Here is a 576,716-nt window from a genome sequence, read left to right as displayed (position 1 = left end):
ACTTCTTAAACTGTGGGTCTCAACCCCATATAGGGTCACATAACTGAATGTGAGGTCACGAAAAACTTGGCAACAGTAAAAGGTTATGAAAACCTATTTTATATACCTATATACCTGGGGTCACGTAAAAATGTCTTGGGAAAAAGGGTTGCAAGTAGAAAAAGTTTAAGAAGCCCTGACCTTGCCTTTATCCTCATTTAGCTATTTAATACTTGCCAGATCTATTTCCCTACCCCATCTCCGGCCTTTTTTCCACTGCTGTGTCTCCCTCTGACTCCCATCAGAACCTGTAAGTGGGAATTTTTGTACCTGGGGCAAGTGCTACAAAAATCTAGTTTGGTAGAGAGGAAGGATAGGAAACAGACTCTGGGATGCTAGCATAAGACCATTTCTGACATGGTGTCCATGTCAGGGTTAGGAAGGAGAGCTCACCTCAGCCTTCTATCTATATTAATTAATTATTCCTCCTAACTAGGTGCTAAGTTCTTTGTTCCTACACCAATGTCAGGACCTTCTAAATTTGGTGCCCCAAGTTAACCCACTGTAGTCCCCACTCTGCCACCCACAAACTGGCACTGATAGACTCTTCTCTGGTGAATTCTCCTGACAACTAAGAGAATCTGGGAAAGGAGAAAGAGGAAAGGAGAATGCTGTGGTAAAATAATGGAATTTGGAAGATACCTAGGGGTCCCACCTAAAAGACCTAGTACTATTTGGGAAACTGACTAGGGATGATTGGATATGGGCCACACCTGGCCTGTTCTGAGTGATGTATGCTGCTGATGTCAGCAGGGGAACCACTCCCTGATCCAGCTTGAAGGACCTCCCTTTTGGGGGAGGGAGAGTAAAAGTAGATAAAGGAATGCTCTCTGAGGGGAGCTCTCTTTTCTGGTCGGCTTTCCCGTGGGTTTTTCCTGTCAGCGCTGGCTGCACAGCTATCTCCTATTGAAGCTATGGACCCCAAGTGGTGAGCTAATAAAACGAGTTCGGCGCTTTGAATTAGCTGATCTGGAAACAAGTTTGGGGATTGTATAGGCCTTTGCTAGAGTTAGAGAGATTATTCATTTTTCTTTTTCTCTGTTTTCCTGTCCTTGACTTTATTAATTTCACCTATACTGTGTATTTTATTCCCATTAATAAAAGCTGATTTGTTTGTGGAAAAGAGGCTGTTAAGCTCCTTTGTTATTGGCCTGGGAGAAATAACTAAAAAAGGCAGTTCAGAGGGGAGGAAGTTTTGGACCTAGAGGTTCCTCATTATTTTCTGAACCCCAATATTATGGTGAGCCACCCAATTAACTCTCCCCATATTAAATTTGGCCTTTAAAATGCTAAGCTAGAAAACCAGACAATCCAATATAAACCTTGGGAAGGGTTTGACCAAAGTGAAATTTGAGTAAGTAAAAATTGCCAAGGCTCACTTTCTTTCTTTTAAATTGAGAACTGGGATAAAAAGAAAGAACAAACCAGAATGGTAGCCATTAAGAGACAGTGAAGAAAGGCAGCTGATTTTATCTTAAGAGTCTGTTTGCTTTGAAAATGGGATCTGTATGGATGTACACATAATATCACTAAATGTAGCTGCTTTATTATACTTTGGGTATAAGAGAGTATTGAAAATTTGTGGCTATCAGGCAAGTGCCTTGTGTGCCCAGAGAAAATGATGGCAGCTTAACCTAAATTTTAGGGGGCAGCTTTTAGACTGGTGAGTAGATGAGTAAATGCCTTGATAGCTAAATTTGGCAAAACTAAAGCCATGAGTGGATAGCTTTGCTGAAGGGGGAGGTAGAACAAATAGAGATAAGAGATACAAATACAAAATAAAAACAGGGTCAGAAATCGTCCTAAAATAGTACATCTTAGTCTCTTCTCCTTTTGGTGTACTGCTGAGAAGGGAGAGTATCGACCATGAGCTGACTCCATGCTGATAAGCAGTAGGGGAACATGTCAATTTCCAGTGGGCAGTGGCTATTAGCCACTGTGAGTGACAAGGAGCACATCTGCGTGGCCTACGTGGTAGGTAGGATTGTTCTACACCAGTGACAACTAACCAACCTGCCATCACTGGCCCTGTGCTCCAGGATCTCATAATACCACATCACCAGAGGGCAAAATTCAGTCTAAGCAAGACCTGTTTTTATCCTGTGATTATTCTAGTGGGGTTGTGGCAATAAAGATAGCATAGCTCTCTCTCTACAGTTATGAAATGTTTTCAACATACATTCCCTCATCTGATCCCTGCCTCAATCTTGAGAGGTAGATAATGTGAGTGTTATCATTTCAATTTTACAAGTAAGGAAAATTGAGCTTCAGAAAACAATGAGAGTCAATGTCATGGAACTAGTAGATGGCAGAACTAGAGTTCAAAAGCAAATTCTTCTGGCTTGAAGTTCAGGATTTTCCTACTATTTGGTAGTACGAGTACCAAAGGAACATCACTGCAAGGAAAGGATCTTGAATAGAGCAAGGCTTCTGAAAAAAGTTTGCTAATTCATTAGGTGTTACCTGGAAAGTACAGTCCCCAGGGACCCAATTATGCCAAGGCTACAGTGTGACAAAAATGCATACTCTATAATAGATTACACCATGGAGTTGGCTAATACAATGGATTATGGGAAAGGAGTGAAAGGAAACTTGTGGCTCCCACCCTCGCATTTTTTTTAAAAAGGGAAAACCAGACAACATTAAGTCTCCTATCCAAAAGGCTTGTGAAGATTTCCATACCTCTGGTGTTCAGCTTCCATCTTCTAAAATAGAAACAAGAGAAGAAGCACCAGTTAGGTTTTTTCATTTATTCTAGAAAAAAACAGTTATTTGAAATCTAAGAGTAAATAAATAACCCTTTCCCACTCTGTCTTTCTACTTAGGGGACTATACTCACCATTACTACAGAGACCAGACAAATGCTACTTGCCTGGGGAGGGGATTGAGGATGAGGAGGGATTCTCCCTTCTCTGTGGATGCTTGTAGATTATCATAAGCTTTAGTCATCTGCAGAGATCCAAGATCACCTGCTTTGAATTATAGCCATCTCTTATTTATGCAGGTCAGTGAGGAAATACTTGGCATAGAAACCATATATGATCATATAATCCACCATACATGCATAGTTCATGAGTATGCACAACACGCAGGTGCCATTTCCCAACATGCAAGTGATTGGAAGTCACGTTCAATGTTGCTTCTATAAAGAAGAGGCAGTATTTCCTTGGACATGTTTAAGATTGTGTATATTGTGGGAGGGGGAGGGTACTGTAAGTTATCCCCTTCACCCAACCTCTTCACCCATCGAAAATAAGGCCCCCCCCAACCCTGCCCTCTTCTCCATCCAAGTAAAGAGGAAAGAAAGAAGAAAAGGACCCTCCTGGGATCCATCAATATCATGCTCCCCTGGAAGAGTAACTTCTCACATTCTCTCCCCCTTTTAAGGTTCCTTTTGTGTGTTGTCTTCCCCCATTAGAATGTAAGCTACTTGAGGACAGTAACCGTCATGGATCTCCAGTGCTTAGCACAGTGCCTGGCACATGGTGGGCACTTAATAAAATGCTTGATGACTTTTTGCTTTGCATTATGCCGAGTCCTAATGCCAGGTCTTCTAAGGCAGGATAGTGAAAAGCATACCCGCCCAACAATCTCTCTGCCAACCAACTAAATTATCATAAGCAAAAGCAATGTTATTCTTTTTGTTTGTTTTTGCAGGGCAATGAAGGTTAAGTGACTTGCCCAGGGTCACACAGCTAGTAAGTGTCAAGTGTCTGAGGCCGGATTTGAACTCAAGTCCTCCTGAATCCAGGGCCAGTGCTCTATCCACTGCACCACTTACCTGCCCCCAGCAAAGTTCTTCTTTAAAGCACTGAGCCTCTACAAAATCTGTTAAAAACGCTAACATAGGGGCAGCTAGGGCTAGCAGGGCTTTTTATCAGATTGGCTCCAGCACAGTAGCATCCTGAAGGAATAACACATGGGATAGGTACGTTTGGATGAGCAGGGAGGGAAGTTTTGGAGCAGGAGATAACACTATAGTGTTTTACAGTGGACTCCTTGGTGAGAGAGGAGTCCCAAGGAGAGGAAGACAGCAATTCTGACGTGGAAGAGGGGAGGGCTGGCCCTGTGCTGCCTTCAGCAGACCCTGAATAAGCTAGCTAAGCATGAAGACATTCAGGCATTTCAAAGCCCTCAAACATCTCCTTGGAAGGAACTGTTGAGCAGACTGCAACTCCCTCTCTGGAAGCTGCCAAGCTCAATCTTGGGGGTGACGAAATGATAGCTGGTAGCCCTCTCATTTTCTTAAGAAGACTAGCTCTGAAACATATAAAGGCTCTTCTTGGCTCCCTTCTCTGCTCCTAGCTTGACCTGGGGAGTGGTTCATATGACCAGTGATATAAAGATTGAAGGAACTCCTTAGAAGTCATTGAGTCCAACCCCTTCATTTTACATTCGAGACAACTGAGGCACTGAGAAAGTATATTACTTGCCTAGAGTTAAATAGCTAGTAAGCTCTATCTCCTATACCATGCTGCCTCGCTAAAGGCAAGAGGAGGAGATTGAGCATAGAATTGTTCGGCCAGCATACTATGGGGTGAGGTGGGATGTTTAGATACTCAGACCCCTGCCTTCCGAGTTACTGAGGATGCTGAACCCCCATTTCCATTTAAAGAGGCAAGGCTGGGAAGAATTTGGGCAGAAGTACAAATAATTCATTCAGGGACATCCTAAGGCCCCCAAAGTGTTAAAGGATAAACTCCTATTATCCTGAAGGATTCATTGTCCAAAGAATCCCTTCTAGGAACTGAATGATCCTGGTCTAATATCTGGGCAAAGCATCACAGGCTTCTAGAACTCAATCCATATCTTTGTCAGTGTCCCTGGGATAATTTTGTTAAGCTTTTCCAGGAAACCATAATTATAGCTAAGAAGTCTGAACCCTTGACTTTCCATTGCAATAAATACTACATGCATTTAACATTCAATAAAACTAGGTGGGGCCACAAACTAATTGGAATGGGCTTTGGCTGCATAAACATCAATAGGTATAGATTGAGCCAATTACATTTCCCAATACTCCCCCTGAAGTAATCTCTGGTGGAGCTAGATCAAGGTCTAGGCGTAAGTAGGTCTGCACACCACAATCTTCTCTTTCTGTGCCTTATGCCATGATGCTTAGGATCTTTACCCCCATTAAAATCTGCTCTCAGGAAAGGTTCTGCTGTCCATCATTTATCCCTCAGGGCAAATGTCAAGCATTTGGGGGGTTCCCTTTTGGGGTGAGGGTGGGGATGGTACATTATCAGCGTCCTCTGTCATTGTGGTAGAAAAGAGTCTCTTCACTGGGATGGTGATTTCAGGCTTCAGATAATTCAATTCAACAATCATTTATTAAGTTCTCTACCATGTGTAGAACTGAACCCCACTACAGCCCCCCAGAGGTAAAACAGAGCATGCAGTTAGCTGTCTAACTTGTCTATGATTAAGGCTGGCCTCAGGAACAAGAATCTGCCCCAAACCCTCTTTTTGTTTTTTTGGGTGGGGCAATGAGGGTTAAGTGATTTGCCCAATGTCACACAGCTAGTAAGGGTCAAGTGTCTGAGGTCAGATTTGAACTCAGGTCCTCCTGAATCCAGGGTCGGTGCTTTATCCACTGCACCATCTAGCTGCCCCCAGAATGAGAATCCAGAAGCAAATATTCCCAATAGTTGACTGGACATTGTACCAGCTATGTAGCCCACTGGATAGAATGGGTACATAGGATTATAAATTTAGAGCTAGAAGAAACTTTAGTGGTCATCTAATCCAAAACCCTAATTTTACAGAGAATGAGGCTCAGAAAGGTTACATGACTTGCCAGTGGTCACACCCCAAGTCTGTATCAGAAGTGGGATTTTAATACAGCCCTTCCTTAGCCAAGTCCAACATTTTTTCCACTATATGATGGAGATCCAAAGAGCCTGGGGAGTGGAGTTTGTTGCTGTTACTCTTTTTTTTTTAGTGAGGCAATTGGGGCTAAGTGACTTGCCCAGGGTCACACAGCTAGTAAGCGCTAAGTGTCTGAGGCCGGATTTGAACTCAGGTACTCCTGACTCCAGGGCCGGTGCTCTATCCACTGCACCACCTAGCTGCCCCTGTTGCTGTTACTCTTAAGCACATGCAGAAGATCTAAATGAAATTCCCTGGGGAGCTGCCCTGGAGCAGCCCAAGAACATTTCAAATTGTCCTGGTTTCCCCCAGGTTGGGAGTTGGCTTTCTAAAATTAATTGTCTATACCAGTGTCATGACCAACCTTTACTGGGAAGATACTCTTTCCCCAACCCCTACTGAACAGGGGAGTGGTTGAAAGTACAGGCCAGTACACTTTCAGGTGTGACCCTACACAAGCCAGTGAACTGGAGAATTAGGGAGAATAAATGGAGGGTTGAGAGAAGAAGAAAAATATTAAACCCAATAATTGCAAGAGAAACCATACACCCTGATCTTAAGCCACAGGATGGGGAAAAATGAATTTCTGGCCAAAGAACAGTAGATTGTCACCCATGAGAATGCAAATCTGAATTTAAAAGATAATCTATAGAAAAGCAACCTGGCATTCTGGCCTTGGATTCAAATCCTGTTTTGATATGTTACTTGACAAGTTGCTTCACTTCTCAGAGCACTCATACAACTCTCTAAGACCCAAATTTGCAGAGACGGTACCGATCTATATTGTTGAATACATTTCCCCACCAAAAGACCCCCATGGCGATAAAACCACAGACCTAGTCCAAAAAAAGACAATTAATATACAAAGGACATAGCCACATAAGCAAAGAGAATAATGAAATATTGTAAAAAAAAATTAACTTTTTTTTTGCTTTTCTTTGTATCTCCACTGTCAACACAATACCTGGCACACAGTAGATGTTTAATGAATACATGTTGGTTTGACTTATTGACAAGGTACAGTGAAGTCAGGACGACCTGAGTTCAAATCCAGCTTCAGACACTTACTAGTTGTGTGACCCTGGAAAAGTCATTTAACCTCTGTCTGCCTCAGCTTCCTCAACTATAAGATGGGGTTCATATTAGCACCTACTTCCCAGGGTTATTGTAAGAACAAGAAAGAGGTCATTTTTGTGAAGCACTTATCCCAGTGCCAGGCACATAGTAGATGATTAATAAATGCTAATTCTCTCCTCCCAAGAGGAAAGAAATAAGTTGCCCTTGGTCAGGACTCAATAAATCCTTGTTAAATTGAATTCAAGAATAAAAATACCTTGTATCTTATACCTGCTTCAGAGTTTACAAGACACTTACACCCCTCTTTATTAAGGTTGATTCTCACCACTATCCCATTAAATAGTCAGCACAGATATGCTCAGTTCAAAGTTGAAGGGCCCTGCCCAGAACCATCTTATCAGTAGCAGAGTTAGACCTACCATATAGCTTCTCTGCTTCTTAGTTCAGTGCTCTTTCCACCACCCCTATATTGCTTCTATAGGTAGCTGGTTAATAATTTGTGAGGCCACCAATTATATCTTTGTCATTTATTTAACTTACTTTTTTAAAAAAATCTTAGAATAAGTACTAAAATGACATAAATAAAGTTGACCGGGAGAGGTGATAGAACTCTGGCCAAATGCAATGACCAGTGTTAGTACTGCAAGATCAATGGTCAAGAATTTTACACTATTAACAATTCATAAACTGTGTGCTTTGCAAGAGTCTATTGTTTGAATATTTGTTTGGAGGTATCCTCGGTATCCAAACAAAATATATCAGTAGTTTTAAAGATAAAAATAAAAAAGTATTTCAGATCAAAGGCAAAAGGGTCTTAAACACTGAAGGACACAGGAAATGATTATATGAAAACTCTAAAAGTAGACAGTACTAAGGTCAGCTACTCAGTCAGCTCGCATTTATTAAGTACCTACTCCTCGTCAGGGACTTGCTAAAGTGTTGAGAATACAAAGAAAGGCAAAAAACAAACAGTCCAAGCTCTTAGGAAAGGTGAGCCATCTTTAAGCAAGACTATTTCACTTTGAAATTCTCTAGAATGTACTCCCTGAGAATACATTCCTTTTGTTGTTGTCTAACTACATACCTTTTTATCACACGTCCAATTTCTGTATTTCTCTATGAGAGAAAAAAAGAAAAAGAAATTAGATACAAGAATAAAACACTAGTTATAATTCCCCTGTATCTCCCTCTCTTCTGCCACATTCATATTCCTGGGATTCTCTCATCCTTGCTGGCCACTTGCAAAGCAAGGAAGGCTCCAGCCAGTGTGTTTTGGTTTTGTTTAAAATATCACGTATTTTTTATGGTAGCAAAGATGTGGAAACAAAAGTAGATGCCCATCAGTTGAGGGAGGAGTAAACAAATGATGCTTCACGAATGTAATGGAACACTACAGTACTGTTAGAACATGGTGAATTTGGAGAAGCATTGGAAGACATATGAAGTGATGAAAAGTGAAGTAAGCAGAGACTGGAGAACAATACACATAATGACCACAACAAGTTAAATGGGGGAAAAATAGCAACAACCAAATAATCAAAAGTGAATGAGGTGAAATGATAATGACCAGACTTGGACCCACAAAGATGATATGAGAAAGCAAAGGGCAATGGGCTTGGAGTTAGGAAAACCTGTTCAAATCTGTCCTCAGACACTAGCTTTGTGACCCTGGCAAGTCACCCCGTTTGCCTCAGTTTCCTCATCTGTAAAAGGAGCTGGAGAAAGAAATGACAAACCACTCCCATATCCTTTGTTTTCTTCTTACCGGGCAATGAGGGTTAAGTGACCTGCCCAGGGTCACACAGCTAGTACATATCAAGTGTCTGAGGCTGGATTTGAACTCAGGTCTTCCTGAATACAGAGCTGGTGCTTTATCCAATGTGCCACCTAGCTGGCCCCCACTCCAGTATCTTTGCCAAGAAACCTAAAATGGGGTTTACAAAGAGTCAGAGTGAACAACAACTACATTTTTTTAACAGAAGTGAAAGACCCATGGGGTAGAGTGGAACATTGCATAAAATGTGAGACTTTTTCAGTGTGTTGGTTAATTGTACTGAACTGTTTTCCCCTTTGTTATTCTTCATTATAAGCGATGGCTCTCTGGAATGGTGAGAGGGGAAAGCTACATTGGGAAAATGTAGATGATATTAAAACAAAAGATGTCCATTAAGAACACATTTAAAAAAAATAATCAATCATGTATCCCCTCCCCTCAACTGAAGGAGGGAAGCTCTAGAAGACTTTCCATCTTCTCTTTCCCATTCTAGCCAGATCAGCTGATGGCGATGTCTGCCATCAAGAAGATCTAAGAACAGACTGAGTGCAGACTCAAGTGTCTATAAATGGGCGCACTCGAAAAGCATTGATGGCCTAGCTAAAAAAGAACATTTTGAGGATTCCACAAAAGAACTTCCAAGGTCCGGAAATCACATTAACTTTTCAGTGGGGGCATTTGCATCTCAGAAATCTACCAATCAGTGTTTGATTGTCGTTTTGCTGATTGGCTAAAGCTCAGAAAGTGATGGAGACGATGTTAGCACTGCAGATTAAACCTAAAAGTGTGTCCTGAATCCACTTGGCAGTGAAGTCAGTTGTTATACACTTATCCACACATCCTTGCTTCCAGATATAAATCCATAATCCCCTAACCTACAAAAGTAACACCTCCTTGACCTGGTGCTCTACAACAAAGCTTCTGTAACTGTGGGTTGAGAACCTATATGGGCTTTTGTAACTGAATGTGGGGGTCATGGAAAATCTGGCAAGAGTAAAACGTTGTTTTATATACCTATATACATGGGGTCATATAAACATTTCTCGGGAGAAAATGGGTCACGAGTGGAAAAATGTTAAGAAGCCCTGCTCTGAAACAAAGCCCTATAACAACCGTGGGCTGCCGAGATGCTGCAGAAGACAGAGACAGAGTTAGGGAGGCACAGATTAAAAGAGGAAGTTGACTTGTCCAGTGTCACAGGGACCATTGGAGGGCCAGGATTGGAAACAAGATTTCCTATCTTTCAGAGGGACAGGCTCATATGTCTCATATTAACCGCATATGCCTGCTTTGGGAATTATTCATCTGGCTGAATTTTCACTTTTGGATTAGTTAGGTTTTGGTACAGGCAGCTATCTCTGAGAACGAAGGAAATGTTTCATGCGCTGCAGTGGGCTAAGAGAACAAAGTGGCATGACATAATATGTGATTAAGGAAAGCACCTGATTTTTGTTGTTCAGTCATTTTTCAGCTGTGTCTGACTCTTCATGACTCCATTTGGGGTTTTCTTGGCAGAGCTACTGGAGTGGTTAGCCATTTCCTTCTCCAGCTCATTTTACAGATGAGGAAACTGAGGCAAATAGGGTGAAGTGACTTGCCCAGGGTCACACCGCTAGGAAGTGTCTGAGGCCAGATTGGAACTCATGAAGATGAGTCCAGGCCCAGCATTCTACCCACTGTGCCACCTCATTGCTCATAAAGCACCTTGTAACCAGTGTCAAACCTTGAGTTATTCTTTTCACTTTATCTCTCCTCCTCTGACCACTTTTTTTGGTCTCCTCTTCGTGGGTATGGATGCCCCCATCATTCTTCTCCTAGCTGCTTCTTCGCAGAATCTTGATTTTAAAGAAAATGCCCACTTCCCCCATGTCTTCATCCTCTCTAGACATCCCCTACCATGCCCCTTCCTGGGTCCACAACCTTTTCAACTCCCTTTTTTGTGTTGTCTCCTCCAATTAGAAGGGAAGGGCGAGAGAGGTGACAAAATAAATGGAGAGCTGGCCCTGGAATCAGGATGACCTGACTTCAAATGCTGCCCTAAACATGTAGGAGCTGTATGACCCTGAGGAAGTCACTTACCATCTGTCTGACTCAATTTCCTCATCAGTGAAATGGGGATAATGATAATACATACCTACCTCCCAGTTGTTGTAAGGAGAAAACAAGATGTTTATGAAGTGCTTTGTCAATCTTAAAGTGCTAACAAACATTATTATTACTATCACCATTTTATTATTGTCATTATTGTTACTGAAGGCAGGAGCTGTTCTTTCTCATTATATTTATATTCCCAGAACATAGCACAGGGCCTGGCACATAGTAAGTATTTAATGAATGTTTGTTGACTTGGCTCATGATACCTAGCACAGGTCTGGGAATATGGTATAGGAGAAACATGACAGATGTTTTATTTTGATTCTATTTGTGCAACCACAGAACTCAGTCTGAAGAATATCAGCGGAGAAGAGCTTAGAGAGCCAACTGTCTCACGGTACTTTGTAGCTCCCACAAGATGCTAAGGAACCCACTTGGAAAAAATGTTTAACAGTCATTGTAAAGCTAGGAACATAGGGTGTGTGTGTGTGTGTGTGTGTGTGTGTGTGTGTGTGTGTGTGTGTGTGTGTGTGTGCATGCGTGTGCACGTGCGTGCATGCATGCATGCGTGGGGGCAGGGCAGGGATTGCCCAGGGACTGCCAAACACAAAGGGTCCGGGAAAAAGTCCTAGGTAGGCACTATATTTGATACAGTGCTACCCCTTGATCAGAAGATCTGAACTCAAATCCTGTCTCGGATACTTAAAAGTTGTAAGACCCTGAGCAAGTAAGTCATTAGTCTCTTAGGGTCTCTGAGGCTATATGTTGCAGAGCAGGTACCAACGTGCCTTAGTAGAGTGAGTTCCCTAGATAGCAATGAAACCAGAGGTAGTATTCAAAAGTAGAACAAAACTTATCCCTTAGCAGACCAGCCATAGGATTCTAGTGGGCAGGACTAGAAAAGCAAATCTTAGTAGACACAATGAAACCAGACCTCAGGATTCAGAGGGACTGATATTCCACTGCTGTCTCCCTCTCCCACTCCCCCCCCCCACACCATTCCCTTAAGTTCATTAGGTTACACTGTAGAACAGAAGCTTCCATAGATTGTATCACCTCAGATCTCATGAAAAGGTTGATAAAGCTCGATTCTTGAGCTGCCTGGGAACTTGACATTCCCCCTGGTGATAGAAATGAGTCTATCTGTCCCTGAGTCCCTGGCTCATTGTGAGATGGGCCCAGATTCCACCAGGTTCTTCCAGTGTAGCAAGGGGAGTTTGAAAAGAGGGGCGTTCTGGAGGGGGGTTGTGGAATACGGCTAAGGTCCACTTTCTTCTGTTTTACTAAGATGTAGCACACCTAGATATCACTAGCAAGTATTTGCTATAGTACAGAATTCAGGCTGAGGCAGGGACTATTGGGAATGGTTAGCAATTGTCCTTTCAAGAGACCTTCTTTGAAGCAGCCTCACCTCAACAATATCACTCTACAAAGATTCCCTTGTCTGGGTGTATCAAAAGTTCTCTCTCAACTAAGGATGAACAACACTAACTAGAAAATCCCATGTGGAAAATAGCTTATCACAGACAATTCAATTTAATTTGGTCCATTTCAAACCAGCAAGTATTTATTGAGACTTGGGGAAGTTGGGAGAGGAAGAAAATAAAGTGGTCTGGAAGCTTGGTTCTAGTCCTAACTCAGTCAATAATTTGTTGTAATAACATATCAGACTCTTCATGACCCCATTTGGGTTTTCTTGGCAGAGATACTGGAGAGGTTTGCCATTTCCTTCTTCAGTTTATTTTACACATAAGGGAACTGAGGCAAACAGGGTTAAATGACTTGCCCAAGGTCACACAGCTAGTAAGTGTCTGAGTCTGGATTTGAACTCAGGTCTTCCTGACTTCAGGTTTGCCATTTCCTTCCCCAGCTCATTCTCCAGTTGAGGAAGCTGAGGCAAACAGGGTTAAGTGTGGCCCAGGGTCACACAGCTGTCTGAAGTCATATTTGAACTCAGGAAGATGAATCTTCCTAACTCCAGGCCTGGAGCTATATGTGCTGCAACACCTAGTTACCCCTAAAGAAATTTCTTTAGATCTCAGGAACCAAAAAAATAAACAAAACAGCAGTATGCTTGATACTGATCACTCAAAGACTTTTTAATCAGTAGATAACCTTTACTTCATCACAGATGTTTCCTAAACATCAACTCAAACTGATCCCTTGTGAACAAATAACAAGTTTCTATGTAGCAGAGTCCATCAGCCTGGGGGCATGAGGTAATGATGCTGGATCCCTCAACTATCACCCGCCTTCCCCTTTCACACCCCCACTGTGACTGAAGCAGGACACCACTTCCTTTACCATTTTGTCCCCCTGCCTCTTCTCTGACTTGTGTATGTTCAGCCTTGGGGAACTCTCCTTGTTTATTCGTTCATGGGCTATTTAGCATTGATTCTCTCAATGCCTTGAAGGAAAGGCAACCCCCCACTGGTCTCTGTAAAGTTATCATTTTGGGGAGCTCTGCCTTGATTTGGACTGCCTTGACATGAATTTAAGAGACATTCTCAGCTACAATGCACATCGGTCAAGCGGTGTAGAAGGAACAATCTAAGAATCTTTTGTGCATACCTTCTGTTCGAGAATGCTATTCACAACCAGTTTTCCACCAGTAGATGTCATTGTAGGAAGAAAAAAACCCAACAGGGTCTCTGCTTAGCTTATAGTTAAAATAAAATTGTTAAGAACAGGACGACAGCTTGGCAACATTCTGTGTCTTACTCCAAGGTCACACTGCCTGGTATGTGTGTCCTGGAAGGAAGAGGCATTTTGTTCTTTGATTTTATATTCTCAGTCAAATATAACTGCAGGTATTACAGTTGAAAATTACCTACAGTAACAAATCCCCAACCATGGACACAGGTTTATAGGATCTATGAGCAAGAAAATCCCCCAAAGGTTGTCCAGTTCAATCTATCCCTTCGTTGTTCCTCAGTCGTTTCAGTTGTGTCCAACTCTTTGTGACCCCGTTTGGGGTTTTCTGGGCAAAGATAATGGAGTGGTTTGCCATTTCCTTCTCCAGAACATTTTACAGATGAGGAAACTGAGTCAAATAGGGTGAAGTGACTTGCCAAGGGTCACACAGTTAGTAAGTGTCTGAGGGTGGATTTCAACTCAGGTCTTATCGATTAAAGGCCTGACACTGTGCACTATGGTGCCACCTGGCGGCCTAAGAATGCCTTTACAACACCCAGACTAGACCTCCAACCATGGGGAACCCACTGCCTTGATAGCCCATTACCATTCTGAATAGCTGATTTTTTAGGAAGCTTTTCCTTACACAAGCCTCAATCGACCTCTCTGCCAAATTCATCCATTGCTTCTAGTTCTGTCCTCTCGAACTGAGCAGAACATATCCAACCCCTCTTCCATGGGATAACCCTGGAAACAGTTGATGCTTGCTGTGGGATCCCCTTCTCCAAGTCATTTCTTCTCTGGAATAAACACCCCTCCTTCCCTCAGGCAGTTCTCATCATAAGACATGTTCAGCAAAGCCAACAGACATCAGGTCAGACAAATCAACACACTGATCAGGCCTGAAAAATCTGTCTCATACAGCACCTCTAGTTAATCATCTCCCAGGTATCTGGGAGGCACAGTGGATAGAGTGTCGAGTCTAGAGTTAGGAAGATATCTCCCTGAATTAAAATTCAGCCTCAGACACTTACTAGCTGTGTGACCCTGGACAAGTCACTTAACCCCGTTTGCCTCAGTTTCCTCATGTGTTAAATGAGCTGGAAAAGGAAATGGTGAACCCCTCCAGTATCTCTGCCAAGTAACCCCCAAATGGGGTCACTAAGAATCAGAAAGGACTGACCGATGACAAAAATCAAAAGAAAATCCATTTCTGCCTCTCTTTACCAGGTGATGGCACATTTACTGTCCCTTCATGCACTCCATACTTCAACCAAACTAGCTTAAATTGCTGTTTCATGCACAGGATATTCCATCTCTTGCCTTACTCCATACCTTACTTTCCCACCCCACCCCCATCCTTTTGCAAGCCATGACTCCCCTTCAAAAGCTACCTCCCTCAAGGTGCCTTTCCTGATTCCCCCATTATTAAGAGCCCTCTCCTTCCTCCATCACATTGTATTTTGTATAAATTCTGTATCTGTACTTGTTTATTTCTGAATCTGTTCTAAACCCCTCTCTCCCCCAGTGAACAGAGACTGTCATTTTCATTTTTTGAACCCCCAATGGCTAGCACAACAGTGCCTGGCATATAGTAGATGTTTAATAAATGCTAGCACATAGTAGGTATTTAATAAATGCTTGTCAATGGATAGAATGAACTATTTTGGGCTACAATGTTACACTGTTGCCTTATGTAGAACTTGTAGTCCATAAAAACTCCTAGATCTTCCTTCCCTGGAACTTCAGTCTAGCTACATTTTCCCTATCTTATGTTTGTGATGTTGATTTTTTTCAACCCATGCATTGGATGTCTTTAACTCTTGTTAAATTTGGCCTGGTGGGATTTTTTGGAATTCAGATTCTGTCACCCGACATTTACTTAGAATTCTCCCTCTCCAAATTTTGGGTCATTCATAGATATGATAAGCATGCTTTCTCTGCCTTCCTTGAGTCATTGAGAACAACATCAAGCAAGTCTGCTTGGGGGGGGGGCATTTCATTAGCGATCTGTCTCTAGGTTGACAGTGATCCATTAATCACTGTTCTTTGGGTTTAGACATTCAACCAGGTGCAAAATCACGTAACTGTACACATCTAGCTCATTTTTTTCCATCTTATCCACAAGCATCACAAAGAAACTATGTCAAATGCTTTGCCGAGGTCTAAGTATACTATACCTATACTGTACCAACATTCCCCTTATCTACCAATCTAGTTAACCTGTCAAAAAGGAAATGAATTGGGGCAGCTAGGTGGCGCAGTGGATAGAACACCGGCCCTGGAGTCAGGAGTACCTGAGTTCAAATCTGACCTCAGACACTTAACACTTACTAGCTGTGTGACCCTGGGTAAGTCACTTAACCCCAATTGCCATACTTTAAAAAAAAAAAAACAAGGAAATTAATTCTAGCATGATCTCCTTTGGACGAAGCCATGGTGAAGGCTTTCAGTGAACACAACATTCCTTAAGTGCTAGTAAGTGTATTGGGATATTGTAGAATGTAGGTAAGAACAGAAGTCAACTTCACTAGTCTATAGTTTGCAGACTCCAGCCTCTTTCCTTTTGTGAAAACTGAGATAATATTTGCCCTTCTCTAGTCTTGTGGTAGTAACACTCTTGTCATCTCAGATCTTTCAAAGAATACTGACCAAAGTTTGGTAATCACACATGTCTGTTCTTTCAGTACCCTGCTATAATGTAATTTCCCTGATCCTGGTGAGTTGAACTTGTTAAAGGTAGGAAGATGCTGTGAAACCACGTTTTATTTATAAGATCATAGATCCAGACAGAGCTAGAAGGGACCTCAGAGGCCACTTAGACGGACCTCCTCATTTTCCAGATGAGGACAATGAGGCCCAGGGAACGTTAGTAACTTTCCTAAGGCCATAGTAGGTAAGAGGTGTCAGAGGGAGTAGTCTCGGGTCTCTGTTCCCTGCTAACCATTCTTCTAATCTTAACTCTTCTTAGAAGAAAAAGTCAAGTCAAAACAAAAGTTAAATAATTTGGCCTTCTTTTTCTTTTCTTTTCTTTCTCTTCCTTCCTTCCTTTCTTTTTCTTCCATTCTTCTTTCCTTCCTTCCTTCTTTCATTTTGGCAACAGGATCCACATCTTTGATTTAATCAGGGCAAGAATTGGCAGCTAGGTGGCACAGTGGATAGAATACCAGGCCTGGAAGGCTCAAGAAGATGCATCTTCCTGAGTTCAAATATGGCCTCAGACACTTACTAGCTGTGTGACCCTGGATAAGTCACTTAACCCAGTTTGCCTCAGTTTCCTCATCTGTCAAAAGAGCTGGGGAAGGAAATGGCAAACCACCCCAATATCCTTGCCAAGAAAATCTGAAATGGGGTCATGAAGAACTGGACATGACTGAAAAACAGTTGAACAACAACAGGAATTCCTTCGACCAAGGCCGATTAGCAATTTCTCTGAGGTTTATAACCTCAAATAGCTGACTATGGAGGGACTAAAAGAGTAAATGACCTGGCTATGGTCACATAGCTACCAGGCATCCTTACAAGCCTAACTCCAAGGCTGTTCCTTGACTATTCTAGAGTGTCTCTGTCTCTGTCTCTCCCTTCTGACTGTTGTATTTTATCCTCACCACATCCATCCCTGATAACTATCTTACTCCTTCTTTGACCCCCCCTTTTAACCAAATGTGGTTAAAAAAACTCAACAACGACCCTTATGTAGGGGCATAGGAGGACACTTCTGAATGCTGAGAGAACAGGTGATCCTAGACAATGGTGGTCGAGACTACTGATAGGTCAAAAGCAAGAGTAAAGAGAGAAAGGTAAGGGAGAAAAAAATGGCAGAGGTGGAAAGAGGGTGGGGAAAGAAAGAAAGGGTCATGCAGTCAGATGGGGGAAAGTACCAACAACAATCATTTTAAATATTACCTGAATATCACAGATTATCCTAGTATCAGCCGCTTCCAATCTAGGACACCAGTGAAGGCAAACTCTCTTCTGAGCCCTGAAAAATTGTAATAATGGCTGTTTCCCTTCTTTTTTCTATTTGTTTGATGATCCTCCCCTTCTATTTCTGTGTCCCTTCCTGGTTTGAGGATATCCTACACACATACACACAATCACACAAGTACATATAACCTCTCCAGTCTCTTTATTCATGATCACCTCACCCGGGGTTTATACATTTTTTTTCTTTTTTTGGCCAGGCAATGGGGGTTAAGTGACTTGCCCAGGGTCACACAGCTAGTAAGTATCAAATCTCTGAGGCCGGATTTGAACTCAGGTCCTCCTGAATCCAGGGCCGGTGCTTTATCCACTGAGCCATCTAGCTGCCCCGGTTCATGCATTTTAAACCCAATCTCCCATTGTCAAAAGAGAAGCTAGATATCCCAAAAGAGAGGTTTCTGGCTTTAACAAGCAGGAATGGGAAAGACTTTGGTTGGGACAGAGGAGGAGGAAAGACATTTACTTCCCTACTGTCCATGACTGAAATCATATATTACTCACAGTGTCCCCTTTCTCTGCCTGTGCATAAACCCAAGCCTATTTCTGTTAGAGATCCTAAAGTCTGTGATTGTTTCTAGGGATCTTATCCCAGACATCCTTGAAAAGTATGTACAGTGAAGAATCTCCAAATAATGCAAAAAAAAAAATCACTCTTTAATTCACCTGTTTTGTAACTTCAAATTTGATTTTGATTCCAATAAAGACAAGAATGCTTGAGTTAAAATCATTACCCATTAATTGCGACTGCAATGAGAGAAGTGATTTACAAATTGGAAAGGTAAGGTAGCTTAGGGAGGTGATGTGGTCTGATATTTCTCTCTGCACCGGCCAGACATCAGCAGTTTTACATTTAGCTCTGAGCACCACATTTTGGGGAAGATATTGATAAAGTGGAGAGCATCCCAAAGAAGGCAATCAGAATCAAGGGCCTTAAGATCATACAATATGAGGATCAATCAAAGGAGCAGGTTTATCCTGGGGAAGAAAAGACCTGGGGTGGGGGGTGGAGGGAAGGGAAGAGAGGGAAGACATGATATCTTTCTCCAAATATTTGGTGGATCGTCCCAATTTGTCTTGCTTGGTACCCAAGGAGCAATAGGTAGGGAGAGTTGCAAACAGAATTTAGTCTTGATATGAAGAAAAACTTCTTAACAATTCAAATGATCCCAAAGCAGAGCGGGCTGCCTCGGGAGGAAGCAAAGGCATGGCACCACTTGTGGGCATGCATGTTTCATAGGGAAACGGGGTACACTAGATGGCTTCTGAGGTCCCTTCCACGCTAGAAGCTAAGATTCTAATTCTGTGTGAGGATGCAAGTATGTTACCTCCGAGGGGTTAGCCCACCATAACTGGTGCGATGCCACAGAATGAGCACTGAACTGGAGAATCAAGATGCCTATATTCTAGAACCAATGGTACCCTGTAGCAGGCCCTGTCACTGTGAGCAGAGAGCTTCCCCTTCATCTCCTCATCGATAAGATGAGGGGGTTACTGGTTACATTATCTTGAGGTATGTGTGTGTACATGGATACACACACATGTACATAAATATACACATTTACTGACTTTCCTGGCTTCCTTTAAGTCCCAACTGATATATTTCATCTTCTCCAGGAAGTCATCCCCAACCCCCTGTGGGGCAATGAGGGTTAAGTGACTTGCCCAGGGTCACAGTGCTAGTAAATGTCAAATGTCTGAGGTTGGACTTGAATTCAGGTCCTCCTGAATCCAGGGCCTGTGCTTTATCCACTGCGCCACCTAGCTGCCCCCTCCCCAAGCCCTCTTAATCCTAGTTCCTTCCTTCTATTAATTATTTCCTATTTCTCTTGTCTATAGCTTGCTTTGTTTCTATTTGTTGGCCTGTTGTCTCCCCCATTACACCGTCAGCTTCTGGAGGGCAGGAGTGTCTTCTGCTTCCTTGGGTGTCTCCAGTGCTAAGTGTGTGCCATTCCGTAGGTGCTTTACAAATGTTTATTGATTGATTTACACATACCCACTTGTGCTTGTATACCTCTTACACTGTCTATTAACATATGCGCACACATATGTATATGCATATATAGTATGCTGGTATTAGCACATACACATATGCATGTATTCATCAGCATATGCATATTTGTTTAATTTGCATATCTGTACTTATTCACATTCTAGTCAGGCTTTCTATATTTTTATACATTCTGGTTGTCTCTCCCATTAAACTATAAACTTGCTTCATTCTGTGTATTTATTTGTATACCCAGGCCCTAGCACAGTCTTATAATGTTTGTTGACTGACTCCTAAAATCCCTCCTAGCTCTAACATTTATTGCTTTATCCAAACCCATCATCACAGAATTATTCTTCAATTTGAGAGGCAAAGGGTAGAATACTGACAGAATAAGGCACATGGAAGAGGGAGAAGAATGAGGGCAAGGGTCAACGTATGAAGAGGAAGGGGGAGGGGCCTCTTGGGGGCACAGTTACCCCAGGGGTACAAGAGCAGTATCAAAAGAAGACAAAGAAAGGGCAGCTAGGTGGTGTAGTGGATAGAGCACCAGCCCTGGATTCAGGACCTGAGTTCAAATCCGACTTCAGACACTTGACACTCAACTAGCTGTGTGACCCTAGGCAAGTCACTTAACCCTCATTGCCTTGGGGAAAAAAAAGACAAAGAGTGTCTACTTTGTCCATTTAAAGGGGTCGGTATGACTGGACGAAGATCCTTGAGGGTTGCATGGCTTCACTGAAGGTGGATTCATTTATCAGCATGGATTTAGTACTTGGTGAGTTCTCTAACCCCATGGAGGTTATCTCATGGAGGAACAGGGCCTGGGAAAGGCACAAGGTGCCTGCTAGCTTATCAATCACCCTTTAAGAGCCAGCGCCTACCTGTTCGCTGGCACGGATCTGGATCCTCGAGGGTGTCCCAAGTGGACTGCTTTGGGCACTTGTTTTTGCGGGCACTTGGGGCTCCCACTCAGATTGCTTTCTCCTGTCCTCTCTCCTGGGTTCTCTCCTCCTTCCCAAAATGACTGATCTGGGCCTCCTCAGCCAGGCCCCCGATGTACTGGTGTCTTACATCTTGCTCTTCATTGACCTCCAAAGGTCTCTCTTCCAAATGCTGGTACAGAGGTGTCCTGGAAGGAGCTACGGAGGTCTGGAAGAAGAGGCTTGGCCCAGCAGAGTCATCTTGGGGGTTTGGCAAATTGGGGTGATTGTTCTGGGGCCAACTCTTGGGGTGGAGGGTGGGGAAGGTAGGAGTTGGGTCTCACCCTCACACTGATGGGAACTTGGCCCTTGGAGTTTTAGACTGACTCAGAGAACCAGTTAAGAGGAGATACCCCAACTTATGCTAAAGGGGGTGGGGGGAACCCCTGAAATGCTTAGCACATAAAGCCGGCTGCCCACCTCTGTCATCAAGATAATATGGGTGGGACTTGAGACTTGCTGCTTGGTAACAAGACCCCCTCCCTTTTTTCCATAAGTGCCCCTCGACAGAGTATGGTATCCCTTTGTGACATCTCTTTCCCCCTTAAAGGCTGCTTGTCCTATCTGACCTGAATGTTACAGAGCCACACCTGCCAGGATGACACGCCTCATCTTTAGCATCCTTCCTGTAGAGAGAGCAACCTTGGATAATGCCAAAACTGTCTGTATGCCACCCCTTCAGACCCAGCCCTTTTCTTCTCTGCTATGATTTCCTGGGGTGTGCTCAAAGGCAGGGGCTGGGAAAGCTGGCTGAGAAAGTGAGTCACCAAGTGCACCATGACTATGCCTAGTGCATATTTCATTGAATGAACTGGAAGGAACCGTGGAAGCTGAAGTCTGCTCGTTTGACAGATGAGAAAACGACTGCTGGTACATGGTCGAGATGGGACCGAGGTCTTCTCACCATTAGCATCGTTGGCTGTGGATACTGGAAGGGCCTTTGCAGACCCTTCAATCCAGGTTCTTCATTTTAGAGATGAAATAAACTGAGATCCAGTAGAGTGATTTGACCTGTGTTCACACAGATGCTAAGAAGCAAAGTTAGGACACACACCCGTCTTTTGATCTCAAGTCCTGTGCTCTGCTCACTGTGGCACTGCCTCTGAGCCCCACATCATATAAAGGAAAGGCTTTGCTTGGCTGATTGAGCTACGAATATGGCTTAGTTCTTAGCCCACCTCGGAAAATGCAGGAAGGCAGGTGCAAAGAGAGTATTTTCCTTCCTATATTGAGGAGGGGCATTTTGTTAGCATCTTCCCACTGAAGGAGAAAAACTGGCTCATGGGGAGAGAATCCACAAACTTATGTGCAATTCCCAGCATTACACACTGTGGAAGAGACAAAGAAACAGAAGAATGTGGTCCTGTTCTCATGGACTTTAATCTAACTGGGGAGAAATTTCTCCATATAAAGACAACATTTAAAAGCCAGTCAATGTCAGTTCTTACAATAGCTAAATTATGTTATCTAATTTGACCCTAGCAAGCTGGTGAAGGAACCATTATCCTCCTTTTATAGAGAGGTTATAGGCTGAGAGGTTAAGTTGACTTGCTCAGCTAGTATCTAAGGCAAAATGTGAAGTCACGTCTTCCTGACTCTTTACAACTTAGCTACTATAATAAGCATAATAAATATTATAGTGCGCAGGGGAGATTTTCATGGACTGATTTGCTTAGGAAAGGTTTACTGAGAAGGTGGGGCTTGAGATTGAAAGGAAAGTTGAGAATGGAAAAGGGATCCAAAGTTTGGAGGCAGAGCTGTGAAAAACCTCTTCAGTCCACGTGTCTGATTGAAACATAAGACTCATGTAGAGCTCGTCGGAAATGAGATTGGAGAGATTACTTGGGATCATTACTGAGGCTACAGGTTTTGAGCAGGAAGATTATCCTGGCAGCTAGCCTTGTACAGTATAGACTGGAATGGGGAAAGGGCGAGGGAGACTACAGGCACAGAAACCAGTTCATAGTAACTCTAGTCACAAGTGGTCGAATAGAGAGCGCTATACTTGGAATACCAAACTTGAGTCACAGGACCTGAGTTCAGATCATGACACTGCCTGTGTGACAGTAACAGTGATTTATTCCCTGTGCCTGTCACCTGTAAAATGAAGGCACTGAACTAGATGAGCTCTACAATTCCTTTCAGCTCTAAATCTATGATCCTATGAACCACTCTCGCTCTGAAATAAGAAGAGGTTGGAGGTTGGTGATGGAAGGGAATGGGAGAACAAGCTTTCTATGCAATGACCATAATCCATGTTAGCTTTTCTACAGATTAAAATAGTCCTTCCAAAGCTTATACCTTTCTTCGAGGCAGCTAGGAGGTACAGTGTTGGACTGGCCTGGTTTCTTAACTTCTCTCAGACTCAGTTTCCTCATCTGTAAAAGGAAGATAACACCTACCTCCCAGGATTGTTGTAATGATCAAATGAAAAGAGCACATGGAAAGTGCTTGACAAACCTTAAAGCAGCATATAAATGCAAGTCATTATTATTCTTTGTCAGGAAGACTGGAAAAACCCCCTACTTATCCACGTTACATTTTAAGTGTATATTCCCTCCACTCTGTATTTTCCTTCTTTGGTGAAAGTGATCTTCTAAACTCTTGCTCCATGCAAGATGGATGTTTTTCCTTAAATGGTACTGAAATTTTCTTTGAGACTTAACTGGCTCAGGAGACTAAGGCTCATGCCATTGATAAAGCTTCCTGGTCACCTGAATGCAAAAAATAGCCTGAACAACAGGGGCCAACAGCTTGACCAACACTGGTGCTTGACTGAATCAAGCCTCTATCCTCAATGAACACCCCTCTTCCACTGTGGCTAAATGACCATCCTTTTGTTAACTGAGGGACCAGCCTGGAGTTCTGCAAAAAGCTGTTCCTCATCACCCCCCCTAATGCTAGTGCCTTCTCTTTGACATATCTCCAATTTATCCTGCATACATAATTGTCCATATGTGGCTCCTTGCCTGTTGTCTCTCTCATCAGACAGTGAGGTCCGTTGAGGGATGGTTTGGACTTTTGTATCCCTACCACTTATCAGTGTCTGGCATTTAGAAGGCGATTAATAAATGCTTGCTGACTTGGCTTGGCTTATTATGCCCTCTGCTTAGACCCTTGACTCAGTGCTAGGGATATGTAATACATCTCTGCAAGTCAATTTGAGGAGGGGTATATTACTCATTGAGGCCATTTCTCATGGCAGTTTTTCCAAAGGTTTAGAGCATCTGCAGCCCTGACACTGGATGATGCAGTAACATAAAATGGTAGGTGAAGTTATTTTACAAGAGACTTCTCTATTTCTTTTATGACAAAGGCATATGAGTTGCTACAGTCAAACAGGCCTGGGTTCTCTTCCAAAAACACCAAAACAACTGCAAATTTTCGAGCACCAGGGGAGAGTTTAAGCTCAACCTACAAAAATGTTTTGATCAAAACCTGAATAAGAGCTATTGCTGATCATTTACATATCTAAGTTTCTATAGAAACCCATCTGTGTTTGGCATCCATCTGATCTGTTCTTTAGGTAGTGGTTGCCACAGCAACTGATACTCTGCAGTCTCTTCCTGAGTAATAAATGCCTGAGATTGAGTGTTTGAGATGTCTGCAACATATACCGGGCAACGAGGGCTTCTAAGACATCTTTAAGCCTTAACTCCCAGAGGGTTTCAAAAACCTACCTTGTTTCTCCCCAAGGGATTTAGCTTGGAAATTAATTAGGAGCCTGAGTGGGGGCCAGATGTGTCTAGGAATTATTCAACCATTTGGGAAAGGTGCACAGTGGAGTTAACTGCAACAAATGCAGGCACATGAGAAATGTGCAGATAGTACATCTGAACTCCTTTATACCTATACCTCTAATTTTCTCTCTAGTTCCTGTTCTCCTATTGAATATTCAATCCTATTCAGGATACTGACCAACATTACCACTAAAAAGGTCAAGTCCCAAATTAGCTTCTTTCTGTAATCCAATCGGTAAGGAATACTCCAACATACAGAAATCCTAACCTTTAATGACCAGGTGTGGTGCTAGAGAAGACTGAGCAGGAAGTCTATCGGTTTAACAGAGAGAAGCTATGGCACCCAGACACATGTGCACTCACATAAGATACACAGACACCCTTAAGAATGGCATTTGTGGGGGCAGCTAGGTGGCACAGTGGATAGAGCACCGGCCCTGGAGTCAGGAGTACCTGAGTTCAAATCCGGCCTCAGACACTTAACACTTACTAGCTGTGTGACCCTGGGCAAGTCACTTAACCCCAATTGCCTCACTAAAAAACAAAACAAAAACAAACAAACAAACAAAAAAGAATGGCATTTGTACACATCTTATTCTCATAATCTTTTAATTGTGTCAACCGTTATCCCTGTTTTACCACTGAGAGAGAGGAAAAAGCTGTCTGGCCTGGCACAGAAGCCTTCTGTTTGTCAGATAGGCTAGACTGCCAGGTCTCAGCTAGATGCAAGCTCACTGAAGGCAGGGGCGATTTTGTTTTTGTTTTCATATTTGCAGTGCAATACCACTGACTAGGTACTTACTGAATGCTTGCTGACTGACATCTTAGCACAACCAGGCTTGGAGTCATAAGGACCACCCAGGGAGCAAGGAGAGGAGCAGAACAGCTCTGAGAGGAGCAGAACAGCTCCAAGAGGAAAACAGCCTTAATTAGTTCAACATCCGGGAACCATTTAGGTGTATCCAAACTCAGCAACTCATTATGATTACTACTCTATACCTCTTGTGTACCTGCTTATGTAATCTAAACTTCAAGGAGGTTTTGGAATATGCCTATTTCAGGTAACAACTTGAATACAGAATGGAACTGAAAATGCAAAGAGGCCAGGATAATTTTCAGCCACATCTTCACGATGCTGACAACGATTGCAACTATTTATTAGAACACAACTTCTGAACACCAGTGCTGCCCACCATTTACAAAGAGCACAAAACCTATTGTCATCCAATGGGCAGGGGGCTGGAATAATGTACCCAGTTCTCTGAGAACTTGTGACCAATGAAGACCATGGTAGGCCCAGAGTGGGGAAGATACATCAGAAGCAGTTCATCACATGACAGGAAGCTGGTTGATTCAGGTAAGGATGATGAAGACCACCACCTGTCTCACAGGCTAGAGCCCATAGAATCACCAATGCCTGACTGGGAGAACAAAAAGTCTGTGGAATAGACCAATAGCCTAATTGGTTGCAGAAATGGAAATACCAAAGACAGGATCAATTTTGGTATATGGTACATCTGTCCTTCTGACGTGTGGTACAGAATAAAGTTAGAACAAAATGTGTATGGGGAGAGTGAGAAGGTCATGAGCCCACTGTAGGAAAGAACAGTTAAACATTCAGAGTTTTGGTCCTTCTCTATGCCTGGGCTAATTGAGTCTAAGTAAAACTCAATGCTCTGATTACTCCACCTGGTATCAATGATGAAGGGAGACCGGAGGCATCTGTGAAACAGGAAATTCAAATACATCATCTTTCCCATATGAATAATAGCTTTAATGAAAGAATAACTGATTTAAAAGTAAACTTTCCTAGACTAGTGAAGTATAAATGGAATTGTTTTCTAAATTTACCAGTTCTTCTGTGGTGCCCCAAACCAAAAATAACCTGTTTCTTTACATTTTATCTACATTCATTCTTTTTTTTGGGGGGGGGGAGGGGGAGTGTTGGCTGGGCAATGAGGGCTAAGTGACTTGCCCAGGGTCACACAGCTAGTAAGTGTCAAGTGTCTGAGGCCAGATTTGAACTCAGGTCCTCCTGAATCCAGGGCCGGTGATTTATCCACTGTGCCACCTAGCTGCCCCTACATTCATTCTTATGATTAGATTACAAACTCATCAAGGACAGAGACTACATCTAAAAATTAGAATCCAGGTAAATACCATAACAGTAAGCAGTAGTACCACAGCTCAGTGAATGTACCCTGATCCTGAGATGAATGAGTCAAGGTGATCTCACCCTGTTTATCAGTGATTGGAGCCACCCCCCCTTTCATCTCATACATCTTCCTGGGCATTAATACCACATATTCTTAGAGTCACAGTCTGATTCCGTTGCAAATTAAACAGGTCATTCTCTAAAATCAGCACGGGTTTCCAGTTGTCTGTTTCCACTGAACATACTGCCTAGGGTCATGCCACTTAAGGCAGGAATCACAAGCCAAGGAAGGCCCAGATCAGTACTGCTCAGAGACTTCCAAGGGAGATCTAATTTAATAACCTGTGCTCATTAATACCATGCCGAGGAAATGTAGAGCTGAGAGACGTGTGTCTTCAGATGACAATTCAGGGTAAAGATGTCACAGCATGCTAGCAGTGAGTGGGTGCACTGACTGCAGCTCATGAGCTCCATTCCACCTAAATTGCAATGCTTACCTCATGATAATTTTGTGATTTTAGATAAAGATTTAGATCAACCTTACAAACAAGTATACATTTATATACACCCTACATTTCTTTCTCCCAGAGGCTTCTTTCAAAGTAAAGTACTATAAATAAAAAAACACTGTTCTAATCTCACTTGACATAAAACATTTCAGAGGTGGGGGACCAGTCCCCCATCATATTCCATGCCATTCAGCTTTAGGGAGAAGGGAAGAAAAGGGGGAAAGTTGGAAAGGTACTCAGCCATTCGTAAGTGTGGGTACAGGACTAAGGTTTCCAAAGGAGACCATAATTTAAAATGTTTCTCCCTTTCTGCCCTTTCTTCTTATTCACCCCCTGAACACAAAATAAAAACCTACCAGGCCTTGGGAAAGGGAGGGGAAGCAATTGACAAATATGAATGTTATATGCTCTGGCTAAAGAACTAAATTCAAGCATATGTAATCTGCTTTGCAGCCTCTACAACATGGTTCTGATGTGCCAACAGTTCAGAATTTATCAGTTAAACAAGCACGCTTACTTTTAGATGTAGAATTAAAGCATCAACATAGACACAATTTACTAATTTACTGACCACTAATGAATGCACTTTTGCCACAGACCTAAATTCAGTTCCACACCCATTCACCCTAATCATCCTAAATATAAACCCATCTAATCCCCCCTCTAAAACGATGGTACCAGACTAACTGACTACTGTATTCATTAAAAGTGTAGTTGTGTCAAGATCAATGGTAACAAAATCGTTTAGGATCCGAAATACGCGCAAATAAATGTTTCCAACAGTCCAAATGAAATTTCATACCACTTGTATGTTCATTTATTGAACCTAGATTTCATAATGCATTGTGGACTAAATAGTTTAAAACCATTTGAAATTACTTAAATTTCACATAATAAAGTATTGAAAACAGTCTTCTAATTTTATTCTTTGGACCAAAATGAAAAATAAATTCAAGCATTTTTCCCCCTCAGCTGAGACACTTTCTCATACTAGAGATGATACCACGGGGAAAATGGCTTCAGGTGTGCTAATGATAAAAGGAAATGCATGAGTGAGAGAAAATTATGAGTCGGGTTCCTAAAAGGGTGGGAGATAAAATGCACTCCAAGAGAAAATGGTTTCTTGAGAACAATACCTAGACAAAGTGTAGCACTGTCTGAGGCTACAGCCCAGCTGGGTCTCTGTTGTGCCAAAGGGCAGACAAACAAGAATGGGGAGCATTTATAACTACCTAACAACTGGATCACAAACTGCCAGGCAAAAAGTCCTCTGAGTTGTACAGAATTCTTATGGCAATACACACACTCAAGTAAACTTACTATGTATCTGAACATCTGATCAGAAATATTTCAATTTCCAAGTCCGATTCATAAGAGATCTGCTATGAATTCTAGACTGATCTGTTAAAATAGTGCAGTTTTACAGTCAGCTTCTGGGCAAAGTTTTTATACAAATAACCAAGTAGAGAGACAGACACACTGGCAACTAGGAAAGTTAACTGTGGCGAATTGTGCGACTCACGAGTTCCTTCCTGAGGAAGTTCAGCCATCTAAATTGGAAAGGGAGGGGTCCTGACTTGCAAGGGATTCATCAGTCATAGCTCACCTCACAATAGGGTTCTGAGCTATGACGTCAAGAAAGCAGGATCACTGCTTTTCCAAGGAAGTCAAGATTTCTTAGGCAAAGACCCTGCTGCTATGTGGTTTTCCTGGTCCATGAGCTTTCCTACATCAACTGAAGAAAAGTCCTGTATCTTTTTTGAGCTCCAACATATATGCTCAGCTTCTATCTGTTTTACCTGAGTATATTTAGGTATTTTTTAAAACCTTCTACTGAGAAAAGTATACATGACAAGGAAAACTATAAAGCAGCAGGGTCTAAGCTCAGCAACCCCTCTGAGAGATACGCAGTCCTGATGCCTTTGTAATTTCCATAGTTGTGAAGATCTGTTAAAAAAGGAAAGAAAGAAAACAAGGTATGGGTATTGGTGGTATTTTAATTCAGAGAACAGAAATTACATTTATTTTTTTCTCTCAAAAAACACTTGCTGATAACAGATAAAGCAATTATTTTATTTTTACTACTTATCGACCAGCTTTTTAGACCATTTTTCCAACCCGTATGGAGGTCAGTACAATATTCTTTTGTTTCTCTTACCTCACCACAGGTAGGATGGATGCCAATAGTATCATCAAGCAACTGCTTGGTGAGGCCACATTTCATTGCAGCTGCAAAGCCCTGGGTAACCTCCCCAGCATTGGGACCAAGAACATGAAATCCAATCACCCGATTCTTCATGAAAAACAAAATTAAAAAGCCCAGGTTAAAAGTCTGAATAGCAAGGCTTTGCCAATGATTTCAAAGCCAGAGTATATAGAAAGCTTCTACTACAGAACAATAACCCTAGTTTGGAACTGTGTCTGGGACATTATCATGAAACGGAGCTGCTGTAAGAATCAGTTAAATGAGGCAGTAAATGCACATCTAGAGTTAATTTGCTCTCAAATTTACCAGAACAAGCAATTTAACAACTGCATGAAGGAGTTCATTAGGATGATGTAAATTTTAGAATTATGCTCGAGTGCTACTAAACATCAACATAACAAATCAGAATTAACGTCCAACACCAGAATATTCCTGAGAGGCCGATGTTCCAGTATATTCAGGGTGTTACTGGCTAAGGTTCCTCACATAAAATACACACAGCTCAGAGCAGTGGCTCCAGCAGAGCTACTACTACTCCATCCAGGTGTCTGGAGGCCACAGGTGCAGTCATACTCACAAAGACTCTACATTCTGCTCTCAGGAAATTTTCAAGTGAAAGTGTTGTTAACTTTCAGGCTGCTCATCTCTTGATTATTCTCAGATTCCATTCATCCATTACTAAATTACATGACTAAATGCCCACTACTAAATTAGATTCCTAAACACCAACTCTGTACAACAGGCAGAGAAAGTCACATAAAAGTAGGTTGAGGAGGACAGTGAGAGCCCACAGAAATCTGGGCTGGACTGCATTGTGGAGATTTGATTAAATGACACATCCTGTCACATAGAAGTCTATTTAACATATAGATAACAAAGTACACCGTTATAAAACGTCAGGCATTTAACTGGACTGCAAACGCCTGAAAGATGGGGACTGTTCTATTCTCCTTTTTAGAATTAGATATAATCTGTGAAAATCTTGGCAATCAGAGATAGAAACCCAAGAATTTTTGTGGCTTAAAAAAAGGCAAATGGAAGAAATCCTGAGGTCCAGTTTCAGCTCTGCCCCTGACTCAACATATCAGTTTAGGCTCTCTGGACCTGTTTCCTTCTCTATAAAAAGAGGGGACAGAACTAGACATCTCTAAGGGCCCTTCAGTCTTTCACTCCAAAGCTCCCTAAGCCAGAACTATTCACTTTAAAATGAATGGATATAAGACAAATTATTAAACACTTGCTGTGTGTCTTCTGTGATTTCACGACAAAAAGAAGGCCCTTAAGGTGTCTTTTCTCAGAGTGGTCAGAATCCACAGAGAGAAGTAATGCCATTTGGACAATGACTGTTCAGAAGGGATCATTTCCATTCCTTCATTTGAATTGTGTTCCTTAAAAAAACTGAAATTACAGAAAACTAACACTTTTAACACTTGAGAATAGCATTTACCCTATTTCTGACATTCCAGTGATTCTAGGGGAAACTGAGGCAGACAGGTTAAGTGCCTTGCCTAAGCATCACAGAACCACTAAGTTTCAAGGTCCAGTATTCAAAACTCTGAACCACTAAGGACTTTATTAAACAGAAATTAATTTCCTGATTTTGAAGCTGCAGCCTTTAGTGGAGAAGGAAAAAGGCAGATGTGGAGGATAAGTGAAAATGAATGTCATATAAAAATACAAGGTACTGTAATATACCTTGTATTGTAGAAGGATATAAATATTTAAAGAAAAAGAAATAAAAATACAATAAAGCTTTTTTAAGTGGAGAAAGATGACTGCATGTTCGATGAAGCAAGTTCTCCCCCAAATATAATGGTCATATAATTACACTCACTTTTCATCCCTTGTTACTACAAATACCCACTAAAGATGGGTTTTACACTGAAAATATAAAATGGGGCCAAAGATATTATTTAACTATAAATGCCAGTACTGACATTCAACCAGGACACCCTTCTATCTTCTTCTTTGCCTGACAATGGAATCTTATGACGGAAATTCTAAGTGACCTTTCAATCACCTCTTAAAGATATGCATGCCTTTGGATTAGACAGTTAATTTTTAAGCCTGAACTTCCTATTATGCCTTATTCTCCATCTTCTAACCAACAACCACAAAACAATGGCAAGTCTGGTTATACCGTACTATCACATTAAAGAGGCTCTTAGAAAATTGAGAAAGATTTCAGACACTAGCTGGGAATGTCTAGTGTTTAATAACCCCTTTGTTTTACCTGTAAAGAGGAAGCAGGGTTTGGAGGGGAAATTGTGTAGGCTGAATTGCTAATTAAATGCCATTCCCTAGCAGTGTGGGCAAAGGGAAGGAATCCCATAGATGAAAGTCATGGCCAGAGTAAACCAGGCACACAGGCTCAAAACTAGAAAGCCATTTCCTGTTTTACTCTTCAAATGCCACCACAGGGAGGGTAAACTTTATACATGTTTCAATATAAATCATTTCGATCCAATAAGATTTCCAGGCCCCAACATTCCAAAAATCTACAAACTCATTATTTATATAGGACAGCATACAAGGAAGGAGGACTTTGATTGGCAAAGGAGAAGAGGAGAAAGGTGAATAGGCCTAAGAAAAACTTATGGCCAGAGGGCAATGTGAGGAAACTGCACAGGAATTAGGAGCTGTTCAGAGGGTGAGGTGTTAAGACAAAAACCAATTTGGCAATTTTGCCTAACAAAGCACTTTTGCCTGGGGGCTTGGAAGCACCTGGTATGTACCGATGCCAGTTAAAATGTCAGGACGGGTTTGGAAATTGCAAGCCTCAGCTTCTCCCAATTTATCCTGGACTTCCCAATCCAGACTAGTCCAGTCCTGCCTCTCTTGTTAAACAAGTATCTTTCCATCCAATCCTCACCCATCCCTGGAGAAAAAGGAGAAACTCGACTAGCCTCCTTTCCCTTTATCATTAGTATGACATAGGGTCTGTTCTCTTATGTGCTCTATGGGGATCAGCAAGTTTTAAAAAAATGTAAAAATCAGAACACAATAAAATGCACCACACCGGGAAATATGGATACAATTTCTCTCTCTCCTTCAGGATTCAGAAAGCATTTCATAATGTTGCAGGGTCTCAAGACCATCAACAAGAACATCCTTTGTCATCGTACCCAACACATAAACCAGAGTCAGTCAGAAGAGAATTGTGATTAATGGGTGCTATAGCACTTTCGGTCTAAACTGCTCATTTAACAAGTATCACATGCCATCATGTAGCTTTAGTTATCTCTTAAACATTCATCTTCACAAGACAGTGACTCTGTGGCCCTTCTTTGTATCGCCAATGTCTGCAAAGCAGGGGGCTCCATAAATATGGGTTGATGAAAGAGTGTTAGCAGTTTCCCGTGACTTTCCTATTGGTGTAGGCAAAAAAGCTGGTAAAACTCCTGCAAGAAAAAAACAATATGAAACGAATCTCTGTTCTTTTGAGATTATTCCAAATGTTCTCCTTCAGAGGATTAGGAAACTTCACTTTTGCACCTTGTGCAAATGATGTCCTTTTCAAAGTTCTTCTGCAAGAACAAAAATCTAATTGAAAACAAAACAAAACCCAAAGCCATGAGTGATATTAGTTGGTGACTAAGATTTTTAAAGATCATGTCTAATTTTTAAATGCTAGTAAGAATACCTTTAAAATGAAAAACAATTACAAGCATACGATGTTATTAAGCTTCAATTATATAACTTGGCATTTTCTCAATCAGCCAGATAAACATTAATTGGATAATTATTTGAATAATAATGTGCTCTGCAATCAAATCTCTTTGAAGTTCATCACTAAAATTCAGAATTCATGAATGAAAGTTACCCTCTTGAGGTTATTATTAATTCATTTCCACTTCTAATACATACATTGTCACGTTTATTGCAAATTATCTTTGCAAAACAAGTGTTGTTTTCTCTTCCAGCTACTGTCCATTCAAGAGGCCAGAAAAAGGTATGATAGACCTAGAAGAGAAGTGGGGAAAAATTTTTACTGTGGGAAGAAATTATTTACTCAAATTCAGTTTTCTTGTAAATCTCCAAGAAAAACAACATTCTTTGGAAAAAAAATGTGTTACAAGTTGAAATCCCATGATCTAAATTGTTTGATTTGTGATTCAGACCCACATCCCCCCTGAAATTACACATTCACAAATTTGCCAACTTTTTTTTTAGTTTCTTACATTAATTTGAACATACTAAAAATGTTAGATTTGAAAATAAGCTTAGAAAAAGTGGAGAAAAGTAATTGTATTTTTAATATGACCAGTGGCTGAGATATATTTAAAATCCTTCATATCATATTCCAACTCTTGACCTATAAATATTAAGGCAAGTGTATGGTGGGCACAGTCAGCAGCCATCAGTTCTGTAGAGCCTTCAAACAACCCAGATTTTCTTTCAGCAAAATTGTCAATTGTTTGCTAAGAGTTACACTGATGGAAGGAAAGAAGCTGGGATATTTGGCAAGAGGGAAGACATCTTTCAGTTCACCTCCCACATTTAGTTGGTCTTCCAAACAGCCAGGTCAGAAACATAAACCCATTATTGGTTTGTGAGGAGATGCAGCCTGTGTAGCAGTAAGCAAGAGCTGATGTGTTGATCTTACTCTGAATACTTGGGTGATGTTCGATTAAACTGGCAAAATCTTTTGGGGCAGAAATCTGAGATTAACATGAGCACTGAGTTGAATGACTACGGAACATACTAATTTATACAATTTATTCATTTACATGCTGCATTTAGTCATGGTTACAAAGTTTCTTAAAATAAGTATTAATAGGAGATTACTTTCAGAAAAGTTATGTTTTACATGGAAAAAGAAAGGGGAGGGGCAGCTAGGTGGCGTAGTGGGTAGAGCACCGGCCCTGGAGTCAGGAGGACCTGAGTTCAAATCTGTCCCCAGACACTTAACACTTACTGGCTGTGTGACCCTGGGCAAGTCACTTAACCCCAATTGCTTCAACCAAAAAAAAAAAATTTAAAATTAAAAAAAAGAAAGGGGAAGCCTGACCCGTGAAGCAAACCATACAGACTTCAAACCTTTCAGAATCCCAGATTTGAAGCACACCTGCTCCTAACAAACTTCCCTTTCTTATGCCTACATTTTTAACTTCCTGTTCCTCTTTTAATTTCCAAAAGCTTAAATGCTAACTTAAATTTCTAAGACTCAGGTAAAATTCCATCACAGTACATTTAGTTCACCTAATGAATATAAATACAAATCACATCCTCTAAAAAGTGGGTCTCTAAATGCGGGTGCACAAGACAATCTATTAGGAGGTAGGAAGAAGCAGGTGGGCCCTGGAATAAGTCTCTGGAAAGGCCCTGACCCTACTGGAAGAGCAACAGAAATCCTTTCTGCAGGTCCACTCTTAGAGAACAACCCCAGCCTTGGATGTCTTCCATGTGAGGCAGTAAGGAGAAGGGCTTACAGATTGGGGGGGGGGGTTCTTCTAGCCAAGGGAACCTGCCCACTCCCCCCATCATGTAGTGAGGGATGGAGTCTGTTAGAAATGAATAATTACTCAATTCCCAAATTCATAGCTGAGGCAGGAAGATGGTAATGAAGAAACATTCTAAGTATCAAGGAAAAGAAAGCCCAAAGTTCCAATACAGAGGGATGGAACCTGGGGAAGCTGAAAGTGCTGGTATCCCCAAACACCAGGCTTTCCTTGGACATACCAAGTTCATCGCGCATGGATTACTCCCCATCTGCCTCAACTGAGGAACACACGCTACAGATATAGCAAAAAGCAGGAACAGATCCAGGCCATACAACCAAAGATCAGAGAGCAGTCATGGAAAATAGGGCCAGGCACATACTTAGGTACTTTTGTAATGCTAACAAATAACTCAAACACTATGTTAAATCCTTCTTCATGTCGTCTTGAAATGTCTCTTTTTTGGACAAGCTTTATAATGACACACTATAGTAATACAGTGGTACACATATGGGATCCATAAATCATGGTTACCTCTTATAGGACTGTGTTTTCAATGATGTTAGTTGAGAGGGACAGATCATTTTGGAAACCACTGCTGTAAACCTAATTAGAATTAGGTGAAGTGGGTTTTAGTCCTCTGCACCAACAGTAGCATGATAAAAACGTCACTGCACTACAGCACTACAATCCAAATAACATGTCCCAGGAAGTGACTAAAAATAACAGTACTTTGGTGGTTTGGTTACTCGTACTTCTCTACAGAAATTTTCTATAGAAATGACCTCGTTGGATTTTTTAAAAAGATTTTAAAAGTTTTTATTGATACCTTTTGTTTTGATGTTTATGTCAGACATATTTAAATATGTCCTTCCTTCTTCCCTACACAGTGACCTTTCCTTAAAGAAAAAACAATTAAGCAAAGTCAACCAACATAAGGACCACATGTCAGTACATGCCAATTCTGCATCCGCACTTCCCCAGCCCTCGAACAAGGGGAGGGCCATGCATTTGCATCACTCATTTGTGGGTAAAATTTGGTCATCATAATTATACAATGCCAAATCATTTGAATTTACTCTGTAAATGTGGTGTGATTGGGGGGAGAGAGGGAAAGGGAAGGAATAAGCATTTACATAGTGCCTGCTATGTGCCAGCACTGTGCTAAGCACTTTGTAATGATTATCTCATTTGATTCTCAGAACACCCTGTGAGGTAAGTGCTATTATTATTCCCACTTTAAAAATGAGTAAACTGGGGGCAGCTAGGTGGCACAGTGGATAAGCACCGGCCCTGGATTCAGGAGTACCTGAGTTCAAATCCGACCTCAGACAGTTAACACTTACTAGCTGTGTGACCCTGGGCAAGTCACTTAACCCCAATTGCCTCACTAAAAAAAAAAACAAAAAAAACCCCACCAACAAAAATGAGTAAACTGAGGCAAATAGAGGTTAAGTGATTTTCCAAGGACAACACACATTATGCGCCTGGATGTGAATGTGACTCCAGGCCCAGAACTATACCCGCTGCACTACCTAGATGCCTACCTACTATAGTAAAATATAAACTCTTTGAGGGCAGGAACCATTTAGGTTTTGTCTTGTGGACAGAGTACTTCCCACAGTCTGGAACACAGTAGGTGCTGAATAAATGTTTGCTGAATTAAACTGGAAATATTTCCTGAATAGAGAACTGGGATTTACCTGCTCTTATATTATACCATCAAGTATTACTTATTCTTCAAGCCTCCTGATCCAACCAATCTCCAGTAGAACCCGAGTACCTTAAGAATAGGGTATAGGAATGTACACTACTGTGTTGTAAGAAATGGTGAAAGGGATGCTTCAGAGAAACCTGGAAAGACTGGAAAGTACTGATGCAGAGTGACATAAGCAGAACCAGGAGGATGTCATAGAGTAATGTACTGTATTTTGTTTAGTTTTGTTTTGTTTGCGGGGCAATGAGGGTTAAGTGATTTGCCCAGGGTCACACAGCTACTAAGTGTCGAGTGTCTGAGGCCGCATTTGAACTCAGGTCCTCCTGAATCCAGGGCTGGTACTTTATCCACTGTGCCACCTAGCTGCCCCCGAGTAATGTACTGTAAAAACAAACATTTGAAAGACTGAAGAACCCTGATCAACACAGGAATCAACCATAACTCCAGAGGAATAGTGATGAAGAACATTTTTGGACATGAGGAATATGGGAATTTGTTTTACTTATCCAGGAATATTTGTTACAGGTTTTGTGTTCTACTCTTTTCTCCCAAGGAAGAGAGAGAGAAAGAAAGAAGTGGGAGAAAGGGAAAAAAAACATTCTGTTAATTGAAAAGAAAAGTAAAATTTAATTTTAAAAAGTCCTTTTCACTTACTAAACAAAGGCTGCTTTATTTCTAGTTCTTTTAGAAGGGGAATGTGACTTGTAGCAAAAACATTAATTATCATACAACATAACAAAACAACAAAACATTTGGAAACCATTATGAGCTAAAATAGAATGAGGGAGGGTGCTGGCTAATTACAAATGAGATGCCCTTCAAAAGCTGATGTAACTAAATAGCCTTACCTCTATATTATCTTTTTTATATAATTCCATGGCTTTCTCTTCAGATAACCCACAGCAACCATATTCCAAAGGAGTAAACACTGTAGTTGGGACATTAATATAATCACACTAAAAGATAAACAAAATACATATTCCTTTATTTTATAATACTTTAAACAGCAACAGGATCTATGTATATAAGTATTTATATTTTAAGCAAAAATATGATTTTAGTTCAATTTAACAAGTATTTGGCTCAGCACCTGCTATGTATCTAACAACTACAATCCATACTGTGAGGGATTCAAAAGGAGCATATGATGTGATCTCTGCCCTTTTTTAGTAATGACAGTCTTAAAAATGGGATGAAGTTTTTAAACACTATTAAGATTGTAAAGAATTAATTGTTATTTGAGGTTTTTATGATGCCATCTTTGGGCTAGAATTTTAAAAAAAACCTTTACAAGATATAATTTGAAATATTTAAAAAATTACTACTATAGACTCCCTCCAATGTAACTGTAAGATAATTTAGGATGAGGTAGCCTGCAGTTTCCCTTTTCTTAAATAAACCTCCTTTTTCATGAAAAAAATACAAATTAATGATTATTATAAAGAAAACTTCTGGGGAAATAAGTTACTTGAACATAAATGATTTTCAAGTACCTCAACCCATTATGCTGATTTACATAAAAACTGAGAGATGAATAGGAAATTACCAGTCATTTTGAAGGAGGTTCTCTTAGGCCCTCTGCTTACATGTGTTTTGTGTGTGTGTGTGTGTGTGTGTGTGTGTGTGTGTGTGTGTACATATAGAGTATACACGCAAAATTGGGTTGTCCCTCAACGTACTGTAGTATAGCCTCTGGGTTCTCAACACTTAGTCCCTATCAGAAAGTCCCTGTATGTTTGCAATAATTGTCCATGGGATATAGATAATAATAAAATAGTTTTTATTTAAAATGTTAACTCAAATTCAAAATATTTTGATCAAAAATATTAACCCCAACTGTGAAGATTATATACGCACTTACCTTTTCTAACCGTCCCCCAAAAAGTCTTCGAGCCAACAGCTTTCCTGCCCGTATAGCGACTGGGGTAAGCTCTATCTTATCCTCCAACACATCCCCAATAGCATAAACATAAGGCACATTGGTTTGTTCCTCATCATTTACTGGTATTTTCCCAGTCCTAAGTTTAAATAGATAAAATAAAAGATTATGATTGAGCTCATGTTAATGGAATAAAAATATACATTGCACTTTATAGATTAATTGGGCACTTCACACATCCCATTTTCTTGGCAATCTTCCCACAAAGAGTTTAATGCCCATTAGGCACTAACAAGAATGGAAATTACATTTCCTAAGCCACCTGCCTACCTCTGAGTGTACCAATTCCCCAACCAATAAACCTCAAATGGGAAAAGGGGTGAGGCAGAAAGAGAGAAGGATCATAGAAAATGAACTAAATTGGTCCCCTATCCAGAGGAAGAGGGGGTCTGAATCTGGCCCCACAAACAACACCACTGACTGGTTAGTTTTCTAGTTCTCAAACAGAAGAGACACCAGCACTATCTATAATATTTCTTGCGTCATAAATCATACATGTAGCTTAAAATTACTCAAGCTTCTCTATTTATAACCTCAAGAAATATTGATTCATTGATGATTAAACAAATGGCACATAAATCATACTTCCAGTGTTTCCAGAACTATCTCCAGACTCTTTACTCTCTGTACCTGAGATCTATATAGGACGCCATTGTATCATACATGGATTACTGCTTGGCCATCTCCAATAAAGCACTGTTAGTTGGTAATTGTACTTCCATAACTGCTTTAATATGCAAGACTACAGAATAATAAACACTCGATGCGCTCAATAAAGGTTTAGTGACTATGTAACTATACTGATTATCAGTAATGATGTGATAACCCAATGTTTTTTGAAAGACAAACTTAAAAGATTAACATTTCATGGCAATTTCACACCTTGCTAGTTAAGTGCTAATTTCCAAGGAGCTATCTGTAATGAAAATGTGTTTTGTGCCAGTAAAATATCAATAAGGTCATATACACTTACTTCTCATTGATTTTGACACCAATCTTCTCCAAGCCAATTTTCCTTGTACAGGAGTCTCGACCGATGGCTAACAAAACCTATATATTAGATAGATATAATAGCTATTATGTATAAACCAGATGGATTTTAAGTTATACTCTATTCCCTCTGTTACTCATTACCAATAGTTCCATTAGCTATTAAAGCTAATTTTCCCCTGAATAACTTGAGAACTCAGATTGTCAAGACTAAGAATTCAAAGGTGCTAGCAAAGCAAAAGTATCATATTGAGAATAAACTTTGCTTGGCCTAAATATTTTGGTTATAATGTATAGGCAACATCTAAATAGTTACTCAAAATACCATTTCATAAGCAGAAAAGACAGAAAGAAGCATGAACAAGTAGAACAGTTTGAAGAGTTGCAAGGTGAACTTAGGATATACTTAATAAGAAAAGCAAGCTGTCCATGATAGACATCTGCAGCTTCACATATAATCCATTTCTTCTAGGAGTAAGGAAATGACCATTTTATTTAGTGCTTAAATTCAGAATAAAAATATATTTAATAAATATTTCATGCTAATAGCTGAGTTAGCAGTATCTGCTTTACCTCCCTAATGAGTTTAAATGTCTTTAGTTTACAAGACCATTACATTTTACAAATATTCAAATAATTATTTAACCAAAACACAAAACTACATCTCATAGCCTAAGAAATAAATTCTTACTGTTAAATTAAGGAAATGGGAGGAGAAAAATGGAGAGGGGATGGGAAGAAGCAGGAGGAGGTATGGGAGTAGTGATGTCCGATGATGCACATTAAACAGACCATAAGAGAGAAACTTAAATGATAGACTGTCCCACTCCTCCTTGGCTTTCAGCCTTTTCTAGATCCAAAATGTGGCTGCTAGAATTATCTTCTTTATCTGCCACTTTGAACAAATCACTTCCTTCCAAAAACTCTTCATTGTTATGTTAGGGTCTATGTATCCACTGCCCTTTATAAGACTCGACCAATTCACAATTAATTTCAAGTCCTTCAACCTGTCGATTCCTACTATTTCTTCCTGTTCTTTTGTTCACTTCTTTAGCTTCCATCAAATAAACCTGCTTCTCAAGCCCACTTTATTTTCTTTACTCTGATTCTATGCCTTCTTCATAGCAGCTCAATTTCCTTGAACAACCTTCTATTTCGTATCTGTCAGATCTACTCCCTCTCTTCTAATTTGAAACTCTTGTCAGATCCTATTAACCCCAAGAATCCTTCTTATGAAGGTCAGGAAACAGAAAAATGTTCATCCCAATCAAGTGGTCAAGCCACTATTCTTCTCCACACCAAGTGGGAACACCTCAAACGGCCAGAAGCAGACTATTTATATGATCACAACTAGGTACAAAGGGCCAAGAGGAGGTCTTCATCTCTATTATAAACAGCTCCAGTTACATTTGTGATAAGGGAAGCCTTTCAAAATAATCTGTCTTGTAAAACCGATTCAAAGACTTCTTCTGGCCTATGAACATTAACAGCACACAAAATTTTTCATTAGTTCTCTCCATGGTTCTTGCTGCCACAGGGAGAGTAAATGCATTAACAGTAAGACTGAGTGGCCTCAAGTCCTGAGCTCAACACCAGAGGGATTTACATATTTTAACGGAATGAGGGGGATCTCCCAGGGTAGAAATTCTTTCCACCAATGCAGATCAATAGCTTATCTATACTTATCACCTTGAGAGGTGCCTAGAACACTGAGAGGTTAAAGACCTCGCCTCTATTTACACAGCTAGCACATGTCAAAAGCTGTACTTGAAAGAAAGAGGGTACTTCTGACTCCAAAGCCACTAAGTCACTGCTGTCCCTCACAAGTCATTACCCCAATGTATTCCCAGGCTGGATCTAACTTTTCTGTTTTCAGACTCTTGACCCTGGAAAACATACAAGGATATTTCACATTGCAAACTTACAGTGTTATACTCTCCTTCCACAGTTTCTGCCCCTTCTGTAGATTTGGCGACCACTTTCAGTCTTCCAGGGGTGCCTTCCACTAACTGCTGAATCTAATAACAATAACATATATTCTTACAACAAAGAAGGCAGAAAATCCTAAGTCGACATTTTGTACAATTTTCAGCTTTCCAGAAGAATATCTGCAATGAAAAACTCGGAGACTATCACATCTTCTTTGTTCTTAGGAATTTAGATGGAAAATATGCAACTGCTCCTCCCCATGAGATTTCTACCATGAGGCACTGGTTGACTTGAGGAGAGCAGAATAAGGAAGATGCTAAGGTACAGAATGATTTTTTTTTTGAAAGGATGCCCAAACACCACAAACTCACCTTCACAGGTATGTATTTCCTGAGGAACTTCACACCATTCAGTTCCATGTAATCACCTATTTTCTCAGCTATTTCCTGATCAAAGCCACGAAGAAGGATGGACCGCACCATAACTGTGACATTTAGCCCGAGGCCAGCAAGGAATCCTGCACACTCCAGAGCAACATAAGAAGCCCCCACAACTAAAGTGTCTCCAGGACAATAAGGCAGGGAAAAAAGATCATCACTAGATGGGAAAAAAGCAAAAACATTTATGCCTAAACAGAAATGAACTCATTCAAATTTCAATGGGATTTACCCCTAATGATGAAGGTAAGACAATGTAAAGGTACCCTTTTAGCTCTGCCTTACCTAGAGATACAATATTCTTTATCTCCTGGGATTCCTAAATAGCGGGGTCTTTCACCTGTGGCTATGACAAATTTCCCTGCAGTGTAAAAGGTTTCCTGTCCTTTTCTGTTGGTTGCCTGGAAAACAGAAGGTGAAGCAACTGAAGGTGGTCATGTTTTCATGAAAGTATAAATGTAACATGAATATTTTTAATCACATGTAGTCCCATACTACATGCACTACAAAGATAATTTCACTAATGTCTTCACACCCCCGACATTTCCATATCCTTTTTTTGTGTGGGGGGCAATGAGGGTTAAGTGACTTGCCCAGGGTCACATAGCTAGTAAGTGTCAAGTGTCTGAGGCAGGATTTGCACTCAGGTCCTTCTGAATCCAGGTCCTGTGCTCTATCCACTGTGCCACGTAGGCACCCCCGACATTTACAACCTAAGCTAGCAACCACAAGACATATGTGGATATGCATATGTATACACATACACTCACATTTTTCAAACAAATAGGTAGCAGGGTTATAGACTTAGAGATTTAAGAGTCAGAAGAGAACCTCAAGGAATTGAAAATAATCATGTCTGTAGGACACTCAATAAGGATTTGCTAAATGTTTTGTATTAATTCAATGTAAACATAAGAATATGCATATTAGAATGTGAACAAACAATTTGACTGATTTGTATCAGGGCCTTTGCTGGAACTAACTCAAACCAAGAGTCAACTGTTAAAATTTCAGTATAAGCAATTATACCTTGGACATTAGCAAATGATGCAAATCAAGACTTGATTTTTGGGGGGTAATTATCTAGACTTAAAATGATGGAGGAAATGTTAATAATGGAAATTAAACCTAAAAGCGTGACAAGTTCACATTTTTCTTCCAGAGGGCTGGTTGTTAAATATTTACTAGTACACACGTTTATAGTAAATTTGACAGTGTTAATGGTCATAAAGGGAATCATTTACAAGGCCATCCCACAGACACTAATAACTAATGTCTCCAAAACATTTTGAAATCTTAAATCACAAGGCATCATTAATACAAACTATTTTCTCTTCAGCCTATCTTTTAAATATCATAACCCTATGTAGTTTCCAGACAGAACATATTCTGGATATTTAAGATAGCAATCTAATTTAGAAGCAGAAATAAGGTTTTAAGTTAGAGAAAATGTTTTTTAAAAATGAAATTCATTCAATTTACCAAAAGGACTCAAGACCCTCAGTGGCAAGGAGAAGAAAAATCTACATTCTAATTCTGAAACAGCGCATGATAACAAATAACTAATTCATACTTATAGCAGTACATTTTAGTTAAAATAACAGCACAATAGCAAAGCAAAACAAGAGATGAAATGGAACCTGTACCTTTATTTTATGGTGTTCAACGAATTCACCATAAGAATTGGCGTATGTCACAGATCTCTCTCTCAAAGCCACCCTGTAACCCCAATTTAAAGAGCCTATGTGGTTCTGAATTGCTTCTGTCATGGTCTCCCAGTTGTGCTTAACTAAAAGTAAACAGAAAGGCTGAGATTTAAAATCAAACTTAATTTAATGATACCATTCATGACACACAGGGACAAACAAGTACTAAGAAGTTCCAAAGATGCTGAGGACAAAAGCTACCAGAAGAGCTCCAGTCTCCATTACCTCTGTCACCTCTATACCACAGCTTTCTACTCTAAAGAATTAAACATGCACAAAGGGCAGGCTCCTAGGGTGCAGCTGAAAGAAAGATGAGTACAAAGGGATGGTCAGCAGGGAAGCTGTCCCACCTTCTGAGGCCCTTCTGGAGTCAAAGAATCTCAAAGAACTCAGAGCCGGAAGTAACCATAAAGACCATCTTGCCCAGACTTCTCTTTTTACAGAGAAGGAGGTAAAGTGACCTAGCCCAGATCACAAAGGAGGTAGGTAGGTTAACGGCTGGGATTTGAACCAAGGGCCCTTGACACTTGAACCCAGATCTCCCTACAATGCCAACAAACTTCCATCCCCCAAAATCAATCACCACACCAGAGGACAGTTCCCATGGGAACACTAATCCAACTCTTATCTTCCCAACCTTGAGATGCCACATCTCCAAGATCTCTTGTAATAATACAAGCTGGCTCGTGAACACATCCCTTCTAGAGGCCCAGGCTGGACAAGCTCATGGAGTTGTTGGATTGCTGTTGTTTTAAACTAAGGTGAAAAAAATGATGTCACTTGCAAGTAACAGGGTTAATACTTAAGTTAATTTTGAAAAACTGAAATAACCTGGAGGAAAGAAACATGAAACAAGAAACAATGGAGGGCCAGACTGGTGGGGAGAGGGCACTGAGACATTTCCCTCATTAGCAGCCTGACCCCTACACTCCACAAGTAGAAGATTCCCTATTGTTGGCACCAGTAACCTTATCAGGACCCTGTCAGCCTGAAGGAGAATTCAAAAGCAGGGCAATGATCCCTGATACTAAGTTGTTCCCCACTGTCTCTTGGCTGTCAGAATGGAGGCCAAACATTTTAACCAACTGATGTCAAGATTTGCTAAGCAATGGGAAAAAAACAAAAAAGATGAGGTGATCTTTAAGAAAGCTCAATACAAAAGGAAAACAGTGAAGAACAACAACGACAGAATGGCCCACAATTTATCTCCACGCAAACATAGCATTGCCATTTGTCAGGCCTCCATCCCCACTTGCCGCCCCCAAGTTTTTCTCTTCACAGTTACACTTAGAGAGAACGCCTCTGCACTAGAACCTCTTCCAGGAATTCCAAGTTGAATTCCTACATATGGGAGAATGGAATACTACAGTAATGGTTACCCACATTCTAACTCCGATTCCAAATGGTAATAGTCATCATTCCTCAGTGATGAACCCCCACGCCAGGAGCACACCTGTAATCCCAACTCTAGGGGAGGCTGAGGTTTGCAGATGTCTTGAGCTCCAGAGTCCTGAGCTGTAGGGTGCTATGCAGAGTGGGTGTCCACACTAAGTTAAGCTTCAGAATGGCAAGCCTCCAGAAGTGAAGGGCCACCAGGCTGCCTAAGGAAGAAAAAACTGGCCGAGGTTATAAACAGAGAAGATCAAAATGCCCATACTGATTAGTGGCGTCACTGGGCCCATTAGGAGCCCCTATACTTCCAGCCTGGATCAGATGGGACGACAGTCCTAAAAACGAAACAAAACAAAACAAAAAGAATCTACAAACGCTCAAGCCACTACCCTTCCCTATCATCTAGCACTTCCTTAACAAATAACCCCCAGAGGTCTAAGATACTTGATTTTGGACAACCTGTAGTAAAGGCTTCAAGTTCTCAGATTTTGGAAGGTCTTAAATAATGATGGGGAATGAAAGGGGAGCAAACAATGAGCTAGTGCCAGTGATTTACAAAATGAATCATTGTCCAATCACAGCCTTCTTGTTCTTAATAAATCATAAGCTCTTTGAAGGCAGAGATGTACTTTTGAGTTTCTAATCACCCAATAAGGTGCTGAATAGCTGTGCACTGAAGGGAGGGACCCAGAGGATTCTGGCTATTACCTAATCCCAGTCTCTAAATTGGCAGCAGACCCCAAACTAGTACCCAAACCTCCTAATTCCTATCCTGTGATATTTCCATGACACTGTTCTGCTTCCTGATCCTATTTGGTTACTATGTCATCATCAACTCAAATTAAAAGACTCATTTTTCATCAAATCATAGAGTTGGAGATAGAAGGGACCTTAGAAGCCATCAAGTCCTTTCCCCTAATTTATCAAGGAAGAAACTGAGGTGCAAAGGGACTCTGAGTGTCCAAGATAAGTCAGAAAAGTGACGGAGGAGGACCCGAGCACAGGCTCTTGGGTCACAGGGCCAGCTCTCCCTGCACCAACCATGCTGTGGCCCCAATGACTGTTCCTAGGGGTTTGCAGGGGCTGCTGATCCCGTTTCAAATGTTGTCTAGCTAGCCCCACCCCATCTCCTAGGACCTCCTAGTTTCTATCTCTGTTCATGTCCTTGTCAGTCAGCTCCCTGTGCTTTCCAAAGCTTCCATATCCTCTAAGCTGTGAAGCTCTACAAGTGTGAGAGCAGTGCCACATATAAAGGAAATGGAATTTGGGGGCTTCTGGGTTGGTTGGTTTCCTTTTTTAATCCCTGAAACAACATAATTTTTTAAAAAGCAACAAATGTTCATCATTCCCTGAGAACGTAGCAAATCCTTTATGAGTCTATGAAGTAAAACGTCTTCTTGCCAGAAACATCACTGTCCAATCCAATGATGCAGGAGAGTGGACATTTGGGTCATCTCCAGGGTTTCTCAGGGACTAGCTTACCTCTTACAGAAAAAGTACAGAGCAGCTCTATATAGCTTTGGCCTAAACAAATGAAGTTCCTACACAGTCTCCACTCAAGTACATGCCAAGGCTCAGGCTGACTGTTCTTTAGTACAACCCCCATCAATATATTTAACAGGCATTAAGTACCTACTGAACAAACACTAAATATTGTGAATACAAAATAAAAATGCTTTATACTTCTTTCTTAAGGAGCTCAGAATCCAGGTATAGCTTGATTGAGGCTATGCAGAGAATAAAATTCGAGACTATAAGCTGAATGAGTGAAAGGTGGCTGAGCCCTAGGTGTGTACCTCAGACAGCTTGCTTTCAAAGCAGAGGGCAAAATACATAGAAAGCAAAAGGGCAATTAGCATAGATAATGGATCCTATGGAGAGAATCACAGAATTTGAGAGCTGGAACAATAGGTTACATTGATGAGCACTCTAAGGTTTATAAAGAACTTCACATCCATTATCTCACCTGATCTTTACAACAGACTGGTAAAGTACTACAGAAAAAATCTGACCCCTATTACAGATGAGGACAGAGGCTCAGAGAGGTCACATCACTGGTTCAAAGCCACCCAGCCAGTATGTGTTAGAGGCAGAATTTGAACCCAGACCTCTTCTGGCTTCATGTCCACCAGTCATTTGTTCCAATCCACTACCCTACAAAGCTATCAGCAGTCGTCCAAGTCGTGCCTCAAGGGCCCTTGACAACTTAAGGAGAGTCTCGGGTTCTTCTCCAAGTCTTCCCTTCTCCAGGTGAAGAAGCCCCAGCTCTTGGGCTTGTCTGTGTGACTGGCTCCTTCTGTCCCGGGGCAGGGGTCTTCTCTGGACAGGTTCTCTTTTGTCAGAATTCCTCTTCAAGTGTGGCTCCCAGCACTCCCATCTGTAGTCTGACAGGCTCCGGAAGGAAAAGTCTGGGGCTGAAGGGCCTAATACCATCTACCTTCACTTTATATGGATGGGCTTTATAATTCTCACCAAAAAGTTCATGTACAGTAACAGCAATTTCACACGAGATAAAAAGGGGTAAGCGATACACTCTCTTCTTCCTCCCCCTAGTTTTTTCCTACCTCATTACCTACCTTGTTCCTCATACTCCCAGCCAAACTTCCTGGAGTCTTTTAAGGCCTGCCCCAAAAGGGCAGCCTGATGCATCAGTTTTTTAGGAATACATCCAACATTTACACAAGTGCCACCAAGACCTAAAAAAGAAAATCGTGATTTAGATGCTTCCATGGTATTATGTGTTTTTGTATGGCTGGTATGCTGCTGCCTGGGGTGAAATTCAAGATGTCCAAAAGTCTTGGTGCATTTTTGAGCTATTACAAGTGGACAACTGCATTAAGACTCTTGGGACATCCCGTAAAGAGTACTTTTGGAGAGAAAGCCTAGAGCAGTCAAACGTTTCTGAAGTCACGAGCCCTTTTATCAGTCAAGAGAAGTCTATGGACACCTTCCTAATGTCCCTACTGTTGTCAAAGGCACTACCACCCATTTTCCTTTCAGCTACCTGACTGATCTTCCCAAAAAGCAGCTATGACCCTCTTTCTCCCTTTCTCCTTCCCCCCATCTCCCTCTCCCCACTCCCTCTCTCTCATACACATACACACAAACAACACACAAACACAGACACACACAGATTCATTCCCAGTGGTTCTCCATTACCTCTAGAATTAAATATAAAATCATCTGTTTGGCATTCAAAGCCCTTCCCAGTCTTTTCACATCTTACACCCCTTCTTGGCCTCCTTTGCTGTTTCTCATACAAGACTGTATGATACATTATCACCAGCTTTCTCCCTATGCCTTGAATTCTCTCCTTCCTCACCTTTACCTCCATCTCCAGGCCTCCTGGCTTCCTTCCAATCTCAGCCAGAACCCCACCTTCTACAAGAGGTCTCTCCCCATCCCCTTTAATGCCAGGGCATTTCCTCTGAGGTGACTCCAAGTTTATCCCGCCTATACCTTCTTTGTGCCTCATTGTGTGCACACTTTCTCCCCCACTAGGCCACGAGCTTCTTGAAAGCAGGAACTGTGTCCCCTTTCTTTGTATCCTCAGAGCTTAGCAGAGTCAGAGGGCCTGGAACATAGTAGGCCCTTAATAAATGCTTGATGATTTGCCTCCTCAGAATGAAGGAAACAAAGTGCAAAGGTGTTCCTTGATTTGCTAAAGGTTAAGGGTCAGGATTTAAACAAAGGCCTTAAACTCCAAGTCTAGTGCCTTGATCCACAATACTGTACTGCTGTCTACTTATGGATCCGTAATTTTACCACTACAGACCCCCACCCGTCTGTGCCTTAGTAGATGGTATCCGTGTGTGGTTGCACCTGAGAAATTCATCACATCTCATGAAGCTGGTCCTGAGAAAAGGTACAGATGGTAACTATCCAGGCCCAGACTCAAAGTTTCTCCAGTTTGTGAAGATGGGCTAGAGTTGCAACTCTGCTGTTACAGCTTTTGAGGGAAAGAAGCTCAGAAAGAAGCAGAAAAATGAGAAGTTCTGAAAGAAACATGTTGAGTTAGTTACTTATTGAAAAGTAAGCAACATGAAAAGAGATTCATAGTTTCATATGGCAGTCAGTCAATAATCATTTATTAAACACCTACCATGTGCTAACCACTGGGGCTACAAAGAAGGGCAAAAACAGTCCCCGCTTTCAAGAAGCTCACAGTGTAATGGGGAGGACAATATACAAACAACTAGGTAAAAACAAAAAGCTACAGATAATCACAGAGGAAAAACATTAGACTTAGCAAGACAGGGAAAGATGTCTTTTAGAAGGTAGGATTTTAGCTGAGATTGGAAGGAAGCCAGGAGGCCAGGAGATGACGATAAATATGAGGAAGGAGAGAATTCAAGGCATGGGGAGAAAGCTGGTGATAATACATACAGTCTTATATGAGAAACAGCAAGGAGGCTGCTGTCACTGGAGTAAAGTATAAAAAGACTTTAAAGGTAGGAAGGAGCCCAGTTATGAAGGGCTCTGAATGCCAACTAGAGAATTTTATATTTGGTCCTAGAGGTGATACAGAACCACTGAGATGTTGATGGGGTGTGTGTGTGTGTGTGTGTGTGTGTGTGTGTGTGTGTGTGTGTGAGAGAGAGAGAGAGAGAGAGAGAGAGAGAGAGAGAGAGAGAGAGAGAGAGGGGAATGTGATCAGATCTGTCCTTTAGGAAAGTCATTTAGGCACCGGAGTGGAGGCTAGACTAGAGTAGGGAGACTTGAGGCAGGGCCATTAATCAGAAGTGATAGGGGCCTGCTATACCAGGACAGTAACAATGTCAGAAGAGAAAAGGGGTAATACACAAGAGATGTTGTGAAGGCAGAATCATTAAGTCTGAGCTACAGAATGGACAGACGAGGTGAAAGAATAAGGAGTCGAGCCAGGTTATAAGCCTGGGTGACTGGGAGGACAGTGGTGCCTTCGATTGTAATAGGAACATTAGGAAGAGGGAGAGCTTGGAGGGGAAAGATAATTAATTCAGTTTTAGAGATGGTGAGTTGAAGACACCTATGGGACATCCAGTTCACTATCCAATAGGCAGCTGGAGATTCAAGGTGAGGAGATACTTTAAGGTTTGGATAATTAGATCTGGGAACCATCAGCATTGAGATAATAATTATGAATCCATGGGACCTGATGAGATTACCAAGGGAGAGTTCTACTTTGTGTATAGAAATTCTCTTTCTGGGGTTGTTAAAGTTCAAAAGAAATACATTAAATTAAAAAATAAATGTATAATTCTGAATTTGTTTTTGTATATTGAGAAATAAATGTAAGAGAAAAGGAAAATCAAAGGAAAACCCCAGACTAAAAATTTTGTAGAACAATTAAAAAATACTATTATTTTCTTTGTAATTTTTATTTTACAGGGGAAAAAAGCCATCTAACTAAGAACATATAGAACGATGACAGAAACAAGACCAAAACCTAATTTATTTTTATATTCAGATAGCCAAAAATATGAGAGAAATTGCTATTCTGTGTTGACAATGACAATTCAAGCAATTCAGACATCACTCTCTGGTGACACTGAGATTTTAAAACACAAACAAAAAGGAGTCAAAATAGCTTACCCCATGTTGTGCCCAAAGGAGATGGTTTAACAAAATCTAGCACCATAACCTTCTTCCCCAAAACTGCAGCTTCCTACAAAAAAAAAAGCTAAATATTAAAAATCTTCTTTTTCAAATGTTTTCTTCTGCTCAAACACACAAAACTATGTATGTCCTCCACAACATAAAAAGGCAAGCTTCTGTCTTATCAAGGTTGACTATTACAACAGAAATTTCACAGGAAATACCAAGTTTAAAGCTGCATACACTCCAGTTTACAAAGAAAGAAAAAAAAGAAAAGAAGTTCCAAGACATGTCTTCTAACAGTTAGCAAGAGAAGCAGCCATACATTCCTTTAGGTTCTCCTACCTTAGAGCATGCCAGTCCACCAGAACCACCACCAATTACAATAAGATCATAATCATAAGTTGCTGAGTCATCCTGTAGAAGTCTCTGTAGTAAACCACTCTGGTGAGCCTATAATTTGTATAGAAGGTCTAATATGAGAGCAAGTCAAGTTGATTTTCTTAAATTCTAATTCAGTTTCACTCTTCAATCAAGGTTGGTTTGCTAAATATTTTCGGTAACTGTACAAGCAGGAGTTTACAATTCATTGGCTGGCTATTCAGTAGGACCTAAATTATCAGACACTGTCCCAAAGAGCAATGGTGCTTCTCTGGAGGGAGCCCTATCACTTGACAGCAAATGCCATCTATCCAGAGACCACATTTTTGTTCCTACTTCAGCTACAGAGCATTAATAAGACATTTGTCTTGGACTGGTCACCAATATTTCATATCTATTGGCAATCAACTGGAAAGTATCATTTTCTAAGATCTCCACATAGTTAAAACAAAGTGCTATATTGTTTCTTTATGAGGATAATAATGCCCAGTAAACCATGTGTTTTCAGCTGTTTATTTAGTAGCAATCACAGAATATACTAGGCTACTTGGCATATCCCTCTGTGACCAATGCTTTGTAGTTAGCTACGAGAGCTAGTTGAGATTAGGATCTGTAGCCTTGCAAAAGTTTTACAGATATAAAATCAATTAATGGAACCCATTATTATGGCCTTGGATGCACCACGTTCTAACCAACTGAGATTACTGACCTTTTCACATCAGCTCCCAACCCTAGTTTTCCCTGCATGCAGATAATATAGATAATTAATTAATTATGGATATTACATTCTAAATGTTTTTAAAATATTTTAATAATCATTAATTACTAACATCTGCACACATTTTTTAAAGTACACAATAAAGAAAAATATTTAAAGAACCACAAATACGTATATGAAGGACCTCTCTGACTAAACTTCAACCATTTTCTACTACTGCTTAATTTTGAGTGAACTTAAATAATCTATTACAATTTAAACTAAATCTTGATTTTCTTTATTCAGATTTAAGGAGAGTCCTTCTTTTCCTTTAATTTATTGTTAACATGTTAAAAAGCCCCAGACTTTGTAACTTTGCATAACTTTCCAGTAGCTTACTATCTGCAGCTTTCTCAGGTCACCTTTCACACATTCTATGTGCCAGTCAAGCTGGCCTACTTGCTGCAACTTGTCCCCAGAATTCCCTCTCCCATCTCCATGCCTTTGCTGAGGGTGTTCCCCGTGCATGTACACTCTCCTGACCTCTGTCTTTGAGATTACCTAGTTCCCTTCCAAGTTCAGTTCAAGTGCCACTTTGTACCTATCTGGGGGATACATTTGAGGGAATCTGTTTCCTGATTCCCTCAAAATTACTTTGTATTTGCCTTCCATGTATTTTTATTATGTGTTATTTCTTCTTAAAGGATATAAGCTCCTGGAGGGCAGGGATTTTTCCACATTTGGCTTTGTGGTCCCCGGCGCCCGTCACCACAGTGCATGGCACATAACAGATGCTTAATAAATGCTTGCCAATTGATTCTGTTAAATGACTTACTGATCACTTTTGTGGTAGCAAAGAACTTTGAATAAAGGAAGTGCTCATCAATTAGGAAATAGCTAAACAAACTAGGACATGGGAAGATAATAGGATATTACAGTGCCATAAGCAGTGATAAATATGAACGGATTCAGAGGAACATGGGAAGACAAACCAGAGCTAAGGAAACATAAACACCAACTAAACAACACACATGGAAAGAACAACAAAAGGAAAATGAAAGCTGTACAATCATGACGACCAAGTTTGGCCCAGAGAAAAGCTGAGAAAATAAATATAACCCTTCTCCCCATTGCAGAAGTGGAGACCTCTGCTTGTGGAATATTACATATAATGTCAGGCACAGGTGATATTTTGGTTGGCTCTGCTAACCTGCTTTTTAAATTTGTTCTTTTGTAACTTCTGTCACAATGGATGACTGTGATGTGGAAAACAAAACACATCCATAAAATATTTTTTAAAAATTAAATAAATGACTTATTGGTAAGTCTAATTAACCTAACCAAAAATACTATCTGGGACTTCATTTTGCTCTCTCAGAGAAAGTTCCTTCCTGTATCTTCCTTACAAGAGAGAATACTGCTTTCTATGTCTTTACAGGTAATTCCTCAGCTGGCATAAGTGAGACTACCACTTCAGGTACTCACACATAGGTAGGAGGTTCTGTGACTTGCCCAGGTCTGTGTAAAATCCCAGGATGCTCTCTTTCCAATCAGGAGAATTTCCCTGAGAGTTGGTGTAAAAGCTCATTTGTATCAGATGATAAAGATGATCTATTAACTACCTAGTAGAAGTTCTCATATATTATAGCTTGTCAAAAACCACTGAACTGGTATAAATTATTCCTTAATAGGGTTATAGCATCTCCTTCCACCTCCCTTTGCAAATTTAAAAACATACCTAAATACAAAGTACAAATTGTTTCCTTCTGACTAATATTAAATCATCATCTATCACTACTTGATCTAACCTTGTTTTATTCTTATTCTGCTTTTAAACAGAATTCTGATTTCCTTACTCAATTTTTAAACAGATCAAGTCCTATTTAGTCAAAGACGTGAAGCTTTGTTTGGTATACTGGGAATTCAACCAGTATCCCCTGTACTCATATGAAGATGTTCCATTACCTCCCTACATTATTGCCATCACTATTGTTGTGTCCCCATACTAGGAAAATGTCAGTTTTGGGGGTTTTTTTTGTTTTGTTTTTGGACCCAGCCTCCTCTTTTCCCCTGGCAAGCATTCTTAAATTACAACATTATTGCTGGAAAGGACCTATAATCCCACACATTCACTCCACTTCGAGCCTCAAAGTAAACCACATTACCTGAAGAGTTTTATCACATCCACCCATGTGTATTTTATTAACAAATATATTAGGCACGGTCCTCTGACTAGTTATCTCCAGTAACAGTTCTTGAACCCTGGCTCCATCATCTAAGGAATAAAAAGTTAAAGACACTGAGAAAATTTTCAAAGATTTTGTGAGATGAATTGAATTAAAGTCTTTTTATGCAAAAGTTTAAATTCAGATGTATGTACTTAAAATAAAAAACATACAGATTATGAAAGGAGGTGAGCCTGCCTTCAAAGGAAAGTTAAGATAAATGAAGAATGAGGGTAAGCAGACTTTGCTTTTCTTATAAAATCCACTAATTATACTAATACAAATAAACCTCTTTGGTAAAACCAATAACAAAAATAACTCAACCAAATTAGTATTCATTAGCAAAATGTTTCTTTCTATGATTACATTTGAAAAAAATACTGCAGGGGCAGCTAGATGGCGCAGTGGATAGAGCACTGGCCCTGCATTCAGGAGTACCTGAGTTCAAATCCGGCCTCAGACACTTAACACTTACTAGCTGTGTGACCCTGGGCAAGTCACTTAACCCCAAATGCCTTACTAAAAAACAAAACAAAAAACAAAAATACTGCAAAGTCAAAAATAAAATTTTTCCTCCTTCACTCCCAACCTGGGGCTCCCAACAGCTTAACATTATTTCACTTGTTAAGGTTATATGAATGCTGTCTCAGACTTTATCTGTTATGGGAATTCTCAATGGTAAAGGAAAGGAAATGAGTAAATCTTCATGAAGGACTAGGACCAACTGGTAAAGAGGGTGATTTCTTTCCATTTTCTTTGCTTTATCTTGGCTTATGAATAAAAGAATTTGCTTAAAATACATTGCTAATGGGGTAGCTAGGTGGCGCAGTGGATAGACCACCAGGCCTTGGATTCAGGAGGACCTGAGTTCAAATCCAGCCTCAGATACTTGACACTTACCAGCTGTATGACCCTGGCACATAACCCCAATTGCCTCACCAAAAAAACAAACAAACAAACAAAAAATACATTGCTATCAAATTAGAAGCTTATGTCATTCTGTACCCTTCTCCATCCTGAACCAAAGAGTCTGCATTTTATCCCATACTGGTTCATTACCTTTAAAATGCATTGCTAAAGACATCCAGAATGGTTCATCTTACTTGTAAAAGTTGAAGAAAGAATAAATTTTACAAAAATTGCCTATCAATCCTACATGCTAAATATTTGACTTACCAACTAGATCAAGTTCCAAGATTTTACATTCTACTCCCAAAGTGGTGAAGAGTTCTTTTACCTATAACAAAAATTTGCTAGAATAAATGTAAGTATCACAAGTTATGACATTTATAATAGAATCTAACTAAAATGTGAATTACTAAAATTATACAATGGAAATAGACTGTTTTTTAAGAGCTTTTACCCTTGTATTCTTAGTGTCTTTTGAAATGCAATTTTGAGCAGGATAAGCAGGGAAAAATTAGGTAGGAGGGATGGATCAGTGTCTAACATACAAAAGGTATTTAATTAATATCTGCTGAATTTGAGTGAACTTTAAGTTATTCTAAAAGAATTGAGAATTTGGGATAGAATATAATTCAATAAGTCAACAAGTATTAAGTACCTTCTATGTGTCAGGTGCTATATTAGGCACTGGGAATACAAACACAAAAGTGAGACCCCATCTTCAAGATGATGACAGTTTACTGGGAGATAATACATGTTCACAGACAAGTAAATACAGTATAGGTACTAAATAAATACAGGATATATCCAACATAAATATATAATGATTTGGTGGGGGAGGGGGAGTTAGAAAGACTAACAACTAAGAAATTAGAAAATTTTGTTTGTCCATTTTAATTTTCTTCTTTAAAAATTTCAAACCAAATTAATTTTTGCTATAAACAGCTATACTTGAATGGACTGGTGATTTTGTTGGTCTGAGTACTATGTAGTCACCTAGCTGGTATGGCAGATAGGTCCTCCCTCTGAAGGGGACCTGAAATTAGGGAGACCTGACACTTGATAGTGCCTGACCTGATAGTGTCTCAGACACTATCTCTGTGACCCTCTCTCTGAGGCCAAGGCCTCAGTTTACTCATCTGTAAAATAAGGACAGCAGTCCCTAGAGCACAAGGCCACTGTGAAGGTCAAATGAGACAATAAATATAAAGTACTTTGTAAACCTTGAAACATTTCTGATTATTTTTATTACTCCCACCCACAAATATAGCAATTCTAGTGTATTTTAGAATGCATGGCCTTCAAAAAACTAAATGTCACTTCCTTAACATGATGTTTTATTAGACTAGGGCTTTTGTGGAATACTTCTATTATTTAGTATATTAAATTTATAAACATATATTAACTTATAAATGATTTGTAACCCACAATTACTGTAATGATTATCTCTCAAGAAAAGAACTGGATCTATTCCAATGAAAAACAGAGAAGATTTTGAGACTAAAAAAGTTCTATAAGGCATCCTGCACTGGATGTGAACAGGAATGTACTTCACTTGACAAAACAAATAGTGTTCATTATTCCTGAAAAGTTGGCTATGAAAATTAATAACTGCAAACTGAATGATTTTCCCCAATGACTTCCAAAGTAAACACAGAACCATGTTCCCAGAGAACACATTATACCTATAGAACATAACAAAATATATGCCAGAATGCAACAAATATTTTTTCAAAACTTGTAGATGACACATAATTGAGAAGAACAGACAACTAACATATTAGATAACAGTATTCAAAAAAAAGTTCTGTGGGGGACACCAAAATTAAAAGTCTGGAAGAATGAGAAAAGTGCCAACTTGGGAATTAAAAATCTGAGTTAAATCTAAGCTTTGTCACTTATTAGGTTGTATTAAATTGGACATACAAGTCACTTAACCTCTAGGTCTCAGTTTCCTCACTTATAAATAATACTCAACAGTCTATACCTCACAGAACTGTTGCAATATCAAGTGAGATAATGGATGTGCAAGTGCTTTGTAAGGGTAATACACTTATATAAATGTTAGCAATTGCTATGAACCACTTAAACAAATCAAACTCTCTTCAGAGCCTCCAATGCCTATTTTCCACAATCTGTTGGATTATTTCCACCTGGATAGTCAGTCCTTTGGTCTTAAAATCAACTAAATAAAAACAGAATAAATAGAACCCCTTCTAAAATAGAACCCATGTCTTGTCCCCAAAACTCCAGCTCCCTTCTGCTTTTCTTTTCTTTTTTCTTTCTTGCTTTCTTTCTTTTTTTTTTTTTTTGATGAGGCAATTAGGGTTAAGTGACTTGCCCAGGGTTACACAGCTAGTAAGTGTTAAGTGTCTACGGCCCGATTTGAACTCAGGTCCTCCTGAATCCAGGGTCAGTATTCTATCCACTGCACCACGTAGCTGCCCCCTTCTGCTTTTCTAAGAGTGGAAACATTATCTCCCAAGCCATCAAGGCTCAAAATGTTAGAATTGCATTTTAACTTTTCCCTCTCAGTTGCACTACACATCTAGTCAGGTAACATTTTGCAGGTTTGGGTCTTCGGGCCAAAAGAACTGAGTTTAAATCTCACTTCAGATCCTAGCTTTATAACCCTGGACAAGTCACTTAACATCCTAGAGTCTCTTTTCTCATCTGTAAAAGGCAGATATTACCAACCTGACAAGGCTGTAAGGATCCAATGTGTTTTGTAAACCTTAAAGCTTTATAAAAATGTGAACTAATATTATTATACTTCTGTAGTTTCTCTACTCCCAAGGCAACATCTCTAGTTCAAGCCCTTCTCGATAAAGCTCCTTAACTGTTGTTCCTCAATCTAATCTTATCCTTTTTCCAACTCACCCTCACACCACTTTGTCAGTCACCTTCCTAATGCACCTCTCTGATCACGTGCTCTTTTACTCACAAACTTTTCACCAGCTCTCCACTGTCCATAGAATAACACATAAACCTGTGATCCTGGTGTTCTGGACTCTTCACTATCTAGCAGCTCCAAGCTATCTTTCCAGACAGAACTCCTAGTTCTCCCTTTAACACATTCTACAATCAAGCATACCAGATGTTGATCTCTTGTTCTTCTATCTCCTGCATCTCTGTTCAGGCCATCCCCTATGCTTACAAGTGATTCCCACACTCTTCACTTCTATCTGCTTAAATCCTTCCCTTCCTTTGAGACCCAACTCAGGCGTCATCTCTTCCACTTAGCCCCTGCAGAAGTCATTCTCTCCATTAGGAAATGCTTTACTTTGTTGTGATCTCTCCTTGGCACTTGTCCTACCCTCTCTTGTATTGCACTGATTTGTGGATATGACAATACCTCTTATTAGACTGTAACCTGTTTGAGAGCAGGTTACAGTCCCAATGTCTAGTATTCACAATAGGTATTTCACTAATATTTGCTGAATGGAGCTGAATACTGTCTGAGGGAAAATCAGGAACAAGTCTTCCAGACCACTAAATAGATCCAATATAAGTGGAGAGAGATGAGAGTGCAGCCCCAATATAAGCCAGAAGAGGAAATACACTATACAACCATAATGAAATACAGAGTATGAAGCAAGGAGGCAAGAAATTAACATTTCCTGGTTAAGTTCTGAACCATCACAGACTTGGTTACACTGTGAGTCAGAGATAGTGATCTATGGTGCTTCTCCCTCACTGTACCACTGAAAGCCTATGTGACCCTAGTCCTGCAGATGCCAACATTAGCACAGGGCAGAGGATCTCAATCCAGACTACTACCACTCCAGAAAAATCTAAGCAGATTCCATTTTTAGTCCCAAGAATTTATCTGCTAGGAACTCCTTACTAGCATGGGGAGCAGTCTACCTCTCAGTTGCCTATTTTCCCCTCTAGCAGCTTGACAAATCTGGGGAAATGGCTTAAGGTGACCCCCCCCCTTCCCAGAGGTTGGAGGATGCTTAATGAGGCCTAGAGGAACATCGGTCTGAAAGATCCTCAAAGAGACTCAGGCTAAATAATTGAGCCAGGGCAGATCTCATCCACATCTCGGTGCCCAGCCTTCCCTCCCTTCATCCCAGGTCCAATACCTCGCCTTCCCCATCCCTGCCCGTCCATCCTGGGTCCTCCCCCCTCCCCTGACCCATCAAAGCCCTGGGTCCTCTTCCCCGGTCCAGTCCAACCCCAAGTCTTCATCCCCCAGCCCGCGCCTCATCCAGCCATAGGTCCCCACTGTCCCTCCCAGCCCAGTCCTCATCACCAACCCACAGACTATCATCCCCCTCAAGCCGGGCTTCTCATCCCCCACCACCGAGCCCCATCCAGCCACAGCACCCCGCTGTCCAGTCAAAGTCCTTATCTCCCGTGTCCCCTTCTTTCCCCGCAGCCCGGGTCCTCCCCCGCCCCCCTCGTCTGGGCCCTAGCTCCCCAGCCGGTCCTGTCCTGGCCCTCATCCCACCCACCCCCTCCCCCTGGCCCTCTATCGCTCCCAGCCCCGCCCCCTTCCCTCGTCCAGCTCGGGTCCTCACCCCTCCCCTCTCCCCTCCCCTCCCGCCCCGGGCCCTCGCCGCCGTCACCTTGGTGCTGTAGGGGCAGTAGCTCTTACTGAAGATCATCACGCGGTTGGTCTCGATGAGGCGCCAGAGCCGCCGCCGCAGGTCGTCGCGCGGCTCCAGGGGCAGGCGGCTGTTGCCGGGGGGCTGCATGGTGCCCAGTAACCAGAACGGCTCGGGGTCGTCGGGGTCCTCCGCGTCCGCCCGCTTCTCAGGCACCGGAGGCAAGGGCCGCGACGCTGCCTGGACGGCGGAGGCGACGCGGAACAGGATCGCCCCCACCTTCGCGGATGGAGGCGGAGGCCCACAACAGGCCTCCCTCTCACTCCAGGTGGCCCCGGCCCGGGGCGACCAAACGCTCTCCCACGAGAGAGCTGCAGCCCGGACCCACGGACGGAGGGACCGCACCTGACAGACGCCGGGAGCACGGCTGAGGGAACCACGGCGAGGACGCCTCGGTGTGCGCGTGCGCGAGCGCGCGCTGACAGCCTCCTAGCCTCGCGGGCCAGGAGGTCAGGGAAGCCAGGAGAGCAGGGGGAGGGGGGGCCCTCAACTCCCAACCCCGGCGCCTGCCTCCCGCCCCTTCTCCTGCGCGTGCGCCGGGCGCAGCGTCCCTCGCGCGCGCCTTCTCGTTCAGACTGAGCGGAGGAGACCAAACGATGTAGTGGGTATGTCTGCAGCCTAGGACGGGCAAACGGCTCTTCAGAATCTCGACATAGGGTCATCAGAAAACTTAAGCGTGCCGAAAATATTAAAGGCATGATGTTTAGGAAGTAATGCAATGACATTGTCAAGGAGAGAAGAATTCATGGTTCAGTCTACCCGAATTGGAGGATCCTCCCCCTCCTGTCGGCCTCACCCTTGAGATAACCCAATCCGGAGTATGCGCAGAAGCCGCCAGCTCACTGCGGGCGCCAGGAGACCGAACTGAAGAGAACGAGTGGCTTCTTCTGCCGGCTCCCGTTGGGCCGAGCTATGGCCGGCTGGGGCAGTGAGGCGCCTTGCCTTCTTACGAGCGTTTCCACTTCGTCGTCCTCTGTGGTCCTTCCCTGCGACCATGTGAGGGAGACGAGGCAGAAAGGTTTATTTCCTTTTTGCGCGTGAAGGAGAGGCCAAGAGACGTCAAAAGGATTTGCCCAAGCGTTGGAGGCCGTCCCGGGATCGATCGTGGGATTTAGAGCCGGAAGACGCCTTCGAGGTTATTCTAGCCGACGCCTTAATTTCAAAACAAAACCCCAAACAAAAAAACCCGGATTTATTTGCTGTAGGGAGCTTCCCCCTCCCGATGCAGTCACGCCACGTCCATGCAACTTATCAACAGTCAACAAGTATCATCTATTAAGCATCTACTGTGTATCTGCGGGTGTTGTGGGCTCTGGGGAGACGCTTCATGATCCTTAGATCTATCTCCTGAGTAAAAAGAAATATAGACTTAGTAGTAGTAATAGTAATAATAGCATTCATAAAGGACCTACTATGTGCCGGGTTTACAATGACCCCAGGAAGTAGGTGCTGTCATTACTCCCATTGATGGCCAAAACAGGGTGACTTGCTCAGGGTCACACAGCTAGGCCAAGTCTGAGACTGGATTTGAACTCAAGCCTGGTCCAGCAATCTAGTGTCACTTTGTTATTATATCCAAAGTAATTGCATACAAGGTAATTTGAGGGAGAGGGCATTGGCAGTTTGAGGAGGATCAGGAAAGAAGTACGTTTGCATTCAAGGCAAGGAGACTGGAGATGCTGTCATTAAAGATTTACTGTGAATCAGTATGTATGTGATTTAGCATGTGTCCTGGTTGGGGACGTGGAGAAGTGCTCTTCATTTAATAAATGAGGAAACAGGCCCAGAGACAGTATGTACTCTGTCCGAGGTCACATAGTAAGGGGCAAAATCAGGGCAATCAGCAGGCTTTTATTAGTCACCTAGGTGCAGAAGATACAGGATACAATGGCAAAATCAACAGTCCTTGTGTCTCAAGGAACTTACATAGTAGTGTGTTTCCATACTGAGAGAAAAGACCATATTTGGACTCTTCTCAGAGCCATGAAGACAGTAAGTTTAGTTTCAAATCTCCAATCTGTATGCTTGGTCAATGTTATATATAAATAGAGTATTGAAATTATTAAATACAATTGAACACTCTTGCCCACAATATGTTAATGCCTGGTTTATATTTGGTCCAATGTAATTGGTCCATACTGTATGTAACTAGGGGATGGGAATACTGAAATGTTATTGGTTAAAAATAGATAGTGACATATTGGGAAGATTATAAACTTTGAGTACTCCACCACTGAGGAAAAGAGGGAGGGACCCTTTGTGTATGAGGAGTAGCTTTGTGAAACTTTACTTCAGGGCACTCTCTGACACATTCAGGAGAATGCCAACCTTTGTGAAGATGTATTAAAGATGCCTTCAGCTACACTCTGCTGCACACTTGTATTATTTGAGCTGCAACACTTATTTGTTAGCAGTGTTTCTAACAATACATACATATCATTACTTACAGGTACACAAGGGGCAGCTAGGTGGCGAAGTGGATAAAGTACCAGCCCTGGATTCAGGAGGACCTGGGTTCAAATTTGACCTCAGACACTTGACACTTACTAGCTGTGTGACCCTGGGCAAGTCACTTAACCCTCATTGCTCTGCCAAAAAAAAAAACAAAAAACCACCAAAAATCTTATAGGTACACAAAATTGATACAAGGTACTTTAAGGGAGGGAGAGGTGGGAGACCAGGAAGGTATCATATTTGAACCCAGGTCCTCTAACTCCGTATTCATTATTCTTTCCACAATTCCATACTGCAATACTCCTTAAATGGAAGATAAGAAAAATATGAACTTGTTATCCTAGTACAAGAGAAGGCTGCGTTTGCATTCCTGCATCTATATCTCCCAGGGCAGCTAAGTTACAAAGTGGATAGAGTGCTGGGCCTGAAGTCAGGAAGACTCATCTTCCTGAGTTCAAATTCAGCCTCAGACACTAGCTGTATGATCCTGGGCAAGTCACTTAACCCTGTTTGCCTCAGTTTCCTATTCTGCAAAATGAGCTGGAGAAGAAAATGGCAAACCAGTATCTTTGCCAAGAAAACCACAAGTGGAGTCACAAAGAGTCAGACACAACTGGAATGGCCCAACAACCACCACAACAATTTATATCTCCCACTTCCATCTTGGGATTTGTAAAGGGAAATTAGGAGTGTATAGGGATCTGGTTTATTATCTATTATTTCTTAATGATTTTGGAAATTTTTTCTTTAACCAACCTCTTCTTGGTTAAGGAGGATAGGATTGTCATTCTCCTTAAAACCATGAGAGTTTGGAAGATCTGATTACCACTAGGAGCAGGCAGGGAACTGCCCTCCCCACTCAGAAAATCTGGAGGATAAACATCTTTTAGATAAGAAGTAAATCCTTGAGAAGAGTAGCTCTACCATCAGTCAATCAATAAGCATTAAGCACTTACTTATGTGCCAGGCACTAGCAGTAAGTGTTAAGGACACAAAGAAAGGTAAAAGACAGTTCCTGTTCTCACAACATGCAAGTAACTATGTATAAATAAGCTATAGATAGGAAAAATGGAAATAAACAACAGAGGGAAGTTACTAAAATTAAAAAGGGATTAGGAAAGGCTTCCTTTCATTTTTAGCTGGGACTCGAAGCCAGGAGGCAGAAATGAAGAACATTCTAGACATGGGGACAAGCAGTGAAAATATTTGTAATTGGGAAATGAGTGTTATTTGAGGAACAACAAGGAAGCCAGTGCCATGGGATCAAAAACTATGGGGGGATGGGTATAAGTGTAAGATAAGAAGACTGGAAAAGTGTGTGTGTTTAGGGGAGGGGGCAGGTTACGAAGGTCTTTAGTCACAAAAAAAAAAAAAAGATTTTTTTATCTTAGAGGTGATAGAGCCACTGGAGGGGCAGGGCATTAACATGGTCATACCTTCAATTTAGGAAGATCCTTTGATAGCTTTTTTCTTTAAAGAATCGACACAGAAGAAGGTGAAGGATGAAATCGAAAGGGAATGTGGAAATGAACTTCAGGGAATAACAGAAGATGGTCAATAGTCAATCGGTCAATAAACAATTATTAAGTGCCTGTTGTACTAAGTGCTAGGAATAAAAAAGAAGGAAAAGACACCCCTGCCTTCAAGGAACTTACAATCTTTTTAAAAATTTATTTTAAAAATTTTATTATTTTCCAGTTACATATTACATATAAGGATAGTTTTCAACATTTGTTTACACTGGATTTTTAATTCCAAATTTTTCTTTTCTCCCCCCTTCCTTCCCTTCCTTCTCCCCAAGACGGAAAGCAGTCTGATATAGGTTATATATGTACAATCACATCAAACATATTTCTACATTAGTCATCTTGTGAAAGAAGAATCAGTGCACAAAGGAAAAACCTCAAACAAGAAGGAAAAAAAACACAACTAGAAACAGAAGAGCTTACAATCTAATGAGGAAGACGACATGTAAACAAAACTATAGAAAGGAAACTACAGGATAAATAGGAAATAATTAACAGAGGGAAGGTACTGGAGTTAAGAAGGATTAGGGAAGGCTTCTCATAGGAGGTGGGGTTTTAGGTGGAACTTAAAGAAAACCAGAGAGGTCAGTAAAGAGAGTTGAGAAAAAGAGCATTCCAGGCATGAGGGACAGCCAGAGAAAATGCCTGGAGCTGAGCAATGGACTGTCTTGTTTGTGGACGGGGCCAGGAGGCCATTGTCACTGAATCAGAGAGAACATGTTGGGAACTAAGGCATAAGAAGACTTAGACAGATAGGAGAAGGTTGGTTTGCTCTGAAGCACTTTATAATTTGCTCCTAGAGGCAATAGGGAGCCACTGGAGTTTATTGAGTAAGAGGGTTGACATGATCAGAGCTGCACTTCAGGAAAATCACTTTCATGACTGAACTGGTGGTCAATAAAGATTAGAATTTCAGAGAAATTGAGATGAAAACAAAACAGACTTTAGTAATATGTTTTTGCCTTTTGTTTTCTTTCACTAGATTTTAAGACCACCTTTCTACTTAATTATCAATTAGTAAATAGGTCTCCAAGAAAAGGTTAAATTATTTTCCATATCCTGAGTTTACTAAGGCAGCAAAGTGTCCAATCAAAAGTTTGAAACAAAAGTTTTAGTATATAAATTGTTAACATGATATCAAACTTACCATTTATCTAGAATACCCTCCTTCCTAAACTGGAAGGTAACATACAAGGTGTTTTACTTCTTTTAAATTTCCCCCAAGTGCCTACCACTAAGGGAGTCCATTGGGCCCTGGGGAATGAGGAAGGGAGAGTTTTGAGTCGGTAGAAGGATAACAAAGGGAAAATTGCCAAAGATGAAGATGTGGGTATCCTTTAAATGGGATTTAGGATTTATCCTGGCTTTGCCACTTAGAACTTTGTGACCTTGGAAAAGTCACATTACCCTCTTTGGCTTCACTTTGCTCCTCAGTAAAATGAAGGAGATGAACTAGATGTGTTTAGGTCTCTTCTGGCTCTAAACGCTATGAACCTAGACGTTCAGTAAATGATGATATTTCACTAAGTGAAGTTTGCAAGGAGCCGGTGGAATTTTGAGTTCTTAAGAAGAAATGAGAAGATACTTGACCTGCAAAGATAGGTAGAAAGGCCCATCAGTCAATATATACTTAATAGAGCATATTATCTCTACTTCTTGACCCCAATAGTGTTTTGTACTTATGTTGTTGAATAAATGTATTTGACAAATGTTTATGAAACATCTGTTATGTGCATAGCATGAAAAGCAGCAGGCTCTAGCTGTTAACCTGGGCAAGTCATTTAACTTTTATGAGTTTCAGTTGCCTCACCTATAACAGACAGAGTTTTAAGAAAGTTGTTTTGTAAATTGTCAGTAAAGCATTAGATAAATGTAGTTATTTAAATTAATGTAAGCTATGGATTATTTAAAATGTAGTGAATTAGACTTTTTTGCGGGGCAATGAGGGTTAAATGACTTGCCCAGTGTCACACAGTAAGTGTCAAGTTTCTGAGGCCAGATTTGAACTCAGGTCCTCCTGAATCCAGGGTCAGTGCTTTATCTACTGTGCCACCTAACTACCCCAAATTAGACATTATTTTAAAAGGTGGAGGGGCAGCTAGGTGGCGCAGTGGGTAGAGCACCGGCCCTGAATTCAGGAGGACCTGAGTTCAAATCCGGCCTCAGACACTTAATACTTACTAGCTGTGTGACTCTGGGCAAGTCACTTAACCCCAATTGCCTCACCAAAAAAAAAAAAAAAAAAGGTGGAGAAATCTGAAATATGTCCAAGCAAGATGGCTAAATAATAGGAAACCGTTTAGGAGCTATCACCAGGCAAATTAAGTGTTCAGCTTCAAGTTCAAAGGAAGCAGAAATCACTATAGGTTAGAAAAAGCAAGGAAACCCTTGAAATGAAAATTCAGGCAATCCTTAAATCCTTAAATTTACAGACTCATGGAAATGTAGCATCAAGAGGGAGGTTAAAGATGACAGTCGAATCCCCCTCATTTGACAGATAAGGAAAGAGAGGTGCAAAGAGCTGAGATTTCTTGTTCACATAGCATGTTATTTATTGGTAGAGCAGAGAAAAAGGGGAAATGTTTTAAGATCTAACTTAGCTAAACTTTCAGCCTGTATCCCAGTCTAATACCTCAGGATATCTCTGTAGGGAAAGGCACAAGTCATTTCATTTGATGAGCACACCTTATTCTCATTCTGTTACCCAGAGACATTAAGAATCCCTGTCCACATACTTCCTTACTTGATCCCTTAAGCCTTATCACACACAACCATCTCTAAATAGTGCCGGTTTTTCTACTTTGGGGTGAGCCATTTTGTATGTCCCAGAATATGAGTATAGTATTGGGAAGGATGGATAGTTTAATTATAACCATGAGGACAATTAATCCTGACCATTCTAAAACTTTAAGACTGAATAAAAAGGATAAAGCAAACAACCAGTTAACCTTATGTCATTGCAGGTCCAGAAAAAGTCTCAAGTGGGACATAATTAGATGAGCCCCATCAAGGACTCAATTCAAAGGCTATAGAAAAAAATATCTCAAATGATGGTCATTAGAGTTTTTCACCCAATGCTTTTCACCTGACTCAGATGAAGTGAGGGAATGAGTCAATGCACACTTACTAGGTGCCACTCTGTAAGCCCTAGGAATGCAAATGCAAGCAGAAAGTATATTCTAATGAGGGAAGACTTCAGAAAAGGGGAGAGTAGGGGTGAAGGTACATAGCTCAGGGGCACTGTAGAGAAAGTCTGAAGGAGTCAGGAATTAGCCTGGAGAGGAATCAAAGACGAATCTGTTCTCAGTCTCTTTAAAATGGAGGTTCTCAGAGGAAGCTTAATCAGAGAGAGATGCTGAAGGGGTCAGAGAATATTTCCAGTGGGTGAAGTCTAGGGGTGCAGTGAGCATCCAGGATGTCAAAGTTCTTATGGCATGGTAAAGAAAGATCGGCTACGTCAGTAGGTCTCCTTGGGAAGGAACAACTATTACTCATCTAACACTGTATATTCAGCTGTGCCCTCCCCGCTTCAACTCTTCTTTCTTCCCCTGGGGGTGAGGGTAGGTTAAGTGACAAAATATATTTCAGTGGCATGGTTATCATCTAAATGTTGGGGCCAGTTTATATATAGACCTTGGTGCTCATGGCAGGAATTAGCTTTGTTCTTTCTGGCACTGTCAGCAGCAAGTGTAGGTAATTCCACAAGTCTAGGAGAAATCCTCTTAAGGATCTCTTGAGTCTGGGGTGTGTAGTCAAGATCCCTGTTAACTGTCAGACCTATAAATTCCTGTCTGTATTTCTAAAGCCAGCCACGAGGTGGCACTGCAGCTTCTTGGGAAAACATGATTCCTCCTACCTTTTTTATAGTACAGCCACCCCTCTCTTTAAATGCAGATTATTGGGTTTTTGGATTACTCAGGCATCACTTCTTCCATTTCATTGCTTGCAAACATCTCCACCGGGCCAAGGGAAGAGAAAGGGGGAGAGATCCAGTCAAATTTGATACTTGTTAACAGCTCTGGTAAAAGGTTTGATATAAGGAGAAAGCTGAAACATGACTAAAATTCGGTTTTAAAATCATCTGGCAATGTCAGGAATGCTAAAGCCCAGAACAAGCTGAGGCTTGCAGTGAATACTAAGGATAACCAGGAGCTGGCTAGATAAGTCAGCAGCCAACAACATTCACTGATTACTTACTTATTTATACCCAGCCCTGTACAGTAAGGAGATTAAGAAAAAAAAAGAAAAGTCTCAGCTAATCAAGATATATTTATTGGAGGCCTCTAATTTTTGCTAGAACAGCTGAAAATTTCTTTACTTGTTTTAATGAAGGTTCCATTTTTCAGAAGACAGGGGCAGCAAACAGCAAAATTGTTATTTTGGATCCAATTCTGACCATTAAGGGGCATAGTGTTAGAGTCAACAGGACACTCAGAGATTATTAAATCCAACTCCCTCATTTTACCAGTGAGGCCAAGAATTGGACTGACTTGCCCAGATTCACACAGCAAATTAGTAATATCACACCAACTTGGGAACCCAGGTCCTTTGACTCCAAGTTCCACTTAGAGGGTTCAAAGTAGAAAGGACTGGAATCTTGAGAGTAAGTGACCATGTCCTCTTCATGTATATAATGAGGGGACTTCAGTCAATAGTGTAGCCACACCTTAGATTTGGGGAGAGTGAATTTCATGGAGTTCAGAGGAAGCATATGTAAAATATGGCCATCTAAGATTCTGTAGAAGCCAACTTAAGAGTGATCAGATGTTCTCAGGGACAAAACTGTGATGATATTAACATACATGACTCAGCTGAAGAAGAAAACAAGGAACTATCTAAAGAGTCTAATGTGCCTGAATCGATCAAGTCAGATTTTGAAGAAATACAGAAGACGGAAGCAAGGACAAATAAATGAGCATGAATACAGAAGAGTAGTATGATCTAAGAATAACATCAAGAGCCCTAAAGTCCAGGAGGAACAAAGATGTAGTATAAATGCAAAGGACAACAAAAAGACATTTTTGAAAGCTATGTTGAGAGTAATAGATCAAAAAAGGAACAGGTCAACTGCTTTTTGTCTGTTCATGTGTACCTCCGATTTCAGTGGTTTAGCAACCCCTGGTTAGGAATTTCCTTCCATCAATGCTGAGTGTGAACTGACCTGCAATTTATAGTATTAGAGAGTTGCTGAGAACATTGAGAGATTAAGTGATTTGCCCATAGTGTATCCCAGGCAAGACTTGAACCTGAGTTTCCTAACAATGATGGCTCTGAATTTCTTATCCTTCATTGCCTCTCTAGGGAAGGTAACAATGATAAAGGAGAATGGAGAAAAGGTAGGCCTATTTAACTCCTACTTTTCCATAACAAAGAGAGTGATTTTCATGTGGAAGAATTGTAACTTGTTCAGTTTATAGTGGCTTATACAGCGTGCTATCATAGACACTTGGTTTAAAAGGCTAGGTTGAATTGATATTGTGGAGGGCCTTGAATGCTAAGGTAAGGACTTGGGATTTTGCTTGTAGACCATGGGGATCCACTAAAGGGTTAGCAATGGAGTTCTTGCACTTGTCAATGGTTCTGTGAACTTAAGTGACAACCCAGCAAGTGGGGGGGGGGCGGTAATCTGCATGTCTCTGACCTTTACACAGAACAGGATTTACTTTACTAAAGCAAAGTGGTGAAACGGGAGTTTAAGAGCCCAAACTGGTGATAAATCTCTGACAAGAGACATTGTATAAATTGGGGCTTCCGGAATTTATCATTCACACTGCCTGCTGTGCATTCTTGTGCTGCTGCAGGATAAAATAAATTGGTCTCGCTAAGGGAACGGCAGGAAGCATTTGAATATTCCCTACTCTGAAATGGTAACCTTTTTTAACTCTGCAGACCTCCTGTCCCTGGAGTGGTGAGGGGCATATGCATAGAGGATAGATCTTAGAAATCAGAAGTGATATGCACAAGCGGGAGTCAAAGTTGGAGCTAAGGCCCCTGCACAAGGGTTCCAATGAGCTCTCTTGGTAGAACTGACTAGAATTTTTTAAAAACCTTCATTTAAATAGTCTCTAAGAAAACTGTCTGTCTCTCTTCATAAAGCGAATAGAAGATAGCTTAGAAAAACCTGAGCTTCCCTATTCTGGGGTACTTAGCAAGTTGCTTTCTCCCCATTGGAAATCACTAATACTATACAGAAAGCTTGATAGTAGAACGGACACACACACACACACACACATATATATATAATTTGCTCCGGTTTTACAATAGACAATGTGAGGGATCCCAACCCCTGTGGTGAGCAGCTTAGGCTAGCTCAAGTAGGGAGTACTTTGAAATTCTGGACATAATCTTTTGAGCTTTAAGATAAGAGTTAATGGTTTGAGGTTCTCAAAGTACTTAATTAATTAAAAAAAACCTTCTTTCTAAACTGGATATTAATAAAGCCAATTTTCACTTATCTGTGGTAATGGGGGAAAGACAAGCATTAGAAATGAAATCCAAAGATAATCCTAAAATCGTATTTTGGTCAATAATTTCAATCTTCTTCCCCATTAAACCTTTTTTTTTCCACGAGAGACTACAGGAAATTCAATTGAATTGTTTGAGCGTAAGCTCCTCCAGTTTCCCTTGTCCTTCTAAGTGAAGGTTCAAGTGGTTACTAGAACAGTCAAAAAGCAGGCAGCCTGTTAGTGTTGGAATTAATTCTCAGGTCTTTTTAAAATTTAAAATTTAAATTTTGTTGTTGTTGAGGCAATTGGGGTTAAGTGACTTGCCCAGGGCCACACAGCTAGTAAGTGTCAAGTGTCTGAGGTCAAATTTGAACTCAGGTCCTCCAGACTCCAGAGCCAGTACCCTATCCACTGTGCCACCTAGCTGCCCCTATTGCCTATATTATTAGACACAGATTATGTGTTGATTAGTTTTTGTTTTACTGCTTTTCCTCTATTTCTTTTCAAACCTTTATTACAAGATATACAGACCAGAGGAGGGATATATTAATAAATGAATGTGATATAAAATCAAAAGATATCAATATTAATCAGTAAAATCCATTTGGAAAATATAGTTTGGAGCCAGATTGTGAAGGGCATTAATGGTTAGAGGAGTTTCTGTTTTACCCTACAGGGAAGAGAGCCACCAAAACTTCTTGAGTAGGGAAAAAGGATGTTGAGACCTATGTTTTAGGAACATCCATTTGGCAGCTCTGGTAGAATATGGTTTGGAAGGGAGAGGCTAGAAGCAGGAAAACCAGTTAGGCTGTCTAAAGTCTAGGGGAGAAATTATGTGATCCTGAACTAGGATGGTGGCTGTGTGAGGGAAAAGAAGGGGATAGATGGGAATGCTGTAGAGGGACTTTTATAAGACTGGTGGGATATTGGTGGTGAGAGACAGTGAAGACTTGGGGATAACTCTGTGAGGGTTTTTTTTTTTTAAAGATACCCCAGGTTCGTTAATCCCCATACTGGCCACGAATCTGTAAGGGCCAAATTTAGTGTGGGAAGAGTTAATTGGGAGGCTAGCTGCAATACTGGGACTAAGAAAATAACAGGGCACCTCTAGGTCTCGAGCCTCCTCTCTTCCACACTGCCCCCTCCCCAATTGTTTCTCCCAGACTGATAAGAAATGAGATGAAAAAACCTCTTTTAAAAAAAGCAAAAAAAAACAACCCCAAAACACCAGGGTTTATTGATGGGAACAGATTTAGAAATAAGGACAAAGACAAGCAGGAAATATGACCTGTAAACTTGCCCACCGGACTCAGCTGCTTCAAGTTTAACTCTCTCTATCCCCCTGCACATCTATGTTTAACTTTCTTTACTGCTACCACGAACTCTTCTCTCTCTCTCTCTCTCTCTCTCTCTCTCTCTCTCTCTCTCTCTCTCTCTCTCTCTCTCTCTCTCTCTCTCTCCTCATCTCCCCCTCCCTCTTCTCTATCCCCCAGAATAAGAAACCCTTCTCTCACAGGAAACCCAGGCCAACCACCCACACACCCCAAGCCAATTCCCTGGCACCCCTAGGGGCAGCGCCCAAGGCCAGCCGGGACACGGGGTTTCCTTGCATACCCCCACTTGGTGGAGGGAGCCAGGGTGCACCCGAGGCTTTCCAATTTTAGACAAAGATGAAATCCCCCAAATCACAATCAATTCTTACAACTCCAAGTCTGCAAACCTGAGTGACTGGAATAATGATAGATCCCTCAGAAGAACTAGCCAGGTTAGTACAAAGGATAGGTTTAAGGAGAAATATGAGTTCTGTTTTGTATATTTTTATGCAAAACATTATCTTTTTAGTCATTTTCTATAAGAAAGCTTGAATAAAAGAAAAAATTAAAGAAAGTGAAAAATAGCATGCTTCAGTCTGTGTTCAATCAATATCAGTTCTTTCTTTAGAGGAGGATAGCATGCTTCATCATTAGTTCTTTGGGATTGTCTTGGATCATTGTATTGCTGAGAATAGTTAAGTCATTCACAGTTCTTCATCAAATAATATTGCTGTTAGTGTACACAACATTCTTCTGGTTCTGCTCACTTCACTATAGATCAGTTCATACAAGTCTTCCCAGGCCTTTCTGAAATCATCCTGCTTGTCATTTCTTATAGCACAATAATATTCCATCACTATCATATACCACAGCTTGTTGAGCTTGTTGATCCAATTGATGGGTGTTCCTTTGATTTCCAATTCTTAGCCACCACAAAAAAGAGCTGCTATCAATATCTCTGTACAAATAGGCCTTTTTCTCTTTTGGGGGATGTGTTTGGGATATAAACCTAGCAGTGGTATTGCTGGATCAAAGGGTATGCATAGTTTGATAGCCCTTTGGGCATAGTTCCAAATTGCTCTCTGTTTTAGATATGTTGAGTTTGATTTGGCTACTGAACATCCAAATGGAGATAGCTAGCAAGCAGTTGGTAATGTAAGACTAGTTCAAGAGAGAAATTATGGATGGCTATTTGGAAGTTAACTTCATAGAGATAATTACTGACTACATGGGAACTGATGAGAACCTTTAAAAAGAGAAAGAGAAGAGGGCCCAGGGTAGGGCTGTGGTGGTTACTGAAGGCAAGAGGAGAGAGTAGTGTCATGGAAACCAAAGATAATATTCAGGAGACAAATTTCAAAAAGCTGCAGAGAGGAAAAGAGGCTTGAGGATTGAGAAAAGGACATTGGGTTTAGCAGTTTAAAGATCATTGGTAAATTTGGAAAGAACAGTTTTAGTCAAATGATGGATTGGAAAGCCAGATTGCAAGGGGTTGAGGAGGGAGTGGAAGGTGAGAAAGGAATAACAAAGATGACATTTTTTAGCAATTTGTCTGTGAAATGAAGAAGAAATATAGAACAGTATCTTGAGGAGATGGTTAAGTTCAAATGAACATTTTTTTTGTTTTTTTTTTTGTTGTTGTTGTTTAAAGAATGGAGAATACTTGGGCATTTGTTGACTACAGAGAAGAAGTCAGTAGATGAGAGGTTAATGATCAGTATGAAGGGAAAATAATTAAAGGGACAAGCTACCAGAGGATACAAGAAGATATGAGATCCAGGGACACAAGTATAATGATGGGAGTTTTTTCTCAGAGGCTAAAGAAAGGGAAAGAATGTGGCACAATAATATTCCATCACATCCATGTACTATAATTTGTTCAATAATTCTCCAATTGATGGTTACTTCCTTAGTTTCTACTTCTCTGCCACAACAGAGAGTTGCAATAAATATTTTTATGTTTGTACAGATTCTTTAACTCTACTATATTTATAGCTACTCTTCTGTTGTGACTGAATAAATTAAGGTATAGAAATGAAATGGAATGCTATTATACAATAAGAAATGATAAAAGGGACAGATTCAAAGAAACCTGGGAAGAGTTGTGTGGACCAATGCAGAGTTAAGTGAACAAAATCAGGGAAGCAGTTTAGAATATCAGGGCAATTTTCCCTGATAATTTCTTGGAAGATGATGTCTAAACTCTTATTTTGTTCATGATTTTCAGGTAGTCTAATGATTTTCAAATGATCTGTCCTGGACCTATTTTCCAGGTCAGATGTTTTTCCAAGGAGATATTTCACATTGCCCTCTATTTTTTATTCAGTTGGATTTGCTATGCTGTATCTTGGTTTCTCATAAAGTCACTAGCTTCCATTTGTTCAATCCTAATTCTTAGGCAATTGTTTTCTTCAAAGAGCTTTTGTATGTCCTTTGCCATTAGGTTTTTCAAGCTGTTGACTTTTTTCTCATGACTCTCCTGCATCACTCTCATTTCTCTTTCCATTTTTTCTTCCATCTCTCTAAATCTTCCTTCTATCTCTTCTACTTTCTCTTCCAAGTCCCTTTTGAGCACTTCCATGGCCTGAGACAAATTCATATTTTTCTTGGAAGCTTTGGATGTTGGAGCTTTGACTTTGTTATTATTTTCTTCTGAGGGTGCATTCTGGTCTACCCCTTCCCCAAAGAAGCTGTCTATTGTCCGCTGTTTTCTTTTCCTACTTGTCTCAACCTGGAAGCAGATGTCTGGTTGAAATCTGATTCTCTGTGGTCAGAAGCTTGGAATGCCTGTGCCCCTCCCCCACTGGGCCACCACCACTTGATTCGGCCCACTGGTTTAGAACTAGGGCTCTTTGCCCCAACTCTAGCAGAGACTGCAGCCACTTCACTCCAGCCAACCGCCGAACCCCCTCACTCATCTGCAAGTCGAGCCTCAGAAGAAGCCACTGGCACCAAAGACTCTGAGGTGTGATCTGTTCCTGGCTGGGCCCAGGCCACTTGCTGAGCTCCTTTCTCAGCCCAATTAGCAGGTGATCCCAATTTCCATCTTTCACTGGAAAATAGTCTCACTCTATTCTTATGTGAGTTAGGCTGCTCTGGGGTTTTTTATGGCATTATTTGGGAGTGAGTAGATGGGTTTATTGGGAGCTTGAAGGAGTCACAGCCTCTCCTCTGTCATCTTGGCTCCACCCCAGTGAAGCAATGACAACATTGCAGAAATAAGAACATTGAAAGACATAAGAATTCTGATCAATACAATGAATAGCCACTATTATAGAAGACCATTGATCAATAATTCTATGGATAGAGAGGTGATAGACTCAAGATATAGAATGAGACATACATTTCTGGATATAGCCAACATGAGAATTTGTTCTGACTATGCGTGTTAACTGGAAGGTTTTGTTTTTCTTTTTTTTTTTCTTTCTAATGGTGGGGGAAGGTAGAAAGGAAAGAAAACAAGTACTTATTATTTGAAAAAAATTTAAATAAGTTGGTCAGTCAACAAGCATTTATTAAGAATTTGCTATGTGCTAGGCACTGTTAGGCTTTTGAGATACAAATACAAACAGAAAGAAAGCCAATCCCTGCTTTCAAGAAGTTTGTATTCTAACAGGGAGCTGAAAAGAGTAAGAGAGAGAGAGAGAGAGAGAGAGAGAGAGAGAGAGAGAGAGAGAGAGAGAGAAGAAAGCCTATTAAGGAAGGCTTTTGGAGATGAGTCAGCAGTGCCACTTGAAGAAGAATGAAGGCATGACCAATCTGGGTTTCCTCCTTAAACTGGAGGTTCTGAAAGGAGCTAGCCAATCAGGAGGTGAGGCCTCAGGAGCACAGGGTACTTCCCATTTGAGAAATAGTCCAAGGGTAGAATGAACTTACAGGATGAAGAGGTTTCTTATAGCATGGTAGACAAAGAAAGTCTGTTAGAGATGAATGAGCAGTGCAGCCTTGAAAGTGAGAGAATTGATGTGTAATGAAGTAAGCAGAACCAGGAAAACAAGTTCTACAATGACTACACCTTTGCAAAGGAAAACAACTATGAAAGACTTACTATTGGTGATCAATCCAGTGACGAATCATGCCTCCAAAAGATTTGTGATAAATCATGCTTCTCATCTCTTGGAAGAGAGATGATGTGCTAGAGACATTTTCAGACACTTAGCATGTGAATTTGTTTTGGATGGCTATACTTATTTGTTAAAAGGGAGGACTTTTATTTTGGAGTGAGGAGTAAGGATAGTAATACTAAAATTGGAATAAACAAGGAAAAGTAGAAAGAAAAGTATTGATCATTTAAAAAAACCCTGAAAATCCATAATTCAAATAGTGTTGTAAACAAGCAGAGTAGTTTTGGAACTACTATGTTAAATTTGAAACATACAAAAATGAAACTTCCTTTAAAAAAGAAGAGATTGAGAGGAAGGAAAATGGAGGCACAAAGTGTAGCTATTTTTTTAAAAAGGAGTTTGACTAAGAAAGGGAAGAAAGATATAGGATGATCCCTAAAAGTGATGCGGAGATCTAGTGAGGATTTTTTTTTAAGGGTGTGAGAGATTTGGTCATGTTTGTGTAGCTACACTATGGTCTTGTTCTTTCAGAGTAAGACTGGCTGTTATCTACCCTCTTAGAGTCATACCTCTGAGGGACTAGGGAAGTCTTTCACTAGTGCTATCACCTTTGGACCCCATTACAGTATGCACCTCTCATTATCCACCAGTAATTGGTGCTGAGGTTCTATTTAACCAATTAACATCAATTAGCTTTTCAAAAGGATATTTACTTTGAAGATATAGAAAAAACAGAAATACATTTTTCCTCAATGTATAGGGACATACTCTTCCATATACTATCCTGGCTCCTGGGAAAAGTGGACCCAAACTTCAAGTACTTTCTACAAAACATTTGTCCAAACAAATTCACTTCCAAATTTTGCTTTATCATTAAATGAGTCCTCATCTCAATTTCCCCTGTTTTGGGTCTCTCAGGTTGTTCCCTAGGATCTTGCTGCTGGGTTGGCTGGCCACAGAACAGCAGAGACTTCAGCTCATGGGGCTCTGGTGGGTCACTTTTTAATCTTTCAAAGGTTTTAAAGTCATAGCTATCTCCAATACTTCTTCACCCAAGATAAGGGGGAAAAAACAAATACTGAGACAAAGAACAGAGGCCAATATTCATATCCCACATGTTGACCTTGAATGGTAAAAGCCCAAGATCTCTCCCCATTCAGAGACTTACAGCATTTTCTCCCTCCAAATGCAGCCAGGAGGAAAAAAAACAAGATTTGCTTTGACTGTTTCATGTCTTTGGAATGTCCCCCAGTTTCAGCTCCATAGCCAATGCTCCTCTCCACCACAGTTAATAGACTGTAACCATTTATAGAATGTCTTTACATAAGCCAAAGTTTACATGGGTATTGTATCAGCCAAGGATGCTGTACAGGCTCATAAGGACTAGTCATTATATTTGTATGCAGAAAGGAAGAGGACAAATTGAAGATTAGAAGTGGGAGATGATAATGGAAGTAATCTTCTAGAGAAGATAGGAAGGGATGAGATCAATCAGGTATGGATTGATCTTATTGAGGAAAAGGGTGACCTTTTCATCAGAGATTGGAGCAAAAGACATGAAGGATGATTTCAAGGTTTTGTAAGATGAAGAGAAAAGGTGAAGAGACAAATGGCCTTGTTTTTCTATCTAATATATGAAGGACAGTACTAACCAGCCAAAGTAAGTCTTACTTTTTTTCCTCCCTGACTTCATTTGAAAAAAAGAAATTGCCTTGCTGAATTGAGAATTGAGAGCCCAGTTGAGATTATTACTATCCAGTTATTTTTTTGGTTATGTCTGACCTTTCATGACCCATGACCCCATTTGGGGTTTTCTTGGCAAAGATACTGGAGTGGTTGGCCATTTCCTTTTCCAGCTCAATTTACAGATGAGGAAACCGAGGCAACCAGAGTTAAGTGACTTGTCCAATGTCACACAGCTAGTAAGTGTTTGAGGTCAGATTTGAACTCAAGAAGATGAGTTTTCCTGACTCCAGGCCTGGAATACTATCTACTGTGCCACCTAGCTGCTCCCTTCAATTAGGGTTAGATAATCTTAATTTGTAGTATACTTATTATCATGGTTACATGACCACCTCTAGCTCTATTCAGCAATACCTAAGGAGGAACAGAGAAGGCAGTTATTGGGATCAATCCAGTTACAACCTCCCTGGACCCCCAGATTTCTCATCTATAAAATGAGAGGGTAAGACCAGATGGCCTTTAAGATTCCTTCTGGTTCTATATCTGTGATCCTGTCATCCAATGTTATTCTTAAAACCATAAAATATTCATGTTGGAAAGCATCTTGAAGAAAGTCAAGTGCAACACCTTTATTTTACAGTTGTAGAAACTGAGTTAAGAAAGCAGATTGGCTGAGGACACAGCTAACTAGTGGCAGAAAACCTGGTTCTTCTGACTTAAATAGCTCTTTCCACTCTATCATTCTTCCTCACTTTGACATATTCACATCCACCGAGGGACACTCTTCAATCCATAATCATTTTAGAAGGAGAGGGTCTTTTAATGATATGCACATCTCTCTATTGCCACCCTTCTCTCTCACTCTTTCCTTCCCTCTCTTTCTCTATTTCTTATCTCTCACCCTATGTCTCACTGATACAAATTCCACTATAAGCCATCCCTTGTGCTAACATCCTTAAGGCTCTCTCGGTTTTGTACACCTAAAATGATCTCTCTGCCATTTCCTAAAAAGGTTTTCAAAGCTACACAGTGCAGTGGCTGAGCTGGATACAATGATATCAGTTGAATCTACTTAAAATCAGAGCACCATTTATTAAATCCACAATTCCATTTCCAATTTTACTTTTTTCTCAAAAAGTGGTTAATGGTCTCATAAAACTGGGTTCTAGTATTTTAACTTCTCAAATTTAGTTCGACCTGTTCCAACTTGCTCAGGGGAACCATTTTACCCACTGCCCCACACACACACACACACATTTACCTTGTTCATAATCATCCAATAGTCTTTTCTCTCTTTTTTAGAGATGCGGAGTGAAATTTATTGGATGCTACCAACAGACTTTCAAGGGTTCAGATTTCTAACTTATAACACTGATGATTACTGATGATTAAAATCCTCATGGCTTTTATTTGTTGTTGTTCAGTCATTTCAATCATATCTGACTCTTCATAACCTCCTTTGGGGTTTTCTTGGTAGAGTGATTTGCCATTTCCTTCTCCAGCTCATTTTATAGATGAGAAAACTGAAACAAACAAGGTTAAGTGACTTGACCAAGGTCACACAACTAGTAAGTATCTGAGGCCAGATTTGAACTCAGGAAGATGATATCCACAGCATCACCAGCTGCCCCATGGCTTTCCTAGTGTTATTTATGTTTATATTAGGAGAAACATGTCTTTCATAAACTATCATGCATAAAGTTGCTGGAAATGTGTTGAGAAAGATTCTAGAACTGGTTTCTTTTTCTTAGAATCAAAGAATACCAGAATGTAGGAGCCTGAAGAAACCTTAGAAATCATCTAAGACAACCCCCTCATTTGACAGATGAAGGAATGGGCCCCAAATGGGGAAATGATTCACCCAAGTTCACAGACTTAGTGACTGGAGGAGGAGAGGTCTCTTGATTCCCAGTCTGATTCACTTTCTATTACACTATGCTGTCTTCTCGCTCTCTTTTAAAACAACTTCAAGAATTAGTATATAAATAACACTTACAAACAAAAAAGCTTGTACACTACTTCCTTGTAGGTTTGACATATGGTGGTAATGTGCTAGAAACCTGCAAAACGTAAAAACGATAAAGTAGGCTTCATCGCTCCCTTCATTTATCAGGTTACAATGAATGATGGATACAAGATGCTGAAGGAAGAAAACCCACACAGTCTGGGAGTGGGTATGAATTTTTTAGCTTCCAGAAAAAGATACTTTCATAGCACACACATGATCTGAATTTTGAATTATGAGAATGCACAAGGCTAGATGAGAGGAAAAACTCCAAGTTTTATTCATATTCTTAAAACCCCAAGATTTGGGCACTCCCATGATATTACTGCAAGAAAATAGAAGAGACTCTTTCCCCAGCAGAGATGAGAATAGGATTGTTGTCTAAAGTCACAGAGAGGGTGGCTTCCCTTACAGGGGGAATGTCAAGTGTGGATTATAGATCCCCTTTGATAATAATAGCTTGCACTCATAGAACACTATATGCAAAATACTTTCACATTCATTATCTGTTTGATCCTCACAACAGCCCTTTGGGCGAAGTAGCACAAGTGTTGTTACCATATTTCACCAATGAAGAAATAGCTCAGAAAGGTTAAGTGACTTGCTCTAGATCACAGACTAGTTAGTGTCAGAGCTAGAACTCAAACCCACATCTCCTGACACATAATTTCAGTGTCCTTTATACCATGCTGTGTTAACTCTATGTCACCTGAAGAGCTGGGTTTGGCTATTTTTAGTACTATTGTAAATTGTGTTTGGGGCAGTGAGAGACAATAGGCAAGATAGACCAAGGAGATGGAAAATGTTACGAATGTAATTCTGCCATGGATTTGGAGATATTTAGGCACAGTTGAAGAGACCAGATTCTCCCATATCTCTTTTGCACCTAGTAGTTTCACTGGACAGATACTTGTTCTGCTTATGCTTCATCAGAAGAGAAAATCAATGGGGCTTGTGGAGGTGGGGTAATGTTCTCTCTACTATGCCTCTCTGGCTTATGGTTTACATAGACTTCTGTCACCCAGTCAGCAAGCATTTGTTGTGGACCTATGATGGACTTTTTAGAAAAATCATACAGGAATAAATAATAAATAGTAGAAGACTGTGTATAACTAAATGCTACATTGTGTGCTCCAGACTCAGTGCTGTAAGAGTTGGAAGGAGGGAAGACTGGTGGAAACAGGGAAGATCACATGGAAGAGGACTTAATCCCAGCCTTATGGAAGATAGGAACTGACATGGAAAGAATATGCATGAAAGAAAAACCCAGAATAAGTAGCAAGCATGGCATGTTCACAGATCCACAGCAGGACCAATGTAATTCAGGGTATGAGTCGGATCAGAGAGTCAATGATTTGGAAAAAGATTGGGCTGTAATATTGGTCTTATAGGCACCCTCTCTTCAGTACATCTCTCCATTTTCTCAGTGGCCTAAGTGGTTTCAAGGGGGAGGATCTCTTCCCAATTCTTCTGAGTTACTGTTGTTATGTCTAGTTTGGTCCCTATGAGAGTCCTTGACTCGTCAAAAATCCGACTGGGGAGTTGTTGCTGCTGCAGCCCAAACTCCTCTTTTCGTTCCTGGCCACATGATGTCTCGGACAGATTGCAAGATTTGGACCTGGATTCAAGCCCCAGGTTTATCACTCAGCACCTGTAAGACCTTGGAAAAGTCATTTAACTTCTCCGTGCCTTGGTTTATTTGTAAAGCAAGGGAATTGAATGAGATGATTTCTAAGATCCCTTCCAGCTGTAAATCCTAAAAATCTATACATTTTCCAGTGGACACAACGAACTGGTATGGAACAAAGCCGGCATAGCTGCTCTGTGAAACGCTACATTTATACTTCTCTTCAATGTGAAGACAATGTGTAAAGCCCATGACTCATCCATGTCTTCTAATCCTGTAGAATTCTTGTTGTTGTTCTATCAATCCTTCAGTCTTCCCAGTTCACTAAAAGCCTTCCTTCAGGACCTTTAATATTTCATATATAACACATGCTCTGCAGTGACTCTCAACTCACAATCAGAGTCAAGTCCTCAGAGAGGAATGGCAGTTACAAAATATCCCACCAAAAGCGTATATTGCATTCCCACAAGGGTATATTGAATCCAAGAGAAAGTGAGCTCAACCTTAGATAGCACATGAATGAATGACCGAGAAAGCAAAGAACATGCAAAGAACTATTCCAAGTGCTGGATATGCTAATAGAAAAGTAAGACAGTCCCTACTCTAAACAAAGTCACATTCTAAAATGGGAGACAATACATATAGAAGGTTTCAGTTGAGTGTCAGATGAAAACCATAACCTCAGGTTGCAGCAGCAAAATGAATGGCGATGCATTATATTCCATATCATTTCTAAATCATATCAGTTTCTGATGCTGAATTGTTGACAGTGTTAATTACTTTGATGGGAGGGGCAGCTAAGTGGTGCAGTGGATAGAGCACTGACCCTGGAGTCAGGGGAACCTGAGTTCAAATCTCACCTCAGACACTAACTGTGTGACCCTGGGCAAGTCACTTAACCCCAATTGCCTTTAAAAACATCCAGGGCCATCTCCAGTCATCCTGATATATCTATATCTATATCTATATCTATATCTATATCTATATCTATATCTATATCTATATCTATATATTTTGCCATTGGACCCAGATGGCTTGGGAAGAGAATAAGGTTGGTGACCTTGCACAGCTCTCCCTCATTTAAATCCAGTTGAGTGCAAGTCATGACATCAACTCGATGTTATGGTCTTCTTTAAGAATGAAGGACAAACAACAACTTTGATGGGAAGAACTTTCTTTACTGGATCCTTAGTTAGCAGTGACTATAACACCTACAACCATGATTGCAAAGCCATATTTTCAGAGGGGTTGCTACCCAGGAAGATGGCTGCAAAGATGGCTGGAAGCAAGACCAGTGATCTGGGTGGGGATGAAGCTGCTGCTCCTCCAAGGGCTCTTGAGTTTACCTGCCTGACAGCGGAAGTCAGTAAGCAATTGATATTGGTGGTAGTAAATAAGGTGACCCCTTTCTCTATAATGATTTCTTCCTTCAATGATTAGTGCAGGACTCAGACTAGAAACAAAATGGGTGGTTTTGTGGGCTCCACTATTCCCAAGAATCTTGGGTCCAAAGTCTTGTGCTATCTCCATTGTAGGAAATAGTGGTGGGGAGGACATGGTCAAGGTGGAAGTGGTGATTTGACTTGCCTGGCAAAGGTCACTTCCTATCTCCCTCAGAGTGCCTTGCTATGTTAGTTAGGCTTATTTTCCATCCCCATAGGCAGGAATTATATCAGTTATTATACCCACAAATACAGCTACCCACAAGGAGTCCATGAAAGTTAGGTGATTTGTCCAACATTACACAGCTAATAAGCAGCAGAGCTGGGATTTGATTCCAGGTCTTTTGAATCTAAATATGATATTCTATTTAGTGCACCACATTGACATCTATTTGGTTTTCCCTGGTTGTCAGGCTGATGCTTTCTTAGTGTACATGGATCTCATTTAGGAGACCCTACAGTCTTCCAGGGCTCAATTCAATTAGCACGATGTTAGTCACAAACATTGTTAGTCACAAACAATATTTGGAGAGTCCCTCTCTATAAGGAATCCTTTCATTTGAATTGTCACAGAATATCTTCCATAACATGAACACCTTTGACGAGCATATGTCTCAGTTTTATTACTCACTCAATATTGATATCCAGACGTTGAAAAAAAGTTATCTTGGTTTTTTAAAAGTTATTTTGATTGATCATCTATAGCAAGGAATCTTACATAATCTTAATATATGCATAGAAGCCTCTTCCAAGAGATCCATATTCATTCATTGGAGGTTAGCCTAACAACGTAGTCCTTTTTTTCTTTTCTTTTTTCTTTTTTTTTTTTTTTTACAGGACAATGGGGGTTAAGCGACTTGCTCAGGGCCCCACAGCTAGTAAGTGTCAAGTGTCTGAGGTCAGATTTGAACTCAGGTCCTCCTGAATCCAGGGCCAGTGTTCTATCCACTGCACCACCTAGTTGCCCCCATACTCTTTGTGTGTGTGTGTGTGTGTGTGTGTGTGTTTTAACAACAAAAGGCTACTTTTATTAGGAGAACTGAGGATTTCAGCCTAATAGCAGAAATCAACAATTTAGGGAGGGCACCATCCAGCTTGGAACCTCCTTGATTTGCAAGTGTTGGAAGGCAGGGGGTCATGGAGGGACAAAGGAGGACTTGAAAATCAGCTCCCAGTCTCCAGCTACTTCCCATTGTGGTGAATAAGGCCACATTCTAGAGTCTGGCATTAATGGCAGTGCTCTGTTATGTCTACTACCACTGACTTCTTCCAGCTAAAGAGAAAGTAGCCTCTGTACTCCTTTTTAAAGAAGAACCTTTAAGGCTATATCTTGCTCAAATAAGTAAAATGTAATCTCTAAACTTTTCTGTCAATTTGTGACTTAAGGTGTGGATTTTATAGAAAATTTCTGTGAAAACCAGCCTATTTCCTTCCATATTTTTTTTGGTGAGGCAATTGGGATTAAGTGACTTGCCTAGGGTCACACAGCTAGTAATTGTTAAGTGTCTGAGGCCAGATTTGAACTCAGGTCCTCCTGAATCCAGGGCCAGTGATCTATCCACTGTGCCACCTAGCTGCCCCTCCTTCCATATTTTCTTTTTCTTTCTTTTTTTTTTTTTGCCGGACAGTGGGAGTTAAGTGACTTGCCCAGGGTCACAACAGCTAGTAAATGTCAAGGCGTCTGAGGCCAGATTTGAACTCAGGTACTCCTGAATCCAGGGCCGGTGCTTTATCCACTGTACTACGTAGCTGCCCCCTCCTTCCATATTTTCAATCAAAAACACCCTTCATATGTATATATGCCATTTTCATAAAGATTTTATACACATGAGGAAGGAACATGGTTCAATAATTGCTCATGTCTTATTGGTCATATCTTTTTGGTAATAATAACATTCATGATTTCTTCCCATTTATTTGGTATCTTGCTCGCTTTGAGATTGAGAAACTAATGCCTGAGTGCTTTCAAAATTGTCAACTTAAGCAGAATTTCTTCTGAATCTAGTCTAGTACAGGGCTTCTTAAACTTTTTCCAGTCATGAGCCCTTTTCACACAAGAAATTTTTATGCTACCCCAGTTATATAGGTATATAAAATAGGCATACATAACTTTTTGCTGTTGCCAAGTTTTTCATGATCCTCACATTCAGTTATGTGACCCCATATGGGGTCTCAGTCCACAGTTTAAGAAGCTTTGGCTTAGTAGACTAGTAGGCTAGTAGACTAGATTCTTCTGATCTAGTACAAATGTACTTCCCAATTTCATCTTCCTAAATACCATTTATACTTTTTCATATGGCACTGAAGCATTAAAACCCCAAATGTGTTCATTCTTATGCCAGTAATGATAAGAACAGATCACCTTAGAAATGCTGGCACATCTGTCCTATTTTGCATCCATTTGTTGTCCTTCCAGATTCATCTATTAATGTTCTCAGGATAACATGACTTTGTTGAGTTTCATGCCCAGCCTTCTGCAGGCTCGTTTTCTCCTCAATTACTTTCCATTGTTTGGCACAGTGATCCTCCTCCTAATCTTCCATCATTCTCATCCATAATTTTTTTATTCAGATCTACTCTTCATTTGCCTCATACTGAAAGCGTTTGTAATTCCCATGACTCAACTTGTTTAAAATGGTGTAAATAGCCTATTGACACCATAATGTTTTAGAAATGACTGTACTTAAAAACAGTGTTTCTCTTGGCTGTCCTGTCTCTCAGCTTGACAGGATAAAATGTTCATTGGCTGCAGCATTTACAGTCTTCTTTGTGACTTCCCCATTGTGGTGAATGTTTTATATTTTATGTGTGTATGTGTATATGTGTGTGCGTGTGTGTGTGTGTGTATATATGTATATATGTGTATATGTATATATGTATGTGTGTGTGTGTATATATATACATACACACACACACACACACACACACACATATATATATATATATATATAAGCTTTACTAAGGGCAGCTCTTTGACACAGTAGATGGAGTCCAGAATCAGAAGGACCTGAGTTCAAATCTGACCTCAGATACTTACTAGCTGTGTAACCCTTGGCAAATCACTTAACCCTCTTTGCCCCAGTTTCCATATCTGTAAAATGAGCTAGAGGGGGAAATGGTAAACTCTTCCAGTATCTGTGCCAAGAAAGCCCCAAATGGGTCCCAAAGAGTTAGACACAACTGTAATGATTGAACAACAACAAATTTTTGACAATAAAACTGGGGGGGGGGGAAGGTCACAAAGAGTAGGACACAACTGAACTGAAAAGCTTTACTAAAACGTGACAATCAGCATCAATGATTTTATTTTGAACAATTTCCATTTGTTAGAGATAATGACTTGTTTAAATATGTTGGTTTGGAATGATTGTGATTTTTTTTTAAATTGATATCTTTTGTTTTTAAATCACCTTCATTTCCCAGTATATTCTCCTGATACCTCTGATCCACAGAGTTCATGTGTCTTCCCCTGTTTCCACTTATCCTTCATATTCATAGTTTTTTAGTCATATAGTGATATTTCATTTTATTCATATAACACAGTTTGTTTAGCTATTCCCTAATTAATGGGCATCTACATTGTTTCTAATTCTTTGCTACCATAAGAAGTTCTGCTGTATTTTGGTTTATATATGTGTGTGCAGGAGTTTTCTTTCTATTTTTCACCTCTGTAAACAGTTATTATACTTGGATGTTATATATTCTTATCTTTATCATCTAAAGTTAGTATTAATTTTCCTAATCCCTGCAGCTGGTAGTTCCTACTTGTCCACCCCAAATTATCTCATATTTACTTTCTGTGTGTGTGTGTGTGTGTGTGTGTGTGTGTGTGTGTGTGTATTCTTCCAATAGATGATAAACTTCTTGAGGGCAAGGATTGCATATTGGGGAAAGCGGGGGTGGCGTACCACCTACCACAATGTCTGGCATATAGTAAGTACTTAATGAATATTTGTTGATTAATTCATTGATTTGGGCTTTTTCCTCAAACCAGTAAAGGATCTAACACTGAGACAGTAGCTTCTAAAATATCTCTCATATCAGCAACTAGTCTTCTATCTGTTGGCATATAGTAAATTTCCTTTTTTCTGATATTGCTAGGTTCTCAGATATCCAACACCTTCTGACTTCTAAGTTTTATTGATGCCTTTTATTTTTACATTACAATCATATCTGAGTATCATCTCCACCTACTCAACAATTATTCTTTTGGGACAAAGAAAAACAATTAAAACCAACTGACACAGGGACTTCTGATAGTTTATATTTCATCTTGTACCCATAGTCCCCTACCTCTCCAATAAAAGATATAAAGTGCATTTCTTTATCTCTTTTCTTTAGCCAAGATTGGTCATTTTGGTTAATTTTGATGTCATTTCATTTACTTTGTTTTAGGTATTGTATATACTATTCTTCTGGTTTTGCTTACTTCACATTGCTTGAATTCATACAAGCCTTCCCATGTTTCTCTGAATTCTTCGTATTTATCATTTTTCTTGGTACAATAGTGCTCCAAGTTGTTCACATACCACAATTTGTTTAGTCATTCCTCATAATGGTCAGTCAACCCCTTTGTTTCCAGTGTTTCAGTTGGCCCTGGAAAGTGCATGTATATTTTTGATATATTGAAAACCTTTCCTTCTGTCATTGACTTTCTTGGGGCATTTTCCCAATAGTGGGGTCTCTGGGTCAAAGATATGAACAAGATTCTTGTTCTTGCAGATTGTTTTCTAGATGTGACCAATTCGCAGCTTCACCAACAGGGTATTAATATGCTCATCTTTCCATGGCTCCTTTATCATTGACGATTTCCATCCTTTTTCATCTTTGCTAGTTTTCTGGGTGCAAGACTCAGACTTGTTTTAATTTGTATTTTTCTTATTTTTAGTGACTTGAAGCAGTCTTTCATATAATTGTTTACCACTCCAACCTACTGACTTGTGTGGTAAAATATACATGATATCTTGAATTGAGGCTTTTTGTTTCTCAATTCTAAAACCCATTTTTTACCAACTTGTCTTGAGCTCATTTTTGCATGGATGTCATTGAGTATCAAAGTATATGTTGACTTAGTTTGAAACGTTACATGAAGTTCTTAATATAATTTCTCTCCTTCTTCATCCTCTAACAGATGTTGATATGTAGGCTATAATTATCTCTATAATAATAATAATGAGCACTGCAAAGTGAGGTGATCAAGAGTCCCATGAAATGTTTCTTTTGGTGCAGGAAGAAAAAACTCCACCAATGACTGTATTTATCTCTCCAAGAAGAATCTGTCATCCTTCCACTTATCCACAACTTATTTTTGCCTTCTGCCTTCCTTTTTTGTCACTGTTTACATGCCTCCATTCACTGAGTTGATTATCACATGATTGGTCATTGGACAAAAATCTTATATTTTCAATACCAATAGTGAAATTAGTGTATTTAGATAATATAAAAACTGGTTGATTCTTAGCAACATCTGCTTCTTTTTCTGTCACTGTCATTTAATAGCTCTTCCTCCTTCTCCTTCTCTTCTCCCTCTGTCCAGGTTGGGAGTCATACCCTTACATGTGCTTTTGATCACTTATGCTTTGCAAGATATCTTGGGGTTTGGGTGCTAGATATTTTTCCCTTTCCTATTTATTTATTCTATCATTCTTTTTTTTTTTAGACAATTGGGGTTAAGTGACTTGCCCAGGGTCACACAGCTAGTAAGTGTCAAGTGTCTGGGGCAGGATTTGAACTCAGGTCCTCCTGACTCTAGGACTGGTGCTCTATCCACTGTGCCACCTAGCTGCCCCTATTCTAACATTCTTTTTAAAAAACCTGGGACAATTAACTCTTTTGTTTCCCATAGAAAACTATGGGAAACATTTATAATCCCTTGAAATATAGCTGTGAAAAAAACAGGCTTTTATAAAGCCCATTGGGATTTAAATGGAACTACCTGACGTCTTTAAACCCAAATCACTCTGGCTCTCACTGATTGGTCAACAATAGGTCCCAGGCCAAGACTCAATTGCTCTTTGTTTGGGTTTTGATGGCTTAGAGTTGGGTTTGATGGCTCAAAGTGAGTGTAAATAGCGATTGTTTCTGTTCTGGCCAGAAACTCTGAGGGTCTTCCCCTCCCAGCCTGATTCGTTTGGAAAATCAAACTAAGCCATCTTTTGCCTCAATTCTTACCTAGCCCTTAATCACTGAATGGGTGTTGCCTTAGACAAACCAAGACCTGGGAAAGAGCTTAGCTTAAAAAGGCCAAGTTCTTCTACTGCATCCAGAGCCATTGCCAGTGATCCTGACTTATGTCTTGCTTCTGGACTCCAATGACTCTGGAGGAGAGAATGAGGCTATGAATCTGCACTCATTTGTCTCACTTAAATCCAATTCATTTGCAAGTCAAGACAACATCCTCCTGATGGTCCTCTTTGAAAATGAAGGATGAGGGGGCAGCTAGGTGGATAGAGTACCAGCCCAGGATTCAGGAGGACCTGCGTTCAAATCTGACCTCAGACACTTGACACTTACTAGCTATGTGACACTGAGCAAGTCACTTACCCCTCATTGCCCCACAAAAAAAGAAAGAAAATGAAGGATGAACAACAACATTCAGCAAGCATTTTTAAAGTACCTACTATGTTCCAAGTACTGTGCTAGACACTGGGGATGCAAAGTAAAAAAAAATACCCCCAAAAACCCCCAGTCCATGTCAAGAAGCTTATGTTGTCTGGGGTGTAAACAAAACCTACATTAAAAAAATAAATCTAAGGGGAGGGTGGAGTGGGATAGGGCCATGGGATGGAATAGGACTTGCATGTGTGGCTATAAGGAGAAGAGAATAATAATGAAGAGAGGGAGTTTCTGCCTAGGCAACCCACAACTTTGAATCAGAGAGATTCTGAGAAGACCCACAGAATAATGGGTTGCTGCGCCCTTCACAAGTGCAATGATAGTCATTCTTTGTGCACAAGGTGAAGGAAGAGGGAGTTGATGAAGAAGGGATTGTGTGAACAGCAGCAGTGAATTTAAAAGTCCCCCACCTTGCCTAAAGGCAAGAGTCATTAGATGGCAAGTGGTTGAGGTACTCAGCTTTCCAAACATGCCAAGTGTTGCATCATCCTTGTATGAATCCAACTTGGTCATGATGGATTATATTTTGTATATTGTGCTGTTTGCTGCTCTTTGCAACTGATAGTGTGAACATATTACAAATCATTGAATGACTTCTTGGGACTTTCCCCCCTCAGATCCAAGGTGCTCCCCCTAACTTCAATTAATTGGACATGATATGGGTTTAGGATAAGTCAGAAGAAGTTTCTTTTTTGAGAAGCAAAACTAGGGGCAGCTAGGTGGCGAAGTGGATAAAGCACTGGCCCTGGATTCAGGAGGACCTGAGTTCAAATCTGGCCTCAGACACTTGACACTTACTAGCTATGTGACTCTGAGCAAGTCACTTAACCCTCATTGCCCCACCAAAAAGAAGAGAGAGAGAGAGAAGAAAAGAAAAAGAGAAGCAAAACTAAAGCTGACCAAGACAACAGGACAGACATATGGAGTAATTAAGGGACTATTAAAGTTTAACTTGGCCAACTAGATAGATATCAGGGCAGACACAGCTAAGAAGTAAGGGGAGATAAAATTCTATAGCAGGAAAGTCAGTTAGGTGTGGCTACTATGCCTGGAGTTAGACATAACTAAATAATGATCCCCCTGACTCTCAGGAATCTTTCCCCATCCCACTCCCTAAAGTAATTTTCCATTTCTGGGTGGTCACCCCATCTATCCTCTATAAAAAGCTTTGGCCTTCCTTCTGTTCTGGGAGGTGAAGGTTTGAGCCCTCCCCAGGGGTAAAGTCTTTGACTTCCCTCTCAGTCACTTTCTCTAGAGCCCAATAAAGGACCATTTTAATTCTAATTGGACTGTGTGCAAAAGTGTAATTCTTTACAGAGGAATACCTAAGGACCTTCACCACCTTTCCCCTGTGACAGGACACATCCTTCTTAGAAACAAGTCCAGTCAGAGCAGGTTCCTATAGTTTCCAGCACCACATTTCCCTGCAACTCCTTCTGAGAAAGGTCTAAATGACTCCTTTCTACTTGAGTAAAGTCCACAGCCACACCCTCAAATGACATTGATTCCTAATAGCCCCTGGCTCAGGGGTCATTTGCACCCCAGCAGAGCTCATTCCTCTGAAGGAAGGACAAATGAATCAGAAGGCAGAGTGACGACCCACTCCTTCACTGACAATGTGAGGATAGAGGAAGTCAGTCAATATGTATTTGTTAAGCATTTACCATGTACCAGGAACCGGAGGAAACTATGCAAATTATATGCATACAAAAGATATTAAAAAACAAATGGAAGGTAATCTCAGAGTGGTGGCACTAGGAGTGGGGAGGCCAGGAAAGGTCTCTTGCAGGATGTGGAGGCAGAGAAACTGAGGAAGAGAGCCTTCTGAGCATTGGGGACAGCTCCCCAAAAGCATGGAGATGGGAGATGGAATGTTATATCTGAAATCAAGCAAGTAATCCAACGTCATTAGATCACAGACAACATGGAGGGGAGTAATATGTACAAAGATCAGGAAGGTAGGATGAGATGAGCTTGTTAGGGCTTTAAATGCCAAACATTTTATCCTGGAGATAAGAGGAGCGAGCCACTGAAATTTAATAAGTAGTGAGAAGAGATGTTCAGACCTGTGCTTTAGAAATATCACTTTGGCAGATGAGTGGATGATGGGCTGGAGTGGGGAGACCAACCATAATACTCTTGCAAGGTGGTAGTAATGGCAAATCAAGAGAGGAAGAGAAACTATATTAAAGTAGTAGCTATGTGAGTAAAAGAAAGGGTGGCTGTGTAAGTGAGATTGTGAAGGGATGCCTGGAAATGATGAGAGTGGGAGGAATGAGAACCTTTGTAGTTTTGATTCATGGTTTGCCATGGCCAAAGAATCTACCACCAACTTGCTGGTGATGAACCTCTCCATAGTTATCCAGTTGGTCTTGAGCTATCAGTCTATAATTGAGGCCATACTCCAAGTCTTTCTGGCACCAGAGAACCTGCCAGGGCTTGTACTGTGCCAGCAGGACCTTCAAGAAAGCAGAGATTTCCTGCAGGTCATGGTGAGGCACTAGAGGAGGACTTTGGGGAAGCATCATCACTAGATTATTCTAGGTCAAATCCCAGTACAGTCTTCCCCTACCTTTATGACACAATGCTTATTGGCATAGTGAGTGGAAAGAGCCCCAGCTGTGGAGGACTTAGCTTCAAAACTTACCTGTCATGCTTATAACCTCTGTGACCTCAGACACATCTCTTAATTTCCATGGACTACAGTTTTCTCATCTATAAAAAGGGGGTGGAGGTTAGATTAAATGACCTCTGATGTCCCTTCCAGTTCTAGACCAGTGATGGATGCATGACCCCAATGTCTTCACAAAGAGGACCAAGCATTCATTATTGTTCACCCTTTCAAACGTGTTGAAGGTGTTGGGAGGGGGGCTGGACTAAATGACCTGCAAGGTCTCTTCAAAAACTAAGATTCTAGGATTCACAATCAGCAGCAGAAGCTGGAAGATAATCTTGTAAAATTCACCAATGGGAACCCTAGGCACTTATTGGGTCACATTGAAAAAATGAAGCTGGGTCTACCTAGGCAGTGAATACAACCATGTACCAATAGGTCAGGGATCCCTGATATCTCAGGGAACTCTCTATGTTTTCTGTAACTTCTAATCCAAAACAACTATCTGAAGTTCACAGAAGGTGAAATTCTATGGCCCATGGCCATAGAATGATTGTCAGAAGTGGGCTCTGAAACCAAACCAGGTCTTCCTGATTCCAAGTCCATTATTCTATCCGCTTCTATGTGCTGTGAATATAGACCGTATTTTGTTTGTCAAACACAGAGTGCTTAACCTGATACATCCTAGATAAAAGGTACCCCTTCACATTCCTATCCCCAGCCCCCAGCTCAGATTATGCCAATGAGCACCAATGAACAATATGCATTACAGTAAAATTCCAATATAGCCAGAGAAGCTGTATACCCTTCATTTGACCTATGAAACAGATGAATTTACCCCAGGGACCAGTAAACCTCCCAGCATAAAACAAATGTTTCTATAGTTAATTGAAATAAGGTTTTCCTAGCACTCTTGTTAATGTGATTTGGGAGAGGGGGGAGAGAGAGAGAGAGCAGAGAAGAGGGATTAATGGGGCTTGATCTGCATCATTACTTGATATTTCTATAAAAATCAATGCAAAGTATATATTATGGGTCATGTCTGAAATTTGACTCTCCCAGAAATGGCTGGACTTCTCCCCGATTTGACCACCAACTCTAGAGCAGATGGAAACATTTTTTTAAACCCCACTATTTTCACTTCTAAACAAACCTGTTCAAACATTTTATTATTTTATCAGCAAGTAGCAACATGATTATGTTGTAATAAATTGTTACTACATCAAGCAATTTGCTTTTTTAATCTTGAAGAAGGGGAAAGGAGAGGTTGTATCTGTTTAAACTGATAACAAAGTTACTTGCTACTTTTATCAATAGGTGCTCTTTCCTGTAGGTTTATTTAGAAGTAAAAGCAATTCGGGTTCTCAAAGATGTTCCCTGCATCCTCTCAAAGGCTTCAGATTAATTTGGCTTCTCTTCCCCATAAACAGCTCCTCCAGAGCTTCAAACTGAAGTTTAAAAGCTTCAGACTGCTCAAGACTTAAGACTGCTGGGGCAGCAAGGTGGTGCAGTGGATAGAGTACCGCCCTGGAGTCAGGAGGACCTGAGTTCAAATCCAACCTCAGACACTTAACACTTAGTAGCTGTGTGACCCTGGGCAAGTCACTTAATCCCAATTACCTCACCAAAAACAAAACAAACAAACAAACAAGACTTGAGACTGCTTAAGGTCTTGGTTCGTGGTTCTAATCCTAGTGTGGACCCCCTCCTTTGGGGGACTTTCCCCCTCTATCTTCCTCCCTGAATGGTGTGGATGACAACATTGGGCTGGTGCTCCAATGGCCTCTTCATACATGGCACATGTGACTTATGTTTGTTTGGAAACCTGCCTCTTCAAGAAATGTGTAAAAGTTCTGGGACAGTACAGGGCAGAGAATTCTTTCACTTCTCAAGGTCCTTATTAATGCTAGTGCTCTGTACCTCCCAGTGACATATTACTTCCTGTGTGACCTTCATGGGGTCGTTATATGTCAAGTATCCTCTGTCCTCTCTTGAATCAAGTCTGGGTCTCTAATCTCCCTCCCAGGATTCCAGGGGTACCCCCTGAGGCATTGGGGGTATTTCTTCTCCAAAGCTGTTGGTTTGAACCTATATTCTAGGCTGGTCTTTCCTATAGTGAGTTAGCCTCAGTGAATACTGTTAGCTATAGTGAGTAGTGCATCAGCTACATTCAACAAATTAACTAACATCAATTAGTTTTTACAAAAGGATATTTCCTTTAAAGATATAGCAAGAATATTTCTCCCTAACACACTGGGAACACATTTTCCCCATGTGACCTTGGTATAGAAAGAATGTGCTCAGACTAAATGCATTTTGTATATAGCATTGGTCCCACCAAGTTCATATCCAAATGTCATATCACTGGTTTTAACTACCCCTGGGATTGGTCTGGAAGGCAGAGTCTTTGGCCTTGGGCCATTGTCATTGGCCTAGCTGCAAGACCCAACATGCGCCAAACTCCTGGACTCCTGGATTTCCAGTGGCTTGATCTCCTGATCCCTTGAAGTTTATAAGGTTATAGTTATCTCCATTCCCTTTGCCTAAAATAGAAGAACAAGTAAGTGCCAAGGCAAAGAACCAAGGCTTGGCCTGATGGGCCACAAGTTGACCTAAAGACCCTCTTTTCAAGAGTCTCTGTCTCCCTGTCTATCTCTGTCTCCTCTCTGTCTCTCTCTGTCTCTGTCTCCCTCTCCCTCCTTTTCTCTATCTCTCTCTGTCTCTCTGTCTCAGTCTCTGTCTCTCCCTCCCTCTCCCTCCTTTTCTCTGTCTTTCTCTGTCTTTGTCTCTCCCTCCTTTTCTCTCTCTTTCTCCCTCCTTTTATCTATCTCTCTGTCTGTCTCTCTGTCTCTGTCTCTCCCTCCCTCTCCCTCCTTTTCTCTGTCTTTCTCTGTCTTTGTTTCTCTCTCCCTCCCTCCCTCTCCCTTCTTTTCTCTGTCTTTCTCTGTCTCTGTCTTTCTCTGTCTCTGTCTGTCTCTCCCTCCCTCTCCCTCCTTTTCTCTGTATTTCCCTGCCTTTGTCTCTCTCTCCCTCCCTCCCTCTCCCTTCTTTTCTCTGTCTCTCTCTGTCTCTGTCTCTCTCCCCCAGAATGCTGATAGCTGGAGGAAGTCAACCAAAAAAGAGAAGGTTCTACTTGGCTAACACCTCCTGAATGCACCCCCAGTTCAGCCTCCACAGCCAATCAAAGATTCTCCTCCTCATCATGCATTTGGTAGCTCACTTCCAGAATGACTGTGCAAACTCTGAATCTCTCCGATGCACTTCCATTGCATATCAGCATGACTCTGCTGGAAGCAAACTCCCCAGCCTCCTCCATGTGGGAAATTGCATTAACTGAGCACACCAATGCCTGTTCATAAGGTCTGGGCTCATTGCCAGGCCCCTGTCACAATAGAATTATAGAGTTAGAGTTAGAAGGGCCCTCAGTGATCAGCTAGTCTAGGCCACTCAATTTACAGGTGAGGAAACTGAGGTCTGGAGGGGTTAATTGACTTACACAAAATCCCACAGATAATAAGAGGCAGAACTAGCATCTGACAACTCTGCAGGCCTCAGTTTTCTTATCTGTGAAATGATAGGTTGGAATAGGTGAGCTCCAAAGTCCCTTCATGTTCTAAATCCTCTGATTCCCTGATCTGTCTGCTATCTTGCCTTTTTCCTTTCTATAGATTCTCTGGTAAGATTGTCCTCCATGCTGTCCTAGGATTGTCCCCCTACACACACTATTGTCTGACCTCAAGTGTTTGCCAGATCCTCCTTGGGCTGCCTGGTGGCTGACCTTCTCTTTGGCTTAACCTCCAGTCTTAGTGGATAACCGGGTTTTTACCTTCTGTCTCTATCCTGAGCTTCCTGCTTGCCCATTATAATAGATCACTTGCCTCCTGGAAAATGGTGCCTCAGTTCAGGCCTTTAGATTTCAATCCTATGCCTTCTTTTTTTCATTGCTTCCCTCCCTCCCCCTCCCTCCCCCCACCCCCGCCCCAGCAGCATCTATTCTGCCAGTACCTTAGGGACTTGGGCTCAGCTAAAAGGATAAAACTGGAGCATGGGAAATAATTCTTGGCAGAGCCAGGATGCTCTGTAATGTGGCTGGGCTATGGAAATTCACCTTTCAGGAAGCTGTATTATTTGAAAAAGCCCCAAGGCTTGTAAGCACTTTCCACCAGCTCCCTCCTTACTCAAATGCTGCTCTCTGAGATGTAGAGGAGCAAATTCCTACATTGCTTTGCATTTGGAGCACAAAGTGGAACTGAGGCCAAGGCCAGTCAGTGTTTGGCCAGAGGGGATAGGGAGTTTTCCTTTTCAGCCATGACAAACCCTAGTGGTGGAATGAGGCAACCCTGAGAATCCAGGCATGGATGAATGGGGTTCACTAAGCATCTCCAGGTAAACAAAGACAAGCTTTTTGTGACTTTATGAAACAGGGATGGGGCTTCATGGTATTATTAAAAAAACATTACCGCCTACTCTAATCAGAATTGAAAGGGCAAGCAAGAATGCCAACTGAGAAAGCTAGGGGATAAATAGAATTCCCAGCTGAGGGGCTGGGCTGGGAAGAAACCTGATACAAGCTACTTTATTAGAAGGGAAGGGACAGAAAGCAAAAAGGCCAAAGGAGAAAGCTTGGGCATCTGTTGAGCTGCTAAGCAGAAAAACCAGCAGGGAGGTTCATAAAGAAAGAAGGAACAATGAACAGGGGCACCAGGAAAGGTCATGATACAATGAAGAAATATTATCATGTAGCAGAAAAGGAACTGAAAAAATCCAATGAAAAAGAAAGCAAGACAACAAATTCTACAGGCTCCCTAGAAATAATGAATCAACGTTAACAACTGAAAGGGTAGCTTACTATGGGAAAAGAAATTCAGGTTGACAGAGAGCAGCAGAGTTGTCTCCAGTGTTTGTTGGGAGAGGGATATGTGCCCAAGGGAGTACTGTCTTCAGTGTCTAAGGCAAGGGTTTCTGACCTGGGGTCCATGGACCTCCAAAGGGTCCATAGATAGACTTCACGAGGTTCATGAATTTAAATGAGGAAAAATGACTATCTTTATTTTTTACTAACTAACTATCTGAAGTTTAGCATTTCCTTAAATTATTTAACATTATTCTGGGAAGTGATCCAGAGGCTTCACCAGGCTGCTAAAGGGGTCAATGTCTCCTGGTTTAAGGATGGAGAACTAGTAATTGGAGTCAACCTTCTGTGGGCCCCTTCCTGGCTCTGATGTCCAGACACATTTCCAAACAATCCTCTGGTCTTAATACAATGAGACATTGCATGCAGACAACTTCTCACATGGTTTCCCCTAGTGAAATAAGGGAATTCTCATTATAAATTATTAAATTTCCTTTTTTAAATACTGATTAAGCTTCAGTGAGTTTGAATGGCCTGGGCCAGTTTGGTTGTGAGTTCTTGGATCAGTGGTTCTCAAACTTCTTTGCTTGAGGAATCATGGCACACTGGACACCAAAGCTGGCAATGCTATTGAAGAGTTGGGAGATTCACACATGTAGTTTGCAGATAAGCTTTAAAAAAAAATTTCCCTGGCTTCCTGCAAGACTCAGGTCAAACCCTACCCTTTACAGGAGAGCACAAATGTCTTCCCCTCTGGGATTACCTTCTGTCTATTCTGAATATATCTTGTATATATGGATGAGAAATTTGAGAACTGACTAGCATCTTGGGATTTGTAGTTCACAGGGACAAATATACCCAGGATAAACATTCTCCTCTTAGTTCTAAGAATCAATTTGAGACTATCATGTTCTTTAGGTCAGAAGGTGAAATTAAGTCACACCCTGGAGTTTTTTAAGAGACACACAGAGTTTGGGGAACAAAGACTGGGCACTAAAGGGAACTCGCAGACTGAGAGGAAATGATGAATACTTCAAAGCCCAAAAGGCAGAAGGGCCAATGGGGTCAGTTTCCAATCCTCCCCCTAGGATTTAATGAGCCAAGCCAGAGAGAATATGAAGCATAAATGGAATAGGAAAAAGGAGAAAGCAAAAGTTGAATGAACTAAATTCCATACAGAAGAGAAGGGAGTGATAAAGGAGGACCTTTTGACCTTGTAGGCATTGTGAAGCAGAAGACTCCAGTCAGAATCCCCAGTTTTACCCACCACTTTAAGGACTTAGGGAAGTTCTAAGAAAAGGTTTGTTCTTTCCTTCCAGTCTGTCCATTAGCAGGCACTGGAAGAGACTCTTCTTATTTCTTTGCCCAAATGTTTCTGGTAACCTGAATTTTGTTTCAACAGAAGAGAGAACAAGAATAGCTAGAGATAAACATAAATTTAAATTAAATTTAAAATAAGGCAGACAGCCAAATCTCTGCCTAAATGCTCCGAATTTTCCTTTCTGGGGGCTCTCCGCTATTGTTATTTTATTCATGACTTTTAATTTACTATAAATTTCATAAAGCAGCAGGTAAGGAAACTGTAATGAATTGAGGAGCCATTAGATTGCGACTAAACTTAAAAGAATGAGCTAAGGATCTAACAGGCTATGGTTTAATAAATTTCCAGAGACAAAAAGGGAGGGATTAAAGGAATTTAGGGCTTAGTAACAGGTGAGTACTATCAGTACCTCCACTGATGGAACCATATAACTAGTTATTTATGTGTTGTCTTTCTCAAAGGAAGATAGGTGGCTCAGTGGATAGAGCACTGAACTTGAGAGGACCTGAGTTCAAATCTCAGCTCAGACATTTGCTAGTTGTGTGACGCTGGGCTTAACCCCAATCACTGGGACCATCTCCAGTTGTCCTGATGTTTATCTGGGGGGGGGCAATGAGGGTTAAGTGACTTGCCCAGGGTCACACAGCCAGTAAGTGTCAAATGTCTGAGGTCATATTTGAATTCAGGTCCTCCTGAATCCAGGGCTTATGCTTTCTTTATTCACTGTACCACCTAGCTATTCCCCCACCCCATGTATATCTTGCCACTGGACCCAGATGGCTCTGGAGGAGAGAGAGGAGGCTGGTGACTTTGCACAGCCCTCCTTCACTTAAATCCAATTCATTACAAGTCATGACATCACCCTGATGTCATGGACTTCTTTGGGAACAAAGGACCAACAACAACAACAGCAATGTGTTGTCTTCCCCATTAGAATGTGAGCTTCTTGAGGACAGGGACAATATTTTTGCCTTTCTTCATACTTCTAGTACGTTTCATATAGTAAGAGCCTAATAAATGTTTATTGGCTTTTCATATAGTAAGAGCCTAATAAATGTTTGTAGGCTTCACATATAGTAAGAGCCTAATAAATATTTTTTGACTTTTCATATAGTAGGAGCCTAATAAATGTTTGTTGGCTTTGTGAATTCAAGGTGTGATGTGTTATGAAGTTAGTACATATGTAAAATAGGAAGGAAGGAAATGAGCATTTATTTAGTGCTTACTATAGGCCAGGCACTATGCTAAGTGCTTTACAAATATTTCATTTGATCCTCACAATAGCCCTGTGAGGTAGGGACTAATATCCCCATTTTACAGTTGAGGAAACTGAGGTAAACTGGTGACACAATTTGTCCAGGGTCATAAAACTTAGTATGCAAATTTAGTTTATTTTGTGAATATTATGCTTAGCATACTATGCATTATGGCTAAGAATTATATTTAAATTGTTTATGTTAAAATTTTCTTTTATCTACAATAACATTCAAAGTATCATGGTGTACCCTTTGAGATCCACTGCATTCGATCTTCTCCATCTTAAGAGACTTCACATCACAGATCATGTCTCATGCCCAAATATCAAACACAAATGGAGCAAAGCTTGATTCACCATCATATGCATGCATTGGAAGGGCCACATGCTGACTCCACACAACCACCTGTTCATGTCTCCAAAGCCCCAGAATCCCCAGAATGCAGAGCAGGTTGCAATTAAAACACTCTGGCTGCAAGTCTTCCTGCCAATGGTATAATTCTAGACTTCTTGATTCCTGCCAAGCCCACCATTTCTTTTAGAAGCTGACTCTCAAAACCTCCACCTAAATCAGAATGAATCCTGGCAGATGCTAACTAGCTGTGTGATCCTGGGTAAGTCACATACCCCTCTTCTCTCTCTACTTCAGTTTTATCCACACCCACCTCCCAGGGCTTCTTGTGAGGATAAAATAGGATAATATTTGTAAAGTATTTTGCAAACTTTATCTTTTATCTTTTTTTGGTGAGGCAATTGGGGTTAAGTGACTTGCCCAGGGTCACAGTGCTAGTAAGTGTCAAGTGTCTGAGGCCAGATTTGAACTCAGGTCCTCCTGAATCCAGGGCCAGTGCTTTATCCACTGCGCCACCTAGCTGCCCCCACTTTGCAAACTTTAAAGCACTATGGAAATGTTAGTTCTTATTGTATCATCATCACCATCATCAAAATAGAGAAATATTTCTCCTGTAATACCTTAGTTCTGACAGCCTTCCAGTTACTAGATGGATAATCCAATGCATCCAGAATGAAGAGGCTGGCCCAGGTTTAAGGACATCGGATCCATGGTCTTGCCTCTGCTTCTGGAAAAAGAAACACTTTCTTTTGATCACACTTGACATGGATTCCATGATTAACAATTCTATATTCTTCCTTTTGGAGTCAGTAAGAACTATTCTGCAGGGAGAGAGGGAGCCTTACCCCATAGCACTCCCCTCTCATTGGCCACAGGCAACCTTCCTCCCTAGTAGAATTATAATAATAAATAATATTTACATGACACTTAGATTTTTTAAAAGCTCAACACTTAGCATAGTGCCTGCCCCACAGTAAGGCCTTAATAAGTCCTTCTTGTCCAGCAGCAGCTGGGTGAAAAGGTGGGTAGAGCTTTGGACTTGGAGTCAAGAAGACCTGAGTTCACATCCTGCCTCAGACCTCTAGTGACAGTGTGGCCCTAAGCAAGCCATTTAATCTCTACCTGCCTCAGTTTCTTCATGTCTGTAGTGGCGATAATGATAGCACCTGCCTCCCAGGATTGTTGTGAGGATTAAGTGAGATAGTATTTGTAAAGTGCTTTGCAAAACTTACAAAGTTATATAAATGCTAGTTATTATCATCGCTTGCATACATTCCATGGGATTCTCACAAAACCCTATGAAATAAATAGCGTATGTATTGTCTTCATTATATGAGGAAACTGTTGGGGAAGCGAGGCCAGGTAATGATCAAGTCATTCCTTTTCTATAATAGGCTTCAGCTTGTTTATCAACTCTGGGCCAGAAACAGAGAGTATACTTACTGATTTCCAAGTACTCTCTTCCATGGCTCTCGCTGGGAATCTTGGAAGGCTTCACTTTTTCTCACTGCCCACAAAATGCAGCAGTGGTATTATGTTCTTCTCCAAATACATCGTCCATGACCACATACATCCCTCTAATGCAGGGGTTCTTAGATAAATGCACATTAAAGCAGGGGTTATTTCTTTGTCTTTTCTGAGACTGGATCTCCCTATTCCACCTGTGACCAATCCCAATATTTACCAGCACAGAACCTTTACCCTGCCCCACTTCTGATCTGGGCTAGTCCCCTCCTCCTTAGGCATCTGATGCGAAAACCTGGATTGACCTGGTCTCCCACAGCTCAACTTCAGAGCTTGAAAGATCCACTAGCTTCAACCTCCTGGTAGCAGGGATTACTTTTTCCAAAAGGAACACGTTTTCTTAAGTCTTGCAAAGAACCCAAAGATTTTAGCTTTGTGGAACCTGCCTGGGGTCATGGGAATAATGATATGTCAAAGCATAATAATGCATGGCACCTCCCAGGGCCTAAAGCAGGAATTTATAACCTGAGATCCATGAACTTATTTTTAAAGAATAGTTTGATGACTGTATTTCAATATAATTGATTTTCTTTGTGATCCAATGTATTTTATTTTAGCAATTAGAAACATTACTCTGAGAAGGCATCCATTGGCTTCGCCAGATTGTCTAAAGAGTCAATAACACAAAAAGGTTAAAAACTCCTTTTCTAAAGAATATATTGCAAGGTTCAAAGTCCCTTCCATGGTGCCTTTGTGATGGTTTTCTAAAGCCAACAGTCCTTAATGAGAGTATATATCGCTATTAAGGACTTATTCTTCCTGACTAAAAAGACATCGTGGTTGCTCGCCCCCAGCATACAATTATGTAATACTTCTTTGAACCACTGAGTCTGCCTCTCACTAGAACAATGCTAAGTCTGCCCCTTACATTCCCACCCCCCATTCAATCCAATTATTTTTGTTAAAAATTTATTCATTTGAAACTTAAATACAGAACAAGAAAAGAAAAAAAGGACATTGCAATTGTCAACCATAAACCTGACCCCCATAAAAACATAAAGAGACTGAATCACAGTTATAAAGACAAGCACCCATTTTGATTCTTCTCACAACTGGGTTAGATGCAATTGTATGGGAAGTCTCAAAAGAGTCCAATGAGGTGTGGAAGAGAAGGGTATTTGAGCAGATCCAGGACACAGTTCAGAGCCTCACACACAGTAGGCAGCCAGGCCGTATGGAATAAGAGTTGTCTTGCTGTAGTAGTGCAAATCATGCTGGGGTGACTTAAAAAGCTCTTTCTGTGGGAGATTCAAGCTTCATCTTCTTCACTGCTCAGCAGGAGTTTTCCTGTCTTTTTTGTGTACCATGGACTCCTTGGGCAGCCTGGTGAAGCTTATGAATGTCTTCTCAGAATATTATTTCTAAGTGCATAAAATACATAGGATTAGAAAGCAAAAAAATTATATTGAAATACAGTCAACAACAAAAAAAATTAAACCAATTCACAGACTTCAGGTTAAGAACCCATTCTGTAAAGGAAATAAAGATGTATTCAACAGTTCAACAAATGGACCCAACAAAAATTTTTTAAGAACATGCCATATACCTGTACCTTTGCACCAGGCAATGGGAGGCAGGCAGTATGATGCAGTGGAAAGAGACCCAGATTTAGAAAGCTTGTGTTCAAAACTCAGCTCTATCATGTACTTCCTAATGACCTTGGGCAAGTCACTTTCCTCATCTGTAAAATAAAGGTTTTGGACTAAATGACCTCAGAATTCCTTTATAGCTCTAAATAGATGTTTTTGTTATTCGAAGATACTTGTCACTTCCAGAGGGAAAAGTGCCAACTATGTGTGAGGAATGGTGTTTGGTACTTAGGTGTGATAGGCAGGTGGGAGGGATTGCCACAGCAGAAGCAAAGAAAGAAGATTCATGCAAGTTTGAAGGCTCTTGAGAAAATGTTGTCCTGAGGGAGAGGTATTGTAGTGGTATTTCTGGGTCAAAGGGTATGACAGTTTTATAGCCCTCTAGGCATAGTTTCAAAGTGCTCTTCAGAATGGTTGGATCAGTTCACAATTCCACCAACAATCCATTAGTGTTCCAATTTTTCCACATCTTCTCCAACATTTATTATTTTCCTTTTATGTCATATTAGTCAATCTGATAGGTGTGAGGTGGTATGTCAGAGTTGTTTTAGTTTGCATTTCTCTAATCAATAGTGGTTTACAACATTTTTTCATACCCTAATTTATTTTCTATACCTTCTAGATAGCATAATATCAGTGCAGCTAGGTGGCACAGTGGATTGGGTGCCAGGCCTGGAGTCAGGAGAGACCTGAGTTCAAATTAGTCACAAACAGCAGCAGTGTGACCTTGAGCAAATCACTTAACCTTTTTGCCTCAGTTTCCTAATCTGTAAAATGAGGCAGGAAAGGAAATGGCAAAATATCCTAGTATCTTTGCCAAGAAAACCCTTATAAATGGGCCATGAAGATTTGGACATGACTCAACGACAACAACAAAATCACAGTTTAATAACAGCCAGCAATTAAAGTAAGGTTTATAAAACACTAGCAACTAGGTGGTTCCATAGAGTACTGGGCCTGGAGTCAGGAAGACCTGTGTTCAAATCTAGTCTCAGACACTTACCAGCTCTGTGACCCTGGGCAAATCACTCAATCTGTCTGCCTCAGTCTCCTCATCTATAAAAGATGGATAATAAAAGCACCTGCCTCTCAAGGTTAGGAATCTCAAATGAGATGATCATTGTAAAGCACTTAGCCTCTCTGTTAAACTCTCTAATTGCTTATTATTAGACATCTCAAACTGAATGTCCTCTAGACATCTTAAGCTCAGTACATCCACAACTGCAATAATTATGTTGAGGGTAGCGCCATCCTCCCAATGACCCAGGCTCACAACTCCCTATAGCCAATCTGTGCTTTGCATGTGTCTCCTTTTCTCCCCTGACATTGTCACCACCCTGATGCATGCCCTCATCACCTCATGCCTAGACCATTATAGTCCAATCTATTTTCTACCCAGCTGTCAAATATTAATGTTCCTAAAACATACGTTTGACCATGTTTCCCTCTCCTCACTCAATAAACTCCAGTGGCTCCCTATCACCTCTAGAATTAACTATAAAATTCTTTGTTTGCCATTTAAAGCTCTTCCCAACCTGGCCCCCTCCTACCTTTCCAGTCTTCTTAGACCTTACTTCCCCTCCCCTTCCCTCCTCTCCCCCGATAAACCATGCTATCCAGTGGCACAACACTCCTTGATATTTCTTTCTTTCTTTCTTTCTTTTTTTTTTTGGTGAGGCAATTGGAGTTAAGTGACTTGCCCAGGGTCACACAGCTAGTAAGTGTTAAGTGTCTGAGGTTGGATTTTAACTCAGGTACTTCTAAATCCAGGGCCAGTGCCCTATCCACTGCAACATCTAGCTGCCCCACTCCTTGATATTTCTTAATGTCAGGTTCTCCATCTCCAGACACCAGACCTTTGCAATGGCAGTTCCTCATGCCTAAAATGCTCTCCTGCTTCATCTTTACTGCCTGACTTCCCTGGCTTCCTTTAAGTCCCAGCAAAAATCCCACCTTTTATTACAAGCCTTTCCTGATCCTCCTTAATACTGGTTCCTTCCCTCTACTGGTTATCTCTAATTTATCACATCTATATTTTGTTTGTACATAGTTTTTTGCATGTTGTCTCTCCATTAGAACATGAGTTCTTCAAGAGCAGTGGCTGTCTTTCACTTTTCTTTGTGTCCCAAGCACTTAGCATAGTGCCTGGCACATAACAGTTACTTATTAAATATTTACTGACTGACTATTGACTATTGATCTTATTTGATCCTCACAAACCACCCTGTGAGGGAGGTGCTATTATTATCCCCATTTTAAAGATAGGGAAGCTTGAGGCTGAAAGTAAAGTGACTAGTCCTGGCTCACATAGCTGCTAAGTGTCTGAGGCAGGATTCAAACTCAGGTCTTCCTGATTCCAGGTCCCATACTCTACACGCTATGCCATCTAGCTCCTCTTTATTAATATAACTAGGGTGTATGAGGTGTTCATGGAGGATTAGCTTCTCTAGTGTGAGGGACTTGCCAAACACTTTTCAGGGCTGTTCATTCACCTTTGGTGTCTACCTGTCATCCAATTCTCACCTGTGACTCCAAGAAGTTGTACCCCATGCAGTGGCCACACCCTGGTAAAACTCTCGGCTAAATCAGGTTGAGGGTAACCAACAGACCTTAAACCCATTGGTGAGTTAGGGAGATGTCTACCCCAAGGGAAGGCAGCTTAGAGCCTAGTCAGACATCAAAGATAACAAGGTTATCCACTGTATCCCGGACCATTGCCAGTCATCTTGACTTTTGTCCTGTCACTAGACTTCTTCAAGGACTCTGGAAGTGAGAGCGAAGCTAACGACTCTTTGCAACTCTGCCTCACTTAAATCCAGTTCACCCATGAGTCATGACATTACCCTGTGATGTAATTGGTCCTCTTCAAAAATGAAGGATGAACAACAACAATTAATATAGCTAATATCTTGCCAGCCTATAAAAAGACAAGTTTCAGCACCGATCTCCTAAGCTCTCTGCCTCCGCTTGTGGTACAATAGAATAAGTTAGTTTCTTTACTTTGGTAGAACAGAACAATAAATAGAACTCCTTCAGAGACAGGCTCCACAAGAGCACTGTATTCTCTTAGAGACAAATATAGGACCCTACCATCCAGGGCCAGTGTTCTGTTCTTCAAACACTAGGTAGGATACACAGACTCATAGGAGGGATGGAGCAGGGCAGAGTACTAGCCAGTCTAAAGAGAGGAAGCCTGTTAGGCACAACGCAGGGGTGCTAGAGGCCATCCAGGGCTCAATGGGATATCACCCAGCAAGATGAGAGAGGCCAAGGTACAGACATTGCACAGATGACTGACTACTGACTGCTGAAGATCTGTAGTCCCTGCTACCCTATGGGAGGGTGACCCTTTGCTTGGTGCCCACTGATTAGCAATATTGTGCAGGAAGGGTGTGCCTCATAGGCTCAATCACACCCACTGGGCATCATTCCTGCAATGTCAGCATTCCAAAGGATGATGCTGCTCAGCTTTCTCTGTGTCCTTTACCTGACCTTCCCAGTCATCCCCGGACACACCCTTCAAGCCCAATAAAAGTAGTCCACTCCAGCAAAGCCCAGCAGGATTGTTACCAGATGTTTTAGCTCAAGTGGCCAACATGATCTGAGGCTGGCTCTATGCCATTGTAAGTTATTATTAAAAGTCAGTCGACAAGTTTTTTGTCACAGTGAATAGAGCCCTGGGGCTGGAGTTAGAAAGACCTGAGTTCAAAACTGACCTCAGACATTATTAGCTGTATAAGCTTAGGCAAGTCACTTAACCGCTATTTGCCTCAGTTTCCTCATCTGTAAAAGAGGGATAATAATAGCACCTACCTCCCAGGATTGTTGTGAGGAACAAATGAGATAATAATCATAGTAAGCACTAGGTAAATGTTGTCATCAGCATCAGCATCCAGATATAATTTATTAAACACTTCCTATTTGCCAGGCACTGTACTCAACACTGGAACCACCTGAAGACTTTGGAGGAGAGAGAGTTATGGAGGAAGCAGGGAGTAGTGGTAATAGCAATACCCTTCTCCCCAAGAAAAACAATAAAAGAGAGTCAGTGAAACACTTTTTAAAATGCACAGAAGGAGGGAGCAGCTAGGTGGCACAGTAGATAAAGCACCAACCCTGGATTCAGGAGGACATGAGTTCAAATGCGAACTCAGACACATGAGATTTACTAGCTGTATGACCCTGAGCAAGTCACTTAACCCTCATTGTCCCATAAACAAACAAAAACAGAAACATAATTGGGTAGGCAGGGTGTTTGAACACTATGGGAGCAGTCAGGCTACAGGTCTTAGACTATTGACAGGAAAGAGAACAAGGGAGTCTTGGAGGAAGAGAAGAGAGTGACTTTGGTGTGACTCTATTTACCCTTTGTGTCTTCATTTCCCCTTTTGTTTTTATATTCTTCTGTGATGTCTGTCCCTGGAAAGGACTATAGAAGCCGTGCCTCAAACGTGCTTACTGCAGAACAAATACCCAAGGACTACATTGCCTACAGCGGGCTTATGGCAATGGTTGTGCTATCCAAACCATCGGTATTTCTGGGACCCTGACATCCTTCAGAGAGAGAGAATCACAAAAGCTCTCCTGTCCTGGACCCCATTTCTCCACCTTCACAAGAAAGCACATGTTAGTTATTTGGATTGCACCTCAGCCCTGCTCTCAATAAGGGCAGCTTTCTCTGATCTCTGCAATACAGTTTGCCAAGGGGCCGCTGCCCAATTAGAATTCTTAGGGCAAATTCACCTGGGAGAACAATCACATCGCTCGGTTGGCCAATCTGCAGAGAGCGAGAGCAAGAGCTCCTCTTCTAACGAGTCCCTCTCTATGTTCTGTAGCCAGCATGAAAGCATAAAGCTCAGATTGCGTGCAGACTGTGCCATCAATGCAAATGAGAGCTTCTTGCCTGAGTCTCACCAACATGGTTCACCGGCAGGGCCCAGGCATGTTTAGAATTCTTACACAAACTTCAGCTTAGCCCTGCCCTCCTTTAGGAAACCTGATTGGGGCTTCCAGAGGAGAGCTCAGTGAAGAAGAACCACATCAGAAGAGACTTGGGGAAGGCATCCATACTGTTCTTCTTTGGGGAAAGGCCCTCGAGGCTCCTCAATTAATGCAGAACAGACTACGATACAATTGGAAGCTGAGATTGCAAATCACAGCGCTCACCTCTTCTTGGAGTTCCACACTCCCTCCTCAGGCAGAAGAAGCAGATTCCTTGGACCTTCTCACTGCCTTTTTAAAAATAAGCAGCAGGGGCAGCTAGGTGGCACAGTGGATAAAACATTGGCCCTGGAGTCAGGAGGACCTGAGTTCAGATTTGACCTCAGACACTTGACACTTAACTTACTAGCTGTGTGACCCTGGGCAAGTCACTTAACCCCAATTGCCTCACTAAAAAACAAAAACAAAATAAAAATAAGCAGCAGTGATACAACTATGGGGTACTAGCAAATTCCTCTTAGTCATGTCTGACTCTCTGTGACCCCATTTTGGGATTTTCGTGGTGGAGATACTACAGTGGTTTTGCCATTTCCTTCTCCATGTTACAGATGAGGAACTGTTAAGTGACTTGCCCTGGGTCACACAACTAGTAAGTGCCTGAGACCAGATCTGAACTCAGGAAGATGAGCTTTCCTGATTCTAAGTCCAGTTATCTGCACCACATAGCTACGCCCTGACTTTTTACACATATGAGCAAAAGGATCTCCAGATTCTATATAGATAGGCACTTAAGGTAACAATGCTTACTTCAAGCACAAGATAGTATTTATTCCACCCACAGAAAGTGTGAAAAACATAAAGGATGCATAACTCATAAACAACATGCACAGTTCTCTTCCCTCTCTGGTGATTCCTAGTCTCCCCAAGATCTTAAAGTCCTTTAAACCAGTGGGATCAAACTCAGAAAGAAACTGGGGCCACTAAACCATGAATAAGGATCCCTGCAGGCACATTGTGACTTAGGAAACGACCTATTAATATTATCAATGTTTTATTGCATGTTTACTTATTTTGTTAAAAATTCCCCAATGACATTTTTATCTGATTCAGCTATACTTGGGAAGTTTTTGTTTGTTTGTTTGTTTTGCGGGGGCGGGTCACATTTGAATTATTTGCTTTAAACTATAGCAGTAACCTTTGGTTTGCTTTGCACTCCTCTAAGAGGGGAGATGACATTGACATGTCAAACATTCTAATGAGATCTTTATCCCCATTCATTGTGTTTTTAGGGGAAAAGCATCTGAATGCAAATTATTACCCTGTGGTTTGGACTCTTCTGGATGGAAAGGGGTTTCTGAAAGGGCAATGCTCTCACCTTACAGTGAAGGCTCATTTTACCCCCCAAGAATCAATAATGAAGGGGCAGCTAGGTGGCACAGTGGATAGAACTGGATTCAAGAGGATTTGAGTTCAGATCTACCTTCAGACACTTACTAAGCTGCATGACCCTGGACAATTCACTTAACTCTGCCTCCAAAAAAGAAAAAAGAAGAAAAGAACCAATAAAGGCATCCAAGTAGCTTTCCTAGAAGGAAATATATTGTGTGTGGCCATTGAGCTGGGGGCGGGGAGGGGTGGAATATGCTTTTCCTTCAGACCTGCATTATCTGAATAACAGAGTAATAGTGGAAAGCCAAGTCCAGAGCTTTTCCTCTCCTGGATCCTTTGGTAGGAAGAACATCTACCACTAATCTGGTTAGGACCCATGGAAATGCACCATGGTGAACAGTTTGAAATTCACTTTGCATGGCTTAAGAAAACTGGGAGGTCTCTACTTATGTGGGCTAGTTTTTCCTTAAAAATATGATGAAACTACTTGAGACTCACTTGGTCCAGGGGACTAAGGTTTGAACTGTTGATGTAATTTCCAGTTGCCCAAGACAAAATAAAAATCCAGCCTTTTATTGGTCAAGAATTCTTCAGTTTAATAGGTTTCCCATTTGCTGAGCGAGTCACCACCCTCTTCTGACCTGGCCCACCATTGTGGTAAATGCAAAGGTGAGGGAACCTGCACCCAAATGAACCAATGCTGTATCTTCACCGATTATTCTTTCCATCTTATAATTAGGTAAACTTTTGATTGTGTTACAATGTTATGTTATACTATACTATACTATACTATACTATACTATACTATACTATACTATACTATACTATACTATACTATACTATACTATACTATACTATACTATATTATATTATATTATATTATATTATATTATATTATATTATATTATATTATATTATATTATATTATATTATATTATATTATATTATATTATATTGTCTCTGAGTATCTCATGCCTGGGTCACTGGGCTGGGCTGAGTCAAGCCAGGGCCTAGAACAGCTCTCCTATTGATTGTCCAGTTTCGGGGGCTACATGCATAATTTCTCTTTGAGAGGCTGGCCCTGGCTAGGAAATCCTCCTCTTTTTTCTTAAATCCTCCTCTTGCAGAAGGCTGGATTCTGGAATCAGGCTGCCTCAAAACTTCATTTTCTACTATCAAAGAGGTTCAGAGACCCCTCCCTATACTCCTCTAGGAAGCTGAATCTCAGGAACTTCTACCACTTAGATGCACAAGTGCCCTTCTACATAGCTGCCATCTTTAGGGCCAAGAGGTTACCACTGGTTAGTATTTCAATTGTTCTTTGAGGTTTGCAAACTTCTATATACAAGTTATTTCCTTTGTTCCTAGCTTGTGGGGTAGGTATTCTTTATTATCCCCATTTTACAGATGAGGAAACTGAGGCTGAGAAAGGTTAAGTGACTTCCCCAGGGCCACATAACTAGTAAGTACCTCAGGTGGGATTTGAACTCAAGTTTTCTTAACTCCAAGTCCAGCGTTCCCCATGGAGCTACCTAGCTGTCATGGTATAGTGGAATTTACTCTGGAGCTAGGTAAATCCTGATGACCTGACTTCAAATCCCAGCTCTTCCCATTATTTCCCAGCATCTCCATTTTCTCATATGGAAAATAAAGTTGGACTAGTCGGTCTTTAAGGTTCCTTCCATCTCCGGAGTTCTATGCCTTGCAAGACTAAGACAAGGAACTTGTGGTCTGGAACTCTCCTCTCAGAAGTATAGACCAGGGTTTACAGATCCCATGTGCCTCTTCCCCAAGGCTGATATGAGCTGCTTCCTGGGAGAAAGCCTTCTTCTCTGACTCCATCCCAGGATCCGGGTGTTTTCTGTTTAACTTTGGTCTAGCCTCCAAAAAACCCCAGTAGAATGTTCACTGGAAGCTCCTTTATTGGACATCACAAGGGAGTGCCCCCTCCTGAAAGAGTCTGACTCACAGTTATCTGATCCAAGCAAGTCCTCTGTAATCAATGGGACCCATCTCCTAGAATGTGTCACGGGTCCTGTCTCTACCCTCTCTATGAAGACACAAGGAAAAGTCCCCCCCAAAAGGCTATAAGTTCATCAAGTTGATCAGGGAATTCTCCTGATCACACACCTCATCCCATCCCCAGGGTGCAAAGAGAGATAAAGAGATAGAGACAAAGAGACACAGAGACAGAGAGAAAGACACACACATAAAGAGACAGAGACACAGAGTCAGAGAAAGAGAGAGAGACAGAGAAAGAAAGAGACAGAGACAGAAACAGAGAGAGAACCAGAGACTAATCTACAAAAAAAGGAAACATTCTAGATCAGGAATTCTTAACCTTACTTATTTTGTATCATGGACAGTCCTGAGAATCTCATGGGTCCCTTTCTAATAATGCTTTAAATGCACAGAGTAATAATACACAGGACTATAAAGAAAACCAATTATAGTGAAATATAGTTATTAAAGTAGTTTTTAAAAGCCAAGTTTATGAACCCCAGGTTGAGACCCCCTGTAGATAATCTCAAAGGTCCTTTGCAACTTGAAATATTCTAGGAATCGAATTCTTGCCCTGCAAGATTATGGATTTAGAGCCATGTTGCAAACTTATATATAGGGTAGAAGTATTGGGAAATGTCATGATTATGAAAGCTACACTCACCACATACCTCTGTGTGAAAGAAGGATCAAAAAGCAAGTTTAGGAATGGGACATGAAGAAAAGAACAGCAGTTCTACTGGTTTTGGCAGGAAAGAAACTACCGTTGAGAAAAAGAACAAAGGAGTGGCTGGAGGCAGGTATGATAGAAAGTTGGATTTCATTAGCTAAATTTTTCTACCTTCTCAATTCTGAAGAACATGGTTTGGCAGAAAGATCAATGAATGTGGAATTAGAGGACCTGGCTTCAAATTGCCATTCCTTGGAATTAGTTACCTCACCTTGCCGGGACTCAGTTTCCCCATCTGTTAAATGTGTGTGTATTTGTGGGAAAGTGTGCCCTAGGTTTACGGAGAAGATGCTTCACTCCTACTTTATTTGCTAGGCTATTTCATTAATGCTTTTGCTTTAAACTAATTGTGTATTCTGGCTGAGTAGGAAAAAGGAAACATCAGTGGGGGCTTGTGAATTATGATTTTGAGAGGATGTGGGCCCAAACAATGTCTTGAACATGAGTAGCCTTGTCTGAGACATCCACCATGTAAGTTGGAGCATGGGTCTGTGTCAGTGGAGGAATACTAACATCAATGGGACTGCAGAACCATTAAGGCATTATAGAATGAACTGAAAAATAAGACTAATCATGGGCCACACAGGTTTTATCCAAGGCAGATTTGGGGGAAAATTACAGCCTATATTTGAACCAATAATGTTGCGACATTTTCAAAGTCAGAATGGGTTTGGATTTGTACAGTTCATGCTCCACAGGCTATTATCTCCTTCTAGGTACTTGGCCTACAATTTTTGAGGTAAGTGAATGGTGGTGTCTGGGTTATGGCCCTGTGGGTCAAATAGTCAGGCTCCCTGCAGGCATAGTTAATTGAAAGACCTGATTAGCATGCTTTTCAACTCAAATGTCAGCTGTCATCATGCTGCTGCTTATGGAAAGAGATCAGCCTCACCCTGGTTCCTGTCCCCTGCTATTGCTCATTAGCCCATCAGTAGCTGTTTCATCCCCAGATTAGAGGAATGTTCTACTGAGCATTTGCTCTTGCTGCTGTGAACTGGGTTGGGAAGTGCGCAGTTGTCCATCTATCTGGCATATAAATTGACCCCAATTTGGGAACAGACATTTGTTAACCTTAAAATATTTACTTATCATGCATGACATAGAGTATTTCTCAGGTAGGAGAAATCAGAAGAACCATCTGTGTGATCCCTCCCATAGTCTTTCCAAAAACATTGTTTATTCTAAAGGAATGAATAAAAAAACATTTGTTAAGCTCTTCCTATGTTCCAAACACTGGGCTCAAGTTGGGATTCAAATACAAGAGCAAAGGGAGTCCCTGCCCTCAGTATACTTTCATTCTAATAAAGGGACACAATGTACCTATAGAGGAGAGACACTTTGGTTCTTTTTAAAAAAATAATATTGTATTGTTTCCCCAATTACATGTAAAGACAATTGTAACATTCTTTTTGTTTTAGATTTAGATTTTGAAATTCTCTCCTTCCTTCCCCCGACTCTTTCCTTCCTAAGACAATAAGCAGTTTGATATAGGTTATACATGTGCAATCATGCAAACCATATTTCCATATTAGTCATGTTGTGAAAAAGACACAGACAAAAAATACCATGAAAAAATAAAGTGAAAAATAGTATGCTTCAATCTGCATTCAGACTCTGTCATGTGGATAGCATTCTCTGGATGTGGATAGCATTTTTCATCATGAGTCCTTTGGAATTGTCTCAGCTGTTGGATCAGTCCATTTCTAGGGTGCTTCAAGCAGGTATCTCAACTACTATGCTGACTTTAATGGTCTTTACTACTGACCCTCTGATAACTCTTCTGATTTTTCAAAGCCCACAGAATCTTGACTTACTTAATTTTGTCTACAGATATTCATTCATCTAAGATCTTGAAAGTACAAATGCAAAAGAAATAGACACCATGTGTTCACGGACACATGATAGATGGGTGGAAGAGTACAGTGTGCCAATGCCCCATTCCTCCAACAGCTCCCAGTAATCCTCCTTACTTAAAAACCATCAAGGAGGAAAGAATCACAAAAGGAATGAAGGGAAGCACCAGTGGATCTTTCTGTAGGTGAACTCAGTTCCTGATCCTTAGCCAATCAAGACTCTTCTTCACCATACAGTATGATGCCGTTAGCAATCCATCCATCCATCCATCCATCCATCCATCCATCCATCCATCCATCCATCCATCCATCCATCCATCCATCCATTCATCAGCAAGTTTTTATTGAGTGCCTGATCATGGCTAATAGTAAGCAGTCAGAGGATTTCTGTATCTGCTCTGAAATGTGTGTGTATGTGTGTGTGTCTGTGTCTGAGAGAGAGACAGACACAGAGAAAGACAGAGACACAGAGAGAGAGAGAGAGACAGACAGACAGAAATACAGACAGAGAGAAAGACAGAGACACAGACAGAGACACAGAGAAAGAGTCCTGGGTCCTCCCCTAACGTAGGTAGGTGGCACAGTGACCAAGAATGCTCAAAAGTACTGATCCTAGAGTCAAGAAGACCTGAATTAAAATCCAGTCTCAGATACTTGCTAGTTGTGTGACCCTGGGTGAGTCACTTAACCTCTGTCTGCCTCAGTTTTCTCAACTATAAAATCAGGAGGGGGAGAGGTGATAATAATAGTATCCACTTCCCAGGGTTATTGTGAGGATAAAAGGAGATAATATTTGTATAGTGTTTAGTGGAATGCCTGGCACAAAATAGAAACTTAATAAATTCTTCATTCCTAGGAGTTCAAATGTATATCTTATGTATATAAATTTCCTGGTTCTACTTATGTCACTTTATTTCAATTCATGTAAATCTTCCCATACCTCCCTTTATTCTTCAAATTCATAATATATTACAGGATAGTAATATTAGATTTATGAGTATAATGAGAGGCTGATGAGCAAGTACAGTGTGCTCAGCTAATGTAATCTCCATGTAGAAGAGTTTGGGGAGCCACCTTCCAGAAAGACATGACAATACATAAAGGAAGGACCCTGCTTCCTGATTTAGAGCACATGCAGACATTATATAAATAGTTCTGCTATGCTAACCAGGTGGTAAAGAGGGGTCTTTAGGATCACCTGTGGAGCCAGAAAATAAGGACATTCAAAAGGCTTTAACTAGCCAAAGTAGTCTCTTGAAGGCTGAAGACTGAATGGCAAGAGACCTCAGGATCTCTCCATCTAAAGCTGACACATAGTCTGTGAAATGTGGGCCTCTATTCTATGCCTCTTTCTTTTTATTCATGAAACTGTTTTAGGTGAAGGAATAGTGCAGATATCCATGACCTTGTGTGTTTTGAAAGCCCAGAATGGTGAACCACCAAAAAGTTCCAGAAGCTAGAATCTATGTGAAGATTTGAGCCACCAGATGTATGGGAGTCAGAGAGCTTGCTAGATGTTGTGGGTCTTCCAGGTCATGGACCAGATGTGATAGATAGCCAGACAGTCACAACTTTTGGGAACAAAAGCCTGCCAGGGGCTACAATCCTATAGCACCAGTGCTGCAAAGCTCTGAACTGCAGTGCTAGGGCAAAGAACTAAGAAATACAGGGAGCAAGACAGAACACCAGGACAGAACACTGTACATGTTCAAGGGCTGTGCAGTACTCTACCAAGCCTGAGGGAAAGAACATAGTATAGCTCTAGCTGGAGCTAATTATAGCCACCCAAAAGTCAGATGGGGCAGAGATCTAGGCTGATGAACCATGAATTGCTCATTGTGGGAGGAGGCTGAAATGCTTTGAGATCTAACTCTCAAGAAAACTATAATCATAGAGGAGGGAGTAAGAAAGTGTGTGATAGAGAGAATAAGTGGGTGAGGGGACAAGGAAGTGAAATTACCAAAGATTTCAGGAATAACACTAAAATACCTTGAACATAAACAAATCAATATGAAAAACCAGTAACAACAGAAGAAAATATGGCCTCTAGAGCTAATAAATAACTTCAGGCATCCATGAATAAATACTAAAAAACAATGGGAAATGATTCAACACTTGATATTCAGGACCTTGTTGAATTTGAGAACATTGAATCTCAATGTGCTCTTCCTGAGTGGTTCAAAAGAGAAATGAGAAGTATAAGAGCAGAATTTATTGTCTGCACAGCAAAAATAATTGGCAGAATAGAAAAACTGGAATCTCCAATGACAAAAGAAAAAAAGAGAACAATGGGTTTAGAATGCAAATACACAGAAATGAAGGACAATGTAGAAGAGAAACCAAACCCAATAAAATTCAAAAAATATGTTCACTATGCATTCCAGGTATTGTGACAAGTCAAGACATTGTGAAATGGAATCCTGAGAGACCTGTTTATAGGATAAAGACTTGAAGGCAGCCAAGAGGAAGCTTTAGCATCATCTTCAGGAATGAACTCAGTGGAGTAAGCATGATGTGGAAACTCCTTTGAGCTCACTTTCCCAAAGGGAGATAGTTTTCCATAATTTGTATTGAATACTTCCCTAATCAATGGATACCTAGCAAGTTATTCAGAATATAATGGAAGTGGAAAGGAGAAAGAAAAGTATGTAAATACAGAGGAGCATGAAATAAGTGCAAAGGAAGAGTCTAAGAGTGGGAGTTGTTAGAAACAACTAACTTTTACCTGAGAATATGTTATTAGGGGGCAACTAGATGGTGCAGTGGATAGAGCACTGGGTCCAGAATCAGAAAGACCTGAGTTCAAATCCAGCCTCAGACACTCACTAACTGTGTGATCCTGGGTAAGTCTTGGTTTTCTCATCTGTAAAATGAGCTGGAGAAGGAAATGGCAAGTCACTCCAGGATCTTTGCCAAGAAAACCCCAAATGAGGTCATGAAGAGTCAGACACAATTGAACAGCAACAACAAAGAGGAGAAGTAGCCCATTTTGGTTTTGGTCAATTCTGCTAGAGGTGTTTTTTTTCCTTCTTGACTTTGAACCTAAGGACATAATAGGCACTTAATAAATACTAGTTACTGGTTGACTTTCTATGATCCAGAGACTGTGGGATACCTATAGTCCTTGGGAAACAAATACTTTACCTTTGCATAAGCCTTCAGGGACCTTCCTTCTCTAAGCTTTATAGCAGATCTGCCTCATTGCAGGAAAAATCAGACAGAATATACACTCAGTGACATTGAACACAGGTATTATTTCTTTAGCCTAGCTATTCCTCATTGTATGTTAAGCTGCTTGCAGAGTCTGGGCATTGGGAATTCTAGTCATTTGCTTGTTTTATTTTAAGGGATTTGCTGTTCTTGGGGAGGATTTGGCATCCCTGGAATTATGATTCACACAGATCAAACATAAAAGGGTAGATCACCCTATCCTTGTTTGCTGGGTTATATGACTCGAAGCTGCCTGGTTAGAGTGCAAAATTTCAATGGTGAGTGTACCACCAGTGAGTTGTTATTTTAGAATTTATGGAGCATCTTCTAGGTCCTAGAGGCTCTGCTACCTGTATTCAGGACAATCCTGGGATGTCCCTGCAGGTCTCTTACCACTGGCCACCACTTATTCCTCTGGAACACTGCAGAGTATATGTAATTTCTTCACACACAACTCCCTTCTCCTACCAGATTGGGAGAGGGAATAGCTACTCCCCCACCCACCTAGGATATTCTAGGTGGGAGGGGGGAGAGGAGAGACAGAAAAACCATGACTATTACTGTGTCCCATTGTTTAGTCACTACCCCTTCCACTTAGCCTTTCTCTAACCCCTCCTTGAGAAGTACCAAAACTGAATATTGTCAAGTAATACAATTAATAAATAAAATAGCTGCCAAAGTAAAAGAAAACAGGCTAAGAAAACCAGTGAAGGAAATAAAGCTGAGTGTAAAGAGCTTGGTCTTCGGATCATAAGAACTGAGCACAGGTTTACATCCTTAGGATCTATGGGACCTTGGGCAAGCATTATTTCTCATCTGTAAAATGGGAAAGCAGAGAAAAGTCCCTCCAAAATCTCATACCTAATGAAGTTGCACCTGGTAGTGACTAGTAGATATTTCAGGACAAGTAGAGTAGTACTTCAAGCAGTGGACATGAGAGAAAAGCGGGGAGATTCACCCAGTAGCATGACTAGATGCCACCTGAAACCAATGAAGAACAATGTAAGGCTATCCATGGTCCTGAAGCATCAGAGGCACAAGTTACCCCTCTACATAGATGCCCCAGACATATGTGTTTCCTACTTATCTGCCCTTCTAGACATGTGCTATAGCCCCATGGGTTACCTACCTTTGTATCTCTCCACATGTGGTTCATGGGGCAGCTAGGTGGCACAGTGGATAGAGCACTGGCCCTGAAGTTGGGAGGACCTGAGTTCAAATCTCACCTCAGTCACTTACTTAGCTGTGTGACCCCGGACAAGTCACTTAACCCCAATTGCCTTAAACATCTGGGACCATCTCCAGTTGTCTTGATATATATCTTGTCACTGAACCCAGATGGCTCTGGAGGAGAGAATGAGGTTGGTAACTTTGCACAGCCATCTATCACTTAAAAATCTAATTCACCGCAAGTTATGAAATCACCAGATGTCTTAGTCCTCTTCAAGAATGAAGAACAAACAAAAACATGTGTTCCCTATGTGTATCCCACCCTTCCATTAATACCTCTTAAGGGAGAAATATTTTATTGTTACTCTTTTTACCATGCTACTTTATTAAATACCTATGCTTTGAACTGTATCCTCTTTTTCTGACTAGAAAAAGTAAACTAATTGGTGGGGGTTTGTGAGCTATAGTTCTGAATAGATACTTCCCCTTCCCAGAATGCCTTGAGCCTTGAACCACCATGCAAGCTAGGGAGAGGTGCCCCAAACCCACATAAGGTTAGCATTTTGTAAGTCTTAAAGTGTTATAGAAATAAGTTGTTATTAGGCATATTCTATAGAAAATTTGTTCTTTAGAGGAATGAAGGGCACTAAGATATTAAAAGTGGATCCTAATAATAAGAAACCCTTAAATTATATAAAATTACTTAGGTGGGGCAGCGAGGTGGCACAGTGAATAAAGCACTGGTCCTGGATTCAGGAGTACCTGAGTTCAAATCCAGCCTCAGACACTTGACACTTACTAGCTGTGTGACCCTGGGCAAGTCACATAACCCTCATTGCCCTGCCAAAAAAAAAAGTACTTAGGTTTGTTTGTTTGAGGATGCAATGATTCTTAAGGACACTAAAACCATTCTGTGTGTGTGTGTGTGTGTGTGTGTGTGTGTGTTCAGTCATTTTCAGTCATGCATGACTCTTCTTTACCTCATTTAGAGTTTTCTTGACAAAGATATTGGAGTGGTTTATCATTTCCTTCTCCAGCTCACTTTACAGATGGGGAAACTGAGGCAAACAGGGTTAAGTGATTTGCCCAGGGTCACACAGCTAGTAAGTGTCTGAGGCCATATTTGAACTCATGAAGATGAATCTTCCTGATTCCAAGTAGTGCCACCCAGCTGCTTATCATCTTGTACATAAAGTATAGTAAATTTGATCAACATTATTCAGTTTCTCATCCTAGAAACCCTCTAGGTGTCAGAGTGGGGCCGAATATCAGACTCTAGTTGTGTTAAGTGTTAGGAAGGTAAGGCCAAATAACATGGGCCCTTCCACAAGCAGCTCTGCCTGTAAAGGCTCCCTAAGCCTCAATGACCTCTGATTGCTCAGTATCCAGAACCTTCTCCTTTAGCATTCTTCATACATGATCCTGATCTGCTCAGAATGAGGATGGCTCACACTTACTAAAGTGCTCTAAGATTTACAAAGTGCTTTCACTAAATCACTTCATTAGAGCCTCACAACAACCCTGCAACATGTGAGCTATTATTATCATCCTCATTTCATAGACGAGGAAACTGAGGTTCAAAGATGTTAAGTGACCTGCCTAGGATCACACAGATAGAAAATGCACAAGCCCAGATCCTCCCAACTCCAAATCTAGCATTCCATCTCTATCTCTGGACTACCAATCTTCTTCTTTCTTCTTTCTTCCTTCTTCTTCTTCTTCTTCTTCTTCTTTCTTCCTTCTTCTTCTTCTTCTTCTTCTTCTTCTTCTTCTTCTTCTTCTTCTTCTTCTTCTTCTTCTTCTCTCTTGTCTTTTGGTCCTGTGGACTTCTCCTTTCCCATGGTTTGATTCCCCATATTCTTTTTTATTTCCCTTATTCTTTTTTAAATTCCCCATATTCTTAATAAGAACTCATCTCAGGGTTTCTGCACACAACCTACTATGTGCCTGGTACAAAGTAGGTGCTTAATAAATTCTAGTTGACTAATTGACTAAGAACCAATGGGCAACCCATAAGGCCCATTCCACAGGACATCCCCCTATCAGTTTTCATTTATCTCCATTTAACACCTACAATCTTAAATTCCCTTGGGATATTGTCTGACTCACTCTGGCTGTTTCTACACCATTATCACAGCCCACAACACCATACTATCACCTTTCAGTGCCTATGGGATGCTTTGTACATCTGTCTCATGGTCTCCCCAAGATAGGGTTTGAGATTCCATCATAAGAGATTCATTACTTTGGTTTAAGAGCTGTCTTTAAGTTCCTCTTTTCAAATACAGATTCCCCTGGGAGTACACTACCAAGTTAATATGAGACTACCGGGACCAGGGGGATGCCAAGGGGGTGGGGGCAGAAATGAAGCAAGAGGAGCTACCAAAGATAAACTCCTCCTTCACAGTTTTGCCAACTAGCACTGCTCCTGGATCAATTGCATCCTCTATATAGTATTCTGTGTAGTGGCTGGAAGGCTGTAGAATTCAGACCTCAGTTTATGAAACCTCTTATAGTGACTCAATTAGACTGAACAAAACTTTCTGAATGCATCTGATGTCTAGCTCATCAAGGCTGGCTTTCCTTTGGAAACTGGCTTACTGCTGTTCTCAGCAGAAGCAAAAATCATCAGAATCAATGTACCAAGAAGCAAGGTGCACTAGAAATGCTGCAGCTATTCCCAATTGTTGTTCTAGGACCTGGGCCCTTTTGTATCTACAATGAGTGTGGGAGTGAATTAAGGTTAAAATAGCTTCAAGGGGCTGAAATCTTTTTTTTAAGGGGAAGACTTTATGCTTGCCCATAAGACCCTTGCCTAGCACAATTGGATATAGGGTGGGACCCTGGGAACCTTGAGTTGGGGCCAGTGACTCCCAAGCTAGACTGAGATAAGACAGGGAGAACCTGCAGTCTCACTGAGCAAAGTAACTAAGAGGCATGAGTAGATTTTTCTTTTGTTTATTGATGCTATTGATACATTTTTTCCAAAAGCAAATACTCAAACTACTCTACAAAATCTATTCCCTGGGAAACAATTAGTTTATTGTTTAAAGAAAGGAGGGATGTGTTATTTTTAAACTTGGACATATGATACCAACATTGATCATTGAATTTGATCAATTTCACTACCTCTCAACGTTGATTTTATTTCCATTGATCTTTGTTTAAATTGTTATTTTGATTCTGTTTCCTTCTGTCGCCATCACATCATATAGGTCTTCCCATGTTTCTCTGAATTCTTTGTATTTTTCATTTCTTACAGTGTATTAATATTAAATTATAGTCACATACCATCATTTATTCAGTCATTCCCTAATTGTTGGGCACATATATTATTTTCAGCTTTTTGTTGTAACAAATAATGCTGCTATCACCACTTTTGTAGGTTAGTTGATTTATGCTCTCAGTAACTGCCTTGGGAATCCCAATAGTTAAAGGATGTGAATAATTTTGTTACTTTTCTTGAATAACACCAAATTATTTTCCAGAATGCCTAGATTAATTCACAGTCCTTCCAAGAGTGAATTAGCATGCCTGTCTTTCCACAGACCCTCCAGCAATGAGCTTTCCTACCATCAAGCATCTTTGCCAGCTTGATGAGTGTGAAGTGATACCTCAGGGTTGTTTTAATTTGCATTTCTTTAGTGATTTCTGATAGTGTTTCCTTGTTAAAAAAATTATTCATAGTTGCCTGTATAGTGTAAAGAGGACTTAGTCTTTAATCAGAGAACCCATATTCAAATCCTGCCTCTGAAGCTTAGTATCTGTGGAAGCACACTAAGATCTCCTCTAGTGCCTCTTTTAGAAGCATTATTATAAAAAGGAGGGGCAGAAATCAACTGAATCAATCAATCTCTCCCTACTTCAAGGAACTAGCAAGATTTAGATGGCGCAGTGGATGGAGTGCCAGGCCTGAAGTCAGGAAGACTCATCTTTCTAAATTCAAATCCAGCCTCAAACACTTACTAGCTGTTTGACCCTGAGCAAGTCATTTAACCCCATTTGTCTCAGTTTCCTCATCTATAAAATGAGCTGGAGAAGGAAATGGCAAACCACTCCAGTATCTTTGTCAAGAAAACCCCAAGTTCAGTAATGAAGAGTCAGACAGGATGAAAAGATTGAACAACAACAAAATACCCTGGTAGCTTTATTAGGTGATAAAACTTCTATTGTATTAATCAATCACATTAAAAACCGTGCAATTCCTTAATCATTTTGAAAGAAATAAAAAACTTCAGATGAAATAAAGTGTATTGGTATTGGATGAGGAGAATAAGTCATGCCTTGTGAGACTTGTATAAAATAGCATTCAAGGGGCTGAAAAGCCTCAGGAAGAGAACAGTATCCCCGGACCTTTAGAGTTGAATCAATGAGGATCCCCCTCCCCAAGCCTCTCTCTCTCTTTTCTTCTTCTTGACCAGATGATGTTGTAGACCTCAAAAGGCTGGAAGACTTTGGACTTCCCAATGGTGTCTTAGCAGGGTCCCTAGACCCTGATGGTGGCTTTGAGAGCTAAGGACAAACCTGACTAATAGCAGTTTCAGAACGTCACAAGGAACCCAGAAAGATGAGACTCAGTGTCTAAGGAAAACATCATGGAGGCTTCACAAAAGGACTTTTAGTAACTAGGAGTTCAGTGTATTAACCTTTTGCTTCATGAACTCTAAAAACTAGAGCACACATTCTCCTGGACTTTGTATATACTTGTGGGAATGTGTGTTCCAGACTTCTGGGAGGAATGTTTTATACCAACTGTTCTTACTATACCATATTAATAAATATTCCCAACTAAATTAATAATAATGTCAATAATAACAGTAACAGTAACTAGCATTTATCCGGGCATTTATATGGGGCAGAGGGGAGGGGCAGATCATCACTGTGACTGTCCTGCTGGTCTTTTGTATCTTTGCAAAACAAAGCGTAGGGAAGGGCAAGATAACTGTGAGGGGATCTTTGAATAATGGAGATTCAGTAGGATATGTAGCACCCATCCATATCCAGCAGACCTTGATATTTTGTATTTCTTGGGGTACCACTACACTTGGGCAAGCCACTTAAACCTGTCTGCCTCAGTTTCCTCATCTGTAAAATGAGCTGGAGAAAGAAATGGCAAACCAGGATCTTTGCCAAGAAAACCTGAAATGGGGTCACAGACTCCACTAACAACAACTTGAACAACTACAACAATGAGATAATCTGTGTGTACTCTTTAAACTAATGATGCTACTAGGCATATGCCCCAAAGGAGTTGAAAACAGAAAGACCCTACAGATACAAAAATATTTATAGCAATACTTTTTGTGGTTAACAAAGAATTGGAAACCTCATTTTAATGGGTATAGTCTACTTAAGGGAATGACCTATATTTGGACAAATATGGTATTTCCTTATGGTTCATGTTTTCTCCACTTTGAGGAAGAACAAGAAATGGAAATAGGAAATAGACTAGAGGGAAGATTTTTCACTCAGTAAGCAATGAGACTCAGAGCTACAACATGCTGTGCTGATACTGGGAGTCATACTGTGAGATAGCCCTGGCCCAGGGATGGGGAAGAAGGCTGACTCTCTAGCAACCCTGAACTACATAGCATAATACTATAAACTGGAAACATCAGATAGGTCCCTAAGGAAAGGGGGTAGAGATCCTGAAATTTTCTTGATGCCTGTAGTTTAGATATAAGGGTTTTTTCCCCCCTGCATTTTTGTTGTATGAGTAAAACCTTTCCTATTTTCCATGACCTTGTTAGTGTGAGTGTTTTCAGAGAACCCTTTTGGGGGTAGTGTAATGAACCAGATACTGAATTAAATAGGATTTTTTCTGGCTAAGGGCATGAATCAGAGAGAACTGCATGAAGGGGCAAACCCAAAATTGTACCCCTGTATCTGGAGGGGTGATCCAATACCAAGATTATACACAAAACTAAAATATTAAAACATGCTTAATTTGGACATTTATTTCAGAATCTTTCTATTTCTATTAAGATTTTTTTAAAAAAATTATTGTTGCTCTCTTTTAGTTTGTCACTTTCATTATCATTCTCTTACTTAAGGGCGTGACTATCTTTAGGTAATAATCAGGTTTTAGGGTTGTTGTTTTTTCCTAGTAAGATTTTGGAGGATGAGAGGGGAGAAGCAAAGAGAGAGAGAGAGAGAAAGAGAGAGAGAGAGAGAGAGAGAGAGAGAGAGAGAGAGAGAGAGAGAGAGATGGATGATATTTGGACTCCTACGAGGCCCTCAGAAGAGCAGTTTTCCTGGATTCTTATAGATTTACAAATTTGAAATTAATTTTGTACATAAAATACCCAGAACAGACAATTTTTCCCCAAGTAAGAGAAAGCTCTCATTTGTTAAAAAGGGATAATGATATCTGCTGTGGTTCATTGGCAAGAGGAATAGCTTTGAAATTAGAAGACTGCATTCAAATCCCTGCTCTGCTAGCTGCATGACCTTAGGTAAGTCACTTTACCTGTGGTCCTCAGGTTCCTCATCTCTAATATGTGGGTATTTGAACTAGACCAATGATATCAAACTCGAATAGAAACCACTAAACTGTATGTAAGGACCCATTTAGGTAGCATGTTGACTTAGAAACCCAGATGTTAATATCACCTGTGTTTTATTGTATTTTTTTGTTTATTTTGTTAAATATTGCACAATTACATTTTAATCTGGTTATGAAGGCACTTAGGAGAATCATGGACTTCATGTAGCCAGTGAAACTGTGCTTGATACCTCTGGCCTCTAAGCCCCTTTCTGCTATAAAGTCTATAATCTTATTAGTACCTCAGTGTAGGTGGGCTCATTTTATTGTCTACCAGGGATAAGATGGTAGAGACACAATTTAAAAGTCATGATAAGGTAAGAGGATGTCATCTCCTGGGGCTCTAGTGGAGTGGTCAAGCCTAAAGAGGGGAATTTCATTGAAGAGGTTGGACTTATTTTTGGAGAGGGTCATATAATGGTATCTAGTTTTTGCTTGTTTTCAGTCACTTTCCAGTTGTGTTCAAACTCTCTGTGATCCCACTTGGCAAAGACACTGGAGTGGTACTTTGCTGGGCTATTGTGAAGAAAATTCTTTGTCAGGTATATGGTATTATATAAATGTTATCTATTACTGTTGTTACAATAATCAACCTCATGGGTTTATTGTAAGGAAATCTCTCTTTAAAGTACTATATAAATGTAGTTTACTATAAAAAATATAAGTAGGATGTTATCAGAAAAACTTGGAAACACCTACATGATCTGATGCAAAGTGAAATGTACTGTATAGAAAATAACAGCAATACTGTAAGATGATCTGATGTGAATGACTTAGTTATTTTCATCAATGCAATGATCCAAGACAACTCTGAAGGTCTTATGAAAAATGCAGTCCATCTACAGAGAGAGAACTAATGGTGTTTGAATACAGATTGAAACATAATTTTTTGTTAGTTCCTTTATCTGAAGTTTTGTTTTCATCTGTTTTCTTTCACAACCTGGCTAATGTGGAAATGTTTTGCATGACGGCTCATGTATAGCGTATATTGAATTATTTGGGTTCTTAGGGGTGGCGAGGGAGGGAGTAAGAGAATTTGAAACACAAAGTTTTAAAAATTGGTGTCAAAATTTATATTTACATGTTATTTGGGAAAAATAAAATTCTATATTAAAAAAAGATACTGGAGTGGTTTGTCATTTCCTTCTCCAGCTCATTTTACAAATGAGGAAACTGAGGCAAATTTGAAGCAATGAAGGTTAAGTGACTTTTCCATGGTCACAAAGCTAGTGTCTGAGGCTAGATTTGAATTCTGGTCTTCCTGACTCCAGGACTGGTGATCTATCCACTGCATTACCTACCTGCCCTGAGGGTATTTAGAGAAGGAAAAAGGAAACTAGGAAGACTCTTAGGACAAATACCTTTCAACATCAATCATCCAGTGAAAAGAACAGTGGCCAGAGAGTCAGGGTACCTGGGTTCTAGTCCCAGCTTTTCCATTTATTTGCTGTATGATCCTAGGCAAATCTTTTAACTTCCCTGAATCTGTGTTCTCATCTATAAAATGGGCTTGTTAATACACACCTGCTTGACTTACTAGATGGCTGTGAATATGCAGGTGCTATAGAGTGTCTTATAGATGTCAAGGATGGTGATCACATTAATATTTTGCTGGTAACATGAACATGGGCTTTTCCCCAAGTAGACAGAGAGAATGAACTCAGGAGAGACAGGGAAGACCTACTCGGATATAAAAAAACAAAAAACAACTATTTCATACCTGAGACATCAACCATGATAACTACCATTTACATAGTCCTTTATATGCAGTATCTCATTCAGTCCTCACAACCAAACAGGTACTATTGTTATTCCCATTTTTTTATATGAGGAAGCTGATGCTAAGAGAGATTAAGTGGTTTGCCAGGGTCTCCAGGCTAGTATCTGAGACAGGATTTCAACTCAGGCTTCCTGACTCCGAGTGCATCATGCTATCCACTCAATCTCTTAGCTGCTCCCATAAAGCACTGGCTCACTGTCTGACTTTGGACAAGTCATTTCCCCTCTCTCAGCCTCAGTTTCTTCATCTATAACATGAAGGGGTTTGACAAAATGATCCTAAAGGTGCTTTTCTCTTTCTGAAATTTTATGATTTTGAGCATGATTCTTATGACATAGGCTCTATTTTCCAGTATATTTTTGGCCTGATGGAGAGTAATGGAATCCTTGGGGAGACCAGCTGTTCTTTTCCAAACAAGCTCAGGGAACAACAGGAAAGAACTCTGCAGGGCATGTGTTCCAATGGCCCGGTCACTAACAACCCCAGCCACCATACATGTGGTTGCTAAGGAGGCCTTACATTGGGAGCTGGGCCAGGAAATTAACGTTATGCTGTTGGAGATCCAGTCGCTATGTTCAACCCTTGGGAGATATTTTTGTTCATTTTAGCAGACCTTTTAGAAACACCTACCCTGTGCTGAGCACAGTGGGGTATACACAGGGAGGGGGAGGCCAGCTGCCTATTCTTAAAAAGCTTGGTCTGATTTGGGGTATAAGAGACACAAATGAAGTAGTTTGGGAACAATAAAAAAAGATGATGAATGTGAAAGAGGGTGATGCAACCTATAACTGTAGAATGAGTTCAGAGAAGGGAGAAATCAGCATGAGCTGGAGCAGCTAGGGGAATCTTCACCATCCTGAGAGGGCTAGCTCCAGTCCCACTTATTACAAGGCGGCATCATCAGCTTCAAACTCTTAAGCAGCATAAGAGTTGACAGCTCTGAGAAATATGTTTATGTTAGCATGTTTATTATTCTTGCTTTTAAAAGAATTAATACATATTTTTAAAATCTATCAGTTTACATTTCTTTCTTTCTTTTTTTGGGTGGGGGACAGGGCAATGAGGGTTAAGTGACTTGCCCAGGGTCACACAGCTAGTAAGTGTCAAGTGTCTGAGGCTGGATTTGAACTCAGGTACTCCTGATTCCAGGACCAGCGCTTTATCCACTGTGCCACCTAGCTGCCCCCAATTTACATTTCTAATACAGTAATCATCAATAAATATAATTAATGAACAAAAGAAGGTATTCAATAATTTTGAAGTATCATGAGGCCCTGGGACGAAAAAGTTTGAGAACTAATAATGTAAGATTGTGTGTGTGTGTGTGTATGTATGTATGTATATGTATTACAGGTAGCATGATTTAGTAGAACGAGATAAGGAGGTTAGACTAGATCAGAGATTTTTTGGTAGGGTTTATTTATTTATTTATTTTTGGTGAGGCAATTAGGGTTTAAGTGACTTGCCCAGGGTCACAGAGCTAGTAAATGTCAAGTGTCTGAGGCTCAGATCCTCCTGATCCAGGGCTGGTGCTCTGTCCTCTGTACCACCTAGCTGCCCTTGGTGGTTTGGTTATTTTTTGTTTATTTGTTTGTTTTTGGTGAGGCAATTGGGGCTGACTTGCCATGGGTCACACAACTATTAAGTGTTAAGTGTTTGAGGCTGGATTTGAACTCAGGTCCTCCTGACTCCAGGGCCAGTGCTCTATCCACTGCGCCGCCTAGCTGCCCCTGGTTTGGTTTTTTTTTTTTTTAAAACATGAAGTCTCTGAATTTTTTTTAATGCTCTGATAACTATATTTCAATATGATTATTTTCCTTAGTAAGTTTGTGTATTTTATTTTATGCATATGGAAATATTATTCTCAGAAAACATCCACAGATTTCATCAAACTGCCAGACAGGTCCAGGGCCCACAAAAGATCAAGAGCCTCTGGACTAAATGGTGTCTGAGGGTCTTCCCGGGAAGAGTTATAGGGGGTGGAGTACAAGGTTGAGGGTACCAGGAAGATGAGGATGGTGGCCTCAGTGCAGGCAACATGGTCTAAAGAAAAATGTAATTTCTGACTAGAGTCCTCTGATGATGGGACCAGATGATCTCTTGGGATTCCTTCCAGCTCTGAGATCCGTGATCCTATGATTTTTCTGTACCCCCAGAGTACTGAGCACATTGCTAGGCATTCTGTGGGCAATTGATAAAGACTTATTGATTAATGGAGGAGTTAGGACTCCAGTTAAACTTTGGAATTGGGGCCCTCTTTGAATAAGAAGCTGAGAAGGGTTGGCTGAAGAATCTCATGTGGACAAGCATAGATGCAGGAATGTATTCTTTGTGTACTCTGGACTGCAGGAGACCGGCCATACTGCAGTGGGAGAAGATTGTTTGTGCTGAGGATCAATAGGTTATAGTGTTAGGGTCTTAAATACCAAAGTGAGGAGATGGTTCTTTTTTGCAGAAGGAGATGGGGAGTTATGAGAAGGCGGTGGGTGCCCAGCTCTGCCACTGGCAAGCTGTGTGATCGTGGGCAGGTTGTCTCCCCTCTCAGGAGTTCAGTCTGCTCTTTTGTAAAATTCATTCAACAGTCCTTCCCCCACCTACCAAACATATGCCAAGCTCTACCGTATTCATACAAAAGAGGGGCAGGGAGTATCAGTGGCAGAACCAGAACCCAGACCCAGGCCCTCTGACTCCAGATCTTTAGATACTTTTGAAGGTTCCTCCCACCACCCTAGGCTTCTAATGGAATTTTACTTGGGTTGGAGCTGACCAGAAACAAAGGAGGGGGTCGTGGGGCAGAAGCACATTTGTTCACACATGTGCTGGCTTTGGAAAAGCAGCTCTCGAGAAAAATCAAATTCTAATCTATTTCAAAAGCAACCACCAGTGAATCGTCAGGGAGAAAAAATAAGCCATAGCTGTGGAGTGTTTATGCGAAGATCTGGCTGATAGGGTTCAGCGGGCAAGTCCTATTTGTCCCAATGACTTGACAGATACCCCTGAGTTTAGAGAAATCCAATTTATTAGCTGAGCACTCGACCATGACCTTAATGAGTTTCATGCCTTTTAGACCAAATTTAGAAATGTCATTAGGGCTTGAGTAGCAACGAGGCAGAAGGGCTCCCTTTGTGGAAGTTTAGAAACTGTAAGAAGAGACTTTCTTAGACCAAAAGATCCTGGAACAGGGATGTCTTCTGGTGTAACAGGGACCCTTCTCCACTCAGCATGGGGACCCTCCATGGGAACTGGGTCCCCCTGCAACAACAGCCTTGAAGGCTAGCTCAGTGAAGGCCTACAGTGGCCCTTCCCCTCTGCTGCCTGGGCCAGTCTTTCGGCATTGAACACAGGCTGTCTCACCTAAAAGTCCTAAAGTGCCCACATAAGCATTCCCTGTCTCTCCAAATAAGTAGTTAACTCTGAGGGATTGCGTATATGTACAACTGGGTCTATCATAGCAAAGAATGGTAGTATTGAAAGGAACTTTAGAACACAGAATATTGAAACATAGACTACCAGAGCCATAAGGAACCTTAGCACACAATGTCAGAAATAGAAGGGACCTTGGAACATAGAATACTAGCTTTAGAACTACTTTTTTTCCCCAGGGCAATGAGGGTTAAGTGACTTGCCCAGGGTTACACAACTAGTAAGTGTCAAGTGTCTGAGGTCTGATTTGAACTCAGGTCCTCCTGAATCCAGAGCCAGTGCTCTATCCACTGTGCCACCTAGCTGCCCCAGAATAGCAGCTTTGAAAGGGAGCTTAGATGGTAGAATGTTGGAGTGGAAAGGAACCTTAGAACACAGAATTCTGGAGCTGAGAGGGACCTTAGAACAAAGAGTGTGAGGACATAGAATGTTAGAACTGGAAAAACCCTCTGAGGTCATTGAGTCTAGGGGTTCTTAACCTTTTGTGTGTCCTGGGCCCCTTAGGCAGTCTGGTGAAGTCTATGGACCCCTTCTCAGAATATTTTCAAACGCACAAAATGAAATATATTGGTTTACTAAAGATAACAATAATATTGAAATATTATTATCAAATCCAGAAAAAAAAAGAACTATGGAGTAGAGATGCTGATTGAACCATACTATTTCTTTTGCTTTTGGTGCTGTTGTTTTTCTATTTTAAGGTTTTTCCTCATTGCTCTGATTCTTCTCTTATAACATGACTAATGCAGAAATATGTTTAATGTTATTATGTATATATGAATATATATGAATATATATATATATATATATATATATATATATATATATATATATATATATATATATATGAGATTACCTGCTGTCTAGGGGAGGGGGGGGGAGGGAGGGGAGGAAGGGAGAAAAATCTGAAATTGGAAAGCTTGTATAAACAAATGTTGAGAACTGGTTTTACATGTAACTGGAAAAAAATTAAATACTTTTATCAGAAAAAAAGAAATATTGTTATCAAAGTATTAAAAAAAAGTTCAGGAAGCTCATGTTAAAAAACAACAACCACCAACCTCTGACCTAGTTTAACTCCCTCTTCATAGAGACAAAGAATCCAAGACTGGAATAATTTGCTTAAGGTTGCACAGAGGATCAGAGGCAGAGATGTAACCAGGACCTGGGCCTATTGACTCAATCCCATGCTCTTCCTTCCTCCCTTCACTGCCTCCTCCCCCTCCCTCAGTGTCTAGCACATCATTGTCACTCAATAAATATTTGTTGCATGATTGAATCTGAATACCTTTGGTGTAATTGTTCTTGCCTGCGGTTTTTAGATGCTAATGGTAACTGACCAAATCCATCAGTTTATTGTTAAAGGAGAATGTGAAGATATTGGCAAACACTTGTAGGAAATCACAGAAATGAAGACAGCAGAGCCAGAAGACCAGCCAATGAAGACCCATTTCCTTCCTCTCCAGTGTGCTGGACAGAGTCAGTCATACAGTCTTGGCTCCAAGACCTCCAGGGAACACAGCTATTGTGCCCCCTGAGCCTTTCCTTCTTCTGGCTAAATAACTCCAGTTCTGTCACCTGATCCTTTTACTCCACTTTGGATGGTTCAGTTTGGAATTTCTCTTCTTCTGGCCTGTCCCTGGAGCATTCTTTTTGCAACTTCTCAGTGGAGAAAAAGGACCTGCCTACTCGGTACATTTCCCCTCAACTTCTATTCTTTCCTCGCTGAAGAAAAACTGAGACCCAACCAAAGCGGCCATTAATTGCCTCTGCTGTTGGAATGTTTTACTGTCTGGTTTATCTGTTGTTCCCAAGGAGCTCCCGGTGATTAGAGAATCACAGGATTTCAGGGTTGGAAGGGACCTCAGAGACCAACCGAGAATTGAATAGGCATCTCCTCATGTTTCAGAATTGACATCTCAGCCAGCCAGCTAGTCACCCAGGCCATCTCACTAGCTGCATCCTGGTAGAGTATCATGGCCAGTTAGGTGTTTTGGTGGGGAAGAATTCTGGACTTGAAATCCTGAATTCAAATTTATCCTCAGACTCTAGCTAGGTGACCCTGGGCAAGTCACTTAAACTTTGTCTGCCTTGGTTTCCTCAGTTGGAGACTTGGGACAGCAATAGCAGGTATCTCACAAGGTTGTTGTGAAGATCAAATGAATTAGCATATGTATAGCACTTTCTACACCTTAAAATGTTATAGAAATGCTAATGATTATTATTACTCAGCATCTCTCCCAAACAAAATTCCCTTCCCTGGAAACCACTTTCCTTTATGAATTATCTTACCCTATTAAAATATAAGCTTCATAAGGGGAGGGACTCTTTTCTTTTTCTCTATCTTTGTTTCTCTCTCTCTCTCTCTCTCTCTCTCTCTCTCTCTCTCTCTCTCTCTCTCTCTCTCTCTATTTAAACCTTGTATCCCCAACACTTAGCACAGTGCCTAACATGTAATGACTGCTTTTCATTCATTCATTTATTTATTCATTCATTCATCCATCCATCCATCCATTCATTCATCCATTTATTCATCCACTCATTCAATTATTTCATTCATTTATTCATTGCCTATAATTATGTAATTTGCTTTGATTTTTCAGTGGATCTGTTTCATCAATGTGGGTGCTCCTTCTACCATTCCAGACATCATTTGATTTTTTTGTTTGGTTTTTGGTTTTTGGTTTTATTTGCGTGGGCAAAGGGGGTTAGGGTCACACAGCTAATAAGTGTCAAGTGTCTGAGGCTGGTTTTGAACTCAGATCTTCCTGAATCCAGGGCTGGTGCTTTATTCACTGTGCCACCTAGCTGCCTCCTCCTTCTACCATTCCAAAACAAAATCTATCCATGTTTCTCTTCCTCTACAGTTTTCACCTCCTTACTTCCCTATATTCTCCAAAGAGAGTATCTACCTAATGGACTGAATGTCTTTCTCTGCTTCATTTACTCTTTTATGGATGCCTGTGCAGCACTCAGATGGTTCATCTTTTATCCCTCACTCCTGACTACATAAAAGAAAAAATACACATACAAATATAAAAGAAGGGAGGCAGGAGATTACTAATCAATTGGTTTATGTTTCTATATGCAGAAGGTAACTGGGAAGATTTAAAATAACTCTAAATGTATATTAAAATGGTCTGTAGGGGCAGCTAGATGGCGCAGTGGATAGAGCACCAGCCCTGGAGTCAGGAGGACCTGAGTTCAAATCCGGCCTCAGACACTTAACACTTACTAGCTGTGTGACCCTGGGCAAGTCACTTAATCCCAATTGCTTTCCTAAAAACAAACAAACAACAACAAAAAAAATGGTCTTATTCTTCAAAGGTAATTTCTTAATACATGCAGCTCTTCTATTTGTGCCACCCTGATTTCCCCTTTTTTTTTATCTTTTGAGAATTTGAATAACCCTTCAGGAAGATGGGATATGGAAAAACAAGTGGGGAGATTAAGGGTCCATTGCCAAACCAAGAGATTCAGTAGAAAGTGCTAAAGTGAATGGGACATTACCAAGTCATAGGGGAAAGAGAGGTAGTAAATATGACTGGTTTGTCCTAAACTGTCTAGGAGTGGAAAAGAAAGATTTGAATAGTGCAAGAAAGAAGCTTTGCTGCAATATTCTGAAGAGGATGTACTAAAAATGTGGGAGCCAGGTACTTTTTTAAAAATGGATTCATGGGGGGGGCAGCTAGGTGGCGCAGTGGATAAAGCACTGGCCCTGGATTCAGGAGGACCTGAGTTCAAATCTGACCTCAGACACTTGACACTTACTAGCTGTGTGACCCTGGGCAAGTCACTTAACCCTCATTGCCCCACAAAAAACAAAAACAAAACAAAAACCCTTGAACCCTTTGTGTCAGGAGGGAACATCTATTTTTTACTTCATTCCTCCAAGGATCCTCAATTTTGTCAGCATGGTCATTCTCTCCATTGATGATGATCTTAACCATTTCCACACCCTAGCAAATGATTTCATGAGTTACTGTAGTGGAAAAAAGAAAACTGACCAGAGTAGCCAACCTTCTAGTCATGCACTACCCAAGCATAGCTAGGTTGATTTGCTGATGACAGACACATGATGCCCTAGAATAGAATAGACCAGGTCTATTCTAGAAGCATTTCCAACTTGGTAGGAACAGCTAAAGCTTATATTTTCCTGGCTTAGCTTTCATGTGCTTGGGTTCTCTGCATAGTAGGATGAGGCAATGGAGGGGGAATTCAGTGGAGACTATAACATTCTTTTTTATTGTTAAAGGTTCAAAAAACTAGAAGACCTCCCTTTCTCTTCCAGAAGACAAATGGTTCTGGGTTGAGAGAGTAATCAGACAAAAGAGACCCTCGGATCTGGGCAAGAGAGAGAAGTTTGAGAAAGAAATAAAGAGTTTTAAATTCAGAAGAAGATTGGAACTGGCAAGAAGACAGATACCTCAGGCATGTGGGGGAGGAAAACTCAGCCTGGGAGGAGAAGGGAAGAAGTGATTTGGACATGGCCTGACAGGGATGAAGGAGGATAAATATAGCTTCAGCTAAGAAAGGAAGAGGACAGTTTGCTCAAGAGTCTCAACTGATAGGGCTCTGAATGAAAGAGATTGTATTCAGGGCTGGACAGAGGTATTATCCAGACTAAAGGAAATCAGTAAGTACCATCTCCAAGGCTGCATACGGCTGAGCTCTATAAGATCTCTAAAGTCCTTCCCAACTCTAACAGTCTATGAGAATCTGTGACGTGGCTTGACTTTGAGACAATTAGGGATGTTTGGCCTCAAGAAGAGAAGACTCAGATAATATGCGATTACTATTTCTGAATATCTAAGGAGCTGCCAGCAGAGTATAGACTTGTGCTGTGTATATTGAGGAAAGAACTAGGACCAATTAGGGGATGTTCCAGGGAGGCAAGATCCTGTTTTAACAATTAAAGCTGTTCCCCAAAGAAATGAACTGCCTCTTGCTTGTCCCAACATTTCATTCCCATTGCCCAGCATTGCATGGATTCTTGTCTTTAAATTAAGGACTACACCACTTCAGCTGGGATGGCTTCATGGCAACTGAGGCAGTTTACCCAGCCACATTCTTGCCTTTCCAATGGTGTTTAATCCCTTGCAATCCACACTTTGAGGCTGTGTAATCCTCAGTTGGTGCCAATGATTAGAAGCTTTGGTCATTCTTCTAAATCAACCACCTCTGGGACCACTGGGTCAGAACATAACCTGAGAAGTTCTGACATGCCACCCAGTATCAGATCAATGATCCTGTCATCTCAGGAGAGTCTTAGTCAACAAAATAACCAACTGCCAGTGGAACAACAGCCCATACATATTTATTTTAGAAATAATAATAATGCTAGCATTTTTAGTGCTTTAAGGTTTACAAAGTGCTTTACAAATATTATTTTATTTGATCCTGGGATATAGGTGGTATTATTATCCTTATTTTATGGATTATGAAACTAAAGCAAAGGTTAAATAACTTGTCTAGTATGACATAGCTAGAAAGTGCCTAAGACTTGCATTTGAACTCAGGTCTTCCTGACTCCAGATCTGGGGCTCTATCCAGTGTGATACCTGCTGTCTTCATTCATTCATTATGGATCTCATACATGAGCTTATGAAAACACAAGTGAAAGAACTAGACCAGGAATCAGGATACCTTGGTTCCATACTTTGCTCTGCCATTAATTAGTCAAACGACCTTAAACAATTTGATACCTCTTTCTGAACAATAGTTGCTTCCTCTTTAAAATGAGGGAGTTAGTTCAGATGATTTCTAAGACCTCTTCTAGCTATAGGATTTTACGAATAGATGGACTGACCATGCTTGACTTCCTAGGATGACATTTCCAAAACTCTACTCACTAGTTCACAAAATAGGGAGAAGCAACGTGACATTAAAAAAAAACTTCCCTCTGACACTTAGAAGCTATGTGACCATTCAGAGCCTCAGGAAACTCTCAGCTTGATTAAACAGGTTGGCTCTATGCTGGTGAAAATCACAGATCCTTGATGTTCTCAGTGTAAAGTAGGTCTGCCTTTCTTTAGATTCAAATTCTCCCTCCTAGGTTTTAAGGGGACCCTCCAATTTCTACTTCACGGTCCCTCTTGCTCTAATCTCCACAATTTAATAGATTTCAGTTGGATCCTTCTTATCCTGACTCTCTTTCTGAGAAAACTATAGGTGTTGGGAGCACATCCCTGGGAGTGGTTCCAGAAGTGATCACCATAGATGCCCTCAAACCATTTCTCATGGCCACTAAACTGGAAGGATAGCAGGCTAATACAGGATGGTACTTTAGATGTACTTTTATAGTCTATCCACACTAGAAGAGACAAACTTCAATGAGCCCATTGATCAGCGTGTCTTTATGTAAAATAAAATAAACTAGCATATGTAAAACAATTTGCTAGCTAGAAGTGGTGGTGGTGGAGGTGGTAGTAGTAGCAGCAGCAGCAGCAGCAGTGATGGTAGTGGTAGTGGTAGTAGTAATGGTGGTGGTAGTAGTAATGGTAATGATGGAGGTGGTGCTAGTAGTAGTAGTAGTAGTAGTAGTAGTATCATAGATCATAGATTTAGAGCTAGAAGGCACCTTAAAAATTATTTAATCCAATCTTTTCATTTTAAAGAGAAGGAAACTGAGGTCCTTAAACAGTAAGCAACTTGCCCAAAGTTATGCACATAGTAGGTGGTAGGGTTTGGAACCAAACCCAGGTTACCTAAATCTAGACCAATGCCATATCAGCTTTTCCCCACTTCCTTCAGTTGGGGGAAGAAGACTTGGAAATGGGAAGCCACAGTCCCTACTTCTCAAGAACTTACAAGAGGTCTGAGAAAGTAAGATTCACTTTCAGGAAAGAACAGTGATTGAAAATATGAGAATCTCCATTTCATCACACCAAGTCTTCTACCTGGTCTCCAGCCTTCCTCAGGAAGCTGGAGAATTCCATTCCATCATGCACCAGTCTCCTGCCTTTGGAGTAAGGTTGAGGATGCCATCCCAATGGACCAGTTCTTCTGCCTGGTGGCAGGTCTCTTGCCTCCTACTGGAAGAGGGGAAACATCATTCCATTGAACACGAGCTCCTCCCTTCCAGTGAAGAGGAGAGAAGTCATTCTTATCTCCTGCCTTGAAGGAAGGAGGGTAACACTATTCAGCTCCAAGCACTTGATCTCTCCTTAGAAGGCCCTAAAGGCGTTTCAACCTGAGGTCAAACTCCTGTGGATGATGAAAAATCCAGCTAAACTCATTCTTCAGGGATTCACAAACTTTCATTTGGTTTTACCTTCTTTATCCCAGTAATTCTGGACCTCCTTCCCGACTCCAGTTATTCAAAACCCATTCCTAGTCCTCCATTGCCAATCTCTTATTTCCATTCACTTCAACCTACCCTACCCCACAATATCCTACTCTAAAGCTATCCATCTCTTCTGCTGTGCTTTCCAAAATGCCTGCTCCATGAACAACAAACTCACTTTGATCTTAAATCTTTTCCTTTCCTAGTCCTTCGATTTTCTGATCCTCAGTGAGGTCTGGTTTTCTCCTGATAACATAGCTTCTCTGATTACCCTTTCCCGCAGTGGCTGCACACTCACTGCCCCTGACTCTTTGGTGGAGGTGAGGAAGTGGGGATACTTCCCATTGCCACTCCCAGGTTCTCTCTTGACCACCATCACTCAGGAGCCTCTCCATCTTTGAAGTGTTCATTCAATCTGTTTCTACCACCCAGTCAAAACTCTGGTAGCCATTGTCTACCAACCTCTAGGACAGTCCTTTCTTCAGTGATTTTAGTGCCTGGCTCACAGGCTTTCTCTGCTCTCCTATTCTTGCCCTCATGCTATGGGACTTCAACATGCTAGACTCCTTCAAATACTCTTACTTCACTCATCTTACTCATTTTCAGTGGCCTACTCCTCCACCCTACCCACACAGAAAGAAGTCCATACCCTTGATCTTGCCATCACTTCTATGCCTGTGCACTCTGAAATCCCTTTATCTGATCCAAATCCCACCTCACCCTCTGCCTTGCAACTCCAAACCTTGTTCTTCATCTTCACAACCTTAAACCCATCAAGCCCTCAGGTTTTTTTTTGTCCCAGGCCATCATCCCTGCAATAGCTATATTCTCCTTCTTTCCTATCCTGACTCCTCGGTGAACCAATTTCACTCTACATTGTCTTTTTCTCTTGAGTCCCCTGTCCCATTATGTTACCACCAAGCTTGCCCTGCCAAGTCTTAATCTTGGATCAGCTCCCGCCATCTTCTGCCTCCTCTCCAATGCATGTACTGCTAAATGAAGCTGGAAAAAATCACCAAACTGTACTGACTGGACCAATATAAATTTATGTTCTATAACTCCAACTGGGTGCTCGCTGCAGCAAGACACCTTCATAAACTCACCATTCTGTTCACTCTAGCAGCTCTTCTAAATCTTTTCACCCCACCTCAAATCTCCCATGGCTCCTGCCCTCCCTTCCCCACCTTCTCAGCTGAGAACTTTGCCTATTTTACTGGGAAAAATAAGACTATATGTTAAGAGCTCCCCCTTCTTCTTGTATCCTCATATAACATCCCATAGATGCCATTGCCACTGTCTCCTCTTTTACCCCTGTCTCACATAATGAGGTGGCCCTTTTCCCTGATAAGGAAAATCCCTCTACATGCAAAAGGGATCCAATTCCCTCCAATCTTTTCCTGTAGATTGACCCCTCTATCATCCCCACACTCTTACTTATCTTCCATGTCTTCAGGTCTACTGACTGCTTCCTCACTGCTTATAAACATCCTAAAAAACTATCACTTGATCCATCCATCAATCCCTCCCTCCATCCCTCCATCCCTTTTTGCTATTATCCCATATCTCTCCTCCTTGTGGCTAAATTCCTTGAGAAGGTTGTCTACGTTAAATGTTTCTACTATTTTCCTCATGCCTGGAATATTCTTGTTCCTCATCTTTGCCTTCTGGCTTCCTTCCAGCTAAAGTTCCATCTGCTATGAGAATCCTTCCCTGATCCCCTTTACTTCTAATGCCTTCCCTCTGTTAATTATTTCCAATTTATCCTGTACACATCTTGCTTATACATAGTTGTTTGCATGTTTTCTCCTTCATTAGACTTTGAGCTTCTTGAAAGTAGGGACTGTCTTATATTTCTTTGTATCCCCAGCACTTTACACAGTGCCTGGTACATGGTAGGTGTCTAATAAATGTTTGTTGAATGATTGACATAATATAATGAGGTGCTAGCCTATGTGACAGGGATGCCCCCTAGGAGAAGGGGTCAGAATCAGGAGTGCACAATCATGTCCGTTCTTATTTATAGAACACTTTAAGGTTTACAAAGCAATCTCCACACAACAACCTTATGATCCTATTTGACTAGAGTATCAGCCCCATTTTAGGGATAGGGAAAGTGAGACTCAGAGAGGTGAATTGGCTCACCTAGGCTTTCACAGCTAGCAACTATTGACATCAAGAATTAAATCTAAATTTGATTCACCTCGTCCCATTTAATTAATGTGTGCTGATTTGAAGCGAATAGAATTCAATGGCAGGAGTTTTCACAGAGGAAGTAGGATTTTGACCTGGACCCTGATGGATGATTTCCATATATGGAGAGGAAGGTACCATAGAGAGATCATGATTTGAGAGTTGGAAGAGAACTTAGTGACTATCTAGTCCAACTTTCTCACTTTACACAGAAGGTTTCCTGGAAGGGGCAGGATTCAAAGATGGACAGGATTTAAGTAAAGGCAAAAGATATTCAGGTTGGGGGAACAGCATGAGCAAAGGTGTGGAGGTGGGAATCAGCAGGGCTTGCGAAACAGTAAATAAACAGATCTATCTGGAGAAGAGGATACTCATAGGTGGATTGACAGTATGAGATCAGGTGGCAGAGGCCCTTGAATTCCAGGATAAAAAGTTTAGACTTTCTCTTGGGAAGGAAGCCAGAGTCTGGTAGGAAATTCCCTTCTCCATGAGACCAAGTGAGCAGGCTAAACATTGGGGTGAAGTAGGAGCCAGAACCAAAAGCATTGTTGGCCACTGGGTGTCACTAATGTTCTATCCACTCAAGCTAGGGAAAGGCCACCCCCTCTCCACCCCCACCCCCACCCCCAGCCCCTGGGAAAGGAGGGGTTTAAAATGCTTACATATCGGTGGGGGTGGAGAAACCTTAATGAACACTTAGCCTCCTCCTGGCTCTGCTTCCCCCAGCATCTTTCCTGAGACCCATTCTTTCTGCAAGTACTAAATGAGCACCCAGGGTGTGCTAGGCACTGTTGGAGGGAGACTGTGAAAGTTGCAGAATTGGCCTCTGCCCTGGGGGAATTTATGGTCTAGTTGGGGTACCGGGTCAGCACCCAGCAAGACTATGAAGTCATGGAACCCTAGAATATTGGAGCTGGGAGATACCTTAAGCCACAGAATGCTGTCGAAAGGGAATTTAGAAGTACATGGAATGTTATAATAAAGAGACAAATTTTTGACAATGTCGGGAAAAGGGGCTATGCTGAAGTGTAAATGACTCCTTGGGAAAGTCGTGGGCTCCCCCTCCTTTAAGGGTCTTCAAGTCAAGGTGGGATAACCACTTGTTGATTATGGGTTGGACTTCCAGGGAATAGACTGGATGAGATGGTGGCTGATGTACCCCCTCTCTCTGAAATTGTGTGATTCTGTGGATGTGGAATGAATGTTAGAATTGAAGGACACCTTAGAACACAGACTGGAAATCCAACCCCTTTGTGCTTGCAGATGAGAGAAGAGCCTCAGAGAGTAAGGGACAGAGTCAAGATTTTAACTGATGTCTTCTGCTCACAACAAATTTCATGCTATTTTCACCATATCACATGGCTCTTCTCACCTTAGGACATCAGGTTCATAGGATCATCATAGGCTTAGAAATGGGAGGGGACCTGTTACAGACAAAAAACCTGATGCCCAGAGAGGGGGTAAATGGCTTACTCTTACCTTAGGTTCTAGTTCCCCAGCTTTCCAGGGCTAAGCTTCTCTTGATCCAGTTGTAGGTCTGCCAGCATTGCAGTTTACCTCTGCGGGCCCTGGGGCTCTTCCCTTCTCCATCTTTTTGTTCCTCTGCCCTATCCTGGCCCTGCTTTTCCCTGTCTGTGAAACCCAGCTCCCTTTTCCTCCATTCCCTACTCTAATTCTGTTGCCCTTCTTGGATTATCCATGCAAACAGCCCCTTCCATTAGCAGACATAATCAGGAACTGGCCATAATTTGCTCCAGTGTCCATATACAAATACAGATGAACCGACTCAGTGAGTTTGGGGGAAAAAAAAGACCTGAGATTTCCAGGAGGCTGCACCACAAATGTTTATTCAACATTTCAAGCTGTGAGCAATTTTGAAGGTTTTTTTGGTCTGTTACTCATGGTTTTTTCCCCTCCTTCTTCTAATTTAAATGCAGCTGAGACCTCAGAGCTGATCTTAGAAAGGTTTAGATTTGAAAACCACATCTTCTGACTTGTTACAGTAAAATGATAGAATCACAGAATGTTAAAACTGGAAAAGGACCTTTGAAATCATCTAATCTGTGAGCTCCTTGAGAACAGGGACCGTCTTTTACCTTTCTTTGTATCCCTAGCACTTAGCACAATGGCTTGCACACAGTAGGAGTTTAATAAATGTTTACTGACTGATTCAATGCCATCACTTTTCAAATGGGTCAAGCAGGACCCAGAGAAGGGAAGGCAGTAGCAAAAGGTAGCACAGCTAGCTTGTCACAGAAGGATCATCAGTTTGCACCCCCACCAATGTACGGTGCAAGCATCCATTCATTCATTCCTTTGTTCATTCATTCATTCAGTTATTTGTTTGCAGTACAAACATTTATTAAGGGCCTCTTGGGATTATAGAGCACTAGGATAGGTTCTGAGGGAGATAAAAGGTTTGGAGAAGGCATAATTCTTGCCCTCATCAAGCTTATAGTTTAGAAGACTTGGATTATAATATTGGTGTACACCAGGTATAAGACCTTGAGTATCATTAAACTCTGCTTCTCGGTAGTCACAGAAAGGTCAGTAAGAACAAATAAGAAAATATACAAAAGTAACTTATAACCATAAAATTCAATATAAATGGAAGGGCTAGGGATTAGCAGAAAGAACAGGTCTAATACCACCATTTCTGCAGCCCAGAGTCTTCTGAAAAGTGCCTAGGATTTTTCAGTGGTGGGACTGGAATCTGAATCATCCTGAGATGAGGCCAGCTCTCTATCCACTGGGCCACACCACCTCTCCCTTGGAACAAATCATGGCTATTTCCTCAGGAAACTCATTTTACCTTCCCATGGCTGAATTTTGTGCAAAAACTCTTCCACTTCTTTCTCCAAGTGAAACATTCTTCAAACTGGGCCAAGGACCTTTTGCTCCCACTTTAAATCTGAGTTATACATAGAAGTAGGCTCTGCTTTAAAGCAAATTCTAGACGTAAAAGTCTGGATTTTGAATAAAAAGGTAATTTGCAAAAATATCGAGAAACATGTTTTTTGTACAAGGTGAGGCCTAGCCTAGTTTAGAGGCCTATTTTACATATTATTCCTCCCCCAGCCTCAAAAAGACGAGGAGTTACCCTTCCTATTTATCCCCTTGGCAAAGGCAGGGCCCGTTTATGAGGCTTATGGACAAGATCATGGAGTATTTTAGATCCTCCAGAGAGTTCCTGTAATCTGTGGACCCTAAAGGCCCCATTCTCCTCAGGTTCCCTCACAATTAGTCATTCCCTCTCCGCAGCCTCCCTCCATAGTTAATGTGGTTGCTTCCATGTTCTTCGTAGACTGGGCTACAAAGATGGCACCGCTGACCTACTAGGGACAAGGCCCCTTGCCCTGAGGCACAGGCACAGGCACACACACACACACACACACACACACACACAAGTTATGCCTGTGACTTGGAGTATGTATTTGTAAAACAGCTGGCCAAGGTTAAAGCTTGGCCTGTAGCCCCAGGGAAGGGCGTGTCTGTGGCTAAGATTAGAGAATTGTCCTATTCTAACATGTTAGCCCTGTTTTGGGAAAGAGAAGCTAAGTGATTATCTCCCAACTCTTACCTCCCAGAGGGTAGTGAGCAAGTAAAAGAACATAGAGAGGAAGAGTGTTCCCAAAACAGGGCTGTCCTAATCGCACGTGGGATTTCAAAGGAAGACAAAACAAATTCATTTCTCACACTGACTTTGGAATCCAACTGAACCTGGGGAGATGGTTACTGAAGGGGGTTGAAGGACAATAATTTCCTGTGAAACCTTAAATCTGTCCTGATGAATTTGAGTTCATCGTTAGATCTAGAAGGCATCCTAGAACACGGAACATTCAAGCTGGAAGAGGCCTTGCGATGTGGAAATTTTTTTGTTTTTGTTCAGTCATTTCAGTCACGTCTAACTCTTTGTGACCCCATTTTGGGGTTTTCTTGGCAGAGATGCTAGAGTGGGTTGGTTTTTTTTTTTGCCATTTCCTTCTCCATTTCACTTTACACATGAGAAAACTGAGGCAAACAGGGTTTAGCGACTTACCCAAGGTCACACCCAGGTAAGTATCTGAGGCCAGATTTGAACTAAAAAAGATGGGTTTTCCTGATTCCAGCCCAGTGCTCTATCCACTCTGCTGCCTACCTGCCCAACATAACATGTTAGAACAAAGAATATTCTTTTCTTCTTTTTTTCGTTTAGAATTTTATTTTCCAAATTACATGTAAAAGCAAATTTTGACATCAATTTTTTAAAACTTTGTGTTCCAACTACTCTTCCTCCCTCCCTTCCCACCCCCCCACCCCAAGAACTCAAGCAATTCAATGTAAATTATACATGAGTAGTCATGGAAAACATCTCTACATTAGCTAGGTTGTGAGAGAAAACAGATAAAAACAAAATTTCATATTAAGGAGTTAGAACAAAGAATATTCTAATGTAGCATGTTAGAATATAGAATGTTAGGGGGCGACTAGGTGGTGCAGTAGATAAAGCACCAGCCCTGGATTCAGGTGGACCTGAGTTCAAATCCAGCCTCTGACACTTAACATTTACTAGCTGTATGACCTTGGACAAGTCACTTAACCCTCATTGCCCTGCCTTAAAAAAAAAAAAAGAATATAGAATGTTAGAAATGGAAGTAGTCTTAAGACACAGAACATCAGAGGTAGAAGGGGCTTGAGAACAAAGCTGACAGAGACTTTGGACAACATCTGGTTCAAGCTCTTTGGAAACTGAGATGACTCCAGCCCCAAGATTGTATAGCCCTAGGGCATGGAGCTAGTTAGGGGCAGAGCCGAGCCCCTTTTTTGTTTTGTTGTTGTTGTTTTCCTACTGCACCAGGCTCTGTGACCAGGGTAATTCTGGCCCTGAGGACAGTTGGGGAGGTGAGAGGAACATTAGCATTGGAGGCAACTCTGAGTAGAGAGGTGGCTGTACTGGAATGTTGTCAGTATTAGGGGTCTGGACAAGTGACAGAGAATCCCTGTTTTGCATTCCACCAGGGTTTGTTGTATCAACATTCCGTCTAATTATCTTTCTCTCCATTTGCTCCGGGGAGTTTTTGAAGTGTAAAGAGATGAGAGGGGCTGTCTGCTTTTCATCTCTGGAGCCCCAGCAGCTTGGCAGAAGGAACACAGAAAAGCTTCTTGGAGCTTGGCTGACACATCAGGAATCGGGGACACTTTGGGGTGGTGATGGTGGGGTTGTGGCTCATTCCTCTACTCCTTTTCCTCCCTTTCCCTTTATCTGCATCTGACTGCATCTATGTATATATACCAAGCAAAGTAGAGAGTTTAAGCAGTTATCTGTATAATCCATACTACCTTTGCATCCATAGCCTGGGACATTATCCTGGAAATCTGGTGGGGGTTTCCTTCCTCAGTTATCCATTTCATTTGACCTGTGTCGACACTCCTTTAACGCCCCCATTAGGGCTGGCCTTCTCACAGATTGGTGACTCTCTTAAAAGAATGGGAATGGTTTGAAGAACTCTCTCCCCACTGTTGGGAAAAGAAACCTAAGTTGATGACCTGAGGAAAGAGGGTCAAGAATGGCATCTTTATAAATGAGGAGCGGTATGTTATTCCCCTGATAAATGTGAATTTTAATAAATGGAGAAATATTGTTTCTTCCCTAGTAATCAATCAATCAATTTGCCAATTCATTTTCAATTCAGTGTTACTCAGGAAATCTCCTATCTCTGTCCTCTGGATTAATTAGAAAAGCAGTAACTGAATTCCATGATGATCTAATACTATCTATCTTGATGCCAATCAAATACCCCTTGAGTATCTACTATGTACCTAGTGTTGTACTAGAAACACAGAGAGAGCTAGGATATTTTTCACTTACTTGCCATAGGGAAAATGTTAGAGAAAGATGAGAATCATTCTGGTTTTTCCTGGCTGGGGAAACCGGTGAATGGTCTGGCAATATTGTGTGGAATTGGTTGTCCCCTTGAAGAGCAGCTGGAAAAGGGAGGAGAGAGAGAGAGACAGAGAGAGACAGAGACAGAGACAGAGACAGAGACAGAGAAAGAAAAAACAGTGAGAGAGAAGGCACCCAGAGAGACAGAGATAAAGCTGTGTGTGTGTGTGTGAGTGTGTGTGTGTGTGTGTGTATACACATTCACACAGACAGAGGGAGGGAGGGAGAGAGGAACAGAGATACAGAGACAGAGATAGAGAGACAAAGAAAGAAAAAACAATGAGAGAAAAGGCACACAGAGAGACAGAGACAAAGATATGTATATGTGTATGTGTATGTATGTATATGTATATATGTGTGTGTATACACATTCACACAGACAGAGAGAGGGAGGGAGGGAGGGAAGGAGAGAAACAGAAAGAAAAAATAGTGAGAGAGAAGGCACACAGAGAGACAGAGACAAAGATATATGTGTGTGTGTGTGTGTGTGTATACACATTTGCACACATGGAGGGAGGGAGGGAGGAAGAGAGAAAAACAGAGAAACAGAAAGAAAAAACAGTGAGAGAAGGCTGACAGAGTTATAGAGAAAGAGAGAAACAGAGAGAGAGAGAGAGAGAGAGAGAAAATGAGTCTCCCCATTCAGAGACAGAGAGGAGACCAGCTGAACCCTTCTATTAGCATGGAGCAATGAAAGAAGCACTTGTGAACTCTTAGAAGAGCCCTCTTGCCCTGGACTGTAAGCAGCTCTGGGATTTACATATATCTTTGCAGCTCCTGGTTGGTCCTTCAAGGATTTCAATTTTTCTCCTTTTAATAAAGCATTCTTCTGTAATATTATTTGCCTGCAAGTGTCAGTCTTGGTGTAGTGAGGGAAACAACACACAAATAAGGGGCATAATTAGGTGCACTTCCCATGTAGTTAAATGTTGAAGGCATATAAGACCAGCGGATCTTGTTGCTATCCAAGGAGAAATGGAGAGAACATTATAGAGGTAGAGGTCAGGTTAAAGGGAAGACAGGATGAAAGAAGATGCATGAAACTGACTTTATTTCTGTGTCTTCTCTTTATATATATAAATACATGCATATACATACATACATGTATGTATGTTCTCTCACAGTGTTTCTGTCTCTGTTTCTGTCTTTGTCTTCTCTTTAGAGCCAAGCCAGTAGATGCGCCTTTTCATATCAACACCAATGCTTTAATCACCACTCTCTAAGTACAGACTTACAACTACTTCCAAATCCACCTAACTGTTCTCTCATCCACTCTGCATCTCTTCATCCTGCCCTCAAGGTTGTGGTGAAAGAATTTCTCAAATGCATTACTGAAATCCAGATAGATTGCATCTGGCCTTCCTCTGAACTAGCAAATAACTACCCAAATTGGTCTGCATCTCATTGATATAGGAGTCCCCTCCAGTGACCTAGATCACAAGTTATACATGCCTACCCATCATGGGCAACTCATCCATGTCATCCCAAAAGTAGACTGACCCCATGTGCTGGAAGTCTTCCTCACTTTCTCCTAACATCACAAGGGATGTTACAGAGTACAAGGAATACTCTGGCTGCCTACCTGCATTCTTCCCTCTTGCAATATGACTAGCCCATTTTCTCTTTCTGCTACGTAATTCTTTGATGACACCCTTTGCTTCTCTTCTCCTTCAGGGTTCCTCCTTGATTATACATTGCAATCAGCTCATATTCACCATGCACCTTTCCACTGACCTCTGTGTGATGCTCATCTTCAGTTCTTCAAAGGCAGTGGCATTCTGGGTCTCACTACTATACAGCAACCTGGGTAAAATGCTCGTATTGGAAAGGGTGGGTCTTTGCTGTTATGAGAAACTTGAAGGGCAGTAAAAGTCCTTTGCAATTTCCTGAAAGCAATCCAGCTCCCTCTTCCCCTCCTATTCAACTCAGGTCTAGGAAACCAGTCAAAAGAGGAAATGAAGTTAGTCAGGCATGAATTGTTCTTTGTGAACCCATGCTAACTTGTAGTGATCACCACTTCCTTTGCTAAGTGTTCACAAAACAGTTTTTTAATAATTCATTCATCCCTGTGGAAGTCAAATTCACTAACCTATAGCTTTGGGGGTGGGGGGAAATCCACTTTATTCCTCTACAAAGAATGTAAGGAGCCAACCATATCACACTCAGACAAACCATTTGGATGACAAAAACTAAGGTGTTTTACTTTAGTGTGAGGCACCCAATCAGAGCAGCAAATTATAAGTACTTGACCAACTAAGTCCAACCTTGTCCAGTTTCAGAAATACTTAAGCATTTTCTCAGTTTCAAGATTCCCTCTGTTCAGTACTTAAACTTAGTCCTTCCCATGCTGAATCCCAGTCCCCAGCTCTATTCCCTATGCTATTTTCACCATCATTCAGATCACTCTCCTCAACTCCTCTGCTCAGTGAGGAGGCAAAATCATTTTTCCTAGGTTCTCGAGCTACAAATTTCTCAGGGTTCTGATTACCTCTTAGGGCACCACCCCAAGCACTGCTTTTTTCTACACAGGACATCCCGAGTCTACCTTTTTATTTTCAATTTGTTCTCCTCCTGCCCAAGTTTTATCAAATTTAATCCTTGTTCTCTTGTTACTCACCCTTCTCCCCTACCCACTTGCCTCATGCACTGACACATAGTTTGAAAATCCACCCTATTCACCTACAGAGGATGTAGCAAGTACAGCTTGTCTTTTCACTTTATTCTTAGTATTTCTGAACTCTCCTATCCTGATTGGTGAGGGATCAAACACTGCAGAATTGTATACTTGCAATTTTTATAGCCAGTATTTCTGACAAAGGCCTCATCTCTAAAATATATAGGGAACTAAATCAAATTTATAAGAATCCAAGTCATTCCCCAATTGAGAAATGGTCAAAGGATATGAACAGGCAGTTTTCTGATGAAGAAATCAAAGCTATCTATTGCTATATGAAAAAATGTTCTGAATCACTATAGATTAGAGAAATGCAAATTAAAACAACTCTGAGGTACCACCTGACACCTATCAGATTGGCTAGTATGACAAAAAAGGAAAATGATGAATGTTGGAGAAGCTGTGGAAAAATTGGAACCCTGATGTATTGTTGGTGGAGCTGTGAACTGATCCAACCATTCTGGAAAGCGATTTGGAACTATGCCCAAAGGGCTATAAAGCTGTTCATACCCTTTGACCCATCAATAACACTATTAGGTCTTTTTTCCCAAAGAGATCGTAAAAAGGGGAAAAGGACCCACATGTACAAAATACTTATAGCGGCTCTTTTTGTGGTGGCAAGGAATTGGAAATTGAGGGGATATCCATCAATTGGGCAATGGCTGGACAAGTTGTAGAATATGAATGTAATGGAATACTATTGTGATATAAGAAATGATGAGCAGGCGGATAGCAGAGAAATGTGGAAGTACTTACATGACCTGATGCTGAGTGAGATGAGCAGAACCAGGAGAACATTGTACACAGTATCAACAACATTGTGTGTTGATCAACTGTGATACACTTGACTCTTCTCAGCAATACAATGGTGCAAGATAGTTCAAAGGACTCATGATGGAAAATGATCTCCAAATCCAGAAAAAAAAGAACTATGGAATTTAGATGCAGATTGAACCATACTATTTCTATTTTTTTGTTTTTCTTTTTTGAGGTTTTTCCTTTTTGCTCTGATTCTTCTTTCACAGCATGACTAGTGCAGAAATATGTTTAATGTCATTGCACATATATAACCTATATCGAATTGCTTGCTGTCTTGGAGAGGGGGGAGGAAGGGGAGGGAGGGAGAAAAATTTGAAACTAGAAATCTTATAAAAACAAATGTTGAAAACTATCTCTATACATAACTGGAAAATAAAATACTTTCATGGAAAAAAAAGAATCGCATACTTGTGTTTACCTGTATACATGTTTTATGGATACATCATATACATGTAATTGGGAAGATGCATGTTTATGAAATCATAGAATTCCAAAGCTGAAAGGGACATTAGAATCATGCAGTTCATTCTCAATTCTCTAGGTAAACTAAGGCTCAGAGAGGAAGTAAATAATTCAAAGTCAAATAGCTTTTTAGTGGCAGACTGGACCCCTGATCCCTCAGTCCAGTGCTCTTTCCCTTAAAACATGTCACTTGATACCATTATAGTTAATTTAAAAACAAAAAAAATACAGTCTCTTAGCTTTGATAATTCATAATACAAACATCATGGAGGGATGTGTTGTTTCCAGAGCAGCGGTAGTCTGGGATTTTTTACTAGGGTTCCTACCCATGTAGTACAAATCATTACAAACTAGATATATTCTTAGAATTGGGTTCCTTAAATGAAGAAGAATCTCATTCATTAATGAATTTGCTGAAAACTTATTAGGGAATTTTTTTCTCAGAGTGTGAGAGGACTAAAATATTATCCAGTCCAGCTTATTCTTTTTTCCAGAAGAGGAAACTGAGGCTCAGAAAGGGGAAGGAGCTTTGTTTTGTCCATAATTTGCTCCTTGATTCCCATCCTACTCACAGAGAATATAGGAACAATCAGTAAGGCCTTCAGGGCAGGGATTTTTCTGGAGAGCCCCTTTCCCCATTCTTTATGAATATTAGACAGGAATGAGTCAACATAACTTGGACTAGATTAAAGCACTGGGTCACATGTAGCTCTTTGGGGTTCCAAGTCTGAATTAGCTGCAAAATCATCCAGAGCTTCACAGATGTATGGTACTCTCCCTGTTACCAGGCCTTTGTGGTCTGAAAATGTGATGTTTTAATGATCTATCTTTATAGACTACAGTTGGGTTTGCTGTAAAAGCAGTCCCTCTGCATTCCAATCTGGGAGTCATGCAGACAATATTTATGCTAATTGCTTCCCTTCCCCCTTCTATCTCCCTTGAAAGAGATTCTTCCAAAGGCATCTAGCCCAGGATGCTTGACATTACAGCTTTGATGTTGCTATAGCTCTGTCCTGAGCCATCTTCTCTCCTCTATCTCTGCACTCTCTTTTGGTGATCTCATTAGTTCCCATGGGTTCAATTACTGTCTCTATACAGATAACTCCCAGATCCATCCATACACATATAGATGTCTAGCCCTAGACTCTCTGCTGACCTCCAGTACTGCATCACCAACTGCCTATTGGAAATGTTGAACTGGATGTCCCATAGGTATCTCAAACTCAACATGTCCAAAAGAGAACTTCTGGCTTCATGTCTGTGAAACTCATGGAGGCTGAAAAGGACAAACTTGGAGAACAGCTCATAAATCCAGTTTAGCTAAAATGTGGAGAGTTTAAGTGAAGTCGAATGAAATGAAATTGGAAAGATGGGTTGAAGGCAGACTGAGAAAGGATTTAAATGCCAAGTTAAAGAATCTGTATTTTATCTTAGAAGAAAAAAGGGAGCCACTGAGGTTTTTGAGCAAGGGGTTAATGTGGTCAGGCCCATATTTTAGGAAGGTTATTTTTGGCAGATATGTGAAGTAGAAGGCAGAGACTGAGGGGAGGGATGCCAGTTAGGAGATTATTATAATGGTCTGGGCAAGAATTGATGAGGTGGGTGTGTGAGTGGAAACAAGGGGACAGATGTGAGAGGTAATGAGGGTTATAACTAGTATGACAGATATGTAAGTAGGGAGGAGGGGAAAGATGTGAGGGATATTAGGGAAGTAGACAATAGGGTTTGACACTTGAAGGGAGTAAGGAAGAGGGAAGAAGACTCTGAGCTGTTGACCTTAGTTGATTAAGTAACACAGTAGGTTCTATCAACAGGAATACATAAGTTAGGAGGAGGGCAGGTTTGGGTTAGGGAAATGAGGAATAAAGAAGAATTCAGTTTTGGACATGTTAAATCTGAAGTGTTGAGGAGCCATCCAAGCAGAGATATCCAGCAAGCAGTTGGAAATGTATGCCTGGAGATCAGAGGTTGTTGATATAGATTTGGGAGCCATGGGTGGTTTTTCTTGGAGAATCCACCACACTTTGATTTGAAATTGGTGGTCTCTATATCAGTCAGATTGCTTTCTATCTTGGGGAAGGGGAAAGGAAGGGAGGTAGGGAGAAAACGTGGAATTAAAAATCTTAGGAAAACAAATTTTGAAAATTATTTTTACATGTAACTGGAAAATAATAAAATACTTTTATGGTTAAAAAAAGAAATTTGTGGCTTTATAGCCTCCGTCTCCTAGAGAAGGTAGGCTTGTCAATTTCAAGTCTTCTCTCCCATGCTCTTTATTCCAGACAGCCCCTTTGGCTACTGCCAAAGGTTGGAGAGAGACTCCTCTGGTTGGAGAGAGACTCAAGGCAGGTAGACCAACTAGTAGACTATTTTAATAGTATAAACATGATAAGTTGAGGTCTTGCACCAGTATCAAAGGGAAGAAAGAGCCATACACAAGAAATGCTATGAAGGTAAAATCAACAGGATTTGCCAACAGATTGGATACAGTGGGTGGGAGAGAGTGAGGAGTCTAGAATGATGCCTAGGTTGTAAGCTTGGGTCACTTAGGAGGATGGTGGTACCCTGGACAGTGATGGGGAAGTTAGGAAAAAGGAAAGGTTTTGGTTAAGAGATAATGAATTCAATTTTGAATATATTTAATTTTGGGGGGGTTTTGTGTTTTGTTTTGTTTTGCAGGGCAAAGGGGGTCAAGTGACTTGCCCAGAGTCACACAGCTAGTAAGTGTCAAGTGTCTGAGGCTGGATTTGAACTCAGGTCCTCCTGAATCCAAGGCTGGTGCTTTATCCACTATGCCACCTAGCTGCCTCCTTTTATTTCTATTTTTGTGTGTGTTTTTGTTTGAATATATTGAATTTAAGATGTCTCTGATATATCCAAGTTTGAGATGTCTAAAGAGAGAGTTGGAGATACAAGACTGGAGCTCAGCAGAGAGGTTAGGGCCAGATTAGTAGATCTGCACAGATATGTAATTGAATCCATGAGAGTTGATGAGATGACCTAAGTGAAATAGTTGTTGTTTGTCCTTCATTCTGGAAGAAGACCATGACATCAGAATGATATCATGACTTGCAGTGAACTGGATTTAAGCAAAGGAGGGCTATGCAAGGTTACCAACTTTACTCTCTCCTCCAGAGCCATCTGGCTCCAGTGGCAAGAAAGAAATGTAAATGTAGATGCAGATACAGATAGACATATATATATATATATATATATATATATATATATATAGAGAGAGAGAGAGAGAGAGAGAGAGAGAGAGACATAGACATAGAGAGATATAGACATAGACATTGAAATAGAGAGATAGAAATAGAGATATAGACATATACATACACATACACATACACATACACATGGATATTGATAGATATAGAGATAGATGAACCTCTGGAGATAGCCAGGGATGTTTAAGGCAATTGGGGTTAAGTGACTTGTCCTGGGTCACACAACTAGTAAATGTCTGAGGTGAAATTTGAACTCAGGTCCTCCCAAATTCAGGGTCAGTGCTCTATCTACTGTGCCACCTAGCTGTGAAATAGTATAGAAGGAGAAGAGAAGAGGACCCAAGGACAGTGCCTTGGAGGATACCCACCTTTAGTGAGCATGACATCAACAAAGGTCCAGCAAAGGAAACTGAGAAGAAGAAATCAAATAGAGAGGAAGACCAAGAAAGAAGAGTGTCACAAAGATCTTGAAAAGAATAAGTATCAAACAGAAGAGAGTGATTGACAAGGTCGAGGGCTATATAGTGGTCAGGAAGGATGAGGATCAAGAAAAAGCCATTGGATTTGTCAATTAAGAGATCATTGGTAACTTTGAAGAGAGGAAGAATTGAATGATGATGTTGGAAGCCAGACTGCAGAGCTAAGAGATTGAGAGGAAAGGAAGTTGAGGTATCGATTATCATTAGCCTTCTCAATGTCATAGGCATCTGAAATTCAACATTTTCAAAACAGAACTTCCAACTCTGCAACTATGATGTCTTTCCCCAATTCCCCAGAGATACTCGTGTGCCTACTATAAGGAAAATATTACGAGAGGATGTCTGGTTTAGTGGAAAGAAGGACCAGTTTCCCATGTAACTTTGAGCAAGTCTCTTCCCTTCTCCTGTAAAATGAAGGGTTAATCTAAAGAAACAGCTTGTTAGATGTCTCCCTTCTCTAAGGTGTTACATTCTATGCAGCTCATCACATTCTGTGGGAAGCCCAGGACCCAGAAGATTAACTAAGGCCATGAGAACCAGGTAGACTAAAAACCTCAAACCAAAAAGTCCTGAGTCAGCTTGGCCAAAGAAGCTCCCGTGCCAAACTTCCATTCAGAAAATAACAACTATCATCTGGGGATGCTTGAAGGAACAGTGTAATGGGAGCCGGGAGGCCAGTGTGGAAATTTGGATCAGAAGACAAACAGGCTCAAATCCTAATTCAGTCATTTATTGATCTAGGTGACTTTGGGCCAGGTCTTCTCTTCAAATCTCAAGTGCCTCCTCTCTAAAGAGGCTATATTTAATCGATAGACTTGCTCTGTGGCCTTGGGAAAGTCACTTTCTTTTTCTGGGCTTTGGCTTCTTGTAAAATGATAAAAAATGGACCAGATGGTTTCTAAGGTTTCATCTCTAATGGTCTATACAGGTGTGATCCTGAAGCCATAAGCTCTATCACTTTGGTGAAGGCTTCTTCCTCAGAGAGTGGAAAAAATGGTAGAGTCGGAAAACTGGAAGTTAGTATGGCAGAAATTAGGCATAGACCAACGTCGTACACCTTATACTAAAATAAGGTCAGAATGGGTAAATGATTTAGACATAAGAGGTGATACTATAGGTAAATTAGGAGAAGGAATAGTCTACCTTTTAGATCTTTGGAAAGGAGAATAGTTTATGACCAAACAAGAGAGAGAGAATATTATGAAATGCAAAATGGAAAATTTTGATTACATTAAATTAAAAAGGTTTTGTACAAACAGAAGCAATGCATCCAAAATTAGAAGGGATGCAGAAAGCTGGGAAACAATTTTTATGGCCAGTACTTCTGATAAAGGCCTCATTTCTAAAATATATCGGGAACTAAATCAAATTTATAAGAATCCAAGTCATTCCGCAATTGAGAAATGGTCAAAGGATATGAACAGGTAGTTTTCTGATGAAGAAATCAAAGCTATCTATTGCTATATGAAAAAATGCTCTGAATCACTATAGATTAGAGAAATGCACATTAAAACAACTCTGAGGTACCACCTGACACCTATCAGATTGGCTAGTATGACAAAAAAGGAAAATGATGAATGTTGGAGAAGCTGTGGAAAAACTGGAACACTGATGTATTGTTGGTGGAGCTGTGAACTGATCCAACCATTCTGGAAAGCAATTTTTGAACTATGCCCAAAGGGCTATAAAGCTGTTCATACCCTTTGACCCATCAATAACACTATTAGGTCTTTTTTCCCAAAGAGATCATAAAAAGGGGGAAAGGATCCACATGTACAAAAATATTTATAGCTGCTCTTTTTGTGGTGGCAAGGAATTGGACATTGAGGGGCTGTGCATCAACTGGGGAATGACTGAACAAGTTGTGGTATATGAATGTAATGGAATACTATTGTGCTGTAAGAAATGATGAGGGCAGCTAGATGGTGCAGTGGATAAAGCACTGGCCCTGGATCCAGGAGGACCTGAGTTCAAATCCGGCCTCAGACACTTGACACTAGCTGTGTGACCCTGGGCAAGTCACTTAACCCTCATTGCCCCACAAAAAAAAAAAAAAGAAAGAAACGATGAGCAGGAGGAGTTCAGAGAAACCTGGAAGAACTTGCATGAACTGATGATGAGTGAGATGAGCAGAACCAGAAGAACATTGTACACAGTATCATCAACATTATGTGTTAATCAACTGTGATAGACCAGATTCTTCTCACCAATACAACGGTACAAGAAAGTTCCAAAGTACTCCTGATGGAAAAGGATCTCCAAATCCAGAAAAAAAGAATTGTGGAATATGGATGCTGATTGAACCATACTATTTCTTTTGTTTTTGGTGCTGTTGTTTTTCTTTTTTGAGGTTTTTCTTTTTTGCTCTGGTTCTTCTCTTATAACATGACTAATGCAGAAATATGTTTAATTATATATATATATGTGTGTGTGTGTATGTATATATACATATATATATGTATATATACATATATATATGTATATATACATATACATATATATATATATATATATATAACCTATATCAGATTACATGCTGTCTAGGGGAGAGGGGAAGGAAGAGGAAGGAGGGAGAAAAATTTGAAATTGGAAATCTTATAAAAACAAATATTGAAAACTATCTCTACATGTAACTGGAAAATAATAAAATATTTGTATTCAAAAAATAAAATAAAAGCATTGAATTATGTGATTTCTAAAGCCCTTCTAGCTCTAAAACCCAGGATCCAATGGAATAAGGACCCTTTTGGGTCCTTAGCTCTAAGGGTGGGCCTCTGACCAGACCCATATTTTAAAGGGAGTAGTCCCGTCCTATATCCTCTTCCTTTTCCTTCTTTTCTTTATCCTTATTCTCTTCCTCATTGTCTTCTTCTTCTCCTCCTCCATAATCATCATCATCTCTTTCATCATCTCCTCCTCTTCCTTCTTCCTATCTCACATAGGCTAGAAATGCAACAACAGCCACTCACAGGCCCAATAACATTACTAATTGGCACCAGGGCTTTGACCTGGTCTCTTTCTGATCTAGGTTAGTTTGCCCTTCTTTGGACAACCCACTGACCCTTTGGCCCCAGGGGCTCACCACATTAGTAGTGAACTTAATAAGGATATCCAATTGGCTTAGTGGAGCCCACTTCAACTCAGGACTCCTGAGTTCAAGTGATCTATCAGCCTCAGTATCCCCAGTAACAGAGCTTATAGGCATGTTTCACCACATCCAGCCTCTCCCTGCTTTTGAAAGAATCCCAGAATACACTTGAGTGGTCCACAGGATCCTAGACTCTAGAGCCTGAAGATACATAGAGTTTATCCAGTTCAATTTGTAATACAATAATATATTCAGAGCTGGAAGGGAACTTTGAGACCCATGAGTCTAATTCCTTCATTTTACAGATGAGGAAACTGAGAACTGGCAGGGGAGGGTGTTAACTTACTTGAAATTACAAAAATAGTAAATATCAAAGCCAAGATTTGAATGTTGCCATCCAACTCTTACCGCATGACATGGGGGCAAAGTATTTTCCTACTTTTTTCTCCCTCTCTAAAGAATTGAGGAGAAGTTGCTTCTCTCCTTCACATATCCCTGTCCCTCACCCCCATCAAATGGAGCCCTGCCTGGAATCCCCAGGCCAGGGTCCAGAAACTAGAACATCTGATGCCTCTGCTCCCTTTCAGAAGCTCCTGCCCAACAGCAAAGCCAAGAGAACAACAGACACAGAAAATGCTCCCCTCTTTGCTAATAGATGCAAAGTGATGGAAAACAATTTTGCCAACTCGGCAGCTCGAATTACCATCAGGCTCTCAGAGGAATAGTGTCAATTTGTAGCTCTTATTACAGGGTAATGCTATTTCCTTAAAAGTTTGCATGTGCATTTTAATGAATTCATAAAACTTGAACTGTAAAAGCCCCATGGGGGAAACCTGGCAGCTCTTTAATTCCGCATTAAAGCTGAGCTGATGTCAATTGAATTGATTTTGGTGCATCAGGATGGCATGTGGGAACAGGAACTGGAGCTCCTGCACTTCACCTTGTAAAAGCCACTCTGGATGAGTCTAGTGATCAGGTGAAAGTCTGGGATGGATCCCATGTGACCTCAGGCAAGTCCGTCTATCTCTCCAAGGCTCAGTTTTCTCATCTGTAAAATAAAGAGATTGGGGGAGATGATCTCTGAGGTCTCTTGAAGTGTTAATGATGTCTGGTAGATGGGAAAAACAGGCATATCCTATAGGGAGTTTTTTCCTGGTCAGTTTGCAAGGGCTACTGAGAGCTTTTCTTGGGGTCTCTTTGAATAAGCATCCCAAAGAGTTTCATGATGTATCATGAAGATCCCTATGCCTGGGCACCCTTCCCCAGTAATGGGGCATTGAGCTCAGTTGCAAAGGATCAGATGGTTCTTTCTGCATCTGATGTCATCATGCCTCAGATATCCAATTACATGAACTCTAGGTCTTGGATCTCAAGTAGTAGAGGTCCCACCCATAGATCATGTAAGATGCACCCAGTCATACCATATAAGTAGCTAATTGCCTTCTCTGAAGTATGACAGCCTTGGCAACAGCCTATAATGCCTATAACAACAAAGGGGAAAGGAAGGAAAACTCCAAGTCCCTCAGCCAAGTAGCCATAAGCCCCCTTGGAGACCTACCAACTCTTTCTCATACTCGGCCATGATTCTTTTTGTTTGTTTGTTTGATGAGGCAATTGGGGTTAAGTGACTTGCCCAGGGTCACACAGCTAGTAGGTGTCAAGTGTCTGAGGCCAGATTTGAATTCAGGTTCTCCTGAATTCAGGGCAGGTGCTTTATCCACTGCACCACCTGGCTGCCCCTCGGCCATGATTCTTGCAAAGGATGAGCTAGTGTAGCCTAGGTATGACAATCCTGATGGCAGTGCAAAGTTGGAGTAACAACCTGTTGCTTCTCTCCTAGGAATGAGCGGAGGAGCCCTTGGTACTTAGGGTACAAAGCCCCAGTTGACATTTCCCCGCTTCACCAAGAAGCTTGGCACAGTTTTCTAATTAAGGCCTGTCTGGTTGGAGAAATAATGCTATACAATGTGGTCACTATGGGGAGACAGAGGTGTGCGTAGGTAGGTGTGAGTGTAGGGGTGGTGGTATAAGGGGTGAGTTGCTGCCAGCTAAACCTTCAGGATGGTGGGTAGTGAGGATGCAATGAGTCCTTTCAAGGACAATTGGTATTAAAAATGATGACACTGGGGAAGCTAGATGGCACAGTAGATAAAGCCATGGCCCTGGTTTCAGGAGGACCTGAGTTCAAATCTGACCTCAGACACTTGATACGAGCTGTGTGACCTTGGGCAAGTCACTTAACCCCCATTACCCCAGAAAAAAAAAGTGGTGACACTGGGGCTCCTACTGAAAGGGAACATTCCTCGGGACTGGGAGAACCAACCAACCCACCAATTAGTCACCAAACATTTAGCTTGGAATCTTGGAAAGATCCCTTGATTTGGAGTGAGAGGACCTGGGTTCAAATCCTGTCTGTGCTATTTACCTGCATAAATTTAGAGAAATCATTCCATTTCTCTGGGCCTCAGTTTCTTTATCTGTAAATTGAGAGGGATGTTCTCTAATGTTTCTTCCAGCTCAAAAACCTAAACTCCTATTGCATGCCCGGACCAACTCTGGGCATTTGGGGGAAAACAAGAGAAAGTAAATAGAAAGTAGCTGTCCTCACTAAATTCATAGTCTGGATATTAAGAAAGGATTAAGTCACATGAACCATTTGGACTGAAACCAACTGAGTATGACATTGGTAGAGACATTAAGGGATGTAGGACAGAGAAGAAGTGGAATTATCACCTTGCTTGGAGTGGAAAACACTGTCATATGATGGAAATGGTTCTGATCTTGGAGTCAGGGAAGTAGAATTAAGAATCCAGAAAGCAGTAACAAGGGTAAACAAGTTGTGTAGGACCCCATTGGATAGTCAAATGGTGTTATTGCGTCTTTGTCTGCTTCTGACTGAAAAGTAAATTGTGCCTAGATCCCCAAGTAGAGACAGGAAGTCTAGCTTCTGGGGAAGTAGAGGAAGCAGTGGAAAAGTAAAATGAGGTGGATAGATCTTATCAGATAATTGGATTTCATCTTGTCTCCTGGTGTTTTGTGTTCTATTGGTGTCTTGCCTACTTCTGTATGCTAAATAAATTAAACCTCACCCTCTAAATTGGGACGGAGAACCTGGTATATGGGAATATGCATTTATGGAGGGAAGAATCTGAAGACCAGTGTCAAGGGGAAACAGTGCATGGAACTCATTAGATTTGGGTCTTGCAGTTTACAAATAGATAGTTTGCAATTGTAGTTAGCCACAAACCAATAGCTAGGTAGTCTCTTGGATAGAGCACTGGGTCTGGAATTAGAAGAGCTAAATTAAATAATTCAAATTCACTTCAGATACTTACCAGCTGTGTGACCCTGGGCAAGTCACTTAGCCCTGTTTCCTCCAGTTTCCTCATCTATAAACTGGGCTGGAGAAGGAATGGCAAACCACTCCAAGAAAACCCCAAATGGGATCACAAAGAGTCAGACAAGACTGAAGCGATTGAACAACAACAACAAATAGAAGTATCAAAAAGAAGACAAAGTCCTATGGATATCACCTTAGGCAAATATGGAAGGCAAAAAGAATATTGCAATAACCTGAGAGTGCTATATTTGTGTTTCTGCCAGTACTATGTAGCACCTAAGTATTTACTGAAGTGAAAGTCGGTGGGGTTTTTTTCCTAGAGAGTAAAGGGAAAGGACCAAACAAAGTATTGCATGGAAGAATGGAAGAAATCCTTCAAGATAAAAAGTAAAGGGGTCATTGGCTATTTGGTCATAATTAACCCATGGCCAGGGACTGAAGCTCCAGGTTTATATCAACTGAGGCTCAATCTGTGGGGTAATTCTCATTAAGGAGCTCTATTTAGGCTTAGAACTCCACCTAGGTTTCCCCACCTTGGGAAGAACAGAATTTGGAAGAATAGAATGTCTAGTTCTCCAAAGCAAAAGGGAAAGAAGCCTCAGCTTCCATGAAAGCCTTCAGTCTAAACCAACAAACAATTGAGATAATGCTTTTTCCTTCTCAGTGAACCCCACTTCCCAGACACCTATATAGTACTCCCAATGTATAGCATGCCCCTAGGATTGAAGGATCCACAAAGAAGAAAACACTTGGGGTTGCTAAAGATTTAAACACCCTCTTCTCCCATTGATGCCACCTCCCCTAAAGGACTGATACCATCCTCCAGATTTATAAGGCAGTAGATTTGGTAACCTCTACAAGTAGAAAGCACTCAACGTTGCCAAGAGGCAAGCCCTTTCAACAGACCAACATAACCCACATACTGTTGAGTCCCAGTGATGGGCAAGATCTGAGCTTGCTCCTGTAGATCATAGCTCTGTCCCTTATTGTTCCTTAGCTCCAGATTTTGCTTGGTCCAGAAACTCTTTTGCCATACATAGTTTCCCGGAGCACATGATTTTCTAGAGTGTATATAAGGTTCCCTGGATTACAATGTCCTTGGAGGGGCCACCTGGCTATGCAAGCTTCCTTTCAGGAAACTGACTCTGTGTGTGCCCAACCAACTTCTTTCTGTCCAACCTTCCAGATCTTCTCTCAGTTCCTCTGTATCTTTGCTCTTTTTTAAAAAGGCCAAGTGCAGGGGGTGGCTAGGTGGCACAGTGGATAAAGCACTGGCCTTGGATTCAGGAGTACCTGACTTCAAATCCGGCCTCAGACACTTGACACTTACTAGCTGTGTGACCCTGGGCAAGTCACTTAACCCCCATTGCCCTGCAAAAAACAAACAAAAAGGCCAAGTGTAAAGGGAATGACTTAACTATCAGTTATTCATCCTCAATGTAGAGCCACCCAGACAATAACTCCATTCCACCTCTCCCTTTCCCTTTCTCCAGGTACAATCCTCTCACCCATTAATTTTATTTTGAAGATGTCCTTATGGGGCACACAGTGGACAAAGCACCCACCCTGGAGGACCTGAGCCAAAATCTGGCCTCAGACATAAGACACTTACCAATTGTGCAACCCTGGGCACTGCCCCATAAAAAATGATTTACAGATATCATCCCTTCATAATCAATTCCCATCTGTGCCCTCTATCTAAATTTATTCTTTTCAGCTGCCCTAATACAGAGAAAGTTCTTATGAGTTAGAAGTATCATCTTCGGGGCAGCTAGGTGGCACAGTGGATAGAGCACCGGCCCTGGAGTCAGGAATACCTGGGTTCAAATCTGGCCTCAGACAGTTAACACTTACTAGCTGTGTGACCCTGGGCAAGTCACTTAACCCCAATTGCCTCACTAAAAAAAAAAGAAGTATCATCTTCCCATGTAGGAATGTAAACTGTTTAACCTTTTAACATTCCTCATCATTTCTTTTTCCTGTTTACCTTTTTATGCTTCTCTAGGGTCTTATATTTGAAAGTCAAAATTTCTATTCAGTTCAGGTCTTTCATCATGAATACCTGAAAGTCCTCTTTTTCATTGAAGTTCCATTTTTGCCCCTGAACGATTATACTCAGTTTTGCTGGGTAGGTGATTTTTGATTGTAAAAACAATTCCTTTGCCCTCAATAATATCATATTCCATGCCCTGCAATCCTTTAATGTAGAAGCTGCTAGATCCTGTGCTATCCTTACCATGGTTCCACAGTATTTGAATTGCTTCTTTCTGGCTGCTTGCAATATTTTCTCTTTGACCTGGGAGCTCTAGAATTTGGCTATAATATTCCTGGAAGTTTTCCTCTGTGATCTCTTTCAGGAGGTGATCAGTAGATTCTTTCAATTTCTATTTTTTTTTTTTAGCGAGGCAATTGGGGTTAAGTGACTTGCCCAGGGTCACACAGCTAATAAGTGTTAAGTGTCTGAGGCCGGATTTGAACTCAGGTAGTCCTGAATCCAGGGCCGGTGCTCTATCCACTGCGCCATCTAGCTGCCCCATCAATTTCTATTTTACCTTCTGCTTCTCGAATATCAGGGCAATTTTCCCTAACAATTTCTTGGAAGATGATGTCTAAGCTCATTCCTTGATCATGGTTTTCAGGTAGTCCAATAATTTTCAAATTATCTCTCCTGGCTCTATTTTCCGGTTCAGCTATTTTTCCAAGGAGATATTTCACATTGCCCTCTATTTTTTCATTCATTTGGATTTGTTTTATTGTGTCTTGATTTCTAATAAAGTCATTAGCTTCCATTTGTTCAATCCTAATTCTTAAGCAATTATTTTCTTCAGAGAGCTTTTCCACTTGGCTTTCCAAGCTGTTGACTTTTTTCCATGACTTTCCTGCATTACTATCATTTCTCTTTCCATTTTTTCCTCTACCTCTCTTACTTTATCTTCAAAGTCCTTTTTCAGCACTTCCATGGCCTGAGACCAATTCATATTTTTCTTGGAAACTTTGGATGTAGGAGCCTTGACTTTGTTATCTTCTTGTGAGGGTGTATTTTGATCTTCCTTGGCTCCAAAGAAACTTTCAATGGTCTGCATATTTTTCTGTCGGTTCATTTTTTTCTAGCCTATTTCTTGACTTTTAACTCCTTCTCAAAGTAGAGCACTGCCTCCAGGATGCACTGTCCCAAGCTTCAGGGAGTCCCAGGTGGATGGATTTAAGTAGAGGCAGGTTCTTCATTCCCCTGGTCTGTGCTCTGGTCTGTAAATAGCCCCAGGCTTGCTTGCTCTTTAACCCAGAATCAGAGTTCTGTCTCACTATGGTTGCTAGCTTTGGGAGTGCCTGTGTCCCTCCACCTCCTGAGTCCACCACTCAAGATTGCTACCTGATTCCCAGCACGGGCAAGACAACTGAGTTCCACCTCAGCAACAGCAGCAACCCCAGTAATCCCTCCCCCCCAGCCAGCCACTCCATCTTCTCACCAGATCATGAGCTGAGTTTCAGAAGTAGCCACAGCTGCAGCCAATTCAGAAGCTCTGGAGGTCTCTTTCTCTGGTGCTACCTGCCTGGGACTGGATCTGTGTTGGAGCAGCTTCTGGGCTATGTTCCACTCCCACCCTGGTATAGTAGACCTTTCCTACCAAACTTTAATCCATCTTTGACTGGAAAATGATCTCACCCCATCCTTTTGTGGGTTCTGCTGCTCTAGGAATTGTCTTATTACATTATTTGGAGGTTTTTAGAGTGATCATGCAGGGAGCTCCAAGAGATTATTGCCTTTCCTCTGCCATCTTGATTCCACCCTCCAGAAGTCCTCTAATTCAAATTTTTTAAACAAATACTGTATTCCAGACATTAGAGATACAAAGAAAAGATTTAAAATAGTTCTTGTCCTTAAGGTGTTTGCCCTCCACTGGGAGGGAAACAATAGATACACAGATAGTCAATACAATGTATATACAAAATAATTTCAAGGTAAAGGGAAGAAATAACAACTGGTGGAATCATGACCACCCTCATATAGGAGGTGGTGTTTGAGCTGAACATTGAAAGAAGCTAGTGATGGCAGGAAGTGAAGGGGAGGAGGGAAAAATTCTTGGAATCTGAGGTAGTTTGTTAAATGTCACATAGGAAAGAGGTAGAATGTTGCATATGAGCAATGGTAAGTAGACAAGGTTTACTGTGTGGTAAAATAATGGAATTTGGCAGATGCCCAGGGGTATGACTTGATTGATTTGGTAGTGTTTGAATTGAGTGTGAATGAGGAACTACTAAGTACCCACTTAAAGATGATTAGATTTGAGCCACACTTGGCCTGCCCTGTTAGACCTAGCTTCATTTGGCCAACACTGAGGAGCGTCCTCAGAGGCTTTGGACTGCATCATCAACAGGGAAGCAGTCTCAGGTACACTATTTGAAGGACCTCCCCCTTTGGGGGAGGGAGAAAAAGGTAGAAAAGGGGACCCCAACAGGAAGACACACTCTCACTCGTTCTCTGGCCTTGAAGGAGCTTCTGAGTGGACTGACTGCCATAGAAATTATGGACCTCTGGTGGTGAGTTTAATCTAGCCCTTTGAATTAGCTGAGCTGGAAGTGAGTTTGGAGATTGTATAGGTTTTTGTTAGAGTCAGGGAGATTAACCATTTTCCTTTTTCCCTATTCCCTTGTCCTTGACTTTATTAATTTCATCTTTGCTGTGTATTTTATTCCCATTAAATAAAACCCGATTTGTTTGTGGAAAAGAGGCTGTTAAGTTCCTTTCTTATTGGCCTGGGAGAAATAACTAAAAAAGGCAGTCCAGAGGTGAGGAAGCTTTGGATCTAGCAGTCCCTCATTATTTCCTGAACCCCAATATTATATCAAGCCACCCAATTAACTCTCCCCATATTAAATGTTCCCCCTATTAAATGTGCTCCCTACAGTTTGGGGAGCCAAGCTAGGAGTTAGCTAATCTGGTAGATTTTTTAACCCACTCCACCCACTCCTTACTTGGCCACGTAACAACTAATTTGGCAGGCCTTTTTAACCCTCCCCCACTGCCTCCCATCACTTTAAATGTTAAAGAGGAGTTTTTATATCTGCCTGGATTCATCAGGGAATCACCAAAGTTCTTGAGCAAGAGAATTACATTATCATCTTAGTATTGTAGGAATATCAGTTTGGCAAAGAATGATGGATTAGAGGATGTGCCAGAAGACGAAGTAGGAACTTAGAACAACAGCCTAGATAAGAGATAATGAGGGCCTGAACCCTAGGTTAGTGGTCATGCAAATGCAAAGTCCAATTAGGTAGATTCAAAGAGCACTCAGTAATGATTCACTGTCAGTCTGGAAGGAGGTCTCTCAAGGAATGTCCTTATTTGCAGCCACATGCTTTTATCAATGACATATAAAGGTATAACAGCATGCTTTTTTCATTTGTAGATGACACAAAGCTAGGGAACATAGTTAACACAGTGAAAAATCAAGCCAGGATCTAAAAAAGGATGAATGTTGGACCAACTAAGAAGATATGACTTAGTAGAGATAAATGTAGCCTTACATGTAGGTTCAAAAAATAAATTTCAAAAGAGCAAGATGGGAGAGGATTAAGTAGATAATAGTTTATTAGAAAAAAGATTCATTCATTACATGAACTTCAAATTTGATATGAGTTAACAATGTGATATGGCAGTGAAAAATCTACATGACCTTGGGCTGCACATTGCATTTGGTTCTGGTTCATGCATTTTAGGAAGTCTATTGATAAGCTTGGGGGAACATTCAGAAGAAGGCACACATCAGGATAGTGAAGAGTTTTGAGATCACACCATATGAGAACTGATTTGCAGATTGAAAGATGTTCAGCCTGGAGATCATAAGACATGAATGAATGAATGAATAAGTATTTGTAAAATACCTCTTGTTTTGTTGTTGCTTGTCCTTCATTCTCAAAGAGTACCATGACATAGGGAGGTGATGTTATGATTTGCAGTGAACTGGATTTAAGTGAGGGAGGGCTGGGCAAAGTTACAATCCTCACTCTCTCCTCCAGAGCCATATGGGTTTAGTGGCAAAATATACATCAGGACAGCCAGAGATAGCCCCAGATGTTTGAGGCAATAGGGGTTAAATGACTTGCTCAGGGTCACACATCTAGGTGGTACAGTGGATAGAGCATTGACTCTGGAATCTGGAGGATGTGAGTTCAAATCCAGCTTCAGACACTTGATGCTTACTATTAAATACTTATTATGTGCATAGCACAGTGCTAAAGATGGGGTTTGCGCATAGAAAAGTGAGTCCCTGCTCCCAAGGAGCTCAAAAATTCTAATGGGAGAGACAATACATACAGAAGGTTTCCACTGCAGGGTAGATAGAAAGATGCAATGGTTCTTGGGAGGCAGCGGCAAAGCAGATGGTTCTGCCTCTTCTTTACTGTCATTTTCACTGATAAAATCATATCTCCTTCAGATGTTGGACCATTTAACAGTGGACTGGCAAATGCTGCCACTCCCAGGTTCTTGTGTTTATCTGCCTGTTGGCTCTTGACCCCAAAGGGAAGAATCAGAAGCAATGGGTGGAAGAGGTAGAGGCAGACTTAGGTTTGATGCAAGGAAAAGCTTCCTGACAACGAGAATAAGGCATACCTTTCCCTAGTGATACATCTGTTATAAATCCTATCCTACCTAGTATTAGTAATCCCTTTGTGCCCAAGTTGTCTCCTTGGACTCCACCCCTGGAACCACTTTGTACAATGATAAAGCTTTTGCTTTATGCCTGAGAACTAGGACTCCACTCCACTTCCCCATTATCAGCTCTGAACCAGTTGCCTCCATTCTCACCATTATCCCTACCTCCTCACTCCACTAACCTTGGCTCCTGTACCTGGAACCACTCTGAGCTCTGATAGGTGAGTTTTCACCTTGGAACCAGGCTTGCACCTAATATCTAGGCTTTCACCCCTTTTCAGTTCTCCTTTATGAATTGATTTCCCACATTAGAATATAAGCTCCCTGAAGGCAGAGACTTGTCTTGCTTGCTTGTATTTGTATCCCTAAGTGATTATCATCAAATTTGTCATAGTGCCTGACACATAGTAAAGACTTTATACACACTGGCCCTGGATTCAGGAGGACCTGAGTTCAAATCTGGCCTCAGACACTTGGCGCTTACTAGCTGTGTGACCCTGGGCAAGTCACTTAACCCTCATTGCCCATCAAAACAAACACACGCAAAAAGATTTTATACTTGCTTTACCCATTTCTCTATCTATTCTTACCTTAGATCCCTAGTTCTAAGATTTATTATATCCCTTATTAATAACCTATTTACTTCTCATTCTTGTCACATTAATATGTAACTTGGGGCTCAAACTAATTTGTATAATACCCTCCTTATTGGTGAAGAATGATTACTCTATGCTCTGGGCTGACATTAGTGGTAGAGTTGGGGAGAGTTTGTGAGAGGAGATATCCTGTTATTCTGGCATCTGGCTTCATGGAGAGGTACCTGAGCAGAGAAAAAAAAAGGAGAAAAATCTGACATGTAGAGAAGCCAGAGCCTCTATCATGTCCCTGTTCTCACGTTACCACATTATAGACTTCAAGGAATGTCTTCTTGGGTATGATCAGGAAATCTCTCTTATGATAGCTCTGAGGTATCTCACAACCAATGGGAAAGCTCATCTACTCTATGTCTGATATATTTTCATCTGTGTTACTTCTCTGATTTCTGTTTGCTGTTGGCTTGGTGAAATGAGTTATTCACTGTGTGTTATTGCCTTTTTGTAACTGGCATTTGGTGGAAAAGGAGTTAAACCTTCAGGATATAGTTAGGTAAACTCTTAGGTGGCACAAATGGATAAAGTGCTAGATCTGGGGTCAGGAAGGCTTGAATTTAAAACTGTCCTTAGATATGTACTATCTCTGTCTACCTCAGTTCCTTCATCTGTAAAATAGAGATAACAGGCACCTAATTCCCAGGGTTGTTGTAAGTATAAAGTGAAATAATATTTGTTAGGCACTTTGCAAACCTTAAGGCTATTATTATTACTATTATTCTTGATGAAGTTATAGTGACCAGGAGCATAGTTATAACCTAAAAATTATTTCCGCATAACTAGCATTTGTAAGGGAGAAAAAAGATGTAATTCTAGCTCATATCTCTTCTCTGAGGAGACTACATTATACAGCCTTGTGACCTAAATCTCCAGTTCTCCTCCCGAAAGAAATTAAAAGCTCTTTTGGAGAGGAATGGGTAGAGGAGACTCTAAAGGTATATCTAGTCACACTTCCTTGGAACCACATCTAGACAAAGTTATTTGGACACACATAAAGTACATGAGCACAACACATACATACATGCATCTTACATATATGTATATAAAGAGAGGGGGAGCAAAAGAGAGGAAGAAGGCAAGAAAGGAGAGACAGGGAGGGAGGGAGAGAGGAAAAAAGAGGCAAGAGAGGAAAGGAAGAAGAAAGAGAGAAGGAGAGAGAGAGAGAGAGAGAGAGAGAGAGAGAGAGAGGGAAAGAGAGAGAGAGAGGGAGAGAGAGAGAGAGAGAGGGAGAGGGAGAGGGAGAGAGAAAGAGAGAGAGACAGACTGAGGTCATGGGTTTTATTGCTGGCTCTGCTCTTGGAGAGTTATTGGACTTCGTTATTGATATTCTTTCTATCTTCTCCCTGCTGTTCTCTATGGTGTCTGGCTTAAGCAGTTTCTCTCTTCTCTTTCAGTTTTAGTTTAAAGCTCTCTTGATCTCTTAAGACTCGAGGCAAATTTTTTTAAACCATCTCTCATTAAGTGCTCTCTATCTCTAGCCAAGAGTCTATCATTACTATAATTCAAGCTGTGGTCCAGCTATCCAAATCCTAATCTCAGGTACCATCTTCTTAATGAGCTTCTCCTTTCCCAAATCCCTCTTTCTTTTCTGTAACCGTGCTTGCCTCCTGACCCACTGAGCCAAGAGTAGGCATAGTCCTTGCTCCTAGGTCCAGCAGCTCTCCTTTGAAGTTCACTGCATCAGTCTCTGTCACTTGGTATGGAACCTTTTTTCTGTGATCAGCTTTCAAGTCCCTTACCTTTTTTCAAGAATTTTCCTAACTGGTTCATGGTCTTCCTATCCCCTCCAACCCCAGCTCTCATATTGGGGATTTTAATACATATGTTGATGTTCCTTGGAACACCCTGGCCCTCAGTTTATCAACCTCCTCAGTTCCCATCATCACCCACATTTTCACTATAATTCAGTGTGGACACAAGGATTTCCACACAAGGATCTTAGATTTCACCATAGCAGATAAGTGAGCTACTTTTTGGATCTTGAATTCTAAAATTCCTCTCCCTGATCATCACTTCTCATCCTTTCAACTTTCTTCCTTCCTCCCTCTTTCTAAACTTATTCTTTTAAAAATAAATTTTAGGGGCAGCTAGGTGGCACAGTGGATAGAGCACCGACCTTGGTTTCAGGAGGACCCGAGTTCAAATCCGGCCTCAGACACTTAACACTTACTAGCTGTGTGACCCTGGGCAATTCACTTAACCCCAAATGCCTCACCAAAAAAATTTTTTTAAAAAATAAATTTTATTAATAGCTTTTGTTTTTATATCACCCTGACCTCTCCCTGTATCCTTCCCTTTCTCTCTCCCAGATAGCCATGTTTTATAACAAATTCTTTTAAAAAAGAAAACAGAATAAAAGAAAAAAATCAGTAAAATTGATAAAAAAAAATCTGACATTACACACTCTAATACCCATGGACTCTGACTTTTGCAGATGAGTTGGGGGAGGTATGAAGATACACATTTCTTCATTGGGGCCATGCTTGTTCTTTATAATTTCATAAATCTGTTCTTTCTAGTCACTATGACTTCCAGCCCCTCCAGCCCTCCCTATTCTAGCAATCTGTCACCCATGTTCAGGCCTGTTCCCTTGGTAGCCTTGGCCCATAGATACAACCTTGCAGTCATCTTTACCTCTTCCTTCTCACTCATTCCCTAAATCCAATCTGTTGCCAAATCTTGTTGACTCTCCCTCTGCATGATCCATCCCCTTCTCTCCACTTTATATTGCCACTACCCTAGGACAGTCATTTATATCCTCTTACATTACCTAATACACAGTAGGTGCTGTGTGGCTTTTCAGTTGAAGTGAAGATCTAATTATTGGTATCTTTGTTCTCTTTTCTGACCCTGCTCTACTCTTTCTGCTGAGCAGGCTGCAGACACCCCCCCTAATATCTGCTACCAGTTCAATTACATGCTGTCCTTTCTTCTTGAAGCCCTTGCTCTCTGGTCCTAGAGGCGCTCATACCTTGCTCAATTCCAGCCCTGGCTCACCCCCCACCACCCACCTTCTGTGCTACTGCTCAAGTGCTGCTAAATGCAGCTCTCCAAAGCCACACAGCCTCTGTCCACTACAAATTTATGCGATCTAATCTCAACTAGGCCTTCCCTGCTGCACATCAATCCTTTTATCCTTCCCTGATTGACTATCACACTCTTCATAGCAGCTGTTCCAAACCTTCTCTTTTCAAGCCTCCTATATCATCTCCTTCCATCTCTCTTTCAGTAAAGGCCCTCCTACTTTACAGAGAAAATAGAAGCCATATGCCATGTGCTCCCTCTTCTCCTCTGTTCTGTGCCTAAAACCCTCTGCATCATCATTCATTATCTCCTCTTTTATTCCCATCTCTGTAGGCAGATGTATCTCTTCTCCTTGACAAATTCAACACCACTACTCTCCTTCCCTCTCTCCCTCCCTCTCTATATCTCTCTGTCTTTGGCTCTGTCTCTCTGTATCTGTTTCTCTGTTCATCTCTGTCTCTATCTCTCTGCCTTTGTCTATGTTGGTCTCTCTGTGTCTCTCTCTCTGACTCTCTCTGTCTTTGTTTCTGTCTGTTTCTGTCTCTGTGTCTGTGTTTATGTCTCTGTCTCTGCCAGTCTCTCTGACTCTATGTCTCTGCCTCTGTCTGTTTCTTTCTATTTCTCTGTCTCTCTCTCTCTTTTGTGTGTGTGTGTGTGTGTGTGTGTGTGTGCGCGCGCGCACGCGCGCGCATGTGTGCTGGGCAGACCATGCTTCCAGTGTTCCCAATTCTCAACCTAGAAATCATTCATGACTTCTCCCTTTCCTTCACTCCCCAGATCCAATTCATTATTGATTCTACCTTCACAGCATCTTCCACATCCATCTATCCCCCCTTCTCTCCATTTACATAACTGCTACCCCAGTTCATACCCCAATTATCTCTCTACTGGATTATTGAACTAGCCTCCAAATTAATCTCTCAGCTTCCAGGCATTTCCCTTTCTAATCCATCCCCCACACAGTTATTAAATTCATATTTCTAAGAAACAGGTTTGACCACCTTTCCAAATACTTTAGATGACTCCCCATTTCCTCCAGGATAAAATCCAAACTCCTCAACTTGATATTTAATGCCCTCCACAATCTGACTCCCCTCTTTGTTTCCTGACTTATTTCATGTTGCTCCTCTTCATGAACTCATCGATGCAACCAAGCTAGCCTCCTGACTACTCCCTGAACTTGTCATGCTATTTCTGATCTCTGTGTCTTTGCAGCCTATGATGCTTTTCAGCCTTATCTCCGCATCTTGGGGTTCCTGTTTTCCTTCAAGACTCAGCTCAGGTGCTGCCTTCTATGAGAAGCCTTTTCTGAGGTGCCTTGACTCCATAGTATTGTGTCTCTGTCATCAAACTATAATGCATTTATTTACTCATATACATATTTTACCCCCTCCCACCCATACCTCTTAGAATGTAAGCTCCTTGAATTCAAGGACTTCTTGTTTTATCTTTGTATTCCACCCACCCCCGGTACCTAGGACAGCAACCAGCACAGTACCTTCCTTGCAATAGTTTTCTGCTGAATTGTTGCTTTGAATTGAAGCAGATATTCAATTACCAGCCATTTGACACCTCCTTCTACTTCTTCTGTCCTTTTTCTGCTAAATAGAATTAGATGCCACCTCATATCTGCTCTAGCAAAACTGGGACTTAAACCTTGGACTCTGAATCAAAGTCTACCACACTGTCTCTTAGTTGGAAGGAACTAGATTCCAGAGGGCCTTGAATTACAGACAAGGGGGTGAACTTGAGACCAGTTAGCAAAGATATCTCTTTTCTGTCTTTGAAAAGCCTGCTTACTTGTCCTTAGGGATCCCACTCTTGTCCAGTCACCTCCATGAAGTCTCTTCTCTGAATCCCCACAGTCCAAACAGATTTCTACTGGAGCCTTCTAGGTAGAAAGAACATAGTAGGGGGACTAACAGCCACACTTCTCCCTGGAATGCTTTCTGAGAACTTCCCCAACTCTGATGTCTCTTACAGGTCATAGAACACCCTGGATTTTTCTTTAAAATTTTTTTATTTATGGCTTTTGTTCTTAGATCAAATTCATTTCTATATATCTTCTATTACCTTCCCCTACACTGTGATACATCTCTTGTAACAAATTGTTTTTATAAAAGTAGCTCAGCAAAACCAACCAACATATCAATGAAGTCTTACTGTGTATGCAATAGTCTACAAACATGGTTCCCCACCTCTGAAAAAAAGGAAGCAGCTCCATTTTCTCAGGCCTTCTACAGGGTACAATTTTGTGGTGGTTTTTTGTTGTTGTTGTTGTTTCCATTTACATTGTAATCATCAAACATAATGTTTTCTTGATTCTGCTTACCTCACTCTACACCCATTCATATAAGACTTCCCAAGGCTTTTCTGAATTCTTGTTAAAGGGAGAGGAATGAGTAGGTCCTCCTGGTCATACTCCATCCCTGCAAGCAAGATCGGATAATAGACTTTAAACAAGTCAATTCTAGCAATGTAAAAAAGTAGTAGATGTCGAAGCAGAGGACCTGGGTTCAAGTCCCAGTCCCATCTGTGTGATCTTGTGCACATTTCCTCCCCTCTCAAGGTTTTAGTTTCCTTATACCTGATCCAACCCCCAACCCCACTCCAGCTTTTTGCTCTATCTACAGAAGTCAAATCAATACTACCATTGTTCTGGAGATGATATGACAATTGACTGCCCTATTGTTCCAACCATCATCCTCCACGAATCCTCAGATAAAAACTCCTTTCCTTGGCCATCACTGCCCTAAATGTGTTGTATCTCACTATTATAATGTAAGATCCTCAAAAGCAGAAACTGTCTCATTTTTGTCTTTGGATATAGGTGCCTAGCACAGTGCCAGGCATAGCTTGGTGCTTATAAATGATTTTTCATTCATTTATTCATCCATCCATTTATCTATGCTTCCATTTTTAGAAGATAGAGTCTCATATTCTTTTCAGTGCTAAGTGCTAGGATCCTAAGGGAGTTATGTGCCCATCCTTCCCTCACCTTGTACTTTGAATAAAGGAATCACAGTATCATAGAATTTCAGCATTAAGAGGGATCTCAATTGTCATATAGTTGAACTCATACCCAAAGAAAATTAGCCTCTACAACACACCTAACAAAAAGTGATTCCTCTTTTGCTTCTAGACCTCCAAGGCAGTCCATTCCATTTTGTATTAGTTTTAATTGTGAGAAAGTGTTTTTTTCCTGACAGCATGACTAAATTTGTGTGTAGGGGAGGGATTGTAACTTCCACACATCACTCCTGGTTCCATGCTTCTATGCATTTTCTTCCCTGGTTCCAATCAGAACAAGAGTAATTCCTCATGGACTCCAAGCTGTAAAGGATCATAGAAGTCATCAAGTCCAATCCTCTCACTCTGCAGATGAGGAAACCAGAGAGGTTAAGTGGGATTCAAATTCAGGGCTTCCTGGGACAGCTAGGTGGCACAGTGGATAAAGCACCGGCCATGGATTCAGGAGGACCTGAGTTCAAATCTGGACTCAGACACTTGACACTTGCTAGCCGTGTGACCCTGGGCAAGTCACTTGACCCTCATTGCCCCACAAAAAAAAATTCAGGGCTTTCTGGATTGCTCTATCCACTATTCCATGCTGCCGAGCTATGATAGTCCTTCAAATACTTGAAGACAGCTAATATATTCCTCCTGAATCTTCTTTTCTCCAAACTAAATATGCCTAGCTCCATCAACTTATTCTCATATGTCAGGGCCTTGAGTCTCTTCATCAGCCCATAGGGGAACTGAGAATCCAAGAAAAGGTGATGCCTAAGGTTTCAGAGGTATTGAATGTCAGAGGTAACATCTGAACCCAAGTCTTCTGATTCCAGAAGTAGGGCTCTTCCCACTGGACCACACTGCTGTCTAGAATATTTGCTATACTTTACAGTTTTGTATTATCTGAAAGTTTGTTAAGCATGCCATCTATACCTTTAACACCAGGCTTTTTGGTGGTTTTTTTTTTTTTTTTAGTGAGGCAACTGGAGTTAAGTGACTTGCCCAGGGTCACACAGCTAGTAAGTGTCTGAGGTCGGATTTGAACTCAGGTACTCCTGACTCCAGGGCCAGTGCTCTATCCACTATGCCACCTAGCCGCCCCCTAACACCAGGTTTTAACAGACACCCATTAGGACTTCAGAGCAACTCCTAGATAATGTATTCCCCTGCATATGCTCTATGATCCCATGATACCCTTCCCTTTGCTTTTCCTTGCACAAGACACTCCTTCTCCCAACTCCATGCATTTTTTCCTAGCTGTTTCCCATTCCTGAAACTCTCTCCCTCCTTGTCTTTGTCCCCTGGCTTTCCCCTTTTTCTTCACGTCTCAACTAAAATCCCATTTTCTGTAAAAGGCCTTTCCTAGACTCCCTTAGTGTTAGTGCCTTCCCTTTGGGATTATCTCCAATTTATTCCATCCAGTTCTTGTTTGCATATAGTTGTTTTCATGTTCTCTCCCTCATCATACCATGAGTGTCTTGAGAGCTGGGACTATCTTCTGCTTTTCTTTGTATTCCTGATGCTTAGCACAGTGCACATAATAAGCTTTTAATAAATGCTTGTTTACTTGACTTGACTTGGACAACTGTTCCCTGGTGTTTCTTTTTACCCCATTAGAAGGACAAAGGGTCTTTTTTTCCACAAGAGAAAGAGATGCTATGGGAAGGATTTTCGCATTGTGGAAGAAGTTGAATTCGATACCTTCTGAGGACCCTTTTAACTTGAAGATTCTAGGCTTCTCTGGTTCTAAGATTTTTCTGATCCTACAATTCTGTGATGAATGATGGTGATACCAGCTCTCATTTACAATAGCTTACTTTACAATTTACAAAGCATTTTTATGATAGCCTTTTGGGATAGGGGTTAGAATTATTAATATCTTCATTATATAGATGAAGAAATGGAGGGCTAGAGAAATTGTGACTTGTCCAAGGTCACATAGTGAGTGACAGAAATAGGATTTTAGCCCAGGTCTTTTGACTATGAGTATAGTCCAATCCTATGTTAGACTTTTTTTGTTATATAGTTATGTATCATGTCATGATTTGATCCACCAGTACCTGTGAATCCATATAGTATGGGACCAGATGATAGGATCACAGATTTAAAGCTGGAAGGGACCTAAGAGATCTTTTCCAGCCTACTCATTAATAGAGGAGGGAACTGAGACTCAGAGAAGTCAGGTCATTTGCTTACCATCATCATACATGAGTAAGTTTCAGAGGTAGGATTTGAACCCTAGCCTTCAACTTAGTCCACAATGCCAAGTTTCTTGCTGTCTATTTGTTCCTCTGATCTTTTTAAGCCCCAGCTTTCTGAAACTTTCTCCACTAAAATTACCCTCCTAGAACACAATGTTTTCAGAAGCCACATACTTGCTCAGTACAGTTAATATTCAGAGTTAATCCCCATTTCTGTCTGTCAGCACTAGGCCTTTGCGTTTCCTTGGAAACAAGTAGCTCTTTCTCATTCCCCATCTCCTTGAGCTAGACTGCTCTGAAAACATTCCTTGAAATTGTAAGAGTAGGAGAGGTCAGGTGAGGACCATAAGGACCCTTATAGATTATAGATTATATATAGTTAATAGATTAGATGGGACCTTAGAATTGGGGAGGAGTTAAAAGTGATATAATTCAACTTTCTAATTTTTTACAGGTGAAGGAACTGAGGCCCAGAGAGATGATATGATTCATCCAGTTCTTCTCACTGTAAATTCAATGATAAGTCCGGGGAGCAGGTCCAGAGCAGAGCTAGACAAGTCCCTCCTTACCCACCAAATTTCCTCACTAATGGATTGCCCATTTAGTAGCCATTGCACTGGACAGTCCTGTATTGATGGTTCCTACTGTTAGCACTTTAAAAAATGTTGGACATTTGTGTGTCAGGTTGTGACCTCCAATTGGCTAAGAAAATGCTGAATAGCAATTTGGAGTGAGGAAAGAAGGAATGGCTTGATATAGTTGTAAGGACTTTGAGAAAAGCAGTTATAAGAGGCAAGCATGAACTTTTGAATGACTACCAAGAACCCTTGGAACCATAGACGTGTAGGGAGTCAATATCAAACATATTAATTGATTCCTAACCTAAGATTGCTAAGAAAAGATCTGGCAGCTCCCATTGGTGAGTTTCTCCTCTATGATTGAGTTGATATCTCATCTCCTTCCAGCTAAAAGCTTTTTTTTTTCCCCTGCATATTCTCTGGTCTGTTCTAATCCTTATAACTTTCCCAATACATGTTTACTGTTTACTGTTTATTGGGTATTCCTAATGGGTTTTGATGTGCATAACCAGAGTTTGGTGGGAGAGAATAAGCTGGAGTTAGGGAGGAAAGTATTGTCCTACCTTTGAGGATGATCAGAAAAAGTGTTATTTTTCCTAGGCTTCCTAAAGCGTTATGCTTCCAGACTACTGATATTGGAAGTGCGGTGGATAGAAAGAAATCATTCTAGCCCAATGCCCCTCTTGGAAATAGGTGAGAAAAAAGAGCAAACACCTAGCCATGGCCTTTTCCTTCACCCCACAAAGGTAGAAATCAGTTTCCTTTGAAGAGGAGTGGGCTATATTCCAGATCACATACCTATCAATGCTGCACTAGAGCTAGCAATATTTATATTTAGACAACCCACACATATAGCGATCCCACCATTAGAGTTTCAATTATTCAGAAACCTTTTTGGATTGCTAAAATTCCCTATAAATATGCATGCATTCTTAGCAAGGGTAATACATTAAGATGTCACCTGTGACATCACTGGGGGGAGTCAAGAGAGAGAGAGGATGCAATGAGAGAGTGGGAACAAGGACTGGAACATAGGATATTTGGCTGGGAACATTTAGTAGGGAGAGGTATTACTGAGAAAGGGAACATGGAAAGGCAGGAGAAACATTCCTAACTTCAGTGCTGCTGAGAGCTAGACCTGAATGGGGCTCAGTGTAACATGGCCTCATCTTTCTAGGCCTTTGGCTGGAATTAAAGCTCTGGCAATGGCTCTGTGAACCCAGGAAAGAAATAGGAGTGAGATCAAGGAGTCATCTGCTTGCAGCCAATCCAAGGGCTTTCTAGAGTTCCTTGGTGCCCCTTGCTTTTCCCCTTCTCCCTCCCTATTTCTGTTTTTTGGGGAGTTGGGGGTTGTTTTGGGGTTTTTTTTGCAGAGCAATGAGAGTTAAGTGACTTGTCCAAGGTTACACAGCTAGTAAGTGTCAAGGGTCTGAGGCCATATTTGAACTTAGGTCCTCCTTAATCCAGGGCTGGTGCTTTATCCACTGAGCCACCTACTTGCCCCCTCCCTCCCTATTTCTGAATGCCTTTTTCTTATAAGGCACATAATTCCAGAAAGGGGCTACTGTCAGCTGGAGAGTAAGGTGGTCAGAAGGTCTAGGGAAGAAACAAACCAAGACTCAGAAACTGCAATAAAAGCAGTGAATAGATTGACTCTTGAAATCAGCCTGGGAATAAACTGTGTGATATATGGCTGCAAAAGTAAAGCATAATTATTGTCACCCGACATTTAGCATAATAGTCACTGCTAACGTTTATATAACACTTTATGGTTACAAAGTCCTTTCTCATGTATTGCCTCATTTGCTACTCACAGTAAAATGAGTAGGAAGGGCAAGAATTAAGATCTCTATTTTACAGATGAAGAAGCTATGATTGAGAGAGTCTCAATTATATGTCCAAACATCACACAGTGGTGGAGAGAGAAAAACTCAAGCCTAGGATTTATTGTTGAGAGGGGCCTTTATTTATTCTGTCCAATTCCCTCCTTTCATAGATGAGGAAACTGAGTTGAAATAATGCACCCGGGGCACATAGTAAATAGTGGAGCCAGAATTTGAACCCAGGTCCTCTGACATCAGCTCCTGTGTTCCTTGGATTGTACCATTCTGATTTCCAAGTACCATTTCTGACCATAAGTGTAACACTCCACCCACAATGATGCAAGGCTCTCATTCGATGAGGTACAATTTGTATTCTAGCCAATTCTGATCCTGCTTTGTGGGGCAAAGAGGATGATTGTCCAGAAAAGCTATAGCTATCTTCTCTTATTAACATCTAAGAAATGAGGGTGAAGGATCCCCATGATCTTCTATGATCTTCCACAAATCTCCCTACACTAGTTTTGAACTTTATAGGGAAAGCTGTGGTATGACTTCTTTTAAATACTACTCTATTTTGTTCAAATATTTTTAAAGTGTTCTGACCCACAATTATAAAATGGAGGGATCTAGCCCCATTAAGAAAGAAGTGGGAGACTAAAGCATCTGAGAAAAAACTTGGGGGACCATTCTTTGGCCCAAAAATACCCTCTTTGAACATAAATGTAGTAGCAGCAGGGAAGGAAGCTGGAGGACTAAACTGAACAACTGTCTGAGGATGGATGCCAAATTAACCTCTTCCTGATTGGAAAAAGAGGACATGCCCAGAGAACAAAACGCATGATTACATGATTTGGGTCTTTTTGTTTTTCTTTGGTCTGGCCACAAGGATAGAAGGCACAAATGGCTTTTCAGTTTTGTGTTTTTTATATAAAAGGAAGTCAATGGAATCCTGGGATCCAGAGCTAATTAGGAAAACTAGGGAGGTAAATTGATAGCTTTTCTCTGGTAAGGGCAAACATCTAATTAAGGGCTTATCTCCAGGGGCCTCTTAATGTATACCCCCATACAGGACTCACCTGGCTATACAGTGTCCCACTTACCCTAAGATTTCTTCCCCTACCTGTCAATAGGTAAAAATTAATTTATGGCTATGCCACCATGTGGCCACCCACAGTGTGTTGGCTAATCAGTTGGTGGGAAACAAGGAGAGGGAAGGGAAACCATAATGGGTTTCTTGGAGTTATCCCATCTCAGGAAGTCTGTCTGGAGGGGGAATGAGGCTAGGGTGGGGTATGAAAAGTGGCATGTCCAATAAGGTAGATCCAAAACGCATGATATATTATAAAGAACACTCTATTTGGAGTTAGAGACCAGAGGCCAAATCCTAACCCTGCTAGTCACTTCCCAAAGGTGTCAAACTCAGCAAGGCCCAGGGCCCAGGCCTGGACTGAACCAGAATAAAGCATAACTGTAAAATATTTAATAAAATTAAAATATAATACAACATGGATAATGTGAATTTGTGGTTTTCTAAGTCAATATGTCTCTAACAGGGATCAATTTCTATTTGAATGGGATACCACTGAACAAGACAATTTTCTAAGTTTCCTTCCAGTTCACTCAATGTCTGTCTACCCACCTTAGTTTTTTCATCTGTAAATTAGGGATAATAATAACAGCTACCTCCCCAGGGTTGTTGTGAGGATAAATGAATTAATATTTTTAAAGCACTCAGCTACAAATGCTGCTGCTGCTGTTTTATTATACCTCTTTTGCCAGATATTCTTACAAAATACAAAGGATCCAGAGATACTTTATAGTATTTCTTACCTTTCTTGTTCATTGTCCCTAACCAGATAATCCCTACATGACAGAGCGTTACTGCCCCCCCACCCCCTCCCCCATTAGTACTTAGTTCACCAAACTTAAAGAAACTTTATTTACAGGCTAGAGAATAGTGCCTTTATAGAAGCTCTTGGGATACACTGACACTCAGGGTTGAACAGCATTTCCCCAGAGTTTTCCATCTAGATATAGCCTCTGCCTGGCAGTGGGATCCCAGAAGGGGCTGCCTCTGGTAGTGTCTCAATTCTTGGCACCTCCTAGATCTCGCATGACAGGAGCTGTCCATGGTAACCAATACTCCTCCTGCAGCTTCCCTGCGGTTCCCACCCAGCTATGTGGGTTGTAGTTTCTCCTGCTGCTCTCTCTAGCTGTGTGGTTCCTCTGAGTCATTCTGCATTTTCTTTTCTGAAGCTCAAAGAAAGAAGTCTTAGTAGCCCATTTTCCAAGATAAAAGTCTCCTTACCAGGACTTTGCTTTAGTGTAGCAGAGGAAGACATCACAGATTTTCACTGCCATGGTGTTTTTAAAAGTCATGGGGGGGTTGGCATCTAGGTGGCACAGTAGATAAAGCACTGGACCTGGATTCAGGAGTACCTGAATTCAAATCTGGCCTCAGACACTTGACACTTACTAGCTGTGTGACCCTGGGCAAGTCACTTAACCCTCATTGCCCCGCAAAAAATAAAATAATAAAATAAAAGTCATCAGGGCATCCAGTATAAAGCATCTCCTTTTTAGTTAGGTGATGCAATGAATAGAGTTCTGGGCTTGGAGTCAAGAAGACCCAACCTCAAATCCACCCCCAGACACTTACTAGCTCTATGATCTTGGGCAAATCATATAACCTCTGTTTGCCTCAGTTTCCCCATTTGTAAAATGGGGATAATAGCAGCACCTACCTCCCAGGATTGTTATGGGGATCAAATGAGATAATAAATATAAAACACTTAGCACAGTGCCTGGCAAATAGGAAGAGCTATATAAAATTTATATCTATTTGTTCACTCATTCATTCATTTATTTATCTATTTATTTATTATTGTTAATTATTATCATTATTATGATAATGGTTCCTACCAACTTCTAGATCCACAAGATTTCATACAGAATCAAGGCTATGACTCATCAAACACATCTTAAAATGGATCTCCTTCATACACACCAGTGGGACTCTTAGTCTGATGCCTATTTCTTCCACCTCAGTCTCTTTCCAATGATCCTTAAAAACTTGATACCCCTTCCCAATATCCTCCCAGTTGTTTCTCAGGCCCTACCAGTACTCCTGGAGTCAAGCATGTGAGCTAATTCCAAAATTGTGGGACCATGAATAAAGCATTGGACCTCCAGTCAGGAAGATCTGAGCTCAAATCCAGTCTTAGTCTTACTACCTATGTGGCCCTGGGCAAGTCACTTAACTGCTGTCTGCCTCAGTTTCCTCATTTGTAAATGATGATAATAATACCACCTTCTTTACAAGGATGTTGTTAGAGGAAAATAAGATATTTATAAAAGGCTTTGCAAATCTAAATAATTATATAAATACTAGCTACTATCAACTTCATCATCATCTTCATGACCATCATTTTATTCATCATCATCATCTTCCTCTTCTTCTTCATCCTCCTCATTATCTAGAGCTATTTCTAAAGACTTTTGCTTTCCTACTACTAGGGAGGGAGATAACTGCAGAAATACAAAGAACTCTTCCCAGAGATGTTGCACAACTATAAAACAATAAATCTCCACTTATACTATGATCCTATGCACCGGACTCATGTACTATGCACACACAGAGGGGATAACAACCTTAAGAATTAGAGGGACTGGGGCAGCTAGGTGGCACAGTGGATAGAACACTGGCCCTGGATTCAGGAGGACCTGAGTTCAAATCTGGCTTCAGACACTTGACACTTACTAGCTTCAGACACTTAACACTTACTAGCTGTGTGACCCTGGGCAAGTCACTAACCCCAATTGCCTCACCAAAACAAACAAAAAAAAGAATTAGGGGGACTAAGCTGTCTAGCGGCCTGTCCTGGGAATTCTTAGAACAACACATAGGAACTAAAGCTAAGAAAGTCAAACACAGGGGAATCACTGACAATGAGCTTCACGACTCATACTCTGGTAATACTATGTATGAATGGCTCAATGTTCCTGTACAGTTTTTCTTCTTGCTGGCCATTCTTGTGCGTGATGGCCACCCAAATGTTATTACCTCTGCAGTTATTGGGACAAGATAGCATCCACTACCTGAATTCTCCCTTCACTAGGTTACAATATTAGAAATTTCATTATGAATGAGTCACTTTGGGTTAATAGTTCTCTATTAAACTACAAATACCTCTGGGAGTATAAAGGAACTATCAATCAGTCCTGCCTTAGAATGAATTATTTGTTGCAGGATTTAGAGTAGGAAGGGACCTTAGAAATGATCTAGTCTAAAAAAAAAGCTGGGGCAGCTAGATGGCACAGTGGATAGAACACCAGTCCTGGATTCAGGACCTGAGTTCAAATCCGGACTCAGACACACTTACTAGCTGTATGACCCTGGGCAAGTCACTTAACCCTCATTGCCCTGCAAAAAAAAAAGAAGAAGAAGAAGAAAGAAAAGAAAAAAAGAAATGACTTAGTCTAATATTTTCTTTTTTACAAAAAAGGATGCAGTATCCCAGAAAAGTTAAGGGACTTGGCAAAGGTCATCTAACTAGAAAATAGCAGAGCCAAAATTAAAATCTAGGTTATCTGACTCCAAATCCATTTTTTATAATAAACATTTTTATTTAAAATTTTGAGTTTTAAATTCTACCCCTCCTTTCCCCCTCCCTTCTCCCTGCCCTGAGGCAGTAAGAAATCAGATATAGGTTCCAATATTCTTTTAGGAAGAGACAGGAAGATTAGGGTTAAGTGACTTGCCCAGGCTCACACAGCTAGCAAGTGTCAAGTGTCTGAGGTTGGATTTGAACTCAGGCACTCCTGAATCCAGGGCTGGTGCTTTATCCACTGTACCACCTAGATGCCCCTCCAATATTCTTTTATCTATCCCATGTATCATAACTGTATCATCACATTGCTCTCTTCTTAGTACTTTGATAAAATCACCTGCATCATGGGAATGGTTGATGGAGAGAGGTGGTAGATACTTTTAGACCCTGGAGTCCTTTGAGTAGTAGGGCAGGCCAGGGTGGAATGCTAAATTAGAAGGGTTAGAATGAGAATCTTTTGGGTCTAGGGAATGGTACATTGGGAGGTAGGAGAAGGAGTTGGAATTTGAGAGAAAATGAATTCTACCTGTTTCAAAACTTTGCCCAGGTCCACATACCAGCCCCACCCCTCTGCTCTCAGGGCTCAGAACTGAAGCAAGTTCTGTTCCTAACAGCTTATGTAGGTTTAGGGGCTTACCCTAGGAACTGAATATATAACACTGTTTCTCTGTGGAAATGATGTGGCCTGGTGCTGCGGTGAAGGGCCCATAACAAGGTTATGTCCTTGTTAACAAGATTCACAGGGATGAGGTCTTTGATGATGTGTCCTGCGTCAGGTACCATGCTTCCTTGACCTGGATGCACAATGGTTCTTTAAAATCACATTTGATTAGGATCGATTGACTCATAGCTAGTCACATACCTGACCTTTGTCCTTTGACCTGTCCTTTAAAAGGAAGACAAACTCCAGCGCCACTAGTGCTTGCCATTCCAGCTGGGGCTGGTGACACTCAAGCTCAGGAGTTAAAGGCTGTAGTGAGCTAAGAAGATGGACTGTCCTCACTATTTGGCACTTATGTGGGGAGCCCTAGAGATCCCCAAGATGGGGCTGGCTCTGGGTTTCCAAACAGTCCAGGTTAGAAACAGAGCAGGTCAAATCTCCAGTGTTGATCAGAGTGGGATCAGGCTTGGGGGAATGGATGGAATAAAGAAATAAATATAAGTGCCTACTTTGTGCCAGGCTCTGTGCTAAGTACCTCTACAAATATTATCCCGTTTGGTCCTAACAACAACCCTATATGGTGGTTGATACTGTTATCCCCATTTTATGGTTGAGGAAACAGAGCCGGACAGAGGGTAAGTGACTTGGCCAGGGTCTCACAGTTAGTAAATGTCTGAGGTCCAATTTGAACTCAGGTCGTCCCTACTCCAGACCTAGTTTTCTGTCCACTGTGCCTCATTTCCAGCCTGGGTGAGATAGGGAGACCCAATATTTAAAGAGACAGAGACAGAGACAGAGACAGAGAGAGAGAGAGACAGAGAGAGGCAGACAGAAAAAGAAGAAGAAAAAGAGAAGGAAGAGGGGGGAAAGAGAAGAGAAGAAGATATGGGGGAGGGCTAGAGAACAGGAGCAGAGTCGGAGAAAATTAGCGCTGAGAGGGACAGAGAGAGGCTGGTTGGGTACATACAGATTCTGGCTTTTCAGAGGCACCACACGCATGTGGAATCCCATATACTCAGGGATCTTATGGCTTCAGATGAAATGGAGCAATGGAGTGCCCTGGAGCTCCTCCTGGATCAACCCAGGAGCAGCAGGCAGGCAAGCTAACAACACTGGAGATACAGACTGTGAGCTCCTCAATGGCAAGGATTGTCTTTTGCCTTGCTTTCTGTCCCCAGAGATTAGCCCAGTGCCTACCACACAATGGGCATTTAATAAATGCTTATTGACTGACTGTATGAGAAGCAAAGGAATTCCTGTGGCAAATCTTCTGGGTCTAGAATTTCGAGATGAAGGAAGTCTCAACTCAGTGATAGCAAAATTGGAACCATAAAGTGGAGGAGCAAATCTAGAACTTAACCCTTCATTAATACAGTCAAGTATGAGGATTGTACAATCAATCAATCAATTACTATTCATTAAACCCCTATTGTGTGCCCAGCACTGTGCTAGGTGTTGGAGGTATAAGGACAAATAATGAAACAGTATTTTTTGCAATGGGGGTTGCTAAACTCTCTAACTCAAGTGCTTTCCTTTCTCAGGGAAAGAAGAGGCCAGGAGTGAGCTCATTCCCATGTGATAGAACTAGAACTAGGACATGGCAAGCGGAGCTTTTGTCCAGAGCACACTATCTCCCTATAGTAGTCCTCATGCCTCTAAACCCTCTGCCTGCCCTGTTTCTTCACCTGACCTCAGCTTCAGGACCCCAAGCTTGAATCTGTCTTCCCTGGGCCCTCTACCTGCCTCCTCCCCTACCCCTCCCAGCTTCCTCCTTAATGTTGTTGGAGGATCATCTGCCATCAGGTACCCAGGAGACACATGACAGACTACTCTCCAAGGGATGGACAGCATCTTCTCTCATGATTCCAACTATACTGACCGACTTGCTGTTCCTCACACATGATATTCCAACCCTTGACTCTGCTTCTCAAACCTTGAATGTTCTTATTCCTCATCTCCACCTTCTGGCTTCCTTGGGCTATTTGAAGACTCAGCTTAAACCCCACTTTCTGCAAGAGGACTTCCTCCATCCTCACCCCCCTGCCCTCCAATGCCTTACCTCTAAAATTACCTTCCATTTACATTGTATATCTTGTACGTACCTAGTTGCTTGCATGTTGGTTTTCCTAGTAGACTGAACTCTCTGAGGCAAGGACTGTGCTTTACCTTTATTTGTACATTCCTTTTAACAACTTGGTATCCATGCTGTCCAGCATATTAGATCTGAGTTTTTTGCCATTTAGACCTTTCTTTATTTATACTGTTGCAGTAGTTGTTTATATTTTTCCTTGGCTCTCCTTGCCTCAATCTTCAATAAAAACTTTGTGAGAATGATCTACACACTTACTAAGAGTATCCTTGCTGAAAGTAAGAGAAAGGCACCCATATCCTTTTTGCAGATGATATTATACACCATACTATGTCTTCACAGTTATATCTTGTAGAGAATACAAGCTCCCATTTCCTTTATTGTTTATTAAATACATGGAAGCATTTGACTTTGTAGAGTAAAAAGCAGCCTTAAAGACCTGGATGAAGTTAATGCAGAGAAAAGTTAGCAGAACCAAAATAACAACATTTACAACGAGCACAGTAAGGCAAAGGAAAACAATACTAAACAATACCAGAAGTCAAGTCAATGTCATGAGCAATATTCACTCCAGATGACTGATGATGAAACATCCTTCCTTCTGTTGACAGAGTAGTGAGTGTTGGACTATAGGTGCAAGAAAAGGCATATGCTATCAGGTATGATCAAGATGTCAGTCTGGTTTGCTTAACTGCACTTATTTGCTACAAGAAAGGGATCTATTAGTAATGGTGATATTGGGGAATCACTATGAATTTTCTAAAGCCTTCGCCTTACTAGGGGCAGCTGGATGATGCAGTAGAAAAAAGTCCAGGCCTGGAGTTAGGAAGACTCATCTTCCTGAGTTCAAATCCAGCCTCAGACACTTACTAGCTGTGTGACCCTGGGCAAGTCACTTAACCCTGTTTGGCTTTGTTTCCTCATCTGTAAAATGAACTGGAGAAGGAAATGGCAAACCATTCCAGTATCTTTTTCAAGAAAACCCCAAATGGGGTCATGAAGAGCTGGACATGCCTGAAAACTACTGAGCACATACACACATGTGATTTTTAGAAGCATCAATAAAATATATTTCAAAAATAAATCTCAGCCTTAAAAACCTCTCCTTCAACATGATGTCTCTTGTGGATGTTATGATTATGTATGATGCTTTAGTAGATTCACCCACAGAGATCCTCTAGTGATCAGTATTGAGCAAGGAATGAAAGAGAGAGATGCATCCCCAACAGTGATATTTCCCAGTGTCCTGGAGGATGTTCAATGTAGATGGCAAGGTCTCCCAGGTACTCCTATTAGCAAAAGATTGTGTCTATGATACCAAGATGCATCTAAAGATTAAAATCCATCTGCTTTTTAATTTTTAAACAACCCATCTTTTTAATGCCAGTATCATTCTAATGATGCTATAAGGACTCAGAATACCACAATGTCTGAAGAATCACAATTAAGGGTGTCCTTAAGGAAAACAGAGAGTTATATAGTGAGGCCATATTACCCACAGTGCCTTGGACCTAAGAAATGTTGTAAGGATATCATACAAAGAGATGTACGAGGAAGGACATGTGATTTAGGAAAAAAATAAGAAAGGAAAGCAAGTCAGTTATGTAGTAAGAATGAGGGAAGGACAGCCTGAATGCTACCCATGAAATAATAAAAGATCTAGAAAAAGATCTCCAGAACATTGGGTAGAGTCCTTATGGTGGAGCTATGGAAGGTCATGGAGAAGGACTGTATAAGATAAGAAAGAATGAATGTGGGAACAGCTAGGTGGCACAGTGGATAAAGCACCAGCCCTGGATTCAGAAGGACCTGAGTTCAAATCCGGCCTCAGACACTTGATACTTACTAGCTGTGTGACCCTGGTCACTTAATGCTCATTGCCGAGAGAGAGAGAGAGAGAGAGAGAGAGAGAGAGAGAGAGAGAGAGAGAGAGAGAGAGAGAGAGTTGAGATCTGTACCCCTGGAAGAAGTATCCATATGCATGAGATGCTAGATCCATTGGGGTTGGGGAGAGAGGAGACAGACAGAAACAAACAGCAACAGAGAGACAGAGACAGAGAAACACAGAGACTGAGACAGAGAGACAGTTATTAAATGTTTACTATATGCCAAGCCCTGTGCTAAGCACTGATACAAATACAAGCAAGCAAACAGTCATGCCCTCAAAAAATTTACATTCTAATGGGGGAAGATGACATATAAAGGGGAGCTGAAAAGCAGTTGGGTAGGGAAATAGAAGGGAGAAAGGACAAGTGGGAGGGAAAATTAGAGAGAAAGTAGATTAAGAGAGGGATTAATCCTAAGCAAAACAAATTCTAAGGATGTACAAAAATATTTATAGCTCCTCTAAAATGGCAAAGAAAGGGAATCTGAGGGGGAGACTATAAATGGGGAATGGATGAACAGTTAACAGTATATAAATGTGATGGCATACTATTGTTTTGTAAGAAATGATGAAGGGGTTGGTTTCAGAGAAACCTGGCAAAATTCATAGGATTTGATGCCGAGTGAAGTGAACAGAAACAGAACATTTTATATGACAGCAATATGGTAAAGATTAGAAAGGCTTATCAGCATAATGGCCAACCAGGATTGCAGAGTACTAAAAATGAAGCATGCTACCCACCTCTTAATAGAGAAGTGAAGGTCTCAGACTGAAGAATGGGACCATTTGGGGCATGGCCAATGTGGAAATGTTTTGATTGGCTATACACGTTTGTAACAGGTTTTATTTTTCTTTCGCTCTCAAGGTAGGGCTGGGATGGGGTGGGGGTATTTGAGGGGGAGTATGATAAGACAGATTTTTACTGATTTATATATATATATATAAAGCATTTGGGGAGTTATCAATGCATTACCAATTAATGACATAATTTGGAACTGGAAGCAAAATGGACAGAGACCAGATTGATAGATAAAGATAAGGAAAAAGGTCACCTCACTTATCAGAGCCAAGGGTGGTCCCAGGGGTAGAATTCAAGATTCTTCTTGGTTCAGAAAATAAATGAGCACATTTAGAATTCATTCTCTTGAAAATTTCTGCCTGTTTGTGCATTTCTATATTCAACCCATAGAACAAGTTATAGTATATGACATAATGCCTTCACATTTCAGGCTTCTTGCTAGCCAATTTTTTTTTCACTTTCTAGCTTCAAATTGTGGTACTGAGCCTCTAAAAATGGAAACTCTTCCTTAATCCTATAACAATGTTCCAAAATCGTAAATTTCGAGGGTTGTGCAGGCTGGGGTGGCACTGAAGTTCATATAAGAGTTCAGAAGAAAGAATGATCATTAAGGACTGGGGCAGCCAGGAAAGGCTTTGGGGAGGACACAGACCTTGAGCTAGAGTTTAAAGATGGGGAAGATTTAGAAAAGGAGAAAGGAGTGGGGAGGGCACATGATAAGGGAGAGAACAGTGTGAACAAAGGCATGGAGGGACAAAAGTTCACTGCATGGTATCCCAAGATTTTGAACTAGAAGAGACCAAAAAGGGCACCTAGCCCAGAACCTTCATTTTACAGCCAAAGAAACTGAGGCCAGAAAAGTGAAGTGATTTGCCCATGATCATCCAGAAGTAATAAGTGGATCTGGAACTCCAAACCAGTTCCTCTGGTGCCAAATCTGGCAGTCTTCCCATCATTCTGGGCTCCATGTTCAGCAAACAATGGAGAGAGAAGTTTGGCTGATCAATGAGAGAAGAGGCTAGAGTCTTAAGGTGGTGTCACATCCCAAAGGGGCTCAAACTTTAGGCAAAGGATCTCAGACTTTATTTGATGGACAATAGGGAGTCCCTGGGGGCTTTTGAGAGGTGAGATTCTTCCATGACCTGAGCAAGGCGGTGCGAGAGGAAAATTAATCAGGCAAACACGTGTAGGATGGCTGTGAGAATGTGCGGCAATAGGAAGGAGACTGGTTAGGAGTATATAGCAACAATAATTTCATATGTATTGTGGATATCATATTTCTTGCCTTCCAATGGGTGGGGAAGGGGCTGGAAGGGCAGAGAGAATTTGGAACTGGAAATTAATTTTTTTTGGTGGGACAATGAGGGTTAAGTGACTTTCCCAGGGTCACACAGGTAGTAACTGTTAAGCGTCTGGGGCCGAATTTGAACTCAGGTCCTCCTGAATCCAGGGCTGGTGCTTTATTCACTGTGCCACCTAGTTGCCCCCTGGAAATTAAATTTTAAAAAAGAAAAGGCAGATATTACAATAATCAAACATGAAGTGATGAAGGTGTGATTGGGACAGTGGTTGAGGGAAGAAAAAGAGATGGTCAGATATAAGTGTAGCACTTGGCAGCAACTCCCTAACTTGCGCGGTGGTTCTCCCAGACAAATGAATGTATCCCAGATTCAAGGTACTCTTTGAGTCTGAATCTACCTAAAACTGTATCTTATGATCCCCCATCTATCTATTCACCTCTAGCACAGCCAGAGGCAGCTAAGTGACATGCTGTGAAGTTGGAAAGACCCCAGCAAGTCACTTAACCTCTGTAATAGTATCTAAACCCTTCCTAGGTTGTTTTGGAAATTAAGAAAATATTTCTAAAGAGCTTAGCCCAGTGACTGGCACAGAAGAGGTGCTTAATATATTCTTATTTGCTTCTCTCCCCATTAGCCAGCAAGATGATACAATGAGAGACAAGTAGGTGGCACACTGGATAAAGCACCAGTCCTGGATTCAGGAGGACTTGAGTTCAAATCCGACACTTGACACTTCTTGATACTTACTAGCTGTGTGACCCTGGGCAAGTCACTTAACCCTCATTGCCCTGCAAACAAGAAAAGAAGAATAAAAAGGATACAATGAATTCAAAACAAAGGCATTTAACAAAGTAATGTTATAAGAAAAGTAATAGGGGCAGCTAGGTGGCACAGTGGATAGAGCACCAGCCCTGGAGTCAGGAGTACCTGAGTTCAAATCCGGCCTCAGACACTTAACACTTACTAGCTGTGTGACCCTGGGCAAGTCACTTAACCCCAATTGTCTCACTTTAAAAAAGAAAAAGAAAAGTAATGATAAAGCATTATCCTTACGTATGTTGTGCATGCTCTGTCACCAAATATGCACACTATGAGTGGGAAGAATGGACACATATAGGGAAGAAGAATATAAGGATGCCCATGTGGAAATATAAATCTCACTTCTGATGTCTTAGAACTACATATATTGTTCTATGATATCCTTGTGCTGTTCTAGCCATGCCTTGCTTTCCCCTGGTCTGCTCCAGGCATGCTACTTCCCTTAGAAGCTGTTCTAATGGACATGTAGATGCTGACCTAGATGCAGTTTTTCCGGCTACTGCTAGGACAATTTCACTGGGTACATGGTTTCTCCAAATTCATACAAGGAGAGGCCCAGAAAGTTAAAATAACTTCCTTGCATTAATACAGGGAGTAACATAAATAGGATGTGAAGTCAGAGTTTCTGTCTCCAAATCCTTTACTCCTTCCTCTGTGCAACACAAGCTTCTAGTAACTGTGTCTACAATACACATCCTAATGGAAATGTCCAATGAACAGAGCTTCTCTCAGTTTCCAACCATAGGCTTCAGCTACAGTTCTTAGTTATACTGCTATTTCTTCTTCCTCAAAAGAAGAGTGAGTGCTCTGATATAGTTTAAAGTTCAAAGCCCTCCAGCTGTACCAGAACTAAAAGTATATTATAAAGCAGCAGTCATCAAAACAATTTGGTACTGGCTGGTGCATGTACAAAATTATTTCTAGTAGCTCTCTTTGTGGTGGCAAAGATTGAAAATTTAGGGGATGCCTATCAATTGGGGAATGGCTGAACAAGTTGTGCTATATGATTGTAATGGAATACTATTGTGCTGTAAAAAATTATGAGCAGGAAGATTTCAGAAAAACCTGGAAAGGCTTAAGTGGACTGATGGTGAATGAAGTGACCAGAACCAGGAGAACATTGTACAGAGTAGCAGCAATACTGTGTGATGATCAACTGTGATAGACTTAGCTCTTCTCAGTAATACAATGATCCAAGACAATTCCAAAGGACTCATGATGGAAAATGCTCTCTACATTCAGAAAAAGAATTGCAGAATCTGAATGCAAATTGAACTATTTTTATTTTTTGTTGGTTTTTTTTCTTTTTGAGGTTTTTTTCTCTTTTGTTCTGATTCTTCTTTCACAACATGACTAAAGTGGGAATATGTTTCATGTGATTGTATATATATATGTATATATACGCAAATATCTATATATAACATATCAGATTGCTTGCCATCTTGGGAAGGAGAAGGGAAGGGAGTACGGGAGAAAAATTGGGGACTCAAAAATCTTATAAAAACGAATTATGAAAACTGTCTTTACATGTAACTGGAAAAAAAGAAATACCATCAATATTGGAAAAAATAATTAAATCCAGTCTGTGCTTTTGCTTTGGAAAAAAAGAAATAGAGTGCTGCATCTGTGGAATAGGTTAGGCACACAAGACACAGTAGTAAATGAGTATAGCAATCTACTGTTTGATAAACCCAAAGACTCCAGCTTTGGGGATAAGAACTTGACATTTGACAAAACTGGAAGATAGTATGGCAGAAATTAGGCACAGACCAAGATCTTACATCATATACCAAAATAAGATCAAAATGGTACATGGTTTAGACAAAAAGGGTGATACCATAGGCAAATTAGGAGAGGAAGAAATAGTTTACCTGTAAGTTCAATGGAGAGGGAAAGAATGTATGACAAAAGAAGAGATAGAGAACATTATGAAGTACAACTTGATTGTTTTGATTATATTAAATAAAAAAAGGTTTTGCAAAAACAAAACCAATGCAACCAAGATTAGAAAGAAAGCAGAAAGCTAGGAAACAATTTTATAGCCAGTGTTTTTGATAAGGACCTAATTTCTCAAATGCATAGAGAACTGGATCAAATTTATAAGAATACAAGTCATCCCGCAATTGGAAAATGGTCAAAAATATGAAGATGAAGTTTTCAGATAATTAAAGATATCTATAGTCATATGAAAAAATGTTCTCAATCACTATTGATTAGAGAAATGCAAATTAAAACCACTCTGAGGGACTACCTCACACTTTTCAGATTGGCTAATATGACAAAAAGTGAAAATTATAAATGTTGTGGAAGATGTGGGAAAATTGGAATACTAATGTATTGTTGGTGGAGTTGTGAACTGAGCAATTTGGAACTATGCCCAAAGGACTATAAAATTGGACATACCCTTTGACCCAGAAATACCACTACCAAGTCTATATCCCAAAGAGATCATAAAAAAGTGAAAAGGACCCACATGTACAAAAATATTTATAGCTGCTCTTTTTGTGGTGGCAAAGAATTGGAAATTGAGGGAATGCCCATCAACTGGGGAGTGGCTGAACAAGTTGTAGAATATGAATGTGATGAAATATTATTGTGCTGTAAGAAATGATGAGCAGGCAGATTTTAGAAAAACCTAGAAAGACTTACATGAACTGATACTGAGTGAACTGCACAGAACCAGGAGAGCATTATACACAGTAACAGCAACATTGTGTGATAATCAACTGTGATAGATTTAGCTCTTCTCAGCAATACAATGATCTAAGACAATTCCAAAAGACTTATGAAGGAAAATGCTCTCCACATCCAGAAAAAGAACTATGGAGTCTGAATGTAGATCGAAGCATACTATTTTCACTTTTGTTGTTGTTTTTAAAATTGCTTCTTCTTGATGGTTTTTCACTTTTGTTCTGATTCTTCTTTCACAACATGACTAATGTGGAAATATGTTTAACATGATTGTAACGTATAACCTATATCAGATTGCTTGCTGTCTTAGGGAGGTGGACCGGGGCAGAGGGAGAAAATTTTGGAACTCAAACTCTTGCAAAAATGAATGTTGAAAACTATCTTTACACATAATTGGGAAAAATAAAATAAAATACTATTTTTAAAATGAATAAAGTGCAAAGCACTGAGGCTCACCATAACTACTTCTTAGTCATGGATCAGAAAGTCAACAAGTCAATTCAACAAGCATTTATTAAGTATCTATTGGGTACTAGATATTATACTAGTTGCTGGTAAAAAGCCTTTCCTGAGGGAAAACCCTTTCTGAATTTTTGCCCTAAGAAGTACATCTTGTATTCCCCCATGTACTCTCTGATAAAGTCTCTCCACCTCCCCACTCCAAGAATTTTCTCTGGCTGTCCCCCATGCCTGGAATGTTCTTGCTCCTTACCTTAGCCTCCTGGCTTCCCTGACATTCTTCAAACCCCAGCTCAAATCTTGTCTTCCATAGCAAACCTTTCCCAACCCCTCTTATTTCTAATAATTTCCCTCTGTTAATTATTTCCAATTTATCCTATATACAACTCATTCATTCATAGTTATTTGCATGTTGTCTCCGCCATTATCTTGTGATTTTCCTCTAGATCATGGGTTGTCCTTTACTTTTTGTATTGTCTCTTTACCTTTCTCTTGTGCACCTAATACAATGCCTGGCACACAGTAGGCACTTAATAAATGTTTATTTACTGAGTGACCATCTGATTCTTTCTGAGCTGGACCAGGTTCTTCATCTCCAGCAGGGAACCCTTGCCTTAGGCAGTGACTTCTTTAAACCAGGGAGCAGAGTCATTCCTGGATAAATAGGTATTGTCTTCATGCTTGAATCCATCTGTTTAAACTGAATTTGATCCTCAGGCTTGCTCTTCTCAAGATTTAACTCTAGATTGGTTGGGCATCCACTATCCTTCCTTATTAATGACCAGGTTATACTTAATTAGCCTTCTCTCTAAAAATTGACTACTCTACAAACTGCCAGAGCTTTAAGGGTTTGGAATGCCCAAGTTTCTTGATTTCAGCACTCCTTCCCCTTTCCTATACAAGTGGGAGAGGGGATGGGGAAAGATAAAATGCTAAGCTCAGAGAATAAAATCATTATTTTTACTCTGGCTGGCTCCATTCCTGACTTTGTTATGGACTTGCGACCAATAAAAATTAAATGTGGGGAGGAAAGAAGAGGAAGAAGTCAAGGATGATCCCCCCTAATTTTAAGTTTAATGATTGGGTGAATGGCAGTGACATTGACAGTAGAGTAGAAATCTTGAGGGGGTGCTGGTGAAGTGAGGTTGAAGATCAGTTTACTTTTACCCTAACATATTTTGAGTCAATGACATACATCCAACCAGAAATGTCTAATGAACAGAGACACCCACCACTATCTAGAAATTATGTTTTATAAAGGGTCATTGGATTTGGAAACAGAAAACCTAGTTTCAAATCTGTGTTCTGTTATTGATTGTATAAGTGTGAGGAAGTTATTTTCCCTTTTTGGTCCTCTCCTTGTATGAATTTGGCTTCCTTTATCTTAGTGCCTCCCTTCTTATATTATCTCTAATATATTCTATATAGATCTTGTTTATAAATAGTCATGTGCATGTTGTCTCCTCCATTGAAATGTAATTTCCCTGAGGGCAAGAACTATTTCAACTTCTCTTTGTACCCTCATCACTTGACACAGTGCCTAGCTCATAGTTGGCTTGTTGATTTGACTTGAAGTCACTTGTCCTTTTTGCCTCAGTTTCCTTCTCTGTAAAATGAGGGGAGCTGGAAGAAGAAGCAGTATCAAAGGGACAGTGTGGGAGGAGGGGAACACAACTATTGTTACAGAAATCAAAGATGGGAAAGAGTTCCTAGAAATTTGGCTTGGTCCTTGGTAGAAGAACAAGGAAGAAGGGAACATCTTTTGTCAATTAGGAAGTCATTGGTAACTTGGAGAGTCTTCCCTCTTTCACACAACCCAGAAGACCCAGAAAAGAAAATTCCCAACACCAAAAGCCTTGGCACGGTCAAATGGTTCAGCATCAGAAGTGAATATGACTTTATCAGTGGAAATTATATTAAAGAAGGCATATTACCATCTGCTTTTCCACTGCACCCTAAGGACTATGGGAACTTTTCATCTGAATTTAAACTAAAGCCTACTCTTGTGTCTTCTCCCTCATTTGAATGTAAGCTGCTTGTAAGCAGGTTCTGGCTCTGCCTTTCTATTTGTATGCCCAGTGTTTAGCACACCAATGCTGGATCATTTTATTCCCTGCAACAGCCTCGTGTTACTCTTCGATTTGGAGATGTCAGTGTGTTCATTTATAAAAAATGCTTAAATATTTAAGACCAGTGCTAGCTCAGATCTCCAGATCAGATACATTTCTCCATTCTGGAAAGCCAGTTCCCCCTTAACATAATTTTTAATTTTTAAATGAGTTTTTATCCAGGGCAAAACATTCACCTCCCCTCTCTACATGTTTAATCACCCTCAAAATCATTCTTTGGCCTTTCCCTTAGTACCTTTTGATTATGTTTCCAATAATCCTACCCTTTAATGATGTTGCTACCAGATTGTCAACTATGGAATTGCAATCCCTACAGCTATAGTTCCAAGGATCTCACCATGAGCCTGTCTTATAGTCAGTTATTTTTTAATGTTTAAAAACGTATGATTTTCTGTGGTATATGATAGTGATAGAATATTATTGTGCTATAAGAAATGACAAGCAAGGTGATTTCAGAAAGGCCTGGAAAGATTTGTATGAACTGATATATAGTGAAGTGAGCAGAACCAAGAGAACATTGTGTACAGAGGCAGAAATATTGTTTGATGAAAAACTGTGAATGACTTAACTATTTTCAATAATACAATGATCCAGGTTCCAGGGCAGAGCCAAGATTGTGGAAGAAAGGCAGTGAGCTCTCAAACTCATGACACACTTGCTCCAAAAAACCTCCAAATAATGTCATAGGACAACTCCTGGAGCAGAAAAATCCACAGAAGAACATGCTGAGATCATTTTCCAACCAAGGATGGCTTGGAAGGTCAGAAGGAGGAAGCTGCTGTGACAAGACAGGAGTGGAGCACAACCCCACAGCTGTGCTAACACAGATCCAATTCCAGGAAGGCCTCACCAGAGAAAGGACCCCCAGAGCCTCTGAATCAGCTGCAGCACCAGTGTCATATGGAACTAAACTCACAGTCTGGTGAGAGGGCTGAGCCCTTGGCAGAGGTAGATTACAGGGGTCTCTGCTGGTGCTGAGGCAGAACTTGGGTTTTTCACCCCTTCTGGGAACAAGGAGGTAGGCTTGAGTAGCAGTGGAGCAGGTGGGGAAAGGGTGCAGACTTGTTGAAGCTGACAACCACAGCACACAAAGTTCTGCTGTCTGGTTCATTAGCAAGTTGGACTGGGGTTATCTATGGACCAGGAAACAGGCTGGACCAGGAAACAGGCCAGGCCAGTGAAGAACCTGCCCCTCTTTAAATAATACCACCTGGGACCCCCTGAAGTTTGGGACAGTGCAGCCTGGAAACAGTGCCCCACTTTAAGGAGCTGAAAGTGAAGTAAAAGAAAGACAAGATGAGCAGAGAAATAATAGGACCATAGAAAGTTCTTTAGTGACAAGGAAGATTGAGGTGCACCTTCAGAGGAGGCCACTATCAGGGCCCCAATATCTAAAGCTTCCAAGAAAAATACAAATTAGTCTCAGGTCATAGAGGTGCTCAAAAAGGACTTTGAAGATAAAGTTAGAGAGATAGAGGAAAAAATGGAAAGAGAAATGAGGGTGATGCAGGAAAGACATGAGAAAAAAGTCAACAGCTTGAAAAGCCAAATGGAAAAGGAGATACAAAAGCTCTCTGATGAAAATAATTGCCTAAGAATTAGGATTGAGCAAATGGAAGCTAGTGAGAAACCAAGACACAATAAAGCAAATCAAAACAAATAAAAAAATAGAGGGCAATGTGAAATATCTTCTTGGAAAAACTGCTGACTTGGAAAATAGATCCAGGAGAGCTAATTTGAAAATTATTAGTCTACCTGAAAACCATGATCAAAGAAAGAGCTTAGACATCATCTTCCAAGAAATTGTCAGGGAAAATTGCCCTGATATCCTAGAAGCAGAAAGTAAAATAGAAATTTAAATAATGCACTGATCACCTCCTGAAAGAGATCCCCAAAGGACAACTCCCAGGAATATTATAGCCAAATTCCAGAATTCCCAGGTCAAGGAGAAAATATTTCAAGCTGCCAAAAAGAAAAAAAATGCAAGTACTGTGGAGCCCCAGTCAGGATAGCACAAGATCTAGCAGCTTCTACATTAAAGGATGGGAAGGCATGAAATATGATATTCCAGAGGGCAAAGGAATTGGGATTACAACCAAGAATCACCTATCCAGCAAAACTGATTATAATCTTTCAGAGGAAAAACTGAGACTTCAATGAAAAAGAGGAATTTCAGGTATTCATGATGAAAAGACCTGAACTGAATGGCAAATTTGACTTTTAAATACAAGGCCCTAGAGAACCATAAAGAGTTGGAGTTAGGTGACATGCCTGTGGTCATGCAGTTGGTGCGTGTCTTGTGTCTGAGGCCGGATTGGGGCTGAGGTCCTCCTGGATCTAGGGTGGATGCTTTGTCCACTGTGTCATCTAGCTGCCCTATGATGACATCTTTAGGGTAAAATTAAATGATGAGAGGAATGCTCTGGGGGAGGGGGAAGAGGAGAGGTAGTATGGGGTGAAATCCCACATGAAAGAAACAGGAGAGGGCTTATGGAGTGCAGGAAGAGATGGGGGGAGGAGCAGGAACTTTACACTCATCAGAATAGGCTCAAAGTCCTTAATCTCATCAGAGTTGGCTCAAGGAGGGATTAAAACACACACACACACACACACACACACACACACACACACACACACACACGGGTGAAGTAATGTATTTAAGATGAGCAGTAAATGAGCCTAACACTCATCAGAATTGGCCTAAAGACCTTAATCTCATCAGAATTGGCTCAAGGAGGGAATAACATACACACTCAATTGGATGGAGTAATCTATCCAACCCTGAAGGAAAATAGGAGGGGAAGGGCATAAAGAAGGAGGGGCAAAAGAAAGGAGGGCAGATTGGAGGAGGGGACAGTCAGAAGCCAATTCCTTTTGAATAAGAATAGGGTGAAAGAAGATAAATAATAGAGTAAATATCATGGGAAAGGGAATAGGATGGAAGGAAACAGTTAACAATAGTAATTGTGGAAAAGAGGAAAGGGAGAAAAAATTGTACAAAAAATATTTATAGCAACTCTTTGTGGTGGCTAAGAATTAGAAATCAAAGTAATGTCCATCAATTGGGGAATGACTGAAGAAGCTGTGGTATATGATTATAATGGAATATTATTGTGCTATAAGAAATAACAAGCAGGATGATTCCAAAAAAACCTGGAAAGACTCACATGAACTGATGTATAGTGAAGTGAGAAGAACTGGGAGGACATTGTGCACAGTGACAGAAGTATTGTTCTATGAGCAACTGTGAATGACTTAACTACTCTCAGCAACACAATGATCCAAGATAATCCCAAGGGACTAATGATGAAGCATACTATCCACTCCCAGAGAAAGAACTGATATTGATTGAACATAGACCAAAAAAAAAAAAAGCACTTGTGGATTGTACCTATATCAGATTGGTTGCTGTCTTGTGAAGGGGGGAGGAAAGGGAGGGAGGGAGAAAAATTTGGAACTCTAAATCTTATGAAAATGAATGTTGAAAACTACCTTTACATGTAACTTGAAAAATAAAATAAATGTTGAGGGAAAAAACCACAATACAATGATCCAAGATAATCCAAAAGGAGTATTGATGAAACATACTATCCACCTCCAAAGAAAGAACTGATATTGATGTCACACAAACTAAAACATGCTATTTTTCACTCTTTCATTTTTTCTTTTATTCAAATTTTCTTATACAAAATTACTGAAATGGTAATGTTTTACATAATTGTACATGTATAATCCATATATAATCCATGTATAATCTGAATGCATACTACCTCAGGGAGAGGGGAGGGGAGGGAGAGAAGTAGGGGAAAAATTGGTAACCAAAACTATAAATAAAAATGTTTATTACTAAAAAAAATAGTATGCTTTGATCTACATTAGTATTCCATCAATTCTTTCTCTGGAGGTGGATAGCATTTTTTATTATAAGTTCCTCAGAATTGTCTTTGATCATTGTATTGCTGAGAATGGCTAAGTCATTCATAGTTGATTATTGTGTAATATTGCAGTTACTATGTACAATGTTCTCCTGGTTCTGCTACTTCACTTTGCATTGGTTTACATAAGTATTTCCAGACTTTTCTGAAATCATCCTGCTTATCATTTCTTATAACACAATAGTATTCCATCACAATTAAATACTACAACTTGTTCAGCCATTCTCCAATTGATGGGCGTCCCCTCAATTTTCCATTCTTTGCTACCACAAAAAGAACTGATATAAATATTTTTGCACATATAGATCCATTTTCTTTTATTTCTTTGGGATATAAACCTAATAGTGGTATTGCTGGGTCAAAGGGTATACACGGTTTTATAACCCTTTGGGCATAGTTCCAAATTGCTCTCCAGAATGATTGGATCAGTTCACAACTCCACCAACAGTACATTAGTGTCCCAATTTTCTCACATCCCCTCCAAATTTTGTTATTTTCCTTTTAACCTGATAGGTGTTAGGTGTTACTTCAGAGTTGCTTTAATTTGCAATTATTGAATCAATAGTGATAAAAAGCATTTTTTATGATACTATAGATAGCTTTGGTTTCTCCTTCTAAAAACTGCCTCTTCATAGCCTTTGACTATTAATTAACTTGGGAACGAGTTGTGTTCTTATAAATCTGACTCAGTTCTCCATATATTTGAAAAATGAGGCCTTTATTAGAAAAACTTGCTAAAAATTTCTCCCAGTTTTCTGCTTTCCTTCTTTTTTTTTTTGCAGGGCAAATGAGGGTTAAGTGACTTGCCCAGGATCATACAGCTAGTAAGTGTCAAGTATCTGAGGCCATATTTGAACTCAGGTACTCCTGAATCCAGGGTTGGTGCTCTATCCACTGCACCACCCTTCTACTTTCCTTCTAATCTTGGCTGTGTTGGTTTTGTTTGTGCAAACCCTTTTTAATTTCATGTAATCAAAAGTATCCATTTTACATCTTGTAATGCTCTCCATTTCTTGTCTGATCATAAATTCTTCCCTTATCCACAGATCTGACAGACGAACAATTCCATGCTCCCCTAATTTGCTTATGATATCATCCTTTACATCTAAATTGCATACTCATTTTGACCTTATCTTAGTATAGGTGTGAGATGTTGGTGTCTACCTAGTTTCTGCCAAATTGCTTTCTACAGCAGATTCAGATTCAATCACCCCCTGCCTCTGGCTTGCCAGGGCATGGCCTGCATTGGCATTTGAGTCTCATCCTAGTGAGACAGACCTCTTCTGCTGATTGTCTAAGTTGTTTTGGGCTGGAAAATTGTTTAGCCCCATCCTTTTGTTGGTTTTGATGCTTCAGAATTTGTTTTGAGCATTATTTTAATGTTGTTTAGAAGGAAATTTAGGAACACTCAGGCAAGCCCCTGCCTCTACTCCTCCATCTTGGCTCCACTCCCCCAACCCCCAGTTGGAAGGTTATGCTGGTAAGTAAATTGACAGACTTCTCTTACCCTCCCCAACAGCAGCTATTTGTAATGTAGAGTTCTACATTTTGGCCAACATTTTCACAATTTTCCTCTTGAGTAACTTCAAAGCTCTTGGGTAGATGCCATTTGGCCCCAGTGATTTATGTATATCTGGCTTATCAGTTAAGTCTAGGATATCCTGTGCTTTTATCACTATTCTATCCTAAGGAGGGCCCACTGACTTCCTCTGCTATCTCTTTTTTCCCAGAGTGCACTTTTGGCATTAGAAGCCTCAAACAGTTCCCCAGACTCTAGCTGGCTTCCTGCTTTTGATGTGCTTAAAGAACCTCTGATTATCAGCTTTGGGGTCTTTTGTAAGATACTTTTCAAATTATTTTTGGATCACCTTATAGAAATCAACTTGTCATTGCAGGGGCCTCCTGTTCTACTCTCTTGAGCAATCTCTCACCAATTCTTAGAACTAGAGAGACCTTGGAGATCATCTCCTCCAATCTGCAGGCTGATTCAGTAATCCCCTCTTTTAGCATCTCTGGGAGGTCGTCATAAAGGCTCTGTGCAGGTATTGCCAGTGAAAGGAAATTCACTTTTTTTTTTTGGTGAGGCAATTGGGGTTAAGTGACTTGCCCAGGGTCACACAGCTAGTAAGTGTCTGAGGCCGGATTTGAACTCAGGTCCTCCTGAATCCAGGGCTGGTGCTTATCCACTGTGCCATCTAGCTGCCCCAGAAATTCACTCTTAACTCATCTCATTGTTGCATAATTCCAAATATTAGAAAGTTCTTCCATAAGTAGATCAGAAACCTGCTTCTTTATAACTCCCATCTACAAATCTTAGTTCTACCCTCTGTAACCATACAAAACAAATTTGCTCCCTCTTTCACTTGATGCCTTCCAGATTTTTGAAGGCAATGATCATGGCCTTCAAAATCTTCTCCAGGCTAAACATGTGATAGAGCTTCTAGTCCCCATGCCTAACTTGATTACCCTTGTCTGGACGTGTTCCAATTTGTCAATGTCCCTCTTATAAGTAGAGGCCAGAAATGGACATAATACTCCAGATGGTGTCTGGCCAGCCATACAGCATAGCAGCTTTGTTCAATGTCCAGAGCCAACTCCAGGATGTCCATTATACCAAAGTCAAATGACAGAGAAGAGAGCCTCAGGATAGTAACAGCAAATTGCTCCAACCATGCCTGAAAGAGAGGTGGAGGGTTACAATTTAAAGGACCCAAACCCAATGAGCTGCTGGTCCATGATAATGAGTTCTTCTCATTTTTGCACCTCTGGAGACCATGAGCAAAAACCATCAGGAGGACAAATGTTTCAGTTACTGAAGGGGATACAGAACAGCAAGGGTCCTTGATCAACAGGCTACAGAAATGCTTTGCTGCTCTACCAGTATAATGGCAAATACTTCCAAAGATGCTTCCTTCAAGCAAGCTATACTACCAAAGATTTAGAGGGCCATTCTTAGCTTCAGTTACATGTGAATTAGCGCCATTTTATAACAGATGAAGAGAAAGTGCAAAAGAAACTTTGGGTTCAACATCATGATCAATGGTCAGGATGCTTAGGGAACTCCACATTGATTACAGTCATAAAATGCATGAAATTGAGGAAAGAAAAAAGGAAGAAAGGAAGGAAAAATCTGATAAAAGGAAGGGAGGGAGAGAGGAAGGAAAGGAAGTAGAGAGGGAAGGAGGGAGGGAAGGAAGAAGGAGGAAGGAGGGAGGGAAGGAGGAAATAAGGGAGAAAGGGAGGAAGTAGGGAGGGAGAAAGGAAGCAAAAAGGAGAGGAGGGAGGGAAGATGGAAAAGGATTTGTTAATCTACTCTTTGCCAGATACTGTGCTACTTGAAAAATATTAACTCATTTGATCCTCACAACTACTCTGGAAGGCAGATACATTATCCCCATTTTATAGCTGAGGAAACTGAAGCAAATAGTAGTTAAGTGACTTGTCTCCGGTCATATAGCTAATAAGTATCTAAGGGTAGATTTGCACTCAGGTCTTCCTGTCTCCAAGGGTGTCTGGATGAAGCTGATTATGACTGATAACACCAGCTTTTCGGGTGACATCAACAATGAGAACTACCAGCAGTCAAACACTCAATTCACTTCTTGGCCATCTCCTGATCAGTCCATCTGCTCTCCTGTCTCTACATCCATCCAGAACTGAAAGCCCCCTCCACCCCCGCTCCCTTGTGACCCTGAGCTCTGATTGGCAAGCATTTAACTTTACCTCTCCAGTCTAATACCCTTCCAATTACTTTCCAGCCACTTGCATGAAATAGGGAGGTTCCCATGCATCCCCACTTCCACTCCAGCTCCTAGAACAGTAAACACATCAGCACTACCATTGTTCCTAAGGACACGTCAATCAATCACCCTAGTATGCCAGTCATCATTCTCTCTGACGTCTCCGAAACATCCTTCTCTGGCTACCACTCCCCTCTCTGTGTTCTCTTCCCTTTTAGGATGCAAGTGCTGTAAAGACAGGAGCCGTTTTGCTTGCTTATATATGTATCCTCAGCACCTCGCATAGTGCCTAGCACATAGTGGGCAATTAAACGTTTTTAATCATCTATTCATCAATATCAATATGAGAAGTACCTCTAGAGGAGGAAACAAACATCAACAGAAATAGGAGGTTCTCAGACATTCTGATCTGTCTACTCCATCTCCTCCCCTGACCACTCGTTCAGGCCATTGAATAAAGAGTTCAAGAAGTACTGGTCAATATAACCTCAGTCGTTGTGAAATCCAGCTTTCTGATGTCAGAAGAAAGAGATGACTTCGAATGAAGGATAACTGTTGACTCGCTATCTGATTGGAGTATCCCTAAAAAGAGTTTGATGAAAACCCAGAAGTCAGACCAGCGATTGAGAGATTTAGATATTGATTCTGTTTGCTGTGGTCAGCAGTGACTATGATTACCAAGTGAATGGGAAAATAATCTTGTGCAGGAAGAGGACTAAACAGGGTGCCACTGAGGTCGAAAATACTCCACAGTATAAGTTTGCTTTTCTGTGGGATCTTGTCATCAAGAGAAACACACAGAGTGAGTCTAAAAGTATATATTATGCACTATGTGCCAGGCCAAGTAGTAAGTACTGGGATAAAAAAAAAACAGAAATGAAACTGCCCCTGCACTCAAGGAGTTTAGATTCTATTGGCAGAAACAACAGAAGTGCATACACACACACACACACACACACACACACACACACACTCACGTGTATATACAATATGTATTTATATACATATCTACACAATATGTATGTATATATGTATATGTATATGTATGCATACATATATACATCTATATACACACACACACATGTTTTAACAAACAAATGCAATGTAAGGCAGTTTGTGGAAAGAAGTACTAACAGGTAAGAAGATCAAAAAAGGCTTCATGTGGTAGGTAGCCCTTGAGCTGAGCTTTGAAGAAAATGAGGGACAGACAGAACAATAAGGATATCACTGGCAATGTTCACTTTGAAGCTAAATCTAATAAATAATCTGAAAGAGGAAAGCAAGTGCACACTTTCCAATGTAAAAAGAAGGAGTGTCCTGTGATAGGTAGAATTATCCTGACCCTGTGACCAACCCATATCCCTATCCTACTCCTATTTTCCAACCCACCACCCCCTTCTGTTACTGTTTTTCTTTTTTTTCTTTTTTCTTTTTTTTTTTTTTTAGGCAATTGGGGTTAAGTGACTTGCCCAGGGTCACACAGCTAGTAAGTGTTAAGTGTCTGAGGCCAGATTTGAACTCCGGTCCTCCTGAATCCAGGGCTGGTGCTCTATCCACTGCACCACCTAGCCGCCCCTGTTACTGGTTTTTTAAAAAACATGACTTCTTTCATTCTCATCTTTACCCTTTCACATGATGCCAGGGTTACTTGACCAAATATCAAAACATAATTATGAAGAACAAGACATCATTAGGAATATTAACCTAGAAACTCCAAAAGGATCTGAAATTCTGTCTTGGGTCCACTCGCCATCCTCATTATAAGATTTAGAATTGGTGCCAAGGTGCTTTACAGGTCATCTAGAATAGAAATGCCAAACATACGGCCCATGGGCCACTCCCGAGTATTGGGAAATAATTGACAAAATAAACAAAAATACAATAAACTATAGATAATACTAATATGTGGTTTTCTAAGTTGCTATGCAGCCTGCAGAGATCCTTAGAGATGGTTTAGTGACTCCCGTTTCTGTTTGACTTTGGGACCACTGATCTACCTCTTTGCCCTCTTTTTACAGAGTTAAGCACACTGAGGGGAAAGTGATACCTTGAGGAAGGGAGTTGAATCAGAGAAGGCACCATTTGACCTGATCCTGTGTGTTCTCCCTGATTCATCAGATTTAGAACTGATAAGGAGAGAGAGAGAGAGATAATCATTTCTCTCAAGTGACAATTCATGTCTCTCCGAGCTTTCCAAATAACAAAGTACTTGACTCTTAACAATTTTGTGAGAAAAGTAGTAAAAGGACTATTGTCCCCACTTTACAGAAAAGAAGATAGAGACTTGGAGCACAGTCACACAAGATAGTAGATGTCCAAAGGAGGATTTGAACTCAAGTCTCCTGACTCTCAGTGCAGCATACTATCTTCCTCTTTGCTGCCTGCACACTAAATATAAACTTCAGACAGGGAGAATTTTTGAGTATGGCAGGCCCTGAATACAGGTAGCTGATTAGAGATGTCAATCACAGCTGAACATAGCCCATTAGTTGCACTAGGATGTAACCAGGCAACAGCCTCCAATAAGATCCAGCATGGAAAGGGTCCGCAGCTTTGAAGCTAATCTTTCCTCAGGAGGTCAGCAGGAATCTTGCCTTGAAATACCGATCTAGAATCAAAACCTCCCAATCTTCCAACTCTGGCTCTTTCAGATAAAGGCCCTTTTAGGGGGAGCATTGGGGGATTAGCATGAAGAGGAAATAGGGACCCGAACTCCCTCTTTAAACACTGACAAGCCCAGGCCACCTCCTTAGCAACCCTAATCTCTCTCATTTTAGAGTCCCTATTACCTGCTCCACATGGAAGGAAGAAAGGAATAGCAAACTGGCCAACCCCCCCTCCCGCATCCAAATATTTCATTTTCTTTTTCTCTCTCCTTTTTTTTATTCTGCTGCATCATCGACTCTCCAAACCCATCTGAAATAGCTGTGAAATATGGAAATGTCTCCTTGGTGCACAGTGATTTTTAAAGGTTTCTACTGTTCAAACACAACTGAGATAGCCTCACGGGGTGACTAAATGTCATCTTTCCACTGCTTCCTGATTTCGCTCAGTGAGCATACACGTCCCGCAGCCATTCACCAAGCTAGGGGGAAAAAGAATAGAATGGAATAGAATAGAATAGAGAAGAAGGAAACAAACCCAGACCCAAGGCTTGCTGTTGAAAAGCCCTGAAAAGAGAAATGACCAAGCCGAGTGGAAGAACGGGATGCTGACTTTCTGTTCCCAGTGGGCCATCACCTTGAACACCATTCGGCTGATTCATTCAGCTGGGGCGCTTTGTCCTGAGCTGGGAACTTCCTGACTTTTGAAAGGCAGATGGAGATCAGAGTGTGGTGGCCTTTAAACAATCTCGGGAGTGAGGGAACGATGGACATGAAATTGTGTATGTTTCATTTGCTCCTGCTCCCTGTTGGTTTCCAAGAAAGAACGATATTGGCAGCTCTGCAGAATGAGGTTTTGATGTGATACCTGGTTGGGTCAGCCTAGTTAATGTTCCCCCAAAGGGGAGAGTAATTAGCAAATGGATGAATTGTATTCTGTTTACACTACTGTAGTGAAGCACAAGCATTTGTCACTTCGAGGAAAGACTCTATAGCTTGATTAAAAAAACAAACATGTCAGCACTTGGGCTAAAATGAGGGAGGAGGTAGGCCTGGGGTGGGGGTAATTGTGAAATGTAAGATTTAGAATAATAGCTAGCATTTAAATAAAAAGCACAGCATGCTTTAAGATTTACAAAGCACTTAAATATTATTTTATCCTTACAACAACTCAAGTTGTTGTAGGGGCTTTTATTTATTTATGTATGTATTTGTGTATGTGTTTGTTTGTTTTTGTGGAGCAATGAGGATTAATTTGAGAATTTGATTTGAGGTGTTTTTAAAGTTGTTTGTAGGGGAAGGTTGGGAGATCCCAGCTGTAGTGAATCCTCTACTCCACCATCTTGGCTCCACCCCCGAGAAGTTGCTATGCACCATCTAGCCTAACACTCAGCTGTAATTTAGAATATAATTTAATTAATGTAATTCTAAATTATATTTAATAAGTATGGGTAGGGACTGGACCTGCAATTTCATTGGCATAAGGAACTTTCAGATGAGAAAACTCTCCTTTACCACTGCAGTTTGGCACCTTCTCTATGAAGTAGTCTGAGAGGATTACTTAGAAAACTTGAGAGGGTAGATGACTTACCCAGTGTCTCGAAGCCAACATGTGTCAGACAGAAGACTTGAACCTAGCACTTTTTGGTCCATTCTCCACCACCACCACCACCACCACCACCACCACCACCACCACCACCACCAACAACAACAACAACAACAACAACAACAACAACAACAACAACAACCATTTATATAGCATTTTAAGATTTGCAAAGCACTTTATGAATATTATCTCATTAGATCCTTACAAAAACCCTGGGAGGTAGATCCTAACATCATCCCCATTTTACAGATGAGGAAATTGAGGCAAAGAGAAATTAAGTGATGTGCCAAACACCACACACCTTCTCAGTGTCTGAGGCTGGATTTGAAGTCAGGTCATTCTGACTATCCACTACATCATGTAGTCTCCCACTCAGCAAATCAATAACATTTAACATAAAATAACAAAGATTTGCTGAGTTCCTATTTTATTCAGAGTACAATGATAGCTACTGGGAAATTCATAAATTTTAGCTAAAATTTTGTTCACACATCAGTAAAGATGGCTATAATTCAATTCAATTCAAAATACATTTATCAATCTCCTACTATGTGCCAAAAGACTGTGCACTAGGTGACAATATTCTTTTTCTAAGAGCTCAGTTAACTTGCTTCTTCACTGTTAATATCTCCTGAGGATTTCTTTGGTAGATTCTTCCTTCTAAACCTCCTCTTCCCCTAGTCCTCAAGGCCACACTGAAAATAGTCCTTGGCCTTTTAGAAAGGCTTACATTCTACAGGTTGGAAATAATGTATATGCAGATAGGTGTGTAGATAGAGGAAGCATATCAACTTCTTGGGGGTACAGCCAAGATGGTGGAGTAGAGGATGCACTACAACCTTCCCCTACAAACAACTTTAAAAAACACCTCAAATCAAATTCTGGAGCAGTAGAGCCAATGAAAGGTTGAGTTGAAACCTTTTTCCAGCCCAAAACTATTTAGAAGATTGGACTCTGGGATGGGAACCAGCCTGGAGCCTACATGGTAGAAACACCAACTGGGAGCTTTGGAGCTGGCTGTGACAACAAAAAAGGTTTTAGAATTTCCTAAGCTAGAAACAGTAAAAAGATCTGAAAAGTCATCAGAAAGAGATTATAATGTTCCCCTGTGATAGCATTGGAACAAAGACCAGGCACTGTTTGGCTAATCCATTTCCTATACTTAACTTCTAGGTCTCAGTTCCAGCACAAAGAGGAATGCTTTCAGTCACAAGGGACCAGTAGTACTTGTAGTCATAAGGGAGAAGGGACTTTTCTTAGAAAAGGACCAGAGAGTAGATCAGGAATACATTGGCCTTACCTCTCCCTGGATCATACTGTTTGGGGATCAAACCCCCAGAATTAACTCTGAAAAATAAAGAAAAGTCCAAAGCTTAGAACAGTGCCCCCAACCCAAAAACAGAGCTTAACTTTAACAAAGTTCAAAATTAAGAATTAGGCTGGAAAAATTAGTAAACAACAACAACAAAAAAATCCTTACCATAAAAAGCTACTTTGGTAACATGGAAGATCAAAACATAAACTCAGAAGAAAACAATATCAAAACAGTTACAAGCAAAGCCTGAAAAAATGGGAAAATGTGAATTGGACACAAGCACAACAAGAATTCCTGGAAGAACTAAATAATTATTTTTTAAATCAAGTAAGAGTGGTAGAGGAAAAATTGGGAAAAGAAATTAGAGTGATGCAAGAAAATGATGAAAAGGCAATTAACAAGGGAGATATCACAAGAAAATTCGTAAAGCATGGAACATATTACCTACCAGACTTACAGATAGGAGAACAACTTATGAATATACAATAGGTAGAGAGCATTGTAAGATATAAAAATGGATAAATTCAATTGCTTTACATTTTGTACAAATAAAACCAATGTAGCCAAGGTCAGAAGGAAAGAAAAAAATTGGGGGTGAACTTTTATAGACAGTTTCTCAGATAAAGGTCTCATATCTTAAATGTATAAAGAATTTTATCAAATTCATAAGAATGCAAGTCATTCCCCAAATGATAAAGGGTCAAAGGATATAAACAGGCAGCTTTTCAATGAAGAAATCAAAACTACCCAGTCATATGAATAAAAATACTCTAAATCGTTACTGATTAGAGATTAAAACAACTTTGAGATATCATTTTATACCTATTAGATTGACTAAAATGATAGAAGGGTAAAGTAACAAATGTTGGAGGGGATGCAGAAAAATGGCACGCAAATCCACTGTTAGTAGACCTGTGAATTAATCCAACCACTTTGAACAACAATCTGGAATTACGCCCAAAGAGTATAACACTGCATAACCCTTTGACCCAAGAATATCACTGTTAGTCTGTTCCCCGAGATGATTAAGGGAAAAGGAAAAGAACTTATATGTCCTAAAATATTTATAGCAGTTCTCTTTGTGGTGATACAAATAAATTGAGAGGGATGACCATCAACTGGGGAATGGCTAAACAAGTTGTGGTATATGATTGTGATGCAATACTACTGTGCTATAAGAAATGGTGTTAGTTGGTTTAAAAAAAAAAAAAACCGTGTGTCAAAATAATGGAATGTGATAGATGAGATTTAGCAGATACTCAGGAGCCCACCTGGAGATTAATTTAAACTGATTGAATTACATAAAGTGACTGACTGCTAACTGGATTACTGACTGACTTCTAGTTAACTAGATTCTAAGCACATCTGGCTGGTACTTAAGGGTACTTAAGAAAGCATGCTTCTCAGAAGCTAACAACTTTGAACTTTGACCACCTTCAGGCCCAGTCAACCAATCATCTTGAAGAACCTCCCATTTCTGGGAGGAGAACAGGAAGGAGGAAGCAGAGGCTGCGCAGGGAGCTCGGTCTCTTTGGCTGTGAGACATCACCGTGGTGGAGACAAGACTTCAGAAGGAGGAGATTAGGAAAACTAGGATTGCCAGGTTATAGGAATTCTGTTCTCAATCTCTCTTTCTTTTACTATCTTTCAATAAACCCTTAAAACCTAAACTCATTTATCAGTGATTTTAGTCAATTTCCCCCCAAAACTGGGGGGGACAGATTAGAACCTATGTTTAGAAATTTAAATTACCCACATGGAAGGATTTATGTGAAATAATGAAGACTGAAATGAGCAGGACTAAGAGAACATTATACACAATAACAGCTATATTCTAAGCACAATTTTGTATAACTGTCATTTTGAGTATTATAAATATTCAAATCAACTACAAAGGACTTATGAAAAAGAAGATGTTATCCACCTCCAAAGAAAGAACTGATAAATACAAGTATGTATAGTATGGTTTAACATACACACCAAATATAATATATACATTCATACATACACATATATATGCATATAATGTATACATATATAGTATATGCATCTATACACTAGATATACCTATAGTAAATACATATATAAATAAATATAAGTGTATATGATATATACATGTATAAATATATATTATATACACATACATTTCTGTCTAATGGTAGCCTTCTCTATGGTAGAGGGGAGGGGAGGCAAAAAAAAAGTACACAGCATAAAACAAAAGAATATTTAGAAGGAAGCAAGAAAAAGCAAGGTAGCTTTAACAATGATATATACTATTTATTGCATAGTGTTTAAAAAAAGTAAACACTGTTATGTGGAAAATCATGGTTTTATATTGAATTCTCTTTTTACATTGTTCTGTGTATATGGAAATATTCTCTCTTTTTTGGTCTTTATGTATTTGAATTCAAAGTGAATTTTTAAAGGAAAAGACATAACGGCTTGGTTAAAGACGTATAAAAATACTGATGAAAATAACACCTTAAAAATCAGAATTGACCAAATTGTAAAAGCAGCACAAAATTTATCTGATAAAAATAATTCCTTAAAAAGTATAATTGGGCAAATGGAGGAAAAGTTACTAAAGCTCACTAAAGAAAATAATTCCTTAAAAATTTAGAATTGAGCAATGTTAAGGGATAAAATTCTAGCTAGTCTGTCTAAAATATCTAATGAGTGGTTGCCAATAAATTATAAGCTTTAGCAAGAGTTAGGCTTTTAAGCATTTGTTAAGGAGAATAAGAATTTGGTAAAGACAGAGAGAGGCCTACATTCATCCATCTATTAAAGGGAGAGCACATTTCTAGCTCCGCTCTCCACCAGAGTCCAAAGGAAAGAGAAAGAGAAAGAGCGCCTGGCCCCCCCTTCCTCCTCCCACCAGCCAATGTCACTTCCTGATGCCAGAGAAAAGACATGTGGTCTTGCCCTCAAAGACCTTCCTTTCATGGCGGAGCTTTTCTACAGTAAGTCTCCAGCAGGTGGCATCATTCCAATCATTACAGCAAGTGGAAACCATTGACTCCATGAGACATCGAGAAACAATAAAACAAAGTCCAAAGAATGAAAAATAGAAGAAAATGTGAAATAGCTTATTGGAAAAACAACTGGTCTGCAAAATAGATTAAGGAGAGATCATTTAAGAAGCATTGAAAAAGAATTTTTTTTTTTTTTTAGTGAGGCAGTTGGGGTTAAGTGACTTGCCCAGGGTCACACAGCTAGTAAGTGTTAAGTGTCTGAGGCCGGATTTGAACTCAGGTACTCCTGACTCCAGGGCCAGTGCTCTATCCACTGCGCCATCTAGCTGCCCCGAAAAAGAAATTTTTTAAAGAATTATTGGACTGCTTGAATGCCATAATAAAATAAAGAGCCTAGACATCATTTTTCAAGAAATTATAAAAGAAAACTGCCATACTACCCTAAAACTAGAGGGGAGAATTGATATTAAAAGAATCCATCCATCACCTCCTGAAAGCAATTCCAAAATGAAAACTCCAAGGAATATTATAACCAAATTCCAGAGCTCCCAGGTCAAAGAGAAAGTACTTCAAGTAGCCAGAAAGAAACCATTTAATAAACATGGAACCACACTCAGGATTGCACAAATTTTAGCAGCTACCACATTAAAGGAGCAGGGAATTTGAATGATATTCTGGAAAGCAAAGGAGCTAGGATTATAATCAAGAATAACTTACTCTCTGTCTCTCTCTGTCCCTCTCTCTGTCCCTCTCTCTCTCTCTCTCTCTCTCTCTCTCTCTCTCTCTCTCTCTCTCTCTCACACACACACACACACACACACACACACACACACACAGAAAGAATAACCTACCCCGAAAAATTGAGTATAATACTTCTGGGAGTAAGGGAATGGATGTTTATTGAAATAAAGGATTTTTAAGCATTCCTGATGAAAAGACCATAGGTGAAAAAACATTTGACTTTAAAATACAAGATTCAAGAAAAGAATAAAAAGGTAAATGTGAGAAATTAGTAGGGACTTAATAAATTAAATTGTTTACATTCCTATATGGGAAATTATACATGTAACTCCTTAGAATATTTTCATTATTGGGGCACTTAGAAGGACTCTAAATAGACAGATGGCATGGGAATGAGTTAATTATGTTGGAATGCTCTCAAAAAAATGGATGGGTGAGAGTGATGCACTAGGAGAAAGAGGAAGGCAGAAAAAGAATGGGGAAAATTATCTCACATTAAAAAGGTCCACAAGGAAAAGATTTTACGTTGAAGAGGAATTTGGGGTGTGGTCAGGCAATGTTTGAACCTCTCATTTCATTTGGTTCAAAGAGGGAAGAAAATATATACACACACTCTTGGGTACAGAAAACTATCTTACCCAACAGGAAAGTAGGGGGGAAGGGATAACAGAAAGGGGTGATAAAAGAGAGTATGGATTAAGAGAGACAGTGGTCAGAAGCAAAATAGACTTTTGAGAAGGGATAGGGTAAAAAGAAAGAAGTATAAACAAAAGAAAATGGGATAGAAGGAAATGCACAGATAATAATCATAATTGTGAATGTAAATAGGATTAACTCACCCATAAAACAGAATCAGATAGCAGAGTGGATTAGAAACCAGAATCCAACAACATGTTGTTTATTTTGTTTTGTTTTTGGGTTTTTTCTGTACAGAATTTTTATTTTCCAAATTACATGTAAAAACACATTTTGATATCATTTTTTTAACTTTGTGTTCCAACTTCTCTTCCTCCCTCCCTTCCTACTCCCCACCCCAAGAACTCAAGCAATTCAATATAAGTTATACATGAGTAGTCATGGAAAACATTTCCACATTAGCTAGGTTGTAAGAGAAAACAGAAAAACAAAACTTCAGATTAAGGAATTGTCAAAAAAAATGTGTTTCGATCTGTTTTCAGATACCATCAGTTCTTTCTCTGTATATGGACTGCAATTTTCGTAAGTCCTTCAGAGTTATATTCAATCATTGCCTTGCTGAAAATAACCATGTGCTTCCCAGCAGATCATCTTATACTATTGCTGTTATTTTGTATATAGTACATTTCACTCTGCTTCAATCCATGTAGATTTTTCCAAGTTTTTATGATAACATCCTGTTCATCATAACTTTTATATAGTACCTTAAACTTGACAAAGAATTTTCTTCACAATAGTCTATCTAGTAGGTACCATACATTTTGCCATTGTATTCAATCATCATAACTATTTCCCTCCATCCTATTCCCTTCACATGATATTTACTCTATTTTCTATCGTCTTTTACCCTATTCCTCCTTAAAAGTGTTTTACTTCTGACTGCCCCCTCCCCTGCTCTGCACCACCTTATTTCACACTTCCCTCCTTATCCTCTTTCCCTCCTGCTTTCCTGTAGGATTAAATAGATTATTCCTTCGAATTGGGTGTGTATGTTATTCCCTCCTTTAGCCCACTCTGATCAGGTTAAGGTCTTTGAGCTAATTCTGTGTTCTACATTTTTCTTCCTCCCTCCCTCCTCAACCCTCCCTATGAGATCAAGCAATTCAATAAAAGTCATACCTGTGCAGTTACGCAGAACATCTTCACCTTCCTAGAAAGTGTTTTGCTTTTTACTGCCCCCTCCCCAAATCTGTTCTTCCCTCCTTCTCCTCTTCTCCCCCCACCTTATCTCCTTCCCCTCTCACTTTCCCTCAGTGCAAAAATATAATACTATACCACCTTGAGTATGTAGGTTATTCCCTCTTTGAACCAATTCTGATGAGAGTAAGGTTCACTTACTCCCCCACTCCTTCCCCCTCTTCCCCTCCCCTCCATAAGATTTTTTCTTGTTTCCTTCATGTGAGCTACCTCTCCCCAGTCCATCTCTCCCCTTCCCCCTCCCCCAGTGCATTCCTCCTACCCCCTCAACCCTATTTTAAAGATGTCATCATGGGTTAGCTAGGTGGCACAATGAACAAAGCACCAGCCCTGGACCCAGGAGAACCCGAGCCTAAATCCAGCCCCAGACATAAGATACCCCACCCTGCTTGCCCCCCAAAGAACAAGGATGAACAAAAAATAAATGCTTTACAGATATCATCCCTTCAAATTCAGTTCAGACCTGTGTCCTCTAAGTGTATTCCTTTCAGCGACCCTAATACTGAGAAAGTTCTTATGAGTTCAAAGTATTATCTTCCCCTGTAGGAATGTAAACAGTTTAATCTTTTAATATATTTCATGATTTCTTTTTCCTGTTTACCTTTTTTTGCTTCTCTAGGGTCTTGTATTTGAAAGTCAAATTTTCTATTCAGTTCAGGTCTTTTCATCACAAATGCCTGAAAGTGGGGGCAGCTAGGTGGCGCAGTGGATAAAGCACTGGCCCTGGATTCCAGAGTACCTGAGTTCAAATCCAGCCTCAGACACTTGACACTTACTAGCTGTATGACCCTGGGCAAGTCACTTAATCCCCATTGCCCTGCAAAAAAACCAAACCAAACCAAACCAAACAAAACAAAAAAAACCAAATGCCTGAAAGTCCTCTTTTTCATTGAAGTCCCATTTTTTCCTCTGAAAGATTATACACAGTTTTGCTGGATACATGATTCTTGGCTGTAGTCCCAGTTCCTTTGCCCTCTGGAATATCATATTCCATGCCCTCCAGTCCCTTAATGTAGATGCTGATAGGTCTTGTTTTATCCTTATTGGAGCTCCACAGTATTTGAATTCCTTGTTTCTAGCTGCTTGCAATATTTTCTCCTTTACGTGGGACCTCGGGAATTTGGCTATAATATTTCTGGAGGTTTTCTTTTTGGGATCTCTTTCAGGAGGTGATCGGTGGATTCTTTCAATTTCTATTTTAGCTTCTGCTTCTAGAATAACAGGGCAATTTTCCCTGGCAATCTCTTGGAGGATGGTGTCTAAACTCTTATTTTGGTCATGGTTTTCAGGTAGTACAATGATTTTCAAATTATCTCCCCTGGATCTATTTTCCAGGTCAGCTTTTTTTCCAAGGAGATATTTCATGTTTCCCTCTATTTTTTTATTCATTTGGATTTGCCTTGCTGTGTCTTGGTTTCTCATAAAGTAACGAGCTTCCATTTGTTCAACCCTAATTCTTAGGCAATAATTTTCTTCAGAGAGCTTTTGTATCTCCTTTTCCATTTGGCTTTTCAGCCTGTTGACTTTTTTTCTCATGACTCTCCAACATTGCTCTCATTTCCCTTTCCATTCTTTCCTCCACTTCTCTAAATCTTCCTTCTAGCTCTCCTACTTTCTCTTTGAAGTCCCTTTTGAGTATTTCCATGGCCTCAAACCAATTCATATTTTTCTTGGAAGCTTTGGATGTAGGGGCCCTGAGGTTGTTTTCTTCTGAGGGTGCACCTCAATCTTCCTTGTCACTGAAGAAAATTTCAATAGTTTTCAACTTTCTTTGCTTGCTCTTCTTGCCATCTTTTACTTGACTTTTAACTCCTTCTTACAGTGGGGCCTTACTTCCAAGCTACACTGTCCCAAGCTTCAGAGGGTCCCAGGTGTTTTGGTTTGAGGGAAGGCAGGTTTTTCTCTCACCTGGCCTGTTCTCTAGTCTGAAGATAACCTCAAGCCAACTTGCTAATTACCAGCCAGCAGAATGCTGTGGTGGCTTTTAGCTTTGACAAGCCTATGCCCCTCCTCCACCTGGGCCTCCCACTGCTCACAATTTCTTCCTGGTTCCCTGCTGGAGTGGGATAGCCGAATTCCTCCTTAGGTCCCGTCCCGCAGACACCCCTGTATTTTTCCCCAACCAGCCATTCAGCCCTCTCACCCAACTGTAAGCTTAGTTCCAGAAGATGCTGGTGCTGCAGCTTATTCAGAGGCTTAGGGTTAAGTTCCTCTTGTGCAGCGTGTCTGGGGTCTGTGTTGTCGTGATCATGGGGTTGGATTCATCTTGCAGCCCAGCACGCCCCCTTTAATCTGTCTTTGGCTGGAAAATAATCTCAGCCTGTCTTTTTGTGAGTTTTGCTGCTCCAGGGGTTCTTTTATTGCTATTTTGGGGTAACTGTGTCAGGAGCTCTGTGTGTTTAATGTTTCAATATGTTGTTTATCAGAAACATACTTAAAACAGAAAGACAAAGAATTAAAACAAAGGGCTAGAACAGAATCCATTATGTTTTAACTGATGTTTTAAAAAAGAGGCAAAGGAAGCAATAATGATCTCAGACAAAGCAAAAGCAAAAATAGACTCAATTAAAAGGGACAAGTAGAGAAATTATGTCTTGCTAAAAGGTACCATAGATAATAAAGTAACATCAATACTGAACATATATTTACCAAATGGTATAACATCTAAACTCTTAAAGAAAAAAATTACTTTATAGAAAAACTAGACAGTAAAACTATAATAGTAGGGGGTCCTCAATTTACCCCTCTCAGAGACAGAACTCTAAGCATGAGTTAAGATGAATAAAATTTTAGAAAAGTTGGATATGATAGACTTTTGGAGAAAATTGAATGGGAATAGAAAGGAATATACCTTTTTCTCAGCTGTACATGGCATATTCATAAAATTTGACCATGCATTAAGATATAAAAAATTTATAAACAAATGCAGAAAAGCAGAACTCTTAAATGCACCATTTTCAGATCATAATGCAATGAAAATTACATTCAGTTAAGGGCCTTGGAAGCATGCATTAAATATTAATTGGAAACTAAATAATCTAATACTAAAGAATGAGTGGGTCAAAGAATAAATCATAGAAACAATTAATAATTTCATTAAAGATTATGGAAATAAGACAACATACTAAAATTTGTGGAATGTAACCAAAACAGTATTTAGGGGGAAATGTGTAGCTCTAAATGCACACATCATTAAAAGTGAAAATGAACAAATCAACAAATTTGGCATACAACTAAAAGAGTTAGAAAGAAAACAAATTTAAAATACCTAAGTAAATAACAAAACGGAAATTCTGAAAATCAAAGGAAAGATTAGTAAAATTTAAAGTTATAAAAAACTGAACTAGAAAATAAAACTAGTAGCTGTTTTCATAGGGGAAAACCCCAATAAAATAGATAATGTTGGTCAGTCATATTCAGTTGTTTCTGACTCTGTTACCCCCAACTTTAGGTTTTCTTTGCACAGATACTAGAATGGATTGCCATTTCCTTCTTTAACTTATTTTACAGATGACAAAACTGAGTCAAACAGGGTTAAATGATTTGCCCAGTATTACACAGCTAGTGAGTGTCTGAGGCCAGATTTGAACTCAGGAAGATGAGTCTTTCTGACTCCAGGCCCTGAGCTCTATCCAATGTGCCACCTAGCTGCCCCAAAACAGATAAACCATTGATTAATTTGATTTTTCAAAAGAAGAAAACCAAATTATTAGTATCAAAAATTCTACCAAACATTTAAGGAACATTTCATCTGACAAACACAATTTGAAAAAATAGGCAAAGATTTCTACCAATTTCCTTTCATAACATAAATATGATCTTAATACCTAAACCAAGGAGAACAAAAACAGAGAAAGAAAACTATAAGCCAATTTCCCTAATGGATATTGATGCAAAAATTTTTAATAAAATATTAGCAAGGAGATTAAAACAATATATCACAAAGATTATACACTTTGACCAGGTGGGATTTATACTGGGATTTCAGGGCTGGTTCAACATTAAGAAAATTATAATCATAATTGACCATATCAGTAATAAAAACAACAAAGATCATATGATTATCTTCATAGATAAAGAAAAACCTTTTGACAAAATGCAATACCTATTCCCATAAAAATACTAGAAAGCATAGAAATAAATGGAGAATTTCTTAAATTCATAAGTAGTATCTGTTTAAAACCAAGAACAGACTTTATCTCTAATGGGGATAAACTAGAAGCCTTCCCAATAAGATTAGGGGTGAAGCAAGGATGTCCCTTATCACCACTATTATTCAATATTGTACCATAAATGATAGTTATAGCAATAAGAGGAGAAAAAGAAATTAAAGGAAGTAGCATAGGCAATGAGGAGACAAAACTATCCTTCTTTGCATATAATACAATGGTATACTTAGAGATTCCCAGAGCATCAGCTAAAAACTAGTTGAAACAATTAACAACTTTAGCAAAGTTGCAGGATATAAAATAAACCCACAAAAACATCAGCATTTCTATATTTTACCAACAAAACCCAGCAGGAAGAGATAGAAAGAGAACCATTTAAAATAATTGGAGACCATATAAAATACTTAGGAGTCTACCTGACAAGACAAACCCATAGACTATATGAACATAATTACAAAACCCTTTTCACACAAAGACAGATCCAAACAATTGGAGAAATAATTGCTCATGGGTAGGCTAAGCTAATACAATAAAAATGACAATTCTACCTAAATTAATTTACTGATTCAGTGCCATACCCATCAAACTACCAAAAATTGTGGAGCTAGGAAAAATAGTAACAACATTCATCTAGAAAAACAAAAGGTCAAGACTATCAAGGGAATCAATGGAGAAAAAATGTGAAGGAAGGCAGCCTAGTAATACCAGATTTCAAACTATATTAGAGTGGTTAATTATCAGAATGATCTGGAACTGGCTAAGAAACAGAGTGGTAGATTAGTAGACTAGATTATATACACTACACAATAGTAAATGACCATAGTATTCTAGTGCTTGATAAACCCAAAGACCCAAGCTTGGGGTAAGAACTCACCGTTTGACAAAGATTGCTGGGAAAACTAAAAAGCAGTTTGTCAAAAAAAAAAAAAGGCATAGACCATCATACTATATACCAAGATATGATCAAAATGGGTAAATGATTTACACATAAATGGTGATGTCATAAGTAAATTAGGGGAGCATGGAAAAATTTGTCTGTGACATCTGCAGATGACTTTATGACCAAACAAGACATAAAGAGGACCATGAGAAGTAAAATAAATAATTTTGATGAATTTTAAAATTTTAATGAAATTTAAAAGGTTTTGTATAAACAAAATCAATGCAACAAAAATTAGAAATAAAGCAGGAAAGTGGGAGAAAATTTCCACAGCAAGTTTCTCTGATAAAAGCCTCATTCACACAGTTAGTGTCAAGTGTCTGAGGTCGAATTTGAACTCAGGTCCTCCTGAATCCAGGGCCAGTGCTTTATCCACTGCCCCATCTAGTTGCCCCTGTACAGCAATATTGTAACAATGATCACTATCTTTCTCGATTGTTTTCATATTACTCCCCCTCCTGCATCCTCCATTCTAAACAAATAGATCTCTACTTGTCATTCCCTCTTCTGGTTGCCCATCTATATCTGACATTCTCCCATACTCACTCCACACACCTAAGAGCTGGCTTACATGCTGTTAATCTGTCTCATATGCCCTAATGCTAAAAGAAACCAGGAACATCAGATTCACAAAGCATATAACACAGAATAGATTTTACTTATGGAGTAAAGGACCCCAAAATTGTAATCTTTATGAGAGAGACTCAAAGAATCAAGATATCCTCTCCCCTTTTCAGTATGCACCCCTAACTCCTCTCAGTATTATAATTCTATATCCTTGGTGGAAATTCTAGCAAAAAGAAAAAAGAAAAAAACTAGTAGAAAGGTGCACACATATAGGCAATTTGCCATGGTTTATGCTAACTACTGGTCAGAAACACTAATTAGATTGACATTTCTCAATATATATATATAATCAAACTTCATTCATCAAATCATGCAAACAATACCATCTGAAAACAAATCACCTCCCTGACATGTTAGAGGTCCCAATAGGCTTCTTTCTTACTAGACTCAATAAAGTCCCTTTCTGTCCAGCCAGATTCCATCTATCTCCTCAAAGCAGTCATCTGGCAAATCTCAATCAGTACCACAACACAGGCTGATTGAGTCTCAAATGTAGAGAACACAGGAGCCTGCTCTAGTTGTGCCCTATGTGCACGGTGATATTGGAGACTTTAATACTTTAAGCTATGGGTATTTCTAAGTTGTTTGCCACATCATTTTGATTGGTAATTTACTTCAAAATTGATAAAGTTGTTGGTAATATGTTTTCCATTGGTGGTCTGTCTTATCAGTCTACATATTGTTTATCAGTTGTTTAAGAGTATATACCTGTGGTTTATTATCTCAAATCACATGGGTGCTTATCTTCTTATTGAAAAAAATATAGAAAAATAACTTACTAAAAACAGCTCAGTCACAGAATGGAGACTCAAAACAAATTGCAATCAGTTATACTGTCTCACTATAATATCAGCTATACCAAATTGACAAACTTATTTCCACTATTTTATTGAGATACTAACACTTATTCTCACTACACCTGAAGCTTCCTAGAAAGTCATATACTTTCTAGAGGGCTTCTACAATCCCTTCTACTTCTAGTACTACTCTTAAAGGATTATATAGAAAGGCCAAAAAGCAAAAAACCCAAACCAAACAAACAACAAAATAACTCAACATTTGTTTCTCCATGTCCAGGCTTCATACCTTAATAATCTTTCACCACACAGTTCCTCCTATTTCTCCCACCCATCTCTCCTTTGAGTTTTTAGAGCACTTATGGTCTGCATGACTCATTCTTACTTAACTTTCTCATGTGTTTACATCTTTTAAAATAAATAATAGGAAGTTAATAATAATAGAAATAATAGGGATGTTAATTCCTATTGTTGGTTATCTTTTCGCTTTCTGGGGCAATCCCTAGCCAGTTGAAGCAGATTAGACCCCAAAGTGAATTTGGTATCAAGCTGTCCATCACAAGTGTTTATTGAGTCCTTAGCTTGGCTTTGTGAAAAAGACAAAAGGAAGAGGAAAGGAAGCTTCCTCAAGGAGCTTACAAAGAGCATATCTAGTTGGATAAACAAAATTAACACACATAAAACAATTAGAGAACAATAGAGTGCTAAATTGTGAGATACAGACCGCAAGTGCCTTAGAAATTCAGAGGAAAAACCAATGTGGATTAGAAGAAAACATTAGAGATGGTGGGACTTGCCTTAGGCTATAGTGGACTGGTTATTGGCAGATGGGGGCAGCTAGCTGGTGTAATAGTACACAGAACACCGGGCCTGAACTCAGGAAGACTCATCTTCTTGAGTTCAAATCCTGCCTCAGACACATACTAGCTGTGTGACCCTGGGCAAGTCACTTAACCCTATTTGCCTCAGTTTCCTCATCTGTAAAATTAGCTGAGAAGGAAATGACAAAGCACTCCAGTATCTTTGCCAAAAAAACCCTAAACGGGATCACAAAGAGTCCAACAGGGCTGGACAACAATTGGTAGATAGCTAGAAAAGAGGAAATAGGGTATTCCAGGCCAGGTAAAGTGTATGATGTGATTTGCACTTTCTCTATTCAGCCACCCTAGGAAACAGTGAGTTAAAACATCTATTTGAACTTCACTATTACTGGGGTTGCATTTTGGCAACTGTAGGCACAGTGAGCTGGAATTGCCTTGGGCTGGATGACAGATTCCCTGTGGCTATTGCTTCCCAACATTGCCATTTCAGTAGAGCAGGAGCACCTACTCTCCCCCAAATCAAGAAATTGCTTCTCAGCTGCCAGCAAAGGCCTGGGGCAAAAGAAAACTGCTCCAAAAGTCACTTTGAAAGGTTTTTGATATACTAATAACAGCTATTCACAGCTATCATTTTGGAATGTCACACCTATTCAAACAGCCTCCAGGTAATGGAGCATTCTGGAATGTAATCTCTTCCACCAGCAAAGTACCAGAGTGTAGCAAGGCAGAGTTCTCCCTGGTGTTTTATCTTATAGGTACCCCGGGAAAAAACATAGACTCTCCTCTAAAATTACCATACATTTTTATGCAAGTTTTACCACTGAGCAAAATGCCCAAGACAAGGGCAGTGATATGTACTTGATCAAGCCACATCTAGAGTGTTGCTAGGTGGCACCATAGTGCACAGAGCACCCAGCCCAGAGTCTGGAGACTCATCTCCCTCAATTCAAGTGTGACCCTGGGCAAATCACTTAACCTAGTTTGCCTCAGTTTCCTCATCTGTAAAATAAGCTGGAGAAGGAAATGGCAAACAGCTCTAGGATCTTTGCTAAGAAAACCCCAAAGGGGGTCACGAAAAGTCAGACATTACAGACCGAACAACATAACTGGAATACACTTCCTCCTTGCTGCCAAAGTCTTCGAATCCCTGGTTTTCTTCAAGACTCAGTTCAAGTGCTACTTTGTACATGAAGCCTTTCCTGATTTTCTCCAACCCAATTGCCCCCAGTGACCCCTCTCCTAAACACTTTGTATTAATTTTGTACACATTGTGCATATACTGATGCCTTATGAACAGGGGTGGGATCTTAAATGCTTAACGTCTCATTTGCCTCAGTTTCTCCAACTGTAAAATGGGGTTTTTAATAGCACCCACCTCACAGGATTGTTATGAGGAACAAAGGACATAATATTTGTAAGAGATGCTTAGCATAGCCCACCTAGAACGTATTGTATAAATGCTTATTCCCTTCTTTCCTGTCATGAGAACACTGCTGGTAACTTTCCATCAGTGGGCAGCTAGGTGGTGCAGCGGATAGAGCACTGACCCTGAAGTCATCCTGAGTTCAAATCTTACCTCGGACGCTTACTAGCTGTATGACTCTGGGTAAGTCACTTAACCCCAATTGCCTTACACATCCAGGGCCATCTCCAGTGGTCCTGATATAGATACAGAGATAAAAATAGATAGATATGGAGCTAAAGATAGAGATAGAGATAGATGATATAGATATGAATATAGATCAATATCATATCAATATCAATATCTATATCATGCCACTGGACCTAGATGGCTCTGGAGGAGAGAGTAAGGTTGGTGACCTTGCACAGCCTTCCCTCACTTAAATCCAGTTCACTGCAAGTCATGACATCACCTTCCTTCCTCTTCGAAAAGGAAGGACAAACAACAAGAAGTCCCTCTGTGCCAGAAAAAGATAGTAGTTCCCAAAAAAAGAAAAGCTATCTCCTGCTAGTAATTTCCATTCCATCTCTGCTTTCGTGGGTCTGGCAAACCCTCAAGTGCAGGGAGGTGTAGAGAAGGTGAGTGCTAAGAGTTGAGTGACCAAAGTTTCTTTCATCATCTGGAAGAAGTTGCTGAGTGCCTAAATCACCCTGCCCATCCTTGCAGTAAATCTGCTCTATACCTGAGTGGCCTACCTTTCTTCCAGAGAAACTTCCTGGAAGCCCCAAGGGCTAAAACAGTCTGGTAAGTAAAAGAAAAATTAGTCCTGTCTGCTTGTGCCCAGAAGGCAGAGCTAGGGGTAATGGGTAGAAAAACGATTGTTCTTGTTCAATTGTTTGGCTGAATCCAGCTTGCTTACCAAAGAGGAAAAGCCCAGACTTATTTACTGACCCTAACTCTTTATTTCTCCAAACACAATCAGCATTTATTAAGCACCCGCTGCTGCCAGTAGTAGGAGATACCAAGATTTTCCCTGACCTCAAGCGGCTTACATTTTGTTGAGGAAGACAACGTGTGTCCCCACGAGTACACACAATTTAGGAGTGGGGAAATCAGGAGAGGTCTCAGGTAGGAGACAGTGCCTGAACTGAGCTTGGAAGGTGACTCGGAAATCTAAGAGGAAGAACACCCCAAGTATAGCCCCAGCCCAGGCAAAGACACAGAAGTAGATCAGTTGGGCTGGGCTGAAGAGCGTTTGAATAACATACGACAAATACTGATGAATAATAAGCCAGGAAATGTCTGCTGAAACCAGCTTAGAATGCCAAACACAAGAGCCCGTATTGGATTCCAGAGCTGGAGTTCTTAACCTGGCATCCACAGAAGCCCTCCCCCTGCCCCCAAGGGGCCTGGGAATAATACCAAGAGTTTGGTGAATTTGGTGACAGATATAAATGTAGATGGATGACTGTCCTTCAATGGAGTTGGGTTCCTTTATCATCCTCTGCATTTTATTTTATGAATTTAAAAACGTGATTCTGAGGTGTCCCTAGGCTTCACCAGACTAATGGAGGGGGCCAAGGTGAGTAGAGGGGATGGAAATAGTATAGGTAGGAAATACAAGATCCCAGAAGCTGTGGTATGTATGTGTGTGTGTGTGTGTGTGTGTGTGTGTGTGTGTGTGTGTGTGAGAGAGAGAGAGAGAGAGTGTGTGCATGTGCATGTGTTGCATTGTGTATGTGCTTTCATGTATGTGTGTATTGCGTGCATGTGTATGTCATACATGTGTGTGTATGAAAAGCCCCAAGGTTCACAGCCTAGTTATGGGTCACAAAACTTACAAAAGGTACAAAGGAGGATAAAATTCAGGTGTACTAGTGAGCAATGAAGTCCAGAGTCAGGCTGCAGAGTCTCAGAGAATCACAGATTTAGAGGTAGAAGAGGCCTTGGAGCTAACCAGGTACAGTCTTTGTTTTACAAATAAAAAAACTGAGGCCTGGAGAAGCCACATGCCTTGTCCAGGATTATACAACTTATAAGTATCTAGCGCAGGATATGAGCCTACATCTTCCTGACTCCAAGTCCAGCTTGGTTCTATCAACTGCACTACACACCCCAAGAGTTTTCTCAATATATTTACTGCATTCAAAATTCTTCAGGTATATACATTTCCTTCACCTTGTCACATGCCCCACCCTCCAGCTTTCTATGAATTTGTCTCACAGCTGGATGGCTCCCACCACAGCTGCTTCCATTGATTACCATGGAAACAGCCAGCTGTAAAACAGTGGCAGGTAAGGCAGAAGAATGTTATGAAAAGTGTTATAATTGCTGTTCAGAATTAATTCATTTGATTTATTCAACAAGCATGTATTGTATACCCACTATTTTTATCACTGGTATTACAGGTATTTCTCCACAAAATACTAATGTGCAGAGGAATATCCAAATGGAGGATGTGTGAGGCATATCTGACCAATATCACTTTGCAATTAAGAGATATTATTTTAAGGGTTTGACCTACATTTGGGGGAGATCTGTATTCAAAGTAAGAGTAATAATGACTTCAAATATCTAAATATCAAAATCATTACTACTGAATTTGAATATGGGCTGCCTCCACATATAAGTTGTATCCCCAAAATAAGATTTCTCAGAAAAGAAAATATACACATGCATGAATACAACACCAGTAATAAAAGATAGATGACTTTTTTTTTCTTTTAATAACAGACAGAATTTGGGAGAAAATACAACCTGTATTTATAATAACAGGATGGGAACTCAAACATTTAACATTTTTAAAAATATTTTTATTTCATTAAATATCTGCCAGTTACATTAAAAATATTTAGCATTCCTTTTTTTTAAATTTTAAGCTCAATATTATCTTCCTTCCTCCCTCCCTCAACAAGCCTTTATTAAGTGTGCAGCACTGTGCTTAAAGCAAGGAATGTAAAGAAAGGTGAAAATACAGTCTCTGTGCTTAAGGAGTTCACAATCTAATTCGAGAGATCACATGTAACTAACTACATGCAGGACAATAGCCATATGTGTAACCCCTATCCAAAAGCCCATTGGTATAGTACTCTCTCCTAACTGGTGGAGATGGATGCCCTGCCCTGTCTTGTGTGAGGGGTGGGGTAAGCTGGTGAGAGGGGACTTCATTCAGCCTGTTGGGGGACTCTTCAAGAGGGAGTCCCCCTTTAGGATTCATCAGGGACAGTCCCCATAAGGATTCTCTAAGGACCCTCTGAGTCCTCCTATGGGACTCTTCAGGGCAAGTCCACTTTGGGTACTCTTTGTGACTCCTCAAATGTTGAGCTGCTTCAGGTGCTTTCAGTGTCCAGCTTCCAGAGAGAAGATAGAAAGGGCTGACTCCAGGTTGATGAAGGAGAGGACTTACAGAAGATGACAAAGAGAGGAGCTGGCAGTCTTCATTGGCTCTCTACCCCGACCTTGCCACATTTAAGACTATGGAGATTTTCCCCTTGGGTGATAGCTAGGACTCTCTGTCTTGGTTGAACAGTTCTCACTCTCAATGGGAGAGCTTGCTCACTCTGTATTGTCTGGTATGTATTCTATATACGTTATTGCTCAGTTATTTTTCATTCCTGACCCCATTTGGGTTTTTCTTGGCAAAGATACTGGAGTGGTTTGCCATTTCCTTCTTCAGTTCATTTTACAGATGAGGAAACTGAGGCAGACAGGGTTAAGTAATTTGCCGAGAGTCACACAGCTAGTATGTGTCTGAGGCTGGATTTGAACTCCGGGAGACGAGTCTTCCTGATTCTAAGCCCAGTGCTCTAACCATTGTACCACCTACTTCCCTCTCCTATGTATGCCTTTTCTGATTTCTGTTTTGATATCATTGGGTTTCTTTGCTATTCTTTATGTGTGTTTGTTCATTGTGGAACTGGCATTTTGTGGGAAAGCGGTACAGTCTTGGATAAAGAGCTTCTTGTCTCCCTTGCCCCCAGAAATGGCAAAGTAATCAAAATTTAGCTTGGGCTCAATCATATCCCCTAGATGAGGGAGAAGATAGATAAAATTCTAGCCTGGTATCTACCTCCTCTCTCTGATGAGAGCAAAGTGGCCTCTCCTCCAAAATTCTTGCTTCACCATCTGACAGGAATGAAAGTCTCTTTGGAGAAGGATCAGAGGAGAAGGGGTCTTCTCTGCCTCCCTTGAAGTCACACACAATAGCTTTCTTCCTTACATATGTATGTATGCAATACCAGTTATAGAAGACATGTGAAGTGTGTGTGTGTGTGTGTGTGTGTGTGTGTGCATGCGTGCGTGCTTACAGACAGGTAGATTTTGGGCAAAAGTACAACCTGAATTTGCAATAATAGGATAGGGAGAGTCAGTCACATAACAAGCATGTATTAAGCATCTACTGTGTGCTTAGCACTGTGCTAAATGCAGAGGATGCAAAGAAAAGCAAAAACCCTGTCCTTGCCTTAAGGAGCTCACATCCTAACAAGTGAGACAACATGTAACTAATGAAGCTCATTCAGGAAACATGCAGAGTGAATGGAAACTCATTTTGGAAGGGAAGGCACCAGCAGCTACTAGGAACACGGAAAGGGCTCCCACAGAAGGGAGTTTTAACCAAGTCTTAAAGGAAGTTAGGGACTGCTAAAGGAAAAGTGAGGAGAAAAAGCATTTCTGGTGTGGGGAATAGAGACAGTTCAAAGGCAATGAGATGGGAGATGGAATATAATGTGTCAGGAACAACAATTAAGCCGATAAAATTGGACCCAAGAGTTTTTGAAAGGGAGCATAAGACTAGAAGAGTAGAAAGGGAGCAAATTGGGAAGGGCTTTAAATACCAAATAAAGAACTCTATATTTGGGAGCAGAAGCAGTTTGCTGAGTATGGGGATGACATGGCCAGACCAGCACTTTAAGAAAATCATTTGATTGGACCTGTGTTTTCATTTGTAAAAGGAAATTCCAAGTGAGGAGACTCTCTCTAGTAATGTTGGTTGGCCCTCTTTTCTGCATTTTCTTGCCTTAACTTGTTGCCTAGATATATAACCCATATCAGATTGCTTGCTGTCTTGAGGAGGGGGGAGGGAAGAGAGGGAAGGAGAAAAATTTGGAACTAGAAATCTTATAAAAACAAATGTTGAAAACTATCTCTACATGTAACTAGAAAATAATTTTTAAAAACTTATGACAAAAAATTTAAAAAACAAAAAATCAAATGAATGAATGAATAAGCAAATAAACAAAACCAAATAAATGGCTCAATAGATGGATAGATAGATAAATAAGTAGATAGATATTCTTGTCTAGAACAGTAAAAAGTTAAGCGACTGGTCACACAGCCAGGCAACACTTGAACACACATCTTCCTGGATGGCTTTTTTGTTTGTTTGTTTGTTTTTGTTTTTTAGTGAGGCAATTGGGGTTAAGTGACTTGCCCAGGGTCACACAGCTAGTAAGTGTGAAGTGTCTGAGGCCGGATTTGAACTCAGGTACTCCTGATTCCAGGGCCCGTGCTCTATCCACTGAGCCATCTAGCTGCCCCTGGATGGCTTTTTAACCGAAATCCTGAGCTACCTTTCCATTTGACATGGTTTGAGTCAACTTATTAGCAGTGTCATGAAATCCATTGTAACTTAATGGCATTCCACTGATTAACTGATATTTAAATATGGGAAGGAAGGGTTAGTCACAGTCAAATGCAAGCCCCTCTGGCAGTAACCCCCTGAGTCCTCTGTAATAATATTTCCTTGGAATACATTAACACGATTAGGCAGCAGCCATGTTTGTATTGAGTCCAGTGAAAGTTACTTTTTCTTAATTAATCAATGATGTAATTCAGTGTGCTATACATAGTGCTAAGAGTTAGGAGAAATCCCCAAAAAATACCAAATCCCTGCCCTCACAGAGCTGAGTTTGGTAGTATTAACAAGGGCCTTCCTGGCACCCATAGCCATACCTGTTGGTTAATATGACATGCAAAGGCAGTGGGGAACACTGGAAAAGTGTCTAATTTTGGTGTCAGGAAACCTGAGTTTGAGTCTTAGCTCTGCTACTTATTATTGGGACAGCCCTAAGCAAGTTTGTAAAATGAGAGGGTTGAACTTTGTGACCTCTGAGGCCTTTTCCAAGTCTAAATCAATAAAGCTTTATACATAGATAAGTATAATGGAAATAAATAATAAGACCAGGAGTACAAAGCCTATAGGAAATCAAACTAGATAGATTGTATTTTATTTAAATTTTATTTTTTTCAATTAAGAAGCATTTATTTTCTCTTCCACCTCCCTCTGCTTGAAAAAAAGAAAGATGGAAGGAAGGAAAGAGGGGAGGAAGGAAAGAAGGAAGGAAGGAAGGAAGGAAAGAAGGAAAGAGGGAAGAAAGGATAGAAAGAAGGAAAGGAAAACATAAGAAAGGCACTAAAGATGGAAAGAATGAAGGAAAGAAAAGAAAACCTTTGCAACAAATATAGGTCAAACAAAGCAAATGCCCTTGTTGGCCATACCCCAAAATGTATACCTGCTTCTTTATCTTGAGTCCAGCACTTCTCTAGTTATTATGGGTAGCATACTTCATTGTCAGTTCTCTGGAATTATGGCTAGGTATTGTGTTGATCACTGTTCTTAAGTCTTTCAAAGCTGTTTAGACAGATTATATTTAAGAAAACCTCCATTATCTCTAGCTGGTTACTATGGCTGAAGTAGAATACAGAGTTCTTATACTCAAAGAGTGTAAAATCTAGTTGTGACAAGATACTGGTAAAGAACGAGTAAAAGTTTATTTACTTAGAATTTATTTCCTTTTCTTTCAGCTTCCTCATAGCATTGAGGGGAATCTGGGTTCACAGGGGGCTACAACAGAAGAGCATAAGCCATGGCAGATTTCACTGTGCTGATAAGGCTTCCTATAAGGTGTTGCCAACAGATGAGTCTGCTATTTGAAGACCAATCTTGATTAGAATTAAAGAGACTTGTCACTAACATTGGCTGGCCACCAGGGAATGAATTCTTCTCTGGCCATGGCTACTCAGAAATGAAAGAAAAAAACCATTGAATGTCCTTCAGTCCTGACATAGTAGCAAATAACCGCAGATCTATATTCAGAAGACCTGGGTTAAAATCTTGCCTCTGACACCACCTGTGTGACCTTGAGAAAGTCACTTAACTTCCCTGGATCTTAGTGACTTCATCTATAAAATGAAGGAGTTCAATTGGATGGCCCTTCCAACTCTAAACCTATAATCTATGATCCTACGCATCCACCTTCCTTTTCCACTATGGCTAGGATGAAGTGGCAGAAAATCGACAGAGAATGCTAAGAAGCAATCTTGATGCCATCTATAAACAACCTGCTTTGAATGTGAAATCTTTGTCCAACTGACATACTATTGGTAGAACAGAACTTTACATATTAATACCAATATTCCTCATCACAAATAAAATGAGGAGACAAAAAAAAGTTGCAGTTAAATGAAACTATGGCTCAGATTGTCTCTGGAAATGTCATCAAAGGAGTTGATGGAATGAGTTTCATCCTGCACCCCAAGGCAACAAGAAACATCATTTCAAGAAACATTGTTCCCTTTACCTTGCCATGCCCATGACAAATATAAGCAACAACACCACTTTGAAGAAAACTGGAGTGTCTCCATTTACATCTGTTAAGAAGTTTATAAAGCTTCCAAGCCAAGTCAACATTCAGTTTGATATCTTGTGGCTTAAATGGAAAGTTGGACACAGGGGAAGATGGCTTTTAAAAAGTTGGAAAATATGAGTCAGTTCTGAGAAATAGAAGTGACTGAAGACTTGAAGGTTACAGAAAAGCCTAAAGTTTATCATGAATATGCAATGGAGGAGGGTTGACCAATGAGGGCTTAGTTCCTAGAGCATGCTCAGATATGCCCTTCTTGATGGTTATGCACAGCATGCACAAATATTCGTTGCCTAGTGCCAATCTAGCTTGTGGAATTTTGAAAGCTTTTTCTCAGCCAGGTGTGACAGAGAGGTGTGAAATATATGATAGAAAGTTTTCTAATTAGCTGTAGAGCTGAGAAAACTAATAATTCAGAAGATACTGGGTTGGAACTGATTTTTTGCATACAAAAAGGACAATCTCTTTTCTTCTTGCCGTGGATAAGATAGCATTGGGGGGGGCATGCTAGAGGGGAGAAAGTTGGCTGATTTATGTCCTACCTGGGCCAGCACATGGCACCTCTGTTTTTGTGTGTTTATTATTTCCTGCTATTAGGTGACTTCTAATTTCAAGAGAGAAGTTCCTAGGTGACCACGTAAGTCTGGGAGCTCTCTCAGATTCATAGAGGTACTATCAGAGATGGTAGCAGTGGTTGCCTGTATGGTATTGATCAACAATAGAGGAAGCACTTGAAGAGGGATGTGGAAACATTCACCTAATAGCTTTGGGGATCGTGATCCCCTCGAGATAGAAATAAGTTCTGGTCATGCATTATAGAAAATCATTGATTCTCGGAGCCCAACAGAGAATTATACCCAAGGGGAACTTTCATAAGGTTCTATAAAGGGTGAAAAGGACTCCTAGGTCTAGGAGTTTTGAGGTGCTCCTTTACACCTCTTGTGCTCAGCAAAGGTACATGACTTCCATCGTACCTTAAGTTTTACTCTGGTCTCCCCAGGACCTTGTTTCTGCAAAGGAAGAGTGCAACTCAGTTTGGGGAGACTGTTTTATACCAAGGCTCTTGCTATGTCTTCCCAGTAAGTCGTTTTTGCAAAGGCTACTAGAAAACACACTAATGGGGGCTCAGGAGTTAAAATACAAGAAATATCAGCCCCTCAGGGTTATCCCTAGAATCCTTTATTTTTTTTTTTTTGCAGGGCAATGGGGGTTAAGTGACTTGCCCAGGGTCACACAGCTAGTAAGTGTCAAGTGTCTGAGGCTGGATTTGAACTCAGGTACTCCTGAATCCAGGGCCGGTGCTTTATCCACTGTGCCACCTAGCCGCCCCCTCTCCCTAGAATCCTAAAGGGAGTAGTCATCAACCATCCTTTAGGAACTTGGTCTACCAATGAAAGTGGGAGTTGAGGGAGTAGGCTCAGAGGAGAGAGTACAAGTACTTTCTTCCAGAACAAGTTTGGAAGGTGCTTGACATGATGAACAGTGAAAAATAATCAGAAAAAATTACAACTATATTTTTATAGCTAGTAAACAATTATCTAGGTAGAACATGGGATAGAATACTAAACTGAGAGTTAAGATGCCCTCATTCTGAATCCTGCCTCAGATACTTTCTGGCTATGTGACCCTGGACAAGTCACAGAACTTCTGTCTGCCTCTGTTGCTTCGGCTGCAAAGTGGGAATAATAATGGCCCTCTACCTTTCAGGGTTGTTGTGAGGAAGAAAAGCTTGTTATAAACTTTAAAATGCTTTATAATCATTACCTATTAATGTGAGAGTCATAACAAAATTAGCTGTACAGAGCATTGGTTTATTAGCGAAAAGGTAAAATTTAAAAACAAATTTAAAATAGAGCTAAAGTAAAGTAAGGCCAAAAGTAAAAGAAGATACTCTGAGCAAATGCAGCAATTCTAACCGGGCCTATTCAAATGCTCAAGTCATTAAAACAGAAATTTGGGGGATGTAAAAGGAAAGGCAAAGACATTGACCTAGATAATTCCCAGTTCCCACAAAAATCTGACTAATGTAAAACCATTGCCACCATGAGGAGGTCAAAAAAGCCTAGTAATCAACCCAGACAGCAAATGTTTGATTCCCTTGCACAGTAAAGTGTGATGTTTAAAATCTAAATTGTGGTCGCCTTAAATTAGAAGCTTCAGCACCAGTCTTTGGGCATTAAACATTTATTAAAGCATAGAGGTATTCACAAGGAGTTCAGAAAGTTAAGAAAAAGAAGTCCTACCTAGCCTAGAGTTCCAGCCTGGTTGGATTCTTCCTGAAGTCCTCCTCCACAAGCCTGCTTTAATCAGGAACTCTCCAGCAAGCTGACTGTGGAAGCTTTTTATAGTTCTGGAACAGAGGTGGTCCTTACACATTGCTTCAAGCTGATTGGTTGGCATCATCTACATCCATTGGTTCTGAAGGTGTTCTCAAGGTGCGATTACAATCCAGTTAACTTGAAGTAGGCTAATCAGCAGTTAATCACTCTCACTTGATTCAATCAGTCTAAATTAATCTCCGGGTGGGTCTTTGAGTATCTGCTAAATCTCATTATTTCATCACAAAAGATGCACTAAAGTGAAGGGTAATACCACTTTAGAATTCAAATAAGTTTTGAGGCTCTACAAAAGAAGGTGGTGGAAAATTATGCATTGGTTTTGCAGCATTGGTTTTGGTTTTGTTGTTGTTGGTTTGTTGTTAAGGGTTAAGTGACTTGCCCAGGGTCACACAGCTAGTAAAGTGTCAAGTTTCTGAGGTTAGACTTGAACTCAGGTCCTCCTGAATCCAGGGGCAGTGCTCTATCCACTGTGCCACCTAGCTGCCCCTATGCATTGCTTTTTAAAATGGCAAAAAACCTTATAACCAAAATCAATAAAAGTCTAGAGTAAGTTTTGTATAACCCAAATAAACCTTATAATTCTAGGAACATTCAGAGATGAACCTGACAGAAGACAACAAATGGATGGAAAATGGAACAAATTTGGGAACACTTCTATTAATATCTATTTTCATTAGTAGCAATAGGGAAACCCCCTCATTTGTTTCTGGGTTCGTTTTTTGGTTGGTTTTTTTTTTTTTGGTTTGTTTTTTTTTTGCAGGGCAATGATGGTTAAATGATTTGCCCAGGGTCACACAGCTAGTAAGTGTCAAGTGTCTGAGGCTGGATTTGAACTCAGATCCTCCTGATTCCAGGGCCAGTGCTTTATCTACTGCACCACCTGGCTGCCTGCCCCCCACTCATTTGTACCTTAACACCTTTGCTTCTGTGTGCTATGTGAAGTAGAATGACACTTGGAAAGGTAGAATTTGGGAGAGAGACTGGATCAGATGAAGTGCAGACTGAGGAAGTGCCTGCTGGAGGGGAGAGAGCCTTGAAAGCGCCAGGGGAATCATTCAACAAGAATGGTCAGTAAGGAGAAGATGCCAAAAGAATGGGGGGGGGAATAGTGGACAATATTAATATACAAAATAGGTTACCAAGAGAACACTGACCTTTGTGCTTATTTTCTCATCTTTATTGAGTCTTCATGAGAATGATCTACATTCCTACAAAGGGTATCATCAATGAAAAAATTAGAAGGGAACAGTCAGGCTTTCACAAACGATTTCCTATAGAAGACTGCATCCTTACAGTCATACAATTGACAAAAGGGGGCAGACAATACAAGCCCCTGTGAGGTTCATTGTCGATTTGAAAAAAAAGCATCTGGCTTGGCAGAATAAAAGGAAGGCTTAAAGACTCTTCTTCAATACAAGTGTCTTGTTTGCACATATGTAAAACTAATGAAATTCCTTGCTAAATGCAATCATAGACCTAACTCTCTTCAGTGACCTGGGAATTATTAAAGTCAAGGGAAGTGTGAGACAAGAAGATAGATGCTTACCAAAGGTGTCTGCCACTATCATCAAGGGTATCTTGGGGAGGGTCCAAACTGAAGAGGGATGTCACATCTGCTTCCTTGCAGACGATATTGTGCTAATTGCATCAAGCACCAAAATATTAAGGGGCTTCCTCAATGAAACTTAGACAAAAGAAATCAGCTGAGCAATCCATACAGGGAAATCAAAGGGGATGAAAAATACCTATTGTCTCTGTTATTACTTGCAGCTCTATGATCAGCCTATTGAATTAGTGTATTAGTATAAATATTTGGAGTAAGTGTACTGATGAATTAGGCACAGAATTGAATAGGAGGAAGATAGCTACACTTGGAGAATTGTACAGCACTTTTAATCCTTAGTTCCTTTTGGAGGGGGGGCGGGGCAATGAGGATTAAGTGACTTGCCCAGGGTCACACAACACAGCTAGTAAGTGTCAAGTGTCTGAGGCTGGATTTGAGGTCAGGTCCTCTTGAATCCAGGGCTGGTGCTTTATCCACTGTGCCACCTAGCTGCCTCCTAATCCTTAGTTCCTAAGGACGGCCTGGACAGTGATCCATCTTTGCAATAGAAATGTCCTCCCAAGAACACTGCATGGTCATGATCGTATGCTATAATTGCTAAGAATCAAAGTAATGGATGATCTAAGAGCAACGGAGAGACATATGGTGGGCACAAGTAGACTGCAGCATGTTTCCAATGACAACATAAAATCCAGAAGTAAAATCTTCTTACAAGAAATATAAAAAGATCTAGAAAAGGGCATCTAGTATGTTGTATGCTTGTAGTATGGAAGCTAGGTGGCAAAGTGCATAGAAAGCTGGACTTGGAATCTGGAAGACATGAATTCGAATCCTGTCTTAGATATTTACTTAGCTGTGTGATTCTGGACAAGTCATTTAACCACTGTCAACCTCACAATTTTCCATTCCTATAAAATGGGAATAATAATAGCACCCACCTCCTGGGGTTCTTGTGAGGCTCAAATGAGATAATATAAAGTGCTTTGCAAACCCAAAGTCACTATATAAATGTGTGTCTATGTAATTTCATATCTATATCTACTATCTATCTATATCTCTATCTATCTGAAAACATGAACAAGAACTAGGCAGGATGGGAGGAGGGAGAGAGAGAAAGAGACAAAGACAGATAGAGCCAGAGAGAGAGAGAGAGAGCCAGAGAGAGAGCCAGAGAGAGAGAAAGAGCCAGAGAGAGAGGCGGGGGAGGGGGGGTGGAGAATTTATAGATGTTGCTCTGTGGTTGATGATGACAATAGAAATATAATCAAACAAGACAGTCTTTAAACTCAAAAAGCTTATATTCTTTTTTCAAATTAAATTTTCTTTCATTTTCACATTAGCATTCTCTCTCTCTCCCCATCTACCACCCTCCAAAAGAGAAAGCAAGAAAAAGAAAATCCCTATTACAAACATGTATAGTCAAGCAAAACAAATTCCTTCATCATGTATTCCACCCCCACCCCACTTCGTACTTTGAGTTCATCATCTCTCTACCAGGAGGTAGGTAGTATGTTTCATCTCGAGTTCTCTGGATTTGTGGTTGGGCATTGTTTTGATCAGAGTTCTTAAATCTTTCAAAGTTGTTTGTCTTTACAATATTGCTATTATCATATAAATTGCTCTCATGGTTCCAAGGAACACATAGTCTGATGGAGAAAGAGTATACATAGAGGAGAGTTGAAATATGGAAGGGAGGAAAAAGTTAGGCATCAGGGCCAGGCAAATGGCAAGGAAGAAAAACCCTCAGAGTGAGTCCAGGTGAGGCATGCTTCCTAAAATGAGTTGTGATCTGCACCAGGAAAGGGTTTGCACATATCAAGGAGACGTAGATGAGGGAAAGAATGGAAGCATCACTTCCACTTGCCTGCAAAGACAAATGGTTTCCTAGAACTAAACAAAAGATAAAAATATCGTATGTGGGCTATTGTCCCCGGCCCAGGCAAGGCTGGTCAGGGTCAGTGGCTGAAAGTCTTCCATAATGCTGGTTGAGATCTCACTGGTACAGTGTTGGAAGGATTAAGTAAACTGGTATGGGAAAACCTCATCAGGGCCTTCTCAGTTTGTGAGAGGTAAAAAGGAACCAGAAAGAATTTACTAAAGCCCTTACTACATACTGTGGCATGAGCTGAGTATACAAAGAAAAAGAAATCACAGTTCCTGCCTTCAAGAAGTTTATAGTCTAATAGATGCAAGAGGTAAGCTGTCTGAAACAGGAGGGTCAGTCACTAGTGTTGTGACTGATATGGTTAAGGGACAGCAAAGCTTGGCATTCAAAGATGGTCTTAAGAAAACGGGCATATGTAACTTGGGAAAGAGAAAACTTGGGGACAAGGGGAGCATGATAGAAAAATCAGGTGCCCCACAGGCTGTGCAATTGGACATTCACCAGTGGGCAGGTTTGTGCCCATTGCTGTGGCACCACTGATCACTGATCACCCATGCAGCCCCAGCTGTTACTGCCAAGTTGCTATGGAGGCATTCTAGCTGACAGGGTGGCTCTATCCATCAATAAAGTGCAACGGTACTTGCCTGCATGTTCATACTACTGAGGACACAATCATAGCCAGCAGATGGGATCCACTTCCTTCTAGTTATCTGCTTCCCAATACCTGGTTATCTAGATGCAGTATGATGACAATGACTCTGGGTTGTACCCACAGTGTAAATTGTCTGGCAAGACTAAGATAGACAGACAGACAGATGGATGGATGGACGGATGGATAGATAGATAGACTGATAAATAGAGTCATAAGAGAATTTTAGTATTGCTGTCATTTGCTTCAGACAGCTAGTCACACCACTAAGAAGAGCTTGCAAAATTTAGCTGACACCAAACTTTAGCTCAGATGATTAAGTGATTAGTGATAAGAGAATTTCTAGCTCAACTTTATTCTCTCTGTTTACTTAACCCACTCATTCTTTAGAATTAGATTATTTAGCTTCTAATTAATTTTTAATCTATGCTTCAAAGGCCCTTTATTGAATGTAATTTTACACCAAAAAAGCGCATTTAATACTTCTCCTTTTCTGCATTTATTTGTGAGATTTTTATGTCCTAATCCATGGTCAATTTTTGAGAAGGCATCTTACACAGCTGAGAAATTCTCTATTTACTTAAGATGAGCATGTCAATATCGAGATATTGCTCTGATGTTAATGGTCAGTCTGCAAATTCCAACTTTATCCCTAGTGTTTACTGACTAGTCTATAATTTTACCTGATGCAGATCTTCCCCTTCTACTGTCTGTTCTTTGATGTACAAATCTTTACCTTCCCCTTCTGCTCTCTGTAAAATTCCATTGTATCCATCCTCCCTTGTAACTCAAACCTAAATGAAGTTGCTGAAAATGTTGTTCAGGGTCCATTGGTTTCTGTGTACTGTGGGACTAAACTCAGCACACGATAAAGTGGTCATTAAAAAGTTATGTGTGTTGATAAGTTTGGTTGGCAGCAATGCCTATCAACGAATCCTCGGACAAGTTTTATGTCAATAGATAGACGGGAGGTAGGTTGAGAGAAGGGGGAGATAGGGAGAGAGAGATGCAGGAGAGGGAGGGAGGGAGAGAGAGACAGAGAGAGAGAGATAGAGAGAAACAGAGACAGAGACAGAGAGAGAGACAGAGAGAGAAAGGAGGAGGAAGAGGGAGAGGGGGAGAGAGAAAGGAAGTTGGAGGGAGAGGGAGAGAGATGGAGGGGAAAAGAGGGAGGAAAAGATGGGAGATGGAGAGAGATGGGGGAGTGAGAAAGAAAAGGGATAGAAGGTGGAGGAAGGAAGATAGACAGATGATGGAGATTGAGAGATAGGGCATTTTAATGATTTCCAGTGTAGTGAGTAAAACTATATGTGTAGTCGCCTTATTCCTGTCCCAAGTATAGGGAAAGCTAGCTAGGGTTTACTTATAAATTAGAAGCTTTAGCACCAATTTTGGGCATTAAGCATTTATAAAAGCATACCAGGTATTAGTAAAAAGAGAACACCTGGGTCAGAAAGTTAAGAAAAGGCCTATCTAGCCTAGAGCTCCAGCCTGGTCTGGTTCTTCCTCAAGTCCTCCACCATGAGCCTGTCCAAGTACCAAACTGTCAAGTAACTGTGTGTGGAAGCTTTTTATGGGTCTAGAGGAGAGGCAGTCCTTACACACTGCTTCAAGCTAATTGGCTAGCATCAACCAAATCTATTGGTTCACAGGACTTAAGGGTGGTCTAAAGTAATCACTCTCAGTCAATCCAATCAGTCCAAATCAATCTGGTGCCTTTGGGCATTGGCAAAAGCCCATTATTTTCTTACACCTGGCAGTGCCAAATACTAAGAATACAAATATAAGGAGTCAGGATGGTCTCTACTTTCAAGGATTTTATATCCTAATAAGGAGAGAGAATATGTAATGGGGAGCTGGAAAGGCGCAGTTGGGGCAGAACTGTCATGGCGGCTGTTGAGCTGGTACAGAAGACCAGAGTAAGCTAACTTGGGAACAAAGCCCCACATAAAGAGGCAGTCCAGCCATGAGGCTCAGCAGTCAGAAGAGCAGACTTCAGGGAGATATATCGAGGGGACAGGGTCCCAAAGGACACCGATCTACAACTGTGGTGACCTGATCCTCTTTGCCTCACCATATGAGTAGCAAGTGCTCTGTCCTTTGTCAGGGACTGGGGCTCATTGTTGGAATCAGCTGAGCTTAAATGTGTGAGTATGTGTATATCAATTCATTTCAACAAAGTTTATTATATGCCTTTGTTGGTCAATGATCTATGCTAGGCATTGGGGGTAAAAATACAAGACAAATTCCCTGACCTCACAGATTTTCCAACTAGGAGGAGGGGATAAGACAATGTGCAGATAATTATAATACAAGTTACTATGTTATTAGAGATTCAAGATAGTAGAGATCACTCATAACTGCTGAGAGCAAGGAAAACTCGATGAAGGAGGTAACACCTGAACTAGCAACTTGCAAATGACCCAGAAGGATTTCCACAGGCAGTGATATGGGAGGAAACTATGCCAAGCATGGGGAACAAAACAGGAAAGGGCAGGAAGAGATATGAGAACATAATGTGTGTAAAGGGGGAGTATTATTAAGGCTAGAAAGAAAAGCAGGTTGTAGAGTCCAGATTATAGACTCCTTTGAATACTAGACTAAGGTGTTTGTATTTACTCTTTAGGCAGTGGGGACTCCCTGAGGGTTTTGGAGCAAGAGAGTAATGTGAACCAACATTGTTTTGAAGTCGAGTGGGAAATCAACCTAATCCATGTTGATCAACATGGAAGTAGAGAGAAGTAGGTGAATTGGAAAGGCATTGCCAGGTGAGGAAAATGCCCTGATTGGACCAGCTATGGCTGTGTAAAGGAAGAGCAAGAGATAAAGTTGGGGAAGTTGGGAAAGGTTCATTTGTGGAAGCCCTTCTTTTGAGGCTGAGGGATTTAGTCTCAGCTCTTCCTTTTTCTCATCCCCTCAAGGTCCTTGTAAAGCCTTCATGTCTAACCTGAGAAAGCACTCCGGGTCATGTTAATGCACAACATGGTGGGAAAAATACCCTACTGACTATGAGAGCAATGTTTTGAAATTGAATTTATGGCATTGGGAGAGCCACTTTCCCCCTCACCTATCAAAGTAAAAAGGTCATCATATCTGCCCAGGCTGCCTCCCAAGCAGGCTCTTGAGAAGATTCCAATCAAATGGAAGAACGACTATGAAAGTGGAAGGAGAATTTTGTTCAAAACACATTTATCCAGTGCTTCATGGGCTGAGAATAAAATGACAAAATAAAAGCAATCTGTGCCCTCAAGGAACTGACATTCTACTGAAAATGCATGTGTGGAAGACTTACCATGATGATGATGGTGGTGCTGGTGATGGTGATAATGATGGTGGTGGTTGTGGTGGTGGCGATGAAATTCTTCTTCTAGGTAACACACTCAAATACTCAAACAACTCTGTAACCTCATGGATGTGAATATTTTCTCCAGTAACAGAAATCACAGCCAACCAATGGCTACCCATCCTTGGGTTGCCACAAGGGTCCACACAGCTTCTAGCAGGGAACAAAACTAGAGGGGCAGCTTCCTTCTACTCAGAGGGAGATCAGGGCAACCAATATTGTGGATTTTTAATTAAAAACAAGCTCCTTACTTATATTTAATGTTTTTAATTTTGCAAAGTCTTTCATTGTTATTATTCTAAATGGGACATATGATTGATTACTTGCTATTATTCAAATATGGGAGGTAAGAAAAGGGCTATTATTGTCCTTCTACAAATGAGGAAACTGAGGCTCACAGGGTCACCAAGCTAGTAAGCAGCACTGAAGAGTCTTCTGGACTCCAGAGCCAGCACACCATGCCATGCTGCGTCCCCCATGCAGTAAGTCACCCCAAGGACTACCACTGCTTTTTCCTGATGGAGGTTTCTCACATCTCTTTCCTCCTTTCTATTGCCTTGACATTTTCCTTGAGTTCCTGGGCCATGGTTTCATTGCTCATGCCTGGACTATGTCAATATCCTCCTAACTGGTCTCCCTAGCTCCAGTCCTCCCATTTCCAAGCCACTTTGTACACTGTTACAGCCATGTGTCACTCCCCTGTTCAAAACCCTTCAATAGATCAATCAGTCAACAAGTATGTACTTAGTCAGCAGCTAGGTGATACAGTGGATAGAACTCTGGGATTGAAGTCATGAAGACTCATCTTAATATGTTCAAATCTAGCCCCAAATACTTACTAGCATGTGACCCTGGGCAAGTCACTTAACTCTGTTTTCCTTAGTTTCCTTATCTGCAAAATGAACTGGAGAAAGAAAAGGCAAGCCATTCCAGTATCTTTGCCAAGAAAACCCCAAATAGGGTCACAAAGTGTCTGACATGACTGAAAATGACTCAATAACAAGAGCAAAATGTCTTTAGTTCCACAACCCTGCCTTTATTAGACATGTGACTGGCTTAAAGTAGAGCCCTACAGGGGCAGCTAGATGGCGCAGTGGATAGAGCACCGGCCCTGGAGTCAGGAGTACCTGATTTCAAATCCGGCCTCAGACACTTAACATTTACTAGCTGTGTGACCCTGGGAAAGTCACTTAACCCCAATTGCCTCACTAAAAAAAAAAAAAAAGTAGAGCCCTTTACATACAGTAGTAATAGAATTCATTTCTATAGTACCAAAGAATTTTGCACAAATAACCCTCTTGCCAGGGGCTCCCACTTGACATGAAAAGTCTGAGTACACTTTGGGGGACTTGTTATTTTTCCAGTTTCCTGCAGTCAGAGTGAACTGCACTCAGACAAATACAAGGTAGTTTGGGTGGTAGGTCACTAGCACTTGGAGGGACTAGGAAAAGCTTCATGAAAAAGATGTTGCCTGAGCTGCATCTTAAAGAGAAAGGACTCTTTGAGCTGGAGATAGGGAGAAAGTGTATTACAGGTCTCTGTTGCCTACATCATAGAGTCATAATATCATAGATTTTAGATATGGAATGGAATTTTGAAATAATTTGGTGTTACTTCCTCTTTTTACAGATAAAAAATGAGACCCAAATGACTTTCCCAAGGTCACATGGGTAGAAAATAACAGAAGCAGGATTCAAACTCAGATCTTTTGATTACAAATACAAAATCCTAATTCTAACATCCACATCTCTCCACAAAACTTTAAAACATAAGAAATCATTATTAATAAATGTTTCTTGGAGATAATAGTAACGGTGATGATGACAATAGAGTTCTTTTAGGTCTAAGAGAACTGAACCCTCCCATGGCCATTCTGAGGAGAATTAAAAGTTCTCAGGGCAGCTAGGTGGTGCACTGGATAAAGCACTGGCCCTAGATTCAGGAGGACCTGGGTTCAAATCTGGCCTCAGACACTTGACACTTACTAGGTGTGTGAACCTGGGCAAGTCACTTAACCCCAATTGCTTCACCCCCCCCCAAAAAAAAAGTTCTCTGTGTCTTCTTCTGTTCCAGGTCCTTTCTACCTCTGAATTTCCAAAGGTGAATTTGCTTCCTAGAGCTCTGAGATTTTAAAAGAAAGAAACTAAATTATTTCATATACAATTAATTTTTGGATAATTTATCTCTTGCACATGGATCCCCCAGATAGATTACCCTGGAGGGAAGGGGAACAAGCACTTATTAAGTTCCTACTATGTGCCAGACATTGTGCTAAGTGATTTATGATTTTTATCTCATGTGATACTCTCAACAATCCTAGGAAGTGGGTGCTATTATTATCTCTATTTTACAACTGAGGAAACTAAAGCAAACAGAGATTAAATGACTTGTCCAGTGGGGTCACACAAGTAGGAGCTATCTAAGGTCAGATTTGAACTCAGGTTTTCCTGACTTCAGACACAGCACCATCTAGCTACGTAGGTTATCATACCATAGGTTCAAATACTCTTTAGATTTTCATCCACTCAGAAACTATAGATTACAACTCCCCACTGAGGGGCTTAATTTTACTAGTCAGCCAGAGGACATAATTCAGTGCAAAGGTATTTAATGAAAAAGCATAGTGGAAAAAATAGTAAAAGAACATTTTCCCCATAGACCTGGGACACTCTTTCCCACAAACACACACAACGTCCATGGGAAGAGTCTAGGTAACTCTCTTAGGGGGTGCATGTGTAAGGAATATATTTGGACAGGTGATGTGCCTGGAGGGACATATGATGCTGCAGGGTAGCTGATGAAGCCTACTAACATTATCTCACACCTTTTTTTTTTTACTTAATAGTAAAATAGTAGTTTTCAACATTCATTTTTGTGAGATTTTGAGTTCTAAATTTTTCTCCCTCCCTCCCTTCCCTCCCCCTTCCCCAAGACAGCAACCAATCTAATGTAGGATACACACACATATTTGTGTATGTATGTATATACAATCATGTTAAACATATTTCCACATTAGTCATGTTGTGAAAGAAGAATCAAAACAAAAAAGAAAAAACAACAAAAGTGTAAACAGTATGCTTCAATCTGCATTCAGACTCCATAGTTCTTTTTCTGGATGTGGAGAGCATTTTCCATCATAAGTCTTTTGACATTCTCTTGGAGCATTGTATTGCTGAGAAGAGCCAAGTCCAGCACAGTTGATCATCACATAATGTTGCTGTTACTATGTACAATATCGTCCTGGTTCTGCTCACTTCACTCAGCAAGAGTTCATGTAAATCTTCCCAGGTTTTTTTAATCTGCCTGCTCATCATTTCTTATAGCACAATAATATTCCATGACATTCCTATATCACAACTTCTTCAGCCATTCCCCAATTGATGGGCATCACCTCAATTTCTAATTCTTTGCTATGACAAAAAGAACTCTATAAATATTTATGTACATGTGTGTCTTTTTATCTTTTTCATGATCTCTTCTTTTATGATCTACAGATCCAGTAGTGTTATTGCTGAGTCAAAGGGTATGTACACTTTTATAGCCCATTGGGCATAGTTCCAAATTGCTCTCCAGAATGTTTGGATTGGTTCACCATTCCACCAACAATGCATTAGTGTTCTAATTTTCCCACATCTTCTCCAACATTTATCATTTTCCTTTTTTGTCATATTAGCAAATCTGATAGGTGTGAGGTGGTACCTCAGAGTAGTTTTAATTTCCAATTCTCTAATCAATAGTGATTAAGAACATTTTTTTTCACATGACTATGGATAGCTTTAATTTCTTCATCTGAAAACTACCTATTTAAATCCTTTGATCATTTCTCAATTGGGGAATGACTTGTATTCTTATAAATTGTATTCAGTTCTCTATATATTTGAGAAATGAGGCCTTTATCAGAAACACTGTAAAAATTATTTACCAGTTATCTGTTTTCCTTCTAATCCTGGTTACATTGGTGTCTCACACCTTTCAATGGTCTCATAAGGCATGCAGATTCTGCCAGGTGTATAATCTTTTGTGGGCATGTTGGAAATATTACATAGTCTCTGTTAATCTTTAGTTACCATTCCTCTCTCTCTCTCTCTCTCTCTCTCTCTCTCTCTCTCTCTTGAGGCAATTGGGGTTAAGTGACTTGCCCAGGGTCCCACAGCTAGTAAGTGTTAAGTGTCTGAGTCCGGATTTGAACTCAGGGCCTCCTGAATCCAGGGCTGGTGCTCTATCTACTGCGCCCTTTAGTTACCATTTCTAATACTCTACTGGTCTACAGTGGTCACTGGCAGGCACAGTTACATTGGATATGGAGCCTCTCTCTGTTTTCAAGTTTCTGACTACAGATGAAGTCTTGAGCTGAGGTGTTATGTCATCCCTATAAGAGAAAGAGGAGTGATCTCTGCCACCTTTCTTTTAACTCAGGGCCCATATTTAGTTCTTTATAAGGAGTCAGGGACCTCCGTAACACAATATCAGACTTGGGAAAAATTATTAGATTCTCCCCAAGTTTGTCAGTTTTCAGAGAATTGACTATGATGGACAGTTCCTCTCCAGAAGAACTTTCACCCTGGAGGTCAAGTTGTTAGAGCACAGTGTAGCCAGTTCTTTAAGTAGTATTTGAAGACTTTAAGTCAACCTTTTAACCTCTATTTCCTGATCACCCAAGACCGAATCTCTGTTCCAATTTTCTTTATTCCATGTTCTTTTACTAAACCACACCCATTCAGAATCATTTTAAGGATGTGTCTCTAATAAAAGGCCAAGAGTTGGGTCTCAACCCCCCACCTACCACCTTGCTGTGTTTGTTTTTTTCAGCTCTGAGATTCTGTTTGGTCACTCATGAAAATTAATGAGAAGGGGAAAAGCAAAGGACCAAAATCACTAGAGGTGGCACTTCTCTGTTCCCCCTCAGTCATCGCCCTTGACTTCAGTCACCTCTATCCTTTGTTCTGAATTCCTGCATATATTTTAATTAAATAATACACATATGCACAAATGACATATATACCTCCTTACATGTATATAGCATATATATCTTATTATGATACATTATATAGATATACCTCCATATAATATATAATATATGTGGTATATATATTTATTACACCAAACACACAAAATAAACATGTGTGTATACATGTACTGTGTATATAGTGTATGTATGTATATATGTATGTATTGTGATGTGGCTGGCTTTCAGTAGAACCTTACACAGGCAGTAGTAATAATATCATTCATTTCTATAATGCCAAAGATGGGCTTCCACTTGACAAGAAGGGCCTGGACACACTTTGGGAGACTTTTTAATTTCTTTGAATAATTACCCCTACCCAGACTAAGAATATCAGTATCCCATACTGCCTGAAAGGTTGCCAATTCCTCTCGCCTGTATCAAAACATGAAGAATTGGATTTATAAGTTAATGAACAGTTACAATTCCCATCCAGGCCCATTTCCCTCCAAGACCCCTACCCCACCAAGGAGCAATCTTCTTCTCAGAGACCTGGACAATCTCTGTTACTGTCTTGGGAAGGGCTACAACCTAGAGTAGTTAGGACTTGCTCCTCCATGTTGCTTCTTTCCTCCATAGTTTCTGTCTATGCAAAATTGCTTGTCTCTGGCTTCTCTTACCTCTTGCTTATCGCCCTCAGCATCATCTGTCTTACTGCTGTCTTTTGTTGCTCCTTGTCACTGTCCTCCACAGCTCCTCTATGATGATGAATTGCCTAATTGTCATCCTCTGTAGTGCTTTCTTTCCCCCCCACCCCTCCACCCCTCCACCCCTTAGCTTCTGGCAAGTGCATCATTCCTTTGCCAACTCTATTCACTGACTTCTGCACTTTGACTGTTCTTTCTTGCCCCCAAAAGATTTTTTTCATGACCTTTCCCAGGGGACCCCCAGGTCTCTGACAAAGGGCTCGTAAGAAAAGAACTTCCTATACAAATACACACACATTATTCTTTTTTTTTCCTTTTTTGGTGAGGCAATTGGGGTTAAGTGACTTGCCCAAGGTCACACAGCTAGTACGTGTCAAGTGTCTGAGGCCGGATTTGAACTCAGCTCCTCCTGAATCCAGGACCGGTGCTTTATCCACTGCACCATCTAGCTGCCCCCCCCACACACACACATTATTCTTAAGCCTTCTTTTGTATCTGCTCCCCCTCCCTGTCCCCAGTCCCAGACCTTACACAAAAGAGGCATCTCAGGGGCTTTGAAGATGCTCTTGCCTTCTATCTTGCAAGTGAGACTCTATCTTCAACCCCGTGGAGGTTCGTGGTGATTAGTATTAGCCTCTTTTCTCCTTCTTCAGTATCCTGCCTGAGATTTGTAAGAACTTTACTCTCCCCCTCATTTTCTTTCCTACCCCATCTCCTGACTCATGCCCATGCAAGCCTGAAAAGTTGAGCAAATATTATCCATATAAAATGAGGAAGCTGAGATTCAGAGAGGTAACAGGATCACAGAGCTAATAAGGAGGAGAGGCGGGACTAGAGGCCAGTGTTCTCTTCACTAAACCATGTCTTCTTCCTGCTTTGAAAGCACCAGCCTTGAGAGCACCTACCAAGTTGTTGAACAGTGGAACCCACTATGCACAAAAAGGAGTTCAAGGCAGTGTAGCTCCCATAGGAGGTCAATGCCCCGTGCATTTCTTATCTATATGAGCAGGCTTGGGAGTCAGAAGATCTCAGTTCTAATCCCCTGTGGCTCCTTCTATAGAGTACTTTATAAATTGTAAAGAGACTCACTTACCTAAACTATTGTTGCCGTGACATTTTCATAATTTCTGTGAAAAAAAGGAGTTGGGGTTTATGCTTTAATCATCCACCTAATTGTCTCTGGGAGCCCATAATACTCATTTATGCATTCAACAACAAACATTTAATGTGTACCTACTGTATGCAGAGCATCCTGCTAGATGTTGGGGGAGATAATAAAGTTCAGATAAGAAATGATACCCACCCTCTTGGAGTTCATGGCCTGGTAGGAACAAAGATCAACACATAGATACATATACAACACTGTTCCATGACTACTTTAAAGAAGAGCAAAATGCCTTGTGAGGTTTTATGGTCCTGAAAGCCTTTATTAGAGGAAGGGTCGAAGGAAGGTAAGTAGATTTTTAGGAGTTGATAAGGATGGTCCAAGAACTCTTGTAGTTGACCATTTTCATAGTGGATGGAATGCTGGACCCAGAGTCAGGACCACCTGAGTCTGAATCCTGTCTCAGGCAGGTACTAGCTATGTGACCCTTACTATGAGGGAAAGTCACTTAATCTCTCTGAGCTTTAGGTTCCTTACTGGTAAAATGGGGATGATGAGACATGAATGAGATGTGTACAAAACACAACTTTCAAGCACCATAGAAATTCCAGCTATGATTGTCAATTCTTATTTTTATTTCTGCTTTTTAATTTTTTTTCTTTGCCAGAGTCACCTCTCAGCATACCTCTTCCATAGAGAACCCCATATTGTAAGAAAGGAAAAAAGTTAAGGAAAACCAAATAACCCAGTGACCGTGTCTGGCAGCGTATGAGACGTTCCATATCCATAGTATCCTATATCTCTACATTTAGGAGAGAAATATGTTTGATCATCTGTTCTCTGGGACAAAATTGGTCATTGCAATTGATCTGAGTTCACAAATCCTTTTAGGATTGCATTTGAATTATTGTAGTCATTGTGTGTATTGCTCTCCTGGTGTTCTTCACTCTTTCTTTTGAATCAGTTCATACAAGTCTTCCCGTTTTCCTCTGAATTCCATGTATTGGTTGTTAGCAAAACAACCTGAGTTCCAATCTGGCCTCAGAAATTTACTAGCTGTGTGACCCTAGGCAAGTCACTTAACCTCTGTTTGCTTTAATCTACCAGAGAAGGAAATGGTAAACCACTCCAGTATCCTTGCAAAGAAAATCCCAGGGTCAGTATTATCATGCTATGGCCCATGGAGTCACAAAGAGTTGGACACAATTGAATAACAACAAAAAATTCCATTGTATCCATATGGCACAATTTGTTTAGCCATCCCCCAACTGAAAGATAACCACCTTGTTTCCAGGTTTTACTGCCATAAAAAAGTGCTACTATTAATATTTTGTTATACCGGACACATTGGCTGCAGCCAGGGGTAGAGGGTGGGTTAAGACATCCTTTCCCACTAAGGGAACTCAACTCTCATCTTAAGCAGACCAAACTCTAGTCTCTAAAATGAGGGGATAGGTGGTTTTCTGTTTTCTCTGGTTCATTATACTCCCACCCTTGAGTAGAACTCTAGAGACAATCTCTTAAACAAACTTTAGGTTTGGCTCATGTCAAGGGCCTTCCCAAAAGAGATTATCAGGGTCCCTTCTATAATGTGCAAAGTAAATCAGGTATGAGACAGATATTTATCTCTTCCACAACAAAACAAATGTTTAAAACACAAATGACATTTGGACAAATACTTAAAACCTAAAACAATAACCCATAACTCCTTTTTTAATTCTTCCAGGATGTTGGTATTTCAAACACCAACAACATGAAATATTTCACGAGACTACTGAACAAGCATCACCTTTTCTCTGTACTGTCCAAACAACTTACCCAAGGAGAAGTGAGGGCAAAGGTTGGGCTCATTCTCTCAGCAGTGGTCATCTTCTCCTTTAAAAAAAAATCATTGTAGTAGCTGCAAGGAGCACATCTCACAAAACAGCCAATACCAGCTGAGAAACCAAGGAACACTTGAATGCTGAAGGAAGCTGCTGGACTCAAGAAGTCCATCTCTCAGAATCACTATTAGGTCACCCATACTCAGGAAAAGAAAAACAGCAGAAATTGCTTCTAGAGTCTTGAAATCCAGTCTCAGTATCATCCAGACAAACACATGCTTTCACTGTGGAAGCTTATATAGCTTTCAAGGGAAGAGGAAGAACTTCCCTCCCTTCCCTTCACAGGAAGTCAAAGGGAGACCTGCTGGACTTCCAAGTTGTATGTTCAAAAGAGAAAAAGAGAGTCAGAGTAGAAATCCTCCTTTCCCTTAAAAACGACCCTATGACACCTCGGGCTCAGTGGCCAGTCGTCTTTTACAGAGCCCCCAGGTATCTCTTTTACTTTGGTATATGGGACTTTTTTTTTCAGTCTTAGACTTCTTTGATAAATATGCCAAGTAGTGAATTTACTGCATCAAAATAACCTCTTCATTTTACTGATGGTACATTATAATAAAATTTATAATATCATGCTTTAGGTTTTCCAAAGTGCTTATTTCACCAAAGATAAGTAGCCCAGGAATTTTACAGAGGAAGAAACTGAAGTCCAGAGAGTTCAACTCAGTCTTAGTAATCAAACTGTATTAAGTGCCTTCTCTGTGAGGTGCACTCTCCTAGGTACTAGGGATTCAAAAGCAAAAATAAAATACTTCTTGTTCTCCCCACTTGGAGGCAGGGGTAGGGTTGGGTGGGTGGGGGGTGGGTTGTGTGACATGTACACATACAAATATGATGTCATTTGGAGAGAGATAAAAGAATTTCAAAGTTCTTAATCATGGAAGTGGAACGCTTATGGGTAATAGTAGGATCAAGGGTATAACCATTTGTGTTTATAACCAAGATGAAATGGAGGAATAAGTCACTGGCTTAGAGTAGATTGTAGGTCTTCAAGGTTAGGAAATTTGAGGGGGCATCAACATGTATGTTGAAGTCCCTTAGCATCAGAGCAAGAGATGGAATGGAGAGGAGACCACAAGCAAAGCAGTGAATTCATTAAGAAAGGACATGCTCCTGGATTTGGTAGATAACAGCCACTGGGATCTGGATTGTGTGATAAATTTGGATAGAATAAACTTCAAAGGTTTGGGGCAGCTAGACAGCTCTGTGGGCCTGGAGTCAAGAAAACCCGAGTTCAAATCTGATCCTAGACACTTACTAGCTATGTGACCCTGGACAAATCAGTTACCTTCTGTTTGCCTTAATCCATTGGAGAAGGAAATGGAAAAATCATTCCAGTATTTTTCCAAAAAACCCAAAACAAAACAAAACCCACATACAGTATGGTCCATGGGATCACAAAGAGTCAGACATAATTGAATTACTAAACAACAAAACCTCAGTGGAGGAGAAGCTGATGAGTTCTAGCAGTAGAAGAAGATTCTGGAAGTGGCTATGGGGAACAAGAAGTAATGGAATGGGGGCAGCGAGGTGGCACAGTGGATAGAGCACCAACTCTGGAGTCAGGAGTACCTGAGTTCAAATCTGGCCTCAGACACTTGACACTTACTAGCCGTGTGACCCTGGGCAAGTCACTTAACCCCAATTGCCTCACTTAAAAATAAAAGTAATGGAATGCCCCCTCTCAGACCAGAGAGCAAGGAGGGGGATAGAGTATCTCACAGGGCAGGGTGCAGGGAAAAGACAGATTTCAGAGAAAGCCAGAAGATGGAAGAAATATGAGTAAAAGGTCTAAAGGACCTAAAAGAAAATTTGTCAGTTATAGTGTGAGAATACAAGTATGCATACTGACAAGCGCTGAGTTAGATGCTGCCAGGCAGAAATGAGTAGCAGATCTGGCTATTAATCCAAATGGTATTATCAGCTAAGGAGCAGCAATGTGATGCCAACGCCCTATCCCATGGTCCCTGGGCATCAAACATTACAAATAATTCAATGGAAGGGGTGAAGGAGATTTGTGGTGCACAGAGAGCAGAGCTGTTAATACAAGACAAGGTGGCAAAAATTTGGGATGTCCTTGAGAGAGAGTGCTATTGGTATGAGTAAATTATGGAGCTGTGGACCAATCCTCCTTGCCCTTACTGGTTATGGGTGATTGACAGTGAGCTCAGCTACAGGATAAAGATCTGTAAAAATGAGACGGGCCATCTTTCATGATAGACTTCTGTGAACTCCAGCCAGATGATAGTGCTGAGCACCCAAAAAAAGAATTATTAGACAGATGGAAGAAAATGGAATGAGGTGCTTATATCAATTGTGGAGGGGCAATTTTTTTATTCAAACAATAAAAGGAATTATTATGGACAAGATTTATGTGCTTCACTACATTAAAATTTAAAAGATGTATAGCACAAATAATATGGTAAATGAAATAGAGCAGTTTGGAAAAAATATTAATGGCAAATATAACAAATGAAACCTTGACATCTAAAATATATAAGGAACTGTTAAAAATTCACAAAGATAACTCACCGTCCACAGGGAAGAAATGATCAAAGGTTGTAAAAAGGACATTTTCAAAAGAGGAAACTCAAATTAATTATCCCTTGAAAAATGCTCACAATCATTATTAATCAAAGGGGTGCAAATTAAAACAACTTTGAGGTACCACTTCACACCCATAAAGCTGGTAAAATATAATTAAAAGCAAAGAAGCTCGATGGTGGGGTTATGGGGGAAAATAGGTACACTCATTCAATCCTGGTGGAATTTCAAACTTGCTGTATCTTTTTTGGAAAACCATCTGGCAGGATAGAGCACAAATGAGAAGATAATCATACCCCTTGACACAATAATTCTATTCATGTGAATATTCCTTGGAAGTCTTATCAAAAACAACAAAGGCAGAGAAAAATCAAAGATTTTCACAATGGCATTATTTGGATACTGCTTCTCTTATTCTACCTGACTCTCTATGTTCTGTAGAGTGGTGGGGCTTTTGCCTGGGGTGGGGGTGGTATAAAAGAAAGACCCAAGGGGAAGAAAAGGCAAACAGGCAGGAGAGGGACAAATAGTTCTGAGGGCTAAAGGTCTCAGTGCTGCAGACATAGCAGGGACAAAGGAAGGAAGATGGAAGTCAGAGCAGGGAGAAAGTTTCACTCCATGTCTGACCTGCCTGTTTGCCTAAATCCTGCCTTATGAGGATGAGCTAGCAATGGAGAGAAACAGGGAGAGGTCCCTGCCATTAACAGATACAGAATGAAAGAACTCTATTCTTCTGGAGTTCCAGGCTATCTGAGAACCATAAAGTTCTGGGTTCGGAATTTCTGAGTCTTCATCTAAAACAGTCTGGTGAAGCCTGTGGACCCAGAATTATGTTTTTAAATGCATGGAATAAAACACACAGGATTTCAAAGGAAGCCACTAATAGTTATTAAATTGAGTTATTTTTCTTTCTTTGTTTGTTTTGGTTTTTTGGTGAGGTAATTGGGGTTAAGTGACTTGCCCAGGGTCACACAGCTTGTAAGTGTCAAGTGTCTGAGGCCAGATTTGAACTCAGATCCTCCTGACTCCAGGGCCAGTGCTCTATCCACTGTGCCACCTAACTGCCCCTAAATTGAGTTATTTAAAAACAAACAAACAAACAAAGAAGTCTACAGACTTCAGGTTAAAAACCTTTGATCCAAAGATTCGTCAGTCTGTCTGAATTAAACTGTGAACCGTCTCATACTGCTGCATTCTTTTGCCTGTGTACTGTCTTGAAATCCTATGAGTTCCCTATCATGTATCCCATGATCCAGTGTTACTAGCCTTCTTGCTGTTCCTTGTACAAGATTCTAACGCTATGTACTTATTTTCTTTTTATTGATGTTCTTTCCCTTTATGATATCATTGTCATCTCCAAGTGACCCTCTCCCTCTCCTTCACCCCTACAAATAAGTGCAGGACAGTCAAGGAAAAGAAATAACCACACTGGCCACACGACAAAGGTTGCCTCATTCTTTACTTTACAGACTTCTTTTTTTTTTTTTGCAGGGCAATGAGGGTTAAGTGACTTGCCCAGGTTCACACAGCTAGTAAATATCAAGCGTCTGAGGTCAGATTTGAACTCAAGTCCTCCTGAATCCAGGGCCAGTGTTTTAACCACTGCACCACCTAGCTGCCCTCCATTGATCAGACTTCTAAAGACTTTTTGGCGTTATTTTCCTTTATATTTCTGCCCAGCACATTTTAAAAATGTAACTTTTATTTTCTTTTACTTTCTTTTCAATAATCAAGAATTAGTTTTCTCTTCCTTCTACCTCCCCATCTCCACTGGAAAAAACAAAACAAAACAAAACTTTTGTAATGACAGTCAAGCAAAACAAATTCTTATATTGGCCATAATAAAAAATGTATGTCTCATTCTGCACCCTGATTCCATTACCTCTCTGCTAGGGGGTGTAGCATACTTTAGTGACAGACTTCTGAAACTGTGGTTGGTCATTGCATTAATTAGAGTTCTTAAGACTTTACTTCAGCTGAAACATAATTGGACATTGCTCCATTCGTTATTTTAACTCTGTGTGAATCTTTATTTCAAACATATTTCTGGTAAACAATGAAATTGTGGATTCTGCTTTCTAATCTATTCTCTATCCTCTTCTATTTTATGGGTGAGTTAATCTCATTGCATTCACAGTTATGATAATTAATATTGTATTTTGCTCCATTCAATTATTTTTGTTTCCTATCCCCTCTTTATAAAGAGATGATGAGAGAGAAGGTTGCTTAGCAGCAGTGCTCTAGTTTTGTTGCAATCTGCTTCTCTCCCCTGACCTTCTTTTCTTTCTCTTGGACAGAGCCTAATCACAGATTCTTATATTTATTTCATTTCTCTTAGATTCACTTTTCTTAATTAGAGTTTGTTGTGCTTAAGACTAATCCCTCCCTTAATCTATCCTCCTACTTACCCTCCCAACTCTTCCTCTTTCCTTCTTGTTTTCCAGTTGGAAAAATGTATTTCTGTACCCAACTATGTTTGTATGGTTTTTCACTTCTGCACTCTGATTATCAGATTTCCTTCACCCTTCCTCTCCACTTTTCCCCTAGTGTATCTTTTCCTCCACCTTTTCTGTTCTTCTTTTGAGATGATCAAAACATTACAAAAACATCCCCAGCCTTTTTATCTTATTCCCAGACTCCCTTTATGACTCCTTTTTTTTTTTTTTTTTGGTGAGGCAATTGGGGTTAAGTGACTTGCCCAGGATCACACAGCTAGTAAGTGTCAAGGGTCTGGGGCTGGATTTGAACTCAGGTCCTCCTAAATCCAGGGCCAGTGCTCTATCCACTGTGTCACCTAGCTGCCCCATGACTCCTTTTAATACAGTTCTGAGAGGACAGGTGTTTCACCTCCCCCTAACAAAGTATAAATAGCTTATCCTCAGTCCCTTATGACTGTTTGCTCATGTTTACATTTTTTATTTCTTTTGACTTCTTTGTTGGTATTTCAGAATTTCTATATGGCTCTGTTTTTTTCATTAGAAATACTTGGAAAGCCTCTATTTCATTAAAAACTTATTTTTCCTTTGTAGGATTATATTCAGTTTTTTCTGGTTATGTTATTCTTGCCTGCAAGACTTTTCCTATTGTAATATTATATTCTAAGCTCTCTGCTGCTTTGTAGTGATAGCTGCTAAATTTTGTGGATCCAGATTCTGGCTCTTGCATACTTTAATTCTTTCATTCTGGCTTGTTGCAGTATTTTTTTTTCTTTTGACACAGAAGCTCTGGATTTAGGTTATAATGTTTTCATTTGGGGCATTTCTTTCATAAGGTGACATTGGATTCTTTCTATTTTGCCCTCTGGTTCTAAGAGATGTAGACAATTTTCTTTTAAGACTTCTTATAAAAGTTGAGTTCTTCTTCTGGTGATGGTATTCAGATAGTCCAATGATTATTAATTTTTTTCTCCTCAACCTGTTTTTCAATTCTTCTTCTTCTCTGCTATGAGATAACTTAAATTTACTTCTATGCTTTTAGTCTTTTGATTTTATTTTAATATGTCTTATTTCGGGGGTAGCTAGGTGGCACAGTGGATAAAGCCCTGGATTCAGGAGGACCTGAGTTCAAATTGGGTCTCAGACACTTGACACTTACTAGCTGTGTGACCCTGGGCAAGTCACTTAACCCTCATTGCCCTGCCAATACATACATACATACACACACAGATATATGTATATACATATATACATACACACACATATACATATATATATGTCTTGTTTCATGGAGCCATTAGCTTCTATTTGGTCCATTTGAATTTTTAAGGAATTTGTTATTTTGGCATGGTTTTGTATCTCTTGGGCCAAGCTATTAATTCCCTTTCCAATTATTTCTTCCACTCTCATTTCTTTTGTATTTTTTTCTTCTAGAGCTCTTATTTCATTTATGAAACCATTTTTAACTCAAAAAACCCCATCAACTCATTTCTTCCAGGAATTCTAGTTGAGTTTGTTCCCAAGCTGTGTTTTTCTTTGAAGCTTTGATTATAGATATTTTGGAGTAGAGAGTACTAAAGTCAATTTGTACCAGCTCAAGAGAGCTGATTGTGAAATTTTCAGTGTGTGAAAGAAATTAGAAATTGATATAAATGAGGGTTTGCTTGATTTATTTTTTGTTGTTGTTGATTGTTTAGCTTTAAGAAAGTGATGGAGAAAATGTTAATAATGTAAATCCATCTTAAAAGTGTGTTATTCAGGGGGCAGCTAGGTGGCACAGTTGATAAAGCACTGGCCTAGATTCAGGAGGACCTGAGTTCAAATACAGCCTCAGACGCTTAACACTTACTAGCTGTGTGACCTTGGGCAAGTAACTTAATCCTCATTGCCCCGCAAAATAAAAAGTATGTTATTCATCCATTTTCTCTCTCATGGAGCCAGTTGTAGCATCTTGATTTTTGGGAGTAATTTTCTTCTGCTAGATTTGTGTTTTGATTTTCACTGACATCACAATAGTTTTTTAAAGTGGGGTTATTTTTTTATTTCCTCACTCTTCCAATCTTCCTTCTGATTGTAGACATTCTATTAGGGCCAGGCAGTTCTGAAAGGAATATCCAATTTAAGTCTGTGTCCTCTTGGATCCTATTACTGTTTTCTTATAATATTGTGTGTGTTTTTTCCTCTAGGATCTTAGGGACAGCTCAGATTGTGAACCTATAAGCTTTTAGAGTTCTCAAAATGGTTGATCTAATCCAGTCTGATCACTGGCTTCTAGGTCTGAATTCTACAAGTTCCTTGTCAGAGTTTGGGTCTAAACAACACACCTGTGGACTTGCCCCTAGTTGGAAATCCAATAGACTGCTACTGGATTCAGCCACTATCAGTCAACTGGAAAGCTCTACTGGTTAACACATCTGCAGGCTTATCTTTGGTCTTGGAATTCCACCCTGGTTATTCTGCTACAGTCTTCATACTCAGATATCAGGTGGGACTGACAGCTGATCTGCTTCACTCCCATGGTCAGAGTCACACATCAGATGTTTGCTTTTCCCAGCTCAGTACAGAGCCTAGAGTTCATGACCTCTTCTCATTCTGGAATGCTGACTCTAGGCTTAGGTCCCCTCTTCAGATCCACTCTTTTTTTTTTTTTTTTTTTTTTTTTTTTTTTTTAGTGAGGCAATTGGGGTTAAGTGACTTGCCCAGGGTCACACAGCTAGTAAGTGTTAAGTGTCTGAGGCCGGATTTGAACTCGGGTAGTCCTGAATCCAGGGCCGGTGCTCTATCCACTGCGCCACCTAGCTGCCCCCTAGATCCACTCTTGATCTATGTCCTGCAATTGGGTAGTGAGCACCAGAGCTTTCATTTGACTTCTGTTCCTGCATCCTATAGATAGTCTAGCTCCTCTGTGTGGGGAACAGGTTCTCTTCTTGACCTAATGTATAACCATAGCTTGCTTTCAGTCCCTGTGCTAGAGCATGGATGTTTCTAGCTACACCCTGTCACCAGTGCCCAAAGACCTCTTTATCTCTCTGTACCAATCTGGGAGTAAAATTAACTTATTATTACTTTTTCCTTGATATCCCAGTCAGGACTTTGGTGCCTTTTTCTAAATCTTTGTGGAGCCATTGTGGGGAAGAACTCAGCTTAACTTCTTCCCTCTAGTTTGCCATATTGATTCTTCCTCTTGACTCCATGCATTTTCACTGGCTATTATTCCCCATGCCTAGAATGTTTTGTTTTTTTTCTTATCCCTGGCTTCCTCTAATTCTCAGCTAAAATCCCACCTTCTATAAAAAGATCTTCCAAATCTCCTTTAATGCCAGTTCTTTTTCTCTGTTGATTATTTCTAATTTATTCTATCTACAGCTTGTTTGTATGTAGTCGTTTGCATGCCCTCTCCTCTATTAGAATGTGAACTCCTTGAGAGAAGGAACTTGTGTTTTTTTCTTTTCTTTTTTATCCACAGTGCTTAACACAGTGGCTGGTACATAGTAGGAACTTAATAAATGCTTGTTGACTGACTAATATGGTAGGCATTGTATTATATAATACTTATGACTTTTATAATTCCCATGGTTAGAGAGAAGTAATATATATAAGTAAGCATGCTTTATCCATTCCTATGGGGACCAGCGCTATCATACCAAGGTCAGATGATTAGGGCTCAGTTTTCCAGAGATGGAGACTTGTAAGTTGAATGTTATTAGGTAACTCCACAATAAATCATGCCCCCTAGAAATACAGTAGATTTGCTGCTTGGAGGGAGATAGAAGCTAGAGATAAGTTGTCCATTCTGTGAGAACCATAGTGAACTTGGTGTGTTTCTAAACATTTCCACTCAGCGTGGTGGAATACCATCATCTTCAGGATGAACAAGGGACTACCCAGAATATGATCCTTCCTGTTGAAGTGGAACAAAATAGTGGCTGGCAATGTCACCTGATGGTTAAATTTGTAATTGCAAAATATCTGGAAGCCAACTAAACCTTGAGCAGTAGAAGAATGATTGAATAAATTGTAGCACATTTCATTAGTGTAATGGAACACTATAAAGCAATTAAGACTCACAATAAATCTAGAAATAAATCTGGAAAGCTTTCTGTGAAATAATGCAAATTAAAAAGAGAAGAACCAGAGAAAATGTTCCTCCTTCCTTTCATTGCAAAAGTGGGAGAATATAGATGTGAAACATCTCCATTGATGTGTTGGTTGGTTTTTCTGAACTGTCCTTTTATTCCTCTTTCTTTTAAAATCTTTATTATAAGGGATTATTTGTTTGGCAGGGAAATGAGGAGGAATATATTAAAATGAATATGATGTAAAACCGAAAAAAATTAAACTCAAATTTAAAAACAAGGAAAAAGCAGAATCAGAAGAAGTATACACCAATTACAACATGTGATAGAAAATATGAATGAGAATGGACAAACAATCCCATTGAAGATTTATTTGGAGAGCTTGACTAAAAAGTTATATAATATTAGATTCATTAAAAATAAAAGAATAATATCTGTGTGACCCTGGGCAAGTCACTTAACCCTCATTGCCCCACCCCAAAAAAATCAAAGAATAATTATAAAGCAAGTTTAGTCATCATTATGTTCATTATGAAATTTTTAATAAAGCATTTAATAAAAACTAAATAAAATATTTTTAAAAATCAGAAGGGATAAAGGGTAAGAGAAAAAGGCTAGACCCTAGGGGAATTAAAACCTGTCACTGCTAATGGGGCAGTATCACTGAGGAGCTAGCCATAGTTCGGCAAAGGAGTACAGCATCACAAAGTAAATGGTCCCATATAAAGCATGAGAAAGTAATTAGTGATGGATACCCAATGCTTGCTGATCCATAGCTATGAACCCTGTCCATGATAATTTTGGTTTCCTGGGCCAAGAGGGAACCCTAGATCTGTTGCAGGATGGCTTCTATTGTCCTGAGACGGCAGCAGTGTTATACATGTGGTGAGTTGATCCAAGGAAGTCTCTGATCAAACTAGTTGTGAGGCTTTGTGTAGGAGTTGGGTAGATTCTCCCTGTGGAATAGCCAGCAAAAGCTCTCATGTATACTAACCTTATGACTTTTGGAAAGTTTCTTAAACTTTCAGCTTCAATTTCCTCATCTCTCTTGGAATGTGTGTACTATCTTACAGGCATTTTTAAAAAATCAAATTTATTATTGTCTTTTTTTTAACATTTAAAAAAATTAGTTCCAAATTCTCTTCCTTTTCTCCCCACCTGTCCACCCCTATTGAGAAATGTTACTTTTTTTTTTTTGCTGGGCAGTGACTTGCCCAGGGTCACACAGCTAGTAAGTGTCAAGTGTCTGAGGTTGGATTTGAACTCAGGTCCTCTCAAGAATCCAGGGCCAGTGCTTTATCTATTGCACCACCTAGCTGCACCAGAAAAAAAAAAATCTTACATTTTAAAAAAGTAGCATGGGTAACTTCATTTTGCCCTTTATCTACCATTTTGTGAAGTTAAGTCTCAACTTCCTGTAAGTTACCTGATTTTGGAGAAGTCACAAGATTATTTCCCTTCCTATCACTTGACTTAAGAAATGCCACAAAACTATTTCTCTCTCTTTCATCTCAGTGTCTCCTGATCCCCTCCAGCGATAAGAAATCAGGTTTCTTAATCCCTACATACTGTTTTTCACTCCCTCCACATTGTATATTAACTGTGTAGAAACCAGGGTTTGGGGTCCTTGGCTTCTGAGAGACTTGAACCTGATTTGTTTCTGCAATCACATGCCTTATTAAATAAATTATTTGTCTGGATGGAATTTGGCTTATTTATTTCACCATAACAGAAAGCAAGAAATGTGATATCAATTATACATGCAAAATCAGGCAAAATCCATTTCTATATTAGCCATGTTGAAAAAAGGCAAGAAAAATAAAGAAAAAATTAAAATATGCTTTGATCTGTGTTCAGACTCTATTAGTTCTCTCTCTAGAGGTCGATAGCATTTTTTTCATCATTAGTCCTTCCAAATTGTCTTGCAACACCATACTGATCAGAGTAAAGTATTTCACTGTTGATAATCATTACAATATTTCTGTTACTATGTACAGCATTCTCATGGTTCTGCTCACTTCACTTTGCATCAGTTTATATGTCTTCTTAGGTTTTTCTGAAACCATCCTGTTAATTTCTTTTATCTTTTTTTTTTTTTTTGGTGGGGCAATGGGGGTTAAGTGACTTGCCCAGGGTCACACAGCTAGTAAGTGTCAAGTGTATGAGGCTGGATTTGAACTCAGGCCCTCCTGAATCCAGGGCCAGTGCTCTATCCACTGTGCCACCTAGCTGCCCCCTGTTAATTTCTTTTAACACAATAGTACTCTGTAGGCATGTTTTAAGGAAAATGCTATCCATACTCCCAAGCACTAAATATGTACAAGCTCTTACTATTATTATTGGGTGGTATTTCATAATGACTAGAGGGATGGTATTGGAAAGAACACTTGCTCTGGAGTCTAAGGACCAGGTTTCAAATCAGGTCATTGATGTTTACTACCTGTGTGATTCTGAGCTAGTCCCTAAACCCCTCTGTGCTTCAGTTTTCTCTTCTGTAAAATAAGAGAGTTGAACTAGATTCTTTCTGAGACATCTCCTGATTCTAGATCTCTGATTCTATGACCTGGATTCAAGTCCTGATTCTGTTTTATATTAATCTGCTTGGGTAATTTACCTCATTAAATTTATTTAACCTACTAGCTGTGTGACCCTGAGCAAGTCACTTAACCCCAATTGCCTCTCACACACAAAAATTAAATAAATAAATTTATTTAACCTGATGCCCTAGGAAATTCTACAATTTACAGGAAATTTCAGATCTGAATTAGCGGAGTTTCCACATGGGGATGCTTCCTACCCAGGTGACAAATGGTTTGGAACTAGAAAAGACCTTAGGAGTCATCTAGTCCAATCTTCTCAGTACAAGCTGAGGAAAGGGACCTGATAGAGATTTCCAGGTCCTCTGCATGTTGGCTCCTTCCCAGAGTCTTTCTCTCCCTCGGGGATGTGGAGAGAGTTATCAAATAGTGCATCTTATCTACAAGTAGTTAAGTGACAGAGCCAGGATTTAAATTCATATGCTGAGACTTCTAAGTTCAGTGCTCTTTCCACTAGCCCAGGTCAAAACCAGAACAAAGCCAAACAAAAGACAAGAGGTACAAAACAATGACAGATTGAACAAGACAATGTGGAAGCAGTCAAGAAACATTTATTAAGCACTTACTAGATGCCAGTCACACTAAATTAAAGGCTGGGGAAACAAGGAAAGGCTAAAGATGGTCTGCCTTTGAGAATGAGAGAGAGGAAGTACAAATAACCGTGTACAAACAAAACACAGACAGGATAAATTTTAAGTAATCAGGGCAAGGGCACTAGTTAGTCAAAAGGCATTTATTAAGCTCTTCCTATATGCCAGCAGGAGCTAGGACGAATGGTTGATTGTAAAGGTGGTAGGTCAGTGAAAGGAAATCGGCATACAATTGCTGGCATTTATAGAGCACTTTAAGGTTTATGATTTTATAGGCAGAACAGGTGTTATTGTCTTTATTTTGGAGATTAATATACAAGTTCAGAAAGGCTAGTGCAATGGACAGAGCACTGGCTCTGGGGTGAGAAGTCCTGGGCTAAAATTTTACTCCTGATGCTAAATGTGCAGGTGACTTTGGGCAAGAGCGTGACCTTAGTCATGTCATTGGGCTTCAGTTTCCTCATATGTAAAATGGGGGTGGGGTGGGGGAGTTGGAGTAGATGGACTCTGAGGTCCTTCTGATGTGGGATGGATTTAGGGTCGAAGTGATCGTGAGTCATCCCAAAAGAATTACAAGACTCAGTGACTCAGCTTACCAAGTTTTATTGCAGTACTGTGAGCGAACACAGGGAGAGAACCAGAAAAGTGGAAAGGTATCTTTCAAATAGGGAAAGGAAAGACAGTTATATTTATCGTATGGCTAAATTGATTATCAGTCTCATTATAATAATTTCCACCTTAGGGAGGTATATGGGAGGGTTTATCCTAATTTGGAGTTCCTGGGGGCTTAAGACAACCCATGAGGCAGGTAACTTTTTCCATGGAGGTGTGTTTTGAGAGTTTACAAGTCATAAAGTGAATCTGGGGACAAATTTGGCCTTTTCTGTGCACGTTACCTTTTCATTCCCATGCCTAGTTTCAAAATTTTTTCATTTATCAGTTAGAATTTCCAAACCCTGTCTGTGTATCATTGTTATGTTAAGGTCTCCATGACCTGCCTCTTTATGTTCTTGTTATGAGTGGTGATTAATGTAGATAACAAGAGCCTAGGCCCTGACTTGTATTAATGAAGACTCGAGTCTTAAGTTATCCATTAACTGGGGTCTGAGTCCCTCTTAGAGCTCAGATCTAAATTAGAGCTTGTGTCTGAGGTTTTGCTGTTAAGCCCTTTTTTGCCTCCGACATCACTTCCAACTCTAGATCTGTGACATGTACAAGTTCACAAAGCTGGTGAGGCCACAGTGGACCTCAACCCTGGCCTTGTGAAACCATGATCTGTTCCTTTTGCACCATCTGCTCCGCATTGCCTCTCCAGGGTGAAATGATTTAGCTAAAGCCCCAAGAGCTTGAGTGAGAGTGCCAGCTGTAGAAGGGATGCTACCCCCCAGGCTGGAGGACCCTCTTTTCAGACCCTCCCCCTCCGACACACACACACACACACACACACACACACACACACACACACACACACACACACTCTCTCTCTCTCTCTCACTCTCTCTCTCACTCTCTCTCTCTCTCTCTCTCTCTCTCTCTCTCTCTCTCTCTCTCTCTCTCTGCTGCGACAGACCTGTTGCAGGATTGGCTTTGGATTTAGGTGCCTAGAGAGGCGGGGCTCTGTGGAGTAGAGCCTTCTGGGGAAGGTAAAGACTACAATTCCCAGCATGCCCCGCGAGGAAAGCCTTTCATGATTGGCTGTCCAGCCACCAGCCGCCAATAAGATGAGGCCTTGTTAGCGGGGAGCTCGAGGGAGCCGGAGGGAACAGGGAGTCCAGAAGCTGGTTCTGGGGTCCTGTGGAAGAGACAGTTTGTTCGCGTTTGCTCCCCTTCGTCTCCAGAGCCTCCTCGGGGGTTTCTGTGTCAGGAGGGCGGGGATGGGCAGCACTGAGAGCACTCCCCGCAAAGTGTCCTTCGGGGTGGACGAGGAGGAGCGGGTGCGGGTGCTGCAGGGTATCCGGGTGAGTGCGGGGCCAGGCCGCGCCCGCTGCGCCGGAGGGAGGGGGGCGGGGAAGGGGGAGGGGGCACGGGAGGGGGGAGCGGGCAGGGGCGGGGAATCCGCAGACCAACTTCGGGAGTCGGCGGGTCCGAGGCCCGCGCATACGTGGATACAGGCCGGCATCTCCACACCAGCCCCCTCCTACCAGACAGGCGAGGAAACTGAGGCTTGGAGGTGGGAAGGGACTGGTCCGAGATCCCACCGCCCGGGGGCATGAGGGGGCTGGACCCGACGGGATCCCGGGCCCCTCTAGCTGTGCCCTTGGTGAGCGGAGTGGGGAGCAGAGCCCGGCTTTTGAACAAACCCTCCAGTCCACCCGTATTTCTTTCAATAACAAAAACCCACCTTCCCATCCCGCATCCCCCCCCCCCCCAAGAAAAAGAAAGAAAACCCGAGGTTTAAAAATGATGATATCGTATTGTCCGATCTGCATTCCCTCCCTTTCCTCACCCCTCCTCCCCAGACTGAGGCAGCCAGAAAACAACAACAGAAAACTTTACCCGTGTGTGTAGTTAGGCGAAAACGGATTCCACGCTGGCCACCCCAGTGTGCACCCACGTGTGTATGTGTGTGTGTGTGTAGAAACACGTGAGGAAGCAGAGGCCCTATACATGTGTACATAAACACATAGAGGATGAGGAAACAGACTGTGTACACACGAGGAAACCGAGGCCTGAGTATATGTGTGTGTGTGTGTGTGTGGGGTGTTGGTGTATATACATGCATGAGGAAACTGAGACCCGTGTACACACACACACACACATACATATACATACACATACATAGATACAGGCCTCGGTTTCTGTATTTTTCTGTCATCTAGTTATCATCTATCATCCATCTATCATTTATCATCTATCTTATCTTTCATTTTTCTATCATCTATGTATCATTTATCTGTCTATCCATCTATCTATCCACACCTCCAAGCATACACACACACAGTTATAGGCCTTAGTTTATATTTATCTCTCTGTCTATACATATACAAACATGCACATACACAGAAACTGAGATCCTTATAGAGATAGAGATAGAGATAGATAGATATAGATATATCAGTCTGTACCATGAAACTATCACCTCACTATTAAGAGTTAGGTAGCATAAAACCCACCCCCTTTTTTTTCTTTTTAAACAAATACATATAGTCAAGTAAAACTAATTTCCCTGTTGTCCATGTCCAAAACATTATCTGTCTCAACCCCATATCCTCAGTTTGTCACAATTTTATTAAGAGGACTTGGGTAGCATAAAACAAAACCTTCGTGTCAAATATATATAGTCAAGCAAAACACATTTCCCTCTTGGCCATGTCTAAAAAATATGTCTCAGTCTTGAGTCTGTCCCTTCTCTGTCCGAAGGTGGGTAGCATGCTTCATCAGAAGTCCTCTGCAGCTATAACTTGGTCTTTGAATTGAATGGTGTTTCTTTCTAGGTTGTTTGTCTTTATTATATTGTCTAAATTGTTCTTCCGGTTAGGCTCACTTTGCATCAATATAACAACAGTAATAACACTTGACATAGGCAGGATTTGGGGGCACAGGACCTCCCTGAATTTGAAAAACCTCGAATAACTCTAGGCCCCATTTGCTGTTCAGTCATTTTTTTAGTCATGTTCAACTTTTTGTGATCCCATTTGGGGTTTTCTTGGTAAAGATACTATAGTAGCTTGTCATTTCCTTCTCTAGCTCATTTAACGGATGAGCAAACTGAGGCAAATGGGGGTGAGTGACTTGCCCAGGGTCACACAAGTGTTTAAGGCCAAATTGGAACTCAGGAAGAGGGGTCTTCCTGGTTCCAGGCCTGGCACCATTTCCTGTACCACCTGGCTGCCTGTCTAAGTCCCAAACCTTTATTTTAAATAATTCTGATGACATTTATTTAACACAAAAACAAGTAAGAACAACCCACCGCACCCATAAAAAAGCTGCAGTTTCTACTCAAGACTAGTATCTTGCACACCGTGCAGGATCTTTGCGGCCCCTTGTGCAGCTGTAGTGACTGCGTCATAGATTTCTTTCCAAGAAGACCCCTAGTGCAGTGATCACTGGGGGAGAAAAATCACATGATTGAGTTTAGATGGTAGAGAGATAAAGAGGGGGTGTTCCCAAAGAGTGCAGTGGCCCCTCATTCTTTAGCACTCTGAAACTTTTAACAGAATCTCACTTGTTAATAAGTTTATGTATATATACATTGTAGCAGTAAATTGTCAAATAGATTAATAACACAATATTTATGTATTCATGACTTCCTAAAGTTTTTTATTTAGTCTTCTTTACATACGGGAGTCATCTGTGATTTTCTGCAGGATACCACAAACCTCCTCAAATTCCCATTTAAGTATGGATGGCCAACCCTGCAGATAATTAAAACCATGAATGTGAAACCCACCAAGGTGACTGTAGTTAGCATTTAACATAGCACTTTAAAATTTGAAAAACACTTTGCATAAAAATTATACAAATCTTTCCAGATTTTTCTGATGCCACAGCCTTCATCTCTTTTTAGGGCACAGTAGTATTCCCTCACCTTCATTTACTCTGATTTATTCAGCCATTCTTCAGTTGAGGGACACTCTCTTAGTTCCAGTTCTTTACCATCACCAACAGAGCCAGACTTCAAACCCAGGTCTCCTGATTCTAAATTAGAATGTACAGGCATAGAAGGGAGAGGGGCAGGAATGAGGAAGAGATCTGGACCAGAAGCCACTAGACCTGGGTTTCCAGCCCTTTTTCTGTCACCAGCTTGCTGGGTGATTTTTGGGCAAGTCAAATTCTTTCTCTGGGCCCATAGAATTTCATTTCACTGAGGCACTGTGACAAACTGACCTCTTCCCTTCTACCAGCATGTTACCTGCTCTTTTGGGGCTTTGTTATTTTTTCGCTGAGAGGTAGTGAGTGTAACAGATAGAGCAGTGGTCAGAGTCAGTAAGACCTGGGTTGGACTTCTACCTGAGATGCTATCTGTGACAAGACATTTAACCTCTCAGCCCAAGTTGTTTAATTTGCAAAATGTAGTTAATTGTAACACCTGTTTTGCACTAGGTTGTTTGAGGAATCGAGTGAGTTAATATGAGTGCAGTGCTTTGAAAATATTAAAGTGCTATATAAATTTCAGTTGTTATATTTACAGCTGACGGAGGCTTAGAGAACCCCCTAGGCTAGGAGTTCTTAACCTTTGTGTCATGAACCCCTTTGGCAGTCTGGAGAAGCCTTATGGACACTTTAGAATTATGCTTTAAAATATATAAACATATAGGGTTAAAAAAGGAAACCAGTTATTGAAATAGTCATCAAAATGTTTTTTAAAAAACAAGTTCACAGGCTAAGAACCCCTGTTCTAGGCCAACCCCCTTGTTTTTTCAAAGGAGAAAACCCGAGACCTACAGACCTTAACCATAAGACAAATAGCCACCTAGCCTCGGTCCGAAGACTTCTTCAGCACACTGTCTAATGTGAGGGGCACAGAGAGAGCTCTAACAAGTGGGCACAGCAGAAAAGGCTTCCCTTAGAAGGTGGTATATGAGTCGAACTTGGAAGGAAGCTCAGGATTCCAAAGTGAGCAGGAAGGGCTTTCCAGGTGCAGGTGGGGGTTTGGGGGGGTAGGTGGCAGCATGAGCAAAGGCAGGAGCAAAACAGATTTCGAAGTTGGAAGAAGAGCAAGTGAGCCAGTCTGACCAGGACACAGTGGGTGTGAAGGGGGATCCTGGGGCAGGAAACCTGTGAATGTCACCTGTAGCCGGTTTGGGGGGGGGATTCCGTGCTAAGGAGAGGAGTTTGGATGTGATCTGAGAAGCAGCAGGGGAATGCTGACGATGCTTTTGGGAGGTGGCGTGTATGGCCTTGTCAGATTTATTTCAGGAAGAGCACTTTGGCAGTTGCATGATTAATAGATGGGAGGGGGATGAGGCTGAAAGCTTCGAGTCCAGTTAGGAGACATTCATCTAGTCAGTGAGTTAATAAATGTTTCTTGGGGCCTACTATGTGCCAGGCATTGTGTAAGGTCCTGGTGATACAAGGAAAGGCAAAAGACAGTTCCTGCTTTTAAGGAACTCAGTCTAATGAGGGAGACAAAATGCAAACAATTATGTAAGATAGATAGCTTGGGAGACTTTTGTGTGTGTGTGTGTGTGTGTGTGTGTGTGTGTGTGTGTGTGTGTGTGTGTATGAGACAAACTAGAGAGAAGCAGTCGAGGGAAGACACTAGAATTAAGGGTGATTGGGGAAGGGTTCTCGTAGAAGATGGGATTTCAGCTGGTACTTGAATGAAGCCAGAAAGGCAGGAGGCAGAGATGAGGAGGGAGAGCATCCAGGCATGGGGACAGCCAGTGGAAATGCTCTCTCTCCTCAGAAGCCCTGAGTACCTGAACCAGGGCAGTATCCGTGTGAATATAGAAAGGGATCTGTTTGAGAGAGATGCTCTGGAGGGAGAATTAGGAAGAATTGGCCATTAATTAGACAAGGGAAAGGAAGAAGTCAGAGACGACTGAGATTGTGAACCTGGGTGATTGCAAGGATGGGGATGCCCTTAATGTGGACATTTGGAGGAATAGGTAAGATAAATGGGCTGCTTTGGACATACTGAGTTTGAGATGTGACATCCAGGTAGAGATGGAGGCCTGGCCCCTTAAGAGAAAGACTAGGGCTAGATATAGAAATATGGGAGTCATCTGCATAGAGATAATAATTAACCCCATGGGAGTTATAAAACCACCAAGAGGTTATATGAAAACTGAAGAGAGTCTAGGACAGTTTTGGACAGTTCTAATTATTAGGAAGTTTTTCATCACATAGAGTCAGAGTTGCCACTCTGCAGCTTTTACTCTTTTCCCTGGTTTTGCCCTCTGGGGCTGAGCAGCACCAGCCGTATCCCTTTGTCATAAGGCAGCTCATCAGATACTTGAAGACAAACTATCTTTTCTGTGTAAGTCTTCTCTCCTCCAGGCTAAAAGTCCTTTCCTTCAACCACTCATTGCATGTCCTCTCATTATGCTAGTTGCTGTCCTTTGAATGAGATCTTGCTTGTTAATGTCCTTCTTAAATTAGGGCTCCCAGAACTGAAAACAGTCCCTATGTTGCTTGACTAGAGCAGAGTGTAAAGAAATTTTTACCTTTCTCATCCAAGGCACCAGGTCTGGTTGCTTGTCACCCCATTGATTCTACATTCAGCTTGTAGTCCATTAGAACCTCCCTTCTTTTTCACACAAACCGTTGTCTAGGCTTTGATCTTCCTGAGAAATATCCTGGAAGAGTACACAGTGTACTGGGGATGGGGTTAGGAAAACCTTCCTCCAGTCCTCAGCTGGGTTTAGGCAAGTTTCTGAACCTTTTGGAACCTCAATTTTCTCATCTCTAAAATGATAATGGGAATACCTGTAGTTTCTACCTCTTAGGGATGTTGTGAGATGCAAATGGAATAATATATCCCATTATTGGTTTAGAAATCATAAAAATGCTATGTAGATGTTAGCTATTTTTTAGCTACATCTCTTCAATCTTTTATTCATCCAGCTGAATGAATTTATTCAGTTGATTTTTTAAAAATCCAGGTGTAGGATATTACATTATCCTTGCTAAGTATTATTAGTTTTGATCTGTAAATTGGATTAGCAAGTCATTGCTGCCTTCCCCCAATTTGTTGCTAAAGATTTCAAATAAAATAGGACTAAGGAAGGACAGATCCCTCGGACACTCCACTACAGACTTTACTTCAAGTTAATACTGTCATTCAATCTAGAGTTGAAGGAACTAAGAAAACATTTAGTTCAGCCTCCTCATTTATAGATGATAAAACTGAGGCCCAGAAAGGTTAAGGGAGTTGTCCAAGGTCTCACATGGAGCAGAACCAGGATTTAAATCTAAATCCACCATTCTGTTGAGTACGGTACCACATATACTTTTTGGATCTAGTCTTTCTACCACTTCCAAACGTATTTCACTGTACTGTTGTCTGACCTACAATTCTTCTTATCCACAAAGATAGTTTGAGAGACTTTGTTAAATGCTTTTGAAAATCAAGCATGCAGTGTCTTTGGCTTTGTCCAAATCTACCAGGTTGGAAACCCTATCAGAAGAGGAAATAAGCTTAGTCTGGCACACCACACCTGTTGATGATGAATTTGTGCTGGCTCCTAGTGTTCACTACTTTCCTTTCCCGGTATTCACAAACCTTCCCTTTAATATCACATTCTTGAATTTTACCAGGAATTGAAGTCAAGCTCATCACTTCATAGTTTGAAGACTGATTTATATTGTACACGAGGACCACATTTTCCCATTGTCAGTCCAATCTCCCCCTCTTCATGGGTTTTCAAAGGTTGCTGACACAGTTCAGCTGTCAGATCTGCTAGTTCTTCTGGTAGTTCATGCACTTCACTGGTATCAAACTCAAATACAAATTTTGCAGCCACAGATTGAATTAGAAAACTCCATATTAACATTACTTGCCTTCTATTATATTGCTATTTTTTGGTGAACTGTTTCCCAATTGTATTTTCATCTGATTCAGAATGGCCTGGGGAGTGTTGTGCTGTGTTTGACACATCTGATGTAGTCAGTTCTGGCCTAGTTATTTAAACTCATTGGTGGCAGATGAGTGCTTTTTTACCCCCTATTCATTTATCTTGGATTTCAACTCCATAATTTACCATTTTTGTTTGAACCTTCCCAGCCCAAAGATTATTCTCTTTGGTGGAGAAAACAAGCAAACTGAGAGTTGAGTTAGCAGGGATCCTTTCCCATTCGATCTTCTTGATCCCCTAAAATAGTTTTCAAAGCCCGTTTTTCTATTCCTTACCATTTATCACTCACCCCAGCTCATTCTGAGAGTTTAGCATTTTTGACATTTGTACAGTGATGCTTATGACAGTTTCCTTCTCCATATAAATGAGGAGGTTGGACTAGATAATCTGTGGTTCCTTCCTGCTCAGAGATGTTGATGATTTGAAAATTTTGAATGGGAGATGACAGAGAAATAGAGGGAAGGGGAAGTAGTGTGGGATAGAAGTGAGAACTGAGGAGGCGTCACTAGCGAGGGAACAAAGTTAAGAGGGAAGAGAATTGATGGTTGGAGGGAGGGATAAAACGTGGAGATGGGGAGCAAGGTTAGTTTGAAAGGGCAGGTGGAAAGAGTGCAGGACAGTTGTTAGTCAGCCAGCTTGGCTCAAATCCTGCTGACTACTTACTGCCTTTCTTCTTCAAGTCATTTAACCTTTGGAAGCCCCAGTTTCTAAATATGCAAGGTGCTACCTACTTCACTGTTGTCTAGTCTGTGTAAATATTAGAGCTTGGTTGCTTTGAGGATTAAATGATTAAATGAGGCAGCTGCTGGTACAGTCAGGAGGACCTGAATTTAAATCCTGCTCTAAACACTTACTAGCTGTGTGACCCTTGGTAGGTCATGGAACCTCTGTTTGCCTCAGTTTTCTTTTCTGCAAAATAGGAATACTAATAGTTTCTACCTTCCAGGGTGTTGTGAGGATCAAATGAAGTAATAATTGTAAAGGGCTTAGCATAGTGCTTGGTACACAGTAGTTGCAAGTTATGATTATGATATCATTAGATAACACGATTAAAGGGCTCTAGACCTTTCTAAGTGCTATATAGTTGTGAGTTATTGTCATAAAGGGGAGGGCACATGACTGGTCTTTTTGTTGCTGACCCTGCTCTCTCTTCCTTGGCTGGTACCACTTTGATGCTAGACATTCTCTGTCCACATCATGTGGTTCTGCTTTGTTCATGTTCTATCCCACCAATGCTGCTGCAAGAGCCTTGAGCTCTGGAGTGGAGGGGGCTTTGCAATTGGCAGTGTGCTCTCCTCAGAACACACCTGGGAATGGGCAGTGCAGACCTTTTCCTCATCCGAGACCCATGGTGCCTTGTGCCAAATGGGAACATACCTTCTTTTCCCTAAGCCCTGAATAAATGTTTGATGCACGAAAGTGTCTGGTTGGGGGCACAAACCTAGAGAAGTGTTAGAGCTGGGAGTCCCTGCCAGGTTCTTCCTTCAGGGCTCCCAGTCCAGTGATTTTTCCAGTACCGTGTCTTTGTTCGCAAGCTTTAGAGGAAAGGGACTCTCTGCAGTGGGGAGGCCTTGGAGCTGGTTCTTGCTTTGTTGCTAACAGTTTGGGGCAAATCATTGAATTTCTTGGGCCTTTCACTTCTTCATCTGTAAAATGGGCATAATGTCAGCACTGCACTGTCTCCCTTCCCCCAATTCATGCACACCAAGTACCTTAGAATGTGGTTTCCAGACTCACACGTGAGGTGGATGTGTTGGTGAAAAGATTGAAGCTGGCAGAGCCATGTACGATATCAGATTCTTTTTAATAATTTGGTGCTAAATGCACCTTCAGGAAGGCGGAGAGGGAATTTGTATTAGAGGGGTAAGGAAAATAGATTGGAAGGCACCCACTGATGTTGGTTTAAAACAAATTTTCCCTGAGCCATTTGTCTATGTGCTTTCTTTTCCCCAAACATTAAAGCAGCAAGCATTTATTAAGCCCAAACTATGTGCCATGCACTGAATACAGACAGACAAAAATAAAATAGTTCCTGTCTCCAGGAACTTCCATTCTATCTGGAGAGACAGCTTGTACACTGAGATGCATATATTTCCCTAATCTACTAGATTCAGCTCATTTTGTCTTCTGATCGAGTTCCTGTAGTGATAGTTAAATCAGGAAGAAGTCAAAACATAGTGTACCTGGATGTCTGCAAAGCACCAAAGGGGAAGGGCGAATGATCAAGCTTTCAGGCAAGGTATGCCAGCAACCCAGGTGCAAAATCTGTGCTCACCGATGTTTATGCACGTTCAAGGACACTCAAAGTAAATACAAGAGAATTTAAAGATGGGTGGTAGTACTCGCTGCCAAAGAGATCCAGAAAGACCGGAGCAAAATAGGGATTCTAAGAAGCGGAGATAAGGAGGAAGAACATTCCAGATATGGAAATAAGAGGTCGAATATTATGTATGCGGAAAAAATGAATCAACTAATAAACATTTACTAAGTACCTACTATGTGCCGGACACTATGCCAGGCACTGGGGATACAGAAAGAGCAAAAGATCATCTCTTCCCTCAAGGGGCTTTCGCTCAAACTGGGGAGATGGCAGAGAAACAAATATGTCCAAAGCTAGCTACACTGAGGATGACTGTTTACCAGAGGGAAGGCACGGAATTTAAGGATTGAGAGAGACTTCCTGTAGAAGGTGGTATTTTAGTTTGAACCTGAAGGAAGCCAGAGAAGCCAGTAGACAGTAAAGAGGAAGAAGAACATTCCAGGCATGGTTGTCAGAGAAAATGCCCAGAACTGTGTGATGGAGGAAGCGTCTTATTCATGGAACAGCCAGGAGGTCAGTGTCGCTTGGGGTGGGGAGTGAGTTGTAAGAAGACTGGAAAGGCAGGAGGGGGCTAAGTTATGGAGGCCTTTGAATGTCAAACAGAGCATGTTGTATTTGAGCCTTGAGACAGTAGGGAACCTTTGAAGTTTATTATGTAGGGCAGTGACACGGTTGGAACTGAGCTTTAGGCAAACCACTCTAGTGACTTCATGGAGGATGGTGGGGAGTGGGGAAGAAATTTGAGGTAACAAATAGGCCAGTTTGGCTAGACTGTAGATTGCATGCACGAAGGAGAATAACGTAGAGTAAGACTGGAAAGGTAGGTTTGTATGTGTTCTTTTAAAACTCTTTTCTTTGCCAACAACAACTCTTTTCTTGATATCTTTTTGTTTTCTTTCTTTTTTTTTTTGTGGGGCAACAAGGGTTAAGTGATTTGCTCAAGGTCACACAGCTAGTGGCAAGTATCTGGGGCAGGATTTGAACTCAGGTCCTCCTGAATCCAGGGCTGGTGCTTTATCCACTGTGCCACCTAGCTGCCTCCAATATCTTTTGTTTTGACATCACTTTTATTTCCAATGTTTGCCCTTCTCTGCTTTCCCTTCTGGAAAACCATTCACCTTTCCCTTCCCCACCCAGTGAGACAGATCTTTTCATGAAGTCATTTGAATGTTTTCAGTTTTGCCTCTTAGCCGTCTTGGCAAGGTTGAAAAGCAGGTATTGCTAAAAGTAGTAAGCCCCTAAAGACTTTCCCCCTTTTTGAGAGCGACTCTGTCTCCTCATATGACCTTTATTTAAGAAGGCAAGTGCAAGCTACACACGAGGCTGTGAGTATTGGCTGCTGGCAGAAAGTCGCAGAGTAGGTATTAGAGCTGGGGGTGCTCCTGGACACCACTGGGTCCACTCCATCTTGCTTTACAGATGTGGAAACCTAGACCCAGAGAAGGGAAGTAACTCACCCAGCATCACACAGCTAGTTAGTCGTAGTGCTGAGCCTAGAACCTGGCTCTTGACTCTTGTCCTTTGTGTTTTCCCTTACACTATGCCTACCCCACCATTCCTGGGACTGTCTGCAGAAAGAGGGGGAGGCATTCTGGGTTAAAGGACACTTGCTGCTAATTTAAGGGTGTTACCGATTTTTAACAATGACGACAATGATAAATGATTATTTTCATTGGTCATATTACTGAAGCCAAGGATCTGCATCAGGCTTTTTTGTTGTAAATGTGAGTGGAGAATTTCCAGGACCTGGTCATAGGCACTCTGCCAATTCCCTTAAGAAAGGTACCAGGACCATTTGAATGTTTTAATTATCTTATATTAACTTACATAATAGGGTCAGGCCCTAATATCAAGTAAGGTAAAATAAAACTAAGATGCAAAATACTGCAGTGATACTCAACTCTGGTTTTTAGAACATGACTACTCCTTTCAGGCATTAAGCCTAATCCCTTCCTCAGTGCCGACCAGGGCCCAAAGGGGTGGTGCTTTCTACACAGCCCTTTTCTCCTAATTGAGAGGGAAGAAAGAACTGAACAGCCATTTTCAGGACCTGGCAAGACTCGGTTGGTTAATTACGAACCCTAGCCTTCCTTCAGGTCTCCAGTTTATCTTGACCCTGACCCTCACTTTTCCTTCACACCAAGGGCCTGGACTGTACCTGGAACTGAGAGAAATGCAAAGAACTAGAGGACAGACACAGTCTTACCTGGACCCCCTTGAAACTTTGTTAACTAACTGCAGAATCCAAGTGCTGGAGGAGGCTGGATTAGTTCCAAATCTGCAGGGCCTCTCTTCTTTTTCAGAAGAAGGCCCGATTAGTAAGCCAAGAATGACTGGAGTTGGCTGAGGCCAAACTGTGGTGAGCCTCTGATAATAAACCAAAGGCTTTCGACTTTATCATGGGGCAGTGAAGAGTAGGGGAATAATAGTAATAATAATAATGATAGCTCAAATTTATTTAGTGCTTTGCAGTTTACAAAACACTTCCCTTGCAACTGTTATTCCCATTTTACAGATAACTTGGGAATTCTGAAAGTTTCAGTAATTTGGTCACAGACACAAAGCCAGTGAGTGTTGGAGCCTTTGCAGAGACCATTACCCCTGTGCTTGTGTCTTAATCAAGGAGGTGAAGGAATTATTGGCTAAATAGCATTACTATTATGCATTCCATCCGTTTTGCCGTATTTTGCCATGTCCTTGGCTTCTTTACCTCCTTTGCTAGATTGTGACCAGGAAAAAACAAAGAAGTTGGGATGGACTCTAGCAAAGTGAGACCAGTAGGCAGTAGGGAGTGTTGAAGTGAGATGGAACTCTCTTGAGCTTTCCTCATAATGGCCTGGTAAGTTCAGAGATATCCCACTGTGACAGTCTGGAGTGTGCCATCACACCATGGCTGCCTTGCCCATTTTGCCTGACCACACACTTGGCCTTTGTTGCTATTCAAGAGTATAAAAGAGATTTCTCCTTGGAAGACTTCGATCCTGGATCCTGGCCTCTGTGCTGGACTATGGCCTTTTCTTCCCCTTTACCTTTCGCCCTTCACCTCTGTGCATTCACCTAGTCCTCGGCTTGGAACAGATTCCCTCTGCATCATCACCCATTGAAATCCTTTTCTTCCAAGGCCCATTTCACGGGCCACTTTGACTGTGAAGCCTTACTCTCTTGGTGACAGTTGAGGGTGATCCCCTCCCTCCTATTTCTCATAGCTTTTTTTTGTCTGTAGCTTTCCTTTGCTTTTCTTATTGTCCTTTTGTATTGTGTTTGTGTACTTGCCTTATTCTTATTCCCCCATTGGTCTTCAGGATTTATTAAGTATCTAAAATGTGCCATGAACTGTGCCAAATGCTGGAGATTCAAAAAGAGACATTAGATTATAACATTTTGATGGTCATTTTTCATCATTTTATTTCTAGCCCTTAGCACAGTCCTCATACATAGTAGGCTACGGGATGGGGACCAGACCTAGGATTTCATTGGCATAGAGGACATTCCCTGTACCAGTGGAGGCCGGTACCTTCTCCTCCAGGAGCACTGAAAGGTTCACTGACCTGTCTTGCGTCATGCAGCCAGAATTTGCCAGAGGTGGGATGTGAACCTGGCTCGTTCTGGTTTTGAGACCAGCTCTCTCTCCAAATACTAGGCTTTTTTCTGTTATTAAGCATATCAGGTGCTTGGTTAGTGTTTGTAAAATGAAATTATACCAGTTCTCTTTGGAATATCTGTCTTTTAGTGACTTGTTCAAAGTCACACAGAACCAAGACCATAACTCAGATCACCTGAATGTCAGGCTGGTATTTTTCTCATGGCATCTTGCTAAAAAAAAAAAGTGATTGTTCAAGTGTACAACTGATATTCTTACATTGTGAGAACATTTTGGGGTAGGCTATCAAGTCATTTAGATACTACTTAGTTGTCTGCAGTACTATCAGTGCAATCACAGTACATATTTTTTTCACTTTAAAAATAATAATAAAAATTTTTCTTCAAAGTTTTGAGTTCTAAATTCTATCCCTCTTCTCCTCCCCCCTCCCTGAGGTGGTAAGCAGATATAGGTTATACATGTGTAATTATGTAAAACATCACCATATTAGTCATTTTGCATTAGAAAACTTGAATAATAGAAAAAAATGAAAAAAAAGTGACAAATAGTATGCTTCAGTCTGTGTTCAATCAATATCAGTTTTTTTTTTGGAGGTGGGTAGTATGCTTCATCATTAGTCCTTGCGATTATCTTGGATCATTGTATTGCTGAGAATAGTTAAGTCATTCACAGTTCTTCATCAAACAATATTGCTGTCACTGTGCACAACGTTCTCCTGGTTCATTAACATTACATAATAGTATATTAAGAGAACCCCCCCCCCATTTAACCCTGAGTCCCTACATTAAGTTCTGTAGCAGCCTTTAAAAATATTCAAAACTCCACATTTTCATTTTAACACAATTATGTTTGGCCCTCTCTGTCTCTAAATTTAAAAGTGCTTTTTAGGAAGGAGTTATTTTGTCATAAGCATAGAATGAGCAAGATGAGGAAGGAGTAATTTGGGTTTCTAGGGTTCTAGGCAGGGATTAAAAGCAGGCAGAGCCACCAGGATCAGCGTCTTGGACCTTTCCTCAGCTCTGTCCTTGGTCTCTTGTTATTTTCTGCTCCATCACCCGGAATGTCTTACTCTGCTCTGTGTATGTCTATAGCCTAGTCATCCTTAAAAGGTCTAGCTCAAGTTCCTATTTGCCCTGTGACAATTCTAACTTCCACTGCTCTCTCCCTTTCTTGGACTCTAGTCCTTATCTGTGCTTTACATTCAGACTTTCTTGTATCTTCTGTCCTGTGCTATTTTTTAACTTTCACATATGCATGCCTTATTCGCCTAACTAAATTTTGTGAACTCTTTGAGAACTTGGAATAGTCTCTTGTCTTTTTAAAAAACATTTTCTTTTTTTCCCCAGTTACATGTTAAGACAATTTTTGACACTGATTTAAAAAAATTTGAGTTCCAAATTTTCTTTCTCCCTCCCTCACCTCCATCCTCCCTGAGACAAAAAGCAATTTGTTATAGGTTCTACGTGTTTAATCATGCAAAATATATTACCATATTAGTTATGTTGTGAAAGAAGACACAGACCAAAAGGAAAAAAAAACCTACAAAAATACAGAGTGAGAAAAATAGTATGCTTTAATCTGATGGAGTCTGAATATGTTATCCAAATACCAAGAAAAAGAAGTTCAGGGACTCTCTGAAATCTATCCCTGCACCTCTTAACAGGGTTCTGGGTTAAGAACCATGATCTAGTCGCACCTTTTAATTTTGCAAAGGAAAATACTGAAACCCAGAAAGAAGTTGCTTGTCCTAGGTTACGCAGCTAGTTAGTGGCAGAGCTGGTACTAGAACCCAATTATTGTAACTTTCAGAAAACAGTTTTCTTTCTATTGTTCTAAGTTGCTTTATTCTACACCATTATCCCCCTTAGTTGGTTTTTTGAAAATTTTTATTTAAAAATTATTTTTTTATTTTATTTTTTTTGGCAGGGCAGTGAGGGTAAAGTGACTTGCCCAGGGTCACACAGCTATTAAGTGTCAAGTGTCTGACACTGGATTTGAACTCAGGTCCTCCTGACTCCAGGGCCAGTGCTTTATCCACTGTGCCACCTAGCTGGTCCCCCACCCCTCTTAGAGTTTGAGGCCATGAATGGAATATAGTATGTCTGGGGCTATTTTGAATTTCAAGGTTTGAATCTAGATTTGCAGACCTCCACTCTGGTTATGTTGGTGTGAATGCCATTCCCCAGATGGTGTTTAATCTCACACGACTACAGTGTATGCATATATTTGTTGATTAAAAATATTACTTGCTCTCTTTTGCAGCAACATTAAAAAATATTGCAAATTTCTCTTGTTGCCAACAGGGAATCTGCCAATGTTTTACTTAACCCTTTATTTACCAGGCAGCACGGTTCAGTAAATTCATTATAGGCAAAGACTTGTGATTCTAGGGCCATTAGCGTCCAGTCTAGAAGGAGGTGGAAGTAAAGTGGATTCGGGGGAGAGAAACAACTTCTGCAAGACAAGAGAGCATGGCAGTTACCTTCAGTAGATCCCCAGAGCCACCGACTCATCTTTGTGTTTCAGTAGTAATGCTTACTCCTTGTCCTTTTTGTGGGCAGGCTTACTTCTCTGAGGTATATGACTCATCTCTGCACCATTCATGGGACTGTTGGCAGCAGCTACTGGGCCTCACTTCATTGTGCACCCCTAGTAAAGTCCATCGGTGTTGCCTTTCAGCTCTTCCCCAAGCAGGCATTCTGGGGCTTTTGTTGTTTTTTTTTCCTGTGGCTTCTTGTATGTAGGGACTGAGTGCCTAAACTCAGACTAAAATTTAGTCAACCAAGCATTATTTAATGACTGCTATGTTCAGAGCAGTTATTAGGTGCTAGTGAGGTAAAGACAAAACAAGGGAGTCCTTGTTCTCCCAGAACTTAGATTTCACTTGGAGGTTATATCATGTAAACAGATAAATAGGTCCAAGATCTACTTGAGGAGGGAGAGAAAATTAATAACTGCAGGTAATCAGGAAAGACTTCATGTATAATGTAGTACTTGAGCTGAGTCTTAAGGGAAACTAGAGGTTCTGAGGTGCCAAGAGAAGGAGATGTGCATTCCAGGGATGGGGGAAGTCCTTTGTGATTGCACAGGCAGCAGAAATGGAAGAATGTCAAACCTGGGAAAGAGCTGGTAGGCCGCTTGGCTGAAATATAGACTGTGAAGGTGATGAATAGGAAATCAACTGGAAATGTAGGTGGGAGTCACACTGTGGAGGACTTGAAAATGCTGGGCCCAGGTTTGTCCTTTATATTGGATGTGATAGGGAACTACGGAAGCATTTCGTGAATGATGGAGATGTGGTCAGTTAGTGAAGAGCCTTGAGTGCATGACGTATGAGTATTGGTTCAAGGAACTGCAGAACAGAAAAAAGGAGGCTAGCGCAGGGATGGTCTGAGAGAACTGGGAAAGATAAAGGAACTGGAAGTCACAGTGAGTACAAAGGAGAGGTTTAGTAAGTAAAGAGAAAGATGGAAGATGTTGGATGCTATAATCAGGAAGAAGATTATTTCAGGGTTCAAGACCATGGAGATAAGTGATAGTGAGACCCATTTCTGTAGGTGACTGCCATGAAATGAGTCTGTAGGTCATGAAACTTGAGGATGTTGACCTGAGAAGCTAGGCTATTCAAGGAGCCATCGGTAAGTATATTGAAATCTGTCAGTATGAGAATGGGGTTGAGGTAGAAAAGACGATTTTGAGCCAGGTGCTAGACTCCTTGGGAAGGAAGGGAGATCGATGCCAATAAAGATCTGGAGATGATAGAGTTGGATGAGTGAACCTCCAAGGAGAGTTGCTGAGTGTTGGTGGTAAAGTGACAGTGTGGAAATGGGGGTGAGAATCAAGGAGTATGCCTTCTTTTTGTTCTAGCCCAGGGGGGTGGGGCATGAAGGAAGGAGCGCCTAGTGCTGAAGATGGGCACCACAGAGGCTATAACTCTCTGAGGTATCTGTGAGTGCCAGAAGATGGAAAGAGTGTAAGCTGGAGAGACCTCGCATAAATCAGAGTTTAACCAGAGTGGAATTTTCAGAAGGCATGATAGAATGGGCATTTAATAAATGCTCGTTCAACTGAATTGAACTTGAATGTTTATTCTTAGTTGATCAACAGTTTGCTCTATGAGCTTGTGAACCACTCTCTTGACAACCTCTCTGTAAAACAGAAAAAGTGTTGCCTGTCCTCCTTTTGGGGGATGAAAGGGCTTTGTAGTGGGCTGTAGTTTTTTTAAAATAACTATTTCTTAATGGTTCCCTTTTTCCTATCCCCCTTGCTTTTCCCCCCATAGCTTTCTGAAGATGTAGTTAACCGCATGAAGGACCCCTCTGCATCACCAAGGGTACAGCGATCATCTCCTGCATCGCCACCTGCTGCTTCGTCACTTCATACTTCACCACCTCCTCCTTCATTTTCTCATTCTTCATCTTTTGCATTTGGCTCTCCAGAAGGCAAGTCAAAGCACCCTAGGACAGGTATGATAGATCACTGGGAGATTTCTAGGGAAATGGGGGAAAGAGAGATGATCGAGCAATTACCCATTATTGAACACAAATTTGGATGGCTTGTGTCCTCAGCTTTGTTGGCTACATTATCCCTTTTGTATCACTTTGCAAAAAAAATTTGTTTTTTTTTTTACCTTAAGCTTCCCTGGAATACAAAGGCTTGTCTTTTTGATGCAAAATATTTTTTACTAATATTGCTATATGGCATCAAGACATGGAAGATCACTTCCTTCAAATAACTAAATGTGAGTAATAACATGGAGGGCAAGGGAAAGGCATATAGTGGTTGGGGGCGAGCTGTAGGATCTGATGAATGAGAAACTCTAAAAAAGAACAGGACCACACAGTATTATCAACAAATTGCATAATAGAAAGAGAATATGGGTTGGTCATGTCAAGAGTGAGAGATGACAAGCAGACAGCCAGAGTTCTTCACTGGTACCCTTGAGATGTTTAGAGAAAGTGAGGATGGCATTCCAGGTAGATCTCCTGTGATATGAGGGACTGTAAGAGGGATTTAGAGAACATGAATGGAAGTAGCATAGAATAGGCAAGGATCTTTTAAAATATTTATCACAGGATGCTCTTCTTGGACTTTAAATGTACAGTGGGATCCTGTTTCTTAGTGGGGTATAGAGAAATTGTTGGGTTAATGGTCAGAGCCTCTATGTGATTTTTGTCCAAACCCCTTCTCTTCTTTCTGTCAAAGATTCTTTCTATAAAAAGTAGAGAAGATAACACATTTCTATAACTGAAGGCAAATACTTGTCTCTAAGTGTTTGGAGTCTCTGAAGGGGGCACTGCCACTACAGTTGCTTGTTGTTTTATCACTAGAATGGGTCGAGTTTAATGTTATTTTTTATAGGGTTGCATCTACTAGTCAGTGACATCATAGCTTCTTCCTAGCAGCATCTCCTAGTTCTAGAGTGCAGAGTCCAAGTTCCATGCCATCCCAGTTCTTTCCCAACCTCCCATGGATGAATTGTATTCCTTTTATATTTCATTGCCACCAGCAAAAACTCTGAAAATAACAAAATGTTAGTAGTGAAAGAGACTGTAGCAATTATTTCGTTCAATCCCTACTGAGATGCTGATAGACCTACAAGTAGAACCTATGGCTTTGATAATGCAGTCGATATTTTTTCCTCTATGTACTGCATTACATTCCATTTAATACTTATTGCTTCTTTGGACTTTAATTGATCTGGATTGGGACTCTGTAGCCAATTGGCCCCTTACTAGATTCTCTCCCAAACACACACAGACTTGAGTTGCGGGAGCTTTTTCCATGTGCCGACTATTAATAAGACAAGGAGACAAGACCAAAGGAAAACATCCAATCCATTCCTTCATTTTACAGAGGCCCTAAGAGGTCAAATGAATTGCCTAAGGTCACACAGCTAATAAGTAGCAGACCCGGGATTGCTAACCAAGTTTTGCTTCAAGCTAGGTATACCTAAAAGCTGTTGATTTTTGAATGGCTGGTAGAGCAGCCCCACTTCTGAAGGGAAACCTGTTACCCAATGAAGTCAAGGACCAAAGATTGAGTCAGTCATTCCCCTACCACTCCCTCACCTGTAACAAAGCACATGTCACATGTTACCTTGTATTGTAATTATCTTTGCACATGTTTTGGTTTTCCTGCTTGATGTGACGTTCCTTGAGGGCAGAGATTGTGTTTGGTACGTCTTCACATCTCCCTTGTATTGGGGGAAGTTTGTTTAGACACTATATTGAATCATGGAAGTCTGGCACCCAGCAAGCTAGGGAGAACCCAACAGATCCTTATTTAGTGACTTCTGTGCGCAGTGCCCTGTCCTGGGCTCTGTAGTTCATACAAAGATACCTAAGATGTAATCCCTGTGAGCTTAATAATAGCCAACACATATATTATTTGATATGACAACCCTCTGCAGTGTATGCTAGGCAACCATCATCATAATACCTCACATTTATACAGCCTTTTCAGTTTTACAGAGTGTTTTCTTTACAACAGCCTTATGAGGTAAGTAATATAAGTCTTATTTTCTCCATTATATAGATGTGAAAATTGGGACTCAGTTAGGGTTAGTGCGTTTCCAGTCTTCATACAACTAGGATCAGAGCCAAGAGTCAAACCTATCTTTGTGCTTCTTCCACTACACCATGGCTGCCTCTTCCAGAAAGACCTGCATTTATTTACTTAATTTCAGAATTCTAGAATAGTGGCTACCCCTCCAAACTCAAATGAGGTAAATTTAGGGCAAATCAAAGACAAATGCCAAGGACCCACATTTACTGGTTGTATTTTTTGTAGAAAAAGGAAGGATTTTGTTCAGTTGGCAAGTTTAGCAGCTTGAAGAATAATGATTCATTAATTTTGTTATTATTTATTCAATTTTAGTTGTAACAAAATATTTTGCTTTTTTATTGAATGTGTGTGGATTTTAGTCAGCTTCTTAATAGAATTCATGAAGGAAAAATGCTGTATATAAATTTATATTTTGAAATTGACTAAAGAATTTAATATATTGATTTCAAAGTTAAAGCAATTTCTATGTTTCCTTAATCAGTTAATCTTTCATTTTATGAATAGAAATTAAAACCATTTCTGCTGAATTAAAAGCCAGTACAGTTTAGTTTACATGCAGTTGGAAACCTAGCAGTATTGCCATGGAGAGTCTTTTAAGGTTTCTCTTGTAAGGGCATGGCAGCCTAGTTTATTGCCTTGTGAAAGTTGGTTTGAGGAGTCATGTTAGAGGATGGTTAATTCTGGAAGGAAATCCCTGGAGGACTGAATAATCAAATTGCCAAATACATTATTCTGTAGAGGATAGGAAGCAAAGTCAAATGCGTTCTTACCCTTATAGAAAACCTTAATACTTACTTATACTTTTGGAATAATTCATGCCATTTTAAGTTGTTGAGTGTCAAGAAAGCCTTAATGGCACTGAAGGATGTCCAGTGAGGGCAATTAATGTGGTCAAGTAGGTGGGGGGGATTGCCTGATGAAGACAAACTGAAAAGAAAATTAGGACTTCAGTTTGGGAATCCATGAGCCTGAGAGAAAAGAAATTATTAAAGTCTGAGATCATGAGGGACCTATGAGAAGGGTAATAAAGGTGAACATAATAATAACTCCTATTAACTTTTTCTCCACAATAATCTTGTGAATTACGTAGTACAAGTAGTATTATCCCCATTTTATAGATGAGGAAATTAAGACTTACTGAGATTACTAAGCCATGGTCACAGAATTTTTAAGTTTATCAGAGCCAGTTTCAAATCCAGGTCTCCTTGATTCCAACTTAAGGGTGGTTTTTTTTTTTTTATCTCACAGCAACTGCCTTTTCCTAGGTACACATAGATTTATTTACTCAATCTGAGAACTCTAGAGTGAGATGCTACCTCTTAAAACTAGAAAGAGATGAATAAAAGACAGTACTGTATTTTACATAGACAGGAGTAAATTCATGGAACTCAGTTCCTCCAAGAGATGGGGCAGACTGAAAATATGAGTAGGTTCAAAAAGGGTCTAGATAAAGTCATGATAATAAATCAGTAATGGACCATTTTAAGGAAAGTAGAATGTTGATAGTATAGCCCTAGTCTTTAAAGTGGCTGTCTTGGTGGATAGACCTTTCCTAACCCATCAGTTGGTGTCCTGGTCAGAAATAGATGCTTGCTTAGATAAATCAAGGGACTGATCCAGTTTGATATGCTTATGTTTCTGAGGTTCTCGGGCTTTGAAGAGTAAAAGAATCGGATTTCATAGGAGGCTGGCGATATGATGATGATTTTGGAATGTCTTAACTGAAGAGATTATTTGTACTTGTTGGCAGCCCACAGCATGGGAAAAGGGGAGTCATTGGGTAGGAGAATTTAGGGAGGATTAGGGAAATTGAAATTCTCAGTTCCCTTTCAAAAGCTTCCTGAGATGGTTAATGTGCCTCTGTGTGTCTTTTATTGGTTTGCTTTCTTCTCTTTGATAATTGATTATTTGTGTTCTGCCTCTTACAGATTCTAAAGCCCCCAAAGCTGATAGCCAGAGTAACCGGCAGCCCTCGGAAGCGGAAGAGGATCTGTACCGGAGGTAAGGACATGTAAACTCTTTCTGTCCTCAATCCAGTTCTTTGGGGTCATTGACAGTAATCAGTTTTTAAATCCTTTTTCCTCTTGCCCTATTGGTGCTCATCCTTGGCCAAACCACTGTCCTGGATTACCTCTGCCATTTGCCTCCTCTTCTCTTACTTGTGCTACTGAATAGAGATGAAGGAAGACAAGCAAACATGCTGACTGGGTACACCATCAATTTATTATCCAGCTGGGCGCTCATTGTAATAAGGCATCCTTTTATTCTTCTCTGATTTTTAAAATTATTGTTGTTTTATTTTTTTGAGACTTGGTCTCCCTATCTCTCCCAGGCTGGGAGTTCAGTGACCACTCATGGGCCCCATTCCCATTGCACAGAAGCTTTGACCTCCTCCATTTCTGACCTGGGCCAAATGGTAGCTCCCTTTGGCAAACTGGTAGCTCCCTGTTCCCAGGTGCTCACCATCGTTGTGCTAGACTTAGTGTAGATACCCAGTCAGCTTTTGTGCTACTGCAGTTCAGAAATTGTGAACTCCAGTGCCATTGGTGTCAGGGGATTACAGGCACATACCACCACTCTTGGCTATTCTTCCCTCTTTGATTCCCTGTCTGACTTCTCTTACAAAGTGTCCCAAACTTCCTCTTTCCTTATGCCTCCCAACACTTAACTTCTCTGTGCTCCCATACAGTTAACTAAGTTCTTTGCTTTACAGAAAAAAATTGAAGCCATTTAACATAATCTCAGAATCTCTTGGTATCACCCCCCATTTGCTCCTTCTTTCCCCAGTCTCTGGCAAAGGGTTTGTCCTTCTCCAAAGCCAACTTCTTAGCATGTACTCTTGTTCCTATCTCCTCCTGTCTTTTCCAGCAGAATGCTCCCTCGTTATAACCCCTCAGTCTCTAATCTTCAACTTTTTCCTAACTACTAAATTCTTACTAATTGCTTTCACACATGCCCAAGTCTTTGGCATCTTTAAAAAAATCCTTCACTAGAACCTACTCTCCTCTCAAGCTCTCTTCTCCTTCTCAGCTGTCTATACTCTTTTCCTCCCTTTCCTCTTCTCTCACTCCTTCCTCATCCCTTTGCAGTCTGGCTTTTGACCTGATCGCTCAACTGAAACTGCTTTCTCCAAAGTTAACAATGATCTCTTAGCTCCCTTTTTCTTAGTCCCCATTCCCCTTGATTTCTCTGCTGCACTTGACGCTGTTTACCACCTTCTCCTTTGATACTCTTTTCTTTCTGGGGTTTCATGACGCTGTTCTCTCTTGGTTCTCCTTCTACCTGTCTGAGCACTCATTTTCAGTTTTCCTTGGTGGATCATTACCTATATCACGGCCCACTAATTGTGAGTGTTCCTCAAGGCTTTGTCCTGGGTCTTCTCTCGACACTCTAAAGGTAACCTCTTCAGCTTTTTAATTATCATCTCTATGTAAATGATTCACAGATCTATATATCCATCCAGTCATTCCTTTGAATTTTTTTCTTTTTATTACCAGCTTCCTTTTGGCCATTGTCAACTCGGTTATCTCAGAGACATTTAAAATTCATCATGTTCAAATCAGAATTTATCTTTCACCCAAAATCCATCCCTCTTTCATACTTGACTGTTTCTGTAGAAGGCATCATCATTCTGCCAGTTTTTTCAGGCTTAGAATCTTAGTGTCGTCCTTAATTCTTCACTCTTACTCATCCCACATATCTACCAGTTGCCAAAACTTTTAGTTACTACTGCCTCTACAATCTCTCTCTCATCTGACCTCATCTCTCAACTTACATTGCTGCCACCTTAATTTAGGCCCTCACCACCTGTTTTCTAGATTATTACAACAGCTTCCTACTTGATTGCCCTGCCTTAAGTGTCTACCCACTACAGTTCATCTTCCACACAGCTGTCAAAGTGATTTTCCTTAAGTTCACATCTCACTATGTCATTTCCCCCACTCACTAGTATACAGTGCCTCCCTGTTACTTGTAGGATAAAATAAAACTAACTTGTTTAGGATTTAAAGCCCTTTACAAACTTGTCCAACTGATTTTTCCAGCCTTATTGTCCATTACTCTCCCTCCCACATTAGGCAAAGGTCCAGGCAAACTGGCATTCTCTTTGTTTCTCACACATGATACAGCAGTTTTTTCTGTGTTTTGCACTGATCATATCTCTTGTGCCTCAAGGCATTCTCCCCCCCCCCCCCCACACACACACCCCTCTACTTCACAAAATCCTTCTCTTCCTTCAGGCCCATATCAAGTATCACCTGCTACATAAAGACTTTCTGATGCCCCTCCCCTCCAGACCACGTGGTATTTAGCTACCTTGTATTTATTTGCATTTATTCTGTATATAATTATACGTGTACTTATTTTCCCTATTATAATTTGAGCTTCCTGAGGATAGGTTTTGTTTTACTGTTGTCATGTTCCCAGTGTCTTGCACATAGTAGGTACTTAATAAATTCTTGTTGGTTGATGAGACTTCTCTTCCTTTGCAGGGTGCTCCTTTCTTTCTATGGAGACTGCTTTCTCCCAGACAGAGCTGTATCCCAAGCCTTCATTTCCTCTCCTTCCTGAGGGAAATTTTTATGTAGGTCTTTGACTAGGGTTGCCAGCATTTCCTTTACTCTGGAAGCTTGCCTTTGCCATTTGGGGTAGGAAAATTGATTATTTAAAGAAATAGAATAATGTTAATTAATTAATAGAAATAGAAAAAATTATTTTTAGGGAAAGCTAAGAATCAAACATTGATACATGAGTAATCACCATCTTAATGACCTTTTAAAATGATCTCTTGCACTCTAGAAGGTTAGGCAGAGACAGTATCTTAGGGGGAATAATAAAAGAGAAGAAGCTGGAACTGGACTGTCCCTTGCACCGTGCCTTGTAACTGGCTGAAAGAAGCCTGGTCTCTGGGGCCTGATTAACCTAAGGACGCCGATGACTCTTTTAACAAGAAATCTCTGGTTGACCCTTTGGTTTGGAGGCTCACTTCTCTTCTGCATGGCCTTTAAGAAGACTGGCTAACCAATGAGAACAATTAGCCCAGGCTAGGAACCAAGGCCAAGGGGCTAATCCCTGTGTAAGGTGATCTACTTTCTTGATACCAGGGACTGCATTCCTTAACTGTGGTTTTTCCCAATCCATCCTTAGTAGGAATAGTCTCCATTCATCCTGAATTTGAATCGCTAAACTGATGACATCTGAAACATTCGAGTTTCCATATTCTAACACTCAGGGGAAGAGTGCCAAGGGGAAGATTGGGGTCTTCAATCTTTGAAGCCTACCTGACTTTCCTGCTGCTCTCTGACTGATGTAGGTTTGAAGTTCTCAGATTCTTGCATTGGTAAATTTGTTTTCTCATGTAATACACACAATTGGCTTTTTCCCTGGAGCGTGTCATGTCATAAAGGCTGGCATGTGTTTAGGCCTTTTCCCTGAATGCCATTTTTAATATCTCTGACACTACAGCACAGGCTATCAGACTGGGATGGGGGGTGTTTTCAAGTCATGGTTTAAAGGCAACTAATGTTCCAGAGCCAAATGTTCCCTTAATCACTCCCCCTTTTTAGAACCTTGCTTCAGGCTGTAGGCTGAATTCCATTGCCAGACAAATCTCATCCCCACCTTTCTAGCCTAGGGCAGTGTGCACAATCCCTGGCTGAATCTTGCTCGTCATAGCCTCTGTATCCATCCACCATTCTCTCTTGGCACAGATATGAACAAGAACAGGCCTTGATCCAAGAAGAGCTACTTCAGCTGGTGAAGAGAGAAAGGGAGGTGGCCAGGGAGCACCGGAAGTCACCCCTTCCATGGGAGAAGAATGGCATGAGCCAGGAGAAGCAGAGATCAGCCCAGCTGGTGAGTGCTGATTGTCTAGGGTTTTCTCCTGTGGGTTTGTGTGTTCAGTTGAGAAGCCTCATCTTGGCCTCAGAAGCCTCGTCTGCTCTCAGAGATTCTTAAGTCTTCTATTTCTTCTCTGTTATAATCAGATCCTCCCTAGGGAAGGAGCACTGAATGGGGAGATTGTCTAATTCTAGTCCTGCCACTAACTAGCTATGGGACTTGGGGTCAGGGACTTCACAGAATCATAGAATTTTAGAGTTGAAAGCAGCCTTTGAGATCTGGTCCAAACTCCTCATCTAACGGATGAGGAGTATGAAGCTCAGAGAAGGGAGACGGCTGCACAAAGTCATGCAATGAGTTCATGACAGAACTAAGACTAGAATCGCAGTCTCTTTTCGTCCAGCACTCAATCTGATCCTGCCTCTCTGTACCTTGGTCTCCTTATTTGTAAAATGAAGCACTTGGGCTCTGCGATCTCTACTCAAACTGTTCTTTTCTACCTTTGTTTCTTGAGCATCCCTGCCACCCTAATAATTCAATATGGTGGCATTCTTTTTTTGTTTGTTCATTTTTCCAGTCAACTTAACTGACTTCAGACTTGATGTTAGGGAAGGTTCAGGCAAATCATGTTGCTGCTTTCTTGGGGTTTGAGCGTTGTATGATTTCAGGATCTCAGAGAAAGCCTGCAGACCAGCAAGGTTTCAGCGCTCCCAGAGTGGTCTAATCTAGGGCAGAATTTGATCGCTGTCCCCATGTTCTGAACTCTGCAAGTTCCTGACTTGGGTCTGAGTCTGGGCCAGAGTAGCTGCTGCTAGATCTCGCCCCTGCAGCCAGATGCAAAGCTCTGTTAGTGCAGAGAGACAGAATTCCAGGCTACCCTTTGGCCTGGGAATCCCACCCTGCTTATATTCCTCTGCAGGCTAGGCCAGGTGCTTTAAGGGAGATCCTGTTCTGTGCCTAAGGCCTGAGCCATGCTGTTGTTTCTGTTGCTCCTGCTGCCTTCTCAATGTCCTCTATCCATACACTGCCCAGGGCTTTCTACCCAGAAGGGCTAGATTCCCTTCTCAGTCTTCCCTGGACGCAGAATTGGATAGTGGGCAATAAAGCTGGCAGTTGACACCTGTCCCTGTCACAGTGGGGTTGGTATGAATCTGGGGTGCCTGGTATGGGCCTGGGACCTCCTTTTGCCCTGGCACACAGCCTCTCCCTGGGGCATGCTCCTCTTGGTTGACCCTGTTCCTAGTTTCCACAGACCTCCCGGTCTGTCTCCCTATGCTGAGCTGGGTTGGAGAGGTGACTTGCTGTGACTTTTTGCATTTCCCCATCAAAGTTTGGGCCGGGTGCATTTTTCTAGATCTGTTTGGAGGAATTTGGGGAGAAAAGCTCCCTGTACTGCTTCCTGTGACTCTCCATCATGACTCCACCCCTCCCACATGAGAACATTTAAAAGATTTGCTGACAGTTACCTTATCCCCATATCCTCCTTCCTCTAGTACCTCCAAGCCTTCTTTTTTCTAGCCTAAGCTTTCCTGCTTCCTTTACTCCGTTCTCATGTGGCTTGATCTCCGGGCCCTGCATTCCCCTGTTTGTCCTGCTGGATTCTCTCTAGTTTACCTTAGCAGTGTCTCTAAAAGTTGGTACCTCCAGATGGGATCTGACCAGGACAGGGCACTTCCTTATTCCATGAGGCTGTGCCCAGGTGCTCTTAGCTTTGTTGGCTGTCACATTCCACGGCTGACTTTTACTGAGCTTGCAGTCCACTAACCCCCTCCCCCCCAAGCTTTTTTTCAGACAGAGAACCCTGTCTTTCCCATTTTATACTTGTGAAGTTGATTTTTTTGAATCTAGGTATATGACTTTATCCTTTTTTTTTTTTTTTGCGGGGCAATGGGGGTTAAGTGACTTGCCCAGGGTCACACAGCTAGTAAGTGTCAAGTGTCTGAGGCCGGATTTGAACTCAGGTACTCCTGAATGCAGGGCCGGTGCTTATCTACTGCGCCACCTAGCTGCCCCTGACTTTATCCTTTTTAATTGAATTTCTCCTTTAGATTCAGCCCAGTGTCTTCCTCATCAAAATTTTCTTGGATTCTGACTTTTATCATCCATGTCAAAAATGGAAAAAAGGGTTAGTCTGAGAGGTTTAGGATGTTATGAGGCAGCCTAAGGCAGCTAGTGATGCAGTGGATACAGCACTGGGCCTGGAGTCAGGAAAGGGTCAAACACTTTCTATCTTTGCGATCCTGCATGAGTCACTTAAACTTCGTTTGCCTCAGTTTCCTTAACCATAAAACAGGGATAATAATAGCACCTATCTCACAGGGTTGTGAGGCTTAGATGAGCTGTTCATTAAAAGCTCTTAGCACAGTGTCTGGCACACTGCAGGCACTATGTGCAAGCTTCTTACTTCCCCCCTAATTTATACTGGAGACAGCAAGCAGCCACTAAGGATTTTTGAGTAGAAACGTGACATGGTCAAACCTCTTCTTTAGAAAGATCAGCTTTCCAGCTGTGTGGATGACTGATTGGAGAGGAAAGAAACTAGAAGCTCAGAGGCCAGTTAGGAGGTTATTGTAGTGGTCTGGGCAAGAGACTTGAACTCTAAGGATGAGTAGAGAGAAAGGGGTAGACATGAGACATTGTGAAGGTAGAGTCAGTAAGACTTGGTGTCTGATTTGATATGGAGGTTAGGGTCAAGGATGAGTAAAGGATAACTAAGGGTGTGCACCTTGGTGACTTGAAGGATGGGAAATAGTGGCATAAAAGAGCCCTCGAGTAGCTTTCTGTCTAACTAAAGAGAATTAAAGTGCATAAACACTTGTCGGTATACATAATGACACCAGGTAAGTGCTAAGTGCCGGATTAGCAGCAAGTAGCATCAGTAGCACCAGCAGAGATGCAGGGAAAGGAATGAGCAGTGTACACCTAGTTAGATGAGAAACAGCTTCATGAAGAAGAATGGACTAGGCTGCACTGAGACGGGTTGGGATATTAACTACACAGAGAAATGGGGGCCAGGCATTCCAGGGAAGGGGGTGTTCACATGCACATGCAGAGACAGAGAAGTCTGCTTGCTTTTTTCTAATCAAGGTGTTTTGAGCAGAGTTTGAAAGAAGTGGCAAGGCCGTAGCCTATTGACTGCTAGTTCTTGGTTGAGTTGGAGCCCTGAGTAGTAGTCTTACTAAAATACTGCATGATGCTGAAAGTGCCTGGCAAAGTTAAGCAGGTTTTCATTTGCAGTTTGATTGGTGGCCTAATGGCTTGGCTTTTGAGTTCTTTGTGCTTGGATTTGGCTGGGGGTTCTCCAAAGCTTGATACTCTGACCTACCCTATGTGGGCCCCATACACACAAAACTTGTATTTTTCTATGTTAAGGTTTTCCGTTTGGATGTGCTAAGAGTTATTTGACATTTAATCTGCTCCTCTACATTGTTTGCCTCTGACTTTTATGATGATTATTTTATCATCCTCTGTACGAGGCTGTGATTCAACCCATTATTGGGAAAAGTCTATAAAATTGATGACAGGGAAAGACAATGATTTTTATATCCTGTTATATTTTGCACTGATTTACTTCTTATATGACAGAACTGTGGAAGGAATGATTAATATGTCTGTATATGCTGGGGATATAATTTTTTTAAATCCTGGACTCAAAAATTAGCTCTTAGGCACTTGATGCTTTATGTTAAAATTTTATTCTCACTAGTATCCTTTCAAATTTTTCCAAACCAATCCTTTACACTTTTGAGTTTCTTCTTTCATAAAACCTAATTATGATATTCTAGCAGCTAGGTTGCACAGTGGGTAGAGTTGCAGGCCTAGAGTCAGAAAGACCCATCCTCCTGAGTTCAAATCTGGCCTTAGGCACTTGTAACTATGTGACTGTGCAAATCACTTAAACCTGTTTGCCTTGGTTTCTTCTATAAAATGATTTGGAGAAGGAAATGGCAAACCACTCCAGTACCTTTGCCAAGAAAACCCCAAATGGGGTCATGAAGAGTTGAGCACAACTGAAATGAATAAACAACATGCTATTCCAGTACAAATAGATTGATCCTGGAGAGAAAGGCTGAAAACTTAGATAGTGTTCTAAATCGACCATCTTCAACCAATGCTGAAGCCATTGACTGTACTTCAGGTTGAAGTCAATCCCTCTATAGCCAAATTTCCAACATAAGAAGAGGTTTTGAATACCATTAGGCTCCTTTCTTGTGACAAAGTGCCCAGTGCTGATGCTACTCCAACATAAATTTGCAAGGCGGGGGAGGGGGGCCCAGTGCTCATACAGAATCTGACTGGAATCTTCTGGGTTCTGTAGCAAGAGGAGATTATCCCCCAGGAGTTCAGTGATGTTCCCATTGTTGTCCTCTGACAATCATGGGGCTATCTTTTAGTTATTTCCAGTTCTAGAAAGATTCTTGCAAGAATCCTCCTTAATAGACTGATCCTTCACCTGGAAGGTGATCATCTATCTACCAGAGAGCCAGTGCAGCTTCGGAAGGGACTGAGAAGTGGCTGCTGTGGCGTTTGCTGCCTCACAACTTCAGGAGAAATGCCAGGAGCTGAACAGAGATCTGTACACAGCATGCATCAGTCTGATCAAGACTTTTGATAGTGTTGGTCATAGGTGCTTGTGGAAGATCATGGCAAAATTGGGTTGCCTGGAAAATTTCATCAGTATTTTATGCCAGTTTCATGTAGGCATGTTTGTACAGGTTCTGGATAATGGGCAATGTTCTCCTGCTTTCTCAGTCACCAGTGGAATGTTGTGCAATAGGGCTGTGTGCTTGTTACCGTGCTTTTTTTTTTTTTTTTTTTTTTTGGTGAGGCAATTGGGGTTAAGTGACTTGCCCAGAATCACACAGCTAGTAAGTGTTAAGTGTCTGAGGCTGGATTTGAACTCAGGTCCTCCTGACTCCAGGGCCGGTGCTCCATCCACTGCGCCCCCTAGCTGCCCCTACCATGCTTTTTAATATATTGTTGTAGGATATTGTTTTCAGGGATGTTATTGGATGCCTTCAGTGAGGACAAAAATGGCATTAAGGTCAGCTGACATACTGATGGCAAATTATTTCACTTGAAAAGGTGACAAGCCAAGACTGAAGTGGAGGGAGAGTTGGTGCGTGACTTTTTGTTCACAGATTATTGTGCACTCATTGCAGCCTCTGACGCTGAGGTGCAACAGAGTATGGATTGATTCTTTGCCACTTGTGATAATTTTGGCCTGACAACACCAAGAAAATAGAGGTTCTCCATGAGAGACAGAATGACACCATTTATACATGGAACTATCAGTTACAGCAAATGGAGAAAATTTGAATACTATGGATAAGTTCACTTTCCTTGGCAGTATACTTTCCAGGGATGCACACATAGATGATAAGGTTGATGCACAGGTTGCCAGAGCTAGCTCAGTGTTTGGGAAGCTCCAAAGGAAAGTGTAGGAGAGAAGTGGTATTAGGCTGCCTACCAAACTGAAGGTCTACAGAGTCATTGTGCTGACCTCCTTGTTGTATGCCTGTGCAACCTGGACAGTATACCAGCTCCATGCCAGGAATTGGAATCATTTCCATTTGAATTGTCTTAGGAAGATTCTGAAGATCTCCTGGAAAGATGAGGTACTAGATACTGAAGTCCTTTCTTGAGCCGATCTGTCAGGCATTCAAACCCTGCTTCAGAGAGTGCCGCTCTGATGTGCTGGCCACGTTGTTCAAATGCCAAAGTGTACATTTTCCTAAAGGACAAGAGAGCTCACACAAGGCAAGCATTCACATTGTAAGGGGCTAAAATTCTAGCTATGATGTCTAAAATCTAATGAGTGATCACCTTAAATTAGAAGCTTTAGCAAGAGTTTAGACTTTTAAGTATTTATTAAAGTACAGTCAGAAGTTGGTGAGGAGAGAGAGAGAGGTAAAAATCTAACTATCTCTAAGAGACCTCAACATCTGACCTGCCATACGAGGTCAGGAACCCAAGAGAGCCACGCTTCTGCGGCTATTCCCAGAACCTCTTGTGAAACAGGAAAAAAGGTTGTCCACATACACAGCTCCAAGCTAATTGGCTGGTAACTTTGATTGACAGGACCCACGAGTAAACATCACTTCATTACACCGAACTTACCTTCAAAACCCCAGAGAAGGTCACTTCCGGATGCTAAAGTCACATGGTTTCTAAATCACATGCTTTCTCCTCATGGCAGAGCTTCCCTGCAATATCTTACCCAGGAGGGGGTGTCATTCCAATTCTCACAACACAGAGGTCAGAAGAAGCAATCCAAGGACACTCTTAAGATCTCTCTGAAGAACTTTGGAATTGATCGTGAGACTTGGGAGACACTGGCACAGGATCGCCCAGCATGGGGTGCTCACATCAAAGAAGGCACTGTGTGATATGAGCAATGCAGAATTTTAGTAGCTCAAAAGAAACATAGGATGTGCAAATTTTGAGACATCTCCATTCCAAATGGGCATTTGTGTCATTTGTGCCCAACATTCTGAGATCATATTGGTCTTATCAGCCACAGTCAGAGACTCCGTACACTGACCCTGGCTGTCATTTTGTGGTGTCATTTTGGTCTTCTTTGGGTACGAAGGACGACAACCAACCAACCAAGAGATAAGATCCAGTAATAAGTGAATATTCCCATGGCACTTTCCCCCCAGTTTAGGTGCCAGTTTGAAGTTCTGACCTGTTTAAAATAAAAATTAGCCTTGTGGAATGAACTTGAGGAATAACCTGACTATCTGAATCTTTCCATTTGCACTTTGGCCAGTATTTAGGAACTGACAGTTCCCTGGTTTAACTTGGTGAGAATGAGAAAGAAGACTTTGGTGACCATGGGCTTCATGATATGGAATGAATTTTCTATTTCCTTGACATCTGCTGAATGTGAATATTTTCACATTGGGATGAGATGTTTGTATTGAAACTTGGAACTATTGGGTGAATACTAGCACACCAATAATTAATTCCAGTGGCTAGGATTTACTTTGGAATTGATAACAGAAAAATAATATATTTCTTTAAGGTTTGCAAAGTGCTTTACATTAAATCCCTATCCTGATTTTATATAGCTTTGTTGGAGCCCAGAGAGGTGATAACGGGTATAGCTAAGACAACAAAAACATCACTTCATCAACAACAACAAATTGGCATTTATAGTTCTCCTTCTTGATTCCTTACAACATTCAGTGGGGATTTGATGGAAATTTATTCTCCAGGATGCTCTTTCTTTGGACCAGTTGTAGAAATTCCAAAATTGTAGTTCTTCCGACTGGGGAGCTCAGGTGGAAGTTAACAGAAACAGCCAAGAATGTGGCTAGTGATTGAGGACCTCTATCATTTTCTTGAGAAAATTTTCTTTTCAAATACTCTCTAATCACAAAACCTGAAGTGAAATATGCTCCAGATAAGAACTAAATAAAGCTGAATCCATAAGATAAGGAGACAGAAACAGTATCTGTACGTATAGTATAAAACATTATGAAATGACATATTGTACAACTGAAATACTAAGCCCTTTATTTAGGAGCCCATGCTGCTGCCTACTGAGCATAGCCAGCATAGTCAGCTTCGTAGGGTTGTGCTATTTGGTCTGACTGTCAGGTGCCCTACCTAGCCTTCTCCACCCCCTGCAGTGACTCATTCTAAATCCTCTGTAGCCTGCAAAAGGGAGAAGACGTGGATTCTTGTTGTCATTGATCCTTCATTCTCTCGCTCTCTCTCTTTTTTTTTTTTTTTTTGGTGAGGCAACTGGGGCTAAGTGACTTGCTCAGGGTCACACAGCTACTAACTGTCAAATGTCTGAAGCTGGATTTGAACTTAGGTCCTCCTGAATCAAGGGCCAGTGCTCTATCCACTGTGCCACCTAGCTGCCCCTCATCCTTCATTCTCAAAGAGTACCAATGACATCATGAGAGTGATATCTTTACTTGTGAATGAATTGTATTTAATTCAAGTGAGGCAGAGCTAGGAAGCGTCATGAGTCTCACTCTGTTCTCCAGAGTCCTCAAAGTCCAGTGGTAAGACAAAGGTTAAGACAGCTCACATGGGGGCAGCTAGGTGGCGCAGTGGATAGAGCACTGGCCCTGAATTCAGGAGTACCCGAGTTCAAATCCGGCCTCAGACACTTGACACTTACTAGCTGTGTGACCCTGGGCAAGTCTTAACCCCCATTGCCCCACAAAAACAAAAACAAAAACAAACAAACAAAGAAAAAGACAGCTCACATGGATTCTACCTAGTCACAAGATGGAAGTATAGTACAACATTGAGACAGGATATAAGGATGACTACAATGGAAGCCCAGGGCAGGAGTTCTTAATTTTTTTTTTGTATGGATCCATTTGGCAGGCTGGTGAGCCTATGAATTCCTTAGAATAGTATTTTAAGTGTGTAAAGTACATGTATTACAAAGTATTGTATTATGAAGCAAACCAATTTTATTGAAATAGTTATCAAAATATGAAAAAAAATGTTCTTAAACCCTAGAGTAAGAATATCTCTTAGAAGCTTTTTCACTTGAGGGAAAGGGGAGTAGAAACCTTGTTGGAGTCAGTCATTCCCCCAAGGAGTTTACCTTAGACAGGGACCCAGCCAGGACTCCAGGTCTCTCAAATTCCTCAGCTGGGGGCAGTAGGAGGGAATGTCAGCAATTGTGGAAAAGAGAGGACAGGAGAGAAAAGGATCCAAGCATTAGTATGAAGACAGAAACAAATTATTTAAATGCAAGAAAGCTTGAAAAGCAAAAATCAAAACCAAAAAAACAATCTGAGAGTCTAGGCATTATCTCACATTCTAAGTAGATAAACCAATAGAGATCAAGAGACTTCTAAAGACAAAAGGAAAAATGATTAAAAACTCAAAAAGAAGCCATAACACTTTTTTTTTTCCTTGTTAAGGGAATCGGAGTTAGGTGACTTGTTCAGAGTTACATAACTAGTAAGTGTCAAGTGTCTGAGGCCACATTTGAACTCAGGTCCTTCTGACTGCAGGGCTGGTGCTCTATCCATTGTTCCACCTAGCTGCCCCACCATAACACATTTGATAGGAAATTGTACCAAAATCCCCAGTTGAAAAATGGAGTTCTGCTAATTATTGATAGAACAGGGAACAATAGCAAGAAACGTTAAAGTGGTTCTAAAGAGAAATAAAACTGTTAAAAGAAGATATTAAAATAGAAATTAGAATTCTCAATACAGAATTGAAGAAAACAGCAGGGTACAGAACTTAGAACACACAATAGAGGATCTCCAGAGAAGAAGAGAAAATGATGTGTTTGGCAAATTTGACACCAAAAAAAAAATATGGAAGTGGAAGAAAAGTTGGCAGAAGAGAAGCAAAAAGCAAAAATAACTTTAAAAGAACATATAAATTCTATTAAAACCAAAGTAATTGACCTTGAAAGAATTCTCAGCAGAAGAAAAGCACACACCTGAAATTCCAAGGTTAAATTTTACAGTTTCAGTTTCAGATGACAAATTTTGCAAGCTACCTAGGTGGTGGGCCTGGAGTCAGGAAGACCTGAGCATAGATCCTGCCTCAGGCATTTAATAGTTGTGTGACCTTAAGCAGGTCTCTCATAACCCTTTTGAGCCTGTTTCCTCATCTAAAATGAGGGAGTCAAATTTGACATTCTCTAAAGTCACTTTTAGCTCTAAATTGAAATCTGTGAGCTGCTCCTGTTCTTTGGTACATACTGTACCTGTGGCAGGAAGTTCAGACTGACTGACTAAAAAGTTACAGAACAGATCAATGCTTTACTGGGTGAGGTGATCCAGGGGAATGTGAAGAAAGAAAGAAACTGAAATTAAAGGTGACCTTTCCATTACTTCTTTAGAAAGGGAGGATTAAATGTGGGAAATAAGAAGACCTCATTTTTGGTCAAATACTTTAGCATTATTAGAGTGTATGGCGAACAAACAGAGTAAATGAAATTAATACTCTGGAAAGCAGCATTATCCAGCTTTGAGAAGCAAACTAATATGATTTACCAAAAACCCCATAGTTCTTATCTCTTTTTTAAAAAATTCCCTTGAATAATGGCTTTGTCAGATTTATTGACCCAAGAAAAGTATATGACTCACTTTTTTTTGCCTCTTGGAACAAAATCCAATCCTAAAAGGAAAATCAAGTTTCTAGCATAAATGAACAGAGATGGAGATATTTGCAGAGTTGGCTATAGACTCTGGGTTAAGGGAACCTGTTCTTTGTCATATCTTTGAAAAAGTGCCTTTCGGGCTTCAGTGGTGACCCCATCTGCAGGAACTGGCTGTGTGTGTGTGTGTGTGTGTGTGTGTTGTGTGTATGTGTATGTGATACCGATTTTGTTATTTTCCAATAATAATATATTTTATTTTTTCCAGTTACATATAAAGATAGTTTTCAACATTTATTTTCATAAGATTTTGAATTCCAAATTTTTCTCCCTCTCTCCTTTCCTTCCCCCTCCCCAAGACAGAAAGCAATCTGATATATGTTATATATGTACAATTACGTTAAACATATTTCTACATTAGTCATGTTGTGAAAGAAGAATCAGAACAAAAGGGAAAAACCTCAAGAAAGAAAAGAAAAATAGAAATAGTATGGTTCAATCTTCATTCAGATTATCTAGTTCTTTTTCTGGATGTGGAGAGGATTATCCATCATGAGTCCTTTGGAATTGTCTTGGATTATTGTATTGCTGAGAAGAGCCAAGTCTGTCACAGTTGATCGTTACACAATGTTGCTATTACTGTGTACATTGTTCTCCTGGTCCTACTCCCTTCACTCCGCATCAGTCCACTTAAGTCTTTCTAGGTTTTTCTGAGATCCATCTGCTCATCATTTCTTATAGCACACTAGTATTCCATTACATTTATATACCACAACCTGTTCAGCCATTCCCCAACTGATGGGCATCCTCTCAATTTCCAGTTCTTTGCCACCACAAAGAGAGCTGCTGGAAATATTTTTGTACGTGTGGGTCCTTTTCCCTTTTTTATGATCTCTTTGAAATACAGACCTAGTAGTGGTATTACTGGGTCAAAGGGTATGCACAGCCCTATAGCCCTTTGAGCATAAGGAACTGGCATTGTGAGAGAGACCAACACTTTACTCTTATCATCTTTAAGAAATACTTTGATATTTATATAGTATTTGAGTTTTATTGAAATTGGTCTCATTTTTTTTCTTATCACCCCGTGAAGCAGGTGGCAATTATGACTTCCCATAATTGAATTGAGGAAACAAGGCCAGAGAGGGAATGGGACCTGCTCAAAGTCTCTTAGTGCTCAACAGATGACTTGATTGTTTTGTTAAGTAGAACATGCCCCTGGCATTGGTGGGGCTTGGTTGGACTGGAGATTACTTTCCTGGCCCTCTTGTTAGGATTCTGCCTAAATCATGTGTTTCTCATTCTTTTGGTGGGGATGTTGGTTCACTTTGAAGATATCTTTGGTGTGTCAGGATGGTTCAGTCTTCTTTGCTAGTTTTTATTCAGTACGATAGTGATTAAGCTTGTTGGAAATAGAATAGTTCCCCGTGTGTTTATGTGTAAGTACTGTGTTTGGGGTGGCTGTAGATTCACAGATGGCTAGACTGGTAGATGGCTGGTGAAGGCAGAAGGAATATTCCTGGCAAGTCCATAGGTGTATCATGGATTAACATGGTTGGAAAACACTGATCTATATCCATTTCTGAATCCCAGCACCTCATAGTCTTAGCAATGTAAGATTTTTGGTATCTTTACCTCTTGAAGAGTTGCTAGCTCTCTGGTCTTTTTAGGTCGAATTTGGAAGATTCCAGTACCACAAATCTGACTGTCTCAAATAGGGTCTGCTTCTGGAAAGAATATAAGATCCCACTTTCTTTGTTTAATGAGATGTAAATTCAATTTCTTTCATTTATGAAGTCAGTACTGAAAACTGATTTTAATGTTGGAGTTTGTCTTTGGGATTTTTGGAACCCTTTTAAAGAAATCTATATAGTGTTTTTTTTCTTTCCACTCATTACCAAATCTCAAATCTGCAGATGCCTTTATTTTTTTTCCCTTTTCTACCAATAGCATATAGCTCAGGTGACCTCTGCTGTATGCTGACAGAAGCTGGAAATTCTCATTAGCTGCTAACTTTGTTAGGCAAATGGCTGATTGCGGTTCCATTCCTGGTGTCATTGCTTCTAATTAGCAGATCGCATGTCTACAAAAATGTCTTTTAGTACTGGGGATGAGCTAAGGAGTCTGACAGCTGGGGCTGAGATCTGGAAGGGACGCTGGGAAAGGCTTCTCCTCCCAACCCCCTCGAGGGACACCACTGCCCTTTAGCAGACCACAATTGGGCCTCTTTTAAGCTTGATGAGTCTTGAGGGACTTGAACGGTAGGTTCTCTCCAAAAAGCATTGGATAGGGATTATATGATATACTCAGAAGAGCACAAATCTCTTTTTTATCTGACTAAGGAATAAAAGAAACAGCAATACTACTGATATATTGCTTTGATTGCTATTACGATCATGCAGGGTGATAAGTTGCAACTGCTAAGCTAAATTAAAGAAGTTGGTCACTAGTACTTTGTAAAGATGTTTAAGTCTTTATAGTGACGTTGGAACTGGTGCCCTTTTGGAGGTAAATGAGGTGAGGAAAAGGATGTAATGTGTGAGTGGTGGGGAAAATAGATATCTGAGAGGTTTGCTGGGTGAGAGGAGGCAGTTAGTCTATATGCAGTGGTTAGAGACCGTCCTCATTCTATTTGGTTGCTCCTCTTTTCTAGGCTTGAACTTAGAATTGGTCTCTTTTGAACACAAAAAGCACTCCAGATCCCTAAACTCTTTACAGGTATCCAGGCTGTCATTTCCGGGTCTGTGCCAAGTGACCAACTCATGCATGCTTGTTCCTCGAAAAAGACCCTTCATCTTCTGACTCTCTTGATCTTATTCCTTTGTCCCCCATGCCTGGAAATATTTCCCACCTTGTCTCTGACTCCTGATTTCCCTGGCTTCTTTGAACTCTCAGCAAAATAAACACACACACACACACACACACACACACACACACACACAAAACCCCTTTCTGCAAGAAGCCTTTCCCGATTCCCCTGAATGCTAGTGCCTTCCCTTTGATATTGTCTCCAATTTCTTCTGTCTATATCTTGTTTGTACATAATTATTTACTTGTTGTTTCCCCCATTAGGTTGTAAGTTCCTTGAGAGCAGGGACTGTTTTTAACCTTTCTTTGTATGCCCAGCTCTTATCACGTACGTGGCACAACAGATGCTAAACGCTTGTTGATTTGACTTAACTTCACATTCTGTCGGAAGAACTTGAATCCTAAAATGACTCCTCCATTTTATTCTCTGGCCAGCACCCTAGAACTAATGTTTAGATGTCAAGAAATAAACTCTTGATATTTTACTTGTCACAAAATTCATGCCCACCTACTCATGTTCCCTCACTCCTTGTCACTCCACCTTTATAGCTAAAGCTAGGCATTAGACTAGAGGCCACTGCCTTTTAGCCCCATGAGCAACCTCCGTTAGATTCCTAGAAGTTAGAGAAGCCTAGAATGTAAAGGCTTATTGCTAAGGAAAGGAAAAAGAGTGTGCTGCCTAGTCCTGTGGCTCCTAGGCTTTTCCTATGGCCAGTGACTTGTTTTCTCTTGTTCCTCTCATTGGCCCAACGTGTAGGAAGTATTGGGAAAGGAAGGGGGGGATGGTTTCCCTAAAGTCTTCTCATATCCTTGAAGAGACTGACATCTTGCTTTGTCCTTTTCTATAAGAATGCTTTGAATTTATCAATTAAGCAGATTGTGTTTCCCTTCCCAGATACATATCATCATTTGATATTGACATGAAGGAAATAAAATTAGAAGGGGACCACTTAGGAGGCAAAGAAAAAAGGGATGAAAGGAAAGAATAATAATCATTCAATGGATGTAGAATTTTAAGGTTTACACAGCACTTTATTCACAACAATCTCAAGAGGTAGTGTCAGAATTTTTATTCTTTTTACAAACAAGGAAGCTGAGTCTCAGAGAGGTGAAGTCTTTCCCTAGGTCACACAGTAAGTGTCTGAGCTCCAATTTAAATACAGGTTTTCCTGATTCCACATACAGTATACTTTCTAATGCATCATACTAGGTCAAGAAACTCCCAAGTTTATAATCCTTTCTTGGTTCCCACTATACCAGAAGAGTGCCTCCTAACTCATTGCTTCAAAGGCCAAAATGGAGGAGAGTACCAGCTCTTCCTATAGATAGCTAAGCATTGACTTCCTGAAGAGTTAGAGGGTGTGATGTGGGGAGTATGAGATTGCTTCCTGGGGGAGAGGAAGCAACGTATACTAAGTTGCTACAAAAGGCTTCCCCTGTTTTGTTGATAGACTTTCTGGTTATGATGTCCCTGTTCCTTCTCTCATAGACCCCATTCCTTGGGTCATGTGTTTTGCAACAAGAAATCCAAAGAATTGAATCAAATGACTATGTCATCTCATGGACTGGGAAACTGAAAAAGGAGGGAGCAGTGATGTTGTTTCCTATATTTTTACCTTTCCCTCTGATGCTAGAATCATTTAACATAAGTATTTGCAATAAATCTTTTTCTATCACAATTGCTTAATTTTAAAAGATTCACCTTCCAGTTGCGGCTTGGTATCTCCCAGCTCTCAAGGTTAATTTGTTTTTGTAGGCCTGGTGCTAGTTTTAGTGACTAACTTTGTCCAACTTTAGTGTCTTAGTGATGGCCTGGTCTGGAGTACTTTTTATGTGTCTTTTTGTAACATAGGAGTTGAAAGGAATAGGTGATGTTGGTTGTTCCAACCCCATACTTCCTGATATTCCTGCATACCCTTTAATTCATCCATCATCACCCTTCAGTCTAATAGAATCTCCCTGTCAGTCAAAGTCCAATAGATCTTGTCCTATGGATTCTGCTCCTTGGGTAAAGAGATGAGCAAGTAGGGTGTTAGGGCAGACTATTTGGATGGAAGGTGTGCTAGACACAATTGTTTGATACTGAATATACAGAAAGTTAAAACCAAGTTGAATTAAAACTAGTGGCAGATAATATTTGAGATGAGTAAATTTCACTTGACATTCACTCTTGACATTCTTTCTCTGTCATTTTCTCTCAATGGGTAGTAGAATGTTAGAACTAGAAAGGAACTTTAGAGATCATCTTTTAACCCCCTCACTTGACAGATGTATTGAGTATTTTTCTGAAAACTAGCAAGCCCCACAAGAGCAGCAATAGTGAAGTTTCTTCAATAGACTTTGTAGGTAATTGTTTTCTCTTTCAGCATCCTGCTTCTCTCTGCTCTCAAACCTATGCCTTGCTTGCTCCTTCCACCCCGGTACCCTCCTGTATCTATCTCATTCTTTCCTTTTTCTCCCTAGAGCCATAGGATACCCGCCTTGACAAGATTTGCGTGCCCCTCCCCCTTTGCATTGGTGGTTGGGGATATAAGTTTTGCCAAAGAGCCTCTGTTCTTCCGGCTCCCAAGTATCAGACAATGTTGAACACGGGGCCCATTCTCTAACTGGCTGGTCGGACATGATGTCGGTACCTTATCTTCACGCTGACACACACTGGACATTAATAGAAATACATTGCCAAGGCACATGTGTGGAATTTCAAGCAGCCACGCTAGCTGGTGCTTTCGATAGTCTATTGTGTGCTTAACCTCCTCCGAAGAGGTTTTTGATGAGAAACGAGTAAGAATGCTAACTCGCAGGCGGCTGGGTGTGTGGCACTGGGTTTTTTTCTTTTTCCCTCTTATTTTCCCTCTTGATTCAGTGCAGTGTTTCCTTAATCTTCACTCTAGAGGAGTGGGTTTTGCTGCTTCAGGATTTTTGATTTAATCCATTGCAGCACAAGCAGTGCTCAGGCGTTCTGCCTGGGTGCTGAAAGAAGGATTTAACTAGCCTTTGTGGAGGGTGTGTATATGTATACTGAAGAGACATGTCCATGAGGTACCAAATTGCTTAGCACCTAGGATGTTTCTGGGTTGTCTTATAGCTCTTGTTAACCAGTTGAAATGAAACTTGTTCATAAATTACTGTGCTTTGGGAATTACCAGTTCTCTTTGTTCAAAGAAGTTACAAGCTTTTGAAGACATCATCTTATTCTCTCTGCTTTTTATGAAAAGTCTGAAAGCAGGTGGTTGTCTCCACATTTTTTTAAGCTGAGAGGCTAAAGCAAGGAACATAATAAAGCATCTTACCCACAGGCTGAATTAGCATTTCTGTGGCAGTTCCCTGTACTATACCCTTAGTATAGCCGTGTAAATAAGCCTTGACCCGTTGGTCCTGGATCTGAAAACCCCCTATGAGTGAAATATATTTTAAGATATATAAGATAGGATCAATTATTGATATTGTTTCCTTTTCTCAGGGACATGTTAATTATAGGAAGGGCTAAGAAAAGCACTTAGCAGCCTAGTAAAATGATAAATGGATATGAAGATTTTAAAAACTATTTGCAAAGTTACTGTGGCTCCTCTACATCTTAGGTCATGGATTCTAGGGCTGGTAAGACCAGCCCCAACATTTTATAGATGGGAAAACTATAATCAACTTGTATAGAATGCTTTAAACTTGGTAAAATTCCTGTGAGGCAAGCAATACAGGTATTGTTATCCCCACTTTACAGATGGAAAAACTGAGGCTTCTAGAGGTTGTATGACTTGACTGTAGTCACAGAGCTAGTAATGTCAGCAGCAGGACTTGAACCCTGATATACTTGATTACAAGTCCCACTGTCCATCCATTAAGCCGGTTTTCAAGGTGATGTGACTTGCACAAAGGCACACGGGTAATAAGTGGCTAAAAAATCTTTCCTCTAGATGAAATGGCAATTATTACAATAATAGAAGTAATCACAGTGTCATTGAGAGCATCTGAAAACCACTTAGCCAAAGAGAAACCTGGTAAGGCCACAGTTTGGGATGTGGGTCTCTCAGGTGACGAATATTTCAAGACCCCCAGAACCTTCCCCCTTCCCCATACTGTGGTTCTACATATGTACAGCATCCCCATGATTACTCTTCTGTTTTCCTGACTTCCAGGGCTCCATTACTTCTCTGAGGATATCTCAAAAGCCGTTTTTCAAAGTAGCCAAGGCTAGAATTCTAGAGCTGCCATAATTCTTTATTACAGCCTCTGCTTTGGAACCCTCAATTTTCTCTTCCCCTTCTCCCAGACGCCTACTGTTCCCATCCCCCCCCATCCCCTTTCTCATTTCTCCATCTTTAGTGTTAACACCTTATCCTTTTCTCTATTTGTTTTCAGTGAGAAAAAAAGACCAATAAATAGAAACTTTTTTAAAAGCCCCAAATCATAAAGAATCATAGAATTTTAGAGGTGCACAGGACCTGGAAAGCCATCAGGTCAAACTCTTATTTTACCAGGAGAAAATTGATCCAGAGAAGGGAAGGGCCACACAGTACACAGCTGAGCCTAAACTTTTCCACTCCAGTGTTCCTTCCTTCCCTGGATATGTTCCTTCTGATCCTGTGTAAGTCTAAGGGTGAGCAACCATCCCTTTCATAGATGAACAGTTTGGTTACTGAAAGTGTCAGGAAAAGAACATTTGAAGGAAAATGACAAAATCAGCTTGTGAAGAAAGTCAGATAAAATGTTGAGGAGAGACACAGACCAGATACAGAACTTCCCCCTAATTAATTAACATTGCTTTAACTATGTAGTGTCTCTGTGCCTCTGTAAGAGGTTTGGCAGTCAGACTCCAATCTGAAATTCATATCCTTTTTGGAACTTTAGAAGGCTCTACATCCACAGTTAATTTATAAAAAATGGATTGGGTTTTACGTAGTAGGTCCCAAAGAATCTCACCAGTGGGTCCCTGCCAATAAGGGCACTCCCAGTAAATCTCAGACAAGTCCTTACAGTGTGACCTGGGTATGACACCAGACTCTCTCACCTGGCAATATAGCTTTATGACTGTGGCCATCCCCACTCTGAGAAAACTCTCAGACCCGATAGTCTGATGCCAAGTTGGGGGGGATGAGAAGGGAGAGGGACACAGAAAGAGACAGGGACAGAGACAGACAGGAGGGAAAGACACACACACACACACACACACACATACACACACAGAAGAGGGAGAGACAGAGACAAACAGGCAGAGAGAGAGAGAGAGAGAGAGAGAGAGAGAGAGAGAGAGAGAGAGAGAGAGAGAGAGAGCGCAAGCGAGCATGAGCACGAGCGTGAGCTCGCACAATAAGCACCTGATCTCAGGGCTTCACAGATGGAAACTCAGTACCTACCCTCAAGTAGCTTATAGATGACATAGAACAAAAGATGAACAAAAGTACTATAATACAACCAATCAACATTTATTTATTAGAACTCTTTTTTTGGGGGGGGGCATGAGAATTAAGTGACTTGCCCAAGGTCACACAGCTACTGTCAAGTGTCTGAGGTCAGATTTGAACCCAGATCCTCCTGAATCCAGGGCCAGTGCTTTATCCACTGCACCACCTAGCTGCCCCTTTGACATTTATTTTTGACTCTCTTTGTGCCAAACATTGTAGTAGAGAAGTAAAGGACAAATTATATACATAGTTCTTTCCCTCAGTGTGTTTATAATTTGACATGGTGGAGAACTTGCAGTGCTATATCTGGGGAGGTGGGGTGGGAAGATTGTGTATTCAGTGCTCTGCACCTAATAGGTGCTTGACACATGACCTTGGTGCCTGCCTGTATGGGTGTATCATATGAGAATCATGGAATGAAAAAAGTTTGGGAACCATAGACTTAAGTGAACAGGTAGCTATGGTAGCTAGGGACTTCTTGAAGTGGTAGAAGAATTTAATTCTGAAACCTAACAAGAACTGATGACCTTGCCTTGCCCCTGCCCACTGCCCAACAAATTCTGGAGAGAGAAAATGATCCCTTGCAAGAAATCTGTTATAGTGGGTCAGGGATATTTGGATAGAACATGAGGTTGATATACTTGGCACATAGTAAGCACTTAATAAATGCTTATTGATCGTCAGTTGATTTGTTAAGTAGCTAACCATCCCTCTAAAAGGGCCTGTCATCTCTTCCCAGAGAGCCACATAGAACTAAGGTTTTTGGAGGTAACTTTCTGGTATGGGAGATTTGCAAAGACCAGAATTTAATAATTCATTTCTACCAAATCTCAATTCCCCTTGCTTGCTTCAACCCACTTCTGTTCTTAGAATGTCTTCTCTATAAATTAATCCCCACACTTGTGTGGTCGACTTGATATTGCCCACACCTTCCTTGTTAATTCTGCTTAGTTAGGGGAACTTGAGTTCCCTGTGTCTCCTTTCCCTGATCCAGGGTCTAGAGCAAGAGTTTGGATGCTTAGCAGGGAATCAGCAGGTCCTCCAGTGCCCAGAAACCTGACCTACGTCCGTGTTTTAAGGTCTTGCTTTCTGGCCTACATTCCCTTAACTGGCTCAAAAATTCGATCCTTCTACTATAATAATGTGTTGATTCTCCAAATTTAATAGAAAAGAATCAGGTGAATGGCTTCAAAACACATACACTGAGCTCAAGTCAAGTCAGCAAGCATGTGGTAAATGCTTACTGTGTGCCAGGTATTGTGCTAAGTGCTGGGGTCACAAAGAGACAAAAACTAGGGGGAGACAACATGCTGACAATCAGGGACAAACGAGTCATAGGGATAAATTGGAGTTAATTGTAGTGGAAAGACAATATCGTTAGGGTGGGGATGGAGAAAGGCTTCTTGGACAGAGTGGGATTCTAGCTATAATCTAAAGGTAGTAAGGGAGGATGAAGAGGGAGAGAGCATTCCTTCTTGGTGGGAGGCTTCTAGGCAGAATTCTCCACAAGAGCAGATGGTGTTGGGGGAGCAGAGGAACTGAAATGCTGCTGATCTCCCGGGTGCTAGAATTGGGATTCGTAGAGGCTTAGGCCTGGAGCTGGCTCTTTCTTATCCCTGCCTCTGAAACAGTGGGCATGAATTTCAGGTTCATGTTGAAAACCCTTCACCTGGAGTAGCTTCTTTTGGGGTCCTGATCCTGAGAACCTTGTGCTAGATTCGCATTGGTTTTACCTGGTTGAACCAGGGCCTTCTGGCCTAACTGTTCCCCCTGAGGGTTACAGCCCCACCCTGGCTTTAAAGTGAATTTACTTAATAATGAGCCCTCACTTCCCTTTCTCCCAGTTAAATCCAGCCCATTAGCACTAACCCATCTGTCATCATAAAATGAAAGTTAGTTTTAACTGGTGGATGGACAGCTCTCCTGGTGCTAATGAGAAATCTATGAATTTCCCTTTGGGAAAAGCACTGACACAATTCCAGGCACTTCTTTTCCTTTGCTGGATGATTCAGTTTATTGGGGGCAGTCAGTGCTCTGCGTTGACCCTTTTCTTTCTCCCTACCACCTTATTAGTCTTAAGAACTCCCTGTGGAACTATAAGGGGAGAGAGGAAGTGATGAGGTCCTTTTATGTAATTCTTCACTCTTTTTCTATGTGTGTTTCTCTGTTTCTTTTCTTTTCCTTTTTCTTTTTCTTTCTTTCTTTCTTTTTTTTTTTGGTGGAAGAGACCCAGTTTAGGTGAAATAATATTTATTTCCCTTCCTTCTAAGCCTTGTTAGGTTTACATTGAGCTAGTATGTATTTACTGCTAGACCTTTTGTTTGGGAATAAAAAGCTTAATGAGACAGGGTTCCTGTACCCTAAGCTTACAGCATAGTAGGGAATGAGATGTGTACGCAAATAACCCTAATACTGCACCATTTTTTGAAAGACTAACAGATTTTTCTTGAGCCTTCTCACTGAGCCCCCAAAATGAACATTGTATTTCTGCCTTGTTGAGGTGCAAAGCTGAGAGGAGACCTAGAAGACTTAGATGGGAAGATCTGTTTTCCTTGTTAGCTCTAGAAGCTGGATCTCTCATTGTGGCGAATATGGAATGATTAATAGGAGTTAGAGTCTGGCTTCTTGGGGTCTTTAGACTGACAAATTATGGAGTTTACTGCTCACCACTGTCTTTTAACTTTTTACTTCCTCCAGTCTTGGCTGGGTTAATCTGAAGTCATAACCAAGGACTTTTGTTTCCTGATCTGTAAAATTAAATGGTTTGCGGAGTATTTGGATAACTGTAATTCAGTATAACTGACTTCCTTACTAATTTTAGGCATTTTACTTTATGCATTTAAAAACATTGTTCTGAGAAAGGGTCCATATGCTTCATCATACTGAGCAAAGGGGCCATCATGACACAAAGGGAGCCTATTCCAACTCTAAAGTTCTGTGGTCCGAGTCCAGATCATACCTGGTTCAGGGATCACGGTGATAACAGATCCAGGGTTAAATACAACATTATTTTGGTCCCTTAGGGGTTAGTCTGAAGTGGCCCCAGGCCTGCACCCTGAGACAGCCCTTTATGAAGCATACTATGACAGGCTTGAGACCACTGTGACTTGTATGCTACCAATCCTACTTTGGGATCGGGGGAGCCTCACCCTTCTCTCTGACCAGATAAGGAGAAATGTCTTTTCTCACTCAGAGCGCTCTGGTCTGTTAGATGGAGATACCTGTTTGTTTGTTTTTTAATGTTTGATTAATGAGTGACGATGCACTGCACAAAGGGGTTTGCATTTAGGAAACTAGGAGATTTCTTGTAATCTGTCAGTTAGAGACAGGAAGGAGGTCTTAGGCCAAAAGGGTCTTTGTGGCCCCTGGAGCAGCTCACTGCCTTCCCTGCTAAATGTCATGACTGAGAGGAAGTGTAGGGCACTGCCTCAGGGATTGGGTGGTCAGCTCTGTCTTGAATGGATGTTTCAGGTTATCAGAGCAGATCGGGGGACTTGTGGGGAGTCTGCTACTGAGCATTGTTTGGACACCTGCCAAAGACTCGTGTTGCTGCTGGATCTTGGGGGTCCCTCTTGAGTCCCTGCTCTAGACAAGGTTCTGTGTTAGGTGTGTGCTGAGGGGGAGGGTTACCAAGAGGAATAAGATACATTCCTTCCCTTAAGGACCATACGGTCTTTGGAAATGGGGAAAAGCTATGCACAGAGAACTCGGACAAGGTAGAACGTACACAAGTAGGGAGGCATGAGCAAAGTGAGTGTCTGAGGCAAAACGACAGTTTTGAATTCTGATCCAGAGAGGCCACTGATTTGTCCGGTGACCTTGTGCAAGGGAATGGGAATACTTGTTGCTCCAGCCAAAGAAAACTAATAAACTCTTGATGTTACATGAATATCAGATCACATAACATTGAGGTCCTTTGTTATAATGGAACAAATGCATTGGATTCTTCATGAATCCCTATTGGAAAACATTTGGCTTGCCCTAGCCCTGCCCCCATGAATCATTGGCCCTGCTTTCAGCCATTAGGGCCATGTTCCCACAGGGTGGCAGCAGAGGGCCGCCGTTTTGCCTGCTCCATCACCAAGCTGTGCTGAGGAATTAGGAAGGCCTTATGCAAAGTTTGAGTGAGCAGTTCTGGCCTTGGCCATGGCGGAGGGAGGGGCCCCTTTCTCCCTCCCTCCACTTTGTTTGCAGGAGTGTAAAATTGTGGTTTTAGAGATTGTGATTGAATCTCATTGAGACTGCTTGGTAGTCAAATCTTACCACAAGCTTGGGTTTTTTGTTTTTTATTCCTTCCTTTTATTTCTTGCTTTTGTTTGTCCTTTGTGGGTCTCCCATTGTTGTAGTAGTACTAGAGGTTGGTAGAAGTCCTGCCCTACCTCTGACAGCAGTGGTATGATTCCTGATACCACTAAGAAGGTGCTGCTTTAATTCTAAGTGGCATCACCTTCTGCCCGCCTTCGTATTTGAGATTAGCCACTAGGCTAGCTGTGGCTTTTCCCATAAGCCTGCACCAGACTGCTCCTGGCACCTGGACTTCATTTAGGAAAATGAGTTAGGAGAAGAGGTGTAGTTATACGATTGGGATTTGATGTATGTGTGTTAACAGGGTAATACTGAAAGCTGGAACATCTAACCCTTGAACCAAAGAACAATGCCAACAGCTGTTTCAGTATGCCCTCTTCTTGTCTTTGCCCTCTAGATGCCTAAATTTGGGATTAAATTTAGAAAGGTATTCATTCCTATTGGTTTGTGAACCTTTTACCAAGTTGGCAGATAGGAAGAGTGGTGGGAAAACTCCTTCCAAATCGTTTCTCAGTAGCTGTCTCCTCCTGGGGTCTCTTTTGCAAAACTTGAAGACTCTGATCTCCTTGGTGGTAGATGGGCTGCAGTTGTGTAGCTAAGTAGATTGTTTGGGGCTTAGATTTAGGGACCTGGGGAACTTTGACTAAGGTTGTAGTGAACTTAATCACAATCTAATCAGCTAATTCTGAGTGGACTGTGAGTCATTAAAGTTTTTAAAAAATCTTTGTTATTCATAATTCCTCATACATTAACAAAACAAACATTTCCATATACAAAGAAGAACATTTCCATATACAAATATATGAAACTATGAATCTCATTATGTTCAGCTTGGATTTTTGGACTTGGAGTTAGGAAGACCTGAGGTCAAATCTTGCCTCAGACTCTTAGAAACTTTTCACTTAAGCCTTTTTGAGTCTGTGTCCTCATCTATAAAGTGAGAACAATACCACCACCTACTTTACTGGGTTGTTTTGAGGATCAAATGAGATAACATATGGATTGCATTTTTCAAATGTTAAAGCGCCATTTAAATGTTAGCATTTAGCATGTGAATTCCAAAGCTGCCTCATTTGTCTCTGTTGCCCTTTGAACTTACTTCTGATCTCTTCTGAGTGCTTTCCTAAAATGCTGCTATAACACTCATTTTTCTTCCCTTTAATTTTTTTTGGCATCAAATCTATTATTAACTTTATCTCCCTCAATTCTCACCCTTTCTCCCCACCCCCAGCCTGTCCTTGTAATAAGTAATAATAGTAAGCAAAGTAAATCTACATTTTGACCGTGTTTGAAAATGTATTTCTCATCGTGCACCTCTAGTTTCTTGTCTTTCTAACAAAAAGTGATAAGTAAACTTTGTTATTGGTCTTCTGGAGTAGTGGGTTGGTCATTGATTAAGATTTCTTAGCCAGTTAAATTGTTTTTCTTTATAGTGTCATAGTGATTGTATAAATTGTACTATTAAACCTACTTACTTTGCTCTGCATCAGCTCATACAGCTCTTTTCAGATGTCTCTGAATATGTCTTTTTCATCATTTTGAGGTTATAATAATAGTCTATTAGATTTATATGCCATAATTTTTTTAGTCATTCCCCAACTGATAGTTACCCCTTTAGTTTCTAGTTCTTTGCAAAGACAAAAATTGCTTCTATGGATACTATTGCACATTTTAGCCTTTTCCCTTTTTTCTCTCTTTGAGGTATATATGTTCAGTAGTGGTATTGCTTGGATTATAGGATGTGCTTTTTAGTGACTTTTTTGGTATCATTCAAATTGCTTTCTACTGTGGTTGAACCCAATTCATAGCTCTGCCAGTAGTGTGTTGGTGTGTCTTGTCTGCCTGCATTCCCTTTGGCAATTGTCATTTTCCTTTTTTTTTTTGTCATCTTTGCCTATCTGATGGAGATGAGGTGTCCTCAGAACTGTTTTAATTTGTATTTCCCTAATTATTAGTGATTTGGAATATTTTTCATATTATTGATAACTAGTTTTTCTTTTTTAAAGAATTGGCATGGGGCAGCTAGGTGGTACAGTGGATAGAACACCATCCCTGGATTCAGGAGGACCTGAGTTCAAATCAGGCCTCAGGCACTTAATACTTACTAGCAGTGTGACCCTGGGCAAGTCACTTAACCCTCATTGCAAAAAAAACAAAAATAAAGAATTGACTGTTCATGTTCTTTGACTACCTTTTAGGGAATGATTATTGTTCTTACATACTTGAATCAATTCCCTATATATGTGATATATCAGATTCTTATCAAAGAAACCTCCTGCAAACATTTTTTCCTCATTTAACTGTTTCCTTTCTAATTTTAGCTTCATTGGTTTTGTTTATGCAAAAAGTTTTCAATTTATGTTATCAAAATTGTACATTTTATTTGCTATGATCCTTTCTATATCTTTTTTGATCAAGAATTCTTCCCAGATCCATAGTTGTGAAAGTTATCTCCTTTTTTGTTCTTCTAATTTGTTTATATGTGCTTTTATGTGAATAAATAAGAAAGAAAATGTACTTATTATATATAAGCTTACTATTTACCAGGAATCTTGCTAAGTTCTGGGGATACAAATAGAAAAATCTAGACAATCATTTTTCTAAAGGAGTGTATACTCCACTTGGGGAGACAAAACACAAAGCTTAGCTGTGAGGATCAGCGGAAAGGCTTGAAAGTCCTAAGGGTGCACCTTAGGGGGAGATGGCAAGGCTCAGAATACCTTACATTAAGTTAGCAGGTAAGATGGCTCTGCTAGTATATGTACAGGGCCAATGATAAGCACTGGTGATCCTCCATCTACCTGAAAGAAATAGTTGGTGACTTCCCTCTCATTCAAGCCATGTGAACAGTGAAGAATTCTAGAATTTTGGGATAGTGTAGTGTAGGGGAGGCAGTGAGGTAGTAAGGGAAGAAGGACCCTTTTGGTACATCCTTTTGGAACTAATTGTGGTATATATGGTACAAGATGTAAGTTTAAATTTAATTTCTGCCAGATTGCTCTCTAGTTTTCCCTCAGTTTTTGTGGGAATGAAATCCTTATTCCAGTAGCTGAGGTCTTTGAGTTTATCAAAAATTGTGCTATTCTGTTCATTTGCTTCTTGATCTTATATTCCTAATTTGCCCCACTTCTCTCTCCCCATCCTCCCCTCTTTTTTAGACAGGTTTCAAACAGTATTGGTGATTACTGTTTCAAAGTATAGTTTGAAATCTGCTGCTGCTAGGTTCCTCACTTTAAAAAATGATTTCCGGGGGGCAGCTAGATGGTACAGTGGTTAAAGCACTGGCCCTGGATTCAGGAGTACCTGAGTTCAAATCTGGCCTCAGACACTTAACACTTACTAGCTGTGTGACCCTGGGCAAGTCACTTAACCCCCATTGCCCCACAAAAACAAAACAAAACAAAACAAAACAAAACAAACAAACAAACAAAAAATTATTTCCCTTGAAATTCTTGACCTTTTGTTCCTCCAAATGAATTTTAAAATTATTATCATTTTTAGTTCTATAAAGTAACCCTTTCAATCAAACAATTAATTATTAAACATCTACTATCTGCCAGACACAGTGCTAAGCACTGGGATATAAGTACATGGAATGAAAAAATCTTTATTTGCAAGGAGATTAAAAACTAAGTGGTGGTTGGATAAAGCACCGGCCCTGGATTCAGGAGGACCTCAGTTCAAATCCGGCCTCAGACACTTGACACTTGACACTTAACAGCTGTGTGACCCTGGGCAAGTCACTTAATCCCCATTGCCCCACCAAAAAAAACAAAACAAAACTAAGTGGCAGAGACAAGTGTCTAATAAAAATAGAACAAATAAAAAGTTAAAAATTACAAATAAACACAGTTTGAGAGAGAGGGCAATAGCACTTGGGGAAATGAGGAAAAACTACGTACAGAAGATTATGTCTAAGCATCATTTTAAAGGAAGAAAGGAAGTATTCCAGGCATTCGTGATGGTTAGTGCATCAGCATGGAAATGAGAGATAGAGTTTCATGCGTGAAGAACAGAGAATGCCAGTCTAGTTGGATCCCAGAGTATGGGTTGAGGTGGAAGAGAGGACTAATGTCCAGAGAGTCCAGAAAAGCTAAAGCTAGGAAAGGAGTTTATATTTGATTATAGAGGCAATAGGGAGACATTGGAGTTGGTTGAGTAGGAGAGTCCCATGGTCAGATTTGTGCTTAAAATTGCTTTGGTGACAGTTTGGGGGATGAACAGGAGTGGGAGGGACTTAGGGCAGGGAGGCTATTGTAATAATATAGGTGAGATATAGGTGAGAAATGAAGAGGATTTGAATTAAGGTGGTAGTTGTGTAAGTGGGGAGAGGTGACAGGATGTGAGATTTGTTATAGAGGAAGAAACTGCAAGATTTAGCAAGAGATATTTACATGAGGAGTTAGGGATAATGCTGAGCTTTTGACCCTGGGAAGCTGATGGTGGTTCCTTTAACAGAAAATGGGAAGATTGAAAGAGGGGAGGGTTTAGGGGAACGTATAACGAGTTCAGTTTGAACATATTGAATTTAAGATGTCCTTGGTAATTAATTCAGTTTGACATGTTGGTATGGCACTGAATAAGTAAATTAGTTTAATTTTTAAAGAAAATTATATTTCTAGAAATCTAATTTTTAAAAAAAGTTATATTGGCACAGCCCAACAATAGGGAATTAATATATTTTAATTAAGTCTACCTATTTATGTAAAGAGTATTTTGTAGTTGGAGTCATATAGTTCCTATGTATGTCATAGTAGGTGGACTCCTAAATATTTTCTACTTTATATAGTTATTTGAATGAAATTTCCCTTTATCTCATCTTGCTGGATTCTGTTGGCAATATATGTAAAGACTGATGATTTATATGGGTTTATTTTCTATCGTAGCATTTTGCTGAAGTTAATTGTTTCAATTTGTTGTTGTTGTTCCTCCAGGGTTCTTTAAGTAGATCATTTTTTATTTCTGTGCTTTTAAATATTTTCGATATAAGTATTATACTGAAGTTTATGTATGGTAATGAGACCTGAAAAACTAAGGATGAACATAACACAGAGGGTAATGAACAAATATACTGTGGCAGCGAGGAGGCTGCAGTATATAACCCACAGGGAACTCTGAAGAGGAACAGAAGGAAAGCATGCCACCCACAGTTTGTATGGGAAAAGAGAAGAGATGCTGGTCACTTGACAAAAGTGTGGGATGACAGATGGACAGTTCCCCACCAACATTGGGAAAAAGTGAGGAAAACCCTCTAGCACTTTGGGTGGAACCTTTTGTGGCCACCTTTTGGGAGAACATAGAAAAAAGTTTTATAGGCTAAGCAGGCAAGGTTGGGTTATGATCACCATCAGTGGAGAGATATTCCAAATTGATGATATCCCTGATCCATTCAAGTATTTGAGCTTTATATTATAGTTTTCCTAATAGTGAACCAACTCTGCATGCTTAATATAAATTTAGACTGTTTAGTGTACAGTGTTTTATGCTATAGTAGTGTCGTTCTCTGCTTAGGCCTACTTTGGTGTAGATATCAAAACTGTTTTGTGTCCTGTAAGGAAATTGATAAGATCCCTTCATGTTTCTTTTTTTTTTTCCAGTTTACATAATTCATGAATAAATTGGCCTTTGAATGTTTAATAGAATCCTCTTTTCTTTTCTTTTTTTTTTGGGGGGGGGCTGGGAGGCAAGGAGGGTTAAGTGACTTGCCCAGGGTCACACAGCTAGTAAGAGTCAAGTGTCTGAGGTTGGATTTGAACTCAAGTCCTCCTGAATCCAGGATCAGTGCTTTATCTACTGTACCACCTAGCTGACCCCAGAATACTCTTTAAAAAGAATCTGGACCTGGACTTTCCCTTTCTTCTTTTCTTCTCCCCCTCCTCCCCTGCTCCCATTGACAGTATCAACTTTACTGGCATATGTTTAGGCAAAATATTTTCTAATAATTCTTTTTTTTCTTCATTTATTATGAATTCTCCTTTTTCTATTTTTAATATTGGTAATTTGGTTATCTTCTCATTTAAAAAAATCAGATTAGCTAAGAGTTCATTAGTTTTTTTAAACATCTCACAGTTTGATTTATCAAACTTTCTTTTTTGCTTTCTATTTTGTTTTTTTTCCTTTAATTCTCAGGATTTCCATTTTTTTATTTAATCAGGATTTTTTGGTTTGTTGATTTTTCTAGGTTTTTGAGTTGTATTCCTAATTCATTGGAATTTCTGTTTTTGGTTTTTGAGAGTATCTAGAAATATACAATTCTGGGGGCAGCTGGGTGACGCAGTTGTTAAAGCTTCATCCCTGGATTCAGGAGGACCTGAGTTCAAATCTGGTCTCAGACACTTGACACTTACTAGCTGTGTGACCCTGGGCAAGTCACTTTAACCCTCATTGCCCTGCAAAATTTTTTTTAAAAAGAAATATACAATTCCTCCTACAGATAGTTTTGTCTGCATCCCCATAGTTTTGGTAGGTGGCCTCTTTGTTGCTCTTTTCTTTAATGAAATTATCTCTTATTTTTATGATTTGTTCTTTGACGTACCAATTCTTTAGGATTAAGTTATTTAATTTCCATTTAATTTAAAATCCTTTCTTCAAAGGCCCTTTATTGGACAGAAAAGGATAGTTTAATATTTCTGCTTTTGTTTTTGAAGATTTTATGCTCTAGCACATGGTCAATTTTTATAAAAGTGAAATGCAGAGATGAGAAATGTGTATGTTCCTTTCTGTTCCAGTAATTGTCAGAGGGCCATCATATATAACTTTTCTAAAATTCTATTCAGAAACTAAGCCTCTTTCTTGTTTATATGTTTAGATTTGTCTAGGTCTGCACTGGGTACACTGAAGTCCTCAACAGTTTTTTGTGGTATATGTAATTTGATTGATCTTTGCTTTAAGTATTTAGATGCCATTCTGTTCAGTGCATATATGTATATCATACACAGCTATACATGTATGTTTAGTATTGGTAGTATTTAATTGTTTGTAGTGCTTTTAAGCATAATGTAGTTTATATGTTCATCTTTTTTAACAGTTTCTATTTTTACTGTTGTCTTAATTGCTACCCCTGCCCTTTTTTAGCTCACTTAAACTGTAATAAATTCTCTTCCAGCCTTTCATTTTAATCTCTGTGTGAATCTTTGTTTCAAGTGCTTTTTATAAATGACATATTATTGGATTCTACTCTCTAATCCATTCTATGTTCTTCAGTTTTATGGGTGAGTTCATCCCAGTTGAGTTCAATGTTATGATTGTTAATTGTTTAGTTCCTTTCAATGTACATTCTTTTGCATTTCCCACTCTTTGCTTTCTGCCATCCTCTACAATGAAGAAAGTGATGCACGAGGAACAATGTCATCAACACTAGTAATCTGTAATTTAAGTGATCTGCTTCCATTTCACTGCCTTTCCTCTTGCCAAGAAACCAGTCATTGATTCTTACACTTTTTAAAATCTCCCCTACTCTCCATGATTCATTTTCCAAATATTCTCACATCTTCCCCCTTTCTCCTAGTCCTTGCACTTGTCTTCTCCAATTAACTTTGTGACCCTTGAAGATACTAGAATTTAAAAAAATTAATAGTATTTTATTTTTTACAATTACATATAAAGATAGTTTTCAACATTCATTTTTATAAGGTTTTGAGTTCCAAATTTTTCTCTCACCCTCCCTTCCCTCTCCACTCCCAAAGCCAGCAAGCAATCTGATATAGCTTATACATTACAGTCATGTTAAACATATTTCCACATTGTTCATGTTGTAAGAAAAGTATCAGAACAAAAGGAAAAAAAACACAAGAAAGAATAAACAACAACAACAATAGTAACAAAAAAGCAACAACAAAAGCAAAAATAGTATGCTTCAATCTGCATTCAGATTCCATTGTCCTTTTTTAGATGTGGAGAGTATTTTCCATCATGAATCTTTTGGCATTGTCTTTGATCATTGTATTTCTGAGAAGAGTTAAGTCTATCACAGTTGATCATCACACAGTGTTGCTGTTACTGTGTACAATGCTCTCTTGGTTCTGCTCATTTCATTCAGTATCAATTCTTATAAGTCTTCCCAGGTTTTTCTGAAATCTGCCTGCTTATCATTTCTTACAGCGCAATAATATTCCATTATATTCATATACCGCAACTTGTTCAGCCATTCCCCAATTGATGGGCATCTCCTCAATTTTCAATTATTTGCCACCAAAAAAAGAGCTGCTAGAAATATTTTTGTACATGTGGGTCCTTCTCCCTTTTTATGATCTCTTCTACTGTTAGGACATAAATACTCATCATTGTTTAGCCCCTTTCCACTTGCTTACATATATTTATTTATCTGGGTTTGTGTTGACTCTTGTGTTTGCAGTTCATAGTTTCTACTAACCCTTAAGTCTTTTTTTTAAAATTAGGAATGTTTGAAAATATTCTTTTCATTTAGATGAAAGGTCCATCATCTCCCCCTGTAGGCTGCAGTCTTATAGTCAGTCTTATAATATAAATTATTCTAGTACTTAGCACAATGCCTGACACATAGTAAGCACTTAATAATTGTTTGTTAACTGGCTTGTTGGGTGAAGGTCTTTTATCTTTTGCTTTTTGAAATACTGTTTTCCAGTGTTCTCTTTGCTGTATTATAGTTGCTGACAAGTATTGTGTGATCTTGACTGATTCTTTCTGGGTCTTCAAGTATCTTTTCTTTAATATGGAAGCTCTGGATTTTGGCTCTGACATTCCTGGAAGCTTTCATTTGGGGGTTTCTTTCTGGTGGTGCCTACTAGATTTTTTTTTGAGGCACTGGGGGTTAAGTGACTTGCCCAGGGTCGCACAGCTAGTAAGTGCCAAGTGTCTGAGGCCGGATTTGAACTCAGGTACTCCTGAATCCAGGGCCGGTGCTTTATCCACTGTGCTATCTAGCCGCCCCAAAGATATTCTTTTTTTTTTTTTTTTTTTTTAGTGAGGCAATTGGGGTTAAGTGACTTGCCCAGGGTCACACAGCTAGTAAGTGTTAAGTGTCTGAGGGTGGATTTGAACTCAGGTACTCCTGATTCCAGGGCTGGGCTCTATCCACTGCGCCACCTAGCTGCCCCCCTAGTAGATTTTTATTCTCTTCTCATTCTGCCCTCTGATACTAGTAAATCTGGGCAGTTTACATTTATAATTTATTGATAGATAGTGTCCAGGCCTTTTGTTTTGCTTAGGGTTTTCAGGTAGTCCAACAATTCCTAAAAGATCTCTTCTTGAGCTGTTTTTTAGGACAGTTGTTTGGATAATAGCTACTTCCATTTTCTTACTTTTCATTGTTTTGATATTATTATTTGGGTAAAGTTTCCCGTCTTCTGTTTCATCTGTTCTCCTTCCAGTCTTCTTTCCAGAGCTCTTGTTTGACTCATAGTTTCATCTTTAATATTTTGCTTCATTTCTTCTAGATGCTCATGTAGTCCTTGTGGCCCAGTTATATTTTTCTCTGAGGTTCTGATTGTAATTGGTATGAAGTTACTCTCTTTTTCAGAGTTTACCTCTTGGTATTTCTTGACCCAGTGGATAGTAGAAATTGGCACCAGGACTTAATCCTATGTATTTGCTGTCTTTTTGTATTCATCTTTTTGAGTTTTTTTGTTCTAAGGCTGGACTCTACCTACTTCTGCACTCCAAGGTGGGATGATTAGACCCTATTTGGTCCTGACTTTCCTTTCTACCTCCTCTGATATGTTTGTGCCCCAAGTGCTTTTAGGCTTCAGTGTGCATATTCAGAGCTCTGGGATTGGCATTACTTCTTTTGGATATTGCTGTGGACTCTGATTCTCCTCTGAGTCCTTCCTTTGTTTGGACACTGCTAAAGGCTTCTGGCCACTCTACCTGAACTCATGTTGCCTTTCTTAGCTGAATACTTCTAGTACTCTCAGCTTCTGGCTGTCTTTTGTATAGTCCTGGGCTGAATGGAGGTACTTACTGATGTTTTTCTTGGAATTTCTTAATCACCATTCAACTAATGCTTTTTTTAGGTTACTGCTGTGGAGGATGTGTGGGAGCTAGGTTGTGCAGTGGATAGAGTGACAGACCTGGAATCGGGAAGATTCTTTCCTGAGTTCAAATCCTGCCTCAGACTCTTATTTTCTATGTGACCCTGGGTGGGTCACTTAACCTTTTTGCCTCAGTTTTTCATCTATAGCATGAACTAGAAAAGGAAATGGCAAACTATTCCAATATCTTTGCCAAGAAAACCCCAAATGGAGTCATGAAGGGTAGAACACGACTGAAAATGGCTGAACAAAAACAAAAATGTGTGGGAGAGTTGGACTTCTGTCTTTCATGTCCTGTCTTAACCAGAACTCCCTCTTCCTTATTCATTTTAACTTGAGAATTAAGGGCTTGGGCAGCTGGGAGACAAGCTGTCCTTTTGACCCCATCCAGGCAAAGGATGTGGTATTTGGAGAAAGCAGCAGGGGTAGTGACCATAATTCATATGGCATTTTTAGTCTCTGTGCTTCAGTTTGCTGTGTGCCTGCCGTAGCTGTCACTTGTAGAGTGGTATCTAGCGCCAAGATGGCATCAAAGTGCAAATATGGGAAGAAGGGTTTAGGAAAAAATTTCTGCTGAGAGCTGGAGAGCTTGTTTTGGGCATGTCCTTGAACCTTTAGCATATTTTATCCAATATACTTATCAGCAAGACCTCCTACCTCTACCTTTATTTTTAACTTCCCTTGGCTTCTTCTGGCTTTTTTCCCTGCTTCTACACATACCAAAATTTGTCCTGCAGTCTTAATAGTCTGTATTCCAGTAACAGTGGGAAGAGATAAGGGTATGCCAGGTTTCTTCCTTTCTACTCTGCAGGCTTAAAAGACTTTGGCATTTTGGTTGAGATGAGTTGAAGGTATCTTAGAACACATGCCACTGATCCTCACGGGCAGTTGTTGCTACCCAGTCTGTGCCTCCAGGCTGCACAAGGTCAAGCTGTCCAAGGATACCTTTGTCTCTAATGGGACAGAAAGGGTTGGTGAGTGTGTTTTGTTCCCGTTTATTATCAAAGATTTCTCAAATAATATTACTGTGTAGATTAACAAGTTCTCTAAAGCTGGAAGTACTTTTTAAAAAGGCTATTAGATCATTATGTTAGTGTCTCATTTCTCACCTTAAGATTAAACCAGTATTCAAAAATCAACAGTAGGCTTTGGGTGGGAAAACACTGGTTTTGAATAGTGGTCTAATCTTAAGATTGGAGATGAAAAGCATAATTATCTAATAACTGGTGGGGTTTTCTTTTTGTTTGTTTTGATCCCAGAACACATGTAGATTTAGAAATTCTTGATTACAAATGGGGATTCAGTAAGTCAATAAGCATTTATTAAGTACTTACTATATATGTGGCACTAGGTACTAGCCGCTAAGTGCTGGGAGAAGTGACCAGCTTGTTCACAAGGCAGTTGCAGTATTTAGAATCCTGATCCGCTTACTCATGTTAGTCAGATTTCCCTGATAACACTCGCTTACGCTCTTGGTCAGGTGCAGTTTCCCAGAAGCTCTCCTGTCCTACATCCGCTTCCATCTTACATTTGGGGAACCAGGCTCTTGCTGATTTCTGATGCTTAGGTGACTGGACCTGTAGTGCTTAACCATTAGGATATACATGTTTTCCAGGTCTTAACTGTGAAGTAAAACCAAATAATACCCATTAGCTGAGCTGCTTTTAGGATGTTGGAATGACTTAGTAGAGAAGTGAATTGGTCAGAATAGGTTAGCCTGTCCAGGAACACCTTTCCCAACATTCATTTCCTTTCCAAGTCAAGCAGCTTATAGCAACTTAGCTGCCAAAATTTACCCTAATTGCTCAGAAAGGGAGGTTAATTGTTCACATATACCTGCAACTCTCAACTTTGATAATTATCTCTTTCCTTACTACCCAAGGATCCTGAGCCCATAAACTTTATTTGTATTTACTTATAATATTTGGACTTATTCCTTTTATTTTTATGCTGTATGTATTCCTATATGTGCCTGTTGTTTCCTCCATTTCAATATAAACTCCTTTTGAATAGGATTTCATCTTTTATACTTGTATACCTAGCACTTGGTACATAGTAGGTTCCTAATAAATGCCTATTGATTGATTGATTGTTTGGTTAAACAGATTTTGCTTTTAGCACCTGTAAAATTTTTAGGATTCTGTGCCCTGGATGAAGGAGTTATCAAAATTTTCTTTTCTTAAAGATCAAAGAATAGCCTGTAAAATTTTTTGGACTTAGCTCAAGTGCTATTCGTATGAAAAGCTCACATATTAGGAAGCTGATCTAGCAGCTGGCAAAAATTGTTTCAGGGGTAGTTGTTTCTGAAATCACAGGGAAAATGAAGCCACTTACTTACTGGGGTTAGAGAGTTCATGGCTTTGGTAATGAGTTGTCATATTCCAAAGTCTGGGGAAGGGAGGGCTGCAGGGTGAATCAAAGCTCGTCAAGTAGATGAAGAGTTATAATGTAGAAGACAGTGGGCCAGCTGTTCTGCCATTACTAAGGTCAGAATAAGAGAAAATATGCTTCAATTGTAGTAGAAAAAAGATTTAGGGGGAAAAAAACACTTTTCTAGGACTGAGAGAAACTAGAATGGTCTGATGAGACTGGGTTTTCCTTTGGGAAACAGCAGTAGGAGTAGGAATTAGAAGTTTTGATTATTGACAGAAAATGGAGCCATAGGTTGTTGGAGATAGAAGGACTTTACATATGAACAAACTTGAGCCTAGAAAGGTGAAGAGAATTCTGCAAAGCCATAAAAAGCAAATTAATGGCTGAGACTAGAATGCACATCTAAAAGATTCCTTTGATTCTTCCATGTATTATGATTTTATATTTTTTTGAATTACAGAAAAGTCCTTGGTATGAGCACTAGGTCATCAGAAGTAGTGTTTGTTTTAAACTGTGTTCCTTGAAACCCTAGAGTTCTTCAAAACTTGCCAGGAATTCTGAGATATGTGTATGTCTGTCTGTCTGTATATGGATATGTACACAAACATACATGCAGACATGCACTGATAGATATATACTTATTTAGATATTTGAATCATTGTTCTTTTTTTGGTATCCAGATTATTTAAAGCCTAACAAGCACAACTGTCTCATTAAATGCAAATATATTTCTTTGTGGCTTTTAAAAAAATAGAATGTTACATTTTTTTTTAAAGCACATACAGGTGCCTGTCTTTATAAGTAAACACAATATGTCAAAATTTGGTCTCATAAAATTTACAAAATAGGGAATACATTCCTCTTTTAGTGATACCTTCACAATTAGGAACTTTTCATGTGCCCCTCCCCAGACTGTTTTGCCCTTAGAGTTAGCCATGGCAACTAGTGCCTTTGTCCTTATGATACAGTATAGCTCAAGAACTACTGCATTGTGTTATAGATAGGTGGCTTCTTTTGGGAGGTGGGACAAGGGAGAGATGGTTATAATAGCACTAGAGTGAAATGGAGAGAGTGCTGAACTTGGAGTCAGGAGCCCTCACTGTGTGACCATGGCTGTCACTGCATTTCTGTTACCCTTGCTTTCCTCATCTTTAAAAATAGGGATGAAAATACTTGTACTGCTTATTTATCATAGATTTAGGGTTATCTACCCTTCATTTTATTTCATTTCATTTGTTTTCTAGGAATTTGATGAACACCAAATAAAAAGGGCATATTTATGTATGTATATGTGTGTATATACACATATATGTATGCATACATACAGAAAAAGAGGATTATATGTGAAACTGTAGCTCTGTATTATGCACATCCATGAAATTTTCCTCTCTTCCCCTTTCCCCTTTTCTTGGAGTCTTTCAAAGTCAATCCCCTCATCCCACAGAAGAAGTTGAAACCAAAAGAGTAGAAGTGTTTGCTCAGGGTCACCTAGGAATCAGTGGCAGAGCCTGGATTTGAACCCAGATCCTTGGGTTAGGGCTCATTCTCATACTTCAAAGGTTGTAGCAAGAAGTAATGTTTCATTATTGTTGTTGTTGTTATTATTATTATTATTATTATCATCAAAATTTTTACTTCCCTCCTCTGACACCATGGACTGGTAAGGTAGTTGGTAAAATTTGAAGATATTCTAAGATGCCTTTTTGGAGAAGCAGCATGGTATATGAGAAAGAGCAGTAGCTAAGTTGTCAAAAGACTTGGTTTTGAATTTCAGTTTTGACATCACTTACAATGTCAACCGTGCAGAACCTTAGTCTCTTTACTGGTTAAAATATAAGTTAATACCTATGTTACCTACCTCATAGTTTTTAAAAATTCATATCAAACAAGATAAAGGTTGTAAAGCTTTAATAAATCTCAAAGTGATATTTCAATGGAAGCTATTATTATTTCAAATTTATTTCGTATTCTTCTTCATGCACACAGTTTTCTAGTCAAGTTGCCCTGTTAGCTGATCCTTGAACTTGACATTCCATCTCTGGAACAGTGCTTTTGTAGATACTGACCCCCATGCCTGAAATGCACTCCCTCCTTACCTTCATCTGTTAAGATCCCTTACTTCCTTCAAGGTTTGACTCATCTTCTTGCCTTTCTTGACATTCCCTGTCTACTCCATTAAATTACTCTCTCACTCCTAAAATGACTATATGTTTACTATGTAATATGTATCACCTTGGTGTATGGAAACACCATGAATGCAGGGACTGTTGTATCCTTAGCAACTAATCCAGTGCCTTGTGTGTAGAAAGCTCTAAAATGTTTGTTGACTTGAAATAATTGCATCATGGTGTGGTGGAGGGAATGCTGTATTTGTAGTCAAGGGACCTGGGTTGATTAGAATTTTTTTTTAATTAATGAAAATAATGAAATAATTTGAAAATTTTAAGAAATGAGACCTTCTGCACATGGAGGTGAGCTTTTTATATTTTTATAAAAGTTATATTTCTTTATGTAATTTGAGTACAATGGTATTCTAAGAACTCAAAATTTTCTAGCCCCTTAAAATTTTTTATGCTTGTGTGAATATTTAATAAAAATGACTTTACCTGTAAAAAGAATTCTGACTTCCTAGCTGTATGACCGTAAGGAAGTCATTTAACCTTTTTGATCCTCAGTTTCCTTATCTGCAAAATAAGGGTGTTGACCTAGATGACTTCTCTTGAGGCCTAAAATCCAACATCCTTTGAAATGAATTGAATGTAAATCACCAGTGTAACTGTAGATTGGGTTTCATCCTGTATTTTTCCATTTAGATCAGCATCTCATTAAAAGCATGTTCCACATTGTGACTGTTTTGCCTGTATATGTAGAAGGGGTTGAATACATTCATTGTATATGTCTTCCCTTTCTGATATCAAGAAAAGCACTTAAAGAGCAAATAGGAAACATTATCGTCTTCTTCTAAAAGCTATGGTATAACTTGCGTCTAGGTTCTGCCACTCTGATGGTGGGTTACTCCTAGGAAAGGCCACAGAGAACTGGAGCAAGGCCAGAAAAGGGCAGCTTATGGGATTCAGGGACCTCTGGGGAAGCCAGCCAAAACAATTAGACCTTTTAGTTTAGAAAGGTCAAGCCTGAGGGGTGATAGGGTTATAGTATATTGGAATGTGATCCCCTCGAAGAAAGAGAGTGTACATCTTACTTATGTCATCGTATCCCAAAGTAGAATCCTGAGAGGACCCTCAGAAGTTGTCTAGTCCAAAGCTTCTTAAACTGTGGGTCACATAACTGAATGTGGGGGTTCTGAAACATTTGGCACCAGTAAAAAGTTATAAATACTTGGGGGCAGCTAGGTGGCGCAGTGGATAAAGCACTGGCCCTGGATTCAGGAGCTCCTGAGTTCAAATCCAGCCTCAGACACTTGACACTTACTAGCTGTGTGACCCTGGGCAAGTCACTTGACCCCCATTGCCCCGCCCCCCCAAAAAAAAGTTATAAATAACTCTTTTCAAATACCCATATACCTGGGTGGGGAAAAAAAAGTTTTATAAGTCCTGACCTAGTCAGACCCACAATGTAAGCATGATTCCATTCCTTATGGGCAAAGTGGTCACCTGTTTCCTGCTTGAAATTCTACTGTAATGGATAATGTTATCTTTTAATGTTAAGTAACCATGGGATGCTACATATATGGTAGAATTAACAAAATGTTATTTAACTAAATGAATAAAAGAATAATTGAAGCTTTTATTATTTTAAATTTTAATTTGCATTGATATCTTTTGTTTTTGCATAACCTTAATTTCCACATATATTCACCTCTCCCTGAGAGCCTTCCTTTATAATTAAAACTAAAAGAAGAAATGGAAGTTTTTAAAAATCATGAAGGATCTGGAGAAGGTGAACACAAACTTATTCTCTAAGTCTATACTAGAATTTTAGAGACATGCTTTGAAGCTTAGAAGGGGTGTATTTCTGATGTACACAGGACCATATTCTTTTAGTAATATTACGGAATTTGCAATCCCTAAGACCTACTATAGGCTGAATATATAAATAGGTTCAAGAAAGGTTCAGCTAACTTAATAGATGACAGATCCATAAGAGATTATCAAAGCAATTTAATCTGGGGCTAGGGAGGATAATCCTGCCTTTTGTTTGATTGTGACAAGGTATCTGTCCTCTTCCATGCTAGATAGCACTGAGCTTGCACAGTGTTATTGATGTTCTTGTATTCCCTCATAAGATGACTCCCATCCTCTTTGTTTCTATAGTGAGGTTAAAGATCTTAGGATCATGGACAGAGTTAGGTGGAACCTTGGAGATCATTTAGTGCAGCTTCCTCCTTTTACAGATGAGGAAACTGAGACCCAGAGATTAAGTGACTTGTTTTAGGTAACATGATATAAGTAGTAAGTGGAAGAGCTGGGAACCAGCCACTGATCTTTGAACTCTAAATTCAGCACTATTTCTACCATGCTATTTCCTAAAAGACATCAGATAAATCTCTTTAGAATGACCAGTTTTAAGTGATCATCAGCGCCCTTCAGCAGGTGTAGCTCTTGACATCCACTCTAGCCATTAGTTACACTTGCTATTTTTATCCTTTGTAGCTCCATTAACCATATACAATTCCTCTTGTCACATGAGTCTATGTGTTTAATTATGTAAATAGCATTACAAATCACAGCATTGTTGAATTACATTGCATTTCTCATCGCTCCCATTACAAATCAAAACTTCTTATATCTTGTGACCATCCATTCATTCTGAAAGTCAGTGTTAGCAGTATAGAAAATGACTATGAAATACACCTTCGTAAAGAAAAGTTCTCATAGGGTGGAGACAAGAGAAATATATATACAAGGATTGCTTAAGAGCAGTTGACTTTCTGTCACCTTCCTTGTATTATTAGTCCACTCTCTTTTAACCACTTCTTATAATTTGTTTTAGTGCTTCCATTAAGTCAATTCATACCTGATTCATTATAAGTAATTATATTCCACTTGGCTTTAATTATTAAATCTCTACCTAGGTTTCCAGAGAACAAGTAGGTGTGCCTTGTCTTTGAAACAGGAATGGTAGTGGTGAAAGGAAATCTGACTCTCGTCTAGTTCAGCCTTCTTGACTGAAAGGTCTCCCTAGAGGACTAGTACATCTAAAGTGTCTGAAAAGGAAATTCCATAATTTTCCTTGAATCCTTTACCCTTCAATCTTCTGCCATTCTCACTCTACTTATCTGCAACCCTAGATCATTTCTACCACCCACCTCCTATTTCTACTTTCAAGTCATTACAATGCTACTGCAGGAAATGATGAATCCATGGTCCATTACAAATTTGTACTTTCTAACCTCAGTTGAATCCTCACTACTCCTTCGTGACAATGCTTTTATTCATTTCTTTTTGACCTTCTATTGAATTCCCACAGTAACAATTCCAAATCTTTTTTCTTTAAGTGTTCCCTTCTACTTCCTGACCCTCATTCTCAGCAGATGACTTCACCTATTTAGAGGAGTGAAGAAAATTCATCTCATGTGAATTGTTTCCATTTAACACCCAAACCTTTCTGTCCTTAACTATCCTCTCTTCTTTCCTTCCAGTATCATAAGAAGGTGGCTCCTCTACCTCTATCCTGAATCCCATCTCCCCTGTGACTTTACTGAGCCATTTATTTACTCTTTCCTATATTTGTTTTTTTGAGAGTGGGTCTTCCTATCTCACCAACTGTGGCAACCAGAGTGGCCCAATCTTAGTGCTGATAGGTAGGGAAAATTTAAATTTCTCCATATATCCTACCTGGTCCAGTTCCCACAACCTAGGCAGCTGGCTGTAATTCAGATAGATACTCAATCAGCTTTAGCCCTACTGCCCCTCAGAACTGAACTTAAGTGATCCACAAGCCAATAACAGGAATTACAAACCTCTCACCATTACACCTGGCTTTCTCATGTACCTTTTTTTTCTTCTTTTCCCTCATAATTATAAATTTATACAGCAATCTAAAGTTTGCAAAACATTTTATAAATATTATCTCACTTGATGCTCACAACAACCAAGAGGATAATTGCTATCATCCTCATTTTTACCAGTGAGCAAACTGAGGTAAAATGATTTACTGAGGGTCACATAGCTAGTAAGTGTCTGAAGCTGAATTTGAAATCAGGTCTTTCTAATTCAAACTACAGCACTCTCCATTGTGCCACATATGCTCTGGTCTTCTCATCTTTTTTATTTTATTTTATTTTATTTTTATTTTCAGTTCCAATTTCCCCCCTTCCCTACTAAGAAAGCAAAAGATACACTTCCCATTATACACATGAAGCCGTGAAAAATATATTTCCCCACGAACCCTCGCTAATCAAATGTGCAAAAGGGAAAAATATGCTTTAATCTGCCCTCTGAGTTCATCAGTTCTCTATCTGGAGGTGAATATCATTTTTTCATCATTAGTCCTTTGGGTTGTAGTGGATCATTGTATTGATCAAAGTTACTAAGTCACAGTTGGTTATCTTTATAGTATTGCTGTTAGTGTGTAGATTGTTCTCCTGGTTCTGCCCACTTCACTTTATATCAGTTCATATAAGTCATCCCACATTTTTCTGAAATCATCCCATTTATCATGCCTTTTTAATGATATTTTATTTTTCCCAATTACATGTAAACACAATTTTAACATTGGTTTTTAAAAAAATTTTGAGTTCAAATTCTCTCCTTTCCTTTCCCCTATTTCCATTTCCTGACATATAGATAGTTTGATGTAGGTTATACATGTACAATTATGCAAAACATTTCCATAGTAGTTACATTGTAAAAGAAAAAATACATCCCCCCCCCCAAAAAAAGTAAGTGAAAAATATTACCATGTGATCTCACACACTGTCAGTTCTCTGGAAAAAGATAGCACTTTTCATCATAAATCCTTTGGAATTGTCTTGGATCATTGTATTGATGAGAAAAGCTAAACCATTCACAGTTGATCATCATACAATATTGCTGTTACTGTGGTAAGTATTCTGATTCTGCTCACTTCACTTTGCATCAGTTCATGTAAGTCTTTTCAGGTTTTTCTGGGAACATGCTGCTTGCTTGTCATTTCTTATAGCACAGTAGTATTCTGACACAATTAAATACTACAATTTATTCAGCCATCCCCCAGTTAATGGGCATCCTCTCAATTTCCAGTTCTTTGCCAGTGCTGAAAAAGCTGATATACACACACATATACACATATACATACATATATCCTTTTCCCTTTTAAAAAAATATCTTGTTGTCATTATCTTTAATGAAATCAATTTTTTCTATAATTTGCTCTTTGACCCACTAACTCTTTAGGATTAGATTATTTAGTTTCAAATTAATTTGTAATTAGTGCTTTAAAGGCCCTTTATTTAATGTAATTTTCATTGCATTATAGTCTTAAAAGGTTGCATTTATTATTTCTGATTATCTGAATTTGTCAGGTTATTATTCCCTAGTATACAGTCAGTTTTTGTCAAGATTCATGTTAGCTGAGGGGCAGCTAGTTGGTACAGTGTATAGAAGACTGGGCCTGGAGTCAGGAAGATCATAGTTGAGATCTAACCTCAGACACTTGTTAACTGTGAGACCTGAGCAAGTGACTTGCCCCTGTTTACTTCAGTTTCCTCATCTTTAAAGTGAGTTGGAAGAGGAAATGGCAGCCCCTGTAGAGTCTTTGCCAAGAAAACCCCAAATGGAGTTATGAAAAGTTGAACATGACTGAAACAACTGAATAACATGTGAGGTGAGAAAGAGGCATATTCCTCACTATTTCCATTCAGTATTCTCTAGTGGTCTTTCATGTCTAAGTTCTCTAAAATTCTATTTATCTCCTTAACTTTTTATGGGTCCTTTTTTGTTGTTTGCTCCTTTTCCAGTCTATTTCTTGACTTTGTACTTTTTGTTAGTTAGGCTTTGCTTACCTCTGGAGGTAGGGTGGAGTGAGGATATATTGACCTGAGCTTCTGTCTTTTATGAACTCCTGCTGCTTTTCAGTGGGTCCCTGTAAGTTTTTGGTGCTTCCAAAGTGGTGTGATCTGGGGAGAGGTCTGGTCACTGCCATTCTGGTTTGTTCTCTGGTCTATATGTAGGGTGCCTACCCCCCTCATAACTGTGACTGTTCCTCTTCACCCTGGAACTGTCATCTGAAACTGAGTAATGGGTGACAGGGCTGCTAAATGGCAATCGATCTTGTACCCAGTGCTAGTACAAGAGACTCTTGGGATCACTTTCTGACTAAGTGTATAGTCACCTTAACTGTCCAAAGTACTTAATTTTCCCCTGCTTGATATTACAGCTACTGCTAGTTAGTGCCACTTTTGCTGTTCTTCTGGCCAACCTGGACCCCCTGTGTTTGTAGACACCCCCCCCCCCTTCCTAAGCTGCCCTGGGTTGGAAAAAATAACTTACAGAGCTTTTTATAAGTGGGTTTCCCCACTAAGAATTTGGTTTTATGAGGGTTTAAAAAAAAGTTGTCATAGAGGAGTGTGTTGGGAGAGCTAGAAAAAATTGCTGATTTTACTCTGCCACTTTGGCTCCATTTTTATATCTTATCACTTTTTTTTTTTTTTGAGAAGTATCAAACGTCTTTATGTAAATGGGCCAGCTCCCTAATGGAAATGGCAGTCAGCATGGGACTCGGGAGCCCTTTTAGCTCAACCGGCTGGCCCCTCCCTTCTTCCTCAGTTACAATTTGTGAGTCAAGACACTGGCGCCAAGTGCTAGCCAATTGGAATGCAGTATAGTCAAAGGGGCAGCCCTCTAAACTCCTCCCCCACGTGACCAGCCCTGGGTCTCCGTCTCTCAGTCTCTCTCTCTCTCTCTCTCTCTCTCTCTCTCTCTCTCTCATATCATGTGATCCTGATTGCTGGGAAGTGGGGGGGGGGATGGAAAGGAGCACTAGTAAGCACCCTTCTCCCAACTGAAATTCACCTCCCAGACATTCCCCAGACAACTTCAATCAGCTTTGGATGGGGGGGGGGGGCGTGTGTGTGCATATTTTCCCACAATCTCTCCTCTTTGTTTTTGACCATTGGGCCCCCCTCAGTCTTCTGCTAACATCATATTTGTAGTTTTAGTATATCTTAATCACTTTTTAAAAGACTTATGTGACCTTTCTGTTCCTTCTTTTCCTTCTGATCTCATTTTTTCCTTTTTCCTCTTTCTGTTTCCTCAACTTCATTATCTCATTTGCCTAAAATGTAGCAATCATTTAATAAATGTTTGTTGAATTGAATTAATTCACATAGAGCCTTTTGGACATTGTTCCAAATTGTTTTCTATACTAGTTAAATCAGTTCACAACTCTACCAACAATTAGGCCTATATTTTCATGTGTTGGTTTTGTCTAGATAAACTGGTCTTCTTACTGTCCTTCATAAAATATATTCTATTCTCTTTGTTCAATGGCACTGGCCTTGTACAACTTCAAAATCTCTAAATTTCTAGTTTCCTTAAATATATAGCTTAAGCCACTATATGAAATTTTTCTCCATCCTCTCCTAGGGTGCCTCCCCCCAATTACCTTTTGACTAATTTGTATATGTTTGTCTCCTATAGAATATAAGCTCCTTTTTAAAAAAAGTAAAAAGAAAAAGAATATAAGCTCCTTGAGGGTAGGGTTTGCTTAGGCTTTGTCTTTGAATCTCCATTGCCTAATCTCCTGGTGCCTAGTTGGTGCTTAATAAAAACTTGTTGATTGATTTCCAGGAAGGGTGCTTCTCATCAGTTTGCTAGTACCCAGAAATGAACTGCATTTTGAATACCTTCTGTTTTTTTGTTTTTGTTTTGTTGTGTGTTTTTTTTTTTTTTGTGGGGCAATGGGGGTTAAGTGACTTGCCCAAAGTCACACAGCTAGTAAGTGTCAAATGTCTGGGGTTGGATTTGAACTCAGTTACTCCTGAATCCAGGTCCATTGCTTTATCCACTGCACCACCTAGCTGCCCCCCCCCAACTGCATTTTGTAAATGGGAAGCCAAAATATTAAATTTGATGCTATTAGATTGGGTGACCAGAAGGGAAGCTGTCTTCCCTGATTCCCTATTTTTCTCTGATTCTAGACATGTTGCAAATTAGATCCAGCCCTTGACCTAGATGAGACGTACTGGTTGTCAGCCAAGAGTTATGCCTCTTCATGTAAGATAATTTACCTCATTCTGCCTCTCCCCTCCCTCTTCTCTCAGTGCAATTCTCTTTCTCACACCTTAATTTTGATTCTTTTTGTATATCATCTGATCAAAGTCAACTTATACCCATGCCCTCTGTCTAATTGAAGAATTAGAGAATAGTGATAAAGTTCTTAAGAGTTAGAAGTATCATCTTCCCATGTAGGGACGTAAACAATTTAATCTTATTGAACCCCTTTTGTTTTCTCCTTCCTCTTAATCTTTTTGTGTTTCTCTTGAGTCTTGTATTTGAAAATTAGATTTTCTGTTCAGTTTTGGTCTTTTCATCAGGAATTCTTGAAAGTCCTCTGTTTCATTGAATATCCATTTTTCTTCCTCTGAAGGATTGATTATATTCTGTTTTGCTGGGTAGGTGATTCTTGCTTCTAATTCTAGCTCCTTTGCTTTCCTGGATATCATATCACAAGGCCTCTAATCAATCTTTTAATATAGAAGTGCACTAAATATTATGCAATTCTGACTGTGGCTCCATGATATTTGAATTTTCTTTCTGGCTACTTGCAATATTTTTTCCTTGACTTGGGAACTCTGGAATTTGGCTTTAATATTCCTGGAAGTTTTCATTTTGGGCTCTTTTTCAGGAGATGAGTAGAGCATTCTTTCAATTTCTATTTTTACCCTCTGCTTCTAGTATCTCAGGACAGTTTTCCTTGATAATTTCTTTCTTTCTTTCTTTCTTTTTTTTTTTTTTGGCGGGGCAATGGGGGTTAAGTGACTTTCCCAAGGTCACACAGCTAGTAAGTGTCAAGTGTCTGAGGCTGGATTTGAACTCAGGAACTCCTGAATCCAGGGCCAGTGCTTTATCCACTGTGCCACCTAGCCGCCCCCAATAATTTCTTGAAATATTATGTCCAGGCTCTTTTTTAATCATGGTTTCTAGGTAGTCCAATAATTCTTAAATTATCTCTCCTCATTATATTTTCCAGTTCAGTTGTTTTTCCACTGAGATATTCCACATTTTCTTCTACTCATTCTTTTCATTTTTTTGTTTGTTTCTTGATGTCTCATGGAGTCATTAACTTCCACTTGTCCAATTCTAATTTTTAAGGTATTATTTTCTTCAGTTAGCTTTTGTACCTCCCTTTCCATTTGGTCAACTCTATTTTTTTGTGAAGCAGTTGGGGGTTAAATAACTTGCCCAAGGTCACATAGCTAGTAAGTGTTAAGTGTCTGAGGCCGGATTTAAACTCAGGTCCTTCTGACTCCAGGGCCGGTGCTTTATTCACCATGCCACCTAGCTGCCCCTAGTCAACTCTATTTTTAAGGAGTTGTTTTCTTCAGTGAATTTTTGCACATCTTTGTCCATTTTTTTTTTAATTTCCATACCAAGTTTTTGACTCTCTTTTCATGATTCTCTTACATCGATCTCATTGCTTTTCCTAGTTTTTCTTCTACCTCTCTTACTTAATTTTTTTTTTAAGTGAGGCAATTGGGGTTAAGTGACTTGCCCAGGGTCACACAGCTAGTAAGTATTAAATGTCTGAGCCCGGATTTGAACTCAGGTACTCCTGACTCCAGGGCCGGTGTTCTATCCACTGCGCCACCTAGCTGCCCCTACTTCATTTTTAAAATACTTTTTGAGCTCTCCCAGGAGTTCTTTTTTGGGAGCCTGAGACTAATTCACATTTTTCTTTGAGGCTTTACATAAAGTAGCTGTTTTGATATTGTCTTCTGAGTTTGTGTTTTGAACTCCCCTGTCACTATAAAATTTTCTTTAGTTATGCTCTTTTTTTGGTTTTTTGCTTATTTTCCAGTCTATTTGGTGACTTTAAAGTTTACATTAAAGTTGTAGAGAGGGGTGGGGGCATAGCCACTAACCTCCTGTGCTGGGGTGATGGGGTCTCTCTTTGGCCTGCCACGTCAAGTGGAAGGGGTCTAGCCACTGGCTTGCTGGGCCTTGGGCTGTTGCTGGCTTGCCTGGAAGGTGCATGCATTGGACTGTGCTCCCCTTTTATCTAAGTGAAACAGACCTTCCTGCTGACCTTCTAATTTGTCTTGGGCTAGAAAATTGTTTTACCCTGTCCTGTTTGTTCTACTACTGAGAATTCATTTTGAGGCATAATTTTATAGTTTGAAGGTAAATTTGGGAGAGTTCAGGCTAGTTCCTGCTTTACTCCATCATCTTGACTCTGCTGTTAGCCAAGAATTATGAAGCAAAAATGGTTGCTTAGATTTTTAAGCACATTGAGGACAGAAACCACGTCTTGCACCCCTTCGTATCTACGATAGACCTTAGTATGGCATCCTCTGCCGAATAGATGCTCAATATAAATATTCAGTAAAGGAGAACAGCTCAGTTTCTTGTTGCTCACTGACCCTAGAGGAGCCTGTCTTCCTTGATCGTAAGTCTTCTCTGGGAAAGATGTGTCATTTAAAAGAAGAATGTAAGGAATTGTCAGGTTTGTCCTAGATGCCCCTGGGAGAAGGCCCACCCTAGGTTCTGGCCCATCTTAAACCAATTATGTAGCAGGTCCACATTGCCTCTTGGAACTTGAATGCTTGAGTTTGCACTAAGCTGTCAGTATATAAAGAAAGCCTGTCCAGTAGCTACTCGAATTTCAGGTATCTCAGATTCACCAGTAAAAGATAACAAAGATGTCTCCAAACAAAATATATCAATAAATTAAAAAGAAAAAGATCATATAGGATTCTGTGCCTTCCTTTATGGTACAAGTCAAGCAGTACCTTCCTCAGGAAGCCTTTCCTGATTTCCTTGTCCCAAGCTACTTTGTCTATATTGTCTTTCCTTCTCCTCCCCTATCCAATTGGTTGCCAAGTCTTGTCAGCTCTGCCTTCATCACATCTGGCATATCCACCTTCTGTTTTCTGACACAGCTACATTCTGCACAGCCCCAGAATCGCCTCCTTCCTGGACTCTTGCAGTGACTCTCTGCTTAGTCCTCCTGCCTCATCTGTCCCTACTCCAGTCCACTGAAGCACAAATCTGAGCTCATCACCCCAGCCGAAACCCCACTAATCAAATGTTAGTGGCTCTCTACTGCACTGTGTGGCTTTCAGAGCTCTTTAGAACATGGTCACTTCCAGCCTTTCCAGTGTTATATAGTTTCCTCTCCTCCTCCTACTTTGGGATTCAATGACATTGGCCTCTTTGCTGTTCCTGGCACACAACATTCCATCTCCTCTCTCCACTCTTCCCTTCCTTCCCACCCCCCACTCTCCTGCCCTGGAATATTGGTTTCCTTCAAGTCTCAACTAAAAACTCCCACCTTCTGTAAGAAGCCTTTGCCTATGCCTCTTAATGCTTAATGTCTTCCCTTTATGGTTATCTACAATTTACCCTGTATATATTTTGATAGTTGTTTGCATATTGTGACCCCTATGAGACTGTGAGCTCTTTGAGGGCAGGTCCTTTTTTTTACCTTTTTTTTTTAATTTATCAATGTTCCTGGCACATAGTAGGTGCTCAATAAATGCATGTTGACTTTATAGTTATGCTCTATATCCAGGGTGTTCCTAAAGTCTTAGTCCAGTTTTAAGCTATTGGAGCTTTTTTTCAATAGTATTTTATTTTTTTCCCAATTAAGTGTAAAGATAGTTTTCAACATTGGTTTTTGTAAGATTTTGAGTTCCGAGTTTTTCTTCCTCCCTTCTTTTTTTCCCCCAAACCAGCAAGCTATCTGATATAGGTTATACATTATAATCATGTTAAACATATTTCCACATTAGTCATGTTGTGAGAGAATAAGAACAAAAGGAAAAAAAACACACAAAAAAAGAAACAACACCACCAAAAGTGAAAATAGATTGCTTCAATCTGCATTCAGACTCCATAGTTCTTTTTCTGAATGTGGAGAGCATTTTCTATCATGAGTCTTTTGGCATTGTTGTGGTTCATTGTATTGCTGAGAAGAGCTAAGTCTGTCACAGTTGATCATCACATAATGTTGTTGATACTGAGTCCAATGTTCTCTTGGTTCTTCTGCTCATTTCACTCAGCATCAATTCATATACGTCTTATCAGGTTGTTGTTTTTTTCTGAAATCTGCCTGCTCATCATTTCTTACAGCACAATAGTATTCCATGACATTCATATACTACAGCTTGTTTAGCCATTCCCCAGTTGATGGGCATTCCCTCAATTTCCAATTTTTGCCACCACAAAGAGAGCTGCTATAAATATTTTTGTACATGTGGGTCCTTTTCCCTTTTCTTTGTTATCTTTGGGATATAGACCTAGCAGTGGTATTTCTGGGTCAAAGAGTATGCATAGTTTATAGCCTTTTGGGGATGGTCCCAAATTGCTCTCCAGAATGGTTGAATTAATTCACAACTGCACCAACAGTGCATTAGTGTTCCAATTTTCCCACATCTTCTCCAACATTTATCATTTTCCTTTTTTGTCATATTAGCCAATTGGATGAGTGTGAGGTAGTACCTCAAAGTAGTTTTTTTCCAGGGTCACACAGCTGGTAAGTGTCAAGTGTCTGAGGCCGGATTTGAACTCAGGTCCTCCTGAATCCAGGGCCAGTGCTTTATCCACTGTACCACCTAGCTGTCCCCTCAAAGTAGTTTTAATTTGCATTTCTCTATTAGAGCTTTTTAAAGTTATTAGAACTCACCTTCATTAGAGGATGAGCTAGCTCCTTGAGGGCAGGGACTGTTTCATTCTTTGTGCTTGCATCTCTAGCACAGTGCCTGGCACTTAGTAGGTGTTTGGTTACTTGATTCCCATGGTGGTGATCATCTTACAGTCTTAAATGAATGTAATAGAGTGATTGGCCCGAGCTACCCTACAGATACACATTCCAGGCCTTTTCTGTAAAAGCAACAGCAAATTGCAACTGTCCTTGTCCATGAACAATAAAGCTCACACTTCATATAGATGACCAACATTTAGATAACTAACACCAACTCTTGATTTGGGTATAAATGTACAGAACTGGGCACCCGAAAGTCTTTCCTTAAGGCACTCTCTGATCATGATACTCCTATAGAAAGTACATCCTTGTGCGTAGGGTGGCAGAGAGGAGAATTTGTTCCTGTTTTGGGGGAATTGTAAGAAGAGGAAATGACTTCCTTTCCCCCCTTTCATTTCCCTCCCTAACAACCCCTCCTCCCCCCAGGATCCAGTTGCTGATGTGTTAGAATCTTGGAAAATTGGGTAGTTAGGGCTAAGGTAGCAATGGAGTAAGAACGTGGTAGATACTTGTCATGTGGCATGTGGCCTTATGAAAACCTTGGACTATTTTCTTTTTAGAGCCAGGTGGCAGTACTGGTTCTTTCATTATTTCTCTCTTTTTTTTATCTTTCTCTGCCTCCCCTATGTCCCTCTCTTTCTCATATTTTTGCCTGCCCCCCCTCTCTCCCCCTTTCTCCCTCTCCCTTTCTTCCCCCCTCCCTTCCTCTCCCTCTCTCTCTTTCCTCTTTGTACCTTTCCATCTCTCTCCACATAAAGAAATAACAGGAGGACCAGCCACATAATTGCACACTTAACCAGAGCTCAAAATCTTTTCACCTATCCCAGTTGGCATCATTGGGATTGTTTTTTTAACAACAATTCAGGGAAGGAGGCACTGTCCAGAAGAAGGCAGAAATGTGGGGAAGGAAGAGAAATCTCATAAATGAGATACAGCTGTGGAGATTACATGTGGCTGAGCTTAGCCGGAGGAGTTGTAGGCAGAGGGGAAGGAAGAGAGTCTGGAATTTAGTGGCCATATTTGTATGTGGTTTTTAATCCTTTTGTGGTTATCCTGGTATTCACGAAGCAACAGACTCCCAGCAAGGCAGTGAACAACAAGCCTGATGATTAATTGCTCTTTTTAAATTGTAATTATGTCACTCACCAGAACCCGTGAACATTAATTCTCCATTTACTGAGTGAGTAATTGAATAATGAAGGGGCTGCCTGTTTGTTGTGCTCTATTCTTGCCCATGTGTCTCCACAATGCCAGGCCCTTTGGTGTCCTATAGTCTTTGAAGGTGGCCCTTTTCTTTTATTTTGATTTTGGTGTCTATTATGAGTCCCCTATTGTGAATTATCTCTGGCATTGTTTTCCATTGGCAGGTAAAGGCAAAAGCAATCTTTCCTATAAGCACTATAATACCTCTTTAGTTTCATCTAGTCTCCTTCATTGACACCTTGCCTGTTCTTCCTTCCTTTTCCTCCCCAGGTTTGGGAATGAGACTTTTGCCTGTCTTATATAACATTCTATAGAGTGGAAAGTCCTGGGTCTTCTCTGGGGAAAGATCTGTGATTTTAAAATTCTTTTCTTTCTCATCCATAGACTGTGACCTGCAGGAGGACACTTTGAATTTATTTTGTGCTTAGTTGGAATTGGTGATGTGGGGAAGTGGATTTTGTCTTCAACTTTTTTGTGCACCTGGAATGTGCTAGTACTGTGAAGTGTTTGTTTAAGATAGTTTTGGGGATTCTTCCTGAGTTGTCCCAAACCCCACTCTGATCCTTGGACTTAATACCCTGTTGGTTAGGGACCAACTTCCCCAACATTGCTCCCCAAGTTCCTTGGACTTTTGCCATCTGCCTTATTACTTTCCCTATCATAATCTCATACCTTACCTTTCCATCTATCACAAACTGAACATGAACTTGAACCCTCCATTATACGTGATCTCCACCAATTGGTATAATGAGCTTCTTGAACAGTCAGTGAACATTTATTAAGTACCTCCAATGTGCCAGGTACTGCAATAAGTGATGGGGAGACAAAAAAGAAAGAAAGATAGTCCCTGATCTCAAGGAGTTTATAATCCCATGGTGGAAGACAATACACAAAAGGAAGCTGAAGGGTGGGGGAGAGATAAGATGTTTGTGGAACATGAACCAAGCAGAGCAGCTGATGAGAAATGAAGTTACCCAGAAAGTTTTGAGCTCTCTGTAAAGAAAGGCTTTGGGAGGAGTTGATGGCTCTACCCTCTAGACTTCCAGTCAGAGGGGAGAGGCAACTGAGGATGCTCAGAACATGTTGAGTAGAACATTTGGCTCATTCTGCACGATAATGAGAGTTCAGCTGAAGAGCTTGTCCTGAAAAGTATGATATTCTTGGGCTGGAAACCTAGCACAGCCATTGATGGAAAAACAAAGAGAGGTGGGAATGTCTCAGTTTTCTGTTAGCATTTCCTTTGCTTAGCGTAGTGCTTGATATATAGTAAACCATAAATTTACATTTTATTCATTTTCATTCAGTAGCAGATTAAATGTCTTTTTGGATTAACTTTGAAAATAAGATACCTTGTACTTCAAGAATCCCTGAAAACCCAGTCTACTCTGCCCTTTATATGATTCTGAGTTCTCAAGTACTCCTAGTAAGAAAAACATCCTCCCCTTTATAAATGAAGATGACTAACTAGTGACCCAATATCATTACAAGAGTGGGGACACTCTACATTAAACCATCCATACTCTGTCACTATTACTGTTCTCCTTCCCATGTGATACAGTAGGTAATACAGCTGGGCCAGAGTTAGAAGTGCAATCTGGGGCCAGGGCCAAGATTGTTCTGTAACTCTTCAGTGGAGCAGAGCTACCTGATCCACAGAGAGACCTTGGCCTGTTAGCATTATCTTCTTCTTCTCCTTTTTTGCAGGGCAATGAGGGTTAAGGGACTTGCCCAGGGTCACACAAGAATTATGTTCCAAGCAAGCTAACCAACCACAGAAAAATATTCCAGTAACAGCAGTATCATTGACCATAATGTTGGGAGCATCAGGATGAACATGCTGAAAACTGGGCTCTATGACTACTTTGTCTTTATATCATGCACCTATTCTTCTCAACCCATTTAACACTAGGCCTTGAATAAAAGGACAGATGAAGGCGAAAAATGTCTTAAAGTCTGAGGTTTTGTGAGAGCACATTTAATTCTTATCTGTAGAATTGGTAAACAAGTCAACCCCAAATGGGCCAATAGGAGCATATCTAGTCTTATGTATGTCGTTTTCAAGTCCCATTAATCCACTGTCTTATTTATTGTTTGTGGCCATGAAAACATCCCACTTATCATTTATAGATATGGAATGTTCTTTACTGAATTTATCAAACATGAGTTCTAATTATGAGGGGCATGAGCATTTCAGATGGTCCTCGCTCATTTTTACTGAAACAGTTGCCTGACTGAGGCTGTTAGATCTCATTATGAGCCTGTTATCAAGGATAGTATATATGAAAAGCCAGTGTGTTTAGGAATAATCTGACTGGAGGCAAGGGAATAGGCAAAGTGACGTCTAAACGTTCCAGCCCCTATATATATATATATATATATATATACACACACACACACACACACACACACACACATATATATATATATATACACACACATATATATATACACACACACATATATATATACACACACATATATATACACATATATATATACACATACATACATACATATACACACACACATATATGTGTGTGTATATAGTGTATCATATAATATATAATTAGTGTAATTATCATTTGACACCAAGAAGATCTTGCTTGCTTGCTTGCTTTTTGGAATGGGCTCCCTTTTATGGGGATGGCCAAGGGGAGACTTCTTAGCCAAAGAAGGGATAGAGATACTCGGAAAAGATAAAGTAGATAATTTTCAGTAGCATGAAACTGAAAAGCTTTTGCCCAAACAAAATGAATGCCCATAGGATAAGAAAGAAAGCTGTCTATTGGGGGATATTGTATATCAAGTATCTCAGATGAAGCTCTGATATCCAAGATTAACACAAATATGTAAGCCCAAGAACCATTCTCCCATGCGTAACCGATCAAAGAATATCATCCTACAATTCCACCCCTCAAAAAAGCATTGTGAATGCTTAACAATCACATGAGAGATTGCTCCAGATCACTAATTCTAAGAGAAATGCACATCAAAACAAATCTAAGGTCTCACTTCATATCCAACAAAATGGCAAAGGTGATAAAGGATGGAAATAATGAATGTTGGGTGTAGCTATGTAAAGGCAGACATGATAAACAGACAATTTGAAGCTGTAATTGATCCAGCCAGGCTGGAAAGCATTTTGGAATTGTGCTAAGAATGTGACTTAAATGTCCAGACATTTTGACTCGGTGATTCTATTGCTAGACATATGAGGAGGTCAGAGACAGACAGAAAATTCCCAAATCCATAAAAATATTCACAACAGCATTTTTTCTAGTAAAGAGCTGGAAACAAAGTTGATGTATGTTGACTGGGGAATAGCTGGACAAAATTTTGTATGTGAATGTAGTGAAATATTATTGTACCATAAAGAATGATGCATGTGGAGTATTAGGGAGAAGCTTTGGAAGGCTTATATGAATTGATGCAGGGTAAAGTAAGTAGAAGTGGGAAAACTGTATAATGAATAGAGCTTAAATGGAAAGAACAAAAAATTGTAACTGAATAGTATATAATTCTCAAGCCCCAGAGAAAAGTTGAGAATATAACTCTTCTGTCATATCAGAGATGAGGAGGGATCTATGACTGTAGAATATTTAATATGCAATTATAATCAGTGGATTGTTGGTTGGTTTGGCTGAACTTCTTTTCTTTTGTTTTTTTTTTCTTATAAAGGATAACTCACTTGGTAGTAGAAGAGGGAGGGATATATTTGGAAAGGAAGGTAATGTGAAAACAGAGGAAGCCAATAAAAATGTAAAAACCATAATATTCTTAGATCATGTGTCCTGATGAGATGTCCTCGTATTTTACAGCATTGGCCAGCCTGGCCAGGTGTTCATTAGATCTTACTGCCTCTGTCTTGAACTGCAAGATTCTCTTTCCCAACAGAAGGGAATATCCTCTAGGAAAGAATAGATGATCTAATTAGCCTCCCGTTGGAGCTCTGCATTTCCCCAAAGATGGCCCTAATCTGGGCTGAAAGAGTTTGTGATGAACTGTGAAATATATCTTGGTTAAATTCTTACAGTAAATCTTCATGGTAGGTCAGCGTTAGCAAAAAATGGAAGGTGCTATTGCTATTCAGTGCCTTGTCTCATCTCTTCTTGGGCAGTTTTCATTTAGAATTGACATTCTCACTTTCCATAAAGAATGGTAGTTCTTTTCCTTCTCCTACCACCTTATTGTTCTCCCACCAACCAAGACTTGCTTCATAATCTTAGCTTTCTAAAAAATATTCTTTACAAATCTGTAACAGAACTTTCTCCCTCTCTCCTCAGAGAACTTTAGTGGGATTTTCTACGTGATTTTTCAATGATAAGTTTTTATTCTTATTTACAAAAATTGTAATCCTGTCTGTTGACATGACTGAGGGTAGGTCTTTGTCAGAGCAACATTCACAGGGTTATAATTCTGTGTCATTTTTACAGAGTCATTGTAACATCTGAAATGCATTTGTCTTGGCAGTTTTCTCACCCCCAGAAAGCTTTCTGAATATGCTTAAAGTCTACTCCTCTACCTCATGTCCAGGTGAAAGTGTAGTTATAATCTGGGCCTATTTGAGTTGGGCATTCTTTAAATAATTTGAGTGGTTGAAATAGGATCTATATTCCAACCATCTAGGAGCTTCTTCAAATATGGAAAAACTATTTTTTAAAAATTCACATATGGGAATGAGGTGCCAAGGTTCTTATTATCTCATAATACCAGGAAGTATCTGTCTGGTAGAACCACATCTGAGGGTGTTTTCTGTGGTATTCAAGGGCTTTCTCTGGATGTAGGGTCCTTTTAGCCATTTACATTTACAGACATTTTTCTTTTTCTATCTGTAGCTTTTCTGGTTTCTTCTAAGCTAATTTCGAGGACCTTTTCTATAAAGGGGAAGTGACTGGGGTGGAGGGGTTCAGGGGTCAGCTGCATCTGATTGATCCATTTACCATTTATTGGAACAATTAGGAATAGAGTTTCAGTGTTCTCTTTCATTGTTTTCCTCAGAGTGTAAACAGTTAATAAGTTTATGATATTTGGCTAGCTGTTACTGCAATTTGAGTTTTTAGTTGGTCTAGAATATTCAATTCAGTTCAGCAAATATTGGTTGAGTAAAGGCACATTGTTCTGTGATAGATACAAAGATGAGTAAGGTAGTCACTGCTCTCAAGAAACTATAGTTTAGTAAAGAAAATAGAAAACCCAGATAACTATCATAAAGCAAACTAGTATAAGTTGAAAATAGACGCAAGGTAGTTAGAACTCAGAGGAGGGGGAAATAGCACATCTGGTTAGTGGAGGAGGGCTATCAAGAAAGCTTCATAAATGATGTGAAATGGGCCTTAAAGAAATGGGTAAGATTTGACAGGCAGCTATTGTGATGGGGGAGTGCATTCTTGGTAGAGGAAACAACATGAATAAAGATACAGAGGCAGGATGCTACAGGGTGTGTTCAGTGAACAGTAAATAGTCCAGTCTAGAATATAGGGTTACATGCAGCTGAGAGGCAAGAGATAAGACCTGAAAGATACGTAGGCTTATATTGTGGAAGCTAAGGTTAGACCTAATTCTCTTTGTTTTACATAAAGAGGAAACGCTAAATTCCTAGTGACTTGGAATTTCACCTACCATTGATACTCAATAAATGGCATTTCTAGAGGTAGGAAGGTAGGCATAGGAAGGTTTATACAAGAGAGGACATGAGGTAAAACACAAAATCACAGAATTTGAGATTTGAAAGAGACCTCATTGACCATCTAAATCCAACATCTGCATAAAAGGAATTTCCATTGTAATACAAGTGGTTAAAGCCAAGAAACCTAGTCTGCCACTTTGCTTTGTACCTCAGGCAAACGTTACCTTAGATGAACTAAAACAAATTTTGGTATTAAGCAGAGATAGAGGGATTCCTAAATTAATATCATTCTCTAGTTTGCCACTACTCTCTACTTATGGGGAGGGAATAACTGAAAACCAGAAGTGAGCTGTGGTGTCCACAGTTTCCTTCACAGACAGAAAGGATCTTGCATGACTTGCCTTTTGCTTCACCCATTTTCCAGGTCTAACCAAGCTAACCCATTTGTCCAGTGGCTTCAGACCTTACACATTCTAAAGAGACCCTGTTGCTTTGTGCCCCCGGCCTGGAAGCAATCTTTCTCATCAGAATAAGCAGTGTGACTGCTGAGGAAAGGAAGAGGCAGATAAGTGACAGGACAGCTTAGTGCCACTGTCTGATTCCAATCATCTTTGTCAAGAGAGAATGTTTGGAAGAGATGAATAATCTTTCCCAACTGCAGGGTTTTTTTCTCCTCCTCAAGCCTTGTGCTGTATGCTGCTAATGTGTATTTAATAAGGTTTCTCACTCTTTCTTTTTTTTTTTATTTGAAATGTCTGTAATTTTTGCTTCACAGTTTGAAGCACAGAATTATAATCGAGGAGAGAAGGGGAGGGGCGGGGGAGGGAAAGCCAAGTGCCATGTTAGAGGTTCCAGAAGGAGATCGGCTCAGCAGAGTGACAAGGTGCAAAGGGGTTTACATGCCTTCGATGCTAAGGTACGTGAGGTGGGTACTAAACAGTAAGATCCAAGTTTGATCTCCTAAGATGAGGTTTTAAGGTCTCCAAGCCAGAGAGATTCCCAGTACTGAGTGGCAAATGGAACTTCAGAGTGTTGATTCTTGGAGTGGATTTTGTTCTTTGAATGTATGTTTAGAGTGAGGGGGAGAAAATAGGAAGTAGATGACCCTTCACAATGAAGTTTTTCTTTTTTTTTCTTTTATTAAAGTAGCTTCTCTAAGAAGTCCAGTTTTTGCTGTGTTATTCCAAGGTTTTATGTTGCGAATCTAATTCCCTAGAGTAAGGGTCAACTGCAAATTGGATTTAGGAAACCAGATTCTCTTCTTTCATTGCAAACTGCTTACTTTTCCATGCCATTCTTTCTCTGTAAATGGAAGGTAATTATAAGGGCATTATGTGATGATTCTTTTCCCGTAACACTGTTTCATATTTCTCTTACAACACGTCATCATTTTGCCTCATATCATAGTCATGTATGTACATGTCTTCCCCACTTTCTGTCTACCCTCTAGAGTAAGTTCCTGAGGGCCAGCAATCTTTATTTATTCAAACATAGTGCCCTGCAAATAGTGAATGTTTAGTAAATGTTTGTCAAACTGAATTGGTGCAAGAAATTGGGGTAGCTATTCCATAGTACACATTGCTATTGCTGGTAACTCCACATTATGCCTAATGTCATGTGTCTACCTAGTATGCCTCTATCTAGTGCTCAGTAGGTAGACCTGAGGGTGGTATCTTTAGAGCAGGTTTGAGATCTAGAACTGTAGTCAAGTCTCGGGTAATGAAAGAGAACCTTAATCAAAGACCTTAGGTCTTTTGTCATCAGAACTCCAGGATAATTTCATAGAGATCCCTTAGCAAACTTCCTGATCAGAAATATCCCATGCTTGTGTCCTTGGGGGGATGGGGTTGTGTCTTTCTCTTAAGATTTTCAAGGTCATCATAGATAAGATTGTATTTGTCTGAAGAAGAATAGGCTTGGGGTATGAATCAGGGAAGGATCTAGTAGTTGTCATCAAGTTTTTGAAAGGGTGTCATATAGAATAAGGATTAGACCTTGCATATATTCAAAGGGCAGAGCTAGAAACAGTAGATGGAAGTTGCAGCAAGGTAGGTTTAACCCTGATGTAAGGAAAAACTCCCTGGCTAGTATGCCTGCCCCTTAGCAGAATGGGCTGTCTCAAGAAGTAGTTAGTTCCTGTTCATTGGAGCTCATCAAGTAGATGCTGTGGATAGCCATTTCTCTGGAATGTTCTAGAGAGGATTCCTATTCAGATCTGGATTGGACTAGATAACCTTTGAGGGCGCTTCTATATGTAAGATTCTGTGACTCTGGTTAGGGAAGGTGAAGTTCAGTTTGGGGAAGTGATTGGCCAAATGGTATGCAGTGACCCAGGAGTCGAGATGGAAATAGAATTTGTGTTTATCACAGGAAGCCACCTCACAAATAATCTAGCCCATCTCCCTCATTTTATAGATGGAGAAATTTAGGTCCAAAGAAGGGAAATGACTTCTAAAGTAGAATTTCATATTAGGTTATTTTGCTTTATTAGTTTCTTAGTGATTATTCTGAACAGAATTATGATGTTATATGAGGTCTTCTGGTGCCTGTGCCTCCTTTTAAAAGAGCACTTTTGTTGATGATACTCATCTTGTTCAACAGTAATTTCACAAAGCTATTCATTTCCCATGTTCTAATTATGCTGTTTGATTTTTGTTGCTAAGTATGCCACCATTAATTCAAATAAATATTTGACCTATTGTCAAACTTATCAAGGTCATTTGAATTCTGTATTGCTTTGCTCCAAGATGTATTCTATTCTTTCATCTCTCACCCATCTCCAATCACTCCTCCCCTAACTTTTGTCTCTATAAACTTTACATCTTTAAATTTACTAAGAAGATTCAGTGTTCCATTAACTAGACCATAGATGAAAATGTATGGTGACCTAGTACTCAGGACTGATCCTTATATAATACTACTCGTTATATCTTTATCTTCCTGTGTGATTGAGTTGCCCACTGTTAACTGGCTATGGTCCGTCAACCCATTGTCTCATTCCATTGAAGAGTGTAAAAGGTGGGATGGAATCCAAAGACTAACCAAAATATGGTTATAGTACATCTGTCACTTTCTTTTGAATTCACAGTCTTATCACTCCTTTAGAGAATATTAATTTACCTTTTAGAACTTGTTTCTTTACAATGCTAGTTTTTGCAGACCCATTTTGTGATTTCCCAGTTTGCCCACCAAATTCTGAATCTTTCTAAGTGTCTTAGTCAAATTTAAGGTCTCCAAATTCCCAATATGTTCTTTTTTCACTTTTGAGAAAAATAAGCATTTTTTGACACTCTTCCAACCTTTAGGTACCTGTCTAGTTTTCTACGAATTCTTAGAAATATTAGCATTATCAGACTGAATTTGGCTAACTCCCTAAGTTCCCTAAAGTGCATTTTTTTCAGGGCCTATGGATTTGAAAAAACCCACTTGCTTTTCCTCCTTGGTTTTTCATTGTGTCTTATCTATTGCATTTGACAGCCCACATTTCTCTTGTTGGAGTGGGGAGGAAAGCTTTTGCCTTTTTCATTCTGCAATTATCATTTTTCCTTTCTATTTGTTAAGGAGGCAAGAAAGCATTTTTCTCTTCTTCCTAATATATTTAAAGAAATATATTTTTAATTTCCTTTGCCTCATGAGTTCCATCTCATTTCCTGTTCTGGAGTTCAGCATCTTACTCCTATAGGCCTTTATTATTATTTTTAAAGTAAACCGTTCCTCCTTTTAAACCTCATTTTCACATTCACCTCAGAGTTGTCTCCAGATAATGATAATGATGATGATGATGATAACAATAACAATAATAACTATCATCCTACATTTATGTAGTGCTTTATGGTTCTTTACAATGCTTTCCATATGTATTATTTGAGTTGGTCCTTATAGAACTCTGGGAGGCAGAGCCAATATGATAGAGTAGTAGGAAGCTGTATATTGAGCTCCTTCCCCCACCTCACCCCCAGTGCACTGTAATTTTTCAGCTCAAGTTGGCATAGGGAGACAGACACAAGGGTCTGTGGACACTGGGGTGGGTCTGGGTGGGGGAAACCAGGAGCTATGTTTCAGAGCCCTCTATTTCTCAGGGAGAAGCTGTGTACTAGGATAAGATGAGGTCCAAGACCCATATCAGAACACTGGGATGGATAGGAGCAGCTGCCATCTGGCAGCATTGTCACCCATTGCCCAGTTTGGGGTCTCAGCTCTAGGGTATACTGTGGAGGGGGCAAGTGTCACTCTAAGGTAAAGACTGGCAGGCTGTAGTACCAAAAGAAGAGCAAGTTCAGAAGCAAGCAACATCAGTTTGACTCAGACCTCATAAGCAGAGCAGGGTCTCCTTCCAGCATCTAGCCCTGTCTGAAACCTACAGAGGAACCCCCAGGACAGGAATCCCAGACCAAAGGGGAGCTTGCAGTTCTATCACTCGGAAACAACAGGGTTTTATAGCTGGCTGAGAGGAACTTAGTCTAGTTGCAGTCTACTCTTGCTCAGATCCAAACCCAGGTCAGAAACTTGCAGAGCTCCGACTGGGCATTGGGGGAAACTTTTGGTTCCCAACATGAGCTATCCCTGAGATGGAACAGCAATGTCAGTACTCTCAGTATAACAAGAAAGCAGGAACAGGAGCAGCCCAGACCTTTCCTCCAGAAATACAAAGACTCAGGCCCTAAATCCAAAGTCAGAAAGTATGCTGGAAGAATGAGCAAACAAAAAAAGAGTCTTACGATTAAAAGCTATATATGGTGACAAACCCAGAAGAAGAGAATGACTCTAAAACATCTACAAATAAAACCTCAAAGAAAAACACAACTTGGTATTTAACTGGAATTCCTAACAGAGATGAAGCAAGATTTTTTTTTTAAAGTAAAAAATGTTTTAGTATTAGAGAAAAACATTATAAAGAAATGACAACTATGGAAGAAAAACTGGAAAGGGAATTAATAGCTCAGCAGAAGTACAAAACCTTGTTCAAGCAAACAAATTAACTGAAGATTAGAATGGACCAAACAGAAGTCAGTGATTCCATGACATAATAAGAAATATTAAAGTCAAAAATCTGAAAAATAGATTACATAAGGCATCTTATGACAAACACAAATGACTTGGGAAGTAGATTGAGAAGAAAAAGTTTAAGAATCACTGAATTATCTGAGCTCTAGCTGTAAGTGAGAAGTGATCTTTCTCTGGCTACACTCCTTCTATGACCTTCCTCTGACCTCATGCCTTCCATCCCTACTCTGTGTCTCCTGAGGGAACCTGCTAGGGACATGATGTCTCAACTTCCATCCATACCAGCACAAGACGATTGCCACCTCCTGCTACACCTACCAGCTGACCTACCATGATTGGGAAGCCTCAGGTCTAAAGAAGAGTGAGTGACCTTTCTTTCAACCTTGGGTTTTCTATCTCTTGTTGCACCTTTTCCCTGAGGGAAGAGACTCATTGGTTGCTTCTACACAAGTATTGCTGAACAAAGGTAGAAAAAATCACAACCATTCTAATTGGGTTCAATACAGATCTGTTACAGACCTCAGCTCACTTTACCATTCATAGCAGCTCTTCCAAACCTTTTCATCCCTTTTCTTTCTTTCTTTCTTTCTTTCTTTCTTTCTTTCTTTCTTTCTTTCTTTCTTTCTTTCTTTCTTTCTTTCTTTCTTTCTTTCTTTCTTTCTTTCTTTCTTTCTTTTTCGGTAGGGCAATGGGGGTTAAGTGACTTGCCCAGGGTCACACAGCTAGTAAGCATCAAGTGTCTGAGGCCGGATTTGAACTCAGGTCCCCCTGAATCCAGGGCTGTTGCTTTAACCACTGAGCTACCCAGCTGCCCCCTTTCATCTCTTTTCAAACCTACCATTGCTTCTCCTTCCCCCATCTTCTCAGCTGAGAACTTGGCTTCATATTTTACAGGGTAAATTGAGGCTTTTCACATAAGTTCCTTCTTCATCATATGACTCAGATGCCTCCTGCCACTATCTCCTCCTTCACCCCTGTATCATACTTACTCTTTATTAAGGCAAATCCCTCTGCCTTCAAAAATGTCTTCTCTTACAGATCATCTCCACTCTCACTTATCTTCAGTCTCTCCCTTTCCACTGACTCCTCTACTGTCTACAAATGTGCCTCTGTCTTCTTTATCATGAAAAATACTCTCATTTGATATGCCCATCCCTGCTAATTATTATTCTGTATCTCTTCTGTCCTTAGTGGATAAAGTCCTTGAGAAGGCCATCTTCATTAGGTGCGTCCACTTTCTGTCACCACATTCTCTTCTTATTCCCTTATAATCCTGCTTCTGACCTCATCAGTGCAAGTTACCAAACATCTCCTAAATGCCAAACCTGGTGGTCTGTTCTCATTCCTCATTCTGGACTTCTCTGCTGCCATTTTTCTCTCTAGTTTTCAGGATATGGCTCTCTCCTGGTTCTCCCCATATCTTTCAGACCACTCCTTCCTTAGCCAGGTTACACACTCTAATTCTCACTATCCCATAGAGTTCTGTCTTAGGCCCTCCTTTTTTCTCCCTCTGTGCTGCTTTATTCTGTCGTCTCATCAAGTCTCATGAATTTAATTATGATCTCTCTGCAGATGATTCTCAAATCTACCTATCCTGCCCTAACTTCTCTGCTGACCTCTGGCCTTGTAGCTCCAGTTACCTTTCAGATATCTCAAACTGGATGTCCAGTAGCCATCTTTAGCCCAACATGTCCCAAACTGGACTCTTTCTTTCCTCCTAACCCCTACCTCCAAACTTCCCTGTAATTGTTAAGGGCACCACCATCCTCTCAAATCTCCAGGCTCAGAACCTAGGTTTCATTTACAGTTCCTCACTCTCACCCCATTCCCTACCCCCCATATCCAGTCTGTTGCCAAAGTCTGTCCATTTCACCTTTGCAACATCTCTTGAATATGCCCTCTTCTGCCCTCTGACATTGCTACCACTCCAGTGCAGGCCCTCGTCAACTCAGGCTTGGGCTATTGCAGTATACTGTGGCTAGGTCTGCCAGCCTCAAGTCTCTTTGCACTCAATCCTCCATTCAGCCCCTAAAGCACAGATCTGACCATGTCACCCCACCCCCCCCCAACTCATCAAGCTCTAGTAGCTCCCTGTCACCTCCAGAATTAAGTACAGAATCCTCTTTTGGACATTCAAATCTTTTTATAACCTAGCTTCCCCCACCTTTCTGGTCTTCTTACACTTCTTACACTTTACTCCCTGCCACATATCCTTTAATCCATTAATTGACACTGGCCTCCTTTCTGTTCAATGAATAAGATGTTCCATCTCTGTACTCCAGGCATTTTCTCTGACTATCTCTTGTGCCTGGAATGCTCTTCCTCATGTCCACTATCTTGCTTCCCTGCCCTTCTTCAAGTCCCAACTAAAATCCCAGACATCTATAGGAAACCTTTCCCAACCCCTCTTTAATTTTAGTCCCTTTCCCCTTTTAATTATTTTTTTTAAGTTCTGTATATAGCTTGTTTGTATATTTTTGTTTGCTTGTTGTCTCCCTTTTTAGAGTGTGAGCTCCTTGTTTTGCCTCTTTTGAGTGACTGGTACATAGTAGGTACTTAAGAAATATCTATTGACTGACTGATCTGAATGTCATGACAAAAAAAGAGTCTAGACATCATATTTCAAGCAATCATAAAAAGAAAAAAAAAACCTGCTTAGATGTCTTAAAACCAAAGAGCATTGTGGAAATAGAATTTACCAGTCACTTCTGGAAAGAAACCCCAAGATGAAAACTCAGGGGAACATCATAGCCAAAATCCAGAGTGTACAAGTCAAAGAAAAAATACTACAATCAACTAAAAAGAAAAAAATACAAGTACCAAGGAGCCACAGTCAGAACTACACACATGATTTAGTGCCTAGCTTCTTAAACTGTGGATCACAACCCCATATGGGGTCACGGAACTGAATGTGGGGGTCATGAAAAATTTGGCAACAGTGAAAGGGTATGAATACTTATTTCATATACTTATATACCCAGGGTCACGTAAAAATTTCTTGGGCAAAAAGAGGTTATGAAGGGGCAGCTAGGTGGCGCAGTGGATAGAGCACCGGCCCTGGAGTCAGGAGTACCTGAGTTCAAATATGGCCTCAGACACTTGACACTTACTAGCTGTGTGACCCTGGTCAAGTCACTTCACCCCAATTGCCTCACTTAAAGAAAAAAAAAAAGAGGTTATGAGTAGGAAAAGTTTAAGCCCTGATTTAGCAGATACCACAATAAAGGAGCAGACAAGTTTGGAATGAAGTCCCAGAAGGTAAAAGACGTAGACTTACAGTCAAGAATAATTTACCCATACTAAGTGGGGGAGATGGAATCTTTTTTTAATTTTTTTATTTTTGGAGATGGAATCTTTAATGAAAGAGAGTACTTCCAAGCATTCCTGATAAAAAGACCAGAGCTGAATAGAACATTTTACTTATAGACACAGGAGTTTAGGGAAACATAAAAAGGCAAATGTGAATGAGCAGTCGTTAGGGACTAAAACAAGGGTGAGTTACTTAAATTCAAAGACAGGAAGAGGATACATGTATCTTTACTGAATTCTGCCATCTTCATCAGGGGGCATAGAGGGAGTCTAATTAGACACTGCCTGGGAATGATTATGTCTTGATTATCTTAAGGGAAGGATAGAATAAGAAGTGAAGAGAAATGGGGGAGAAGAGAAAGGAAGGTTAGGGAAAATTATTTTAATATACCCAGGGTTCGAAGTAGGTATCTATACAAACAGGGAAGACTGTATAGGAAAGGGAAGAGAAGGGAAATAAGCATTTATTAAGTACCTATTTTGTGCCAGGCAATCTGCTAATACCTGTAAAGCGCTTATCTAATCTGATCTTCACAACAGCTCTTTAAGATAGGTGCTATCATAATTCCATTTTACAGTTGAGGAAAATGACACTGAATTAAGTGACTTGCCTAGAGCCACACAATTAATTGTCTAAAGTTGGATTTGAACTTGTCTTCCTGACTCCAGATCTAGAATTCTTCCATTCTTCCATTTAGCTACCTCAAGGAACAGCTGACACATGAACTTTACTCTCATTTGAACTGGTTAAAAGAGGGAAGGATGTACACACAGAGTTGGTTGTAGAAATACATTTTCCTCAACAGGGAAATAGGAGAGAGGGAAGAATTAAAGGGAGAGTTGATTTATGAAGGGATGAGTCCTAAGCAAAACAAACTCCTGAGGATGTACAAACATTTTTAAGGCTCTTTTTGAGGTGGCAAAGATGAAAATATGGGGGGGGGATACCTATGAATTGGGAATGGCTGAGCTAGTTATGTTTTATAAATGTAATGGAATACTATTGAGCTGTAAGAAGCAATGAAGGGAAGGAAGTGATTTCCGGAAAACCTGGAAAGATTTATATGAACTGATGTGAAGTAAATAGAACCAGGAGGATGGTTTATAGAATGGCAATAATATTGTATAGACAATTTTAACAGAATTAGGACTCTGATCAGTCTAATGACCAACCATGATCCTAGGGGATTCACGATAAAATACCATGCCCACCTCATGATTGAGAGGTAAAAGACTCAGAATTCAGAATGAGACAATTTTGGGGGCGATATGCCCAATATGGAAATTTATTTTGCGTGACCATACATATTTATAACAGCAGGTTTTTGTTGTTGTTGTTGTTGTTCTCATTTGGAGGGACGGGGAGGGATTGGGATCAGAGAGAAAGAAGGTAGATTTTTGCTGATTGACAAAAATAAAATATAATTGAAACATAAACAAGATTTCTGGGAGGTAGGGTAAAGATTATTGTCCCCTTTTTATAGATATGGAAGTTTGAGGCCTAGAGAGAAGTGACCTGCCACTAATTACTCCTGTAGTTTAGCTATACTTGGCCCTGAGTAACTCAGGTCTTCTGTTTTATATTCTACTTATCTTTCCCCTTTACCTCTTAGCTTTTTTCTAGATCTTTAAAGGTACCGATTAAGACATTCTTCTGGGGGCAGCTAGGTGGGGCAGTGGATAAAGCACTGGCCTTGGATTCAGGAGGACCTGAGTTCAAATTCGGCCTCAGACACTTGACACTTTCTAGTTGTGTGACCTTGAGCAAGTTACTTAAACCTCATTGCCCTGCAAAAAAAGAGAGAAATTCCTCCAAAGTATGCTAGTTTTTCTATGTGACCATTGTGTTTCTACACAGACTTATCATGTTTTATATAACAGAAGAGGCCCCAAACAGTTGCATCTAAACACATTTTTGTAAGTTGAATCCTATATCAAATGAATAAAAGGACCTGGCTTTAAAAAAAAACAAACATGAGGCAATTTTCCTTTTGAAAACAAAGAAGGATTTTTAAATGTGAATGTTCACCCTGAAAATATCTGTCCCATGAATTTTCTTGTACATTAGTGAAACTCTACTTCTCAGGTATCTTCAGGGTCCAGAGAGAGCACTGCCTTGCCTAGTAATTTTTGGCTCCTAGAGCAATCCCAGGAGTTCAGGTCCAGTTAGGATTGATTCCTAGATGGTCTGATTTCAAAAGAATGATAGGAAATGGGTCATTTATGGGTCTTTTCTGTGGTTTCTGGTCAGGTTAGGAGAGGGAGTCTTGATTCTTGGGGAAGCTCTAAAAACCTGGAGGCATGAAAGAGATTGTTCCCCAAAGATTATTTTAAAAGTTCTTTTTAATATACTGAACTTAAATACAAAAAAGAACATTTCCATTTATTAGCAGAATATATAAAAGATTATTATCTCCACTTATATTACCTGTTTTAAAAATGTGTATACAATAATTTTCACATATTGCTTTCAAAACTGTCCTGCTTTTCTGTTGCCTTCTGAATCTCTTCCTCTTCTTCTTCTTCTTTTTTTGTTTGTTTTGTTTTTGCGAGGCACTGAGGGTTAAGTAACTTGCCCAGGGTCACACAGCTAGTAAGTGTCAAGTGTCTGAGGCCACATTTGAACTCAGGTCCTCCTGACTCCAGGGCTGGTGCTCTATCCACTGCACCACCCCGCTGCTCCTAGTGGCCTTCTTTTTAATTCCACTATTTTTTAACTGCCCTCTCTTCTCCAACCTCCTCCCATTAAAAACTGAGAGAAAGAAAAACTAAAGAAAGAAGCATAGCCAAGCAAAATAAATCCACACAGTGACCATATCCAGAAGTGTCTGTCTCTTTCTGAACCTTGAGTCTATTCCCTTTCTGTCTGGAGGTGGGGCAGTGTGCTTCATCATGGTTCCTCTGGAACCATGCTACTGCATTAGTCAGAGTTCTGAAGTCTTTCAGAATTGTTCTTAAAAATGTTATTGTCCTGTATAAATTGTTCTTCAGTTTCTACTTACTTCATTTTTTAAAAATTTATTTTATTCTTAACTTAATAAATAAATCAAGCATTTCCATAACAAAGTGGGATAGAAAAACAGAGGATTGCACCTAAAATTACAGATCCATTGTGTACAACTTGATGTTCCTTTCAAATGTTACAATAGATTATCATGCAACTTTCCTTTTTTCCCCCTTCCCCTCCTCTCCAAACTTTGAGATGGCTACCATTACACACATCTGTTTGTGCATATATGCATACATATATATATATAAATATATACGCACATATTTGTAAATTCTTTTTCTAGATTTGAACAGCATCTTCCTTCATAGGATCTTTCGGTAAATTTGAGTATTTATAATAGTCAAAATAACTTGGTTGCTCAGTGTTATTCTTAAAACAATACTGCTGTTCTCTTGGTTCCGCTCATTTCACTCTTCATTATTTGTGGAGATCTCTCCATGCTTTTATAAAATCATTGAGCTCATCATTTCTTATAGCAGAATAATATTACATTATAAACATATACTACAATTTGTTTAGCTATTCCCCAATTGATGGGTATCCCCTGAACTTCCAGTTCTTTGCCACCACAAAGAGAGATGCTATAAATATTTTAGAAAATGTTGGTTATTTTCCCTTTTCCCCCTAATCATCTTTGGAAATACACCTAGTAGTGGTATTTCTTGGTTAAGGGTATGGGCAATTTAATAATTCTTTGGGCATAATTCCAAATCTCTCTCCAAAATGGTTGGATCAACTCACAGATCCTCCAACAATGAATTAACGTCCCAGTTTTTCCATACCCCCTCCAATATTTGTCACTTTCCTCTTCTGTCATTTTAGCCAATCTGGTAGGTGTAAAATGATATCTTGAAGTTGTTTTAATTTGTATTTCTCTAATCAATAATGATTTAGAGCATTTTTCATGTGACTGTAAATTGTTTTGATTTCTTCATTGGAAAACTGCCTGTTCGTATTCTTTGACTATCGTTTGAGGAATGACTTATATTCTTAAAGATTTGACAAAGTTGAGATATGAGACCTTTATCTGAGGAATTGTCTTCAAATTTCTAGACCCTCCCCTGGTTTTTCTGCTTTCCTTCTGATCTTGGTTATGTTTGTTTTATTTGTACAAAAAATTTAATTTAATGTAATCAAAAGTATCTGTTTTACATCTCAGAGCTATCTGTTTGCTATTAAATTGTTCACCTATTTATAAGTCTGATAGATGTTATGTTCCATGTTCTTCAAATTTTCTTGTAATATCTCCCTTTATATGTAGATCATGTATCCATTTTTACCTTATCTTGGTAAATGGTGTAAGATATTGGTCTATACCTAGTTTCTGCCAGACTAGTTTCCAGCTTTCCCAACAATTTTTTTTTTTTACCAAATAATAAATTCTTATCCCCAAAACTTAAGTCTTTACATTTGTCAAACATTAGGTTACTATATTCATTTGCTGTTGTAGATTGTGTGTCTACTCTGTTCTACCGATCTACCTTTTTATTTCTTAGCCAGTACCAAATAGTTTTGATAATTACACCTTATAATATAGTTAAGATCTGGTACTGCTAAACCTCCTTCCTTTTCATCTTTTTCATTAGTTCCTCTGATATTCTTGCCCTTATCTTCTTCCAAATGAATTTCTTTTTGTTTGTTTTTTCTGTTGTTTTTGTGGGGCAGTGAGGGTTAAGTGATTTGCCCAAAGTCACACAGCTAGTAAGTGTCAAGTGTCTGAGACCAAATTTTAACTCAGGTCCTCCTGAATCCAGGACCAGTGCTTTATCCACTGCGCCACCTAGCTGTCCCCTCTTCCAAATGAATTTCATTATTATTTTTTCTAGCTCAGTAAAATAATTTTTGGTAATTTAATTGGGGTACCATTGAATATAAAGATTAATTTTAGTTAAATTATCATTTTATTATATTGGCCTGCCTACCCATGAACAATTAATATTTCTCCATTTATCTAAATCTGATTTTATTTATGTACAAAGTTTTTTATGTTTTTTCCATATAGATGCTGGGTTTCTTTTGGTAGCTGTCTAAAATTATTTTAAATGGGGTATCTCTAGCTATCTCTTCCTGCAGGGTCCTGTTGGTGATATATAGGAATGCTGATGCTTTATGTAGGTTTACTTTATATCCTGCTACTTTGCTGAAATTATTCTTTATTTCAGTTAACTTTTTAGTTGAGTCTTTAGGATTTTCCAAATATATCATCATATCATCTACAAAAAGAGATAGTTTTATTACCACATTCCCTATTATGATTCCTTCTATTTGTTTTTCTTCTCATTGCTATTGCTAGGATTTTCAATATAACATTGAATAATATTGGTGACAGTGGGCATCTTTGTTTCACACCTGATTTTAACAAGAATGCTTTTAGCTTATTACAAATAATGCTTGCTGATGGTTTTAGGTAAATGCTGCTCATCAATTTAAGGAAAAGTCTATTTATGCATATACTTTCAAGTGTTTTTAATAGAAATGAATGTTGTACTTTATTGAATGCTTTTTCTGCATCTATTGATATTATATGATTTTTGTTGCTTTTATTTTTGATATAATCAATTATGTTAAATCATCCCTGCATTCCTGTATGAATTCCGCCTGGTCATAATCTTTGTAATATATTGTTGTAATCTTTTGCTTAGTATTTTATTTAGGAATTTTGCATCCCTATTCATTAATGAAATTGATCTATAATTTTCTTTCTCTGTTTTTATTTTTCCTGGTTTAGGTATCAGTATCATATTTGTTTCATAAAAAGAATTTGGTAGGACACTTTCTTTCCCTATTATTCCAAATAATTTATGTAATATTGAAATTGATTGGACTTTAAATGTTTGATAGAATTCATGTGTAAATCTCTTTGGTCCTGATGCTTTTTTCTTAGGAAGCTCATTTATGGCATATTCAATTTCTTTTTCTAAAATAGGACTATTTAGGTTTTCCATTTCCTCTTCTGCTAATCTAGACAGTTTGTATTTTTGTAAATATTCTTCCTTTTCACTTAAGTCATTAAATTTATTGGCATATAATTGGGCAAAATAATTCCTTATAATTGCTTTAATTTCATCTTTTTTTAGTAGTATATTCACCCTTTTCATTTTTGATACTAGTAATTTGGTTTTCTCTTTTTAAATCCTATAAACCAATGGTTTATCTATTTATTGATTTTTTTTCATAATACCAACTCTTAGTTTTGTTTATTAATTCAATGGTTTTATTACACTTAATTTTATTAATTTTGCCTTCAATTTTCAGGATTTCCAATTGAGTGTTTATATAGGGATTTAAATTTTTTCTTTTCTTTTTTTAATCGTACACCCAATTCATTGGTTGGCTCTTTTTTATTGCAGTATAAACACTTAGAGATATAAATTTTCCTTCAATTACTACTTTTGCTCTATCCCATAGGTTTTGATATGTTATTTCAAACATTGTTATTTTCTTTAATGAAATTACTGATTGTTTCTATTATTTGTTCTTTAACCCATACATTCTTTAAGATTTGGTTGTTTAGTCTCCAATTTGTTTTATTTCTGTGTTTAAGTGGTCCTTTATTAAATATAAATTTTATTGCATTGTGGTTTGTAAAGGAATCATTTAATATTTCTGCTTTTCTACTTTTAGCTATAAAATTTTTGTACCCTAATATATTGTCAGTCTTTATAAAGGTACTGTGTACCTCTGAGAAAAAGGTGTATTCCTTTCTATTTCCATTCATTTCTCTCCAGATATCTAGCTTATCTAAAATTCTATTCACTTCCTTTGCTTCTTTCTTATTTTTTCGTTAGATTTATCTGGTTCTGAGAGGAGGAGATTAAGGTCCCCCTCTTATTATATAGTACTACTCTCTATTTCCACCTGTAATTCATTTAACTTTTCTTTTAAAAATTTAGATGCCATGGTGTTTGGTGCCTATAAGTTTAGCATTGATATTGCTTCATTATCTATAGTACCTTTACTTCATTCTTCATCAGTTTATACTAACCAGGTTTCATTACAGTTCTTATGATGTAATAATATTCCATTATATTCGTATTCCACAGTTAGATTCTAATTCTTTTCTTTTTTTCCTTTTAATCCTCCTTTCCTTCAGTATCAGGAGACTTGTTTTACTCTTAACTCCTGTCTCCTTATCCCTACATTTTTCCCTGTTGAATTTTACATATTTCTAAACCAAAAGATTTTTGTATGTGCATTCAGTCCTCCTTTATCAGTATCAAATAACAGTGAGGTTCATCTTATTCTTCTTCCTCTTACCACTTCCTCCCTCTTTGCATGCTTTTCTGCTCACATTCCCTATTATGAGAAATAGCAAGTTCTACCCCTTTCATCTTTCTTATGCTAATGTCTTCCTCCTTTTATCCTTCTCTTTCCTTCCTTTAAATCCTCATAATAAAATTAAACTACTCCTGTGTCTTCTGTTTTTATTAAACTTCCTAAATGCTCTTTGAAGACATTAAAGTTATGAAGGCACAATTGTTTCTTCTCTCCCTATTAGAATGTTATCATTCCATCATCATAGAGTCTCTTCCAAGTGCTCAAATAAATTTATTTTTCTAGGTATCTCTTGATTCTTGTGTTTTTATTTTAAGTTACCCACTCAGCTCTGGTCTTTGCATTGGAAATACTTAAAAGTCCTCTTTCCCTTAAAGGTTTATTTTTCATCCACTGTGGACTTATACTAGGCATTTGAGGGTAAGTTATTTTTGGTTGTAAACCTGTATCTTTTGCTTTTTGGAATATTGTATTCTAAAGTATTCTTTCATTTATAGTAGAATCTTCCTGTGTTTCCTTGGTTGTTGAATGACTTCTTTTTGAATACTTGCTGTATTTTTTCTTTGGTGTGAAAGCTCTGAATCGTGACTAAAATATTCCTTAGATTTTTTTTTTTTTTAGATTTTCTTCAGGAGGTGAACAGTGGTTTACCCTCTGGTTCTAATAGAGCTGGGCAGTTTTCATTTAGGATTTCCTGAAATATAGTATCTAAGCTTTTTAAAAATATGTTCAGCAAATCTAATTAACTCTTCTTGATCTATTTTTCTGGATAAATTTTTATATTAGGTATCTTACACTTTTTTCTATTTTTTTCAATAACTTTATTTTGTTCTAATATTGTATACTGTATCATGGAGTCACTGAATTCCATTTGGTTTATTTTGGTTATCACAGGGTTTGTTACTTGGGTAATCTTTACTATTCCCTCTTCTAAGCTTTTTATTCTTCTTATTCTTTTCTCCAGAGCCCTGCCTTCCCTTTTTCTCTCATTTCTCCTTCTCCTTCTCTTCTTCTCCTCTCCTCTCTTTTTCTCTGCCTCTCTTCTTCTCTCCTTTCCTTGGCCCCTTTTATTCCTCTTCTCCTCTCTCCTCCACTGTTTCTTCTTTTTCTCTTTCTCTCCCTCTCTTCTCTTTTTAAAGATGTGATCTTCATATCTTTCAGTGGCTACTTACAATCAGAACATGGTCCAGTTCTGATCAGCACTGAAGTTTTGACCTTCCCATTTCCCATCTGGGCTAGTTCCCCCTTTCTTGGGCAAGCCTGGTGGCCCTTTACTGCTGGGAGCTCACCATTGGATTGCAGAACTTAATCCAGACAGTGGATTGGTTTAGAACTCAGTGCTTCAAGGGTTCTGGGTTCCTATTATCAAACTTGCACCCTGTACAAATAGCTGCTACTCCTGGTGGTTTACAAAGTCCTAGCTGTGAATTAGCCATTACTCTTAAATTTCTCACCATCTTTTCAGAGAGGCCTCTGTTCTTGCTGCTGCCTGACATCTCTGGCCTTAATCTGATTGAACTGGAAACCTATTGGTTTGTTTGCCTGTACAGACTTTCCTGGTTAATGCTCCCTTTCTTTTTTTCTATGGGCTTCTGGCCGACTTTCTGTGTAGTTCTGAAGTGAAAGAAGTCACTATGGTTATTGCTTTTGGGGGTTTCTTGATTCGTTATTCAGTCTGGTATAAATATCAGGTTTTGCTGGAGTAGGTATGTGGGAGCTGAGACGTCTGCCTCTATTTAGGCAGCCATCTTGTCTGGAAGCTGGTTTACCAAAGGTTTTATAATTCTTCACTTTTTTCTTGGGGGTGCAGGGAAGAGTTGTTATGAGGAATCCCAGTGAGGAAGTTCCCTCTACTTGTGACAATCACTCGTTGTGGAATTTGTAACCTTAGAGAATCATCTTGGTTATTGAATAGTTAAATGGCTTGCCCCCCAGAGTCACACAGCCAACACGTGTCAGAAGCGCGACTTGAACCCAAGTCTTCATGACTCCGAAATCAGTTCTCTCTTTATTATGCTGTGTTGCCTGTCAGATTCAGTGTATTAGCCACTATTAAATTTGCGGCATTATTCTTTACCAAGAACCCTTCCACATAATTACTAGGTAGTGTCTTTTTATATGTACCTTACGAGTATAAAAAGCTACAAATAGGAGAAATAGGATAGTAGGAAACATCTCTATCCCTAGCATAGAGAGGAATGTAGAAGGGAAAGATTTTTTTTGAAAAAGTTTTGATATAGCTTTTCTTTTTCAGCAAATACAAAATTTGCCTCTTTCTATCCCTTTAATAACAATACTAATATTAATAATAGCTAGCATTTATATAGTACTTTATATATTACAAAATATATAGTATATACATAGTGGTATTTATATAGTACATTTACATATTACAAAGTGTTCATATATTAACTCGTTTGATCCTCACAACAGCCTTGGGAAGTAGGCTCTGTTATCCCCATTTTACAAATGAAGAAACTGAGGCACATAGCGATTAAGTGATTTGCCCAGGGTCACATAGCTAGCAAGTATCTAAGGCAAGGTTCAAAGTCAAATGTTCCATACTCCATGTCCTACACAATATCCCTTAGCCAACTAGCTGTCTTTAAAGGAGCATATTTGATATGTGTGAGACAGGTTGTAAAAAGAAATACTGGACTGGGAGTTAGGAGACCTGGGTTTTAATACAAGCTATATATACTATCAACCACTGTGTGAATTTGAGCAAGTTCTTTCTAGGTTTTAGTTTCCTTAACTGTAAAAATGGGTCTGTTCAGTCTAGCTCACATATTCAGTGATCTCCATGGCCTCCCAAGTGATCAAACAAAATGACATTCTTGTTTGGTGCTGGTCATCTTCTGAGAAGGCACAGAAACAGATGGGTCCCCAAATCCTCCAAGGGTTATTTAATTCCTTTACCAAGCATTTATTAAGCACCTAAACGTAGGTATACAGTGCTCGGCACATTTTGTCTTCTTGTGAGATCAGCAGCTCCCCACTTTTCCCCCTGTACTACTAATTCATCTGTTCAACTAACCTGCACTTCAGAGGTCAATGTTTGCTTCTCTCCAGATGCAGGGAACATTAGTCCTGGACTCAGGAGTATTTGAGTTAATATCCTGCTTCAGACACTTCGCTTAAATTCTCTGTGCCTCACTTTTCCTCATCTGTAAGATGAGAGGTTTAGACTTACAGTCTTTAAGGTACCTCTGTCTCTAAGTCTATGATGTTGTGATCCTATGAATTACATAGTTCAAATGGTCACTGGGACTTGTCATAGTTGGTTTTCTCCTTTGTAATAGATGTCATTAGTGATTCTTAAGGTTAACCAGCTTGAATAATGGGTACCTCTGAGAATTAAGCAAAGAGGGAAGTGCTCACCTCTCTTCAGAGGCACTACCTTCAGCAGCTCTCCTAGGATTTGCTAAGTCACTCAAGCAGGTGCAGGCAGGGGTTTCTATCTGAAGAATTACTCTCCAAAAGAAGGTTTAGCCAGTGGGTGCAAAGGACCTTTGAATCAGCTTGTTCTTTAATTCTATTCTGTAAATGAATTGGCTTAGACTAGTGCAAGAGCAAATAGGATCCTATTTGGAGCACACTAAAGATGCTTGTTATTTAAAGGAGCTCTGCTGTGGATCCTTTTGTGCTGTGAATAATTGCCTCTTAATTTCTCCGTTCGAATTTTGCTGCTTTGAGTCCAGGCGCCCTATACCTCTGCAAAGCCCTTCTCCTTGTGTGACTATTCTAATGACTGAAAAATGGGAGATAGAACCATCTTGTGAAAAAAGCGGGAGGCAGTTTTGTTGGTATTCTTTTTTTCCCTTTACAACTGAGCACCTTGGAATTTTGCCAGATAGATTATCCTCTTGCCTTGTTTGAAATGAAAAGCTTTCCTGGCAGATGTTGGAAAGCCACTTCTGGGGCATTGACAGTTACCCAGAACAGGCATGGGCCTCCTCTCTTCTCCATGCCAGCTGACAGTGCCTTTGCACACCCACCCAAAGGAGACTGACTGGAGACCTAAATGTTCCTCTGTAAGTATCTCTAGTGAAAAATTTGGTTATGGTGCTAGGGACTTCGACCCTCACTTGTATGTATGAGTTCAGAAAGTTGCTTTTATTCCATCTATACTGCCTTTGCAAATTGCTTGGCGTTTGTAATCATTTATAGTTAGTTTGGTTCAAGCCTACCTTTTACATCTATTATCTCCTGCTATTCCCCTTCATGTACTTTAACCCACTGGACTATTCCTTATATGATAGGTTCTCTTTCTGAGTCAGCCTTCCACAGCAGCTTGACCCTTCTCTTGCCTCTTATCTCTATTACCTAAATCCCATGGTTTGGGATGTACATTTTGTTTTGTTTTGTTTTTTTGCACGAGGCAGTGGGGGTTAAGTGACTTGCCCAGGGTCACACAGCTAGTAAGTGTCAAGTGTCTGAGGCCAGATTTGAACTCAGGTCCTCCTGAATCCAGGGCCGGTGCTTTATCCACTGTGCCACCTAGCTGCCCCCATGGGATGTACATCTTAAAGCCATACCTTCTGCTCTCCAGTTGTCACTACTTTGTTCCTGTGGTCCCTCCTCCCTAGAGTGCCCTCATCTCCTTAGTGGCAATCCCATTCATCCTTGGAAACCTAATCCAAATGTTGCTTCCTCCACGAAGTCTTGCCTAGTCTCCCACCTCTCTAAACGTTCTCCTTCCTTGGACCTCCAGTAGCACTCATATGGCACTTAATAAATCTTACTTTTTTTCTTACTAGATCTGTGGGTTCTTTGGTATAGTATCTCCTAATGATGAAATTCCTTATCCCAATGCAGATCAGCAGCTGCTCCATAACTTAGAGTCTCAGCGAGTAGGCAAGTGCACTGCATGAGTCACACAGCCATGATGCCAGAGGCAGGGCTTGAACTCATCTCTTCTTTAAGCCCAGGCCTAGTCACTATCCACTAGGACACACAGCCTCTCTCCTGACTTGCTTTTGGTATGTGATGTGCATGGGTTGGTATAGGGTAAAAGGACTTTGTCAAATGAACACAAAAGGAAGTGGATTGCTGGTGAAATGAGACTAGAAATTAAACAGGTGGCTAGCCTTACTGCTATATTGGCATCTATCTATGAAACAGGAAGGGCCAGGGCACACCTAGGTGGTGCAGTGGATAAACCACGGGCCCTGGATTCATGAGGACCTGTTTACGAATCTGACCTTAGACATTTGACACTTACTAGCTGTGTGACCCTGGGCAAGTCACTTAACCTTCATTGTCCCGCCCCGGGAAAAAAAAAAAAAGGACGGACCAGAAAGAAGCCAGCAGCAGGTAGTATAAATCGTTAGTGGGGGGATTTATAGAAATGTATAAATAAGTCTTGAATACTATGAGAAGGTGTGAATGGAGGGTGACACCGCATTGATGAGACTAGGAACCCTAGAAAGAACGAAATATTCATCTGCATGTCTTATTTTTCCTGTTAGAATTTAAACTCTTTGAGGGTAGGGATTGTCTTCCAGCCTCCCACAGTCTTCCCCTCTAATCCACCCTCTAAAGGACATCCATGCCATTGTCCTGCTAGAAGCTCCCTTTTGCTCATCAGAGAAAATACAAACTGCCCTGTTTGGTTTTCCCAGCACCTCACCATATGTTTTACTCTGCCTTGTGAGGCTTTTTATTTATTATTCTTCCCCACTTCTTGCCTTTGCATGGGCTATCTATCCCCCATGACTGGAATTGACTCCCTCTTTATCTCTGTCTGGTGGAGTCCCTCGCTTCCTTCTGAGCTCAGCTTGAGTGCTGTTACCTCCTATAGGAAACTTATTCCGAGCCCCTTTGTTGCTAGTACCATTCTCCCTGGAAATTACTGTGAAAAATCGGCTTTATTTTAATTGTCTTGTCCATGTTCTTCTCTACCTTCTCGAAGGCAAGGATGGTTTTATTTTTGTCTTTGTATTCCCAGTGCCTGATTCAGTGCCTGGCATATGGGAATAAGGACTGGATCTGTGATTTCATTGGTATGGGGACTTTCAGATGAGGAAACCCCCTCTATCAATACAGGTCAGCACCTTCTCTGTAGTTTATACTTTTACAGAGCTGCCTGATACATAGTAGGTGCTTCACAAATGATCTTTGAAAGAATGTGTGCATCTTTGTCTCCTCCCTGCATCCAGTGCAGGACTTTATACATAACAGACACTCACCCAATGTTCCTTCACAGTATTTCTGAAGTGAGTCTCCTAGCAGCTGATTGTGATCCCTCTGCAAGAGCTCAACTGTTCCTTTGCTTCTCATTATTTTATTACCTATAGTGGTTTGGGCTGTCCTTTCAAATGTGTGGATTTTTTAAAAAGAGAAAATAAATGAAGACATGTGAAGTGATGGTCTATCAGTGGGTCTCAAAGTTTTCTAATACCTATCACCATGGCAACATGGTGGCCTCCAGATTTTCTGAGTTAGGAAGATGAACTCTCCTGCTCACAGCTGCTGAATGGATTGGCCACCATTATCTAGTACTTCATGCAGCGGGTCTCCATCTGAAAAGCCCTGGGCCTCATTACCAAGGGACTCTCAGTTGAGGGCAAGTCATTAAACAACAGCCTGGTCTCTTGCCTCCTCGCATTGTCTGTTTCCAACATACTGCCTTCAGAAGACTATGAAAACCTGATGCCTCTGGGAAATGCCTCCTGGTATTCAAGAATATATCTAAAAGGGGCCTGACTGGAGTAGTCGCACAACACATCGCACAAAGGCAGTTGTATTTTGATGGTCTTATTTGTATTATGGTAGAAGGGTAGGGTGAAGTGACAGAGTCATTTATTAGTCCATGGATAAAAACACCCTGGAGATCTCTAAGGTTAAATTTAAAACATCAGTTTGATGCTGCTCTCATGCTACTGGATAGCTTTGATTCACTCAGTACTTCCACAGTCATAGAGGTTCATACATTGTATAATTTATGACAGACCCTTTTCTTCCTTTTTGTACAGTTACTGTTCCCTGAATTCCCATCACATTCTACTCTAGTTTCTAGATCTCTTCTACGTTTTATCTGTAAAAATATACTTAGATATATCCATAAGGCCCAATGGGCTTGGCCCTTGACACCATGCTTTGTAAGAGTGGTCAGTTCTATCTCTGTACTTCCATTATGTGAATTGCCCAAAAATGCCCCAGCTCTGCCTTCTTCCCTGATTCTGGTTGTCACACACCCAAAATTTGAACTGGAAAGAAAACTCAATGTGCATAAAGAAACAGTTTTTGGTGGAGAAATCAAGGGAAAAAATTACAAAGTTTCTTTTGCCCATGTAAATAAAATGGCATTCAAGGGGGTGCTAAATGCATTTTTTTCTTAGAATATGACAAAGAGGTGGGTTTCAGCAAAACCCAAGTGTTATGGAAAGATGTAAAATAAAAGTTAATTGGTAGGACTAGGAGTTTTACAAAGTCTCCCCCCCCCACCAAAATAAACAGAAATGTAAGTTTCCAAATCTTGTTTAAGAACCTCTTCCTGCAAAGAGAAGAAGAGCATGAAATCATCATGTGTGAGGTATTTTGGCAAGCTTGTAACTATACCCCAGAATCGAGCTCATTGCTGTTCCTAGAGGTATGAGAATGAGCTGGCAGGGATAGCATCATGCTACCTTTGGTTTGATCTCTTCACCTTTGGTCTTTGCATCTGACCCTTGGACCAGAACACTTGGCTAGTGCCAACTTAGACCAACAAGTGTCTTTCTGCTCCTAATATGGCCACAGGTTTGAAATAGGCCTAAATGGATGGCCAGGAGAGCATTTGCCTTTGACTTCATTGGGACAGACTGTGCTGTTCAGAGGGATGGCATATGGCCTTTTTTCATTGGCATTCGTGATTACTGCTGCCAAACACCTCCTAAATTGCACCGTTTCTTTGGAGAACTGCTGCAACAGGCTGCATTCCTATTTTTGCCTTCTCCCACAAATATAACACTTCACCCTTCTCTCACCTGCAAAATGGGGATAATAACAGCACCTACTTTGCAGGGTTGTTATGAGAATCAGATGAGATAATGTTTGTAAAAGCACTTTGCAAAGTGCCTGGTCTATCATCAATAATATATAAATGTTCCCTCCTCCCCCTCCCGTCAAGAATAACAAGGATCAGAACCATGACTTCAGTAGAAGGCAACTACGTAGATAGAGTGCTGGACTTTGAGTCAAGAAGACCTGAGTTCAAATCCACCCTCAAACACTGACTAGCTGTGTGACCCTAGGCAAAGTCCCTCTTTTGCCTCAGTTTACCCATCTGTAAAGTGAAGAATAATAGCACCTCCCTCTGAAAATTGTTGTAAGGATTAAATGAAATGTCTAAAGCACTTTGTAAATCAGTTAATATTTATTAAGAACCTAATATGTGCTAAGCAGTATGCTAAAGGCTGGGGATACAAAAGGATTTAAAAAAAAAAGAGTCCTTGCCCTCAAGGAGCTTACAATCTAATGGGGGAGACAGCGTGCAGAAAATTTACACAAAGCAAGTTATATACAGGATAAGTAAGATAATTAAGAAAGGGAAGGCACTGAAATTAAGAGGGCTTGGGAAAAGGCTTTGTGTAGAAGATAAGATTTTAGTTGAGACTTAAAGGAAGTCAGGAAAGTCAGTAGTTGGAGAGAAGGAGAGAGAGCATTCCAGGCATGGGAAACGGGCAGAGAAGATGGCTGGAGCCAAGAGACAGACTGTCTTGTTCATTGGACAGTCAAGAGGCCAGTGTCATAGAATCAGAGAGTTCATGGCAGGGAGGAAGGCGAAAGAATAATGGAAAGGTAGAAGGGACTAGGTTATGAAGGCCTTTGGATGCCAAACAGAGCAGTTCGTATGTGATCCTGGGAACAAAAAGGAGCCACTGGAGTTTATTCAGCAGTGGGTGACATGGTCAGTTGTGAGCTTTAGAAAAATCACATTAATGGTTGAATAGAGGATGGATTGGAGTAGGGAGACCCACCAGCGGGTTATTGCAGCAATCAAGGTGTGAGGGGAGCAGCGCCTGCACTAGAATGGAGGCCATGTGGAAGGAGAGAAAGGGGCATATCTGAGAGATTTCTAAAGATGAAAACAAGAGGGAGGTTGGGAATAGCGCAATGAGAAATGGTGAGGATTCCAAGATAACACTTAGGTTGTGAACCTGAGGTACTAGGAGAATATTATTGCCCTCTCCAGTAATAGAGGAGCTAGGAATAGGGAAGGGTTTAAGCAGAAAGATAATGAGTTCCATTTTGGACTCATTGAGTTTAATATGTCTACTGGAATTCAGTTCTAGATTTCTGAAAGGCAAGTGGAGATGCAAAAGCAGAGAATTTGGGGCAGAAGAGGTAAAATTGGAGAATTATCAGCATAGAGATGGTCATTAAATCCATGAGAGCAGAGATCATCAAGTGAAGTAGTATAGGGGAAGAAGTAGGCCCATGACAGAACCATGAGCATCACCTATGCTTAGAGGGAATGAGCTGGAGAAGGAGACAGAGTATGAGTGGTCAGAGAGGTAGGAGGAGAATCAGGAGAGAGGAGAGTGCTCACAAGAGAGGTCAAGGGGAATGAGAATATGCCATTGCATGTGGCAGTAAGAGATCATTGATAACTTTGAAGAGCACTTTTGGTGGATTGATAATGTCAGAAGACAGATGGTAAGAGGTTAAGAAGAGAGGGAGAGGAGAGAAAATGGAAGTGGCTGTTGTAGACGACCTTTTCAAGGAGTTTAGCTCCAAAGATCAGAAGAGATAGAGGATGATAGGCAGCAGGAATGGAAGAATGAAGTGAGGGTTTTTTCAGGATGGAAGAGTCAAGGGCGTGTTGGTAGGCAGGTGGAAATGAGCCGCTAGAGAGGGAGAGATTGAAAAGAAGTTAAAGAGGGGGCAGTTTGTTGGAAAGGGGTGCTTGTACAAGTCAAGGGATTAGCCTTAGGAAGGAGCAAGACAACTTCATCATGGGAAAGATGGGTGAAGGAAGAGACAGTGGCAGAAAGGCATCTGAGTAATAGAAGATAAGGAAGAGGGGAGAGGAGGGAGTTCACTCTAAATTATCTCAAATCATAAATGCTAGCTATTATTATCAGCTAAAATCCTGAAAAGTTGCCGTGCTGGATACCAGAGGAGCTCTCCACACCAAAGGAGGAGTGTCTGAGCTGACCCAGTACAATCTCAAACACTGAGGTGGAAAAGGACATTTCCTTATTAGTCACTTGCTAAATGATGTTGTTGTTTGTCCTTCATCGTCAAAGAGGACCATGACACTGGGGTGACACTATGCCCTGCAGTGAATTGGATTTAAGTGAAGAAGGGCTGTGCAAAGCCATCCCCCTCACTCTCTCCTCCAGGGCCATCTGGGTACAGTGGCAAGATATATATCCAAACGACTGGAGATGGCCCTGAATGCTTAAGGCAATTGGGGTTAAGTGACTTGCCCAGTGTCACACAGCTAGTAAAAGTATGAGGTGAGATTTGAACTCAAATCCTCCCAGCTTCAGGGCCAGTGCTCTCTCCACTGAGTAGAATTGTCTTCTCTGTGTACCTTACTTTCCCCATCTCTTAAACATGGACAGTAACAATTACCCCTTACTGCCTTATAATGACAGTAGGAGCAGGATTAATTAAATGTATTGGCAAAGCTCTATGAACACTGAGAAAGTCCCCATGTGAATACAGCTCAGTTTGCTTAATGTACTGTGCCTAGTGCAGTGCTGTCTTCATAGTGGGTGGCCAGTAATAGTTATCGATTGAATAGGAGCCTGTTTTCAATGTGCTTCTCTGAGAGGTGCACGTTATAGCTCATGGATCTGCCTACTTGGTAGAAAACTCTCCAAGTTCAAGATAAGGTCATTTATTCGTGTTTACATTTGATAAAATGATTGAAAGAGCTATCTGGACTCCTTCCAGCTGGGTTGTTCTGAAGGCTAGAGTCATTGGGAACAAACCAGTGGACGAGCGCAGGGAGTCCTTTAGGATTCCCAGGCAGTGCGTGATCAGTAAGCATCCTTGGATCAAACGCCCCTGGCCGCTTGTTTGTCATGGAGCCTCTCTAGAGATCATGGCTGAACAGTATGGTCATGTGTGGCTCCTGGGGATGAGCCAGCCAAGAGACACCAGCAGTTCCAGCAGGGCTTTAAAGAGTGACTGAATTGCTAGCCCTGGGGAGATGGAGCAGCCGGCACTAGGAAAGCAGAGTCACTCTGAGGGGCAGCAAAGAGAAGCAAGGACTCTCTCATTTCAACCTGGGAAGTCAGCTCTGGTGAGTTGTACTAAGTGGCTGCCTGGTAAGAACATGGGTAGGCATGAGAGTGTGGGTCAGTTAATAAGGAGACTTTCAGTCCCACCACCTTGTGGTCTCCAGATGGTAACCTGCAGGGCAGTCAGAGGACAGAGCACTTTCCTTTCGGTGTTTAATACTTCACCCTTCTTTCCTGAACACTTGGGCACTTAAGTGAGGGGAGTCAGCTTGAAAATTAGAATCCCATTGCCAGGAAGAGCCTGTTCTTTACCCAACTGCAATTCTTTCTTTTACCGTGCTTCAGCTTGGCATCAGGGTTCTTTCCCTTTCATTGTTTCTAGGTGGTTCAGGAACGATGAAGGGTTATGCTTTGGTGGGGGGCCTTTCTACTAATGAATTAAAGAAATAGAGGTGATTTTTCTATAGTTTACCAGAATTCTTAATATTTTGGGAAGTCCCTTGTCCTTTTTCCTATGTCCCAGCTTCTTCTTCTTCTTTTTATTTTTTAATGAGGCAATTGGGGTTAAGTGACTTGCTCAGGGTCACACAGCTAATAAGTGTTAAGTGTCTGAGGCTGGATTTGAGCTTAGGTACTCCTGACTCCAGGGCAGGTGCTCTATCCACTGCGCCATTTAGCTGCCTGCCAGCTTCTTTTTTATAAATCTTCCTTGCCCCTTTCAAAAGTTCATGTTTTCGTTCCTTTGTTCATGCATTTATCATCCCACTTAAAATGTTTTCCTTCTCTCCATCTTCCTTTTTCCAATACCCAGCTCATCTCACCTCTTCCATGAAGTCTTTCTTGACTTTCCAAACCCTTCCTTGGTTATCATTCCCTGCCCTGAATTTGGTCCTTTAAATATTCTAACTTATATGGGTTTGGGGTCAGGGAGTTGGTCTTTTATGACTTTTAAATTCCTTAAGTCCAAGGTCTGTGTCTTATAACTCTTTGTATCCCTACTACCTTAAAAAGATCAGATACTAAATGACTTATTTGAATGATATCTGGCTCTTTACACAACAATAGTTAGCAAGTGTATAAATAGGCCCCAGAAAACTGGGTTCATTTTTAATAGTGAGGATGCTAAGCCATATCCCTTGTACCAAATGCAGCCTGAACATATACCTAATATCTTAGTAAGAGGTATTTGAAGTCTCACATTTTAGAGCACTCTGATTAAGGTACTCTTTCCATCCTGACACTTAAAACTATTCCTCTATACCAAAAAAACTAAAACCTCTCATCCCAGCTCCCACCACCCCCCAACAAGTTTATGTGACTTGGAAGGAGGAAAATATTATCCAACAGCAGGTCTGTATTACTGCTTTTTGAATGCAAGTGAATATGTAACATACATTCTAAATCAGTGTCATTGACTGATTTTGTGTCATAGTTATAGGTTTTTCTGGCCCTTCCTTTAGGATGGAGGGAGGCAGGGGAGCAACTCTGGACTATGTAAAGACTGTGTGATTTTCCCAATTGACCTTCCCCTATAGGTCAAAGAATGTGATGGATATCTTTCAAAAACTTTGCAGATGATATTGGGCAGAAATGTACTGATAGAGAATGTATCTAGGGACTTCGTAATTGGACTTTTCTTTATACTTAGGAACCACTAGAACTCCATGCCATTCTACTAAGGTAGAATCTGTCCCTCCCTCAAACTTCCTTATTTCTGTTGACAGCAAAAGCATCCTAGTCTTATAACCTTGGAGTCACCTTTCAATCCTTTCTCCCTCACCATACAAATTGAATAACAAGTCTTGCTGATTCTGCCTCTACCATATCTCTTACATCTATCTCCCTTCTCAATTCTCATTTTAGACACCCTTTCAGGCTTTCATCTCTTCTTAACTATTGAAATAACCTGCTAAAAAGTCTTTCTGCCTGATGATCTCTGTGTGACCTTAGGCAAGTCGCACTCTTGGCTTCAATTTCTACTCTAAAGTGAGGAGATTAAATTAGATCATCTCTAAGATAATCATCCTTTAGGGACACCCAGCATGTTCTACTTCACAAAATTAGGATTTAAGAGTTGTAAGGGGCCTCAGCAGCCATCTGGTCCAACATATATACTAAAGGGATACGTACTGTAATATACTAGACAAGTGATTCTCCAGTGTCTGCTGGAAGGCCTCTGTGGTGAGAGAACCTGCCACCACTTGAGGCATTAGGAAATTCCTAATTGTTGGCAACTTTCTCTAGAGATAAACTCTCATCTAGCCTCTTTGTAACTTCTACTCCATGACTTCTTGTTCTGCCTCCTATAGTCAAACAGAGTAAGTGCAATCCCTCTTCCACATTATAACCCTTCAGATACTTTAAGACAGCTATCATATCTTCCCCTGCCCCCTGATTCTTCTTTTTTGCAAGTTAAACATTTTAGTCCAGTTTCTTTAACCAGTCTGCATGTGTGTGAACTCACCATCCTGGTCCCCCCCCCCACTTTTTTGCGGAGCAGTGAGGGTTAAGTGACTTGGCCAGGGTCACACTGCCAGTAAGTGTCAAGTGTCTGAGGCTGGATTTGAATTCAGGTCCTCCTGAATCCAGGGATGGTGCTTTATCTACTACTGGTTTCTCTTTTTTGTGTACTCTTTTTGACCGTGTCCTTAAGTTGTGACACTCTGAACTGAATTACTTCTGATGAGGGCAGAGTAGAATGGAGTATTATTAACCCTTAATTTGTAGAAGTCACGTCCCTCTTAATGGAACCCAGAATATCATTTCGCTCTTTTGACTGACATGTCTACTGATTTATAATGAGCTGTTAGTCGACTAAAACCCCCAGATCTTTTTCAGAACAGTTTCTGTCTAACCATATCTCCTCTAAATTATACTTGTGAAGTTGATTTTTTCTGGAACTCAAAGACAAGACTTGACATTTATTCTGGTTTAATTTCATCTTCATAGAGTCATTCCAATGCTGTAGCTTGTTGGATCCTGATTATCATAATGTTAGCCATCCCTTTCAGCTTTGTGTCATTTGCAATTTAATGAGCGCACCACTTATGTCTTTATCCAAGTCATTAATAAAAACATTAATCAGCACAAGATCAAGCCCAGATCTCTTAGAAGGGCTCTGGCCACAATGATATTTAACTACTAACAACAACTTTTTGAGTCCAGTCAGTTCTGAATCTATGTTTGTATTATCATCCATACCATAGCTCTCCATTGTCTTTATAAGAATAGTATGAGGTACTTTATCAAAAGCTGTATTAAAATGTAGGTAAATTATCAAATATTTCCCTCATCTAGTAGTTTAGTAATAGTGTAAAAAAATGAAATTAGTCTGGCATGACCCATTCTTGTTGAAACCCTGCTGGATGTTCAGCAACCATTTCTTTGATGATCCATTCTAGAATTTTCCCAAGAATCGAAATCATACTTATTATATTAGAGATTGGAGACTGTTCCCTCCCCCCCCTTTTTTTTTTTTTTTTGAAAATTGGAACATTTGACCTCTAGTCTTTTGGTACCTCTTTTGTTTTAATGACCTTTCAAGTATTACTGAGTTAGTCAGCAATTGCATCAGCCAATTCTTTTTTGAACTTGAGGATATAGTTATCTGGGCCAGGTAACTTGAATCCATCAAGGACATTTAGGTGCTTTCTTACAGTCTCCTTTGCTATCTTGGGAAATGACAACTCCTTGCTAACATTTTCGTTCTGTTACTTCCAGTGTAAAGGTCATTCTCCTTTGCAGAGAAAACCTAAAAGAATTAAGAGTTGAGCAGCTCTTCCTTCTCTCTTTTGTCAGTTATCATCATCCTATCCACCAAGGTAGGTGCTCTTCTTTCTTTGATCCTACTTTTTCTCCCAGTATAGCTAAAAACAAATCTCAAAAAATCCAACCCTTTTCTTGTCCTTAGAATTCCTCACCAGCTCTCAACTCAGCCTGAGCTTTGGCATTCCTGACATTATTTTCATAGGAACATGCCATGCTCTTACAGTTATCTTTTGTTGTCTTTTCTGTGAAGCCTTCCCCACCCATGGCCTATAGTGTTCATTCAATCATGTACTTTCAAGAATTGTTCTGATTTGTTTATTTTTTTTTTGCACATTAATGTTTTATCTCCCCATTTAGACCACATGGTTCCAGAAGGCAAAGATTGTTCTATTTCTCTTGCTTGCCTCATGTCACTGGTATAGGGTGGGACAGGTAGTGGATACTAAACAAATATTGGACAGATGGATGAATGAACAGTTGAACGAATGACTATTACAGCTCCTACCTAAAATGTAGGCATCTCGTTCTCCCACTTAAGCACCACTAATTTTGTTTACAGATTTTAGTTAGAAAATCTCAATAATGAGCTTCTCTCCATATGGAAAAGTCTTCTATGTCTCTTGCTTTTCCCAGGTGTAGAAATTAAGATACCATGAGATTCCTTTGGTTTACAGAATAGCCAGTGACAAAAAATCCCAGTGCTTGTGGTCATTCTCTCTAGTGTGCCATGTTTACAGATTCAGGTCATTTTTGTGATACGGGACCCAAAATGGCAAGAACAATAATGGCTAGTGTTTATAATGCTTTAAAGCTTGCAAAGGCCTTTATATATGCTTATATAATCCATCTCATCCAATCCTTACAACCCTGTCAGGTAGTTGCTATTACATTACCCATTTTTATAGATGAAGAAACTGAGATTCAGAAAGATCAAGTGAATTACTTAGGGCCACACAGCTAGTAAGTATCTGAAGTGAATTTCAAACCCATGTCTTCCTGACCTCAAGTTCAGGGTTCTAGCCCTTCTGTCACACTTATGCATAAAATTATTAGCACTTGAATATTTGTACTCGTGAAAGGGATTATAGATAGAAAGCTAGAAAGAAAATCAGCAGTAATTTAGTACAGTCCCCTTGTTTTCTAGGTGAGGAAGCTAAGGTGCAGAGAAAGGTATGACTTGTCCACGGCTATACAGGTATTAAATGGCAGAGCTAGGATTTGATCTCTGTTGGATACTCAGTCACTCGGGGATACCCTTTGTCTCTGATTTTTAAGATTCTTCTAGTTCTAAATCTTATGACGTCTTAGTAATGAAATTTAGTTATCTCAAGGTTATCTCTCCAATCTAGCAATTGTAGGATTTGGGATGACTGAAATGGGGGAAGGGAAAAGGAAGAGGAAGCGAACACTTTTCTGAAGGGTTCCACACTGCCTAGCTAGATTGGTTAATAAACAAACATTTATTGAGTATCTAATATGTTTTTGTGCTCATTGCTGTATCAGTTCAAAAAAAGGATGAAATATTGTATCCTGTCATTCCCTTCCCATAGACAGTTTATGATCTAATCAGAGAGATTAGGTCTGCAAATGAGCTAGTTACATGGAGGCTTTTTGGAAAATAAAATATAAGTTTTCCTAAAAATTTTCCGATTATAGACTTCCAAATGAGATTTATCTTTCAAAATAGTCACCTTAGGGGACTCTGCACAAGGCAATAAGACTGAGTACACAGAACGTTGTTGGAACTCTTCCTTAAGAGATACCTAGGGGGCAGCTAGGTGGCACAGTGGATAGAGCACTGGCCCTGGATTCAGGAGGGCCTGAGTTCAAATCCGGCCTCAGACACTTGACAGTTACTAGCCGTGTGACCCTGGGCAAGTCATTTAACCCTCATTGCCCCACCAAAAAAAAGGGGGGGGAAGAAAGAAAGAAATAACTGGATCGATAGTTGTTGAGCCATACTAGAAAATCAGTCTTATTTATTTATTTTAAATCTTCGTTGTTATCTTTTGTTTTTATACCACCTTCATTTCAAAACATCACCAGCAGTGCATCTCTTATAACAGAGAATAAAGAGAATTTTGTCAGACAGTACATACATATTCCATACCCACAGTCCACTGCCACCTGCAAAGAAGGTTAGGAACATGCCTTTTCTTAACTCATATGGTCAAGCTTGATAATTGCAGTTACATTGGGTTCAGTTTGGGATTTTAGTCTCTCCATTTATATTGTTGTATTTTATTTTCTTGGTTTTTCTTAATTCATTCAGCATCAGTTTATATAAATCTTCCTATGCTTCTCTGTATTCTTCATATACATACTTTCTTATGGCACAATAATATGTTCATGTACCACAATTTGTTTAGCCATTCTTCAAACAGTTGGCATCTATTTTGTTTGTACTTCTTTTCCATCTCAAAAAAATTGATATTATCAATCAACTAGTGTTTATTAAACACCTACCAAGTCTCAGACATAAAGCTAAGTGTTAAGGATGTAAGTACAAAGAATGAAACAGTCCCTACTTTCAAAGAGCCTGCATACTAATAAGGGAGACAAGAAGTACTAGAAACATAAAAGATAAACATAAAGTTAATAAATACAAATATATTACAAAGTAGTCATATACAAGCTAATTTACAAGGGAAGACAGTAGCAGTTGGAGGGAGCAGGAAAGTCTTCATGCCAAAAATGATCCCTGAGCTTATCATTTGATGTGATTTTTCTTTATCTTAAAACTCCTTGGGGCAGCTAGATGGCGCAGTGGATAGAGCACCGGCCCTGGAGTCAGGAGTACCTGAGTTCAAATCCGGCCTCAGACCCTTAACACTTACTAGCTGTGTGACCCTGGGCAAGTCACTTAACCCCAATTGCTTCACTAAAAAAAACCCTCCTTGACATCATTTCCCACCCTCTCATCTTTTCCCCTAGTTTCTGACAAAAAGGTAGCCCCATTCTTACCAAGGCCAACATTTCTACATGTCTACTTGATCCCATACCTTTCATCTTCAGTAGATTGCTTATTTCTTTTCTTCTCTTCTCTTTTCTTTTCTTTTCTTTTCTTTTCTTTTCTTTTCTTTTCTTTTCTTTCCTTTTCTTTTCTTTTCTTTTCTTTTTCTTACTGAGGCAATTGGGGTTAATTGACTTGCCGAGGGTCACACAGCTAGTAAGTGTTAAGTGTGTGAGGTCGGATTTGAACTCAGGTACTCCTGACTCCAGGGCCGGTGCTCTATCCACTGCGCCACCTAGCTGCCCCTCAGTAGATTGCTTCTTTTCCACCCCCCCCCCACCACCACCCTTCACTCTCCAGTCTTCACTTTCTACACCTACCATCTCTAATTTCCTCTGATTTACTCCTCATCCCTTTGTAATCTAGTTTCTGTATTCATCATGTGATTCTTAATTGCCAAATCTGATAGTCTTTTCTCAGTCCTAATCCTTCTCAAACTGTCTGCTTTACTTGGTACTGTTGATCACTCTCTCCTGTATGGGTTTTCATGACACTACTGTCTTCCTGGTTCTCCTGCCTCTCAGACCCAGTCTCCTCCACTGGGTCATCATCCATATAATGGCCCCCAACCATGATTGTTCCCCAGATTTCTGTCCTAGTGCCTCTACTCCTCTCCCTCTATACTCTCTTGATAACCTTATCAGGTCCCATGAGTTTCACTAGTCTCGATGCAGATGACTCCCAGATCTACAAATCTACTTCTTAGTCTCTACCATGACCTTCAGTCATCAACAGTTATCTGTTAGACATTTCAAACTGGATGTCCCAGAGACATCTCAAATTCTATACATCCAAAATTGAACTTACTATCTTCACCCCTTCCAAACTTTCCTAGTTCTTGTGAAGGCACCACCATCCTTCCAGTGTCTTAGGTTTATAATCACAACATTATTCTCAGTTCTATATCCCTTCTTTATTCCACATATCCAGTCAGTTGCCAAATTTTGTCCTTTGTACCTTCACAGCATTCCTCATGTCTAACCCCTTTTCGCTACTGACATTTACATTCTTTGTTCAGACCTTTATTACTTCTCACAACAGTATTGTGGCAATCTCCAAATTGGTCTTTCTACTTCTCATCTGTCCTCACTCCCGTCTACATACTGCTACGATCAGAGTAATTTCCCTCAAGTGCAGATGTGACCATGTGACTCTTCTATACAACCAACTCCAGTGGCTTCTCTTTGCCTCTAGGGTAAAATATTAACTTCTTTGTTGAACTTTTAAAGCCTTATACAACTTGGCCCCAATCTCTCCTTCCAGCCTCTTTGGACATTACTCCCCATCCCGAACCTTGTGATCCTGCTAAATTGGCCCTCTTGCTCACAAACAGTATACCCTTCTACCATTCCTGTGCCTTGGCACTGGTGTTCCCCCTCTCCTGGATTGTATTCCCTTTTATCTCCTCATAGAACCTTTCTCTTCCTTTATTCAGTAATAGCTAACATTTATTTGTAGGTCACTTCAAAGTTTACAAAATGCTTTGCATATCTTCTCACTTGATCTCCATAACAATCCTATTATGGTAGGTACTATTATTTCATTTTATAGATCAGAAAACTGAAGGCTCAGAAAGGTTAAGTGACTTGTCTAGAGTCACACAGCTTGTGTCTGAGGTCGAATTCAAACTTAGTTCTTTCTTGCTCTAAATCCATCATTCTTCCTTCTGAACTAATTCACTGGTGCTTATGGTGCAGCTCAGTTACCATATTCTGTGTGAAACCTTTCCTGACTTCACCGACTTCAAGTGGCCCTTCTCCCAAACTACCTTATATTTACCTGATGTATATATACACATATGTATACGTATACATAAATATATTTGTATCTATCAATGTTATATTCATGGTACACATATTTCATATGTACTTCTTATCTTCTCTTTAAACTGGAAGCTCAATAAGCACCCATAAAAGGGGCTCTTATAAATATTTGCTAATTGACTATTTTCACAACCCTTCTAGCACTGACTGTTTCCATCGTTAACCATCTTTTCCAGTTTGATAGACGTGAAGTGAAACTGTTTAGATCAGCATTTCTCTTAGCAGTGATTTAAAGCAATCTTTCATATGCCTATTAATATTTTTTTCAATTCTTTGAAAGTGGTTTGTTCATGCTTTCCAACCACCTATCTGTTGAGGAATATTTCTTGATCTTACTTTTTGTTATTGTTAATTTCCTATATATTATGAATAGCCAACCCTCCTTTGGGTGATTTGATGCAAAGATTTTTTTCCTGATAGAATCCCTTTTTATACTAGCTGCAGTGACTGTGCAAATGCTTTTCAATTTCACGTAATCAAAATGATCTATTTTATCTTGTATGATTGCTTCTGTCCTTTGATTAAGAATTCTTTCCTACACCAAGGTGTGAAAAATATTTGTTCTTGTTCTCCTTTAATTATTTTTCATAGTATTACCTTTATTATTCAGGATTTGTATTTTGAGTTTATTTTGGTATATAGTATACGATGTTGGTTTAAACTTGATTTCTGCCAAGCCGCTTTCTGGTTTTCCCCAACAGTTCTTGTCAGCTTGGTAGTTCTCAAGGTTCACAGATTTATTAAACCCTGTGTATTGAGTGCAGCTGTTCCTGATTCTTCCTTATTTCTCTTTTGCTGATCTACTTTTCAGTTTTTTTAAGCAGTACCACATAAGGTTTTCAATCAGTACCAAATAGTCCTTTATCCTTCCTAAGTAGCCCACCTGTGAAGTCCTGAGATTTTTTTTTTCCTTTTTACTATAACAGAACTGTTTCCACTAACAGGAGAAGGAGCGAAGGCGAGTCACTGGTGCCTTAAAACCAGTCACTTCAGGCAGGTGGGGCTCACCTTGGCAGGCAACTCACCTAGGGGAAGGAACCCTGATTTTAAACCTCCACTGCCTTGCAGCTGTCCCCATATATGGGAAAGGTTTCAGGAGTTAACCCCAAGGAAAAATCAGGAGTCGGAGTCCCTTAGACAGTTGGGTTTGCCATTGTTGGATGTTGGACATCACATGCTTTGGCAACTCCTGCGGCAGCACTGGTGCCAAACTGTACTGGCTCTGCCTCTCCTTTGGATCTACCAGTGTCGAGGAGAGGGAAAACCTGCTGCATGGGCAACAGCTTGTTTTCCATATTGATCCGCCCAGGCCAGCGCCCTGGAAAGGACACTCCAGTACAGCCACACTGTAGCCTGTGGCTCTTCGAGGCGCTGATCCATGGTCATCTGAGACTGACGGAGGCCTACTACTACTACTACTGTATTCCTTGGGCTTGCCTGAGTTTCTGGTTACTTTAGGTGACTTCTAAAAATCAAGTGCATCCAGAAACAATAAGATTTACCATGAACTCTGAAGCCCATTCTCAAAGAGGAGCTCCCAGTGCTTTAAACAAGGGGGCATTTTGGAACAATATTAACAACTCACATTTTTTTTGTTGTTAAGGCAGTTGGGGTTAAGTGACTTGCCCAGGGTCACACAGCTAGTAAGTGGTAAGTGTCTGAGGCCGGATTTGAACTCAGGTCCTCCTGAATCCAAGGCCGGTGCTCTATCCACTGTGCCACCTAGCTGCCCCCTACAACTCACATTTTTATAGTCCTTTAAGGTTTACAAAGTTCTTTCCACATAATAGGCCTATTAGTCAGTACGGGTATTAACACCATTTAACATATGAGGAAACTAAGACTCCAAAGTAAGGGAATATAGCTAGTAAATCTTGGAATCAAACTCGGGCCTTTTGACTGTATTAGGTCTTCTTCCACTGCACCTTTCTTTCTTTTTTTTTTTTTTTTTTTTGCAAGGCAGTGAGGGTTAAATTACTTGCCCAGTGTCACACAGCTACTAAGTGTCAAGTATGTGAGGACGGATTTGAACTCAGGTCCTCCTGAATCCAGGGCTGGTGCTTTATCCACTGCGCCACCTAGCTACACCCACTACAACCTTCTTTACACATAGAGTGACTACTTTGAGGGGGAAAGCACTCATTTGTATTATAAAGTGCTAGTATGTTTCCATTCACCTTGTTTAATAATTGAGCCTTTTCTATTCATAATGATAATAATAATAATAATTAGCATCATCATAAATATTTATATAGCACTTACTACATGCCAGGTACTGGACTAAATACTTTATAGACACTATCTCATTGGATTCTTACAGCAACCCTGGAAGGTAAGTACTGTTATTATCCCCATTTTACAGATAAGAAAACTGAGACAGAAGTTGAGTGACTTGCTCACAGTCATACAGCTAGTACGTGTCTGAAGGTGGATTTGAACCCAGGTCTTCCTGACTCATAAAACAATCAGTGAACAGGACAATATTCTGTATAACAAAGTAAGCTTATGACAGATTTTTAAAAGCTATTTGGTACAACATATAGTACTTTTTGTTTGTTTTTGTTTTTTTGTGAGGCAATTGAGGTTAAGTGACTTGCCCAGGGTCACACAGCTAGTAAGTGGTAAGTATCTGAGGCCAGATTTGAACTCAGGTCCTCCTGACTCCAGGGCCAGTGCTCTATCCACTGCGCCACCTAGCTGCCCCAGCATATAGTACTAATTACCCAAAGAGGTAGGACAGTGAGGAAATAAAAATGTTATTCACAGCATCAGAGGATCATTGGCCCACAGCTCTGAAGCTCTGAAGCTAGAGGCAAAGGGGGAGGCTGGGAGAGGGAGAGGGTGGAAGTGGAGGTCATTTAGACCATTGTTTCTCAAAAAGTGCTGAAAGGAACCCTCCAAGTTTTTGAATGAATGCTGTATTGTATGTCAGAGGCATTAAAATAAATTATTTTATTAGAGGCTTTTGCTACAAATCTTCGGCCAAAGTTTTGTTTAAACTTAACGGTTTTATTACTGTGGGAAAATTTGAGAAATAATGATCTAAACTTTTACTGATTAGGAAAATAAAGCGCCTGAAGTCACACAGGTAAGCAGAGAGGAGATGGATTTGAATCTAGGACCTTTGACTCCAAATTTGAAAAGCTCTTTCTGCTGCTTTATTTACAAATGACAGCAATAAATGAATACCCACAGAAACTAGGATTACCGGTAACAAAGTTGATGTTAAAGAAGACAACCATATTCTCCTATGATCTTTTAGAACCTATTGGCAAAATAATATAGGATTAAGTTGTGGACATGACCCAGTTTGGTAATCCTTACATATCTAGCCTGCTGATCTAGTATGTATCTGTTCTTAAAGGGCCAATCAACTAAGTTCGGAGAGGCATGTTACCCAGTTGTTTAGCTAAAGGTAATACCTGTTTTAGTTAAGCAACTCTTAGCTATATATGACGTTGTAGATATCTTGAGCTTGGCACCACTATACAAGTGATGAAATCATTGATCCTTGAGGTATATGTGTGTGTGTGTTTGTGTGTATGTTTAATATATCAGTAAATACTGGTTAATTGATATAATAGGATGTTGATTGGGCACTTAAAGTCCTTATTCCTACAGCTTGCTTTAGGACTGCCTCTTCCAGGGTATATTCTGGAGTCTTTTATACTTCCATGGCAAGCTCAGACAAGCTGGTTAGAATTCCACTCTCCATACATCTGGACATTTGCATCAGAGAGCTCTGACCCTGGCTACCTCACACCTCTCTGCATACACACATGTATGTATGTATGCATGCATGTATGTGTGCATTGTACATGTGTGAATACAAATATATACCTATATCTATATATACACATATGTTGATTCATATATATATCTATAACACAGAATTTTTTATATTTTCATATATGTGCTTATATATAATATATTTTTTTCTCTTGATCCTGAGCTAGCATAAAACCTCAGTTCCTGTGCAGGAACCTATGGGGTAGCAGAGCTGCACTGTCAATTGCGTGTCATTTTAAAGAAACATCTCTGAATTAGATTTTAGGTGCCGAACCAGGCAACAGAGTTAAATCACTGACTTCTTTCTCTCTCCCTCATCTCGCTTTATTTCCAACATGTGGATTTGGATGTATGGGTAAGCTCTGCTTTTCTCCTCTATCTTGGTTATTTCAAGTGGCATGTTGTTACTCCGTGCCTACAGAAAGTGCCTGCCGCACACAGATGCAGGATTTTATTTTCTATCATTACTTTTTTAAAAGGTGTTCAGCTAGAAAATTGTGTCTTATTTCTTCCATAAAGGTTTTTCCATGGTTCTTTTGTATAGCTTACAGATGTTGAAACCAAAACTGATATGTCTTATGGCTATAGGTACATTGAAAAGTTTGCTGTGGGGGGAAGGGCAGGAAATCTGCCCATCCCTTAGGCAAGTATCTTTCCAGTGCTACATTAGGGACAGAATTGTACTGGAATTATACAATCTGAGGATAGCAGAAGACCTCTATGACTATCTCGTTTTACCCATCTTGGATGGAGTAGCCAGTATAACACTCCTGACAGGTGGTCATCCAGCCTCTGTTTAAGGATGTCCAAGGAGGGAGAACCCACATCTTTCAAAGCAGCCCATTCCAATTTTAGGAAGTTTTTTTCCCCCTGACATCAAAGTGAAATTTGCTTCTCCATAACTAACCCATTGCTCTTGGTTCTGCTTCCTATAGCCAAACAAAACAAACATAATCCCTTTTTCACATATGTTTGTTTTTTAGTCATTTCAAATGTGTCTGACTTATCGTGATCCCATGTGGAGTTTTCTTGGCAAAGATACTGGAATGGTTTGCCATTTCCTTCTCCAGCTCATATTACAAATGAGAAAATGAGGGAAATGGTGAAATGACTTGACCAAGGTCACACAGTAAGTGTTTGAGACTGTATTTGAACTCAGGAAAATGAGTCTTCCTGACTTCAGACCCAACACTATCCACTGTGCCACATAGCTACATGATAGCCTTCAAATATTTAAAGATAGCTATCGTGTCCCTTTTTGGACTCAAGGCCCTTCACCCTTCTGTTTGCCCTTCCTTGGATTTTTTCCACTTTATCAATGTCCTCCTTAAATTGTGGCACCTAGAACCGAAATCAGTACTGCATCCTGATTAGGGCAGAGTACAGTTGGACTCTCCCCTTTCTATTCTCCGAAGTTATTCTTCTTTTAATGTAGCCCAGGGTCACACTAGTTTTTTGGCTGCTATATCACACTGATGATTCCTATTGAGCTTGTTGTCTACTAAAACTTCCAGATCTTTTTTTCAGACCAACTGCTATCTAACTATGTCTCCGCAATCTTATATTTATGATTTTTTGTCCCCAAGAGCAAGAGTTTATATTTATTCCTACAGAATGTCATCTTCTATTTAGCCAAATGTTTCTAATCTTTCAAGATAGATCCCTTTGAACCCTTACTGTCTATCTGTTGTGTCAGCTTTCTCTTGGTTTTGTATCACTGGCAAATCTGATCAATTAAGTATTTATATAGTACCTACTATACCATCATTGCCTTTATCCAAGTCATTGATAAAAATGTTGAACAGTGCAGGGCCAGGCACAGATCTTTGGGCTGCTCCATGATTGGAGACTTTCTGCCACTCTAACACTGACCCATTAGAGCCCCTAGAGGTGACTTTATAGGTACTAAATCAGTTACCGAGTAGCTGAGCATGTACAATAATATAAAAAAGTTACTTCTATTCTCTGGTCCTTTGTTTTCCCCATTTGTATATTGCAGGGGTGGATATTTTCATGTCTCTTGGAGATCTCAGATTCTCTGGCTCTGTTGTGGGATAGATGACTAACTGAAGGGACCTCCCAGCAGAGTTAGGAGAAGGGAATGGGGGTGGGTCTGTGGGGAGAGTTGGAGGAATTAATCCCTACCTTGGCTAGAGGCAGCTAGGTGGCACAGTGGATAGAGCACTGGCCCTGAAGTTGGGAAGACCTGAGTTCAAATCTCACGTCAGATATTTACTAGCTGTGTGACCCTGGGCAAGTCACTTAACCCCAATTGCCTTAAACATCCAGAGCCATCTCCAGTCATCCTGGTAATATATCTTGCCCCTGGACCCAGATGGCTCCAGAGAGGAAAGTGAGGCTGGTGACTTTGCACAGCCCTTCTTCATTTAAATCCAGTTCATTGTAAGTCATGACATCTTGTCACAAAGGACAAACAACAACAGCAACCTTGACTAGAATCCCAGTATCATTAGGGCAGAATATATAGCCCAGACCACACACCTGTGAATATCTGCCAGCCAGGCAGATATTACAAAAGGCCAACATTTAGTAGCACAGTACAGAGAAAACTAGGCTTAGAATCAGACCTAGTTTATGTTCCTGGCTCTGTCAATAACTTATGAATTTGCCATGTGGTAGCAGTAGATAGAACACTGAGCTTAGAGTCAGGAAGGAAGGAAAGGATGGATGGGAGGGAGGAAGAAAAAGAAGGGGCAGGAGGGAGGAAAGATTTACCAAATAACTTACTAAGTGCTGGGCACATTATAGATAATATCTCAGTCCTCACAGCAACCCTGTAAGATAGATGCTATTATTATCTCTACCTTCTTCAGTTTGCATTTGAAGAAACAGAGGCTGACAGAAAATTAAGTGACTTACCCAGAGTCATCCAACTATGTGGCTGGATTTGAACACAGATTGTACTGACTCTAGGTCCAGTGCCACAGGAAAAACTGATTTTGAATCTTTCTTTAGAAACTAGCTGTGTGATTCTAGGCAATCACTTAGGTGCCTCATCTGTAAAACAAAAATAATAATACCATCTACCTCACAGGATTGTTGTGATCAAGTGAGATAACATTGTAAGGCATTTTGCAAAGCTTAAAGTGCTGTGGTGTTAGCTATTAGTATTTCATACATGCAGTTTTATTTTCAGCTTCCGATCCTCCCTCTCATCTATCTCCTTCAAAAGAGAAAACAAGGAAAATAAAACCTGATATAGACATGTATTGTCAAATAGAACAAATTCACTTTTAGCCATGTCCAAAAGAAAAATATGCCTCAGTCTGTACTCTGAGCTTAGAAGCTGGTTAGTTGTTTGTCTTTATAATATTGTTGTCACCTATAGAAGTTATTATCCTGGTTCTGTTCACTGTACTTTGCATCAGTTTATATAAGTCTTCTCAGGTTTCTCCAAAACTGTCCCCTTCATCATTTCTTACAGTACAATGGTGTTTCATCACATTCTTATACCATAATTTGTTCAGCCATTCCCCAGTTGATGCCCTTTGCCCCCACATTCTAATTCTTTTCCACCACAAAAATATGCTATACATATTTTGTATATGTGGATTCTTTTCCTTTTTCTTTGATCTCTTTGGGGATATATACCTAGCATATTACTAGGTCAAAGGATATGCACACTTTAATTCCTTTGGGGGCATAGTTCCAAATTTCTTTTCAGAATGGCTGAACCAATTCACAGCTCCACCATCAGTGCATTAATGTGCCTGTTTTCCCACATACTCTCTAGCATTTGTTATTTTCTTTCTCTTGTCAACTGCCAGTTTGATGGGTATTAGGCAGCACCCCAAAGTTGGTTTGATTTTACATTTATCTACTTATTAGTGATTTAGAACATTTCCCCATGTGTCTGTTGATACTTTGGATTTCTTCTGAAAACTACTTATTCTTTGACCATTTATCAGTTAAGGAATGGTTCTTATTCTTATAAAATTGAATCGATTCACTATATTATATATCTTAAAAATGAGACCTTTATCAGAGAAACTTGCTACAAAGATTTTTCCCTCGATTTTTGCTTTTCTTCTCATTTTAACTTCATTCATTTTGCTTGTACAAACCTTTTTAATTTTATGTCATCAAAATTGTCCAATTATTCATTATGTCCAAATTATGTCCCCACTTGGAGTGTGTCATAATGTAGGTCTATACCTAGTTTCTGCCAGACTGCCTTCCAGTTTTCCTAACAATTTTTGTCAAATGCTTCTTGCCCCAATACCTGAGCTCTTTGGGTTTATCAAAAATTAGGCTACTCTGTTCTTTTGTTTCTGTATATTATATACCTAATCTTTACCACTGACCAACCTCTCTATTGCTTACCCAGTACCAGATTTTTTTGATGATTATGGCTTTGTGGTATAGTATGAGATCTGGTACTGCAAAGCCCTCTTCCCATGGTTTTTTATTAGTTCTTTTGATATTTTTATCTTTTCTTCCTCCAGATGAATTTTTAAATTATTTTTCCTACCCCTATAAAGTAATCCTTTGGTAGTCTGATTGGTATGACACTGAATAAATAAATTAATTTAGGTCATATTGACATTTTTATTATATTGACTTGGCGTACCCATGAGCAATTAATATTTCTCCAATTATTTAAATCTGTCTTTATTTGTATAAAGAATGTTTTATAATTGGGTTCATATACAGACAGTTCTCACTTTATGTAAATTTGTATTATGCAAATTCTACTTTCTGTAAAGAATTCTGAAAGAAATCCACATTCTAAAAAAACACCTATGTTAACTTTACTGTATAGTACTTGTTCTCTCTCTCTGCTCCTGCCCCTTGGTTCAGGGCTCCACAGCCTTCTACCCCGACTTCTCCACCTAAAACTTTCCCTAAAAAAAACCTTTGATTGAAAGCCACCGCTGCTATATGATGGGGGCTTGGCTTAAGACTTCCTCTGAGAAAGGAGCCCTTTACCCCCATGCTGCCCACCCATGTCTGTCTTCAGTCCCTCAGTGCTAGGATATGGTATATCTGTCCCTGGCCCCCACATGTGGCCCATCTCCTGTCTGTATCCGGCCCCCATGTACCTGCCCCAATGTGTTCTTCCTCTCAGTTCTGGCCAGGCCCCCACACAGCTGGCCATGCCCCATGTGTTCCTCCTTCTGCTTTCCTTTCTATGTCCCTGACCTCTCTGTATCCTTGAACCATGTAGTGGCACCTTCCTTCCATGGTGCACAGCCCCCTTCTTACCTCCTGCTCTTCCTTCCAAAATTCACATTATGTAAAAATCACTTTATGTATAGGTCTACTAATGGTCCACTTATGTAAAGTGAAAACATTGTATAATTACTGTGTGTGTTGATAGGTAAACTCCCAAGTACTTTATCCTATCTGTAGTTATTTTAAATGGAATTACTCTTTGACTCTTTCTACTGCATTTTGTTGGTAATATACAGAAATGCTGGTGATTTATATAGGTTTTTCTATATCCATCAACTTTATGAAGTTGTTAATTATTTTAATTAGTTTTTTAGTTGACTCTATAGGGTTCTCTAAGTAAATCAACATCTCATCTACAAAAAAAAATAATCGTGTTTCCTCCTTGCCTATAATTTCCCTTTGATTTCTTTTCCTTATCTAATTAATATAGCTTACATTTCCTGCATTGTTGTGAATACTAATACTAATAGTGATATTGGATATCTGTGCTTTACTCCTGATCTTGTTGGAAAGGCCTCTAGTTTAAGTTTATCATTATTAGAGATAATAATGGGGGCAGCTAGGTGGCACAGTGGATAAAGCATCAGCCCTGGATTCAGGAGGACCTGAGTTCAAATTTGACCTCAGACACTTAACACTTACTAGCTGTGTGGTCCTGGGCAAGTCACTTAACCTTCATTGCCCTGTGAGAAAGAAAGAAAGAGAGAGAGAGAGAGAGAGGAGAGAGAGAATGATGTCTCTTGGTTTTAGGTAGATATTACTTACCATATTAAAGAAAGTTCCATTTGTTTCTATGCTTTCAAAGTTTTTAATAGGAATGGGTATTGTTATTCAAAAGCGTTTTCTTCATCTATTTATATAATCATATGTTTTTCATTGTTTTTGTTATTAATATGGTCAGTTATGTTTATAGTTTTCCTAATATTGAACTAGCTCTGAATTCCTGGTATAAACCCAACCTGTTTATAATATATAATCTTTGTCATATGTTGCTGTAATCTCCTTGTTAATATTTTATTTAAAATTTTTGCATCATTGTATTTCTTAATTAGGGATATTGGTCTATAGTTTTCTTTCTCTGTTTTGATTCTCTCTAGTTTAGACATTGACCATGTTTGAGTCATAGAAGAAATTTGATAGTACCCCTTCTTTTCCTTTTTTCTTTCAAACAGCTTATATTATATTAGATTTAGTTCTTTGAATGTTTGGTAGAATTAACTTGTAAATGCATCTGGTCCTATTTGGGGAAGTAGTTCATTTTTAACTTACTCCATTTCTTTTTCTTAAGATAGCATTATTTAATTACTCTATTTCTTATTCTGTTAATCTGGGAAGTTTATATTTTTGTAAATATTTATTTCATTTAGACTATTAGTTTTATTGCCATACAATTGAATGAAATGGTCCCTAATAATTTATTTTATTTCTCCAGTCGATCTTTTGCCTTCTGGACCATCCTATTCCTTACTCTCAGTTCCTTTATAATGGTGGCTGCTAAGTCATGTGTGATTCTGACTGTGACTTCTTAGTACTTGAATTCTTTCTTAGTGTCTGCTTGCAATATTTTTTATTTGGCCTGAAACCTGGAAGTTTTTGGTGAACTACTGATGTACTCAGCCACTATTAGCCTACTGGGAGACTCTGTAGATTCAGAGACTGAAAGGTGGGTTCTCCTTCTGTGTGGTTTTCCTCCCCTGGTTTTCACTGCAGGCTCCTGAGGCTACAACTGAGTCCTGCTCTGCTCCTGAGTTTAGAGCCACATAGCTACTCTTTGATTCTGAACTTTTTCCTTGCTCAGTACATAGCTAAGGCTTAACAATCTTTGCTACTACCCTATGCACACTTCCTCAGTCTTCCCTGGATCTATGTCCCTGGGCCTGGGTAGTGACGTAACTGCCAAATCACAGTTATTCCTCTACCTTGCACTAGTTTAGGGACTCCTGGGACCTATTCCTGTCCAGGGTCTCAGTCCTCTTTTATTCCCTGGGCATGGCTCCATATTCCTGAACAGGCCTGGTCCCCAGTATGGGAAGACTTCTCAGTCTGTCTTCATAAGCCAACCTGGGCTAGAAAAATGACCATGGTTTTTCCTTCCATTTCCTGATCACAATTCAGTCTGGGATGTTTTTTAGATATTTGTGGAGGAGTTATGGTGAGGTAACTGGACTCTTCTTCTTCTTCGTTGTCTTCTTTCTTCTCCTTCCTCCTTCCTCCTTCTTCTTCTTCTCTTGCCCAGGATCGCACAGCTAGTAAGTGTTAAGTGTCTGAATCTGGATTTGAACTCAGGTACTCCTGAATCCAGGACCAGTGCTTTATCTACTGCGCCAAATAGCTGCCCCCAGGACTATACTTCTTTCTTCTACTCTACCTATGTGACTGAAATTCAGTCTTACCAATGTTAGCTGCCCAAGCAGTTGGATAAGATGATCTCTAAGGTGCCTCATTCTTTGATCCCAAATGTTGAATGGGATATTAATGGCCTCAGAGATAGAGGAACATTTGGCAAGTTGTATGAGGACAACCTTATGTAGGTTTCACCCTACCCATTTGGAATACCATAGTTACCTCTTTTGTACCCCTCCTAATTGTCCTCAGTCTTTTCCATTCTTCTTCAATGGTATTTGCCACTGTTTTTGGCCTTCATCATGCAAGAGGACAATGAGAGGCAGTTGCGTAATGGGAAAAAATGCTGAATTTAGAGTTAAAATTTTCTGGGCAAGGGGCAGCTAGGTGGTGCAGTGGATAAAGCACTGGCCCTGGAGTCAGGAGGACCTGAGTTCAAATGTGGCCTCAGACACTTGACACTTACAAGCTGTGTGACCCTGGGCAAGTGACTTAAGCCCAGTTGCCTGACATACCAAAAAAATTTTCTGGGCACTTCCCACTTAAATGAATTTGTTCATGTCACTTCTTCTCTGGGCCACAATCTTCTCATTTGTAAAATGTGGAGGGTGGACTAGATGACCTTCTAAAACCCCTTCTCACTCTAAATATAAGAACCTGTGTGGAGAGTTGACTCTGCCCACAGACAAGGGTAGAATAAAAACCAGAATAAGCTAGTATATGCTTTATTTCCAACTTGAATCTCTTATCCACTCAAGATGAGGTTGAAAATACAGTGATAGCACCAAGAGAGTATTATTTTTGCTTGAAAGACTACATGGAGAAGTCTTGTAATACTCCACTGGTGATGAAGAAAAGGATGCCATAGTATATTGAGTTGGATTCACAGCTTTTGACTAACTAGTGACTTGATTGTTTATTGCAACCTCTAGGTTGACCTTTTTGTGCCATGAACCCCTTTAGCAACATATGAACCCCTTCTCAATAATATTTTTAAATATATAAAATAAAATACATGGCATTATAAAGAAAACCAATTATATTAAATACATTTATCAAAATATTTAAAAGCAAGTTCACAAACCCCAGATTAAGAACTCACACATTAGGAAAGTTTCTTCTCTATACAATTTCACAATTTATAAAGAAGGGATAGCTACACTTATTACTTTACCCATTTCTTGGGAATTTTATGGAGAAGTAGGTCTGAAAAGAGATTAGAGCCCTAGGATAATGTGCTAGACAAATACAAAGCTTAATTAGACTATTTGGATTTTACATTGTCTATTTTCTCTTTCTCTTGTCCTTTTATTACTAGGGACACATGTATGAGAATAGGATCTCAGTTGCCTGGGAGGCCATCTGCTTCTGTGTTTTCCCACACCTGAAGCCTCTGTCCTTTTTGACATCACCACCACATTCACTGACATGGTTTAGGAGGGTTTAAAATTGGAGCCAGTGACTTGGGGCTGGAACCAAAGCAGCAGGAACAGACACAAACCTTCCACAGGAGGCCTGTTTTAATGTAGCTGTCCATGATCATAAAAAAATGGAAACTGTAGAGGAAAGCCTGTAGTATTGTGGCAGATGGGCTTGCAATAGAATTTTTTAAAAGTTTCTGTGAGACGTCAGTGACACTTAGGAAATGTACACCAAATTCAGCAGTAACAGGGATGTCAGCTGGTAGGCACACAAGTTCTCAGTAGTGAGTTCACAAGCCACTGACTCTTTCATGGCTAGAGCTGAAGATGGCAGAGGATGAGGCACAAGCTTCTGGCTATGGGGCTTCCTCATGGTTTTGTTGTTGTTGCCCTTCATTGGTCACTTAGGAAACCAGCACACTGTTCCAGGACTAGTATTTGGATCTCTTCTTTGCTTTTCTTCTCATGAGGTTGGCAGCTATGGATTCTATCAGAGGAATCAATGGATGGTGATGCCACAGCTCTTTATCACCATTGCCCAGCTGCAACCTGAGTGGCTTCTGTGCTGGTCCCAATATATGGTGCTGCCAGCACTAGTTGCTCATGTAAACTATTCATCGTACATAAAGTGCAAGCTCAGTTGATTTTCCACCACTTTTCTTTTTGACCTCTCCTGAGTAGTGTATCCAGCAGTTGGGATTCATTCTTGATGATTATCTAGCACTTTTCTTCAAAAGAAATCCAAGTGCTTAGCAAACGTTATTTAATTTATCCTCACAATATCCAGTGGAAGTAGAGGATAGGGAATATAGTTCTTCATTTTGTAAATGGATACCTAAGAAGGCATAGATGAACAATCTGAGTTCATTTGTAGAATAGGGAAGAGAACATAGCCTTTAATTGCCAGAACCACTGGGCAAAAGTTTTCCCAAAGGACCATCTGAGAATGTAAGGGAAGGAGAGATGAGTATTATCCACTGTGGTTTCTCAGGGACATTGAATGATATTTGGGGCTAGGTAGGAATCAGAGTTAGACTAATAAAGCACTAAAAGAAACATTTGTAAGGCATGTATAGACATGAAATGAATTAAAGTCTACACATAGCATGAAGGAAAGAATCATGTGAGAGAAAGGGAGGTACAGTTATAAAATCTAAGTAGGGCTTTTGAGGTCAGAGCTTTTTAAATTTTTCGTAATTGGTAGAATCATTTTAGAGACCACTGCACTGAATACTGCTAACTCACTATTACTAGCATTCTTTTTTCCTCCTTTAATTCCTTCATAATCCTAATAATATCTTCTATGATGCTTTAAATTTTTGTCAAGTGCCTTACAGTCATTATCCCATTTTAATTTTCACAATAGTGTGAGGTAAAATAATCTAAGTGTTATTATTCCTATTTTATAGATGTGATAACTGAGGCTCAGAAAAGTTGTGACTTACCCACAGTTAATAAGTGGCCAATAAGTGACAGAGCCAGAATGTGAATCCAAGTCTCATTCCATCAAGTCCAATGCCCTTTCCATTTTAAATACTACCTCATGAAAATCCCTTAAAGCATAATTATAGACAATTCACAATATTCATAGTGATGTTAGAACCTTTTATTTGTGTGGCATTTTAGTTTTTTCAGAGCCTTTTTTATATAGCTGTGTGTGTGTGTGTCAGTGAGAGAGAGAGAGAGAGAGAGAGAGAGAGAGAGAACAAGTGCAAATGGGAATAGGTCTTCCATTTTACAGATGAGAATCTCTTTTTTAAAAATTAATCATTTTGGGGCAGCTAGAATTTGGCGCAGTGGATAAAGCACTGGCCCTGGATTCAGGAGTACCTGAGTTCAAATCCGGCCTCAGACACTTAACACTTACTAGCTGTGTGACCCTGGGCAAGTCACTTAACCCCAATTGCCTCACCAAAAACATTAAAAAAAAAAAAATAATCATTTTTCTCTTTTCTACCCCTTCCCACTGAAAAAGAAGAAGGAAAAACAAAACCTTTGTCATGAATAAATATGTATATCAAGCAAAACAAATTCCTATATTGGCAGTGTCCAAAAATGTGTGCCTCATCCTGCCTATTTGGTCCTTCACCTCTCTGTCAGGAGGTAACATTCTTCATCATTGGTACTCTTGACTTGGCTAAAGTTTACATTATTAGTCGCCCCAAAAAGAGGGGGGATTAGAACTAAGGTCTGACCTCTACTTCCATATTTCTTTCCATTAGACCATGGATAATTGAGACTTAGCTGTACTTTCATATTAATTCCCTTGTTACTGAGAAAAGATGTGCAGTGTAACTGAATCTATGAAAGACACAGATTTAGGATCTCCTGGTTTATTATATTGTGTATTCAAGTGAGACAAGAGTGCTTTAGAATGTGAAAGAAGAGACAAACCTCATTTCTTCTTACAGATGTGTGAACAATATCTTTCCCTTGAGAAAGTTGCAAATGGCTCCAGAAGTTTGCACCAAGTGTCAGGACTGAGTTCTGTCATTGTAGCCATTAGATGCTTAAGTTGTCAAGGGGGCACCTAGCATCTAGGATATCCCATTGTTCATTTTTCTTTCTATCTTCCTCTTTAGCTTGAAAACCCTATATGCCCCAATCCATTATGAATAGAGCTTCAAAACAATATGACTTTTAAATGTCATTTTCTTTCTTGACTGTTAGTGTTGGGCAGGAAATGACAGGTCTAGAGCTATGGGGGATATTTTGATCCTGGCTGCTTAATTGTATTGGACCAGTCTCTCCTCTGATTGCACCAGGGATCACTAACAGTTAAGCGCTCAGCCACTGAGATGCCTTGGTATAGATTAGCCATGCTTGCATTCTTGGGAAGCAGTCTCTGAGTAGTATCTTGACAATGCCTGGGGGAAATTCTGCCTGGCCTCCAGGATCCTGAGGGTGTTACTGTCTTGATTTAGCGTTTCTGCAACATTACATCCCAGAGATAATTCCAGAAACCATTTAAGCACTTTTTAGTGCTTCCATAACCATAATAGTAATATTCTTCCCATTCTGCTGGCAAAAAAAAAAAATGCAGTAAGCAGCTTGCTCAAATCCAGGTCACCTGACACCTCCAAGGTGGCACCAGCACTAGAATTCAACTCCCAAGTTTCCCTCCTGTTGCCATGCTCCATTACCACTTTCCCCTCGGAGCAATACTTTCATTTCTTTTAAATGCTTTTCTGCCAATGCTGTATTCTTACAGGTATTATTATATGGTCAGCACTTTCGTTGTTAAACCTCACTGTTGATTGTCCCATGAGGTCGATTCACCTTACATAGAAGATAATAAATAGTATTGCTGTGCATGCACACTCACTCCTGTATATGTTATACACATATTTCTTACACATGTACTTTTTGGCAAGTGTTTCCTACTTGGTATTTTACAAATGGATTTAGACCCATAAATAGGTTGCTTTAGGCACTTGAGCTTGAAAAAGGAAGTGGACTTTCTGAAGTTCTCAGAGCACTGAAGAGAATGTAAGGTATGCATGGAGAAATCCTGGGTGCTGGGACGCAGGTATAGTTGGAACAAGAAACACCTTGTTCTATAAAGCTCTGAAGACAGGGTGTAGAATTATGAATGAATCAGAAAAATGTGCCTGCAGTTACCTGTGAATTGTCATCTTCCAGATAATCATGCTATTTCTCAGAACTGGAAATGATCATCTGTCAAGGATGTTGGGGAGGGGAGGTGCATGGAAAAGGTGGGTGGAAGAAGGGAATTCTTGCCCAGGGAAAGTGTAGGATGAACTCTGATGTTACTTGTAAGTATGAGGTTCTAGCATTCTGTTTCTAGTAGAGTAGACTCAACCTTCAACTCCTAAAGCTTGAAAGAGACTTAAAATATTTTAATCAGGGAATTGGTGAAACCAAAAGAAATTGATCATGAAGGAAGCATTGCCCTCCCCTCCTTTTAGGACTATAGCCAGAAATGTGGCATTTTAAGCTTCATTCCTGGAACTTTAAGCAGAAATTGCTAGCTAGGTCTCATTTCCAAATGCTAGCTTCCCTTTTTACCATTTCTGGGTAGTAATGTATGTTTTGCTCTCTTTCAACTAGGCCAAGGAACTGGAAGGTGTAGAGGCAGAGCTAAGACGCCGTGACATTTTCTATAAAGAGCAATTGGGTCGCATTGAAAGAAAGGTAAGGCCTATCTTCATTTTGATTTCCAGGGCCAACTGCTAAAAGCTGACTAGTATCACATGGATTAGTGTCCCAAAGAAGCAGAAAGCATTGTGCTGACACCTAGAGGCATCAGGCTTCATCCCTTACCCTGCACTCCCCTATTTCCCCAGGACCAACCTACCTGTTCCCTTCGCCTTTGCATCAAACAGCTCTACAAACTGAACCTTTTAACAAGTTGCATTCAAGAAGGTAATTGGTTTTTAATTGAACCATTTTTATTGAATGCAATTCCACTATCATTTAACTTAAAAAAAAATTCGTCTCTCACCACAGGGCGGTGCTGAGAGCCAATTTACCTTTCTCCATTTAGTTAAGAAGCTGAGTTGGAGAAAATAATAATAATAGTGTTAAGTCTTGCTATACAAATATATTAAAATTGTATTATTAATTTTCTTCTGGAAGTCAGGGAGGTCAAAGTGCACCACTGTTGTACACTATCTGTTTCTCTTAGGACAAGCCCATCAAGTTGTTTTGTTTTGTTTAAAAAAAACTAGAAATGATTTATAAAAACCCATTTTGTGCCTTGTTTACCACCCCCTTTTTGGTTTAGTTGTTAATCATTATGGCTTTCCCAAAACAAATGCCTTAGAAGAAATTGGCAAAGTGTGGAAGGATCTCAGTGAAGTGTTTTCACCTCATGCCAGAGTTAACAAAGCCTGGTTTGCTGCAGAACAGTGACTAAAAATGAACTGTCATGATTTAAACTGTACAACATCATTTGACAGTATTTTTAGTGGGTCTGATTCCCAATGGGGTTTCCCTTTATAACTGAACCAAAGTGGAACCACAAAGAAACCTGGATTGAACAACTGTGGGGATAAGAAGGAAGCTATTTCCTTAACTATATTTTTTCCACCATGACTTCTGATTTTTGGTGGGACAGAGGCAGCAAATGTGACACAAAATAGGATATTAAGATAAAATACTAGGGGTTACATTAATACATTAACATTACATAGAACTAGAGAATGGTACAGATTCTGTGTTGTTTACCCATGCCATTGACCCTTTAAAAATGTATATCTTTTTTATTAAGCAGAACTCCATGCTCAAGTTTGAATGTAGCTTATAAATGATAGGGATTGTGCATTGAAAGCCTGGAAAAAGGGGGGGGGGAGGGAATCCACCAGCCATAGCTCTCTAATTATCACAGTTGCCCATATGTTCATAAGCACAGATTTTTTTTTTGTTATGTGTGCAATTCTTCAGTTTCCTGCTGTGCCTCTCTTGTGTTTCTCTCTCCAGTTTTGGCTCCTAAAAGCATTGGGATGTGTATCTATCTAGGGTGGAAAGGAGCTAGGCCCTCTTGCATTTTTCTCCTATGAAAAATTGCTTTCTGGTGGGACTCTGTCTCACTGTCTTTTTCTTTCCTCTTTAATGCTCATCCTTATAAAGAATGAAAAATGCTTTCTCTTGCTGAAAGGGAAAAAATGTACCAGAAGAACTTGACTTTATCATCTTTTCTTTCCCTTAGTAATCATAAAGTGACATCCAAATTCCTTACATATGCAGATGCAGACTTTTTTTAATGAGGATTTTCCACAAGATTGTGAAAAGATATTAAATCCTGCTACAAGGAGGTGCAAAACCACTATCTCTTTTCTGACTTTTAAACAGTAGCATTTTGCTAGTAATAAAATCAAAAAATGCCTCCAAAACATTCTGAAGAGCAGAGATTGGTGAAGGAGATACAGGAGATTACTAGGAACATGGGAAAGAGGGAGAAAAGAAATGCTGTAATAAGGCTTAATTGTATTAGTTTTTTTAAAAGGTTTCGATCTTCTCTGTGGATAATTTTATTCCTGTAATGGCTAGAAAGATGGAAAACACAACATCCAACAATCTTTTTTATTAGCTATTGCTTTTATATAATTCAGCTTTCATGTGTTGAATACTTTCAGACCATGACATTTTCAGTTTCCAGAGACACAATACAGCTTTAGGACCTTCCAATCAAGCTCTTTTTTTACAGTCTTTTTTTTTTTAATTTGAAGAGATTGGCCAAGAAATGACTTAAAGAGAGACTACTTCAGAATAGCTCCTGTGTCAGCTCCCTGGCCTAGTGCCCTGTTCTTAGACATTAGTGGAGCTGGTAGGGATGAGGATTGAGGAAGAGGACTTAGAGATGGTGGTGTTTGTAGGGAGAAGTACAGTCAATCAGGATTTATTAAGGACCTATTGTGCGCTCTCCTTTGAGTGCTAGGGATACAATTAAGACAAAAAGCAGTTCCAGTTTTCAAGAAGCTCATTCTAATGGAGGAGATAGCCTACAAACAGCTAAGGAGAAACACATTATAGACACTATAAATTGGGGATAATCTCAAGGGGAAGGCACTAAGATTAAGGATGTCTGTGAAAAACGTCTTGTAGAAAGTAGGAATTCAGCTGAGACTTTAAGGAAGCCAGGGTAACCAGAAGGCAGAGTTGAGGAGGGGGGAAGTTCCAGGCATGGAGGACAGCCAGGGAAAATGCATAGAGCCAGGAGATAGAGATGGAATGTCTTATTCAAGGAACAGTAAGGAGGCCAATGTCACTAGATGGAAGAGTACAAGGAGAGGAATAGGTTATAAAAAGTTTAAAAGCCTAACAGGATTTTTTTATTTGAATTTAGACGTAAGAGGAAGTCCCAAGAGTTGCTTAAAAAGGGGGGGGGGTGATGTGGTCAGAATTGTGCTTAAGGAATACCAGTGTGACAGCTGAGTACACGATAGACCGATGTAGGAAGGGATTTGAGGTATGGAGGCCAACCCACAGGTTTTAGCAATAATCCAGGTGTGAGGTGATGAGGGCCTGCACCAGGGTAGTGAAAGTGTTAGGGGAGAGAAAGGGTGTACATGAGGTGTTTTGAAGGTAAATTTGATAGGGCTTGGCCGCTGATTGGATATGTGGGAAGGAAGAGAGGAGAGCAACTAGGTTTTGAGCCTGGATGACCGAGAGAATGGTGGTTCCTTTGTCGTCAGTAGAGAAGTTAGGAAGGAGGTTGGATTATTTCAGTTTACAAGTTGAAGTAAAATAGGTACCAAGGTGTCCTCCTTCAGAAAGAACTAACTGGAATGCCTCTCTTCAGTTTCCCTCTCCCTCTTTCCCACCTCCCCGGGAAATAGTAAAAACAAAACATTAGATGATGGTTTAGCCTCTTGCCAGTTGATAATAACATAGATGACAGAAGGAGTCGAAATTAGATAATGGTGGAGAGGACAGAATTTTTCTTCTTTCAATACTCATTCTATAGCAATAAAATTGTTCCATGGATGACTGATTGGGAAACTGAGACCCAGATGAGGTTGAACAGTTTGTTCACTTGGCTAATTCATGACAGTTAAGATTTGACCCCAACTCTCTTGAATGACAACTCAGTTCTATCCACACTTAAAGTACACTGCCAGCCTCATTTCCCCCTCTCTTCACATTTCTTGTGGGTATTTCTTAGTCTCTGTTCTTGAAAAGGTGGTACTATTTTAGCCCTGAAGGAAAGTTCTAGAGTTAGGTTCCATATGGCCCAGTCTCCATGCCATCCAGGCCAGAAAGCAGGAATCTTAAAAACTGAAGAAAACAGAGGGAAGCTAAACAGACTGCTCCCAATGCTTTGTGTCCACCTCTTGTGCCCTTAGTGTGCCTCCTTTAGACCCAACTCCCAGATTAGATGGTAAGTCATCTCATTTATCTTTGTTGTTCCCTTAGTACCTAGATAGCAAAGTACTTTGCTTCTGAGTTGATACTGTTTGATGCTTTAATTAAATTTGAAGTATACTTGAAGGTATAAATCACATTTTAAAATTTGTTCTAGGGCTTCATAGTTTTCAGAATCATCTCACAATCACACCTAAAAACATAAGAATTTCTGTTAAATTTCACGGGAGGGGGGGGGGATGAGATTCAACCTATCAGTCTCCCCAGTATCCCATAGCAAGTTAGGGATTGGACTGGATTTGAAATCCGGTGTTCATCCTCTGAGTCTATGCAGTGGAACACTGTAATCTCTTTCTCTCATATAGAGAGAAGTCTAGTTCTTTTCTCATTAAAAGAAAAAAACACCACTGTTATCATATATCAGATTTGAGGCATTCCTCCCTCACCAATGGATGGTATAATCAAAGACAGCATAATACTATCATGATTTCTTCTTCTCTAGAAGTAGTGAAATGCTCTGCCTCAGTTGGGGTAGTGAACTCCATGGTGATTTACCACTAACACCTGGTAGTGCTTCCTGTTTGATATGTCCCTGTGCCCACCAGTGGAAAATACAAAGCAGTCTATCCTGCACATGCCACTCACAACTTGATATTTCTCAAGTGCCTTGACCATGCTGGGAAATGAAGCCTTTTTCAATTTATAAGGCACTGATGTATTGTTCTTGGTGTTTTTAGCACAGTGCCAGCAACATGTAGCTTTGAGAGCCCTAAATGCTTTTTCTTTATTAATTTAGGGGCTGAAGTCTCTCCCCCTGAAGTGGCAGCGTGATGGAGGTTAGGGCCCATGACCCTTGCTCTGCTGCCCCTTAATGATTAAATACAGAAGGGAGAGAAATGGAGCAGGATCTATAAGCAGCATTGTTTATGCACCATGTGAAATTTTCAGCCAGTTCAGTTCTGACTTCTGTCGGTTTCTGATATGTCACCTATTAATAGGTTACTTGTTTAGCCTCAGAAGTAGCTACATTAGATTACAATGGAAAGAGCTTTAGGCTTGACATCAGAAAACTTAGACTCTATTCCTAGTTCCATCACTGAGAGTTTTAGAGCAAGAGAATAATAGAGGTTAAATGAAACTTAATTAATATGTAATAGTGTACCAGTTGTATTGAAATGGAGAGAAGCTGAGTTAGGAGGTTGTTATGTTAAATCCAGATGTAAAGTGATAAGGACCCCTGAAAGAGAGGAGATGAATCCTTTCCCCTTAGATCAGAGTAAAGAAAGAAACTGGGAGAAGAGACAAAGAGTCTGACACATGGAAACAGAAAGTTGAGAGGTAATGCCACATGGAACCACCCTAGGCCAAGATCTTTATTGAAAATGAAGAAGGTAGACATAGGGTTGGTGGTTTGGTAAATGTGGAAAAGGTCTGCAGTCACTACTGTGGGAAATGCAATAGTCAACCAAGATGGAATTGAGGGTTTTAGGAGGGATGTAGTTGGTACAAACTAATAATGCAACATGTGATGTATAAAGGTGCTTTCTCTAATTAAGTTCAAATTCAAGCTGTTATGTTAAATGAATTAGATTTTTTAAAATACATAGATTATTTATCCAATCCAACTCGATTCCATCCTTCAAAATATTTTTTTCAAAGGGGCTGCTACTATTCAAAACATGTTATAATTTCTTTAACCTATACTTAGTCCTCTTCCCTTGAATGTCTTACTTCCTTGGCCTATTGCTATTCATGCCCTCCCTTCTAATCCTCAGCTGTATATCAGCCCCACATTCTGCCTCTGTACTCTTTTGCTGACTCACACTGAAGAAAGGTACAGCTGTTCCAGTTTGGTCCAGTATAAACTCATGTTATCCAATTTCAGCTGAGCCTTCACTTATGTGTAACATTTCTTTTTTATTTTCTTGATTGGCTCTTTATACCAGGCTCTTGTGCCTCTGTGTCCTAATGTTTTCTTTTTTCTTTAGACCCCCTAATACCCCCTCTCTGCACCACCCCCTTCCCTCTGCCTCTCTTTTTGTCTCTTCCCTCTTCCTCCCCCCCCCCAACTTCCCTGTGGCTCCATATGTGGCTCCATGCAAAGTCCCTCTATTTGTCATTCAAAGCCCTTCATAGCCTTGCCCCCTCCTACCTTTCCAGTCTTCTTATGCCTTACTGCTCTACCAAGAACTCTGATCCAGTGACACTGGTCTCCTTGATGTTCCACAAAAGATGCTCCATCTCAGCTCTGGCCATTCTCTCTGGCTGCCTCCCTGCCTGAAACTATCTCCTCATCTCTGCCTACTCCTTCCCTGGTTTCTTTTAAGTACCAACTAAATCTCATCTCTACAGGAAGCCTGTCCCAATCCCTCTTCATTATAAGGCCATCATTTTCTTAATTATTAACTATTTATCCTGTATATAGCTTGGTTGTACATATTTATTTGCTTGTTATCTTCCCCGTTTGATTGTGAGCACCAGGAGGGCAGAGGCTGTCTTTTGCCTCTTTTTGTATCCCCAGCACAGTGACTGACAAATACTGGTGCTTAACAAATATTTATGGACTGACTCCCTCTTTCATTTCCCTGCCCCACCCTTTAATTCATTGAGAAGAAAAGACCTTGTTGCCAATACCAACCTTCTCACCTGTGCCCTCAATCTTTTCCCTTTCCATCTTCTACAGGAATTTGCCTCTATTATTCTTATATCTCCATTCTCTTTTTTCTATCTTTATTCTCTTTGATAAACATCTTCTCTTTAGCCTTTAACACTGGCTTCCATTCCTGTTGTTCCCTCCCTTGGTTTTTTTTTTTTATGAGATATTTTATTTTTTCCGTTACATGTAAAGATAGTTCTCAACTTTTGTTTATACATGCTTTACAATTTCAGATTTTTCTCCCTCCCTCCCCTCCCTCCCCCCCTCCCCTAGACAGCAGGTAATCTGATATAGGTTATATCTATATATCTCTATACATATACATATAGATATATATATACACACACATATATATACACATAATAACATTAATCCTATTTTTGCATTAATCCTGTTACAAGAGAAAGAATCAGAGCAGTGATGCAAAACCTCAAAATAGAAAGAAAAAAAAACACCAACAGCACCCAAAACAAAAGAAATAATATGGTTCAATCAGCATCTATACTCCACAGTTCTTTCTTTTTTTTTCTTGGATTTGGAGATCCTCTTCTATCATGAGTTCCCTGGAACTCTTCTGTACCATTGCATTGGTGAGAAGAATATAGTCCATCACAGTAGGTCAACACTCAATGTTGATGATACTGTGTACAATGTTCTTCTGGTTCTGCTCATCTCACTCATCATCAGCTCACGTAAGACCCTCCAGGTTTCTCTGAACTCTTCCTGCTCATCATTTCTTACAGCACAATAGTATTCCATTGTATTCATATACAGCAACTTGTCCAGCCATTCCCCAATTGATGGGCACCCCCTCAACTTCCAATTCCTTGCTACCACGTAAAGAGCAGCTATAAATATTTTTGTACATGTGCCTCCCTTGGTTTTTATCACTCTGTTCTTTTGATTCTCTTCTGGCTCCTTGATGTCCTTTACTGCTGCGTCATCACCACCACCACCATCTGTATCCTGCTCCTTTAGCATAGAAATCAATCAGGACTCTCTCCGGGGCCTTCACATAGATATAGATATAAAATATGCATATATATCTTATGTGTGTATATATTTACTACATGTGTTAATATATATTTGTCCTAATGATCACATTTGTTCACTTGGGTTTAATCAAAATCTCTATGGATATGAATTCCAAATCTATATATTGCTTTGTTGCTGTCCTGAACTTCAGATCTGTATCACCAGCTGCCTATTGGCTATTGCTTCATGGATATCCTGTCAGCATCTCAAACACATGATCAAAATGGGATTTATATTCTCCATTTTCTAGCTCTTACCCCAAAGCTTCTTTTTACCCATTGTGATGTTTAAAATCTAAATTGTGGTCACCTTAAATTAGAAGCTTTAGCACCAGTCCTTGGGCATTAAACATTTATTAAAACATACAGATATTCCCATGGAGTTCAGAAAGTTAAGAAAAAAGCCTATTTAGCCTAGAGTTCCAGCCTGGTCTGATTCTTCCTCAAGTCCTCTGCCACAAGCCTGCTTCAATCACGAATTCTTTCCAGCAAACTGATTGTGGAAGCTTTTTATAGGTCTGGAACAGAGGCGGTCCTCACACACTGCTTCAAGCTGATTGGTTGGCATCATCCAAATCCATTGGTTCTGAAGGTGTTCTCAAGGTGTGATTACAATCCAGTTAACTTGAAGTAGGCTAATCAGCAGTTAATCACTCTCACTTGATTCAGTCAGTCTAGATTAATCTCCAGGTGGGTCTTTGATTATCTGCTAAATCTCATTATTTCATCACACCATACTTCCCTATGGGAGGGGGGGGTCACTATTTTAAAATTTATGGAATAAAAAAGTAAATCCATATAAATCATCACCATTCCTATATATCACAAATAAAACCCTGTAAGAAGAAGTAGTAAAAGATACCGTATTTTAAATACCTCTAGATAGTATAAAATACCTAGAATAAATATGCCAAAATGAACCCAGGAAATATGTAAACAAAATTATAAAAAACTTTAAATAAAATCAGATTTCAATAATTGGAGAACTATTAATTATTCATGGGTAGGCAGGACCAATATAATAAAAAATGACAATTTAACCAAAATTAATCTTTATATTCAATGCCATCCCAATTAAATTACCAAAAAGTATTTTGCTAAATCAGAAAAAATAATAAAATTCATATGGAAGAACAAAAAGTCAAGACTATCAAAGGAACTAGTAAAAAAAAATGTAAAGGAAGGAGGTTTCGCAGTACCATATCTTAAACTATATTATAAAGCAGTAATTATCAAAACTGTCTGATACTGGCTAAGAAATAGAAAGGTAGATCAGTGGAACAGAGTAGACATATAATTTACAGCAGGAAATAAATAATCTTGTACTTGACAAGTGTAAAGACTTAAGATTTTGGAATAAGAATTCATTATTTGGTAAAAAATTGTTGGGAAAACAAGAAAGCAGTCTGACAGAAAGTGGGCATAGACCAATATCTTAATAAGTCAAAATGGTACATAACCTAGTTATAAAGTAAGAGACTACAGGAAAATTAGAAAAACATAGAATATATTACCTGTCAGACTTATGGATAAGAAAACAATTTATGAATAAGCAAGAGATAGAGAGCAAAGTTAGACATAAAATGGATAATTTTAGTTACCTAAATTAAAAAGGTTTTGTACAAATAAGACAAATGTAGCAAAGATAAGAAGGAAAACAGAAATTGGGGCAGAAATTTTTATAGACAGTTTCTCAGATAAAGGTCTCGTATCTCAAATATATAAAGAACTTTGTCAAATCTATAAGAATACATGTGATTTCCCAGTTTATAAATGGACAAAGGATATGAACAGGCAGTTTTCCAATGAAGAAAATTTTTAAATATAGTCATATGAAAAAATTATCCAAATCATTATTGATTATAAAAATGCTAATTAAAATAACTTTGAGATATCATTTTACACCTACCAGATTGGCTAAAATGATAGAAGGGGAAAGTGACAAATATCAGAGGGGATATGAAGAAATTAGGACACTAAGTCATTGTTGGTAGAATTGTGAACTGAGCCAATGATTTTGGAGAGCAAGCTTAATTATGCCCAAAGAATTATTAATACTCTTTGACCCCGCAAAGCCACTACTAGATCTGTTTCTAAAGATGATTAGGGAAAAGGGAAAAGAACCTATACATTCTAAAATGCTTATGACAGCTCTCCTTGTGGTGGCTAAGAACTAGAAATTGCCTGGATACTCATCAATTGGAGAATGGCTAAAGAAGTTGTGGTATGTGATTGTGATGGAATACTACTGTGCTATAAGAAATAATGAGGGGCAGCTAGGTGGCGCAATAGATAAAGCACTGGCCCTGGATTCAGGAGGACCTGAGTTCAAATCCGGCATCAGACACTTGACACTTACTAGCTGTGTGACCCTGGGCAAGTCACTTAGCCCTTATTGCCCCACAAAAAAAGAAAAGAAAGAAAAAAAAAGAAATAACGAACTCAGTGGTCTTAGAAAAAGATGGAAAAACTTGCACAAAATAATGAAGAGTGAGATGAGCAGAATCAAGAGAATATTGTATACAGTAATAGCAGTATTGTTTTAAGAATGAATTTGAGAAATAAGTCATTTTTACTATTATAAATACCCAAATTAATTATAAAAGACATATGAAGACACTATTTGCATCCAGAAAAAGAACTGATAAATAGAAGTATGTATAGAATAATTTTACCTATATATATATATATGTACACATGTACATATATGTGTATATATACACACATACCTACTTGTGTCTAATGGTAGCTATCTCTGGGGCAAGGGAAGAAAAAAAAGGTAAAAAAGAAATGCACATGATATCTTTATTATATCTTTTAAAGGAATAGCAAGTTGTACATAATAGATTTGCAGTTTCAGGTGCGATCATCTTTATTATACTCTTTTATGCTAATACTTGTTTCATCCCATAAATTAAAAAAAATAAATAAAAATAAAGAGAAAGCAAGATACAACCTAAAGAAATTAAAGAGACAACCTTCTTTCTTTCTGGATCCTTGGCTCTCGTCAGCTTGTTTTTTAGGCACCAACAGCGTGCCTAATACCAGACCCAGAAATTTATAGAGTGTTTTTCCAAGGAGCTCAAAGCATATTCCAGTACTCATTCTCACAGCAGCTTTGTAGAATTAAGCCTCTTTCACAAATGGGGTCACAGAAAGGAGCAAATTAGCCAATAAATATTTGTATTAACCAGCCAGTGTATGCGTAGCAGTAGGTGTTTGAAAAGTGTTTACAAAAGGCAAGGCCTTTGTTCTCCGGATCAGTTAAGGTATTGGTAGTCAAGACAGTCCTAAAAGATGAAGTTTTGTAGGAAGAGCATTGAAGAGCATTCTAAGAGATGAAAAAGTCAGTCATCAGGTTTGTTTGGGGGTTTTTTTTGTTGTTGTTGTTTATGCCATTGGTAGAACGTGGTGCAAAGTGGATGAATTCAAATTTGACTTTGTACAGCTTCATTTGGAAAATCTCGGCAGTGAGATTATGTCACAGACCAAAAGTGTCAAGTTGCCTGATACAAAAAGAAAGTTATAGTATCTGACTTGTGAGGGGACTGGAGGAGATGAGGAAGCTTGTTAGCCAAGTGTTCTTGTTAGTCGAGGCTTATGGGGAGCCACCTTGCTCTAGAGAGGAGGCGTGATGGCCACCAGTGGAGCAGCAGGAGAGAAGGCGCCACTCCCTGCTCCCACTCCCAGATATGTCTGCTAGTTCTGCTTCAGACAGTAATCTCTTACCTGTTTCCAGTCACTTCATGATGCTTTTCAGAGAGATCTTTCTCAATTAGGATGAACTGTGACAATTAACAGATCATATTTGGTGCAGTGTCTGAAATTACAATATTTAAAACTTTCAAACTTGTCAAGGTGCTGGGTAACACCTTGTTCAGTTCTGTAACTTAACAGTAATAAGAGTATCACTGTATAGGAAGCATAGCCTAGCCCTCCCTCTATTTGGTGCTCAGATTTTAAATAATTAAATGGTTTTGTGACTTCATCATCTTGGAACAGACCCAGAAGATGAAAATTGACTGCAAAATTTCTATAAGTAAAACTTCAAAGAAAAACACAGCTTGGACACAAATTCAAATAGAATTCTAGGAAGAGATAAAGCAAGAGTTTGGGGTTTTTGGTTTGTTTTGCAGGGCAGTTGGAATTAAGTGACTTGCCCAGGGTCACACAGCTAGTGTCAAGTGTCTGAGGTCGGATTTGAATTCAGGTTCTCCTGAATCCAGAGCCGGTGCTTTATCCACTGTGCCACCTAGTTGCCCCAAGAGTTTGCTTTTAAAAAAGAGTTTAAAATATTTTTATCAATGAAATTATAGTGCTAGAGGAAAAAACTAGAAAAGAAGTGAGAACTATGGAAGAAAGAATAGGAAGGGGAAATAATAGCTTGGTACAAGAGGTGCCAAGACCTGGTGCAGCATGAAATGAATAGAACCAGGATAATATTTTGTACAAAGACAACAATATTGTAAAAAGTTAAAACTTTGAAAGACTTAGAACACTGATCAGCTTAATGACCAACCACTACTCCAGAGGACTAATAATGAAACATGCTATCCACATGTTGATTGATAGAGAGGTGAAGAACTCAGACTGCCCAATGACAGAGGGATTTTTTTTTCTTTTGGACCTTACCAAAGCAGAAATTAATTTTGCTTCACTATGCATATTGTGATAGGGGTTCTGTTTTCTTTCTTTCTTTCTGAAATGGAGAGATGAAAGGGAAAAAGCTACTATTTTTGTTGATTGAAAAAAGTAAAATTTAATATGAATATGTATAAAATAAGAGCAGTAGAGGAAAAAATGAAGAGAAATGTGACTCAAGGAAGAAAGAATTTTAAAGATAGTTAACAACTTGGCACAAGAGGTAAAAAACCTTGCCCAAGCAGCAAACTCCCTAAAAATTAGAATAGGTCAAATAAGAAGCCAATGATTCCATCAGACTACAAGGAATATTAAAAATCAAAAATCGAAAACATAGAAGAAAATGTCATATATTATAGCAAAAATAACTGATTTGGAAAACAGATTAAGGAGAAAAACTTAAGGAATCATTGAACTGTTATGTTGATATGACCAAAAAAGAACATAGACATCATATGTCAAGAAATCTTAAAGGAAAACTATCTGTCTTTTAGAACAATGGTAAAAAGAATCTTCCCTTCACTTCCTGAAAGAAACCCCCAAATGAAAACTCCCAGGATCATTACAGCCAAAACAAAGAGCTTCCAGGTCAAAGGAAAAATGTTGCAAACAGAAGAAAGAATGTATATACTGAGAAAATCAGTTTCAAAAATAATTTAGCAGCCATCATTATAAAAGATACAGAGGGGGCAGCTAGGTGGTGTAGTGGATAAAGCACTGGCCCTCGATTCAGGAGGACCTGAGTTCAAAGCCAGCCTCAGACACTTGATACTTACTAGCTGTGTGACCCTGGGCAAGTCACTTAATCTCATTGCCCTGCAAAAAAAAAAAGTCCCTATTACTAACTCTTTAAAAGAAAAATAAAGGATACAGAGCTTGGAACAGTATTATCTAGAAGGCAAAAGAGCTAGGATTATAACTGATAATAACTTACTCAGAAAAACTGAGTATAATGCTACAAGGGGGAATGGATCTTTAGTAAAAGAGGATTCCAAGCATTCCTGATGAAAAGACCAGAGCTGCATAGAAACATTGAAGTGCAAACACAGGAATTGAGACATATATAAATGGTAAACATGAACAAACAATCATAAGGGATTATATGAGGATAAATTGCTTACATTCTACTATAAGGAGATAATATATATCCCTTCTGAACACTATCATCATCAAAGGTTCTAGAGGGAGTCTAGGCATGACCTGTGAATTATGTCTTGATGATCTTAAGAGAATGGAAAGAAAGGGGAAGAGAAATACATTAAGGGAGGAAAGGAAGCAGAAAGTAGAAGTGTATATAATTAAGAAACAAGGGATAGAGAAGGGGCTGATGCTTTAACCTCACTTTGCTGCTCAAAAACAATAAGAATACACACACAGTTGGGTACAAAAATACATTTCACTCAACAGAGGAATAGTAGGGAAAGGAAAGAAGGAAAAGGTGGAAATTAGAGGAGAGCATATTAATGGAGAGATTAGTATTTAGTGAAACAAACTCTAAGGATGTACAAAAATATTTATAACTCTTTATGTGCTGATAAAACATTGGAAACTGAGGACATGCCATCTGTGGAGGAATAGCCTAACAAGTTAAATTACAGCCCATAAATGTGATGGAATAGTATTGCGTTTGTAAGAAATGGTGAAGAGAATGGTTTCAGAAAAATCTAGGAAGACATGAATGAACTCATGCAGGGGGAATTGAGCAAAACCAGAAGGACAATTTTTACAGTGACAATAATATGGTAAAACAACTTGAAAGATTAAGAAGTTTGATCAACATAATTGCCAAGCACACAATTCCATAGCACTAATGATGAAACATGCTACCGCCTCCCTACAGAGAAATGATAGATTCAGTACAGAATGAGGGGTTTGGTTTTGGGTTTTTTTTTGGTTTTTAGTTTCTGGTTTTTATTTTGGACATAGTATGGAAGTTACTTTTGCTTGCCTATGTAGTTTTGTTTTTCCTTTGTTTTTGTTCTCAATTAAAGGCAGTGCTGAGGTGGAAAGAAGAGAGAAAATGCAGATTTTTTTCTGATTGAAAAAAATTTTAATTTAAAAAAACCACATTGGTGCCCTATTGGTGGAGCTATGAATACTGGTACAACCATTCCAGAAAGCAATACAGAACTGTTCCCCAGAAGTTATTAAATTGTGCATGTCCCTTGACCCAAGCAGTACCACCAACAAGCCTATACCCAAAAAGAACAAAGAACAAGAAAATAGTTCAAGTATAAAAAGTTTTATCCTGCTCTTTCTGCAGTAGCAAAAATTGGAAACTAAAGGGTTAGTCATCATTGTGGGAGTAAATGAACAAATGATGGCGTATGAATATATTTTAATACTATTGTTTTATAAGATTTAAAGAAGAGGGGCAGCTAGGTGGTGCAGTGGATAGAGCACCAGACCTGGAGTCAGGAGGACCTGAATTCAAATTCATTCTCAGACACTTGACACTTACTGGCTGTGTGATCCTGGGCAAGTCACTTAACCCCAGTTGCCTCCCAAAAGAAAAAAAAAAAGATTGAAGGAAGAGATGCTTCTAGGAAGACTTGTATAATCTAATGCAGAGTGAAATGATACAGGGGAACAGTTTATACTATAGCATCAATATTGTAAAAATGGACGATTCTGAAAGACTCAACTGATCAGTGCTATGATCAACCATCATTCTAAAAGACCAGTGATGAAGAGTGCTATCTACCTCATGACTGAAAGATGATGAACTCTTCTGCAAAATAAAACACATTTTGGATTGTGGCCAATATGGGAATTTGTTTTGCTTGATTATGTTTATTTGTTTGGGGTTTTAGGGGGGGTTTGGGGGGGGAGGGCAGGGCAATGAGGGTTAAGTGACTTGCCCAGGGTCACACAGCTAGTAAGTGTCAAGTGTCTGAGGCAGATTTGAATTCAGGTCTTCCTGAATCCAGAGCCAGTGCTTCATCTACTGTGCTACCTAGCTGCCCCTGACTGTTTATTTGTGTGTGTTTTTTTTCATTTTGGATCCTGATTTTATTTTTTATTTATAATTACCACTTGTCCCTCCAACCTCCCCTCTCTCCCATTGAATATTCATTTAAAATTTTGTTGTTGTTTGTCCTTCATTCTTTTTTTAATAAAGTATTTTATTTTTTTCCCATTACATGTAAAGATAGTTCTCAACTTTTGTTTATACAAGCTTTCCAATTTCAGATTTTTCACCCTCCCTCCCCCCTCCCCTAGACAGCAGGTAATCTGATATAGGTTTTTATATATGTTTATTTGTTAAAAGTATTTTGGACTTTTTTAAACCAGTGGCAGAAGGAGGTAGGAAGGAGATGAATAGATAAATGCTTGATCATTTTTGAAAAGAGGGATCTTGAATGATTTTGGTATATGGATAGGAGTTACCTTGTTAGAAAAGAGCTGTTAAGGAGATATTTTGCTCTCCTGAATTCAGAGGCATTTTTAAAAATCAAAAAACATTAGGCATAGTTTGATCTCAGTTTTTTTGCTTCTTTCAGTCAATTGTGAAATAGTAACGTTGTGAATCATGCTCAGTATCAACTGCTAAGGATGCTCTCAGTTCCTTTATAGATGACTCATAATAAGATTTTATTTAAGTGTGAGAGCAGTATATAGTATAGTATATAGGTCAGTAATTTTTGATACTTTCTAAGTTCACCTTTTTTATTTTCACAAGGCTCAAGCGTTTTTCCTCATGCCTTCAGTATCCTTCCTCCCTTTAACTCCTTTGAATATCTATCCCTCAGCCTAGTCACAACTGTATTCCAGCATGGATCTCTCATTACACTTGGTAATCAATACTGAATCTAGTCTATTTACTTTTCTCATTTTAGCTCCCCTTAGTGGCATTTCTACTTTTCCTACAAGCATATTTGGGTCTGTGATGTTAGGGTTCAAGTGTGGTGGTTCTAATATCCTTGAGAATGAAAACAGTTTGTTATAGTGATCTTTCTTTTTGGTTTTGTTTTGGTTTTGGTGGGACAATTGGGGTTAAGTGACTTGCCCAGGGTCACTTAGCTAGTAAGTGTTAAGTGTCTGAGGTCGGATTTGAACTCAGGTCCTCCTGAATCCAGGGCCAGTGCCTTATCCACTGCGCCATCTAGCTGCCCCTGTTATAGTGATCTTTGCAGATTTTTTCCATTTTATTTCCCTATGTGTTGTCTTCCATTTCTGTCCTTAAATGCCTTGGGGTGACTTTCATTGAATTTCTTGACAATCTTTCTTTAGTCTAGTTTTACCCTTTTCTTTCCTTTAAGAAGACACATGTAGCTCATAACCATCATCCTTTGTAAGATTTTACAAATAAGTTTATATTCTAAACCAGTGATACATTTGTCAGCCATCTCTTTGCTTTACAAGCAAGTCAGATGTTTGCTGACTAAGATATTTTCTGGGCTCGTTTGTTCTTGTGGGGCAATAGATTTAAAAGTTAAACTTTAGCCTATATATAGTTATGATCAGTGTCTATGTATTTTCTGATGCCCATTTCTACTTTCATTTCTAATTATTGGTTTAAATATTATAGGGTCTGGTTGTTCCAATTATATGTCATTTTTTTTCTTGTTTTTCATTACATTTGCTCAACATGATATTGGTTGGACTTCATACAGAGAGCTAATTCAAGGATAACTCTCATATCAATAATAATTCTTTTCCTATCCATTAAAATATATTCTGTTTCTTTTTAATAATGTTATTTGATGCTTACTATGTCCAGTGCATCCCCTTTTTTTTGAAGAAAATGTTTATGATATCAAAGAGTGAGTCTTTTATGAATTCTGGAAGTCTTGGCCTCTCATTCCTTTTTGCTGAACCATGTTTTCTAATCTTTGCTTGCCATCTTCACATTTCCCCACCCTTGTACAGAAGTAATTGAATGTCAGAGTATGTGTTGATTTAATTTGAAGGTCTTATCAAGTTCTTTATAAACCTTTTTTACATCTCTATCCTCTCCTTAGTAGTATCTCATTAATTAAAAATGTAAGAGTCCAGGAAAAAATAAATGCTAAATAATATTGGTTAGCACTCTCTATTTTTACTACAGAGCAAAAAGGCATCTAGGAAGTTGAAGAATATATATATATATATATATATATATATATATATATATATATATATAGCTGCTTCATATTGCATGCTATTTTGGATAAACTATTCTCATCTTACCAGTGTTTTACTCTTTATTGTACTGTCAGGGTCTTTTAGAAATATATTAGGGTTATTATGTCCCTAACAGAATTCTAGATCTAGGGAACTCATACATTGTTACCAAATCACTATAAGGAACAGAATCCCTAAAACTTAGGGATCTCGTCCTTGCATCTTGTCTTTCCATTTTCTATCTGCCTTTCTTTTCCCATTTTATATACCATGTGATAGATATTTCTGCATACCCAACAATTTTGATTCTTCTAATGAGGACAGTAGTCATTAGAAGCATGATTATATCAGTGAAAGAACTCATATAAACTCTCCTGGAATCTATTTATTGTTGAAAGTTGACTGACTGTTAGCTGGTGTTTAGGCAAATGCAAGGGTACTCCTAGTTCATTGTTCTAATGATCATTGGAATTGGTGTATTGGTGCAGGGTAGGATCTAGGGGTAGGTTATGGAGGGAATAGACCTCCATCTATAAGCAATTCTTCATTGAATTGAAGCTAGTGTGACAAGTATATAGGCTTGACCAGGTGAAGATAGTTGGAAAGAGGACAATAAATTCTAGTATTGGCTGGTGACAGTGAAGGGGAAAAAATTACCCTGAGTGTGAAATTAGAAGTGGTAAATTGGTCTAAAGTGAATGAAAAAACTGAGCTAAATTACTAAGGCTTGAGGGATTTGTCTTTCTGGGGAACAGAATATATGGCAGGTGTAGTAGATGATTATGCTGTCAGAATTCCTCCTACTGTTCTGTATTTTCACTTATGTTTGTTTGGGGATGTTTTAAGTATGGTGAGGTAGAATTGTTAACATTTTGAGTTTTATTGCTAATATTTTACCAGAAAGTTATCACATTCCCTTAAATAGGAGGTTTCAAAACATTTGCTACACTCTTAAGTATGATTTTATTATATCTTAGGGCCAATTTTCCCCCCCAGCAGAATGCATTTTATTTTCTACTTAAAGTAATTTGTGGGGCCAAGAGTAGGAGTAGGAGGAATGGGACTCACCTAAGAGAAACTCCCTTTACAGCAAACTTTTTTAAAGACAGATTTAATTTTATTCATTTAGGCACTAAATAAATATTTGTTGAGTGAATGAGAAATAGCTCTTATCAAGAAAAACGATGCTAATAAAGTCTAGAAAATGGGAGACTGAGAGAAAACTTAGCATCTTCAATTGTATGAGTAAGTATGTGCAGGAGAAGAGAGAATGGATCTAAGTTGTAAGAAGTAGAAGGAAGGATATCTCCATTATAAGAAGAATATTCTTGAGAAAAATGACCTGAGGCCCAGACAGAAAAGGCACTTTTTCAAAAATCATGGAAGCCAAAAGCATCTTCCCAGTACTTTGAGGACCCAGAAAAAAAAAAGCTGCAAGGAAAGGAAGAAAGGCCAAAATAATCCATTGTCCAGCCCACTTTAGTGGGCCTCCCCTTTTTCAAATTTACTTCATGCTGAGGGCATCATCGTTCTGCTTTTTATTAAGTGACTGACTTATCGGTGCATTAATCTGAATCAGGCCAAATGAGTCATAAAGTTAGGAGCCCGAGTACAACATCCTATTTCGGTGCCAAGTATGTGCCTTCAGGTTCCCTAGCACTGTGATAAAAAAAGTCTATGCACTTTAAACAGTGACACAGGGACAGTGTAGGCACAGGGATGGATCACAAGAGAAATGAAAGGGGAACAGATGTTAACCTCATGGCCTTGTTCAGTGGAGGAGAAATACCCCCCTGATGAGGTTAGTAATAATAATGCCTGTATATTTGTCTCTAAGGTTTACAAAGTCGATTCTCATAATAGTGCTGTGCAGTAGGTAGCATATAAGTATTATTATTCCCCATTTGTAGATGAGGAAGGTGAGGCTCAGAAAGGCTTAGTGACTAGTATCTCTCCTCCCTTTTGTAGCTAAACTCCTTGAGAAGGCCATCACAGGCAATGCCTCCACTTCTTTTCTTCTCATTCTCTTTTAAATTCTCTGTAGTTTGGCTTCCAGTGTCGTCATTTATCTGAAACCACTCATCCCAGAATAACCAGGGATTTCTTAATTGCCAGGTCTAATGGCCTTTTCTTAATCATCATCTTGACTTCTCTGCACCCACCTCTTAAGTTTTCATAACCCTGCACTCTTTCCTCTTGCCTCAGTCCCTTTTGCTGGAACTCTATCCAGGCCATGACTTGTGGATGCTTGGGGGGGGGGTTGCCCTGGCCCCCTTTTTCCCTCTGTGTCAACTGGTGATCCAACAGTTCCCATGGATTCATTTATTATCTCTATACCTCTCTCTTGACCTCCAGTCCCACGTCCCCAACTGTTTATTGGACATCTCAGACTGGATGTCCCTAAGACACCTAAGTCTAACATGTCCAAAAGTCAATTCATGATCTCTTCCCCATGATCTCTTCCCTCGGAACTTCACTCTTCTCATCAAGGGCATGACCATCTTCTCACTCACTCACCACATCTAATCTGTTGCCATGTCCCCTCTAGCTTTACAGCCTCTCTCCCCTGTGTAATGTCCTCTTCCCTCCTCTTTCCTGTCTCAGCACAGCTGGACACAAGCCTGCCAGGCGGTCTCCCCACCCAGCTGCCCAAGTGATCTTCCTGAACTATCGCTCTTCCCCTGGCATCCCCTCCTCAGGAAGCTCTGCTCGATCCTTAAATATAAAATCTTGTGTGTAGCCGTGCTGCTGCTTCTGAATGTTTCCTGATGGTGGTTCTTTCCCTGGACATTGTTTTAGTGAATGTATATTTTATTTTCTTTGACTTTGCTTTATTTTGTATCAGATCCTACAGACTCCCCATGCCTGGAATGCTCTCCTTCCTTGTCACTGCCTCCCATCTTCCCTGGCTTCCCTCAAGTCTCCACCCAAATTCCACCTTCTGTAAGAATCTTTTCTCAGTTTCCCGCAATGCTAGAGTTTGCTCTCTAAAATTACCAACAATTTACCTTGTATATCTTATACATAGATAATTGGTTGCCAGTTTGTTTCCCCCATTATTTTACCTTTTTTTCCCAGTACCCAGCACTTAGCCCAGTGCCTGGAACATAGTGTTTAATAAATGTTTATTGATTTGACTTAGCTTATAAGGGTTGGAGCTGGAACTTGAACCTGTATCCTTTGGATTACAAGTCTAATACTGAATGCCAACCTGTATTCCTTCCCTCTTTTATTACTGATGATGGCATTCAGAATATAATAAGCATCAAAAACTAGAAATGGAGTCATTTGCTATCTTCATCGCATTGCTTTTCTAAGTTAGTTTGGATAGAGTCTTCACTCAAAGGCAGGAATGTTATGACCTTAATTTCTCTTGTAACCACATGGATGTGCTACAGTTATAATAGTGTTTTGTACGCAGTGGGCCAAAAGTCACAAAGTTTGAACAACTTTGTGAAAAATTTTTTTTCTTTATTTCCAATATATACTGTACATGATGCTGTGGTATTGTAAATTAAAAACAAAAAATAAAGGAGTTATTAAATATTGAAACCCCTTCATGCCTTTTGGCCCACCCTTTATTATGGAAGCACTTTTTTCAGAAAGTCTAACTTCTTATTAATATGGCATCCCTGGTGGGCAAGTAGTGAACAAATACCAGATATTCCCAGAAGTAGGAGATTTAACAATTCACAGAGCAAGATAGCAGAACGTGGTTTCTAAGGCTATATTTTGGCTTTTATAGAATCGTGTTGGTGTTCCAAATTCTGAGAATTCAGACTTCTGACTCTACACCTTTTTTTGAAGTGTTGAATCTGTGACTTTGCAGTGATCCATGACTTTATCAGCAAGGAGCTCTCACGATGGAAACTTCTCCCGCCAGCCTAGACTTCAGGACTAGTCTGAAGAGATAAGATTAGGAAGCTGACAGAGGCACCTATGGGCTATAATGACTTGCCCGATGTCACATAGCTCCTAAATATCAGAAGCAGGATATGAATTCAAGTCTTCCTGATTTCAAACCATGTTCTCTTTCCACTGAGTTATGCTGCTTCTACAAGATACTCTATAACTGCGAATTGAATCACTATGTTCTCATCCTCTTAACTACTTTCTCCAGCTGGAAAGGTAAATACTCTGGAATGAGCAGGAAACAAAAGACTGGATGAAGAACATGTGAGTTTAATGACTTGATTCATGGAGAGATTGTGTAGACAAGAATGTCACAAGAAAAGAGGCTAGCTATCTAGCACATCCATGCAAAATGAAACGCTGACTTTCATATACTCTGAAAATATTACTGACTCCTCATCAGTAGGATGTGTGTTTTGAACTGTTTCCCCAGTAGTGGGGACAGGGTCTTGCTGACCCGTCCACACTCTCGCCCAGTCCCACTTATGATCAACAGCCCTAATTTATGGAGCATCTGGCTTGGGTTAGAGAAACAGTCAGCAGCCATGAGAAAGCTAACTGGTCCACATGGGGATTGAGCCCATAACCTTGGCCTCATTAACACTATACTCCAGCCAGCCAAGTCTTGAGCACAGTGCAGAATTGGAAGTTATGTGTCTTGCAAACCCTAACTCCATTCTTCTGAAATCATTTGTATTCTGTGAGACGATTTACATATAGTGCTAAGCGTCTAATGAGGGAATTCAAAGGTTTCTTAACTGTTTCTCATTCTCAGCATCTTTTTCCTCTCTCTCTCTTCCCTACCCCCACTCTCAAAACAATCCCCAAACCACCACTCCAGTATGTTTTTGATCACTGAGATTTTTTAAATTACAGACAGCCTCTAGGTATAAATGGTAGTAAAACTTGCAGTAGCAAATATCTGTATAGTTTTTTCCATTGTTCATTCTCATATGTTACTATCTTAGCTTATCCTTGTAAAGGCCCAGAAGAAACTGATATATGAGTTTATGCCCAGTAGAGCCAGCATATTCTGATATACTGGCCTATATTTATATAGCACTTAATAGTTATAACACAGAGATCTATGTACATACACTCTTATCTGAGCATTACAACAACCCTGCAAGGTTGGTCATATAAGCATCACCCTTCTCACTTTACAGATGAGCAGACTGAGGCTCGGAGAGGTCAAGAGACTTAGAGTCATAAGAGTTTGGATCTTGAAGGAAGTGGATTTAGGTCGTGGCTTTGGGCAAATCTCAGTGGTAGAAATGAGGATAATAAAGAATAACAAAGGGTTGGGAAGTTGAGGGAAGTAGGGGGAGCAAGTGCAAACAGCTTTTTCTAGGAGTTTGAGAGAGGAGTGATATAGAATGATAGCTTCAGAGGACAGTATGGTATAGAGAAGGTTTTTTAAGAATGGGGACACTTGGGGCAGCTAGGTGGCACAGTGGATAAAGCACCGGCTCTGGATTCAGGAGGACCTGAGTTCAAATCTGGCCTCAGACACTTGACACTTATTAGCTGTGTGACCCTGAGCAAGTCACTTAACCCTGATTGCCCTGCAAAAAAAAAAAAAGAATGGGGACACTTAAGCATGTTTGAAGGCAGCAGAGAAGGAATCAGAAAAGGAAAGATTGAAGACTTGGAGGAGAGAAGGGCTGATTGAGAATGCAGTCTTTTGGAGAAAATGAGGGGATGGGATCAGGTGTATATTATAGAGGTTGTCCTTGGCAAGGTGAAGGTCCACCTCTGTCAGAGACTGGAGAAAAGAAAGAGTGGCGAGATTAGTAGTCAAGGGATTTTGAGGTGAAGTACTTCTATCTTGGACAGATGTTGCAGAAAGAGTGAATTGAACACCAAATTGATTTAGAGCAGAAGGGCAAAATGGATTGCTTTTGATTAATTATGCAGTAACCCAAAATTTTTCCCTGAAACAAATGCCCATTTTCTTAATGTACATATTTTTCCAATAATGCTGTGTGGCTGTGAGTCATGGAATAATATAGTTTCTGAAGAATTAATGTCGTGGAACATTCAGAGAGAATTGGAAAGGTACTTCATAACTGCAAAACAGTTGGCACTTATGCCAGTAAAAAGTGGTATAAAATATTATCACCAAAGAGATAGACAGATGATTAGGAGAGGTAGGTTAGTCATGTAGGAAGAGCAAGGGATAACTGATGGCTAGCCATCTTGATTCTTAGCATGCATGTGATTTCAAGAGGTATATAAGAAAGTCCCTCATCACATTGGACAGACTCCTTTGAAATACTTACCAGAGGATATTGACAAGGATTGCAGAGTTGAGCAAGGTTTTGCACTTTGTGCTTTTGGAGGTAGCCACATGGATAAGGTCATAAATCATTTGAAATTTCCTCCACCATTGCTCTGTTGTTTGAAGAGGACAGGCAGTGTCAGTATAATCCTTTGTATAGGTCCTTCCAAGTTAGAAGGACTTTGAGAACACTTTCAGCGATGGACTATGATTCACATCTGAGGACCAACTTAGCCAAATTTGGAGAGGATTATCAGCAAAATGAATGTGATGAATGCTTTTAGCCTTATTATTTCACAAAGGCTATCTACTACAGGATAATGGAAGTTAAAGTCTCCATCAGTTGGAGAAATTCACACTAATGGAATCCAGGATTTTCAGAATATTGAAGTAATAGTTGTAACCATAATAGTTGTAGTTGTTTTTATAATGGCAGTGGTAATGGTAATATTTTTTAAATTTTATTTTTATTCTGAACTTAAACACCAAAAATAGGCATTTCAGTAAATATATAGAAATTGCAGATCTGTTTGTATAGCTTGTTCTTCTTTTCAAGTATATAATAAGTTTGACCTGATCTGGTTAAAAGAAAAATCGTTCTTGTCACAAATATACATAGTCAGGCAAAACAAATTCTTACATTGTCTATGTCTGAAAGTATGTCTTATCTTGCATCTTGAATCCATCATGTCTCATTCAAGAGATGAATATCATTCCAATAATCTGGAATCATACTTGAGTATTATATTGATCAGAGTTCTCAAGTTTTTCAAAGTTGTTGTTCTTTGTAATGTTGTTATTGTATAAATTTGTTCTCCTGGTTCATTTCACTCTCATTGGATCATACAAGTCTTCCCAGGTTTCTCTGAAACCATTTCACCACTTAATAATATTCCATTATATTCATATACCAGTTTTTTTAGCCTTTCTCTAATGGATGACTACCTTTTTAGTCCCCACTTCTTTGCTGCTACAAGAAAGAGCTGCTATTAATACTTTTGTACAATAAAAATCCTCGTCCTTTTCCTTGATCTTTTTCGAATATACCCAGCATTGAGTATATTAGGAGGCAGCTAGGTGGTACAGTAGAGTGCTGTATTCTGGAGTCAGGAAGACCTAACTTCAATCCAGCCTCAGACATTTACTAGTTTTGTGACCCTGACTAGTCACTTAACTTCTATCTGCCTCACTTTCCTCGGCTGTAAAATGGTATAGCTACGTCATTGGGTCGTCATATGAATCAAATGAAATAATATTTGTAAACCACTTAGCACAGTGCCTAGAAGATAATAGGCACTTAATAAATGCTTATTCCCTTCTCCTTTCCACCTAGTGATACTAGTACTGGGAGAGATAGAAGACGATGGGATCAAAAGCACAAGTATAGGCTACCTCTTCATCAAACAAGAACAAAAAAGAACCTTAAAAGTAGCACTATCAGGGTCTTTAGGACTGCAGGTACTACACCAAGCAAGTGATCACTTATACCACCTGTGGCTACCTACAGCTCCACAGGGTCTGCCTTTCCCTTGCCCAGGCACACCCTTCATGAAATGACAGACAGTCAGTCCCTCTCTCTCCCTCTCCCTCCCTCCCTTCCTCCCCTCCTCCCTCTCCCTCCCACTGTCCTTTGCTTTCCAACTACATGCAAAATTACCTCGTTCCCTTAGACAGCTCCACTTGAAGATGAATCCTTCTAAACAGTGATGTCTACCAGAGTTCATTTCTCAACAATTAACATAATACCACCCTATTATACCTACTTTGTCCCAATTATTCTGAACCTCCATTTGCCCTTGTTCAAATCTCTTCTTCTTCCATTTCCTATTCCCTTATTCCCATCCCCCTCAAACCAAATTCCTCCACCAACACTTCTCTAAAGCTGCCCAGTGCCTTCCACTGTGCTCTCTGGAATGCCTATACCGTGAGTCACAAAATAGATTTCATTTTAACCTTTTATCATTTTTATACCCTCCATCTTCTTGCACTCTAACACCTGCCTCACTCCTGACAACCTGGCTTCCCTGGCTAGTCTTTCCAGTACTGATTGCACTTTCTTTTATACCCTACAACTCTTTGGTCATAATGGAGGAGCCAGAATACTCCATTTCTACTTCCCACTTCCAGGCTCTCCCACTACCATTCAGTAACTTCTCCTCCATTGAGATTCATTCAATCCATACTTATCACCTAATCAAGGTTCTAGCAGCTGTCTGCAGATCTCCATTACAATCCCCTTCTTTCCTTGGTGAGTTCAGTGCTTGACAGTGTCTTTCATTCTCAACTCTTGTATCATACTAGAGAACTTCATACATATTGATAACCCCTCAAACACTTAACCTCACAGTTCCTCAGCTTATTTCTTAGGACCTCCACTGCACCACAGCTACACACAGAAATGGCCATACCCTTCATCTGGCTATCTCCCACAAATGGACCACTTCCATGTTCATGAAATTCTGAAATTCCTTCATCTGATCATAATCGACTGCCATTCCCCTTCTCCTTTTGCCTTAGAACTCCAAACCCTATTCTTTGTCCTTACCATCACCTCCAATCTCTCGACCCCCTCAATTCTTTTCCATGCTGTCACCCCAGATTCCTTCTCCTCACTTCCCCATATCTTGATCCCCTGTCTTCTATTGAATTCCTTGCCTCTTTATCTTATCAAAGATCTTGTCCCTCCAAACCCTGGCCTTGGATTATACCCACCATTCATTCCCTTTGCTCCTATTTTTGAGCTGTTGGAAAAAAACAAAACAAAACAAGACAATTATGAAACCGTGTTGACTGGGTCATGTGCAGCTCTTCTGCAGCAGAACAGTCCTTTTACACCTCCTTAATTGATTCACAAGCCACTCTTCCAGGCCTTTGGGTGGCACTGTAGATGGAACCCTGGGCCTGAAATCAGGAAGACCTGAATAAAAAATGGGTCTCAGACGTTTACTAGCTTTGTGACCTCCGCCTGCTTCCGTTTTTTTCAACTGTTAAATGGGGATAATAATAGCACTGATCTAACAGGTTGTTGTGATGTTGAATGAGGTAACATTGGTAATGCCCATCGCATAGCAGACACTTGCTCCTTCCCTTCCCTTCCCTTCCTTTTATAACACGGCACCTTCCTGCCTTTCTTGCCTTCGTACCCTTACTCTCTTCCATGTACTGTCTTACCAGGTAACGCTGACCTCCTGGCTATCCCTCACTCATGACACTTCAACCCCCAACTGCAGACATTTCCACTGACTGCCCCACCCCCCACCATGCCTGTAACTCCCTCCCTCTTTAACTCTGCCTCCTAGCTTCTTCCCTGGCTTACTTCATATCTCAGCTAAAGGCCTACCTTCCACAAGGATCCTTTCCTAGTCTTTAATCTTAGTGCCTTCTCTCCAAGATTACCTCCAGTTTAGTGTGTGTGTGTGTGTGTGTGTGTGTGTGTGTGTGTGTGTGTGTGTTTGTAATTTGTACACATTTGTTTGCATCTTGTCTCCCCCATTTGCCTGTGAGCTTCTTGGTTTTTGTCTTTCTTTGTATCCCCAGTACTTAGCACCATCCCTTGTATATAATAGGTACTTAATAAATACTAGTTGACTGATATAGCTGAGTCAAAACATAGACAAAGTTTAGTGATTTGAGGCATAGTTCTGAATTTCTTTCCAGAATGATTGGACTACTCCAAGCTCCATTAATACTGCATTAGTGTGTTTTACCACAGTCCCTCTACCAGGTATAATTGGCCTTTTTTCTCCCAGCTTTGAAAACATGATGCCTATGAGGCAAAACCTTAGAATTGCATTAATTTGCATTTCTCTAATTATTAGTGGTTTTGGAGTATTATTTCATTTCTACTTGTATTTCTTCATTTACAAACTTTTTTCATATTCTGTTTTTCTACTGGGCAATGGGTCTTGTTCTCATACATTTGAATCAGTTCCTTATATATCTTGGCTTTGAAACCTTTATCTGATAAACTGGTTACAAAGATTCTTTTTTCCCCCAATTACTTAATTTCTCTTCTTTTAACTGGATTGGTTTTGTCTGTGCAAAAATATTTAAATTTTATGTAATTAAAATTGCCCATTTTTATCTTCTGTAATCTTTTCCATTCCTTGTTTGGTCATGAATTCTATCAATAGATCTGAAAGGTAGTTTCTTCCTTGCACATTTAATTTGTTTATGATGTCACCTTCAATTGTCTTAGTCATATATCTATTTAGAGCTTTTCTTGGTGTGTTGTATGTAATTCTGATATTTACCTAGTTTATGCCAGAGTGCTTTCCAGTTTTCCCAGCAGGTTTTGTTGATTGGGGAGTACTTACTCTAGTAGTTGGGGTACTAATGTTGTATGATGTCCATAGGAAACTAGTCAGTGATATATCTAGCATTTAAATATAAGTCTTTTGTTTCCAAGTCCAGGATTATTTCTTTTCTACCTTTCATTAAGCCCAGTGCATCAACATGACAATGTTTGATGTCAATGTCATAATGATATTAAAGCCAATTTGTATTGTAGTAGTGGCCTGTAGAGATCTTTAGTCAGTAGAATTGCCTGGAGTATTCACATTAGACAACACCAGGAATTCAATTAAAAAAACATTGACTAGGGGACAGCTAGGTGGCTTAGTAGATAAAGCACCGGCCCTGGATTCAGGAGGACCTGAGTTCAAATATAGCCTCAGACACTTGACAGTTACTAGCTGTGTGACCCTGGGCAAGTCACTTAACCCTCATTGCCCTGCAAAAACAAAAACAAAAACAAAACAAAAAACATTGACTAGTGCTAGAAGCTGGGGTTAAAGTCAAAGCTTATCTCCTGGTCTCAGAGACCTTGCATTCTACTGGTTAAATTAAACACAGACTCAGATCAATAAATGCAAGAAAATTTGAGGAGGGATAGGACACTAATAGGTAGGTGACTAAGGGTATGTTATAGGAGGTGATATGTGATCTGAGTCTTGAAGGAAGCTAGGGCTTCAAATAGGTGGAAGTAACAAAGCTTCTACCTCTGCAGGCCCAGAGGGAGAGGGTGGAGTACTGAGTCCTGGCAACCATAAGTAGCCCATTTTGGCTTGAAGGCACAGTGTGTTACATGGAGTAATGTGAAATTAATCTGGAAAGGTAGGCTGGAGCCAGTTTATCAGTTGCTTTAAATGCCAAACTGGGTAATTGGTAAGGAATCTTTCACTAAGGACATGCCTAGAAGCCACATGTGTCAGCAATCTCTTAGGGAAACATGGGGTTGAATGCCTAAGGCTCTATCAATAGCACCTCCTGGTTTTCCAGGGGAGAGGAACTGGTGTATGCCTGAGATGAGATGATCCTGAATCCATAGATGAAGCATTTATTAAGTGCTTATTATATACCAGATATTTTGCTAAGCGTTGGGGACTCAAAAAGTGAAAGCAGTCCCTGCCCTGAAGGAGCAGAAAGAGTATATTCAATAAATAAGGAGATACAAGATACTTGCAGAGGAGGTACAAGGTAACTAACCTTAGAGGCAAAGCCACTAGCAACTGGGGAGGCCTAGAAAGAGCTCCTGTGAAAGGGAGCATTTGAGCTGAGTCTTGAAGCCCAAGGATTCCGAGGCAGAAGGGACAAAGGAGGCAGTCAATGTAAGAGCAGACTGGAGATGGATGGAGTGTTGTTGTATATGGGACAGTCAGTTTACCTGGACCATGGATTCCATGGATGGAGGAGAGCCAGGTGCAGAACATGAACTTGTAACCTTTTTTTTTTTCCTTTCCTGACAGGTTCTGACAGTGATATGCTTACTTTTCCCCCCTCAGTCTGAACCAGTTATTAGTCTAGGAGATTCACTTTTCTAATGCAGATCAACTGCTACTTTGCAATATATAGAGCTGCCTGTAGCACTGTGAGATCAGGTAACTTGTCCATGATCACAGTGCCAGGATGTGGCAGAGGTCTTCACTCTGAGGTCAGCTCCCTAGCCACTTCACCACACTGCCTCACCTTAATCTATCTTCAAAATCACTGAGTGGTAAGGATTATGAAGTGCCGTCCAGACTGTCTGCCCTCCCCTTAGGAAAGCACACAGCTAAACTATCCAGAAAGATGAAACTTGCTGTGAATAGATGGAAGGAGTATTTGGCTAACTGGAAAAAAAAAACAAGCTCTCCATAACCCATTCCAGTGGCTGAAATGCTTTGTGTTGCATATATTAAGATAACAATACTGATTCTAATGAGAACGTATTTTGAAGAATTTTTCCAGAATTGGTAATGGATTTCCAAAGATCTCTTCTTTCTCACCTCAGCCTATATGCATTTGCAAAAAAGCTAAACAAACTAAGGGTATAAGTTTACAGCCATGGGGAAAATAAATTTCCACTAGGTTATTTAATTTTATTTTTTGAGACTGGACCTCACTATCTCACCCATTCTGTAAATGTAGCAGCCTCTGTTGGACCCAGTTCCACTGCTGATTGGCACAAAAGTTTTGACCTGTTCTGTTTCAAACCCAGACTACAAATTTTCTCTCTTTTTCTCCTCAATCTGTAATCATTGATGGCACTTTGGGATTTTCTATGTTTTTCTATTCCTCTTTTAGTCTATGTTTCTATATTCTATTCCTATTCCATTCTCCATTTTTATTTTCCTCTTCTTTCCATACTTTAGTGAGACTTTGGGAAACAGAAAACAAACGTACACAAAATAAGACTTAAGAGTTTCTAAACTGTAAACTCCATGAAGTCAAAATCCACGTTACTGTGCCCATCCCCATTTTCTAGTGCCAATCTTGCATGTAGAAGATGTAATAGGTATTTACATGAGTGAATCCCAAGAAAACTACAGACTAATCCAGACATCTGCGACTATCTAAGTGTCTGTACTTTTCCTACAGTTTCTAACCTTTCACATTACTCCCCTTCATGCATTCCGCATTCAAGCCAAATTAGACTACTAGCTGTTCTTTCGACTTGATGTTACATCTCCTTCTCAGTATACTCACACAAGATGTCCACCGTGCCTGGTGGAATGAATTTCCTCCTCTGAATCCATCTCTTTTGAGGGTCGAGTCAAGTGTCGTATCTTCCTCAGCAAAGATTCTCCCAATTGTTAAGCGTGTTCTATTTTATTCAGTTGCCTCGTATTTACTTAGGCATGTACATGTTATATCTTCAAATAGGATGCAAGCTCACTAAGGCCAGGATGTGTCTCATTTTTGTTTTTGTCTCCCTGTCACTAACCACTGTTTTGCATATGGTAGGCATTTAATAAATAGATTTGTTTAGATGAATTAAATTGCATTGATGATGAGCATAGTCAAGGAAAACATTAAGGACTAAGCCCTAAGCCTGTATTTGAAGGACTTGAGAGCCATAGCTTGGTAGAGGAGGTAAAAGAGGGCCCAGAGAAGTATAGAAAACCTGGGAGGCTAAATGAGAGCTTTGCAAGGTTGGCCTATGGACTTGCTTGACTGGAGTGGAGATAGCAGTGAGCACCTATTCACCATCCTGTATGTAAGAGTTCTGCCTGAACTTGAAGATAATTATTAAATGAAGCTGAATAATCCCCATTCCTTTGACTTCTCATTGATCTTATTTTCTAACTCAGTGCTCATTTCTGTAGCTTTCTGCTGAGCCTTCTCCATTTGTCTGTGACCTTGTTTAATGGACAAACCTGGTCTAGTTACTGTACTCTGAATGTCAGTCAGATGGCCCACCCTGTAGTGTAGACAGACTACAGGGTTTTGTAAAGGTGAGGTTGGAGTTTCTCTCCTCAATGGAGGCAAGGCAAGCCAACTCAGATTGAGCAACATCCTGTGGAAACAGACCATTTAAAAATGGCCATTCGGACAGTTAAAGGAAGGGAAATGAGCAATAAAGACTACATGGAATTACAAGGCAGAGGCAGCAGAGCAGCCATGGGCATTTTATATTGAAGATGTTCATGTTAGCGTAGAAGAAATGAAAAGTCACCTGTGATTTCCCCATCACCTTGTGAGGGAGTACACACAGATATGTATTGTTCCCATTTTAAAGGTGAGGAAACTGAGGCTCAGAGAAATAAAATTACTCTCCTCGGGTCATGTTGCCATTAAGTGGCAGAACTGAATTTGGGACTTGGAAAAATTCACAGGATCATAGAATCTAGAAATACCTGACTGTTGTCAGAGAATTAACTTAACTAAGTTTGGACAGATGGCACCATTGGCCATAACAACACATGACATGGGGCAATGGCGAGGTCGGGGATGAGCAAGGAACGTGTTAGTCAGTGTTCCTTATTGCTGCTGAGGTCAGGTTATAGCTACATTCCTCATCCACTAAACATGCCTTTCCCAACTGTGGGTGAACATATCTGCTGATCATTCCACCCTGGTGGTCTCTTTGTCTGAATTCTTCAACCACTTTCCAAGGTTCCCCTCTTAATTCTCCCATTAGTAGCTACTCTGCTAAAAGCCTATAAAGTTTGGTAGCTAAAATACTTTAGTGCTCCTTCCTGCAAAGAACAAGAAAATTGGTTGTTAATTTGATGAACTCAAAGAACATTTATATTAGGGTAAGTGAAATGTATTGGACATCTGTGCTGCCTCCCACCTTCACCCTAACACATACACTGGCCGCCAAGTGCTACTTGGATGTGTAGTACATTACCTCAAATTATGAAAGACTTTGGTGCAAAGAGCCACCAAGCACCTACCACCTGCTTAGCCTGCATCATTCCTGAGATGCTCTCAAGGCAATAGCAGGAGTTTTCATAGCCAGAGGCAGGGTCAGAATCTATCATATTCTTAGTACATGAGATCACTTTGAGTGAGCATAACCAGGACTAGTTCTGGTCAATATTTTAAAGTAACCAAGGTTAAGAAGTTGTTTCCCTCCCTGTTATATAACCCCCATTTCCTTCTTCGACCTCCGACAGACACCTATCTAATGTCCCCCTTAATCAACTGGATACCAAACTAGAAAGTAGAGAAAACCAAGATGCAACTTCAGTCTGATTATAGAAATGGCCAACTAAGGCACAAGCGAAAGAAGAAAGAACATATTTCCCTTTATTTTAAAAAAATTGGTATCTTTTGTTTTTAAAATTATTTTTATTTCCCAATCTATCCCTTTCCCACCCAGAGGGCCATCCCTTATTATAAAATATAAAAAGAAAAATTTCAACAAAATTAACCAGCACATGAACTAACTCCACTATTATATGCAGAGTTTCATTCTCCTAATCCCAAGAAGGGAACCTTTAAAGTATTACAAATTAATTCACATATTTTTACCTGCATAAAATTTCACTCAGCATGGCCTATAGGGATTTATTTTGTGCTAAACCAAGTTCCAATTATTTACAAGGAAGGCTAAAAGCCTTCAATAGACAATACACAGGGCAGGCGTGCAGTATTCTAATTGGGATTGGCTGGGGGGGAGGGCAGATGGCAGATTTTAAGGATATGCGAGTACCTTTCTTTGGTTCTACTCCAAGAAGTGGAGCCCAGCTCTAACAGCACTTCTAGCTATGTGCTTAAATACCCTATATAGTACTTGCTGTGAGTGGGAAGAAGTCAGAAAAAGCAGTATGATTTTCAATCGACGACTACTCCTTATTCCCCCTCCCCCAACCTTGAAAGTTAATAAATAGAAGAGGAACATACCACCTCTGAGAAGTTGACAGCCCCTAAACCAAAGAACAAGCTCTAACATTGGCTTCTGAAGCCTCTCATTTATTTTCTCAGAAACAAGTAAGATACTTGCCTGTTCCTTTAAAGTTGTCATTTAGAATGGAAATAAAAAGAATTGTAAAGCATCTTTCCAAATCTGTGCTAAATACCCACTATCGCATTAAGATTTACCAACCTGCCCTTCTCCAGGAGGTGTGGAGGGTGCCGAAGCACAGGACTAGTATTCTTTTCAACTCCTACCATATAAATTATTACTTGCCTAAGGAAAGTTGGTATTTGTAAGCTGTTTGCAAAGTATATGTCAGTGCCCACTAATAATGATAGTAAGGAACTGAACTCAAAGATGCCCTAATAAACTATTCAAGCCAGAGCTTGGCTGTGTATGCCATTGTCCTTCATATGGTAGTGTTCTCTTTTCTTTGTTGATTGCGGGGGGTGTAAATGTCAGTGGAAACTATAAAAACCACTAACAATGACATTTTCCTAACTATATGGGTCTTTAATCTTATTAATGAAATGAAGCTTACTAGGTGATTCTACAAATCTTGAATTGTATCTGTGAATATGAAAATAAAACCTTTTGGAAAGTACTTTATTTTTTAAAAAAGACTAGTAGGCTTATGTTAAAACTATTATTGTCTTATATGTGTAGTAGAAAGGACGCTGGGGAATTAGAGAACACGTGAGAAAATCCCAGTTTTGCTGCTTAGTAACTTAGCTGGGGGGGGGGGGGAAGGAGTTGACCTGGATGATCTCTAAGATCCTTCCCAATATTAAATCCAGTGATCTTTTTTCAGTGTTTTTTGTTTGTTGATTTTGTGGTTTTGTGGTTTTTTGCAGAGCAATGAGACTTAAGTTACTTGCCCAGGGTCATGCAGCTAGTGTCAAGTGTCTAAGGCCGGATTTGAACTCAGTTCCTCCTGAATTCAGGGCCAAATGTTTTATCCACTGTGCCACCTAGCTGCCCCCTTTCAGTGTTCTTTTGACATTGCCTGAAGTTTTCTCAGCTAGAACAAAAAACTACAGCTGACATCAGACTCTCTTGTTCATTTTCTTAGAGCTTACCTAGGCTCACTGAAACCTTAAATTTTTAGAAGGAATAAGAATGTTATTTGAATCCAAGCATTACCTTTCTTTGTCACAAATTTTTTGGTGTATTCACTTATAGGAATCAAATTATTTAGTTATTTTTCTATTAGGGAAGATTTTTTTTATTCTGTAGAGGAGAAAAAAGTTTGATTTTTTTAATACCTTAAAAAGAAAAAAAAAAACAATAACCCATTCACCCTCCACAAGTTGATAAGTGCTTAAAGAGAGTCCTTTTGTGTGAAGGAAAAAAGAGAAATGAATATTTTTCAGTAGTAATTCATCTAGGAGTTGGAATACTTTCAAATTTTTCTGGGTATGTAAGTCTGTCCTTCTCGAGACCTGCTTGAAGAAAAGCATGTTTGGGGAGTTAACAGTGAACTATCTTCCTGTTTCATAAATACTTGGTCTGGAAGCTTAAAAACACAGATCCGTTCTCCATTATTGCTCCCAACCCACCGACCCTCCCCCCTTTAAAAAATAACCCCCCAAAACTAGGACATTTAATGTAAAGGACTATGTTTTAGTGCACCATTAAGATTGCAAATTTTAGAATAAAAAAGTCAGGATATGCAAAAGTTAATGTTCTCAAGGGAACATTAAACTTCCCCACATTGCACATATATGGTATTTTCAATTACTAGTTAGCCTGTTAAAAGCTCTTTAATATATATAGTATGTACCAGCTGAACATTCCTGCGAGAACCTTTATATCTACATTTCCTGACACCCTCTTTATTTTAAATTTGCAACCTTAATGAGTTGTATTATGATCATGACTTCCCCCACCCAACTCAATATATCATTGGTTCCTTAAAGATAAAATTAGTTGATCTGATCATGTCCCTGCTGAGACATATTTAAGGTCAATATAATAATAATTTGTTAAGCACATTCTAGGTCTTCTGACTCCAGGCCTGGCCTGATGATCTATCTGTTGTACCACCTAGCTGCTCTTATTCCTGTCCTTATTGAACAGTGAGCAAAAGCATGCTTAGCACAGATCATTGTGGGTGTACTCAGAGAATTTTATTTATTATTTTAGGAGTAAACCTTTATTGAGTGCTAAATCATTAGTCAATCAACAAGTATTTAATAAGAGTACCTTCTGGAGCCAAAGCCAAGATGGCAGAGAAAAGGCAGCAATTGCCTGAGCTTTCCCCAAAAATCTTTGGAGCACCTTTAAATAATGCCATATAACAATTCCTGGAGCAACAGAGACCATAAAAGGATGGGGTGAAATAATTTTCCAGCCAAAAATTACTTAGAAGGTTTGCAGGAAAGGTCTGCTGCACTCAGGTGAGAATGGAGCATAGTCCAGTTCAGGCTGTGCCAGCACAGACTGGGCCCCAACAAACCAGGAGCAGGCCTTGGTAGCTACTGAATCAACAGTGGCAACAACCGCTTCTGGAAATCTCAGCCCACAGACAGTAAAGGGTCAAACTAGTGATCAGAAGTTTACAGGGGTTTCTTTGCTGACACTGGGGCCAGGGCACTAGCACACCAGAGCTTGTAGCTGTAGTAGAGCAGGTACCCTTATCACAGTTCCAGGGTAAAAAGAGTGCTTGTGGTCATTCACAGACCAGAGCACAGGCCAGGAAAGTAGTACATCCATCTCTCCTTAGATCATACTTCCTTGGAAGAACTGAAAACTTATAGGTCCCTAGAAGTATCTCTGAAAATAGCCACAGAAAAACCCTGAAGTTTGGGACCATATATTTTCCACCTTGGAAACCAGAGAGCCCCATTTTTAAAAAGAATTAAAAGTCAAGAAATAAGTTTGGAAAATGAGCAAACAACAGAAAGAATTATGACCATAGAAACTTAATATGGTGACAAGAAAGCTCAAAACACACACTCAGAAGAAGATAGCAAAGTCAAAGCTCCTATATCCAAAGCCTCCAAGAAAAAAATATAAATTGGGCTCAGGCCATGGAAGGGCTCAAAAAGGACTTTGAAAATAAAGTACATTCTAGTTTTCAGATATTCTAATTCAATTCTCACAACAAACCTATGAGGTAAACAGGACAGGGATCATTATTTCTCATAGAATTATGGCATCCTAAAGTTGGAAGAAACCACAGAAGAGATATATAATCCAACATGTACCTGAAGCATGAATCCTTTCTTACTGAACTTTGTGTTAAGAGGCCTCAATTTGAGTCCCAGGTATGGCATTCACATATGTGTTACTTCAGGAGAATCACTACTGTCCCATCCTCCTATACCAGGTTTTTTTTGTTTGTTTGTTTGTTTTTGCAGGGTAATGAGGGTTAAGTGACTTAACCAGGGTCACACAACTAGTGTTATGTGTCTGAAGCCAGATTTGAACTCAAGTCCTCCTGAATCCAGGGCCAGTGCTTTATTCACTGTGCCACCTAGCTGCCCATACCAGTTTTACAGAAAAAGAAACTGAGGCGCAGAGTTATCATGTGTTCAAGGTCAAATGTCTTGTAAGTGATAAATTTGGAACCAAATCCCAAATCTTTTCTGATTCCTAGTCTAAGACGTTTCAATATACCAGTCTGTGTTCCATCAATATCAGTTCTTTCTTTGGAGGCGGATAATATGTTTCATCAGTAATCCTTTGGGATTGTCTTGGATCACTGTATTGTTGAGAATAGTCAAGTCATGCATGAACTGATGATGAGTGAGATGAGCAGAACCAGAACATTGTACACAGTATCATCAACATTGTGTGTTGATCTACTGTGATGGACTAGATTCTTCTCACCAATGCAATGGTACAGGAGAGTTCCAGGGGACCCATGATGGAAGGGGATCTCCAAATCCAGAAAAAAAAAAGAACTATGGAGTAGAGATGCTGATTGAACCATACTATCTCTTTTGCTTTTGGTGCTGTTGTTTTTCTATTTTGAGGTTTCTCCTCTTTGCTCTGATTCTTCTCTTATAACATGACTAATGGGGAAATATGTTTTAATGTTATTATGTATGTGTGTGTGTATATAAATAACCTATACGAGATTGCCTGCTGTCTAGGGGAGGGGGGAGGGAGGGGAGGGAGGGAGAAAAATCTGAAATTGGAAAGCTTGTATAAACAAATGTTGAACTATTTTTACATGTAACGGGAAAAAAATAAAATACTTTTATCAGAAAAAAAAGAGAATAGTCAAGTCATTCACAGTTCTTCATCAAACAATATTACTGTCTCTGTGCACAATGTTCTCTTGGTTCTGCTCACTTGACTATACATCAGTTCATACAAGTCTTTCCATGCCTTTCTGAAATCATCCTGCTTGTCATTTATTATAGCAAAATAATATTCCATCACCATCATATACCAGAGCTTGTTTAGCCATTCCCCAATCGATGGGCATTCCTTTGATTTCCAATTCTTAGCCACCACAAAAAGAGCTGCTATAAATATTTTTGTACAAATAGGTCTTTTCTCTTTATGGAGATATCTTTGGGATATAAATCTAGCAGTGTTATTGCTGGATCAAAGGGTATGCACAGTTCTATAACCCTTTGGGCATGGAACTCAAAAATTTAAACAAAAATGTTTAAATTTTTTTTTAAATTGAAGATGAATCTAAAAAAAAGTAGTAGTAATCACAATTTCATATAAGGTAAGAGTAACAATAGACACAATTAAAAGAAACAATCAGGGAAACTATTGTAACTAGGATTCTAGCTATACTGTCTAAAAATCTGATGAGTGGTCACCAATAAATTAGAAGCTTTAGCAAGAGTTTAGACTTTTAAGCATTTATTAAGGAGCGTAGGAATTTGGTGAAGAGAGAAAGAGGCCTAGATTCCGCTATCTATCTCAGGGAGCCAGCATCTCCTGTTCCACTCCCCACTGAGGTCCTCGCGAAAGAGACAGAGGGCTTTTTTTTCCTTCCCTCTTGGAGCCTTGGAGGCCTCCTGGAAATAGGACTTCTAGAACAGCAAAATGTCTGGAAGACTGTGGTCCAAGGCCATTTTTGCTGGATACAAGTGAGATCTGCGAAACCAGAGGGAACATACAGCTCTTTTGAAAATTGAAGGAGTCTATGCTTGAGATGAAACTGTATTCTATTTGGGCAAGAGATGTGCTTATGTATACAAGGCAAAAAACAACACTGACTCCTGGTGGGAAACCCAACAGAACAAGAGTGATCTGGGGGAAAGTTACTTGGGCTCATGGTAATAGTGGAATGATTCGAGCCAAGTTCAGACGCAATCTTCCTGCCAAGGCCATTGGACACAGGATCCGAGTGATACTGTATCCCTCAAGGATCTGGAATATGAAAACTGACTGAATAAAATTACACATTTTTTTTGCAAAAAAAAAAAAGAAAGACAGACAGAGAGAGCAAGCCTCACCCCTTCTCTGTCCCACAAGCCTCCTCTGAAACTGGGAATATTCCATCCACACGCACACACAGGTCCAAGCTAAGGCTGGTAGACTTGGTTGACAGTACCCACAAGCAAACATCACTTCCTGATGCCAAGGAACTGACCTTCTAAGCCACATGGCTTGCCCTCAGATGCTTTCTCCTCATGGAGGGGCTTTCCTACAGTATCTTTCCAGTAGGTGGCGTCACTCCAATTGTCACACTATATTATACTTAAAGACATCATAAGTAATGAATCAATATTTAATTATATGCCCCAAATGACATAGCATCTGAAAAGTTCTTGGAAAATTTAATTGAATTACAGAGAGAAAAAAATAAAACTATAATCATAGGGAAACCCAATATACCTCTTTGAGGCCTAGACAAATCTAATAAAAAGGTAAATAGGAAAGAAATTAAAGACCTGAATAGAATTTTAGAAAAGTTACATATGATAGATTTCTAGTGACAACTTAATGAGAATTCAACTAAGTAAACATTCATTAAACATCTACTATGTGCCAGGCATTGTCCTAAGCTCTGGGGAAACAAATAAGAAAAAGAAAGACAACTATCGACCTCACAGAGCTTTTACAATATGATGGGTAAAGACAGTACAGAGAAGGAAACTGAAAAGGGTGGGGAGGGTTTCCATCACGGCATCATGGTATTCGTGGAGTTGAAACTAAGCAGAGCCACAGATAGAAAACCAAATCCTGCTCCCTCTATAAGGAAGGTTTTGAGAGGAATTTATCGCTCTGCCACTCACGTCTGAGAGGGAGAGTTAGCCAAGGGTGCTGAGAAGAGTCAGTCTACATGGTTATGAGGTTTTAGTTGATCCATTTGTCTTAGAGGAAGGCATGATGTTCATGGAGTGGAAACCAAATAGGGACACTAATGGAAAATAAAGATGACTTTTAATTCATAAAGGATGTCCCACATAAAATGTGTCTAGTTAGTTTATATTCAGTCTTATAATTTTGTATTTCAAGTTTTCATAATTATAGGTCGAATAAAATTATATGTTTTATAATTATATAACAAATTTTAATTTATAACTTTGGGGGACAAAAGTCATAATTTTTATAAGTTCTTAAGGAATATATCTAAAAGAATATTTTGAGTGATTTATTAAATTACCCTGGGGTTTCACAACATGTTATTTTTGTTGTTGAAAGGAGTCCAAGGAGCAAAAAATATTGGGAACCAGTGGAATACTATGTTCCAAGCTCTCCTTTTCCTTATTGTAGTAGCTGCCAAATCTTGTACAAACTTTACTGTGGCTATTTGGTTCTTGAACTTTTTCTTTCTGGTTGCTTGCAGTATTTTTTTTTCTTTCACCTGAAAGCTCTGAGTTTTGGCTATGACATTGCTGAGAGTTTTCATTTGAGGATTCTTTCAAGAAGTGACTGGTGGATTTTTCCTATTTTACCTTGCTCTCTGCTTCAGATAGAAAGGGGAATTTTTTATGATTTCCTAAAATACAGTATCCTTATTTTTGTGGTCATGGTTTTGTTAATCCAGTGATTCTTAGATTATCTCTCCTTGAAGTATTTTCTAGGAAGTATATACTTTTTATGTTCTTCTGGAGTTTTAAATTTTTATTTTGTTCCTCTATTCATTTCTAGTAGCATAAATTTTATATGTTCTTCTGGGGTTTTAAAATTTTATTTTTTTCCTCTCTTTCTTGTCTGCTGAAATCATTGCTTTCTGTTTGGCCCATTCCAGTTTTATTACCTATTCTGCACAATTCTCCTTCCAATATAGCCTCCTAGCTCTCATTTCATTTAAAATTACATTTTGCATCTCATTATTCATTTTTTTTCAACTACTCTTATAGTTTTTGTGGCCAAGCTGTTCTTTTCCTGAGGTTCTGCTTGGGTTTATTGGGAAGTTCCTCTCTTCTTAGTTTACCCTTTTGGGTTTCTCTCCATTGATAGTATGTTTTCATTATTTCCTTCTGTTTAATCTCATCTCCAGCCTCTTTTTCTGGATTGTGACCTTTTGCTTGAATCAAATGCTATTCCTTCCCTTACTCTTAGACTGGTCAGGCCCTGCTTGGTCTTAAATGTGATAGCTAATCAAGACTATGCCCTACCCTCTACAGGAATCTCTGAGTTTTGGCTCAGCTTAGGTTTTGGTGTTGGCCCCTTGTTCTGTTTTCTTTTTGCACTGTCCTCAACACAGTATTGACTTATTGTCTTGCTATCATCCTAATACATCATAAAGAGTTGTTGTCACCTCCTTCTAGAATTCCTTTTGTAGCTTGGGTGTAGGCTGCTTGAGTTCTGAGCTGAGAACTGATATAGACCTTTATTCTGCTTTTGTTCTGCTATGGGATGCTTAGTTCTGGCCCCTTCTCCTATGGCTCCTAGAGTGAGGTCTGCTTTAGTGTTGTATTACCTGTACTGTGGTCTGTCCCTGCCTCCAACAGTGGCTCTGGGATGTTTGCATGCTATGCCTTCTTCTTGATATCACTTGTTTCCTGCAGGCTTATAACAGGCCTCTTGTGCAATCCTGGATTGGATGGAAAAGTTTTTACGTGTTTCTCCTTGGTTTTCTTTATCGCTGTTCTTTCTTGTTCATTTAAAAGCCCAATTAGAGTGTTAATGGGGGATATGGGCCCCTCTAGGTCCTAGCACACTGACATGTTACTGAAAGTCCTGTGAAATGTACATAATTTTCATCTAAAATATTTTCCTTTCTCACTCCTTCCATCTTCTGTCTTTCAGTTAATTCTGGTTTCTTCCTGATGACACAGCTTCTCTGGCTTCCCATTTCAGCACTGGTTGCTCTTTGAGGTTCTCCTTCTACCACCATCACTCAGTAATCTCTTTGCCTTGGAGGTTCACTCAATCAATATCTAGCAGTTACTGACTTCCATTATATTCCTCTCCTTTCCTCAGTGAGTTCATTACCTGGTTTGCACTCTTTCTCTCCTCAACTCCTGCCCTCATACGAGGGAACTTCAACATACATATTGATACTCCTTCAAATGCTCTTAACCTCACAATTCTTTAGTTTGCTCATTTTATATGACTACTTCTCCACCCTAACTCAACTACCCACAAAAATGGTCATACCTTTGATCTTATCATCACCCATAAATGCACCACTTCCATTCCATGTCCATGGTGTCAGAAATTCCCTTATCAGATCACAGTCTATTTTTATTCCACCTCTCCCTCTGCCTTGCAACCCCAAACCTTCTTCTTTATCTTCACCATTACGTCTAGTCCCTTAGCCCTTCAGTTCTTTCTTACATCATCACCCCTAAACTAGCTATACTCTCTTCTCTTCCCTATCTTAATCCCTTGGTGAATACAATCCAACTCTATACCTGAATCCTTTTTGTCCTCCTCACTTGAATTCTTTGCCCCCAGGGGCACCACCAGTCTTGCTCTGCCAAGTCATAGCCTTGGATCACTTCCACCATCTGTTGGCTTTCTTTCTTCTCACACTCTACTGAAAGAAGCTGGGCAAAATACTGAAACTTTGCTTGACTAGCTCCACTCCAAATTTGTTACATAACCTCAGCTGGGACATCATTATGGCAAGGGATTCTTTTTATATGTTCTAAATTAAATCACTGTCCCACTCAACACAGCAGCTCTTCTAAACCTTTTCAAACTTTCTCAAACCTTCCATAGTACCCCTTCACTCACACTCTTAGCTGAGAATCTTCCCTCATATTTTACTGAAAAGAAATATTGAGACCATTTACAAAGAGCTCTTTCTCCCTCCTCATTTTACATTATACAGATTTCTTCTGCCTCTACCTTCTCTTTTATTCCTGTCTTAGATGCAGAGGTAAGCCCTTCTCCTTATCAAGACAAACCCCTTTACATGCAAAATAATCCCATTCCATCCCATCTTCTCCACTAGATTGCTTCCTCCTTTATTCCTCACTAAAGTCTCCAAACTTTCCTTGTCTACTGGCTACTTCTCTACTGCTTAAAAACATGCCCAGGTCTCTTATCCTCAATACCCTCATTTGTTCCATCCATCCCCACTACCTATTGTCTTTTGTGGCTAAACTCCTTGAGAAGGCCATCTACAATAGGTACCTCCACTTCCTTTCCTTTCATTCTTTTTTTTTCAGGGCAATGAGCGTTAAGTGACTTGCCCAGAGTCACACAGCTAGTAAGTGTCAAGTGTCTGAGGCCAGATTTGAACTCAGGTCTTCCTGAATCCAAGGCCGGTGATCTATCTACTGCACCACCTTGCTGCCCCTATAGTGGTACTTTTTATACTGGATATAAAATAAATAACCATAGATTGGGGAATGATTTTTTAAATTGTGACACATCAATATAATGAGAAATTTCTATGTTCTAAGAAATTATAGGAAGGAAGGAAGAATTGATTAAGCAGCTACTATGTTCCGGGCATTATGCTAAGCACTTTACAAATATTACCTCATTTTATCCTCACAAAAACTCCAGGAGCTAGGTATTGTTATTATCCCCATTTTGCAGTTGAGGGAACTGAGGCAGACAGGGGTTAACTGATTTGCCCAGGTTGACAGAGCTAATATATATTGTGATCTTTAAAATCTAAATGTGTTGTTGCCTTAAATTAGAAGCTTTAGCACCAGTCTTTGGGCATTAAGCATTTATTAAAGCGTACTAGGTATTAGTAAAAAGGAAATCACATGGAGTTCAGAAAGTTAATAAAAGGCCTATCTAGCCTGGAGTTCCAGCCTGGTCTGGTTCTTCCTCAAGTCCTCCACCAGGAGTCTGCTTCAGCCACGAACTGCTCCCACAAACTGAATGTGGAAGCTTTTTATAGGTCCAGAGCAGAAGTGGTCCTTACACACTGCTTCAAGCTGATTGGTTAGCGTCATCCAAATCCATTGGTTCACTGGACTTGAAGGTAGTCTTGAGTTGAGTTCAAAGTCCTTAGCTTCTGAGAACAATACCTTCTTAAGGGCTGGCCAGGTGTGGTTACAATCTAATTAACTTGAAGTAGGCTAATCAGCAAAGTCAGTCACTCTCACTTAATTCAATCAGTTTAGATTAATCTCCAGGTGGGCTTTTGAGTATCTGCCAAATCCCATTATTTTCTCACAATATCCAAGGCCATATTTGAACTCAAAAATTCAGAGAAATGTGGGAAAACATACAAATGACTGCTGAGTGAAATAACTGGAACCAAGAAAAACAACATAGACAAGAAATACAGCATCTTAAATAGAAAGAACAAAAAAGTAACCTCAATACTATGGAATTTTAATAGCTAATTTAATAACTAATAATAATTTAATAAGCTTGGTCCTGGAATAGGGTGGAGAAATTGAACCTCCCTCACTTAGATGGAGAAGTAGAAGACTGGGTGTAGAATAGCTGTCTGATACAATCAGTATGTTGATTGGTTTTCTTTAACTGCTTTGTTCCTCTTTTTAAATTCTTTGTTGTCAGGGGTAGCTTTCTGAGTAGGGGAGTGTAGAGATGTTTTGTAAGTAACAGTAATCGTACCCAGTATATAATGCTTTAAAGTTTTCAGAGTGCTTTACATATATTGGCTCATTTAATCCTCACAACAGTTCTTTGAGATGTTTCCAGATCCCCACTTTATAGATGAGGAAATCGATGGTGAGAAAGTTTTTTGCCCACTATTACACAGCTAGTATGTATCTGAGGTGAAATTTCAACTCACATTTTTGGACACCAAGTCTTGTCCCTTAGCCACTAAAACAGTCAGTCTTCAGAAATGAAGGAAATGTAAAAACCAAAAGATTTCAATAGTTTAAGTTGCTTAAATAGCAAAAACTGAATTTTAAAATTAGTATAAAACATTTTTGTGCACACACACAAATCAGTAAAAGACGTTACAAAATATATTTACATATTGATTTCTTTAAAAGATGATTCTACATACATAATCTTCAGTGTTTATTATAACAATTGAACCCAAACCGTATTATCAAAGAGTTCTTTTTTTTTGTCAAGACATCGAGAAAAGGAAAAAATGCCTCTTATCCTCATCACCACTATCAGACAGCGTAGCTGTGATGGAGATACGTTGCACCATGTTGACAACATACCCTAATTTCAAGAACATGGGGAAAAAAGCGTCAGTTGCTAAATATGTTCAGTTAAATGTATAAAACGATGACAGTAACATTCCCATTGCCCTTCCAATAATAAATTCTGACATGAGATCCATATTTGGTTCATATAAGCTGGCCTAGAATGGGTCGATACCTTCAGAGCACGTGTGCAAAAACTAGTTCTGGGCAAGGAGATGACAAGTGACTCTTACAACCATCCCCCAGACCCATCTCATTAAGGGCTTTCTCTTGAGTCATTCTCTCTCTACTGGGCATAGGCCCAGTATATTCAGTATAGTTGCAGGACTGCCCCTGCCAGGAGAGAAAGCAGCCACATCCTAGAGCTAGTGAGATTGCTTTATTACAACTTGTACTGTTTTCCTAGAACATGGCAGACATATTTCTGCTGGTGAAGAGGTCAGTACTGCCTAATGCAAATATTACATTCAAATATTGTTATATTCTAAATATTGTTGTTAAAAATTTATGGCATGATGACGAAAGAGAAAAATGTCCCCAAGGTTAATTTTTGTAGAGATTGTGATTTGAGCATAAAATTTGTTTTGCTCTAATAGACCTAGTTTGGGGTTTATTTTTATGGATTTCACTCCTCTGAAAATCTGTCTTTTTAACCACATTGGCGTGGATTTTTGTGGATGTTAAGTGAACATTAAATTCAGCATTGCTTAATATGAACAAGTGTGAAATGAGCAGCAGTGATTAGGTCATAAATTACTGAGCAAGTATGTTCTGGCTGTCTCCAGGAAAGTGACGGGAGCTGGCAAGGTGGCATCAGAAAGGGTGGGAGATGGGGGAGAGGTTTGCAAAGCTGAAGTTAAAGTATTTGGCTTCCTCTTCTCTCTTGACAACCCACCCTTTAGTATAAACTTGAAGATGCTATAGAAAGGTGAACATCATGAGCCAGAGTAAGTGGCATTCTTTATTGAGCAGTTTCTCCTTAGGACTCTTTACTTTTTCAAACCAACTGTATGAGGACTGTCCAGCTGAAGATTTGATATTTCTACTGTGGGAAGTAGACTTCTTGATTCAAGCAAACACTTACTCAAACTTTAACCAGCTACGTACACAACTGCAGAAGCTACCAAGTGAGGCTCTCATAAGTGTGCCATGTATTCTGTCCAAGGAACAGACTTGATCAGGTCATCTCTGTTCTTAGCAAACTATTTCCCTTCTTTGACCATGAGTTTTTCCACATATAAAATGAGGAGGTTGAACTATATCAACTGGTATATCTTAACTGCTTTGTGTATGTATACAGTACCCTGCTTGGTAGTGTGAGGAGAAAACATAAAAGAAAAGGAGACAGTCTATTTTTTCCTAAGGATACATATATTCTTTAGCTGAAAAAATGTGACATAGAAATATGGAACAGTATTTTTAAAGTATTCTGGATATACTTCAGAAGTACCTTAGTAGTGTGAGAATTGGAATGACACCCCCTGCTGGGAGAGACATTGTGGGCTCTGGCATGAAAAGAAAGCATGTGATTTAAGCGTCTGGTAGTGACCTTTTCTGGGGTTTCTCAGCATCAGGAAGTGGTGTTTGCTGCCCTGTGGGTCCTGTCAATCAGAGCTACCAACCAATTAGCTTGGAGGTGTGTGGGGGGGGGGGGGTGTGTGGGTGTGTGGACAGCCCTGTTTCCTGTTTCACAGGAGGCTTCTGGGAGGAGGGAGGAATGAGGCTTTCTTTTTGGTTCCTGACTTGGGCTTGGCAGCAGAGGCAGCAGGGATAGGCAGAATAGGGATATTTTATCCATGTGTTTCTCTTTACTAACCCCTAATATACTTTAATAAATAATTAATGCCCAAAGATTGGTGCTATACGTTTTCTAATTTAAGGCAACCACTCATTAGATTTTAGACATCACAGCGAGAATTTTAGGCCCTTGCAGTAGGTGGATGATTTCCTCTCTGTGGGCCCTCATTCCTGGGATGGTGATTGAAAACCCATGCACACTTTCTCTTCTTATGTGGTTTTTGTTCATGACCTCCCATCCTCCATAGAGAATCTACCCAACACCTAAGAGGCTTCTTCAGACCCCTGGCTCCCAAGGGCAATCTTCCATTCCTTATCAGAAAGTTCAGTATATGGCTTTCTCTCCATCCTCAAATCCTAAGAGTTTGGTCCAAATACTTAGCCCAGTGCCTAACACATAGTGGGTGCCTAATAAATGCTTGTTTATGGATTGTCATTTAGAGGGGAGCTGGTCCAACCAAAGCAGAAAAGTTTTCTATAGCCTAATCCTAGAATTTGAGGATTAGAAGGTATACTTCCAGTGAAGGGGAAATCATTTACTCTGGAGCTCCCCTAGTACCAGTTATTACCCAAATAACTTTCACTTTAGTACTCAGTGTCCCAAAAGTCTTAGTATAGTTTTAAGCTGTGGCTATAAACTGTACAGTTAAGTTGTCTTAGTATAGCTTTAAAATATAAAAATTGCTGGGGCAGCTAGGTGGCGTAGTGGATAGAGCACCGGCCGTGGAGTCAGGAGTACCTGAGTTCAGATCCGGCCTCAGACACTTCACACTTACTAGCTGTGTGACCCTGGGCAAGTCACTTAACCCCAATTGCCTCACTAAATATATATAAATTGCTCTAAGACTTTTGGGACACATTGTATTTCCCATCCAGTTTTCTTTCTGATTTTTTAAATGTCATTTATTTATTTATTTATTTATTTTTAGTGAGGCAATTGGGGTTAAGTGACTTGCCCAGGGTCACACAGCTAGTAAGTGTGAAGTGTCTGAGGCCGGATCTGAACTCAGGTACTCCTGACTCCACGGCCGGTGCTCTATCCACTGCGCCACCTAGCTGCCCCAAAATGTCATTTATTTAGCATCTTTTTGTTTTCAGTTTTTGCTGCTAAGCTAACAGGTTTTTTTCTCAAAGAATTGTTGTGGGAATTATCCTCAAACCCAGTGTTAATCTGCCCTTATGTGTGAAGTACCACTGCATCCTGTATCTTTATCATGTATTCTTCACCTTCACCTGGTTTTCAGGTTGTTGTTGATCCCTTGTTTATGCCTTGTGGTCTCTCGATTTCCTTAAACCCTTTAACCCCTTCTCTTGTGCCAGATATCTTTTCATTTCATTTCTACTTTAAAACAAAGGGGAGGCAGCTAGGTGGCGCAGTGGATAAAGCACTGGCCTTGGATTCAGGAGGATCTGAGTTCAAATCCAGCCTCAGACACTTGAAACTTACTAGCTTGGGTAAGTCACTTAACCCTCGTTGCCCCACAAAAAGTAAAAACAAAACAAAGGGCTATCAATAGCTCAAAGAAATAATTATCGAAAGAACAAGTAAATTATCCTATAGTTCTTTCCTTACTCAAACTCTGTGGAATCTTTTGTGGTTTGTGAAAGAGTCATTCTAAGTAATAAGGTTACTGAGATAACTCCTAATAAAGAATAAAGGAGGGGGCGGCTCGGTGGCACAGTGGATAAAGCACCGTCCCTGGATTCAGGAGTACCTGAGTTCAAATCCGGCCTCAGACATTTGACACTTACTAGCCGTGTTACCCTGGGCAAGTCACTTAACCCCCATTGCCCCACAAAAAAAAAAAAGAATAAAGGCTACAGGCTGCCCTCCGGGGCAAGAAGAACAGTAAGGTGCCCATGCTTATTTGTGGGCCCACTCAAGCCAAGAGTTTTTCAATTTGATGTTTTATTTTCCCCCAGTTCCTTGTAAAAAAAAATCATTTTTAACATGCATTTTTTAAATTTTGAGTTCCAAATTCTCTTTCTCCCTCCCTTGTCCTCCCCCTCGTTGAGAAGACACACAATTTACTATAGGTTATACATGTGCAGTCATGCAAAACATATTTCCATGGTAGTCATGTTGTGAAAGAAAACAACCCTGCCCCCCCCAAAAAAAAACAATAAAAATTAAGTTTTTTTAAAAGTATGCTTTGATCTGCATTCAGACTCCAATGGTTCTTTCTCTGGATTTGCATATCATTTTTCATCATAAGTCCTTTGGAATTGTCTTGGATCATCGTAATGCTAAGAACAGCTGAGTCATTCACAACATTCTCATGTTGATCATCATACAGTGTTGCAGTTGCTGTTACTGTGTACAATGTTCTTCTGGTTTTGCTCATTTCATTGTATTAGTTCATACAAGTCTTTCCAGGTTTCTCTGAGAGCATCCTGATTGTCATTTTTTATATCATAATAGTATTCCATCATAATTAAGTACTACAGCTTGTTTAGCCATTCCCCAATTGATAGGCATCCTCTTAATTCCCAATTCTTTGCCATCACTGAAAGAACTGCTATAAATATTTTTGTATGTATGGGTCCTTTTCCTTTTTGTTTTTTTTTATTTCTTTGGAATACAGGACTAATAGTGGTATTTCTGGGTCGAAGAGTATGCATGGTTTTAGATCCCTATAGTCATAGTTCCAAATTGCTCTCCAGAGTGGTTGAATCAGATCCCAATACCACCAGCAATGCATTAGTGTCTCAGTTTTTTCATATTCCCTCCAACATTTGTCACTTTCCTTTACTGTCATATTAGCCAGTTTGATAGATGTGGGGAAATGCCCCAGAATTATTTTTATTTGCATTTCTCTATTTAATAGTGCATTAGAATATTTTTCATATGAGTATAGATAGCTTTGATTTCTTTATATGAAAACTGCCTATTGCTATCCTTTGGCCATTTATTAATTGGGGAATGGCTCTTATTTCTATAAATTTAACTCAGTTCTCTACATATTTGAGAACTGAGTCCTTTATCAAAGAAACTTGCTGTAAAAATTTTTTCACAGATATGATCGCTGTGTATTTCTCTCCATCCTATTCTTCCACTGTGTCCTGCTTTCTCTGTTCTTTTACCCTATCCATCCTCAAAAGTGTTTTGCTTCTGATTACAGCCCCCCAATACACCCTTTCTTCTACCAACCCTCCATTTCTTTTATTCCCTTCCCCTCCTACTTTCCTGTAAGGTAAAATAGATGTTTATACCCAACTAAGTGTGTATGTTATTCCCTCTTTGAGCCCATTCTGATGAGAGTAAGGTTCACATGCTCCCCTCCCTATCTTCCCCATCTTCCCCTCCACTGTAAAAACTCTTCCTTGCCTCTTTTATGTGAGATAATTTACCCTATTTCACTCCTCCCTTTTCCCTTCTCTCATTGCATTTTTCTTTCTCATTTCTTAATTTATTTAAAAAATAATAATCCTGGGGCAGCTAGGTGGCGCAGTGGATAAAGCACCAGCCCTGGATTCAGGAGTACCTGAGTTCAAATCCGGCCTCAGACACTTGACACTTACTAGCTGTGTGACCCTGGGCAAGTCACTTAACCCTCATCACCCCGCAAAAAAAAAAAAGAAAAGAAAAGAAAAAAAATAATAATCCCTTTATCTTCAACTCACATTGTGCCCTCTGTCTAAACATGACTTCTCTTAACTTCCCTAATAATGATAAAGTTCTTAGGTGTTACAAGTATCATCTTCCTATGTAAGAAGCCAGTTAAACTTTATTGAATCCCTTGTGATTTCTCTTTCCTGTTTATCTTTTTCTGCTTCTCTTGAGTCATGTATTTGAAAGGCAGAGCTCTGTTGAAAAGAACAGGAATGTCCTCTTTTCATCAAAAAAAGGGCCATTTTCCCCCTGAAGGATTATACTCAATTTTTCTAGGTAGGTGATTCTTGGTTGTAATCTTAACTCCTAATCCCCCAGAATATCATTTTCCAATCCCTCTAATTATTTAATGTAGAAGATGCCAAATCTTATGTTGTTCTGACTGTGGCTCCATAATATTTGAATGATTTCTTTCTGACTATTTCATAATATTTTCTCCTTGACCTGGGAGCGCTAGAATTTGACTATAATATTCCTGAGAGTTTTCATTTTGAGATCTCTTTCAGGAGATGATCAGTAGATTCTGTTTCTATTTTACCCTCTTGTCCTGGGATATCAGGGCAGTTTTCCTTGATAATTCCTTGAAAGATGATTTCTAGGCTCTTTTTTTGATCATGGCTTTCAGGTTGTCCAATAATTCTCAAATTATCTCTTCTCCGTCAGTTTTTCCATTGTTGTTTTTCCATTGAGATATTTCATACTTTATTTTTTTCATTCTTTTGGTTTTGTTTTATTGTTTCTTGATGTCTTCTAGAGTCATTAGTTTCCACTTGCCCAATGCTAATTTTTAAGGAATGATTTTCTTCAGTGAATTTTTATACCTCCTTTTCCATTTGGGCAGTTCTTTTAAGGAGTTCTTTTTTTCAGTAAGTTTTTCTGCCTCCTTTTCCACTTAGCCAACTATCCTTTTTAAGAAGTTCTCTGGGGCAGCTAGGTGGCACAGTGGATAGAGCACCAGCTTTGGATTCAGGAGGACCTGAGTTCAAATCCAGCCTCAGACACTTAACACTTACTAGCTGTGTGACCCTGGGCAAGTCACTTAACCCCAATTGCCTCACAAAAAAACAAAAACAAAACAAAAAGAGAAGTTCTCTTCATGAAATTTTACATCTCTTTCCATTTGACCAATTCTGTTTTATAAGGTGTTATTTTATTCAATATTTTTGTGCTTCCTTTACCAAGCTGTTGACTTTTTTTCATAATTTTCTTGCATTACTCACATTTTCCCCCAGTTTTTCTTCCTATCTCTACTATTTGATTTTTTAAATCCATTTTGAGCTCTTTTAAGAATTATTTTGGGAAAAAAAGAATTATTTGGGGGCCTAAAACCAATTCATATTTTTCTTTGAGGCTTTGGATGTAGCAGTTTTGACTTTGATGTCTTCTTTCTATGTTTGTGTTTTGCTCTTCCCCATCACCATATAGCTTTCCATGGTCCCTTTTTTGTTGTTTGCTCATTTTTCCAATCTATTTCTTGACCGTTATTAACTGTATGTTAAAATTGGGCCCTGTTCCTGAGGTGGAAGGGGGCACTGTCACAATCTGCAGGAGTTTTTTTGTTTTGGTTTGGGTTTTTGCAGGGCATTGGGGGTTAAGTGATTTGCCCAGGGTCACACAGCTAGTAAGTGTCAAGTGTCTGAGCCCGGATTTGAACTCAGGTACTCCTGAATCCAGAGCCAGTGCTTTATCCACTGCGCCACCTAGCCACCCCCCTCTGCAGGAGTTTTGTGCAGTTTTTTTTCATAGCTGGCATTCCATAAGTTTTCAGTTCTTCCAAGATGGTATGAACTAAGGAAAGGTGTGATTACTATTCTCTTAACCTGTGCTCTAGTCTGTGAGTGACTACAAGCACTCTTTTCTTCCCTAGAACTATGACCGTGATCCTGGCTCCCCTGGAGCCACAAGCTATAGTATACTCCTCTAGGCCCTGGTGCTCTGACCTGGCTTTGAGTATGGGCAATGCAACAGAGTCCTACACCCAGCACCATCAAAGGGACCTAATAATCTTCTAACCAGTTGTCAGACTCCCTATGGGCTGAGGACTGTGAAAGCTGGAAACCACAGCTGCTGCCACTGATTCAATCACTCCCAAAGCCTGCTGCTGGCTTGCTGGGGCCTGGACTGCATTGCACTGCACTCCACTCGCACACTGATAAGACAGACCTTTCTTGCCAGCCTTCAGAGTTTCTTGGGAAGGAAAATTATTTCACCCTATCCTTTTGTGGGTTTTGCTGCTCTAAAATTTGTTTTGAGGTGTTATTTTAAGTTATTTGGGATGACTCAGGCTAAGCCTGCCTTTTCTTCAGCATCTTGGCTCCACCTCCCCAAGGAATTTTAAGTAATTGAGGAAGCTTGGGGATATGTAGATAGTGGAAACTGAAGTAGACCAAAGGGAACCTTCAGATTGTGAACAGATGCCAAAGGTTAAAAAAAAAAATCAAGGAATTACTCATTTCCTGAATTGAGACCTGATTGGTAGTAAGATCACATTTTTATTTCAATTCTGTCACTGTATAATTTAGAAAAGTCACTTATGCTTCACATCTCAATTTTAGTCCCCAAATGGGGATGATAGTAAAATCCTAAATTTATATAGTGTTTTACTGCTGAAGAGTGCAATATACTTTCCCATTTGTATGCTAGCTCATTTATCCTTGCTATATGCCTGAGAAGTAGGTTTGAGACCCAGACCAAGAGAGGGGAAAGTGACTTGCTAATATCAGTCACTGTTGGAGTTAGACTCAAACCCAAATCCCCTAACACTATGTGTAGTGATCATTTTATTAGGCATGGGGCTGCCAGCTAAGCCCTACCATATTTAGTATTGAAGGGGCAACCAAGCACTGATAAAGTCATTGTTGGTGCTGTCATGGCAGCAGCCTATACTACTCAACCTATCCCAAAAGCAGAAGGCTGACTCTAGGGAAATCCCTTGGATACCTGCTCTAATGTTGCAGATGAGGCCACCAGAATCTGTGGATCCCATTTCTATTACTCAGAATGTATGGGATGGTGGTATTGGAATCAAAATACTGAGTTCAATACCTTTCTGATACTTTCTAGCTGTATGACCCTGGTAAATCACAACTCTGAGCCTGCTTCCTTGTCTAGTAAATCAGCAAAATAATACTTAGATTATTTATTATCTGGGCTGTTGTGAGAAAAACCTTAAGTACTATATAAATTCGAGTAGCAGTAATAATTATTATCATCATCACTACCATCAACTTCTCATCTTTTTCTACGAACTTAGTATGGAACCATTTCTGGGACAATTTGTTGTCCTGTTAATTCTCTTCTACTCAATATTCCACGGACTATTGTGAGATGGACAAAATAACTGCTTTTGTGGTTTAAGAAAAGTATTAAGATGTAAGCTTATCATCTGAAGGCTCACTAAAAACTTCCCGGGTACAACTTCAGTGGCATATAGGACAATAGGGATGTTATTCTGACCCTACATGATTTTTAAAAATGCCTCTGTTAGTTTTCTACATTTTGAAAACTTTTCATTCCTTGTTTCTTAGACATGATGAATATTAGGTATGGTGATGTCTGTTAAAAATGTTGTTCTTGAGTTCTTAGAGATTATTAGTATTTTTATGACTAGGTATGAGTATTCCTTCATGCTTTGGTTTTGGCACTCATGTAGTTGACTGGTTAGTGTTCCCCACACTGACTTATACTGCCCTTCTTCTTAAAGGCACAGGAAACTGTTTACAAGAACAATTTGAGCTCCTTGAAGAGATGAGCTAGTGTCATAGAAAAGTTAAAATTGGGGGAGGGGTTATGGAAAAGTGAAGATTTAGGGGGCATTCAATTATTCTCTCCCAGTATTTGAAGGACTCTCAGTGTGGAAAAGGAAGCAGCCCTAAAGTCATTAGACAGGAGCTCTAAGTAGGGTTCTGCCCAATATAAGGAAGATCTTTCTCACAGTTGACAATTTGTAATATTAGAAGGGACTCCTTGTTAGGAAGAATACTCTATTATTTATAGGCATTCAAAAAAAGTTCTAGAAAGTTACAGCGGGTTATTGGATTTGTAGGAAGTTTAGACCAATAGACCTTTAAAGTCCCATCTAGCTACAAGATTCCAGGGTTCTGTGACTTCAAGATAATGTTATTTATAAAACAGCCCTGAGGTATCGCCTCACACTTATCAAAGTGGCAAATATAACCAAAAAATGAAAATATTGGATGTTGGAAGAGATGTGGGAAAATTGGGACACTAATCCACTGTTGGTAGAGTTGTGAACAGATCCAACTATTCTGGAGAGCCAAAGGGCTACAAAAATGTGCATACCCTTAGATCCAGCAATACCACTTCTAGGTTTATATCCCAAAGACATCCCCAAAAAAGAGAAAAAGATCTATTTGTACAAAAAAAAATATTGATAGCAGCTCTTTTAGTAGTGGCTAAGAATTAGAAATCAAATAATTGGAAATCAAAGGAACACCCATCAATTGGGGAATGGCTAAACAAGCTGTGGTATATGATTGTGATGGAATATTATTGTGCTATAAGAAATGACAAACAGAATGATTTCAGAAAGGCCTGGAAAGACATATGAGCTGATGTATAGTAAAGTGAGAAGAACCAGAACATTGTGTGAATGACTTAGCTATTCTCAACAATACAGTGATTCAAGACAATCCCAAAGGACTAATGATAAGGCATACTATCTACCTCCAAAGGAAAAACTAATATTGATTGAATGTAGACTGAGGCATGCTATTTTTCATTTTCTTTTCTTTTTTATTTTATTTAAGTTTTCTCATACAAATGACTAATATGGTTATGTTTTACATAATTGCACGTCTATAACCTATATCTTATTGCTTACTGCCTGAGGGAGGGAAGGAAGAATAGAATTTGGAACTCAAAACTTAAAATTAAAATATTTATTATTATTATTATAAATAAAGAACAGGAGGGCTTGGAATATGATATATTAGAATGCAAAGGAGTTAGGATTACAATCAAGAATCACCTACGCAACAAAATTGAATATAATCTTTTGGGGTGAAAAATAGATATTTAATAAAATAGAGGACTATTGGAGCCAAGATGGCAGAGGAAAGACAGTGAGCTCTCGACCTCATGACACGATCGCTCCAAAAAACATCCAAATAAGGCCATAGGAAAATGCCTAGAGCAGCGAAACTCACAGAAGAATGTGCTGAAATCATCTTCTAACCCAGACCGGCTTGGAAGGTCAGAAGGAGAGAGCTGCTATGCTGATACAGGACTCGAACCCAACCCCACAGTCACCCTGACACAGATCCAGTCCCAGGAAGGCCTCACCAGAAAAGCAGACCCCCAGAGCCTCTGAATCAGCTAAAGCGCCAGTGTTGTCTGGAACTAAGCTCACAGTCTGGTGAGAGGTATGAGCCCTGGGCAGGGGAGAGACTACAGGGGTCTGTGCTGGTGCTGAGGCAGAACTTGGGGTTTTCACCCCTGCTGGGAACCAGGAGGCAGGCTTGAGTAGCAGTGGCCCAGATTGGGGAGGGGCACAGTCTCATCAGAGCTAACAACCACAACACACAAAGCTGGTTGATTAGCAAGTTGGTCTGGGGTCATCTATGGACAGAGGAACAGGCCAGGCAAGTGAAGAACCTGATCCTCCTTAATTCATACCACCTGAGACTTCTTAAGCTTGGGATACTGCAGCCTGGAAACAGTGCCCCACTTTAAGGAGCTAAAAGTCAAGTAAAAGAAAGGAAAGATGAGCAGATAGAGAAAGGTGAGGGCCATAGAAAGTTTCTTCAGTAACAAGGAAGACCAAGGGGCACCCTCAGAGGAAGATGTCAACATCAGGGCCCCTATATCTAAAGCTTCCAAGAAAAACATGAATTGGTCTCAGGCCATAGAGGTGCTCAAAAAGGACTTTGAAGATAAAGTTAGAAAGGTAGAGGAAAAAATGGAAAGAGAAATGAGGGTGATGCAGGAAGGACATGAGAAAAAAGTCAACAACTTGAAAAGCCAAATGGAAAAGCTCTCTGATGAAAATAATTGCCTAAGAATTAGGATTGAACAAATGGAAGCCAGTGACTTTATGAGAAACCAAGACACAATAAAGCAAATCCAAATGAATAAAAAAATAGAGGACAATGTGAAATATCTTCTGGGAAAAACTGCTGACCTGGAAAATAGGTCCAGGAGAGAAAATCTGAAAATTATTGGTCTACCTGAAAACCATGATAAAGGAAAGAGCTTAGACATCATCTTCCAAGATATTCTCAGGGGAAATTGCCCTGAAATTCTAGAAGCAGAAGCTAAAATAAAAATTGAAAGAATTCACGAATCACTTCCAGAAAGAGATCCCAAAAGGAAAACTCCTAGGAATATTATAGCCAAATTCCAGAGCTCTCAGGTCAAGGAGAAAATATTGCAAGCTACCAAAAAGAAAAAATTCAAGTACTGTGGAGCCCCAGTCAGGATAGCACAAGATCTAGCAGCTTCTACATTAAAGGACTGGAGGGCATGGAATATGATATTCCAGAGGGCAAAGGAATTGGGATTACCACCAAGAATCACCTACCCAGCCAAACTCACCATAATCTTTCAGCGGAAAAAATGGGACTTTAATGAAAAAGAAGACTTTCAGATATTTGTGATGAAAAGACCTGAACTGAATGACAAATTTGACTTTCAAATACAAGAACCTAGAGAACTATAAAAAATTGGAGTTGGGGGACATACCCAGGGTCATACAGTGGGTGACTGTCTTATGTCCGAGGCCAGGTTTTGACTGGGATCTCCCTGGGTCCAGGGGTGGTGCTTTGTCCACTGTGTCACCTAGCTACCCCATGATGACATCCTTAGGGTTAAATTGAGGGGTATGGGGAATGCACTGGGGGAGGGGGAAGGGCAGAGGTAAAATCCTGCATGAAAGAAACAGAAAAAGGCTTATGGAGTGGGAGAAGAGATGGAAGAGGAGCAGGGCAGTAAATGAATTTTGCACTCATCAGAAAAGGCTCAAAGACCTTAAACTAATCAGAGTTGGCTCAAAGAAGGACTAACACACACACACACACACACACACACACACACAAAACTGGGTGGAGTAATCTATTTAATCTGGGCAGTAAATGAGCCTAACACTCATCAGAATTGGCTCAGAGAAAGACCTCAATCTCATTAGAATTGGCTCAAGGAAGGAATAATGTTCACACTCAATTGGGTGGAGTAATCTCTCTAACCCTGCAGGAAAACAGGAGGGGAAGGGGATAAAGAGGGAGGGGCAAAAGAAGGAAGGGCAGAGTGGGGGAGGGGACAGACAAGCAAATCCTTTTGAAGAGTGATAGGATGAAAGAAGATGGATAATAGAATAAATATCATGGGGAAGGGAATAGGATGGAAGGGAAACAGTTAACAATAGTAATCATGAAAAAGAGAAAAGGGGGAAATTGTACAAAAAATATTTATAGCAACTCTTGGTGGAGGCTAAGAATTGAGAATCAAGGGAATGTCCATCAATTGAGGAATGATGGAAAAATCTGTGCTATATGATTGTGGTGGAATGGTCTTGTGCTATAGGAAATGACAAACAGGATGACAGGATGATCCCAGAAGAACCTGGAAAGACTAATGAACATCATTGTATAATGAAGTGAGCAGAGTTGGGAGGACATTGTGCATAGTGACAGCAGTATTGTTCAATGGGCAAATGTGAATGACTTAACTACTCTCAGCAATGCAATGATCCAAGACAATCCCAAGGAACTAATGAGGAAGCTTACTATTCACCCCCACAGAAAGAACTGATAAAAAGAACACTTGTGGATTATACATATATAACCTGGTTGCAATCTTGTGGAGGGAGGAGGAAAGGGAGGGAGGGAGAAAAATTTGGCACTCTACCCTTACATGTAACTGGAAAAAATAAAATAAATGTTTGTTGCTTAAAAAAAAAAATAGAGGACTATCAAGCATTTCAAATTAAAAGGCCAGAACTGAATAAAAATTTGACCTCCAAATACAAGATTCAAGGGAAACATAAAAAGGTTAAAAAAAGAAACAAGAGGAAACTTAAGAAATTCAATAAAGTTAAACTGTTTATATTTCCAAAAAAAAAGGATAATGTTATTTAATGCCCAAGGCTGGTCATAATTAAGAATTTACTTACTGCTGCTACTAATTTAATTTATTCATCAGTTCAATCAACAAATATTTATTGAGTACCTGTTATATAGAAGGTACTATGCAGTGTGTTGCATTATATATGTATGTTTGAATTTTAATTAATAAGAAATATTTCAGTGTCTTCCTGGTGTGTATCTGAGGCATGACTAGCTCTCTTCAACTGTGGATACTGTCATTTTTCTAATGCTATTCTTTGCCTATCCTGAGAACACTTTTCTTCTCCCCCCAAATATATTTTTCAGGTTTTTTTTTGTTTGTTTTGTGGGGCAATGAGGGTTAAGTTACTTGCCCAGGGTCACACAGCCAGTGTCAAGTGTCTGAGGCTGGATTTGAACTCAGGTCCTCCTGAATCCAAGGCCGGTGCTTTATCCACTGCGCCACCTAGCTGCCCCTCAAATATATTTTTATTTATTTCATTAAATATTTCTCAGTTACATGTAAAAAAATTAGCATTTGTTTTAAAATTTTTTTAGTTCTCCTTCTTTCTCTTCCTCCCCTCCTTGAGAAGGCAAACACTTTGATATAGATTCTAAAAGCACTTTTCAACATGGGGCATTTCTTTAAACCAGGAAGTTCTGTTAATTCGTTGTCTTATAATACTTGAATTAGTGGGTTGATCCTTCCTTTACCCAGTCTCTGTGTCTAATGCCTCTTTCTGCCTGAAACTTTAGTAAGTCTGGTTTTGAGACAGCTCCAATTTTACAACCTCAGATTATTTTAGGTGAAACATCTGATGGATAAAGTTATCCATTTCCACCATTACCTTCCCTTGAGGAATCAGGACCCTGTAAAGGTAGTCAGTCATGTCATGACTACTTGGTCTATCCTGCTTATCCTAGAAACCCTAGCTCCGTCTCCCATAAAGTGAGGCAGCTGGTGTAGCTCATTGCAGAGTCTCCTTCCAACTCGCAATCCTGTGATCTGGCGCAATGTCCGTTGCCTGAAACTGGTCACTATGCTTGCTAGTTCCTGTCTCTCTGAAATCTCAGAGTATACTGGTGCTTCAGAGATCATCTGCTCCCATTTATCCCCTCAGTGTCTGAGAGGCAGCCTGGGGTGTAGTGAATAGGGCAGCGGACTGGAGTTGGGAAAACCTGAGACTCAAATCCTGTCTCTGCTGCTGATTACTGTGTGACTTTGGCTAATACACTCTATCTCTCTGGGCTTTAATTTCCTCATTAGAAGGCTGGACTTAACAGCTTCTAAATTGGCTCTTATCTCTAAATCCATGATGCTGTGATCTTTTGATTATCTAGCCTTCTCTTGAAGGGCTCTGGTGAGAGAAAACTCCCTCCTTCCAAAGGCAACCTTGAGTATGATCTTCAGCTCCATTTCTTCAGATACTGCAGTCTCTGGCTCACAGCCATAAAACACCAGGAGAATATTGGAATTTAAAAGATGGCCCATTGTGGGGGGAGAGGGTTGGAGCCATTAAAAGAACGTTAAAATTTCCTTACGACAATACAGCCCATTCTTTTCCTCCCAGTCAGCCCTGTTCTCTCCATCACACAGCCACCATCCTAGTTCAGACTCTTATCACCTTTCAACAGGACTATTACAGTAGCTTCCCAACTGGTCTTCTTCCCTTGAGTCTCTTCCCATTCCAATCCATCATCCATACAACTGCCGAAGTGACTTTCCTAAAGTGCAGGTCTTAACCACGTCACTCTATTCACTAAACTCCACTGTTGTTGTTCAGTCATGTCCGACTCTGTGATCCCATAGACCATAGCATGCCAAAACTGTTCATGGGGTTTTCTTGGCAAAGATACTAGAGTGGTTTGCCATTTCTTTCTTCATTTGGATTAAGGCAAGCAGAGATCAAGTGACTTGCCTAGGGTCACATAGCTATGTCTGACTCCACATTTGAACTTGGGTCTTCCTGACTGCAGGCCCAGTGCTCTATCTACTGAGTCATCTAGCTGTCTGGAGAATTCCAGTGATTCCCTAGTATGTGTAGAGTCAAATCTAAACTTCCCTATTTGACATTTGAAGTTCTTCACAGCCTGGCCCAATTTACCTTTCCAGAATTATTACACATTGCTGTCCTTCATGCACACTGCAGTTTAGCCAGATTATCCTTCCTGCCTGCCACTCTATCTCCTGCCTCTGTTTTTTTGGACAGAATAAAAATCCCCAGGTCTGAAATTCACTCTTGCCTCTTTCCTACATTCAACTCAAGCAGCACCTTCTGTTTGTCCTTATCTACTAGTTGCAGTCACTTTCTCCACAAAATCTTGTATCTATATACCTTTATGTATACCTGTTTCTCCAACAAGATTGTAAGCTCATGGATGGCAAGAACTTTTTCACCTTTGTCTTTACATCCCTAACACCGTGTCTGACATGTAGTTGGTGCTTAATAAATGTTTGTTGACTGATGCTGAATCAAATGCTTTTTTATCATTAACAAGCACAGGAAGATCTCTCCTTTCATATAGTAGATCCTTAATAATTGTTTGTTGAATGAATACTCCAGTTAGTGTCCTTTGTAAGATGTCAGTACTCAGAACTGAACACCATCCAGATGTTGTCTGGTGAGGGCAAAGAACAGATTCACTAAAACTTCTTTTGTTCTGAATACTCTTCTTGTACTGATGTAGCCCCAAGATCAGATTAGCTATTTGGACTGCCTTCTCACATTCTTGATACATACTGAGCTTCCAGTCACTAAATCACCCAAGTTCTTTTCATGAACTGCTTTCTTGCCACATTTCCCCCAACCTGTATTTATTAAACAGTAGTATCCCAGAGAGGAAACTGGCTCCTCCATTGTTTACAGGTTTAACTCTGCTAGACTTTCTCTGTGGCAGAGAATTAGGGATCGTAAGAAGCTGTGGAATTGCCTGTTGTTATTAGCTGCTATTTGTCAGGGAAAGTTGACCAATAAATTAGGTCTGTCAGTGTGTGAAAATTAGTGTACAAAGGGAAAGTATTCCCTAAGTTCAGGCCTTTGTAGAATGTAAGAGATAATGTCTTGTTTTAGTCACGCACATTTACACTACCACTACCTACAACTTCAAAGTGAAGGCAATCTCTGAGCTCACAGAATCTCAGACTTGGAAAGTACCTCAGAGGCCATCTGGTCCATCTCATAAGCTGAACAAGAGGACCTTCTATAGCATACCCAACAGGTAGCCATTCTTTGCTTAAACACCTCCAAAGAGGGGAAACCCACTGCTAAGGCAGGCTGTTCCACTTGGGGATAGATCTAATATTGAATAAGAAGTTTTATTCTTTAAAAAAAACAAAACCTTTTGTTTCAGTTAGCCAAGATCTGCCTTTTGAGAACACAAGAAAAATAAAATCCATTACAAGCATATATAGTGAATCAAAACAAATATCCACATTAGCCATGTCCAAAAAAGTTTTGTCTCTTTTGTATTTTGAGTCTTTTCATTTGTCAGGAGATGGGTAACATGTTTCATCTTTAGTCCTCTCAAATCCTGATTAGTCATTACTCTGATAAGAGTTCAGTACAATAGTGTTGTATCAAATTTATATATAATTGATTCATCCTTTCCCCAATTTAGAAGTACTCTTTCAGATTTCCATCCTTTGCCACCTCAAAAAGAGCTATAAATATTTTTGTACATTCTTAGTTTGTTTTGCTTAAACTGACCCCTCCCTTATCTTACCTTCCCTCTAATTTACCCTTCTCCCTTCTTCCCTTCCCCCCTCCATTTCTCTGTTGAGTGAAAGGTATTTCTATACACAGCTATGTGTGTGTTTTCTCCTTTGACCAGCTCAGATGAGAGCAAGGTTCCTCTCCACCCCCCACCCCGCCTTCTTGTTTGTATCTATGTCCACTTTCATACCCTGATTATATGCGATAATATTCTCTAACTTTCCTTTCTCTCCCACTGTATTCCTCTTCTCTTTTCTTAACATTCTTTTCTTAGATCAAGGCATAAAGAATCAGGCCTTATCTAATCAGACTCCCTCTGTGAACCCTAATGATTTTAGGGTTCAAAGGGGACACATCTGTTATCTTTCCATATTAGAACGTAGTCAGTTTATCCTTATTTAGTCCTTTATCATTGTTCATTCATGTTTACTCTTTTATACTTCTCTTCATTCCTCTCTTTGAACTTCAGAGGTCCAATTGCTTATGTCTTTTCATCAGAAATGCTTGGAAGTCCTCTATTTTTCTCCTATACAATTATACTGGGGTAGCTAAGTGGTGAAGTAGATACAGTGCCAGACCTGAAAGCAGGAAGACTCATCTTCCTGAGTTCAAATCCAGCCTCAGACACTTATTTTCTTTGTGACCCTGGGAAAGTCACTTAACTGTGCCTCAATTCCTCAGCTGTAAAATGAGCTGGATAACGAAATGGCAAATCACTCCAGTATCTTTGCCAAGAAAACCCCAAATGGGGTCACAGAGAGTCTGACAAGATTCAAATGACTGAACAACAAGAGAATTATACTCTGTTTTGATGGGTAAGTTATTCTTGGCTGTAATTCCGTATCATTTGCTTTCTCAAATATCATTTCCAGAATCTCCACTGCTTTATAGCGGTGGCTGCTAAATCATGTATGATCCTAAGTGTGGCTTCTCAGTACTTGAATTCTTTCTTTCTGCATGCTTACAATATTTTTTTCTTTGACCTGGAAGCTCAGAATTTGGGCCCTGATGTTCCTGTGGGTTTTCATTTGGAGGTTTCTTTCTGAAGGTAGCTTTGCCCTTTGGTTCTAAGAGATCTGGGTAGTTTTCTTTCAAGATTTATTGAAATATGAAGTCTAGGCTCTTTTTTTAATAGAATTAATAATCTAATGATTCTTAATTTTTTTCTCCTCAATCTGTTTTCCAAGTTACTTCTTTTTGATAAGAGACTCTGTATATTTTCTTCTGTTTTTTCAGCCTTTTGTCTTTGTTTTAATGTTTCTTGTTGCTTCATGAAGTCAGTGGTCTCCTCTTTGGTCCATTCAAATTTTCAAGGAGTTTGTTGCTTGGGCAGGATTTTATGTTGCTTGTGTTAATTGTATTTTCCCCCTTTCAGTTATTTCTTCCATAACTTTCATTTCTTTTCCATTTTTTCCTTCTAGCACTATCATTCCTTTTGTTAAAAACACTTTAAACTCTTGCTTTAGGAATTCTAGTTGAGTTTGTACCCAAGCAGTGTTTTTCTCTGAGGCTTTCCTCATACATATTTTAGAATCATTCTTGTCTGCGTTTATGAATTGAGCATCACTACCACCATAACAGCTTATTATGGTGAGATTCTTTTTGTTTGTTTGTTTGCCTGTTCTTCCAGCCTACTTCCTGACTTTGGACTTGCTTTTAGGGCTAGGCTCTGTACAGTTTTTGAAAAGAAGGTCTGGGCTGGTCCTGTTGCTACTTTCTTGGGGTATTGAATGTTGTGTTATTCCAGGTCAGTCTGGGGACTTGCAAGCTTTTGACGCTTTCAGACAGATCTGATCTAGGGGAAAGTCTGATTGTCCCCTAAGTTCCTGTTTTGTTTGGGGGTTTGTAGAGTTCGCTAGCCTCTACCCCTGTCAGCCAGCTGGAAACTCTGCTAGTTCAAAGTGGCAGAATTGTAGGCTCCCCTTTGGTCTGGGTTTCCTATGTTGGTTATTTTTCTCCAGGCTAGGCAAGATGCTGGAAGTTAGATTTTGCTCTAAGCTTGAGGTCCAAGCCTATGACTGCTTCCTGCCAGCTTCTGAACTTCTTCCTTTCTCGGTACACAACCCCGGGTCTCCCTATCTGGGAAAGCCAACGCTGCCACAGTGCTGTGCTGTGGCCAAGTCCCCTTCTCACTCCAGTCTGGATCTATACTTAGGATTGGTTAATAGGAACAAGGCTATCACTTGTCACCTGTCTCCATTGCAACACACCAGTATAGGCACGGGACTTCCTTTTGTGCTGCTGCATAGCCTCTCCCTGGGCACGGGAGTGTTCCACAAGCTGCATGCTCCTGCCCCAACCCTGTCCTGAGGGTCTGCAGCCTCTTTGTCTCTCTCCCAGTGCCAACCCAGGCAAGACATAGAACTCACTGTGACTTGGTTTTCTCCTGAGTACAAGGCCTTAAGCATTGATCTATTGATGCGTAATAAACATTTGGTGTCATTTATTCCTTCAGTCAGCTCACAAAAGAACCTTCCTTATACACTATAGTTGGCTTCAGCAGCATGAGAGCCAGTTATTAAATTTTTTAGTGTCAGCACTTACACATCAGAAGTAAGCAGTGGCTACATATCAGGGTCTGAGTTATTGTTTCACTGATTGTCTAGACTTAAGAAAGTGATGGAAAAATTGTTCGTAATGTGGATTAATCTTAAAAGTGTATATGCAGGTTTTTCCCAGAGACGCTGCATGTTAAACAGATGCCAATGCTCCACTGCATTTCTCTATAAACAGCCAAAGTACAGTGGAAGGCTTAGAAAATGAAAGCATCACCAGACTGGAGACTAATGATAATTAATAATAATGATGATAGGGGGCAGCTAGGGGGCGCAGTGGATAAAGCACCAGCCTTGGATTCAGGAGGACCTGAGTTCAAATCCAGCTTCAGACACTTGACATTTATTAGCCGTGTGACCTTGGGCAAGTCACTTAACCCTCATTGCCCATCCAAAAAAGTTTTAATAAATAAAAAAGATGATGATGATGCTGTTGTTGACGACGACGACGATGATGATAACAGCAACAGCTGATATTTGGGTAGAGGTATATGGTTTGCAAACTGCTTTACATCCATGATCTCATTTAAGCCTCACTACCCTCCTGCTTAATAGACAGTGTGTTGCCCATGGCTATCCCTTAGCTCTTGGTGTCCCCCTTATTTGTCTCCTGTACAAGTAATGTTGACTGGATCCCCTCCTTTAGAAGCTCACAAGACAGTTCACATGGTAGGCCAGCTGAATCCACAAACTCCCAGAAGCAAAGAAGCCTTTGAATGTTGGCCTTTGCCTAGCGTGGTCATGTGGTTAATCTGTAAAATTTTCCCTTTTTTAAAAAAATTGTTAATTGTTAGCTAATTGTTAGCATATATGCCTACTGTGTGCCAGGCACTGTGCTAAACGTTTTACAAATATCATTTCATCTGTTCTTCACAACAGTCCTGGGAGGTAGGTGCTATTATTATCCCCATTTTACAGATACGAAAATCAAGAGGGGTAAGAGTTAAAAAATGAGATTGAAGAACAACCAATGGACAGTCCATATTCCACTAATACTCTGTCAAGAGATCTAAGAACATAGCCCACAAACACAATGGAAGAGGATTCTCCATTAGGTGAAAAGATGAGAAGGTTTACAGTCTGCAGTGCTAAAGAGAGTACCTACCTTGAAGGGAACACAGACCCCTCAAAGTATAGCAGTATCTCTGGGGTTGGACAGTTCCTGCTCAATAGTTTTTGTTCCTCCTTGGAAGGTTACTTTCTGATCTTCCCAAACTGCTAACTACTTCTCTGTGTCACTCACACACACACACACACACACACAGAGTCACAGCCCAAGTGGTCCATATATACATACATACATATACACATATATATGTATATGTGCAGAGAGAGTTCTATAGGTTATAAAGAGTTTACCTTATAGCAACATTGTGAATTAAGCAGCCCAAGGATTATCCCAGTATTTCAGATGAAGAAACAGAAACTTAGGAAGCATGAGTGACTTGTGCATATTCACACATTGTGACTGGACTAGGATTCACCTTACTTCCAGTCCCCTGCTTTTTCTACTGTGCTGTCCTGTGAATCTTTCCCAGTGCTCTCTACACTTGGCAGGCATTCAGTGAATGAGCTATGAATCCAAATAATCGAGTCACCCTTCTTCTCTGGGCCTCAATATTTCTATCTATAAAGTGAAAGGTTTGGATTATGTGATCTCTCAGGTCCCTTCCAAATCAGACATACTGTGATTCTTTGAATTCTTGTGTAACCTGATTTATCATTTACTTTGGGGGCGGGGAGAGCTAGGATTGTTAAATGTTAGAGATAGAAGTACCCTCACTCAGAGATCATCCAGTATACCTAATTCCTTCACTTCATAGTCAAGGAAACTGAGATCCAGAGAAATTACGTGACACGACCGTGGTCATGCACAGCTCAGCCTAGATTTGTCCCTAGATCCACAGATTCTAAATCCACTGCCCTTGCCATGGTACCACAGCGCCCTTTCTAGGCCTCAGCTCTGCATGTAGCTAAGATTGGAGGGGAATTCTCTGTCCTTATCCCAGCCTTCAGAGGGGTTGTATGAAGTGACAGGTTATGGCTATAAAATAAGCAGTACGAGAAGACCAGCATGAACTAGAAATGTTGGCACTGGAAATGACAAGGAAAGGAATAATAGAACAGATATTATGAAAAGAATGTCAAAAATATTTGGGGACTTTAAAATGACTATAAGATTTCAAGCTGGATGATTATGGAAAGGATGGTGCCATGGATGGAAATTAGGGAAAACTAGTTTGAAGGCAAAGAAGATGGTTTTGAGATGATGGTGGTAGTTCTTGGGGGGGTCCAATAGTTCAGGCCTAGAACTAAAACCAAAAAAAAATCTTCTCTATCCAGCACTTAAGAAAAAAAGAATTTTATTTCTTTTCACAGGGATGCAGACAGTACTGCAGGGGACTAAGGAGTAAATAGAACATAAGGAAATTCGAGAAAGTTTGGAGTCAGATAACCTGGTTTCAAACATGTCTTTATCATATGATTACTTGTGACTTTGAACTATCAGTTAACCTTCTTGAGCCTGAGTTTCCTAATTAGCATACATACCTCACAGGGTTGTTGGGAGATATCTGTGAAAATGTTTTGTCTCCATCAGTTGCTCCACAAATTTAAGTTATCTTGAGGGATTAGACTTGTTCTGCTTGGCCCCAGTAGAATAGATAGAAGTTACAGGAAGACAGATTCCAGCTCAGTATGAGGAAGAATTTGCTAATAATTAGAAGTATCCCAAAATGAAATACTTTACCTCAGTAGGAAATTAATTCTCAGTCACCAAAAGTCTTTAAGTGAAATCTTAAATGATTAGTTTTCAGGGGATGACCCCCTTAAAAAAATTGTAGCAGGGGCAACTAGGTGGCACAGTGGATAGAGCACCGGCCCTGGAGTCAGGAGGACCTGAGTTCAGATCTGGCCTCAGACACTTAACACTTACTGGCTGTGTGACCCTGGGCAAGTCACTTAACCCCAATTGCCTCACCAAAAAAAAAAAAAATTGTAGCAGACATATTTTGTTTCATTTAATAGTATTTTTTTCCAATTACATGTAAAGATCGTTTTCAACATTCATTTTTGTAAGACTTTGAGTTCCAAAATTTTCTCCCTCTCTCCCTTCCCTTTTCCCTCCCCAAGAGAGCAGGCATTCTGATATAGGCTGTACATGTACAATCATGTTAAACATATTTCCACATTAGTCGTGTTGCGAAAGAAGAATCAGAACAAAAGGTTCTATGGGTGTATGTGTGCCATAGTGGAAAGAAAGATATGACTATAGGTTCTTTTTGAGGTAAAGAGGAAAGAAGATGAGGGAGCTCTTCTTGGATAGCCTCATGTCTCAGGAAACTATAAGATGATGTCATTAACTGCAGTTAGTGGGGAGCAGGATGGAACTGGGGCGGGATGAGATTTGTGGGAAAGTTTTAGAACAGTCATTCTGGGGAATGTGGTAGGGAGTCAGTAAGAACTGAATAAAAGTAGGAGTAGCTAGGTGGTACAGTGGATAGAGCACTGGCCCTCAGTCAGGAGGACCTGAGTTCAAAGCCGGCCTCAGACACTTAACACTTACTAGCTGTGTGACCCTGGGCAAGTCACTTAACCCCAATTGCCTCAAAAAAAAAAAAAGAAGAAGAAGAACTGAATAAAAGTCCAGCTTAAGTTAACCTGAATTTGTAGGAGGTCCAGCACACTTTTGTGACTCCCACAAGGAACATTTTAAGCATCTCCCAAGAGAATGTGCTGAGGAATCTCTTGGAAACCTATTACCCCATTTTTTGGGATATTTCTTCCATTACCTTCCCTGTTATCCCCCTTCTTTTCTATTAGTCCTCTAACTCCAAGTGTGTTGTGCAGGAATTACTGCCTACTGTTTCACAACTAGAAAAGATGAGCTGTAGAAAATGCTTTTCTAAGGTCACACAATAGGTGGATTCCAGAGATGATATTGTAATTTCATCCCAGTCCCAAAACATTTTCATAATAGCCAAGGACATCTACCAGGTCTTGGTGCCTGGATATGAGGTCTTTCCAGTGCCACCAATCTAGGGCTTGCAAACCACGGGTTGAGTAGCCCTGAATCCCCTACTGCTTAATCACTGCTAAGCAAGGCTATTTATGTGATAGTCAGGTGTAATAGATTGAAGCCTTTATTCAGCTTTTCCCCTTACACCTCTTTTTTCATTGAGAGATCCAAACTTCTTCATCAAATGGATTAGGGTAATACACATAAAAGTTTGTGTGCATTTGTGTATATGTGTATGTGTGTACATATATACATATATGCATACCCACAGATATATGTGTGTCTATATAAAAGTATATATAAATGTACATATATGCATACCCACAGATATATGTGTGTCTATATAAAAGTATATATAAATCAAATGATGGAAATGGAAGGAACTGAATACATTAGATTCACTACCGGAGTCACTTCCCTCCATTTCTCTAATAAGCTGTCTTTTTCAATTCCCTAATACCATATTTAATAATCTGAACTCTGATATTGAATGGTTGCTTGTCTTTGGGGTTTTTTTTTGTTTTTTTTTTTTTTTTGCGCGGGGCAATGGGGGTTAAGTGACTTGCCCAGGGTCACACAGCTAGTAAGTGTCAAGTGTCTGAGGCCGGATTTGACCTCAGGTACTCCTGAATCCAGGGCCGGTGCTTTATCCACTGCGCCACCTAGCCGCCCCGGTAGGTTGTCTTTAAACTGTCGTGCGTCTCTTCTTTCCCCTCTCTTCACTGGAAGGTCAGCTGCTCTCCAGGTAAAGGGCAGAAGGCTGAAGAAGTAAGTTGGGACTGGGTGCTACAGGGCCTTAAATGCCAAATAGGAGTTTCTGTTTGATTCTACTGACAGTAGGGAGCCACTGCAGTTAATTGAATCCTGGGGAGTGACATTTTTAGACCTGTATTTGAGGAAAATCACTGACAGCTGTGGAATATGTGGAAGAGAGTCTGAAGGCAGGGCCACCAATATGGAAGACCCTTCAGATTGTCCAGGTGGACAGTGATGAGGGCCTGAATGAGGGTAATGTTCATGTGAGTAGAGAGAAGAGGACAGATGTGAAAGATGCCATGACAACAGAAATATGATTTGGTAACTGCTTAGATTTAAGGGGTGAGAGGAGGACCTTGAAGTTATACAAGTTTAGGAGACTGGAAAGACAGGAGCTGATGAGGGAAGTCACCAGGTGACAAAAGTGCAGGAAGAGAGACTTGAGGCACCCCCCACAATTAGGGGTTTGATGATGAACCAGCAAGGAAGAATCTTGTAGCTGGGAAGAATCTCAGAAGTCATCTCATTCATGGTGTAGCTCCTTCTTGTGTTCTTTGCAGGCTCTCTGGGAATGCTTCCAGTGATGGGAGAGCCCAGTACTGCCTGAAGCAATCTGCTTAATAGCTCCCATTTAGCCTCCTTCTTGCCTCCAGGATCCAGTGCTGATTCTCTTCCTCATCATTTAAAGCCCTCACAGTGAACTTCATTTTCAGCCTTCCTTCATATCATTCCTCGTCTGTTCTCTGAAGTACAAGCAACCTGGACTTTATGTGTGCATCTTCACATACAACATTAGGTCTCCACCTCTGTGGTCCCCATGCTGGACACGCACTCCCTTCTTACCTCTGTGTCATAGAATCCCTACTTGGAAGTTTGATTTGAGTTTTTTAACTCAACTGCCACCTTCTACATGAGGTTACCCATGGCTGGTAGTACTTCCTCCCTCCTCCTAGGTATTTGATTTATATATACTTTTATATAGACACACATATATCTGTGGGTACATACATACACATATACACAAATGCACACAAACTTTTATGTGTATTACCCTAAAGATTGTAAGCTTCTTGAGGGCAGGTACTATATGTATCATTTTTGTCTTTGTGCCTAGCACAGTGCCCAGCACATATTAAGCACTTGATAAATGCTTACTGATTGATGGGTTGATTGATTGTTAGAGAACTAGAACTACTAGAAAGTTCTTCATTATATTGAGCCAGGATCTGCTTCTCTATAACTTCTCCCTATCAGTTTTAGTTCTGAGCTCTGAAGAAACCTCCCTTTTCCTCATATCAGACCTTGAACTGTGAGGAATGCCTGCTCCCACTGCCTGCACCCTCCCAGCCAGTCATTGCTTCTCCAAGCTAAGTGCTCCCCACTCCTTCAGTGGGCCTTCCAAGCTCTTGCTGTCCTTCCTCTGAACATGTTCCATTTTTGTCAGTGACCGTCTTAAACTCGGCACCCAGATCTGGCACAGTGTTCCAGATATCATCACACCAGTACAGGGTATCCATTCGTGCCATTTGATTTTTTTTCAGCCGACGGATCCATTGTATCTCAGGTGAAAGCAGTACAGATTGGGAAAAGACAGTCCTCTTTCATGAATAGCTGTTATTTCCTGGCAATCATTGAAAGCTGATTCAGAAGGGGACAAATTGAGTGATCCTTAAGGAAGAAAGGAGCATGGAATCATGTAGTTCCCCTTCACTCTCACCATTGAGAGAATCCTGTAGCCTTGAGCAACTCAGTTATACTTTTTGCCTCGGTCTAACCATCTGTAAAGTGGAAATACTGCTTTCATTATGAAGAATTACATGGGAGGTCAAGACAAACAGTGAGCATTTTGATTATGTCCTATTTTCCCCCTGTGGTTTATTACGACCCTGTAAATATGATTTTATTACTAAAGGTATAATGATGCCAATACAATAATACCTTAGAGAGATACAACATTTTTGTTCTTAAAAATTCAAAGCTTATCCTGTGTTTCCTCTCACCAATCTGTACAGCACAGCAGTACTTTTTATAGGCACCTATTTTCTTAATGTATAAAATGGATTATAAACTTACCTACAAAGATTAATTGGCTCGCCTTGTGTTAATACAGTGTTCACTTAGCACCTACTATGTGCCCAACAATTTGCAAGGTATAAAGGGATGCAGAAGTAGTATGATTACATAATCTTTTCCCTCAAGAAACTTACAGTATTATTAAGGAGCAGTGCTTATTTATACATATAAAACAGAACACAGGGCATTTATATATTCAAGTGCTAAATCTTATATTTTAGATAGACATTGATTTAATAGATTTCATAGTTCACCATTGTCAAATTCATCATCTGATGACTTAACTATGAGGAGAGGGAGCCTTCCCGTTCTTAGACTGTTCCTCAGACAACAGATACTGCAAGATCCAATAAGAGGAAGTCATCAGGCTGGCTCGCCTTTGGAAAGTTGTGTTATCAATTTTAATGATTCCACACTGGTGGCTACAAACAAGGTCCATCTTTTTAACCCCATATTTCTCCCAGTGAAACTGTGTATCCACAAATCATGGGATATCACAGTAGTGGAAGAATCTGGATTTTAGGGGCTGCAACAAGGCAGTGGAAGGTTTCACGGTAGATGTAAATACATTGCAGTGTTTACTAACAATGACTCTTGTTTGAAAAGATCGTAAAAGACATTATCAAGGAGGTATATAATTAGTCATATAGATGAACAAGAATAACAGATGATCAGTATGAATGCAATACTAGTATCTACAAAATACGAAAAGATCTTCTGTGTAGAATTGACCCAAAAACCCAGATGAGAATTGCATGGGATGAGATGGTATAGATGGGTCACAGCCTGTGCAATGATGTTATCACAGTCACTGCTGAGTGACTGTAACTGTCCTAAAAGATTAGGGTGGGCTTTCTAAAAGAGGGAGCACTGGAACTAAAGTTAGAGAAACAGGTGGGATTTGGACTTGGGAAATGGGCTCAGGACCTTCAGGAGTCCTAGGGACACATTCAAAATGTATGTGGAGAAGTGTAAAGAAACTGGTCTGATTGTAATAAAAAGTCTGTGACAGAGAGAAGTTGGCAGTCTCGGGACCCTGAGTGCCTGGTGTGCTATAGGATTAGAGAGTTATTTGAAAAGGAGTGTTTAGGGAAGATTAATCTGGTAGAGGTGTTCAAGATGGATTCAGTGAGCGACTCTTTGGCTGGAAGACTTGATAATGATCCAAGAGTAGAATGATAGAGGGCCTAGACAAGGTTGGTGGTAGTGAAATTGGACTCGGGTGTTAGAGCAGGAAGGAACCTTCGAGATCATCTGGTACAATGCCTTCTCCCCTTTATGTAGACAAAGAAGCTGAGACTCAGAGAAAGGAAAGACTGCTCAGGGTTTCAGCAAGTATGTGTCTGGGTGGGGACTAGAGCTCCGGTCTTCTGAATCCTAGTCTATTCCTTCTTCCTTTTTATTGCTAGTCTCTCTCCTTTCTCTTTTGGTTGGAGAGCCATAAGTGTACTCTTAACCAAACTTTGCTTTTAACCAGGAACAGGCCCAGATTGTGCCTGATCTGTGTTCTGTCAGAGTCACTGCCATATTGAATAGGTGATCACAGAGCCCTTTCAAAGCACAAAGGGTTGGGTCAGTGCTGAACCCCCAAAGGGACTAGTTGTGGGGAATAAGGCATGTACAGAAGTGGGGCAGAAGGGAGAGTAGGGGAAGGAAAAGGAATAAACACTGCCTGAAGCAGGCGTATGCAGCCTTGCTCCAGTGAGTTCCACAGCTGTTGCCTACTCCATTTGTCCAGTCTGCTGCTGGCCCTCTCTGTTTGAGCAGGGCTGTCATCTACATTCATCTAGGTTGGCAGTGTTTCAGGAGCCATTAATCCTCTTTGTATCTCTAAGTACTATGACCAGTGACAAGATTCTGGGCACACAAATGTCACGAGAGCAGTAGATCATTTTTTGTGTTGTCTTTTTCTCCCCCTTTGGATTTATTAAAGCATTGACTTGGATAAATCCCACTCTCTCATTCTGGCAAAGCTTTTCACCTGCCTTCTGATTAATCTGACTTTGTCCTATGAGTCCTTTCTGGGCTTTATTAAATGAAGGGCCTTTTAATAGCCTTTCCTCTCATGAATTACAGAAATGTAGAAATTTAGAGCCAGAAGAGATTCTCCCCCATTTAAAAGACAAGGAAACGGAGGCCTGGTTTGGGGAAAGACTGAGGCAATCTGACCAAACTAAAACTAACAGGACCAAAACTCAACTGTCCTGACTCCTACTCAGCTTGTTCTCCACTAAGCAGTTACTAAAACAAATGGATGGAAAATAATCCGTACTAAAATAAACAACGATAAAACAATAATAAACAATATTTTGGTCATTATGCTTTCTACCCAGATCATAACCTTCCATCTCTGACAGTATCAGAAACACTACTGGCCAGCCAAATGTCGGTGAGTGTATTTGAATATACCACTGAAGGAAACTTCAACAGTATCTAGTAGAAAGAGCCTATACTGGGACAGCTAGGTGGCACAGTGGATAAAGCACCAGCCCTGGATTCAGGAGGACCTGAGTTCAAATCCGGCCTCACACACTTGACACTTACTAGCTGTGTGACCCTGGGCAAGTCACTTAACCCTCATTGCCCTGTAAAAAAAAAGAAAAAAAGAGCCTGTACTCAGCTACTAACACCTGTATTAGCTCTCGAATTTGACACTTCCTAACATTATAACTTTTGACAAGTCATTTCTTCTCTCTAATCCTCATTTTCCTTATCTGTAAGATGAGGACCCACCTTGGGCCCTTTTCACAGGGCTCTTGTAAGGTGCAAATGTGAGAATGGATATGAAAGTGTTTTGCAATAATAACTTTGATAACGTAGGACAACTTAAAATTCTGTGTACCTGCCCTATTATTTTGGGAGATCTCCTTGTTCTACTTCATCAATGAATCATTCATTCTTTAGTAAGTGTCTGTTATTTGCAGAGCGCTGTGCGCTGGAGGAACACAAAGTGTAGACCTGACAGTCCTTGCCCTCATATACCATACAGTCTAGAAATTAGCTTTTCTATTTTGTTAATAATGCCTTGCTTCCTCTGATGTCTTATTTTCCTTTACCAGTTAGCAATGCTAGGCTTTTGTTTGAGCACCTGGTTGTTCGATATGTCTATAGCACTCATTTTTCTAGTAAAACTGTTTTGAAACAGTATTCAGGTTTCCTGTATGTTGTTTACTTCTTTGCATTCATTTTTTCCCTAACTAGTACTCAAATTTTGTCGGTTACTTTTCGTAAAGTTGAATGTCTTTGTAATAGATTATTATGACCTTTTGTCTCCTGTCACATTACCTTAATCATATTGTGAACTAGGTTCAGCCACATCTCTTACCCTCTATTACAGACCAAATTCAGGTTATTTCTTTTCCTCATTGGTTGTGAAATTTATCATTCAAGGAAGCAGTTAATTTATTTTCTTCTTCAAAACCTAATTTTTTCATATCATCTAAAAAAATAGAATTCCTTCTAGCAATGTGGCTATTCAGAGCTCCCTGCTTATAGTTCAGTATGGAATTTCCTCCCACAGAGGCTTCATAGTATTTTGCTTGTCCAGTGAGACTTTTGTCCTCTTATTCTTTGTTCTCACAAAAATCACTGAATTGAAAGTGATAGATCAGCTAATTCAGTACCCTCATTTTACAGATGAGGAAACCAAGATCCCAAGGAGGTGACTTCACCAAGATCACAGCTGAGAGATGATTGGCTGAGCAGCTATTTTAACTTTAAAATTCTCCTCAGAATTGTTTCCTCACATCCAAGATGGAGGGATTGGTTGAACCAGATGTTCTTCAATGTCCCTTCTATCTCTGAATCCTTTGATAAAATGAGAAAGTAAGTGTGCTGCCCCATCTGCCTTCTAGGAATGGAGGGGCAGAACCCCAAACAGGAAATAGAGACACCTGTCCTCTGCAGGGTGACTGCCTTCCCCAGGGTAGAGGTTTCTGGAAGGGCCTTGTTCACAGGATCCTTGATCACAAGCTATTAGAGACCTTAGAAGTCATCAAGTACAGAGACCCAAAGAGGCCATGAGACATGCCCATGGCTTCGCAGCTGGCTACGCAGCTGGCTACACAGCTGGAACTGGAACTCAGCTCCTATGACTTACACGGTCTGTCTTCTTTCCACTGTACCAAGTTACATCCCGGATTAGTGGGAAGTACGTAAATGTTTGTTGAATTAAAGCAAAAGGAAACATATTTGGAACAATAAGGATTTCTGCTACACCATGCTGCTTGTCTACATGGCACTGCCTCTGATTCGCTTGCTTCATAATTTTTCAAGTATTCAGGTGTTCATTTAAATAAACCATGACTTTTAAAATCTAAGACCCTATCTAAATAATTCAATAAATTATGTGATTACTTATTCATTCATTGATTCATCAATTAGAATGTAAGTTTCTTGAGGACAAGAACAGTGTTACTTGCTTGTATTTGTATCTTCAGCGCTTAGCATGGGTACCTGGCATGTAATAAGGGCTTCATTAATGTTTTTTCATTAATCCATTATTTAATGTATGTTTTTATTCTGAACTTAACAAACACCAAATAAAATGAGCATTTCCATATGGAACAGAAAAAGAGGATTGTACATTAAACCTCAAATCTCTATTTCATAGCTTGTTGGTTTTTTTCCCCTTTCAAATATATAAGTATATAATGAATTCAGTATGTAACATTCCAACTTGTCTGTGTTCCCTTCTGGTCTTCCTTCTGTTCTCTTCTGTGCATTTAAAAAAATGCTTCAATGACCCTCTTTTTTCTTTTTCATTTTGCTTTGGTATCCCTATATCTAGCTCCCTCTTTCCCCCTCAACTCTCTCCACAAAATTTTTGAGAAAAACAAAATAAAACTCTTAAAACAAATCCACATAGTCTAGCAAAATAAACTTTCACAGTGGCTACGTCTGAAATATATGTTTCATTATGCACCTTGAGCCCATGGCTTCTTTCAGGAAATGTGTTGTAATGCTTCATCATCAGTACTCTTTTACTGGTGTTAATTATTTATGGTTGGTCGTGTCACTGATCAGAGTTCTTGAGTCTTTTAAAGGTTTTTTTTATTCTTCCCATTGTTCAAATCAGGTCCTGGTTCTATGCATTTCACTCTGCATTAGTTCATGCTAATCTTCCCAAGCTTCTCTGAAATGGCCCTTTTCATCATTTTTGTGGTATAATAATATTCTCTTATGCTTATATACTGTTATATGTTCACCTGTTCCCCAGGTGATGGGCACCCTTTTAGTTTCTAATTCATTTCCACCACCAAAAGAGCAACTATAAATATTTTTGTAGATATGGATTCCTGTCCTCTTTTCTTCTATCTTTTTTGGGTAGAGGTCTAGCAATGATAGCTCTGGATCAAAGTGCATGCACAATTTTAATAACTTTTGGAGGATTTTTCCAAATTACTTTCCAAAATTGCTAGATTCATTCATTCATTCATTCATTCGTTTATTAATCATTAGTTAGGTGTTAGGTTTTGGTGATATACAAATACATAGTCCTTCCTTCCCAAAGCTCAAAATCTAGAGACAGGGTATAATTACAATATATTGTAGACCTCTAGAAATATATATATATATATATATACACACACACACACAATTAATAAGTTAGTCCCCTGAATACAAAGGCAATGCCATATTTTTGATATTATAAAACTAACAATGCCTTGTAATTATAAGATACTTAATAAATATGCAACGTACTGGGATATACAAAAACTATCCAGTATCTATAAAGCTGAATAGAGTAGAATAAAACCTCTTATAAAGTAATAAGCTAGTTTCAGTAACTCACATAATAAAATCAATTCCATTTCTTTATGGGCATACCTTGTTCACCAGACTATTCCATACTACATTATAACTTTGTCTTCAGTTCATGTCAAAAAATAATACTGAAGTTACTAAAAGAATAATACCTTCCAGGGCCTCTGTTTTGGGGATAGGTTCTGATTGGCCAGGCCTCATCCCCCTCCTGGCTATACTTCTGACTCTCCATCACATACACACCTGGATACTTTGTTTCCTTTTCAGCTCCCTCTTAGGTTTGGCCTTTCCCCACTAGAATGTAAAATCCATATGAGCAAGGACTGTTGTTCTTTTTGCTTATATTTGTATCCCCAGCTCTTAGCACAGTGCCTGGCACATCGTAAGTATTTAATAAGTACTTGTTGCCTGCCTCCCTGCCTTCTGTAACAACTCTGTGAGAGTGGACTCAAAGCGATTGCTGTTAAAGAGTAAAGTTCCAGGGTCGACTGTTAGGTAGGGCTGTGAATAAAATGCTCTGAACTTCCAGGCCGACCTGCTTCCATTTGCCTCAACCTCTCCTTCCTCTAGGGGTCGCAATGGAGTCAGATCATCTCCTGAAGGTGACCTTCCTCCTACCAAGTGTCTTCAATGAACAAGGAAGTCAGGGCCTTTGCTGGCTGTCAGATATTCATCCATTGGAGTTCTTTGGTCTTCTCTCATTTATGTAGAATCCTTTTTCTAGTTTGTCTTGCCTTCTCTGCCTTTTCCCACAGTCTGACTAGCTGGGCTCGTATTTCTGTAAAGTGCACTTAAATTCCCTTCTTGACCCCTTAGCTGTTTTCAATCAGGATCTTGTGCTGTTCACCACTTGGCAGCTTTCCCCTCTATTTTTTTTTTTGTTGTTGTTGGTTTTTGCAGGGCAATGGGGGTTAAGTGACTTGCCCAGGGTCACATGGCTAGTAAGTGTCAAGTGTCTGAGGCCGGATTTGAACTCAGGTACTCCTGAATCCAGGGCCGGTGCTTTATCCACTGCGCCACCTAGCCGCCCCTCCCCCTCTATTTTTAAAGCCAATTCTAGTACCTTTTCTCAGTGTTTGGTGCCATTAACCACTTGTCTTTTTGATCTTCAAGAACATAAACAGTTTCTCCTATCCTGGCAGATCACAGACATCCTCTGTGCAGTTATTTCATACACAAATCAAATTCAAAAGAAAATCATAGGTTATCTTGATGAGGTTTTTACCATTTGGGCTCTAGTTGACTCACTTCCTCTCACAACCTCCATTTTAAGGAAAGTGTCCAGGCCAGCCATGTCCATTCCCTTATTCCTCTGTGAGCTCTGCTCCTGACTCTCTAAGTTTGTTTCTCTCCCATGTTCCTGTGGATATCTTTTCTTCCCTCTCCCCTCTTTCTACGTGTTATCTTCCTTCGTTAGAATGTAAGCTCCTTGAAGGCAAGGACTGCCTTCCTTTTTACTTGAATTTGTATTCCCAGAAGTTAGCACAGTCCCTGCCACATAGTCAGAGCTTAATAAATGCTTGTTGACTTGACTAGTTGTGGCTTAAAATACCTCTCTTCTAGGAAGCTTTTCCTGACTACCGACCTCTACTCCACTGAATTAGTTCCATCTGGTTTTGTGCCAAGGCTCTTCTGACCCAAGCTCAGCATCTTCCTGAGGACAGATGTCCCACACAAAGTGCCTTGCTCTACACATGCCTCTTCTGAAAGAACCACTTGGCAGCTTGGGGCAAGCTAAGGAATTCCCAGCTCCTTCTATTGACCTACATGATGATAGGTTTCTATGGGACAGCTCTATAGAGCTTTTGACAGTAAAATGGCCTGTTGTACCTATATGTATATAGCTTTAGAATGTGGTTTCCATATCCTTTGCAGTCTAAGACATAACCTATAACTTTTCTAAAACACATCAGAAAGGGGGTCTTCTCTGCTTAGTCATGGACAAATAGATACCAGTCTAGACACAGGCATAGGATAGTGCATATACTCCTGTATTCGATATAGAATACACAGGTTAGTGTCTAAACAGAAGTGCTAGTTTCTTTCATGCCTTTGTTCCCTATCTAAAATGCTACATTCCTCCGCATTTGAGTTCCCAGCCATCTTCAACTAGAGCCCAACTCAGATGTCCCAATTTTAGGAAACCTTCCCCGATCCCCTGAGACATTTTCTCTCTCCATTCTTCCATAATGTTTTGTGTGTATCTTATGTATTTCTCACGTCCTATTTTATATTAATTATTGCTATGTGTCACTTCATTGTCATGTGTCACATTCATGAAAACAAGAATGTCTTATCTGAATTTTATCCCCACAGCACCTAGCACAGTGCCCTGCATTCAGTAGGTGATTAAGAAATGTTGATTCCATTAATACTCAACATATAACTAAAGCAAAAAAGCTCCTCCACAATTTTGAGTATTTTAGTACCCTAAATTATTCATAAAAACTACAGTTGTTAAATCTGTTTACAACTTTAATAGGCGTGTTCTGATTGTTCAAGTTTCTATTGAACATGAAGCAAATTACCCTCAGGTTTATATTGGACATTAAGTCTGTTTTGAACATGAGTTGATATATCCCAACAGTTAGTAAACTAAGGTGTAGCAGATGAAGGCTTCCATTTATTCATTGCTTTGTGAGGGAGATGAGGAATGATAGCCACCCATAGGCTAACGATTCCCCCTCCCTTAGAAGCTTGCCAGGTGTGAAGAAGCCCTTCACTCAGCAGCACCTGTATACTCAGTTGTGTCCCTGAACCTCCAGATCCCAGCAGCAATAGCAATAAAAGATAGTCTAAGATATGAAGGACCTCATCTATACATTTAAAAATGCAAGTAGTCCAAAAGGGATACATAAGTAGTTAACAGTTAATTCTTTAACTATGTATTTGACAGCCAGTTGAAAATAAGACTACTACTCATAATTGTTACCTCTCTCCCTGCCCATCCCTTTCCAGGGGTGAGAGAAATGACCTGGTCAGGTGTCAGGAGACAGGAAAGGGTCTTTGGTAAAGAACGTTTGGTAAACTAGACAGACTTCTCCCACATTACTGGCCCTGGCTCTGCCCACAAAAATCATGATGCCTTCCCACCAGTGACTTGCCTAATAAAATTTTTGAATCTCTCATATTCTCATCCTCCCTCTCTCTCCGTATACGTATGTATATGTACATATGTATGTCTCTGTGTATACACACACACACACACACACACACACACTCTATGTTTCCTTTTCTTTACAATTAAGCCTATATCCTCTACCCTTTTAGTCACACTTTGGTCTAGCAATGATAGAGCATAGACATTGTGATACATCAGATGTCTAGCTATCCACTGATTGAAAAAGAATACTTTAGGATTGCTGTCAAAGTTCTCTCTCTCTTACCCATTCAAAGCTTACCTCAAGTCCAGGAAAGTGGGTAATTTCCTGAAAGCAGGATTTGAGGAAATGAGGTTAAGGGAAAACCCCCCAGCTAAAAAATATTTTCCACCTAACTGCTATATTACCTGATTTCATTCCTTTGAGTTAAAAAGGGCTCTTTTTTGGAAAGCAGATCCCTCACCCTCTTTGAGATATTTGTATATTTATATTTATCATTGCTACCTTTGGAGTAGATGGGTAGCGTGGAAGTGGGGATAATTTTGGATCTGCGGTGATAAAGTGGGCAGAAGGTCTGGGAAAGGGAAGGAGGAAAGGAGTTAAAATGTTAGAGCTAGAAAGAGACCTTAGAGAACATCTAACCCAACTCTTCATTCCACAGAAGAAACTTCAATGAAGCCTAGAAAATGAAATGAACACTAGTGGTCCCATAGCAATTAGTAGCAGAGATGGGACTAGGACCCTGATTACAGCTAAAAATAAGAGTTCACAAAGGAGGGTGGAAGGGGACCGAAGGAAAACTTCACAGACTTGACAGTTTTGCTAAAGATCAGTTCTAGGCCCCTGTTTAGTTCTATCCAAAGTCTTTTCATTCAGCTCTTTGACAGATTTCTGATCAAATAAACGTTCTTCCAGTTGCTTTGGTTTGTTTTTTGTTTTTTTAACCAACTACACTAACTCTGTTATGTTAATTTTTTGTCTCTTTTATTGCTCCTTCCTCCAGATGCAGATTATGCTAATTTTCTTCACTCCTTACATGGTCCTCTTTTCTAAATGGTTTTTAAATAATTATCAGGATGAGCTTTAAAAGTTCCCAAATAAGTCAGCCCTGTACTCAATTCTTTGGCCTGGCTGGCAGTACTGAGTCCTAGAATTCTGATATATTCAAATCTCATCCATTGCTTTAAAGTTTGAGAGGTTTGTTTTAGACTTAACTCTTTGGTTGTTTTCTTTCTTTTATACTAATTTTTCATCAGTGTTTCTGAAAGTCAAATTTTTCAGTGTGTGTAATCATGTAGAGCTAAAAAAATCTCAAAACGATGCTGGGTGTGTATTGGTCTTATCTTCCCTACAAGATTTTGAGTTTCTGGGGGGCAAGAAAATTCTGAGTCTGTCAATTCTTAAAAGCCTTTGAGTGGTACTCAGCCCAGTGAAACTTGTGGTTAATATAAATTCCGTATCTCCTTCCTAGTCTGGCTTGTGTTCCACCACCTCTTTGAGCTTCCCTGCCCTTCTCTTCTGTCCATAATGCTTCATGTATCATCACTTCTCTCTCTTTGGTTTTGGGTGGCAGTCCTGTCTCTCCAGTTAAGAGTTTGGGTTTCCTGGGGGCAGCTAGGTGGCGCAGTGGATAAAGCACCAGCCCTGGATTCAGGAGTACCTGAGTTCAGCCTCAGACACTTGACACTAGCTGTGTGACCCTGGGCCAGTCTCTTAACCCCCATTGCCCCACCAAAAAAAAAAAAAAAAAGAGAGAGAGTTTAGGTTTCTTGAAGTCTGCGATCTGGACTTAGTACTTTTTTTATGCCTCCCACAGTACTGAACATAAAACTGTCCCTTAATAAATTGGATTGATTGCAAATAAATAACTCTCCCTAGACTAAATGACTTAACTCTTGACTCCTACCCTAGATTTTAACCAGGACTTCTACCCTAAGTCTGAACAGCAGTTTTGGAATCAAAAGGCCAAGGTTTGAATCCTGACTCTCATTTTTCACCTATGTGACCTTGGTCAAGTCACTGAACCTATTATCCGGGCCTCAGTTTTCCCATATATAAAAATGAGGAGTTGGACTAAAAGATCTCAAAAGTCCTTTTCACCTCTAAAATATAAGATTCTGAGACCTCCTCAACTAATCAAAACTTCTATGATTATAAAAATTCCATATTGATTTTACCACATAAAATAAAAATATTTAAAATTTGAGGAGGATTTTCTGAGAGAGATGTCTGTAGGCAATAAGTATGAAATTCCCCAGGAGCAGGTACAGATAGCTGAAATTATTAATAAACATCAATACAGAATTTAGCAGATAATGTTAAAAAACCAAAACTCATCAAAATAAACAACCTTTCCTTTAAGTGGAATATTAATATTCTTAAACCCTTTGGAGGCCAACTAAACCAACCAACCATCTCATATTACAGATGAGACAAGCGATGCCCAGAAACTAAAGTGACGGGTCCCCAAGGTTAGGTTGGGAAGTAGAAGGTCTTCTGACTCCAAGTCCAGTGCTCTTGCCTTTGGCACCATGCATCTTTCTTCCTCAACTGCCATCTTCCTTGTGTTCCTGGATGGGGAAGAGTTAGCTGATACGAAAATTTCCTAGTGCCCAAAGAATGTTAATTTCCTTTATTCTTCCGTGCCCTCTTATTCTGTCTTCCCTCGCCCTATTGCTTCCTTTTTGATCTTGCAAATCCAGGTCCTTTGAGAAATCAGACAGTATGAAATATGAAAATTGCTTGGGAAGTAATTGAAGAAACACTGTGACTTTTGAAACCCATGGAGATAACACTCACACCTCCTTATTCACATTATTTAATATTTAATGGCAGATTTAATTAATGGAGAGCAGGTCTTCTGGTTTCAAATGTAAGAAGCAGCTGTGATTTGAAAGGAGGAAAGTCTGTTTACAGGGCAAAGAAGAAGGTTTTTGTCAAAATCTGTGAACTAGAGAGACTAATCAGAAAGATTAGTCCTACATAAGAAATACTGTCCTACAATAAAGTTCATGATCACTAGGTTACTAAGTAATGTGTATGAAAATCCAGCATACTTCGTAGAGAGGACTGATCTGTGATTTTAAAGTTTATATATAATAGGCCTTCCTTGACAAATCACTCTGCAAGTATGTGAATACCAATTACATGCATAGTGTTGTGTTCCATACTGTGGGTGGGAACTTACTATTTGGGGAAACCAGACTGACACACATGAAACTGCTGAGTAGTTTATGATTAAATGCCGGAGTAAACGATAAAGGCAATAAGAGCTGTTGGACTTCAGAGAAAAGGATATCAGGGTAGACTTTGAAACTCATGAAAACTTTGCCTTGTGGTTCACGTGTCACTTAAATCAGATTTATGTTATGTGTGCATGTGATCACCTCTTGTGACATCAACACAATGTGTGAACTCATACATATATGGAGTAAGAAAGGCCAGAAGTGGCAGCAAGTGCCACACCATCCTTCCTCCTCCAAGTCAGAATTGTGGACATTTTGAGGGGGAGAAGTCAGAGAGTTTCTCTGGGTCTGTATGCTAAACAATGAAGCCAACCACAATGGGGTAAGTTATACAGATAGATGACTGAAGGGGAGTAATCTAAGGCTGAGAACATCATTTCAAATACCCCTTGTTCCAATAAGCAATAGTCGCCCCTTTAGGAAGGTTGAAAAACGTGGATTCCTCACATACCTGAGATGACTAACATATTGTCTGAATCAGACCAAAAGCAAGCAGAGCAGACTGAAGTTTCCATGTCCCCTTCTAAGCTAGACTTAGAATTCCCATAGTTGGTCGTCTCTCTTTTCTAACTCCAGGCCTTAGTTTCCCCATTTGTAAAATAAGAGGGATTATACTCAAGGATTTCTCATTCCCTTCCCCAAATTTGTATAACTTTATAAACTTCCAAGCTTGAAACTCTGAGAGCAAGTCTCTGTTTTTGTAATTTTCTGTATACCCCATGATAGCACCTAGCATAATTCCTCATGCTAAAATGTGTGTTATATTCAACTGAATTAGTTATGCATTCATAGGAATATAGGAATTAGGAACCTTACAAATCTGTTTCAGCATGGGATGGCAAAAAGAGCACTGACCTTGAAGTCAGAAAACCTGGGTTCAAATTCTGGATTCACCATTTTACAGCCTGTATGGTCCAGAGCAAGTACAAAATATCTCTAGGCTTCAGTTTTCTCATTAGTAAAATGATGGAGTGGGATTGGATTCTTTTTTTTTGGTCCCTTCCAGTTCTAAATCTTATAAGGTAATCTACCCCCTTCATTTTACAGATGGAAAAAACTACAGTCTAGAGATATATCATGAGTTACTTGTGTTGGATCAACAGCCAGAATTTGGACCCAGGTCATTATGATTCAAAATCCAGTGTTGTTCATGTCAATTTACTCCTTTTCTTTATGGATATGAGTATTTGTTTACTTTCCTGATTTGTCTGCTTCAGTATGTCTCAGAGGCAGTGTGGTATAATGAAAAGTATAGGAGATTAGGAATCAGGAGACCTAGATTTTAATCATGACCCTATTGTTTTGCATGGCTGCACATGTCTAACTTATATTGAATTGCTTGGGTTCTTAAGGGGAGGGGGCAGGGGGAGGAAGGGAGGAAGAGAATTTGGAGCACAAAGTTTAAAAAATTGATGTTAAAATTTGTTTTTACATGTAATGTGGGGGGGGGGAATTCTAAATAAATAAAATTTTTTAATCCTGACCGTATGACCTGGAAGAATTCACTTTGTCTCTCTGAGTCTCACTGTATATTATAAAACATTAACCCTGCCTCAGTTCTTTCTCTACTTTGATCTGTCCTCCATTCAGCTACTAAAGTGATTTTCCTAAAATGCAATTCTAAAGATTTCACCCCCACCACACCACTCCCCCCCACCACCTCAGTAGCTTCCTATCACCTCCAGGAGCAAATATAAAATTCTGTTTGGCATTCAAAACCTCCTGGCTGTTCCATGAACAAGACTCCATCTCTGATTCCAGGCATTTTCTCCAGCTGTCACCCATGCCTGGAACTACTGCCCTCCTCTGCTCCACCTGCTGATCTCCCTCACCTTCTCTAAGTCTCAACTAAAATCCCACCTTCTACAGGAAGCCTTCCCCAACCCCTTCTAATTCCGGTGCTTGTTCCTTATTATTTCTTATTTACCTTTTAAATAGCTTGTTTTATATTTATTTGTTTGTTTATTTATTTATTTATTTGTGTGTTCTCTCTCCCATTGGATTGTGAGAGCCTTGAGGGCAGGGACTGTCTTTTGCCTCTTTTTTCATCTCCAGGGCTTAGCACAGTACCTGGCTTATAGTAAGAGCTTAATAAATGTTGGTGAATTGATAAAACTGAGAGGGCTGGACTAGCTGATTTAAGGTCCCTTCCAGTTCCAAAAAAGTCACCTTAAGGGCAAGATCTCTTTCATTCTTTTTGTGTAACACCTAATACAGATACAGAATAAATACTTAGGAAATGAATTGTGATGATGGTGATGATTACTGATGCATTATGGAACCCTGAATCATAAATAGAATACTAAACATTAGATGTGATGCTTTTTCTGGTTAAGGTTTCACTTAATCTGTTTCTCTGTGGGGATGGAAGTATTAATCTTATTAGTATCAGTAATGATGGTGCCTAATGATGGCATCTTTGTGAATGGTCCTCATTAACATCATGAACCCAAAAATAGATACTCTTAAGGGTTCACTTTCAGAGTTTTCAGAGCAGGAGAGGAGTCACCAAGCCAACCTTTAAACCCCATAAGGCTTTAATATCAGTAACCAACATTAATATTAATTACTGATCTTCCACCATAGAACTTTCTATAGCAGGGACATAAATTTATGCACCTTCAAGGGTTTGATTACAGTCTTACCTTAAGTGGGGTTTGTTCCCAGAGGAAAAAATGGGCCACTATTATTACTAACCCTATCTAAAAGAAGACTTCATTGACACTTAGGGCCTTGATGTAAGTCATAATTTTTTTTGTGGCTTTGCTCTGCTAAGAGTGAAATGTGGCAAACTCCATTAACAAAATTGTTTCCCCATTCTATCACCCAAGATTAAAATGGAAAAGGGGAAACAGCCGGCCTATTTTATTTTTATATATGTTTATTTAACATTTTATTTTTTCAATTTTAAATTCCAATTTCTCTCACCTCACCCCTCATTGAGAGGGCAAGCAATTTGATATAGGTTATACATGTACAACCATTCAACACATATTTCCATGTTAGTCATGTTGTAAAAGAAAACATAGATCCCCCAGAAAAAATCAAGAAAAATAAAATTTTTTTAAAAGCATATTTTGATCTTCATTCAGACTCCATTAGTACTTTCTCTGGATATGGATAGCATTTGTAATCACAGGTCTTTTGGAATTGTCTTGGATCATTGAGAATAGCTAAGTAAGTCATTCACAGTTTATCATCATACACTATTGCTGTTAAACATTCTCCTGGTTCTGTTCATTTCACCATCAATTCATATAAGTATTTCCAGGTTTTTCTGAGAGCATGCTCATCATTTCTTCTAGCAGAATTCCATTGCAATTACATACCACAGCATGTTCAGCCATTCCCCAATTGATGGGCATCCTCTCAATTTCCAATTCTTTGCCATCACTAAAACAGCTGCTATAAATATTTTTGTACATATAGGTCCTTTTCCTTTTTATTTTTTATCTCTTTGGAATACAGATCTAATAGTGGTATTGCTTGGCCAAAGGGTCCCTTTGGGCATAGTTTCAAATTACTCTCCAGAATGGTTGAATCAGTTCACAACTTCAACAGTGCATTAGTGTCTCAGTTTTCCCATATCCTCTCCAACATTTGTCATTTTCCTTTTCTGTCACAGAAGGGGGCTACCTTAGAATTGTTTTCATTTGTATTTCTCTGTTGAATAGTTAAAGCATTTTTTCAAGAGTATAGATAGCTTTGATGACTTCATCAGAAAACTGCCAATTCATATAGGGGCAGCTGGGTGACAGTGGATAAAGTACTGGCCCTGAAGTTGGGAGGAACTGAGTTCAAATCTTACCTCAGACACTACCTATGTGACTCTGGCCAAGTCACTTCACCCCAGTTACCTTAAACATCCGAGGCTATCTCCGAGGCAATTGGGGTCACACAGCTAGTTAAGTGTCAAGTGTCTGAGGCCGGATTTGAACTCAGGTACTCCTGCATCCAGGGCCGGTGCTTTATCCACTGTGCCATCTAGCTGCCCCACTTAATTTATTTTTTTTTATGTATAAGGTATTTTATTTTTTCCGTTACATGTAAAGCACTTAATTTATTTTTAAAATAATCATCCCCTTATCTTCAACTCACATTTTGCCCTCTGTCTAAACATTACTCCTCCTAATTGCCCTAATAATGTTAAAGTTCTTAGGAGTTACAAGTATCATCCTCCTATGTAGAAAAGCAATTTAACCTTAGTGAATCCCATGTTTTTTCTCTTTCCTGTTTACCTTTTTCTGTTTCTCCTGAGTCATGTATTTGAAAGGCAGATTTTCTATTCATTTCTGGTCTTTTCATCAGGAATGTTTGAAAGTCCTCTATTTCATTGAATGATCATTTTCCCCTCTCTGAAAAATTATACTCAGTTTTTCTGGAAGATGATTCTTGATTATAATCCTAGTTACTTTGCCCTCCAGAATATCATGTTCCAAGCTCTCTAATTATTTAATATAGAAGATGCTAAATCTTCTGTTATCCGCACTGTGACTCCATGATATTTGAATGATTTCTTTCTGGCTGCTTTGCAATATTTTCTCCTTGACCTGGAAGCTCTAGAATTTCGCTAAAATATTCCTAGAAGTTTTCATTTTAAGATGTCTTTCAGGAGATGATCAGTAGATTCTTTCCATTTCTCTTTTATCCTCTGCTTCTAGGATAACAAAGCAGTTTTCCTTAATAATTTCTTGAAAGGTGATGTCTAGGCTCTTTTTGATCATGGTTTTCAGGTAGCCCAGTAATTCTTAAATTATTCTTTCCTCTAGCTATTTCCCAGGTCAATTGTTTTTCCAGTGAGATATTTCACATTTTCTTCTATTTTTTCATTCTTTCAATTTTGTTTTATTGATCTCTTGAAGTCATTAGCTTCCACTTGCCCAATGCTAATTTTTAAGGAATTCTTTTCTTTTCCTTTCCATTTGGCCAGTTGTACTTTTTAAGTTCTTTTCTTCAGTGAGTTTTTGTACATCATTTTCCACGTGACCAATTCTGCTTTTAAAAGTAGAATGCATTAAAATATGTTCTCTTCAATGGATTTGTGTTCCTCTTGTACCATTGAGCTGTTCCATTTTTTTAAGGTGTTATTTTCTTCAGGGTTTTTGTTGTCCCTCTACCAAGCTGTTGACTTTTTCTTCATAGCTTTTTTTGTATCACTCACATTTTCCCCCAGTTTTTCCTGTATCTCTCTTGTTTAATTTTCTCAATCCTTTTTGAGCTCTTTCAAGAATTCTTTTTGGGCCTAAGACCAATTCACATTTTTTTGAGGCTTTGATTGTAGTAGTTTTGATTTTGTTGTCTTCTGTATTTGTGTTTTGTTTTTCTCTATCACCATAGTAACTTTTTATGGTCACATATTTTGTTGTTCGCTCATTTTTGCAGTCTATTTCTTGACCTTTATTAACTCTATGATAAAATTGGACTCTGTTCCCGAGGTGGAGGGAGCATTGTCACAAGCTTCAGGTTTTTTGTTCAGCTATTTTCAAAGCTAGTTCTGGAGTTGTGTGAGTTTTAGTTCCTCCAAGGTGATATTATGTAAGGAGAGGTGAGTTTACTGCTCTCTTGGCCAGTACTCTGCTCTGTGAGTGACTACAAGCTCTCTTTCCTGCCCTAGAACTGTGACCAGGATCCTTGCTCCCCTGTATCCACAAACTCTGGTGTGCTAGTGTTCCTCCAGGCCCTGAGACTACAAGTCCAGATTTCAATTCAGATTTAAGTATGGGCAATGCTTCAGAATCCTGCACTCAGTGTCATCAAAGGGAACCCCGTAATCTCCTTCTGACCAATTGTCTTACCCCCCCCTTGTTGTCTGTGGGTGGAGAGTTCCAGCAGCCACTGCTGCTCATTCACTTGCCCCCATGACTTGCTGTGGTCTTGCCTGGTCACTGCCTGCACTGGACTACACTCTGTTCCCACCCCAGTGAGACAGACCTTTCCTGCTGACCTCTAAGTTGTCTTGGACTGGAAAACTGTTTCACCCTCTCCTTTTGTGGGTTCTTCCAGCAGCTCCAGCATTCATTTTGAGACATTATTTAAAGAAGTTTCGAGGGGAATTTGGGTTCTCCACCATCTAGCAGCTGACCAATTTTAGAGAAGCTTATTCTAGGCTTCCTAAATTCAATTCCTGAATTCTTATTGAATCTAGACCAAAATCCATTGTAACATTACCACTGAGTCACCTGACTAGGATGGGGACTCTGGGATATATAATTCCTTAGCCCCAATTCAGGAGAACTTTGATCCTTGGTCTGGTTAGGCATTGTCAGAGGTACACTGAGAAGAGACCTTAAACATCTTTTAGTCCAGTATCTTTCCAAATGCCACAATCCCCTCGATATCATTCTTGCAGCTAATTTTTTTTTAGTGAGGCAATTGGGGTTAAGTGACTTGCCCAGGGTCACACAGCTAGCAAGTGTCAAATGTCTGAGGCCAGATTTGAACTCAGGTACTCCTGATTCCAGGGCCGGTGCTCTATCCACTGCACCACCTAGCTGCCCCTATATCATTCTTAATAAGTTGTCTTACTTATAGACCCATGCTTGTGTAAGGAATTAATTGTGATAACCCTCTCTTTGCTTCATTGTGGTCAGACTGAAAAAAATGTAAGCTTGAAAAGCCTAAGAGAAGATGGGTGTGTACTTTCGGAGATAATTGAACAAACAAGAGGAATTCTGACCACAGGGAACATTCATTGAAACTAAGTAACTAAGCCTCCCCTAATAGCTCCCCCACGCCCACATGGGCCTGGCCAGATTATAATGGGGACAGCCCACGTGGGTGTGCTGAGCCATTTGGAGACTCAACAGTTAGAGAGTTTTTCTGAGGAGAGTTTTGTTTTGTTTTTCCTGAGAGAAATGGGGAAGAAAGGGGGACGGTTAGAGGAACTGCTGGTTTTTTACCTTTGGACAAAAACAGAAGAGACTACAAAGCTAATACTCCTTAGAGCTACAGATTTCGGGTGGTGGTGAGTTTTGAGTGTTTTTGAGGCAAAGCTAGAGCACTTTGGAACTAGCTGGGCTGGAGGCAGGTTCGGGGTGCCTGGGGCCTTTTTACCCCTGAGATTTATAAATTGTTCCCATTAATAAACCTGTTTTGTATTTTTTTAAAGAGGCTGTTAATTTCTTTTCTTACCCCAATATTAAGGCGAGCCACCCAGTTAACTCTTCCCATACTAAATTTGGCCCTTGCACTTGGCCACTTTAAATGCTCATTATTTCACAAAGTATTCTGGTCCATTGTTAGCTTAAATTATTATAAAACTTCCCTTATAATGAGCTAAAATCTGCTTCTTTAAGACATCTACCCATTGGTCCTAGTTTTCCCCTTTGGAACTATATATAAATCTAATTCTTTTGTATGATTTAGCTTTTCAAAGATTTAAAGATGCCTATCAGCTCACTTTCTCCAATTGTTACGTCACATGATATTCAAAAACTCTCACTAACCTGCTCATTTTCCTGATTGTGTCCTGTTTTATCACTGTTTCACTTAAAATGTGTTACCCAGAACTCAACAGAGTCTAGTTTTTTAATCTGGACACAGAGTTCATAGCTACATTACAGGAGGGCAGCACTGGCAGGTATAGTCATAAGAGTCAATATGCTATCATATAAAGAGCCTGGCATTAGAACTCAGGCGACCTGAATTCTAGGCACTGACCATGTGAACTTGGCCCAGTTCCAGGATCCCTTTCAAAACTAATATGCTATGGTTCTTTTATAGTATTGTGTCCTTGGAAAGATCTAGAGCCTTAGCTATAGATAATGCTAAGATTGCTACCAGTGTAGACCAGTTACTGTGTCTTCATGACACAGTAGTGTTTGTCTTTTGTGTGTATGTATTTTTTTTTTGTGAGGCAATTGGGGTTAAGTGACTTGCCCAGGGTCACATAGCTAGTAAGTGTTAAGTGTCTGAGGCCGGATTTGAACTCAGGTACTCCTGACTCCAGGGCCGGTGCTTTATCCACTGCGCTACCTAGCCGCCCCTGTGTGTATGTATTTTTAAAATAAATTTTTGTTGATCTGTTTTGTTTTTATATCACCAAAATCTCCCTTGATACATCACCTCCTTGATAGATCAGCCTATGTGATATATCCCTTCTTTTGCATCACCAAATTTCCCTTGATACCTCTCCCATAGAGCTCTCATGTAACAAATATCTTTAAGGGAAAAAAGGAAAAAAGGCAGTAAAATGAATTCATATAGAAAAAAGAGTCTGAAAATGTGTGCAATGTGCCAAGTATATGGACCTCCAAACTCTGCAAAGGTGTGGGGTAGGGGTATCTTCTCATATTTCTTCACATTTTCTCATGTTTGTTCTTTATAATTTCACAAATTCACTTCTGACCATTTTGTGGTTATTCTTTCCATTTACATTGTTGTAATCATTTTATATATATATATTTTTTTTTACATATATATGTATACACACACATATATACACATATATATAGTTCTCTTAGTTCTGCATAATTTACTCTGCATCATTTCATGGAAATCTTTCCACGCTTCTCCGTACTCATGATATCTATTGTTTCTGATAACACAAGAGTATTCCATGTTACCACAGTTTATTTGTCCATTCCTCAATGAGCACCCCCTCCCAGGGTGGTTGTGAGGATCAAATGAGATGTTTGTCAAAAGTGCTTAGCACAGTGCCTGGCACACAGTTCTGCTATATTGAGAAATTGCTTCTTCTCAGTGACCTCTGCATATAATGCTGGTATTGAAATCTATCTCTGGATCAAAGGTTCGTTGCCTTATTTGCATCTTTCCGCATTGCTCTCCAGAATGTTTGTACTCATTCATAGCTGCACTGACTATTGTAACCATGTTCCCACAACCTCTCCAGTACTGACTATCCCTGTCTTTTGTCAGCTTTGCCAATTTGCAGGGTGTGAAGCAAAACTTCAGAGGGTTTTTTTGCATTTTTCTTATTATTAGTGATTTCAAGCATTCTTTCATATGATTTTGAAGAGTTTGCTGTCCTTCTTTTGAGGAATGTTCATATACCTTGACTGCTTATAGTCAAATTTATGGGAATGGCTTCTGGCTTGATATTTATATAATATACACATGTATATATGTATATGTGCTAATTATATATTTTATATTTATATAATTCCTTAAATTTGATACATTTTTTCTGTGTGAATTTTTTTTTAATTGCAGAATGCTGAAATGTACAAATTGTCATCACAACAGTTCCATGAGGCAGCTACTCGGCTGGAGGACACAATAAAGTAAGTCAGTATGCTATCACAGAAAGAGCCTAGGGCTAGAACTCAGGAGACCCGGATTCTGGTCACTGACCGTGTGTGTGCCCTTGGTCTGTATTTATGAACATCTCACCCTGTCCCAAGTGAATATCAAGCTGCTTCTACTGCTTAATCCTGGCTGGTCTACAAGTACACCGCTGACCATCTGCCATCATTCTTCAAACCTGGAAGTTAAGATGCAAAGTGGTCATCCCTAACTGACCACATGAACTCCTTCCTCTGCCAACTCATTGGCAACTTGAGGCATATATTAAGATCTTAGTTAGGAAAAGCTACTCACTACTTTCCATTGCCCTGAAGCCTGGGTACGTATCTATTGGCCAAGGCTATGCTGAAAGTAATAGTGGAGAAGAGAGGGGAGTGCTGGAGCCAGCTGCCCTCCCCTCCCCTTCCCTACAGCGAAGCCTGGCGAAATGTGAAAGGGGTTAGGGGTGGCTTTCAGTGGGAGGTGATGCTTTGACAATTACTGGTATAACTGGTTGGGCTGCCCTGACTTTGATCATCCCAAAAACAGACACTTTGTATTCACTTAAGAGTATGCACTAACTTAGGGAATCAGAGGGTATCAGCAAAAAAAGTCTGAGGGTATCCAGAGTTAGGTCAATACAGGAGAGTAAAGGAATGTGCAGTAGGGGGCAGAAAGGAGGGAAGCATTTTCATTTTGTTACTCTAGTTCCTATTGATCTGTGAAAAGCTATCCCTCCCCTCTTCTGAGAGAGAGAAAAAGAAACAGAGACAGAGGGACGTTGGTATAGGTTGGGGCAGGGAGAAGGCTGATAGCACACACCCCTCCTGGAGATTTCAGAGTTGTGATGGTTTACAATCAAACCAGTGGCGTTTCAGCATTTCTGGAACTGTTAAATTTGGTGTAATTGAAGGGAAGAAAATTGAAAGGGGTTTAGATAGTTAGCAAGTAACAGAAATATTGTAAAATAAATGCTATTGAAGATAGCAGGTGAGAGGCCACTGGCGAGACTTAAGCAGATGCACATCATCTACCTGTACTCAGGGGTAGTTAACAAATTGGGGGGGGGGTAGGGGTAATGATTTTTCAGCACTTTGATAGGGGGAAAGAAATTTTTATTCTGTAATCCCCCCAAACTGGGAAAATATCTGTAGTTTTGCTCAAGGAAGTGATTTTAAAAGGGGGTGGGGGGAAGAGAAAAAAATGTCCTTGACAGCCACTCTCTAGTAAGTTTAAGTCCTACTGAAACAATAAGAAAGCAAAATAATAATAATAATTTCCAAATAGTTCAGTAGTGACTAGAAAGATAGCCCTGCCCCACCCCACCCCTGGGGTTTTCTTGGCTTGGTTTGATTGGTGTACATAAATATTGCCAGTTGTACACTGAGAAGGAGATGAAAGGACCTGATCAAACCTTGTTCTCAGTGATTTTATAATGACTTTGGATATGAGTGTCCTCAGGTGGACAGTCACAATCAGCAGAAGTTGTCAGTAGAGGGAAATTATGAATGAGCCTCCCTTTTTTGCCTCCCTGCCTCCTCCCCCCCAACACACACACACACACACACACACACACACACACACACACACACACACACACACACCTCTCTTATCCAAAGGCTGAGAAAAGAGTCAAAGAATCTTCAGTCCAGTGATGGGGGAGCTTAGAAAGCCCACCAAGTGACAGAATGGACTAATGTGATCACTAAGAAAATCGAAATTCATAGAGACACCCCACTCCACAACAATGGGAGGCTGCAGTGGCAGCAGATGCTGTATTCAACACTGTCACTCTGCCTAGAAAAGATAGACATCCTGAAAAAAGCAAAGGAAGGGAAGAAACCCAAACACTCACTAACCTATGACCATGATACCCATTCGTACTGTAATCACATGTATTGCCACTCCCACCCTCTACCCCAAACAACAAATCTTTACCTCTTGTAACTTACAACATGCTATTCTCCTGACATCTTTATTAGTTTGATTTCACTAACAGATTTTTGCACATCCTTACACCTTCTGAAGATGCTATGTAGAAGTTTATTTTTTTAAGTGCAAGTTAATAATAATTTTTGTTTTGTTTTGGAAATTTTGTAATATGCCTTGACATAACTAGAGATACTTTGGAGTGCCTGAAAAGCTGAGCTTGGGAGTTACTGCCCCAGAAAGCATCTTGGACAGGTCTGTTCTATCCTGAATGCAAGTGATCAAGAGGGGAGGGCACCTAAAATGTTTGATCAGCATTTGCCCTTTCTTGTTCCTTTTTCACATGTTCTCCAAAACCTACATCCTGAATCCTTTCACCACTTTGAGATTCCTGGAGCTACTCTAGGAATTCAGACTGGTCTAGAAAGCACAGTTACTCTATCTACCTAGAGGGTGTGACTATAAGAAGATAGATATGTCCGTATGAATCCTCTCCAAAGACCAGGAAATGGTAGTTTAGATGGGAAACCCTCCCAAGTAGTCCCAGAGCCAGCCTGTTAGCCTGAATGTTCCCTGAGCTTTCCATGCTGGCTCAGCCCTCACCCCAGGGGCCCCTGATGCCAGTATCCCTCCAAGCTCCTAGATTTGCCCCAGTTCTACTGGAGCACCAGTGGTGCCTTTGGCTACTTCGGAGTTGCTACGTACCACACCCACAGACCACGATAGCAGGTTTCTGGGTGGTCTTCTCTGCTTCTGAAAGCTTCCTCCCATCCTACCCCAATATCCAAAATCATTTCACAACTTCCAGATTGATCTTTCTTAAACAGTTTTCTATATGTTAACAACCTCCCTATCAGCTTGACATTCCTATACATTCATATTCTGGCCCACTTTCCCTTTCCAGATTTAGGAACCACACCTTTCCCACTAGAATCCTTCACTTCCAATTAAATTGGTCTACTTGTCATCCTCTAAATTGCCTATTTGCATTCTTACCTGGATGTCTTTACTCATACCTTGCCTTTTGCTTAGTAACAGGGTAGCCTTGCTTGAAGTCCTGCCTCATAACAGACTCTTTTCTGGGCTGTACCAATGATAACCCCACCTTCTGACTTCGTACAGCACTTGTCTATATCACTCAGTTGGTATATATAAAATCGTGGAGTTTAAGAACTAAAGGAAAGGTACTTTGGGGAATCATCATACGGCCTCCACTTGTTTTTGGTTTTTTATTTGTATGTATGGCTTGTGCCACAATTAGATTAGAAGTCCCATTGTACTTTTTTGGATTTTCCACTAAGTCTTATTCTACTGTCTCTTCATGTTTTGAAGATAACCATGGATTTAGGTATTGTTTTTGTATTACTATTTAAAGTTTTATTTCTGCCTTTTGTTTTTATGCCACAGTCATTTCCTAGTGGCCTCTTCCTGGTAACAAAGAAAATGTTACACAGCCTGGTCTGATAGCATATAGGGTACCACACATCAGTATTCTTCCACCTCTCTAGGAAGAGGGATCAAAATGGGTTTTGTCTTCTATTTTTCTAGACCAAGATGACCATAGGTTCTGGCAAGTTATGGCAGTAGACTGCAACTCAAAAGTCCTTTTAGGCTAAAAAAAACTTGAAGTATAAGCTATGAAATGAATTTCTTGTGGAGTGATTCATCACTAGAGAGCTGGCTGCCAGCTGATGAATCTTTTTCTTTCTTTGTCCCTCACCTCTTTTTTAAAAAGGAAAAAGAAAAGGAACTTAAAAGGAATGTAACATAGCTGGAGTTGGAAAATTCACCATCCCAGTCTTCTCCCATCTTTTCCATCCAAACTAGACCCAGATCACTGGGTTTTACCCACTTTTATTTTCTTGTAACAACTCTCTCTCCACTTCTGCATGCTCTTTTTATTTTAAAAAGAAAAAACTAAGGTTTTATTGATATCTTTTGTTTTTACATAACCTTCATTTCCAGATAGATACTTCTCCTTCCCTACCCAGAAAGGTATCCCTTATAACAAAAAATGAAAAAGAAAGAAGAAAAATTCAGTTGAGCAAAACTAACCAACACATACAAGTCTTAACAGTATGTGCAACATTCCACAAATCCCCTAAAGTGCTACAAAGAAAGAATGGCAGCACTTCCTCATCTCCTTTTTGCCACCAGCCTTGATTGTTAGAACTATACAAGATTTAATTTTATTGTTTTTATTGCTGTTCTTTCTATATGTTTTTGTAGTGTTGTATATATTATTTTTCTGGTTCTGCTTATTTCACTTTGCATCAGTTCACATAAAGTTTCCCATGCTTCTTTGTACTTTCATATTCATCATTTCTTATGGCACAGTCACACATTTATGTGCAACACTTTCTTTAGCCTTTTTCCAATGAGTGGGTACCTATTTGGTTTCCAATTCTTTACTACCACAAAAGCAGCTAGGTGGTACAGTGGATAGAGTGCTGGTCCTGGAATCAAGAAGACTCATCTTCCTAAATTCCTATCTGGTCTCAGACACTTGTTAGCTGTGTGCCCCTCTGCAAGTCACTGAACCCTGATTGCCTCCATTTCCTCTTCTGCAAAATGATCTGGAGAAGGAAATGGCAAACTACTCCAGCATCTTTGCCAAGAAAACCCCAATTAGGGTCGTGAAGAGCCAGTAATAACTGAAACAACTGAACAACAGCAACAACACTACCACAAAAGGTGCTTTTAGGAATATTTTGGTGTGTATAGCACTTTTCATTCGGTCTTAGATCTATTTCTCTCTTGCCTTCCTTCACTTTCTCCTCTCACCTTGGGCCATTCAGACTTCATTACAACACAGATGGAAAGTAGAGCATTGCTGCTTACACTGATTGGATGAGCTCAACTCTTAATCTTTCTGGCAAGATAGAGGAGCACATACTATGTGTCCTGCTACTGCTCCCTTCAGACACTAGGGAACTGTTATTTGGCCCATTGATACATCCTAAAAACTCGAGGCCTTGCCAGTCACCCTGGTGCTGAACCCTTAGGACTTCTAGCCTTTCCATCTACTCTATAGCTGAATTCTTTTCTGTGCTCTCTCTCCTAATCAGACTGTGAGCTTCTTGACAGTAGGGGGAGATTGTCTTGTTTTTTCTATTTATATCTCTAGTATTGAGCACAGTGCCTGACACATACTAAGTATTTAACAAATTGTTTTAATCTATCCTTTCATGCATACATACCTACATTCCTTGGGCTAACAGGAATTTTTTTGAAGAGCAAAGAACTAGAAACAGAATAGATGATCAGCTAAATGGTACAGTGAATGGTACAGAGCTCTGGGCCTGGAGTCAGGAAGATCTAAGTTCAAATGTAGCCTCATACACTTACTAATTACTTATAGACATGTGACCCTAGGCAAGTCATTTAACCTCCTTTTGCCTCAGTTTCCTCATAGGAAACTGTTGGAAACAGGAAAACAAGATTGTTGTGAAGATCAAATGAGATAATAATTGTGATGTACTTAGAAATGCATAGCATATAGTATGTGCTATATAAATGTTGGCTGTTATAATTATTAGTTGGAAAATGAGTTATAAAGTTTTAGTTCTTGAAAGTAATAGAATTTTCCCGTAAAGTAAGAGACAATGAATATGATGAATTTTAATGGGAATAAGAAGCATGGGAAGACATATGAACTAATGCAGATTGAAGTAAACAGAACCACAAAAATAATAGACATGGAGACTACGGCATTGTAAAGGCAAAGAACACCAACAATAAAACAAGGCTAATTGAATGCTACAGAATTATTATGACCAATCTTAGGCCCAAAGAAGAGACAGGAGAAGACACTTTCTCCCAGGTCTTTTCAGAGGGGGACCATCTTTGGAACACTACATATAATGTCAGATTTTTTCAGTAGGTTCACTAGTTAAGCTATACTTTTTTTTGTCTTGACAAAATTTTTTGTCCTCTTTAAAATTCTTTATTATAAAGGATGGGCATCCAAAAGTGGAGATACACTGGGAAATGTGTAATACAAAGAGAAAAGATATCCATAATTATTGAAATCCTATATTACAGTAAGCCAAAAATGAAGATCTAACCTGGGTATTAAAGATCACATCATTAAAAAAATTAGAAGAAAACTTTTCACAGCTGTGAGTAGGGGAGAAGCTGACCCCTTCTCTGCAGTCATTGCAGTCCTGAATGTGATAGGAAACAGAGCTGAGGCAAGAGCCCAGTCTGGACGTAGGTACATTAGATGATTTCCAGCTGCTTATTGGATATCCTTTAGAAATCTGAACACTTACGTTCAAAACTTAACTCATCTTTCCCCCCAAAACCCTCCCCTCTTCTAGCTTTCCTATTAGTGTTGCATGTACCATCCTACCAATATAGGGGTCACCTACAACTCTTCACACTCTCTCACCACCCCAAGTCCAAATCATTGCCAAGGCCTATCTATTTTACATTAACAACATCTCTCACATGTACCCCCTTCTCTTCTCTGGCACTGCTACTCCCCTGATCACAGACCCTCATTGCCTCATGCCTAGATTATTGCAACAGGCTGCTGGAGATCCAAAGAAATAATACTTGTAAAGCACTTAATACGATGTCTGGCACATAGTAGACACACTATAAGTGCTTCTTCCCCTTACCTTCCTCATCTCTTCCCATTCCCATCCATTCTCTAATCAGTCAATAAACATTTATTGAGCTGAGAATACAAAGTGCTAAGTGCCAGAGATACAAAAAGGGGCAAAAGACAGTTCCTGCCGCAAGGATCTTACAACCTAATAAAGGAGACAACAAGTAAACAAACCTATACAAAGTTAGCTGTATATGAGGTAAATTAACAGGTGAGAGGCACTGGAATAGAGAAGGGTTTGTTAAGGGTAAAATTCTAGCTAGCCTGTCTAAAATATCTAATGAGTGGTCGCCAATAAATTATAAGCTTTAGCAAGAGTTAGGCTTTTAAGCATTTATTAAGGAGAATAAGAATTTGGTAAAGAGAGAAAGAAAGGCCTACATTCATCTATCTATTAAAGGGAGAGCACATTTCTAGCTCCCTTCTCCCCCAGAGTCCTCAGGAAAAAGCCCCAGACAGAGCACCCGGCTCCCCCTTCCTCCTCCCACCAGCAAACATCACTTCCTGACGCCAAAGAAAAGACACATGGTCTTGCCCTCAAAGACCTTCCTTTCATGGCGGAGCTTTTCTACAGTAAATCTCCAGCAGGTGGCATCATTCCAATCATTACAGGTTTAAGACTTCCTGTAGAAGGTGAGATTTTAGTTGAGACTTAAGGAAGCCAGGGAGGCACCATGCCTGAAACAAACCCCACTGGTTCCTTATCCCCTCCTGGAGTAAACACAAAGTGCTCTGTTTGGCATCAAAGCCCTTCATCATCCATCCCCCTCCTGCCTTTCCAGTCTTCTTACACCTGACTCCCCGGCTTGTGCTCTTCAGTACAGTGACAATGGCTTCCTTATTACTCATCCCATAAAACACTCCATCCTTAGAGACTGGGCATTTTCTGTGGCTGCTTCTCATGCATGGAATGTTTCCTTCCTCATCTCAACCTCCTGACATCTATCTTTTCTTTTCAAGTCTCAGCTAAAATCCTACTTTCCCAAGCTTTTCCCAATTCCCCTTAATTCTAGTTGATTATGTCCAATTTATCCTTTATATAGCTTGTTTGTACATGGTTGTTTACATGTTATCTTTTACCATTAGACTGTGAACAAGAACTACCTTTTGCTTTCTTTGTATCCCCTAGCACTTAGCACAGTGCTCTGGCACATGGGAGGCACCTAATGAATGTTTATTTACTGAGTGATGATCTTTTGTTTTATAGGGTGCATTTTTTCCCTTGCCTTTGAGATGGTTTTAGAGGGGGTTGAGTTTTTCTGGAACCTTTTACATTGCTATTCTTGCCCAGAAGTTCCTCTCATTCTTTTAAAAAATAATGCTTACGGGGGCAGCTAGGTGGTGCAGTGGATAAAGCACTGGCCTTGGATTCAGGAGGACCTGAGTTCAAATCCAGCCTCAAACACTTGACACTTAACTAGCTGTGTGACCCTGGGCAAGTCACTTAACCCTCATTGCCTTGCAAAAAAAAAAAAAAAGAGAGAGAGAGATGCTTTCATTTATTCTTCTAGTCCCTTTGGGCAATCTCTTCTCCTTTCTAGAGTTCTTGTAAATACTGAAGAATTATTTTCTTCGGGGCAGCTAGGTGGCGCAGTAGATAAAGCACCAGCCCTGGATTCTGGAGGGCCTGAATTCAAATCCAGCCTCAGACACTTGACACTTACTAGCTGTGTGACCCTGGACAAGTCACTTAACTCTCATTGCCCTGAAAATAAAAAAAAATAAATAAAATTAAATTAAGAATTATTTTCTTCTGGAGTTTTGTCTTTGGGTTCTCTTAGCTGTTCCTAGTGGGTTTTTTTTCCATTGCATTAGGTGTTTTCTTCTGTTTACTCATGTTTCCAGTCTTATCTGTTGAAGGTATCTCACTCTCCCACTTCAATTCCCTGATTTTTCTTCTCTGTAATTACTGGAGTTAACTGATTTCACAGTGCAGAACCTATGAGTGAGTGATTGCTAGAGCAGGACATTGACAGAAGGTTGTGTCTAGGGCCTTCCTTTTCAGTGGTTCTCCCCCACAGTAGGGCTGGCAGTGATCTGAGGCTAATAAGAATGGTACTTTATTGTTTTGCCTTTTCCCTCCTAATGATCACCTTATAGTTCTTTTCATCATTTCTTTTATTTTTTGATCTAGTGCTTCATTTCACACAATATTCTGAGACAGTTTTAAAACAGTTCTTAACCTTGAAGTCAATGAATTTGTTTTATATTTTCATAACTGTTTCATATAATTGGTTTATTTTTTTAATCTTACATGTTTAATCTTATGCATTTAAAAGTATGAGGATCCATAAGCTTCACCAGACTCTGCAAGTGGGTCATTAGTCACAAGAAAAGTCAAGAACCTTTTAGAGGGAGCTGAGTTCTAAAACCTTTCACATCACCGTCTTTACGAGAAAATTGATAAATTTCCTCAGTGACAGCAACTCTATGTAGACCCTCTTGCTAAGGCACAGCTGGAGTTGCAGCCTCCTTTGGCAGAAGGAGCATCCACCCTACTGAAATCACAGATCTTTGAAGTATTCAAGTCATTATCCACCCCCAGGACTGGCTCTGGGCCCTGACATGGCGGTGGTCACTAAATGTTTACTCATGTGAATGATAATTCACAGCACTTTGAATAGGCCTTAATGGGTGTTGAATGAATGAACTCAAACTGGGCCAGGAACAGCCTTTGGTGGCCCAACTTTCAGTTTCCCACAGAGCAGCATATTGGGATCCAGAAACAGTTTTCTCCCTCATACAAACCAAATCAGAAGCAATTCAGAAATCATTTTGCTTAAGTGTTAGGAAAAACTCTCCTTGACTGGGAGATTTATAGGACTAACTAATGATTGTAAATTGCTTTATAAGTACTGTAAAAATGCCAACTAGTGGCAGCAGCAGTATTTTTGGATTTTTCTTCCAAGGTAGAAAGAAGAGCATTTCTTCCAAACGTTTTTGAGCTAGCCAGTAGACTAGAGAAGTTGCAGGAGGTTTTATGAGTTATATAAAGCCCAAAATACTACTATAGGTCCTCAATTAGACCATATGATAAAGAAAGAAGCTCTTTTATTTTGCTATTATTATTATAAACCCATACATTCAACCCATACTTTTCCATAAAGAGCTTTTATTTAATTATCTCATTTAATCTCCATCATCCAATGAGGAGAAAGTAGAACAATTCCTATCCCAGTTTTGCAAGATTCATAAACTAAGTAAAGCTCAGAGAGGGTAAGAGTGACTTGCCCAGAGTTACAAATCTAGGAAATGGCACCAGAACTATGTCACGATGGGAGGCCCTCCTGCCCTGCCTTGGGACCATCAGGTTTCTCTGATTCATTTATTCTACATAACAGGTTATCTGACAGTTCACCAAGGAAAATTGGTGCTTTCTCATCTGAATCATTAGAGAAGTAATAAATGGAATAGAAAGGGGAATGTGTTGACTGTGGAAGGCAGGCAACGTTTTTGGAACCAGCTTCCAGAAGAATTGTGTGTTTGAAGAAATGAGAATCCAGTGTAACTGCACACACAAAAACAGCTACAACTACACAGCAGCAGGAATTGTTTGAATTTTCTGAAGGAAGAGATTAAGACCCCAGGGGACAGACTGTATTTACTGTGTCACATCTATTTTTTATGACAACCTTCAGTCCTCTTCCCCTGGGATGCATTCAGAGCCTGTCTCTGCCTCTCATTGTCAGAAAACTTGTAGTGTAGGTTACTGACCACACAAACAGTCATCTTTCAAAGAGGGTAAAACAATTGAGTTGGGGAAGGGGGTTATTAACCATTTCCTTGGTAAACTGTGTCCCAGGACCTTTGATCAAAGGAAGATTCACTAATTTGCACTCCATTTATTTAGAACTTGTGTTTATTTGCCCTAGGCTGAACCTTTACACTTTTTCTCCCTTAGAAAGGACATAAGCAAATCAAGGGGTTTGTGATTGGGGGAGGAAAAGAAAGTGAGCTATTTTCTAGTACCATTAGCATTCTCTATTTTTATTCAGTTAATATGTCAATCATTATATAGTAGATGAAGATCTGGCCTTGACATTAGGAAGACCTGGGTTCAGGTTCTGTCTCTGAAACTTGCCATATCTGTGTGACCATGGGCAAGTCAGAATGTTTTGGCATGCCAAGCAACTTGTTAAGATGATTAATTATAGTTGCATTGCTAATCTCTATGTGGATAGAGATAGATTATAGTTGATTGGTTACTCTAAAGAGATATAGACAAACAGTTTATTTAGCCCTTACAGTATGCCAGATATGCATTGGAGGGGGAGGGGAAAGGAGAATACAAATACAAGCAAGCAAGGCAGTCTCTACACTCCAGGAGCTTATTATATGCTAAGGATACATAAAGGGGAGCAGTAAAGGGGAGGGGAGGATGCACAGTGAGGCATGAGGTGGAGCCACCCAGGAAATAGTATGGAAGGTGCTTGGCAACAGCTGACCTATCAGAGCCAAGGGCAGGTACAGGTTATTGGTGGGGAGATGATGCTGAAGGCTTGAGTAGAGGCAGCGTGCTGTACTTTAACCAAGAAGACACTAGTATTTCCCTACACAGTCGAAATCACAAGGTTCAGTTGGGAGAAAATGCTAATGGCATATTGCTTATTCACTGAAGCAAAGACGTATATAAATCACTAAGTATATTTGAACCATGCCACACCTACACACAGTCACCAAATAGGACTTAGCCCCCTGAACATTCACCAAACATAATTCCCACCCTTTTTTCTTTCCTATGCTCACGCCGTATTCTACTCTTATAATACTCTTACCCCAACCCCTCTGACATTTCAAATCCAATCTTTCTTAAAGCTATAACTCAAGTACCACCTCTTCCTGGTTGAAACCTTCCCTGATAAATTAATAACAAGAATCTCGGCTCTCAGTTGTTTTGTCAGTTGTGTTTACAAAGAGACAGGAGCATGTTACCATTTTCTTCTCCAGTTCATTTTATAGATTAGGAAACTGAGCCAAACAGGGTTAAGTAACTTGCCCAGAGTCACATAGCTAGTAAGTGTCTGAGGTCAGATTTTGAACTCAGGTCTTCCTCATTCCAGGCCTGGTAATCTACTATACCGCTTAGCTGCCCCAAAAACAAGAATAGCTAACTAACATTTATATGTTGCTTACTATATTCCAGGCACTGTGCTAAATTTGCTTTACAATTATTATTCATTTGCTCATCACAACAGCTCTGGGGAAAGTGCTATTATTATCCCCATTTTACACAAGAGGAAACTGAGGCAGAGGTTAAATGACTTCCTCAGAGTCACACAGCTAGTGAATGCCTGAGGGTAAATTTGAACTAAGGTCTTCCTGACTTGGGGCCCAGCTCTCTGTGTAGCCCCCAGCTGCCCAGCCAGAAGTGATCCCTCCCTCCTTTGAACTCTTGTATCTCTCCATTTTTATTCTCTCCTCTCTATTAGTTATTTGTGTATGTCTATCCCTTCTACTTGACTTCAGGCCAGGAATGCCGTGTTATTCATCTCTGTAGTCACACTCAGTTCTGGGCATAGGGTTTTATACAGAATAGATGCCTAATAAATGCTCACTGAAGTGAATTGAAAACAGCATTTTTAAATGTGTCATTCAGACAGCTCCCCTAGTTAGTATGTTAGCAGGGCTTTACTTTACCTCCCTTCTCTACCTCTCTTGGCCTTTCTAGAGGGAGATTTCCCATTTGGAAGTTTGCCAAAATGTGATTCAGACTGATTTACATGGCCCTTTAAGAGGTGGACAAATCAGGATGTCATGTTTAAGCTAATTTCACCACAGCTGGAACTGATTTGGAACACTTAGAGGAGGGAAAGGGGCAGTAGTAATGGAACTTGGAGGAGGGACCAAGGACAGAAGGGCTCTCTCAATAAAGCTTTTGTGGTCTTCCTCTGAAATGGTGCCGTCCCTATCCTAACAGGATATATTAGAAGTAGCAGAAGAGCAGCACTTTGGGCAGCAGCGGTCCTTTGTTTCAGACTTCTAGGGGTGCCATTTGAAGAGAGGAAGGGCAACCCTTGCCTGGCCCAGGCAGAGGAACTCCATACTAGCATTGTCCCTTATTCAAGGACCCTTGGGCAGGGTGATGAATCGCTAGGTGATAGTCATCCTTGCACTGCAGCCTTCATTCCTCTCCATTCGAAATCCCTGGAGTAGAATTGCTTTGACTGCTGCCATATTCCCTAGGCTTCCTGCTCAAATGGCATTCTCTTTTCCTATGCCAGCTTCTCCAGTTGCAATCCTAACCGAGATGTCTCTGCCTCTTCAAAGGGCAGGCAAATCATTATTATAGCTTTGCCCTTTAGAAACTGAACCCCATTTCCCTCATGGAAATGTCTTTAGAACTAGCAAGCAAGCAGGCTCTTTGTTGACTGACTGACTTCCTGGGGATTTCCGGGTCTTTCTCTGCTGTGTTTCACCCTCATACTTGGTGTGACAGCATGTTCTTTGTGACCTGGGCAGATGGCATTCGTTCTTATAATGGTGAGGTCAGGACATCCAGGTAGAATTCTGCTGTTTTTAGAAATGAGGAAACAGAAGTACCTGGAAAATCAGTCAATAAATAATTATATACCCCAAAGAGAACCACATAACTAGGTATGTGGAATGGTCAAAATGGAAGACAGAAAAGGAGAATTGTAGTTAAAGAACACTGGTCTAGAGAATCAGGCAGCTGAATTACTAGCCATACCCCTGCTACTTACTGTTGATATGATCTTGGACAAGTCACTTCCTTGATCAAATGAGGTTTAAAAGGTGATTTGGTGGCAGCTAGGTGGCGCAGTAGATAGAGCACTGGCCCCGGATTCAGGAGGACCTGAGTTCAAATGTGGCCTCAGACACTTAACACTTACTAGCTGTGTGACCCTGGGCAAGTCACTTAACCCCAGTTGCCTCACCAAAAAAAAAAAAAAAAAGGTGATTTGCCTGTGTTTTGCATGATTACACATGTATAACGTATATCAAATTGCTTACTATCTCAGGGAGGGAGTTGGAGAGGTAAGGAAGGAAGAGAGAGAGAGTTTGGAACAAAATTTTAAAAACCAAATTTTGTTTGTTTGGTTTTTTTGTTTGTTTTTGCAGGGCAATGGGGGTTAAGTGACTTGCCCAGGGTCACACAGCTAGTAAGTGTCAAGTGTCTGAGGCCGGATTTGAATTCAGGTACTCCTGAATTCAGGGCCGGTGCTTTATCCACTGCGCCACTTAGCTGCCCCCTAAAAACCAAATTTTAAAAACTGTTTTACATGCAATTGTGAAAAATAAAAATTATTTTTAAAATTATCTCCCTTGTCTCTTCCTCCTTTCCTTCCTACAGCTGCCAGAATGATTTTCCTAAATTGTGGGTCTAATAATGTCTCCTCTACTCAACAACCTCCAGTGGCTTCTTCTTGTCCCCCTGACCCCAACCTGCTTTTTCCAGCCTTATTGTGTACATTCTTCACCTTCCTATATTCTATACACCTGCCTCATTGGCCTACTCATTGTTTCTTGAAGATAACATCCATCTCCTGTCAGTCAGTAGACATTTATTAAATACCTACTGTGTTCCAGGCACTGTGCTAAGCATGGGGATAGAAAAAGACACAAAAGACAGTTCCTGCCCCCAAGGAGCTTACAAACTAACGGGGAGGCAACAGGCAAACAAATACATACAAAGCAAGCTCTATACAGGGTAAATGAAATAGTGAACAGGTGAAAGGCAATGCAATCAAGAGGGGTTGGGGAAGGTGGGGTTTTAGTTGGGACTTCAAAGAAGCCTGGGAAGGGAGAACATTCCAGTCACAGGAGATAGAAAGAATGCCTGGAGCTGAGAGAGAGGGAGTGTCTTGTTCATGGACCAGTCGGGAGTCCAGTATCACTGGATGGAAGAGGAGGTGCTGAGGAGTGATTATAAGAAGACTGGAAAGGTAGGTGGGGGCTAGGTTTAGTATTTGCGCTTGCAGGCGGTAGGAAGCCACTGTACTTTATTGAGTAGCTGGGTAACATTTTAACCTGCGTTTTAGGAAAATCAGTTCAGTGGCTGAATATACAGGATGGATTGGGGTGGGGAGAGACTTGAGGCAGACAGACCTCCCAGCCGCCCATTTCAATAGCCCACGCTTGAGGTGATGAGGGGCTGCACCAGAGTGGTAGCAGGGGGAAGGGAGCATATTTGTGAGGTGTTGCTAAGGTGAAATCAACAAGCCTCGGCAACAGCTTGGATATGAGGGGTAAGAGATAATAAGGAGCCGAGGATGACTCCTAGGTTTTGAGCCTGAGGGACTGGAAGCATGGTATTGCCCTCTACAGTAACTGGAGGGGGAATAATAGGAGAGATTATTAGTTCAGTTTTGAACATATTGAGTTTAATATGTCTAGTATATGTGACAAATGAAGGAAAGTGATGCTAAATGAAGAGCTTCTAAAGATAGGTTGAGGCCCAATTGTGGAGAGCCTCCTAGAGTCTTGTATTTTACATTTGAGGCAGTAGGGACCTACTCGGTATTTTAAAGCAGGGAAATAACAGACATGTGTCTTAAACTATTTGCCAGCTACATATGGATTAAGGAAGGGACATCACTTAGGGGCCTAACGGAGAAGTGATGAAACTAGAGAAAAAGCTGAACTAGGATAGTAATATTGTAAGTAGAAAGGAAACAGAGATAGGAGATGTTGTAGAAGTAGAATCAACAGGACATGAGAGACAGAGAAGAGTCAACAATTACTCCAAGGTTTTGAGATGAGTGACAGTATGAATAATGTTGCTGATATCAGAAATAGGAAAGTTTGACAGGAAGGCTTTAGAAGGGGGAGATGAATTAAGGTTGTTGGGAGGTATTGAGTTTGAGATGTTGGTAGTATACCACAGATGTGAAGGCAGCAAGGACCTTAGAGATCGTTTTATAGTTAGATACTCAGGGGGCCAGGTAGGTGGCACAGTGGATAAAGCACCAGCCCTGGATTCAGGAGGACCTGAGTTCAAATCTGGCTTCAGACACTTGACATTTAGTAGCTGTATGACCCTGGACAAGTCACTTACCCCTCAATGTCCTGCCAAAAAAAAAAAAAAGCCAATTGTATGGTTAAAGATACTCAGACCCAGGGGCAGCTAGGTGGCGCAGGGGATAGAGCACCGGCGGTGGAATCAGGAGTACCTGAGTTCAAATCCGGCCTTAGACACTTAAATACTTACTAGCTATGTGACCCTGGGCAAGTCACTTAACCCCAATTGCCTCACTAACAACAAAAAAAAAAGATACTCAGACCCAGAGATGTTAAGTGTCTTGCCAAGGTCAGATAGTATCAAAAAGCAGAGCCAGGATTAGAACCTAGGTCCTCTAACTTCAAATTCAGTGTTTTTTTTTCCATCAAAGGAGGCTGCTTCTATTTTTAGAAATGCCTAGCATAGATCACAGGGGAAATATGGGCAGTAAGGATCTGGGAGGGTCTCCATGGCCTCAGAGTTAAGGGTCCATGGCCTCAGAGTTAAGTTTCTCTGATCTTGCTAAGCAGTCAAGTTAGGGCCACTTTTTGTAATGATTTCCTCTAGTTGGGGACAGGTAGGGATATCATCCTTGGAGAATCCATCAAGTATCTCCTCTTAGTGATGGCAGTGGTGGGGTAGACGGGGAAAATCATCAGGTCATGATGGGGCCGTACCAAGAACAGGACTGTCTTCAATAAATTGACATTAGTAATAACTAGCAACTATAAAGATGTTATCCTGGTTGGAATCTCTCCCACAGTTTTCTGTCTTCATATTTAGAGCAAATATAGCACCCCAAGACTGTCATTTTCTCCTCCAAGGCTAAGCTAGACTTCTAGAAGGGACTAGATTGAAGACTGTTTCTATTTTTTTTAAAGGCACAGGCCAGAAGCTGTCCTTAGGTACATTTGCATCTAATGGAGAACAGTCCAGACACACACAAAAATACATAAGGATAAACAAAAGAAATATATACATACATATACATATATATCCCTATAACTTTACAGAAATATATGCACAGGAAATATAACAAGAGCTGACATCTATACAACACTTTTAAGATTTGCAGAGCACTTCAAGTGTATTACTCCTCCTAACAACCATATGAGTTCAGTCCCATAGGCATGAGTATCTCATACATATGAGGAAACAGTGTCAGTTTCGATGACTTGCCTCTTGTGCTGCAGCAGAGATGAGATTTGAACCCAGCTGTCTCGCTCCCAAATGCAGCACTTTTCCCTCTATAGCGTATTGCCCCCTCCGTGGATTGAGACATTGTCAGAATGACTGAATAAAGCAAGATAGGATCAGTCTCAGAAAGCTGCATGAAAGTGGTTGAGTGTTGAGCTTCTCTAAGAAGGTAAAGAAAATTTCCTGACAAATGAGGAAGGGGCAAGTCTAAGTGAAGATGTGTGTAGACTTGTAAAAACCTATATTTGGCTAGAGAAAGAGTATAAGCCAGGGTGAAATAAGAGATGAGAGTGGTTGAGGGGTGTGAGGTACAACTGGCAGAAAGTCTCAAAGCACATAGTAGTATTGATATGAGAGGCAATGGTGCCCACTGTAGACTCCTGACCAGGTAGTGACATGTTCACAATAACAGTTGAATAAATTCTTATCCCTACTGCCATATGGTAAAAGTAGATTGAAGAAGAGGAGAAAAGCTAGTTGGAGTAGCTACTGAAGGAGTCTAAATGTAAGGAATTTGGTCTCTGAAGTAGATTTCTTGCTATAGGAATAGAGTGCAGATTCAAAACCGTATTTAGAGTGAATTCGTCCAGTGGTGCTGTGATATAGCGATCTCGGAGGCCCTCCTCTTGGTGGTCCCTAGCTATCTCCAGGGAACCTTCAGAAAACCCATATGACTATGAGAGATCCCTGAGATGGTCCTTCATGGTTCAAGAGACACTTTAAGGCAAAGTAATGCCAGAACCCAATTCCTACCCCTCCCTCTGTGTGATACCACTGGAGAGCTATATGTGGACAGACTATATCTCAATCCAGAGCAGAAAGATGATGTTTAGTAGGAATTAGGTATACTGTAATTCACTCATTTGGCTTAAATAAACAACACCAAGACAACATCGGTTTCCATATAATCATGGAAGGGGGGGAAATCTCACAAGCGCAGAAGAGACTAAGCCAAATAAATTGGCACCATAGAATTTTCTTGAGGAATCTCATAGTCCTTGTGAGCTATGTGGCCTTGGTTAAATCACTTCCTTTCTCTAGGCCTCAGCTTCTCCTGTAAAATGAAAGTATTGGACTAGAAGATCTTTCGGGTCACTTTTATCTTTCACATTCTGCAGTATGATTTTCTGTGCCAGGCTTCAAAGAAGCAGAGCACATGGCAACCTAAAAAGTAAGCCCCCTTCAATGTTCTGCCATTGGGTAGTCCTTATTAGAGTACATTGAACTCTCCATTATTCAGGAGCTGTCTGTCCAATTTGCTCTTGTTCTCTGACTGCCTGCCCACTAGCCATTTTAACTTTGACTAGCTGGAAAGATAATGGGAGAAGAAACCCAAATCAGCCAGTTTGGCAGGTGTGTTTAAATGATTGAGCAAGAAAGAGGTTTCAGGGCAGCTAGGTGGCTCAGTGGATAGAACACTGGCCCTGGAGTCAGGAGTACCTGAGTTCAAATCCGGCCTTAGACACTTAACACTTACTAGCTGTGTGACCTTGGGCAAGTCACTTAACCCCAATTGCCTTACTAAAAAAAAAAAGAGAGGTTTCAACTTTATTGGAGCAAATGAAGTTTGGGGATAATTTGTTTTCTTTAAAAAAAAAAATGCTTATTCGGGGGCAACTAGGTGGCACAGTGGATAGAGTACTGGCCCTGGATTCAGGAGACCCTGAGTTCAAATCAAGCCTGAGACACTTGATACTTACTAGCTGTGTGACCCATGGCAAGTCACTTAACCCCAATTGCCTCACAAAAAAAAAAAAAAAAGGACAAAGAAAAAAGTTTATTCGTTTTGAACTTAAATACAAAAAGAAAAAACATTTCCATTACACACCACAACATAAAAAGAGGATTGGATATAAAGCCATGAATTTCCATTTCACACTGTTTACTTTTTTTAAAACCTATATAATAAATATACTACACATTGTTTTCAAAGCTACCTTACATTTTTTGCTTCTTTCTAAGTTTTCTTTTGGATCTCTGCTGTGTACTTTTTATTTTTTCTCCTTCCCTCCACACCCCACTCTAGAGAAGGCTGCCATTAGACATAAATGTGTGTGTGTGTGTGTGTGTGTGTGTATTAAAAAACCATACCATATATACTTCTGTTTATCAGTTCTTTCTCTGGATGTCAATAGCATCTTCCTTCATAGGTCCTTTGTAGTTGATTTAAGTATTTGTAACTCTCAAACTGACTCAGTTGTTCAAAGTTGTTCTTAGAACATTATTTCTGGTACTGTTTACAGTGTTCTCTTGGTTCTGCTCATTCCACTTTTCATTATTTCATGTAAGTCTTTGCAAGTTTTTCTAAAATCAACCAGTTCATCATTTCTTACAGCACAGTAGTATTCCATCACAATCATATACCACAGCTTATTTAGCCATTCCCCAATTGACAGGCATCTCCTCAATTTCCAGTTCTTTGCCACTGCAAAGAGAGCTGCTATATATATTTTAGAACATAGAAGTTCTTTTCCTTTCTCCCTAATTTCCTTGGAAAACAGACCTAATACTGATATTTCCGGGTCAAAGAATATAAATGGTTTAATAACTTTGGGCATAATTCCAGATTGTTCTCCCAAATGGTTGGATCAGTTCACAGTTCCCCCAGCAATGAATTAGTGCCCCAGTTTATCCACATCCCATCCAACATTGGTTGCTTTCTCTTTCTATCCTTTTAGCCAATCTGATAAGTGTAAGATGAAATCTCAAAGTTTTAATTTGTATTTCTCTAATCCATAGTGATTTCCTGATCAAAAACTGCCTGTTCATATCCTTTGACCACTTATCAGTTGAGGAATAACTCATATTCTTATAAATTTGAAAAGTTCTTTATATATTTGAGATTTTAAATCTTTATCTGAGAAACTATAAAATTTTCTCCCAGTCAGTCATTCGTTTTCAGTTATCCGTATTGCTACTATCATCATTAGTAATCCATCAACAAGTAGTTATTCTCTATTTGGTTTGGAGTTATATATACTAAGAGTATGATATGGGAACCTTAGCCATTAGATCACAATTTTTCAAAAATTACAGAATCCTAGAGTGTAGGATTTAGAACTAGAGAAAAACCAGGCAGCTAGGTGGCACAGTGGATACAGCACCGGCCCTGGATTCAGAAGGACCTGAATTCAAATCCAGCCTCAGATACTTGACACTTGCTAGCTGTGTGACTGTGAGCAAGTCACTTAACCCCCATTGCCCCACCAAAAAAGAAAGAAAGAAAAGAAAAGAAATAGAGAAAAAGCTTAGGCAGAGAAACTGAGGCTCAGACTGGGGAAATGGTTTGCCCAAAGCCACAGAGTTGGCAAGTGACAGAGCTGGAATTCAAACTCCGTGTCCTTTGGACTGTGTCATGCTTTAGGTAATGTGGTGCTAAATGGTTTCCAAGATCCCTTCCAACTCTGGGATTCTCTGGCTCTCACTTGAGTGACAGGAAGAGAAGGGACTTCAGTTGCTTCAGAAGGAATGTAGTGGAGATATTGAGAACTTCTTGACTGTAAAGGTTGTAAGACACTTGGAATGTGCTTCTGAGGACATTTTCCTTATGGAAAATTTTCAGGAAAAGATGCATGAAGTCCACCTTTATGTCAGCCTCAAGGTCACAAGCAATAGAAAGACTACTGCCGCCTCACTCTTTTTGCTTCTGCCTGCCCTGGCTGACTGTCAGCCCTCTGTATGTTTCCCTAGAAACATATCCTGGTAATGTAAGCACAAAGAAGCCAGTTCAGAAGATGGACCGTGGTCCATAACCATGTCTGACTTGTCCTCATTCTTCGGGCATCCCTGGTGTCAATAGATATCACATGAAGGCATTTAGACTTTGAGCCTTGATTCTAATTGCTAAATTCCTGTTTTCCCATCAGAATTTTAATCTGCCCCATGAAAAAGAGGGTTTGCGGCATGGTGGCCTGGACCTGCCCCTCTGCACTCCCACTCTCCCAGGGTAGTCAGCTCTGTACCTCCCTAACCTGCCCCAAAGGCGGCAGCAGCCGCATCCAAGGGGCAGCCTCCCATCTACAAGCCTGGCTGCAGCCTGTACTTGGTGCTCAGAGATCCATGACCCAAACTGGGCTTAGAGAAGACAACTCGTTAATCCCCTCCACATGACAGAGAATAAAATGGCATTTCATTCCGAGCTCTGTTAATGCGCTCGCTCCAGGGATAAAGCAGGAGTCCCAAAAGGCGGCGGCCAGGGCTCTTTCCCTTTTGTGCCGCCTTTGTCTTCTTTTGAGTGTTACATTTAGATTAGCTTCTGGGGATTAAATGTTATTACAGTGGGAGAATCTTTTTTTTCATCAGTAAAGAGGTTCCAGCTTAGTGCTGATGTCTTCAGATTTATCTTCTAAAGTGTTGTCATCTTTCATATATCCCTCCTCTTAAAAACATCATTGTTATTTGTGTTTAATGAGAAAGCCTAGACTGGCTTGAGTGAACCTTCCAAGTGGCCTGGGTGGACATAACTGCAGCTGATGAAGAATCTGTACCGTTGATCCCCGTATGGTTTCTGGCAACTGTGCCTAGATGTGTGCCAGTGACTTTGGGTGTCAGTGTCATGCTTGAATGTGCACATGTGGTTCTGTTTAAAAGGGAAACATTGCAGAAGGGGATTAGGAAGTTGTTAAACATAGAATTGCTCTGGAGCGGAATCATTTCTCTCAGCTCTCATTAGGGTCTACTGAGCACGCTCTCCCTCTCAAGCTGCTCAGGCAGGGCACTCTGGGTGTGGCCCACCCCACTGGGAGGCTTCGAGGCAGCACCTGCCGCCGTGGAGGATGGAGATACACATCCCTGCTAGTCATCACTCACTCCTCTATCCAGGGCAGCTTTCCAGAAAAGATTCTTCCAGGGAGATTTATTCCATATGGAAAATTCCATTGAAGAGCATTCAGTTTAATGAGCCTGAGATCTTTAAATTTAATGGAGACAAATATCTAAAGTGATTACATTTAGAGAACCTGACAAATGGTAAGTATTCCCCCAGACTTTGTACTGTAGGGAGAATGACGTTCACAAAATTGACTCAGCACATGGGAGACTAGAAAGCTTGGAGACCCATTACCACCAGCACCAAAGAGCACCAGACCTAAGATAGGCATGTAGGCAGGTCCCAGGGCACCTCTGATTTAGACTCCTTGTATACCCCCAGGTAGCCCATCTAGACCACAATGAGTCTAGGATCCCTAGTCTGCTCTGTATCCAGGGGGTTTTGAATTTTTGAAAGAAGGGTCTGTTAGGGGTCAAAGTGACTCAGAAGGGCCAAGGAGGACTTCACAGGATTGGAGGTGGAAGGGAAACGAAGGTAGTCAATTTAAGGGTTCTGAGACTTCTCTGGCAATAGTCATATGGGTCTAGACTAAATCAGATTCTCTCTAACTTCTCTCCAGAACCCTGGCATGTCCTAAATCACCCTGGCCCAGGGGCATCTTGTAAAAGGGAACCACTACAAGGACCTTCCAATTTATCAGCTGTAGGCTTCCAGGGGACTTTCTCAGACATATCATCATTTCCCTGCGTATTTTCACTTTTCTACAAAATGTCACCAGTGACCCACAGCTAGCTACTCATTTGGTCTGCTTGGAGGCCTCCTTTAGGAGAAGTAAAGAATTTCAACATTAGAAAGGGCTCAGAAGAGGTCATCTAGTTCAAAGTTTCTTAAACTGTGGGTTGCAATATGGGGTTGAGTAACTGAAAGTGGGGCTTGTGAAAAAATTGGCAGTAAGTGTTTGATTTATATATTTGTATTTTATATATCTGTATACCTGGGGTCATGTAAAAATTTCTCCAGAGAAAGGGGGTTGTGAGTGGAAAAAGTTTAAGAAACACTGATGTTGTTCATCAAATATAAAGCAAAGTAGGAATCTGCTCTCAGCAAACCCAGCAAATCATTTTCTACTTTCCCTGCCCTCTTCCTGTCTCAACCTTTTCAAGTCCCTTTCATGGGGGAAAGAAGATGGGGCTTCTTAGGCTCACAGAGCATAAACCAACACCCCTGTCAACATCAAAAAAATCAGAACAGTAATTGAACCCCCTTGCGGGCATGGCCCTATACTCTTTAAAGGGGTAATATAGTTCATGGTATCCGACAGTAGCATGAAACTTGAAGGTTTGTGAGGCTTAATCCCAGCTGCATTTTCCTACTTGCTGTCTTGGGTAAATTGATTCACCAAAGACTTGTGCCTTATGTCCCCCATCTCATTTTTTGTTCTTCCCACTTGTGGGCAGAGGAAGGACCAGTGGCCTGCTGCTTCTTCCTGGAACACGAAGGGGCCTTCTCTGGCTTGCTTTGTCACCCATGGCCAGCAGGATGGGAACATTGGTAGGTGACTCACAGGAAGGCGGTGTGCAGGAGTAGAGACAACACTGTCTTGGTCTCTGAAAACCGTGATTCAATTCTGCATCTCAGTCATCCTCATCTATGAAATGAGACAGTGGGACTAAATATCTTTAAAGTCACTTTCAGCTATACACCTGAAGACTCTAATTGTTATCATACTTAACTTTTGCTTTTTATAGCATAATCCTCTTGACAAAACCCAGACAAAATTGAAAAATAAGTAGAGTTTACCTTCAGACATTTCCATTTTTTATTACACTCGTGCTGCTCTCCAGCCAGAGGGCCCATCTTTTATTCACCCCAGTGTACTGAAAGTACCCACACAGAGGCCTGCCCGTAGTGCTCTGTGGTCCACATTACCCTTTCCTTTCCACTTCCATCAAAATCTTCCTTATCTCAAAGTGTCATAAGGAAAGAACATGTAAATGTGAGTTATTATATTCCCACTGTGCCCTAATTGTTCTGATGAAAATGGACCTGGTTTAAAAACTAATTTGCACTAATGTATAAGTGGCTGATAGCCCTTCCAGCCTGGAGAGTTTTCCAAAAGACTGAATCTCTAGTGTTTGATTTTCAGAAAACATGTTTGGGGATTAAGAGACACTTACCATTTCCCACAAAATCATACCACATGGTAGACTATGTACAACAAAATCTTTTTTTAGGTCCCTGGACCTTGGAGTCAGAGAGACCTGAGGTATGGTTCCAGTTGTGCCTCAAGCTGCCTTTGTGGCCTTGGGCAAGTCTCTTCCCACTGAGCCTCTAGTTCCCTCCCCTGCAGAATGAAAGGGTTGGACTGGATGACCTCTGAAGGCCCCTTCTAGCATTCACATTCTATTTTAAGCACTTTACAAATCTGTCCATGTGTACTCTTTGTGGATCTGATCCAACCAGTGAATGAGAAGCAGCAGCTCACCTTGGGGAAGGAGGCACTTAGCCCAGTTGGTCACTGGGGAAGACTGTTTCTAGAGCATTAAATGGCTCCCTAGTGGCAGGAAGAAGTCGATGCTTTTTCCCAAGGCGAGCAGTTCATTTCCATCCCATCAGTAGGGTCAAGTCCATCAATAACTATACTGTGCTGCTAAGCCCAGAGTGACCAGCATTGATCAACAGCTACATAATAAGTACAGCCTAGCCCCTCTCCTTCCTTCCTTCCTTCCTGAAGGGAAAGTACTCTGCAGACATTAACTCATTCCAGCACTGCAGTATCCACCTTCCACCTTGGCACTGGAATCGAGAGGATGCCCTGTGCTGAGCCACTGCCCTGGGGCCTCTTGCAGTTGATCACCAGTAGAATGCGGCCAGAGTTGGGGGCTGCAGTCATCAGGAAGCTTTCTCCCTCCTGCAAAACAGGCACATTTGGAAAGTCAGCAGCAAAAATGCCTGGAAAGCCACTTGCTACCAGTTGAATTTAATGACCCATTTGCTAATTAGCTGCCCAAAGCAAAGCTGAGGTAACACACCTAACAATCTGGTCATTAATTCAGCAACAACTGTTTTCAAGGGCAGCATTTCTGTTTTGAACTGTAATTGTATTCCAGCATTCAGAGCAAGCTCTGTGTTCTCTATGCATGAGCTGCCTTTTATCCTTTTCTGAAAGGAGAACTGTTCAACTTGAAATGGGTCAGGGAGATTATAGGGAGAGTGGGTTAGATTGGAGAGTGGGAGGAAGCCTGGGGGGGGGGAGGGAAATAACCTTAGACTGGAAGTCAGGAGGACTGGGTTCTGGCCCAGCACTGCTGCCACCACCAATCTGTGGACCTTTGGGCCCCCCGGCCTTGATTGTAGAAGGAGCTTGAGCTAAAAAATCCAAAAAACCAACGGGTTGGTCTTGGACAAGTGCAGCAGCCTGTGAGCCTCACTTTCTTCTCTCTCAAATGAAGGGATTGGATGAGGTAATCTCCACAATCTCTCCCAGCTCTAAAATCTTGTATCCATGCGAGTAGAGTTCCATTTCTATACCCTCTGGGAAGGGAAGCCATTCATTCTAGAGCAGTGATTCCCTCCGGTCCTGATAAAGTGCACCTGCTGTGCAGCCTCAGACAGATTCCTTGACTTCTCTGACCCCGGGATGTTTACAATGCTCTTAATACCTACCTGTTGTTATGAGGATCAAATAAGAATATACTTTTCCAACTTCCAAGTGGTAGAAATGTGAACTACCATTATCTTTATCTCCTTATTTACTCCTCTACCCTTTTCTTGATACACCCACCATGACCCCTGTGGTAGCCTCAACTGGCTTTTCAGGTTCTCTAGGTAGCATCAGTGATCATTGGATCCTACCTGGGTAGTTAATAACAGTGATATGGCTCGACTTCTTCGAGGCCAAATAACATCCAGTGATTTGGGGAGAAAATAGTCCCCATAGTTTTCTATGTATCAGATTAGCCACATAAAATGAGCATGAACAAAAAGCTTGAAAGAAATTGGCCTATGGAGCAGCTAGGTGGCGCAGTGGATAGAGCACTGGCCCTGGATTCAGGAGGACCTGAGTTCAAATCTGGCCTCAGACCCTTGACACTTAACTAGCTGTGTGACCTTGGGCAAGTCACTTAACCCCAATTGCCTCACCAAAAAAAAAGAAGGAAGGAAGGGAGGGAGGGAGGGAGGGAGAGAGAGAGAGAGAGAGAGAGAGAGAGAGAGAGAGAGAGAGAGAGAGAGAGAGAGAAAGAAGGAAAGAAAGAAAGAAGGAAAGAAAGAAAGAGAAAGAAAGAAAGAAATTAATTGGCCTGGGCCAAGAGAAATCAGAATACAGACGAAAACACATTTTATTGTGGGAGTAGCCCTGTGTGTGTGAGTGTGTGTGTGAGTGTGTGTGTGAGAGTGTGTGTGTGTGTGTGTGTGTGTGTAGAGGCATACATTTTTGCTCATTTGAGGGAAGTCAACATCTAAAAGAGGATCTCAATAGGCTAGAAATATCACTCACATTTTTAAATGTTTCATTAATTGATGTATTTTGTTTTCACATCAGTTATTTCTGCATATACCTCCTTCTGCATGGACACAACAGGCCCCAACTGCATTGAGGCCTCCCTTGTTTAAAAAAAAAAAGTCGAAATCAGCCCACTCTGTCACTGAGTATCTGCAGTATTCCATAACTCTCTCACTTCTCCTCCAAAAGGTTAGAGACATAATTCATAGAATGGTTGGTAAGATTTAATAAGTATATATAGAAAATCCAGCACTTAGAGATAAAAAATCAGCTGTTTGGGGGGAAATTGCAAACAAAGTGAGTGCTCCTAAATTGAAGAATCAATGAACAAGTTGTATATGAGTTCAAATAATACAAATATGAAGATTTCAGAGAAACTTGGGAAGACTTTTGCCAAATGCAAACCCTGGAATGCTCCAGCCCAGCCATAGACCTCCTTTCATTGGATTCGTGTGCTTCTGAATGGAACTGGAGGTAGTAGCTGAATGGAGCTTGGAATACAAAGTGGTGCTGACTGTACTCGTTCTCGGATTGCAGCTGGGTCTTCTCTGCAGCCAGAGAAACACTGTGTCCCGAACTGATTCATTATCCCACTCTCTACATTGGCCTTCTTGTTTATCCTCAAACCTCCTAAGGTGCCACCTCCTCCCCACTCATCCAGCTGAGGACCTCGACTCATACTTCATTGAAAAAATGGAGGCCACTCAAAAAGAGCTCTCTCCCTTCTCCCCCCTCCTCATCTCATATCACTCACTTTTCCTCCTTCATTCTACCCTTAGATGGGCAGCTAGATGGCGCAGTGAATAAAGCACTGGCCCTGGTTTAGGAGGACCTGAGTTCAAATCCAGCCTCAGACACTTGACACTACTTGCTGTGTAACTCTGGAAAAGTCACTTAACCTGATTGTCTCAAACATCCAGGGTCATCTCCAGTCCTCTATGTCTTGCCACTGGACCCAGATGGCTTTGGAGGAGAGAGTGAGGTTGGTGAACTTGGACAGCCCTGCCTCACTTAAATCCAATTCACTGTAAGTCATGACATCACTTCCCGATGTCATGGTCCTCTTGGAAAACAAAAGACAAACAACAACCACCACCACCTTCAGATGAAGATGTAGCCCTTCTCTTTACCAAGGCCAACCCCCTCCCATCTTCTGTGCCTACTTTCACCCCTCAATCTTTAATTTCTCCCTATCAGCTGGCTCCTGTCTACTGCTTTCAGACATGTCCATGCCTCCCCATTCAGAATAAATCCACCCCCTACCAAACCATCTCCAGTAACAATTTTCCTGTATTTCTCACCCCCTTTGTAGCTAAACTCTTTGAAAAAGCTGTCTCTTCTCACTGTGCAGATTGGCAAATTTAGCAGTGATCTCTTATTTGCCAAAACGAATGGCTTTTCTCTCAACAATCACCCTTCTTTACCTCTGTATCATTTGAAGCTTTGGATAACCTGCTCCTCTTGAGGACTCGTTCTTCTCTCAATTTTTGTGACACTGTTTCATCCTTGTTCTCCTCTGAGGAGTCTGACCATTCCTCAGTGTCCTTTGCAGGTTCATCATCTGTGTCAGCCTTAATCTCTAAGACTCTGACCAGGCCTCTTCTCTTTTCATTCTATATACTCCCTTGGTGATTTCATCTGCTTGTTCAATTATAATCTTTATGCAGTGATTTGAAAACCTGTATACGCAGCCCCGATCTCTCTCCTTACCTAGAATCCCACATCAGCAACAGCTTTTTGGACTTCTCAGACTGGCAGTCCTTTAAGCATCAAACTCAGCTTGTCCAAAACAGAACTCATTTTCTTCCCCCCCCCCCCCAACCATCCCCTTTTCTGAACTTTCCTATTACTACCAAGGGCTCTACACCATCCTATCACTCATATCTAACCCTTCTGTGTCCTCTTTGACTTCTCCTTGGCTCCATATCTTTAGTCTGTTGCCCAATCTTACCATTTCTAGACCACATTTTTCCTACAAGTCTTCTCTCACCCTCATTGAGGCCCTTCCTTATCAACTCTGGCCTGGATTGTCACAGTGGCTTCTCATTGATTTCTCTGCCTCTAGGCTCTGCACACTCTAATTCATTTACCACTCAACAACCAAAATGATTCTTTTTAAAGCATAGGCCCATCCATGGCAGCGCTTGGCATGTTGAGCTCCAGGGACTCCCTCTTTCCTCCAGATCAACTATAAACCCGTATGTTTGGCCTTTAAAATGGTCAACGATCACTCCTACCTTTCCAGTCTTTTTGCACTTTACTCTCCTCCACATACACAATAACCCAGTTATACTCACTACTTACTGTTACTAACACAGGACACTCCACCTTCCATATCTGTACCTTTGCAGTGGCTGGTTCTCATGCCTGGAATGTTCTGCTGAACTTTGCCTCTTGCTTTCTCTGGCTTCCTTTTAGAGGCATCTAGGTGAAACAATGAATGGAACACTAGTCTTGGAGTCAGGATGAGTTCAAAACCTATCTCAGGCATCTGAGAATGAAGGACAAACCACAACGAGACACATTAGTTGTGTGACCCTGGGCAAGTCACTTAACCTCTTTGCAGCAGTTTTCTCATCTGTAAAATGGGGATAATAATAGCACCTGCCTCCCAGGGTTGTTGTGAGGACCAAATGAGGTGATATTTGTAAGACACAGGGCATGATGCCTGGCACATGGTATGCACTTAATACAAATGTTTGTTTCCTTACTTTTAAAATTCAGCTCAGGAGACCTTTCCCGGTTCCCCAGCTATACTAGTGCCTTCACCACTAAGATTATCTTTCATCTACTCTGCATATATCTTGAATGGCCCTAGTTATTTGTTTGTTATTTCCCCTATTAGAATTCGAGCTCATTGAGGACAGGGTCTTTTAAATCCTTGGAGTTTAACACAGTGTTGGACACTTACTGAGTGCTTAATAAATACTTACTAATTTACTAACTGACTTATTCATGGATACAGATTGAAGTAAACATACTCAATAGAACAATTTACATAGTGATCACAAAAATATAAAACATTAAAAGACATCAGAATTTGGATCAATCCCATGACCCAGTAAGAAGACTGATGTTTAAGTATATTTCCTTACTCCTGGCAAAGAGATTGGTGAAGAATGAGACATACTTTGCTAAGCATGAACAGTTTATGACTTTGGTTTACTAAATTAGACTTCATTCTAGGAACAGTTCTTTTGAGGATTGAAGACCAGGGATGTCATTGGAAATTGTGGCGATATTTTTAAAAACATCAATTAAGGGTTTTTTTCTTCGGTGCATGAATCTATTTAAATATATCCCTAGCAAAATGAGATTCTGAAGCTAATAGGTGCAAATGGGAAAAATCTGAGTTTCTGAAGTGGATTTAAGTGCTTATTTATAGAAAAATAGTTTTTGTCTGAAAAACTTTATAAGAAAAAAGGTTTTTTTAGGAAAAACATCCTGCCTCTGTTGCTTCTCCCCCAAAATATGATTTCCTCTGTCTTCTTTGTGTTATCTGACTGTTCCTTATCCCTCTTCTTTGCTCATTCATTGCCCATGTCACTAACCCATTAACTATGGGTGTACCCCAGAGCTTGGTACCAAGTCCTCTTCTCTTTTCTCTGTATATTCTCTCATTTGATGACCTTATTGGAATTCAGCCCATCCCATGGGTTCATTTAGTAATAAGAAGAATAAGAATGGTTAACATTTATATAGCGTTTTAAGGTTTGCAAAGCATTTTACATGCATTCTCTCATGTAATCCTCAACACCCCCATCTCTAGGATGACTCCCCAATCTATATATCTTCACTTTTCTCCTGATCGCCAATCCTGCATAGTCTGTTGGACATTTCAAACTGGCTAGCCTGTAGGTATTGTAATATCTTGAATTTATACCACAAAGCCCTTGGCATACATTATCTCATTTGATCCTCACAACCCTATGAAGTAGGTGCTGTATTTATCCCCATTTTACAAAAGAGGAAACTGAGGCGCAGATAGATTTAAGTCATTTATTCAGTGTTACAGACATAGTGAGTGTCAGAGGCAGAATGTGAACTCAGGTTTTCCTGACTCCCAAGTCCAACACATTCTCCACTGTACCACCTAACTGCTTGTCCTCAACTCTTCAACTCAACATATTTAAAACTGAACTTATTACATTTTCCCCAAACCTTCCCCTCTTCTGTATTTCCATGTTTTTTCCATATCTAGTTTGAAAAGACCAGTTAGGCCATTGTTGATGCAATCCTAAAGTTCAAGGAAGACACACATACACATATGCATATATACATACATTTATACACACATATGTGTATATGCATATGTATTTCTACATATACATAAATATATTGTGTGTAGAGAGTTATTTTCATAGAGATGATCGTTTAAAGTCTGGCAGCTATTGAGATGATCGAGAGAGAATGTATAGAGAGAAGAGGATAGAACTTTGGAAACCCTCATACTTTAGGAAGCATAATAAGGGATGAGCAAAGGAGACAAAGAATGGTGAGATCAATAGAAGAACCAAAAGAGAATAATGTCGTGAGCCTAGAAGAGAGACGGCATTTAGGAGAAAATAGCAGACAATAGTTTCAAATGAGGCTGATAGGTGGAGAGGATGAGGATGAAGGAAAGACTATAAGGTTTGACATTTAAGAGATCATTGGTAGTTGTGGTAAGAGTGGTTTCAATTGAGTAATGAGGTGAGAATCCGTATTGCAACGGGTTAATGAATGAATGAATGAGAGTGAGAGGTAGTAGAGGCAGGGAGTTTGGCTGGGAAAGGGAGGAGAGAGATATAGGACGATACCTTGAGGGGGTGGTAATCTCTAGTGAAGGGGTTTTGCTTTTTTAAGGTGAGAGACTCTTGGGCATGCTGGTTGGCATTAGGGAAGGAACTGGTGGATTAGGACAAATTGAAGATTAGAGAGAGAAGGGATGATTAAGGAAGCGGCCTTATGAGAAGATGGTAGGGAAGAAGATCAAGTGCCCATGTAGAGGGATTGGCCTTGGCAAGAAGGGGCACCTCTTTGTCAGAGACTGGCAGTGAGGAAGAAAAAGTGGGGGGTGATGTCAAAGAGTTTTGAGATGAAGAGGAAAGAGGAGGGAACTCACGGCTAATGGGTTTAATTTTCTCAGGGAGCTAAAAGACAAGGTCTTTGGGGTGGGGGAACATAGAGATGTGAGAGACTTACAGAAGGAAAGAAAAAGCACAGAATAGCTTCTGTGGGGAGCGATAGAGAACCAATTTATCGAAGAATAAAAGGACTGCCTTGCTTCTGCACAGTTATGGGACTTCCCCCCAGCTTCATTCAGCAGCTTTTGAGTTGGGGAGGAGGTGGATGGTAGGAGTAATCCAGGGCTGGAGTATGGGAGGGGGAGGGGGAGGACAGGGAGGGGGGAAGGAATGGACTTATTAAGCACTTACTGTGCTAAGTGCTGAGGGTGAAGATAGAAAATGTCAGAGCTTCCCTGCTCCTAAGGAGAAGAGCAGCGCTAGGATGAGAGGACAAAGGATTGGTGAGCAGAGGACTGTACAGATTTGAAATGACCAACTATTGGGCTGAGGTTGGCAAAGGAAGAAAGTGACGTCAGAGCTGGGGTAAGGCATGTCCTGAGAAAGTACTTAGGGTTAGGGGGATTGGAAGTCTCCTGAAAGAGGAGCAAGGCATAGGGACAGGTGGGGTGTGCATATTACCTGTATTTTTACCTGTATTACCTCATAACCAATTGTATGAATATGTAGAACCTACAGCTCCTTAAACATAAAATTCCCAACATTTTGATTCATATTTCTAAAATAAAATCTTTTGAAGGCCTGCTTATAAACTTTTTTTTCAGGTTTCCTTGTACACCATACTTACCTTTGTACATGTTGTATCCCCTTGTAAACATCTTGAAAACTAGAGACTGCTTTCCTTTTTTAAATTGTGTATCCCTGGCACCTAGCAGCGTGCTTACTTAGCAGTATGCCTCGTATGCAGGGAGCATTTGATGAATATTCATTAAGTTATTGGATTGAAAATGGATGGAAATTGCAGGAAGACATTCGATGCAGATTTGCTCTAAGTAAAAACTCCTAACAATTTGAGTTTTCCTAAAGTGAATGAACTGCCTTTCCGGGGAGGTAGTAGATTCCCTCTGCATGGAGAGATATGTAAGCAAAAGTTGCTTAACCTTTGGTCAGGGAACCTGTAGCAGGAAATCCTTTTCAGGTATGAACTAGGTGACTTCCAGTATCCCTGCCAACGCCAAACTTCTCTAATTCTTTGACACTGAAATGTAAAATTCATTCTGTACTAAAGAGTAACTACGAGGAGAGTTAATAGAAACAAGTAACAACTTTTAACATATTCATTAAGCAGAACTTGGTTTACTCTTGGGAACTATAACACAAGTTTTCTTAGTTTGTTACAGTCATTGTCCAGAGTTTGAATTTCATATGCTTATGACACTTATTGAAGATTTTGCAGTTGTCAAGAATACTGAGGGTTTTATGTAAATTAATAAATGATCACTAACACATTAGATCTACAAACAGGAGCCTAATTAATGAATTGACTAATTGATTTTCCCACTGTGGTTTTTAGTTCTAACATATAATACAAACACTATTGTTGAACTGTATATCTCAAAGTATTCTATTAGTCTCAGGCTGATAATATGAGAAAAACTGTTGGATATTTGTATGGTCTGGTCAGTTTTTAAATGTGTATTTGAGGGTTTTTTTCAAATAAAGTGGATTAATTCCTAGCTTGATGTTTGTAATGGACTTTGGGGTGCCAGAATGCAGCCGTTCCTGAGTTTTGAGCTTCTTGAGTGAGGCAGAAAGGGGGAAGAGCAGAGGATTGTATAAGAGCAATACTTTTAAGAAAAGCAGGTTCCTGAAGTCAAGCCTTGTGACTGCCATTAGGAAAAGGTTGATCTGATCTGTTTAGGAGATCATTTTAGATTGTTTTATGTTTCGCTTCAAGTAGCTTATGTTTCTTATTGTTGTCTAAACAGATACTGGGATAGAGAAACAAAGAACATCATTCATGGAAAATACTTTGGTCTCTCTGGAAGCCTTTCCTCACCCTTGTTTCTACAGACAGATTCTTAGTTTGGAGTCCAGTCTATCCCTGACAGGTGGTCATCCAGAATTGGATACTAGCTCCATCTGTGTCCATCCTGACCAATCCAGCTAATTGTGTATCTTTGGATGGCTCCAAATGTATTGTGTATCCTGGGACTCAGACATTATCCTACATTCTACTAACCCTGTGAATTGGACTTGTTTCCAGTGAAACACTCCACCTCAGCCCAAGATGTTAATTACTCTGGTATCCAAAGGAGTGCTGACTTCAGATTCTCTTGTTCATTTCTCAGTCTCTTTGGCACAGAAAATTTCTTGCCTCCTATCCAAACATTGCCTCCTTTTATTGAATCAGAAGTTATGAAATAAAAGACCTATTCCGAAAACCCCAAACCTTAGTTAGACAGACTCGAGAAATAGCTCTGGTTACAAGAACTTGGTTTTAAAGAATTGGCCTTTTACCTTATTTCAGAAGTGAGGATTTTTCTCCAAGGGAAAAAGTGTTTGCTATAGTTCTCTTAGTTTGAGGTGATGGTGACATGACTATGTGTGCCAGGCCTCTAGCCAGTCATCATCGTGAATTGTTGAATAAACTCAAGAAGTAGAGAATATTCAACCAGAACATGGAGGATCAGGTTTCCAAAGAAGTTGTCTAGATGTTAAACCAGTTACCTAATTCACATTGTGAACTGGAATTTCAAACCCAGCATGTCTGACACAGAACTCATTATCTTTGCCCCCAGCCCCACCCTTCTTCTAAACGTCTCTATTTCTGTTGAGGGTATAGCAACCCTGGTGTCATCCTTGACTTGTCACTCACCCTGCATATCCAGCCCATGTCAAATCTGGTTATTTCCTATTTTATAAAATCTCTCACATATACACCCACCTCTCCACACACATGCAGCCACCTGGTTGGTTCAGGCTTTCATCATGTGTCAGCTGCACTGTTATGATATCCTCCTAATTGATCTCAAAGACTTAAGTCTCTCCCCCCTCTCATCTTTGCTCCACAGAGTTCCCTGAAGCACAGGGAACTGCCTCAGCTCCCAGTTACCTCCAGGAACCTATCTAGCATCTAGAGCCCTTTACAAGCTGGCCTTAACTGCATCATCCTAGCCCATTGTGGGGTTTGGAGTTGGTGGTCTTGGAAAAAAGGAGCAATCAGCTCTGGAGCAGGTAGTCAGGGAAAAAACAAGTTTTCATTAAGTTTGGGAACACAAGAAGAGAAGATAAGGAATATGGTTCATAGTAGAACAGAGTTGCAGTGGGCACTTTTTAAGGATGTGGGAGGAGTAGAGGATGATGGATACTAGTGATGGGGTGGGCTGTATATCATAGGTATGAGAGCAAGTGGAGACATAACAGGAGAGAGATTCAGCAGTGAATGTGAATCACCGGGAATAGGAGAACAGCAGGTGTGAGAATTGGCTAGCCTTAAGCCTGGACAAGTACCAATTTATTGAGACCCCTCCCACTCTCCTTGGGAGTGGGGGGATGAGGTCACTGGCATCTTAAGCACAGAGGAACTAGAGGGAGAGAGATGGCAAGCCTGGGGATCTGGATCAGGAAGTACCTGGTGATGGGACCCTATTGAGCTCATGGTAGCTTTGACCATTTTGTGGTCTTCTCCAAAAATGATGGGGGTTGAAGCATATCCAGAAATAAACACTGCTGAATCTCCATCAGAGTCAGGAAGCCAAGGAGAAAAATTAAAGTGTTAGCTTCCAGAAAGGCCTCCCTGCCCCCACTGCCCCCACTCTGATCAAATACCTTTTGTCACACCTGTCTAGATAACTCCACAGAATGTTCTTATCCCCAAAAGCAACAGAAAGATGAAGATGAACCACTCTCTCTTCCCCTGTCCCCTGCGTGCACACACATAGTGTCTGTGTGTCTGTCTCTGTCTCTGCTCTGTCCTTTCCCCACCTTTTTCTTTCCTTTTTTCCCTTCCTCTCAGCCCCTCATGTCACAATATAATCAGAGCTGAGGTGACCTCAGGGGAAATTGGTAAGTAATGAATGTGAGAATTAGCTGCTGGGGCAGCTTTAGTTGCATAATAACTATAAATCCTGACAACTCTATAGGAACCAAACACCTAGTGCAAACTAATCTGATTTGGATCTTCAGTGGCATTAGCCATATTATGGAGATCATTGACAAGAGGCTGAAAAATTGAACATCTCATATAATAAGAGATAAAATTGAACTAATAACTAAAATACCTTATGCTTAAGCGGAAGAAATGCCCCCTCCTCCTAAGTGAGTCCAAGGTCTTGATTACAGGCAGAATAACCCAGAAGTCTGAATTAGGAGGAGAAACATTGTTTGGTTTCCTTGCCGAGGCCCCACTGCACTTGAGTCATAGCATCTTAGCATTAGGAGGGACTGGAGAGTTCACACAATCCAATTTCCCACCCAACACTTAAGAATTTCTTTCACATTCTCTCCAACCACGTGGATTTTGAGCCATTGAGTGCTTACTTTAAGCAGTGGAGAGTTCACCACCTCCTAAGTCAGTCCCATCTATCTGGGGGCAGGTAACTATTTAGAAGTTAGTATATTAAGCTGAAATTCTGCTTCTTTGTAATTTCCACCTGCTGGTTCCAATTTGCCCTTTGAAATTATTCAGAATAAGTCTAATATTTTTTCTTCTACATGATGGTACTTCAAATAATTGAAGATCACTCTCATGCCCTATCCTAAGTCATCTCTTTTCCATTCTAAACTTTACTAGTTCCTTCAACCATTCCTCATGATATGATTTCTAAGACACTTCACTACCTTAATGATCCTCCTCTGGACTCACTCTAGTTTGTTCATATCGTGCCTAAAACCAAGTACAACATTGCAAATGTGTTCTCATCAGTGCAGGATAGGTTGAGACTATCATTGTTTTGGACATCGTTAATACTATGTACTTCTGTTGGCTTTTTTGGCAGCCATATCACACTAGTTATCAGAAATTGAACTTTAAGACCACGATAACCCTTAGGTCTTTCCACATGGATAAATGTCAAATTCTTCCCACCTCCTCTATCCTCGCCACCCCCATACTTGATTTTTTTAAAACTAAGAATGGAACTTTCCATTTGTCCCTATAATTTCATCTTTTTACTGGAAATTATGGGAATGTACGTTTATTGGGGAATGGCTAAACAAATTCTGGTTTCTGAATGTATAGAATGCCATTATGATGCCATGAGGGCATAAAAGATAAAAAGGGTCTAAGTAAAACCTAGTAGGAAGATTTGTATGAACTGATGCAGAATGAAGTGAGCCGAACCAGGAGAACAATTTCTACTATAACAAGAACATTGAAAAGAAACAACTTTGAAATACTTAAGAATTCTGATTAATGTCATGACCAACCAGTGTTCCGGAGGACCCATGAGGAAACATGGCTACCTGCCTCCTCATAGATGGCAGACTCGAGGTGCAGAAATAAACAAATAAACTTGGGTATGTGCATATGTGCACATCTGTGTATTTTTAACATGGTCAATGTGAGGATTTGTTTTACTTGATTATTCATTTGTTACAAGGGTTGTGTTTATCTTTTTTTCCAATGAGGTTTGGGGGAGATGAGAAGAAAATATTACTTTAAAAAATATTTTTTAAAACTTCATCTTTTTTTGGTGAAATCTCATCTTGAAAGGCAATGTCCCATAGACATAGTAGATAGAGCCAACCTCAAAGCCAAGTGCCCTGTGTCCAAGTCCTGATTGTGATACTAGACAAGTCCCTTAGCCTCTCAAGGCTCCAAGGAATTTTCTAACACTTAATTGCAGAGAAATTATCAACCTGTTCCTTCAAAGAGTGTTCCCTAAACCAATGAAATTTCAAGGCCCCTCCCTACCTTCTAAATTTCATTTTGAAAGGCCATGTGGTAAAGTGAAAAGAATGCTAGACTTGGAAACAGGAGAGAAGCAGGTTTGAATCCTAGATTTAAGACTTGAGTATGGTGGGGTGGGGGCAGCTAGGTGGTGCAGTGGATAAAGCACAGCTCCTGGATTCAGGTGGACCTGAGTTCAAATCTGTCTTCAGACACTTGACACTTACTAGTGGTGTGACCCTGTGACCCTGGGCAAGTCACTTAACCCTCATTGCCCTGCCAAAAAAAAGACTAGAGTATGACCAAAAATAAGTCTCTTAGCTTCTCTCAGCTTCAATGTCCTCATCAGTAAAATGAGGATAATTTATTTACCTCACAGAGTTGTTGTGTAATGATTAGAATGACACCACCTGCTGGAGACTTACTGTAGAAGAGCTCTGCCCATGAGGTGAAGGTCTTTGAGGGCAAGACCATGCGTCTTTTCTTTGGCGTCAGGAAGTGATGTTTGCTTGTGGGAGGAAGGAGGGGGAGCCTGGTGCTCTGACTCGCTTTTTCCTGTGGACTCTGGTAGAGAGGGGAGCTAGAAATGCGCTCTCCTTTTAATAGATAGATGAATGTAGGCTTTTCTCTCTCTCTCTACCAAATTCTTGTTCTCCTTAATAAATGCTTAAAAGCCTAACGCTTGGTAAAGCTTGTAATTTATTGGCGACCACTCATTAGATATTTTAGACAGACTAGCTAAAATTTTAGCCTTAACAGTTGTTAGGATCAAATAAAATAATATATGTAAAGTTCTTGGTAATTCTTAAAGTACTACATAAATTTTAGCCATTATTATATTGCTGGTTTGGGCCTGTTCTTCTAGCCAGTGAAGATCTTTCCTTTTTTGTATGAGTGAAAACAGTGGAAACAATCCAAGGAAATAGTCACACATAGAGATGGGAAATAAAACCTGCCTGTCTGCATGTTTTCAGATCTTCTTGCCATATCATTGACTTTTCCAGCAAAGTAGTAATTTTGCCCAACCTATGTCCATAATATACAAGGTGTGATATAATGCCATGGGTTTAAAAATAAGCAGAGCAAAATCCATACACTCAAATGAATTTCGTGCCCCTCTAAGAAGTCTCCTTGGTGGATGAGCCTTATTCCACTAAAGCCACCATTATCAAAGCATTCATATAACAATGGAAGGGACCTTATAAGTCATAGAGTCCAACCACTCCTCCCTTCCTTGTATACAGGAAAACAAAGACCCCAAGAGTGCCCTAGTCATAAGCAGCAAAGCCAAGGTTGAGCTCATCCTAGGCTCCAAATCTGTGGTTCTTTTTATTACACTGTGCTGTTGGTGCTCAAACATTTCTCAAATTCTTCTTAGAAAACTCACTACCCTTCAAATCTGAGGCACATTCATTCTCCTTAGAGGGGACAAATGCTTGCTGACTAACTCTTCAATACGGTTTTAATTTTTGTAAAGAACCCCAAGTCATTCAGCACAAGTGCTCATGAAGTAGGTCATACCATCTTGGATTAAAAGGGAACCAAAATATGAACAGGCAGTTTTCTGATGAAGAAACCAAAGCTATCTATTGCCATATGAAAAAATGCTCTCAACCACTATTGATTAGAGAGATGCAAATTAAAACAACTCTGAGGTACCACCTGACACCTATCAGATTGGCTAAAATGACAAAAAAGGAAGATAATAAATGTTGGAGAAGCTGTGGAAAAATTGGAACACTAATGCATTGTTGGTAGAGCTGTGAACTGATCCAGACATTCAGGAGAGCAGTTTGGAACTATGCCCAAAGGCCTATAAAGCTTTGCATACCCTTTGACCCAGAAATACCACTGTTAGGTCTCTTTCCCAAAGAGATCATAAAAAAAGGGGAAAGGACCCACACGTACAAAATTATTTATAGCTTCTCTTTTTGTGGTGGCAAGGAATTGGAAATTGGGGGGGATGCGCATAAATTGGGGAATGGCTGAACAAGTTGTAGTATATGAATGTAGTGGAATTCTATTGTGCTGTAAGAAACGATGAGCAGGCAGATTTCAGAGAAACCTGGAAGGACTTGCTTGAACTGATGAGTGAGATGAGCAGAACCAGGAGAACATTGTACACAGTATCAACCACATTGTATGTTGATCAACTGTGATAGACTTGATTCTTCTCAGCAAGATAGTTCTCAGTCCAAGATAGTTCCAAAGGACTCATGATGGAAAATGATCTCCAAATCCAGGGGAAAAAAAGAACTGTGGAATCTAGATGCAGATCGCACCATACTATTTCTATTGTTTTTGATGTTGTTTTTCTTTTTTGAGGTTTTTCCTTTTTGCTCTGAATCTTCTCTTATAACACAACTAATGCAGAAATATGTTTAATGTGATTGTACATATATAACCTATATCAAAGTACTTGCTGTCTTGGGGAGGGGTCAGGGAGGGGAGGGAGGGAGAAAAAACTGAAATGAGAAATCTTATAAAAACAAATGTTGAAAACTATCTCTAAATGTAACTGGAAAATAATAAAATATTTATATGGGGGGGGAAAGGGAACCAGGTCTTTAATGTGACGAAACTTTCTTATGTTGTTCATAAACTGACTCTTCAGTTATATGTATGTCCACAGAATGGAAATGTTGGGTTCTTAGTCACACCTGGTTTGTGCCAGTCACACTACTTGCAGTGCTGGTATTCTTTGTTCTGTGGGGTTGGATCACTAAACACTGTGCCCTTGGCTACTTTATTTTATGGCTCTAAACTTTCAGTCTATTATCAGTGGAAGGTAAGTTAGAGAAAAACAGCATTGCTATTCAGGTAAGTATGAGCATTTTTAGAACATGAAAAATTTACAGTTGTATGAAAAGCCTGTCCTAATTCCAATGATATTAACAATAATTATACTTTACAGAGGGTGCTCTCACACATTTTATCATGTCGCCACAAAATTAGCTTAGCTTCGCTCAAAAAGCACCACTCCACAGAGCACCGGCCTTGGAGTCAGGAGGACCTGAGTTCAAATCTGGCCTCAGACACTTAACACTTACTAGCTGTGTGACCCTGGGCAAGTCACTTAACCCCAATTGCCTCACTTAAAAAAAAAAAAAAGCACCACTCCCCACCCACTGTCACCACCACTACCTCCAAAGGAGTCCTGAGTTTAGCCATTGGTTCTGTTTCCCTACAGCCAGTCTTTTCTCCTTTCCAGGAAGCATCCTGGTGTCAAAGAGAGGGTGTCATAGATGCGTCAGATTTGGAGTTAGAAAAGCACTAAATTCAAGTCCCACCCTGGCACTTAATGGCCAGGTACTAGCTACATTTCCTGACTATAGAAGAAAACTTGGTAGGGAGCAATGAGGGTTTAAAACCACAAACAAAAAGGAAAAGTTGCAGAAGCCGTAAAACTTACAGGGGTAAAGAGCATTAGCATTTGGTGGGATATTCAAATGTAATTAACTAGGCCTTCTTTCTTTAGTTCTCCTTGCTGACTCTTCCTTGTTTTTGAAGTTAGCCTGGGTTAAATGCTAGATCGGGGTTGGCAAGAAAGAGTACTTTGGGGTTCTCAGCCTCTTCTAGAACCTGCTTCCAAAACTTTAGCTCTGGGTACAGGGCTTCTGCTTAAATGTTAGGAGTACCTTCCCCCAAGAACCCCAAAGATTATTACTGTGAACTTTAGGCTGTCCAGTATTAACCTGTCAGCCACCTGCTTCAGGAGTCCATTGGCACTGAAGTGTGCCAAATGCAGAACAGGAGAACTTCAACATAACTTCTGCCTGGTGTGGGGTTAAGCAGAATCTCACAAAATGCCCTTTCTCCTACTATTAATGGGAATTGTCTTTTTTACTTATCTTCCTCTGAAGTTGTCCCAGTGTATCACAATGAGTTGCTGATGTGACCTGATACTGTCCAGGTTGCTCACACTAAAATCTCACCTATAGGTCGCTCTTTGCTTCCTACAAGTAGTTCTTAGCCTGGGGTCTGAGAACTTCTTTCCTCAATATTTTGATAACTGTATTTCAATATAATTGGTTTCCCTTGTGATCCTATGTGTTTTATTTTGTGAATTTATTTATTTCGTTGTTTATTGCGGGGCAATGAGAGTTAAGTGACTTGCCCAGGGTCACACAGCCAGTAAGTGTCAAGTGTCTGAGGTCGGATTTGAACTCGGGTCCTCCTGAATCCAGGGCTGGTGCTTTATCCACTGCGCCACCTAGCTGCTCCCTTTATCTTGTGCATTTAAAAACGTTTTTCCAAAGTAGGAGTCAGCAGGCTTCCCCAGACTGCCAGAAGCATCCATGACACAAAGGTTAAGAACTTCTGGGCTAAGCAGAGCACAAAAGAAGAGAATTGAAGAAAGTTGCCCCACCCCGTTCTGCTACCCTCAACCTGTCTTTGGGGTGGAAAGGCATCTGCAGGGTTCTGGTGGCCAATAGATTCCTCCTGTATATGTAATGCTCTGTGGGCACAACATTTAAGGGCTCTCCCTCGTTTCCCATTGTGCTCTTCATGCCCACCTTATTCTTTCATTTCTCCCTTCTCCCTTTTCCTCTCCACTTGGCAGGCCGCCTCATTCAATCAATCAGCTGGACACTGCATTGTATAACTTCATTGCTTTAAGACCTAAAGTACCTGACAGGTTGCATTAAGAACTGTAGGGCACCTGGCATATTCGAGAGAAAGAAGTATTGTGCATTACACACTGTTTTGAATAAAGTGAAACCAGCTTAATCCAATGATCACTATTCTCGGCTTTGCCTTTCATTACTCATCATTTAGTGACTCTCCTTTGGTCTCTTTCTGTGTCTCTCTTATGAGACTCTTCTCCTGTGAAGATCCTATCCCAGAAGCATGAGCCTGAGTCTTACTCTGTGCCTCTGTTTACAGAGTTAGAACTAAAGTTCTTACACATAAATAAGCATGGAGATGGCACAAGACTGAAATTTATCAGAATTTTTCATTCTCAAATGAAGGAGACCCTGGCTATTAGACATCTCAGAAATGCTGTTGTCACATATAATGAGGACCACATTTTCCAGTTTTGACCCATCGGATACAATTCCTGACTTCAGACCAAATCCACCTAACAATTTGGAATCATGTTTGATAACAGTCCTCCCCACAGTGATGTCGTTGCTGGTCTTGGCAGCTGTGCTTTTGAGAGGGCAAGACTGGAATGGTTTTCATCCTCTAGAGCAGCTGCTTGGTGGAGCCTCCAGACTTGGCTGGACACATGTAGACCAGATACATTCACCACAAGAAAAGTGTTTCTTCCAGCTCCAGCCAAGAGTCTGCATTGTCATTGGTCCATAGGAGCCAGGAGAGCAAATGTTGCCCTTTAAATAGCCTAGCTACTTAAAGAGAGCAACTTAAAGTCCATGTTCTCTTGAGAATGGCTCTGCGCTGTCATCTTTAGGACTGCCCGGCAACAGAACAGAGCACTCTCAGACATTAAAACTGTTGAACATCATTTACCCGTGCCGTCTTAACCTAATTCCTTTTTATTAAAAGGTTACTAGACAAGTAGATCAGGGGAATGCTGTAGATACGGTTTACCCAGATTTTCAGCCAAGTATTCGATAATATCTTATATTTTTTGTGAAAAAGAAGAGAGGGGGGAGGGAGGGAGAGAGGGAGGAGCTAGGTGATCATATCCAGAGGCAGAGGCAAAGGCAAAGCTAATCAGATGACAGCACCCAAGGAGTCAGTAATGTTTCCAGGACAGCTTGGGAAGGTCTCTAGTAAAGTGCCCCAAGGATCTGTTTTTATAGTGACCTTGAGAGAGGCAGAAATGGCGAGCTTGTCAAATACTCATGGGACAAAACCAAGAATGATCACTGACTTGTTAGATGACAAAATCAGGATCCAGAAATCTCAGCAGGCCAGAAAGGTGAGCCAAGCAATATAAAATGAAGCGTAATAAGTATAAATATAGTCTTAGCCTTGGATTTTAGACATCAGTTTTTACAAGCAGAAGATATGGCTAGATAACAGTTATGGGGGGAGGGGGCAGCTTAGTGTACATGAAATTCAAGATGACATAGCAGTGGGACGTCTTAGCCAACAAAGCTCATGCAGTCTGTAACTGTGACAAGAGGAAGTGAGGGCACCTCATAGTTTACAAATGGCTTTTCTCATAACTCCAGTTATCGTCGAGATAGGTACCTCCAGTTTTATTGTCCCCGTTTTATAGGGGAGGGAAACTGAATCCCAGAGAGGTGAAGCGACTTGCTGACATCAGGGGCCAAACATAGCTCTCAGACTCTGGCTGAGCCTTCTATGACCAGAGAGAAGGGAATTTCAGGCTAATGATGAAAAGTTCTGGCTCCCTCTTTTCAAGGAGAAGGAATAAGGGGGAAACAAAAGCTGGATTTATCTTCTCATCTCATTCCTTTCTTTGTCCTCTCTACTCCCAGCCCCAAATCAATCTTAATCTCTCTCGTCTCTCTGTCCCTATGTCATTCTCTCTGTCTCTCTTTCTCAGTCTCTGCCATTCTCTCTGTGTCTCTCTCTGTCTCTATATGTGTGTGTGTGTGTGTGTATACACACACACACACACACATATCTCACATTGTAGTCCCAGAGGAGAATCCTGTCATGAAACAGCCCCTGTATTGTTGAATAAGCTGTAGCCAGGGGCCAATTTGTGTCTCATTTCCTCATGGGACTAAGAGCTCTTCCTGAGCCCTCAGTAGAAATGCCATCTCCACAGGTCCTTTTCTCTCTGAATAGCTGACTTTTCAGCTGAAAGGGAATTGGGGCAGCTGGAGGCCGTTATTGATGAGCTGATAGTGATCCAGCCTGGCATGTTGATCGATGGTAGAATCTTTTGCTTCCACTTACCCGTGCCTGAATGGCACATCATCAATAGGAGCAAGTTAGAGAAGACCAAGGCAACACAGTCCCTTAGTAACCAGCTGTTACCTTCAGCTGCTCAACCGCCAGCAGTGGGTTAAAGAGAAAACCTCTCCTGAACCACTAGATTGGCCCTGACTAAGATGAATGTCTAATTCACTTGCAGCTTTCTTACTGCTGCCAGTAATAAAAAGCTTGCTTCCCATATTCACCCCACTGCCGATGTTTCTCTTAAATTAAATATCAGGAGGACATATAATAGCACGATTCCACACCAAGCCAATATTATCAGATTGATGTCAGCAGTGATAATAGAAGAAGGATAAGTTGATGAGATTTCATTTATTAAATAAAGGAAGGGGAGTATACACACACACACACACACACACACACACACACACACACACACACACACAGAGGATTTGGTAACTCTCTCAGTGTCGAAATGCAATGAACTCTCTCCAGCTAGGTAGGTACCTCAGGGGATAGCAGCAAGAAAGATGCTTCCTCTGTTTTGCTTAAGAAGACCTTTCCTTTTAAAAAATAGTCATAATTTTAAAAGCCAGATTTAGTGTCTTTGGTACAAAAGAGAATCAGAAATCCCAGGGGTATCAGGTAAGCCTCCTTCCTTTTTGGTCAAGACAGAGCAAAGAAAGCGTCTTTTCTCATTGCTGTGATAGCCATTACCAAACAGATAGTTGATTCCTTTCTCTGGTTGGAGACATTTTATTTCCTGTCTGTTCTGCTTCTTGTTCTTGGCTCTGCAGGTGCTACGGCTATCACTTTCTTTCCCCCATGGCCTTCCCACTTTACTGTCATGTGTGCCATTTTTCATCACCTCTGAACTTCCTCCCTCATGCCCTTTTCCCCTTACTTTCTCTCTCATGATGGGGACACCGTCCTTCCCTTTTGACTTCAGTGTTCTTTCCAGTCTCTCACTCTCAAAAGACAGTGGGGAAGAAGCACCACACTCTAAGCTCAGTGGCTAGGGGAAAGTGACTTCACCCCTAAGTCTGTTTCCTCATCTGTAAAATGGGGGATCATAATACTCCTTACCTAGAACCAACGGTTATCATTAGGAAGGAAAGAACTTTATAAACTGTAAGATGCTATGGGAATAAGAGCCTTTTTTTAATCCTGGAACTCCCAAGTACTGATCCTCTGCCTCATTTCTCCTGTCCACAATATCCCAGACAGTTGTCCTTGCCTCTATTAAGAACTCACATTTCTACAGCATCTAAGATTTAATCCTCATTTTATAGAGGAAACTGAGGCACACAAGTTAGGTAATTTACACAGGGTTACACAAGTTGTGTCAGAGCTAAGATTTTACCTCACGTCCTCTTCCCTTTTTTGAGCATAAAACAGAGCCCCGCCACTCAAACCAAGAGAAGCTTTTCTTCTTCTTATCACCTCATCCTGTTTTCTAGCCCAGCCTTAGTCCAAGTTTTGGCAGGTAGAGATGAAAGGAGGAGACTTTTTAAAAATGCACATCCTTAGCTGTTTTTCTCTTCTAAGTTTTGAGTTTTTACATCTTTCAGTAGAGGCTTCTCCAGGCCCAAGTAACATAAGAAGCTGTTTTCAGCTTGTACCATTAATAACCAAGATAGTACTTTCAGGAAGACCACCCAAATTACTGTGCCTCCTCTACCCTTAGTCACCACTTTCCCAAATCTCTTACATTAGAGGAAACTTACTAGAAAGAGATTATAGTCCTGGTTTGGGACAAAAGTGATTGAAATTCAGTCACTCTGTTGGCTCACCCATTACTAACTCGAGTGGTGGATCAGTGGCAGATACAGGCAATGTTCTTGTCTGACTCCCTAGTGATTGTCTGGTATTTCATACTGGTATTTCATCTTTGAACTCTTAAAAGAGAAGTTGGCTGCTGAGTTGGAAACTTCCTTTTCTCTTTGAGAGGGGGTCTATTGTTTTTGCCCACTTGGGCCTTCCAAGATGGGTCTGGATGGAAAGCAAACTGTCCTGTCTCCTGACCCAAGAGAAGGCAGCTGTTGCCTATCTCAGGTGAGTTATTCTAGCAAGGCAGCTGCTGTTCTATCTGCAGTTTCAAGAGCTTGCCAGCAAACTGCAGAGATGAAAGGGCCAGCTAGTCACAGGTTGATTTGCCCTTTGTCCTGGAAAAGAACAAAGCTAAACCAAATACCTGGGATGTTGATCTTAATCTCGATCTTTCAGTCTGCAACCTGCTACGGTTCACTTCACAGTATGCCTATCATCAGGAACACTAACTACTCCTATTTCAAGAATATCAAATACTCTAATCCAAGTTTTTCCCAAAGTGCAATCCAGGACTAGTTAAGGCCTGCTGTGATGAGTGCCTAAGGATTAGGCGATGGCTTTATTCTAGCAATTCTCAGCCTCAGGCTAGTCTGGTGTAGAACAGGGATCCATGAAACCAGATTGGGTACCATCTGACTTTGTACCAACTGCTCTAAGTCAACCATGGGATATCTCTGTGTCCCTCCAAATCCCAGGTTCATCCTAGGGCTTACAGAGCTGCACCTGGGATGTGCTTATAGACTGTTGGGTCTAAGGAATTCATCTTAATTCTGAGCTGCTGCAGGGGAAATTTAGAAATGGATTTAGAAATGGGAGGGAAGCAGCATGATGGAAAGAGCACTGGTTTGAGCAAGACCCTGGCTTTAAATTTTGGCTGTGCTATTTATTACTTGTGTGACTTTTGGTAAGTCACTGCCCCCTCAAGGGCCCAGTTTCCTTTTCCAAAGATAATGAGGTTATCTTTGAGGATTCTTCCATCTCTAAATCCTGTGATTTGGGCCAGGTGTTCCTTCATAGTAAGAATTATGTAGTACTTGCCCATCCTATTCTAAGCTTACCACTTTCAGTTATGGGTACCCTTTCTGTGACTAGAGTGGAGATGAGAGCAGTTCTTTGTTGGGACCACCCCAGGACCTAGTGGCCAGACTTTAAGCTTTCTCTCTCTGACTCCTGGACCTGAGTCACATACGACTTATTCCTATCCATCTCTTCCAATTTTGACCTATTTCCCAGGAAGGAGACCTTTGACTCATGATAATGCCAAGAGGGTATGTGTTAGCCTCTCAGAACTAAAGTGTGGATCATTTCAGCATCACTTGGAAGGCATGTAATGATAAGATTTTCCAAAGATGATGGAGCAGGCAGAATCTGTAATGAGAACTTGAGTATTTTGGGAGATGTTTTGAACAAAAAGAATAAATCAACAAGCATTTATTAAGTACCTACTATGTGTCAGGCACTGCACTAAGTGCTAGGGATACAAAGAAAGGCAAAAAATAGTCCTTGCAGTTGAGGAACTCACTCTGTTGGGGGAAACAGCACATAGACTATATTCAAACAAAAATACAGCATAAATCAGAGATACTTTCAAAGGGAAAGGATTAAGATTACGGAAGATTGAGAAAGGCTCCTTATAGGGAGACTTTAGCTGAGATTTAAAAGGAAGTCAAGGAGGACAGAAAACAGAAACAAGGAGGGAGAGAGTTTGAGGGTTAGGAGAACAGCCAATGAAAATGTCAGGAGTCTCAACTCAAAAATTACTTGAAACAATTAACAACTTTAGCAAAGTAGCAGGATATAAAATAAATCCACATAAGTCATCAGCATTTCTATACATGACCAACAAAGTCCAGCAGCAAGAGATAGAAAGAGAAATTCCATTTAAAGTAACAGTAGATAATATAAAATACTTGGGAGTTTACTTGCCAAGACAAACCCAGGAACTCTATGAACACAACTACCAAACACTCTTCATACAAATCAAATCAGATCTAAATAATTGGAAAGATATCAATTTCTCATGGATAGGCAGAGCTAATGTAGTAAAAATGACAATACTGCCTAAATTAATTTACTTATTCAGTGCCATACCAATCAGAGTACCTAAAAATTATTTTATAGAGCTAGAAAGAATAATAACAAAATTCATCTGGAAAAACAAAAAATCAAGAATATCCAGGGAAATAATGAAAAAAAATTCACAGGAAGGTGGGTTAGCGGTACCAAACCTGGAGCTCTACTATAAAGCGGCAGTCATCAAAACTATCTGGTACTGGCTAAAAAATAGAGTGGTAGATCAATGGAATAGGCTAGGCTCAGGAAATGCAGTAGTAAATGACACTGGTAATGTAGTGTTTGATAAACCCAAAGACTCCAGCTTCTGGGATAGGAACTCAGTATTTGACAAAAACTGCTGGGAAAACTGGAAGATAGTATGGCAGAAATTAGGCATAGACCAACATCTTACACCTTATACTAAAATAAGGTCAAAATGGATACACATAGATAGACATAAAAGGTGATACCATAGGTAAATTAGGAGAGAAAGGAATAGTCTACCTATCAGATCTTTGGAAAGGAAAACAGTTTTTGACCAAACAAGAGATAGAGTATATTATAAAATGCAAAGTGCATGATTTTGATTACATTAAATTAAAAAAATTTTGTACAAACAGAAGCAATGCATCCAAAATTAGAAGGGAGGCAGAAAGCTGGGAAACAATTTTTGAGGCCAGTACTTCTGATAAAGGCCTCATCTCTAAAATATATAGGGAACTAAATCAAATTTATAAGAACCCAAGTCATTCCCCAATTGAGAAATGGTCAAAGGATATGAACAGGCAGTTTTCTGATAAAGAAACCAAAGCTATCTATTCCCATATGAAAAAATGCTCTAAATCTCTAATGATTAGAGAGATGCAAATTAAAACAACTCTGAGGTACCACCTGACACCTATCAGATTGGCTAAAATGACAAAAAAGGAAAATAATAAATGTTGGGGAAGCTGTGGGAAAATTGGAACACTAATGCATTGTTGGTGGAGCTGTGAACTGATCCAACCATTCTGGAGAGCAATTTGGAATTATGCCCAAAGGGCGATAAAGCTGTGCATACCCTTTGACCCAGCAATACCACTTTTGGGTCTTTTTCCCAAAGAGATCATGGAAGGGGGAAAGGGACCCACATGTACAAAAATATTTATAGCTGCTCTTTACGTGGTGGCAAAGAATTGGAAGTTGAGGGGGTGCCCATCAAATTGGGGAATGACTGGACAAGTTGTGGTATATGAATACAATGGAATACTATTGTGCTATAAGAAACGATGAGCAGGAGGAGTTCAGAGAAACCTGGAGGGTCTTGCGTGGGCTGATGATGAGTGAGATGATCAGAACCAGAAGAACATTGTACACAGTAACATCAACATTGAGTGTTGATCTACTGTGACGGACTATATTCTTCTCACCAATGCAATGGCACAGAAGAGTTCCAGGGAACTCGTGATGGAAGAGGATCTCCAAATCCAGGGGAAAAAAAAAAAGGACTGTGGAGTATAGATGCTAAATGAACCATACTATTTCTTTTGTTTTTGATGCTGTTGGTTTTTTTTCTATTTTGAGGTTTTCCATCATTGCTGATTTTTTTCTCTTATAACATGACTAATGCAGAAATAGGATTAATGTTTAAAAAAAGAAAAGAAAAAAAAGAAAATGTCAGGAGTCTGGGACAGTTAGGTGGCGCAGTGGATAGAGTACCAGCCCTGGATTCAGGAGTACCTGAGTTCAAATCTGACCTCAGACACTTAACACTTACTAGCTGTGTGACCCTGGGCAAGTCACTTAACCCCAATTGCCTCACTTAAAGAAAGAAAGAAAGAAAGAAAGAAAGAAAGAAAGAAAGAAAGAAAGAAAGAAAATGTCAGGAGTCTGAAGATAGCACATCTAGTTCAAGGAACATCATGGAAGCCAGTGTTCCTAGGTCCCCAAGTATGTGAAGGAGAGTAAGTAAAAAATGGAAAGGTAAGAAGGGACAAGTTTGTAAAGGGTTTTAAAAGGCAAATCAGAGAGTTTTATATTTGATCCTTAAGGCAGTTGATTGGATGGGGGTAAACATGGTCAGATTTTAATTTTAGGAAGATCAGTTTTATAGAAACTGGCTAGGAGAGCAATTTGGAATTATGCCCAAAGGACTATGGGACTGTACATACCCTTTGACCTACCTACTACTTACTACTACTAGGTCTGTATCCCAGAGATAACATAGAAAAGGGAAAAGGACCCACATGTACAAAAATATTTATAGCAGCTCTCTTTGTGGTGGCAGAGAATTGGAAATTGAGGGAATTCCCATCACTTGGGGAATGGCTGAACAAGTTGTAGTATATGAATTTAATGGAATACTATTGTGCTGTAAGAAATGATGAGCAGGCAGATTTCAGAAAAACCTGGAAATATTTAAGTGGACTGATGCTGAGTGAAGTGAACAGAACCAGTAGAACATTGTACACAGTAACAGCAACATTATGTGATGATCAACTGTGATAGACATGGCTCTTCTCAGCAGTGCAGTGATCCAAGATGATTCCAAAGAACTCATGATGGAAAATGTTCTCCACATCCAGGGAAAAAACCTGTGGATTCTGAATGCAGATTGAACCATACTGTTTCTATTTTTTGTTAGTTTTTTTTCTTTTTTGAGGTTTTTCCCTTTTGTCCTGATTCTTCTTTCACAACATGACTAATGCAGAAATATGTTTAATGTGATTGTACATATATAACCTATATCAGATTGCTTTCTACCTTGAGGAGGGAAGGGAGAAAGGGAGAAAAATTTGAAACTAAGAATCTTATGAAGGGGGCAGCTCAGTGGCACAGTGGATAAAGCACCAGCCCTGGATTCAGGAGGACCTGAGTTCAAATGCGGCCTCAGACACTTGATACTTACTAGCTGTGTGACCCTGAGCAAGTCACTTAACCCTCATTGCCCCACCCACCCCCCAAAAAAATCTTATGAAAACAAATGTTGAAAACTATTTTTACGTGTAACTGGAAAATACTAAAATGCTTTTATGATTCAAAAATAAATAATAATAAATAAAAAACAAGCAAAAGAAACTGGCTAATACCTGAGTAATAGAAAGGAGTAGAATAGGGGAAAGAATAAGGGAAGCAAGAAACAGAATATCACTCTCAGAATCTGCCAATCTGGTTAGTTTGGTGGTGGTGTTCAGTCATGTCCAATTCTTCATGACCCCATGGATCGGGAGGGCTTTCTGTGCGAAGGAAATACAGATTAAGGCAAACAGAAGTCAGGGTCACACAGCTAGTAAATGTCTGAGGCCACATTTGAACTCAGATCTTCCTGACTCCAGGCCCAGTGCTCTATCCACTGCAGCAATTGGCCACCTCCTTTTGGCTATTTAGCAGAGTTGTTTCATTTTAGCAGCCTAATCCTACTCACCTCAGCCCAGCCCTACCTGTCCATCCCTAACAAGTCAATTAAATTCTTTTGCAACAGGAGAAGCTTTCTCTAAAGTAGCCATTCCCTCATTGTTAAGATTGTGTTGTCTTTCATGTATTGTATCTACATGTGTGGTTCTGACTGCTTACCTATATTTGACTCCCTACTCTGTCTTGACCTGGTCTGTCTTCTGTATGATTTCTACCCCCTGACTGGTGGCCAGGCTTTAAGCTACCTCTCCTTCTTGAAGAACGTGTCATGGTCTATCCATAGAACTTGTTCCTGTCCATCTTGTCCAGTTTTGCTATTTCTCCTCCCAATTCTGGTTTACAACTCAGGAAGTGGGGCTTAGTATCCATTTTATCAATTGACTGAGGGAGGTTAAAATGCATATGATTCTGAACAAAAGCTTTGCTATGGAATCAGTGCTTATAGGAAAGGGAAGAGGAATTTGGGGAGGGACACAGCAGACAACTGGAAATTTCAGGCAGAGCAGTGGAATTGAAACATGTTTCTCCCTAGTACTAAACTGCCAGCTGCTCCCTGTTTCCATGATTGGGAAATGAGAACTAGTCACCTGCTTGTGTGAGGAAGCCACACTGGGTTAGAACATGGTGCTAATGGGGACCAGTGGCCACAGAACATCTCTAACCTTAGCCAGCCCTGCCACAAATATGAGCTGTTAGTTACTGGGCAAGAGTGGAGATGACTAAGCACAAACCATCACTCCTACGAAAAAAAATAACAAAACCTCCTTAAGGCACTCATCTTCTGACTATGGTTACGTATATATCAAGTGGTGTCCTCCAACCCCAAAAGCACCTCAGGCCACAAAAATATATATATTCTCTAATGTGCACTGATTTACCTTTTTCATCTTCAGTTTGGTATCGCAGCAAGCAAAAACCCAGAACCAAGATAGGAAAAGAGGTCCTTTTGTTAAGTTTATAGTTTTTTTTTAAGTTTTGAAGAATTATGCCCATCTACAAACCTCTGTTGGGGAAAACTAATATGAACTGTAATGTTTTCATTTTAAGCAGTGCAATATCAGGGACTTTAGGGCCAAGTATGGGTATTGAACTAAATACCGTTGCCAGATACATAACCCTTTGATTCCCTTGGGTGAAAGATGCTAGCAACAAAGCCCTATCCATGGGTTCTGCCTGAAACCTTTCTACTTTCCCTTCTACCTTTATTTCTTACTTTTTTAAAAGAGTTGATTTTTGACCTCTCAGACCAGAAATCCCAAAATGTAATCACAAGGGGTTGACAGAGTGGCAAACTAACTATAATCCTTTTATTATGTGTGAACACTTTTCTCTGCCGGAATTAAAAGGAACGATCTCATTGGATGAACAAAAATTAGACATGTCTTTGCAGACTTTTAAATGGGTTCAAGGAAGGGCAGGGTTAGGATCACTTTTGTGAAAGAAGCCTTGAAGGAAGAGAGGAAGGGATTTCTGGCCTCTCTACCATCATTCATCTAGTATCAAATTGCCCAAAGCAGACGGTCCGTCCTGCAATTCAAGAATTTCAGTTCAAGAGAGCTTGTAGTCCAATTGAGGAAGGAAGGGCACATGTTCCAGGGAGGCATGGATAGAAAAGCAGTATTCACTTGGAGGAGGAAGCAGCTTTCGAAATCAGAACCCCTGGTAACATTGAAGAGAGCCTGGAAGGGGCACAGACCCCGAGAACCAAACTGAACATCTCCCTCCCTAGCAGGGATACTGCACCCAAAGGGGACTATGTGGAGATTCTGTGAAGAGAGAAGGGACATCTAGGCTCGGCCGTAGCAGTACTTATGAGTTGTCTTTGCCATAAGTATATGCTCCTAAGCAGCTAGGTGGTGCAGTGGATAAAGCACCGGCCCTGGATTCGGGAAGACCTGAGTTCAAATCCAGCCTCAGACACTTGACACTTACTAGCTGTGTGACCCTGGGCAAGTCACTTAACCCCCATTGCCCGGCCCAAAAAAAAAAAAAAAAGGTATATGCTCCTACATGTGTTCCTCACTTTCACTGTACTCTGAAGTTTGAGCCTACTCCTCTTATGGACACTGGGTGTATTTGTAGGAGAGGGGATGTGTTGTAGCTACTGCTTTTGTACTGATGTTTTAGTAAATGCCTTTGCTAGGAACTAATTTTGTCTACTGGCTGATTGTTAATGGACAGCACTACCCGTGGGACTTGTGAAGCTGTAGTATTGGGAGTACAGATCCACAGGAGTAAACCACCCATTGGGAGTTGTCCAGAGGGGCTGTTTCCTTTGCTTCATCAAATATTGTCTGTGGAAAATGTTATGCTAGTCATCAGAGAGAACAAGATCAAAGATAGCACAAGTGGTTTGCCTCTGAGGAATCTACAGTATTATCATACACAAATAAGTAAGATGCGAGGGATGACGGTGATAAGAGCAAGGAAAGGGAACTAGACACAGAGTAATAGAAGAAATGAAAGGGAGGTCACTTTCATGGGGGCAAAGGAGGAGGGCAGGCTTCGTGGAGAAGAAGCTGGTAGTGCTTCTTCCATAGAAACTCCTCCATGACGTTAGATTCTTACCAAAAAATGTCACTTCATGTTTTCACTTGCGTGTTATTAAATTAAGTAAGTTTGTTGCTAATTCAAAGCTACAGCTTCATTTATTTAAAGAACTTTTAAAACCTCATTCAGCTGATTAGGAGACTTAATAGACTTCAGCACTACCTTTTTCAGAATCATAAGTTATTGATGTTCCTTGAAAAAATCATTAGAGCCATGAATAGTTCTTGAGTTTAAAACATACAAACACGTAGGTTCTGCTTTTTACATCGACAAATACTAAATCTACAGATAGACCATAAAGTGAAAAATCGTGGTTATCAGTCCAAATAATTGGAATTCTTTTGCTTCAGTTATCTGTAATTTCAGGCAGAAATGTAAACTATGATTTTGTCTTAGTGTTCAGTATTATTCCAGCTGCTGCTTTATTTTTCCCAAGTGCACAGGACTAGAGAACTTGGGTTTTCAGCTGAGCCTTGAAGAATGAATAGGAATTACTTTGGTGGAAAGGGAAGAATGGCTTTAGGGTCCCACTCCTTGAAATCAGTTCAACAAATCCCAATCAGTCCTTTCCTTTCAAAATATCCTTTGCTTCTCAGCTCTAAATCCTTATCACTGGTTACATCTTTTAATCAGACCCAGTCCCCTCTTGGGTCTCCAGGTGCATCTGGAAGACCCTTCCTGGTGTTTGTACCTCCTAAAGCCGCTTAGGTCCCTTGAGAGCTTAATGCATGGCTGCTAGAAAAACTTTTCTTCAGACCTACTGTTTGAGAAACTTGCCTTAGAAAGGGGGCCAGGACTTATTCCAGCCTTTGGAGAGACGGCAACAGTGTGGATGCATTTGTTTGTATTCTTGAAAAGAAGCTGTTAGCAGGACTTGAATGTCTTTAAAAGCTTTGATTTGGCCAGTGTCTTTTATAAAGCTGGACTGCAGAGCCTCAGGGCTGGGGGTGGGCTATGTTTGGACAGAACTCGGCTACTTTAATGAATGGTTTGATTCCTGGTGCAGTGCCGCCTTGCTATAAAGCTCTTCATTATGAAATCTCTGCTCTCAGCTTCTCTGCTCCATTCCAAGTCCTTTTTACAGGCAAAGCGGCTACAAGGGGCTGGGAAAGGAGGGCGTTTAGAACAAATGACATTTACTTGGCATTTTGTCTCCTTCCCTCAGGCCTGATGAAGGCCAGAGGAGAAGCCTGCTCTGCCTCTGGACCCAACAGTGATACCTGTGTTCAGGGGATAGATTCCAACACACACTAGTTTGTTCCTGGAGCCTCATGCTACAAGTCAACCAAATTGGGTCATTTCCAGCTCTGCCTCAGAGATAGACAGGGGCCTAACCCCAGAAATGCATTTCACTGGCGGAAGAGAAGCCAGCATAGCAAGGAGCAAACCCCATCTCCCTTTGGAGCCCACTGAGCCAAGGTTGCTGTGCTAGTTACACCACAGATGGAAGCCTGAGGAGTTCTACAAGCACTGGACTGGCACCCCTTCCCTCATCATCCTCGTCACTGAGAATCCTCCACTTTCAAGGCCCAGCTCAGCCACTGCCCCTTCCAGGGAGCCTTCCCCAGCACCCTTCTCCCCCTGCCACCCCCACCAAAGTGTGCTCTCCCTCCTTAATTTGGAAAAAAAATAGTGTTCTAAATATCTTTTGGTTTCACATCATAGTCATTTCCAGATACACCACTGCCACCATTGAACCTTCCTGTAACAGTTAAACAAAATCGGAGTGGCTGCATATTGCAGGCAACAATCCACACCCCGAAACCCCTACCCCCTGCTGAAAGGACAGAGGGTGTATAGACATTCATTGTCTCTTCTCCGGCACTAAAATTTCTCTGCTCATATTTTATTAGTGTTCTCGTCTAGAGCTCCCCATTATACCCTAGCTTATATGATGTTTACCTATGACTAAGTTATTTCCCCTCCTATCAGACGAAGATTACATAATTTTTTAAATTATAGGCCCCATCACTTAGCTCAGTATTCTTCACACAAAATATACTTAATAAATCTTTGATTTACAATAATAAATTTGAAATGAATTTGCTAACCATATTACATACACACATGCATGCATACATACTTACTTCCCTCAATTATATGATATGGTCCTTTCCTCAGTGAGTTCACAATCTAATACAAGGGACAATGCTTACTTGTAAGTAGTAATGTCCTTTTTATTTAGTGGTCAGACTTCTAGCATCTAGAAAATGGAAATTAAGTGAAGATAGTCCCTTGAGTAACCATAATTTATTTCTCAGACACCATACACTAAAACACATCTGCTCACATGAGAATCTTTTGGGTCCATACTCAGCATGTTTACTTTACTCTTTATTCTAACAAGTTTTACTTTGATCATCTAATAAAGACCTCTGAGCTACTGAGCTGTTCAGTCTTTTTGCTCCTACATTGAATAGCTCTAGACTGATAACATTGGTTTAACTGTTTCACCAACCCATCAAAATGAGGAGGAAAGAGGACAGATAGTTCAGCACACTGGACAGGAAAGAAAGGAAAGGGAGAAAAAAGAAAAACTTTTTAAAAGCACAATTCAGTTGAGCCAACATTAAGCACCTATTGTTTGCATCACTGTAAAAGTTTGTTATTCATATCAACTCAAAAATCTACCAATCTGTTGGTATCTATTCAATGTGGCTGTTTTCCTTTATAAGCAAAGAGAACCAAAATGGCATTATTATGTTGGGGTCAGTGTACAGTGTGTCCACCTGTGGCTGATCAGACCAACATGAGCTTAGAAGGCTCTGCCACAGGTGGGGCACAAATAATCTATATGAACATTTGCAATGCAGATGTCTGTAAATTTTCACATCTCACGTTTCTTTTGAAACGTAGGTCTGCTTTGCTTGAAGAGCATGGTGCCTTCTTTGATGCAGGCATGCCATACTGGGTGATCCTGTGCCATTGTCTCCCATATCTCACAAGAACTTCTAAAGTTCTTCAGAGAAACCTTGAGAGTGTCCTTGTATTGCTGCTACTAACCTCGATGTGAATGTTTGCGTTGAGTTCTCCATGAAATAGTTTTTTTTTTAGGCAAGTGTATGTTTGGCGTTTAAACAACATGGTGGGCCAACTGAGTTGCACTCTCTGAAGTAGGGTTTAAATGCTTGGCAGTTCAGCATAGTACCTACTGTGTGCTTAGCACTTTGCAGATTAATATCTCATTTGATTCTCAGTGGCCCTGGAAGATACGTATTACTATTATTGTCATCCCCATTTTACAGATGAGGAAACTGAGGCAGTCAGATTAAGTGGCTTACCCAGGGTCACACAAGCTAATAAGTAGTATCTGAAGTCATATTTGAACTCAGGTCTTCCCAATTCCAGGCTTGGCACTCTGTCCACTGTACCACCTAGCTGTGCCCCTGTTGTATGCAAGTGATTATCAATATAGGGGATACATTTAGGAAAGCAGAGGAAACGACAAGAAATATACACACAGTATTTCAGATTTGGTCTAACGAGGGCAAAGTACAGTGGAGCCGTCACCCTCCAGCTCTGTACCTTCCCCTCGTTATCAACACGGTAGTTTTCAGTGCACCCTAAAACCACCCCAGCTTTTTAGCAGCCAAGTTACACTGCTGACCCCTATGGAATTTTCAGGACACTAAAACACCCAGTTTTCCCCCAGGAACTCCCTATCTTCTTTCCTCCCAACTGATGGTTGAACTCAAGTGTTGTTATTTACCCCACTCTTGGCTTGTTTTTTCAGCATCCTGCAATGTAGTTCATGTTGACCTAGTGACTTGACCCTTCACCTCTCTGTTTTTACTCACTCTGTCCAAAGTAGAGCTCATTATCTTCTTCCCAAACACATTCCTCCTCCAGACTTCCTGATTTCCTTTGAGTGTGCCACCTAGGTTTGGGTTTGTTTGGGTTTTTTCATTTTGGTCTGTGTCCTCTTTGACAACATGACTAATATGGAAATAGGTTTTGCATGATTGCACATAGATCACCTCTATCAAATGGCTTAACACCTCAGGGAGAGGGGAGCTGAGGGAGGGAGGGAGGGAGAAAGTCAGAACACAGAATTTTTAGAAACCAAATGTTAGACATTGTCTTTACATGTAATGGAGGAAAAAATAAAATCTTAATTAAAAATAAATAAAAGTTGGCTAGATGGGAATTTGTAAAAAGAGAGAGAGAGCGTGCCACCTAGGTTCCTAACCTTGGATTCCTTCTAGATATTTTGCTTTCTTCCCTCAGCGCCTTCTGTCTAAATGGTTGGCAGGTACTGTCAGTTCTGCCTCCTCAGTCTCTCCAGCATAAATCCCCCTTCTTAGGGGCAGTTAGGTGGCACAGTAGATAGAGCACTGGCCCTGGATTCAGGAGGACCTGAGTTCAAATCCAGCCTCAGACACTTAACACTTACTAGCTGTGTGACCCTGGGCAAGTCACTTAACCCCAATTGCCTCACACACAAAAAAATAATAATAAATCCCCCTTCTTTCCAGTCCCTCAGCTACTCCCCCCCCATCACAAGTCCTCTTCACCTCCATCTGGACAATTTCCAAAGGCTCCTCATTGAGCTTCCTTTTACCATTCTGCCTTCTCTCCAGTCCCTCTTCCAAGCAGCATCAGGCTGCCCACGTCCCTGCACTGCTGAAGAATCCTCAGCGATTCCCTATCACTTCTCTGTTAAAATACAGATGTCTCACACTAGATCTAAAGCCACGCACCATCTGGCTCAAGCCTGCCTTTACATACTGGCTGTGATCCTACTTCCCTCCATACAGTCTGTATTCTAACAAAGCTGACCTCCCTGCTCCTCCCCCAATTTAGACAATCTCCTGCCTCTGCGCCTTGGCAAAGGCTATCCATGAAACGCATCCCTTCCTCACTTATTCCCCACTTCTTGTTTCTCCTCATCACCTGTGCTCTCTCCCTCCTCAGATAATCTTGTGTTATCTATTTGTATGTTGTATCCCCAATAGATTGTAAGCTATTTGAGGCAAGGCATTTTTCTGTGTATGCCTAGCACCTAGAAGGATGCCTTAAACATAGTAAGTGTTGAATTAGTGATGATTGGATGGGATTGGATGGAATTGAAGTAAAGTGAATCAAGGGCAGCTATTATTGTTATTGTCTCCGTAGTAATGTCAGGTTTCGGCTCCCTAGTCACTATTTTTGTTCTGCCTTTTCTGATCCTGACCATACTTGTTGTCAGAGAAGACAAGCAAAACAAGAGCTGAGCAGTTGCTCCATCATCAATTGCTGTTCTTCCATCTACCCCAAGCAACAACAGTAGCCCTGCTTTTGTTACCCTCTTTCCCTCATTTCATCTAAATAAGACCTGTGGGTCACCATTCTCTCCCCTCACCAGCCTCTGCTCATTCTGAGTACTAGCGCCCCAGACACTACTTACAGGACCACACCACACATTCGTAATTATCCGCTGTTAACACCCCTTGCTCCTGACTTCTCTACATGGCTTTTAAAATGTTCATTGGTTGAAGAGGTTCCTGTGCATTCACATCCCTATCTTTAAACAACTCCTCCTTGTGAGTGAATATCAGATCCCAAATAAGTGTTCCTTCACTGATTCTTCCACCTTTTGAAGGATAAAATAATCATTGAAGCAAATTGAGAAAGTATCAAGAGGCATCCTGCCATAAAGGATAGAGAGTGGCCTCAAAGTCAGGAAGCCTTCAGCTCCACGTCTCGGACACATCCTGGTCTTCTGACCCCGGGACAGGTGCTGTCCCTTTCAGGGCTCCAGGGAGCTCTTGGAGACTTGTTTGTCTGGATTGGAAGCTCTTTACCACCAGGAGTGTCCTGCATGCTTAAAGTCACAGGTTCAGTAAAAAGAAGAAAGAAAAGAAGGAGAAAAAGAAGAAAAGAGATGAGGAAAAGAACAGAAAGAAAAGAGGTTTTTAGATCCTCTGCCCAGGCAGAGGGAAAACTCTACTAGTTGGTGTCCAAAGTACTAAACTCTCCCATCAATACGTTATCATATTTCTGTGCAAGGCCACTAGGGGGCGCCATGGTACACAGTGTTTTGGCACTGGCGTCAGGTAAGCCTGAATGCAGCACTTCTTAACTGTGTGATCTTGGGCAAGTCAACTTCTGTTTGCCTCAGTTCTCTTATCTATAAAATGGGATAATAATAGCACTTATCTATTATTGTGAGGCTCATATGAGATAATATTTTAAAGTACTTACATAGTAGGCACTATATAAATGCAAACTATTATCATTATTATTGTCATTATCATTATTAGCAATGTGACTTATTTCCCAAACTCTTCATCTGTTCCCTGCTTCTGACCAAGTGCTGTGTAGTATGTTAAAATGACAAGTATGACTTTACTTCCTGCCCCTGTTGGGATTCACTGAAATGCTCTTCCCACTCTGCTTTTCCCCTCTGTTTATCAATCAGCCAGTCAACAAGTAAAAGACTATACTGAAGGCATTCTACTAGGCAATACAAACATAAAATAAAATAAAATAAGGGTGTTTGGGGCAGTTAGGTGGCACAGTGGATAAAGTACCGACCCTGGATTCAAGAGGACCTGAATTCAAATCTGGACTCAGACACTTGACATGTACTAGCTGTGTGACCCTGGGCAAGTCACTTAACTCTCATTGCCCTGAGCAGGGGGGGGGGGGTGGTGTGCTGGTAGATGCCTTGAAGAAGAGGGAGCATCCAGTTGTGCACATTTAAGAAAAGGAAGAGATGGCAGAGGAAGTCATCCCAGCAGAGAAGGCAGTAATGAGCTAAAGGCAGAGAGATAGAATGAGCTTGGCATGGAGAATATTGAAAGGAGACTAAGAGGAGGTAAGGCTAAGAAAGAGAGGTTTAAGACAGATGGTGGAAGGCCCTAAATACATAATGGGGAATTTTTACTTTTATTCTTTAAGCAATGGGGAGCTATTGAAAGGTTTTGAGTAGAAGAGTGATGTGATCAGGCTGCTTGACCATTGGTATAAAGCATGTAGAGGAGTGAGGGAAGACTGGTATTCATAATGAGAAGAAGGGTTCTCTTTTCAGTCATACTTTGGATCCTCACAGTAGCTCTGTGAGATTAAGAAATGAGAGTACGCTTATTCCTGTTTTATTAAGAATGAGGCTGGGAGTAAATAGTAAAAAAAAAAAAAAAGAAAAAGAAAAAAAAGAATGAGGCTGCGGCAGCTAGGTGGCGCAGTGGATAAAGCACCAGCCCTGGATTCAGGAGGACCTGAGTTCAAATCCAGCCTCTGACACTTAACACTAGCTGTGTGACCCTGGGCAAGTCACTTAACCCCCATAGACCTGCAAAAAAAAAAAATTAATGAAGCTAAGGCTTCAAGAGGTGGTCATCTGCTCAAGGAATGCGGACCAGAACCAGAACAAGCGCCAGGGATCTTCCCCCGCTGTCAGGCTACCGCATGGGACACACATTCATGAAGAAAAAGTCAGTGCAGGACAGAATGTCTCCTACATTGTCCGTCAAGGTCTTTGGATCAGATTTGTTTGCTCTTTTTGTCTGTCTTTGCCACAGGGGGTAATGGGGGAGGAGAAAGATTGAGACAGAAAGACCAAAAGGCATCAGTAAAAAATGTTTAGGGAAGAAAAACGCACCTGGGAATGCTATCATAGGGAATGTCTGAATGTCTCACCAAAGAGCACAGAACAGGGATAGAGACTGGCCCTGGAACTTCATTCGTATGGGGAACTTTTTTTTCTTTTTTCTTTTTTTTTGGCGGGGCAATGAGGGTTAAGTGACTTGCCTAGGGTCACACAGCTAGTAAGTGTCAAGTGTCTGAGGCTGGATTTGAACTTGGGTCCTCCTGACTCCAGAGCCAGTGCTCTATCCATTGCGCCACCTAGCTGCCCCCCAGGGCTGATGCTCTATCCACTGTGCCACCTCGCTGCCCCGGGAACTTCTTGATAAGGAAATGCTCTCTACCAGTTTTGGTCCAGGTTCCAATCTTGGCAATCTGGGGCCTTTGAGAACTCGTTGGAGCAGAGGTGCCAAAGGGCAGCCCAGGACCAGGTTCACATTTCATCCGGAAATATTTAACAAAAAGAATAAAAACACAGTAGAACATAGAGAATGTTGATGATGGTTTTCTAAGTCAAGATGGATCCTCATAGATTGGGTCGGTGGCTCCCGTTTGCCGCTGGCCCAGAACACTAAGCAGCTGAGCACCATGCCCGGGGTCACACAGCCAGCATCTCTCTTGAAGCTAGACTTCAGCTGAGCAGCTTTCCTGGCCACTCGCCAAACTGCCTTCATTCTCTACTGTCGCATTATTAAATTGGTGGCTTGGAAATCTTGGATTGCCTCTGTTAAACTGACTCTCATGCCACCAATTTAAAAACCCTTCTATTGAAAAGAGAACTTAAATGTTCAGTCCTTATTGAAGAAGCCGGGGACAGGTGCAGTTCATTCTAGAAAGGGCTCCACGGAAGAGGGCTATTGTTGGGGTGGGGTTTTAAGTTTGGGTAGTCAAATAAATTAATAAATAGCTCATTGCCTGATGATACTTAATAAATGAGATGTGACTGTACCCCAGATGAGAACTCTAGCGACAGATGCTAATCAAGCCCAGGGTTATGTGGGAAGCCTCCCACTGAGTGGGGCTGCCGCTGAGGCCAGTACCATGACACAGCAATTCTCCGGCTTGATCGGGGCCAGACCTAAGCACAATCTGGATGTCTCCTCCTCCCTCCTTGTTCAGGCCGTCCCTGCTTTGCCTCCTGGGCCTCTGCTGGGGTTCAGCCTCTCAGGACTTTGCAGTTAGCCAGATGTTACCTAGAGATTAGTTCATTTTTCCTAAAGCAGTGGCTTCGTCTAAAGCCAGGGTTCACGAACTTGGTGGTTGTTGGTTTTTTAAAAAACAGTTTGATAACTTGTTTTCCTTGTAAGTCTCTATTTCATGAATTTAAAAATTTGATCTTGAGGAGCCCATAGGCTTCCCCAGACTGCTGCCCAAGGGATTCAGGACACAAAGAAGACTGCGAACCCCACTGGACAAGGGTTTCCCCTCCAAGTAATATTTGTATCTTAGCAGAGTCCTTAAGTCCCGCTGCTGGCAAGCTTTCCCAGAAGTCAGGGAGATTGTCCATCACTCCCCCGTGGTCGTCATACCAGTCTTTTCATAAGGCCAGCCCTGGGTCTCTGCACCCAGAACAGGACACACGGGAATAACCAACTAACTGTCGTTTCCAGTTCTCTTTATGTCGCTGTGGGAGACGTGTATTGATTATGGCGTTAATGAGATTCAGAGGTGTGGGAGCTTCTCTCAGGTCTGCGACTACCACCTTTATGGCTTCTATGTTCTCTCCCTTTCCTGCCATAGTGGTGATACCCACAGACATGGTTCTTCATAAAATGACTTGGCTTCATTCTAGAGAAGGGAGAGGGGAAGGGAAAGAGAAGGGAAGGGAGGGAGGAGGGAAAGAGAGAGGGAAGACAGACTGAAGACGCCCCAGATACCTGTGCGGCTATTGTGTCTTATGATGTGGTCTTAGGTCAGCTCCTTCGGGGAGAGGCCGGGGCTCTACATCACCACGCATCTCTTGGGCTGGACTCCACAGAGACCGCCAGAGCTACTTAAACATGGTTGTATGCTGCTTTCCTCTCCAGACCTCGAAGGGCCGATCCTGTGTGCTCAGGCCTTCAGTCCGAGATCCTTCGCTGCTACAGAGACAACCTTCGCGAGGTGCTGAAGTGTTCCGACCTGGTCAAGGCCTATCAGCACTGTGTGAGCACCGCCCAAAAGGTACAGCCAGCCCCTTGCGCTCCTTTCCTTCCCTTCTCATCAGACTCTCCTGCCACTGCATGTAGCCCAGTGCCTCCCTTCTGGCTCTGCCCTTCCCTAGCTCCTCCCTGTTCCTCCTGGGGTATGGCCCTGCCTCTTCTCTGCCCAGGCCCTTGGGAGGATCCCTGGCCTCTTTGTATGGAGCAGCCTCAAGATAAAGAGGGAGATGGGCATACTGTAAGAACGTTGGACTTAGAATCCAAAGACCTGGGTTCAAGTCCCCTCTCTGCTCCTTGACTACTTATTTGACCTTGACTGAGTGTCACTTCCCCTCTCTGAGGGACTCATTTTTCCTCATCTGTAAAGTGGGGAGCTTAAACAAAATGTTCTCTGTGATCTCTTCAAGCTCTAAATCCTGTGATTACAGTGATGTCTGTGACCATGGTTGTGTGATGGGAAATTGGAAATAGACTGCTGCTGCTAAAGAATTGTGTGATAAGGAGAGAGGGGCTATAGTGGCCCTTCCAGCAATTTGGGGCTTAACAACAACTGGCCACACCCTGCAGGAAAAGCCAAATCAGTCTTCCACAGCACTGCCTCCCTCCAGTCTGTGGGCTCTTCCATCTGGCCTGTTGGTGCCACAAGGCACCAAGGCTATAAAATGCCAGTGATCGACACCCTTGGGTCATCCTCTTCCTACCACTCTTACAGCCTTTTCAAATACCCGGGAGTCCCAGGAACTCCCTTCTGGTTTAGCAGTATTTTGGACCTGGGAAGTGGGGGACGCTGTCAAGGAATAAATAGCCCACTCAGAAAGTGTCGAGCACTTGATCGCAATCAAGATCAGAGACACGGGCTAAGATCTCAGAGGATGCCCTTAAGATGGAATGAGAGTGTGGTCTTGGTGGGTGCTGGCGGGAAAGGCAAGGTCCAAGAATTGCCCAGGATGGCCTCCCATCCTCTTGGGTGTTTTGTATCACCTCTGTGTTAGACTCCCTTCCTCTGCTCCATCTAGGCCAGCCTGAGAGTAATTCTGCAAAGCCCAGGCTCAGCAAGGGAAGCCAGCTCCTTCCTGCATCAGAGGCACCAGGCTGAAAAAGAAGCCTAGGGCTGGCTGGGAAGCAGTTCTGGGCATCCTCTTAGAGCAAGAAGAGCTTCTCTGCAGGATCCTCATCAGAGGAAGAGAATGAGACTTAAGACCGAGATTTTGATTTCTGGGTGGATTTCAGGGTCCAGTCAAGGCATTATCTTAACCCATAGAGGCCTGACTCAAACGCATGCCCTTTCCAGGTAATCAGAATCCCCCAGCAGTCTGAGCAGCAAACCCCTTCCAGAGGGAGGACATCTCTCTAGCTTAGGCAGCCCCTTGTCATCTTTGATATCTGTTCCTACTTAACATAGCACTTTTTATTCAAAAGATTTTTCTGCTGCCAGGCCCCTTCTCTTACCATCTTATCAAACAAACTATCTCTGTCTTTGTCTTCTGTCTGAGGGCCTGCCACCTCCCCTCTGCCCCATCCCTTCCCAACTCAGTGGACACCTGTGCTCACCAAAGATCTTTGGCTTCCACTTGCTATCTTAGATGAAAAGCTCTTAGAGTTAGTTTTTTAAAAAGAGGATTTTCATTCTTGCATCAGTGCATTGATAAAGGGTAAGGGCTCACTTCTCTTCACCACAGATAAGCCCATTTTCCCAAGCCAGAAAGCCTGCTGCTTTGTGTGATTACATGTGGTAAACAAGGTCAGAACAGTTCTCAGCTAAAACAGGTCATTCCACCTCAAGCTTCATATCCGTAGCCATCTCTCTCCAGCAGCCAAAAGGTTTCCCTTGAACTGAATTTTAGGTGAATGTTGAGAGAAGGTCCCTGGAATCAACCTCCCTCCCCCCGCCCCAAGTAGTTCAAAGGCCATAGGAACTGGAGGCGGGTTTTGAGGGAGCTGGTGTATGTTAGGACCTTCACAAAGGCCCAGCTCAACTCATGCTCCCTGGATCTCTCCTAGTGTAGAGTGCCCCTCACGGGAATGTTGTGTACCACCCAGGCCAGGGAGCAGACTTCGCCCTAGCATTGACCTCCCGTTGTTCATCTCGTCGGAAGTAGGGGATGACTTTCTCACGGCACCATGAGAGACAGAACTTCTGAGGTTCCACAGGAGGTGGGGAGTGGAGCGCTCTGAGCCTCCAGAGGTAAAGAAGCTAAGGCTGGAGAGAGGCTGTTTTCTCTCCTACTAAGGATGGAATCTGTTTGCTTAATTTTAAGTCTAACATGAAACAAGCTGCCAACCATCCCTGAAGAATCTTCAACAGACGGAGATGGGGAAAATTGTCAGGCTGTATTAGACCAAATGGTGTAAGTCCTGGTGGAATTTTTTTTATCCTTCCTATTTACCAAGAAGGTCTTTGGATGTCTGCAAATCAGCAAGCTTAAAACTTTAATTAAAAGCCCTTCTCCTCCCACCTCCCATCCCCCCAATCCCCAGACCTACAGGATATTTCAAGTCCCTAACTGATTCTTGGCATATCTGATTTCTTATTTGGGGAAATGCTTTGCTAAGGGATCCTACTGTCCAGCTGTCTGCAGTCCTATCCCCCAGCATTGGACGTTTTCTTCTCTCCCTTCTACAAATCAGACTTTTAGCTTTGGGGGATTGGGGCAGCATTTGGGGAGGGGTGAGGTGTTGACTTTTTTCCCCCTAGCAGAGTATATCTTTAGCAAACACATTTACCAATACATCTTTATTGCACCAAGTACAGGCAAAATGTGATTATGAAGGAAGACAGATTGCATTAAACTTCAGCCTGCTTTCTGCAGCCAGCCTGCCCAAGAGAGGTGCTGGGAAGCTGCCAGGCCTAACTCCCCCCACCCTTTCCCACCCCCGGTGTTATTAAAGAGTAAATTGGAGGCTGAACAACTGGCGACAGCAGAGGCCAGTGAAGGATCCAACTGAGTTTGAGTGCATAGTGTGTATGGAAGGCATGTTAGACCTAATACTTTGACTATCTCAGGATCCAAAGATTCTGGATATACGGAGAGAGAGAGGGAGAGGGAGAGGAGAGAGAGAGAGAGAGAGAGAGAGAGAGAGAGAGAGAGAGAGTGTGTGTGTGTGTGTGTGTGTGTGTGTGTGTGTGTGTGTGTGTGTGTGTGTGTCTGCGCGTGCTGCTGAAAACATCCTCTTTTCCCTCTCCCAGTGGTGCTGGCTAGTATACCCAAGTGTATGTCATAGGGATTTACTACAGGCAGTAGCCAGGTAGCCAGAAATCACCATGGTCTACATTAGTTAGGGGCTAGGGGAGTGGGGCAAAGGCACAAGCCATCGGTCAGGTAGCTGGGAAACAGAGATAATGCCTTCACACTCCAAGAGTTCTTGGGCATTTTCTGAGGCCCCACAAACACTCGCTCGGTGCAATCAGAGCCCAGAGGCATGAGCATGTATATGGATGTGGATCGCTTCCTGGCGGGAGTTTAGGCTCTCCACAGATTTCTAACAAGGAAGAACCTGATTTTCATGAAAATCACATATGAGTGAACATTCTCCCTGAGTTAGTTTCTACTGGAAAATTCTGTTATTAAAGAAGTGAAGGATAAAGGTAAGAACCCTACGTGACACTGTTAATGCAAGTGAATTTTTTCTGAGACCTGTGTTGGTACACAACGTACCCGTTAAAACCCAGTTATAGACGTGGGGGGGGTTGGGGTTCGGTTTTGGCAAGGACCTCCACCTTGATAGAAAGTTATTTTAAATGCTGAATCTCATTTCATACCATGCACAGTTCATCATATTGTGTAAAAGAGTCTGTTCAGTTCCAGTCTAGTGCCCTATGCCAGGCCCTGGAAATCAAGGCAGAAAGAAAACAGCCCATGCCTTCAAAGAGCTGACATCCTACTGAAGGATGCTACCTGTATCTAAAGGATGGGATACATGTTTAAGTCTTTTCTGGCTTTAATAGAATAATTTACTAAGTAGCTTTAAGAGCCACTGACTTTCAAACTGACCAGTGCTTCTTTCCCTTAAAAACAAGATGGAAAACTCACCTAGTCTTGCAGAAGAAAGTAAACTCTTGTCTTGATACCCTTGGTTAGGAGCCCAGAAATCCTTGTGGCTTTGTTACTCATGATGATAGGAAGACATTATTTCATCTATCCTCGAAGGAAAATGAGGCACGTGAAGGTCAGATGTCCCAAACAGGGTCGCACAGGGAGTATTTATCAGAGGTAGACTTTTAACCCACTAGCTCCTGTTGCCAATCTAGTCTTCTTTTCATTGTCCCATGCTGCCTCCTAGTATAACTTGTCATATTGGGGCAGCTAGGTGGCGCAGTGGATAGAGCACCAGCCCTGGAGTCAGCAGTACCTGAGTTCAAATCCGGCCTCAGACATTTGACACTTACTAGCTGTGTGACCCTGGGCAAGTCACTTAACCCAATTGCCTCACCAAAAAATAAAAACAAACTTGGCATATTAGCACTGGGCTTCACATATGGAATCATCACTTTTAGAGCTGGGGCAGAGCTCGGAAGATCCTCTGGTTCAGGCCCTGTGTTCAGTTCAACATTTATTAAGCACCCACTTTGTTTAATGTGCTCTGGGTGGGTGCTAGGGATACAAAGCCAAAATAGTCCCTGTCCTCAGGGAACTTGCATTCTGCCGAGTAAGAAGTGGTGTTGTCTCCATGTTATAGAAAAGGCAGCCATGGTGAAGAACGGCTCAGTGATCTGCTCAGGATCCCACCCAGAGTAAATGGCATGAGGGGAACAAAAGCCATTTTTCGTGTCTCCTAGTAATACCATGATCTTTCAAAGCAAAAAAAAAAAAAGATTCCTTGAAGTGGAAGTGAATTTATTGTATTTGCCTCAAGGTCTCCACAAAGACTTCTGAAATAGAAGACTATGTCCGATTCTGGACGTAGACAGCCACATATGAAGAAACGTATTAACAAACTAGGATGGTGAAGGGTCTAGAAACTATGACGTGGGATCAATGGAAGCGACTAGGAATGTTTAACCAGGAGAGGAATTAGGAGAGAGGGGAGAGAGGTGATCATTGCCATCAGATAATTAAAAGGCTTTCATACGGAAGAGGAGACAGGCTGGTTTGGTTCGGTTACACCAAGGGGAGAGTGGGGTGCTCTCCCTTTCTCTGCTGGTTTTCTAAAACCAACCACCTTTTTGAGCTTGTACAAAGGGAATCTTTTCATGGGGTGATTAGACTTGGCTGAGGGCTCTTAACCAGGAGTCCATGAGCTTATAAGAAAGTACCTGGGGCAGCTAGGTGGCGCAGTGGATAGAGCACCGGCCCTGGAGTCAGGAGTACCTGAGTTCAAATCCGGCCTTAGACACTTAACACTTACTAGCTGTGTGACCCTGGGCAAGTCACTTAACCCCAACTGCCTCACTAAAAATTTTTTTTTTAAAAGTACCTGTATTTAACTAGAATTTATTTCTTTTGTAACCTACCTATGTGTTTGAAAAGGAGGGGTCATAGACTTCACTAGATTGCCCTAAGGGCCCAAGACACAGAAAAGGTGAAGAATCCTTAAACTATCAGCCTCTAAGACTCCTTCCACTTCTGAGGTTTGGGGCTTCTCTTTGACTCTGTGACCTGTGACCATTTAAGACTTGAGGATCCCATTCCTCACTCAGTAGGACAAGAGAATCAGAACCCAGATGTTTGTCCTACCACTGTGCAAGCAGGCCACCTTGACCAGCTCATGACTTCTGAGGCCCCCACTTGCTCATCTGTACAATGATGGGGTTGGACCAGATGAGCACTGAGGAGGTCCCCTTGAACTCCCAACTTTCTGTGATCCAAGGAAGCCCCTTTGTCCTTGGGTATGATTTCCTCCAGCAGTTATGGGAGGAGACTGAGATTTTAAACAGGCGCCTCTCCACTGAAAAATGGTATGGTATAATGGCTGAGGGGTTGGCCTTGGAGTCAGAAAGACCTGAGTTCAAGTCCCATCTCTCACACATTGGCTGTGTGACTCAAAATAAGTCTTCTAACCTCTCAGGGCTTCAGGCAGCTCTCCAAGATTATCGGTTACAGAGTAATGGCAGATCTACATTGGTAGACTAATAGTTCCCTACATTAGAATAGCCAAACATGTACCCACAACAGTCCAGAGTAAAATGTAATTGGAAAATATTTAGCAAAATAAATAAAAATACAATAAAATATAGATAACATTCAGTATGTGGACCACATGAATCATTATGCACAGAGTAGTGGGCCCCTGCTTCTTTTTGAGTTTGACACCAATACCCCACGCCAGTGAAAACACATGTCTGGCAAAGAAAAAAAAATCTACTCAATTATACATCATAATGAAAAGATACATAATTTATGAAAAAAGAAAACAAAGCACTCGTAGATGATCTGTTTGGTTTCAGCATGCCAGTATGTGATTTGGGGTAGCATCAGCACTAACAGAACTCCCATTTCTCATTATGTCTTACTTAATCTAATAGAGTATTAAAATTAGTCTTCATTCCCTGAGTACTCCCCTGAGTAGGGGATCAGGAGAGGTGATTCAGACCCCATGTTGGACACTTGAGCAAAGCAACTGAAGATGAAATATTTTCTGTGAAAGATCCACACGGTCAATAAGTCATAGTGAAGTGATCAGAGAGCTGCCCAGACACTGCCAGTCCCTCCCCAGTCAGCCCTTGCCAAGGTCTGTGTCCACTAGAAGTGTTCTCCTTTTTACAGCCTGCCTGAGCTGGACATAACATGATTCTCATTTGTAGGGCTGAAGAGGAACAATCATTCCTGGCATGGAGGGCGCCCAGCAGCAGCAGGCACACTCCAGCAAAGTCACCGCTTGCAGGACCACAGATCCCTGGGTTTGTCGCCAACATTTCCAGCCAGCTACCAATATGTGACCAAGAAACACCACTGTGCTTTGGGTTTATCATAGTTAAAGTGACATGTTTAAAAAAAAAAAGTGTATGTTCACAACTGCTCTGACCAAATAAAGCAGATGACTTTGTTTTCAATCAGTGTCCACAAGTCCGATCCTCCCAACTTTGATCTTGGAAGAGTGCCTGAACTAGGGGAACAAACTTAGTTCTTGGTCAGCAGCTTAGCATGTTCGTGTGTTGTTTCCAGCCAAATGAAAGCTTCAAGGAGGAGGAAACTCATTAGACTTAGAGAAGTTGAGAATGGGGAGAAGTGCCTTGTTCTCTTTAGCCTTCTCATTCAGGAAAGATCCTTGTTCAGTCGTGATGAGAGTTGGACTATTTGTTGGGAATATTGTAGAATGGGGGTGTTCTTGATTCAAGATAAGCTCTAGGTTCCCTTCTAACTCTTGGGTTCTTGTGTTCTGTGACTTGAGGATTTCATCCCAAGTATCTCTTTCCTTACACCCCGAAAGACACCCAACCAAATAAGGTTAGGATTTTGCTTGTCAGGAGGACTAGTGAGGGCCTTCCACCCTCTGAACAGCTCCCCAGAGATCATTTGTAAGAAAATAATAAATTCCATTGTTAAGTAGTCCTATCTTTTAATCAGTTGAGAGTATAAAAGCATCAGTAGTTTATCTGTACAAGCAAAACCAAATATGCTTTTTAGACACTTCTGTGCCTCCTACGAGGGAAAATAATAAAGCAAAGAGCCCAAGATGGAACAAAGTTTTCTCTTTCAGAGTTGAAGAAGTCTAATACATTTCTGATTCCTGGATTATCTGAGAGAGAGGAAAGAGAGAGAAAAGAACAGCTACTAAACAGAATCAGGTAAAAAGACAGCCCAAGCGAGGAGGTGGCAGACCTTTAGAATCTCTGAATGAGGTGGGGAAGGCAGCTCAGTCTTCACTAGCCAATCCTTGATGGCTCTGGAGAATACTTCAGAGGATTTGTCATCCCATTATTGACCCCCAACATAGTGATGTCATATTGCTGTCATTTGGTCCTCTTGGAACATGAAGAACAACCACCATCTCATCAATTTGACCTCTTTTTTATCATATATTTCCTCAGTGATAAACCCTTTCTTACTTGAATTAAGAAACCACAAATAACCAACTTAAGAAAAGGTAATGGAAGCATCTCTAATGATGACATTAGAAGTCAATCTTTTGGGGCAGCTTGGTGGCACAGTGGATAGAGCATCGGCCCTGGAGTCAGGAGGACCTGAGTTCAAATTCGGCCTCAGACACTTGACACTTACTAGCTGTGTGACCCTGGGCAAGTCACTTAACCCCAACTGCCTCACCCAAAAAAAAAAAAAAACAGAAGTCAGTCTTTGGCCCAGATTACGAGCTTGCAACTTACTCAGAAGACTGACTTCCAGGAACTTAAAACTTGTACATCTCTCAGGAGTAACTTTCAGACACCACAGTTTTCCATAGCGACTTGGTAGATGAAATCTGGAGGTAGAGAAAAGGGAAGGGACAGACCTAGATTAAGAGTAAGGTACCGGGGGCGACTAGATGGTGCAGTGGATAGAGCACCAGCCCTGGATTCAGGAGGACCTGAGTTCAAATCCGGCCTCAGTCACTTAACCCCCATTGCCCCGCCAAAAAAAAAAAAAAAAGAGTAAGGTACCCAGTGCCCTATATCTTGAGATGCTTTGACCCTCAACTAGTTACCCCTTGTCATCAGATTCCAGTTGTGAAGGATGACTGTACTCAGAGGAGGTGCCAGATGCCAGTCACCCCTACACCATACCTTTTTTTTTCTCCTTTTAGAGGCCTGTCATTCTTAGATTTCCCCTGTGATGGCCAATGGCATGTCAGAATAGGGATCCAATGAAGGAGTAGGTGGCCCTGCTCAGATGAACCTTCCTGGGCCATTTGTCTCCCATGTGACCTTGTAGGTTTAAGACAGAAGTTTACATTTTATGAGGTCTTCAGAGATTCCCTGGATTGCATCCAGGCCTCCGTCCGAATACATTTCCAGAGAATCTGCTGCAGCTCTGTGCTATTTGGGTAGACATTTCCTTCATATCTTTCACATGATTTATGGGTACCCCTTAGCCACCACTTACAAGGTGTGAAAAGGCAAGATTGACTAGCTCCCCCAGAACCACTTACCTAAGTTCTGTCCATTCTCTCAGGCCCTCCATAACTCCAGGGAAGTAGACAATTAGCCCCGATTGCCTCCCCATCCCTAGGCCATCCCTCCAGTACTATAATGTTAGACACTGGGTCCTGAGCTCTGTTCTCTCAGATCTTTCCACCTGTGATGCCAGGGGCATGTTTCAGAATGACTTTGCAAGACAGCGGTCCAAGCTGAAGAGCTTTGGGTTAGGCAGACTTTGGCTGTTAAAAAAAAGGCCTAGTGATCTTAAGACAACAAGGGACAGCCGTAGTCCAACAGCTGCCGTTGCTGTTCTGTAAGAACAGCTGCATCTTTCTCTGGAAAGAGCCCTGGACTCATTTGGGAGGCTCTGCTATATTAGCTGTGTGACTCTGGATGCTTAACTTCTCTGTGCCTCCATTTTCTTACCTGTAAAATGGGAACAATGATACTTCTTTTCCTACCTTAGGATTTCTGTGAAGACTTTGTAAAGTACTTTGTAAATCTTACGATGGTTACAAATCCAGTCCTTTCATTTTACTGACAGAGTAGTGTGTAACAGAAAAATGACTTGCCCAGAGTCATACCATTAGTTCATGGCAGGGCTAGGGCTAGAATCTAGGTCTCCTGGCTCCTTCTCCAAGGCTCTTCTCAGCATAGCGCACTGCTTCCCTTAAATGCCCTCTCTTGGCCTCAGTGTCATCATCTGTCAAATGAGGAGCTTGAATTGAGTGATCTCTAAGTTGTTTTATAGTATGTCGTTTGAAATTATATGGGGGTCCCTATTTCTGTCCCAGTTTTTAGGGAACTTAGCTGGGGTTTCTAATATATTGCTACTTATAAATTAGAGGCTTTAGCATCAGTTTGGGGCATTAAGCATTTATCAAAGCATATTAAATATTAGTAAAGAGAGAGCACGTGGCTCAGAAAGTTCAGAAAGGAGAGATAGTGGGCTGGGTGGCTGCTCCTTCTGGGTCCCAGGCCAAGAGAGAGAAAGAGTGAACATAAGCTTCCTGCAGGTCTAGAGGAGAGGCAGCCCTTACACACTGCTCAAAGCTAATTGGCTAGCGTCGTTCAAATCTATTGGTTTACTGGACTTGAGGGTGTCCATGAGCTAACTTCCTTTAGGTAGTCAGGAAGGTCAATCTACATTTCCTTTGAAATTCTCCTGACTCTGGGCTGGCCTTAAGAAAGGTCAGGCAAGGCTCTCTGGGTCTCCCAGAACCCCAGTATTTTCTCACAATAGCTATGAACTTTTATGTCATCTCCATGTTGAATTAGTGAAGCAGAAAGAGTATGTGAACCCTACACACACATGTGCATGCACATGCACACACACACACACACACACACACACACACACGGATCCCTGAAGAGCCAATCAGTCAGCTCAGCCAGAAGGAAGGGGAGCAGTTGCCCAGAGATGACCCAGCAGATTTTCTTTCCTGTGAGGAAGAAATTGCAGACAATCTGTGTAAATGCCTACAGTTTAACAGGCATTTAACATGTTTGTTAAGGGCCTGCTACATGCAAGGGTCTAGGGATTTACAAGTTATTTATAAACTCCCTGCCTTTAGGGGACTTATCATTGAATAGTGTTTGTTGTTGTTTAGTCATTTTTTTTCAGTTGTGTCCAACTCTTCATGACCCCATTTGGGGTCCAAGCCCAGCACTCTATCCACTGTGCCATCTTAGCTGCCCTTGGAATAGTGTTTGTCTGACACAAGTAACTGACAAATGCTAGAATGTAACATGGAGATAAAGGAGAGGTGAGCCAAGTGCTCTGAGAATATTTGAGAGTAATAGCTAGTATTTATATAGCACTTGAAGGTTTGCAAAGGACTTACATATATTATTTCATTTGATCCTCACAACAAACCTGGAGGGAGAGGCTACTATTATTTCCATTTTACACATGTAGAAACTAAGGATGAGAGAGAGTAAGTGATTTACCCAGGGTCACACAGGTAGGATTTGAACTCAGCTCTTCTGACTCCAAGCCCTAGGCTTCCTCCACCATACCACTGGCTCCATCAAATCAAGTAGAGAGTGAAAGCAGAGAATGATGTAGGTTTCAGACTGGGAGGTAAACTTCCCCTCATTTTCACCATTCATGATCTATATGATGTATTTTGTAATGTGCAAACCTAAGCATCCTGAAAATCAGGTTGGGAGTGTTGGGTATGAGCATGGGAAGAGCTACTCCCTCAATGAGACTGATTCTCCCAACAATTCAGAACCAGGAATTGGGCTACCCAGACTTCACAGATGGAATGAGATGGGCATGCACAGTGAATTCTCTGCAGGACTCCCACTTTCTGACTGTCCCTGGAAGAGCTGAGAACCTATTGGCTTTTTCCACAGGCCTAGCATCGCAGAAGGAGGATGATGTCAAGACCAAGGAAAGTAGGCACAAGTTTTCTTTTTCTTTCTGGTGGCAGAAACCAACCAACCAACCAAGTCTTTATTGAGCATCTGCTCTGTGCCAATAAACAAGTATTTGTTGAGTGACTGCTATGGAGCTAGGAGATAGAAGTACAAGGAATAAAACAATCCCTACATGTAAAGAGTTTGTGTTCTGACATGTACATATATAAGTATATATATATATATAGCACAACTATAAAGTGAATCAATGGGGCAGCTAAGTGGCGCAGTGGATGGAGTACCTGGCCTCTCCTTCCTGAGTTCAAAAGTGGCCTCAGATACTTACTAGCTGTGTGACCCTGGACAAGTCACTTCATCCTGTTTGCCATAGTTCCTTATTTGTAATATGAGCTGGAGAAGGAAATGATGAACCACTCAAATATCTTTGCCAAGAAAACCCCAAATGCGGTCACAAGTCAGACATGACAGAAACTTCAACAAGCTAATATTTAAATAGCGCCTACTATGTGCCAGACATTGTGTTAGGTGATTTACAACTATTATCTCATTTGCAACAACCCTGGGAGTTAGATGCTATTATTGTTATCATTTTATAGTTGAGGAAACTGAGGCAAACATAGGGTAAGTGACTTGCCTGGACTTGCACAACTAGTAGGTGTCTGTGGCCACATTTGAAGTCAGGTCTTCCTGTCTCTCAGCCCAAGGGAGAACACTAGCTAGCAGTTAGGTAATCATAAAAATGATTTTTTTTTCAGAGATGCTGCCTGATCTGCATCTTAAAGGGAGAGAGATCCTGTGAGATGTCTAGGGAATATATTCTAGCATGAGGGTTGGCTTGAGCAAAGATGTGGAAAACAGGAAGCGAAGTGTGTGTAAGGACAGGAAACCAATTTGGCTGGATGACTCAGTGAGGAAGAGGAAATAATGATCAATAAGGCTGGAAAGGCAGATGGGGGCCAGTTTGTATCAGGCTCTAAAAGTGTAACAAAAGATTTTCTGTTTGATCTCAAAGGCCATTGGAAGGCACTGGTGTTGGCTGAGTAGGGGAGTCGTGTGGTAGATCTTCCTTCACTTAAGGAATGATGCTTTGGCAGCAGTGCATAAAATGGACTGAGGTGGAAAGAAACTTGGAGTTATCACAATGATAGGCAATAAATATGTGACCTAAGTCAGTAGCTTTGTGAGTGCAAGGAAGGGGTCAGTTTTGAGAGATGTTCTGAAGGTTAGAAATGGACATTTGGACAATTGAGTAGGGTGTGTGTGTATGTGTGTGTGTGTGTGTGAGAGAGAGAGAGAGAGAGAGAGAGAGAGAGAGAGAGAGAGAGAGAGAGAATGAAAGAAAATGAGAATGAATGAATCCAGAGTAATAAGATTATGAACCTAAGAAACTAGAAGGATAGCTGTTCCTTCGATAGAAATGGAAGAGGGAATAGTTTAAGGGGAAAGAGAATGACTTCAGTTTTAGACATGATAAATTTAATATATCTCTGGGACATCCAGTTTGAAATAGGTTGGGTACTATAGGCGATGTGAGACTTGAAGCTCAGGAGAGAGACTGAGAATGGCTATATAAATATGGGAGTCAGGGCAGCGAGGTGGCACAGTGGATAGAGCATCAGCCCTGGATTCAGGAGGACCTGAGTTCAAATCTGCCCTCAGGCACTTGACACTTACTAGCTGTGTGACCCTGGACAAGTCACTTAACCCTCATTGCCCCACAATAAATAAATAGGTAGATGGATAGATAGATAGATAGATGGATGGATGGATGGATGGATGAAAATCTGGGAGTCATCTTGGAGATGGTAATTAATCCCATGTGAACTGATAAAGTTACAGAGAGAGGAGGTATATAGGGAGAAGAGATGAGGGTCCAAGAGAATGCCTTGAAAAACACTCAATTGAGAGAGAGCGCAGTTTCAGTTTGATGATGTGGTCAAAAGCCAGACAGCAAAAGGTTGAGGGGTAGGGGCAGCTAGGTGGTGCAGTGGATAGAGCACTGGTCCTGGAGTCAGGGGTACCTGAGTTCAAATCCGGCCTCAGACACATAACACTTACTAGCTGTGTGACCCTGGGCAAGTCATTTAACCCCAATTGCCTCACTTAAAAAAAAAAAAAAGGTTGAGGGGTAATGAAAAGGCAAAAAAGCAGAGGCAGCAAGTGTAGACAGTTTTTTCTAGGAGTTTGGCAGAGGAAAAAGTAGAATAATATAGGGCAATAGGTTGAGGGAATAATAGGACCTAGTGAAAGTTTTTTAAGGTTGGGGGAGATTTGGGCATATTTGAAGGCATTAGACACAGCAGATAGAAAGAGGGTGAAGATTAGAGGGAAGAGAGCATGACTGAAGACAGCTTGAAGGAGAATAAAGAAGGGGACAGGATCAAGTGCAGATGTAGAAGGGTTGGCCTCTGCAAGGTGCAGGGCTGCCTCTTTGTCAGAGCCTGGGGGAAAAGAAGAGTGGGAAATGACATCAAGGGATGTTGAGATGAAGGGAATCGCCTCTGTTTTCTCACTAAAGTGTGAGTTGAGGTCCTCAGCTGAGAAAGGGGGAAGAAGAGGTATGTGGAGATGGAAGAGGAAGACAAGGTTTGGAGTGAGGTAGGGAACCAGTATGGGAGGAATACGAGGACTTCCATGGCGCCATTGAGGTGTGCCCAGTTGTGAGACAATCCAGTTTTTACAGCAGCGCGTCAGTAGGAGGGGAGGAGATAGACACACGTTTGGAATAATCCAGAGCTGAGGTCTGGTGGAGCAGCAGCATTAGGAGAAGGGAGCTAGGGCTCCGAATCTGAGGACCCTCTACAAGAACTATGGAGCTGAAATTGGAGAAGGAAGAAGGTGAAGTCCGAGCAAGGGTAATGGCCCAAGAAGGCAGTTTGGGATAAAGGATGTGTAGCTCTCAATGGGGGAAAAGAATAAGAGCTGGAGAGACGAGGCCTAGTGAGAGGTAGAACTATAAGTTGTGGTCATATAGGGGGATGTCAGTGTCTAATTAAGGGTAATAGCATGGGGCAGCTAGGTGGCGCAGTGGATAAAGCACTGGCCTTGGATTCAGGAGGACCTAAGTTCAAATCCAGCCTCAGACACTTGACACTTACTAGCTGTGTGACCCTGGGCAAGTCACTTAACCCTCATTGCCTCGCCAAAAAAAAGGGTAATAGCAAAGTCTAGTGTGTGGCCATCCCTCTGGGTGACTGAGGGGGAGAGAAGTAGCTGATGACACTTAAAGAAGTTGAGGAAAGGGGAGGTTAGGGAGCTTGAGGGAGTATCTGTGGACTTAAAAGGCCTCTAGTGTAAGGACTAGAAGTGTTGAGCTCAGAAAAATAAGGAAAAATTTATTGGGAATGAAAGTCAAGAAAGTCAAGAAGTGGCAATGGGGAACAAGGAGGATGCCAAGCCTTCCTGGGGGCAGAATACAGGGGAAAGAAAAGGTACCCAAAAAGGTTCCCTCCAAAAGCTTACAGTATAGACAGTGCTGTCCCATGACCCTAGCTGGCCAAGTCACTTCAGTCCTCAGAGCCTCAGTTTCCTCATCTGTAAAGTAGGGGTAAAAATACCTGCAGTTTCTCCCTTAGAGGGTAGGGTTATAATGAAAACTAAATGAGATAATGTATGCAAAGTGCTTTGCAAAACACTTCTTAGTGTAACAATACAGTACATCATCCATGAAAGTACCAAACTTGAAAATACTTCCTCCACCTAGTTTATTGTGGCCCCAATTCTGGCATTAGAGATTCATTCCTTTGGCCTAAAATTGTTCTTTTTCTTTAAATGCTTCTCCACTAAAATGGGTGCCTTACTGGGTAGTAAAAGGTGACCCTGGGTTCTCAAAAAGTATACCAGTGAAGTTAAAGCTATGGGAGAAGCCACCAAGTTGGTAACATTGCAAATCTAGCCTGTATCTGCCTTCCAAGGATCAGCCAGATGTTGGCCACCAAAATCAATGTTTTTGGCCATGGCAACTTAGGAAGACTATGAAGGCATGGAGGAAAGTACCTACACCTCTAAAATCAGATGTCTTTCATCTATAGAATGCAGTGTCTAGACAGGAGGGTTTCTAAGGCCCCTTAAATCTCAATCATTAGAGTAAAAGGCAACTACCCCAATGAGGGCTTTTGCTCTGAAGTCTTCTCAGGCCTTGCTAGCTCAGCGTGAATGAGCATCACATCCGTCCCTAAGAGCAGCTTTTGGTTGTGTTGGGGTAAGACTCAAAGGATAGACTCTTTCCCACCCCCTGGGCATGCAGTGAGGACAAGTGTGTAGAAAACAGAGACAGAGAGCATGAATCTTCTTCCCAGCTTTGCTGAGGGTTGGGAGTAGTACTCAGAACCCCCAGGCCCCACCTCACCCCAGCTGAGGGTTGCTAGCAACAAGGAAGAGACTGCCTAGGAAACAATTTCCAACCTCTTTTTTTAGGTTTATTGTTGTGTTTTGTTTTGTTCTTAAACTTAAAACATTTCGAGGTTACCCCACATACACAACTCTCTCATAACAATTAAGCAAAACTGACTATATAGTGACCGCCCAAGAGTGCATGCAAATTTATATACCTATAGCAAACCCCCCTCCTTTTAAAAAAATTTATTTTTTAATTAACAGAAAATCTATTTCTATCCCTCACTACATTGTAGGGAGGGGACAGGATGGACTGGGGGGGTGGAGGGGGCAGGGAGAGGAAAAGAAGAAAAACAAATTCCTTGTAACAAATATAATACACAGTCAAACAAAACAGATTCCCTTACTGGATATATATGTATGTGTGTATGTATATATGTATTTGTGTGTGTGTGTGTGTGTGTGTCATTCCGCAGCAAAATTCACCACCTTTTTGTCAGGAAATGGATGGTGTACTTCATCATTGGTCCTCTCAACTCATGGATGTGGTAACCATATTGATCCTAGTTCTTAGAGCTTTCAAAGTTGTTTGTCTTTCTAGTGGTGTCGTTATTAAAAAGTTCTACTCATTTCATTCTAGATCACTTTACAAAAGTGCTCAAAATTGTTTGTCTTTATAGTAATGATGTTGTAATACAAATTATTCCACTGGTTCTGCTTACTTTGCTCTATCAGTTCATAGTAATCTTTCCATGTCTCTTTGAAATCATCTCTTTCCTAATTTTATGGGATGATCATATTCTGTCATATTCAAATTCCACATCTTATTCAAACATTACTCAATTAACAGACATCCCTCTGGTTTCCAGGTTTTTGCACACACACACACACACACACACACACACACACACACAAAAGCTACTATAAATATTTTATAGAACTTTTTCCTATTTCTTTTATCTCTTTTGGGTATAGGCCTAGCAGTAGTATAGCTGGGTGAAAAGATGTGCTCTGTTTAGTAACCTTCTGTGTATAATTCCAAGTTGATTTAGAGAATGATTTATATCCATTCACAGTTCTACCAACAATGCATCAATGTGCCTGTTTTCCCACACCCACTCCAACATTTGTCATTTTCCTTTTTTGTCATCTTTGCCAAGCTCATGGGTATGAAGTTCCAACCTATTTTCTTTGACCAGGGAGGAGGTAGATGTTTGAGCCCAGAAATCCTTGTGGTCTTCCATTGCTCTCAGGGCCAGACAGCAGAGCTGAGTTTGGGGGGAGGCAGAGTGAGGGCTTTCAGTGAAGTAAAGGCCTCTCTCAACTTACCCAGTCTTGTTCTTGTTCTTAGACAATAAGTCAATCAACAAGCATTTATAAAGAACCTATTGTGAGCCAGGCACTATGCAAGGAACTAGGATAGCACAGTGGATAGAATGGCCAGGCCTGAAGCGGGGAACACCTGAGTTCAAATCTGGCCTCAGGGGCAGGTAGGTGGCACAGTCGATAGAGCACCGGCCCTGGAGTCAGGAGGACCTCAGTTCAAATTCGGCCTCAGACACTTGACTAGCTGTGTGACCCTGGGCAAATTGACCATAATTGCCTCACCCAAAAAAAAAAAAATCTTGCCTCAGACACTTCCTAGTTGTATGACTCTGAGTGAGTCATTTAACCCTATTTGCCTCAGTTTCCTCATCTGTAAAATGAGCTGGAGAAAGAAATGGCAAACCACTCTGGTATTTTGCCAAGAAAATCCCAAATAGGGTCATGAAGAGTCAGACACAACAAAAATGACTGAACGACAACTCTAGGAGCTTACAATCCAGCTGCCCCTCTCTAACCCAGAAGGAATCATTGGAAGTTATACTTTTCTGACATAGGCCTTGGAGAACATTACATTACAAAGTGAAGCATTAGGGGAAGACTTTGGTGAAGGTGACCTTCAAAGTCAATAAATAGAAGAGCTGTGAATTGGTCCAACCATTCTGGAGAGCAATTTGGAACTATGAACCAAAAATCACTAAACTGAGAGTGTCCATTTACTGCAGCAACACTACTTTGAGGTCTATGCTCCAAAAAGATCAAAGAAAAGGGAAAGGCACCTGTGTACAAAAAGGTTTATTGTAGACTTCCAGGGTATGTGACCAGCAGAACAAAGAACTAGATTTTTTTTCCATTCTTGAGAACCTCTCAAACCAATCAAAAACAGGAATTATACATAAGAGATAAAGTCATTTCAGCCATGCTCATGGTCTAGGATGCCAAGAACCCAAACGAAGTAAAAAAAAAAAAAAACAGATGAACTAGCAGCAGAGAAGGTTAATCCCTAAGCTCTCAAGAGCTCACTCAGCACCCCCTACACCTCAGTACACAGGAGTAGCAGAGCAACAGAAAAGCTTGCGCTAGCTGGAAGAGCAGTTAGCACTCTGTGCTGCAGCCGAGTTGGGCCAGGGGACTGAAGAGCAGAGGGCACCAAGACAGAATACTAGCATATGTGCCTACTGAGCACTCCACTAAGCATGAGGGGAAGACCCCATAATCCAGGTGTTGGAGCAGAGGCTAAGGTGGTAAAATGTGAATTGCCGGTATGGGAGGAGGTTGTCACAGCTTTCGAGGTCCCCAGGGAAACCATAATGAGAGGTGGAGTCAGAAAGTGGGCAATAAGGGAATTTTTTAAGATGAAAATTACCAAAAATCTCAGGAGGAAGGAAACTCAGGCAAAGACCTTGAACATAAGTAGATAAACCAACAGGGACTGTATTAATACCAGAAGGGAATATAGTCTCCGGATCAACTAACAAGTCTAGTCATCTGTGAATAAATATTGCAAGACAAAGGAAAATGAATGAACAATTGATGAGGCAGAGGACCCTGTGGAGTCCCAAGAAAGCATGGAATCACAGCAAGATGTTTGTGAATGGTTTAAAAGAGAAATAAGAATTGTAAAAGCAGAATCCATGGCCTGCGAAGCAGAAATAATTGGCAGAATAGTTCAAGAAAACTGGAATCCATGGTGGCAAGTCACTTCAAAGGAACAGAAGGAGGAATAACTGATTGGGAATGCAAATACACAGAAGTGGACAACCTGGAAGAAGAAAAGCAAAAAGCAATCATGTTCAAAGAAAAGGTGATGTCCAAACAAGCACAGAGAAACAAGTTAAGTCTTGAGAACCCAACAAGTCAAAAATCTTTTTAGCAATTCTTTTTGTAAGAACAAGGAACTAGAAACTAGTGGGTGCCCATCAGTCGGGGAATGGCTGAAGAAATTCTAGTATATGAACGGGATGGAATTCTATTGTGCCATGAGAAATGATGAGAGGAATGGTTTCAGAGAAACCTAGGAAGACTTACATGAAGCAGGTGAAAGACGCAGAACCAAGACAAGTTATATGACAACACTGGAAAGAGAAACAATTTGGAAAGACTTAAGAACTCTAATTCATGCAATGACCAACTAAAATTCCAGGGGACCAATGATGATACATGTTACCCAAGTTAATGGAGGCATGATCCCCGAAAAACCTTGAAAGACTAATGAACATCGATGTATAGTGAAGTGAGCAGAGCTGAGAGGACATTGTGTGTAGTGACAGCAGTATTGTTCAATGAGCAATTGTGAATGACTTAACTACTCTCAGCAGTGCAATGATCCAAGACAATCCCAAGGAACTAATGAGGAAGCTTACTATGGACCCCCATAGAAAGAACTGATAAAAAGAACACTTGTGGATTGTACATATATAACCTGATTGCGATCTTGTGGAGGGAGGGAGAAAAATTTGCAACTCTAAATCTTATGAAAATGAATGTTGAAAACTACCCTTACATGTAAATAGAAAATAAAATTAATGTTTGTTGCTAAAAAAATTGTTTTTAATTTAAAAATTTTTTTTAAAGAGTTAATGGAGGGGCAGCTAGGTGGCACAGTAGATAGAGCATTGGCCCTGGATTCAGGAGGACCTGAGTTCAAATCCAGCCTCAGACACTTTATACACTTACTAGCTGTGTGACCCTGGGCAAGCCACTTAACCCCAATTGCCTCAAAAAAATAAAAAAAGAGTTAATGGACTTGTAGGAGCCAATTTTAATTAGGGAGTGTTAGCTAGGCGGCTCGCCCGCAATATGGGGGCAAGGAAGGAGACCGACAGCCTCCCTCAAGACAGAGCAGGATTTATTTAAGAAGGAACTTTAAAAAACCACAAACAGGATCAGTAGGATTAAAGGAAAGAAAATAAAATGGGGAAAGGGAAATAATACAACCTGAATCATACCACCGCCCAGGAATCAGCTGAGAACACACAGCAGCATCCTGTCACCTTCCAGCTTCAAGCTAGAATGGCAAAAAACCTCCTTTCTTCCCAGCAGACCCCAGGATGACCACACACAGCCCCAAGCCAATTGGCTGTCCGCTCTGACAGTCACATGACTGCCCTCACTGGGCTTCCAGTCATTATAATTTTGCCAGGCCCATGTAGGCATTGATGAGTGGTGATGACATGAGATGCCAGCACCATGGCGACGGCTACAACCAGTGTGTGGAGCACCGTGCCATGTGTTTGCAGAGGCGCTGCATCTGAGCCCCAGGCCACTGCACATGCTGGGGCTTTTAAAAATTCTAGCCAAAAGATGGGGTCATAAAAACCTCAAATAACAACTAATTTTTTTTTTTTTGCAAGGCAATGGGGATTAAGTGACTTTCCCAGGGTCACACAGCTAGTAAGTGTCAAGTATCTGAGGCTGGATTTGAACTCAGGTCCTCCTGAATCCAGGGCTGGTGCTTTATCCACTCTGCCACCTAGCTGCCCCCCCCTTTTTTTTAAACAACTAATTCTTTACAGACTCAAGATGCAGAATGAAACAGACATTTTCACATAGACAATGTGAAAATTTGTTCACTTGACTATACATATTTGCATATTTGTTACAAGTGTTGTGTTTGCGTTTTTTAGCTTTTCAATTGGAGAGAGAAATTGGGAGAGAAAAGAAATACTTGTTAATTTAAAAATAAAAAGTCAACATCAAGTACCATCCATATGAACATTACCTTACAGTGAGGGGCATTAGCCCAAGGATGTTACCTAGCATTTGTCACGTTTTTAGGCCATGGATTCTAGAGATCTGGAGAGTAGATTGGATCCACTAACTTATCTGTCCAATGTTTAGCACTCAGAAAGTAAGACAGAATGACAACTTTCAGAGCTGATTCTAAAATATTTGCAGGGTAGTTAACCCATAGTCCCCAACACATACCCTTGAGGAGGTCTCCAGCCTCCAGTCTTCAATCCCTTCTGGTCCCCTACTGAGGTTCCCCAGGCCTGTTTGAGAGCTAATCTACATAGAAGCTTGTTCTGTCTACTTCCCTGGCACATGTGCCTTCGTGACCCCCCTCCCCCACCCGAGAGTGGTGGTCTTTCCAGTGTGTGTTTTCATCTCTGCTGAACTGACCCTAAGAATGTGGCAAATTGCTTCTTTTAGATAGAAATCAAAGCAAGGATAATGGTGTTGCCCGGGGAGAGGACTGCTTGTACCTCGCCTCTGTGATTCTTGGGAGATTATTGACGGCTGGTGATTTTTAGCAAGAACTTCCACTTTCGTGTAGTTAGAACAAAAAGTCAATGCTGTTATTTCCCTTTTATGATTATTTTTATTTTTAAGCATTTTTGCACCAAGGGCATTGGGAGGTAATTGAAATCAGTTGCCAGTCTGCTCCCCCAAGGAGGGGGTATGCTTCCTGATAGGGAAGGCATAGAAGGCAACAGAGTGCAGTGGGAAGAACACTGAGCTTGCAACAGAAGCTCTGTGGCCTGATATAGGAAGCCTCAGTTTCCTCATTTGTAAAGCGAGGGGGCTGGATGAGGTGATCTCCCAAACCCATTTCAGATTCCTCCAATTTGGACTTTTTTTCTTCTAAAGGTATTCAAAGTCAGGGGGCCTGGGTTCAAAGCCCAGTTCTGCCGTTTACTACCTCTGTGACTCAGTCTTGTTTTGCCCCAGTCTGCTTATTTATACAACAAGGGAATTCTGCTACATGGCCTGGGAGGTGCCTTCCAACTCTCAATCTGTGATCTCATAATCACAGAAGCCCCTTCTAGCTTTAACATCTACAATTCTACAATTCCCTCCAACTCTTACCTTCTATATTGGTTACATAGATTGAGGGCTTGATTTCAGCTCTTTCTTAATACTTCATTTCTGTGAAAACCATCTCCCCTTACTGCTCTCTCCCCCAATTCTTCTTTCCCAGGTCTCATTACCTACAATCTTAATTATGGATTTTTCTGTTTTATTAAAATAATGTTATGTGTCCCCGTGAACAGATTAGCTACTCAGTGATTTAGCTGTCCCACCTTGCTTCTGTTCTGAAGGAGTGGATCACCAGCTATTTGGAAAAAGGAAACTTTTCCCAACCAGTTGAAACAGAGCTTAAAACTCTGGTAAGGCGGTCAGAAGATCCGGATCCTAGTCCTGGGGTCACCACCAGCACATTGTGTGACTTCGGCCAAGTCACTTCCTCTTTCCCATCTCAGTTTCTCCCTTTGCAAAGTGAGGCATTGAACTAGGTGATCTCTAAGGTTCCTTCCAGCTCTGACATTCTATGATTAATCTCATTTTCAATGACCTCCTCCCAGCTGCCAGCCCTCAGCCAACAAGATTCCAGCCAGGCTTTGCAATTGGGCTTCCAGCCTCCTTTGACAATTACCAGTTCTCTCTAAAGTTCCCAGTGATCTCTTCTTTGAGAAACCAATGGACTTTTCTCCCTCCTCATTGTTCTTGTCCTCTCTGCAGTATTCCATACACTTACCCACCCTCCTCCTGGATCCTCCATCTTCTCTGGGATTTTCTGGCCACTGTTCTCTCCTGATTCTTCTCCTACCTGCCCAGACATTCCTACTCCATCTGCTTTGCTGGTTCATCATTCATAGCATACCACCTAACTGTAGGTGTACCCAAAGCTCTGGCCTGGGAGGTTCTTCTCTTTCTCTCTCTCTCTCTGTTTCTGTCTCTGTCTCTCTCTGTTTCTGTTTCTGTCCCTCGGTCTCTGTCTCTGTCTCTCTCTCTCTCTGTCTGTCTCTCTCTCTCTCTCTCTGTTTCTGTCTCTGTCTCTCTCTCTGTTTCTGTCTCTGTCCCTCGGTCTCTGTCTCTCTCTGTGTCTCTGTGTGTGTCTCTCTCTCAGTCTCTGTCTCTCTCTCTGTGTTTCTCTCTCATTTGGGCTCCCAGAAGTACCTTGTCTTTATTTTATCGATATTCTGTATACTCCTCTATGTACATCATTATTTCCCCCAGAAGCTTTGTGAGGTCAGGAATCATTTCATTTTTGTCTCTGTGTCCCCCAGCCCCAGCACCCAGCCCAAGCCTTGCATTAGTAGGCACTTAGTAAATGCTTATTGAGCGATTGATTCAGAGCTAACTCTTCTACCCAGTCTGAGGTTGGATGATGCAGGTCAGGGCTGGAGCTGGCAGCGCTGCTCTTGATGAAGAGGCAGAAGGCCGAGGAGTCTCGGGCCAGCTCGGGGGCCAAATCACCACATGACCTTATGCAGATCACTTCCTCTTCCTGGGCCCACATTTCCCCTTCAGTGGGAAAAAAGAGCTTTTGTCCAGGTCCCATTTCCCTCGGGAATGCTTCTGTTCTACAAGGAAAACAAAGGACAAAGCATCAAGCAGGACTTTGTAAAGAAAAGGCCCCATCAAGCCAGTCTTCCACCAGGTGCCCAGAGGGGAAACACCAGATCTAATCCCACATGACTTTAGGAGGGGTTTAGATTCTCACCTGCAGGAGCAAACCTAAAGCAATGTATGGGTGGGGGGATGAGCCCAGGCTCGATCTGGGCCTCCCAGAGGGTCATCCCCCACCTTTAGAGGAAAAAAGAACGGGCTTGTAGGAATAGGCCTGCAGACCTAGAGCCAGAAGGGACCTCACAGATCATTTATTCCAACCCTCTAATTTCACAGGCAGGGAAACTGAGACCCACGGAGATGAAGTGATTTATCCGAGGTCAGAGTCAGAAGCAGGATTTGATATTTACATGCGACAAAGGAAAGAGCAGGGAAGGAGGGAAGAAGAGGAGGAGAGGGAGAGGATGAGGAGGGGAAGAGGAGAAAAAGGGCTGGGGACGGGGCAGAGAAAACATGCCTAAAAGATGGAGGACTGGCTATATAGAGCATAATGGATAAAGACTGTGAGAAAAGATGGTAACAGTGGCCAGCCAACTGAGTCAGCAGTTCAGGCTGACATTTAAAATAAAGGTCAGAGAGATCCTGGAAAGGTTTATCAAAAGAAGACCTTTAGCACCCCTAGAGCCCACCTCCCTACTACCATTCACAACCTAGGAGAGCGCCTTCTTGCTGGCCCTTGTTGACAGTGTCCCTTCCCCTCCCCCGCAGCATTCCCCTAACTCCCTTCTTGCCTGCCCCCCCCTTCCAGCAGACAAGAAGGGAAGGAGCCAATCAGCAAGCTTGCCCATTCCCCCTACGTTGGATGGAACAGAAATCTCACTAGGGATCCGTAGTTTGACCCTGGCCAGACCAGCCTGGTCCTAGTTCTGACTTGGTCTATATCCAAGATGATAGTGGAGGACAAAGGTGATTACAGAGCTTAGAAATCAAAGTCACCCGTATTCCCTCAGCTCCTTTGTCACCAATTCCTTTGGGATTATAAGAGTTTGGAGTTGGAAGAGACTTTGGAGAACATTCAGTCCCACTTCTCAATTTTTCAGAGGAAACTGAGGCCATGAAAGAGAAAATATTTGCCAAGATCAGATCATGCAGGTAGTGACAAAGTTTGAATGTCCCCCCACACCCCAACCCTAGGTCTTTGATCTGTACTTAAGGCACTGTACACAAATATCCCAATGCACCACCCAGCCAGGCTCCCCATCCCATTTCCATCACTTCCCTCTTGTGTATCTCAGTGTTTAATGACTGTGCTCATTAGAGGCAGTTTGGGGCTGCTAGCACTGACTCCTGGCTCTGATGACCAGTCACAGCTCCCCGGAGCCTGTTTCCTCAGCTATAGAATGGAGATGATAACATTTATACTACACTTATCCCTTCCACATTGCAACTTTCCCCATCACGGTTTCAATTTATTGCAGGTTGGCATAAGAAATTAAATGGGAATTTGGAGGGAATTTTGTGGAAGCCAGAGACGACACATGAAGGCCAACAGACAACACAGAAAAAGTTTAGAAACTCAGAAATGCACAAAATATATGAATGGTATTGTATAATATCAACATACTTAATCTTTTAATTCCCTAATAATTCAGACAACTTCTCTTGTCCGAAGGGAGAGCCCCAAAATTTTACTCTCATTCTCTGGATTGCTAGGGTGTTGCATCCCTAACCCCTACGATGTGGAAAGGATAACTATATAATGAGTTAGTGTGTGTAAAGTAGTCTGTTAACCTTAAAAGTGCTATATCAATATGTTATCATAATTAAAAAAAAACACCTTGGATTAACTGTCTGCTTTGGTAATAAAAGAGCAAACACAGGCACAATTTGCCATTTTTGCCAGGCTCAGCCAGCACTGTATGGATGTAGAAACAAGGCCCAAGGAATATAGTAGCTTACCAATTAAGGCACAACTTAGAACACAAACATCAGGGTATCCACACAACATCTTTCCCTTAGGCACTCATTTCCTATCCAATCCTAGAGCAGATGGGCCTGGTTCTAAGCCACCATTCAACTCATCCCTACAAATTCCTGAACATAGTAAGTGCTTAATAAATGCTTGTGTCGGGGCAGCTAGGTGGCTCAATAGATAGAGCACCAGTCCTGGATTCAGGAGGACCTGAGCTCAAATCTGCCCTCAGACAATTACTAGCTGTGTGACCCTGAGCAAGTCACTTAACCCTCAGTGCCCTGAGGAGGAAAAAAAAAAGTAAAAATAATTAAATAATTAGATAAATGAATAAATAAATAGCTAAATAAATAAATGCTTGTGTGACTTAACTAAAGTACAACTTCAGGCCAATTTGTGCCCTCCTGAGGGAAGCTTCAGAACCACAAAGTACAAGGATCTAAAGGATGAACTTCAGAGCCTGTGACCAGTGAGGTAAAGGCTGGCAGCCTTGGGTGGAAGACATCCTGGGACATTCCCATCCCATCCCTCTACATAGATGGAA

General features: G+C 40.4%; 2 protein-coding genes across 3 annotated transcripts; one reads left to right on the top strand and one right to left on the bottom strand.

The window, feature by feature from the left end:
- Positions 1-27,636: 27,636 nt before the first annotated feature.
- On the bottom strand, positions 27,637-59,533 carry TXNRD3 (thioredoxin reductase 3). The gene is made up of 16 exons (XM_043975023.1): positions 58,965-59,533; positions 54,661-54,721; positions 53,425-53,534; positions 50,527-50,634; positions 50,179-50,251; positions 47,181-47,300; positions 43,153-43,295; positions 41,792-41,907; positions 41,441-41,666; positions 41,066-41,158; positions 39,124-39,200; positions 38,073-38,229; positions 37,060-37,167; positions 32,921-33,016; positions 29,006-29,140; positions 27,637-28,794 (listed from the first exon to the last, which is right to left on the bottom strand). Exons 1-16 carry the CDS (start codon positions 59,091-59,093, stop codon positions 28,732-28,734), a joined length of 1,815 nt encoding a protein of 604 aa, XP_043830958.1. The 5' UTR covers positions 59,094-59,533; the 3' UTR covers positions 27,637-28,731.
- A 201,659-nt stretch (positions 59,534-261,192) lies between these two features.
- Positions 261,193-557,841, top strand: CHCHD6 (coiled-coil-helix-coiled-coil-helix domain containing 6). 2 transcript variants are annotated; one of them, XM_044005467.1, is made up of 8 exons: positions 261,193-261,423; positions 278,188-278,347; positions 282,401-282,473; positions 286,181-286,325; positions 395,195-395,278; positions 487,548-487,618; positions 550,737-550,872; positions 557,593-557,841. In XM_044005467.1, the coding sequence occupies exons 1-8, from the start codon at positions 261,340-261,342 to the stop codon at positions 557,596-557,598; spliced, it is 759 nt and encodes a 252-aa protein (XP_043861402.1). In that variant the 5' UTR covers positions 261,193-261,339; the 3' UTR covers positions 557,599-557,841. The 2 variants fall into 2 exon arrangements, with proteins under 2 accessions (XP_043861402.1, XP_043861330.1); XM_044005395.1 differs by having other exon boundaries at positions 278,188-278,371.
- Positions 557,842-576,716: the final 18,875 nt, after the last annotated feature.

This window comes from Dromiciops gliroides, chromosome 1 (assembly GCF_019393635.1).
Source record: "Dromiciops gliroides isolate mDroGli1 chromosome 1, mDroGli1.pri, whole genome shotgun sequence".
In the NCBI taxonomy this organism is placed as follows: domain Eukaryota; kingdom Metazoa; phylum Chordata; class Mammalia; order Microbiotheria; family Microbiotheriidae; genus Dromiciops; species Dromiciops gliroides.
Note: the sequence above shows the minus strand (reverse complement) of the source record. Positions and strands in the feature narration are given on the sequence as shown.

What these genes read in the sequence shown, in the direction of transcription:
- TXNRD3 (XM_043975023.1), bottom strand. Translation starts at nt 59,093, where the DNA reads ATGCAGCCCCCCGGCAACAGCCGCCTGCCCCTGGAGCCGCGCGACGAC. An exon ending in ACTGCCCCTACAGCACCAAG is followed by an intron (nt 54,722 to 58,964) that starts GTGACGGCGGCG and finishes TTTTTGTTATAG; the next exon opens with GTAAAAGAACTCTTCACCAC. An exon ending in GGAAATACATACCTGTGAAG is followed by an intron (nt 41,159 to 41,440) that starts GTGAGTTTGTGG and finishes TATTGTTATTAG; the next exon opens with ATTCAGCAGTTAGTGGAAGG.
- CHCHD6 (XM_044005395.1), top strand. Translation starts at nt 261,340, where the DNA reads ATGGGCAGCACTGAGAGCACTCCCCGCAAAGTGTCCTTCGGGGTGGAC. An exon ending in GTCAAAGCACCCTAGGACAG is followed by an intron (nt 278,372 to 282,400) that starts GTATGATAGATC and finishes TGCCTCTTACAG; the next exon opens with ATTCTAAAGCCCCCAAAGCT. An exon ending in GAAGAGGATCTGTACCGGAG is followed by an intron (nt 282,474 to 286,180) that starts GTAAGGACATGT and finishes CTCTTGGCACAG; the next exon opens with ATATGAACAAGAACAGGCCT.